The 471,603-nt window shown below is 44.5% G+C and overlaps 3 protein-coding genes and 1 long non-coding RNA gene across 16 annotated transcripts; 3 read left to right on the forward strand and 1 right to left on the reverse strand.

The window, feature by feature from the left end:
* Nucleotides 1-16,126: 16,126 nt before the first annotated feature.
* Nucleotides 16,127-32,713, forward strand: LOC115352617 (protein mono-ADP-ribosyltransferase PARP12-like). 3 transcript variants are annotated; one of them, XR_005934241.1, is made up of 12 exons: nt 16,127-16,757; nt 17,864-17,999; nt 19,093-19,387; nt 20,378-20,476; nt 21,717-21,840; nt 23,614-23,809; nt 24,413-24,533; nt 26,084-26,180; nt 27,168-27,291; nt 28,552-28,682; nt 29,364-29,585; nt 30,431-30,539. XR_005934241.1 is itself a non-coding variant. In XM_041129609.1 (12 exons), exons 1-12 carry the CDS (start codon nt 16,360-16,362, stop codon nt 30,703-30,705), a joined length of 2,148 nt encoding a protein of 715 aa, XP_040985543.1. In that variant the 5' UTR covers nt 16,132-16,359; the 3' UTR covers nt 30,706-32,713. The 3 variants fall into 3 exon arrangements, 2 of the variants coding, with proteins under 2 accessions (XP_040985543.1, XP_029896942.1); XM_041129609.1 differs by having other exon boundaries at nt 16,132-16,757; nt 29,434-29,585; nt 30,431-32,713; XM_030041082.2 differs by having other exon boundaries at nt 16,133-16,757; nt 27,168-27,246; nt 29,434-29,585; nt 30,431-32,713.
* A 1,824-nt stretch (nt 32,714-34,537) lies between these two features.
* On the reverse strand, nt 34,538-281,418 carry TBXAS1 (thromboxane A synthase 1). 7 transcript variants are annotated; one of them, XM_030041203.2, is made up of 16 exons: nt 281,310-281,418; nt 280,003-280,086; nt 271,641-271,719; nt 267,512-267,702; nt 214,671-214,764; nt 188,425-188,477; nt 165,770-165,866; nt 138,371-138,487; nt 130,915-131,003; nt 128,311-128,459; nt 125,894-126,024; nt 104,594-104,908; nt 45,136-45,224; nt 42,566-42,703; nt 38,998-39,160; nt 34,538-38,369 (listed from the first exon to the last, which is right to left on the reverse strand). In XM_030041203.2, the coding sequence occupies exons 4-16, from the start codon at nt 267,607-267,609 to the stop codon at nt 38,295-38,297; spliced, it is 1,608 nt and encodes a 535-aa protein (XP_029897063.1). In that variant the 5' UTR covers nt 267,610-267,702; nt 271,641-271,719; nt 280,003-280,086; nt 281,310-281,418; the 3' UTR covers nt 34,538-38,294. The 7 variants fall into 7 exon arrangements, with proteins under 7 accessions (XP_029897063.1, XP_029897064.1, XP_040985410.1 ...); XM_030041204.2 differs by lacking the exon at nt 271,641-271,719; XM_041129476.1 differs by lacking the exons at nt 280,003-280,086; nt 281,310-281,418 and adding an exon at nt 272,851-272,865.
* Nucleotides 281,419-303,446: 22,028 nt separating this feature from the next.
* Nucleotides 303,447-447,003, forward strand: HIPK2 (homeodomain interacting protein kinase 2). 5 transcript variants are annotated; one of them, XM_030040124.2, is made up of 15 exons: nt 303,447-303,699; nt 347,163-348,261; nt 401,507-401,630; nt 403,766-403,885; nt 404,619-404,705; nt 405,783-405,967; nt 409,633-409,795; nt 412,501-412,627; nt 414,214-414,335; nt 418,904-419,046; nt 419,423-419,599; nt 422,259-422,540; nt 432,558-432,805; nt 433,817-433,977; nt 435,755-447,003. In XM_030040124.2, exons 1-15 carry the CDS (start codon nt 303,681-303,683, stop codon nt 436,220-436,222), a joined length of 3,525 nt encoding a protein of 1,174 aa, XP_029895984.1. In that variant the 5' UTR covers nt 303,447-303,680; the 3' UTR covers nt 436,223-447,003. The 5 variants fall into 5 exon arrangements, with proteins under 5 accessions (XP_029895984.1, XP_029895979.1, XP_029895980.1 ...); XM_030040119.2 differs by having other exon boundaries at nt 303,448-303,699; nt 412,408-412,627; XM_030040120.2 differs by lacking the exon at nt 303,447-303,699 and adding an exon at nt 305,967-306,102 and having other exon boundaries at nt 412,408-412,627.
* A 5,843-nt stretch (nt 447,004-452,846) lies between these two features.
* On the forward strand, nt 452,847-465,037 carry LOC115352832. The gene is made up of 3 exons (XR_003927278.2): nt 452,847-453,110; nt 457,710-457,789; nt 458,883-465,037. It is a non-coding gene; the product is annotated as an uncharacterized LOC115352832 (long non-coding RNA).
* Nucleotides 465,038-471,603: the final 6,566 nt, after the last annotated feature.

The raw sequence follows: 471,603 nt of genomic DNA on the forward strand, positions 1-471,603 counted from the left end.
TCTTATTCTAACATTCACGTGAAAAAAACAGAATAATCGCTGATAGCTATTATGAAGTCTCAGAATAGGTTGACTTTAAAGGACCCTCACCAAGGTTTTGGATACAATGATGATAGTTATCACAAAACAGATGTAATTAGAAAAAAAGGACAGAGATGTAAAGAAAAAAGAAAAAAAGGTCTTAGAAACTCTGTAGCAGATGAAAAAAAGAACCAATTAAAAGACCTGTAGCAGACTCAGACAAAGCAAACAGTATAAATGTAATGTAATCCTAACAATTTTAAGACAAGATACATACAAGGTTCAGGCAGAGAGACCATGTAAGCATCTGTTGAAGGACCACATCTGTAGTTGTTGAACAAGAAGAAAAATCAACATCTATTATTAAGCAGGTCCTAAATGATCTTTAAATCCTCTGTAAATTACCAGCAATGGAAAAATGTGCCTATAACAAAAAGCCGTTGAAGAAAATCATGGGCCCAGCCTAGGATTCCTAATTCTGTTGAGCTAGAGAACAGAAATGAGTGCACTATTAATGAAAATACCAATATACATTATAAGAATACAACATTCTTTTTTCATTATGAGAATACAAGCTGACCTTTACCTTAAATGAAATTCAACACTCTACAGGATGCTAGTATAAGGCCTATGAAGTGTATGTATTTCGTTTATAACTTAAAAATAGGCAAAAATAGTATGAGACACTATAAAAGAAATAAATTTCCACTTAAAATGGGAGGAAAATGTTTTAAAGACAAATATGAATGTTCTGCACCATCTTTCATGGAAAATGTGCAAGTTCATCAGAAGACCAAGAACTAGAAAAGCAAACTGTATGTTGGCATTAACGTCCTGAAAACTGAAAAGAGAAATCAGTTTGGGCTTTCAACCAAAAGATTAAATGTTCCATAGGAATTTTCCTACAGCTATTTCTTCTGCAGGTACTTTTGTCTTAAATAATTACAAATAGGGTACCCTGACAGGCTGGCCCAAATTCCGCAATGTGCAACAGGAAGGCCAACTGCCCTTCCCAGGCAGACACACTGCAAAGTGAATATGCTCCTATTTTTTCTACTAAGGTAAAAAATGGGATCACATTCTGACATCATTCCCATGCAAGTTATTACCATGCTATGTGACTGGTACCACAGAGTTAAGAAAATGTGTAAGCGTGGAACTACCAAAAGCATAGCAGTTTAAGCCTCTGACAAAATGTCCATTTTCAGGGACAGACATCTACATTAAGTCCCACCAGAGAGTTGTGCAGATATTTCCTACACAGGGCTGAGATGAAAAAAGTAGAGTAGTGAAGACTTGAAAACAGGTCAGCTGAAAGGAAGGAAACTGTATGGTTAGGAGGAAGATAGTAATAGTTGTGAGAGGTAACCAGTTGATCTAGTTCATTTGGAGACACAAAAACATGTCTGACCTCACAGTCAAATGCTCTAAATAAAAGTAGTTAAAATAGAAAAACTATTTAAAGCCATTCTTGGTGTTATAATTGTTATATTGCAAAAAAAACCCAGTACATTCTGTCTTTATTGAAGGAGTAGAATGAGGTCAAATTTCTGCCAGAATTCTAGATAAAAGAAATACATTTTAAGGAACTGCAGAGTGGTAAAGGAAATTATTTAAAAATAGAATTCCTCTCGCTACTACATTCTGAAGGTGACTAAAAAACAGCTGTCCCAAATAATGGGGTTTTATGCTTTGATGAGGCAAACAGTTATGTGGGCATAAAGTGCTATGACTAGCAAATAAATGCTTCCTATATTATCGGGGAAGTGCTGAAAAAGCACTTAGGCTTTGGGGATTTTTACAAACTGGTGTTAAAGAAATCCTGTATCTTGATGGTAGGGTGGGAGGCATGTCGGTAAAATTGTTTCCTGGCTTGGAATCTTTTTTGAAAGAGAATTTTCTAAAGCTGAGTGGGTTTTGGTTTTAAATTTCAAATGAAACTGTCTTTTTGCAATGGATTCTATTTGGCCACACTCTTTCCAATTTCTTTTTGAGGTAGAATAAATGGTAAAATCTAACAACTAACTTGTCTGTGAGGTTTTTTTCCTACATTCCATTGGGTAAATGGCTAGAAAAGTGAAATATAAGGGGAAAAGTTATCAGTTAAGATAAAAAACTAGGAATTTTTTTCACCACGTTGCCATTCCTACTTCCACTCATCAGCCACAGAAGCCCACAGCAGCAAATAAACACATTAAAATCTAATTCCTTTAAGAGAGACCTCCAGCAGAAGGTAGCTAGATGCCTGCATTTTGAATTATCATTGAATTCAACAAAGAAGCAAGAGACCCAACAGTTACACCACACCTTAGCCTTACATATGTCCTCTAAATGTGTTCCATGGAATTCCCCCAACCCACACCTACAACATGATCTCAGCAAGTCTAGCTCACTCAAGTTTTCTGGGATGTATCTGATAAAAGTAGATACAAAAGAAACATGAAAAAAACATGAAATTAATTCAGAAGTGGAATCATGGGCTTATAAGCTAAGGTTTCTGGTTGCCTGTTTTATGAAATTGTTATTAAGCTGTTGGCCAACTAACTGCTTAATTCAGCATACACAAGAATCTAGAATAAAGATATGAGAGGTTTAATTTAAAGAGACTTCTTTAAAGATCACTTCAAAGATATTCAGAGCTAGGGACCCAGTTCTAGAAAACATTCACATGGGGTCTTAAAATCATGCCTAATCGAAGCACAGTTTAACTTTATGTGTTTAACATGCCCAGACAAGTTGAGCTCCTGATTACTGCATGGTAAGAGGTAATGCCTTGTATTAGAGCTCCCCAAAAAGATGTCAAACACCTTACAGAGACAAATATGAATAGGATTCCAGAGAAGGCAGCTTGCAAGTTAACATCATTAACATGATGCCTCAAGGGAAAATGAGAAACATTCCACATCAATCTTCAAATTGAATAGTGTTTTCACCTGTGTCTGCCATACTTTCCTCATTTTAAGCCAAGCTCTTAACATTACCTGTGCAAAATATACATTGGAGGCTTGAACAACTTTTAGATTCAGGGAATATAGAGCCTACTCAGTTAAATTAAGCACAACAGAAACATTACATATTTCATATACACAGCCTAAGAGATCAAACTTTACTCCATCCCATCTCAGGGAGTTATAACAACATGGGGGATGACCTGTAATTCTTGCCTGCTTTCAAGGTTGATTCTAAATATATATTGAGAAAGGTCTGTAAATGCAAATCATGACAGAAATAACAAAGTAGCTGTTATGTGTTTATGCCACTGTGTGCCTCATGTTGAACATTTGTTCAACAGTGTTAGCTGAAATGCATGGCAAGCAGAACTGCTTTGTCCTTAAAAAATATCTTCTTTAGGACTGTTTAATTATGCTATTGATCGGACACAGTAAATCTCACAGGTGCGGTATGGTTTGTGTTAGGGACACGTTTTTTTCTGTTCCATAAAAACTCATCTGAATTTAGATAACATTGCAAGCCACTGCAATTCTTCACCCACGCTCAATAAACTTTTATACTTCAGCATTTGGAGCTGGAGGACACTGGGCAAGGGGATGTGCTGTGTTCCCATTCATTCCCAGCTTCTTCCCAGGCACAGGACTGTGCATGTACTCTTCCACCAGCACATGCTGTGATCAGGTACTGCAGGGGCAAATCAGGACTTGCCCTGTAACTGAAGAGTTGTACCAGGATACGGTTGAGCACTAGCAGTGAGAGAACTGTCTTTTCCCCACTCTTTCAGATCAACTTTTTCTTCTACCACCACCTGGACAGCACCGAAGCTTCATGGGACAAGTAGCTGCTTGACTGGAATACAGGCACAAGAAGGGCTGAATTTGGGAGGAAGCAGTACTGGAGACTGCTATGCAGGACTCCAGGTGAGGTATAAGAAGGAAACTGCAATTGGTAATTAGAAGAGCAGAAGATGCTGGGAAGTAAGATTGAGAGCTGGAGGTGATTGGAGATGGAAGGTAGTTGCACAGCCACTGGCTCTGAACTCCAGTGTGCTCAGTGGAGTGATGGGGAGAGGTGCCAGAAAGACATTTGACCAGGATTTGAGAGAGGATTGGAACCTATCTGGCAAGAAGATAAAAGGAAGGTTAAGATTCATAAGAGAATCTGGACTAATTTTGTGGGACCTGGATGAAGACAGTAGGATTGGGGATGAGAAGCTTGGGCCAACACTTCTTGGATTGAGAGGGGCAAGAAGAATAGAAGCCAAAGATAGTGGAGAGGGAAGACTGGCTTTTGAAAGATAAGGGAAGGAGGGGGCAAGCTTGAGGAATGGAGTGGGAAGGATGAATGTCCTTTTCCCACTCCCAAACTCCCAAGACTACAGTGGAGCCCAAGATTTCACCTGGACTCTTAATGCTTCCCTGCTGCAGCAAGTACCTGTGAAATTCTTTGGTGAAGGAGGAAGATAGCAACCTGCTATTGCCATCTGCTGAGCAGTTAACTCAAATGGTGGAGATGCAGGTGGCAGACTGAAGGGGTTTTTTTATGCCAGGCTTTTTCCAAATGTTATTTTTGTTAACTGAGGAATCTGAAAGTGGGGCATGAGGAGCCTCTTCCAGGAGAATGTGGAAGCACTCCAAAGAGAGAAAATACCAAATCAAAACAGAATCAATCTCCCTTCCCTCCTCCTTGGGTGTATATTTTAATATTTTCCTCTCAAGGACCCTACTTTTTTTAGTGCATGGAATAAATCTTGCTCCAATGGTGAACTGGGACTGTTTAGTGAACGAGACTGTCATTTGTAGAAACTCTGCTGCATCTGTTGCAGAAGTTATAAATTGTCTAGTGAATAAGGAAGAGAGAGGATGCTCTCAAAATTAAAGCAGCTGAATGCTACCCTGGAGAAGTGGGTTCTGACCCTGTCTCTACCACAGAGTTCCCATATGATGCTAGGCAAGTCCCTTTGAACAAACTTTCACAGGTGGTCACTTACTGTATGTTCCTCGTTTTTGAGATGTCTGACTTGAGACCCCACTATCAGATTTGCAGAAATGCTGAGCAGTACCAGCTGCAAGTGTAGTCACTGAGCACTGGTCTGAGCCCACAAACTGTCCACAAGTGCTGAACTCTCTAAAACATGAGTTCTTAGTTACCTTATATTGAATACACAAAATTAGTGGGTATTCTCTAATTTAATTCTTGTGCCTTCATCTGTAAAGCTGAGATAATAAAATTGTCTTAAAATCACGGTGCTCTTATGAATATAAATGTCTAATGCTTATATAGCATTCATATGCTGTAATGGGGGAAGCATTAAAAAGTTTATAAAGAGGTTAGCAATTCTCTCTTGAAAGCAACATCTGACTGTGTAGTACATAAGGCTTGGGGAATCAATCAGTATTGAAATTCCACTGGCTAATTAGTCACTAAAAGAGCACTATCCCATACATGCACTGAATGAAGGAAAGATCTTGTAGCAGAAACAGCTGGTGATCGTGTCAAAATAGTACCATAACACACCTACACAGTGAGGGCAAATTAAAGTTGTACCAGTCAACTTAATTTTGCCATGTTGTAACTAAATTTTCATTACTTTATTTGTAATCTTAAGATCCTTTTAAAGGAGTTTTCACTGCCTGCACAGACAGGAGGGCTGTGTTTTTACTAGTTTCTTACTTTAGAATATAGTCCCATATTCCTTTTTTTAAAAAAATTATGGACTACCTAAGGGACTTCTTGATCCTTACCAGAACGTGCTTTAACAGCAATAACAATTTTTTTTTTCCAAAATGTTTTGAAGACTTTTGACTTAGAGGTATTCCTATAAAACAACATTAACAAAAACGTAACTGGCTAAAAATTCTTTCCCCTCAATTCTCATATTCTTAGTGTTGTTCATCTCTATTTTAAAAATGACCAAAGTAACAAAATCTCAGATCAATTACAGGCACAAAGCACATACAACATACTTCAGAAAGTTGTGGGAAGGGGAATGTCTGAGAGTGTTTACAGGGCAGAGGTGACAAAGATATTGCTAGTGCTCCATTTGGGAAAGTGTCTGGGCTGAGCTTGTAAATAAATTTCCAAGCAACATCAGCCTCAGCAGCATCATGTGAGGAATTAGGATTACTAAATGGCCTCTGTCTTTATACAGACTCCAGCTAGTTATGAGGTACACTTAGAGCTTGAGATGTGCCTGTGTCTAAGAAGCCAGACCTTTGTCACCTCTGCTCTCCTCATTTCATGATTTCATTCATTTTCTAGCTGTCAGTGGTCTTCTGACACAAACATGACATGAAGATCTTGATATGTGTAATGCAAAAATAATCCATTTATATACTGATGAGGAAAGAGAGACATCAGGTCTTTTTCTAATAGGCAAAATTAAAAGCAGAAGAAGAACATGACTATATTTTCCTCTGTGCATCATTTAAAAGTAAACAGATTGTCTCTTATTCAGTCCTATTTGCCTACAGTTAAATATTAAGCATCAGTGATAATAAATCGCACAAGTGGCCTTTTAGAGTTCTTTCTTTGCTACTTCAGAGTACAAAGACTGATGAAAAAACATTTGCTTGTGAAAATTACATAGTCCAGTAATAACTTGGGAACTGAAAGGTACCAAATGAAAGGAAAATAAGCTGAAAAAAATGTCATCAGCTTTGATTAAAATAGTCTCTGTTGCAAGTATGGAATTCCCATGAGAATGCTAGGAAACAATTGTAAATCCACTTTCAGAAGATTTTTATGACTCAGCATAATGTTTATTACAAATAAGTTCCTCTTTTTTTAATAGAACTTGAAACTTGCTAACATATAGTAGCACCATTCTCGCAGAAAAAAAGTACTATTTCCACATCCTACATTTCAGCAGACATACTAGCTTTATTTTAAGACTCTTTTGAAGAAGTAAATGCAACCGTTACACAAAAAATACATGGAAAGTATTTTTATACAGAAATTATAAGGTACTACATAGGTATATAGCCCTTGTGTGGCAAGACGGAGTACAAGGCTAACAGCAGTTCAGTTGATAAACGTGCTTGTTCTATGTCAATGTAGAACATTTGCCTTGCACAGCTCAACTACAGATAATCCGGACTAGCCAGCCTATCTTGCTAGTTGGAATGGACACCTGGGTGAAAAACCTTTCTCGTGGGTCATGTGACAAAAGAACCAAAGTTGCAGCAGACTTCTCTGAAATGATGCTTTTTTCTGCATCAGTAGTAAACTGTGTTACAAAGCATGTTGTCTTTGGTCATACTGGAAGTACTTTTCTGCAGAATGACCTTTATCTGATTAATATCTCTGAATACACTCCCATTTTGCTGCTCCATTTCCAGTTAAACTATACACGCTTAAGTATTATGTGTAATTTAGCTCTCCCTTTACCAAGCATCTATTTCAGTTGGGATTCTAGACAGCTGTTTAAGATACTATGAATATGTTAGTTATACACCTTAGTATACCACTGCAAGAAGCTTTTGAAAGCACAGGTTGTTGCTTGCTTTTGATGAGATCCTTTGCTCCTTCTGTTTATCCCCTGTCACCATAAGTAGCTGCTACTGATCTCCGAATCATTTGTGATTGTGCGGTGTGTGATGTGTGACACACCAGATGCACAACTGTGAATTTAGCTGATGAACACACAGAGAAGTAAATGAATGCACAGAAGAGAAAGTCACAAGAAAACTTTTCTAATTTTCACTGAAGCTAGGAAGCTTCAATGGAAAGTAGGGTCTAGCAACAGGAAAATAAAGTTAGAAGTTTCTGATTTCTAGCAAAGGTAGTTTTAGGGATGTCTTATACTTGCTTGGGATATTTCCCATATGCAGCTGACTACTGTCTTCACAGGCTTTGGGCAGAATGCCTGAGAAACATACCAACCCATTTTGAAATCTATTGCCCTCTCCGATAGTGATGATGATCCTGTTTTTTTCCTTGGTGTGTTCAGAGGCTACAGGTCTTAAAATTGTTGCAAAGTGCTGAAGAGTTTTCTGGGGCTTAGGGTGTCTGTTGATCATGCTGTGGACTTTTCTGAATTGGATATTTAAAAAATTAGTTGCTCATGATTGTGAGTGACTAGAGTTGATGATCTATTTGATCCCTTCTGTCCTGTGTTCCAAACTGGTTTGATGTTATAAAAATACCAATAATCCAGCCATAAAATAGCAAGGGTTTTTTTGAACTACTATGTGCAGACATAGAATTTTCATTCATAAGTATTGTATGTTGCTATAAACATATCTCTTCATACAGCTGGTGGAGATTGAGCAGATGTAGGTCCTTATCAATGGAATTTCATATCTTGTCTAACACAGGATGAAAAACCATATGATGAGGCCAACTTCTGTATTGTTGCTGATTGAAAAGCAAAATGAAATGTGACATAGGTTTCAATAACTGTTCTGGTTCCTGGCAAATTACATTTTTTAATCATAAGAAACTCTGAAAAAGTACTGAGCTTTTAAAAGAACTTTTTGAACTGCTGGAAGTGCTAATTTAAATGCATGCATGTTAAGCAAATCTTTGTGATACAAAGATAAGTGGTTTGGTGGCAAGTCATACCTTAAAGAAAATTTAATTGCTATTCACTAGCTGTCAACAGGGAGGTCAATCCCATCAGAAAGTGGAAGGCTTGAAGGAGGAATTAACAGGCATACTCAGATTCAGTATATTAGGAGAGCAGATAATGTAGACAGTGGATAATGTGGTGACAAACCCAGGCAAAACTGTTTTGAGACAACAAAAGGCTTCTAGACTTTGGCCTTCTCTATTTGCATGTTTCAATAAACCTTTTCTATTTTGGTTGGTTCCCGTGCTTTCCCTCTCCACCTTGCACAAGTTTCACCTTGAATTTCTATTCTAAATGAAGAGAAACAGGAACATAGAAACTTAGCTGAAATCAATGGATTTGGTTTTTTTCCCGTGTCATAAGCGTGACACCTTCCCTGTCCTTTAAAGGAGTGACACTGTGGGCTAAGATATTTTCACAGGTATAAAAATGGTCATGGCATTGTAGTATTAAAGGAGTCATTAACCTTGTCAAGAAGTCCTGGAAGAGAGATGTGCTTCTGAGGCTTAGTTCCAGCAAACAGACAAGTTTTGGGGGCATGCCTACATGTGAGCAGACCGGGCTGTGCATTGCTCTTCTAGCAAGAGCTTAGCCTCTTGAAATACTGAATTAGGGAAACAGCCACCAGGAATGAGACCTGCGGCCTCAAAAGTAATGGAAAGATTCCCTCCCACATTAATGCCTGTGAGTTTAGGGTCAGACCACAGAGAAGAGTGCATGACCCAGTCCTTACAAGAATAAAGTAGGGGAGACACGAGATCTGTAGAGGAAAGGAGAGTCTAGAATAGAGGTTCTCTGGAGGTTTCTGAAAGATGGAGGAAGCCAGTGTAGAAGGTGATGGGTCTGTGTGTGTACAATACCTTTCTGAGAGTATGAAACCAAGAAGAACAAAAGCCTATGGCTCGCACAATAAACAGACATTTACACCTGCAACAACCAGAATAAAAACTAGAGGTGTGCCAATGACAAACAACAGCATCACTAACTATAATTTTCAGCCCAAAATTATTTTTTGTTTTCAGAAGCAAGGCCACTTGAAATATATTTATGCAACAAAGCAAACTGTACACAATGCAAATTCTTGCATGGACCATTAGGCTGGCCTATTCTTATAAAATAGACAGATTGTCCTATATCCCGTCCAGACTATGCTATTAGTGTCTGAAAATAAACCCAGTCCTGAGGCAACAATAGAAAATGAGGCTTTATCCTGCTCTTTGCAGAGGCTGCAAGATCTCTGGGACAGCCAACAGCCCCACAGTCTGGTACTACTCATGTACTGCACCAGAACTGAGTTTCCAGTTTCTTGCTTTCGAGTTGTGTGTGCATGTGTTATCTGTTGGCTGGTTGATTTTTAGGTTAGTGTGCCACTGGGAAACTCTTGGAATTGTAGCTGCAAGTTTGATATGTTGTCGGCTAGTCCAGATTTCAGAAATATAACTCATAAGTGAAGAAATTAGAGTAGTACATAGAAATAATATATAGAAAATACAAGCCACTATAAACATACCAGCTACAGACAAAATTACTGAAGGTTTAGCCAAGTGTTTAAAAATAACCATGCTACCAGACCATCAATGGGAAAATGATTAGCCCTCTGAACATGTGTTTAAATGTAGGCTGAGAGGTAATCAAAAACATTTGCAAGCAAACCTATCATGCTTCTAAACTTCTGAAGCCCTGAGAGTCAGCAATGCAGCTGTATCAACCAGAAGGTGTTGTTTCACCAGAGAACATTCTAGCTCACAACAGTGTCTAAAACTCTGTCTTGTCCTGCCCATTTTCCTTACATCATCTTCCAGAACAGACAACACAAAGCTAGGAACTACACCGTGCCAGCTAGGAGAAAGGCTAAAACAGGTGGATGGGGTGGGAAGTGGGGGCACCAAGCACTATTACGATAATGGATGTTTGAAAGTTGCGTACGAAAGTTCATGCGAAAAATCATTACATGAGAACATTTTGAAAATTGATGCATACAAGATTATGAAATGATGTCACAACTCAAATTAATACAATTATTCATCAACTGTTCCTAAAAATAAAGATATTAGTCTAATGACTGACACTCGAAAATTTCTAGAGTAAAGTTTTCATAGCACCAGGTGTTAGCAAAGGTGGCTCGCTGAAACTGCAGTACCTGAAGTCCCAAAATTATTAAAAAACCACGTGCTCTGAGTTCAGCAGAAACCATAGGAACGGCTTAAAGGGAGCTTATTACAGGGCCAATGTACAGAGCAGTCATAAACTGTAGGTAGAATAGCTCATACGCAATTATACTACAATGGCATTTAAGAAAACAGTTCCAGCCTTACCTTTAATTAGAGTATTTGAGAGGTGAAGAGGAGCCACTTGCCTTATATGCCCTTGAGGTCTAATGTAGCCCTTTCTTACATTGGAGGTACTTAATTTTACAAATGAAAACTGACTTTTCCATTAGCAGAAAATTCTTCTGCAGAAGGAGAAAGTACAATTTTGCTTATATATAATTCATAGGTGGGGAAGTTCTATCAAATCAAAGAGGTACTTTTTTTCTTCCTGAGGAACATGCCACAAAACAAACTACAAAAAACTTGAGTGAGAAGGAATAAGCTATGATTTACTTCGGGTATGTGTCTGGGGACAGGAAGGTACTCTAAATTCAAAGGCAGCTCTGCAAATCTGCTGTCTGCATCAATCATTGCCTGTTTTCCTAGTTTTGTTTTTGTTCTCATTGTCCTGGTTTCAGCTGGGGTAGAGTTAATTTTCTTTCAGTAGCTGGTATAGTGTTATGTTTTGGATTCACTACCAGAAGAATGTTGATAACACACTGATGTTTTCAGTTGTTGCTAAGTAGTGTTTAGACTAAGTCAAGGAGTTTTCAGCTTCTCGTGCCCAGCCAGCAAGAAGGCTGGAGGGGCACAAGGAGTTGGGAGGGGACACAGCCAGGAGAGCTGACCCAAATTGTCCAAAGGGGTATTCCATACCATGGGACATCATGCCCAGCATATAAACGGGGGGCAGTTAGCCGGTGGGGCAGGTCTCTACTCGGGAACTACCTGGGCATCAGTCGGCGAGTTGTGAGCAATTGCATTGTGCATCACTTGGTTTGTATATTCCAATCCTTTTATTAGTATTGTCATTTTATTATTGTTATTATTATCATGATTAGTTTCTTCCTTTCTGTTCTATTAAACTGTTCTTATCTCAACCCACGAGTTTTACTTTTTTTTTTTCCCAATTCTCTCCCCCATCCCACTGGGTGGGGGGGAGTGAGTGAGTGGCTGCGTGGTGCTTAGTTACCAGCTGGGGTTAAACCATGACACTCATGAAAAGAGATAGAATGATAGCTCCACTCCAGAGCCTCGAAAAAATCATTCTAGCTGCAAAGCAGGAACAGCAATATGAACTTCCTTGTGATACACACACCAACACATTGGAATGAATTGCAATGGTGTAAAGCTACCTGCAAACATGCCTCCAGCCCTGACCTTACACTGCTCTCCTTTGTACTTCTCTCTCTGTAATGTTGACATTTTCATTGGCATAGTCATTCATACAAATTTTATGATGAACAACATGCCATATTTCTGCCAAATGAGTGGTTTTTTTCAGATGCGTCAGGAAAGGAAGCGTGGAGGGTGGATGCAGTTGAGACAGCTACCTGGACAGCACAGTGATGCTGGGACAAGTCTTTAAGATGTAAAAGGTTGGGAACCCCTTAGATAGGATGGATTTAGGGCACTGAACAGAAAAAGAAAATAGAGGCCTACTGGGGAGAATGGGAGTTTTCTAGTACCATGCTGGCTTCAATGCTTTTTACCCTAAAGGGTTCCCTGAGTTTTCGTTCAGTCAAGATGTCTCCTAATGATGTGGCAGTAAGTTATCCAACAATTTGAAAACACTGGACAAACCACCAAAATTCCACCCATGTTCTGAACAACTCAGGGATGAAATAGCTGAATTTGGGTTTGGACCAGATGACCTCCTGTGGCCCCTTCCAACCTCAACTGTTCTGTGATTCTGTCAATTACTATCTGTGGTGTGTGATCTCTCACTTAGAAGTGCCTAGCTACCAGAGGACTTTCAGTAGCAAATGTGGCACTTGAATCACAGTGGGGATCCTGAGAATTGCAGAGCAGGAAGCCAAATCACTGAAACCTACAATTTGTAACAGAAGGTGTTGGAAATAGAAAATACTAAGGAAAAGCCAGCAAGGCCTTTTTAAATTTATACCTCAGCAACACATGGGAACTATTTGAGGGCATCAACAAATATGTAGGCAACGGTCAGAAGAGTTTGTACAGTTGACTTAGATTTCCAAAAGGTTTTCCCAGTGGAGGATGGTCCCCCAGTGCAGCCCTGCTTAGCCCTGCCCTAGCCAACATACTCATAAATCATCAGGAAAAGAGGGTAAGGCAGTAAGATTTGCCAAGAACACTATATTATTCAGGAAACCAAACTATGAAGAATTGCTGAAAGACCCTATAGTACACTGGATGATGAAACAGCAGCTGAAATTCAGTATAGATTTAGACAAGAAGGCAGAAACTATCCTATCTTCATATGGATAGTGATGGCTTCTGAACTATTACTGGTCAGGAATGAGATCTAGGGAAAACAGGATGATATGAAAACACCAGCTCCAACGTATCCGTTCACTCATATGCTGAGAGCAGTGCCATTAGGTCAAAGCAAGAGCAACACATAGGCAGGACAGGAGGGACAGGAAAGGATAAAGGTCAGTATGCAGCCGTTACCACCTGCAGATTGCTGTCTCCTGCAGCCATTGTCTTCCACATTCTTGCATATTAATCCTCTGGAAGTTTCTTCAGAATCCACTAACTTACAGAAAAGGTATAGACCAAACTGGAAGGCATAAATGCCATCAGCTTACCCAAAAAGTTTTTGAAGGTGATCCAACAGCAGTCAGACTGCTGAGGCTTTTGTGCTGTGTGATACAGGGGACGCCCGCACCATGACGGAGGAGGAAGAATCAGACCTCTCACCCTCTGCTAGGTAACTATTTTGCTCATAGGTGCATGAGTTATGAGTTAGAAAACCTCTGAGTGAGAAAATTAATGAATTAATGAAGTGATGAGTTAGTGAATTCACATTTTAGATGAGTCTGTACAAAAGGGGATTGAGCCCTTGTTTGACATGCTTGTTTGTCTTCTTTCCTAATGAGTTCATAAAATAAAGTTCAATTTACAGAGTACACTGTCCTGTAAATTTGAGATATCTAAATGAACCGTGACACTCCAACCTCAAAAGTAATCAACAAAATCAAACTGTAGGGATTATTAGGAAAGCAACAGAAGACAAAAAAACACTAAAAAGCCATTGTGCATATTTGATGCACTCACATCTTGCAGACCATCTGCAAGTCTGCCCCTTAAGGAAAGACTGTCTTAAGGAACAAAAGAGGACAAAGACAGCCCAAGCTGTGGAATTCCTTCCATAGAACAAAGACTAAAATAGACCAAAACTTTTCAGTTTGGAAAAGAGACAACAAAGAGGGATATGATCAGTGGATATAAAATCAGAAATTGAACGAAGAAAGTGAATAGCACTTTTCCTGTGTTTCAGGAAAGCTAATCAGTGGTCACTGGAAGGGAGGGATGAAGGAGAGTAATGCTGCAGCCTCTCATGTTGCCTCCTAGCCATCTATTGACAGCCTGTCGGAGGCAGGCTACAGATCTATATGAACATCTAAGTGACCTAGTATAGCTGTTCTTCTGTTTAATGTACTTGTCTAGCTTCTCATTTTGTCACTCCCTTCCTGATCTCACAGGGCAAGCAGGAAATAAGACAAGACAAGGGGAAAGGCACAACAGAACCCGACTGGCAAAAGAAGGAAGCAGCCAGGATTCTTGTTCAGTGAGAATCACCGTCCACTCTAACAGTCCCCATGCCTACGGCTGCCAGTTTGACTTTTTGCATCATTGTTTTACCATCATGTAAAGCATGCCTTGTAAGAGACAGAATTGTTATCTCCAGCCGTTTGTCTCAAAAATTATTAGGTGTGAGGGACTAGATTGTCATCTCAAGGAACTGTGAACTGTTTATCTCGAGCCCTTTGTCTCTGAGATAGCCTGTTTAAGCAGGACACTCTTCTGTCCATGAGGACGATTACCAGGCCATTGAGGCATCCAGGGAAGGAAACGGGGCTGGAGCTGATAAGATACTGGTTTCTAGTGTCAATCACGCGAAGGTCGCGTGATAGACGAAACCTGCAGCGCATGACATCATCGAAATATGCCCTATAAAAACCCGTAGAGACAAGCCGTGGGGCTTTTGCCACCACCGAAGAATTGAAGACTGAGGACCAATGGGACGCTGCTGGATCTGTGGTGGTGACTATCCTAGCAATCCTATCCCAACTGCTTGCTTAATTTCTACCTTTTCTTCTATTCTATCCTATCGCCATTATTTTCCGCTTTTGATACTTTTGATAATAAAATCTCTTCTGGGTATACGGCATTTGACCTCATTTGTGTCTTAATTTCGCTCTCGGGATCATATCGAAACCTTCCCCGACATTGGATCGGGACATGCCTCTGAGTGAATGTGATGCAGGGCCAGGAGTGCTGAAATGACCCAGAGGAAGGCACTTACTTAAAAAAAAGGGAAGCTGGTCCCCCTTCTAAGGAATCTATGAGCTCCCAGAGGGTGAGCACATTGCTTGGCCACAGTCTGGTGCCACGGCTGCGGTGCCAGAGGATGCAGCCACACCGTGTAGCAGGTGGTACAGTGAGCACTGCAACCAGGGCCGTTGCATGTCCAGAGATGCGTGCTCATCACTGAGCTTTTAATTTAGATATTTGAAAGGAAAGGAGTGTGAGAGTGGCCTTCATGATGTATCATCAGAAAACCAACACAGGTTTGAAACCTTAACTGAGAAGTTTTTCTGGAGCCTAACAACAGCTGAATTCACACACCAGCCTTCTTCCTGGAACTGAAGATGGTGAAGGAGACTTGGCTGCGGTCTCTCTTCTCCCCTGGACCACTTATTCCTATAGGAGTTGTGTGACCTTGCAGCCTCCACCCCTTTTTGGTCGAATTGGGTTAAAAATGGCCCATACATCCCCAAAATCATCAGGAGGAGGGAGACGGAAGTGCCCTCGCGCTGTACCACCGCCTGTGCCTCACTCCCTGCGGTCAGCTTAAAGAAAAACAAAACAAACCACACCCCAAACCCACTTGAAGAGATAAGCAAAGCCTTTTGGGTGACTCTGGGTTTCCTGGGAGTATCTCAGCAGCTGAAGGGAGACTCGGGCCTGGCGGGCAGTGACACCACCTCAAGCGCCCGGGGCCGGGCCTGGGGTCTCCCTCAGGGCTGTCCCCTCAGGGCAGCTCCCCTCAGAGCTCTCCCCTCAGAGCTCTCCCCTCAGGGCAGCTCCCCTCAGGGCAGCTCCCCTCAGAGCTCTCCCCTCAGAGCTCTCCCCTCAGGGCAGCTCCCCTCAGAGCTCTCCCCTCAGAGCTCTCCCCTCAGAGCTCTCCCCTCAGGGCAGCTCCCCTCAGAGCTCTCCCCTCAGAGCTCTCCCCTCAGGGCAGCTCCCCTCAGAGCTCTCCCCTCAGAGCTCTCCCCTCAGGGCAGCTCCCCTCAGAGCTCTCCCCTCAGAGCTCTCCCCTCAGGGCAGCTCCCCTCAGAGCTCTCCCCTCAGAGCTCTCCCCTCAGTGCAGCTCCCGCCCGGGCCAGGAACAAGCGGCGGCACCGGGACGGCGCCTGAGGACGGCGCGGGAGGGCAGCGCAGCCCGCTCCGCCCCTGGCCCCTCCCCGGGGCGGCCATCCCCGCGGCCCGGGTTTCGGTTTCCTTTCCTCGCCCCGACGGATGGAGCGTCCCGGGGCGGGGTTGGCCGGGACCGACCCGCCGAGGGCGGCTCCGGCCGGGGAAGGCAACCTCGCAGCGACCATGGCGTTCGCCGCCCAAGCGCTGCGGGTGCTGTGCGCCAGCGGCGGCTGCCTGGAGCAGGGCGAGCTCCAGCGGCGGCTGCCGGGCCGGCCCAGCACGGAGCTGCTGGCGCTGGCGCTGAGGGACGCGCAGCGGTTCACGCTGGTGCGGCGGCCCGGCGAGGCGGGGGCGGCGGCAGAGGCGGCGGCGGTGGTGGTGGTGGCCACCAGCCCGGTGCGGCTGTGCCAGGAGCACGGCGCGGGCTGCGAGGGGCAATGCGGGCGGCTGCACCTCTGCAAGTACCACCTGAAGGGGCTCTGCCGCAACCAGCAGGCGAGGTGAGGGGCGTAGGGGGGCGGCCCGGGGCACCTCCATCGCCTCCTCTGCGGCCTGGGGCTAGCCGGCGCGGACCCTCGCGGCGCTGCCCGGGCCGGGCAGGCGGGGCTGAGCCCCGCGGCGGGCCGTTTGCCCGGGGTGGGTATGCTGCTCCTTGTCCCCCGGGCGCGGTTGATGTCCGCGGAGCCCCCTTTCCCCCTCCGGGCCTCGGCGGCTTCTCCTCCCCGCGGGGACGGGGGCCTCGCCCGGCTTTGTGGAGCCGCGAAGCCGCCCGCGCCCTGCAGCGGGGCGGGCCGCTGCTTGCGGCCTGCGGTGGCTGCTCGGTTGCCGTTGAGCAGCGCGTTTGTGGGAAAGATAAGTGTTTCGGAGGGAAAAGTCTGTTACTTTAACGAGCCGGGGGGGCTGCGACCGCTTCCCCCTCTCTCGCTGCGGGCTGAGAGCTCGGGCCTGGAGCCGGCTCGTCCCGGGGGGGGGGGCTCGGCCCTGGGCTCGCCGTGCCCCCTTCAGTGCAAGGAGCCTTCAGTAAAGGCCCTGCTGCCCTTTCCGTGTCGGAAATTCCCCCCCCCCCCCCCTCTTTTTTTTCCCCCAAAAGAGAGAGGCACCGGCGGTTGTTTCACAGACTTTGGGTTTCAACACTTCCTCCCCAGCTCACCCCCCTGCTTCTGGGGCTTCCAGCAGGGCCCGTCCGAGGGGGAAAGCTCAGGGCCCCCCCGCCCCCGCACACCCGGCCGCACACAGCAAATCTCAGCGCTTTGGGCTGCGTGAGGTTGGGGAACGTGCCTATTGACTTGAGTGGGAGGGAGGGTTGCTCCAGCGTTTTGGTGTTTTCTTAGCCGTGGCTGTGAGCCGCAGGTCAAAAATGCCAATATTGTCAGACTACACTAATGCTATAATGACTGTAAATCAGAAATAGCGTGGCAATTATCGTCAGAGTAATTATGTAATCTGCTTAGTAAATCACATAATTACTTTATAAAGGAGCGCTACAGATTTTTCTGCAACTGGCGAATTTGGTGTGCTTTTTAAACTGTATAGTGTAATACCAATGGGTAGCAAAACAGTGCTAGTCTGTTTTACTCATTTTGCACTTGGGTTTCTTAACTTGTAGGAAGGAATGCAAGTTTGTTCACAACTTCCACTCGGACCACAATCTCTGTGTTCTAAAATGGTATGGACTTGAGAATTTAAACAGTGATGAACTTCGCCAGCTTCTGCTTCAAAATGACCCTTCCCTCTTACCCGAGGTGAGTAGTACTATGACAGTTTCTTAGCCTTGTTTTTCAGTGAGCATCACAAAGTGGAAGAGGCTTGATGCTAGGTGGAGGTGTTAGGTGTCAGTTTAGTTAGCATAATGCAAATCTAAAATTTTAAATCTGCATCCTCTGTTCTCCTCTGTAGTGGGTTGACTCTAGCTGGCAGCTAAGCACTTGCACAGCCCCTCACTCACTCCCCTTTCCCCTGGTCCCAGCAGGACAGGTGAGAGAAAACAAAAAGAACAAGTGTGACAAAACTTGTGGATGGAGATAAAGACAGTTTAGCAAGTGGAGGAAATTGGGAAGGAAACAAGTGTTGCAAAGGAAGTTAGTCACCAGCTCCTGCAAGCAGACTGATTCCCAGCAAGTCTCTGAGCGAGGGCCACCTTATAAAAAGGACCCCCCCTCCCCACCTCGCCTTTTTTTATTATTTTAGAGCATGACATTATATGGTATGGAATATCCCTTTGGCCAGTTTGGGCTAGCTGTCCCAGCTGTGTTCTCTCTCAGCTTCTTGCCCACCCCTAGCCTACATGGGGCGGGGGGGGGGGGGGTGTAGAGTGGAAAAAAAGAGAAAGCCTTTCCACTGTGCAAGCACTGCTCATTAGTAGCTGAAACAGTGGTGTGTTGTTGACACTGTTTTGGTTACAAATCCAAACAGGGCATGGTATGGTCTGCTATGAAGAAAGTTAACTCCATCCCAGCCAGATCCAGTACGTCATACCATCAAGTTTAGGTCAAAAAGTTCACTATTCCAAAACTAGAAAACCAAAGAGTTTGGGTAGTAACCCAATAAAATCCACTATCCTACATCTATGTGACTTAGAACAAAATCTCACCTGCTTGAGAATGTCTGTAAGATGGTTGTTGTCTCTTGAAAGGTCTTTCTAGAAATTAGTAGGGAAAAGGAAAAACTATCAAGTAATCATTTGGAAAACAAGAAGAAAGAAGAAACTTGTATAAGTCTTTTAAATGCAAATGTAAACACGTAGCTGTAAAAATTTAAAACCCATTAATTCAAACAGTCTATATGAGCACATCATACTTTAATCTTTAAATTCTTTTTTTTTTTCCTCTGCCCAAGGTCTGCTTGCATTATAACAAAGGTGATGGACCTTATGGATCTTGTACCTATAAAAAGATCTGCACCAAATTACATGTTTGCCAGTACTTTTTGCGGGGACAGTGCAGATTTGGCAGCAGCTGCAAGCGATCCCATGACTTCTTAAAGTCAGAATGTTATGAGAAACTGGAGAGACAGGGAATGAGCTCAAACATTATTGAGAAACTACCCTCCATTTATAGGAATATGTATGATATAAAAAATGGCAACAGGAACACGTATGACACAGAAGATGCCAAGTCTTCACCATGCAAAGGTAAATAACCCCATCTTTTGAAAACATCAGAAGAAGAGTCACTATAGTGAATGTAACATTCTCACAGATGTCATTAAGAAAAAGAAAACTGAATTTACATCTCGATGTGTCTTTTAGGAGGGACCTTGCACTTATCTCATTGACAGAGATTTGTGTCTTGACAAGTGAAGTGGATTTCAAGGCATTATGGGTTCCTGAGAAATAAAGTGCTTGGTGTTTACAAAAATCTTAAATTTGGGGTTAGAAAAGCATATCAGAAACTGGAAATAGGGAGATCGAGAATTTTTTTTTCTTGCTAAAAAAACATAAACAAGGGTAGAGAATAGGAGTGGTGTTTACTTGTGTGATCATAAACTACTTTATTTTATCCATTTTTTTTTTAATGTAGTGATTGTCTAGCACAAGAATTCACAGACAACGCTATCCTAGTTACTTCTCAGAGATGTAATATTTTGTTTGTTCTTTTCTTTTGAAGTTCCTTAGAATTGTAAGTTAAGTATAATTTAGCAGGAAAGAAAAGGATAACAGAATGGGAAATCCAAAAGTGTGTGTTCATCTCTGCTATTCTCCCTGCAGTTCCTTCTTCCCTTCTTTGTTTCCAGGTCTGCTTTAGTTTGCAGAAATATCAAATTTTTAGAGTTTGGATTTTGTAGTTGCCAATGTGGACAGCTCTGTGGAATGCACGGTTAACTCAAGCCCATCTAGAAATGTAAAGGCATTGGATTCTATTCTTATTTTGCAGTGATAGCTAAAAACTATGTGAGGAATTTAGCAGTTACAGACATGAAAGTCGAGTTCAGAAAGGATGGATAAAGGGATAGGACTTTTGAGTATACAAGGTTATAAAAGACTTCAGTGTCTTTCTGGAGCTGAATGCAGTTATGTAGTTATAAACACAGTTTTTAGGCATCATCCCTACCCATAGGTGTACTTTTAAGAGGGCTTGTTGAAACAAAGTGTATTAATAAGGCTTATAATTCCCCCCTCTAGAGAGAAAACACAGCTCTAGCCGAGAGCCCTCAACTGCAAATGATGATGAATTGGAACAGATCTGTTTATATCATCTGTACAGAAGTTGTGGCTTTAAAGGTAGGTTGTGACTGTAGCCAGTCCAGTCTATTTTCCTTTTCTTATAAAGCGATAGACATCTTTCACAGAAAGGGGAAACTTCAGAGCTTATGCTTACCTTTAGTTAAATCTCATTGTAACCTTGAGTGCTGGTAGGAAAGTGTTTGACCTACCTGGTGTACCAAACAAAGGAGCTATTTTGTTTTACTCTGAAATGTATAATATTTGCCTGTGTTGGAGATTGGCTACTCCACCTATGTTCACTTAGGGATTGCTGAATGATAGGAGTCCCATTTCAAATAGCTACAAAAGATACTCTGAATTCTACATTCTTCCTTGTTTCTTTTAGCACTCTTCTGTTCTGTCCAAGCTGTCTCCCTTTCAAAATGTTTCAACTTGTCCAGGAAAAAAGCTGCTGTGCCAGCTTTCTTCTTGTCCTTTTGTCATTCTTTTCCTTCTTGATATTCTTGGACCTGTAGTAGCTCCCTGATGTACTGCACACTTTCTCATATGAACAGTGTAGTGCAGTCTCCTTGACTTTCCCTGTAGTGAAGTTGCCTGTTGTTCTACTATGAAAGCTAGCCTCAAGTTTACACATATGTGTACTGGTGATGTGATCTTCACTCCTATTGTGGAATGACTGCATACTGACTCTTTGAATGATTTCTGAGTGACGCTTGTGATACCTGGGCCACTGCTACCACTACTCTTGTTCCTGGTGAGGCCTGAACCCTTAGAGACTTCTTGAAGTCTCTAAATGAACTATCTCCTATGCTAAAACTAAGCATTGTTGTGGGTTTGGGGTTTGGTTTTTTTTTTTTTTCCCCTCAGTGATACCACTTTGGGACTAAGTGGTTAAGCATAGATGTTAGAATCTACACTGTTATTCTATATATGAAATAATAGTCTCGTACAAGTTTGTGATCTCAATTCATTGTAAATTTATGTCTCTCAAACCAAGAAGACAGAATGGTCTTTCACCATTGAGTTCCTGCTAGCAATTTTGATGCACAAAGAGAATCTAGTAGGTACAGAAACTGAACTTCTGCCTAAGCTCAAAAATTAAGTTTTGCTTTCTCACGCTGAAAAGTTCTAAACTACTGCTGGTAATGATTCCATAGGTGAACACTTTCCCTAGCTATGCATTTGAAACTTTCATCAGCTAGGTGTACAGCCCTGAAATGTTGGAGTTTTTCTCATAGCCTGTAAAAAACAATGCATCTCTTACTACTTTTTTTTTTTTTTTTTTAAACTTTTATAGACAAGTGTATCAGAACTCATTTTCACTTGCCATATAGATGGCAGATCTCTGATGGTAATACCTGGAAGGACTTGAAGAATATGGAAGAAATAGAAAAAGCATATTGTGATCCCAGTAATGCCAGGTATAAACTCTTACAGAACTTAATAATGTTTGGAGTTTGCTATATTGGACCAGGCCCTTAGTGGCTATAAACTGCTACAATTCTATTGCAGTCATGGCATAAGTAGCTTCATTTGGTATTCTTCTACTGACCTCTATTTGCTGATCTACTGGTGCCGGAGATCGGATCCATTGTGACTTACTTATGCCTGGAGTCCGTATAGGGCTCTCTGGGTTACCATACGGGGTTTGGCTGGGATAGAGTTAACTTTCTTCATAGCAGCCTGTATAGTGCTGTGTTCTGGATTTTTGACTAAAACAGTGCTGATAATGCACCAATGTTTTAGGTGTTGCTGAGCAGTGCTTGCCCGGAGTCAAGGCTTTCTCTTTTTCCGACTCAGCCGATCTCCTCTGCAGTGGGTAGGCTGGGGGGTGGGCAAGGGCTTGGGAGAGGATCAGCTGAGACAGCTGACCTGAACTGACCAAAGGGATCTCCCATACCATGTAACATCATGTTCAGGAATAAAACCTGGGGCAGAAGAAGAAGAGGGTTGGGTTTTTGGTTACCAAGGTGGCTACTGTTTGGAGGCTGGCTGGGCATTAGACTGCCTGGGGAGATGGCGAGCGATTAGCTTTGCTTTATTTATTTGTTTGTTTGTTTGTTTATTCACACCCAACCCCTTCTTCACTTATTGAACTGCCTTTATATTGACCCAGAACTTTTCCTGCGTTTGCCCTTCCTATTTTCTACCCTCTGTTGTGCAGGGGAGGGGGAGTGAGCGAGCAGCTGTGTGGGTGCTTGGTTGCTGGCCAGGGTCAATCCACCACAGTTATTTTATGTGACTGACCCATAGACTCTAGTATTCTTTGCTATGAAAAAATGTATAAATACTTCCTACTGCTGCTACTACAGGAGGTCTTAATCCTCACTAAGAATGGCTGGAAAACTGCAGAGAATGGTGATTTTATCACAAGTACTTAGAATCATAGAATCATTTAGGTTGGAAAAGACCTTCAAGATCATCGAGTCCAACCATCAACCATGCCCACTAAACCATGTCCTGAAGTACCCCGTCTACTCGCTTTTTGAATACCTAATAATAATACTTGTGGGAATCTGTCTTTGGTTAGAGCTTGTCAATACACAGCTTGACTCCACGATTAGAAGTAACCTTATCTTTCACCTTTTGAGCTGGAGGATGGAAAGGTAGCATGAGATTTGCCCCTCCTGCCCCCTTATCCCCCAGTCCGTATTGTGGAACTGGTAGAATACCTTGTGTACCTGGAGATATAGATATTCTCGGGTGCAGAGAACGTTAAGAAAATGGAAATATCTTTAAGAGTTTGGAACTGGTTATATAGCATGTAGAGGATATTGAAAGGGGCTCATAGCAGTGTGCTGTGTCCCATGCTGGAGAATTTACCTAGCCCTCTTATGTTATGTTAGAGGCTCTTTGAAGCGGTGCCTAAGTTATGACAGTGTTCTGTTTAGAATATAGTTGGTTAGCAAGAAGAAGGCAGTGTACATTTTCCATTGTTTCTATTCACCTTATGTAACTCACTAATTTACGAGTTGATAATGGTTACCGCCCATGGAACCAATGTGAGACGTAATACTGTAATGCAAAATATGTACAGCCACAAGACAGAGCTAGGATTGTTGTGGAAACTGCAGGTTTGTGTTCTGCTTTTGAGTGATGTTGACTTAATTTGCAAATTTGTGGTGGACTTCTGAACCTATATGTAAAGCTTCACAAACAGTTCTGATTTTTTTTTTCTCCTTTTTTTCTAATAGATTTAATAATGGTGTTACTGAAAGTGGCTCTGTCTTGTCATGTATCTGTTTTCTGAATATGCGCTGTGGGTTTGCAAAGGTTAGACGTCTTTCTACAGCCTCCTCTGTGACCAAACCCCCTCACTTCGTTCTTACAACAGAATGGATCTGGTACTGGAAAGACGAATATGGCCTGTGGCAGGAGTATGGAAAAAAAGTAAGTGTGGAGAAATGGGGATACTCTCAACTCTGTGTTAAAAGTGCAGAACTACTGAAAAGTGCACAGTGTTTGTAACCTCCCCCTCTTTTGTCACCCCCTCCCTCCCTCACTTACACTGTAGGAGGGACTTTAGAGGCCTAATGGGATCTTTTGCCTGTGAATTTGATTGGTTCAGGTACAGGAGTGCTCACTGGTGAGTCACAAATATTATTGACAGAGAATTCTTCAGTGAGTCTTGTCAGATAGGATCACATGAATACATTCTTTTCATTGCTCCTGACTAACCTTCCTTTTCTGAGGTTCCAGTAGTATGCTGTGCGTCTTTGCTAAGGTCTGGTTGGTGAATGTGCAATCTCAGTAGTAGCGATTACAGCATGCACTTTGCAGTGTAAGTTTAGGCTTCATAACACTGCTTGGTTTGTTTTAGGGGCAATTTCAACTGCTTAATACATGGCTTTTGCCATGATAGCTGCTATCACGCCCAAAAGCTGATACATACTGCAACCACCATACCACACGACAGTTGTTGGGTTTTAAACTTGCTTGTATATAACAGACCAGGAGAATCTTTTTTTTTTTCCTCTGGTTTTGGCCTGACAGGATGGTGATCATCAAGCTGCCACTGTCTCCAGTGATGACCTGGAGAAAGCTTATATAGCCAAATGTTCCCCAAAGCTGAACTTCAAAGCTGGAAAACATGAATATGAACTCAATTTTGGAGGTAGGTTCCATTTGCTTTGGTTTTTTGTTTTCTCCCTCCCTCCCTCCCTCCCAGGTCTTTTGTGGTTTTAAACTACATTACTACAGGAGATAGGAGAGAGAAATTTGAACTTTGAACTGCAATGCTTACAGAGGCAGAGACTCTGTCAAAGTTCTCAGGATAAGAGCTGTTCACATAAGCAAAGTGGCATTCCTGTTCCTCCAACCCTTTTATTTCTGAGAAGTTCTTGTGCTAGGTTTCAAAATGTCTGCCAGCAAGTCCAAATGTGACATTGCCATTGATGCTAGCACCAACACAAATCGTGAGAAACTTCTGGAAGACTTGGTAAGCCTGCTTCTGGTCTGCTTTAATCACTGGCTTGCAGAAAAACAAATACTTGGGCAAGGTGTAGGGTCCAGACAATCCTCCTTAGCATTGGAAGATTTATGTAGCTATTTTCTTTTCATAGCTCTGCCTGTCTGGAAAGGCTGAAGAAATACCTTGACTATGTCAAAGTAGGCAGATGTATTTCCCAAGAGTTCAGGAAATTTAAGCCACTTGTGAGGGCACTGTCCTCTCTGAGCTCTCTGAGCTGTTGCCTTTCCAGGTATCCTTTTCAAAAACCATGGGGAACAGTGGTGGTGGGAATCAGCCTGCCTAGACTGTCATTTTGGTGTAATTGCCTTTGATCTAACTCTCCACTACTATCTCATTCTGCATGGAAAAAAACCCAAACAGGCAGAAATGGCATGTGATATGTTGTTTGTGATTCAGTTGAAAGCAATGCTGTAATCTTCTCTATAGGCTGGGGAAACTTGTCTGGCTTAGAAGGGAAAATTGCATAGTAAATCAATCCCTTTTCTAAGGTTTGGGCTTTTTTAGTAACTTAGGCAAACATACACAATGTAGATGTCTTCTAAAACTTAGTTTCTAGGGTTGGTGGTGGCAACGGGTTGGTTGGTTGGTTTGTTTTCTTCCTGTGTCTCTCTCTGAAGATGAGGCCTCATTCTCCTCACTGCTACTGACTCTTAGTTGCTAGTATGATGTGGCAGTAACTACAGAGGTTCCAAGATCCAGAAATAATGCCTCTAAAATTCAGGTTGCTGTGACTTGTTTCTGTTGGTGGTCAATAAAAATTAATGGCCTGTGATAGCTGTTAGGTTGTGTTTATGGGGTTTGAAATCTACAACTACATGTAGGAAAACAGTATCTTGCTTGCAAATTGAGAAGGAGGGGATGCAATCCATGGAGCAAAAGTAGATACTTACTTTACAATGATCCTTTTCAGTTAAGTGTGGCTAATGGAACAATGACAGGAAAATAGCTACTGTTGTCTATCATTCCTTCTAAAGTTAAGAGCAAAACTGAAACTGAAATCCTTCTTGGTGGTTTATACAGACAGACAGTGGGTTTCACATCCTGCTCTGACTTCCCTTTGTGTCGCAAGAAAAAAAAGCTCAGTGCCCTTTTGTCAACATTTTTGACAAAACAACTTAGTGGCAAATTTTGCTGCAGTGTGAAGGCTTTCTAAAAACATCTGATTGTTCAGGGTATTATTTTTATTTTCCCAGCCATGATTCAGAAAAACCTTCGCTACACAACAGAGAGAGAGATTTGCAGAAGACCTAAATTTATCTCTCAGACAGAGGTAGAAAAGACAAGAGCAAGGTAAACTGCAACTGCTCATTCTGCTGTGATGGATTTAGTGCATTTTGAATGCAGTGTCTTCCAAGGGTGTAAATAAGGTGAAGGAGTAGCTGTTAAGGCAATTGTAAAAGAAATTGAGAGGGGAAGGGACATACCTTTCCTACAACAATGTCTAGCCAGGGCAGTATAGCAGCCTGGCCAACAGTTTTCAAGGAACTCAGGAGCCCTTGGGGCTGAAGGAAGTTTGGGCTTGGCTACAGAAAGTGTGGAAGCACAGAAAATAATTCAACATGTAGCAACGTTGTAGGGAGCTATCTTACTAGAGCAGCTGATACAGACGGAAGCAGTAACATTTATGCCTACTAGCCCTTTCTGACATCTAAGATCAGTAATTTTCAAAGCTAAGTACAAGTTTACAAACAATTCTTTTGAGAACAACCAGACAATCTGAAAGGAAAATAGTCGTTGTTACAAGTGGAGCAAAAGGTGGGAGTCTGCAAGGGGAGAAGTTTTATATAATTGCATGTAACAGCCAACTTTTTTTACGCATTCCCTTGTAGCACACAGTGCTTGCTTAACACAGAAAAGAGCAGCTAAACACACCAACTGAAATTGGGGTGGAAGTAGAGGGCTGTATCTATCCTGTTTCTGTCACATTGATATAATACTGGATGCGTTTTTATTTATCTACCCCAGTGAGGCAGAGCTTTTATGTATACATTCAACTCTTTGCAACTAAGAGAACTGGCTTCATGTTTAGTTCAGTGTGTATCATCTAATTCGTTTTCTCATTTGGCATCTTGCTTCCTGCCGTAAGTCTTGACATGATGATTTGGAACAAATATTGTCATGTACTGAACTGAAAAGACGATTTTGAGATATTTCTGAATATGTTCAATTGCCTATATTATCCCTAAACTTGGCAAAAATGTTTAGTATCATATGTATATAAAATGTAGGGATTTGTTTTGTTTTGATTACCTATTTGTAATGTCTTGTAATGAACAGGGGCTTTAAACATACAGAAGAGTTTAAGGGCATTCCAGCTCACTGGGACAAATCTGCCCTGCCTGAACTAGGATTCAAGGTTTGGAGCTTTTTTTTTTTTCTCTGTCAGTTTTGTCACATACAGGTTTGTTACATCACAAGTTCAAGTGTTTCTTGTGCGCTTGTAGATGACTGTTTCTTATGTAATGTAATGCGGTGTTGGTAAATTTGAGCCTGATACCACACTGGGCAGACCAAGAGGTGAAACTAGTCCCAAATTTAAACTTAACAAATGGTGGCATTGTAACTGTGGCAACATTGGCTTTCACTGCTACTGCTTATCCCTTTGCTTGGCAAATTTGCCTGAAGCTTAGGCTGCATTAGCAACACCGTTACTGGTGCCCAAGATACATACCTTTGAAATCCAACATGTGCTAAAGCATCAGAGAGAAATCATGCCTGTGAACTTCAGGGTAGCCATTCCCTGAGCTGTGTTTAAATACACTGTTGCACGTCTATGGAGCATTGCTGAAATGACCAGAGTTCAGGCTGGGATCATTTATTAAAATGTACCATAACTCCAGTGGACTGAAGTTGTTTACCTTTGTAACACACCCAGTTGATATCTGCATGGTTTACCTTGCTGACTTCCTGCCTGCCTCCACCACCACCTCTGTCAACTCTAGTAACAATACCTATGGAAAAGATCTTCTTATATGAAGCTTGAAAATTACTAACTTGCAAAATGCAAATCCTCAAGAAATTATCAATAAAAAATAGGGAAGGCTAACGTTGACGTTCTTGATGTTCCTAGGGAAAACATGCAAGTACAAAACTTTGCTTGCTTTCAGGACTGACTTTTGGTGGTGTGTCCCTACTCTTCCCTAAAATGGTTGATTAAATAAAGCCTTTTCAATTTATGTAAAAACATAACAGGCAGTGCAATTTGTGTTCACTGGCTGTAGGGATTATAAACTACAAAGATTTAAAAAGCATGAGTGTAGAGGTACTCTTTGATTTGTTGCAACATAAATTTTCTGTCCTTCTTTTATTTATGTGCTCTTTTCTTCTATGTATTTAGGTACTGTTTGATATATACATGCAAATATATTTTGGTCCAAATATTAAAAGGGGCGGGGTGGCTACACAAAAGCATGCAGCTCCTTTAATGTCCTGTGAGAGAGCAGCCTGGGTGCCTTAAACCCCAGGAGTTAATGTTCCCTAGGTAAGAGCTCACTTTTACAGAGCAGCGTTCTCTAATCTGCATTTTTTCCAAGAGTATTTTTGCTGCCTGTACCTCTGTTTCACAGAAAAGACTTTAAAGGTCTTAGTAGTGCACTAGGTAGGGTAGCTTTGTTATGATTTAGTAAAAGATGAGAGTAGCTTTTTAATCTTTTCCTTACAGCTGATTGAGCTTGACAGTTCTTCTGAAGAATACAAGAAAGTCAAAGTGGACTTTCAACGCACAATGCCCAAAACAGTTATTAAAAGGATTCGTAGAGTTCAGAACCCATCTCTCTGGGAACTGTATCAATGGTATGTGTAAAATACTGCTCTGGTATGTGTACATTTAGTTTGTTTTTTCTGCAGTTAGCTGTATGCTAAAGATAGACATGAGCATTCCTGAAATGCAGCTGCATTTAAGGATCTGCTTCCATCCTCCACTGAAATACCTAGCCAGGATCAACATGTAGATAAAGAGGTACAGACAAAACCAAAACTCAGTCAAGACATAGAGCTTAGAATAGTCAGATGAGCTCTGTGGGAGGAATCCTTGCTCCCAAGTAAGCGGTTCTGACTTCTGCCAGGCCTGTGTCCAGGACAGCTGCCTTCCACTGAAGCCTTGAAGCTGGTAATTAGTCGCATTTGGTGCAAACACTGGTTTGTAGCTGGTCAAAACTGAAACAGCCTTCAAAATTAAATGCACAATTCACTGAGGGAAAGCCTTAACATGAACTCCTGTTTAGAAAAAAAAAAAAAAAAAAAAAAAAGCTAAGATTCCTACCCCTCTCCCAACAGGCAATGAATGATACAAAGCTTTTTTATTATTAAATATCTGGAGGCATTTGTGTGTAATGAAAGCATGTTTGTACACAGCTAGACAGCAAGATACCCTGTATGCCCCAAGTTTAGACCTTAACACAAGGATTTTCAGAATGTATTCTTTAATACTTTAAATTTATTACTTAATAATTTAGTCTTTTAATAATTTCTGAGTGCTAGTATGGCTGGAACCTGTCTGGGTACAGCCACCGTGGAACTGCAAAGATACTGCTTCTTACTGCAGGCAGAAGGAACAAATGCAGAAGAGCAATGGTGGAAAGACTGTGGATGAGCGATTTTTATTTCATGGGACCAGTAAAAAATACATTGATGCCATCTGTCAGCAAAACTTTGACTGGAGGATCTGTGGCGTTCATGGGACAGTCTACGGCAAAGGTTGTTTTTCAGCTCTTTCATTAACACTAGACTTGCTAAAAAACTCTCAGTAGTTACTGCAGAGGCATGAAGTTAGAAGGAGGGCACTCGGCCAATCTAGGACTTATCTTTGGGATGATGTGGACAACATATCTGACTTACTTTGGCAATGATAATTTGGAGCTAACGCATACTGAAAGGCCTTGTTCTTTATGTCCCACTCTGTCCTTGCAAGAAAAGATAAGCTTAGGAGAGGCTAGTTCTAGGGATGGTTTCTCCTAGGGTCCAGGCTTACTTCTGTTCCACTTTCTCCAAGCTCCTACAGGAAAGCAACGTGACATTACTTGGTTTTTTTTCCAGGAATGTAAATGCCATCCTGGTTACAGGCTTTTTGCCTTGTTAGCAAACTATATTCCTTTACATTGTCCTGCATACAGGAAAGGATCAACATACCAAGTGGAGTAGCCAAGATACAGGCTGACTGATTACCCACCCATCCAATTGAATACGTTGTAACTCTCAGAAATGTTGTAATGAGTATTAGTAGCCTCTGTCAGGAGAGCAAGTTGGGTGAGATTGGGGAAGGTGGTCTTCTAGGGTCAGGAGGGAATCTCTTTGAGGAGTATGGTAACATTTAAAACATTACTTGTGGGGCTTTTTAATATGTGTGCTGTGGAAAATAAAAGTGTAGGTAATACATAGTGGTCATTTTCACTAAGAAGGACATACAGGACAAGTGAAGGCTTTGGAAAGGCTGTTCATGAACCACTTAATGAATTTGCTTATGAATTTGCTTTCACACTGTACCACTTCCTTCCCTGCAATTTTGGTGTCTTATCAATTCTATCTTGGTGTCTCTTCTGCAGGAAGCTATTTTGCACGGGATGCATCTTATTCTGACTGCTACTGCAGGGAAGACTCATACATCAAGACCATGTTTCTGGCACGGGTGCTGGTGGGGGAGTTCACTCTTGGTAGTTCTTCTTATGTTCGGCCTCCCTTGAAGGACAACCAAAACTTCTATGACAGTTGTGTGAATAACTCTTCAAACCCTTCTATCTTTGTCATCTTTGAGAAGCAGCAGATTTATCCAGAGTATCTCATAGAATACACTGACCAGGCGTTAGCAAAAATGCTATAGCAGCAAAACCTGTCATAATTATGTTTAGCTGGTATACACATTTTTTTAGTATTGGCTTAAGAGAGAAAAAGTGATTTTTAGAAGTTATGTAGTTGGGTAGGTGAGTGCTCAGATGATACATTTATTTTCTACCCTTTCTGTGCAACAGAAAATTAGGGGTAAGAAGACACAAAGGATGTCTTAGAATTCTTAAAATCCTGTGTCTGTCTCCTGTTCTTTAGCAGGTATCATGTTTCCCTGCATTACTAGAGACTTTTATAAATTTATGAGGTGAATTCACCGATGCTGGTAACATGAGAATTGGCTATGACTGCCAAGTTTAAACAATATTTAGTTACAATTGTTTCAGGATAGATCTTTACACGTGCTTGTTGGTCAGAGGCTGTCTCCTTCTACCTGTTTGTCTTTTAACTCAAAATTTGATAAAACCTGCTTTTTTAATAATCTGTCTCCTGTAACAGTAGATATTCAAGTGTCTGCAAATGAGACTGTAAAATCTCTGCAGTGTTGATTTTTGTCCCTACTTAATCTTCACCAACAAAGCCTCAAAAATTAAACTTGCTTGTTGAAAAGGAACACAGACTTATTTTCACTTGTTGTTTTCAGTGAGAAAATTAAGTACCAAAGACATGAAGCATAGCAAGGGTTGCTTGGTGCTGTGCTACTTAGTTGACTTGCTCTATCAAATAAATGATGTATTTTAGGTCTGTGAGAACACAAGTTTTTCATGACTTTCACTGTGCCTACAAATGAGAGAGTGCTGGCAGGTGCTGGGAGGGAGGAAGAGGAGGCACTCACCCTGTCACTTAAGAATATCGTACTTAGGAATGAAATACACAGCTTGCACTGCTTGATTAGCAATACCCTGTTTCTGTGGAGCAACTTTATGGTTCTCTTACAGCTGTTGGGAAGGACAGTGAGTGACTGTCTCTCATTAGGTGTACTGCCCCTTTGGTTGCAGGAGATATGGTGGTTACCTGTATAATCAAGGTCTCTTTGGATTTTCTTGCAGGAAAAACGTGCTTACCTGGGGAGTGGTCTTTAGCCACAGAGCTGAAACCTTTAAAAATCTGAAGATTAAGTTAAGTTGAATATTTAATTTTTCCCAGCAAAAGATGTTATTAGTGTTGAGCAGTCAGCATAGGTGTATGCAGATAATAAGAATACGTGAACTGTCAAGTATTTCTTAAGATTAAAGTTGCTGATGCACAGACAGATACTTTATCACAGCTGTAATGCTCCTAAATGAGTACTTGTTAGCTATAGTGTACCACAAATGTCTTAAGATATACTTTGTATAGGACCAAAAAAAGCTCCTCTCTACCTGTATTCTAGAAGCACTTCTTTTTAATTCATCTGCATGATGATTGACAGATGTACACTGGGTAATTCTTTATTACTTCAGCACTGTGAACCAGGAGCTTAGCCATGATTAGCTGGAGTAAGGCTGTGCAGAACTCCTTTTTATATGCACTGTAAAACTGGAACACAATACCTAAAGGAAAATACTCCTATTCTTGTTTAAACCAGTAAAACAAGATGTGGAGAAGCAAGTTGACTGTATTCTTTCTTTTGAAAGATTTATAATAGAACATAAATGATAAATCTCATGTCAGCAAATGAGTTTGTCGGCAAATACTACATTCACTGAGGAGGATAACATTATGTATGAAAGCTGTGCATACCTGTACAGAATAAGATTTTTCTGCCAAAACAAAAAACATGTTCATCTACACATTCATGGTAAATGAGAATACTGGCAGTATGCCTTTCTTCCTCTGAACATAACCAGCATTTCAGCTAAGAACTGGAATAGCTAATGTCATGTTAATATTTTGCCCAAAAATTGAAACATCTCAGCTTTTTTAATGAAAAAAGCTGAGATTTTTTAATAACATTTTTGATGGCTAGTAGTATTTTGAAAGCCTGTAACAATTCTTGGAGGCGATGTGTAAGTGTGTGTGTGCATGTAAGTAAAATAACTGGAATAAAATGGCTGGTTATGTTACTTTGTCATCTGTTATTTCTCCATTAACACACAAAAAAAGAAAGTCGCCGTGTTTTCCACTTTTGAAACTGCAGTGGTAACTTTCTTGTGTGTAGTAAACAAACAGGTATTCAAACCACTAAATTCCTTGTAATGGTGTTCTCCGGATCAATACTAAAAGCAAGCGCCATGTTTCACGACATTTCTGAGTTCTTGGAAACTTTCTTAAAGATGCTGCTGTTAAGCAGTGGAGTCCCTCTACAGCTGTTTGGATTGCATTTGGAAATTAACAGATTAAAGAGTCATTTGCATTAAATCTAAACTTCAGACAAAAATTGATATTGAACCTCTTCTCTGAGCGAGGAGGATATCTCTTGGCTACTTAAGACAAGAAACTGAGCAGGAACAGGGTCATAATCTCTCGCTCACTCCTACGCCATGTGAGGAGAAAGATAAGCTGTGAAGGTTGTTTCTGGGTTTGATACCAGGTCCAGCCTGGCAAGACAGAGAGCAAACCAGCAGAAGCCAAACAACTTTGCTGTGTAATAGTACAGTCTAGAGCAGGGTAGTATACAAACCCCTGGCCCCCCACTTGCTGGGCTGGGTAGAGGTCTGGCAGCCAGCCAAGGCCAACCCGCCACACCATTTAATGAGTTTTGCCTGTAATCAGGTTTGTCATGATATTCTGCCTAGATTTTGTAAAAGATATGGGTGTCAAAATCCTGTCTGTAAGTGGCAGCAGCAAAGGAGCAGCAGTACATTACCCGGTTTGGATACCTGCAGCCTGGTGCAGGAGGGGCGGTGGGAAGAGGAACTGTGGTGGATGGTGCGTACCAGCTACGGGAGTGGGCTCGGTGCCGCTTGGCTTGGAGAAGGCTTGCACTTTGCTTCTTAGAAACCATTGCTCAGAGCTGCCTTGGGGCCAAAGGGCAAGTGGGAGTTGTAGAAATGCTGCTTTACTTACAGTACTTCCAGCACAAAAATCCAGGAGGGATGGCTGTTATAAATGGCCAGGGTTACTGGTGCTTACCTGTTTTAGCAGGAGATTGGCTTCACAAGCCTGAATAGCTCCCTTGCACTTCTTGTTTCAGGCCCGGTCACAAATTCATCTCTACTTGCAAAAAGCCTGGCAATTGAGGGAATCCTGCTCCCTCCTTGAAAGCAGCCTGTCCTGGTTTCAGCTGTGATAGAGTTAATTTTCTTTCTAGTAGCTGGTATAGTGTTATGTTTTGGGTTCACTATCAGAAGAATGTTGATAACACACTGATGTTTTCAGTTGTTGCTAAGTAGTGTTTAGACTAAGTCAAGGAGTTTTCAGCTTCTCGTGCCCAGCCAGCAAGAAGGCTGGAGGGGCACAAGGAGTTGGGAGGGGACACAGCCAGGACAGCTGACCCAGACTGGCCAAAGGGATATTCCATACCATGGGACATCATGCCCAGTATATAAACTGAGGGGAGTTGGCCGGGGGGGCAGATCACTGCTCGGGAACTATCTGGGCATCAGTCGGCGAGTTGTGAGCAATTGCATTGTGCATCACCTGTTTTGTATATTCCAATCCTTTGATTAGTATTGTCATTTTATTATTGTTATTATTATCATGATTAGTTTCTTCCTTTCTGTTCTATTAAACTGTTCTTATCTCAACCCACGAGTTCTACTTTTTTCCTTCCAATTCTCTCCCCCATCCCCCTGGGTGGGTGGGAAGTGAGAGCGCGGCTGCGTGGGGCTTAGTTGCTGGCTGGGGTTAAACCACAACATAGCCATAGCACCCAGCAGTGCAGGGAGCAAACATCTTAAAGACCGATCAGACTTTTCACAGTCGGAAGAAAGAGAGCGGGGCCAGTGTGAACCAAGCAATGAAATAAACATTTTATAAGTCAGCTGTAAATTCTTTTAGCATGTTTACTACTGTAAATGCACAGAAGAGTCTGATATTAGGTGAAGCGGTGTCCAAGATGGAAACATCATTTAAAAAAGGGAAATGAGAAGGTGGTCATTTCAGAAAGTATCACACACAGAGAGGAAATTAATGCCAGGTGAGAACAGATAGTTCAAATTTGCAATCAATGAAGCATAATAATTTCTAACATGCAGCTTTGTTTTTCTAGTAATACTATTTATAAAGTACAAAACTGTAAAGGTTTCCTATATCAGCAGTCTCATTAAAAATACCATTTTATACTGACAGCTTTCTGTAATCATTGCAAAGTCCCAGAAGATGTTTTTAATAGAAGCTTTCCTTTACCGAGCAGCCTTTGCTTTGTATCAGCTGTCAGAGAATGACTAAGACCCTTTTGTAAAACAGACATGCCCAATTTTAAACAAACCCACAGCTCAGCAATGCAAGACAACACACTTACTGTTTCTGAGGAGAGAAATTATTTTAAATCAGCTTCCTTGTTCCTCTCTAGACTCAACTGCTGTTGACTGAAGCATGCTGTACCAGAAATGCTAACAGTCACCATAACTTAAGGATATGAAGTTATGTTTTGATGTTGCAACTATAAACATAATGCTCTTTTTTTGGTAGTTTGTTGGGGGTTTTTTATGAATCCTAAAGCCAGTTCTGCTCAGGATCAGTTTGAGACCATGTTATATGGGTGCACAAGCACAGTGATTAACATGGCATTACCAGTTTCTGGTTTGGAGAGCTGCTGTCAGTCTTGTGTCTTGTTTTTTTACAAATGTGTGCTTCCAGGGGGCTAGAGCAGCGCTGGTCCCTCAACACAGCTCGCTCTGTAAGTATGTTGCTAAGCCCACACAGCCAGGATGAGGGCCAGCATCATTAAGTAAGTATCATTAAGTAAGTATCCAGGTAAAATGTCTGTGCAGTGTCTGGTGACTGTATCAGCAGCTGTTGTTTAAAAGGAAGAAATGGCTTGCAGCTCTTCCTATATTACTGGAAAGTTGGCAGGCTTTTCCCCATCTTCTCTAGCTGTCTTGCTAGGCCTGCATGTAGAACAAGGGATGATGCACTTCCAGACATCTGCCTTGGCCCACAGCTGCAAAAATAATTCCTCTATTCCACACCACTACAAACTGACAGGTGAAAACAGGTTTTCATTTCTTCCTAATGAGAAAACTTTGCAGGACAGTTGAAAAACCCTTAGCACAGACTCAAGTGAGTTTACACGCACACATACTGTCTGTGTTCAACTTAGGAGTGGCTGGGAAAGACTCTTGGTGCAGTTTCCAAGCCTGTAAAATGCAATGCACAGTTGCAGCCACTGCAGTACTGTTTTTTTCCAGTGAAGTCAACACAGTATTCAAGATGATAATGCTCTGTTCAGGCACAGAAAGATGAGTTCAACTACTCTACACGTTAGCGGCACTTTCTTGGATAAATATTGAGGATATAAACAGCATTCAGACAAGTTGTAGAACAGTCCATACAAAAGCATATGGAAGAAAGGCACAAGCTTGATTTAGGCTCAGAATATTTGGTCAAAACTGAAGCACACAACAACCTGCTAACTCACGTAAGGAAGAAAAACAGGAAAAAAATTTTGAAGGGACAAACAAGCCTTTGACAGGTGACCTCAGACTGCAATGATCTTCCTGCTCATTCAGGTAGGTGAGCAAGTTTTTAGGCAAGGCCCTTCCAACTTTTTGCCAGTTGTATGTATAAGCTGTACAGGAAATCAACTGCCAGGACACTGTTTTCAAGAGGGAAAAACGATGGATAATATGTAGGAACTAGGGTATATACAGTGTGTTGCTTTTCAAATAAATAATATTCACTCCATCAGTAATTCATATAATCAGTGTGTCTGTAACAGGGCACTTCTGTTGAGCATGCCAGAGATGCTCCATGGAAAAAGGAACAATTCCAAGACTGCCAAGTCAGTACTTTACCAACACTACCTGTACAGTTCTGCTTTAAAAAAAATTAAAAAATAAAAAAAAAAATGCATGAAAGAGAAAGAAAATCTTCCAGGAGCAAGATGCAGTAATTTGATCAGTGTTGAGGCAGCATGTGGGAAAAAGGCAGCAAAAGGTGCTTGCTGGAGAGAAACTATGGAACTAGCTAGGGACCAGTGAGCAGATGGCTCCTTCCAGCAATTCTTGCAGCGAAGCTGAGCACTCAGTCTCTTCCTCCTGCTGCCATGACACGTCTCTGTGCATTCCACCAAGAGAGAGGTTGTACCTAAGGAAACCTCAAGCAGAGTATGTCAGCAGGCAGAAGGTCAACACTTGCCAAGAACCAAAAGGTGCTTCCTTATTTTTATGGTGCCATAAGAATTTTTGCTATTTATAAAAACAACTTAAAAAAAAAAAGGACTCTGAGACTGAGACCATCTCCTCTCATGGTTTTGTTGTACAGCCAACCAGTTTGTGGTGCCCACTGAAGGCAACGTTTGGGGTTTTTTTTCTGGTCAATCAATCACTGTTGTGTGATGCTCCACTAGCTGTGTGGTGACTGAAGGGCTTTGTAGAGGAGTAGGAAAGCGTGGAGGGAACGTGAAGAGTGGAAGCGTACTGTTGCTTTGGCTGTGAAGATGCATGTGCACAGTCATACAGCTTGAATGGCTCCACGGTGCTGCCGCAGCTGGCAATCAGACAAGTTCCTTCCTGAGCGGAGTGAGGCACGTGGGATGTGACCTGCTCTGGGGTCACATAAGGAATCAAGAGAGCTGCTGGGACTGATGATCTCCCTTGCCATTGGCTTTACTGCATGCAGCACTCTTCATTTTCTTGAGCCAATGAGCTAGACAAGGATGGCACCAACTGCAATGCTTGGAAAGGAAAGGCCTCAAAGTGAAGCAGATGTTGTACCAACACCTTCTGATTACCCTTAAATTTCTTCCAGTCCTCCTGCTTGCTTTAAATTTGTATCTTCTTTTTCTCCACCTTCCCAACAGCAGTTCAGTAACCAGAAAAATGGGTGTCACCTCATTTCTTTGGCCTTAGCTACTGGAACTTAACTGGTAAGCAGGGGAACGCTTCATTCCTCTTCAGTCATGTTGATGCAATGTGCGAAGTGCAAATTGTTAATATAAGTGTATTTCAAATAACTGCAAAAGCATGAAGAAGGTGCAACTCCTTCCCTTTACAGACACAGGGAGAGATTAAGCATTGTGCAGGAGACTCAGCTTTGATTTTTAGCAGAGTTCATGATAAAATCCAGTGCACTAGATGCCACGTCTTCTGCTGTAACTGTGGTGCCTCTTGGGCTTTTTCTACAGTAGGGACTTATAAGTGCATGAGAAGGATGTGTGAAATAATGAATTGTAATTAAAATCTATTGTAAATCACGTGTATGCTTAACACCTGCTCCATTTATTGAACTTGAACATGAAGAAAGCATTCTCAAAGACGACTGAAAGGAAGTGTAACGTAGAAAAGCAAGTGAAAGTGGGATGCTTCTTTACAGATACTATTCACAGCAATTTGAAAACCACCAAAAAGACTGTGGAGCCCATGTTTCATTTAAAAAAGTGACTGGAGGCTCTCCCATAGGAGGGCAGCGAGGCAGCACCTACTGACCATCAGTGGGACTTAGGCTCCTACCTGGCTTTGGGGTTTTGAAAAACAATTATACCCAGTGAGTCACTGAACAAGGGGGTCCCATCCCAGGAGGCTTCAGGATGTACGTTTTCTTTTAGCGAGATTCTAGCATAATGTAGATTCCGTTTTTTGGTCCAAGTGTGGCTTTTGATTTCAGCTGCAAAGGAATCTGAAAGAAAAAAGAGCATCTTATGTACAGTTGTATCTATTTGTTTATGTGTGTATAACACCTCCACATACAGACAGACATATTTGCTGGGGGACCAGTTCATACCAGGATTACTGTGGAAGCTGTAAAGTACTTGTTTTATAGTCAGCTGTGGTAGTATAATATTAAATAGAATTTACAGCCAGAGGCTGAGGCAGTGGTTGTCCAGGTATACTGTAGATCTGAACAGAAAGAAATTAACTCTCTAAACTCTAGAGCTGCTGAGTAAGCGCCAGGTGCAACGTATATAGCAATAGGCATATACTAAAGTGCTAAGATCCCATGGAAGACGTACACCCGTTCTCCCTCTGTGTAACTCAAGATATTTGGACTGCAGTGCTGCTACACTGCTCTCCACTAAGGCAGGGCCGTGTAACCCTGTTTTGTTGGAAAAATCATAAAGGCTAAATCACATTTTGATTAAAACATGCAGTCCAGGCCTCTTGTCCCTCCTTATCATGGAAGTGGCTCTAGCAGTTTTCTCAAACGAAGAGAAAGTCACAAAGGCAAATCAGTCGTCCTGTCTAGGACACACTGTCAACTCCCTGAAGTTGACAAGTGTGGCCTTTGAGCCTCTGCATGTACAAACCTCAGTCTCTGGGCAGGTCTTAAATTGAAACTTCTGCAAAATCCTCAACAGAGTCATTTTTATCTCCAGCAAACCCATTTTCATGCCAATGCAGCCACGAGGTCCTGCCCCAAAGGGCAGGTATGCAAAGGGATGTCGTTCCTTCTTGGCCTCCTCTGTAAACCTAGAAGGTGCAGAGATGGAAACTGGTTCAAGAAATGTTTTTTGCTCCTGATTCCATGTTTTTCATTTACATCTCAAAAGGTGGTTACTTCAGTTGGTCTTAATGGACAGGTCAAGGGGACTATTGACAGATTATGTCCTCATGGGACTGACACCCTTAAGTAAACAGATAATTGACTTATGGCTATCAGCCTTTGTCAGCTGGTGATTCCGGGAGAGGACAGACAGACATTAGTATAACTTCCAATCTATCTTTAATTAATTGCCTTCATTTGATGACCACGCTCAGAAGAATAACTTCAGGTGCAGACATGCTAGCTGTGTAGACCTTTGCATGTATGAGGGAGTGATTACAGCTAAGAGGAAACCCAACAGGCTGCAATGTGAACTAACTAGAATTAGCAACAGCACTTCTGTCGTGGTTTAACCCAGCAGGCAACTAAGTACCACATAGCCCTTCGCTCACTCCCCGCAGTGGGATGCGGGAGAGAATTGTGGAAAAAAAAGGTAAAATTTGTGGGTTGAGATAAAGACAGTTTAATAGGACAGAAAAGGAAGGGGGAAAAAAAAAAAATAATAAATAAACCAAGTGATGCACAATGCAATTGCTCACCACCCACCAACCGATGCCCAGCCAGTTCCCGAGCAGCGGTTCCCAGCCAGCTTTCCCCCTAGTTTATATACTGAGCATGACACCACACCGTATGGAATACCCCTTTGGCCACTTTGGGTCAGCTGTCCTGGCTGTGTCCCCTCCCAGCTTCTTGTGCCCCCTCTCCCCCCCCCCAGCCTCCTCGCTGGCAGGGCAGTATGAGAAGCTGAAAAGTCCTTGATTTAGTGTGAACAATGCTTAGCAACAACTAAACCATCAGTGTGTTATCAACATTATTCTCATCCTAAATCCAAAACACAGCACTATACCAGCTACTAGGAAGAAAATTAACTCTATCCCAGTCGAAACCAGGACAGCCTCCCTGCTGTGCACCACAGATGCAGATCAACGGGAATTTCTCTTTGAAGCTTGCAAGGGGAGATGAAATCTCATGGGATTGAACAGGCCATGGAAGACTGTTACTACAATTCAGTACAGCCCTTCTTTCTGCTCTTGGCCCAAAGAGACCAGGTTCCCAGTTGGGAAACATTGAAATTGCAGGCAGTTCTGTTCTTAGAGCTGAAGTACCTCAGTCCAATTGGAAAGACTGATTAATGTGGCACTCTGTGTGCAGATCTGCATCAACTAGCTAGCTTTAAAATACTTGATCAACCCACTAGAAATGAGCCTTTTTTTCTTCTTCTTGTTTTTTTTTGGTTTTGGTTGGTTTTTGTTTTTTTTCCACAAGGAAGGAAACAAAATTCCTATTTGAACAGCAGTCCAAAGGAAAAAAAGTAAAATCTATTTGCCAACATCTGCAAAGATGGATGTATACTGGACAGAATATGTACAGCCAAGAGTACAGTGTCTGAGTCAGTACAAGTTGTTAGGGCCAATGCATAATCAACAAGGTGAGGCTCATCCTGGCCTGTGCTGAGTCACTGATCAGAGTGGTTCCTTAAAACAAGCAAACCTTTGCAGCGATGGTATTGCCCTGGAAATCTATACAGTTCTCCCAGTCAAAAGGTATTTGGAGCTGTTCTGGTAGTACAGAACTACTTTTCCAGTTCTGTGTGTGGATAAAGGTTCTGTCCTTCATGTATAGCGTCATCCCTGAAAATCTCTCATCTGTTTGGATACTGTTTGTAAGAACTTTAGACTGCTAAGGCCCAGAGAACTCATACAGGGTAGAAAGAGATGAAAGGCAATACAGGCTATTTTGAGGTTTGGAAAAAAATTATATTGTGTATTTCCACTAACCCCATCCCCATGCTTAGATATCCTAAATAAGATTGGGATACTACTGCAGAAAGTACTATAGAAGCCCATAATTTGAGATTGAAGGACCGTTAACTCATGTACTGAGCACTGTTGCATATCCCATGCAAACAGGTTCATGCAATTCTTGCCTTGCTCAACCCCATATATCATTCTGGTAAATTTAAAGTCTCCCTTGTATTATTCCTGAGGCAGATTTCAAAATGAAATATTAGGGGAAAAAAGGCTGTAGCTGAATTAATTTATTTTTTGTTAAGCTCTTATTTTATAATTCTTACTAACATTACCAACTGATGCAAGCTGGGGAGAGTGTTAGTAATTATGCTTCATTCCTCAGGGAAATTTCAAAAGGGAATTCATCTCAGATTCATAACAAACAGCACCATATGAATCAAGGGGACTGCAGCCCCCACTATCCGTTTTACCCTGTAATGCGCTTTGATACTACTGTTAAAGTGGTGAATAAACAATTAAGACAGCATTTCCAGATAAGCATTGCTAAAAAAACCTCCAGACTTCCAGTTATTGCTAAGATTCCTCCCTAACAAAAGCTCTGGGCTTCTCTAACCCTGGCATTGCTCTTCATGGTCTAAGGTGCCTGACAGAGTATATGCCAAGATTTGCTCCAGAAGGAGCATTGGGCAAACCCACCTACACCATACCTGTGTTGTCTTACTGGCAAAGACGGTTCTGGGCTGCCTGCCTCGAACCCAGTTGTCTGTGGAGCATGCACTTTTTTTCTTAGTAAACTTTTCAGCATAGTGATAGCTTAAAATGCAGCTGCCCACAAAACTAAATTGTGCTTCCACACAGCACCACATCAGCTGAAACTCTCCCTGTAAGCTCAACTCAGCGTCTGTAAGATAGGGCAGGGTACAAAACCACAATTTGACAGTGCCTCCCCTGCCACCCCCCCACCCCAGCTGAAGAGAATAAAAGCTCCATATGAAAGTATGTCTTGCCAAGCAGACCTAAGAACCCAGGATCCTAACTTAAGGACAGCGAGCAAATTCCCAGTGGGAGATGGGAGAGGTTCCCCACTCACAGTGTAGCCACACCATTACAAGAGCTCAGGTGAAAAGGCTGCTCTAAACCAGCCAGGAGCGGGACGAGATTCCTGGGTACCTCCATGCCAGTGAATATACCATCTCACTTCAGAATTTGTGCATCCAGAGGCGACACTATTCGCAGCATCTCATTTGGAAACAGATCTGAAAACTTACACCACATTACAACCTTGACCAAACCTTGCACCCTCTGTGGTATGTGCCACTTATTACCACTTGTCTAATTGTGTAGAAATAACATATTTTTATGATGTAAATTAAGCTGCGCTCTTCTTGGTGGAAATATTGCTTTGGGTGAATAGTGGGTGACTGTGGCTGTGAAGGAGCAGCAGGATCTGGTGCCTCCACTGGACAGGCTGGAGTCCTGTGCTCACCCTAATGCGTGAAACAGCATTTGAGGCAGGCCTTTCATCTAAACAGGCTCAAATAAGGACTTCAAGATAAGAATGGAAAGCGTTATTCCACATACCTCTCAGGAATGAACTTCTCAGGCTCTGGCCAGAACTCAGGGTTGTGGTGGAGATGTCCAACTGCAGTTTCAATGACAGCCCCAGCTGGAATATGCTGCCCCAGCACCACGCAGTCTTTAGCTGTTTCCCGAGTGAACCTGTAACAGTAAGTGTCATGTATCCCAGATGATTAATAAAAGTAAAACCACAGCAGGAGGGAACCATAAAAGTCAATCTCTTCAGCTGGACTGACCCTGCAATTTTGGGAGTAACACTTTCCCAGTAGATAAATACAGTAACCGTTGCTGATGCTAGTGTCTTCTCAGGTTACAACCATCTTCACCTAGAAGCACACATCTCCAACCCAGCTGGCTAACTTTTGCCCTTTTCACAGTAAAGCATTTCTGGTTGTTTACGGTTTTCCAAAATGTTAACTGTTAAACTGCAATTTTGCTGCTAATGTCGGTTTTAGACTAATTTTTTATGAAAACTGCAGATGAAATGTGTCAGTCATCTCTAATAACAGGCAGAAAGAGCATGCTGGTTTGCTTTCAGGACACGATTATATCAAATACAGTTTTGAGTTTGTTTATCTGAGAAGCTCCCCCACGTTGGGACAGCACCTGAAACTTGGCAAGGGATAGTTTTCATATTAGGGCCAAGTGTTCTGCTGCTGCTGCTACAAAAATACAACCAATTCACAAGCCTTGGAAAACTGCATTTCACACACAATCATCAAAGATAGGCATGACGTTAGCAACAAGACTTTCCAGTTTCCTTCCACCCTGTGGTGACAGGTGACAGAGTAGGACTGTCCTTAGGAAGCTCACTGTGACAAGAAGACTGAGAAAAGCTGCCTGCCAAAGCCAAGCTTGGGCCTGTAAACCTTGTAAAAAATGGTGTGTGGGCGTGCATGGCTGGCGGCAGATCCTGATCTAGATCTTTTGGTGCTTGGGTGGTTGTTACAGACCTCAAACCAGTGCAGACCCAGGCGAGTACCCTTGCTCTCTCAGCCTAGGAGCTACTCCCTGGCACCAGCTGGGAGCAGAGGGGTGAGACAACGTGCAGGAGTTCCCTTTGCTGCTCCCCACGCTGCGCCGAAGAAGTTGAACAAAGATTTCAGTTTCGGGGCTGTCAGTCTGGTATCGCTACAGGAACACATTCTGTCCTCGCTGTCACCCATCTCTCTCTTTCTCATAGACAAATAAATAACAGAGGCTCCAAACCTGGAACAAAACACTGGCACGCTAAAAACCACGTTGACAAGCCATCCTTCTCATCCTTACATGAACTTGGTGATAGCGGAAACACGAGTTCCCGGGAAGAAAGTTCTCTGGCTAGTAAGTTCATTTTTTTAAAAAAACAACTCAGTTTATAACAAGCTTGGCTGCTACTGAATTTTCCCCTAACTCAGCAACATCCTTGTCATAGGCAATTAGCATCTTTCCGAGGCACTGGGCTGTCCTATCCATTCCACATCCATCAGAGTAAAAGCCAGATCAATAAACACCACCACCAATGCCAACCGAAACTTCGGAACAACTTTGCTCCATTCCCATTCTATTTCCCATCTGACAAACATTGATCGTTTCCCAGTGTTTCAGCTGAAACTCAAAGATCCCTGATGCTTTAACTGGCAAAACAATTTCCACTTGTATACCATGTATAACACAGTAAAGCCCAGTCATCTCATCCAGGAGCAAATACCTTTGACATTTACTCTCTGAACAATCCTGCAGATGTCCATGGAAAAATCTTGACTTCCGATCTTTGTGAACGTATAAAAGAGAATATGATTTGAAGCTTTTTTATTTTAAGGTGCTTGCAATCGTGGGGTAAATTTTTCAAAGGCTCTCGCAGCAAGCTCAGCTTTGGCTCCTTTCCAGTCATCTGAATTTTCCCCCTGGCTTCACAAGAAGCAGTGCAACTGGCTGATCGCTTTGAAAAGTTCCATTCTTAACATTTGCATTTATGCGTGCGATTACTTGTAAATTTGACAATCAAACAGCTTTCTAATTTCTTTTTCCCTTGTTTTCAGTTCATCAGTGTAACTTAGTAAAATTAGTCTTGTATGAATTGGGGCAAAACTTTCAAAATTTAATGGATGTAGCCATTAGCTTAGCTATATTAGTATAACACAGTACTAAGTGCAAAACAGTAGGGGTCCAAGTTAAACACACATGTAAAATACAGCTTTCTGAATGTGCAACCCTTCCACACATCAGCGCCTTAATGACCAACAGGCTAGGGTAGATCTTTGCTCCGTATCCGCGAAGCCCAAGGCATACAGAAGCAGCAGCATCTGGCTTTCTAAGGCCAGTCCTGCTGCAAAATGGCTCCATCCTCTAACCTTGGGGGATGTGAAGAATGGTGAGGAAGCAATCTCGGCCAATCCGTTGCAAAAAACTGCTTTAGAAATACCAGTGTTAGCCAGTTTTCCTTCAATAGGCCACATTATATCTTTCAAATGCACAAGCAGTATTGATGTTGGCACAGAGACCAAGGGCTCATTGGTCTTCCAACAGCGGATTTCCATTTTATAGAGCTAGGGATCTACCCTGTGGCATCAGAAGGGGAAAAAAAAAGATACCTGAATGCAGGTGGGTACATGCGCAATGTCTCTGCAATCACCATGTCCAGATAAGGGAGTTCTTGTACATTTTGGTAATCAGGGACCATCTGAAAAGGCAGGAAGAAAGGAACAATTAAATTTTCTCACATTTAAGTGCCAAACGCATCTCAGATCAGCTTTTAAATCATCTATTTTTTACTGGGCATTTTTTCCTGTAGAAGAACTCGATGTCTCATCTAAAACAGTAAATGATAAAATTATACAAAAATGTGGGCAGTAATTAAATGTGTGTATAACATTCCTTTCATCATCAAAATGCTTTGGTGCACAGCCCAGCTGAAGATATAATAATAAATCAACTTGCTAGGAAGTATTAAAAACAAGGCATTACAGAGAGCATTAATAGCTACAACAGAGCTATTGTTTTATACACGCACTAAAATCTGCGCAGGACCCTTGTTTCTTCCCAAAGTCAAGAGTGTGGCAGACCAGGAGCACTTTGCTCACGAGGTACAGCGAGTCCTTCAGTTATTCTTGTTGATGTTGGAGCAAACCCTTTGCCCTTTCCCAGTTACAGAAATAAAGCAAAGTGCTCGTGCCGTGATGCCTGCGGAGGGGTGGGAGATGGCACTGGAAGAAACCGGCACCCCGATGAGGAACGGCACGCAGCAGCAAATCGCTCTGCCGAGTAGAGGGGGCTGAGGTACAGCTCAAATCCCACCCGGCAGGATTGCAATAGTGCCCGGGGAGAGAAGCCGGTTTCCTCTCGTGGCCACCCCTTGTGTAATGCTGCTTAATTTTGCACAGTGGGCAACGCCTGAGCCCACATTTTCAGAAGTCTACAAAACCACCCGGCCCTTGACGATGAGCGGTGGGCATTAAAACCCAAAAAGGGTTGTAGGTCAGAAGACTTTGCCCTCTGACAGGCAGCAAACAGACAGCGAGAGACACCAAACGGCGGACGACCACCACCAGCAGCGACACGACTCAGTGCACGGATGAACAGAATTTCTCCCACTGTTATCTTCCTTGGAAAAAGGACATTCTCCTTGTCTTATTCAGTGCTCTCAGCAGAGGGCAGCCAAAGTACATCTAATAACCTCGTCAGGAAAGCAGAGTTTTTTTTTAAATTAGAGCATCTCCTAAAGACTGACACAGAGTAAATTGGAGAAAAGCACAGACGTCAGACTAGACTAAACCTTTTATGAAGATTTGGGGCCCCTGCCGTTCACAAAGGGGACTGGATTCCATCCTTCCTTTATTTACTACAGCACTTTTCATGTATAATGCATATTTTATTGAATTTTCATGCAAAAACATATGGTACATACTGAAAATACTAAGCAGAGAACAACTCCAGATGGTATGCAGAAAAGGCGTACAATAGAATGAGGATACCTTGCTGGATTAGGGTATCCCACTTATTCAGCACTAAGCCACCATGCACCATTTCACATTAACTGATCTTTTCTAGGAAGGAAATAGATACATTCTATTATCCCCATTTTTTGGCTCAGGAAAGACAAGCAAAACCAGAGAAAGTAATTTGCACAGGCTGAGCAGAACCAGTGTGTCTGCTCCTCTCTTAGGGAAAAAGATGCAACTCAGCTTGAAAATAGATGAAGTATTTTGTCAGTATATGTCAAATATTATCAATACAGGAAGTATAGACTGCACTGACAGCCTTTCAATGTTGCTTTTATATTGCAGTAGTGCCTACTAACTCAAACCTTTGGCTTAGGTCGATGGTTATCAGACAAAGGACTAGGAGACTAAAAGCCACAAATGGCCGCAACATCATGAGAATCATGGCTGAAGGCTCTGCGAGGAGCTGTGCTCCAATAATTTGAATATCTAGAATCAAAGACAGGAGGATGAGTTTTATCATCCTTGTTTTGCAGAAAGGGATCCGAGGGCTACCTGATTTTGCATAGGAAATCAGTAGCAGAGGCTGGAAACGAACTGTGACCAGACTCAAATTTCAGGCCTTCGTGGCAAAACTGCCCTTCTCCATAACCACATAGGTGCTCCACGCTTCGATGCAAATGCATGCTGTGGTGTGTATTAATTTTTTTTCTGCTAATTTTACATCTCTCGTTCAGAACTTTCCTCTGTCCTTTTTATACAGCTCTCCCGCATCTCTCTGAATCCTGGGTCAGCATCTGAGTCCTGTCCCTGCAATCCCCCCCGATTTCATGGCCAGGCTGGCTGAGGGAAGAGTTCAGGCTGAGAGTAAATGAGTGGTGGAACCAAGAGCACACTGTGATGTGTTCGATTCTCTGAGCCATGCTCCTTCCACTGGGCCTTCCTGTCTCTCTCATAATCCCTCTACTTACTTCTGGAGTCAATAATTAAGATAATTATATAGTAACCTGATATAATAAGTAGCCACTAAATCAAACCATACATCAACAAATAATATAACACGAAATTATGGGAGCTTTGATTTGCTCTTTCAAATAGCTTCTATACCTTCAGGGCTTTAGCAGTTCAGAAAACAAAGCAAAGGTGCGAAACCAGCTGATTTTCCTTAGAAGAAAATTCTTTTTGCTTACATAAAGAAAAAGGGGTCGGTCAAATGGCAGCACAGTGAACTCTGCTATCGTGAGCATGGCAGACACATCAGTCATTTCCTACATCTGATGCAACTTAATTATTGGCACTTCTACGGTTTTAGCATCAAAGTAGCTGGACTTAATTTAGTAGTTGTTTGCAAGGTCTGACCTACAGCTGCGTAAAGTACACACCAGCCAAGTATCTCTATTTAGGAAGGACAGTTTGTCGCTTTTTTTTCCCTTTCAAAGAAAATATTTTCCATTTGTTTTTCCACTCCCTCTCTTCAAAATATTCCTTTAGCCAAGCACATTTCAAAGGAACTTAAATATGCTTTTCTCCCTAAATATCCCTATTTATATCTTTCAACTGCTGGCAGGTCTGCTGGGCTGGGGGGTGGTGTTGTGCAAAGATGCCACTTTAACCCCCTGCAAAAAAAAAATCTGTCTACATTGCCTCTTGCTCAAGATTGGGTCTTTTTTCATTAAGGAAGAGATTCCTTTCTGTAACAAGCAGAGATGTGGGGGGAGAAAGGAGGCACCACACTGCATGTAATAAAAAATCCTATTTTTTAATTTTGCAGCCACTGCTTTGCACAGCCTTGTAGTATCTTCTCCTGTTGACGTGGAAGTGAAATGGCCAGGTAACATCTTGTGGCATTTCTCTGCATGTGTGTTTCCCTGGTTTGGTTTCCGGAGGTGTGGTGGTACACCCTCACCCGTCCCAGACCTCACCTAATCACTTCTGAGGTCCGGAAAGCATCTAGTTTAGCCACAAACTCTCCTTTATGACTGACAGCAAATCCCAGGCCTCTATTTCTTAGAAAAAGGTGGGAAATTAATTCTTCACCCCACAGAGTACTCTGAGGCAAAATACCAGCAGTAATTATAAAATTGCCTGCGTGCTACAAGGATGATGCTTGTTTTAATCCCCGTATAAATTCCAAGAGAGATAACTGCCTTCAGATCCACCTCTGCTTTTCAGTATTGGCTTTAGCATTTTCTAGGCAGGCAAACCTATTTTTTGCCACCACCCTCAGTTAACTTTTAATTCCTCAATGAACACCAAGGGAATCCAAGTGCTGACAGGAGAGGTCTGGCCAATCTTTCTGCTGCAGTTTGAGATGTTACTGTTCCCAGTTGCTCGCTCCTCTTTGCTGGCTGTGGTTAGCGTCACCACAGCCAAGTCAGCAGAAGGGAACATATGCCTGCACCTCAGTTGCTGCCATACAACGTCCAGCATGAACCCATCTTCAGCGACAGTTTAAGACGAGATACTAACTTTTCCCCAAAGTAGCTGACGAGTGAGGCACAGATCCTCCTCTACCACCTCTGTTTTGGGAATGGAAATCCAAGTACACATCAGTGAATAAGAGATTTCCACTTACCCTATTGGTCATGGTCTGGTGGTGCTCAGCAGCCAGAAATGAAAAAAATCAGAGAAAATTTTGTGTAGCTGACAGAGTGTGACGTGCACCTGAAATCAATTTGGAAGCAGCAAAGGCTGCAGAGACCACATTCCTCATAACTAGCGCTGCTGAGTCATGGCCTGAGACTGAACCGGCTGCAGTTTCTGAGAAATTGCAATTCAAATCAAATGCCTCATAGGCAGGTGTGACTGTGACAAAGTCCATGTCAGACAGATGACATGCAGATCTGCTTAGAGTTATCTGTGTATGCATAGCTACACAGCCCACATCGGCTCTCCCCCAAAATGTAGTCTTTGGATAGCAATAGGATATAGGAGGCAGCGAGGCAAAAACAAGCCAGCATCATCCCCAGTGACTCTCACCCAACCCCACCTTCAAATTGCCACAAGAGCTATTCAGACCACAGCCATAGCTAGGATTCACAAACAGGTCAATAATGTTTCTTGATCAAATGGATCAAAAGCTGCTGATAGAACAAAGAATCTGCCTGGGGTTTTGAGCTCTCTTTGGTCCCCTCTAGGAGCTGCTCGTCCCCTGAAAGGACTAGAGCCTGTGTGCCACACTCAGCCTGGGAGAGGGGGACGAAATGCAAGAATACTATGTCAAGTTAGGGTTGCCCCACGACAACCTTGCTAACAACCATATCAAGAAAGGAAAGGTTAGAAACAGGACAGCACTCAAAATGCAGATCAATGAAAAAAGGGGCGGGATGGTTCAACAGGCACCTATCTTTAACTTGCTTAAAGAAAGCTTGCTTCATGTTTTACCACTTCCACAACAACACGCTGGAATACCTGTAAAGCACCAAACTGAAACCTCCCTACAATGCCAGGCAGCAAAATAGGGACAAAGTTGATGAAGTAAAATTTCTTGGCTTTATCCTCGGAACTTGGACCAAATACTAAAAAAATGCTTAAGGCAGTCCTCATGCGATACTTACTGCAAAATCCTTCTGCTGTCTGCGGTCCAGCCTGCGCCTGCCAAGTGAGACGTCTCTCTGAGGCATGGCACCAGGCAGAACCAGCCCTTGCCACTGGGCAATCAGGACCCTGAAGCTCCAGAGTCCCACTCATCCCAGGAGGCAGGGCAGGGCAGAAGATGTTGTTTTAAGATACACTGCTTGAAGATAAAGAAGAGCTTACCTAAAATCACCAAGTGTCTGTTGGCCATTTCCAGTGACAGAGGCCTACAGAAGGGCATGTTCTAGCAAAATATTCATTCTTGACTATAGAATTGAGAACGAGGTTCGGGAACAAAAAATAGAACAAGAAGCATGATTTCCAAATTAAGATGCAGCAGCAAGAGGCTTCCTGGGCTGCCTAGCACCTCTCCTCTTGAATCCCTACAGCACACCTTGGTAGCACTAAAGCCTCACCAGTAGCATTGTGCCTTCTCACATGCTCTCAGAGATCAACATTAAAGCAAGTCCTCAGCTCCATCCCCTCACGCCTCTTTCCCCAGAAACAAGCAAAGGCTACCCAAAACGTACTCCCAAGCTTTCCCTTTATTTCTTCATTCCACATGGGTTACCTGCCACCTTTCTCATCTGCTTGGGTTGTCACTCAAACAGAAATGCAGCACGCATTTCTCACTCTCACCTCCACCCTTGGTGGATGCTCACTGGCTTTGGGAACATTACTTTGCTCATTGAGGCACTTCCCAAGCTGCAACAGCACTCAGAGCTTCAGACATCTCAAACAAACTCCTCCCGGCTCCTCCCAAAGACTATGCATGCCAAATAAATTCAGTATTACAGCTTTTTGTTCAAATCACCTGCCAGTCACCCTCACACCTCCTCTACCTCCACCCTTCACATTCCCCCCTCGACGGGTCCATCGCCACGCAAGTCCCGTGAGCACAGGCAGAGGCAGGTGCCGATTCGCAGGCCAAATTCAGAGGTGGTGGGAAAGGCCGGCGCACCAGTTACGCACTGATAACCACATTACACGCAGCCCTCGCAGCCAAATTCCCTCCGTTACTTTGGTGCAAATCCACGCAGCTCCCTGGGGTTGTATCAATGTAAGGGAGAGGAAAACGCGGTTCTAAGTATGTACCCAATAGTGCTGGGGGAAAGAGCCAGAAAGTATAAGGTTACACCAGTGTTGACTCTCTTTAATGTTACTTTGCTTTTCAAATCAAAGACTTCAGGTCCTGACAGAAGACAAACCTGCACTATCTCCAGTAGCTTTTGTGGTGCTAAAACAAAGTCTTCCTGGCATCACTGTTCACAAGGAAACTTCCGTGAGATAAAAATACTTCCTGAAGCTGAACAGTGTCCCAAACCCAAACAGATAAACACGCAAAACTGCAACCAAAACAGTCAGAAATTCTGTTCCACCTACATTACTGCTGACACATGGTGATCAGCAAGAACAGAATGAGTGCCATCAGGTAGAAGATCTGGGGGAAAAAAGGCAGGAAAAGAGAAGAAAATCACTAAGGAAATCCTTTATAAGGCAAGCTACAAATGAAAAGAAAGGAGAAAAAAATCTGTTTCAATCTCGGATTTTGTAAATTTGTCAACTCCACCTAGTCCCAGGTTCCCGTGCCAAGAGAACTGGGTGCCCTTAAACGAAAAGCGAATAAATAACTGGGGGTGAGACTGGGCTCCTGGGGTGCTCCACTGCCACGAAGGAAGAGAAGGGGCAGGTCCCCACTGTGCTGATAGTGCCCGGCCAGACAGCTTTGAATACACAAGTACCCTCACTGTGCTATTTTTTTTTCACTTGGGTTTGGTGGGGAAGAGTAGCTCCTCTCCAGAAGTGGCTCCCTACCTGTATGCAATGCGTGCCTTGCTCCAGCTATTTGTGGATGTGATATAATCCCTGGCCGTGCATTATAACCGGCTAAGGCCATCAGAGGCACAGAGACTGCCCGTTTCTCACCTCCTTAAAAACCACTCAGCCCCCAGGAAATCTCCCCCAGTTCTCCCCTCAGTCCACCGAGGCTCGAAAGTCTCTCTTTCTACACTTGTCTGACACAATCAAAATTTCTACTTGGGTGGCAGAAATGCTGAATGGTGAAGGATCCCAGTGGGAGGGAGGCAAGGAGGAAATTAAACAGGAGAAAGGACTGCCAGAGGCCCAAAAGGCTGAGAAAGAGAATTATAAAACTGGGGTAGGTCTGTCCGAAGGGCATGTCACCAGTCCAAAGCACATTAAGCACTGAAGTTCGTGCAAGACTTAATCCTTCCTGCTATAGAAGTGTCCCTTGGTGGTTGCTGCAGATCTACAGGAATAAAGAGGAGGGATTTTTTTCCCCTCTCAGCAGACATTCATGGTATCACATAAGAGCCAGATGATTTAATATAATCATTCCCGCTCCAGCTGGTATTTTCTGTATGGAGGTGACAGTGCTTTAAATTAGGGCCTTGCATATAAAAGGCCCGTGTGTTTAGTTTAATCAAATGTTCTTTTCCTCACGTTATGTTTATATTAAAAGACATCAGCATGAATTTTCATGCTGCAGATAGAGGCTATCATATGGGCTATGTAGTGAGGTCCTCTTCGGTTGTTCTTCATCTCTATGGCCTCGTACGCTTGGCAGCCTTACGGACTGAGAGGTGACTCAGCCCCAGGTATGCAGTTTGGGGAAATATGCCCTAGAGACCACGGTCCAACCTATGAGGAGAGCAGAGCTTTACACAAAATAAATTACTTTGGTAATTCGCCCTTCTGCAGATACTTAAATATGGGCTTGAGCCAGTGGCTGCTTAAGTCATTGGCTTCAGCAGTTGCTGGATGAGACCTTTTCTGAATTAGTAAACAGGCAAACATTCACAGCAAAGAAACGGCAAGATTCTCCCATCACTCAGCGTAATTATTATTTGCTCCGACAAGGGCAGGTCAGTTTTAATACCATACAACATTTACGTAGTACCTGATGCCTTGAAAACATTTTATGTACATTAGGTGCAGTACAACAATAATAAAACTTTGCCTTTCCATAGTTGTTTTTCCCCTGAGGCTCACGAAGCGTTTAGCAAACATTAATTAGTTGGTCATCTTCCAAATGCATGTGTGAGGTGCTCCTGGTAAATACTCCCTCCCTGTACACAAGGGGCCAGCAGAGGTGCCGAAGACCGAGGCCAACAATTTACAACCTTAAGAGTCCGGCACCCACCAACTCTAGCCTTTGTAAGTAGCCTGATATTTTTTTCAGCCTCAGTGTGACTCCTGTGAGTAAATAGGCAAATACCGCTCCAACTGCATAGACTTAAAATGACGAAAAAAGAAAGAAATCTGTTGCATGGCATTTAAATATGTCTTAAACAAAAAGGAGCTTTGTTTGTTTTTAGCTGCCAAGATCGTAACTCAGGGCTCAGCCTGTCCTTCAGAAACTGATAGTACTAAAAGTACAGAAAGTAAAGAAGCTTTTCTGGTGTCAAAGCTCCAATTCCTTGCTGTAGACTTCTGCACCTCGTACCTAATACAGGTAAAAATCTACAGGTAAAAGCCACAACGAGTCCTAGCTCCAAATTTTACCATATGGCCTTTCTACAAGGCATGAGGGAAAAGTTTGTTCCTGTTGAAACTTCTCACCTTTTAGCTGAAAATATGAAAAAAGGAGAAAGAAAGGGGAAAAATTTCTTTTCTGACCAAAGCTATTCAATGCCTTTTCCTCTTCTGCTCCCTCTGGAAAGTGCTGACTGCCTTGGGTACAACGAAGCAATTTACAATTGGTATGTGAAAAAACTTGATAGCACTTGAAACAGCTTTTGTGTTTTCTCCCTCCAATGCAGGAAGAGGATCTTTTAAAAAAACCCTACATGTCAGTCCAACACCCACTACCCCAAACCCAGTGGGGAGCTGGCTGTGAGCAGGGGTGCCTGCTACCATGACACTATACTATAACAAACCTCTCTAGATATTCAGATAAAGCTGTCTGCGACAAATCCTGGCAGACTCCTATTCAAGGATTTCTTTCCTTTTCTTCCCTTACTCTCTCTCTTCTCCATCTGGGAACACAGAAATTTCCCTAAGCTTGTTCACGCTTAGATTTAGTGAAGCCATCATGGTGTCATGTTCTGGCGCTGTTTTGTGTCTTTGCTTTCCTCTACCCTTTGTAGAGCAGCATGGCACGGCTGTCCATCTGTTTATGATTTACTTCACACAATGACTTGGTCCCGATTACACTGATAGGCACAGTAGGTTATTTGAGGGCCAACTGGACCTCTGTAATGACACTCAAACTGTACTCAAATCGTGGGAATATTTCCAACCAAAAAAAGGCCAGTGGAAAAACTCCACCAGGACCTCCCCCAGGAGAGCCTTCCTGTCCTTAATCCCAGGAAGAAGAAACATAAATTTAATTTTTTATCTGGAATTCTTCTGCAATTATCAGTGTCCAAGTGATCCACAAAAACTGAAGAGAAGAGAAAACGAGACCTGGGTCTTTCTGATGTTTAAAGATGCATATTGGAGAAGAGATTATAAAGAATAGCATTCAATTCAGGAGACCACGTCTTTCGTGGTCTCCTTTAGCAAAGACCTGAATCACAGAGTCAGAAGAACTGTACGGATTTGTACCAGCTGAGGACGGAGCCCGGGAAGTGGAGCCGGTTGGGGGGCACTGCGTCCTGCCACGGGTAGGAAGCCCCTCCACGCGTACTGAATCACTGGCCCTCGGGAGCACACCGGAGTGAGGGGGAAAAAAAAGCACAACTCAAAAAGCTGCAGGATGAAGTCACAGGGTCAGCAGTGAGAAAATACGGAATTCATTTGTAATCTGAACAAGGTCATTTCTAGCATGTTTTAGGATGATATAAGACTTTATGGGGAAGGCAAATGGAAAGTATTGCTCACAATTTCTTCTGCTTTATGAGTAAGCTGCTTTGGCCTTTATTTATTTATTACCTCACAGTCCCACAACGATCCCGGTCTGAAGACCAATTTGCCATTCTTTCTCTCTTGCTTCTCAAGGATATTTTTGCTTCTTGAACCTGACCCTTTCCTGTCTCAGTGCCTGGCCACCTCACTCATTTACCTCTCCGTATTTCCAAGGACACCCTTATTTTTACAATTCCCCACACCTCATCTCTGTGTTGTCATTTCACTTACAGCCACACTACTTTAATACCCAGTATTTTATCCTTTTGTCTTCTTTTTCAAAGCTCTATCCTGCACCAAGTCGCAAAAGCTCTGGGGTGCAGGGGAACGCGGCCAACACGGTGGTACCTACCTGGATTTGAGCCAGCTCTGACATGGAGGCCACTTGATCCAGATGCCACTGAGACACAAAGGTGGCACCCACAAAGTGACACATTTGCTGGATCATTCAGCACAAAAGAGCTCTTTTAAGAAATGCATAAACCATATCGTTCTGCAGGGGGTTCACTAGCAATTTTGCCCATATAAAATACCTAATAAAATATGGTATCCTTTGCCCTTTTTAGCATGAGTTGTGGCACAAAGATCTATAGATATCTATAGACAGGTTAATTTGTGGGGAGGGATTTTCTGAGAGTACAAAGATGGAGCACAGCTGTAGGCTTCTCCTGTAAAGGGCCTGTCACACACAAGAGCTGCTGGGCATAGTCAGAATATTACCAACCCCAATTGCTCAAACATTATGAGCGAGGCCCCAGCAAACTTAGAAATTGGCTGGAAAACACACGAGATTTATGACAAATAACAGTATTTTGAACTTCATTTGCCTTCTGGCTTCTGAACTGGGATTCATGTTTTCAGTCTTACCCTTTCAACTAGAAACCCTTTTTCCCTTTTTTTTTACTGCTTGTTTTTTGTTTTAATAATGAAAGATGAGATTCTGGTTATACACCTGACTTCAGTGTCAAGTGATTTGAGAGAATACAAAACAAATACCAGAGCCTTGCAGTGCGATGGCAGGATGCTGGTAATATTCCATTTACAGAGCACCATGGGCCATCCCTGCCTGCCCTTTGGCCATCTGCTGCTATCGCTGGGCTAGAATCACACAGACCTTTTAAAAAAAGAAAAAAGTCTAAAAGACCGGGAACTTCACGTGAATAAACATCACACAAGCATAAGCTGCCCCTCAGAGTGCCCATGGTTTTGTAGCACACATTTTTGGGGGGGGGGTCTGTTACTGCAAGAGGGGCCTCGGGGATTAAGCATCCAACGTCCTCTTGGAAATGCCAGACTTGGTACCTTGGCAAAGCTTGACACAGAACAAAATTGAAACATGCAGACAAAGTAATTGGGGGGGAAACTGTGCTGAGTCTATATATAGCATTTTGTTTCTGCTGGGTACTAAGGGGGGTGGGGGGAGGGAGGAAGTGAGGGGGAGAGAGGGAAAAGAAAGATAAATTTTGGTTGCTGCTGTCATACGCAGATTCACTTATCTATGGCTGAAGCCCAGACAGCTGTGTGACTCTAAATGAAGAAATTTAATTAAAAAGTGAAAAATGAAAATCAGCAAGAAAAAAACAGAGAAAAAACAGGACTTCATGCTTCCCACACCTACCCTGATGTATAAATAGAGACTATCTGACTGATGAAGGGTGCTTATTATTTCTTTGACTTCCATGTGTGTAAAGAAACCTACAATTCTTTCTAGCGAACAAGCAGGATAATCACAAAGCCAATGGCACATTGCTCCTATTCCAACTTTGCTGCTCTAGTTTAAATGACATCATGCAACATCTTGGTAGTCCCAGTCATATAATACCTATGATGCACTAAAAAAATGGGGTTTGGATCAATTATGAAGGAAAAAAATTTGGAAAGCAGGTTACTTGGGATCATATTCTGCCTGAGTTACACCTCTTGTAAGAAACATATTGGGAAAAACTGCAAGTGGATGCGATTCCCTTTTGCACTTCTTGCATACTTAGACTTGCCTTCTGCCAGCATAACTTAGAGCAACCTCACGGTTTTCCCTGCCTTAGCTCCCAAGGCATTTGCAATGCAGCTCAGAAGAGCCAGAGCATCTTGCACTTCTGTCCATACCCACTGCTTTTCCTAACACATTCGCTTCCCATTTCACATTATGGCATAATAAGAGAGATTGGTATTAGTACTTTTGGCCTTTCTTCACATGCGCACACATGTATGCAAGTGTATTTTCTGTTACACATCCATCAGTCTGAAATGGTACAAAAATTACTAAAAAAAAAATTACGATCTTTAAATCTCAGAAGATTCAAAGTGTCAGTGCTGCGCAGTCAGAAAATTCATCTTAAGTCCTATTTATCTAGGTCAGGATGTGGGAAGACTTTTTTTTTGCATTCTGCATATGCACGTCACCGCTTTTGCTCCTTGGTACTACACAGGCTGGGAGCTGAAGAGCCAGGGAAGATGACGGCTTGCTCCCTGCTTCCAGTGGACTTGATAGAAAAATCCCTTTTGTGTTCCTTATAATGGAGTTTTGTCTCATCTCTACCACAAGAGATGCTTCGGCCAGTGTATTACAAATACCGTGCTGGCAGTGCGTGTACGTATCTCTGCCTCAGTGCCACATCACCACTGGCTCTTCTTTAAAGCAGAAGAGAATAGCAGCCTGCAAAGCAAGGAACAAGTTAACAAAAGACTTCATTTATCTCCAGCTGATACCAACGTGACAGCAGAAAATGCGGGGTCAGATTCCAGGCACATTATTGCGAGGGCAGGAGGAGCGCGGGGAGTAGCTGCTGTGTGGTGAAGCCACGGGGCTCGCAGTCAGGAGGTCAAGTCCTGACACAGCTTTCCAGGCAAATTTGGGAAAGTCTCTTCCTCTCCTCCAGCACTTTTAATAAGACCGGTAAACCTTAATCATGAGATTGTGTGGATACCGCTGGCGAGCTCAGAGGCAGGCAGCATATGATGCTCCTGTTCAAAGCCTGATCATTACAGGGCACTAACAGTAAGTCCCCTGTTGTTTTTTTTTTAATTTTTTAAGTCATGGGTAAGGTAAGTCTTGGCAGTTAATACTGATATTCTAAGAAATAAAGGTAAATCTTGAATAGACAACAAAATTGTGGACAGACTACCAGAACAGAAATTTTACACGTTCCTTCTGTGTAAATAAAGAAGTGAACTTAACCCGCCATTAAAGCTTTGCTTTACGACGTGCAATCGCTGGGGGAAAAAAGTTGTAATGGGTGTTATACACTCACCCACACACCAGCAACAAACAGGCAAAGAAACTCACTGTTTGCCTACCTTTGCATGGAAAAAATAGCTGTAATTTGAAGTTTAGGGGATCTGCTTTCACGGTTTATCTATCTATGATGCCCTTGGGTCCCGAACAGAGATTGGGATCCATGGGGATGCTCCCTGCACCTCTGCCCTCTCAAATTATGAAGAGGGAACCATACAGGGAAACTGCTGCTGCTATGGGACCTCTGGAAGAGAAGCTGCACCAAATGTGCTCTGTGAGCAGACACCAGGATGGGTTCCCGCAGCCAGTGTCAGGGTGCAGAAGCCGGGTTCATGCTGCTCTCATGTCCCGTGCTCCCCAAAATGCAGAAGGGAGGCTGTTGGGACAAGGCAATGCCGCTCCACTGCGTGCAGCGCTACCAGCACATCTCTGCTCCAGCCTGGATGGTGCTTCCCTATTGGATTATTTTTTCCATCATGCATTTCTTATTCCATTAAGGGGAGTTATTAATCAGGTGACCCAGGAGCGGCAGAGCTTCCCAGGAACCCGGCATTACCACAGTAAGGGATGGAGCCGGTGCTCTGCTTGGTGTCGGTGCGTTCCCTCCTTGCTCGAGCTGAAAGATGACTCGTGTTCAGAGAGTGCCACGCGCGACCAGGCTCCAGACAGGATGCAGCATGCTCGGCTCAGTGGGAAATGAAAAGGATATAGGCTTTTTTGTCAGCTCGACTTGGTCTTAATAATGTTAATAATCTGAAGGTCACTAAATTACAGAGTGCAGAAATTTGGCACAGAGGCCTTTCTCTAAGATTATCTAGGTTTGCTGAAGTAAGACAACAAAAGAGAATAAACCGAACTGAGCAAAACCAACAACCACTGCTAAGATGTTATCCTTCTCATTAAGCCTATATGCTGAGCCTATAGAGGAGGCAACATTTCCTGTCCCTCTTGCTGACAGTTCAGTATTAGGGCACAAAGGCAGGTCACTGTCCTTGGCGATATGGTAAACAAAGATAAGAGCTGAAAGCAACGGAGTATTTTTTTAACCCTGATAATTCACTCAGAATAAATTCCATTGTGGAGGGATTTATTGTTTACTTAGCACTCCTCAAAAGAGCTCCTTGGGAATGCAATCTCCTTCCCATGCGCCGGACACGAAACACGCGTTTCAGCTGAAAGCACTGGCCAGGCCTGCTCAGGGCATCTGTTACTCACCCCTGGATTCACGTGTATGAAATGTGAGTGACCCTGCTGGAAAAACGCAGCCCCAAACGTTTACCCAGAGCTGCTTGTTATCCTGGGTTGGGAACTTAAACAGATGTCTTCAATGGGCAGCCGTGCTCGTGAAAACGCTTTGCCAAAATGCCGAGAAAAAAACCCATTGCCTTCCTTTTCTGCTCACAAAATGTCTGCAGCAAAGCAGCACAAAAGTGAAAAACATCTGTGTGTTTTCTGACATTCTTAGTAGAAGCAAGATCAGTCTTCCCTCTACCTGCCCCAAATAAAATTGCCCCGTTCCCTTCCCCTCACAGCACATCTCCCCAGGTGCAGACATACCACGCCACTACTGGGGGAAGCGTGCGAGGAAGGCATCGCTGCCAACTTCAGGGACTGATTTCTTCCACGTAATGGCTCAGCAGCTTGAAGTAAGGCAAGAGTTTAAGCATGTGCTGATTCGGAGCCTAGGGTATCAGATGAGAATTTGGGAGCGGTGGGTGCTGTCACAGAAGCAGCCATTTAATCCCACTGTGGCTCCCCTTCCCCCTTGGGAAGCAGCACTAAAACCGCTCCAGCAGATTGCCTGGGACCTCTCTGAAAGGTGCATTTGGCAGACTTCTTCTAGCAGTAGCAGACATAACTGCAAACCCAACTGGATTAGATTTAGGCAAACTGCCCTCCAGAAGAGCAGAGAGTCAGGACTGGAGGAACAGCAAGGGATTTCTCATGGTGCTCTACATTTGACCTTCCCTACTTTTTCATAGGGTCTCTGGATTTCAACAGAGACAGAAATCTCTTCTCAGGACACAAGGAGGTTTGTTGCAGTTCTTAAACATGTGCTTGCTGGGGACATCCTAGGATTGGCAGAGATGGATTACCTATGGCCTTGGGCTGCGCTGTAAAGTGGATTTGAGTTTAAAATGTTTCTGTTTCATTTTCTGAAAGAGGTATAAGCTTAGCTGTTGCTAAAGTTTCCAACAGCGTTCTTGGGGATAGCTTTTGTAACCTGATCTCATCTCCAAAGCCTACATTACTTGTCCATTCGGACTAGTCCCTCTATATTTCTCTGAGCAGTTAAGAACTCTCTTTGGCTCTCACAGCACTGCAACACCCATAGGATGTACATGTCCCTACTCCTCTTGCATGTTTTCACATCACTGCTACTCCTGCTCAGTGGGTGCCAGTTGCTCTATTGATTGCAGCAGGCATGTACTTGCTCTTTTTCAGCTGTTCTCATAACCTCTTTTTAGCAGCTCTCTTGCCAGATAATCTGGCAACTTAAAATACAGAAGCGAGTTCTGCTATCCGTTCCAAGGAAAGTTTTTCCAGGACCACTCAAAGATGCCAAAATCACAGAGGAATTGTTTACAAAGGTCGGAACACACTGTACCAGCATGCCATCCAGTTTCTGATATTCAGGTCAGTCAGAGTTTATCAATATAAGCGGTGGTTTGTGTTGCAGGTATCTTATTGCACTGGGACCAGTCGGCCCACAAACAGAAGCTGAGTGGTTATGGAGTCCTGAAGAAAACAGCAGCAAAATTAAACTATTCCTCTGTATTGTAGTGCACTCATGGAAAAGAAGAGGTATGTCTGCCTGTGGTCATCGCCCCCAAAACACACTGAGGGGTTTATCTGCTGTCTCCTAATCCTCATTTCATGCACTTAATATCAAACTGAGGCCCTGCATGCACACACCTGTACTCTGTGCTATTTGTATAGCATATAGCATATTTGTATTGATATGCTATTTTGATATATGTTAGAGTGGTACGTACTGATTGGTAGAATGGTGCTGGGGCTAAACCTTGCTTTCACAGCTGGAGGTAAATTCAAGCATAGTCTACTTAAAAATGTTACATAGCATAATAAATCAGGAAAAACCATGTCAGTACAAGTGCATTTTTACTGACTCCTTTCACTGGACCCATCTATCCAAATACAGTGAGGAGAAGAAACAGTATTACCATGGAACTGTACGCTATAATACATCTCAATGCAGATATGCAATAACTAAAGCTCTTAAATGAGCATTGGTGGAAGAACCACACGATACGTCTGACCTGTGTAAATGTGAGGCTGCTAAAAACAGCAAACGATGTCCCATCCAGATATGTATATGGAACACACTCTACACAAACTAATGTGCTAGGTAGGAGCCTTAGCAACTGCCAAGGGGTATTGCTCCACCAACGTCCACCGGTTCCCATGGATCAACGCTGAAACACATGCCCATGCCTTGTCTACAACTCCTCAAAAAGAACTTCTTTTTAAAAAGAAACAAAACTACAAACTTCAGTGCAGCATCTGAAAAAAACACAATAAATGGATTGATAGAATTTCTTCAACCTGCATAAGTCATTAGTCTATCTATGCATAGGAGAGAAAAAGAATCAGACCCCTTTTAAACAGTGGTCACAGAAAAGAGCCATAGAGCACATCCCCTGATGGTAGACTTGCCTAATTTGGCTAATAGCCTGGTTTAGAATTTGTATAATTATATCAGATGAGAAACCTTTGTAATTAAAACAAAATTAAAGTATAATGTAAAGGCATTATATCAAACTAAAGATGCTTGTACAGAAAAAAAGAAGTTATGCTGATAGAAGCAGTTTTATACTTGTATACTTGCATGTATGCTAGGAAGTTGTATGGCATTAACTACATTGGTTTCTAAATTAACACAGCTATCAGCTATAGCTATACGATGTATATAGATGTGTATAGCTATATACACATGTGCACACCCACCCACATCCTGTTCTCCCTTCAACACTATACACAGAAATTTACTGTTCTTTTCTGTAAGAGCAGCCATTTCAGTAATCTGTAATACAGAAAGGGCAATTTATACACTGCAATTTATATACATTATTTTTCAACAAAGATCTAATTCAAAAACAAGACCAAAAAAAGGATAGATTAATAAAGCACCCATCCACATGGTATTGACTAAAGTTTTCAATCACAAGCCACTTCAGAAATAAGCAACAGAGTCCTACATTAAGACGCACACTCACACAAACACACATGCGTGCACACATGCACACACAAAGGAGAGACTAACAGTTATTTATATTTCTTACTTTGAGAGACAGGAAACCTCCCTTTGCATCTGCTTTTCTCTCACTAAGAAGAATAATTTTAATTACAGTCACTTGGCAGAAAGCCAGTTTTGATTTTTTTTTTAATGACATCTGTCTAAGCATTTTTAAACTTCCTGCTCAATGTAACTTCCTTCATTTTATAGACCAACACCCAGTTACAGCAAAAAAGAAAAGGGAGTAGCAAATGATTTATTCATTTTTCATGTTAACTCTTATCAGGTATATCAAGTGGCTCATTGTTCTGAGAACTGATGGTACAGAAAGCAGATTTACAGGCGGAATTTAGGACTCAAGTAGTCTGGGAAAGGAAAAAAAAAAAAAAGAAAAGAAAAACCATGCATGGAAAAAAACAACACAGTAGTAACTTAACCCTAAACCAACTCAACAGTTCCTGTTCCGCAAACTGATTTTCCTAGGTTTGGCTAGGCTTTTTTTTTTTCTTTCAGAAAAAAAATGAGGGTTGAGAATAGGGCAAAAGTTGGGGCAACATACTTGAAACTGAGGACATGAGGTGCCACAGCCAGCGGATGCCACCTACGCCACCTTAACTCTGGGCAAGTTTCTGCGGCATCAGTGAAGTTCCTCTGGGCTTGGTCGGTGAAAGCAGAGGTAGAGTCTGGACTCGAAGTCCACATCCCAAGCCGGCACAGCCCCCTGCTTCAGTCAGGTAACCAGGACAGGAACAAGAACGCCAGAGCTCCTCTAACAAAACTGACCGCAGAAAAAGCAAAAATTTAATTTTCGGATGCTGAGTGTTAAAGCTGCCCTCCCTCCTCTGCCTTTCATTCCGCCGTTAGTCGTGGCTTACAAGGCCGTATCGCATGGCTTGCCGTTTTCATCCTGTATGAGGAGCGTGGTGAGCTGAGACACGAGAAAGAGGAGGCAAAAACACCACCAGAGAAGGAAAGCTCAATAAAGCGAAAGAAGTGAAAAGAGGAGGGCTGCCGCGGGATGGAGAGAAGGAAGCAGAGACAGAAGCAATGGTGGACGAAGTGGCAGGGGAGCTACCCCGCCAGCGGTCACAGCCTTTCAGGTACCTTTCAGGTACCTTCCCCCGAGGTTGAGCAGGTTGCCACAGGCCCGGGGCCAGGGGAAGGCCGGGGCCCGGCCGCGCCGGGGAGCGGCGAGCGGGAGAGCCGGCGAGCGGCGTGGAGGAGCACGTTTTACGCGTCCTTCTGGCCACTCGTTCCCTGCTCTGTTGGAGCGCAAGCCACAGGCGCGTACCCGCACCTGGCTAAGGAAAGTCCCAAAGGGATGCAATTTATAACTCCCGTCAGACACGCAGCTGGCGTTAGCTATAAGAGTATCCGTCTCCTGGCTGGCCCCGCTGCCGGGACACAGGTAAGCCTAATGAATTGTTAATGCCTTGACACCAAAGCTGCATTTTCATTCTTTGCTCCAGACAACCTAGATTTCATTCTTTTGACTTACGTGTTTTCTCGAGCGGGGTAAATAATCTTTCAGGATACATGAACGACACAACACAAATGACCTGGGAAAACTAAGTCTCCCTCCTGCGCTTTCTGCCTCCGTGCAGATCTAACCTACAGCCATCCTGAAAGCGCTGCAAAAGTTTCCATGTGATTTTTAATTTCCTGGTCCTGGCTGGAACCAGAACTGTGAGTGCTGGAAGCCTCCGGAGGAAAAATTGGTATTGTCAGATTCTGCCCTAATTTTCCAAGATTCAGGAGTTTCAAAGAATATCTCAGCTCTTTAAGTGTTTGGAGACTTCACTCTCACAAGTGGCTGACTGCCTTCTGACTTGAGTCAACACAGCTGGAAAATGGAGTAAAAAAAAACCCCTGAAATCTCACTGAAAACCAGATGTTGCCATTGAGCAGAGCTACTGTGTTAATAAAACACTAGCACCCCTGCGCTCTGCGAAACAAAATGAATAGCTCTAATAGATTTCCCAAACTGTGCTTTATGCCAGAAAGAAAGTAGGAGAAAAATATTTTAAGACTTGAAGCAGACTGTGGAGAGGTATGGTTCTGGTGCTGGCACTGGGATTACTGCACAGTAAGAAAGATCTCTATTTTTAGGGAGGACAGGCTGTGTTTGTTATTTGGCAGGAAGCGATCAGGACCGGTGATTGCAACATTATTGCTGGACCCGTGGTCGGCTGGATATGAATGATGTGTTATAACACATGGTTTGGTATGGTGGTGCCAAATACACAAATGTTGCTGACATGTGCCCGGTGTTGTGTGCCACACAGTTTAAGCAGGGTCAGGAGTTTATGTGTACCCCCGGGGCACACATTGTTCCCCCAATGGTACTCGCATTGTAGCTGTAAAAGAAAACATCTCAGCGTTGTCGGCCGCAAAGCAAAGTTTTCGGGGCAGTTTTCCTTAAAAAATAGTGGAATTTCTTTGCATACTCCCATCAAAGATATTTTTCTATCAGCTAGATATGCCTCACAGGATGTAGATGCATTATGTGACATGATATATACACAGCTAAGCAGGAATGCAAGCAAGAACTGAAAAACAACAGTGGTTTGTTTAAACGCCCTGTTTCATCTCATCCAGCCAACATCCCATTATGAGCCACAGGGGACCAGCTTTCTGAGGCCACCAAGATGTCAACAGTTGGAGAAAACGTTCACTCAAATGCCCCTGGGGTTGCTCTGAAAGCAGTCACTGACATGACATCCACAGCCTTCTGCAACAGAAGCAGCAGCACAGATTTGTTAGCAGGCTACTTGAAGTTGCCACAAACTAGAGAAATCCCACGTCTTTGGAGAAAAAAGCTGACCTCTCTCTCCTTCCCATCACGCACAACATCCCCGTCTTTTCTTCTCCCTCCGCATAGCCGATAAAGGGTCTTTGGAGCTGATGAAGAGCGCAGACGAGATCCACGCACCACGCGGATGCAGCCCGTGTGCCTCGGCCACTGCACAAGTAGGCTAACGTCGGTTTGGTCTGAACCAGATGCCAACAGCAAAACCGGTTTCACTCCTCACGCTGCTTTGCTGTGATCGAGCCCTAAGACCCCTGGCAGTACCGACTGGTTATGCCACTACGTTCAGGTGGAATCACCGATACGACTTAGGCTACTATGAACATCAGTGTCCTTAATCTGTGGGCAGTTTATGTTTAGCAACAATAGCAAAAGTAAAGCCATATTAAAGGTACAAATATGATGAGGTGTTTCAAATGCAGAGCTGTACATTATAAATAATGTGCTGAACGTATCCAGTGCTCTGATGCTTAACAAAATAAAAATATGTCACCTTTCACCTAGTAATCTTCAGCCATTTTTTAAAAAACAGATGGGGAAGCTGACTCATGAAAAAGGTAAAATGTTTTGCTTAAGGTCACAGATCACAATTCAGTGCTAGAAAAATCAGTTCCTTAAGCTAATTCCCTTGCTTTGTCACCACATAATATTGGCTACAGTACACTTCAGCAATAAATTAGGCTTTAAAAAACTCAAGGGCATTAGCAAATTATAATTAAGCACACATTCTGCAATGAGATGAATTGTTTTTATAATAAGGGGTAGCAAAAACTACTGCCTATAAATTGCACATTGTAGGAGAGTATTACTCCTTCTTAGAGACAACAACAAATATTTTTGCCAGATTTTGATGATACAGATGCGTGTGTATGCCTGTGCATGTTTAGAATACAGTAAAAGCAATAACAGCCTGGCTGCGCTCACTGCTGTGCACCTTGATGGGGAAGATAAGTGATGCTAGATCCAGAAAACACTTCAGGGCCTGGTTTAATTCAAAAATACACAGTATTTTTTACATTAACACTGCTAAACATGCGAATTGTGTTTCCTGGAGTGGATGATTTAAGCAGAAGCCCCAAAGAGACACCAACTGTCTTTGATAACTACATAAACTGCATTGACACTTAGTTATTGTTTCTTTGCAGTTAGATGCTGATTGCAAAATCAGGATGACAAAATCAGTGATGACATACCATATTCAAATTTTGATGCTTCAAATGAGATGTCAGATTAGGACAACCCTCATAAATAAATGTTTTGGTGTTAAAGGGCACTGAACACCTAAAGCTGTCATTGATGTTGGTGGAGATTGCTGGTGGTTAGTCCCTCTGAAGAACTTAGGCACCTATTTAGGTGCTTAAATATAGAGTTAGGAGCCTAACCTTAGGCACTCGTGACTGAAATACCACTGCTAAATACTATTTGTGCAGGCTGATGCTGAAATACTACTATGAACTTTCCATAATGTCATGAAAAAGTAGGAGATATAATAAAATTATAATAATATGTTCTCTTCCCTAATGCCCTTCAGCTGAGAATCTCAGACATCCATTAAGAGAAATATAAGCATGCTCCATTTACCACATAAACAGGCTGTGGTCTTAGAGCAAGTTAGAAGTTAAGACAAGTCAGAAACAAGGAGTTCAAGTAACGTTAGCCAGCATCTACGCCCCAAACAAGAAATCAGCTTTTCCCTCTCTGTTCAGAGCAGGACAAACAGCACGCCTCTCAGCATGTCTCCTATGGTCCTTCTGAGAAGCTCAACACCAAGCACTGGAACAGGCTGCCCAGGGAACTGGTGGAGTCACCGTTCCTGGAGGTATTTAAAAGACGTGTGGATGTGGTGCTTAGGGACATGGTTTAGTGGTGGACTTGGCAGTGCTAGGTTTATGGTTGGACTCGATGATCTTAAAGGTCTTTTCCAACCTAAATGATTCTACGATTCTATGACCATGGATGCCATAGGTCAGGTCTGAGTGCACACCAAAGTTGAATCAAAAGGGAACAGTATCTTCATCTTAGAGTTTACTAAAAAGACCCCATACTGATAAAGGAAACAATTCCATTGCTCACTGGGCTCTTTACTGATTTGTTCTCCTTAAATCAGCCCGAGCTACCACCTTCCCCTGGTGGGAGGGCCGGTCAAACATATGCTTCTGCAGATGATCCAAGTGCCAGCTGGCACAGGGTAAGAGGGGCAGTCATGCACAAAAAGCCTGGCCCACATCTTCTTCCGACTCTGAAGATGCCGTTATCTCTGTCACCCACTCCAGCTCCTATGTCCGACAACTAAGCCGTGGCATGGTGGCTCTGATTTTTGACTTGCCACTCTGCTGTGCAGCCATCTCTCTTCCTCAGGATTAACTGTTTAGCTTCTAGCAGGGTGCAGCTATTAGAACAAGCTTACCACATCTTCAGGAGCAGTACTGTTGATTAAGTAGTTACACTACACGCTGCTATATCAATCTAATAAACAAAGCCCTCGTTGTTTGTTGATACACCAACAGTACCAAACTGGCATGCGTCAGATAGAGAAGAGAGCTAAGGGATGTCTCAGCAATCATTAACTTTACAGCTACATGACTTCTTACATATTCCAGAAACCCGAGGTGCAGGGCTTTACACCCCTTGAAATCTTACCCGCTTCCCCTTGGAGCCGTACAACGAGAGTTTGATTGCCAGGAGCCAACAGCCAAAGCTGCACGTGGGCTCCCGCTCAAGGTCATTGCTGGTACGTTCCTCCTGGCAGGAGGAAGGGCCAGGTACGACGGGCCTCCTGCCTGAGGTCCCCGGGACTGTCCCTAGGTCAACCGGGGGATAGCTGCAGCCCCACCAGGCAGCCTTTCTTCATCGCAAACCACCCGGGCTCTTCCTGCGGGAACTTTAGCCTTGGCTAGTTCAGGGAGCGAGAAAGCAGACCTGTGAGTTTAATTCAGCCCGTTCACGGGCAGAGGATCTGAGCAGACACAAACCCGATGCCGGAGGCAGAAGCAACGCACCCTCTGCACCCGGGGCCACAAACACCTGCCACTGCAGCAGCATAGGCTGGAGAAAGCGTTAAGCCTTCATTAACAGAGGGATGAATACCATCTCATCCGGGAGACCGTTGGCATGTTAAACACAAGAAGTTACTTCCTCGCACCCCTGTTTTTGCCAGTAGTTACGTTACTGCTGAGCAGGCCCCCTGCCCGTGATAGAAACGGAGGGATTGAACTCCACAAGCCCTGCAGGTGCCCTCAAGCAGCACGGGGAGCGGGCTGCACACCGACCCCGGACGGCTCTTGGCGAGCGCAGGGCTGCTCTGCATGGCATCTGGCTGCCCACGTTTAAGGCAGGGCAGTTTGGGGTGATGGGGATTGCAGATGGAAAATGGTTAGCCCTTCCTTTTCTCCTCCCCCCTTTTCTGCTCCCCCAGCCTTCTCCACGACTGCCTATTAACAACACACACAGACCCTGCTCAGTGACCGAAACTGCTGTAGCAGAAAGATTGAATGAGACAGGGAAAAACTGCTTTTGCAAATTCAAATACCCATCTTTTAATAATATAAACAGCCTGCCTTGCTGAAGCAGCAAAGCTGGGCGTTGATGGGTATGTCTACTTCCATTTCACAGAGGAATTAAAAGATCACTGGCACCAGCCTTTGAACAGATGACCGCCTCCTTGCCTGCGCTGCTGGGGCTGGTACTGCGGGCACCAAGCAGCTGGCACTGAAATCTGGGTGCTCAGACCCAGGCAACCACCGCTCGACCTGTAAGGCCACCTCACCTGAATCACCCCCTGAGCCCCCAGGTTATTAAAAGCTGATAATCCTGCATGAATGCATCCTTTTTCTTACTCTCACCCTGGAGTGGCTCTTACCCTGGGGAAGGTGAGGTCCAGCCCCACCAGAACTTTACAACCTTCAGTAAAATATTTGTAATCCCCAGTTTCGTCCTTGCGCTGGCAGCACCCAGCCCAGCACCGCAACACGCCGGAGCGGGAAGGACGCGGGACCTGCGCAGCAGCCCGCAGCAGGGATTTCCCTGGTCATTTCCAAGCTCGTAAAGACAAACATATGGCAACACGGGCTGAGTGTGAACATGACACATTGCAAAACGTTACAAGGTCCTTTACAAGGCAATGGGCTTTTTTTTTCCTGTTTGCCAGTGTATTAGAACAAAATATTCTCATCGTTTGCACTGTTTGGATAATGAGTAACCTGTACCGCTTTTGTTTTGCACAATAATGCTCTCTCAAACCTCCATCGCTTTATTTGTACACGCGTACAGACACACCATCTGCTACAAAATTTTCTGGTGAAATCTCCACTAGTTAAAAATATTAGAGCCACCTCTGCTCCCACATGGAACAAGGAAATGTCACATAGGGGTTGGCTCTCCCAGCTGAGCTTTATTCCAGTTGTAAATAAAGTTATTAATACTCACAACAGCATAAATAGCTACATATCTATTTTTAAACATCTGTAATTACCAGTCTTCTAACTACTAGTTTGCTTCTTTAGACCTTTCCAAACGGGCTTAACTATAAGACAGACAGTATTTATTTCTCATTTAATCCCAGCTATTTCACTTGGAAAAAGGTGGCTGCAAAAAGGGTGACTTATCTGCAACGCTACAGTATCTGTCAGTATGACATTCTGATTTAATACGGAGGTTATAGGGCATGTATGTTTTATTACGCTCTGGCCATTTCATGACACTTGCAATTACAGAATTAATAGTGTTGATGTTAGGAATTAGAAATAAACAATAGTTCATTTAATGATTGATATTCACTGAAAACAAGATTATCTTTAATGTAATTGAATAATTAGTTATTGATGAAGGGCTCATGATTAATTACAATTTACCTGCCTTAGCAGGATTTTAAAGATCCAGTATTCATTATTTTCAATGACAATGAAGAAATAAATAAGGAGAAATTGCAACTGTTAAATGTCACTATTTCAACCCTATGATTATTAAAAGTAGTTAAAAGATCTGAAAAACCTTCCCAATACATTAATATCAAAACCTGCCTCAGCAGAGATGGTTGCCCTCTGCCTCTGGGCTACACGTCCCTCTCTGTTGTGAACCCTCTGGATTTGAGCCTGAGGCTTTGGGCTGGGGTGTCAACTGGCGCAAATCAGCACAGCTCCTTTGAAGCCAGTGACACAAATAGTAAAAAATTCAATTTAATTGGGTATTTGTATAGGTCACCAAGTTTATTTACACTTGGTAAGGAACCTGGATGCTGAAATTGTGGGATCAATTGAAAAATACCAGATAAATATTTAACAGCCGTCGTGTAATTGATCAATGATGGATGCATAAGGACTGGTTTATATGACATCACATCACAGTATCACAGCTACGTTAACAATATCCAGGAAGGGCATAAGGAAGCAACCATGTTTATGCAAGTAAACATCTTATAAAGACAGATGTTGCTAAAACACTGACTAGGTTTTAGCCCATTGCTTTCATTTCTGCTTGCAAAAGGGAGTATAAAGGGACTCTGATACTGGCCAAAGAAGCTGTTAAGAAATGTTTTCAGGCTTACAGATGCTACATGTCTTTTTTTCTTAAGGCATTCATTCCTTCATTTTGGCTTGATAATCAGTACCCCCAGTCTTAGTAGTCCTCGACCAGCTCAAAGACCTCAGTGTGTTTTCATGAGAGGGGAGGAGGAATGACAGATTCATCACCACACAGATTTCACCACTGACAGCAAAGCAGTTCCGAGGTGGATCAAATCATTTTAGCACAAAGCATCACTGGTTTTCTGGGTGTATTCAGGAATGCAGTGGGTGATGGGATCCCTCCTAAGAATATAAGAAAGGATCAGCTAGATAGAAAATAAAGGTGCAAACACTACAGGTTTCCAAAAGCACCTAACCCGGCCGACAGAAATAATCTCGATGCAGTTGATCCAAGACCTCTCCTAAAATTCTATTCTTCTGCATGTCTCTGCAGGACACTTTCTCCTTATGGAGCCTGCTCTATTCCCTACATCTGGATGGAAAGGATTTCACTATGCTTCTTTCTTCCCCCCACCCCCTAAACCCTAATTCAGAGGCGTACCTTGCCCTTTTTCCCTCCCCTCTCCTCCCCAGAGCATAATTTAAAAAAAAAAAAAAAGAAAAAAAAAAAAGAAAAAAAAAGAAGAAAATGTAATTTACAAGGTGGAAGTAATATAACAAATGATGCCTTATGGGGAAACCCCACTGCTCTAATAAAGAACTAGTAGGATCCTGGGATCATTCCTTGTTGGGGAGGGTTAATGGAGGCCCTGCTCCTTTGCATCACAGTATTAAGGTTGACATTTTTAAAGGAGAAAACACTCCCCACTAAAACATAAAAGGCTTTGCCTACAGCACTGCCTATATGTACCACTTCTCTTACGATGCAAAGCTAAAGCATGGGAAGCCATAAACCACTCTGCAGTCACCGCCAGCAGACAAAGGACTTTCTTTAGAGAAAGCCAGAGACTGCAGCAAGAGTTAAAACAAACAGTTAAGATTATACAGCTCACTTCATTTTCCCTTAGGAAACTGAAACATCCCTTTCATTCTACTCCTGCTCCCCCTAAATCAAGTTCAATCCACTCATATGAAAGGGCCACAACACAATACCCTTAAGGAAAACATAACCCAACTATGATGTACACTGTTCCTATCTGAAGACCTTGGAGGTCAAGGCTGTACTAAAAGAGCAACCAAACAACACATGAGCCTGGAGAAGTTAAGCAAGAATCCTTTGCAGCAGCCGTCTACGGGAATCCGAGGGAAACCTTGCATAAACTGATGGCTTTGGGGAAGTGACCCTGGGTTGTGTGATGGTAGATTCAACCATTGCCTAATGGGAGAGTCCTGAGAAATTCAATTTTCAGAAAAATTAGCACTTGGAAAAGGCCCCCTTTTTATGACTTCCTCTGACATGGTAAGCTGTGAAAATATAATTTCTTTCTATAGTTTAGAAAGATTTCACTCACTATTAAAAGGTTAATGTGAAAATGAAAACCATTAAAAAGATATCTGTGCTCACCAATGTACTAATAACAGCTTTGATCATTAAAGATGAGTTTTATTTAACAAATGCCCTGTTACTGCCAGGACTTAAGATCTTGATCTCTCTTTCTTTCTTCCTGTGATACATTATAATTGCAGCTAGTGATGTTTTAATAGAGGTTTCAAGTCGGCTATGAAGGCCTGGGACACGTTCCATGATCCACGACGTGTTGGTAGTGTGTGGAGAAGGAGTTTTGTGGGCCCTTTCAAATGAGACTCCGAGCATCTGCTTCCACGTGAAGGCACGTGGTGTGATGACCCGTGTGGTCCACCTGTGCTCTCAAGAAAGGAGTGCAAAAATCTAAGATTGCATTTTCCCTTTATGCCATTTCTTTAACTTTCTGAATTTTACTCAGAATGGGCAGTGGACTCATTTCAGCAGCTCACGTTCACGCTCACACGAGCGCACCACCGAAGCCGCTGGAAGCGGCTCTGTGAGACGGTGCTGCCTGGTGGTAATAAGTTGGGCAGGTCAGCATATGGCTGTGTCACAGGCACACCAGGCGTTGTGCATGCACCCGAGCTGGACAAAGTTACTGCTTCCATTGCTCATCGCCACCCACAACTACAAGCTACCAACTCCTCAGGTACTGACAAGCAGATCTTCTCAGGTAATTGCTCTCCACTCGTTCAGTCCAAAATCCCCGCTACTTTATGATGAAGTCTTACACTAAATTCAAATTTCTTCATGCTAAATAGGGTCATTTTGACTGAGGCAGGTGTGGGGAGCAACTACTCAGGCTTGCAGATTTGAAGGGAATGTAAGCTATGGTGCAGGCAAAAGGCTGGTTGACCAACTCTTGCTGTCCTGCATCCAGCTCAAGTGTATCTAGAGGACTATATGATTACAGTCAGAAGCTTTGATGGTGACCTTAGGAAACACCCAAGCTCTAGTACCACAGAGGGGATGCTGGCAACCTGAGTATTTATTCAGGGTCCTAATCAGTTCAGTGGTGCTTCACTGGAGAGCAATGGTCTACCCACCTGCAGCTCCTGTATTAGAAAAGGAGTCAACATCTCTAACAGCAATATACAACCTTAAATCCACATTGTTTTGTCAGCTTAAGTACACACTGCAAGCTTTTAAGAATCTACGTCCTATTACGTTTTTTGAACATTGTATGCTCCAATAAAACCCAGATCTAGGGTGGAAATTCTCAGCGGTACTTTAGCAATAATCACAGGAATAAGGATTGCAGCAACATTCCCTCAGGAAGTGTGCTTTGCTCTCTGGTTCCCATGCAGCAGGGATGTGTAAATTATTCAAATGTACCGTGCAGGAAAAGAGGGCTTGTATGAAAATAAGTACAATTGTTATTTAAGAAGAGAAGGAAATAATGAAGAAGGAGCTTTTTAAAACACATCCGTAATTTTTCCACAAAGCAACAAGTGGAATTTGTACACAGAACTACTTACTGTGAAAGTCTGGATTGTGTGGGTTTTTTTTTAAAAATATGTATTTTCAATCAGAAACACCAGAAACAGGAATACAAAGCAAGTTTGAGGGACTTACAAGCAAAATAGCAGCTTTAGAATATGACAGTAACCGAGAACCTGTTCAATTATTTTACTAACAGAAAACTCTTTAAATTTTAAAAGTTCATTTTACTTACAACCAAGTCTTTGCAACCTTGGGCTCACACACATGATATACATTTCTCTGCTTGTTCTGGCACGCAAGAGGAAAAAACAAGGAATTACAACTGACCTGGCACAAACCTTCAAACCAAGTTCGTGACAGCATTTACAAAGCTAATGCTGTGTGACATGGTTAGCAGGTCAAATGAAAGCAAACCAGCAAGTGGAAGTAAATGATGTAAGAGAATTATGTTTAATTTGGGGAGGTAGAACAAAACTTCAATTGCTGTGTTGTTGCCTTGAAAATAATGCCGGATGGATTCAGAACTCCAAATGGAAGAAAAAAACCTGCCAGCGGCAGCTGCAATTTACACTTGAGTAGCCACATGGGGAAACCAGGGGCAGGTCCTCAACCAGGGTAAATTGCCTTAGCTCTGAATGGGACCTGAATTCAGTGGGAGTCTATCTGTTCACCGACTTCAATGAGCTGTGAATTAGACCCGAGAGTGCCAGGTTTCCACAATTTCAAAATGCTCTCTTCCTCATTAAAATGTACTTAACTAGTGACAGCAGCCAATGTTAACCTAATGAACAAAGTTCATTACTGACAAAAAGTGCTAATGCATTTTTATGTACCACTCATGACAAAATCATCTTTGAAGAAAGCAGGGTGAGATCCGCACCCCCGGCTGGCTGGGACAAATTCCTCATCCAAACACTATAGAAGATCTCCAACAACTGCCTTGCAAGCCTAAATGCAAGGACTACCTTGGGCTGGGGAAATTTGGGAAGCATCAGTGCTGTGAAGGCTTTAGCAAGCCTTTTCCTGAAGATCCTGCTTTCACTTAGATTTCCCAGGGCTCTCAATATTAAAGGAGGTGTAGCCCTTGCCCCAGGGAAGCTGACACAAGGACAAGGTGCCAAAAGGACATTCTCTGGCTTTTTTACCTTATAATTGTTTACGACTTTTTGATCCCACCTTCTTTGTCCTGAAAACCACACCAAGCTTCTTAGAGTAAGTCTATACCGCAGTTAAGGCCACTAATATGGATGTACCTGCTGAGCTAGCTTTGAGCCAGCTAAGAGTAATGGAAACCACACCAGAAGCAGAAAGGTCAGTGAGAGCTGAAATTCACCTGAGAAAATAGGTTAATGCTCAGATAATTAACTTGTTCTGTGATCTGGGCCAAGGTTACTTAGCTAACCAAAAGCTAAGCAAACCCATTATCTTGGTTATGCAGCAGCCATGCTGTCCAACACAGAGTGTATACATAGCAGACCCAATCCAGCATCTTTTTTGTGTCTGGGGTTGGTAAAGGCATGCCCCTTTGAATGCTCCTCACTTGTTTTGTTTCTCCTGTAGGCTGTTGGCTTCTCATGGCAGAGAGAGATTTTCTGCCGGGAAACCGAGAGTAACGTAAATTGCTGGCCCTCAACACACCCCATACGCAGCCATAACAGTATTTACAGGAGCAGCAGCAAGACCCCACTGGCTTGTTCAGCAATAAAGGGAGTCACTCAGCCACGTTCAGAGAGAGAGACCGAAGAGGACATTTTGAAAGCCAACACCAGTATGCAGGTGCCCAGTTTCCACCAAGGGACAGTGAGAGTTACGCTACAACATTGCAGGGGATTTTCCAAGGCACAAGGGGCAGTTAGCTTGCCCAATTACAACTTCAGCCTTTGAGAAGTAGCTGGTAAAATGTCTGGCCTGAATCTTCTCTGTCCAGCACCCTGCCAAATTAGTCGTCCTTTTACAAACTGAGCATAAAACACACCTTGAGGCACTTACCTTGGAGCTGCATAAGAAGGAGTTACACAAAAGACAGACCACAGGGCATCAGACTCACCAACTCCCGAATGGAAGATGAGTCATAACAGAGGGCAGCAAGTGAACCTTAAAAAGAGATTCAGTCACCTTGGGACAACCCAAATCAAATGGTCCCTGAGAGGCTGCAGAGTAAGGAAGGATTGCTACAACCAGCCATGTCCTTCGGGTCTCCAACACACTTTCAGTACGGAGCACACCGCAAGCAAAAGTGAGGAACAGTGGTATTGCACACATCCCACCCAGAAGCTGGAGCCACCATTGAGACACTGCTGGCTGTATTTTTGGCCCATGTGCCAATAATTAAGAATGAGAGATAGGACTCTCTTAAATACAAAACAACAATCCCAAACCCTAGCTCCACCCTCCCAACACCAAACCCTTAAGCAATACTGGAAGTATTAAGAGTGTTAATTGCTCTACAGCTTCAAGAACTCAACCTCCTGAGAGCGCTGCATTAAAAGATAATTCTGGCTGCCATCTCACAGCACTGCGCCGAGCAGGAAAGCTCCATAACCTGCCATAAATGCAGACAGGAATACAGTATTGCTGTAAATACCATCATGTCTCAGAGCAAAATCATAGTGACAGGCACTCTGGTCTGCTGCAGTTTACAATTGCATGAAATAGGGGTGTGGGTAGGGTACAGGAACAAATAACAGGTATAGATTTCAAAACAGAGAAACCCATTATTTGTAAGAAAGATGCAGGCGGAAGAACTGAAAGGCAAAGTGTATTGATAGAATCTGAAGTCTCTGGGTGTTGATCTTATTATGCTAAAAAATTACTTTATCCCCTTTTCTATAATGCCATGTTTACTTAGCAGGCATTAAGAAAGGAGGAGAGGAAAAAGGGTAAAAGAACAAAACCTACAATGACTGAAGCTAAATTTATACGCACAACAGAGACAGATAAAGCATCCCAGGGGACCTTATCAGTTTTACACAATAACCAACAGGCTGTTTCCTGTATATAGCAGCTTAAGGTCGGCGGATGTTTATTAGAGGCAGAGGGGAAAGGAAATGCAGTATCTTTGACTGACACAGCATGGATATATGAGAAGTGCTATTTATGCTTTTGACTTGAATAAGAACCACAGTGACTCATAGCTGTCTTATACTTAATATTCCCATTAGTGCTCCAGGAACACTGAGCACCACTGTCCCAAAAATGCAGGGCTTGTTTACTGTTCCTGACAAGAAATATTAGAGGGTAGGAAGAATTTAGGCTTCTTCAATCCATTACCATCTCTCAGTTAAGAACTGCTGGGATAGATCAACCTCTTTCCATCCCCTTTGATTTTTTAAAAAGAGACATTAATTATTAAACATTTGTATGGTGTCCAGTGGGAATCCAGTCTAGGTTTGAGGCCACACTAAATACAGCTCTGTGGTGTGCTAGAGAAATCGGCTGTCTGTGTGCTAATTCTTTTCATTCCTGGAAGCCCTGTAGAAACACGAGAAGAGAGGTAGGCATTTGGTCCACAGTTTTTCTATGAATCAAGCTAATATATTATTGAATTGGGAGTTTTGGAAACACAACAGGCATGGGGGGGAGGGGTGCAGGGAGATCTTGTTTAACCACAGCTCTCCCTGCTATCTGGCTATGACAAGGAGCTTTAACTGGAGGTGGGACAGCAAGATGGAAAAATTAGGAATACACGCAGTATTTAAGAGACCCTTCCCTAGAGAGGCAAACAGGCATTCGCTTGGCATCATTACGCTGCAGTGAGCTCCAAAAGGAGGTCTTCAGGGCTCCATTGTGCTGATTTAACTTCGCACTGAGCCTGGGGTACAGCCACGGGTGTAACATTTCGGTCTCAGAAGGGTAACAGAGCACATGATGCTTCATGTTTCATGAGGAAACAAAGCATACGGAGCATCTTGGGAAAACAAGGCAACTTGCTTCTTGGTTGGAAGAGAAGAGACAAGAAGTCAGTGTCTGCTGGAAACTTTGGAACTAAAGGAACGATATTTCATGTTAGGGAACATGAACTGCCTTGTATGTAACCAAGTGCTTCCTTTGCTCTCCCCTCCAGTGCGAGACAGTAAAGCACGATCACACTTCTCTTACTTGCTCTTTAAAACACCCACTGTTTTCCACAGTGCCGTACAGAAAAACAAACAGTGGTCACACTGCTCTCAGGGCTTTACCTGCCTTGGCAGAGGCAACGACTTCTTTTGTGACTCCATGCAGAACAGACTTAGTCCATGAGGTCAATGGCACACAGGATTTTCTTATTCCCAAAAGCCTCGAGAGGGACACAATGATGAAGGCAGGGACAAGGGTGAAATGGAACAACCACTCTTTTTTCCCACCCCCAGGATTATACAGGCCTGCAAATAAGAAAGGGCATATGCCACTCTACTAGAGGGAGTGTGAAGCTGTACGCATTGTGCATAATCTGAAAAAAAACTGCTAATGATTGTTGTTCTCTCCAGAGAACAAAAAAATCTCACTCCATCACCCTGGACAAAAGGACAAATATTCACCCTTTGCTCCAACTACCTTTTACCAAAGCTTATGTGTAAAACTGCATACGGTTTAACCCTATTCAAATACACATTGATGCAAACCTATCCACTGGACATGAATCACGCTTTCTCACATGCATCTGAAGGTGTGCTGAAGGGAGGAAAGCTATAGCTGGACATTTAAAAAATATTTCAAGTAAAATCTCCAACAAATTGGATGGAAACTTACCTGCCTCCCAAGAAGGGCCTCTGCTCTAGTTAGGAACACTGACTTCTAATCATGGTTCTTCATTACCAAGCTGCACGCTGTACAATGAGTCTTGAATGTTCCGAGGGTTTGATTTCTGCAGCAGATTTCCAAGGAGAACTGACCTCCCTCCTAGATGTCATGCAAGGGGCAGCCAAACATCTGAGATTCAAGGAGCTGGGCACACTGGTATCATACTGGTATTACTGTGTGCTAGATGCACACAGCCATCCTAAAAGCCCGAGTCTTATTCAAGTGCCTAAATGGGGAAAAGTTTCAGAGGCATCAAGTGCAGTTAGGCACATACCTTTCTTGCTCTGTCCCACAAGCTGGACTTCATCTGGGTAAAATGGCAGCAGGACAGAACTTCAGGCCAGCCTGGAAGCAGCAAGTGTGGTCCATAATCTCTGCTCCAGAGATCCAGTACTCCCAGAGGCCCTGCCACCACTTACACCCTTACAAGCCCCTCTAGATTCAAGCCTCACCTCTATACTAGCGTGCTGCAAGGATCGATTCACAGACACCTCTCTTAACATTTAGGCAAGTATTTGTACCGTGGACAGTCACTGAACAAATGTTTGGAAAAAATCTATCCTCAATTGCAGATACTAAGCACTGAGCTGAAGCCACCTCCACTGACTGTTTTGGAAAAGGTAGGCAGGTGGAGACCTTGAATTACTGAGCAGTTAGCTTCAGCTGCACATCTCCAGCTTTTCAAACAAGGGAGGAGCAATGCGTGTCTCTAGCTGTGTCCAAGAGCTCAGTCTTGAGGAATACGAGTCAACCAGTAGCAACAACACTTCTTGCCCCTCACCAGCCTGCTTTGAATGAAAACAGGGACACACTGAAATGAAATGATTGAGGCTGGAGATGGGAATGAGTTCACTGTGAATCGCATGGCTACAAAAAGGGTATGACATGCACAGTCTTCTGTACGGCACAAGGGAGGGAAGACAGGTGTCTCATGAATTATGAGTAAAGTGGGACAATTTAGGGAAAGTTTTAACTTTAAAAAAAAAAAAAAAGAAGAGACCAAAAGCCATTAGATACATAACCTTGTAGTCTAATATGGCCATAAATTAACAGCTGCACTATATTATGTAAATTTATGTTAAATTATTCACTACCTGTCACCATATCCCCATAAAAAATCTACGTACTGACATTTACGAAAAATGACATCTTCTGATAATAGTTTTGCTACGTATTTCAGTGGCTGCAATTGCCTTTTAACCATCTTGACTGCTGCTGAGGCAAACACTACTGAAACAGAAAGGCTTTAGGAGGTTTAATGAATTCATTACTATTCACGGATTCACCCTCCAGGAGGGCACTGTCCATGTAAGCCAGTGTCCTTAGGGCAGTACACTTCCTCTAGTTTCAGAACTTGCTGGAGAGGAGCCAGGAAGGATCACACAGGTCCCTCCATCACTCCAGCTATAAGCTGAAATCAGATACCCCATAAAGGCCCTGGCTGCGCCCGTTTAGTGTCAAATGTGCTGGCCACTAAAGACAGCAGGGCCACGTTGAAGGGATGCACAGCCCAGCTTGTCCTCCTTCATCCGTGAGGAATCAAAGCGATCATCCAGTTGTGGAGACCTGAATCAGAGCTCTTCTTCAGATGAGATGCTTCCCGAATCACACGTGGGTTGAGATTTTCCAGCTGTGTGCTTCTGCTGACTGTGACTGATATGCAAGTGGGATACCCCCAGCAATGACTGTAGCAAGGCACAGCACACAGGGACACGTTATCCGCACTTATTCTAAATAGGACATACAATGAGCTTGGGAACTTGCGTGTGTCTCATCCTCCACAGCCTCTGAAGCAGCAAGGCACACGCAGCTTCACCACATCTTATTTTGGCACCTATGTTAGAAACACAGCTACCTTAGGCTCCCTTTTTGGCTAGCCCACAGGGGACCATTCAGACCTTAGGACAGGACATATTTCCCTCTACCTGTGTCCTTCCCCACCAGCTACAAAGGGAGCCCATGATGTGGGTTCATGTGAGTCTCACACGGGTTTACTTGCCCCACGCTGCCACTCTGCAGAGACGGTGGAGCCTGAAAAGCAGGCTCTAGCTCTTGGCCTCCTCCTTAAGGGTCTAGGCAAGAAGCTCTGGCTCAGCCCTCCAGTCAAGGAGGGAATCTGACTGGTTTTACTACCTGTTTTCTAGCTGACCTCTAACATCCAGCACAAACGGATCTGCATCCACAGAGCAGCCGTTTGCTAGAGGTGACTGTGCGTGACATCAGGTGGCAACAGCAACTGGAGTTCACCGAAAGACGCCTGCTGATTAACTTTGGACCAAGCCAAGGATAAGAAAGAAAACTCTGAAGTTCACTGCAAAATGGGAAAGAAGGTCAGCTGCTTCTGCTTCTTCCTGATAAATTCTGAGTATAAGCTAAGAAAAGAAGCAGAGGGCAAAAGATAAAAGAAAATTCAGGCACCCTCCTATTAAGCCAAAAACCATGCAATAAACTACTAATGTATTTCCAGGGCCACTGTCCCTAATTTGACCTTGCAGTTCTGCTCAAAAACATTAAGCCAACATTTCAGAGAGAGCAAAAAGGGAGAGGGGATATATGTTAAAGAAAGAAAGAATGGAGAGAGGGGGAGGGAAGGCAGAAGAATAAACAAGCTTTTGCGACAGCAGGAAGCTCTCTCTTAATTCTGAGATAATGAAACGCTTCTAACCAGGCCCAACTGCTGAATATTACAAGAGCCATCATCTCGGGTGGATTGCATGCAGCTTTATTTTCTACTCCCCTGCATGGACTGAATATGATTCACAGCACAGTCACAGGAAACAGTCATTACTATTTATTTGGAGCGAGATGAGTGACTGCTCTAAACAGCATCAACTGCACCTGCGATGGTGCAGAGAATCTTTCTTTATTAAGCACACCCATGCCCTCTTTTTTCCCCTTCTTCTCTTCAATATTCTCTTTACAAAGAGCATTTTATTTCAGTGCTGGCTATGTAGTTCAAAAAGGGAAGAGGCAAATTTACAACGATCATTAGAGAAGATGCAGAAGCGTGGCAGCAAACACTAGCTTCACTACTTTGCGTGCACAGAAACATCCCCACACCGTGCACATGCCACACAAACAGTACATACACAAACATGAAGAGACAATTCATAAAGTATAGCCAGTTATAGCACAATTATAATATAATAATAAGTCTGGCTGTGGGCGAGCTTCCTCACCCCCATTTCATATTTTTGCTCTGGCTGGAACATGTCAGAACACCCTGAACTCACTCTGGTCCAGACAGCCCCAAAAACCAGCTCGTCTCCCTCAACCCCTAGAGCAGCTCCTCCGTTTTCTTTACAAGACACTGCTCACAATTTTGCTGCAGCAATTTATCTCTGGCTACACAGAGAGATGAGCAGCCTGCTCCCCAGCTTGCTGCTGCTCTTTCTCCTGCCATACTTCAGCAGCCGATGCTGAAGCCTCCCTGGCCCCCAAAACACTGCACCGATGAGGTGACAGAGCCTCAACTAATTCCCACCCCACCGTTATTGCCCCCTTCGACAGCCTCTGCCGATGAAGGTATGCTTTTAGACTGCTATTTTGAATTTAACATACAGCTATAGAAAATTCAGAGCGCTCAAAGCGCAGACCTCTCTCTCGTCTATAGCCTTTATTGCCCAAGTGCATGCACCTGATGTGCTTACAAAAAAAGTCCTTGCTGGCAAAATCCTCCTAAAATGGCACAGCTCTGTTTTCTGCTGGTTTCAGGCCAGCAGTAAGGAGAAGCTAAGGCCATTTCATCCCTCTGCTGTAGGTATCAGTGTCTCAAGTACCTGCATCCCGTGATGCCATTAAAAGCTTCAGGAGATTAAAAGTGTGGGTTTTCTTGTTTGTCTAACAAAGTAAGGTACTTCACAGTATAATGGATTGCTCTTGAAAACTAATACTCCTAATAGCAGCAAACAGATGCACAGACTGGATTGTTTTTTCAATAGCGAACTTGGGTACTTATTTTTTGGAAATTACGCGTGGCCTCTGGAGCAAGCATGATTTTGGATCACAACACTTAGGGGAACATCCTATTTCTAGAGCCAAGCACCCTCATGCACGAGGGGCCATGGCGAGACCAACAACACAAAGGAGAGCAAGAAGGAAGCACAGAGCGTGGAAGAGGGGACAGATAACGGAGGGGAGAAGAGAGGAGCAATGGCTTTGCGGTTACCTGTACTCCATTTACACTACAGCAGTGTGGTAATCACCTGTACATCCGACGCCCAGATGCTAAAGCAATTGACATAGATAAAAAGATGGCGGAAAAAAAGCAAATTAGTAGAGTTAATACATAAACCACTAAAACCTGCTTTTCGCTGGACTACAAGATATCAATGTTCCTAGCCATTGCATTGCATGTGGTATGCTTTTACCCAACTGGTTTTAAAATATCTCTTAATACTGCTTCTCCTATCACCACCTAGCAAAGGACCATTACAAGACAACTTACTTTCCAGCTGAGCAGGGGCTGCACCCACCTTGGGTCTCAACAACTGCAATCGCTGCCATGCGAGGAGAGCAGCACAACACCCTTCTCCTCTACCGGGCTGAGAGCTCTGCTCCACCATCCACAGCAATAGACGTCGCCGACCAAGAAATAAGGACTCTCATTTCATTGTTGCAAGAGTATGTAGAAAAGTGGAAGCAGTGTCGTATCAGGCAGGTGAGAAATACATCATTCCCAGCATTAGCTCTTTGCCTGATTCCAAAGAGAACATCATAAATCCCAAGTCAGGAGGACCACCAAAGGCAGTCCCAGTTACGGTACAGTTTGTTTTGCAACACAGACACTAGCTCACTAGGAGCTGATCCCAAACTATTATCATTTCACTTTTGCCTTTGATAGCCATTAGTCAAGCAGTATCTGAGGACAGATTCTCCTCCCAGTTACAGCACAGTAACCCCCTCAAGCTGCTAAGGTTATTCTGTATTTATACCCCCAGAACTGAGAGGCAGGTCTCATATTTTATTTTTCTGCGGCCAGAGATAGCTGAGGTACAACGTGGGAATAGCCTCACGGGAGCTGCGAGGGAGCAGCCCCTCGCAGACAGGAGTAGCACGAGGCCGTCCGCGCTCGCAGGGCCACGTGGAGGGAACCGGCTCTGACCTGGCCGGGGAAGGAGCTGCCCCACATCCTCGGTGATGGGCGCTTCCCAAGGGACAGGTCACCGTCACGCCAGCACGCTGAGGGCTCGAGCATCCATCGCACTTGCCATTGCTGTCAGAGCCTTCCCTCCTCAGCACCGTCAGGGCGGTGCCTTCCCCGCTGAATTATTTTAAGCAAAAGCCAGGGTTTGAGACAGAAAGTGCTTCTCGACATGTGAACTCTCGGCCCGTTGAGCAGAGCGAGAGCTGCGAAAGATTCATGGGTTCCTCCCTGCCCCCAGTGTTTAACTGATTAATTAACAATTTCTAGAAACCAATTCACAAAAGGAGAAAGGGCAGATTTTCAAAACTATCAGCTTGTAAATGGAGCAGAGCCGATTCTCTGGCAACTCTTCTAACAAGGTTTCTTTTTTCACAGTATTTGTTTTATGCTTCCTAAAGATCTGTCCCTAGTCTAAATCCCAGCAGGGGGAGATGCCAGTGGAGTTTAATTACATTCCACCTATGGGGAACATTCAAGGAACAGGGCTCTGAAAAAACCCCCACAACTTGGTCTAAAAAAAAAAAAAAAAAGAGGAAAAAAGTAATCTGATTAAAGCAATGATATGAATGTGCCGCATCTCCTAACTATAGGTTTAAAACATTCTCTTCTTACAAGTCTCAAGGCAAAGAGCCAAATTCTCTGCTGAAGCAAACAGGGAATTTATACCATCAATTTACAACAGACATTCAGCATTCACGCCTATGGCTTAAGTAAATAGTTACGAGAAGTGGCATTTTAAAGGGTTTTGCTGCTTTGATTTGTTTTTTCTTCTTTTATATAAACTAGACACGCCACGTGCTGTGGTGAAAATCCTTGTGATTCAGGACAGGTTTTAGCTTGGCCATGAACTATTGTTACGTGTTTCAAGGAATTAAAACGGGCCCTGTGCTCTGCTGGCTGGGGGGGGGGGGGGTGTGCACGCATCGTACAAGCAGCCGCCTGTACCCCCGCAGATGCTGGAGGCACATCTCACCCCGGCCAGGAGGGTGGGCAGGAGTCGAAGACGTGCACAGTAAACGCAAAAGGGAGACTCACCGATCTGCAGCCGTGACACGGGAACCCGCTGCCCTCAGCACAAGTGTGAAGGAGATGGAAAGAAAACTGCAGGCAGCCTCCTCCAGGTATAATTCTTTAAATCTGGAAAACCCATCTAGCTGAAATGTCTTTCTCTGCAGGAATCAGGCAAATGACTCCTGTGCGTTCAGCTGGGACACCTGAACGGTGGACTAGACAGCAGAGGAAAAATACTGCGTTCAAAGCTGAGAGGAAAAACTGGGCTTTTTTACCATTCCCCCTTCTGGTACTCCTACATCAGCCACCTCGGTGTTCTGCAACCGGCTGCGATGAGACCCAACCTCAGCTCGGGGAGCAGCTCCCACGAGGGGCTGCAAAAGGGACAGTGAATATCGCTTCTCCACTGACTATCTGGACTCGGTAATATGTCCTGCCGTACACAACGGAGAGACTTTCCGCCAAACAAGCACTGAAATATTTAATCATTTGAAACATTCAAGTGCGACAAAATTATCAATGAAACTAATTAAGAATCTTGAGATAATAAGCACTGATGACAAAATGTTCCACTCTAGTGCCTGCCATCAGGCAGTCAGGATTTATAATATCTGTCATTTTTAAAACTTATACCCTGAAGGATCTCAGTGCACTTTCAAAATGTGTGCTTCCACATCCCGATAGTCTCGCTCCCCAAGGTGACTCGAACTACTCGTGCACACCCAGCAATGGTCCCCAGATGAGGGGTGAGGACTTCAGATCACGACGGCAGAAATGCAAGTATATACGGCATCGCAAGCAGAGAAGCTGGAAAGTGCCAGCTTTGACGTCTGCAGGGCCAGGGTCCTGAGGTCTCACCCAACCCAGCTTTATCACGGACACCCAGAAGGGCAGGCCACGGGAAGGTGAGCCGAGAGCGCACACAGCGGACGCGGGGAGGGAGAAGGTCACGGATTCGACAAAAAGCCACGCTGCCAGCATTTTATGGGCTGGGATTTTTCAGCAATTTAGGACAGGAAGTGAACCGGTGTCAGGCGATCGATGCTGCAGATGGGTCTTTAAGCAGCCAACATGTAAATGGAGTTTGGCAAAGATACCGCGACTAACAGCCTTTTTTTTTTTTTTTTTTTTGTGAGAAATGCCATTTTTAGATACAGTCGGAGAACTGTTGCCTTCTGCTTGCTAAGAGCAGGTGTACAGATGTCGACAGCGAGCTCAGGCAAGTGCCAGGTACTCAAGAGTTGTCACTGGGTATGTAAGCTGCCTAACACCATCTCCAAGCTTTTGCTGGAGGCGGGGTTTTTTTTGCTGAGGTTTCCAACAAACTGCTTCTCTAGCAGCCCCTGTCTCTGGGTTCAACAGCTCCGCGTGGCCTGATTTTTATTTCGTCTTTGTTTCTAAGTTGAGCCCTCTACGCCAGGCCAGCTTCTACGAGAGGAAAATGGTAGGTCTCTGACTCACCAGCGTGGCTCCCGATGAGCTGCCCACGAGACAGGTACAGCTAATCTGAAATGACGCCTGGTAACTGCAACATGTAATTTCAGATCCAAGGCACCAATTTCCCAGTCAGTTTGTAGGTACACTGTGTTACCGTAACGGGTTCTCTGCTCAATTATCACAACACTTAGTAAGTTATTCATTTCCAAGGGAGCTAAGAAACGTTGTAAATGATTTTCATTTTAAAGAAAGCAGGCATATCCCCTGCTGGAAGAAACAAATAGCAAAGTTTCTCCCCCATATTTTGTTTATTATTAATGTTTCACAAATAATATTATTCCATCATTAGTATTAAAATATTTTTACTTTAAAAAAATGTAATAAGCAGGCAAGAATTTAAAACCGAGGTGTGTGTGCCTTTGTGGCAATGGCATGCATCAGGCACAGGCAGTTTGAATATTTTATACTTCATAATATTTTTCTTAAATAATTAACTAGCTTTAACTAGTGATTGTCCAGTCCTACCAGTGCTGCGGGTTTAACTGCACATTACATCTCCGAGTGTTCACTTGGCTGCTCTGCTTCTCCCTACTCCAAATCCAGACAGAATACATGCATAAGCCCTGCTGGATTTTTAACTTAGAGATCTGTTTCCTACCTCGCTCTGAAGAACAATGTAAATCCATTTCCTACAGCTTTCCCCCCTGCAGCAGACCCAAACAGCTCCAGTTAACATCTCTACTGTTCACTGCATGGACCAGCATTCATCCCTTAGCACAGTGGAGAAACCTCCTAGCTCCAGCTGTCATGTGGGCTCGTTTGATTCTCCATTTGCCTCTTGCAGTCCAGAAATGAAGAAGTTAAAATCCCATACCTTGGTTTGATTACTGCATTGCTGACAGAAATGCAGAGCCGGACCAGGAAACGAGGTGTCCTGCACCACCGAAGGGTTGTACCCTTTGGATAACGCATCGAGATTAAACCGTTTCTCCCCGTTGCTGGCTTGGAAAAGAAAGTTCTCCCAAGAGCTTTTTCAAAAAAATCTACTACCAAGAATGACCTCATCTATAATTACCAGCCCATAGCATAGTCCAGTGCTGAAGGATATATAAGTGTACATATATTTAGATGCATAAAGATGCACATGAGGGCTTGGTAGCATTTGCCAAGGCACTGCTTAGAATTTGCATATCTGCCTATGCACAGGAAGTGTCTCGTGGCTACCACATTTCTCTGCAAAGTCTGAGCGTTAGTGGGATTAAAATTATTACTTCCCCAATCTGAAATGCTAAAAATATGAAAGACAGTACTGAGATTTCAATTCAGTTTCAAGCAACCATTCCAGCAATTAGTTTTGACTTGGTGGGAGTTAAGAGATCTGGCAACATGGTTTTCCTACAAAACAAAACCTTAACCCCCAACTTGTGACAACACTTCCCATCTAATTTCTCTTTGTGTATTTATAGCACTATAGAAACAGGAAAATTAATACATAGACAAAAAGATCTAACAACACTTAGAAACACTTAACTCCAACAACAACACTTCAAACAAGAGCGCGCTGAGCAAAACCGGGTCTGTGAGATAAGCTTGGTGAGATTTCACACTGGTGGAGATAGCTTTTAGAATACTCTCTCCAATTCTAACATTTACATTTTCCAAAGTATGTTAAAAACACATAGGTGAACCTCAGAAAACAGGCACACATACCATCCAACTTCTGAAAAAAAAAGAAATAAAAGGAAATAATTCTAGGAACTTACAGTTTTAACACAAGAAAACACTAACAGGCGATATCACTGCAGTTTACAATTATAGTCGCACAATGAGGAGAGAATACTTTTCCTATGCAAAGGGTCTTTTGTACAGCAGTCTAAGAACAATGGAAGTTCAGGGGAATCTGAGGGCAATAAATTGAAAATGGAAACAAACCTAATCTTTATTTAGGAGAAGGATAATTAACTATGGGAAGAGATGAAACAAAATTGTGGTAAATTCGCTGTTGTCAGAAGGGTTAGGGTAGAAGCAGGAGGACTCCTTGCATGACATTCCCGGCTATATTTATGCAGGATGTCAGGACTGGTAGTGAGATGAACCGTTACAGCAGGAATGGGGATGAAATCAGAGCCCAATTCCAAATGCTGCCAAACATGGAAAAAGTTCACATCTGAATGCTATGACCTGGATCTAGCCATGTTTTTTCTTGTAAAATCGGAGCTAGGAAAGAAAGCAGGAAGTTCACTTTGCACCAAGTCTCTGTGTCCTTGCATTGTTCCCCATTTAAGTGCACTGCTAAGGCTCCACTGATAATAAAAGATTGATTTAAAAGACCATTCTACAACCTAAGCAAACACTGAGCCTGGTTAATGTTACATATCATATCCTCTTGTCATTTACTGCTACTCTGTGTGTTTACTGTGTCTCTCACTCCCCCTCAGTACGAGCCCCAATTTACAGCAGAGCAGCTGGTCCTCTGGGGCTGAGTGTACAACCGTAACCCTGAGCCCAGTAACAGCAGCCTCTCGATTATAAAAGCACAGCACTGATCTCATTTAGGATCTGAACCAAATCAGCACCCTTCCAGGGTTTTGGGTCAAGTCTTCGCAGATTTCCTAAATGACAGGCATCTCTATGTCACTACTCTACAAGCTGAACTTAATCTCCGGTAAGATCCAAAATTTCATCAAATTATCTGCATTCCTATATCAAGGTTCCTACTTCAGTCCAACACAGAATATAAAAGAAGGTAGTGTGGACAAAAAAGAACTAAAAAAATTGTGTCCACTTCATCTTTAACTTTTATAAGAAAATCTCTTATTTTGCATGGGCTACACTTCTTATATCAAAGTCAGTACACAGCATGACAAAACCATCCATGTTCTTCCCACTAAAAAAGAAGGAAAACTTAATGGAGTGTGTCATGGTTTGTCTTTTCTTTTTCTTACCATTTTCTGAATTACTGGTTTTGCTTTGCGCTCCTTGCCAGCAAGATGAGTATTGCTCCTTTCCTTTAAATAACTGGATTGTAAGAACAAGAGATGTGTCTTTGGAGCCTGATTCTCAGTTGCACTAACGTCCTACCATAGCAGTATAAACAGGCCTTACCATAGTTGCCAGCGCTTGTTTGTATGTTAACAAGATAGTATCACGCAGGAATGAGGTGATGATAATACTGCTGCAGATAAAGTGTGAGGATGATGTACACACACCTTGACAGTCCATTCCCATTACAGGAGCGGTGAAAGAGGGCATAAATGTAAAGCAAGAATCAGGCTCTTGGTTTGCAGTTACCCTGGATACAGTTTGTAGAATTTATATGTTTAATTAATGCAAAAGGTGGAAGGTTCCACAATCCCATAAAGACAACACGTTAAAGACAGTTCTGCCCAACATTTCTCGAACAGTAAAACTTGCAACAATGGAGCAAGGGTAATTAAAAAGATTACTAAAGCATTTTGTTTTGCTTGTTCTTTTTGGGATCCTTCATTTTCAAAGTCAGGAAAGACATTTTATGCCGTCTAATTAAAACAACTGGGAGGGTTCTTTTTAAACAGATATACTAATTTAAACAGAATTAATTCAGTGAAGTCCTATGCCCTTGGTTGTACACAAGATTAGACTGCGCAGTAACAAACTCCTAAACTTAAAATCTATGGTTTAATGAATTTCATAGACAATACCTCTTTTTTTCCCCCTGCAGAATGGAAAGGAGCATGCTTTGCAGGGACTACTCAAAACACTGGCGAAAACACAATTTGCATTTCTGTCCTTGCACAGGGTGATGCAAGCGCATCCTTTAATTTGTGCACACCAGTACACCTATTGACTTCAGTGATTTGGATCTCTGATGAAAATCACTGTATTTTCACTTAAACCCACGGGGGAAACACCAGATGCTTTTACAAAGGATTCCTTGTGGGATGTAAGTTAACCAGAACATGCAAACGTTGCTTGATGAGTTCTTTATTTCCCACGCCCAAGCTTTTAAATTCTCTGTGCCTCACCCTGAAAAAACAGGATCATTAATATTACAAGCCTTGTAGGTACATTTAGTGGTTAGTACTTATGTATCATTTGAGTGTTATCATATGAAAAGTGCTAAAATAACCTAAAATATTTAGAAAGATATGGTATCTTGCTGCCACCGGCAGAAGTCCGCTGTGCTGAAGTGGCAGAGTACCAAATCTAAAGAAAAGAAAGTCATTTGCCTGACAGTTACTGTTTGGGTTAAACACTGTTGAAACCTGCAGGTAAAGCAACCACTCGTCTCTCTGGATAAATATAAGAAACAGATAAGCTCCATTACAGAATCAAGTAAGGAGGATTACAGCCCCTGTGCAAAGTTGCACAGGCGACTGTTGCGATGCAAAATGCCAATCAAGGTTATGCACAAGGCATCTGTGGGCAGAGTGGTTTCTCCTGGTAGTTCTCTGCACAGACCTCTGTGTTCAGGAAAGAAGCAAAGGGATCAGAAAAGGAAAACAAAGGAGGAGATGAGGAAGCACCAGGCACGGTCTCAGAAGTACGACAAACCCAGCTTGGTGAGGGACTGCCACCGTCCACGCCGCTCCATAGAGCTGTGAGCGCAGGAGCCACGTCCTGCTGCTCAATTCCTGCTGGGCTGGGCAAAAAGAGAGTTTGCACATTCCTTGTAAATAAGCAGGGTCACTTCAAAGATATTTGGATCCTAGCTCTAAGCCAAACAACCCAAAGGCCCCGAAATTTCAGCTGGCTGCTCTGCTCAACACACGCAATCAATGTAAACAGCCAACAAATTATGACACAGCACAAAAACTGACAAAGGTTGGAATCTTTCTCGGTTGACAATGTGGTCACATCCACAGAGGTATGCCTTTCAGTACTGGAGCTCACACACTCCTTTGGCAAGAGATCAAGCACTCCCAGTTTGCATTCAAATTGTGCATTTTGTCTCACGTTGAGCTTGCTCAGGCAACAGGCAGTACTTTAGGTAACAACCTACTACTTGTTGCTCCTCGTATCTCCATAGGAAATTGCTGGTAGTCAAGACTTTCTTATTAAAGAAGGTATCAAACACATACAAATGTTTTAAAATAACAAGCCGTTGGGAGAAAAACCCACAACCTCTGACACTATCTGAAGACACGCATGCAACTGGTGTCAAGCTGTGACACTTAAAAGCACTTCTGTGGCACCCACCTATGACAGCCCGGCAGTGCATATTTGTGAATTTCTCACAGGCAGGGAGTAAAATGCTTTTAAACATCACCTTCTTCCCCCCACTTCTCCTCCCAGCGGGGGTCTCTGCTGGCTGGTTTCTACCAGGCAGATAGAGCGAGATCACTCTTAAATAACAATTTCTTCCACTACTTGATTTTCACTCTCCAAAGCTCAGGGGCACATATCTGGGCACTGGGGTGCCAGCACCACAAGTACCCGCAGCGCAAAGCCAGGGTCTGGCAGAAAGTCAGCCGTGGGGTCACCACGTACCAGAGACTTTGGTGGTGAAATCCAGGAAGTTTGAACGTTTCTGGAGTGTCCATCGCAAGCAAAGCTGTTTGTGAGGACATAATCTTCAAAGGTGGAGGGCAACGGCACAAAGCTGGGAGAGGCTCCTAACTTGACAAACCGCAAAGGGGCAGCTGGGCCCTCCTCCTCGCAAAAACGATGGAAAAACTCACCTTTGGGTGAAGGGGCGTTCATACTGCTGGCGAATTATGAAGTGAAATTCAAGTAAACCCCTTGCGACTACTCCCCCCCTCTCCCCTTACACTGAAACAACATCAGAGCTATCTGCCGGTGGTGCTTAAATGCTTGTGTTTTTCACATCACAGAGGCAGGAGTTTTGGACCCCCTGATTCCTATACTTACATACCTTTGGAAATTAGCATAAACATCTCAGCTGGCTACCGATGTGATTAAGATGTGCCTCCACTTGGCAATTTTTCCTTTGAAACAAAGCAAAGGCTTTCATTTGTTAAGTGAAAATTCCCCGGTGGAACCCCCTCTCTCTTTCCCTCCCATTTCTGACCCCATATTGGGCACTTTAATCTAATTTTGGTTTGAGGTTTTAGAAGCTGAAGGCTGCTTCTGAAGATCACTGAGGGAAAAGAAATCAGTGGGAGGAACACCACACTTTGAACTGAACGTCCCTGGCACAATGCATATTGGAAAAAGCACTAAGAGCATTTCCCAATCAATGTAGCCGTATTTTTCACACTCGGTTAGAAGAAATGGAAACCTGTGGTAAATAATGCTGCTTTGCACAAGTCCAATTACCCTAAATGATAAATTGCCTAATTATTTCGGCTCTACAGTCTTTCCCAAGTTCTTTATCCTTTTCTTTGTAGTCACTGTCTGCAGAACAAGAGCGTTTGACTGTTACTAATTAGCGAGAGAGAAAGATGCAGGACATTTAGTAAATTCACTTCCCTTTAAATCCATCTTACAGTTATTTTTCCCCATCATGGAAAAAAAAAAGTAATCATTTATTTAAAAGCTGCTCTGCTGGAAGAGATTTTTTCTCCATGACTACTCTGATATTAAAACAGTCAGCTTTTGTTTTTTACATTCTCCAGAACACCAAAAGATTCAAGGCACAGCAAGGTTAGATTAACACCTTGAAATTATCTGTAAGGTTCTGTACTTATCAGGCTATTAAATCTTCATTCCTGACTGCACAAAATCTTCCTCATATCGTATCCTGAGTACATATGAATGCATTGATGCATCTTGAAAACAAATTCCAAAAAGCAAGAGCTCTTAAAAGTGTTTTGTTCCAGCTCACAATACGACTTTCTGACATCTTGTTACTTCCTTGTTCCTTCATTTAGATCAACAACTGCAGCAAGGGGCTCTGGATAACTGCCCAATGTTCAGAACTTTTTCACTTCTCAATTTTCTCCTTTAAATTTGAAGTGTAACTAGGAGTATTGAGAAAGATATTAAAGTTTATTCAAAATTTCTATTCCACCCAAAGGTCAGAATCATTTTAATGCATTGCTTCTTTGGACCTGAGGGTGTGTTAAGCATTAAAAAAAAAAAAAAAAAAAAAAAGCATTATATCTTTTTTCCTCCCACTTATTAACAGAAACTTTTCTGAAATTCAATTTTCGTTTATGATGCATGTAAAATTAAAATGTTTTACATATAAAATAATATGAATATTTTGTTGAATTCTGAAAGCACAGCTTTCATACAGGTGGAAAGCACTGAGTCAACAGTGCTAAAGAATGAATTCTTCTGCTTGCACAACGTGCCCTAATGCACTATGCCTCAGTGGCAGCCAGGAAGGATAATTCCTAGGACTGAGAAAGTAACTGAGTTTTCAGTCTCATTACATCTGAGACCTGACTAAGGAAACCGCAGAATTTGGTACCAGTTATTAAATGAGTCTTCATTCAAGCACTTATTTATCCACTCAGTGTTGGCTAGAAACCAACAATCCAGTCCATACAAGCTATTGGCGTTTCTAGTGTATAAAGGTTCTCAGTCTCCCCCGATCGAGGCCCTGAATGCCTATCTCAGCAGCTGCTACTGTGGTGAAATTCCACTTCTGAGCAGCCCACTTCCATAGAAAGCATTTTGGGGCACTGACCAAAACATTCAAAACATGACTAGTCACACTGAAGTACAAGGGTTTTGGTTGCTTTAAAGGATTTGATTTTGGAAAAGACCCACAACCGTCAAATCAGTTGGCAATACTAGTGAAAAAATGGTATCACCCAGTTCTCTGAGACAGTAAAATCCATTAACTGGTGTGAAATGGAACAGTCCTCAAATAGCAAGCGCTTCCTACTTTTCTTTGTGTTTTCCTGACTACTCCCTCTGCACCAGTCTTGCTATCTGGTTAAGTAAGGAAATGTTCACTCATATCACTGGAAGACCACTACATTTCTAGAGCAAGGGCACACCCAGAATTACCACTTTTTCCTTCTTTCCGTATTAAAAGGGAAGCATAAGATGAAGCAGGACAAACAATACAAAAGCCATCTCACACTGACTAAAAGTAACACACAAACACATTGTTAGAAATGGAAATTATTTAAATACATATGTGCTGCCAGGGTGGTAGAGAAGGAAAAAAAAAAGTGGGGGGGGGAAGGTCACAAGAAGTTCATTCTACCAAGAACTGCTTTACATAATCATGAAATGCAAACTAGTTTCCATTCCTTCTGGCACAGGCTCATTCAGCCTTCACTTTGAATGCTTATTGACAAATAAATGGACTGGTTACTTCCTATTAATGCTACCTAATTTATGTACATACCTGGAGGAAAAATTCCATTTTGACCTCACATGCATACAAGCTAAGATCATTTTTAAGCTATGAATATGTTGCATACAAGTTTAATTTCTTCTTGGTTGCTGCTGGGGATTTGCTGTTTCTTAACAAATTAGGCATGTGTTCTCCTCAGCTCAGCTTTCGCACCTTATGCATATAGTATGTGCAATTCAGGAATCCGTGCTGAACTTTCAGATGAAAGACCTTCTTTTCTTCAGCCATGATTCATTCTCTCCCTCCTCTTTCTCATATGCAAGCATGTGCACGCATACACGACTTGCTAGGTGTTTTTGTTTTATGAGCTGTTCCCTAATACCTCTCCTTCTCTTCCTCTGCCCATGAAAAGTCCTTACCAAGAAAGTGATACTTGGTTTCACAAATCTCAAGAGTCGCTATTGTCCTGACCGGGGAAAAGTGCTATTAAAGCAAGATTTTATCCCTGAGTCTTGAAGGCATCTCAGAAGTAGACAGGTCAGTGGAGATCCCTGTAGCAGACGAGGATGCCAGGGCTAGACCAACGTCTTCATCCCCTAAAAATCTGCCTTTCAATCTGGGGACACGGAGGGATCTCATTCCAAATGGATGCTAACTAACATAGAGCTTGAAAATGCTTCTTTGTTTAGTTTAGTGTTTCATATTCCCGAGGAGACAAGGTCCTACCTGATGAATGTGACTAGCTGCTAACGCAGAGACACGGTGTGGGGTCCTGACACAGATGTCCAAGGCCACCCTCTCTCATTTGTAAGTTCTTTCAGGGCCAGATGGTTTGGTTTCTCTGATTTCTTGCATCTGAGGTCATGCCCATGGCTGGCTGTCCTCCCTTTCATTGCTAGGTATTTACAATTTAGCAGCACATACCTTACGGAAAACCTTTTGGTGCCTAACTTCCACGAAAAAACCCGATATGTATATTAGTATAATACCTTTCTGGACTTGACCCCTACTTCACACAGAAAAAAATCTCCTGAGTGCTAGACAGACTGCCATCCAAAGATCAGGCACTTATACCCGCGAAGGGCATCCCCATTCCTGAGAGTCATGCCACGTGCACCTCTCTTCCTGCCATACATAACTCCTCTGGCAAGACCGGTGCGAGTATGTCCCTCCCAAAAATCGTGGAGGGGGGTGGTGTTACTTACTGTGGTTTGAACTTACCTCCTTACTCACTTCTGCAAGGCTCAACTGCCCAGTGCAAAATTCGATCTACCAATTCGACCTGGAACTATGCTCCACCCTGCAAATAATGTTACCTATCTGTAGCTAAAAAGGTAACACTGACACTGGTAGTTAGCACTGATTAAACATTGATATTGGTAGGAATTTGGTTTTCTCTGTCCCTGGGGGGAAGCACGTTGATTGCCATATAACGTCCAGAGTAGTACACAGGAGCAGTTGGGATACAAATCCTGAAGAAAACTGTAACCAGTTTCTTACTCAGCAGCGATATTTTTCCTCACATTAAAAGCAAATATGCTCTTTCCTCCATAAAAGCCTCAGATGGAGGTGGGGAGAAGGAACAGAAAGATGGGGAAGATGCATCCTTCCCTTTACTTCCTCTTTAAACAAGTCTGTCTAATCGCATTTAAAGTGCCGTATTATTAACATCGTCACCATTAGATGTTCGATGTCGCTAGAAAAATTTATTCTTTAACATGAACCTTGTAGCAGTGATAGTGGGTCAATTATTATGAGGATGGCAAAATACTAGGAAAATTCAGGGGTGAAAATGAGTTTCTGTGTAGCATACATTACCTGAGACTCAGTTTTACTCAAGAATAGCAATAAGGCAGAGTCACTGAGCAACATGTGACATTGCAAGCAAAAGATAAATTAGTCTTCATGGGCAAGAGACTGATAAGCTTGAACTAGACAAATGGAAAAATAAAAGTCCCTTTTTTTTTTTTTTTACTTTGGTGAAGAGGGGTAAATGAACCCTGCAATCTCAACAACAACAAAAAGTTCCTTGAAATATGGGCACGTTAATTATCTCAACAACACCTCATTCCAGGCCACATAGAATCGCCAGTTCTCAGCTGTCGAAAGGATTTTCCCAGGAAAGAAGTAAGTTTTTTTCACACCCAGGTTGTCTTTTTGGTAGGGTTCTTGGAAAAGTCAAGGAAGGGGGACAATGCCAAGATACCACTGAGGTTTAAAATATTGACTTTGTTCCTATAAGCTAACAGTAAACTTTTCAAAAAAGCAAAGCCAAAACATTCCCAACAGACACCCTGGACTTAGCAGCTGATAGACTCAACTCTTTCCATATTATAAATAACCTGACTCTCCAGGAAGCACTTATCTTTTTAAGAGCTACCGGTGGAGAGCAGAGACCTGTAGATACAGTGCAAGAACTACAAATACACGGTAAGCAAAAAGAATTGCCCTCACATGGCTCCTGGCTGGTCACACTCTTCCTCCTTGTCCATGCTTCTGCCAAAGGATGACTGCGGCTGCCTACAAACCACAACTTCTGCAAAGCGGGAACAAGCAACTCAGATCTTCCAGAAAGGCCTCCGGGACAACTTCTCTGGCTGGTGCTGTGAGGGTACCTGGCACAGAAGGCAACCTGTGCAAAGAGATACCTGCGAAGGCTTGCACAGTGAGAAAGTTGAGGCTAAGCTTTCCTCCCTAGGTGCTTCCCCTCAGCATTGGAGTCTAGGAACAGGCTTGTGACAAAGTGGGCGAACACAAGTGGGCTTAGGCTCAAGAGCTTTCTCAGGCTACCTCTCCTTATACGGCAGAGACACAAGCCAGTAAAGAGACCAAAGCCCTGAGTCTCAGAGGTCCTTAAGCGGTTGAAAGTTAGGAAGAGTTAGGAACCAAAATAACCTCTGCCCAAGAAAAGTGACTTTGTATCTCTTGAGTCCAAAGCCTGCATTCGAATCAGTAGATTCTAGATACTAAGAGAAGGGGGGAAATGCAAGGAAGGGCTTATTGTCGTCTCCTAACTTAGCAGTTCTTCAACCTGCATGTACAGAAGCACCACGAGACAAAGATAATTAACTGATTTCAGACACTGAGCAATTGTATGAACTGCAGAAATATAACCTAACAGCGTTCAGTCTCTACATGTTTAAAAGCATCTTTTTATTTGTTAACAACAAAACTGATTGCTGACAGCTGACACTCATGAATGTTGTGAGGCTCTGCAACATCTTCTTAAACAAATAAAGACATCAAAGAGGGTCATTTCCTTCAACAGAATAAACAGCAACACCATACAATATTGCTTGTGCTTACTGGTTTTATATGTTTTGTGAGAGTATGTGTATGCATGTGTAACAGCGACTCTCTTCTGTGGACTCTTTTCTGCAAACTATTTACAATTCAGTCTCCCTTGATAAATGCAAGCCTCCACTGTCAGCAATATTTGCTTAGTGAAGCTTAGTCTCTGTAGTTGCAAGCTTCTGAGAGCGTAGTGCCTTGAGATACTGCATGAAAGGCACCAAACTCATGCAAATTGTTGTGGTAATTCCCTGACAGTGCCATCTCTCTGACTTTCACCTCTCATTTTCACTAATGCTCAGAGAAAGCAGTCTCTGCTACCAAGAAGATTCTCTGCATAAACAGCTTAAAAATCTAAAGTACTCAGTCAGGCACAGAGACACCATATAAATGGTCCTACCTCTCACTGCTCTCTGGGAATTTTATGGGAAGGGAAAATTTTGAAATGGCAAAACGTCTTTACGAGTAGACATCTCCATTAGACTGCAGAGATATTACTGAAGGAGCTCTTCAATGCAAAGAACAGAATCATAAGCCAGTGTAAAATAGTATGACTCCACTCAAGCCAATGACGACGTGCCAAGTTACTCCAGATAAGCAACTGCCACACCCAGTATGTTTGATAGATTACAGCGCCGGAGTCATAAAGCATACACAGGAGGAGCTTATGTATCAGTCCAGTTCAACCCAGCCCATTCACGACTGACCACACACAGCAGTTAAAATGGAATTAAACTGTACCTTTTCATAAATGAAACTATGGATTGCAATGACTTTGGGCTGGCATCATTCAATATTATTGACACGAAGGAATACAGTCGAAACATAGTCTGGTCAACATTTTCAATTAGACATATTGAAAATATTCCTGGGCCCTAGAGCAATAGAAAAGCAAATATGGGAACAGGAAGATTTCTTCCCATTAAAGAAAAACCTCAATTTAAATAGTCAGAGAGTATGGCAGGACTTTGAAGTTTCTTTAAACTTTATGGGCTCTAGCCAGTGGTGAAAATGTTGTTAAGTGACATCAGCACTGAATAGTTACGCTAGTGCTTTGTGTGGATAGGAAACGGGATGGAGTAGAGACATGCTGGGGCTTATTCTGCTCTTCATTCCTCTCCACACTGATGTTTCTAAGAATCATATCAAGCAGTGATAAATAAGAGCTGTACATGGCATTTTAAAAATAGAATGGAAAACCCAGTTGGTCTGGCAGTCTCCAATGAATGTTTTACTGTAATAGCTACCCTTTCATCTATTTACTTTTATTTACTACTCCTGACTCCTGTGCTCTCCTTCACTTTTGTCAGGAGTCCTGAAAGTATTCCTAGGCATTAGCAGCAAGGAGGGGTGAGCTGCTACTCTGTCCTTCACCAGACCTCTTCTGGCTAGCACAGAGCCCCTGCAGCCTTGTGTATCAGTGCACCAACACGTTTCAGGTTCTGTAACCAGCACTAGACCTTTAATGCAACTTTTTCTTGTGGTGCTTTAAGTAATGAGCGGTTTATGTAGATACAAGCCAAAACCCAAAACTTGTAAGTACCAAGTCCTCCAATTTGTTAATGCAAGACACGGTTGTCTTTTACTGAGAACGTACAGTAAATTATTCCTGAAGCTGAGATTAGAATTTGGGTGCTTCTTGCTCCAGATTTCTCTACATTGGGCACCTTCAAGTACGCATTTCTTTATTACATGGAGACAGAGCAGTTCATTCTTATACCTCTTTTGCCCTCCTTAGCTACCCCAAAGCATACTTGCTTTCCCTCCCCCAAGAAAATGACCTCAATTCAGTGGTTTAACCTGATCTGTTTACTTTGCAACAGATCAGGAGAACCTACACAGCCACTTACCACATTTCACCTAAGGGCAACAAATAACTTCTTATGAGAAGTTAACTTGATCACCTATGTTTTTGCAATCTATTTTGTGCCACTACTCTTCCTGTCTAAAATTGTGCAGTCCAGTAAAACAACAACAACAAGAACATAATTTATAATTGTGAATGACTCGGGCTTGAGAGGAGGGAGAAGGGACGGAGAGAGGCATTTAAATGCTAAAATGGGAAGAGAGGTAAGAAAGAGAGACCTCATATTAAGGGAATCCCCAGCGTGGAAGATGCAGCAATTTTTCATGCCCTAAGCGCTGTGGCTAAGGACAAAACACACAGAGCAGCTCAGAGTGCAGCGGGGCTCAGAAGCAAGCATCCATCTGCTCAGAACGAATGCATGCTGCAGGCTTGCTATGCTTTTGCTAAGCACACACACACACAAATAAATAAAAATCAACTTGCTTTTACAACAAAATAATCAGTCACAAGTGCAAAACCTGTTCATAAATACATGTCTTCTGAAGGGCTCTTTAACAACTCCACACAAGGATCATTTTTGCCTGAAATGGAGAGGGTGAAGACCATGGGTGTATTCCTTCTCACCTGGTTAATGTGGATAAAAACATCTCTTTCACAACTGTATAGCCTCTAATAGTTTAGGGATGGTTAGCCACAAACCCTATAAAAATAATCTAGTCTTGAAATAACAACCTTTTCTTCCCCCCCCACCCTCCGTCCTCTTTTACCGGCATATCCCAGGCTAGCTTCTTGACTGATGCATATCATCATACCTGTACTAATACCAAACATTTACAACCTTCTGAAGATCTGACCCCTCTCTGCTGTCCTGGAAATAGATCTGTGGTCTCTGCAGAAAGTAATACTCTTTTATACACACACAGATGTAGGTGTCCTGCCCCCACTAGCTCATATTTAACTCTCTTTTCATCTTGTTTATTTTGTCTTCATGGTATCAAAGCAAGCTGCACACCCAGCAACAAGCTTGCAGCAAATAGGTGCATCTTATTTTCAGTGGATGGCCCTTCACAGGGCACATACTACACCCCCAAGGGATTCATGAAGAAGGCCAGGTCAGAGTCTCTACAATTTTAATTTCAGTTCCTCTGTTAGAGGAAACTTGTCTTTCCCAGTGCAGTTGGAGCAGACACAGGGATTCACAGGTAGAATGGGAAGATGCAGTGTGTGGTGACAGTAGTCACCAGTCAGTACCCTGTCTCTCTGCTTCCCCAGAGATGATGAAAAGCTGTGCACTCCCTTTCTCTACACCCCAAAGATCCAGACAGGTGAGGAGGGCAATAACCTGTGTGTCCTGCCCTCTACAATAACTGAGGATAGAGGTTTCCCCTGCTTGCCAGACTCTGACATGGGCCAGGTGCCTCTTCCCATTTTCAGGGAAAGAGACATCGTCAAGCCTCCACACTGAGCTATCAGCCAAGAGAAGACCTAAAAAGTCCTTTAGCGAACAGATGAGGAAGGTCCTGCAGGTAAAAAAAGAGGTGACAACCCATGACTCGCTCCAGGCACTATTTTCTGATGACACTTGCCTTGAAGTGCCATCTCTACAGTGTATTCATGCAGCGTGGTGGAGAGAGCCAGAGAGGTCTCCCAAGACAGGTCTGAGACAAACTTGGCCGGACACAACACAGCAGTACAACACGGTCAGTCAGACCTGCCTCTCCTCTGGGCTCCCAACTCCCAGCACAGCACCGGGGCTAGACCACTTCCAGCACCTAACCTCATATTTCTGCACCACACCACAGCCTGCACCAAGCTAGCACAGGGATCTCTAACACAGCAGTGCCTTGGCTTTCGCCTTCCCCTTCATGCTGTCCCATTCTGCTAAGGTACCCACTGTGCAAGCAACACAGATGAAGATCAGAGCAAATTCAGGGGTATCCTCAAGTACAACACCCAGAGGCACCAAAATACTGCTGCATGCCCAGACGGACCAACCTTGCTCTCCTTACTGGCTATCACAAGGTCACTGTGCTTTGAGTTTTTGACTGGTGTGCCAAAAACCCTGGAACTGTGCCTGTCATTTATAGCACCTTTTCTCAGATGACTCTGACATGTCTTTATAAACTTTAGTAAATAAGTGTATAAATCACTCTGTCCACCACCAAGTACAGCCATCTCTGGGATGATACGCAGCAGCTGCTCTAAAATCAGACTGCAGCTCTACACCACAGATTAGGGCAATAAAACATGCTGCATGAGGCAACTGAAATGGTTGAAGGAAGGAAGGGGGACATGGTGGAGAGCATTTTGTAGTTATAATTACCTGAGTATAAATTTGGCTGAAGAGGGTACTGTGTTTAACACTTGCATATCTGCAAATCAAAGCAGTCTTGCACCACCTGTCAAAACAACCTGACTGTACCATTCTCCATGTTTTGGCCCTTCCTTTCTGAAAATTGCAAAACACCTTGATAAGAGCAAAGCTGATGTGCTGAGCACAAGCAATAACATCATCAAATTTCTTAGCACCTGACTTGATAACTGTGATCCCGTAGCTGCTATGTCCCCTCCCTTCCTCTCCCTTGCGTGACAACTGGACATAGTGTCTACATATTCCCAGTTTTAAAATAGCTTCTGCTCCTGTAATTTGCAAATCATTCACATAGATCTTATTTTCTAGGCTAAAAGTAGTTAATTAGAGTCACCAAGTGGACTGAACTGCTGCACCCTTTTCCTGCTTCTGGGATGGGCTCCTTGAGCAGTGCATTGCCCCCCCCTCAAATCATGAACTGTTTGTAATGGGAAATATTTTGAAGGATGGGGCTGCACAGATTAGATCTATGAATTTCCTGGTACCAAGAACAGCAGATTAATTGTTACCCTTCTCTCCCTCTCCTCCTTGGCCATACAGCCATATATACATCTAAAGCTAAACCTGAAAACTAGTAAAGTATGGGGAAGTGATTTGAAAGGGACTCCCAATCAATATATGACATGGGACAATATGGTTTGGGATGAGGCCACCAGTTTGGGTCGAGGCACCACACAGACTGCATACAGTGCTGACCTGCAAAAACCATTCATTTACTCTGAGTGCCATTTCTCTACACCAAGTTTTAACTTCTCTGCCACGAGTGTCCCTAGCTCCACAATCTCTCCTAGATACTGCAAAAGCTGAAATTATTAGCAAAATATTCCTGTTAGAGAACCAAGAGAATCAAGCATTACGCGTTTGAATTGGATTATTACTGAAATACTACTAATAGTGAGCGACAGCTCAGACAGCCCACATACAACCATAGGGTCCATTTAGGTCTCCAGCCTGGGTCAGGAGCACACTCACATGCAAGTCCCTTGCACTGGTTCACACTGCAGTCTCCAAGTGCACAGCAAGCGTTCCTTTAACTGGAACTAAACCAGAAGATCGGTCCAACTGCTAAGGGGAATTTGGTACACATGGCCGGACTGGAACTAACCCAAAATAAACTCCTGAGGTGTGTACAGTGTGCACCCAAGAGTCCTCACTACCAATTGTACTAGATGACGAATCTGTGCCTATGGGAGCATGCTACTTGTTAACGTAGACCTAGCCATATACATGGTCTCCCTATGTGAAATGTCTGTAAGCCATTGGCCAGTTAATGACTGCTTGCCATCAGCTTTCTATGCACCTACATGGAAAAGTTTACTAATTCATATCCCCATCTACAGACAGATATGAATGACATCGCATACCTATCATATTGGATACCTCTCCCAGCAATTTCACTTTGGTTTCTTAGGCTGTCAGTTTTCAGGAACTGGTGAGGAGATGAACCATATTTTCCTTGGGGCTGCATAACAGGGGTTTCTATGTGCAACTCTGCCACCAGTATTAACCAGTAAACTGCACATACTCCAGGCCAAGTTGCACCTTCACATCTTTGCAGGCCTTAAGGAAGTCAGCTGAACTAACCAGACACGAGGGCATAATTAGGTCTGCCGTATTTGAATGAAACAATTACATACGCTCCAGCTGGAGTGTTGCAGAGCTAATAACCTAAGAATATAACCCAAGCCCTATAGGTTAGAACATAACACATCAAGGGTTTCATTGTATTGAGTTAATTCACACCAGAGGTATGAAGCATGCACTGAGAAAAAGCTTTGTGGATCAGATTGCGCAGTCCTAACCCTCCACTGCTGTCGTCCATCTGCACCCTCAGAGCAAAAGCAATCTTAGACAGAGAACCACCACACTCAGAACCTTGTCATGCAAGACAAAAGAAGACATTTTCTCTGTACACAAATCCTGGCACAATCAAAAGAAGGGAAAGGGTAGCTTTTGAATGGGCACACTTCTGCATAGCCGAGAATTTTCTATTACCAGCAAAGCAGAAAATTATACAACTCTTTTCTTGTTCTGTAAGTACAACACAGAGCATGGAATGCATAAAAAGTATGAAACTCCCCAAACTGTATAGCTAAGGATTTCAGCATGCAAGTCCAGCAGCTAAAATCCTGCAATACAGCCATGCCTAGTGTCATTTTATTCCTGTTAGCCTCGTGATCCATTATAAAAGCATTCATGAAAAGAAAAAGATCCTCAATCTGAATTCTCATAACTAACAACTCATGCGGAGAGCGTAGGGTGGAAGAATGGCTGCTGCATGGTCTGCTAGATACACAAAATATTGTCAACGGTTATCCAGGAAACATAAATGCCCTTGGTAAATACAGATAGTGAAGGAGAAGTAATTTGAGCAAAGTATAAGAGAATTAGATATTGTGATTTTTTTTGAAGCATACACATATATTCTGCTGCTGAAGAAAAAAAATGAAGTGTGAACATTTAAAGCAAAACTTTGCAGTTTATGGTTTGTAAGAATGCTGTTTATGTCCTTACAAAGGTCAGCAAATAAAATTGACCACAAACCCAATAAAAGTATCTGGACAAGAGGAAAAAAATAGAATGTGTAGTTTTAGAGTCCAGTGAGAGCTGGTTTATTTCAATAATGTAAAATATTTTGTAAAGGTTAAGCTTTCACTGTGACACAATGTTTCTGGGCCGTCTCTTCAGTTGCTGTAAAGTGACATTATTTAACAGTTTCCCAAAACCCCTAAACAATATAGATTAATTTTGAATTTTTGGCTGAAAATATTAATAAAATGTTAATATATGCTTATGTAACTGAACAAAATAGGGTTCATGCAGGTGCCGCAGTGGCATGACGACATTCACATTGCTTTGCTCCCTGCATGAAGCTCCACACCAGCACATCGTACTCACGTGTTTTGCTGAGAACTCATCAACCTCCTGAAGTACCTTCTCCTGGCACTCTGGGTTGGTGGCTAGCAAGTACGTGGCAAAGGACAGTGTGCTAGTGGTGGTCTCGTACCCAGCGATCAGGAAGAGGAAAGCTTGGCCTGCTATCTCATCCTCTGTTAATGTCTTCTGAACCTTTTCAGACGGGGCCCTGCCAGCAAGAGGCACCTCGTTCTGTCTGGAAGCGGCAGATGGATTCATCACATCCAAACACCCGGCTGCCAGGGAGTCAGCTGAGTCGCGGGAGTCGAGCATCCACTGGAGAAAATCTCTGCGCCTCTGCAGAATACAGGATGAGAAGAAGCATGAAGAATGGGTCACAGAGCAATGCCTTTACCCATGGGGGATGGAAGGAGAGAGCCGTTTCCTATTTATACTGCCCACTTGGCTCCCACAGAATGGCCACCAGCCTTTCACTGAACTAGGAGACTTCTACAGATCAGCTCGAAATGCCATCGCTAGGAGCCTGTCACTGCTTTCTTCCCAGTGGGATGAGACTGATCTGTCCCCAATACATAACAGGTATATATTTTCACGGAGGATTGCTAATGGCCAGCTCCATACAGAGCTGCTTTCATTCTCAGGGTGAGTTCCTGGCACTTGCTGGAAATAAGGGGATCGACATAGTCCATGTGCGGTCCTATGTGCACCTGCCAAGTGGAGGTGGCACAACTCATGCTTGGAGGAGTTGGCCCATCTGCTCGGAGGCACCATCCTCATTTGTTCACATGGTCCAAAGCATGAAAGTCACCATCTCGGTTTAGGGTTGCATCTACAATAATTTCTGTACCAGCTTAACAAGACAGGACTAGAAACTGATCTCAGTAAATTGGTGCATCTTTTTTATGAGGCAGTACACTTATGAACACTTGTACCAACACAGCTTTTTTTTTTTTTTTTTTTTTTTTTTTTAAAACATATTTGCAGAAATGCAGTACAACAGAAAGCATTCCTCTACCATAAAACCTGTTTGGGTGGCTTGTCTTTGCAAAATGCCCACTGAATGATTCCACTGTTACGAAAACTGCTTTCTTTCACACTAGTTTCTGACAGAAAAACTCTAATAAACAGACCTATGGACAAGAGTGAGTTGACTCCAAACCAGTCTGGACAGCAAGCTTGATTAGGCTTTGAAATATAACCCAAAAGGTTTGAATTGACTTTTGGGAGTGGGCATAATAGAATTGTGCTGAACCTAAGCCATAAGGCTATGTGATTGATTTTCAATTCCTCAAATACCAACAGAATACATGATAGCTCAAGGACTTAGAAGTGACTGCAGTGCCAGAACATGAAAACTTGTGCAGTGGGATGGACAAAAGAAGGGACCAAGTCTTTCTTCAAAAGTAAAAAAATGCTGTAAAGCTGCATTTATCTGTTAAAAAGAAATCATTTGAATGATTTCTTGGATCTGATGATTGAGAGATAAAATAGAAAAAGGAAAAGCCAGAGAAAAGGACAGGCAAACAAGATAAAGTAAGGAAGGACTAATTAATTATAAATGTCAAAGGACTTAATCAGATTTTTTTTTTTTTTTCACAAGACATGGGAGAAGAGAGCAGTGAGACAACAAAAAAGGAGAAATACTTAAGTGTCCTGTGCTTAGCTCTGCTGCCAACAAACTGTTCTGACTGATCCACAGGCAGAGAGGAATGGTTATTTTGAGGTTTGACTAATACAAGGGATTGGCACACTGCCTCTTTAACAGCTCTTTCCCTCCACCCCACAGAACCTTCTCATTTTGCATCTGTACATTATGTGCCTTCTACCCATGACCATAGTGCATCTTGCGCCCTGGTACACCCAAGAATCAATGCTCCAGACAGTAGCCAGTGCCGATCACTGCATGCTGATGGACTCTATAAATTGGCCAGTCAGACCACATCACCTCTAAGGCACAGGATTCATGCTTTTGCCCCAGTAAGTGAAGGCATACAAAGCAACATTATACACACTGTGCTCAGCGGATCAGCTCCAGCTCTGAAAATATTTCCTAGTGCCTAGACTTAGGCACAACTTCCATATTTAAATTGGCCATGCTTCCTTGGTCTCTCATTTCTAATACAGCAAGCCAAAAGTTGCAACTGCCCTGCTCCTCTAGCATGATAGAATACCTCTGCTCTTTTATGTTCCTCTAGTCTGGAGGAAACAAGACTTCATGCATACTTCAGCTGTGCATAGCTAAAAATCTCATTTAACTTTTCCAGGAAGGGCTTTATTCACATCGTGGGAGTCCATGTATTGCATAACTCAGACTCCAACTCTTTGGCATAGCCTGTGCTATGGTACATATATTTGGGTTAGGCCATTTTTTAAATAAAAAACAACCCCCAAACAGTCCAGTTCCAGTGTGCTCATTACTGTGTGGATAAACTAGTCCAGTATAGGAACGAACTGCATCCACAGAGATACTCCGTTTTATCCGTTAGGACCAGTCATCATCACCTAAACTACCTTCGTAACATAAAAATATATAATTACATTCATATTCAGTAGAATTGTAACACGCTACAGTTCAAATGGTGTAACATTTGGTATGGTTCTGCATTCATCCTTCTCTAGCTGTGAATTTTCTTGTAAACAAACCCATTGCTCTCTGAGAGTTTGCAGTTCCCAGTCACGAGCTGTTAGCTTAGTCTGGTCTTATATTTAGACAATACACTCTCTGGAGACCCTGTAAGATGTTTCTCCAGCCTTAGACAAAATCAGGTCCCAGCCTTATACAAAGCATCTGGTTATTGCTATGATAGTAAAGTAATAATCATAATGACTAGTGAATAAAATTTCATTCATGAGAATTTTTGCTGAAAGCAAACTTAATGAATGCTAGCACAAGTGACTATTCCCAAGAATGTGCTCTGAAATGCCTCTGTGGCCATTTTGAGGAGCTCTTTTTATTACTCACATAATATATTTGGTTAGGAATTTAAAAGCTTGTCTTGTTGCAGAATCTGTTTATAAGGTCACCCTATCGAGAAACAACTAGATGCCTTATTTGTGCCATGTAAGTTGTTTACAGGTGAGCAGGGGTTGCTAAGAGCAATGGCTTCATAAACAATCCTTACAAAAACACCATTCATTTGTAAAAACTACTTGAATAATAGTGGGGGGAAAAAAAAGCATAAAATTAGAAAGATGCAAGCTTTTTTTCCAGATAATTCTACACAGTGGAAGGAGCTATATTTTAGCAAAGCTTCTCTTCCTTATGGTTCATTCTACTTCACTTTAGGCATCAGTATAGAATGCAACATAAAAAATCGTCATCAACCCAAGCGAGAGAAAAGATTTCCAGGGTTATAACAGTCATAATGAAACATATTTTTCTTCCGCACCATCAGGATGAAAAAATCACTCTGACTCAAAACCCTAACAATGGCAATAGAGGCAAACAAACACTAGCATAAAAACAAATATAATTGGATTGTTAAGTGCTGGAAATGAGGAAAAGGTATCTCATGAAAATTCACGGGGGTTTTCTCCACTTCGTTTGACAGCAGGAAAAAAAAAAAAAAAAAAGGCATTTTTTTCAGTTTGACAACAGACCAGGTAGTGACAGTGTCACTGCACAAAAACATTCGCTGGACATCACATACAGCTGCTGGCTTCCTTTTTCCATTGGGGACATTTGTTTGATTTTCCTCACAAAAAGCAGAAGCCCATAATAGCCTCTATCCTGTCCTCTGACACTTGCATAGTTATATTACAATGGCCTCAGAAACAAGTTCCCGCTTCAAAAGAATGGTGTGCCAATGCAACGGACTCTTGTTTTGCCCCCGTACAACACAGAGCCTACAATTAAGCCAATGAAAATTGAATGGAAAGCTACTATTTGAAAAAATCTAATTTGAATGCAATATGGGACAGGGTGCATGTCTAACTTGGTGGTGACACAGACATCCCCTTTGAAATATATAATAAGACAAGCCCCGCTTTCAGCTTTCCCAAGATAGACACCTTGCAATATATTTCCTGACACCAGTGTTCTGGGCCGTATCATTTCTCTCATTAGTCTCCTTAAACATCACCTGGCCATGCAGAGAAATCATTCTGCACAGAACCGTAACAAGCTATGTGCTACACACTGGAAGAATAGATGTGTGCTATACTGGGGAAGGCCAATGCAGCAGTATGTATCACCCCTCCTCAAATCACTGCTTTTAAGTTTTGCAACTGTCAGAAGAAGAAAGATATATCACTCACATTTGTGATGTATCATGACTTTTCTCACAGGAGGCAAGGGTCCTGGGGGGGTGGGGGATGTCTCCAGCTCTTTCCATCCTAAACAGGGAACTGTGTTTTCATATCTAAGACTGACATCCCAGCTGACCTGTTGGCAAATTCACCGCTGCTTTGGGGATCCAGGGGACCCTTGGGTTATGCTTTTGGCAGAGAGATTGAGCCACTCAACTTCGCTGCAAGGTGAAGTAAAAAATTACTTATGGAAAACTACCAAATGTATATCAGTTAGAATTTCTCTTCTTAATGTTGTGATTTCAGTTGTGTTTTCTGCAAACTATACTCAAATTTTGCACCACTCTGATAGTTCAGTTCCCCATTTTGAGTTCAAAAGAGCCCAGAACTACAAAAAGCAACTGAAAGATGAATCAAGGAATCAAACTAGATGACATAATCGGCTGGTATTCTGTAAAGCACTTGCTGTGGTGCAGAAGTCATACAAATGTGATGCTGCTAATATAATACCACTCACAATAAACTGTGCAGACCCTCCTTGCTCTGATGGCAGCTCAAAAAAGCAGAAGCTAAGCTTCAGAATCCTTACCTAACAGGTAGAAAGCTCACATCTCATAATATTTCCATTTCCTACAAACTTGTACAAATGCTGCTATATTAGTTTATATCCAGGTCACTTTTGTAAGTTCGATTTAGCAACCATCATTTTAGGTGAGACAAATCTGTGTCACCCTGAAGTTACCAGTAAAGCATGACAGTACCTACCTAGCTCCTTTTGAAAAAGAAGCACAAGCTGCAGTCCCACTAAAACTATCATTTTGCCAAACTGCTTTGAAAGCATCAAATTCAACCTCTCCTTAACACTTGCAGGTTTCATTTGGTTTCTCAGTGAAATCACAAAAAAGCCAGTCTCTCTGCCAACACATCCAGTCCCAAAACATTTCAAAGAGATCGTCCCTTTGCCTTGTGCTTGAACCCAGAAGCTGGAATTAACTGGGAGGCCAGAGCTGACAGCCCTCAAATTTGTGCATCTGAAGGTTGGGGGCATGGTGCTCTCGCAGGTGACGCTCAGCTCTGGCAGGACCTGAAGTGTGTGAACTGCAGGGTACGGCCGTCGTTCGACGGCTGGGAGGCTTTCAGTCTGGCAAAAAATACTCTTTTGTTTGCATTTGTTAACATCAGCTGGTGAAACCACTGTAATGTTTTTATTGTAAATGGGCTGAATGTCTGACAGCAGGCATGTCTTACAAAGCAATATAACTTGCATTAAAACCTGAGTAAATTTAAAGCAAACAAAAAATATTCAGAGTGCCCACTTGGAAAGTGGAGCAGCCTTTTGCCAGCCTGGCCTGATCTTAACGGTTGTAGTGAAACTCCAGACTGAGAAGATTTTGTATAACTTTGGACTTGTTCTGATATTTTCATATATTATCATCGCTAAACTCCCATGCAAGTTTCTGGCAGTAGTTCACAGCAGTGAGGGAGCACTGTGAGTATTCAATGACACCGCATTTGATGGTAGAAGCCACAGCAATGACTTTGCTTTCTACTTGAAAGAAAAAAGAAGCGTCCCTACAATAATGTTGCAAAAATGCTACATGAAATGCTGAGCAAGCCCCAAAGGGGCAGGTACGTCAGCAAATTGATGAAGGCAACTGAGCATGGAAAGTATTAAACATGGTAACAAAACATATCTTCTATATACCAACAATGTTCTTTTAAAAAATAAAAATAAAAAAACAAGAGTAAGTGTAAATTCAAGCATGACATGGATTTTATTGGCTGAGTTTGCCGCTAAATCTGCAGAGTGGCCGATATGAATTACGGGTTAAAGCACTGACCTCCACAGAAGCTGGCATGCTTAAAGCTGCACTCCCTTTTTTTGTTTTTAAAACACAGTTAGAACTGGTGCAGCTTCTCCATCTGTAAAATCAGTACAACACGCATCAAATCTTAAAAAAACCCATGAGGAAAAGCTAATGATGATCTCAGAAAACCCTTTAAGACCTAGGATGAAAACAGATTTTCACAGACTCAAAGAGTTTAAGGCAAAAGCACCATCACATGGGGGAAAGAGGCCTGGAAGGAACTCAGCAAGTTATCTACTCCATCCCCTTGCCACGAGGCAGCATCAGCCAAACCAACACTGACAGCTGTTTGTCTAACCTGGTCTTAAAAACCCAGCCAAACTCCAGCTTCCCACAGCCTCCCCAGGCAGTCCACCCCAGCACTGAACCATTTTCGTCACTGGAGAGGTTTCCTCTCCTCCAGGGAGTCACTGCAGATATTGCAAATCATCAGATTTCACGCAGCTACATCCGTAATGTCTGAGGCTCCACAACCTGTATCTGCATATGTGTCTCTGTCTCTCTCTATATATATTACTTCAGTAGGTCTTTAACAAAGCATGCTGATAACAGAAAAATCATACTGCTAAAAAATACGAAAGTATTTTCACGTGGTAGTGCCTCCATTCATGGGGTAAGGGAGAAGAGTGCTCAGGTACTGCTGGTTTCTTCCTCAAAAATTTTGCACTTTTCTGACCTTCAAAATGCAAAGTTAAAGTAAGAACATTAGTAATCTACAGAGGCATGGGCAAGCCTAATTCAACCTGAAAAATAAAGCTGAGAAGAATTCTTAAAAATCAAGATTTTGTTAGTGACCCATCTCCCTTCAGCTTAAACTGCTGCAAGTGGCACTAGAGGGCTCACATCTTGAAAGATAACAGGCTCCTCGAGATGTTCCCACAGAGTCCAGGGATGAAAATAAATTTGAATTTCAGATCTAATTGTTAGCAAATGGAGAGAGAGCAAAGAACTGTTCCTAACCGAGACAAGCTTAACATCGCTCTTTATGGCTCTTGCAGAAGGAGGCTGTTTTCAATCTTAAGTGTGTGGACCTGTTGACTGTGAACTGCAAAGATCCTAGCTGGAGGTCTAACTTGGCTGAAGTGATATGTGGGGTGAAGAGGTACTACAATTACGGGAGAGAGAAAATAAGACACACACCTATTTGATTGTTTCATTAATTATGTGGGCCCACAGAGAAACCTCCAGCTTGCCTAGAGAGCTGGAAACCCTTCCAGTAGTTCCTCCGTGTAAAACCAAGGGATTGCCTGCAGCCTGGTCCATTTACACCCCTAACGAACTGACCATTGTCTCTGACTCTGGGGAGTTTCCTTCCAATACCAGGCTGAGCAGAATGAGCTGGGTGTCTAAGAGAAGCACTGACTTTCTCCACGAAATTCAGTCTAATGGCAAACAAGTATCATGCACTTTGTGGCAGCTGGTTGGCATCTCCGCCGCGTTGGGCTGGCAGCCTCGGCGCAGAGCACAGCACAGCAGTACAACCACCACAGCTCCCTCCATCGCATACACGTGTGGGGAAGGCTCAGAAAACAGCCCAAAATGCAATGGCTAGAGAGTCTCATCCAGCTTTCCTAACCCCTGCATCGTGGTGAGCGAGAGACACTGGTAGCAACTAACAGTGGACTGCAACTTCCTTATTCTGTATTTGCAAAACATTTAGGATAACAACACTCCGATAATGACTCCCGCCATTATCAGAGTACAAACAACAAATATTGAATTTGTGTGTGCGGTAGCTGAGCTTCTCCTGCCCCACACGTTTCGTCGCTTGGAGGTGGAGGAGTGAGATTATCAGAATACACAGTGGGCAAGCACAACAAAAGAAGAAATAACCGGGCGCTGGGGAGGAAGAAGAGCTTGGGCCGGGCTCTGCCGCTGCACGCCAGTGCGTGGAACCGGCACCCGCTTCCAAATCAGCAGCGAGCTGACCACCCCCCCGCACACTGTGTGCACGCATCCTCTCCCAAAGCTTATCTGGCCTCCCAGTAAAGCATCCGACACTCCTCCCCTCCGCTATTTGCAGGAGGAAGGGAGGATGCAGGAAGGGAGTGTTTTAGGCTGAGTGTCTGACACCCAGAAGCTTGACCCTCTGCTGACTCAAATTGCTGACTAAAGGCTGCTGTTGCAGGCAGCCCTCTGTTCCTTTTCTATTTGCCACAGATTATAATTGTATTTGCTTAACTTTAATTCCTGATTAATAATCAGTTCTGGTTTTAGCCGTTGCCTGACATTCAAGAAAATGCACAGGAATCTCATTATTGCTTCTTTATCCTTTGTTCTTCCTGCCCCATACGCTCTCTTTAACAAGTCTGCAAAGCCCCACCACCCACTTCGAAGAACCATCAGGACATTTTGGGGCCATCCTGGGAATTTGCTGTTCACATCCTGTCCTGTCCTCCCTCATGTCTCCCCATGGTTTGTTCAAGATCCTCTCTTTCTGCATCATGTTACATATAGACTGGATACCTTTTGAGGGAAGGAACACCTCATTATTTGGTTTTGTGATGGCCTTAAGTAATTCTGGGTAACTAAAAAAATACCTTTTTTTTTTTAAACTAAACTAATTATGGCTGTGAGACTGATATAAATGACATGTATTGTTACAAAAAAGTACAATTAATGTCATTTATGTTCTTTATTAACAACATGGAAAAAACACTTGCCTTTTCTATTACTTCTCTGAGCAACCGCTCTCCACTGCTGGCAGGCGATCCTACTGCTGGCTTATCCATTCATGATCACACCTGCACCCTACCTAAGGATTATCCTGGATCTTTGGCTATATTAAACTGGCTTTTACCTATAGTACATAAATCGCTTCTACACCTGACTCTCCACTTGTGTGCATGAAGGGGTACAGGTTTCTAACGCAGTGGGTGAAAGCAGCATTGGGAAGGAAAGGATTATTTTGAGCTACCCAGTGACCAATAACAAATTGTGTTATCCTTCGCAGTTTCATGGATGCTCGGTTCAGTTATGGGTTTTATCCAATAGATGGCTCCTTGGTAGCAGGAAGGATTCTCCCCCTGCTCTCCTTTCCTTTACAGAGCTTCAGTACGACTTTCTAATATTTACACAGCTATTATCTTGCAAATATAGGCATTTTGTGCACACTGATAAACACACAGAAGAAGCATGTGTGTGTGAATTAAAGAACAAAAGAAAAATTAGATGGCATTTTATATATTTCGTGCCACTTTGTCCTCTGCCAGTACAGGGATGCATGAAAAATGACAGTCAGGCAGCCCTGTGGTCTGGAATGCTTCCTAAAGTCAAACTAAAAAAAAATACAACTTCAGAAACACATGAATATTAACAGCATGCCAGAATACCAGCTGTCTTTCTCCCCCAAAATATGAGGACATCTCCCACATCTTACATATCCCTGACTGAGCAACACTTAAGGAACTTACAGGCATCATTACTCCTCTGTCAATGAAAGATTTTTCTCAAGAAAAAAAAAAAAGCCTATGTGTAATTATTGATATAATGAACGAGGAGAGCACTATGTAATTGGCAGGGTGCAAGTTAACATCATTATGAGTAATGCTGCCATTTCTAAGATGGGGAAAGTGAATACGCTTTTGTTGTTTTCCAGAAAAACATAATCAGAATAATAATAGTAAAAGCTGAGACATTAATTACATTCAGACAAATCATGTTTATCCCACATAGGCGCTTGTGACTTCTCCGAATCAGAAGAGCAGTTTCCAGTCATTTCTGTCCTGAGATCTACCTTGCATCTCACTCAGGTCTTGTCAAGATCTTGTCAAACACCCGGCAGTAACCCCACTTTGGGGATTGTGACCCTCCGGTCACACCACGCGATCAAGTGAAAAGTAGAAACAGAACGCCCACAATAAATAATAAGTCTCATAGAAGCCAGACCGTGGCTATTTAAATCCCTACGGCTTAACACTTCCATGGGGCACAACTATAAGCACACTATATAACTAGATGTTAGCATCTAATATAATAACATTACTGATAATAACCTTTATCCTTGAAATATTAAGCTGCTTTGAAAAGGCGGGGAAAGGTACCGGTTTACTATAAATATACATATCAATATATAGCATTGTAACATTAGCACAATTACAGCCATAACTGTCAAGAAGAAAACGTTTCGTCCCTTTTTAAAGCTGAGCGCAATCACTGTTTATATTTCAGTGCTCCAAAAGGACTTGACTAACTCCATACCTCAAATCAGCTTTTTGCTAGCTAAAACTTGGAAAATTTGAACCAAATTGCATTTTGCTCACTCCAAAATAAGCTCATCGGCATGCTTGATCATGGGCTGTTACGCTATTGCTTCCCTTTACTCCTGAGCAGACACCCCAAACGGTCCTCCAGCCTACTGGGTATTGTGCAGAGAAGCAGCACGTGTAAAGGTAGCTCCGTGCTCTGGTGACCCCTCAACTGGCATACGGGCCCTTTGCATCCCCGGAGAACAGCCGTGACATTGCTCTTTAACAGCGCAAGGAGCAGATTTAACTCCTGGCCAGTCCCAATACTGGTGAGACACAAAAGCTCCATCTTTCCTCCTCTCAGGACTCTTCTTTCAGGATGCTGCAGCCAGCAGAACTTACCCAGACCCAAAGCCAAGCCTGCAGACTTCTGCCCTCCTCCCCTTTTCAAGGGGCCAAGTTACAAATGTGCTAAAAATCAGAGTTCACAACTGAAATACTGACAACAATTTTCACCACGGAGCAGTTTAAAACAGGCAGCAGTGATATTCATTAAGCTGTTAATAATGGATTGTGGCACAAAGCAATTTATCAAGTTTCCATTGTAATTAAAATCACTGAATATTTGGGCACTTGCAATGCACCTAGCTCTCCCTGCTTCTGAAGCTTTACATTTTAATGTGAATTATGGCTCCCTCTCCTCAGAGACCTACTAAAAAGCCCATTTTAATTGGTATGTTTTTAATTGAGATTACATTATTAAAAAGTGTACGTTTCTGTTGAAGACAGAAAGGAGGTGCTCAGCTCCCCTCCAGTCTCTGCCTCTCTCCGATATAGCTTGCTTATCCCAGCGGGAGGGAAAAATGAAGGGTAGTCGCTGCAAAGAAAGTGGAGAAAGCCGTGCGCAGTCACAGGCTATGAAGCCAGGGCAAAGCTGCCATTGACTGAGGCGGATGCAGGATTTCCTAGGTGGATTTTCAGGGAGGGAGAGGAATCGCCGCAATAGTTCAGGCCGCTCTTTAGCAAAAGGCAGACGGAGGAACGCCACGCAGGGATTCCTGCCTCGCAGCCAGCTGACATTGAGGGCACATTTTAGAAAGCCTCTCCTCAAGGTTTCCAGTGACACACAATCTGTCATTTTCCATAATAAGTAACTCTAATGTTAAATTATCCTCAAAATCCAGATACGGTCATGAACGGATGGGGTCAAGTGAAGGCCTCCGGCTCTGCTGGCTCCAGCAGGCTGGGGCGGGGGGGAGAGGCAGCCCCCAGGGCAGCCTGGGCACGGTGGCAGGAAGAGAATTGCCAACAAAGTTGGTCACCTTTGTGCATTGAGACGGTCAGATTGACTTGCAACCAGGTTCAAAAGAAAAGCAACTTCATGTACTTGGCATCCAAATGCTGGCCACATAAATGGTTCTCCTGGTGGCAAGATGGGCTGTCGGTGTCTCTTAATAGTAGGAGTATGGATCTGCTAAGGTAAGTAGACACAAGAGAAAAGGGAGAAATACCAAAGGAGTGCAAAGCAGATACCAACAGTTGAGATAGATCAAGGGAAAAACCTCCAGAGATCAAAACATGCCAACAGACGGACAAGACAGTTGAACCAGAATGAAATATCATGGAATGGCTTTTTCATAACTGCTTCAGAAAAGGTCATACTGTATTGCAAAAAGAAGGCAGTGCGTGGGGCTGAGAGAGGTCACTGTAGGCAAATAGAGACACTCAGAGAATAACAGAGACAAATTCAAAGATCACTCACTAATACCACAAGTGCCGCAACTCCCCTCCTAGTTCTGGGAGTGACTCAGGGAGGAAGGATAGTGAACCAATAACAAATAAAAAAAAAAAAAAAAAAAAAAGGGATGAAATATGAAAGACAAAACTGAAAATGTTAAAACTGACAGAGAAAGGGAAAACTCTGTTATTGCAATTAGGTCAGTAAATATGTGATTTTTTTCTAAATTAAGAATTTAGATGCTACGCTCTAGTTACATATGTCAGAAGAAAGTCTGCTTGTAGAGGGAAATTACCAAAACATGCTATTGCTCTGAACAGCAAGGTAAAATAAATGCATAAAACTCCCAGTCCCATTCAACAGATCCTTGCAGATTTAGATCAAGAGTAAGGAAAAAAAAAAAAAAAAAAGACTATGTAAATAAAGATTAGATCTTATATCCCACCTTGGCATTAAAGGCCACCACCCTGTTATGCAGAAAATTAATCTTCAGATGATTTCACTTTATGGCAAGACTCCCTTTATTTGCTGATTTGAAAACCCCACACCCTGGATGAAGACCAGATCACAGATTAAGCAGAAAAAAGGAAAGCCTTTCAGTGACCTAAAGTAGGATCTTCTGAGAAACTTGGGAGGGACAGACCACAAGGATAACATACAGAAGAGATGACGAACTGTAAGAGAGAGAAGTTACAAAAGAAAGGGAACGTGCACTTCAGGGTGACGTTTTTTTCCTTTCAGCCAAAGGGATGAATACCGAGACCGTATCGTGAAGGAAAGCAAATGACAGGAAGCGGGAAAAGACACGTTGGAGAAGATCTACTTTATGCTGAGGGAATTGCAAAGGGAAACTGTACTTCCAAGCCTATAGGAAAATGACCCTGAAAGACAGATGTAACACTGCTTAGGCTGGATATTTTGCACAGATGAGAACATGCAGCAGAAAGGCCAGATTACTGACTGATTTGGCATGTATCAACAGATATATGACTACATCAGATTCTGCCCCAAGTGCTATAAAAGAAAGGCAGCTGGAGATGCTTTACTGCCTTCCCAGAAAACAGATACCTTCTTCTCAGCCCTGGACACAGCAAGGTCTCATCGGGTACGTGTAACTTCTGCGATCCAACACCCAGGAACATTTCCCCAAAGACACACAGTGACCTAACAGGTTGCAACAGCCTCGATCCAATTATTTGCTCTGATGGGAGTATCAGGAGAGATGCTAACTAACCAGGGGACAAACTTTATGTCTAAGGTCATGAAACAGCAGTATTGAGTACTAGGTATAAAAAGTATTAAAGCCTATGCCACATCCTCCTCAAACAGATGGCCTTTCAGAAAGATTTAATCAGACATTGAAATGCATGCTGCGAATACTCATTACTAGCACAGGATCAGGCTGGGACAAGTGGCCAGCACTGACGTTATTGCCTACAGGGAATTACCACAGGCATAAACAGGATTTTCAACGTTTGAACTTCTCTCCAGATAACAAGCACAGGGTCCCCTTGCCATCATAAGGGAGGGTAAAGCAAAAAATTCATGATGGGGTGGGCCAGCTCTAGGTTGCAGAGGAGAAGCAAAAGACCCAGGCCCTTATAAGGAACAACCACCTTTTTTTATTTGGCTTCCTCATCCTCCGTTTTTCACCTGTGTTGGTCAAGCCACCACAAAGGTCAGTGACACAGACCAGTGTTTGCTGGATCCCACCTTCAAAGCACAATGAGCTCTTGCTCTTCGTATTTTTATGGACACATAAAACAGAGCTGTGACCACTCCCTCCCTTTCAGTACCGAGAACAGGAAAAACACAGTATAGCCTCAACAACCAGCACCTAGAAGGAGGTTTAAGTAGGGCTGGCCAAAAAAAAGAAAAGAAAAAAAAAAAAGAGGACTTTTGATCTCCCCTTCAGCGATGGGGCAGTTTCTTTGAAAAAGACAGGTTTGCTTTTCAATTCTTTCTTCCTCCAGTTTTTCAGAGAAATTTTACCGCAAATGTTATTTGAAAGAGTCCTTAAGCTATCTTTTGGCCTGGATTTTTGATAAACAGTATTTTAAGTGACTGATTTTACCACATAAATACAATTTTTAAAAGTCACTAAAACCCTTGACGTTACCAACAACTGAGCATGTGGGTTTATTTATTTTTACTCTGGATGAAAAAGCCTTTTTTCAACACTAAAAATCCCACCCTTCTCCATTAAAAGATGTTTCTCATATGCTGTAGATCAGTAAAGCCAAATATCCATCTTCACTTCCCACACCGGCTGGTGAAAACAGGAGGAAAATGCATGCAAACCTTATTGAGAGAAGCATTTAAGTCCTTCCTCCCCGTAACTCTGAAGGGATCCTGTTGGCCTAACGACTTCTGTGGATTAATGCTGCTATAGGGAGCGTCTGAACCTTCCGTCTTCCGCCCAGAGAGGGGGAAAGTTACCTTTTTTTTGAAGGCCCTCTGAAGGAGCTCCACCACACATCTCTTAGAAAGCGAGGTTAGCTTTTCCTGCACGGATACCCACATTTTCCCAGTACTGTCTGCAAGATCATCCTCGGCAACTCCAGGTACACAAAAATTTCACCAGCCTAATCAGTATGAACACGCTGGTGGTTTGATTTCTTTTCTGTCCTTTGGTACAAGTCTATGTTCTTGCAAACTGAAGCATGTGAGTGGTGCTGCAAGAAGTCAATGAGATGGCTCGTGTGCGTGACGGCACTTTGAACCCAGATTGTAGCTGAGGTGGGACGTGTGAAATATGAGACAGGGACACCGCTCCTGTCACCCCCGAAGAAGAAATGAAGATACACAGGAGTGGCTGAAAAAGACTACAAGGGGGTGGGGAGAGATGGAGATATTGGAGAAAGAGTCCCAGATGGCAAGATTATACTGTTACAGTTGCTGCAGGGTTTGCTGGAGTGGGGCAGATAACATATACATGATACCGTCTGCCTGTTCCTTGTCTAGGATCCATAAAGTACACTGATCCATAACCAAGGAGGCAGTAGGAATGGTGTGATAAGAGCAAAGGGTAAGCGACAGCAAGCAGACCTGGTATATGCTTGCTGGCAGCAGGTAACCAAGCAGACATTTGCTATCTGCTTGTGACGGCAGTGCTCGTAAAGCGCCGGGCTCACAGGTGTGCTGGGCTGCAGAACTGGGACAGATGCAGCAGTAATGCAAAACTCCTCCTGCTTCCCCATCGACCCGCCTCAGGGAGGTGAGGAAGTCACCGCTCTCGTTACTTATTCTGTCCTTGATCTCTTTGGAACAGAGAGACCGCAGAACTGCATTTCACGATGAAAGCGCCTCAGCCAGACACTTCAGCCCAGGCCTGAAACCAAAAGATCACATTTCGTAGGCCTGCAGTTCATCGTTGGAAAGATAACAACAGACTGATCAAGAAATTTCAACTGGTGACCAAAAGTAATAGGGATTTCAAGTTCATCTCCATTCAAGGTTTTGAGGCCTTGGTAAGTTTAAATGCCTACTTAAGAAATCCTAAGGAAGCTATAAAATTAACTACATCTTTAAGAAAAATAAAAAAAAGAAGAAAAAAAAAAGAAGGATTTTTCTTCCAATGTGGGAATGAAGGAACACAATTTTAAAAGCAAGCAGCAATGGCTTGATTTTTAAAAGAAGGTGAATAACTAAAATGCCTATTAACATAATGCCGCTTCTTTTTCCTCTTAAAATCACCGTATGCTGCCCAAGCATGGTCACCAGCTTTAATGTTCGAAAGGTTTTTAACATATTCTAGAGGAATGATAGCCTTCTGCTTAAAACAGCAGGGATACAGGTTTGAGATTTGGGTTCAAACCCCATATTTAGCACAAATTCCCTCTATGTCTTTAAGACACACATTCACCTTTCTGGAAAGCCCACTTCACATTTCCTCCTGACAAAGGCAGTGGATAATGACATGATCAAACCGTGAGAACAGCCCAGTGGAACAGAACTGCAGCATCCCTCCTACAGACTTAGAAAAACAAAAGGATCAGACTGATCCTTTGTTTTACTGACTTTATTAATCAATATAAATGGATTATTTAATATTGCTATATAGTGCATATCCTTAAATGGACACCACCTTCTTTCAAATATAAACAAGTTTTGCTGGCTTTTCTACAAAGGCAAGAAAACTGCACACTATTAGAAGGTGTCTAATCCTCCCATCTGCTGTTTCCTTAGAAAAATATTTACTTTTTAACATCTGTACTGCATTTCCACAGTTCAAACACACACATCGCTCCTGGAATGTACACAGTATTTAGCAAATTTTTAACTAAGTTTTCTTAGTAATTGTATAGTTTTCCCTTGACAAGGAGAGGATCAGACTTTTTCAGGAGGATTACCTCTGCTCAACTCATTTCAAGCAGCTCTTGAATAAAATAGTTCATTAGTTCATGAAAAGGAAAAACTCCAGGGAGCTGCTGGGGAAGGAAGAGAAAAGAACAGAGTGCCACAGTAATTAGGTTTTCAGATTGTCCCTTATCCTCCAGAATGCAGGTACACACACACACGTCCCTCTTCCCCTTAGGTAAAGCATTTAGGGGAGCTCATTGCACGTTTTTCCCTGGGAATCGGTGTTCCAGAGATTAAAGTTGTAACCAGGCCATCACTTCCCAGAAAGATATTAAAAGATACCACTTCCTTATAGCACATTTGTATTGCTAGTCCACAGTGCAAGGGCAGTTATCTCCCCTTTACAAGCATTTAAATACCTTAGTTTCAGACTTCCTCAAAATTCAGTTTCCTGACCCTTTTAAGCTCCCATGGCTGATGCTGGAAAACCAAAGGATCTCCACACACCAGGTATCACTCGTGCCTGCCCAGGTGTACGGGCAGCTCGGGGGCAGCAGAGCCACTGACTGTACCTGCCTGGGATCAGGGAAAGGATTGGCCAGGAACGAGGATTGGAAGTGAGGAAAACTGGAGGGGGTTGCAATTGTTTGCTGGCAATTGCTGACCAGAGGACAACCTTCTGATCTAGACCTAGCACAGTAGAGTACAGAGCATCCCAGAGCCATACCAATTCATGGGAGGCCAGATCGTCACCAGGACTGACAGCACCGTACAGCTTCTTTGTGGCTTTACACCACGTGGCTCACGGGCAGCGTGGTTCGCAGCAGCACAGCCTTCACACTCTTCGCCCGTTGTTCCTTCTGTCTGCTCTGCACTTACACCAAAAGCATTCGGGTAGTCCGGAGGTCTCCAACCAGGTTGACTAAACTGCCGACCGAGATGCCAATGAATATAGTTCTGGTGACGCTTCTGTGCTTTGTCACCCTCTCATTTGAAATCGGCTTGAGACCACCAAGAAACAGCTGATCATCATCAGGTCACTACCTGCCTGGCATGGATCAGTGACCTTGAATTATGCATTCACAGCAGACAATGTGACTGGAAAAATCAGGAGATGCCAGAAGAATGTGCTGGAGCCTCTATGAACTCTCCACTTCTCCTTGTTAAGGGGCACGTATTTTGAAAACTGGATTTTCCCACAGATCTGTTGCGATTTTCCAAAAATGATGTTTTGCAATATCCTTACATTGTTACATTCCAATTGTTGTTATTACTATGGATTACAAATGAAATTCTGGCCTTTCATCTGCTGGGGGGGCTTAATTTCAACCCACAGATTTAGAAAGTAGTCTCAATTTTGAGCACCATGAAAGACACCTTCATCTAGATATCATAATTTAGAACAGACTGGTAGGTTAAGAACTGAGCTATAACATGGTAGAAAAACAACTCTTACATGAATAATGATTTGCATATCAGATTATTAAATGAAAATCTATCAAACTATCATTTACTGAAGTAAACAAACAGTCTATCTGCCCTGTTTCTGGAAACATTTTGCCTCAGGGAAAAATTTAAACCTGGGCAGATAATCAGGATAAGGTATTTGAACACTTAAATCCTGCTGGAGTCTTCAAAGTAGGTGTTAAGTGGTGCATTAAATTTGTGCTGTTTCTTCTGAGCAGGGTGAATTTGCTCTTCTGTAAATAGCGGGAAAAGCATTTTACAATAATTTGAATCCATGAATAAATGTAATATATTAAAATTTCTAAAGTACAACCATTAAATGTTTTTGTATATAAGCCAAATGAGTAGAATATCCAGGACTGAAATTATTTGACTGACCACAGAAAGATAATATATAATTAAAATGACATCTGCAGCACTAACTGATGGGATGAGAGAAAGTGACATCACAGATCTCATATAAGCTGCAAGCATGTTATTAGATCTAAACCTGGCTGTAAAATTACTATCTGCCCATGGGATTATCTTTAGGCATTCAGAAGTATTGTTTCATTTACTGATAGAACAGGGATGATAACAGGCTGACTTTGCTTGTCACATTGTTTTTTGGCCTTTCTTTATCCATTGTTCACATTAGCTGCAGATTAGAGGAAGACAAGCTTCAGCTGAACCACTTTCGTGGAGGTTTTATTGTTTTACAGTTTGTTCAAAGGCGCTTTTTTTTTTTTTGCCTTTTTTTATTTTGCCCCCCCCCCCAAAGAAAGGAACCCAAAAGAATTTTTAATGGTGATAAAATCAATGAGGAGTAAAAGATGCACACAATGTAACATCTAGGAATGTGGCAATCTAAGGAATACCCATTGGCCTAAGGCAGCAAAGGGAGACCGTAAGACTTTGCTTATAGCTCCCGTTATTAGCAGTACAAAGAACCAGTAGCTACCGGTTATGTCCTGGCCTCATTAAAATTCAGCGCCAAAACTCTAACTGACTTCAGTGGGTACATTTCATCATTCAAGACCTAGGACACAAGACATAATTCTCCTTCAAATGCAGGGCTATCTGGGACACCTAATCTCTACAGATTACATTTCTGCATTAAATTGGACACAGCTGCATTTTGATCTGTTTCACATACCATTTTTATGTTCTTGGCAAATTATTAAGTTGCCTATACTTGTAACAAGACTCATGTGCCACCAACCTAAAATAGTTAAGATTCTAAGAGCGCGTAACAAGACAGGCAGTGAAAAGGGAAAAAAAGGAAGCTCCAAACTTTCCAGTCTCTTTTGAAAGCCACCCTAATGATCCCGAACTGCAAAGGGGACTTAATGCGCTCTCAGAAATCTGGTCCTAAGTGTCTAACTCCCAGCGTTTGAAATAGTTCCCATATGCCAACTTTGCAAACTAGGAGAAAGTCCAGGAGCAGGCAGGACCACAGCCAGTCATGGACTTGTGCATACACTGTGAAGGCAAACACAGACCTTGTACTTTCCTCCACACTGCCCTGATACTGGGCAGCTACTGCCATGAGTTATTTCTTACAGCACCTCCCAGCATCCCTTCCAATATAACCTTAAACCTCTGCTCCATCAACCACTGCAATGTGCAAACAGGCTGCATATGCAGAGACTGCTGCCTCCTGCTTTTGTGGCTACAATCTTGCTTTTCTTTGCGTTTTCTCCTAACCATACGCGCCTGCTGTCCTTTATCTTAGTCTGCAGTTTGAGGGAGTGACCGTCTCTAGTCTAGTGAAGGATTTAGCCCACGATCAATGCCCTCAGTGCTACTGTACTGCCACAAAAATACATTGCATTTTATTGATAGTGCTTAATACATTAACTACTTTTAATCCACATTAGATTGTTCCATTGTCCCTTTTATCCTTTTATAACTGATACACAGAATAGACTTCTCATGCAGACCCCTTCAGCATAAATCTTTGATTCAAAACTCTCCATACATGCAGCCATACCAGTATGCCATTAAAAGTTCACATAGGATATGTGCACTAGAAATGAGATGTCTGCAAGCAGTTTAGATATACCATCCTTGTTCGAAAATATTCCTCCAGCACTCAGCCTGGGCCAGGAACCATGTTTATGAATCATGAATTGTTTGTGGCCGGTCAGTGGTGCCTACAATCTTTTGGATGTAAAGAAGGACGGAGACAAAAACCTAAAGCCTAGTGGGGGCAAAGACTCATAAAGGTGGGCTGGAGGAAAGACAAGAAGCGTGTGGCGATAAAGCGCAACTAACACAGAAGTGAGACTTCACTGCAGAAAAAGTCAAAGAAAAAGAGCAGAACACGCAACACAGCAAAGAGCAGCAATATCTTTGAAAATCAATTTGATTTTTAAATGTGTCCTGGATGTAACGTACGGTAAGGTAAAATCCATTTTTTTCCTGAAAGGTGACAGCTGTGGGGCTAAGCTGTGAGAAGACGTTGAGAGGATCCATTCTTACCTGTGCTGTTACCCCATCAGAATTGCTCGTCATCTCAAAGTGGTAAGAAACATCTCTTGTATTTCAATATTAACAGCTTCTTAATGTGTATGTTGTAGCATGTTTCATGTCAATTGATATGCAAAAATTGTCTCGGTTACCTTTAAAATGGAATTCTCATTGATATTCTTTGTTTCTCACTACACATCCATAATTAAGTGGTTAACTTATTTTTAGGGATATTATGTGCAGTCTGCAGTAAAGAATTGTCCAAAAGGACAAGCAGACCTGAAGAACTTTTGTATCACAGAACTGCAGCACATGCCTATGTTCCAAATGCTTTGTATATCAAGAATATACAAGACTTTCACAAAAATGCATGTGCCTTCAGATAATTCATAAAACAACAGTGATTAAAACAAAACAAAACCACCCCAGAACTGCCTTATGTCCAGATGAAAGAGAAATACACAGGTAACAAACAAATTGCTAATAATGCATACCCATTCGTTTGCATGCTTCAGGTAGAATTTACTACCTTTCTCTTTAGCCATCTCAATATCAAGTGTCTGCTCTTAACTGGACATTCAAGTTCTTTCCATTTTCAAAAGCAGTAGGAACTGTCACAGGACTATATAAAACCTGCCTCAGCTCCTAGGTAATGACTGGGTTGAAACACTCAGTGGGGGCTCCCTTTTCTCTGGTCGTTAAGGAAAAGTAACATGGACGAAACATCTGATTTTAAGATGAGAAAAAATTCTACAGTGTGAATCCTTCCTTCTGGGTCTAGAAACTGGGTTGAAAAGTCATCCCAGATGTAACATTTTCTGCATCCTTCTTTGAACAGAAATACTAAGAGAAGCAATCTTTCTTGTAATGTGTTAACAATTCTGCATCAACACCAAGCCTGGTTGATGGTACATAAAGCTAAAAATGAATAAAATCTTCACTAAATTGCTTTGAATGTTCAAACAGACTGAGTTTGCTTTTTCAACTGAGGCTTATGCCACTTCCAGTTTTTCCTCAAAACATTTGCTTATCCATATATTTATCACAGAAATAGCCTTACCTCAGCTGCATCTTGCTGTTGTCTCAAGACAATTGCATTTTTTATGGTTTGGATAAAAAATCCATTCAGTTCCTTTTGTTTCTTGTTCGGCAAAATCCGAAGCAATGGGATCATAATGAATGGGAAAGAAACTGTAAGAGATTTTAAAGAAGAAAACACTGAATCAGACTCTAAAGGCATATAATAACCCCCTCCTTTCATTAATATTATAAAACTCATCAAGTGGGATGTGTTATTTTTGTGAAACCTGTTTTTTCCTCTTTCTTTTTTCCTCTTTTTCTTCCACCCCCATAGACTGGTAAAGGATTTTCTTTTACAAATTCCATGTTGGCTAGGACTCCCCTGCCAGGCAGATGCCTTCCAAGCTTGCTTCCACAATGCTTCAGGATTTCAGTTCAGCTTCTTGATGCCACAGAGCCACCACAACAAAGGGGAGAATTATTTTCCCTGCCTACTTAAACAATTGTCGTGGTTTCGGCTGGGATGGAGTTAATTTTCCTTCTAGTAGCTGGTATAGTGTTACATTTTGGATTCAGTACTAGAATGATGTTGATAACACACTCATGTTTTCAGCTGATGCCAAGTAGTGTTTATACTAAGTGAAGGATTTTTCAGCTTCTCATGCCCGGCCAGCAAGAAGGCTGGAGGGGCACAAGGAGTTGGGAGGGGACACAGCCAGGACAGCTGACCCAAATTGGCCAAAGGGATATTCCATACCATGGGACCTCATGCCTAGTATTTAAACTGGGGGGAGTTGGCCAGGGGGGCAGATTGCTGCTCAGGAACTTACCAGGCATCGTTTGGCGAGTGGTGAGCAATTGCATTGTGCATCACTTGGTTTGTATATTCCAATGCTTCTATTATTATTATTATTGTCATTTTATTATTATTATCATTATTATTTTCTTCCTTTCTGTTCTATTAAACTGTTCTTCTCTCAACCCATGAGTTTTACTTCCCCCCCCCCCGATTCTCTCCCCCATCCTACTGGGTGGGGGGGAGTGAGCGAGTGGCTGCGTGGGGCTTAGTTGCTGGCTGGGGTTAAACCACGACAACAGTTACATACAGAAAGTGGGGGATCTTGAACTAGTCTAGCAGCTTATGGCACTGATCCATGAAATTGTGTAGTAGTCATTCTCATTTAGAGTTCTCCAATATTAGGATATTGGTTTGCTATTTTATTTTGCTTCTCTAAACAGGCCACAGACTCTGCAATTGGGATGTTATCACAAGGATGGTCTCCAGTCCATGGCCTTTATAGTCAGGAACTGGAAGCCTGAGTGAAGTCTTGCATCTTAATAAACCCCTCGTTAACTTATGAGCAGCTTAAGACTAACAAACCAGCCATCGGAAAACCCCTGTGCTGCCAACAGGGCAACACAGTGTGGAAATTCAGACCACGTAATGTACCAGCAGGAAGAGACCAACAAAGGAATCCAACCCCAAACCCTACAGACACTTTCTTTAATGAAGGACATTATCTTAGACATATAGGAGCACATTTCTGTCCCTTCAGAAATTAGTCACAAATCACACTTTGCAATCAGGTTAAACATTAACCCCAGGACATTTTGGACACACAACTCCAGAAGGAAGCAGTTCCTGTGCTGCTAGTACAGGTGCAATCTGTAATGCCAGCAGGATCAGATGGGCACAGGAAACTTTGCCACTGTGCCACCTGACACTACTGCGTGCAGGTCTAGATAGCAAGATGGCAAAACCTCAGCAACCTCAATTATGCTGTGGCCTCCTCAGCTACGATTCTTACTGCCCTTGCATTAAGAAGGCCACCGTCACCATGAAGCCTTAACTTTCATGCCCTAGAACTAAATGGCTTTATACCCCATTCTTGCATTCCCTATCTATTCACCTGAAAATAAATGCATTCTCTTAATGACAGCCTGTGCTGGCACTTATCATCTTTATCCTTTGTAGGCATCAACCAGGCTGCTGCTGCTATTCAAATAAGAATTTGAAGGACTTATACTATCTGCTTATGCTCCTCCACCTCTTTTCTTTAGTGGATTATTAGCCCACTGTTGTTTATGGGTGGGATTTCAATCTCTACCGAGCAAACCAAGTGCACAAAAACTTTACTCTCAGGCTCCAAAGGGCAGTTACTCTGTTTTAATGCAGAAGTGTATTAAAGGAGATACCGTCCCAGAAACCTTCCACTCAGATCAATCTGGAGCATTGCCTTCCCAGACTCTCAGTTTCTGGAGGACGTTGCATTAGTGGTGACAAGACCTGCAGAGCATATGATGGAAATATCAAGGGTATACTTGGCCTGTAGGTTGCATTCTGAACAACTCTGAAATAAAGTCTGCTACATATCTTCCTACTCCCGCATGTTTTGCAATTTGAGAATGACTTAGAAAATTACCATAAAGAAGTAGGAAAAGGTAGACTATACTCACGGATTAGAATGAGGAGAGGCTTAAACAAAGACATTTGAAAGAATGTTCTGCAATTCTTAACGAAGGGGTCATCGGGATTCTTCTGAGAATCCACCTCAGTACCAAAAGCTACGCTACCAACGACATCCAAGGTAAAGCAGTTGTAACACCTGCATTGAGTTGAAGAATGATAAAGCATTAGCTACAAAGTACATATCCATTAATATCTTGCTTCTACAAACATCACATAACATTAATTTTTGCTTCTGATTTTTTTTTTGCTTTTAGATTTGAGCTTTGCCAACAAGAGATGTTTCCATCGTTCTGACAAATGCTAATGCTTAATAATGATCACCTTCTCTCTATCTACAAAATGAACATATTTTCATATAGCTCAATAATTCCACTAAAAATTTATTAAAAATAAAAACTTTCATTTGTCATTACCTAGAAATCAAATGTAACAAGTCAAAGATTCATAAGCATTTTCTTAGTATGCGTCCTAATAAAAGCAATCATTCCTTTCATTTTAAACTCCAGAAACCACATCTACTACCAGTCCAGTCTAAACTCTCAGTGACAAGAGGTGCTTAAGTAAAATTTCCTGTTAAGGATTTCCTTCTTCTTGATAGTTCCTTTGTAACGTAAAATCGTGGTCAAAAACAAGACGAACTGACACCACATGAACTCTGTATCTCTGCAGAGGAGCCGCAAATGCTTTGAGAACTACAAATGATCTGTGGACCATGATCTAGAAACTTCAGAACGTACTGAATCTCTCCCCACATATCTGACCATCTATCCAGTTGTCTCACCATCTTTATTTCTACTGGGCCTTAGCAGCTATATTTAGTTTTGAGATAAATGGACTGAGAATGTAAAGCATCCTTGAAATATGATTCTTCTCATCTGTGGTCAAGTCTGCAATGACTATCCCTCTATGTTCCCTTACAAAAGCCTAATATCAAATTATGTGGTGTTATAACCTGAGTGAGCATGTATTAAGAGAAGGACAGGACTCAGGCCCAGTATCTCCTGTATATGTATTGTGAAGCAGCATTTCTAAACTATGATCTTTGGGCACTGTCATTCTGATGACACCAGAACAGGTTTGGAAGATAACAACAATACTGCAAAGCTAAGTAACTTCTTTGGGTTTTCAACTCCTACACACACACAAAAAAAAGCAGTATTAGAAGTTGAACTATTAAAACAGAGAGGGCCTGCAATAAAACAATCATTTCAGAAGCACTCGATCATCTACCTCTCCAAGGTACTGAAAAAGCTTAAAAACTAAATTTTGAGTTGTTAGCGAAACACAAAATGGCTAAAGACAACGAATGTACAAGATGACAGGAAGTTGCAAATAGGGCATTTACATCCAAAAAATAGCTCCCAAGGCAATTCTGGGAAACTGCAGTGCAATAAGAATCACATTTATAGATGTCAAACCTGCTGAAATGGTAGTATGATAAAACAACTGGAAGATCATATTCTGAGATGGTCAACACCATTCATTTATACTTTCAAAAGGTCTTTTCCAAAGTGCCTCTTGAGAGGTGGAACCTATCATGGATCAATAGCTAAAAGACCAGGCAAAGAAAAAGGACAAATGGAAAAAAGGGAAAAGCCTGGAAGGACTCAAAAGGTCAATTTTCATCAGAGCACTAGGTTAAGTGTAATGTATCTCAAGGTTTCATAGCATCTCTTCAGATGATTAATAAAGAGATCTCTGTGCACACACATACACTTCCGTGTGTACATACACATGTACTTGAAAAGAGACAGATTAATTGTGGCTAAATATCCATTTCTTTAGATGAAACAAAATTATTTGCACGGCTTCAGTTCAGGGGAAATCATGAAGAACTTCAGAGGGTGCTGGCCAATGAAGTGTATGCAAAATAGTGCCTATTAGAAAGAATGTGTTTGAACTACTCATATGCCGCACAGGGTCCTAGAAGAAATGCATCTGCTTAGAAAAGGGGCTAGACAGTGTTGTGAACAGTTCAGTGAAGACCTCTGATGAAAGAGCAACAAAAAAGATAATAGGATATTAAATGCATAACAAATGGGAGAAAGCACAATATGGAAAATATTAAAGTGTCATTTTATAAATCAATGGCGCATTCTCATCTGGAGTACCGATCTCGTCATTTCACAAAAGGCTAGCATGCCATTAGAGGGGGTTAGGAGGAATGTGGTAAGAATGATTAAGTGCTCAAAAAACCTCATATAAAAAAAGCAAGAGGGTGATGGACTAGAGGAATTTGATACTAGATCAATTCCTATATTTGTACATTATTGGCAGACTGTAGAGAGCAGACTGGACAGGGACTGATGCAGCTTTCCTTTCTGCTTCCAGCTGTTAAAACTTCATTAAACAACAGCTAGAAATACATTAGATGCTTTTCCAAAATTACTTTTCAAGTATGCAATGGCTGCCCCCAGGAAGAAAAGGCATCTATCAGACACATCCTCTATTAAGCTATGATCTCCACTTACAAAAGCAAGGGAGGAAAAAAAAAAATCTTCTTTTATTCAGTAAGTGCATATTTAGTATAACTGCTGCTATTGACATTTTTTTTTTAAATCTGCTACTAATTTCTGGCATGTTGAACATACCTCTGGATATCAAAAGCTTTGCCAGAGTCTGCATAGACTTTCAAGTTACACAGCAGGACATCACAGGCCTGGTTTATTAGCGGTGTCATCTAGAAAGGAACACATTGTATTGTGAAAAACATTAAAATGTTAAAAACAAATAATCAATTATTCTAAATTAGTTTTATCCAGTAGATGAGATGGAGCTCTCAGGATCCTCTGCAGGTGTGGTCAGGCACTTTTGCACAGGTGAGACGAAACGTTGGGACTGTCTGCTAAAAATACACCTACACATTGCAGGGATGCCCTTCTCCAGCTCTGGGCCTAAATTACGAGAGGCCCTGTCACTTACCTGACCTCTGGCTCTTGCCCATCTGTGGCTATATGCACAGAGAGCTATCAAGCAAAGACATCCCCCTCTCTTTTTAATCATTCCCTCTTCCAACTGATGACTTATCACAATCCGTATTTACAGTACATTACATATAGGCTACATATGCTCCAGAAATAATATTTTCTGTAGTCCCAAAGTCCTGTAAAGATATTAGCGTCAGAGGCCCAGCATTTCCATCCTGCTGTCCCTCAGTTTGAGGGATTTAACGTGTATGTTAGAAAAGCACCATGTATACCGCTACAAGTTGCTGAGGGCAAACTGCTATTGCTACCTGAAAAAAGGGTTTTCTGGAGTGGTGATGCCATTAAATGGACATTCACATGAATTTATTCAGCTAATGGTTCTTTCCAGTCACTGACACATGATGGTCAGGTAGACTTACCCATAGCCTGGCTGTAGCTAACAGTGCAATAGTCTTCTCTTTAGCGCTTCATGGAAACCATGACATAGGCAACCATCAAGACCTCATTAAAGTCTCTCTCTATTTAACTTTTTACATATGAAAGGCACCAGACACTTGCCTTGATTACACCTACTAGGGGGGCAGAGGAAGGGTGTAGCAGTAATCCAGCCGTGACCTTAAAGGCATTATCTGCTATGGCTCTTTCTCATATAGTCTCATATAGACTGCCGAGAGATCCTTACAGCCTACAATTTAATACCACAGTCTTGCCTCAACAATTATGCCAAGCATCAGCAGACATACGCACAGAAACCTGCCTTTCCTTCCTGAACAACCTCCTTCAGCATACGGATGTCAACAAACATGAGAACAGACTTGTCCTACTCCTCTGACATTCTTGTTACCAAAAAAGACTTACTGCAGCCTCTCAGCACACTCCGAGAGCTATGCAGCCTGCCCAGCCAAGTCCATTTTGCTTGGCACTTCTACCTCTGTGAAACTGGCATAACACTTTGTGCACAGGCACACTGCCATCCTAACACATGGGCAAGACTATACGCAGTCAAAAGGCCAACGCAGGAGCATCCAACATGTTTTCCAAAGGCAGAAGTCTGAGTCAAGAATGTGTCTAGCTGCTCTCGAGGTCCTGTTCCTATATGGGACGGAGCAGGTTGTCGCTATTTCAGTTCAAAGCCGGATTGATTTGGGCTTTGCCACAGTCTCACAAGACAATTCTAAAGCTGGATTAGTATTCAGTAAAAGTAGCTGGTATGTGTTTGGGAGGTGCACACCGTGTTATGTGGCAGTTTTTTTCCCCTTTTGGCTTTCTAAAGAAGGTCCCCTGCAGTGAGCTGCTTCTCAAATGGCTCAACAAAATTAACACATTTCTGTTCAATAGACTGAACCAGGGTGAAATGCTTTATAATCTCTGGGTCCAGCCCCTTGAATGAACTGAACCAGTCAAGGAGAACAAAATGAAAATCCATATTTTAACAGGTACGATGTTTCCTAAACAGATGGCGATCATTTCAGATTTTCCTTTTATTGCCTTATTTTCCCTTTTATTCTTCATCACATCACCAGACCTGCAACCACCCAGCTGGTTGCTATTGCTTTCCAACAGCTGGCAGAGATGGCAGGGGCATGTACGCCTGGCCAGGGCATCTCACAACACCTCTGCACTTTGCACATTCCATCAGCCTTTCAAAATACTGTTGCAATTCATTTCTAGCCATAAGATCTTTTTATTAGCAAATCTAACCAGGAAAATGGGGAGGGGGGCACATGGATTTGATTTATTGCTAGCATGATAGGACAGAGTCATATCAATGAGACAATTATTTGCATATGAAAGCTATGGGGGATATCTACTCAGGAATCCTGGGTTTGGGTTTGGGTTTTTATTCCCCTGAGGGACATAAATTAGTCCAAGATTGCTAACTACAAAGACCACAGAGTGAAACACTCTCAAGTCCCTTAACACTTTAAACTCTTTGTTCAATTGTCAAGAAAAACAAAGTAGTGTTGGGGGAGGTGAACTATACCAAACTTTGAAAACCGGCACAGAAACAGACATGTTGATCTGCATCGCCTTGGGTATCACTAACTTCCTATACATTATCGTTTGCCAGTCAGAACATAAAAGCTGTGTAACCTGCCTGAGATTCAGTTCTTGGTGGGTAAACAAACCCCAGCTGCTCTGTGTTCAGATTGGCTGAGAGTAACAGGATGAAGAAAAATCTAAACAATATGGTCCCTGTAAATATTTGATCTGCCAGTTATCTAATAGCAAGAGTAGCCCAGAGTCCAAATTTCTTTCTTTCTGCCAAAGAAGAGCATTTGGGGTTAGGGTTTTCATGATGCCAGGGGCTTTGCTGTATAAACCCTGCCAATATGCTATTTGGCGCATAACAACAATTAGTTTCTGATTCTGTGATACGCACAGTGCATGGGGATGTTTGCACTGTTCAAAGGCATCAGAGTCACATTCCTCTAGTCAGATGCGGTCCTCAGTATTCACTATCATCACTCCCCTTACTATTAGCACCCAAACTATAAAGTAGAAGGCTGGGTCATATTCACTGCAGACAGACACATTGGAGACTTTACTGTTCGCATACAGTACGCAGAAGTTGCGTTGGGGCTCTTGTCTCACAAATGGGATGAAATATAAAGGAAGGAGAAGGAAAAAGGATACATCCCTAACATTAGAATTGCTTCTGTACCAGATTTCAAGTCCCTGACTAAAACCAGGAAAAGAGTGGAGCATCAGGAAGATGTTTGTGGGAGGATTTGTTTTCATCACCTCACAGTGGGGCCCTGCTATCCATGGGCACAACTTACCAAAGTGAGCAACTCAGCCAGACACTGACTTGTGGCTCAAGGATGTGCACATTTCACATATCAGCTTTTAAGTTAGTCATTTGCTTTGTCTTAGGTGAGCACACTTGCTTTGCTGAGTAACAATAATAATTTCCAGAGACCCCTCCAAAATGCCTCTGACCAATACGCACAAGCAGAGTAAGAGCAAATCAAGGAAACCTCAACGGTTGGACTGTCAGATCTTATGTTCTAGCGGGACCTGGAAGATCTACATGCCTGAGAGTGACACTAGAGGATTTTCCTGCACTGTTCTGCCATGTTATCGCAAGTTCTGCTTTGTGTCTCCCTTCGTTTGAACGAAAATGCCTCAACACAAACTCCACTTCACAGGTTATTTAGGACAATGCTACATTATGCTGTGCTCTCTTCTTTAATTTTTGTGTTCTGTTTTGTTTTAATGGTTGGTTAATGGAGGAGATGATTCCCGGCATACTGATAGGAGATGACAAGACTACTGCAGCACCATCAGAATAAATAAAAATCAATAGGTTTTCTGCTGGTGTTGGCTGTAAAAGAGAGCAAAGCTATTTATCAAGTCTGACAAGGGGTCCAGAACTGCAGGATCATCACAGGCACCACAGCAAAAAGAAGAAGAACAAAATAAGAAATACTAAATAGGGAATCAAGATTGGTACAGCAAGATCACTAACATATCAGCTTGTTTCAATACATAATAGCTGTGGAGAGCATGACAGGAACACTGGGAAATGCATCTTTTACTTAAGGGCCTCCAGGTATTTTACTTCACCACTTCCTCATGAATTACATCTTGGAACAACTTTCATTGGTCAGTATTATTCCCATTTAACAGATGAAAGTTGTTTCATGCACAGAGAATTTAAGTAGCTTCTGCCAGATCACCCACAGGCAGTCAATGGCAGAGCTGGAAGTGAAACTTCTGGGGTCGACTGCCTCCAATCTCTCATTTCTCATTCTTAGTGCTCCCATAGCAATGCCACTACCAGGTCCATTCAGGGGTCTCACTGGAAAGAGCTTATTAACAGATCTGCTACCAGCTCCAGTGGCATCTCACGTGGGATGCCACCAAATCTTACTGCAGGATCAAGCTTAGAAGTCTATTGATTTATGCTATGCTCACCACTATAGTATTTGAATTTAATGTTATCCAGAGCCAAAACTTCCTTCAGCTGGAGTGGACTGCTTTACTAATCTTTACATACTCTTCAAAAAAAGAAAATTACAAAGGGAGAACACACAATGTATAGAAATCCATAAAAGCAACAGTAAAATGCTGCATAGCTTTTGAAGAGAAATTGAGATGACAGAGAGAGAAAACTGGAGAATATGCCACAAAATCTTGAAAAATGTTACGAAAACAATTCCCTGCGTACACGCAGCAATCACTACACTGGCTACCCAACAGCTCTATAACCTCTAGTTTCAGTTAATTGCTCATAACTCTGCAAACTTCAAAATTTCTGGGATCAGCTTTTCCTCATCTGGTGACTGGCTACTGGAGATTTTTGACAAACTAAGGGGAAATTCCTCAAGCTTAGTGAACTTCTTAGTGACACTACACTGCTTCCGTGGAGAGACAAGGACAAAGTACGCCTCTGTCCTCAGCCACAGCAGCTAGATGCCTCTGTGGGGAATTGCAGGGTAAACCTTAGCAACAGGCATTAGCTCCGTCTTGCGTTTTGTCCTCCAGCAGCCAGGCCAAAGAGTGGATGACCGGCTTCTTGTTCTTGCTAGTGCTGAATCTGTCTTTTAGCCTAGTAGCAGATTCTTGTGTTTCTGAAACGGAGATATCAGGAACCTACACTCAACTCTCTGGCCCTCTCTGCATCTTTTATCTGACGTGATTGCTATGGGGAGCACAAGCAGTTGTTAACATTTATTGTTCTGTCACAGGCTAATAGCTCCCAGTTCTCTCAGAGCATCCAGACAGACAAGTCTATGCTCAGAGTGGCACTAGGGGCTGCAGCATTCAAGGGGAACCACTCTTCAAAGCCACTCGGGAGGTCTGCAGTCTCTCCGGCATCACTGGGGACTTTGCATAGGGGAACAAAGGCAAGGCAGACATCCAAAGTGAACAGAGAAGAAGACTTTGGTGTGGGGTTTTGTCAGAGCTCAGATCTCTGTGGCAAAGAAATCAATGGCTTAGGAGAAGAAATGAGGAATGTGTCTAGCAGTATTTATAAATATGTATAAAACAACATATCCAGGTTCTTGTGCAATAAATTAATACCAAAACTAGCTTATCTGTAACTCCTTTGAGGTAGAGAGGAAGAGTTTATTATAAACAGGATGTCTTCTACATAACTTTGAATACTCTGTAGTATGGCAAATACTAGAACATGGCATTTTTATTTCCATGCTGCTGTAGAGGTTCTGAGAGAGCACTAAATATGGGAGAGTTAAAAAGTGAGATCATAATTAATGAGCATTGATTTCCTTTGAGAAGCATTGGTATGGCTTCTAAATTAAGCAACACAAGACAAGCACATGGGTGAGAACTTAAGTTGCATTAACTTCAAATCCCAGGACTGTTCATGTATTTGTGTAGAAAATGAAATGCAAGGCTGAGGAGTGCATCCATTCAAAAGAGGTTCTTAATCTCACATGGACTTACTGCAAGCGTCTCTGTGTAGGGATGGACCATCTTCTGGTGAAGACATGGGACAGAGGCACAAAGTTGGGCCTTTCAGAAGGACCTTCCCCACTCCTCATTTTCCCACTTTCTGTGGACTGGGAGGAGAAAGTGACCATTTCCAGGTCACCCTGAGCCCACACACAATCGCACTCCTTCCACAGAGTTTGGAAGAGGCAGCACAGGGAAAGCTGATTATCAGGCTAAAAATAAAGATCCCAATTTTTGCATAGGAGACGGCTACCAGGCACTAGCCAGCCCCCCATTTTACCTCCTACCACTACTCCTGCAGTGCAGCTCCACCGCCAAGCAGTGCAAAGTGAGCACCGTCCCACCCCGGTTTAATCAGTCAAACCCTACAAACCCATGCATGCCTGGCCCCAAAGTGCGATGCCCAAGGACTCCGCCTGCTCGCCCTCACCGCTCTCCTCAGTCAAGTCTGCCCGGTTGGTGCTGGAAGAGGTTGCTCTCTGCAAATTGAGGGGAGCGCGGCTTTATCTTTTGTTAGTCCGCCAGCAAAGAGCCGATGACCTGCAGTAAGGCAGATTAATTTCTGCTAGGAAAATGCAAAACTCTCCTCTCCCCACCACGCCATGAGCAACTAATCGCTTGCATATTTAAACATCCTCGCCTCGCTAAAATTTCGTGATGGAGCCGGTGACAGAGCAAATGTCGGGGCGCATAACCAATGGCATTGTCAGTCGTGATTAATCAGCATCTCTGCCAGGCTGGCGGCCAATTAGAATTTACCATAATAAGGAGGTGACAGCCGGTGTTGCTAAGCGACCGCTGTCTATAGAGCTGGGAGAGCCAGACACATTTAGATGTTACTGTGGATTTCGACAGCGGCATGTCAAAACAACACAAGCGTCTGCCCAGTGGAAAATTTTACAACCCAGGACTGGGCACCGGAGTGAGGCATGGTTCCCTTTCAGAATAAAATACATAAAGGAAGAGTTGGTTTTTTGTTGTGGTTTTTTTTTTTTTCCCTTGAAAGAAGACTTTAACCAGTCAATCATTTATCTGTGTTTAATTAAGAGATATCATGTCACTGAAATAGGACTTTGTTACTGGGTAATGGGTTCCCATGGCTAAGTAAATGCTGAGACATTTATACAAAATTAGCAGCAGGTCAGCATGGAGACATTTATTTTCAGTCAGAGGTATTTATCTGGCAATGACATTCTGTTCCAGTGACTTATTTTATTATATGAAAGGATTAAAGAATAAAAGGGGGGGGGGGGGGGGGAAGGAGATGGTGAAATGAAAATAGACTGACAGCAGTTCCCATGTTAACATGAGAGCTGCTGACTCTGCAAATCACGAAAAGCTATGTTCCAACTGGGAGCAATAACCTTTCCCGTACTTTAGCTTACTCCTAACAGGGTGGGGGGAGGAAGGTGTAAGGGTCCTTTTTGAGTTTGCTACACTATTATGGACAAACTGGCTTATATAGAGAAAGACGGAGGATCATATCTTCAGATGAGCTATTCCGATTTTCACCAGTCTATGAGCTGGACCACACCGTAAGTACGCTCTGCTGCATGTGCTCTTCAGGTCTAAATAAACTGGCACAAAGTAGCAGGTTTTACCTATCCTTAATATGGACCTATAAAAAGTAGATGCCTGCACAAAAGAAAACAATTATGTCTTCTAAAGTATGAAAGCAGCACTGTCTACACCTTACCTCTTTCAGTTTAGTATTGCTGAAGGCTGGGGTCAGGAGGCTCCGGACATGCTTCCATCTGTCATCACGAAGACAAAGGATGCTGTCAAGCATTGGCTTGGAAATCAAGTTCGGCTTCTAAATCAAAAGAAAACATGATTCGGTTTTAACACAAATGCAACTAGAGCTACTCGAGACTCTGGAACTTGGAAAGATTGGCCATGAATGGAGTTGCACTGCTGTCCCACGATGAGAGAGGTTCAAATCAGTCCCAAACACCAAGCTAAACATGGATGAGGCTGGAGAAAATTTCTCTTATGCTGCATGCATTTCCTCTTGGTCTTGTAAAAGCCCCGGGCTAGTCCAGTAACTCTGTGCTCAGACTGTTCTGGTTCCGTCGTTCTTGGTGTTCTCCCGCGATTGTCAGTTCTCCTTTGCTGAACCCTGGCTTCTTTCCCCCCTTTCTAAGGTGACTAGCAAGAGGACCTGTCAACACTCCCTCTCCATGTGACATGAGTGCCAACGCACTGCACGCGGGTGTTGGTGGGGGACACAATTTCTGGTGACAGCTGGTATGTCAGACTGTTACATGCATTTTAAAAGTCTTCAGAAAATATGCTGATTAGAAAGCAAGTCCCAGTCCTTAGTCTGTCTATAAGGAACACTCTCACTAAGAAGTCGTGGCCTGGGACTCTTACACCTTCAGTAGTTGGTCAAACATAGTAGTTTAAAGCACTGCCCCATGAAGTTCTGTACCAAGACGACTGCTATGGATTTGCTAAATTTTAATCCTCACCCACCAACTAAGAAATCCCTATCCAGAGAACAGCGCTATTCACCAAGGAGTAAAAGGATAAAAAAGATGAAAGAGGAAGCATGTCAGAAAACAACACAATTACGCCTGGAAGAGGCGTCAGGAGATGTCCAACCCCATAGCAGAATCTACTACAACTTATATTATTGCCAGAGGATGTTTCCTAGCTGTTCTTGAAGGCCTCCAACAACGGAGATTCAATAACTTCCCACACAAACTCTTCCAGTGCTGGAAGTACCATCGCTCTTGCTGGAACTTACGGTCTTTAGTCTTTGTGCTATCACAGGCGTAGAAAACAGGTTATTCTCTCCCTCCTTGCAGCAGCCCATATGTACAGAAGGCTATTATAACCACTAATCTTATTGCTGCCATCTACCTCAAATAACACCAATTCACTCAATACATACTTATCAATAGTGGAAACGTTTGTTCAGTCTTGTTGCTGTCCCTCTGCATAGTCTTGTTGATTTACATCTTTCTCAAGGTATAGTCCCCTGTGACTTGACATGGTACTCAGACAAAGAAGGATTTTTTTTCATGCTCTCTGCAGGCTATATTCCTCTTTATTCACCCCAGAACACTACATACCACAGCATGACAATGTTGACTCGTGTACTGGCTTGTAGTTCCCTGCAACTCTCAGACTTTTTTCTGAATAATTACTCCCTAGGAATTTATTCCCCAGCCTTTATCATTAAAGTTGGTTACTCCTAAGTGTCATATACAGAACATGTCCTTGTTGAACTGTGACCATTCTTTTTATGATTACTTCTCCAACTGTTCAAGACCACTTTGAATTGCAGCCCTTTCTTTCATAGTATCTTTCATCCTTACTAGCTTAGTACCTTCTGTATAAATTGTTACCACTCAGTGCCATCATCTAACCCATTAACAAAAGTACAGAATAGCACTTGCAAAGAAGCCACCTCTGGGATCATCCCAGCTCATGCTTCCCTTCTGACCGTGGACTCTTCCCAAACACATTTTAAGTCATCTTCAATCAGTATTTCAGGTATTGTACAGCAATGTCCTCCAGACAAACCATCCTAAAATCGGTGGGTGGGGGTGGAAGGTGTACACTTCTGTAGATATCAGGACGTACAGAGACACTTATTTGCGCATGTGAGATCTCGCACCCAGGCCCCTGCCTACCTGCCCAGGGTAGCAGTGGCAGTACGGTCCCCTATGTTACCAGTAGCAGCAGTATCCACTTTACTGGAAAAGACCCAAACAAACCGAAGACACTTTGGCCTTCCCAGTGTCATCTGTTGATCCCTTTCACCCTCTAACGTTTTCTTACAGGCTTTCTTTCATTACTAATGTACATGAAAAATGAGTTCTTACCACCTGTTACACACCTGGATACTTTAATCTCATTTTGTGCCTCAAGACTTCTGATTCTCTTATCCCTACATGCTATTTTCTTAGCCTTGTTCTTGGAAATCTGACCTACTTCCCACTGTGAAAAACCTTCTTCTCTTCAGGGGCCATAAGAGCTGACAATTTAGCTACACTGGTCTTCTACTGCACTTCCTTAACTTTCCTCTTTATTGGAAGAGTTTGCACTTAATATCTTTTCTTTAAGGAGCTGCCAGCTCTCCTTAACACCTTTTTCCTTTACACTTGCCAGAATCTTGCTACACTGCATAAGCTTGTAAAATGCAGAAGCCTATTTTATATTGCAAACAGGCTAATAGGATAGTTTTACATTCTCAGCAACACCACCCCGTGTAGTAAACTAATGTCACTGAGCTGACACTACAGACCGGTTTTGAGCAAAGATGGGCTGTTTTCAAGTAGAATACTACATAGCAGGATATTAAGCTGAAGGAAGAGACTGTCTCAGTGTCCTGGTTTCAGCTGGAATAGAGTTAATTTTCTTTCTAGTAGCTGGTATAGTGTTACATTTTGGATTCAGTATGAGAAGGAAGTTGATAACACACTGATGTTTTCAGTTGTTGCTAAGTAGTGTTTATACTAAGTGAAGGATTTTTCAGCTTCTCTTGCCCGGCCAGCAAGAAGGCTGGAGGGGCACAAGAAGCTGGGAGGGGACACAGCCAGGAGAGCTGACCCAAATTGGCCAAAGGGGTATTCCATACCATGGGACATCATGCTCAGCACATAAAACTGGGGGGAGATGGCCAGGGCGGCAGATCGCTGCTCGGAAACTAACTGGGCATTGGTCAGCGAGTGGTGAGCAACTGCATTGTGCATCACTTGGTTTGTATATTCCAATACCTTTATTATTATTATTTTCATTTTATTATTGTTATTATTATTATTATTTTCTTCCTTTCTGTTCTATTAAACTGTTCTTCTCTCAACCCATGAGTTTTACTTTTTTTTCCCCCCGATTCTCTCCCCCATCCCACTGGGGGGGGGGGGGGGAGTGAGCGAGTGGCTGCATGGTGCTTAGTTGCTGGCTGGGGTTAAACCACAACACTCAGGTACTCTCATCAGATGACTACTGTAAGATAAAATATGGGCACATCTTTAATGTATACATAAACTATCCTATTTCAGGCAATAACAAGGATAATTTGGGACAGGCTGTCAAAGCTGAAGTGGTTTGGACTGTTTTCTCTGAGTATCCTCTTTAAATAAATGATCTGTTTTCTAACTTGTCAGGAGGTACCTGTTCTGAGGATCAGAAGTGCAGCCAGAGAGACCATCACTCACTGGAGCCCTGCTTCATTTGTTACAGATATTCAAAGTTGTAGCAGAACCAGAAGAAAGAGGTTCTGGACAACTGGAAATGAGCATCACCCTCGGTGAAAGTACTGTATGCTAGCCTCTGCTCCACAGTTCTTATGTGCTGCTAGGGCTAGGGAAGCCCTTTACACTAAAACTTGACTCAGCTGGTCACCAAATAAGTATTCCTTATATCTTTGGTCTTCAGTTTCAAGCCCTCAGGCCCAGATTGCAGAGCTCCTGAGCACTCACTAATGCCACTGAACTCAACAACAGGGAATGTGCCTTGATCACACAAAATGCATTAGTGCAAGAAATCAGGTCACTGAATGGAGCCTCCAAATTGGCAAACACTCTCAGACCTGCGCTTCAACCACCAGCCTTCACTCCTGATTTAGAGTGGAGCTATCACATCACCTCCTCAGAACTGCTAACGATACATTAACATTTCTGAGGCACTCAGAAACTACAGTGAAAGAGCAGAATAACAATTCCCCCAAGGAAATGACCGATTTTGACTTCCAAGCAACGCTTGAATAGTGTACAGAAGAAAAAAAAAAAAAAAGGAAAAAATTATAGGGCAACACTTGGAAAAGTATTTTGCATCCAGTCCTAAATTGAAGGCTGCCCAACTTGTGCACTCTATAAGACACATCTCCTCTGGAAGACAAGGCTCCACGTAGATAATAACAGATGTGATATAAATCTGACTGTATTTGCCTTGAAAGCAAAATCCCTTCCTAAAACCAAACATTCACCCTCAAAAATGCTCCTAATTGCATAAAGACTGTATATAGCACATTCACAGAGAGGGGCCCAGTTACTGAACAGAAAGCCTGTTAACTATAATGCTGTAACTATGACACTAACCATAGCATTGCCTTTTTAGCACTCTACTTTATGTCAGCTATGTTCCCTTAACATATTTTTGGTGTGTATAGTATTATATACATATAAACGCTGCAAGGAAGGAAAGAGAATTTTAGCCATAAATTATTTTACCCTGTCTCTTTAAACCGGGTACACAAAAACATGTTTGTGTTTATTGGAATAGCATCAGCGTGACTGACAGTGTATAGCGGATTTCATTTATCAGGTTTTCCTTATCGTTTCTGCAAACACTTTCCTCCTAATTGCATAACCTATGTTACAGGTTCATATAGCAGGAATGAAAATGGATTTGGTATGAGAATGAGCCTGAAGTATCTTAGTGAAAGATGAAGCGTCACCTCTCTCCGAATGGACAAAATACTAGCTGTATCTGAGAATTCTTGAGCCTATAAAAATCACTAAAAAAATTACCATGGGAGGCAGCTGTAATATTTTCAGGGGTGGGATTTTGGTTTTTAGGCGGGGAAGGAGGTTGCTTTTAAGTCAAATGCAATCAGACTCATATTCCATCTAGCATTATCTAAATACTCAACAACTGCTCTGCACTTCCTTCTCCTGTGTAATCAACCATTTCTGACCGCAGTACAGTAATGCTGCATGAAAACTACTGGCAGCATGGTAATCTGCTGCAGCATACCTGCAAGTGCTACTGAGTTCCCACAATCACAGACATGCCATCGGAAACAACAAAGAAAATTGGAGGGATTTGCTTCCAAACAAATCCCTTAAAACACCAGTGCTTTTACAACAGAAAACAAAAAAATGTTTGCAGACGAGCAGCATCTTTGCAATTGATGCAAGAATTCCCTCCCCATTAAGCTGTTCCTTAGGCTGACCCTTCAGACCCAGTTATTGGCTTGTTTGTCCCTGAGTCAATTTGGCTTGCTGTGTATTACTAAATAATTCAGGCAAGTGACTCTTCTCTGGCTCTGAGGCCAAGTGGTACAGAACACCTCCTGTCCCCGAGGTTAAATCACTTTCCCGAAGAGAATGGCCATATCCAAACTGCTTATGGTCGTGGTGCGTGTTCACCTCCTGAACTGTGCCCAAACCATGCCTGGGGGACAACTAATTGATACAAGACAAAACCATGCTAAGAAGCATGTCAATATGGACATCTGTAGGACCTACTCATGCACTAATGTCCTGTCCCTCTTTTATTCTGGAGTAGCCTTGTGTGATTCATAAATCATTTGCTCCTTTTCTGAGTTTGTCACTAGCAGGCTAGACTGAACCCCTGGCAAGCAGCAATGACTGCCTGGAGCAGGAGGAACTGTAGCAGCACCACAGTGTTCTTTCAGAAACCTTCTCTTCTTCCTTTGGTAGAAAAATGAGGGATGAAGGTTTGCAACCAGCAGAAGAAAGTTAATGCAGCCACGCACTCTTAAAATATCCTGAATAGGTGAATCTTCAAAGAACCTAAAGGGCACCTCTGAAGACCTTTAAAAACATACAAGCTCTGAAACCTGTAATATAAACCATTCACCTCCACAGAACCAGCTGCTAATCTACTCCACGTGCTTTGACAACACAGCAAGAAATGAAACTCTATAAAACAGGATCCCAGAAACTTTGTTATCTTAAACTTAGACTTAATCATAGCCTAGTGCTAACAAAACCAATCAAAAGAGATTTACTTCTGCTGGAGCCAACCCTCCACACTGAAAGCTTCATGAGTTTCAAACAAGGAACTAAGCTCTAGAGCACCCAAAACCCCAAATCCTAACAGTAACTCCCTCCAACACTAATTTTGGCATTAGTCATACCTAGCAAACACCATTTGCCTTCATGTAAGTCCACAGCTTGCTTCTTAGCCCTGCAGGCTTTGCAGGATCTAGCTTTAACTGGAATCCCATGCCCACGCTCCCCTGAACTCTAGCCCTAGTCTCAACCCTACAACCCATGCTAATGAGAGCCATTTACTCCTCTCACCTCCAGCCTTTCTTCTGTACCTATGGATATTGCAGTAACCAGGGTTAAGTCTAGCTCTGGGTTCCCTCCACCCTTTTCCCTCTTTGGGGAAATCTTGGGGGTATGTTCCCCATGAGAGGGGTCGTTCTTCTCCCAGCCCTCGTGCATGCCATGCAGTATCTGTGATAGCTCTAGGGGAAATGGGTCCAGGCTTTCTCTCCCCGGGTGAGCTCCAGAAGTGAGTAACAGGCACCAGCACTGGCACATCAGTGGGTTAATTCGTTCATCTTATTTTCAAAGAGGGTTGCTGTCCTTCTTTTGCTAAAAATGCACTTGTGATTAGGTATTGCCATCCTGCTTAAGAAATTGCATTTTTAAATTGAATTTAATGAAATGAAATTTAATGAAAAACCAGAGAGAAAGCCTGTAGCATGAAGACAAGACTCTATCCCCATACCTCGGACAGGAATTATTTGTAAAATATTTTCATAAGATTACTTGTTCAACCCCACTTGATTGACAGGTCATCACCACCAGTTCAGCCAGCAGGTGGAACCAGTAAGCCCGTGAACTGCTCATACGGTATTTCACTCAGCCAGTGGCAGTGGCATGACACTTACAGATCGACATAACACTTCCTATTAAAAAAAATAAGAGAAAAAAAACCCCTGAGATATCTCCAGGAATACATCTTACCAAGCCTGCAGTAAGTGGATCATGAAAGTGGGAAGGCAGAGGATGCCTCCATAAATTAGTTTTAAAAATTCCCTGTTGGTAAACTGATACAGTATATTCCTTCAAACTTGCTTGGTGTTTTGTAAGAGGAAAAGTCATGCTCGGCTCTCCCAGCATTCATGACATTCAAAGACACATTGTGTAGTGGCTTCTGGCTGAACCAGGAGAGCACTGTTTTGCATGTTTTTAAAATGAAAACAGAGTTCGTTTATGTCACATACCCTGTAGTTCATTATCATTTCCGTCTAGCAGGTTCTTGCTTACACAGATGTTATAGCCACATCTCTTCAAAATGTGTATCACTTTTCTCTTCACAAATCATCATCATATTGGAGCAAGACTCAGCCTTCACGGAGGGCAAAGGACTTACATTGCCCACTGAGCGCCGTGCCCCGGTGTGGGAGACCACTGGGTCCCTCCCACCCCTCTGCTCTGCCTGTGAGGGGCCTCCTACCCATATACCACCAGAGGTGATTGCTACACACAGGTGGTGTCTCTCCCAAAGTAGGCTCGCTTTTCATTTGCCTTTCCAAAACTCCATATCCAAATCCTCAGATGCCATACACCCCACACTGCTGCTCCCAGGTGACTGAAGTCAGTCCTTCCTTGCCCATTAAAACTATGTGCACAGAAATTTCTTCATAAACACCTTCCCAAAAACCCTCCCAGATCATCATTACCCTGCTGATAGTCTATTACACTTTTTTCCCCTCTATAAAAGTCCATTTAAAACAAGTTTGATTTTAATATCTGATTTAGGAGGTGTTCTTATGGCTGCAGAGGGAAAAAGAAAATCACCAAACTAACTCTAAGAAGCTTATGTTGCTTTGCAATTTCATAAAAGCGTCTAGTAAAAGTTTTTAGCTTAATTTTAAACCAACGTGCTTGCGGAGAAGGGGAGAAAATATCCATGCGTTATCTATTTCATTAAGCTTTTGGGTTCTCCTTGGTCATTAACATACTTCAAAAGAGTGTTACAAGGTAGAATTGGTTTCAGTGATTACAGCAATTGTCTTCCACTCTACGGTATAGATCAGACTATACAAAAAGGCATCTCCAAGCACATTCTTTTGTTGTCAAGTCAGGATCTTCAGCAACTGACTAATGGCTACTCTTCATCATTACTCATTGGAAAAATGGCACAGCCAACACCAGCTTACAAGTAAATACTGGCTCTTTTTCCTCTCTGTGGCAAGCAGCCTGGAAACATCTGTTCTTGTCTTCGCAAACATTCTCTTAAGTCATGGTTTTGTCAATAGAAACCAAAGCGAGTCATTGCAATGAGGTAAATATAACCATTCATAAATGCTAAAATAAACACATATGGCCTCCTGCAGTCTGACCCAGACTGATGCAAGTCACACATCATTCCATTTGTTGGTGTAAGCAAGATCAAAATAAAGTCCGCACCTTCATCAGTTTGCATATGGCGGCCAGTTTGCATATTTGGGGTCAAAACAATCAAACCAAAGAAAAAAGAATTTACTGTTAATTAATTAGGAGTTCTGGTATTATAAGCAAATTCAGGTTGCACTAGAGAACCTGTGCTCTATACGCAGTTTCTGCTGTGCTGAGAAGCAGTTTTTAAACACAATGTTTAAATCTACTTTCCAGTTGACGTAACTGGACTTTTTAATGTTGGATAAAGTAATAAGACTATTAAAAGCCTCTCTGTTTATGCACACTTTTCCTAGAGGAAAGGTTGAGGACCAGAAGGTTCCTTTTACAGGTTATAAGAAGAATTTGGAGAAAAACAGTCCCCCATAACTTTTGCTACAGATATATTCCCATGCTTTGAATCATTGGCATACATAGGAATGGCAGGCAATGTCCATAAGAACTTGGGCTAGATCTTTCTGTTACACAGGAATATCATATTCCATAATCTGCTCATTCCGAGACATCCCTGCAGCACCCTTGGAGATTCTGGAGAATACCGAGATTGTAAGTACTACCCAGCTTTCCACTGCCGGTCCTCTAGGCTTCTAACCACTGTCATAATCCTGACCCAAATGCCTGACCTTAGATAGCTCAGAAGAAGATTAACCAAAGCTGAGCAAGGAGTTGTCCAAGCTGCTGTGACAGCAATGCAGGAAGAGTCTCACACCTCCCTAGGGCCTCGCCACCTCTGTTCTCATGGATATCACAACACAATGCGCTCCAAAAAAGAGGCCACTACAGCTGTGATCAGGGATTACTCCCCTTCTTTCAACTGAAAAGTGAAGGAAGTCATGGTGGTAACTTCCTTTCATACCATCACTGAGGGAACCAAACTCACACACGGGAAAAAAAGTTGTCATTCCTTCCTGTGCATAAGGATGGGAAAAAAAGTAAGGAAACAAGAATAATGAAGAAGGAAAGAACTATCACAGCAGGAGTACAGGCTAGGAGAAGGTGCAGGGAGGGATAGTCCTAAACCCTCCTGTCCTTTCCAGGGAATAGTTAGAAGTGAACTGAGACTGGACTTAGATCCTTCGTTCCTCTTGTGCAAAGGGCTTCAGTCCCAGTTCTTCTCCAAGGTCTGTTTATATAAAACTATCATTAGATAAAGACACATGAGTAATATTTAGTAGTAGTATCTGAAACCTTGGCCTCCCTGATCCAGGTGACTGCCCTATCAGGCTGCAGATATTCACTATCTTCTCTACCATGAATGCCAAGGACTGCATGGAATGTGGAGTAGCTTCAACACATAAGGCTGCAAGTGCATCTTCCCCAAGAATCACCTACAGGTTGCTAGGTAAGGCACTTCCCAGAGAGATGAGATGAGCACTTTGGAACGATTTCCAGCAGAAAAATGCATGAAAACCTTTCTCTTGCACTGTGGGTAGCTTCCCTTGTCATTGGGGACTGTATTGAAGAGGCACAGTTCCACCACCTTCTCTTGTGACTCGAAGGAACGTGTTTGCTGCTGCTACATTTTCTTCAGAGCCTGAACCACCAGCCAGTTTCAAGAGGTACCTGTGAGGTCTTGAAACATCATATTCAAAGGTCTCCTAGGGTGGACACAAAGCAGGTCTCAAAACTGCTAAGCACTCTGGCACCAAAGTGCTTCTGACCATGCTTAGAAAAAGAATTACAGTTGCCCAAGAAACCTTGGTGTTGAAATCATCAGCTCCAAGGGACTCAAGGCACTTCCAAGCACTAGGTATGGCTGAGCAAGAGTTTTTAATCTGTATTTTCAAATTAAGGGCTTTAAATGGGGGTTAAATGCTTAGGACTTTCTGAGTTTTAGCAGAGGCAAGCTAGCCAGGTGAAGGGGAGGCTTACCAATGGCTTAGTTTAAAAATATTACTTGTATGCAAAACTTTTCTTCAGAGCAGAATATATATAAAAAACGCCACTTTTTCATGTATTTCATATTTTACTGAGAATTTTGGTTTGACCTCTTTCACTCAGATGTTGTAATATAGAAATAAAATTATAAACAGGCCAGTCTAGCTTAAAATCTCAAAGCACTGAGAAACACTAAAAGTAAAAAAGTGAGTAAGTAGTAAACTATGACCAAAAGCTGAGAGTCTTTTCAAAGGGTTTCTATCAGTCCTCCAAGTTCCCATGTAGCACCTAAAAGTTGTTGCCTAATGTCCTAATTTCCTGTGTGACAACATCCTGATACACAAAATATACTTCAAACTGTCATATATCTAATTTGAAACAGAACACTTGGAATCAGTACTTCAGACCAATGATCTCCAATACATGCAAAAAAACTCAAGGAAAAAGTATTTCACCTTTTTTCCCCCAATGCCAAAATGAAAATTTGAAAACGTCAACCAAAGCAAATAAAAGCTTGCTTGTGAAGACTCCTCATGGTTTTAAAAAATACAAATGGGTTCAAGATGCTATTTAAATCAAACTACTGGAAGAAAATGCTATTAAAAATTAGAAACATGGATGCAACCTCCAGCTCAGGAAGTCAGCCATGGACAGTTAGGGGTTAGGGGGCTATTCTATAGGAAATACCACTCTGCACTTGCCCTGTTCTTCCGCTCTTTCTCTAAGCATCTGCTGCTAGTCAGAGACAGAGCATTCCCTGGCCAAGTATGTCTCTTTTTATGTCAGTTTTCTTCTGAAAAGTTGTTCAGAAAGAAAACTCCAGGTCAGCTGTAATGGCAGCATGACAAGCTGTCAACAAATCACATTTGCAATATCCGCTTAACTGAAGAATTTGAATTCCCTGCCTGCTACTTCACAATTGTTTCTAATTACATTAAGTGTATATTTACACATCAGGGAAAAAAACAAACATTGTGTATTAAGATCTCCACATCTATCTGTCAAAACACTAATGCATTTTCCTGATAGTAGTAGCTGCTTTCGTTCCTCATTTATTTGTCCCTCAAGAAGAGCTAGGCTATAAAACTTTGTAAGTAGTTGCATAGCACACTTTCAGGATTTTATCTTCCAAGATTTCATATTTGTGGTTATTTGTCTGGTTTCAATCAAGTAAAAAAAAAAAAAAATTAAAAAATCCTAATTTATCAAAGCATGTCAAAACATGCTTCTATGAAATAGCATTTGTTCATTTGACTCTCACAAATTAATTTGAGCACATCGAGAATTAAGTGTTTGTCATAAAATAATTTCAACAATAATAAAGTCCTATTGCGTACAGATAATATTACAGGACTTATCATGAGTTCCCTGGAGCTTGCAATTTCAGTAAAACAGCCTCACTTCCCAAACAACCTGTAACTAGACTGTTCCTCACATCGCTCTTATTTGATTTCTTCAAGGAGAGCAGCTAAAATGCTCCTCTGAGTATCAGCAAGTACCTCGTTCAAAATAAATTAACAGTAGCAGCTACTTTTGCATTCTCAAACATATTAGGCTTGTAATAGCAAGCAGTGCGGATTATGAAGCGTAAAGCACATCACCATATCTTGTCATCCTAAGAGTTCTAGGATAAGATAAAATTTAAAAACAACCAAAAACCCCGCAGATTGGAGCCCACGCCCCAGAGCTCACCGATCCCTTTCTTGCAAAACAGGCCTCCTTCAGGTGACACAGCATTTTGGAGGGCCTGTTTCACCACTCCACTGCTTCAGTTTTACTACGCCGTCACCATGACATGAAACTAGAGGGATGGGTCAGATCCTGAATTCTCGCTCCCTATATTGCCCAAAAATCCAGCGCTAGCATTTCAGGCGTAGACAAGCTGGAAGCTCAGCAAATGCACAATAGGACAGAGCGGTATTTGGGAATTAGATTCTCTTTTAGCAAGTGCCCAGGGAAGGAGCGTGTGCCAGCCATGAGAATGAAACACCTGCAACCTTTCACCGAGTATTAACCCCACAACAGCCAGGCGCACACGGAAAGGCAATGGGGAACTAGTAGAGGTTGCCACAGTCCTGCCTGCTGGGACTTCCCGCGTGAAGGAGAAAAGAGGCCTCACTCTCTGGAAGACCACGCGTCAGTGACATTGCCATGCTGCACCCATACGCGGCACACACATCGCGCTTGATTGCATGCACCTAGTGTTTTTGCAAGTTATCAGTGTCTGCGCTTCCAAGCCCAGATTTGCTGGTGGGTGGGAGAGGAGGAAAGGAAGGGGTTGTAGTTTCCAACCATCGGCGCTGGCCGGTGCAGCACACGCTCCCACATCACAAGAACTCATTTTGCATCTGCACAGCTGCTTCTCCCACATCTGAGGTCCATGCTGAAACCCCCCAGCATCCAACAGCCTGAAAAATAAAAGGGATCTTGAAGGTGCAAAAATAACCCTCTGCAACATGTCTAAAACGCTGCTGAAATTTTTACTTAGTATAAATCTTAACACTGGGACCAGCCTAAGTTCTTACAGACAAAACTGACTGTGCACTGCCAATATAATATGAGAACTACCGCAAGCGCCAAGGGAACAGCTGAAAAAAGTGAGGAAATGAGAGCTGCCCCACTTGACCGCTGAGGAGGGAAAAAGCAAGGCTGCGCCATCCAGCAGCCAGGGCATCCAGAGAATGTCTAATCTGACGTGGTGAAACACCAATTAGGGAGGGGGCATTTTCTCTAAAAACTCAAGTCAAACATTAAACAAAATAAAACCAGAGCTGGTTAGAGAAACTTAAAGCAAGCCGCATGGTTGAGAGAAACTGGAAATACTGCAAAATCAATTTGTTTTTCCAGGCTTTCTGGAAGAAAAAATGGAGAAAAGTTCCAACAAAATACCTTGTTACATATGTTTTTGGAACAAAATAACTTTGACACAACTTTGACTTTACATTAAAAGCTGTAACTGAAACAAAATATTCTAATCATCTTTTCATTTTTTATTTCAGCTTTTGACTCTTCAAAATCAGCCACAACATGAAACTTCTATCTTCCACACATTTCCTAACCAAATCTCAGAAAACATTAAGCACTGTGTAAGGTATATATTTTTTTCTAATTTTTGATGCTGGCAATATACCATGCTATCTATTCCTACTGCAGTCAATTATGATTATATTATGGGGAAATAAACAGAACAAAATAAAGCATTAAAAGGTTTGAAAATCCTAGTCAGAGTGCAGTCTTTGTATCCTAAAGCATATGCAAAAATGGGTCCAATTCTTTCGTTATGTTATCCTATACTATTTTTTCCCACAGAATCTCTATTTGATTTTGCAAATGTAACATTTATAAAGAACATGTCCTGAAAGGTTTTAGTATTACATATAAAAAAAAAAATCTTTCATGTGAAATGAATCAGTCACAAACTCAGGCTTCTCAACCTTTAGACATAAAGCTCACATGACAACTTGTAGAAGAAGTTAGTGATCTGTAGAGCCCTGTCATCAGAGAGCAATACTAGCAAGTGAGTTTCCTTGTTCTTTAATAATTTTTGTTGAGTCTGTGTTTACTGAGATTCTTCAGGGGCTTATAAACTTAAGCGGTTTGGTCAGATTTTCAAAGTGGTTTTTATATCCAGCCCTTACACTAGAGGGAACAAAGCCAAAGTCAAAGAAAAAGACTCTGGGTTTATTTTTCCCCACAACTGATAAATAACCTTATCTTTTCCCTAGGCTGTTTCTCCAAAATAGTGAGACCATTTTGACTGAAAAATTCTAAATGGAAAATATTAATTGAAGCAGTTCAAGTGTGATAAACTACTGAAAGGTAAACATCGTAATGGAAGACATTGGGCAACTTTAATTACAGATATCACCATTGTCTCTGCTACAATACTGCTGCTTTGGAACTGACGAAATACCAGTATTGTCCTGATGACACTAAAACATGAAAGGTCAACGACTGGTTAAACTGGAATGTTTCTGAGCCATTGTTAAATTATTCAGAATTATTTTAGGAAAGCTGCATAAAAAGTGCAAGAGTGCAGTTTTAGCTTCATCTAAATGCGCATATTGAAAATGGAAAAGGAAATGGGGAAACTGTCCTTTGCAATTGCCTTGAAAAGGGAAAAAAAGAGTATCTTGTGTATCTTCAACTTACAATGAATCTAGCAGAGAACAACAGTGCAAGATAGTTCTTGGTTTTACTACTTATTTCCCCAAACCCTTTTCTGCAAGAGCAAGCGTGAAAGGAAAAGAAGAAGAATGGGATATTATTTGAGTAAAGAATGTAGTTATTTTAGTTTCTGTTGCTTAACACCAGTGAGAGGAGACTGGCAGCAGTAAATAATTAACAATGATCAACAATCCTTTCCTTTTGCTGCAGGATAGCTGTTTCCTAATCCCTGTATATATCTGCTGCTGTTTATGGGTCTGTGGGGCTAAATGGACCCTCTTCTAGCCATCACCGAGCCTTCAGAAACAGATGAATCAACATGAAAGTGAGCAGCAGCAGCCAGGTGTGCTCAAAGTAGGGAGCACTCGTTAAGCTGGAGAGTTGGGAGCAAGTCACAGTGTGAAGACTTGAATTTTACACCCCTCCTCCTCTTTCCTGTTTTCTTTTAAGTGTGGTGAATTTAATGCTGACAAAAACTCAGCAGCACTGGCAAGTTTGCTGCAACCTTCCATGGTTGTGGTCAGGAGCACTGCGTGCACAGCACAGCGCTTCCCCTGCACCTGCGTAACACACTGCAGCGTGCTCCCTTCCTATGGCTCAGATCGGCCGACTATTTGCTGTCAACTATTTACAACAAATGGTGCCAAGATATGTGGTTGCTACATAAACAAAGAAGAATTCTCTCTAGAGACTAAAATAAGACCTGCCGACTCATTTTTCACTTCTGATCCGTCAGATTTACAGCTGTAACACACTGTCAGTGGTAAGGAGTGCATCGTCTCTAAACATCCTTTCCCATGGAGGTTTTACTCTTGCAGAATGAACATTACATTGCGTATGATTGCAAGCAAAAAAACAGGATGGCAAAAATTTTTGCTTAGAACAAACCTACTGGAGTTAATTGCTAGGTAATTTTGTAAAGATCACAAGAGAACTTTCCAGGCTCTGGTCAGAGAACCACTACAAAAACAGCTGCATCAATTTAAGATGCTACTACCCCATCAGCTGTTCACCACCCCCCATCTATTGGAGATTACCACCATTGAAATGGAGCTGGTGGAGAGCCCTTGTGAGCACTCATCATCTGCTTCAGTGCCAAGTCAGCCTGCATAGTTTTGAAAAAGTCTGCATTGATACATAAACTAAGATGGATTAGCTTCTGAGCTGAACCAGATGAGGTATGTTCACATGATCCATTTTGTAGGCCTTGCTGTGGGAATGGTAAGTCAAGCTAGGACATCTTAACAAAAGGTTGTTAGCATCGTGCTAGATAAGAATATTATCATTATCTCAAAAAAAAAGGCAGGGGGGGGAACTTTTGTATGTTTAAGTTCAAATATAAACATAAAGGCAGGTAAATGGATTAAGCTATCTGAATGAATGACTAAAGAGAGAACTATTCCCACTATTTTTGAGATGACAATACTACTTTTAGAATACTTAAAATGAAGAGCAGAGGCTTTCAAGGATTAGTACAATAATGCCCACGTGTATCACATTAACTCTCACTGGAGACGAATTAACTTCACTTGCACACACACAAGTCCCCAAATATAACTCGTATCACATTCAAAACAAAAAGCTCATCCATGGAAAAAGTCACTTGCTTGCGTAATAGTTAATAGAAAGGATTCAAAAGTGGTGGGTGGAAACTGATTTGTAGCCAATGGAGCCACTGGGAGAAACAATGCCCCGATGCAACCTCTGGCACTGGAAGTCACCACAGCACTGGCTGCTGGACGCTGGGCAGATAAGCCAGAAGGAAGGTTACTGTCACTGTCTGTCTTGCTATTATGCTAGACTTTTGACTTCTGCTGCTGACCACTTTGGAAGAGGACACTCAGCGGGGCTACAGAGATCTTAGGCATGATACATGACAACCATTCAAACTATTGCCATGTCACATCTGCTCCAATGCTCAGTGCTGAACTTCTAGGCTTCTGGGTAGGTACATGGAAATCGCTTCTCTGTGCCGTGAAACATCACTTGCATAGACCTGACTGGGTTCTTCTATCATCAGATGCTTCAAGAGGACTTTTTGTTCATGAGCAGGTGAGTTATCTCCGAATGTGGATGAAGACATGAAAACAAAGCAAAGTACTGGGTCTGAACTCTGATTGCTCAAGTATGTAAAAAGGCCAACTTGAATGTTGTGATCTGAGACTATACCAATTCTGGAACAAGTGACAAACTAATTACTCTTCTCCTAACAAAAGCAGACTGGGAAAGGCAGGAATTGAAGGACACGATGCTCTACTATATATCAAGAACAGGGAAAAGGGACAAAACTGTAAACAAAACAAGCAATCTGCTACTGATAACAGTTTCAGAAGTCAGAAATGAGGGACTGTTGAAAACCCATGCTATTAGACTGAATAAGCTTCAGAAAAAATATCCCCACAGCATATGCCCAAAGAAGTAGGAAAAGTTGAACTTCCCTTTAAAAAACAACAAATCGACAGAAATCAAAGGTCAGGACCAGCAGAGACCAGCATGAACTGCACCTCCACTCCTCATGTATCACACCTACTCATAACACAGTCAGCTAAGGACAGGATTAGATAAGGAAGCATTACTGTATTTAAACAGGAAAAAATATTTATCAGCCTTAAGATTTCACATATTTTATCCAGCAATAAAATGTGTTCTTTAAATAAGGAACAGAGCCCTGGGAATAGATAGTCCTTTCCTGTCTATAAGCATTGTTTGTCTTTAGCTTTGCAGTATAAAAAGAGAAGTGCTGCAAAACCAGTAAATAAATAGCCAATGTAAGTTTGATGAAAGATTGGCTCAGAAGACTGCTTTTGGCCTGAATAGAAAGATATGCTTTCATCCTGTTTTGACTATACTCATACGTTTACCTAACATAATTGGATGTAGTTAATATTGCAGGAGCCTTCAAGCAGCGCACATTTCCCTCATTAGTGGGTTTAAAGCCTTAATGATATCTCCTGTGCTGCAGAAAAGCCCAATGTAGGCTTTAAAAGTGATTGGCAAGTTTCAACAGGAGAAAAACTGGGGGAAGGGAAGGCAAAACCTAATAAAACTCTGATCTTGATTTCATCAGTCGTTTAGAAAAGGAAATTTTGCAGAATGATAGAAGAAAGAAAAAAACAGGTGAGGATAAACAAGCCAAAAAAGATAATTTCAAAAGTTGGTCTTAAAGTAACTCAAAGAAACATCTGAAATAAACAGGGAGCAAGTAGAAAGACAGAATGTCCCTTCACATACCTGCAACACACTAAGACACATATATACTTAGTCCTACACAAACTCCTACTGACATAAACAAGTGCATACGCACAGAGTATTGTCAAATCAGCATCTTCCTACACCTGCAGCAAAAGTACCTTTTTGTAGTTTCATTATGCAGCATTCCCCCCCCCTCCCTTAAAGTCTCAATAGAGTTGGCAGGGAAGACTTGCATCTAAGAAACAGAATGTCACAATATACCATTAACTAAGTGCATGCAAAGGGTTTGGGTTTTTGTTGTTTGTTTGTTTTGTTTTTGTTATTGACTAATTTTGACCATTTTCCAGGAACAGAAATTTCACAGGCTGGTTTAGTTTCAAAAGAAGAGTAATTATGTACAGCTGTATTCAGTATTTCTTAACTGCCTTGAACAATCAGTGAAAGGGAGATTTGCACACATTATCAGCCACTATCATTAGTGCTGTAAAGTACGTAATCCATCTGGTGTTCTGCTGTCTACCTAGGAGCAGGTATTGAACCAATGATGGCTGCAGTATAATAGCATAAAGAAAGAGCATTAAAAATGAACAAAACAACACAGCAACCCTAGTCATTTCTCGATACCAGATTGTCCTTGTGTTTGTGTTCCCCCATGGTTTTGCAAACCATTTTTATACATATAGGCGTGGAGAGTGGAGAATTAAAAATGTAAATTTCATCAACATGCGGTTTTGCAGTCTTCACAGGGGAAGAGGTAGCAGGATACCATGGTGATGGCAGCACTGCAGCCCATTAATAAACCAGAGAAAGACTCAGGGATAGATTCAAATACTCAGACCCATGCTGAAAAATAACTCACTTCATAATAAATCCTGTAAAAGATAAGATGACTGTGCATCTCAACATCAGCCGGGGTCTCAACCTACTGATTCATCATGTCTTGATGGGGGGCGAGGGAAGAGGAAACTTGTTTTTAAGCTTTCTAGCCTCCTTATAGTCAATTGCATTGCTTTTATGTTGGCAAGGTTTATGGTCCATAGCATCTGAAAAGAAACAACCCATGTCTGCAAAAGAGAAAAGGTGGAAAGTCTTTATTTGTGTATTCCATCTGTGTGTAACCCATCTGTTTCCACCATCACTGCTAGCCCTTCATACAGGACGGATCAGCTGGTTTTATTTGCTATCCTACCTGGAAATGTGACAAATATTAGTGTTTGCTTACTCAGAAATTCATAAATCTTAAGCAAACTCACATGACCTACCTGGACAACAATATATTAGCCAGTTAAAATAGCAGCCTCACAAGAAGTATGGCTTTCTCCAAGCCCAGCTACAGTCTGACCACCACTGCTGGGTATATGCCGACCTCTTGCAGGAGAGCTCTCTCCAGCCACAACAACACAGCAAACTTTCCTCAAACAGCAAACCATCTATGTAACCACCCAAAGAAAATAAAATGTCTGTTAGAGGTTCTCTTCCAGACCATCCTTAAACTAACTGGACTTAACTACAGTCAGTGTTTTTAGATTGCTTGCTTGTAAGCCATCCTGTGGCTCTCCAAACCGTCATTATCGATATCTTCCTAAACCTCCAGAAACTCACCTTTATCAAACACTTAAATGTGTGAGAAGAGACCATGTGAGACACAGAAAAAGAAAGGCTCCTATTTAAGGGAACCACCCCATTGTGGACAGACTATTAATAAACATACTTAGGTAAATACATGCTCACGGCCCACTGAATTAAATGAGACATAAGAATGTGCATAGAAATAAGTAAATGCTAACGTCTTTTTAGGAACAGTAGTCAGCAGAGGCACATGCCAGGTGTTCGAGGTAGGTACAAATGAGCTTTCCCACCTTGCAGGACAGAGATTTCACTTGGTTTCCTGTTCTGAATTAGAATTACAAATAAAAATGACAAATTTAAGATAAGATAATCCTCAAAATACATTCAACTGAATCTGTTAATATTAACTTTAATACTTCAGGGTTTTTTAAATCCTTCAAAATACTTTAAAATAATTTTTTAATACTTCAAAATACTTTAAAATACTTCAAAGTTACTCAAAAGGACAAAAAAAAGAGCTTTTCAATAAAAGTTTTTCCTCTACATTTCTGAAGCTGCTTTTAAGAACAAATAAACAAACAAACCTCCCACCACAACTATTTGAATTAATAGATAAACCAAATCCCAACCCTTTGCCATCAGTTCTAAAGCACTAACATTCACTAACGATAATGTTCAGCTGGAAATTCCCAACATACCCTTTTACATTTGTTAAGGTGACAAAGCACTTCCTAAATGATTTGCCCTTGTGAACACAGGAATTCTGTAGCAAAGCCAAAAACTGAGCTCAGAGCTTCTAAATCCCAACTAGAGCCCTAATCACAAAACCAGACTTCATCTCACTGGGATTCAGAGGATCAGGTGGTTCCCAGAACATGGTCTACTAATATGTCAAGTCTTTCTTTAGGCCAACGGAAGCCAAAGTCTGATTAATTTTACAGTCAATAGCAGTGATCATTTGACAACATTAGTTTTGTGCTATTAGCTGCAGCATATGGGGAATAAGGGGCAATTTGTTGTGCATGCATAAGAAGACATACACAGTCTGAAGGAAATGACCCTTTCAATATTTATTATTTTAATTTTAAAGTGTCTGTTGCAAGCATATGCACTGCTACTTTAAAACATTTAAACAAAACTAGATTTAATTGCTCAGAAAAATTAACCAGCAAGCTCTGAAAGCAAAAAGAGGAAAGAAAAAAGAAATCCAGAATTAAAAGCTATTTTACCAGGTAAAGAAGGCGCCAAAATAGTTACATACACATTGACCAAGCTAGAAAGGTATCCTGGTATGTCTAGAAGACAGCCATGGAGGCACACTGGGCAAAGAAAGCAGATACATCATTATGGTCGTTGAGCCTAGGAGCTCCTGCTCCGGCACAGCCCAGTGAGAACCATCAGGTCAAAACAAGGATAAAAGCCCTTGCTCGGCTCCCTGGCAGAGACTGGCACTGGAATATCTCTCAGGCATTTGGGCTCACATGGTTGTACAACAGCACCCACAAATATGCAGTCACACAAATTAATATTAAACAGTTAAGTGCTATACAGCCAAACACATTCCCTGCTAGCATAATTCCCTTTCTATAATGATGCTGTACCAGCCAAGATTTCAAACAAACTATGATCTAGCAGCTGTAGAAAACTGCTAGGCAAAAAAGTAATTCTTAATAAATTCACTGCTTGGACACCTTTTCACTTATCCTTGTAAGGCACAGAATGATTTTTGGAAGCACTGAATATTCTCAGCTCAATGAGACTGAGCCTTATTGTACATGTGGCAGGATCAACGCTTACTTGAATTTGTCCTACAAAGGGAGGGAGGAGAGAACATCGCAGCTCTGTATCACAAAGAACTGGATGTTCAAGGCATGGCCTGCCACCAGGTGTGATGGCTTTGCTGCATCAGGAACTGAAATGTCACCACGGCATGTAAAGAGCAGCACATTTTGTGAAGTTTCCATAAGCAGATATGGCACAATCGATGTCTGCAAGGCTCTAGTGAGGACTACAGATTCAGCATCTCTTCAAATCACAGAGACACCCCAAATCAAATATGTGTGCATCTGTATGCATCCATAAAAATATACAAATATGCATGCATGCACACATGTGGTTCTAACAACTAATTCTGAGACGTGTTGTGTACAGAAGCGTTATGCTGGTCAACTTCCATGTCCTGTGTGAACCCAGCAAAAAACAAGATGAAACAAGATGAAGGAATGGGAAAATGAAGAAACATACCTAAAAAGACTGAGGCAGTGAACAAACTTAAAAGCACATCCCTTCCCTCTGCTGCCACAAAAACCTGCTTGTTTTTAAAACTAAATATCACAATCAAATTATTAGCACATACTGGAACATTACTTGTGTACTAAACCATCCCACTGAACAGTCATTTTAAAGGGTGGAAAAATGAAGATCTTGATATATATTTCACAATTTTTTCTCATTTGTTTGAATCATTTTCCAAATATTGACTTACCTGCTGTCATACTGCGTGTCACTAGTGCTTTAAACCACATGCCCACGCAAAGGTGAGCCTCCAACAAAGCACATTCATCATCAGTTTACAAACTGAGTTCATCGCACATTGCAACAACAATTTGGAAACAAACTAAGAAATTCACATGAAAGGATGATGATGACAGCATTGACACAACCGGAAATAATCCTAGGATGTTTGATTTGAAGAAAAGAAACATTTCTAAACCAAACAACCAAGGGTACAGGGTCAAGACAGCATGTATACGCGTCTTTTGGCAACAGTACGCAACTCTTCATTCTTTAACTATTTTTATATGACGTCTCCAGATGAATATGTTAGTGGGTTGATTTTTCAAAACAAAACCCGTATTTGTGAGAGAGGGACTGAAGAAAAAGCCCAGCCCATAAGCTGGATCAGACTATGGGTTTGGATACACAACTGAATTACCCCTGTTTACTGAATGACGGCATGTCAGCGGGGCTGCTGCGTACAGGCAATGCCTGTACTCTAAAAACCAAGGCAGGATGCATCAAGTAAGAACTTGCACAAGACACGCAAGCGACCCTTTGCTTGCAAAAGGCCAAGAACACATACACACTCATACACAAAGAGTCAGTTCCTGAGGCACCACTCAGCTGTTTGAAGCCAGTTGTGCATCCCAGCCCTGCTCTGGAGATGCATAATCGCTATCAGTTGGTGTATGGTCATCTGAAGTTAATAGAAGTATGCTGATTTATGCTGCCTGAGGGCCTGCCCCAAAATTCACAGAATTACAGGATGGTTGAAGGGTGGAAGGCACCTCTGGAGGGCATCTTGTATCAAATTTGGATAGACCTTTTGAGAGAGCAATGTACACAGACACTTTTCTTGCCAGTACTGTGTCCCCTCATAAAGGGCCAGAAAGAACAGCCCATACGGGGGTATGGCAGCCGTCCTGGACCACAGCTGAACAAGATGCAGAAAATAGGCTTCTTCCTATTTGGTGGCTGTATTTTATTTGTTTAATGCCACAGGTAAGCCTGAAACTTTACAGATTTAGCAAAATAAAGATGAAGCCAACAGCTTAGTTTGCCAACAGGCAAATTCTACATGTGAAAAGAATAATCAAGTCCCACACAGATGAACTAGAAGAGGGGGAAGGGGAAGGACAGACAAGCAAAAAGAAAAAAAGCTCGGACATCTCGCTTTTCCTTCAAGAGGGATACAAGGAATTTGTACTGCCATGTTATATCAAATTCCTCGCTACTTTTTTGTTCTTACTTTTACTACTTCATTATTATTTGTCTTTAATCCATTGTTACTTTTTCCACTGTAACAACAAAGTTCCTGATGAGAAAACAGTGATGTTTTCTTACAGCTATTGGAATTGGTGTAGATTTTTATATTTAAAAACATCGCCCTCTTCCAGCTGGTTGGCATGCAGATTTAAGGATTTGGTCTGGATCAACTACGAGTTTCCATTTGTGATAGCCACATGAATCCTGGCAGAGCACTGACTCCAGCAGCCTGGCAAACCTTGACTAGCCAGTACTTAACTTTGCCTTAGGGCTCACTGATCCACATTTTTAGCAAATAGTTTGGCCTACAACTTCTGAGTAATTTAAATTACATACCAGGTAATATCTCTCTTCACATGGCTCCATCTTAACATTCTGCTCCTACATTTTTAAAGGCACACTGTAATGATTCTCAAGTACTAATTCAAAAACAGATTTTCAATGCTGAAATTAAAAACAATCTGAAAACAGATTATGTATCGTTATCCTGCCTGGCAGAATGCAACAAACATTGTAAACCTATCTCACTCACAACACAGCAATGCAGCTAAAAACAGTCTTAGCGCTCTTAAAAGAAAACTTCTATTCAAGAGACAACTTACCATAGTTGTGAGAAAAAGGTATCATTTACTGCAGCACAGCCCTGCCTAGAATGCTGGCTGAGGTTTCCATGGTTAACCTAAATTAAAATCAATTCCATATTTTTTGGCAGAAGGTCTATAAGCTAATTTTCATCTTTTCTTCAACTATAATTAAAAACATAGGGAAAAGGCTTCATATACTTCAAGTATGAAGGTACATTACGGTAGACATTTTTGTTTTTAAATGGCTACCATGCTCACCTTAATCAAGTGAAAATTAAGTGGGCAAGTAGAATCTCATTATTGCCTGTGATTATACAGTTAACAATAAATATACCCCATGCCTACAGGGGAATAACACCCTGCGTGCTAGACTTGGTTGCTTGTTCTAAAAGGAAGTGAACCTTAATGCAGATTTGATCTGCAGTCACCATACACTTCTGTCACAAGAATTACTGATTAGTAACTCAGAAACAACAGAAGATGCCAAGGGAACCTAGAAGGCTTTTTACAGCAATATTTGAAAGACATTCACAGTAAAGATGTGAAATGTGTAATATCAAAGGGAAACATAATTGCAAAAAATGAACAGGAGTTTGGCTTCTGATCACATGCAAAATCTACTTTGCCCAGGTAACGAGTGAGCAGATAGGTTCAATGTGTGAGAAGTTTACCAGCGGTCCAGGTCTCTCTGGATGTGGAGACAGGACACAAGATGCTTCCAAAAAAGTCCTCTCAGCAAATTAAAACCACCCCGATTCCATAAAGGTCTTCTGATGACTTTGCGGCAAGAAGCCAGCAAGTGCACAATCCCAGATTAAGGTCTTTCTTCTTACGAGTACTCAGAGGCATGACATCACATTATAGACAGCTTTTTATTAAAGCCTGGAGTTCACTGAATCATTATCTTATCCTCTTCTGTCTATCAAGTACATCCACTGTTTGCAACCCTTCACAAGTTCAATGTCCCATTGTCTCTTACTGTAATGTATATGTATTTTAAGATTAATTGAAAGAGCAGCAAAATAAACATAGAATATAAACTTTTTCTACAGTTAGCTTTTAGAATTAGTCCTGCACATCCTACAACTTAGTGATGCTTTGTTAACATGTGATTGCTACACTGCTACAGAGTATGGTGAATAATCTCTCTCTTTGGAATTCTGGGTTAGATAACTCACATTTCACCTCTGGTGGATGAAGTACAAATCTTGATTTTGCACTGGCAGGGGGGAAGCACAGTGGATTTTCCCAAGGCCTGTTCAAACCCACCATTCTCACTCCTTTTCCCATCCCTTTCACCCTTAAACACTGACACTCTTAAGTTAAAAAAAAGCTTTGGGTTGAAATAAGAAGTGTATGCCATGTCTGGAATGAAAGATATTAGCCTAGCTTTGTCAACAGCACTAACTCCAAAGCCAACTCTATAACCACTCATCAGTAGACCATTTGGGGAAGGAATGGGTAAAATAAGGTAGGGGGATCTATTTTGCATTTTGAATTCTCCACTAGCAAATATAAACCCTCACTTAAAGTAGAGGAGCTTGCTTTGAGTAATTTTAAAAGGCATAAACAGAAGCAACCCTATTAAAAGTCTTAAAACGACATTTATTCAGGCAATATGAGAAGAAAGAACTCTATTAATTGAAAAGTGCTTTTCTCACTCTCACCTTTCAACTATTATTCACATACAGCCAAAATCACATCTGAATAAATTCCACTGGCCTTCATTACATACCATCCAGCATTATTTATTTTCATATAGAAGCCTTAGTGCACAGGATAACCAAAAACTTCATTGAGAGAGCTGACTGTGAAATAAAGAGGAGAGGCAGCTTCCAGTGTGAAGATTCAAGAGGGGAAAAAGATCTCCAAGTTAGATGTGTAAGGACCCAGAAACAGAAGGCTGCTTATCTTCAGGAAGTGAAAAGCAATGGGTGGAAGAGGGGGAACAAAGGGGAAAGTGAGAAATAACAACGCTCAAAGATTGCAGCTGTGTGAGAAGACCATGGAACAAGCAGATAAAAGCATAAAAGATGAAGCAAGTTCATTTGAATTAGACTCATGGGCATTAAGCAAGCCAGAAATAGCAACAGTGTACAGGGGGAACTGTTCATTTTGTCAGAGAGAGGGGTAGGAGTTGAATTTTCTCATCTGCCACAGGCTTTCTGGTTAGCGGTGGGGATGTCACTCAGTCTGTGCCTCAGTTCCTCATCCATAAAGCAGGCCACTGTGCAGAAAAACCACAAGTGGTTCAGGGGACAGTCAGGTGATAAGGACAAGATACGAATCTACACAGAGCTATACCTAACAGATCTCTGATGAAGGAAAAAAGGGAGAGAGAAAGACTGGGTATAGTGACCTGGCCTACCTGAATTTTAGAGAGGAACACAAATGTTACAGAGCATGACAGATGGATGTACAACCACAAGAAAGAGATAAATCTATGACCATAAAAGCCTGGAGAGAAAGAAAAATTTTGCTGAATAAGAAGGGTGACAATGCACTGACACATATATTCAAATGACGAGGCTGACTAAAATTAAGAGCTGAACAAATATCTGAATGTACCCTCAAAGGAATGCTCTCTAATTTCAGGGAGGTGTTATTTGGGCACCAGGTACTGCTATGAATAGGGGGTACAGTCTACTCCTATCAAATATACAGGAGAAAAGCACGGGAAAGTTATAGACAGGAAGAAACACGGGTCCTGCTTGGGTGTGGAAAAAGGGAAGGGGTGGGAAATTCCTTCAAATACAGAGAAAATGGGGAAAAGACCCTTGCCACACACAACAACTTCAGCCTAAGATGCTCACACACTGGAATTCTTCCATTCAGATATGAGTTATAGGCAGAATAGAGGGCAACTGGTACAAGTGGTTATTAAATAAGATACAGGTAGTCACAAGATGAACCCCATGTACCAAAAGAAGCAAGTAAAGGAGACAAGCAGTCTGCAAACAGACTGTCTGGTTGCAGAAAGGATCAGAGGGGCAGAGGAGACAGACAGCTGATCAGAGACGGAATTTTCCCCGAGGGCACAAACAACACTCCTGAATACCTGTGAGTTTATTTGAGCAGGTTTGAACATACAAAGGGGCCAGGAGGAAGCAGGGAATGGATGGCACTGAGGCAGCGTGTGGTCAGAGTGACAGTATTCCCTTGTAAAATGCTGAGAAACTGCTGGAAATCTTTACTGTCCCTGTGTCCATTACCCCCTCATTATTTCTTTTAACCAGTACTTGAAAAACAGCTTTTTAATAGATAAAAGCGTAACCAACAGCATATGTATGAGTCCTTGCTAACTCCAACTTCATTCTTCGCTATTTATTATTTTCAGAGTGGTAAGTATGACAAAGCAACATGCGTTAGCTGCAGGAGGCACATCCCCGTCCCAAGCAGCCTGTTCCCGCCCTAGAAAGTCTAAAAGCATAAAAAAGACCATGGGTGGGAGAAAGCAAATAATACTGTCCTCATGTTACAGATTGAGAACCAAGGAAGAGAGCTAGTAAGTGATTTTCCCAGGATTTCACAGGAGGTCAGTGGCAAAACTGGATACTGAAACCCTCTGTCTTCAGCATCCATCTGGTGCCTCAGTTACAAGGGCAGTGCATCTCTTTTAAGGACATTCTCCTACATTCTCAGAGTGTCCTGGTAACAGGAGTCTGACTGAATGTATATATTGAGTTTATATAGCTTCAAGTCTTACTGAACCATATTGTACCTTTCCCCCTCTATTTCCAGCTCCCTTGCAGTCACTTTTGGTCTGAGCTCAAATTAGCAGTACTACCAACTCCATCCACAAAGTCAACCTTTTTATCTACTTACAGTTCTGTTGGTGAAGTTACTGAAATCTGTCACTAAGATTTGCTTGATCATCTCTGGTGTGGAGACCACCACAAACATTTGGCGACCAATGTAATACCTACAAAGAAAGAGACATTTTAGCAGATAATTACCAGCAGAGAACCGCCTCCTTCCCTAAAATACCTCTTTTGGCTTGAAAATACTTGCTGTGAACAAATATCACAGAAAATACATTCCCTTGGGTAAAGTAGTATCTTTTCTCATCCCTCACAACTATTAAATTAAGATACACGGTCCTGGAATTTCAAGGAAACAGCTTAAAACCTTTTACTGATTAATCAATACTCGGTCAACATTTTAACATGAAGGTTTACACACTCTACGCTCACTATGAATTCTGTACAAGGTGGTATAGTATCACTAAACCAAACTACAGAGGGGCAAAACATTAGAAACCAACAACCCAAACAATCACGAAAGACCTACGAAATTGATTATCCTGCAGTCAGCCACATGAAATGTCATTCCATGGCAAAGCCCTGTCTACAAGCCTTTCCAGAAGTGCCCCCAGCATGGCTGCAGTAAAGGCACACTTCTACTAGCACTGGAACTGAATGCATCTCAGACCCCAGGCTCTGCATTTCCACAAACATAACCATCTAACAGATACCATCTGAACCTTACATAACAGCAACAGGAAAAAAAAAAGGGGGGGGAAAAGAGGTTCAATAAGTATAAAGGAATTAATAAAACGTTAGAAGAAGACTGGGTGAGAAGGGTCTCTCACTCTCTGCTGGTACACCCTCTATCTCCCTGCTCCCAGTTTAATCTGATCTTGTGGAGCCAGGGTCTGTCCTCGGGGGACTTCACACCATTGTGGATGCTGCAGAGGTACTGGGACCCACCCAATCCCACAACTCCTTAGGGATGCAGAGCTCCCTTTGCCAGCAGCATTCCCCCCCCAAGGCCCACAGGCACTCCATGCTTGACTGCTCTGCAGGGGGAGGAAGAAGTACCACCAGCAAGCAAAGGTTGCCTGCAGTCCCCTACCTTTGCCGATTGCTGGACCAGAAAGACTATGCAGGCGGCGCTGCCTTTGCTCTGCCAGGAGAGAGGAAGAGGAGGCTGGAGGCAGGCACAGGAGGGCCAGGCAGCTCAGAGCAGAACACAAGAACAATACCACAGATACTGCAAGACTGTGGTAATATTGATGCCTAATCATTGTGGTATGATATAGCTTAGTATCAATATATTGCTTATCACCTGTCTACACTGCAGCAACAGAACAGACAAGCAAACCCTGGGCTGAATTAAATTTAGCAACTGGAGGTTCCCATGGCAATGAAGCTGCAGCAGCACTGATTTCACCGAGGGCAAACAAGTCAGACAAGTATCTTGATTCCAAAGCAGGGTTTCACAGTCCACCTTGGCTCCCGTACCACCAAAACTCATAACAAACAAATGGCAGAGAAGAACAAGAAAATAATTTTCTACAGGAAGGAAGAGATCATCTTTTTTTCTCTGGTGGATTTCCAGAGGGAACTGTTATTTCCCAGATCCAACCCACAGGCTCCACTTGAACCTTAGATAGAGGTGGTATGCTCTATTAAAATAAACCTTTTTCACCTCTCCCAGTTTGCTAAACCACAGCAAAGTAGCTGTCTGTTAATGGTCAAACTTTTCTTCAGAATCCTAACAGGTGCGTAAGAAAGAGCTGAGGCCTCATTTTAAAGAGTGCTTTGATCACAGTCTTTGGCAAAAGACGATAATGCCCTACATGCCCCTTCCCCATGTACTTTGTACAATTTCTCTGGCATCAGAGAGGCAAAGCAAGCTCCCAAGGCAAAGACCTGTGCTGCTCCAAACCTACCCAGGATGATCAGCCATGAATACTGACGTCTCACGCTCACACCTTGCTTTTCTCTTCCCCTCTCCCAAGTTTATTGAGCTCCTTGTCTCATTTAATGGTTAGTGACTGATGCTCCTCCAACACACAGCTTTTTGCAGGAACCAAATACCTAACACCAGATTCCAAATCTGAATCGGAAGCTGATTATGTCTACCCGGATAGCTTAACTCTGACCACCAAAAGGCATCACATGATACATCATGCAAAGCACGTATGTGCGTGAGACACACACCTCCAGGTTATTTCAAACTTGGGAGGTTGCAGAGCTCCAGCTCCAGTCCACTGGAATAACAGGACAGTACTCACAGTCAGAGTCCTTACGTCACAGTGCACTTTGTGCTTGAAAGCATTCAGGACTAAAATTTGGGACAGGAGCATCTCCTACTCAAGCTGCTTTTATGAGAAAGTGACTCACAAGCCAAGCTTATGCAAACAAATCTATTCATCATCCTCCAACTCAGACCAGTCACCCGAACTCCCAGTTCTACTTCCACAGCTAAGCTCTTTCTTTTTTATTTACTCTTCTCTAACTTTCTATCTATAGGCACCTGTTTTTCCTTTCCTTATCCAGTTATAAATAAGGGCAGAGAAGGAGAAGAAGGGCAAAAAAATCCCCTAAAACTAATAAATTGAAAATACTGAAAAAATACCTTAAATTGCTTTTTAATCGAAGTTCTGCCTGCTGTTAAGGAATGATTGCTGTAAAGCACATGCAGACTACCATCTTTTATTGTACCCCGAACAGCAAAAGCTCTCTTCCTGGCTTTTTTCCATTCTCCTACTTTCTGTATATAATCTTTCTAACCTTTTCTAGAACACAAAAAGAAGAAGGTGTATATGGACATGCTTTGGAAGTCAAAATCCACAGGCTAGGAGCATGACTTCCATGATCTTCTCCTGAAGTTAAGGAAGAAGAACAAGTAATGCTAAGCATGAAACAGGATCATCTGAGCTATTCCATTTAGCAAACACAGGTCCAGAACCTGCAAAGCCACCAGAAAGATGCTTAACTGAGTTTTAACATATTTGAAATCCTTTGCAGGATCAAGGCCTCGGTCACAAACCAAAAGGATATCTCCCAACTAGGTTTTTGGGTTTTTTTCACTTGTTCCGAAATGACAAGTAAAAGATAAAATCCTCCTGAACAATAATCTATTCTTCCCAAGTAAATAACATATTCAGCCCTGCAATGTAACCTCATTTTGATTCTGTATTACTACATAAGGATATCACCAGTCTCACATAGACTCAGATTTAGTATTGAACAAAACCTGATATTCTTGTCAGAAATTTAATAAATAAGAGTTTGAGAAAAACAAAAGCCTCCTGGCAAGTGCATTACAAATGGATTCATGAATAATTTAGGACAGCACTTTTTATTAACTTTCTCTAGGTTAATCTTTTCACGGGGCTTGTCCACACACAAAAGTCCTACATTTAACTACAGTGATAACAGTACCATTACACTGCTTGACCCAACCCTTTGTAATATTTTCATGTAGGGCATTCAGGGCGTAATGCAAATGCTTGGGACTATCTAGCTCACTCCTGCAGAGAAACAAGAATGCGTGAATGTAGTACAGCGTCCTCACAGCGACACAACTCTGTCCACATGGGAATTTGTTGCAATACTGCCATTCCAGTAAAAATCAATTTCATGACCCATGCATGAGTGTAATTTTCCTGTATAGATGAGGCCTCAAGTTAAGTTATGCTGTTAGGGCAATTTTTATTAAATTTCAGTTTAAACTGCAGCCCTCCAAAACAGAGAAAAAAAATCCACATTTTTAGACCAGCAGCTTTAGCTCTGTTGGAAGGTGAGACGGGAAAGACCTGGTACCAGTACATCAACAGCATGAGGACCATTAGCTTCCTCCAGCAGCTGAAAGGGTGGATGATGAGCCATCGCCCCAGCGGGCTGCTGGTGCAGAAGCAGGCAGCCCTGGGCTGCACCGTCCCCAGGAGGGCCAGGCAAAAAGTTTTTCAGAAGCGTTCAACAGAGGGCATTGACCTACTCCCAGAAGTTGCGGAAAAGGCAGGCTGCCCTCCAGCGTGTTTACCAAAGGGCTCGGAGGTCAAGGGGGTGGTTACGTTACAGTATATTGAGCAAAGGAAGTTAATCTGCATCCAGAGTGTTTTAATAACTGAAGAGGCTACAAACACCCAACACACTCAACTGCAGCAGTTTGGTTTGTAAAAGCAGACAAGCACCGCTCTTACGGCAATTAACCAAAAAAAGACTTCTGCCTTGTGTTCAGGTTTCGCCCAAGATGCTGCGGTCGTCTTTGCAATGAGTCATTTAGTAAACGGCTTTTATCCATAAGAATAAGCAACAATCAGCAATGATTTCTGCTGTTTTGCCCATGCACCACCATTGCTTTCTGCAGAGATGTGGCCCAGGTGTCTCAACCCATGCCTAGTGCCTGCCACGGCCGTGGCCACAAAAGTTACCCCACACCGGTAAGAGATGCCTGCCAAGTCCAGCTACGAGCTGAGGCAGGAGCAGTGAGACAAGAAACACTTTGAACTGTCCGATCCCTCCTGCAACACTCAAGCACACCATGTCCCTTTCCAATGTTTGTCAGGGACCCCCCGGCAACGTAGATTTCTGTTCTCAAGCGATGTAGCAGATCAGTCAGCTACTTTTAATTTGAAAGACCAATTTAGCATTATCCTTTCTGTGCCCCCAGGATCATTCTGGCCACACTACACGGTCATCTGCTGCTGACAGCATCCCTCAGGTCCCGAGCCACGGACATGCTCTCTGAGCAAAGCTCACAGCAACATTGCCTTGCTGCACGGGAGAAGATGCGAGTGCGTGCGCAGTACATCATGGCAAAGGGCCACATGTTTTTGCATAACACCCGTGTGGGAAACACCTGCAACCCTTTCACCTTGTTCATAGTGCTGTTGTCAATTCACAGGAGACTTTGATCTCCCTATCTATTATCAGTCCCATGTATTACAAACACATCACATTAATCACAAAACACATATATGCTGTTAGGCAATAAACAAGGCTTTGTTTTCTATGCTGCAGTCTGGTAAAGTACACAAAGATCATCTGGAAAGCTAAACAAAAATAGAAAATTTTATTATCTCTATCTTCCTCAGGGAAGAGCAAAGAACCAAAAAGAAAAGGGGGGTGGGGGTGGGGAGAAGTATGCAAAGGTACAGAGATACAGGGGAAAAGGCTAATTTTCTTAGGAGACACTTCCTTAAAAAAGAGTTCCTCGATCACTCTGCCTCTTTTGCTTAGAGGCACCCATTCAGTGCAGGCAGAGAAACACAAAAACGAGTAGTGCGCTGCTTGTTTAAAATAGGAACGAAGCTTGGCGTTACTTGCTTAATTATTTCAGAGGTCAGCAGATTGATTTGTCATGAGCATTGTCCCCTTCCAGCTCTGGCAGGCGATTCAGACTCTGTAGGACTAAGTGATACGGAACAAACAGCTGAAAAGCCCAAACACAATCTTCACAGAAAGGGTTACTTTGGGCTGGGAGGAAAGGAAAGGAGGGGACAAAAAATTGTCAGGTACTGAGAGTCCCATTATTAATTGTGTTATGTTAGCAACTAGAGGTCTCCAAGGTCCCTGGGCCTTAATTTGGCAGGAGTTATACATAAGCAGAAGACTTATTCTACGCCTGTGAAGTCTACAATTTAAATAAACAGGAGCAACAAACAGCAGGGAAAACAAACAATGTCCTCCATTTTCCATCTGAGGGACTAGGGCACAGGCAAGTATGGAGGAGCCAGGAGTTGCCAGCAATCACCTATTTTTTTTTTTTTTTGACTCCCTGTGGGAACGGAGCTCCTCAGCTGCCATGTACACCTGGAAATCCCACGCCAGCTTTCTTCAGGCAGGGGGAAGTCTGCTGGAAAAGTCAGGAGCTAACTCCTGTGCCACTTCTCTTGTGTCCCGGGCTGTGACTCTAGCTGGCAGGGTACCTTCCTGGACTATTTTTATAAAGCACTGACAAACTGAGTATCTCTGGATTAGAGAACTGAGAAATGCGCATTACCACTTAAGAAAAAAAACAAAACCAAAAACACAAAAACCCCACAATGCCCTAAAAACAGGTGAACTTATTGCACATGAAAATGAAGTCCTGGTAGCACTGAGCAGTCTCAGGCACAGAAAAAAGTTTAAAAGCACAGCTCTGCCAACACACACACACGCCTCAGCCGGAGACTAATCCAACCCATTGTGTAAATTCATGAAAAAGACATGGCCACAGTGATTTCTATTTAAGAATAAATTGTTCCTCATTTCCTTTTTCGATGAACTACGCTTCTTTTCATGTCGTGAAAGCTTTAAAATAAGCACATAGAACTATTAATTTAATTCCTGACTGTATTAAAAATATCATGTAACAAGATGCCCAGACACTCGTGCACACTTTCTGGGCCGCTCTGTATTGCTATGCATCCACCTCTTTGTCCACATACCCGGGATTAAAAATGCTATCTTCTACATACCAAGAACCTCTGCACTATCTCAAACTTGCACCTTGCCAAAAGACCTCTCTTTTCTGACGTGCTTAAGGAAGTATCAAAAAAGGAAGAAAATTCCAGGATTATTTATATTCTCCCCACCACTAAAAGAACAGCTATTTTTAAAGGAGCTCCTCCCTTGTCAGGTGCAGTAAGAGACTCGTGGTACAAAAGTAATACATTTAGGGTTGACAATAAGGAGAAGGAGGGCTGATTAGGGCCATTACAAGGTACAGAGCTGGTAGAGTCTTTCAAGTACCTTACACCAGGGTGCAAATGAGATCTATTTCTGGGCATCTCTAACCCCAGCTGGGGTTTAGCAACTTGAGGGTGTCACACACATTTACTAATCCCTTCCCCCTTCCAAGTGAGCAGTGCGGAGACGCAGACTCTGCATGGCTGTGTTAATTCATTCATGAAATGAAGTAGATGACATTTACCCACATATAAGGAATGACAGGAATTAAATTAAGCTCACAAAGTGCCACGAAGAGAAAAAAAAACATCCCTGAATTATACAAGCATATTTGGCAATCTATGTCCATTTGGTTTTCTGAGGAAATCTGAGTCCACATCCAAGTGTAAGTACAAAACCTCATGCCCACGTTCAGGGGTCGGGAAGAGAAGCAGCAAAGGGGATGGACAGCAACAGCATCGTTTTGTTTCTTGCTCCAGGTGGGCTGTGGGAGAAGCCGGGCGCCGGGGCAGCGCGGAGCCGCGGGGTCCCGGGCTGTGCTCCTCCGCAGCTGGGGAGCTGCCGCTTCCCAGGGCTGGTGGGGTTTATTTTTATCCTGGCAACTGAGCTAAGATGATTGCCACCACCGCCGCCGCCGCTCCGCGTGCTTGCATCATACTGCTAGCGCTGATTAGCTACATCAGTATTCCACTTCATTAATGCAAAATGAAAGCTGTAAATAGGGTACTGCTTTTATAGGATGCTACTGGAAATGAGAAGTACTGTGATATTAATAAGAAACCAGTTGCTCCTCCTGCCTGGGTGTGCGGTGCTATTGCTACTGGGTGACGCTGAAAGCACTCATAGCTCTTCACCTCGGCAAGAGTGCCAGAAGAAGGTTTCTAAATCTTTTCCCATGGTGTTTCCCACCAAGCTTGGACTGTATTAGTCTGTGTTTTGTTACCCGTGTTTAGACTGTGACATTTTCACCAAAGCTTGTTTTGTCTGCGCTCATTAAAGCACAGTATGCCTGACTGACCTCATGTGATGGTGCAGCAGACGTTTCCTGTGGGTTTCAGCATATTTCTGTGCCTGGCCTTTCTGTGGGTTTGCGAGACGTGGTGTGAGAGCAGTGTCATCTCGGGCTCTTTGCACCTAATTCACTACCAAAGTACTCCTTTGCCATACCCTGAGAGAAAAACCATCAGGTTACTATTTCCAGAACACTGGATTACTATTTCTAGGGAAGGCTAAATCTGGGAGATAGCAAACTTTCTGTGTCTCCAAACTTTACTTGCTACCATCTAAACACTGTTCATTTGTATGGACTTGTACGAGTCTATTATTTATATTCAACAGTGCTACCTATTTTTATCCGTGCAGTGAAAAAAAAAAAAAAAAACAGGCTACAAGATGGCCGAGGAGGATAAGCAGACAATGTTACTTGGGCTAAACAAGGGCAGCCTTTTCTCCATCTTTTTTTTCCACGTAAGGGAGGGAGAGGGATCTGCTCAGCACTTATCCTGATTTCTAGTCAGAAGCTCTAAGCAGCTTCTCTTGACAGACAGGTAAGCAATTTCTGGGAAACAACAGGCAGTATTACCCTGGCAGGGCTACAGCCATTTTGTACAAGATAAATGGAGACAGAGCAGCGCACTTGAAGAAGATGAGGGATACGACTGTGATGCTACATCGAATAATATGGCTGAGAGAACACGTAGAAGAGGGGCGTGCAGCGCAGGGCAGCTTTCTAGCAAACCGAGGGGGACCCATCCAAATGGGTAACCATGAAGCCAGGGAAGATCCTCAGTGTCCCAGAAAGCTGGAGAGCATGTGTGTGTCGTGGTGCAGGCTCCAAGGAAAATTTGGGGACAGGGGACAAAAAGAGGAGAGCATATGTGCGACCATATGGAGAAAATGAAACAGGAAGGAGGTCAAAGGATTTAAATATAATTTACGATACTACGACATCGCAAGATACAGCAAGCTATAAAACAGGTTGACTATAATAAAACCACAAGTGTAATAAAGTTGCTGGTTACACACCCATCACTAAACTTCATATAAGTAAACACACTTCAAGATGACTGAAACAAAACCTGTGTGATCTGACTTCTGCCTCTCATAAAGCATTTCTGACCATGATAAAATTAAGGTTTGTATTATTTTTCCTCCCCGAGACTTGACATCAGAGTACAAAGAAAAGCTATCCATAAGTCTGCATTTCTGCAACCTTCATCTCATACATACTTTACATATCATGGCCAGGATTCAAGTGTGACTAGAGTTTTTCACATCTCCAGTTTTGGTTAGCCATTTTAGCCCTGAAGGAAAGAAAAGGCTTTCAGAAAACACTGAGTATCTCTATCTGCTGAAAAGTCATGTCCTCATACATATCTTCAAAAGAGGCATTCAGAACAGAGGCATTCAAAATCAGTAGGCTGTTTCTGTTTGTTTTGATTCTGCACTTCATCTTTGATTTCTTCATAGGCAAGACAGCTCACGTGCCTCCTGTAAATATGATCAGCAGTGGTGGACGATACAGTATTTTATTTTTTCATGTGTTTGAAATAAACATATACATAATTTTCTTTCAGTCTACTTCTTACTGGCATTCTGATCTTAAATCAATGAGAGCACTACAGTATATGGCACACCATCCCTTTTCATTCCTTTGCTCTGTTTATGTTAATGCAGACGCATGCATTTCTGAAATAATACTGTCTTAATATTAGAAAATTTTAATTCCTCAATGATAGATAGAACTCAGTATGCTGGGGTTTTGCATCATAAACATAACATGATGAAATGAGTAAGCCAAATTGAGTTTTGTGTAACTACACATGCATACACCGTTTTGTTGAGTAAGAAAGACGACACTTCGACTTTGTCATGGCTACCAGCCTGAAGATATCTGAAGTTTAAGCAAATGAAAGCACAGTTTCATAAGTGGGAAGCAATGGGCAACCCATTCATCTGGTTTGCGTGTGATAAAGACACAGATCCCAGCCAACACTGGACAGCGTTACTTAGGCAAGTAAAGGTTTGCCAGACTGGCCACGAGGGGGACAGTCATTGGGACTCGCTTTTCTTTCCTGATCTGCCTTAAAAAAATATGTTGAAACAAAGAAAAAAAAGGATAGTAACCACCTACTGAGCTCCTGGGAATGTATTTTTTTATGCTACAGCATATAAAATGCACACAGGAAAGATTCATTTTTTTAAATCCTTGCATACCTATGGTAGTGTGTACTTTTTCTATACATTCTTAAGATCTACACACATACACACAAAATCATTTAATTTTGTTAATGCATTATTAAATGCACACTAAGCCCAATAAAAGTCATTTCCCAAAGCTTTATGCATTTATCATGAAACCACTAGCAGAATTCTTTACAATAAAAATGCTAGCCATACACATGACCAAACTAAATTATCTTGGGAAATGGCTAATATCTGACCATGTGGAAATGTTAGAAAGCAGGGCTTTGTTATAGAACTAGAAGGAAAAAATAGATGTATTTTCTTACAGAAAAATTGCAACGATAAAAATATTTTTAATAGTAAAAAATGCTGCAGCTCCAGGAAATCTTCTTGAATCAATTCAATCTGTGTCATGCCGGACTTTAAAAACCCATTAAAAATAACCATGATAAATTTCCTAACCTCTTTCAGTGCACCACACAGAAGACAAAGGAAACTGCAATTCAACAGATAGAAAAGAAAGAAAAGAATGGAAAAACCTGATAGCTTGTGCATCAGCGGTAACATCCTCGCTAACAACAACGGGCAAATCTGCGCCACAAAGGACGAGAGGAGCAGGAGTGATGTGCACAGCTGACAATGGCACTCCAAAGTAATGACTTCCAGGAAAATCTGCTGCTACAAATGGACAACACGCTGCTAAGAAGTAGTTGAGTCACAAGTTTCATAACATGGCAAATTATTTCAGCCTAAAAACAGAAGTACTGAAAAACAGGATGTGTACAGCTCTGGTACAGCAACTATGAGGATAACATCCTACAAACAGCTAATATGTTCACCTGGTTTAAATTATTAAACCTCGCTGAAATCCATGTACGTTCAGGGATTTTTCGCAATATTTAATGTGCAGTTGTAAGACACAGATCATGTTTCAAACAGTAATATTAGTAAGAGCACTACCTAGTTGACCTATTTTCCATTTACCACCTTGTACATATTATCAGTTGTAACAAACACACTTCTTTTGCTGCTCCCTTTTTTTTTTTTTTTTTTGAGGGGAAGGGGGCAATTGTATAACAAATGGCATGTATGTCACCATATCCTGAAACAACCCAAATCCGTGAGGGCGGAGGAGTACATTTAGCACTGTCCTCTTCCATGGATGTATCGTTTCACCATGGAGCAGCAGGTCCTGTTCACCCACCTCCTTCTTCTGATGGCCAGCCAGGGCACAGCGTATCACACCGATGCTGGGACCCGCTTCCCACGTGCACACAGCACACATTTGAGCTCTATTCACAGCTGTCCCAGGCCCGCATATGGCTGCCCAGGGACATGAGCGAGATGTGGGCTCAAGAACATCTCCTCTTTGTCTCAGTCGTAGCTGCTTGGATGAAGACCTCAGGACTCCCACGGACCCGCCTCATTTCCGAGTCATCTGAGTAAATGTTATCATCCAACACCGCTTTGCTATGTTACTCCCCAAGCCCTCTGGATCTCTGGAGTCTGCTGGAGTGGTTTCCTAGAGCCCTTCCCTCCAAATGTTCAAGCATACACGAAACACCAGTAGTCGTACTTAGGATTTCTGAGAAGGCACTTTCTGAACCAAAAATTGCATTTTTAATTGCTCAAAGTCTACCTAGGAAAAAGGGAAAACAAGTTTATTTGAAAGCAGACCAATGTAAATACTTCATATTCCTTCTAAATATACAGGTATTGGGGCAAGATCAAGCAACTTGATCCTCACGCATGGACAGAGGTATAGCAGAGATACAACCCACTGAATCTATTCACAACCCCTATAAACAAAACAAAAAACTACAAGCACAACTGTAGGAGGAACCATCACTGAAGTAAATATATTGATCTATCAAAAATGATTGAAGACTGACAATAAAAGGGTTATAAATGCTTAGAAGAAAGAGAAAGCAAAAACACAAAACCAACCCACTGAAAAACTCCCACCTGCATTCACAGGGAAAAATGGACTGGAACAATAAAACACAATGGCAGTGCCTGTACGTCTTTGATAGCTGCCCCTCCCAAAAGCTGGAACAATCTTGCTATAAACCAAGCAAATGAAAATGTAAATGCATGAGCAATCATCTGGGGGATTCAGATGCTTCGTGTCCTGTAGGCAAAGAAGGAAGGGGGAAAAGGTAGGAAAGCAAGAGAATGCACCACTTTTTAATATTTGTAATTATTGATCATGCTCTCTCCTCACCTGGAGCCTTTTTAATCCAGCAGAGACCTTACAGTTAAATATGCAACGCTGCCTGCATGGCAGCTTTAGCGCTGCCAGCAACACCCGCTTGTCTTCTGACCTCAGTGCAATCTGCTGCTTGGACTCCTCCGGCAGGGACAACCTGAGGATTTTGGGGGTGCCAGCCGGAGCGAATCATGTAAGTGGCTGCCTGCAGAAATTCATGTTCAAAATGGCAAGCTCAAAAGAGGCACGGGATGGGGAAATAGGCTGAACACAGCGCCCAGAGCAGTCCCGTGGGTATGTATAAACACAGTGGTGCATCAAAGGGCTATCAGGGCATACTTGAAGGCTTATAAACTGTGTATTTGTTTAAATATTTTGCTAAGGAAATGAACATGAGGAAAATTATGGTAGTTTCACAAACTTGATTCTGTTCTTCACTATTGATGAAAATCCAGTTGCATTAGTTATCGGGCAAAAGCAAATAAAATGCCACTGACAGGGGAGAAAAGTTGGGTCTGTAGTAAGAATAAGTTTAGGTACTTCAAGTATTAATCTTCCCATTTTGCAATACACTGCCTCAAAAATCAGAATATAAATTATTTTAATAGAAAATAATGCAATATTTAATGGCTAATGCCTTTCCATGTGTCATTATGTTACCATCTGACCTATTTTAACATTAGCCTCTGTGCTGCACTTGTAGACCTACTTTCTCTTCGTCCTACCCCATGCACAGCATATTTCCTACTGGGCCAAATGGACAGCCAGTGGACATATAAAATTGTTAGGCTGCTTTGATAACATTTTACTTTGGCCCTTCACACAGAGTATTTCATAAGATGTTCCATGCGATAAAAGGTCCCAGAGAACCAGGATCCTCTCATAATGTCACTTTGAAAGACTCTGCAGCAATTCCCAGTGTCCTTCCCAAGATCCTTTTTCAATAAAATAGATTCCAACATTGACAGAAAAGCTTGGATTATTGCTGAGTGATAAAATGTCTACTACTAGCCCTTACAGAGTCAGAACATTGCTCCCAACTCACTCCTTTTTCTGTAAACTACTTTAAGATGTCTGGCTACGTCTTAAAATTTGCTGTACAAAACCTAATTTTATTCAATAGGCACCATCATCCAAAAATCAAAGTTATATAACATGAGAGAGACCTAAAAACATTGGGTCAAGATCCTCAAATAGTCATGGCTCTATGACTTTAATGGAGCTACACTGAAGTAAACAACAGCTTGAAGCTCCAGACCACTATTTTCAGGCTTGTTTACATGGGGAGAGAGGAGATTCTGGGACAAGACGTGATTTGAATCTTAATAAAGTTAGACTAGAAAAAACTCCTATGGGAGCACACCCCTATAGATACAATAATTGCTGGGGGAGATGGTTGGTTTTTTTCCCTGTTGTAGTTTGTGTCATTCCAGAACTGCTTTGTCTGTGCATGGGAGGTTTTTTGACATTACTATAGCTGTTTAATTATACCAGTACAATTTTATCAGTATGACTAAAATAAACCCTCCTTCAAGACAAGCCTTCAGGTTTAGCCACCAAATTTAATGGAAGGAAAGAAAGATTCACAATCCCCAGGGTAATGGTGGCTCAGCTCATTCCATGCTCCCCAAGCTAGAAAAAAAATAAAGAGAGCAACAGCTGAAAACAACTTCTCCCTCTGCAGTGGGGTATACTTTTGCCTATTGCCTGATGAAATCATACCCAGTTCACTACCAGCAGAAGGTCTGACATAAAGCAGACTCTCCAGGGAAAGAAGACAGGCAGTCGAACAGAGAAAAAGGGTAATTTGAAGATGGTGCCAAACCAACAAAGAAAAAGGAGATATTTTGTTCCCCTTACTACTAATAAAACATAGTAGACTAAAATTGATCCCCAGACTAATAAGGTAGAGGAAAAACTAAAACCTATATATGACAAAACAATAAAAAAGTAATGAAGAGATTTATGGAAGTATATAAAAACCTTGGAATGACGTAAAAATTGTCAGGTCATGTTACTGTTTTCAGTTCAACATGGATAAGAAAAACACAGAGGAATAAAAATTAGAGCATGGAGGAAAGATAGTATAGGGCTGGAGAGGATGGAGAGAAGTAAGAGAAAGAAAACAAAGCCAGAGCAAATATCTAGGGGTGGAGAGGGGGGAAATCACAGCAGGAAGCATGAACACAAAGCCCAGAAGACAAGGTTGTCAATGTAAAAAGAAAAAACAGAACAAACCCCAGAGCCAATGAAGTGGTGGCACCATCGAAGGACAACAGGCAGCAATTGACGGGAAGCGCCTCCACAGATACCTGGCAAAGCGTGGTCAGCCTCAAAGAGCAAAATATGACTATTTCTAAGAAACTAAGAGACATCCCCAGTCCATTCCTGTGCAACGCTTTGGTGTCCTAAGGGGCAGAGGCCCCACGAGGTCTTGTCTAAGGACCCCCCAAGCATGGGGAGAGAGGGTCTAACCAGCATCTGCATCCTGGAGCTCCTAGCAGATGGACATGGGGAAGGGACAGAGCCATGGATGCTCCAGCCTGTGCCAGGGCTCACAGAGAACGGGGACGTGCAACAGGCTGCTGATTTGCAGTTTCTTCTCTGCATCCTTCTTTTCCAGTGCCCAGTGGGGGATATGTGGGGAAGGGAAATCTCTTTTGCTTGATGCCTCTCATGGCACACAAGAAAGCAGTCACAAGCTGCTTTTGGGTTTCTTTGGGCTGCCACAAGGAAGCGTAAACTGGCACTAGAGTCACCTGGCGAGGCAATAACCTGACTCTCCTGTGAAGTGTTGGGCAACCAAGGAGGGCAGGAGTTGCTCCTGAGTTGCAGCATTAGTTTAAAGTTGATCTGCTTCAAAGGCTGCCAAGAAAGGGAAGGGGACACGCACACACACACACTGGGAGGGATGATGCATTTTCCTCCCTCTGTGGAGAGTGGGGGGAAATGATTCAGGAACTTCATTTAAAAATTACCATGCATGGCACTGGGAACACCAGTTCATAATCAAGTACATAGCAGGTGAAGCCAGAGACCATTAATAGCTACTGAACATTACATATTGTATGTATCCACTTCAGGCTTGCATGAATACTTCTGGGTGCTTTAGGAAATTCTAATGAAAGCATTTAATACGCACAGCCAAATCTACAATACTGCTGTTTTCCCACACTTTCTAGTGGGATTGGTATACTGAAATAATGCCTCAGATTCTTCAGTCTTTCAAAAGCCCTCAGCCTGCTTCTTCCCAAATGGTGGAAAGGGGGGAAAAATTACAAGGTAGACTTTACAGCCTGTGAGGAAGATTAACAAACACAAGCTCTGGTGGATGGTGAAGAGGGTAGATCAAGGTGAAACTAAGTCTAGGAAACTAGTTTTTATAACTGTGAGGTTCACTCAGAATATTTCCTCCCCCTGCCTTGAATTAGGATGACAGAGTCTGGTATGCAGGTGCTGATCACAATGGTGGTACATGATAAGAAGAGGCAATCTCTTTAGCAGTCCTATCCCAAGTCCTTTAAAATGACGATTCTAAGCATTAATTAGCTAAGAAGCAGGCAGTACAGATCAAAGATCACCCATGCTCTATATTAGGTGTAAAACGCTCCTCAGGCAGCATGTTTTCAAAAAAAACTTCAGTTTTCAAATAATCTTAACCTGGAGCTCACAAGGACTATACTTTAACAGCTTAGTGCTGCACAACCAACTTGCAAGGAAACAGAGAATGAAGAAACACCTCCCTGGGAGCGAATGGAGGTGAAACCTCCTCCTGGCCAAAGCTGCTACTTGCACATGCAGAAGCAGACCAAGATTTAATCAGGTTCCTCAAATGCTAAGATATGGTACAAGGGCCTGCTCTCTGCTTCCCTCGTCAATCTTAGGGGCTGACACCATTCTGGCCAATCTCCCAGGGCCTTTCCGAGCCGTACCAACCAGGGGATTTCCCTCTATGCGAACACTAATTCGCTGAAGCTACAAACACAGCAGTTTGCACATGCCATGAGTACAGAAACGAGCATCAGGAACATTGTGCAGGTGACAGGCGCTGTCCTTTGCTGCCTTGCCAAGAGCATATAAAATGTTGTCTGTCTCATTTGGTTGGATTTCAAACTCTCTTTCCAGAGGTGTAAAAGATTACATCAGGTCTTTGACTTACATTGGCTTGAACAGCTGTAGCAGAGTCATGGAGTAGTCATGGATGGAGGAAAGAAACTTGGAAAAAGCACAGCAGTGAGCACATGCGTGCAGCTCAGCCACCCCAGGGCAACGCCTGGAGTCTCAGAGAAGAGACAGAGAGCTTTGCATGCAGAAGAGTTTACCACTTGCATCAAACGTTTCCATCCAAATGGCTTTGCCTGCGCTGAGGGCTGGGACTGTGACATTTTGGTGTCTCTATCTGTGAATACCTAGAATACAAGTGTCCCTGGACCTGACTGGGACAGCAAGAGGCTACAGTAACAAATCAACAGCTATCACAGAGTAGACAAGTTCAAGTTGCATGGTTCTCATGGGAGGTCACAGTCCACACATAAGATTTGTCCATGGCTAAGAAGAGCTCATTAATGAATACCTTCAACATTACTTGTACACTAAGCATCAATTTGCAATGTTCCAGAGACCTAAGTACATTTGAAACATGCCAGAATTAAACTAGTCAACTAATTTACCATAAATTCTGCCTATAAACTGCATCCCACAGGTCTCCATATGCAGAACTTAAAATACTCCAGAATGATCAGGCAGCCCACAAAAACAATTACAACTGTAACAATAACACTAGACTCCAATTCTCAAAACAGTGTGGTATGCCACCTTTTGGGTAAATCTTTAGGCATCAGTCCCATAAAAGGCTATGTTTTTAAGACCAATTAGCTCTAGCGAGAAGAAGAGAAACTGGTGATGATATACCCGTAAGTAACTCACAGGACTTGTTCCAGCAGCTTGATTTAAATGTTGGAACTAACTATAACCAATACCTAATTATGGTTAAGCGTGGGGAGTCAGATGGAGACGTAGCATTGTACCGTGACACTACATTTCTGCCAGGAATATTGTTGGGTTTCAGTTCTTTTTTAAAAGACAATTTTTAAAAAATAGGTTACTAATAACAAATTCCAAAAATGTTAATTAAAAACAAAACAAAACAAACCCCCAAAAAACCAAAGAAGGGGTCTGAAAATTTAATTTAAGAATGTTAAGATTCTCCTATTGTTCAGTGAATTTTTGAGATGATCTTTTCCATTTCAGAGAGAAAGAATGGCTAGCACATTACACAGAGGAGCAATAAAATTGTCTACATGCAAAGTGCTGTCAAAAGAGAGGGTGGGGACGGGAAGAAATATTTTTCTCCCCCTTAACTTCTTTCACCTACAATAAACCTAGGTGTTTATGTGTACCAACAGCAGTAAAAATATTTTTCAGGCGCAAATGCAATTGTTTCTTTTATGGCCCTGATTCAGCAAGGTAGATAAACTTCTGCCTAACTTGAAGCATGTTGAGTAATACCATTGACTTTAATGGGGTTACTCATGTGCTCAAAGTTAGGCACATGTTTAAGGGGTCTGCTGTACTGTATCCACAGTTTGCAGTATTTAAAGGAAAAACAGGTAACTCATTCACAATAGCAATTCTGGGGCTGATCAACAATCCTACAGAGTCAAAGGACCTTATCACAACACATAAATGAGGAAACACAGTGAGAAAAAAATAACCTGGCCAAAAAAGTACATCATTCTTTAAGAAAACAAAAATCCAGGCAAGTGAGACTACCAAAAATCTTTATCAGGTTAAATGTGAAACAGAGATTATGAAGAGCTACAGATCAGAAATAGGAAGCCTGTTTTTCTTCCATCCCCCCTATCCTTGCCCAGGTATGATTTTCTCTGGCTGAAATATGAAAAGCAAATTTTTTAAAATATCAAAATAAAGGAAGGTCCACAGGAGAGGTAGTAAGTCCATTAGACCCCCAGTGCAAAAGGATAAGATTGTTTCATAAAACTAAATTATTTCTTTACATGAGCCTTCAGAGACAAAGATGAGAATACCTGTCCTGGGATTACTCTTTCCCCATAAAGCAGAATAAGGCTAGAAACAGAAAGGTTAAAAAAAAGTTTGTGAAATTAAAATGGCAATAAAGACACTATTTCTTCAGGTAAATTAACTGCATGATGAAGACATCAGCTGTTCCCTGTAGGAGGAGATCCTGCCCCTGTCCACCTCAGGTTTGCCCCAAGGTGTTTGAGGAGGGCAGAAGGAAAGACAAGGCTTTGAGAAAAGTTCCAGATGCCCAAATCCCAGAAACGCATGTCCCTCTTCTGTCCACAAAAGGGGAAAGCCCCAAACCTCTGCAGTGACTAACCAGTGTGCCTCAGCCCTGATGCAAAGGCCAGGAGCAGCAGCAAGAAAAACCTGTTTCTTGTCCACAACTGTTTGATTATAGACTCATCTGCAGAAATGCTAACTAGTGCCATCTGCAGCGACATTTTTTTGGGAGAGGAGAAGTCAAGCGTTAAGACAGAACCAACTCTGGCTGCATAGACTTCTGAAAAGCTGTCAGCTGCCAGCATAGCTTACAATCACAACTCACCCCTGGACACATTTCAAGTTAGGGACGGGTGCCATGATATATCCTAATCCTTTAAACCACCCAATCATTTAAGTGACCAGGCTTGATCTTGGTTCCAATAGTGACTTATGACAAAATCGTTTAAGGAATATTAGGACATCTTTAAAGAAAAAAACAAAACACCACCCACACATCAGACATTGAGTAACTCTGTAGACACCTTAAGAAAAATCGCCTGTCCTACTTTAAGTTGCTTTCTGTGTATTACTTCAAAACGTGCTGAAGTAACCCACTAAAAAACAAGATACTCTTTATATGGAAATGGAGCTCCATTCAAATCTGTGTTTTCATAAGATGCTTCAGGAGTGCCTGCACCTTGACATGCTTTCTGTAGTACTGTGCTGATCCTGGTATGCTTATGCTGGAGCCCAGCAGAGGCTCAGCATGGGTAGATGCAGTCTGCTGCTGGTGGTCTTATTAGGGATTGAGAATTGTTTATGACTGGATCTTGTTAGAAATGTTCTCATTAATTCCTCCCCCCATTAGAAAATGCAGATTTTGAGCTTGTCGCCTCCCTTTGCCAGTTCATAGCCTGACAACCCTGAGCCCAAACACCCCAATTGTGTTTTGCTTTCTAGAGGTGGTTTAATCCAAACTCCATCCTGTTGCTAGTCCTAGACCCATCTCTTCACCTCTGCCTTACTTTGTTCTTGTCCTCTTTAGCACTTCTACTACATAGTTGTTCAGACATCTCACAGCAGGTTGAAGCTGAGAGTTCAAGTGAAGGAAGAGTAAGAATAGTGTTTGACCTGCTGCAAGCTGTTTCAGATGCAGAAGTACATGAAGAAAGAGTGTCACCCTACAAATTGCACCGAATGTTAATCTTCTGTTCTTACTCTTTGTTTATACACAGCGACATCTATGTTATGAACTCTTACACTCTTCCCCACATCCAAATGCATTGCTACAGATGAAGGCAGAATAGGTTCATTCATCCCAGAGGCAATCACCTGCCCATGTGGGGCTGTATCATATTTTCTGTTCCTTCACCAGTAGCGTATTGTTGGGCCACAAATATATTTATTACTTTGGCACTATTCTGCAACTCCAAATCAGCCATACATGCTTACAGTGCTGTAAAGTCATAATGATGCAATCGCAGTAGAGTGGTCAAATGCATATGAAGTGCGTATATAAAGTAAAATTAACTCACTGACTCTACAGATCTGCTCATGTTGTAGCAGTTGCTTTTCTGATTCCATAAAGTATACTCTCCCACTTTATTTCTCCTCTTCAACCCAGAAGCTCTTTGTTTCTCTGTCTGCTCTTACCACCTATTTCTGATCAGTAGCCACAACCTACAACTGAAATGGAACAATTGGATATGGTGGGGGTGAAAATAAAGTATCAAAACATCAAAGTTCATCCCCCCAAAAAAGTGACATAAGTCACTAATTTCCACAGAAACCAGGACTACTTTCCTGCAAAACTCTTACGACAAAAAGGAGAATATTCAAGACGAATCTTAACATGTATCAGTACATTGCTTTCCAAATAGGATATTCTTCACTTTTTATTTTTGTTATGGAGAACCAGCACACATATTTTAGAGGAGGTATTTTTATAGAAGGTACTCCAGACTACAGCTGAACCAAAGACTACCACTCTCTTGCAGGATCTCTTCAAAAGTCATGTCAGTGGCGTGGACTCCCCCGTTGAACAGAAATGTTCCAAATCTGCTTTTGCACCAAACCACAGCTGTTTGTTTCTGCCTTGGCCTCCATCTTGGGCCATCTCTGTATGAAAACAGATGGTTTTCACAGCACACACTCACAACTGAAGACTATTTGCATTGTCTCTCTCTATAAAAGAGTAATACCATCACCTCTCCTTTGGATCTGCACACGGGAGCGAAGAAAAAAAAAAAATGCTTTTGTGACCTACAAAAGCCTTACTTGAAATAATTCCCTACGACTTGAGGCCTTTTGGAATGGAAGGGATATATTGTTTTGACTTGATTAAAGCTGAAAAGTTGATTTGACATCCTGTTGTCAAGGAAACCAATTCACACACAAAAGAAAACAGTTGTGATGGTATCATTCAGACTATTCAAGTGACCTTAGAAAGAAAAAAAGGCTTCAGTTCCAAAGATTTGTATTCAACTCACTTCACCACTGTAGAAATAAAGATCATTGCTCTTTATGCTTATTGGAAAGCAGTATTCAATCTGGAAAAAGCAAAATGCCACATCTCCTTCCAAGTGCCAGATCCAATAGTTTGCTGGGACCATACACATAAACACACCTACCATTTATTGCCTGTTTCAAAGAACCACAGAAAGAAACACACAGAAGACGTATAGGGATGGAGAAGGAATTTCTTTAGTTGACAGGACCATGATAAATAGCCCCCAACACATACCACACCTATTGAACAGCAGCTCACAAACCAGGTTTTAAAACATCCTTCTTCAACTACAAATAAAGCTTACCTCAAGCACAGTAATGTTTGAGCCCAGCTTTGTTTTCCTGGGAGATATCAAAAAGCAGCATTTTTTTCTCGGCCAGCCTCCTCGATCCCTCACATGTTTTTCATGCATACAATAAATGGGACATAGTTATGCTCAATCTGCTCACTCCTCCTACCTACAGCGTCCCAAAGAGGCAGAACTGTCCTGGCTGACCACTACCACCATCATCCAGCTTTGCAGCCCATGCAAGTCTCACAGAGGTTTCATTCCCTAACAGCTGTGGGTCTATTGGAAAAATGAAACTTTCTATCTATCTGCTCACACGCTGTAATTATACATTTCTTTCTCCAATGACATAGCCTTTGCCTGGCCGAGTGAGCAGACAGACGACTAAATAGCAACTTGTCTTGAATTCAGCTTAGAAAAAAATAGGCATGATATTAATAAGGAGGGAAATACACTGAGGAATGAATGCCAGTGTTCTTACATTATTGTCATTTAAGGGCATCACACCAAAGGTCACGGAGATAATAAGCCTCAGTCATTTTCCATTTGTTACACAACATACAAATTGCCACAGTGTTAATGAATATCTTTCTCCATTCCTGGCCAGCTAAGACACTGTATTATTTCCTCTTAGACAAGTACCTAACCCTTGGAATTCATTATTTCCATCACTTCTTGCAGCACTTTGTCCTTAGGGCTGAGCATAAATGCCACAAGGCGGCTGTGGCTGGAGCATCAAATGCTTCATATGGCTGAGCCTGACTTCTTTCTGATAGGGCTTTTTTGCTGGAAGAGCATACAAAGCATATTTATATCATTTATGATCAAATATGCACACACACATTCATATACGCTCTCTTACAAGTGTCTAAAACCCTTTGCAGAACATAGGGAAAAATTGTGACATTGTCTGTACTTTGTGGATATTGCTTGATACTTATATACTGAAATAATAGTTATGCTAGAAACACCAACTGACCACAACAATAGAAGCTACTATGAAATAACTGCATTTCCACTTAAAATTATGACAACTGGGAAGTAGTTTTTTGGAACAGAAATAACATTCACAGAAATGTGGAAGGGCTTGTATGAAGGGATATTACTGCTTAAACCCTCTTTGCTCCCAATAAACTGCTAAGATATCACAGCTGAGCTATAGAGAGAGGAATGCCTCATTTCTAATCTGTACTTCATTGTATTTTAAGTTTAGGAATTTTGCATAAATACAGTTAGCAACAGCTGAACCAAATTTATACTATTTTATAAACTAAGTGAGGTTTTTTTAAGATGATAAATTATTATTTCTGCTGTTCACTGTAAGTATAAAGAATATGCAGATGAAAAGAGAATATTGAAAGCTGGTAGCTTTGTACAGTTCTGAAAAAGACTAAACTTTATGTACATAATTAAAATTAGAAAGAGAAGAATGAAGTCCAACAGCAAATGCTGAACTAAAATAAGCCAAGGTTACTTTCTGCACATAATCAAACAACCTCCACCTCTGTCCCCCAGACTGAAACACCGCACTCTGCATTTTGATTAATATCTTATCTTGGTATTTTCTCCTCTCCCACCCAACAAACCCAAACAGCAAAAGCCAGAAAAGAAGAAAGCTGATGGCACTGCTAAGCTTACCCACAAACAGGTCCATACTCCGTTATGAGTTTTGTGTGATTTTCCCAAAAACCCTGGATAAAAGAAAAATAACAAAGTATTTTAGAACACTACTTAACAGAAACTCTATTATACAGTGTTGCTAACACTCATACCAAAGCTTTGAACCTCAGTGAGGAGAACCACAGTATTAACTCATAACCTCACCTTTCTCTCATTGTCCATCTGTGACAGTAGAGTCTAAAAATTATGACTAAAAAAAAATCCCAGCCCCCAAGAAGACCTGGAATGACTTGAAACATGTTTTCATCAGGGTTTTACACTCCAAAATATGTTACCATTTAATAATTTTTTTTTAATACTAATTTCACGAATGGGGTCCTGACAATTTTTTTCTAATCTGTGTGTGGATGGAAAAACTGATAGAGAAATTAATAATAGAATAAGTATATGTCTTACTACACACAAGAGAAACACAGGGAACATGGAAAGGTTGTCTTGTTTTGGTTTTAGTTACATTGTTAAAAAAACCCCAAACCTGCAAAGTTGGAGTTTAGCACAAGGCAGTCACCTGGGACGCTCTGCAGAATAGTAAATAGATTTATTTTAACAAACTTTTAGAATTTTTACTGTGTTTCGTTTTCATAATTGATGAAAATTGGTATCCATTTATCTAAATAAACCTGCCACTATACTAAATTGTTAGTGTCCTAAATGAATTCAAATTGATTAATCTGAAAGAAGGTGTGCAAAATGTATCCCCAAAAGTGAATATAAAAAACCCTGTTTTAACAAAACTGCGATATTTGAGAATCGTACTGCATTGTGTTTGTAACTTGTCTATGGAAAAATAACACATTTGACTGCATTAATCTGCATTTATATTAATTCAAGAAAGACTATTGTGATCTATCTTCATTCTTCAGAGAAAATTCACTAACAAAGTAGAATACTTATGCCTCTTACTGAATCTTTCTTATTCTTTATGACATACTGCAGAATATTAGCTAGAACAATATGAACTATCGTAAATACATTAACCACAAACATAAATAAACAAGACCATGTAATGTGTGTGTGCTTTGGGAGCATTTTACCACACTAAGCAAAAGAAAATCTGGTAATCAAAAGTAGTTATCCTACTTATCACCCTCGGGTGCTAATTTATCACCCAAATTAGCAAAGCACTTGCCACCACCTACAGTCCTCCTCTTACAGAGCCCTTCAACTGTTTTTTATTCTTAATACAGTTGTGCTTTTGGTTTTTTTAATCCTGGACTTGCAATATGTTTATTCTACAGGACAACATGCCTCCAGGTTAAGGCAAGAACTTTAGGTTTTCCTTAAGCTACAAAAAGCTGAAGCACCGGATAGTGTGTAAGAAAACACAGTAAAGATAAAATTATGAAAATGATGGTTTAGATGATTGCCTGAAAAAAATATATTCTCACCTGAAAAATACTACTAAGGTAAGCAGAAAAGCCTCATCCATTAGCACACAGAAACTAAGGCGGACAAAGCCTTTGTGATACCACAAACACATACAGCTAACTCAGAGGCTTTTATCTGCAGACACCGAGGGAGGGGAAAAGGTACATACGCATTCACACTGACCAGCATTTTGCTATAGCGATACTTCAGCAGTAGCAGGATTTCAGCCTGCAACTGCTACGATTTCAGCATTACAAAGGTTGCCTACTGCCTTCCCCTGCTGATACAAGGGGAAATCCTGGGGCCAAATTCCCCCCAGCGCTATTCTCCAGGCAGCCACCTAAGACTGCGTAAAGCAGGCTCAGCTCATCGGTGCACTCTGACCGCTTTGCCTGGGAGAGTGACTCCAACCTGCGCAAACACAGCTGACATTTACAGCCACGCTGAGGCACCAGCGCGATACAGGGTTCTGCTCAAGGTTACCGGGCAGAGTCGAACACGGGGTGCAAAGCACTGCTGTATCACACCGCTATCGGCTGCACGGGGCAGAGGGACTTCCAGTCTCGTGAGACGATGCCGAATCAGGTCTGCCCTCCAGCCCGCTTTCCTCCTGGCCTGGGCCGTCAGGGAGGACATCCCAAACCACAGCCTGAACCTTGCCTATGTTTTGCTTTGGATCGCGAGCACGCGCGTAGGTATTGCACTTGCTGTATCCACCAGCTGCATTCCAGCGAGCCAGCAGGATATTAACATTTACAAGAAGCCTAGGCTTTAAATGATTCAGTGAAAAAGCCTTCCAGAAAGCCGGCTTCTTGGAATCGCTGCTCCTGGCTCACTACAGTAGAGGGGTCAGGCAGAACACATTTCAAATCAGGCCTGTTAACCAATAACTGGTTTTCCACCTCCAGCTCTCCTAAATGATTGCCCTGGCTTAAAATTAACCACGCTTAGTTTTTCTTCCCCAAAGTGAAAAGTACACGTCTGCAGGATGGGGGGAGAGGAGAAGTTGAAAAGTATCTGGGAGAGATTGCGAGACAGCATCCTCATAAAAAAAAAAGCGCTCGTTCTCTACAATCCAGGATACTTTCTCACGTTCTGCAGCACCGCACACGCATACACACCACTGCCTGCCTCCACCGTCCCCCCCCGGGCCCCGGTGCTATCCTGGCCCCCTTCACGGGCCTGGCGAGCACCCGGGAGCAGGTCTCGTCGGGCTGCCGGGGAAAGACGAGCAAACAGCACACGCAGAGTCCGGTGAGGCTGCGGTGGCTGGAGCGTGGGCAAGGCAGAGGGAACGCGGGTGTGCATCCCTTACAAGCCAAGGCAGGCCTTTCAGCTGGAGGAAGCTGGGGTTGTATGAAGGCACTCGCGTTTCTTCTCGATAGCCATGCAGAAGGCCTATGACCCTGCGGCGGTCTCAGTACACAGTGAGGGCATATGCCACGTCCACATAGCTCTGCCCGTTTTGCAGCATCATCCCTGAACGCAGCTTCCAGTAGACAGGTACCTTGAAAACATCCTCCTCCTCCTCCTATGAGTCATGTTTGAGGCACAGCAAGCTTCGTAAGTGCTTTCGGTAACTTATTTACACTAGCTGAGGTCGATCTGCTCCAAGGCTCATTATTGCGGGTTTGTCCAGGTTTATAATTGCAATTGTACTTAGTACCTACAGGATAACTAAGCACCTGCCCACCAGCAGCAACTGTTTTACAAGAAAACAGAGGTAGAGACCTCTCTTTGACTCAAGATCACCCAGTGGGTAAACACAAGGAGAGGAAGCGAACTCAGAAATGGTGCCTGCTGACATGTACCCAGGGGCTTAAACAGCCATAAAACAGGAGCTATAATGAAGCAATGGGGGGGGGGGGTTAGGAAGGGGATAATCAGGGAAAAATGGAAACATATGTAGTCTGATTTTTTAGGAAAACAGAAGAAAACTGAAAAGCAAAACAATGCATGGTCTTACGAGATGACACCATGTGCATCAGGAGGAACCGTAGCACATTAAACAGTCACTCGTAACAATGAAGTGTAAAAGCATAGTCAGTAATGCTGTTCCAAGTCAGAAAAATCACTTAGCTTTTTCTTTGTTTGGAAGCTGCAGAATATGGATTGTCATCAACAACTCAGAAAAGGGTTAGGGCAGGGGGGACTTGCTGTGTGTGGCCCCTACAGTGAGGTACCAGCCTGATGACAGCCCATTATCAAACATGATAATGCAGGAGTATGAAAAGCTTCTTTCCCTGAAGAAAGCATATTTTACAGCATCTGGTATACCATGGAAACAGCAGCTCAAGTGGGCTGACTGCTGCACACCCAGAAGGCTTCTTTGTTTACATGGCTGGCGGTTGCCTCCCTACAGGGAATTTGCATTCTCCCCTTCCTCTGAGCGTGTATCATCAGCTGCATCTGTGGGCAGAACCACTCACAAGGCCAAATCCCGCTTTCAGGGATACGGGTGCAACCCCTATGGAAGGGAATAAGATTTGGGTCTGCATCAGCCAGAGCAAAGTCTGGTCATTGCCAACCATCTATCTTGAGATATCGAACGTTGAGGCTTCAGCTTGAGCAGCGCACACATGAAAGGGCTTTAGAAAGGGCTCTGTTGGCTCAAGTATCCCCTTTCCTTTTTTCAATAGATTCTGCCACTCCAAGACAGATCCTTCAGCAATTTCCCCGTTGTTGCATATTCACCTTGCTAGTTCCTCACAGCAAGAAAAAAATTTGCAGCAATGTCATCTTCCCTCCTTGCTGAAAATGGGTGTAGGCACTAAGCCAAAGTTTTCAGAAAAAGGCAGTAGTACCATGCATTTTGATTTTTGGGGTGTCTAACATGAGGCATATCCAACCTATTCTTACTAGTTGCTTGATACCTGCAGATCTCATGGCTGCAAATGGGGACTTAAGTGACTTTAAGCTTAAGCTGAAGCTTAAAGTGACCCAGACTGTATGGAGGATGCTTTGTAACATTTCATCTTGCTGCAGCTGAAAAAAAAATCGTGTGGTTTATGAACTTAGCTGTAGTCCCTAAGAGTCACTAGATAAAATGGTTTGAAGAAGGCCACAAAGCTGGGATACAGCAGATGCATGCTCTTGACAGTAACTCAAAATCTGGACTCCAAAAAAGCGACCTCGAGAATGCAATAACGGTAGTCCTTGAATTTTGTAGTGTACTGAATGCCACAAAAGCTACTGAGCTGTGTGGAGATGGATATGGTGTGCCCAGCAAAATCCACTGCTAGTGGGAAACATTACCCATGCAAGAATAGCCAAGGGAAAAAGGCTTCTTTTGTTGCCCCTTTCTGAAAAGCATCACATATTACTTGATGTCAGTCGCTTACCAAGACAGCCTGGATTCAAACCTGTGATTCAGAGGCCAAAGACACCGCATCCCATCACTAGTCCCATATATGCTACACCCTCACCACCCTGCAGTCAGATGTGATGTTCTGTTTCACTGTGATATTAATAACCACAGCATCATTGTCTGAGTGCACACCTCATATCAAGAGACAAAAATCTACACAGTTATTTATGGTACATAATGACAATGAATGACATTTATGGATCAGAGTTTTGGTATTCAATGGGCTTCACATGTCTTTTTTTCTTTAGACCACCTGGAAAAAAACAACTGCTAATAACCTAGTACCCAAGCTGATTTTTTTTTTTTAATACAAGCTAACATTTAATTAAAGCAACCTTGTATCAGACTGCAGTCCACTTTGAAGGAATGACCCCAGACTGTACATCATCTCCAGTAATAATCCTAGTGAAAACACTAGGATGCCAGCAGACAAGAGGAGGAAAACAGCATGAACTTCTAACCAGCCTGATTCTGAGCCATGTACATAGTTTGTTTCCTTTGATCGTTACCCTTAATGGCTGTCCTCTGTGTGTAATTTGGTTTAATTTATGTGTATGCCATTTCAGATTTTAAAAAACACATATAGCCCTTCCAAATTTATTAAAAGCAGCCTTCCTACCCTTAATAGTTATTAAGAGAGGTTAGTGTTATGTAATTAAGTTAATCCTCATCTGTAAAGGCTAATTAACTGAACACTAATTGAATCTGCATATGAAAATTTGGACAATGTGTTCTCATTACACAATTAAAAAAAAATTACCTGAACTAAATACCAAACAAATTGTAAATTTTTTCCTTCTACCTTTTCAGGTCTTTAATAAAAACTAAGTGGGCAGGTTTATTCCTGTGTGCTGCATTAGCCCTCGCTGTCTGGAACAAGGAGCTGTCGTATCACTGTTCGGAGAAACTGCTCAAGTCCTTCCCTTAAAGATGGTTGTTTCCTCTCTTGCATGAGCTCTCCCTTTCTCTCTGCCCTTACCCCATGCCTTTCATTGCCCTCTTCTCCTTCTGCTGTCCATCACCTGCCCTGGATCACCCAAAGAATCAGATGGCATCGAGATCTCACCTCAATGGATCACATCACCCAAAAGGATCAGATAGCACAATACAATTCAGTCATGTCGATTCACCACGCCAAAGCCTGCACACAGACAGCTCGAAGCCACCTGGGCAGTTTTGGCAGGGCACTACCCTTTCGCCCCCAAAGATCACTTGCCAGTGAAGTTCTCTAAGGAGAACACAGCCTCATCTCACTCTCCTCTGCCTGGGTGTGCCTGCATTACAAAAGCAAGACATGTTTTGGACCTTTTTCAGCCTTTTCTTGAGACATTTACAGTTTAAAACAGTCAGGTTTCCAGGAGGGAATTAAGAAAAGCACATCATCCTTTCTGGTATTTGCTGTCTCTCCCCATTAACCAGGTTAATGGCTGATTCTAATAGGCTGGTAACTGAAGAGTCGGCGGGAGGGAGGGGAAGCCAAGCAAGTAAATACACAATTGTGAGCCTGACCTCAATAGCATGCAAGATTTCCCAGTGCATGGAACACACGCAGTCCTCAGATTTTCTCACAAACCCCACCATATGTTTTTAACATTTGAGTCGTAAGCACCAGCACTGCTTAAGTGGCATGGCTGGACAGAGCAGCTGCAGCCAGTTAACAGTCCCGCAGGGACCACTTCTGGCCCACTGGTAACAACCTGGCACCCTGCTTCAGAGCAAATACCTAAAGGAAAGAGAGTCAGAGGACTGGGAAATGGGATACACTGTGTGTTATCTTTCTTTGGGAAGGTAACACATTTTCTAGGTGAGGGAACAGTGGAAGATGTACACAAGCTTCAGTAATGCATTTGGTCTGGTGGCAGGCAAACAGTCATCACACCCAAAGGGATGAAGATAAGGATAAAAATCGAGAGACAGCAAACATGCAAGCTGTAGGGAAATGAGTATGGACTGAGTTGAAGGAAAAAGTACAGGCATGAATGGAGGAAACCTATAGATTTCTCAAGGGTCAGGCTTGGGACAAACCTTGTTCAATGTTTTGAGGGCTGACTTGGGCACAAAAAGCAGACAGACTTCGGTGAAGTATGTTCATGGTTCTGGGTTGAAAGACAGATTCTTTCCTCAGCAGGCAGAGTAATTGAGATTGTCGTATCAGAAGAACTGGATGACCTAAAGAACCTGAACAACTGCAACAGAGGAGAGTCTTTAGTTGAAAGCAAACCTTCACACCCTTAGAGGGACTACGTTAACTCCAAGAATTTCTGCAGTAGTAGATTATTGTTTGAAAATAACAGAGAGGGGAAAAACCTGGATGGACACATCAACCACAGGATAACGATGATCAACAATTATGATGGAAGCTACAAATGTAGAATATCTGGGATACGCTTTCTCTGGAATGATGCATGGAAATCTGATGAGCCATGTTCAAAAGGAATGAATTAAAAATGGAATGAGTGGAGAAAAGGGTTACAAGGATCCTCAGGGAACAGAAGGCCTGTCTTACAAGTCGTAATTAGGAGAGTTCATTTTAGTAAACCAAAGGTTCATTTTAGCAGACCAAAGGGAGGAGACATGCTTGCTGTCTATAAATGTACTGGGAGTAATCATCAGGGAGGGAATAATATTTATTTAATATAAAGGCCTACATTACTAAAAGATCAAATGCGTACAAACTGGCCATGGATAAGTGTTGCTAGAAATTAGATGAAAGTTATTGACTATCAAAGTAGTAAGATTTTAGAACAGCCTCCCAGTCAGAATAGTGGGGGCAAGAACCTCAAGGAGGGTTTTGAGGCACAAGAGATAAGACATGGATACTTAGAAAAAATGGAGTGTAGGATGAATAACCCAGCCCATCTATGCCAGCCCCTCAAGGTGATACACAGCCACTTCCAAAATAAGAGAGATTCTTCTCGTGGAAAAGATTTACTGCACTTTCATACGTGCACGCTGCATTCACACTTCTAGTTGATTCACCTTAACTTTCCAAAGCATTCCCACATAGTTATGGCCTCATAGGTTAATTCAGCATACTGCAATGAGATTCTCACTTTCTTTTTGTCTTTCTCTTTTCAATCTCATTTCACTTTACAAACTTCATTTCCACAACATCTCTGGGATGGTAAGTGCCCATCTGTCACAGGTGGGGAGTTGGAAGTACACAAGATTAAGCAATTTGCCAAATGCCACACAAGAAGTCAATGGTAGCGCCAGAGACAAGTTGCAGGTTTCTCAGTCATCCTTCTTGGTATCTTACAAAACCATTCCTTCTCTGCCACAGAAACACAGACAGTATATGAAATAGGAATATCAACAAATTCAATCTATTTCTGAGCTTTCAGACATACCACATGCCTGAGGCTTTGGAAAAAGGCAAGAGGAAAACAACCCTACATACACAGTTAACTTTAAAATGCTTTAAATAGAGGGAGGTTTCCTCCTCACCCAACTGTTAGCTTAAGATTCAATTACTTTTATCGTAATATGCATAGCTACAAAGGTAATTAGTCATAAAATTATCTGCACCCTCAAATTATTCCAGCTGCTGTATTTGACTCCCTGATTCTTGCAATGATGAATTCTCCAGACTGATTACATTGGCTAAAATAATATTTCTTTTTATCTATTTGGAAGTTGCCTGCCATTAGCTTAGACCCTGTTTATATCTGCTGTAGAGCTATAATTGCAACCGTACTATTTTTATTAGGACTATTGTCTAGATAACACTTAAACCTGCTAGGCCCTTATTTTACTTAATACTACATGTCACAGAAGACACCTCTTCAGGCTTCTAGGAACCTTTATCAAAAACAGAAAACATGTCATTATGAAGACATATACAAAGAGAAATACAATTTGTGCAATGTGTGTTCATGAAAGGCTCCATATGAGGTCTTGCAGACTCACTGCAATTTCTGATCCTGTGATAAACATATATTTATAACAAGTCAAGAAACTAGAAAAAAAGAGAAAGGAATGATGGATTTTTTTTTTTTTTTTACTAGAGTATGTAATTTCCACTAAATCTCTTTTAAGTTGTCGTCTTTCCAAACTGAGTGTAATTCTCTCCTACACAATCTCTTCTTGTATGTAATTCCACTGGATCGCTAACCATCTTTGTTGTCTTTCTTAATATTACTACATCCTCGAATTACAACAGGAAAACAGAGAATTACAGTGCTCTCTATAGGAGGGAATTCATTGTACAATAGAAGACCATTGCAATGTGTATTTTCACTGTGTGCTCAATGTCTCTCAGATGGATTAGCATAAGCATTCAGCACATCTTACTAATGGTGAATGAATTTTATTAGTTTCCTTTGCTGGCCTCCCTTAAGGGAAGCAAAGCAGTAATTGCGTAATTTAAAGAAATGGAAACAACTTCTTGTAGGACAGACAGACATGCTAGCTAAATCTAAGGAAAACAAACATTTTGGGAATACTCTGACAACACAGCACTGTTTTAGGAGGCAAAAAATTGGCATTTGGAGAAATGAACATTGACTTCTTTCCCAAGAAGGGAGATGGGGACTCTTTTTTTCTCCAAGGAGTTTCTCCATTTCTGAAGAGTCTCCCCCTCCTTCTCAGATCCATCAACAGCAGATTCCTTCAGATTATAAAAATGTTATTTTTAAGGATAAAAGATATGAACCAATCCCATTGTGCAATAGTCTCTCTTAGGTGCCATAGAGTGCAAACAGACTTTGAAATAAGTACTGGAAAAATCACATGTCCACATGTAAACCTTGCATCTTCACCTACAGAATTAGGATTACAGAGTTTAAGCTTTCTCTTCTGATGCAAACTCTGGGCTATCTCATTTTGCTTTAACTCACTTGTGCCTAAGTGGATACTATTTAGACAGGCTGGTTTCAAGAATACCCCAGCTTTAGGAAGCAACATTACTTAGTCAGTGGGTGATAATATCTTGGCCTCCTCAGAGACATTTCCCTTGTATAGTGCTAAGGGTCTCTACCATTGCTTATGAACTGATTATGAAATCAATGCCATTTAATTATCAGCGACCACCAGGTTTGAAACATACATCTGAAAGAACTAAAGGTTATCACAAACTCCATCTGTGTTCAGTTCCCAAATTTTGATCTTTTATTGTGATGACACTAAGACACAAAACAGTGCCCAAATCAAAGCACTAGGCTGCACGCAGAGTACTCCATCAAGGGAAGAGACCTGGAAAGAGCATTACATGTGACTGACATTAATCACGCCACTTAATGCATTACTGAAAGATACTAGGACTATTTCTGTATTTTAACATAGCAGGACAAGCCCAGCTTCCTCTTGTCTAATTCCCACCTTGTATGGATGCAGGCTCTCAAGCATGAAAGGAGAAAAATGTCCTTACAGATTGTACTGGCCTCTGATGCAGAACAGAGCATGCTGCTATCTGTACCATGGACAGGCCAGGCATAGGCATGACAGGTCCCTTTTTACTACCATCTATCACATGGCACCTCTGTAAAAGCCACAAGGTTAAGGGCAGACAAGCCAGCTTGACACACACAAGCCTTGAGGTGAGCCCATACATTCAGCAGGGCATGAGGGGGCACGTGGCTGCTGAGCTACAAGCATCTTCACCCTAGCCATGTGAACAAACACTCGGTGTGATTCATCCTGCTCCCAGACCGACAGTCCAACAGGTAGGACGGACCTACCCTAAACCTATATGGACAGAAATGTGTTGTAATATCTCGTGCAGAACAATATTTTATCCCTTCAGGAACAAGACAAGCTGCAGACCCAACAGCCGTATCACACCAGGCAGTTGACTCTTCACCTATCTTAAAATAATTATTCCAACAAAATCTCCTTGTTTTCATATGGTAAGTTACTCCTCATGTTCTGTCCTGATGCCAAACACTGTTTAAGACCCAAGCCACCCATGTAGTAGCTGGTAGGATCCAAAAGCATGGAAAACAGACACACTAGAAAGCCGTATCAGGCCTCCCAGGAACAAGGGATTAGGAAGAGACAGACAGAAACACGCAGTGCCAACCCCTGCGTGGGCTGGAAAGAGGGCTGTGGAGAGCACTAGGAGCTGAGATAGCACAAGGAAACTAAACAGGAGGCTGCAGTGGAATAAGAATTTGGGACAGCTCTAGGGATCAGCAAGGCCACTGGCCAGCACATAGGACGAGCACAGGGGGTGCCAAGCAGAAGCACAGTCACAGCTTCAACTGTGACCAGTTCATAGACAGAGGAGCTTGGTTTTGGAGGTGGGGATTGAACTGGCTTGTGTCAGCCATTCATTTCTGTTTCTAGATCATCACTCAGGGCTAGATTCTGCAGCAGCATCAGAAAAAGAACCTTGTCAATCCATCTGGGCTTTTTTTTTTTTTTTTTTAAATGATGCTACACACCTGCAAATACCAGATATTTTCCAGAGGAATCAATGTATTTAGCTGCCTTTTCATAACTGCATTCATCTGCACCCAGAAAAGGAGAGAGGGGTTTGGCACCCTCGTTCAGTACAACAGCTATACAGAACTAGATGCTTTGGCACAAGGCACAAAGTCGAGATCAACCACTGCTCCTCCCTCTCCCTGTGAATCAACCACATTCCTAGGGGATTGGGCCACTGGCAGAAAGTAACCACTGCCTGGGACAGAAAACAACTCTTCCATCACACCCTCCCCATAAAGTAACAAGCTGGAGGGACTGTAGAGGAAAACAATGGCATGGGGACAACAGCACAATCAAGCTCCTTATGAAGAGATCATCTCAAATGGAAAACTGTCAGCGCTTGCACTGTATTGCATTTCTTATGTATACGGTACCAAAGTGCCACCACCTACAGAGTCGAAGGTTTGCACATTCCTGGCTCCAAGATAGTCACATATGGTAAATAGTAGTTCCAAAGCAGGGGCTGCCTCCTGGACATCCTCAAAGAAAAGGGGACCCCTGTCTGGTAAATGGTAAGAAATCAAACTATGGGTCATTTGAAGGACAAATTCTGTCCAGAAGTAAGAATCAAAATAATATGAATCACTGTTAAGAAGTGGTGCTAAAAGTTTAACCTGTCTGACATCAGTGTTTGTCCCACAGGAAAAGGGCCGGAGGAGTGACCATTGGAGAATATGGCATCCACTCGCCCCGGGAAGTAAAGGGGCATCCCACCATACCACTGGGGATAGTACGGGGCACCCTGTGAAAGCCATGGAGAATCTCCTGGTGCAAGATCTGACAGCAGCCTACTCTCTGCTGGCTGATCTCTAAACCCAGCCCTTGGGCAGCAGCTACACCAGGAACTGGTGGCATGACCAGAAGGTGAATGGACTCCTGATCCACTGCCAGGTCCTTGAGGGCTTTCATAGAGACAGGACAGTTTAGGGGCTGCTTAAACTTCAGGGATTGAACTGGGTTTTCTTCTGACCACTCTGAAAACTTGGCCTCTCCATCATACATTTGGGTCAACACCTCTTTTTAATTCAAGATCAAAGTTACAGGGTTGATCTGGAAGTAAAAATGAAAGCAAGACCCAGATGAAGAAAGTATATATCTATTCCTCTGACTCTCCTGCTAAAATTTCAAGCTAAAAATGTTAGACACACCCCCCCCTACTTATATGTAAGAATATACATATATTTATTCATAACAACCTCAGGTTATTTATATGACAATGCAGGACGCACAAGAGAATCAGGTCCTCGAAAATACAGGCAAATATCTCAGCTCCTGTAGAACAGGTCATTGCTAGAGGATGATAGATGAAATTCAATTAAAGGAACAGCTTTGAAGCACATCTTTAGAGCAGAGTTCCCCTCTCCCGCAAATCCTTAACACAGTAGCTGGACATTTAGTTTTGTTACATGCCAAAATCTTTGTGCCTTGTAAAGAAAGATGCAGGAGAAGGAATGTTAATGGCCTCTTTTTACAGTAGCCAGTTGTCAGAGGAGGTGGGAGAAAACAAACCACATAGAAAACAATTGCCAATTTGTGGTCTTGACCATTTAAAAATGGATCCCAAAATAGTCTGCTAAATTGTTTCACCCGGAGCAAAATTACCCATGAATACATATGCATGCACACAAAAACAGCATCTCTTGACGCAGTGCTGATGGTGACTGCAGTCAAGGAAGAAGCATTATTGCTTTCCACATTGTGGAAAGATTACAATGCAGTGATTATTCTGAAAGGTTTTCACAAAGCACAATTATTAAGCTAACATTATCCCATTATTGTTTGTTGCTATGGAGATAATATAATCAATATATTTTCTGGATTGATTTTTTTAATACTACTAGCACATTGCACAATATAGCAAGATTTAACTCAATGCATTAACTGATTTTAGTTTATGATTGGCAAAGTCTTGAGGCAATAGATTGCAATCCATCTCACGCCTATTATTCTATCAAGACACTTAATGTCAAAATCTCTGCTGCAAAAGCAAGTTTTCCTTGTTGAAAGTAAGAAAAATGATAACAAATTTCTCTGAAGAGAGGCAATCTTTTAAGCATGAATTTAACACTTATTCCTATTTTTCCTAAGCCAAACAAAAATTACCAGACTACAGAATTAGTAGAAAAGCAAGTTGTGTTTGAACTCTCGACTTAAGATGCTTATTTATTCCAGTGGGGATGTTTTGAGGCATTATCCTCCTCCATGTAATGCAAACTTTTCCCGCAGCAACAGGAAGCTCCGAGAAGGTGGCAGCAATAGCGGTGCTGCGCCAGGGCCCATTAGACGCGAAGGCAGTTTGCAGCCTCGCCACAACCTGATTCTGCACAAGCTTGGAGTCACTCGCTACCTGCTTCCGTGCCCAGCAAAGACAGCGGGCACTCAGTTTTGCTTCACCACCCGTTGAGACCAATGGCCGTTATAGCCACAGCCCTTAGTTTCTTTGCCCATAAAACTGCAAGAACGCTTCCTTACTTCCAGGTCTGCCTCTGCAGACGATAAGCTTTTAGCAAATCAAGTGACTGCTCCTGTGTTAGGACAGTGGTAAGTCTGCACAAACCCGAATCTCAGATCTTTGTGAGACAGTGATATAATATATTAGGAGGCTTCAATTCTGACACTGTTGTTTCAGCCCGTTACCTCTCCTAGGAAGAGACGGGCGCGTCATTGTGCAAGGTCTCAAAGCCTTTTAACATATATTTGCCATAATTGTCCATAGAAGGATTTTAACAGGTTTTCCCCTCCCATATGGCCATACAGTGGTAAAGTGCCTTCGTCTCAGTCCCAGAGGTGCCCATATTTTGCCAGCATGGTTTACACTCAGGCCAAAATTTACAAGCGCAGCATGCTAGACTTTGCATAACTAAATAAAAGGAGTTATAGCAACATTTGAAAGTAATAATGCCTGTTAACTCCAGTGAGAATCATATGGTTAGGCTTTTAGGTGCCACTGTGTGGCTTTAGCTGCCTTGGGTTAGACACCAGTATATAAGCATTTTGGCCACAGAGCGTACAACTGCTTGCATAAAATGAGAAATTATTAATCATAGTAATCACAGTAATTCCACCTTCTCCCTTCCCTGAAGGCACCAGATTGGGTGGTCTTGTCTTTCTATGTGAAGTGGGCTGGGGCCCAGTAATGTAACTTTTGGACTGGCTGGAGGGGATCCATCAGGAATGATCATTCACATATTAAATATGTTGCCTATGCAACACATCTGGCCCTTCTGGCCCAGGGGATAAGTAATAGAGTTAGGAATGTACATTCACAACCCACCCCCTCTAAGATTGCTGCACTGCCACTAACCCAAGCAGAGCTAGGGCTGGTTTATAAGCCACCTCTGCCCTCCTTGCTCCACATGGCATGGATCATTCTCTTCTGCCACATTTCTCAATGATGACACTTTTATCAAAATGGCTCTGAATTGCTATGTTGCCATGTGCCATGGTGTATAAGATAAGTACATACGTAGGGCTGCTTGCCTTCCCACCTTGTTTACTTTTATGTTATTTTATAAAGGATTTTTCTGCTGGACGGGGCTTAGACAAGTAGGTATGATACTCATTCAAACAGGCTACTGTCACCTGTGCAGCCTTAAAGGACACCATCTGCTAGTTCATCAGCACAGTTTCAAATATGAAGGAAATATTCAAATATGAAGAAAAACTTCATTTGTTTCAAACCACTGACTGCATGCTGTCCATCACAATACCTTATCATGCAACAGCCCAAAAATTCTGCAAAAATAAAAACTCATTTAGCTGCGGTCAGTCAGGGGATATCAATTTTGGTAACAAGAATGACACAATTACATTCCTAAGCAATTGGTCTCAATAACAGACAGACAGCACCTCTGGTAAATTGGCTGCAGGCCTGATTTTACCACTCTTATTCATACTGAGTACAACCTACCAGCGAAATCCCCTTTATTTCAGTGCTAGAGGACTAAGATACTACTTAGCAAAAGTAAAGTAATCAGTGTCCTGCTGCAAAGGTTGAGGCTAATCACACTTTGCTTAGTTACATTCTGTAATTGCTGTGTATCTTCTTCTAGCCAAAGATTATTATTTTCTTTTTTTTTTTTAATTAATCAAGTCATTAAAAAAAAAAATTATTATTACTCCACAACACAGAGATTGAACTTTGCTGCTGGAGATTGAGCTCACACATAGCAAAGAGTCATGCAGCAGCGAGAGGCATGGCACAGAAGCATCCATCAAAGGGGAATCCTGTCCCTGCACAGCAGGACTTCTCCTGGAGCTCAGCTTTGCCAGCCTGGCTATCCCTGGCCAGTACATTTACCCAGGCTGCTACAGGAAGATACTGGGGTCCTACAGCCTCACCTCCTGACTTTTCCTCACATATACAACACAGCCTTAGTAGGAACTGAGAAAGGACAGCCCTTACACAGATCACACCACGGTGCAAAAGGCTCTCACAAACCTCCTTTTCTACTCCCACCGCAGCTAGATATAATTTAACCTGAAGCACTTTGCCCGTAATTATGTGAAAAGGTGGATTCGAGACAGGAGGTTGGAGGGGAAAGCCGGCACCACGCGTTGCAGAGCTCCCTTTGCCGGCTCCGCAGCAGAGCTGTGCTCTGGGAGACGGGAGCTGTTCAAATGTTTTGACAGAACATGCCGATTCCTCGGGAATGTTTTTATTCTAGTCAATGTGCCAATTCTGCACAGATTTCCAGTGGAAAGCAGGCAGACAGTCTGGGTCTGCTGAAATAAAACTACTTCACCCAGAAAGAAGAAAAAGTTGCGTTTTCAGACTATTTTTACTCAATTTGTGATTGTATTTGTTTTAGTCAGTTTGTTGGATTGTTTTCAATTTTACCTGGAGACTCCATTTTCTAGCAGGCTCTAAGGACAGGCCAAAAAGCACCAAAACACTGCAGAAAATTAAACTCAAGTAAGAGACCTCAGAGGACTTTTGAGATATAGGTTTGTAAGTAAACAGTGCACAGAGATAAACAGGGAAACCCCAAAAAACTTTACACTAAATTAATGACGTCCTAACTAGAGCTGCTTAGTCTGGTTCTGCAAGAACCCAAACACCTCCATTTTTGCATTTGCGGTTGTCTTTCAAAAGCTTTCTTTTCTCCTTTTGCCTTAGGGAGTTATTTATAGGGCTATTATAATTTGAGGTCTGGTCTTCTCATGGCAGGTCCTCCATCCAGGAAATGAAATAGCATTAGAAAATGAAATCTTGCATTTATGAGGTCTTCGAGATGGCTCCCTGGGGCATTGGGGAAAAAAAAAAGGTAGTGAAAAATATAAACACAAATATAACTACAAGATACTTGCATGGTCCCTAATTCTATCTGTCATGAACTATATGAGACTCTTTATTAAAATAGAGAACCCTGGTATAAGGTCACCAACCGTAGCTTTTTTTTCCCAGAGCTCTCCCATTTCCCTCTTGTGTGTGATCAAGCACCTTTTCCACCCCACCTTGGCTGCAAGGTGCTCCTGTGCAAGACTGTCCTCAGATGTGAACACAAAGAAGGATAACTCAGATGCCACCCTTGCTCTGGCTGCCTTGCCACACACTTTTCACACATTATATGTTGCAGCGTATGAACTGATCAAGGTAGATGTGTTCATCCCTTTGCAAGCTGTAACCTTTGCAAAAATCACGTATCAATCATGCATTTCTTGTTCATACCTCTTCGTACTTCTTTCGTAGGCTACCATGTAGAGCCACAAGGTGCCTTATCCTATCCAGGGCTTGCTCTTTCCCCTCAGTGTATAGACATAACAGCAAATAGAGGCAAATCAGTGAAGATTTTACCTGAATATTCAGATTCTACCTGAATATTTAAAATTGCACCACTGCAACTGTCCAAAGAACATTTCACTTTTGCCTCTCCCTTAATAGAAGTCATCTAAAATTCATGTTGTCCTGGCTTTGGCTGAGATAGAGTTAATTTTCTTTCTAGTAGCTGGTATAGTGTTACGTTTTGGATTCAGCAGGAGAAGAATGTTGATAACACACTGATGTTTTCAGTTGTTGCTAAGTAGGGTTTAGACTAAGTCAAGGAGTTTTCAGCTTCTCGTGCCCAGCCAGCAAGAAGGCTGGAGGGGCACAAGGAGTTGGGAGGGGACACAGCCAGGAGAGCTGACCCAGACTGGCCAAAGGGGTATTCCATACCATGGGACATCATGCCCAGTATATAAAGCTGGGGGAAGAAGAAGGGAGGGGGGGACGTTTGGAGCGATGGTGTTTGTCTTCCCAAGTAACTGTTACACATGATGGAGCCCTGCTTTCCTGGAGATGGCTGAACACCTGCCTGCCCATGGAAGTGGTGAATGAATTCCTTGTTTTGCCTTGCTTGCATGCGCAGCTTTTGCTTTACCTGTTAAACTGTCTTTATCTCAGCCCACGAGTTTTCTCACTTTTACCCTTCTGATTCTCTCCCCCATCCCACTGTGAGGACAGTGAGTGAGAAGCTGCATGGTGCTTAGCTGCTGGCTGGGGTTAAACCACGACAATGTAATATTTAAAAATTACAAAATGGAAGCAGGAAAAAAAAAAAAAAGGTTAATAACAAAGAAACAAAATGAAAAGTTTACAAGGACAACCCAAGACTGTATCATCTGTTTCTCTGCATTGCTTGGTGAAAACAGAAAGAAAAAACAGCAATTTGCAATACATGTTTTTAAAGCACACAGGTTTGTTTAGACTTCCTGTTGAATAACTTTTTTTTTCTTTTTTCTTTCCTTAAAAAAAGAAAAAAAAAAAAACCACCAAAACAAACCACAACTAAAACACACACACGCCCCCAAAGAAAACAACCACAAAAAAATCCAAGTCAGTTCTCAGATAAACCTGATTAGAATCCAGCTCTGGTTGATTCTGGTTTCACATTATCGTCTACACTTAGACTTGTGCTGAGGCCTCTGAGGACGTGGACAATTAGATTAACTTTTGATCTTTATACCTCTCCGACAAGATTGGTCCTTTCTTACACTTCCATGTCTTTCTAGGCAACTTGCATTTCTGGATCAAATTACATAAATATTTAACCAAAAAAAGAGCACTCCAGAAAATAATGTTTCACTTAGTTCTGACAAATTAAGAGAAAGCCGAGCACACAATGGCTGCTTTGCATCTGTCCCACGTCTGCAGCTACTGAAGCCCTCACAGCCCTGCCCCAGTGCCCGTCCTGCAAACCCACCCTGCCCTTTCCAGTACTGCATCCCTTTGACTATGGGCCATGACTAAGACCCAATTTCACACTCAGTCCCTCTTAGGGAAAGTTATATTCCATCTCTACGTCCTGCCTGGGGAGGGGAGGGGAGGAAGAAGGCAGCAGAGGGTCAGGAGTCTTACATCCAGATAAAGCTACCAGTGATGCCACCCAAGGTGCACCGTAGGCAGCCAGAAGACAGTGCACAAAGAATACCAGGGATCTAATGACACATATTTGAACAGGCAGTTCTCCAAAGCCTTCTATTACTCATTTTAATATAAAGCCTTGCAGAAACCGAGCCTGAATAGCTGCAGTGGTTAAGACCCACAGCAGCTGTACCTTCCTACTCTCGGAAAGGGCAGGGGAAGTATCTTGCTTGCCACCCTTTCAGGATGACTTGGTGTACAGAAGGCCAGCTTCTTATTTGAAGAGACATGTCATGCTGTAAACATTTCTAGCGAAGCTTGGGTTAGCAGCACTTGTAAGAAAACCCTAATGAAAATAAATTGTTATGTATTTACCCATATGCTGAGGAGCATATGGCTAATGCATTTAGACACTGCTAATGAAGTTAAGACTCAGCTAAATTTGTTGGCTCATGGATAACAACTGTTCTCAACAGCCAATCTGAGCCTGCTATAATTTTAGCATTACAACTGATACCTGGCCATTATTAGACGTACTGATCCTGCTGACATGGAAGAACTGGTTTTCTGAATATGGATTTCTTCACATCGCAATAAGAAGGCGAGCAGGATATGATGCCACTAAACTCCAGATTTACAAGTAGTGTGAGCAAGTTACAACTTCATTTAAAACAACAGAGACTGCTCTTATTTGTTGCAGCCCTGAGTCTATTGCTTTCCGTTTTTAATTTCAAGGACTGAAAGATTTTTAGTCCAGTCCCATTCTCTCCAGGCCAGTACCACACTGATGTGACTACAGCCAAAACTGAACAGAAGACAATCACACCTAAGAAATATTCCTGCTTTTTTAAGTCCATGTGTAGAAGCCCATTAAGTTTACTACAACGGCTACAGGAGTCCTCCTATTCAGTCACATCACTATTGCACTGCTCCTCAAGGTGAAGGTCCCTACTTCTTGTGCATGATCACAGGGATCCTGCAGTCCCAGGTAAATTCCAGTCTAAGTGATTACACTGGGTCTATCTGTACGCTACTACCATTGCAACTATACATTATCTTCATTCTCTTAACCCAGCTACTTTGTAGCATGGCTGGTTTGTGTTCACTGTTGCTACATATCATGCCAGAGCTGGCTTTAATTTAGCAGTACATGCTGTTTAAAGGCTACACAGCAAATTCCAGAAGGTTATGTGATGAACATGGAAACATACTCTCCAAAAGACACAACACATGGCAAACTTCCCCTACACCACTCTCACGAGCCAGGTGTCGTTATAATGACATCAGACCTCTGCTCTGATGGATCTTGGGTAGTCATTTCTCAGTTGCCACCAAAAACCCATCAAAGATCAATGGTTTTGGTCAAGGACAGAATGGAACAGCAGAGAAGTGTCCTCTGGCACTGTTATCTTGGGGACCCCCCTTACTCAGACACATTCATTTATAGACCAGAGCTCAGGCCTGGCATTAATTTACAGCCCCACTCACTCTGCAACTATTACCAAATCATTTAATCTCCCTCCAGCCTTCAAGTGGCCCAGTCCATTAAAGACAGCAGTGATACCAGCCTCCCCAAATCTACCAGAGAAAGTCCCCAGAGAAGTTGTTCAAAGTGTTTCACCATAACCTGATGAAAAAGCAGACCCATCTATTCCAGAACACCATCTACGTCATTTTGCAGGTGAGTAAAAAGAGGCCCAAAGGGAAGCAAAAGAGCGAGATTTGTTAACCCAGAAAATAAGAAAGCTTTGCCCCGGTCAGACTTGCCAAAAATCACACTGGTAGTCTGGGGAAAGCCAGGAGTATGATCAGATAGTCCCTCTTCTCACTCGCCGTGCTGCCATGGAGCACATCATCCCCCTTCCACTTAACAGGTAACACCTTTCACCTAGAGCTAGCAATTGCCTCAGCCATTGCCTCTTCTCTTCATGCAGTGTTTAATAAAGTATGCCAAAAGGAACCACCAAAACACGGCTTAAAGAATACTAAAACTATGATGCTGTTCATCAATGAGGTCTGCACCTCCTTCTTGGGGCCACTGCTGATGTCTACGGGAAACACTCACCCGGCCCTGCACAGCAAATAGATGTGGGAGCTGGTCTAGGCAGAAGCCACACAGTCAACACACCACTCCTTGGAATAAGGTACCTGTTTCTTCTCTCAAATGAAAAACAGTATAGTCCAAAAGAGCAAAAGCATCTGTCATGACCACTACACCTTCACCGCTTGGGTCACCATTATTCACCAGCAAAGCAGCAATGATTCACCCCCCTTCTGTCACGTAAAATTTGCCAGTTGCTTTGTGTATCCTACTACTGTCTCCAGCTTCCATAAACATTATTTAAAGTTGACATCACATTCAGGGATGCCTTGCAAACACAGCTATCAGAAACATCAAGTGCAAAAAAGCCGATAACATCGTGCCTCTATAGAGGGGTTTGAGGTGTACACACTGCTCCCCCAGAGGCAGGCTCACCCTGCTGAGACCCCAACAAGCTCAGGGAGAAGCTGGGGTGAGCCATGGCACAGCTCTGCCCAATGCTATTCTGAAAAACCAAAGGTCCAGCTCTCGCCGAAGGGTGCAAATAGCATCTACTCAAGTGGGAAACAGCTAATTGCAATGTCTTGATTTCCTGCATTAGGTTCCCACAAACAGATACTGCACTGACTTTGTCAGAGTATCTGACAACGCTAACGTCTGATCAAAGGAGGTAGCAGAGTATCAGCTGAAACTAGGAAAATACGCGTATTTGAAGGGGAGAGAGACTGGCTTTATAGACGTATGAATATACACATAAAAACACATCTAACCCCAGGTTTTCTGTCATGTTGCAGACTGTGACATGGCTAGGTTTAGATCTACACCACATGTATTCATGTCACATGAAATGCATCATACACAAGCCTCCCAATAAAGGGGGGGTCCCAGGATGTAAGAGAAGACCTGAGACACCTCGTGAGGTCTGTTCAGGCAGTCAGCAGCCCACGGCAGATGTGCACAGCCGACTGGGGGACGTAAAGCCAGGTTGGCTGGTGATGCCACATCCACCCTCTCTGGTTCCATGCAGATAGCTATCAAGTGGCAAAACACACACTCCCTGTCCCATTCCCCTCTGGTTTATCTGTGCAAAGCAACACAAAACCATATGCAGGCTTTCACTGTCAGTGTAAGCCATATTATTCTTGTAATTAAATCCAGGTCCACAGCCTATTTTAGAGCTCCTCTTCTTCCCTCCCCACCCCACCCCGCTTTGCTCCCCTCACCATTTGCCTCTCTCCAACCTTGTTTGGGTTTACATGCTGTGTCATTAAATTCCAGAACAGCAAACGCTGCAGCCTCTCTCTCCAAGTACTGACATGCTGCTTTCTCGGCTGAAAATTAGACATGGGGTTAATTTCATTCCTGCAAGGACTCTGCCTTTTATTTTTCTTTGCGTCCAACTGAAAGGATGTTTTTGGCAGATGCTTAGTGGAAAAAGATCATGTTTGCTCTCTGCTTCCTCCCTACACTCCCCCCTTCTCCACTCTCACCCATCAGCCATTAAACAACACAGTCCAGCCAGATCCCAAACTGAAAGCAAGACAAAGCACCCACACAGCCCCCACTCCCATTCAGCAGAAATGGGCCGCTCCAGGGTAGCCCAGGATCTACAAGTAGGCCAGACAGAAATAAACAGAGTAAACAAAGAGTATCCTGTCCAAGCAGAGAGGGACTAAAGAGCGTGATGTCTTTCATTAAAATGCAAGGCAGGGATACAAGCACACAGCCAGTCAAAAGCATCACTGGAGCTTGCTAGGAGTAATAGGAGAAAAGCAACACATGATCGTGCCATTATAAGGACCCAAAGCACATCACTCAACTGTACACGGGGCACAACTGCATATCCCGCCTACCGAGCACCAAACCAAAGCAGCCAACCACGCATCGACCACCACCCCAAAACACCAGAGACGCCAGCCCCAAGGCTGCAGCAGCACAGTGCTGCTCTGCGGAAGGCTGAGTAGGGAGCAGTGCACACAGGTAGAGTACCAGGCGACCAGAGCCATGCAAATGTCAGAGCCGATGACATTTAAAAAACAGCATAGCTGCCTTTTTAGAAAAGGGATGGGAAAGGGGGAGAAAAGCACGGCACAGCCATAGCAACAGGTCAAGTGTTTGCCGCGGTTCTTTGGGAGGAAGGGTAATGCGGCGCGTGTGCCTTCTCAGTTTTCAGAGCATTTGTCACGTAGTAAAATCATTAGCCTGGGAATTAATAGGAGAGTTTTGTTTAGTTTTTCTGCAACCTGCTGCTCCGAAGCTCATGCAGATCCATGTGTGAAAGTCCATGCTGTGTATACCCTTGTGTCTCCCATTACATGGCTATTGCAAACAAACCTCATGTTTTTCCACAGACTGGTAGGAAAAATGCAGTATGTGGGGAGGTGGGGCAACAGTCAGGAGTTTCTAGCAAAACAGCGGTCTGTCTGCTGCAAGTCTGCTCCATTATTGGGAAAATTGAACATGCTGCTGTTTTTTAAACAGCCTAATCATATTTACTATTACATCAGACTTACCCACCACAAATTGTTCTCATGCAATGGAAGAATTTTTAATCTAATATCTTTGACTCGGATAATTTCCCAGCTGCAGAACTGCAATAATTTCCTATCTTCTCATTTTTAGATAAGCCGATTAACTTGGATATGTTTTAGTTTCAGGGTGCGATTATCTCCCTTTATTGTACTTGAGAGAGAAGGGGTGACTTACAGTAAAATAACTTTGTTTTCCCCAAGTCAGGTCTTAAAGTCCGCTTCTCTGTGATGGAGATAAGTCTTTCCTGTTGCATTTCCCTTAGCCCCTTAACTTTCAGCACTTCCTCTTCCTCTCTCAAAGACACTATATTAACAACAACTCATATTTTACTCAAAGAAAATACACTGTTCAAGAAATCACTGACATTTTCTTGTTTAAAATACATTTGAAAGTTTATTACAAACCCCACAGCCCAGCACTATTGGTCAAATCCTGCTTGCATTGTTCATTTGTTTTCAGGCACACTTACAGAAGAAGAAGAATAGCAGAAAAAGGATGATAAGGCCTGATGCTCTGTTCACATATACAGCGGAGCAAAACAGGAACCTCTACTCACTTCAGTAGAACCGATTTACAACCAAGTAAGGGAGAAGACAAGCAAATCCTTGAATTTATGCCATTACAAATTGAAAAGTACTGCTTACTCCCACAATTCTGTTGAGAGCTTTTGATATTTAATGTTTTTTCCTAAATCCCCAGGACCTAGATTTACTTGATTATGTCAAAGGGACTCCCTCACCTCCTTTATTTTTTCCTTAAGTTTCTAGCAGTCATATTCTAGGAGGAAAGCCTGAAACCATGAGATGAGGACACTTTTTGGACTGGAAGGCTCTGTATGTTGAAGTGTTTTGACTTCCCTTTCTCTTCTTGGTCTCACCGTTACACAGGGCTTTTCAAGCTGTGTTGATTTGCAGACCAAATTCAACACTGGAAACGTATGAATTACATACATGCAGATTCCCATATTAATTCCTCTTAGTCACCATTCATGAATTCCTCTGAAATAAATGTTCATGGGTTGAAAACCGCTAGTCTGATTATTTAGTGGGAGGGTGGCTCGTGCGTTTTCCCTGCACAACATTGGCAATACCAAGAAGGAGCTGGCCTATTTAAAAGGGAGACTCTCTAAAAAACCAGTTCAGTGAAAAGACATGGTTGCATAAACATGCAAGTGCAAGAACTTCTTAACATTATAGATGTAGCAACAGAACAAACAACGTTTTGCTACTTCCTATTAAAAAAAAAGAAAATAACCCCAGCCCCCAAACCTGTGCTCGTGCACAGCTGTGCCCCTCGCAGCTAAGCCCCTAAAACCACCCCTGACCCCAGGAAGGTGATGGGCAATCTCTGGTTCCCCCCTGCTGGGGAAGAGAAAGTGGAAGCTGTCCTCTAGTGACTGCAGTGAGAGCACTTGCGTCCCTGAAAACACTTTCGTAGAGAACAGCCTACAGTATAAAAGCAGCCCTCCTATTACTGGCGCGTTGCTATGGGCACTATTTCTAAGAAAGCAGCCTCAGGAGCAGATCTAGAAAACGTGGCAAAATATATGAGGGAAGAAAGAAAAATTACTAAGAGCCTGGACTCCTCCCTGACTGTTCCTACCAGCAGCAATAGGACTAGAGAGAAGATGGACAGTGAAATGTTGTAGTGCTGGACATACAACCTGGTGGGGCTTGTGGTTTTGCGTTACTCAGCTCTGTTTCAAAACCCTGTTTGGAATTATTATTTCTTGGTACTCCAAGATACAATTTCTAAGCTACCTTTAATTTATTCTTTTCCTAAAACTTAGTAAAATCAAGTTTATCTTTTCTTCATTAGCCTGCTTTAAGTGAATTTAATGAATGCAATTCTGCTAATGAAATTTGCCTAACAGATCATAGGTAACAGTTTGCAAAACTTTCCATTTGTACGCTGGTGCAGGGCAAGCCTATCTACAACGTCTCAAAGTAACTTAGTCTCTAGGCTCCTTTTCCTACACCAAGTGTTAGCAGGTGACTAATGATAACTGGATTTTGTCGCCAAAGAGCTACAGAATGAGTAGCTTCATGCCATCCAGCTGAATTGAAACCAGAAGAGTGAGGGCAAACTGGTCTGTGTTCCACACCACCAGCATCCCCTGTATGTTAAAGTCACCCTGTCAACTCCAGTTCAAATTAATCAAGAGCAAATCAAGTCTACCTTTTATGCTATTTTCTAAATGAAATCAGATGTACATGTAAAACTGGTATTTAAATGGGTTTTACCTAATAATGAGTCAGATATTGACAGAACAATCACCACGAAGACCAAGGTAAGAGGCACTATATTCTCATTAATAATTCAAATCTCAGCATGGATATTGATAACCACGCACTTAAAAGAGGAAATTGGGCAGCAGCTGGAGTTAGCCCAGATTTCCTGAAAAAGTTGCTGGACTGCAACAGAGACACACTAGAGAGATTTTACTGTAAGATTCAACCAGAGAAATTGCAGCTCCTCGTTATTAAGAGATCTTGGACCCTCAGAAGCATTACTGAAATTGAGCAAGAAACAAAAATACAGCATTAGCAGACTAATGAAAGGGCACAGGTGAGAAAAATAAGGGAACAAAATCTGGAGGCAGAATCCCAATACTTCCCCTTCCTCCCTCCTCCCAGTCCCAATATTAGGGGGACAGAGCAGCAGCATTCAGTGGTACCTAATGCCAGTTACTGCTTAGGAGCAAGCAACATTACAAGCTTTAAAATAAATTTGTGCAATCAGCAAAAGCACAAACAAACAGAAAGGTCATAGGAGCCAAAACCACTCAGAACAAACCAGTTGGGGCTAGTTAATATAATCTGCTCTATTCACATAACTAAGTTTGTTTCACTGAGGGCATGAACTTTCTTGGAAAAGCTCAAGTAATTAACTGCAGGAGCTTACACATTTTCTTTCCCTCAAGTTTATTTTACCCTGAAATTAGAGCTGCTTGTGCACAACTGCTTCTACCAATTCACTCAAAAAGCTGAGTTTTGCTTGCTCTTTCCAGAGGCAGATGCTTGAAGAGACAGTACCATTGAAGTGTAGGATTCCCTTCAATTCCTCTTACCTTCTGTCCACTCTTCCCATCACTTTGGATAGATACAAAGAAACCTGTATCTTACCTCACTGAAAAAGAGCAGGTTTCCAATGAAAGGAAGAGGTGGAGGATGTCGGATCCCTACTTTGCTTAGTTTGGAGAATGCAGATGTGGAGTACCTGGAACAAATAACGTAGTAAGTTAATTTTGGATCTTGTCATGATAGGATTTACCATAGTAATTACTTCTGATGACTTCCCTGGATTCAGAGAGGGAGAAGGTGCTTTCTGTGTTGGCCAAACAGTACTGCCAATGTGGTGACATTGCTTAGCAGCTCCTCTGGTCACAGAAACACACACAATACCCTGGTGCTTCAGAGAGGGCAAAAGAACGAAGGCACTCAAACACAGGCCTGCAAACTGAGCAGTGGAAAGAGAGCTGCTCCTCTTCCCACAGAGGGTGTTGTAAGTCAGAAGTGACTCTTCAAAGCTACGTGAGGTTACAAATGAGATCAAAACAGGCATTTGGGGTTTGACTACTGTGGCACAGCTGGGTAAGGAACAAGACAGATCTTCAGACTATTATTTTCTTCTTCTTCCATCACCACTACCTATACAGATCACAGAACAAGAATTCAAACTAGTCTCAGTTGTGCATGAGCCAAGACACTGTCAGTAAGTTCAAGTCAAGCCTAGTATTTGGGCCAGATATGCTGATTAAGTGATTTTACAACTGCCAGTCAGCAAATTAAACAAATATAAAAAATAGAGGGAAACAAAACCCAGACAGAAAAGCTTAATGCATCCCTTGTTTCAGATGAAACTGTGGCATGTTGACAGGGACAATACTGGAAAAAAAGAAAAAGGAAAAACCCAACCCCGAAGTCTTTTTTTTTTTCCTCCTCTCCCCCTTTCTTAATACAAACAATGGATTTAAGTCAGTGAACTTCAATTAGTGAAATCTGAAAGAGCAGGAGCTAACAGCAGCAGCTTTGATTAACCAAAGACACAGTAATACTGAATACTATCATGCTGAACACTATCACTAGAAGGACCAGGGCAAAAGATCTTTAAGATTAATAAAGTCTGTGTCTATATTAACACCTCAGCTCAGAGCAATAGTATAGTTTCAAAGCTCTCCCTCTGCATGATGGTTCTGTGTCCGGGGCAGTTTTGGCATATACAACCACACTTTTTTTGAGAGGAAACTGAACTTGAAGCTCTCCTCCAATCCTTCATCTCTTACCAGGGCAGGTCTGAACTAATAAGCAGTCCTTCAGCTTTGAACCCCAAGTGCAGTGAGCCTGTTTAGTCCTGGGGAGCAAATTAAATCTAGCCCAAAATAAAAACTGTGAACTGCATATAGGGTAGGGGTCACAATATCAACTGCTTTAGTCTATCGAGTCTGCAAGTCATCTGAATGACAGAGAGAGACAGCAGAAGCAATGCTCTCGGATCCCAATGGCCTGCCTCCCTCAATGCCAGTGTACAGCCTTGGACCTCTTCTCCTTCAGGTCCAATAATTGGCGCATGCCTCATTTGAAACGCCCTCCATGATGCAGGCAGGAATATTTTGATTTAACCTAATGGGCAAACAGCACACAATTCTTGGGGGTCAGGGAGGAGGGGGGAGAGAAAAGAAGAGCTGGTGTCAGAAAATGGCCCCTTCCTCCAGCAGGAGGAAAAGGAAAGGAAAGAATGGTGTTGTGAAATGAAATATATAAAATTAAGATAATTAAATCTCACATGACCAGCAAAGCAGAATGGGACTTAAGCACTGAGTTAGTAGCTTTTTGTACTTGTGTTTCCTGAGATGATTTCCTGCAGCACAGTACCTGTTCTCTTAATGGGTTTTCTTTTGTGAAGCTATTTTACAAAAATCATAATCAGAAGACAGAGATTTGGTAATTTTTAAATAGCATATGGGGCAGTACAAACCTTCACAAACACAAACCCTCTCAACAGAAATTATGTTCTTCAGTCTATGCAAGGGCACTATTGCAGTATGACAGGGTATTGTGGAGTAAAGGCACAGAAGTCAACGTTTATTACACGTTTTATACATATTATTGACTTTTTGGCTACTTAACAGCTTAAAAAAAAAAAAAAAGAGTTTTTCCTTATTGAAACACCTAATACTCTTGGGGAAAAAATGTTTTAACTTCAAAATGACAAAACAGCCTACACGATACATTTTCTTCCCCAAAGAGAGGATTTTTTGCTGTTGCTTGAAATCTTCCTGAAGTGTCTTTGTGTCATAGTAAAGTCTTCATCTTCAGTGTGTAAACAGTGGAAAAGATGAAAATCTCTCTCAATGGAAACTCGTCACTTTTGTGGCATTTATCCTGGATGCTTTCACTGTAAAATACATGGCAGATCACAAAACACCAGGCTGGGCTACAGTTAACTGCTAATTTCACTGCAGACCGGACACTCTGTAGACTCCTGGTCTTCACATACCGCAAAGTGAAGAGTGACTGCAACAGGGCCTTACACTACACAAAGTAAACAATGTGATCACTAAATATTTAAAAAGGAACAAAACTAATGGGTACAGTGCACCCAGTTTCACAAGGCAAGAAACACACAGACTCTGAAGTCTATTTATGCTTAGATGAGCAGTTCATCTTTGTCGGCTTCTGAACATTACTGGCAGCTCCACACAGCTGAGGATTTGCTTTCCTTTTTCCCCTCCTAACATGGTTTTCTCTGCTGCTTTTTATTCAGTTACATTTGAAGTAGGTTTTCAAAAGGTAAGGAAACATGGTTTACAATGAGACGGGAAACAGAAGCACTGTAGTCAAGCTACACATTGAAACAAAACAACGAAAGGGTAGGGCCAGAAGGAGAAAAAAAAAAAAAAAAAGAAATCTTATCAATAAAAACATCTAGCTCTACCCTATGATTTCACAACATTTCTGGTATTGTTGAAGTATCCATAGTTTTGCAGAAAAGAAAACAGTAGGCAAGTGCTTAAAGACTGACGGCGCTGCATGCACAATGAAGGAAGATCTAACGCTGCACAGGTAACCTTGACTTTGACCATTTCTAATGTAACAGCTTACTTTCTGCAACCTTAAATATTAAGAGCTTTTTTTTTTCCCCTACCTCTGCAATATTTCAGCGCATTCCCACCATTTCGGGTGGGGGAGAGAAAGGAAGGAGTGGCTTGCAGGCTTCTTAAAAAAAGAAAAGAAAAAAAAATTGTCCCGTGTAACATACAACGAACACCAGCAATACATAAATCTGACAGCTTCATGGCACAAACCTTTGCCTTTTCAGCCAGAAGCAACCAATAACTCCATCAGGCTAATTTATGTGATTCGGCTACTCAGCACACCCATGACACACACTTGGCCAGTAACTCGGAGAGCTGCGCGAGAAGCACACTGGGAAAACAGTGGCTGGGTTTTGTTGCTGGGAAGGGGAGGTGGGCTAGAACCTGGAAGAGTGCAAACAGACAGGGTTGCCTTGTAGGCAGTCACAAGACATTTGTCTGGAGAAGCTGTACATCTAAATGAAACAGTTCCAAGCCTGCCTTACCACCAGCGGGAAGTCTTATTTCTCACTCTGCTACTTAACACACTTCTGGGTTAATTTATCACAAAAATTATTCTGATTATCAGGCAACCTCCTGCTGTTGCTGTGGGTGCACACTAAGGGTAGAAGACCAGCCAATGGACTAGAAGGGCTAAGTCAAATGCCAAATCCAGAAATAGAAGAGATACTGAGAGGTGACCAAGACAACCAAAGATATGGAACAACTTTTGTACAAGGAATAAGCAAACAGGCTATAATCTTAATCCTGGAAAAAGAAGCAACTGATGCAGGATATGACAAACATATTTAAGATCCTGCATGGCTTAGAAAATTCAATAAAAGAATTATTACCCACTATTAAAAAAAAAAAAAAATCCACAAAGGAATATTCAGGTGGCAGGATTAAAAATGAAGCACTTTTCCAAGTAATCATATTCTAACTATGGAACTCCTTGCCATGGGATGTTGTCTATTCCAGAATCTTAAAAAGCTTCAAAAAGCGATTAAATAAATTAACGAAAGGAGGAAAAAAAAAAAAAAAAATTAGCAGGCACTTTTAATTCATGAATTTAACAAATGTAAGAGACACACATGGAAAAGATTAAAGGGAAGGAGGGAAAATTAATCAAATTTCTTTTCCTAAGCAGGGAACTAGTCTGTAAGCTTCCAATGGCAGAATAAAAGATTAGACTGCTGTTATAAAACCTAAAAGATAAAACCTCAGACACTTCAGTTTTCTTAAGAGAGGAAGGAGTCTTTGTGCAAAGGGAGGGGCACAAAAAAGGATAAAATGCTGATGGCAGCAATATTTACTGGACGATCAAGCACATTCTCACTCAAAGGAGAAACATATCCTAATATTTACACATGTAGGGCTTCCTGCACAACTATTAATTTAAAAGCCTGGCATTATATTTTGAACAAGTGACAAGACATCAAAAGGAACCAGAGGAACAGCAGTAATGAAGTAGATCAATAAACAATTCAATAACTCTTTGAAGACGTTCAGATGGCCTCTCAGAACTAGATGCTCTCTGTATATATTAAACACGACTGTTAAAAGAAAGTTAACATGCCAAATACATTCCTGTAGGCCAGCATGGCAGATTTAAGCTCGCTGAAACGTGAGCATCTCTCCACAAAACACCATGGAAAAAATAAGGAGAAAGAGTTAAAATCAACAGATAATTAACGTAAGTTGTGATGGATATATAATCAACAGAACTAGCCATCTGCCCAGCCAGGTCAGTACTGATCAGCACTGCAAGAAAAAGTATTATACAGTCTACCATTAAGTGCAATCAATTTGTGTAGCAGATAACATTACAGAGTTTCCAATTCTGCATCATAGAGTTCAACATACCATTGAAATTACCCCAAATTTCTCTCAATAGAGAAAGTGCGTCATTCCTTCTACATTTAAGTAGTGCACAACCTAATAATATCTGAAAGCTATAAACTAGGACACTCAGAGATAAAAAAGTGATGTTATTTAATCTCATTGTTGGCAGCTGGGAGGTGTGTTATTTTGGAAGACTGAGTGGGAAAACAAAGTATTTTGCTGAGATAATGGAAATCATTCCTGCCAAACAAGAGATAATCATCACGCATTTTCACCTATTTGCCTCTATTTACATATACCCATACCAGATCCCAGTTAACATTGGGATGCGTTTTGCTCACAAAGCAGTGATAATATACAAAATAATTGTAGCCTCCCCAACATTACAATGATGGCTTATATAAAAATATACAAGCATTCCTGGGAGCACAGTCTCACCAAAACATTGATGATATCCCCAGGCTGGCTACAGAGTTAGACTTTCTGCTCCTAGCCCTCTCTGGGAAATTTTGCATTATGAATATTGCAGCAGGGTCACTGGAGAGCTGCCATCACGCCAGTCTTTCCTCTCAGCTCAGGATATTCAAGATAGAAAAATCATTATCTGGTCCCATTCCGACAGAGGAACACGCAGAACCCAGGTCTTGCAAGTGGGCGAGTACTGCAGCCAAAGCAGATACCCCCCCAGATGGACACAACCACCTCTGGTTATTACCTCCAGAAAGTGTTCTCACTAAAAGAAAAACAAAACACAAAATTAAATCAGCTGTCCATCCCCAAAAGACAGGTAGGTCCTGAAGCACTCTCTCACAAAGCAGAAGAGAAAAATGGGGAAAGTAAATCCCTCTTATAACCTGTTCTAACCTTCGTCAACAAAGGTTACCAAATTGCCCTTTACTGTTACCTAGCAGTACCCCTAGTGGAAGGGGAGGTTTTTGCTGAAAGGAACTACACTTGGTTGTGTAGAATACCAGGCTCAGAGTGAGCAATCATTACTATTCCTCACAAAAAAAGACACAGAAAATCCACAAGTATAATTTCAGTACATTCTAGAGGAAAGCTTCAAAAGAGACTTTAGCCAGTTTGGGATAAGGCTATTTGAGCACTGCAATTTCATTTTCAAGCTCAACAAATTTATACTTTTTAACTATGAATTTGTAGGGCTGTAATACCAGTTTCAGAGATAATGAGAACTTCCATTTAACACTTGCTCTCCTTAATCACTTGCATGCACTCCCAGTGTTTTAATTTTTACATAATTGCACAAGAAAAAGACAGACATTACACACATTTGCACCATCTGCCCCCACAAGGGTAGATGTTTTCCAGCTGCAAAACCTAAATGACCATAGGATTATTATTTCATTAAAACATTTGCTAATGCACCAGGAATAACATGCAGGAAAGGCCAAATTATATGCCCAAGATTAAATTTGTACCTCATCTATCTGCTAACAATCATTTTTTAATCCATACTGTTCTGGTCTGCTGAACAATTTTTTTATTGTCTCTTATCTTAAGAGGACCGATAGGCTCAAGGGACTGGTTGTAATAAGGCTGCAGGTTGTCAGAGTGTGTTTAAAGTTTTGGGGGTTGCCTTGATTTAAAAAAAGAAAAAAAAAAATTAGCAGTGAATCAAGGCCAACTAAATGAAAAAGCCCATACAGAAAAGCAACACACTTCACCATGCTCCAGAGTAGCCCTGGGAGAGACAGATGGTCCGTACAGCAGGCCAATGACAATATTTCATCACCTCTCTCAGAGTGCAGCCCCTTCACACTGGGCGGTGACTTTTCCAAATAAAGAGCAAACGAAGAAGAGTCATAAATCCACAGCTTCAGCTCTTCATCTTTGGCTCAACACCTTTAAACAAAATTATGAAGGTCAACAGCAGCAGAGGCTGTTGCTTCCTTATAGCAACTTAGATCTTTGGGAAAGGAGGTGGGACCTCCACCCCATGCAAGCACAAAGGGTGGTCTCCTTGCCAGGAGGAGAGTCCACAGCAGATCTGAGGTCTGGTGCATACGTGAGGCCATACACGATGTCCACAGGAAGCCTGGGTCAGAGCTGATAGCTAAGCTCAGCTCTCATGTCTCAACCCCGCTGCCTTAACCCCAGGCCAAGCCTTCCTTTCACTCCCTAAGACCACTGGTACAACACCTTTCTTAAAGACCAAGTTCCTTTTCTCCCTGTTTAGTCACAGAGATACCGTGAGGCACACAGAAGAAAACAGTACCACCTCAAGGCCGTAAGTGTTCTTGCTCCAGCCAGGAAGACTGAAGTTTGCATGAACAGGTGTATTGCTAGACACAGTTCTCAAACCATAGTAAAATTTCATAAAGTTTTTTTAATCCCTTCCCAGGTAATTACATATCTTAATTTTGTAATTGGACATCTTAATTGCATAATTAAAGGACACAAAGTTTCAGCTTAATTAGTCTATTTGTTATACAAGTTCATATCCTAGTGGTGCAACTCCATTTGCAGAAAACATGGCACCTGTTTCTGTATGCATCTCAACCATTTCTACATACCAGAAGTAATGGTATGGATGCAGTTTCATGCTTAAATCGAGGGAGGAAAGTCTGCTTGGGAGCCTGACCATTGTGGCTTTTCATTACCATAAAGGAGGTACTCACTAGGCCACTGGCCCATTATTTCATAGGGTCAAAAAGGGGTTGCAATGCTAGGGTGGCCGAATTCCTGAAATGTTATATACCATATACATCAAGTAGTGATGTGCTGTGCAGGCAAAGCCAAGTTGTATTCCCACTAGCACGTACGTACTTCAGCTGCCTGTCATTTTTTAATCCATGCAGTTCTGGTCTATCAAACAAGTTGCTTGATGTCTGTTGCTGTCAGGGAACTGGTTTTAGAGTTCAGGTCTTGTACGACATTCCTCAACAGCAACAGTACGTACAGAGCCACCCAGTGCTATTAAAAACCAGCTGGCACAAGGGCTGCATGGAGTCACACCCCTGCCAGGGAAAGCCGTGGGAAAGACAAAATTGCTTCAAGAGGCTCAATGCCTCCCTGTGCTTTTGGGCCTGAGATGTCATCCTCCACTGAAGGCGAGGTAGGGAACACAGTCCTTCCTCCCTTTTTGAGACCAGCCTGTCAGCGTACACATGGCAGGCACCAACGTATAGACAAAAACAGTTATGGAACAAACCTCCAGGCATCCTCCCCACTTGTAGTCTCAAATGAGCAGCTCTGACAGACTGTAGGGACAATTCACCTCCCTTTAGACAGTTCTGGATAAATGCAGACCTCATGATTACACAGCACATGAAATTAATTATTTTAAGTTAACATCAAGGGGCCACCATCCATCCAGTACACTGAACATGGCAAAGGTCCTGCCGACCAGAAACAGATGTGATCAGAGCACCAGAGATCATTTCATAGCATACAGAGAGCCTGAATTAATGGTCCACGGCCCAACTTTGTTCTGGCATTTCCTAACTTGTGTGTGCTTGACTTTACAACCTCAATAATGTGCCTTTAATGCATTTTTCTGTGCAAGTTCTCAGTTTTTTTTTAAAAGCTCATTAAAAATCCATCACATTGCATCATTTTCTATCCCCAGGGGTCATCAAAAGACCCTAGGACTATGGCAAAGACCTTTGCCAAGTGAGCTAATGGCGGAGCTGACAGAAGAAGCAGGTTGTCTTTCATGCAAGGGAGCTGTGAGGCACAGCCTGTCAGAGGGTCTCTCTAATACCTCCTCAGAGAGAAAAAACAGCAAAATTGAAGAGTTCCTAAACCAAAATGCTAGGCTCCTTGCTGGGTGCTGACACCTCATCAGTGAGCCCTCATCTGCTCCTCTGGCAGCACTGCCACATCCTCATTCTTCCTCATCGATGGACCTGCTGCCGCCCCAATCTCTGCTTCTCACTCAAGCAGACCTGCACTGCTCCCCTCACCCAGCCTCTGCCTCACCTCCCGTCATGAGCTCCCCAACCGATCCCTTCCCAACCCAAACACTGGTTTGTATCGGCCATTCACCCTCCTCCATGCAGCTATTTATCCCAGTTTTCTCCTCCCCTAAACCCCATTCTTACCAGACTGCTTGCATAAGCCCCCTCCTTTCTTATCACTTCGACACCCACAGTACACAACCTTTCCCTCCTCCCCAGCAGCGCTGCACACGGGTGGTGGGTGAGTCGAGGAGAAAAGGGCTGGTAGAGAGGTGAGACAGGTTCCCCGCTTGCAGTTCTTAGCAGCAATGAGGCTTGGGCACATCTCATGGGGGATCCATTACAGAAATGCTTCTCTCAGTCCCTGTGATTGGAGCAAGCTGAACTGCTCTCAAGGACTTGCTGCCTGGTCAACCCTCAGCACAGATAAAGGGTGGGAATATGCTTAGCAAAGACAGAATCAGAAATATTAGCTTAGAATTACGTATAAACACAAGAGATTCCAGTGAATGTGTGCTAACTGCAATTTTTCAAAGACTTACAATTTGCCCAAATTTGCATAAGAAAGGCAAAAAGTACATCCACTGACAGAAAACTCCTCCTCTCACCAAATATTGACTCCCTGCATCAAAGCTAATATAAAAATCAAACACCACCTCTAAAGAGTAATAAAAAAACCCAGAAAGATCCCCAAAATAAAACAAACCAACATTTTTCTTTAGCCTTTGTCTCAGAAATTATGGAGTTCATCTTAACTGAAATTTTTCAATAATTCCACCTACAGAAGACACCAGCCCTGGAAACTTCAAGCCCAGCTGCTTAGAGTTCAATAAAGCAATAGGCAAGCAAAAATAGAGCTGTGTAATGGGAGCATCACAACCTTAATTTGTGGTGCTCTAAGACCCACCTATAATTAAGTATGCCAGATTAAAAATAAAGGAAGCGCTGGCTCTCAGTCTGAGACCTCACATAAAAACTCAGCTCACAGCTAGTTATTTTACACAAGTTCTAATCCATTATGGTAGGGGGGTGACAATGACAACGTTGTCTGACCCTTAATTACAGGAAAGATGCTATAATACTGTACATACCAGACAGCCTATGATAAACTTGAAATTAATACTGGAGACTCTGCCTGCTCCCCATGACTTGAAAACTGGGAGTACTCTGATGCCACAAGGAGAAAGGATGCCTCTATTTTTCTTTTCCTGCTCAGATTTTCATTCCTCTGGTTCTCTCATTTTCCATCATTCCCAATAACAAATAAAAACCACCACAAATTATTATATTACACTTCACACATACACATTTCATTTCCACACCATTCAGGTACAAAGGAGGCATAAACACCTCTGGAGGAATGATCCCATGTCCTGGTGGGTGGCTGAACCAGCCACATGAAGCAGCATATATGACCCACTAGAAGCGAGAATGCTTCAGGAACAAATGACAATCTGCTACATCACAAAATAACATCAGTGCTGTCTGCAGAGCCCGAGAATTAAACAAGAGAAGGTACCATACATGCATCTAAATAGTGCGAGTCCAGAGTTCTGTGATTTGCTGCATGATTTAATACCACTAGAATTAAAGTGAAGGGTGTTCGGAGCTCCCTTCGTGGAAAGCAGCAAAGCACTGCGGTCACCAAAGAACAACATCATTAATTTCTGAAGGGAAGAAGAGACAATCCCTCCAACCTCAAGGCTCCTGCACACATGAACAGTGAGTGGAAGCACAGAAGCAGGGTTCAAAGGCTTGTGGAAATACAGAAATTAAACTCAGCCTCCTTTTTCCTTTGCATGTTATTCATGACTTCTTGAGTACCTACGGACTGACAAGAGTTGAGCCTACAGGAAAGAGGAGTAACTCAGTCCTTTTCATAATGTGAATTCATCTTGTAAGAGACAAAGTAGACAGAGTAAGGAATATGCATAACTTTTATTCCCTACCCCAGCACTAGCAGAATACCCTTTAGCAACCACAGGCATGAGACAGGAAGAGCAGTGAAATTATTTCAATCCCCTTTCAGTGTGCTTGAGCAGTCAATCACCATCATAAGCCCAAGTAAGCCATCGTGGGCCACTAACAAAGGCTGATACCTACTATGAAACAGAAGGTAGTTGAATAGATGCCAAACAAAGCCAAAGGAAAAGCAGAATTTCAAACAGACTGGATGAAAGGATCGCAGGAAGCAAACTTCAAGGAGATTCTCTGAACTCGAAAAACTGCCTAAAAAAAGTGGGCTCAAGTGTTGCTCCCAAGTGCCACCCAGATTAAAAGCAAAACAAAAGCAATTGGGGTTTCCTGGAGCTCTGAATCACCCATTCAAGCTGTACGGAGGCTGAGCAACTGCCTACATGCAGGAATAGCAACACTGGGTATGCACAAAGTGTCAAACCCACAGCAGAATGGACTGAGAGGTATTTTCCTTCTTTAATCACTGAAAAATGCAGTAACACCGTGCATTACTTGTAAAACAGCAGTTTGGACTGTTCAGACAGAAATATACTTTTTAAGCTGACATGCTCCTTTCTGGGCTGCTGGTTATAAAAAAAGTGCTTGCTGCACATTATCTCATCTTCTGACTGCACTTTGAAGTCCATTCTGGCCATTCCTCCATGACACAGACAAATTCCAATCCTTAGGAATAATTCTCTTAACTTCATAAAGAAACCCTTGTTCAAGTCAGATAATTTTCATGTAGAGGCTGACATGGAAATGGTTTTCCTGGAACAGAGTTGATTTGCATTACTCGGTGTCATAGCACATGACAGCTTACTTGGCAGCCTGCTTGTCTGGATCTTCCATAATCCACACAACCACAGTCCTCCTCTCCATGAAGCAGTTGTGCACATGACAGGAAGAGCTAATTTTAATGAAGCGTCTTTACTCTCGTGTAGGTCATGTTCTCTCTCAAACTGTTTATCTGGCAGGCTCCTGGATGCAGTTTGTAATCATTGCTCTCTGCTAACAAAGGGAAGTCCATTACTGTCGCCTGTTCCTTCGACTCTTGGGTTTTTAACATATGACATACTGTTGCACAAGTAATGTACCGTACAAATCTGTTAAAGACCCCCTTCGCAGCATCTCTCAAAGGACCTGCTATTGCACCCCTGTCCCAGCTCACCCTCTCTCCTTCAGTTGAACAGTCTCAAACGCTCCTGGCACATGAAAGCAAAACACTTCAACACCTCAACTGCAAATTCACTGAGACAGCGACCATCTTTCCATTACATCGCACAGCCTTCATGTGCACAGTGAAGCCCTGATCTTTGACAGGGGTTCGTAGCTCCTGCTGCAACAAAAATGATAAATAAATCATCATCACAGGGTCCCCTAAAGTGGAGGGAAGACTGCGCACTGTCATTAGATTACTTTTTAACTACAAAATTCCACAGGGAGGTAACGATAGCAAGTCATTACCATGAACGATTCACCTTCAAAGAGAGGCAAGAGGAGAGCTGAAGCCCAGAGAAGCCAGTTTTCTTCACCCTCTCTGCAAGCACCTGGGTGCAGATCAGTGATATTTCCCAGAGGCAGAACAAAGAAACTAGATGCTGATACAGAGAGGCTTTAAAAGAGATTAAGAAGTTGATAAAAATAAAAGGACTGACAACAGAATTGGGATCGAGAGCAGAAGAGAATAAGAGCAAGGCATGACACAAACTACAGAAACCCTGGCAGGAAGAAAGAGGCTTGTCGAGAGAAAGGAAAGGGCCACTCAGTCAGTCAAAGTCTCAGAGAAGTCACATATTGGAGAGGGGATGCAGGATCTCAACACTACCTTGAGCCACATATAACGAAGAGACTCTGATGCAATGAAATAGGTTCATTAATTATTACAGTTGGATTTGTGTAATTCTTCTGCTGACTAAAACAATGATAAATTTTTTTTAAGGCTCATTACAGATCTGTGTCATTATTTCCAGCTTTAGTTTGTCTCCAAGGAGCTTCAAGACATGAAGCTGGATGCCTGAAGACAAATACTTTTACTTATCACTGGGGAGTTTGAGTTTAGTGCCTGTCCTAAGACAAGCTAGACTGGATGATCCAACCATGGCAAAAAAAGCAACGGATAGAAATCTTTTAATTGGAGGAATACAAAAAAGACACTTGGGAAAGCATTAGCACAATCCATTCAAACCAACTGAAGTGCAGTAGTGCACAGATCTAATATACCATGTGCTAAACATTGCAACCTGGAAAAAGGTGACCTTCACTGGCCACTACCAGAGCTCTGAAGATAAGCTTTAATTTTAATGTCTCCCCCAAGTGGTAACTGAAACAGTGGTTGCAATGTAAAGGCCCAGGTAAGGCAATGCATTCCCATACTGGCATACCACACTGCACAGTGGCTGCTTTATTTACTTTGTCACTACAGTAGGAATAGCTAACTCAAGTTAAGGTACTTCCGAATCCTTTAGGAAACCATACTTCCATATTTATGTATACATCCATATATGTACATTCATGTGCATGCATACACAGACACTAAATCTGTTCATTTCCCCACAGAACAAAATTAATACCTAACAATTTTGTATGTTTTGGATATTGTTCATTTTCCACAAGGAGATCTGTACATCATTCATGCTTCACACTGAGCAGCCATCTTTAACATGCATCTGCAGCAGAGGTGCATTAAGATGACACTCTGCTATAGAGCATTCACACTAGCCCCCTTCAGAAAGGGCTGTTTTCCTCCTCCGTGGGAAGCTCCCCTACTGAACGACGCTCCAGGAAAGCCTAACATACAAAGTTGAAAATTTTCTATGCTGAAGACCCACCAGTTACAGTTAGTTTTGTTCTCTTCTATTGTTTGGGCTGCCTGCTGGAGAACCTAGCTCTTCTCAACTCCTTTTACTTCAAATCCATGCAAAGGGCCAGAACCCACCCATGACTACCACATTAGTCTAGGGAGCTGCAAGTTGGTGTAAAGGCTCTTTGCTGTGGCAGTTTCCCTGTCCTCAAGCTAAAATAGAAAAAAGTAATAAACTTTAAGGATTCTTGGAAGAGGAAAATGGTAGTTATGCGAGGAAGGAATCGGGTGGCTGCCCATTTGAAGCAGTTTATAAGATTGGTTTCACTTTTGCATCCACAGGTATCAGTATTTAGACAAACAATACTTTCAAAAACCATTTCTGAAACTTATGCAATAGAAAAGCTACAATGTATAACTGAGAAAAAAAATGAGGTAGCATCCTGCTGAAGGTAAGCCTTTTCAAAATTAAGTAGCATCACAAAACATATGCCTAACAAAATGGCTAAGATGTTCTGTACTAATACTGACTTTTAACAAATCCTGGAACACTAGCACAACTCAGAGCATTTGAAGGACTGCCAGCATAATCCCAAAATGTAAAGGGACAAGAGGAAAGCAGAGATGATAAGTCAATTAGCCTGACATCATCCCTAAATAAAATAATGGAACTATCAATTTGGGATACCATCAACAATGAATTTGAGGAAAGGCTAAAAATGTAATTAATGCCTTTTAGTATTGTTAAACAAGCCTTTCAGTTTGGGCTGAGGTGGGTATTTTTGCCAGGGGTATAGTTATGGTTGATAAATACAACTCTTCCAATAACATCTACTTGGGCTAGTCCAATGTGCTAGAATCACTAGACCACATAACATCTTGCCTAAAAGATCTCACACTACACAGAGAACTAACGTGACACCAAACTAGACAAGCTAAAAGTTGGCTGAATGCTTGGCCAGAAAATGTGGCCAAAACCCATAAGGTATTAATCACCAGGACCATTACTAGGAGGATTTACAGAGTTTCTTATTCACTAACAAATGGAATCATGAGTTACAGCCACTTAAATCTGTCCCCAGATTTTCTATGCTAAAGAACGCATCCAGAAGTCTCTCTCTAGCATCCTGCTGCCATAGAGCCATTGGATCGGCTGGGGAACTTGATAGTTGGAAATCTGTCCTGGCAGCTGTTTGATAGTTGTTGGACATCACATGCCACCAGCAATGGTCCCACTCACCCGAAACTCATCCTGGCCATGTCATTTATATATGTACAATCCAGCCAGCAGGTCATCTATTAGAGTAGGGCTGCAGGAGGCAGCTGAGACAATCTGAGAGCTCACTGCTGCTGAAAAAAAGTTGTTCCCTTCCCCCTACCACCCACCTCCACATATTCCCTTTTGCTGCTTCCCCTATGTTCATCTGATCCCTGCCCAAGCCCAAACACTAAACCAACAAACTGGCCCAGCAGAAATGAACGTATTTTGCTGGTGATTTTATATCTAGAAGGAGAGGGAAGGGTGCCTGCGTAGTTAGCCAGATAGGTCTGCCGAGGGGCCAAATGAGTGCTGGAGTCAGCACCAGCAAGTGGGTGATGGGACGGGGAATATCCCTTTTGGCAGCTGCAAGCTATTAGGTCAGCTCAGTCACTATGTGAAATGTTCCCCTTAGACACAGTGGCTCTAAAGCTCTTTTCTGGCAAAGTTAACCACTGACACAAAGATGGATAGGATAGCACGGAGCAAAAAGGAGAGGCTGCAGCTACAGAACAGGGAAGTGAAGTCATCTGGCAGCCTGATGATACATCTAGGAAGCAGAAACACAGATCATACCTCCGGGATGGAAGGCTCTGCTTGGAAAGGTCACAGACATGTCCTCGGTCACTGCTTCAATTAGAGCTGGAAGCATTGCTGGTGGGGCTAGAAGCACCAACATAATCCCCAGGGGTATAAAAAGGGACTACCGGGCAGAAGCGAGGAAACAATGTGTAGAGCACAGGTAAGACAACCAGGCAACTGTTACACACAGTCCTGTTCAGGAAAGGCGTGGGAGTACTGGGTGGAGCTCAAAGAAGGCTTGTAGAAAGAGATCCAAGGATGGGGAAGAAAAAATAAAACCAACTTTTAAGTGGGAGGCTTAAGGAGCTCAGTTAGTGCAGCATATTGAACAGAAAGTTCAGAGGTGCCTTGACTGCTGCCTACAAATACTTGCGCAGGAACAAACTGACAGCGAGCAGCTTTCCATCCTCCCTGACAAAGCCAAAACACTCATGGAGCTGGGTACAGACATTACAGAAATGTAACCCTGAATTCAGATGCCATTTCTTGGGATAGAGGGCACATAAAGATTAAATCAGTTTACCAGGGAAGCTAGTGGATTCACTGTAGCTTTCTGCTTTTAGAAGAAGACTCGCCTTTCTTTTTTTCAAAGAAAAAAAAAAAAGAGACAACCAAACAAAAACCCACACCACACAGCACTTCCCCCTAAAAAGTCTAAAGGAAAACATGCAGCCTGAATACACAGGAAGTCAAACTAGATGGAAGCATAGCTCCTTCTGGTCTATAAATAAAAGAAGTGATTAACCATTGCTCTAATTGTTGTTTTCTGTTGATGGAAAAGGCACTATTTTCCTCCTCTTCCATCAGGGAGGGATTTGTGCTACCAATACAAACCAGTGACAAAGTCACGGAACTGGCCCCTTCCACACCAATACAGTCACACAGCTAAAGACAGCAACAAAAAGGCTTTGGCTAGAAATTGCCCACAGCTTATCTGCAAAGACAAATACTTTGCTTCTTTAAATAGGAGCCTAAGCAAAGATACCAAGCCAGCTAACAATTAGCTAAGCAGTCCCAGACATGTTTAGGCTTTTCTGTATTGAAAGGTTTATTAGAATCTAGCATTTGGCTTTTATTTTACTACCTTATCCTACCATGCAGTTACATTAAACATGTTTTAAAGCATGGAGCCTTCTATCTAAAGACAACACAAAGACCTCCGTGAGGAAAGACAAGTCTCCCTTTCTCATACCAAATAAGACCTATTTGGGAAACCAATCATCCCACAAGTCTTCCAATTTTAAAAAAATTAATAAATAAAAAAATAATCATTATTTTAAAAAAAAACACAAACAGGCAACTATTGGGAACAGTGATTCTTTGAAGGAAAGGGGGAAAACAACAGAAGAAACTCTTCTACATGTGCATGGGGGAATGTCTATTATTAAAGGGCACGATCACAGACAAAGACGCAAGACCACAATATAGTCACCATTTTGAACTTTACCACTACAATACAACACAACATTGTTAGAGGATTTTGTGCAACCCTCTGGATGTACAGAGGGATAAGCATGTGTGGATGTACAAACAGCTGTAAAGAATGGTTTCCAACTTACAGTAACTGCCAGTAACCTAAAGCATCTTTTAGGGAAGGAGGAAAAAAATTGAAAAAAAACCTACCATTTCAAAGTCAGTGGACCCAAACACATTCTCCAGTAAGTAGAGCGCTTTCTAAAAGACATATTGATATAGCAACCCTCTAACCAAGTCTCTTCTTCGACATAAACTGAAAAACAACTCATTAGTCTAACCTGATACTAGACCTCATAAAGTATATTCTCAACTTCAAAACGTGAGCATCCAGAGGAGACCACATATCCTTCAGCAGCCACACCTGTACTGGTTTACCACTCTATGAGATGGAGGCAGGCAGCATTAATTATTCCATTAGCAACATATCATGCACCTGAGACTTACTACTATGGCCAGGCCACCTGTGGGCTTAAACCTCCTGAAAATTAAAGTTGTGTTATTACTCTTCTCTCCCTACAGATCAGAGCTAGAACAGTTGCTTTTTTGATTCCGAAACAAGTCTATCTGAACGGAGCTGTATTTTATGGCAGAGCATAGCCCTTTTTTGCATGTGCACAATTTGTCTCCTGTTGCTTGACCACTGGTACGGGCTTTCATGTGCACCCTATCACAGATTTTCTTCCTACAGAGCAAAGCAGTAAAAGACTGACCTGTGATGTTAGAAACCAGCATTGCAGAAGTAAAAAGGAAAAGGAAGAGTTTGAAGGCAGTACGTGGTGATGGGACAAAATTCAGGGCCTGGGTTATCTAAAGTGCTTGTGACTGAGCTTAGACAAAGAGGTTTTTACAGTTATAGCTGCTGGCATGTTGGCAAAAGGCTAGCTGAGTCTCTTACTTGCCTGCACCTGGTTGGTGAAACATTGCAACAAATAGACAGGAGATGACTCAGAGGCCCTTATGAAACATCCTCAGACCAGTCATCTGAGGCTATGGTGGTTCCTATTGTTCCATTAGCAAGTTGTGGCTGGTGATAAAATAAATAGGCTGTGTGTCTCTAAAATGGTGCAAGCATGTGGTAGTTTTTGTTTGTTTTTAAAGATAATTTAGTGCTTATGAAAGATAGTATGTCAGCTCAGGCAGCCGAGGCACCCCAAGTACACAGTAATTACAGCACCCATGTTAGCTGCTCTGGCTTATCCACCTTGCCAGTGAACTGGCTGCGGTCTTTTCTCTGCTCAAGCAGCAAAACAGCAGTTCTGCACACAACTGGTACTCCACAACTCTCAGCTTACAAAGATCTTAAACAAAACAAAATTTCCTGGATTTAATTAAAAAACAACAAGAAGTAACCCAGAGGCTGCATATTCTGCATCACATTATCCTCACTTATTAGAAACGTATTTCAGTGTTTCTCTCATTATGAAGGAGAAAGATTATATAGTTTGCATCGCTGCCTGCAGCCACATTTTTCAAACTTGGGTGTCAAAAGACAAAGCTCCTAAATCTACATTTAGCTACTCAAATAAAGGGGCTCTATCTTAAATAGACATTGCACAGAAATTCTCCAGAAATAAAGGGAAGTTGCAGGCACCCAACTTTTTCTAAAGAGAAAAAGAAACCATCACACTATGTACATGTAAGTGTCCAAATACAGGCACCTGAAGATAGCAGAGGAAAGAAGTTTGACCACATTGGCCAGAAGAGTTAAGATGACAGAAACGCCAAGCTGAAACTGTTTGCTGCTGTACAAGTAACGCAAGGAAGAAATAACAATGTACTGGAGTGGAAAATAGAACAGAGGAAGGATGAGACGAACAATGAGGGATTTGTTAAGCGTGCATCTCAGAAAGGGGGCCGGGGCTTCGACGGAGCACAGGGAACGGGGTGCCCCATCTCACCGACACACAGACCCGTAGGTCAGCCCCAAGAAATGCTGAGTCGGCAAGAAGCAGACTGCTGCACGTCTGCTGTGTCTTGCGAGGCAACAACTGAAGTGCTGGGTTTGCCCTACCTGTTCTGTGTATAACATTTCTTTAGCCCTCAAAAGCTGTAATTTGAAGAGTAGAGACACAATTTTCTCACAGCTGAGACACACAACTGTCTGTACAACTATACCAAGTGCGTGCCTACACGAACCCCTAATTATCTGCACTGTCATGTATAATTAGTCAGTCTGAACATGTAGTAATCATAAAGACGTGAATGTTAGGCACACTTCATACATTCAATAGCATCTTGTGTTTGTACACAAGCAACTCTCAGTAAGTATAACTAAGATCATACCCTGAAAGGGGCAAGCAAAATAAACAAAAGATTTAGTGTATGTGTCATTTATCCCAGGACCTTACATGAAAACAGAAAATTCCTTTCTAAAATACATAATCAAGTGTTTTCTGTGGTTTTAATTTTAAATAATTGGACACAGTGCTTCCATGGCCTGCACTAATGACAGAAATTGAAGCTTATTATTCAAGCCTGCTGTGATCTATATAGAGAAAACATGAGGACAGTCATGAGCAGACAGTCCTAGCACACAATTTTTAAGGTCAGTGAAAGTTATTGTGCGATTACCTTGAGAAACGGACATTATCAGAGAAATATAAATGTGGAAATGGAGGAAGGATGCAGTCAAGAAATATCACTGTGCACATCTCAGCACACCTAAACAGTCTTTCATGTAGTCGAGCCTCACATTTGCAAAATCTGGAACTACTCAAACATGAAACTCAGCATATAAAACAGGGTTAACTTAACCCAAGCATGAAAAGGCTGGCTAAATCTACAACAGCCAGATCTCATCCATCTCTTTCTCTTATTCTGGGTATCAGAAAGATTGAAGTGTTAATAGCTGTCTTATTGACTCATTACCTTACAGGCTTTAAAATCTGCATAAAAATAGATTTCAAAAAAATCTCTTATTCAAATCAAGCACATTTGACTGCAACTACATCAAACAGAGTCCCAGTTTTATCAGAGATATGCTGCTTCATGTCAGTTAGTTGACACAACCACGCGTCTGCCTCTGTGCTAAATACATGTGCATGCAGGGAGGAGGGGAGAGAAAGGAGGAGAGCGCAAGCCCGTATGCAAACATGCTGTTATCTGTTTTTTTCCAGTTGGAAAAAATTGTTAGCACAGCTCAATCAAACCTATTGAAAAGAGCTAGGAATTCATTCACCCACCCTATTTCAACAAGCTCATTATCCTGGGCCTTATCCCAAATGTGCTGAAGACCATGGGAGTTCCTCAGCTGACCTCAGTGGGGTTTGGATCAGACCCACTCTGCAAGTAATCTCATTTGATATGGTTGTGTTAATTGGCTGTACTGCTAGAATAAAAAGTATTGCAGGGCATTAGAAAGGCTAACAAAATCTGACTTATGGAAAGCGGTGGCAAGGCTTGAGCCTGATAAAGGCAATATAAGGATTTTTGCCCTTGCTGTACAGGCGCTAGGGTGATTTGAGGGTGAAGCATGTAAATAATTTGGGCAACATGAAGATTACTTCTCAATTACCAAATAAGTGATTTCACCCACTTCTTAAATTTACTGTGACAACACTGGTCCCGTTCCCAACACCCCCTCCTTTGTAAATGCTTTAGCCAGATGTAGAAATGGGCACTGCTGACACTCCAGCTTCACTGCCATGCTCATCCATGTCCCAAAGTGATGTGAAGAAGCCCTTTTTAGCTCTGGCTGCCTCTGATGGATGAACAGCCCTATGCAAGACTTTCAGAGCAGTAATGTCCACAGCACTGTAGATCTGCATTAAAAAATGCATTGTCCAAGCTGTCATACTGTATCTTATCAATTAATTTGCTACATTTGCTGTTTCTAAGGGATTCATAGAGCAGTGATCTCCAAACTTTTTTGATCACACACCCCTAACAATAGAACATTTTTGAGCACACATTCCCAATGTATGTATATGTACTTACTTATAAATTATATACATGTACTACCGTAGTAATAAATTATGTACATTATAAAGCATACACAAAAATAGAAATTAAGAAAGGATGAGATAAAGATGTAGCAAAGCTTTTTTTCTTTTTAAAATAACGGTACAAAAATATTTTCTTCCTGCACTCTAATGGATTATCTTGCACGCACCCCACTTTGGTGCCATAGAGGACTCAGATATGTTCCCTTCCGCACTGCCAATGACATTTCAAAGTCTTAACCATATACACACAGACCCCAGCCTGTTCTTCAGGCACGGAGCTGGCCCGTGAGAGCTGGGCAGCACAACAGATGTTTGCTTTCTGCATCTGCTGGCTGTCTGTATCACACAACTGCTCAGCACTGCTGGCTTCTGCTCAGTACTTAGCTGTTATAAGATTGTCCCTGAATTTCCAGTTACAATCAGTGAATTAAAAAACCCCTCCCCTTTAACACAGTATTTCTATTCTGCAAACAAACAGAATTAAAAATTTAAGTCTTCTTGTCTTTGTTTTTACGGACTGAAAAATCACACAACACTTTCCTACATCTTTCACTTACTCTCTTTTTGTGTCTTCCCTCCTTTCCATCCTACCTAAGACATCGGTCTTCCCATCTTTTCTTTTTCCTGTTTTCATAGATATGAGAAAGCCACCCACCCCTCTGCAAAAGTTTTCCAGAAATCCAGACACTAAACTGAATTTTTTTGCCCCTTTACTTCTTTCCTAACAACATCTCTTACTGGTCTCCTAAATAAATTTCCTCAAATTAATGAGTTCTGAGGCATGAAGACAAGGACATGTGTTACTGAGCTTATTCGCATAGAGGAGCCAAAATCACCTAATAAGATAGAGCTTTAAAGCTTTATCAGTTTATGAAAAGGCTTAGGGGATAACACAGGTGCCTGCAATCACTGGAGATTGGGCTCAGCATCTCAGGAGCCCCCTTTCCAGACTTACCCTGCCACACTTTTTCTCATCCCTACCTCTGGCTTGCTTACTGCTGGGCTGCGCTATAAGCAGTGGAAAGTAGAAAACATGCCTTCGTTTATTTTTTGACAAGCCTTCCCATTCCTGTATTTCACAAGCTATAAAAAAGCCATGTCAATTTAGAGCACCACACCTATTATCGTTTCCAGTTGAAGGTAGGGCCTCTACACTTGTCTTCACGCTGACTGCTTTCCCTGTAAGCCATCCTCTTATTAACATCAATTGCAAATCAAACTGTAGAGGTGAAATTAATCACTGTGCAAAGAGTCAGCAGGCATCCTACTTCAGCCCATCAAAACAGGGCTTACATTAAACTCTAAGTAGCGCTTAAGTCTTATATTAAGCCTTTATAGAGGGTGTACTGCGCTTCTTTTGAGTTACATTTCATGCAAACCATAATGCTAGGAAAATGCACTTCAGCACTTAGGCACTGTGCAAATAGATATTACAAGGGAAAAAAAAAAACCTTCAACAGATAGGCTAAGGGGCACTATATTAGGAAACACTTGAATGCTTTTTTTCAATGCCATTTTATTCTAAGAAATTGATCACTTTTCTGAGAAAATTATAAAAGTGATCTGCTAACCTGTCATAAACACATCATGTTCTCAAAACCAGACCTCATCAAGTGGAAAATACCCTTAAAGCTTCTCAAACTACATGAGATTCCAAATGTGTGTCTTTGTTACTAACATATCAACAGGAAAACAATCTTAGGAAAGACCCAGAAAACCCCAATAAAACCAGAAGCCGGTGTTCAAGTACGATCTTTCTTAATAGGATTTTAAAGCAACATAGTTCTACTGACTTCTATGGAAAAAAAATAACCTAATTTGTGTTTAAGGGAAAACAAAACCATAACTGCTTCTTGAGAAACTCTACAACCCTCGTATTATCTAACTCGCTGTCCTAACCAGTCTCTCCTCTTCTGCTGAGGGTTTAACCCAGAACTGTGGCTGGCCTGAGCCTGGGATAGGAGAGGAGGCACCAAGGGGCTCTTAAAACTGTCACATCCAAAAGACTGAACCTACACTGTTTTCCTGTTCTCCTTCACACAGCCATGGCAAAACTATAACTGTAGTACAAAATCTGTGCGGTTACGGGATGACAAGTACACATCAACCATACACCCTGCACTAGCAAAGCCGTGATCCACTGCAGCGTAGCAAAGCCACCATGCCCAGGACCAAGTGGAGCTCTACCAGGGGAGTTGGAGCACTCAAGGTTCTGCCAGCAGAGCTGTATCCATCAAGGACCACACTTCTTCATACTCCCTGCACATCACCATCTTGTAGTACAGAATCACACATTAAGCCCAGTCTATTTCTCTGAGAACAAGGTAAGAGCATTGCTGTGGAAAGGTGGGACACATCCTATCCTGGCCAGATGGTGCTTCTCTTCTGGCAGAGGGGAAGAAAAATCCACAGATCCTTTAATCACTTCACCTCAAATTAAAGTACTCCTCCATCAAAGTTTAAACTCACACTACAGGGGTGGCACATCACTGCAGAGCTTCAGATTCATGCCTGGCTTCCAGTCGGTGAGGGCAACGTCTGCTCTCTGTTGGGTCTCGGGGATTTCACTACCACGATCCCTCACCGCTCCTTCCAGAAATGGACTCTGCTGCCCAACAGCACCAGTACAAGCTCTCATTGTAGAAGGAGACATGCCCATGATGGTGCTTCAGAGGATACACAAGCAGGCTGTTTCATCTGGGCTGCTAACACTCTGCACCGGTTACTGATTACAGAATTACTGCCCCTCAGTTAATTAATCATGTTGTCTGCAAGCAAGAGAATCTCACTGATCTTAAAATAAGGGTTACCTGCATGTAAACTATGAGAACAGAGCAGAGTACAGGAGGAGGATGTTGAGCATTTAATTTCAGGAGATCTTGTCCTTCACATAAAACTTCCACTGATTAAATTCATGGCAGACAATATACTGCGGACATCTTTATACCAGTTCAAAATTAATTTATACTACTTTGGCCTTCTTTAAAGGGACTGACAAAAAAATCGCAAGAATATTTCTCAAAATTACCAACAAAAACTTGCAACTATTTTATTAATTCAGTATAAAGAATGTCAAACTTCCAGATAAACCTGTGCAGGTGTGTGTGCATACCTGCAGGAACAGAAAGCTTCCATAAACTATTTTCCCTGTTTATATGATCCCCTACTTATGTGCCAAAGAAAGAGCAAAACACAACAAGTATTGCTGTCCTGTTTGACTGCCAATGCACAAGCGTGACTGTGTGCACAGAAAGTCAGAAAACGCGTCCCACTGCCACCTCTCTCAAGCACGCGTGGTGGCAGGAGGACAGTCTCTTCCCAGAAGGCACAGGACAGCGGTAAGAGCTGACGGCTGCGTTCACCCTTTACACGTACATCCAGAGGGGAGAGTGATCTATAGGCAAGAATGTGTGCGTATGTGGGAGTGAGTTGTGGGTGGTGGCTGGGGTAAGCGGTTGCCTTCATCAATCAGCAGAAAGTACACAAAAGAGGCCTCAACTCAAAAAATCCCCTCACCCTACCTCCCGCAGTCCTCGTAGTTTCTCCCATAAGCATGCGATCAGTATTTTCTCCTGCTCCGTTTGTACATATTCCTCATCTTTGTGCCGAGTGCTGCGCAAGCCCATCAGATGAATAAGACCTTTATAAAACGCACAGGTGCTGTTGTGCATTGCTGTTCGTGTAATAAATATGGCAATATGCCAGGAAAGCCAAATGATTATATATGCCTTTAACGGGTTTAGGAAGGATGGAAGGGTGTGGGAGAGGGGAAGGAGGGAGGGATAGAAGTTTAACACTACAGCGTTGTTTTCATGGATATTTAAAAAAAAAAAAAACACACTGATGTGTACGTACAACAGCAAATGAAAACAAGGCAGGTTTCTGGATTTTTTCAGCATGTGATGTGCTAGGTGAGAGTTGACACTATGCATACAATGAAAGAAATACACAAAAGGATTAATCACACAGGCAATTGCAAACCAGAGCTCCCACAGCTGGATGAGAGTAAAGACTAAATTGAGTTGTAGCAAAAATATGTTAAATCAATATTAACCACAGACAGCAGGAGCAAATTTTTATTTGGAAACAGTTTAAACAACCCTCCCCTCTTTCTCCTTCCACTCCACCCCCCCCCATACATATACTGTTTCTGAAAGGTCTCTCAGTACTGTGAGGTATGGCTGGAAGCGTACCACCAGATCCTACAAAGGGACAGGTGAAGCAGGATTCGTGCTGAGCTGGCAGTCACACCACGGTACTGAGGGACTGACAATGCTGTGCCAGAGCGGTGAGAGCCAGCGAGTACATGGGCACGGCACGGCACAAAAGACACCCTTTGTGGCTCCGGGCACTCGCATGGGTGAGGAAACACAAAGTGTACCAGCAAACCTCAGGCCACAGCCTCCTCTTTTTCCCATCACGGTTCCAGACCACCTCTTCTGGGTACCTGCCCCAGTCTGTAAGGGCAAATAACTGTGTTAATCACTCAGCACGGGGGCCTTCACGGTAAATCATGCTACATGGAGCAGCAGCAGATAGACTGGAGATGAAACGTGAGAAGAAGCTCTGTTTTCTCTAACAGTACAGGATAACAGCAGCCACCTAACACTGTAGATTGTCTTTTCAAAAACAGCCCAGGATGGGCATGAAGTTGAGATGAACACCGCATATTCTTCCCTGTGGTCCAAGTCATTTACATAGGAGACCCCACATGCATCAAACTTGCTAGGAACTTGGCTCAATCCATGTGATGCAAGGCAGCAAAAGCGCAGACAAGCCAAGTCAGCTTTCAGACAGTGACAAGGCATTCATTGCTACCACAACTTTCCCCTTGTTCTGTAATCATGGTCTGCAGAACAACTGAAATAAGGTTACTGGAATTTATTATAGATGCTTCGCTTTGTTATCAATATGCAGGAAACACTGCAGCTACAGTGTTTAGATACTACAGAGATAGTTTCATGGTACTCCTTCTTCACACAAGCACAATGGAATGCATAAGAACTAGCACACTGCCAAGAAAGCCTGAAATTTTAGGTCCACTCTTAGCTCTGACATGGACTTGTGCACCAGTGGCAAGTCATCTCACTGTGTTCAAGCTCTCCCATCTTTAGATGGGAAAAACAACGCCCTGGCAAGAATTCCAGGTTTGTTTATTGAACAGTTGAAATCTTAAAGCAAAAGGTGCTGCAAAGACCAGTATAAGTACAACCCTGTGCTAAAGTTGCGTTAAAGTAACTGCTCTTCTATACAGGACAGTCATTTCTCTCTTCTTTCTCAGTGACCACACTTTCAAATTTAAACACTGCTCAGTAGTCGATTTAGTTTTTAGGATCAATAACTTGGAACTGTGTATGAAATTGGTGAAGCCTCTTCTATGCTTCCTCCATGGATATTCCTCTTAAGGTCTTGACATTTGTCATAAGCATCCATTTATCAAGCATTATTTAAACATAGTCTTCTGGTTGGACAAGACAGACTGGAAGCCAGAATCAAATCCAGGCAAAGCCTATGCAAAATTTAACCTAGATAGAATAGCGTACTTGAATTTGAACCTGTTACAAGGTGGTTTGTTTCTGACAGTGGGGTTTTCTTGGAAACGGAGAAAGGGTAGGCAGGGAAGGAAGTTAATAAAGGTATTTATAAATATACAGGGTTGCCAGCTTCAATAGCTAAATTCAGGGCAATACTGCAACCAGCAAGTCCAGATGACGCACATCTGAGCTAATGGAAAGAGCCTTCCACATAGCATTAGGGCCCCAGCTTTTGAAAGCAAAGGCTTGCGGGGGTTGGATTAGCTTGGCTGGCTAAATAAAAGTACAGTGGGAATCTGATTTACTTTTTGGGAAACAGAATTAACTTTAACACACCTCTCCTCATTTGTCAGTGCTTACTAGCAAGCAGTATGCCCCATCCACCCCACCAGTCCCCTTCCAAGTTGTGCTCCTAGGAAGGCTTCACTGAGGAATGCAGAGGGTACAGATGGATTGCTTCCATGTTTATTCTTTTATTAGGAATTTGTTTCAGTGAGCACCTCTAACATAACACAGTCTGATTTATGCTTACCTTGCAGCAGGGAAGACAAATGCACTAAACTTTCCACAGAACAAGATGACCTCATGCTTTTAAAAGAAATAATTTTTTAAGGATTTTTGTAAGGAACAAGACTTAGCCCTTAACAGCAAGCTGCAACCCAGAACCCACGTCAGTCCAAGTGACTCAATACCTTAAAATCTACTGACAAATTCTTATTTCAAAGCTCTTCATTTCAAGAACCACCTTTATGTTTTACATATTTCTTAGGGACAAGCCAGTCACTTCCTTTGGGGCACTGGCAATCTTCATTCCAGCAGGACCAAGGTGGCGATTACACTTCATTAAGAGGTGGGATAGAAAGAGAATGCAAAGACTTTTCATCTACCTTTATGTGAGCACCAAGCAGAGGCTTCTGCACTTTCTTTGCAGCAATTGAATTTCAAACGGGAAACAGATGAGGGAGAGGAACCTGTACAGGGCTGGTGGATCTAAGTTTCATGTGGGGTCCCAGAGCTACGTTGGAGAGAGGAGCCTTGTAGCTAGTAGGCTCGCAATTAGAGACTGCAATGGAAAATCTAGATCAGCTCCACTGACTGAGGGAATGAATTCTTCCCTACGCCCCTCAGCACTACGTGCAGAGATAAAGGTTTGCCCCTTGATGCTTAGCAGAAGTCTGACTTTCGAGTCAAAACAGTACTGTGTCATCTGGCTGTCTGGGCTACATTGTACATGTGGCGTCTGCTTGATCTTCTCAGACTGAAGAAATGCTGGAGATAAAGTACGTGCAAATAAAAATAGTTTAAAGAAGAATGCTGGTGATAACGCCCAGTAGTACCTTGTTGCTTCATGCTTCCAAAAGTTTCTTAAAGAGCTGCTCATGCCTCATGGGGAAATAGGCAGCACTTTCTGCTTACAAAAATAACTGACACTTCAAATTTCCTCCTCCTAATGCTGTTAAGGGAGATATTGGCATATAAACAGGATGCACATGTCCAAGAGGCTTTTTGATCGGTAACAGACCCTGATCCAAAGGACACCAAGAGCCCTTGTGCTCCCTTTGTAGCCCAGGGACTGAAGCAAAGGGTCAAAATGGGAAAAACAACCATCACGATTATCTGTAGCCAAGATGACTGTAAGGTCTGAGGGCTCATATTTCAGATGGGAAAATGAGAAGTACATGACCCACAAACCCTCGAGCGGTCCAATTTCTATTTTAAAGAGTGAAGGAGAATGCAGGCTGTGTAGAGACACCTGAAAACTGAAAAGAGGTGCAGTCAGACCCACCTTTCAAGAAAAACAAGAGCTGTGTTGCATCATGTGCAAAATAATGCCTTGCCTGTATAGCCTCCAATACCGTGAAGCAATAGAAAGGGGAATAAACAAACCATCCAACTACCCCAGTGGAGAAAAACATTGAATTATTCTTTTTAAAGTCTCCAAACACCAAAAGAGCTCAGGTAGGTCAACAGCAATAAAAAATAAATACATGAGAGAGAGGGAGAGAGAGAGAATCATATGAACCCCTCTGATGACGTACTTTTCTAAAAATAACCATGGGCACTTATTTTGCCCCCAAACCCAACGAGCTGAATAAGATTGCGTTACAGCTGCACAGTCACATTGCAAGATAATACGGGATGGGAGCCAGATTCTCACCTCACGTAAATCAGCACAGCGCCGCTGGAGTCACTGCAGTTATTTTGAACAGCCCCAGCGGAGAATCTAGCCACACATTTTTGTGAGATATACACAGCTCACAAGCAGCGTGACCAGCTTTATTAAAGTTCATATTTTTCCAATCGCAACTGTCTCACATGCTTCATTATTCAAATTTTATATAAAAAAACATTACGATCTCAAGGTGCCCTGAGGACCAAACACATTTTACAGCAAAGCAGTTCGAAGTAAGGCAATGGGTATTTAAAGTTGGGTTTTGTTTGTTTTTTTCCTGCTTGTCCTATTTAATGGGTCAGGAGAGCTAGCAGCATAAGAAGAGGGTTACAAAGAGGCCCACTGAAACCATCCTCTCTCTTTCTTCCTGGCTAGATCAGAGGGAATCTGGTTTGTTTATTTTTTCCTGTTGTAACGTAGGTCAAAGTATTAAAAAGACTGAGAATCGCTGACCTCTTGCTTACAATCTTTGGGCTCACACATATGACAAGACTGGGCAGAAGAGGTTAAGTTCAAAGCAGCTTGGACCTCTAGGGACACTTTGAAGTACTTTAGCATAATCTAAATTCATAAGGACGCCTTTAATGTCTAAGTAAACTAACAAACGCTTTTGGAACAGTCTAGCCATCCCCTAAGGAAAAAGAGCTGTGCAGTAATAATCACTGAATTACCCAAATAGTCTAAAAAAAAAAAAAAAAAGTCTGATAAAAAAAATCCTATTAGACCTGGGTCCCTTCCTCTGGTAAAGGTAATTGCATTTTTTTATTTCTAAAAACAGTAGCCACCATCTTCCTCCCAAAGAGACTTAGTCTTCAAAGAGAAGTGCCATTCCTGATAATTGGTGACAGGCCACAGCGAGGAAGTTAACCATTTAGGGCTGGACTGTGTTCCTGCCACCGGATGGGGATGATGCCACACCACCCCGGTCCAGCAGTCAGAGAACTATGAAGGATTAAAACTCCTCAAGCAGATCGCATGACCAACATGCTGCATCCCAGCTTTGGACAAAAATATACTTGAAAAGGAGTTGGATAAGCACCTACTTTGAAAGATGAGCTCCATTGCTGTATGCTTTGTGCATGCACATTTCTAGAAGCAACAGAGGGAACTCCATTGTATCTCCAGAAGAGAAACAACAGAATATTTCTATGGCCAAATGACCCACGACACGCTACAATTGGGAATGATGCTCCCCCCTTCAAAACAAACTTCTCTTATGTCGTTAGTAGTTAGTCATAGTTGCTAGAAATAAATAGGGCAACTTCCCACTAACTTGGAATTGCATTTCTTGAAAAAAGAGATTACTTTGGGTAAGGAAGTGAAATTAGAGTATCTTATGCTACCACAGGAACATTATTCTACATCCTTAATTCTGTGTCATTTCAGAAGGGATCTACTGACCTGCCAACATGTGGTCAGGAAGGAAAATTTCCTCTCTTATTATGTACAAGTAGAAAGCATAGAGAGGCTTGTTTTTTCCATTTTCTACAGCAGTGTTAATTCATTTAGGATGAGGCAAAGAAGTCATACATCACGGGCTGTTTCTGGGAGATCAGCGTGACATTTTCTCACTGCCTCTCTCTTGCTTAATCCAGTATTTACCCAAATTGGATGGATGTCAGTACAGCAGGCAAAGCCTTCATCCAGGACACTGGCCAAAAGCTATTAGCTGATAATGAATACAGCAGTACCATCAGTCCTCTGCTTTAGACCATAGGATCTGCAGAGCAGGAAGGTCTCTCTGCTTCATGCCTTGCACGATCAGACACAGGGGGCTGAGAGTATCCTGATTACTTCCAGGAGGGGCTGAAGACCAGCTCTGGGAGCTAGTCCTGTCAGCAGGGACTCTCAACCAGCCACCCAACACACAGGACCTTGAAAAGGAGGAAAATATCACAAACAGACTGCCTGTAACTAGATCATTGCAAAGTGGAAACTAGGGGATGAAAGCAATACACTGATCCCTTATGTGGTGGAGCCCAGTAGTGATGCAGGAAGAGCGCATTACAGAGCAGAGCCTTGAGGTGTGAGTGAAACAGAGACATGGCAGTTTTGCCACTTTTCTCCCCCTGGTAACATCAAGGCTTCCACTCCTTCAGCTAAAGGTGAAAGCAAAAGGGGTTGGTAATAATGGCCTGGATCAGGTTCCCATTTAAAGTGGCCTCTAGAGAAGTATGAGTGTTTAACATCAATGACCAAAGCAGCTGTGGAACTAATTGCAACACTTTGCCCAACATTTCATCAAGTACAGTAAAGACCCTGTATCCATATGCCATTAATAAAAGGCAAAAAGAGTCAACAATTAGTACTCAAGGAAGTTAATAGCTGGGGGTGTGTGTGTGTGTGTGTGTATTATTTTTGCTGGAGATAGGCTCCTGGTAAATTGAAGGGGTGGCTTGTAACTAATGAAATGATCTGAAGGAGAGGGATCTCCGATTTAGCCAGAGACAGTGGTTAAATCAGTAGAAGGAGTTCTAAGTGTGCCGGGCTTGCGTGCTTGTACAGTAGCAGTCCCCACTGTGCTGAACTGTTCAAAGCAGGGAGCACAAACTCTGCCAGATGTCCCGTCTGTCCCATGGCCTAGCGTGGAGCAGCGATGTCATGTATCCACAATAGTTGTGCAACTCACACACAGTATCAGTGCTGGAATTATGCCCAGACTCAGCCCTGGTCATTCATAAATATGGACAGGACCCAAGTCCTTGATTATAAACACTCTTACATGCAGTTATGCAAGTGACTGAATAATTCAGGCTTTCTTCCCAGATACGGCATAATATTGAGCTATGTAAGAACACAGCTCTGCTCTGGCACAGTCTGACATCTCTGTACATCAGCCTTTCTCTCCAGCACAGCTTGTAAACTGGGGAAGAACCAAGCTTACAGAAAAGCTTACAGAAATGTGACCTCTCATGGCAGTACCCTCTCACTCCTGAGCATCCCCCCCTCTCTCCTGCCCAGCTCCCATTGTGTGTTTTGCGCTTTGCCTTAACGCCAGGATCCCAAGAAAAGAGAAACTGTACCAACAGCCTGCTGGGGTGACACACGCTCCACGGCTGGCAGTGTTAAGCCAGCAAGACTGTGGCATTTTGAACTCCAGGAAGAGTTTGAGCAGGAACATGCCCACAGCCAGGTACAGCTGTACAGGGGGCAAAAACAGAGCCCAGAGAAAGAGGATCACTGTGGGAAAGTGAACTCTAATCCCACAGTCTCCATTGCAACCCACCTAATCCATTTCAATATCACATACGTGCTACATCCTCTACTGAAACAGCAGTAACTTGCTTATGCACCTCAGTATTGACTGACTGACTTCACTCTCCCAATTTCCCTTGACTACACCATCTTTGAAATCCATGTCCTTGACTTGTACTGGGCCACGATACCATGTGTTATAGAGAGGTACCTCGCTCCGTGAAAGCTCCCATTGACTCCAGCGAGAGGTCTCCTGAGCAGACCAGCCTCACCCTGAACTGCATCAGGACCCAGCTCCAATTTCCTGCATTGCAGCAATTCAAGGTGCTGGCTGATTTAACAACTCAAGAGCCACATGTGAAAATGCTCTGGCCATACTTTCCCTGCTGTACATGTGTGTATGTTTTCAATTTGCATTCGAGTAACAAAGCAAGTAAACATGAACTGCTCATCGCTTTGCAAGGTGACTGTCTGGTCCTCTTCAAATTTGGCCATTTCAGAATTTTCTTTGAGAAGTACTCTATTATCTACATGCACCATATCAGAAGAACAGACAATAGCTTTTTGCAGGTTTAGTTATTTGATCCCTGCAGCAACACGCTCCTGACACAGTTTTATAGCACTCTGTGGAGTTTTCTAGCAATACTTCTTCCATCTCTTCAACAGACAGTGGAATTGGAGCACGCCTCTCGTATGGGTGTAAGCGTGCTTCCAGTCTTTACAGCTAACTCACAGCTGCATAATATTAAACACAAAAGTAAATTATCATTCCCTATTGCATTATATGAAAGGGCAGAATACAGCTAGCTATTTAAGCCTCTGCATAATACTTTTAACCTAGAACAGAGAGAAAGTGCATGCTTTGAAAGCTATTTTTCTTTGAACTGTTCAACAAGGTCTTCTGTTCTAGGTGAGTATTTCATACAGATAATGCTAAGCAGCAGAAATAATTCCTTCCACACTCATTCATTATACAATTCTGATATAAATCCGCAATAGAAATCAACCTGATAAAAGCTCAGACGGGTACTTCACAAACGCTCAGCTGATTCCTCAGATATCCACAATTAAAAAAAAAAAAAGTATACTTGTTGCCTTGCTATGAGTTTGAACCATGTCCGGCAGTTTTGCTTTGGTGTTGTACTGTTTAGCAATTTGGTTTGGTGCTTGATGGGTAACCACAGCACGAAACAAACATAAACACAAGAAGAAAAAGACCAGAGCATTTCAATTACTTAATTTTACCATAAAACACATGCATTCTCATGCAAAAAGAAAAAGCCCCCACTTTAAAGTAATTTATTTTTCTGCAGCTAAGGGACATTTTGTGGCAGGAGGGAAGACATTCCCAAAACTGCTTCTTCCAGACCTTTGTGTGTACTGCAAAAATCTACCAGTGCCTACAGCGGCCGTACTCCTGCTCACCTTTTACGCACGCACTGTGCAAATGTTACATACAAAGTGGGAGGGACAGTGTTTTTTTAAAAACAAACAGAAAAATCATATAAAGAAGATGCTTCAATTCTTTACTTCAGTGTGGGAGAAAGTTTGAAGTATTGCCTGTCTTCCTCAAAAGACAACCATCTCCCTACTAAACACAAAACAGACTTTAAGGATCTGAACCTTATTGCTTACTGTACACATGAAAGAGACTATGGCCCATACTGGACTCCAATGTATTCAAGATTATTAGGCCAGCAACCACCTTTTCATCTTTAGTTCAGCGTTCAGTACTGTAGGGCCAGGTTTCCGTACCCCACACCAGTCACCGTGGAAGTATATGCGTGTGGGGAGAGAAATATCACAGGATAACTTTTGCTTGACTTTGTAGGGAGTTGTGGTGCCTCTCTGGATGTACTTTGTATTTCTAATGCCAGTCCATATGTCTAATCATCTCTAAACTTCCCCAGTGCATACTTTCGAATCATGTTCAGAGGGACACACACAGTGGCACTCCAGGCTGCCTTCCTATTTATTTTTAAACGCTTCTACTCTTATGCCTGTGGGGAAAGGAGACCAGTCAGCATGCCTGCAGAGACAGCACTGCGGGCTCCCCGCTCCTGCCGAGCTCTGCAGCAGCCTGGCTCTTTAGCCTGGCTCCAGCTGAGCTCTCACCATTCACCCTCTTTGAGCACTGCCTGCTACTGCTTAGTTCACAAAGGTCCTCAAATGAAGAGTTAAAAGCTGTGCAGGAAAGTTGAAGCAAGCCTGCAAAAACATTTTGATAAACTTGTGTGCAAGTGGAAAAGCAACAGTACACAATAGCTAGGAGCCCACATGCTCTGCCCTGGGCTAGACATAAATTCTCCATCCCACTTCCCTGCTCTAAGTGATTCCAGGTCACATCCATACATCACAAAACTTTACTATTGTGCTCATGGTGTTTAAACTTGGGGCAGGAAACAGCTGGGCTCCAGTGCATGATCTCATATGGATCTGGGTAGATATTTCCATGGGCCCATGGTACAGCTTTTAGCAGGCTTAATTTCTGCTCCATACCTGTGTTTTTCTGCCTGGGGAAGGAAATGCCATGTGGACTCTGGCACAGGCAGTGGAGAGTTGATGGCAGAATAAATCCAGAGGGAACCATTGTGCTGCAGAGATGTCGAAAACCAAAGAGCTATCCAAAAGCGAGAGAAATACAAAGATGGACAAAGAACAGTAAAACACAGGTTCATCCCTGAACAGACCTGTACCACAGGCAGTTTTACACAGAGGCGGAGCCCAGGGCAGACCCAGGTCCCAAGCTGGAGGCATCACCCTGCCTGCTGAACACCAGTACCATAGGCTGCATCACACAGAGAGGTGCAAGGGAAAGCAGACACTGAGGAGTCAGCACTGGGCATGGGAACGGCACATCCAGAAGTCCCTTCACGCAAAGCCTGTGAACCAGAGGATTCTCTGCCAGCACACACTGCTCAAGTCACAGCGACCTGAAGCCAGCCGTCTGTTAGAAGAGACTTTGATCCAGGGCTAGTCCTTAGGCAAAGCTGCCAGGACCGAAAATAGCAGTAATTCCCCCCCCACACCGCCCCCGCCAACATCTTTCTAGAAGATCGTGGAGATTAAGTCTTGCTCCCTGCCTCATTCAGGAGGATTTTTTTCCACCTTCCCCCATCACCCCCAAGTCAGACAGGGTAGTATGTTGCAGACCCTGCAGGGTCGTCTTCTCACTAGTTACACCAACGGAGAGCAAAACAGGGCTCTGAGTAACAGATTGGGCAGGTGGGTGATACTCATTTTTATAATCTGACACCAGAATAATTGAAGTAAATGTCACGAAAAGTTACCCTAACGCCTACATGCGTACTAACATGCGATATCCAGTAAGCAGCTGTGTTTTCACATAGTTAGATCAAAGAGGCTGCAGAACAAGAAGGTCATGGTTTGGTTACAGTGTCTAAACAACTAAATCAGTGGGTACCACTGGGCCTGTCACTTGATCTCATTACCCTGACCTCACCAGCTCTGGAATTTAGTGACCTTCCCAGATCAATATTTCAGAAATGACTGAAGTTTTAGAGTATGCAAAGATTCTCTCAGTGTTGGCTAAATAATTATATCAAAAGTCCAGGAAAGGGGAAAGCTTGTCCCCCCCCTTTCCCCTTAGCATGCTTTTCTCAATTGCTCTGGAATACAGCACACACCCGGGGGGAGCAGTGATTTCCCTTTGCAATTTGCATCAGAGTATTTTTTTTCATTAGAACATTTTGGAGATCTTAAACATTTTTTTTTTTTTTAATCAGATTGCTATTACAGCCTTTCTTACATTTTTTCAGCTCATACTTTCTGGGACTGTGTAAAGACACATAGGAAGCTTTACTCCCCAACTTTTTTGTCACTTTTACCTCTGTAAACAGAAAGCCAGGCTCCTCAGCTGTCAACATTTAATCACATGCAATCGTATTTCCTTTTGCCAACTTTCATCGTAATATCGTGCATACAAGGAGGAGGAAGCAGGGCTCAGTTCATAGCCAACATAGTGATACTACTTTGTTTTCTATGCACCTGACACCTGCTTGTCTGGTTCCAGCTCACCAAAAAGCCTACACTGGCCACATGAATTAAATTAACTTGAGTTTCAATCTCCAAGCTTTGGGTTTGTTTTTTAATTTTGTTTTTCACAATAAAAATAGCCTACTTTTTAAAACTTGGCTAAGGCTTCTTCCTTAAAGTTTTATTAGTTCTGCTCCACAAGAATAAACCTGGCAACAAACATCATGAATCCCTCATTATTTGGATTTTTCTGAAAGCATCAGTATTAAAGCTGCATGATTGCATAAGGAAGTGGAGTTTGGGCATGGATAAAGGGCTCCAACTAAAGCTTATTTCTAGGCTTGTGGTTGCTAGGTAGAACTGAAAGCAATCTCAAAGTCCTGAAACCTACGAGCAAGTAAAGACTTGTTTATGGCTTACATAGCAAAAGTGAGAGTCATGAGGGTTAGGGGTATTATCCCATCCCCCCCAATTGCACAATATTTTGGAGTTTGAATAATGAATTTAAGCATTCAAAATCCTACAGTTGTGCATTCTGCCCGTGGCAATGGCATGCAAGCATAAGAGGCTTTCCTAGCCACCTGGAAAGATAACACCCACCCCCAGCAGCAACGCGCTGCAAACTGCCATCCCTCAGAGATGGCCAGATGGTTGTCTCAGCAAAGAGACAGGTCTTAAAGTAAGGACTTGCGCCAGTGGAAAGTCTCCTATTCTCCAAGAGACACGTTTTCTGCCAGAACTGCAAAAGATTCCCCCAACACTTCTGTTCCCAGCATTCACACACTGAACAGTAGGGATGACAATTATTTAGGAGGTTTGGCTGTTAGTGGAGCATTCTGTGGAAGAGCAGTGACATTTCTACTGCAAAGTAAGCTTCCCAAGCCTACCTACAATGCTGGGATATAGAAGCCCTGAAATTGATTGAATGCTGGTAATCCTGCTGGGACTGCCACAAAGACTTGTCTTCTCCAAGTTAAAGTATATAAAGTGAATTTATTCTGCTCTGTATTTCAGAGCTCACACTTCAATTTAGAGCAACTCCACGGAGTTCAGCGGTGCTGCTCTTGCTTTACAGCAAGGTAATAAAGATCATAATCAAGCCTTCTATGCTGCTAAGATATTTCTTACTTGGTTTTGTTAGGAAAGGTATATTCCTCTCATCACAAAGGCATGCATAGTTAGATAGCACATTGTGTAAAGATTATTTCTTCTGATGCAGCTGGCTCTGACTTCAACTGGGGCATTTGAGCACCCTTACAGACTAAACATGAACAACAAAATGTTCTTCATAGATGAAAACTAATTTAAAAGCATCCATTTAACTTGCGTTTGGCAGTTAGAAGAATGCTAGTTGCTTGCTTGCTTTTAGATAGTGAGGTTAATGGCCCTTCAAAAACAACTCCAAAATATGCTGTGGTGACATACCATAACTAGTGAGGACTGGGAGTTCCTCTTTAATTCCTTTTTGGTAGTCAACAGTAAGGGAAATGGAGGTTTCGGGAATTTATCTCCTCCTCCTCCTCTTGTGCGTGCACATGCAAGTGTCATGCTTCATGTACTAACGCAAAGCCAGAGCTGTACCCACATTCACCTGTTGCACTGCTGAACTCCCTGTTCTGCCCCGGAATTCCTCACCCAAATCACAAATACCTGCTGGTTAAAAAAAAAAAAAAAAAAAAAAAAAAAAAAAAAAAATCATATGTTTGCATATCTAAGTTTATGAACTCAGAAATAGTCTGTAAGTAATCTGTAAAAGTCTGAGGTAAAGGAAATGAAGCTATAAATGAACAGTACAACTAAAGTAATGAAAAGATACACTGTTCATGTAAGTGTTCCTTGTAATATTGAAAGAAAAAAGAAGTGGGCAAAACCCATTTGTTAGAAATGTGTCTGTTAAGGGACACATTTGCAAGAATTAGTGTTTTACACAACCTTCTAAGGCCAAATTTCAAGTTTCAGTTTACACAGGCCTTCACCAGAATAAGACTTCAACCAATCTTCTAAACCATAACTTAGTTTATGCCTTATTCTGAAACACAGTCAAGATTAAACATATAATAAATTCAGGAGCTAAAGAAGCAACCAGACCAAAAATGATGCATCAGCTGGGACTTTGGCTGAGGACAATCCCAATTTGTTCTTCACTTCTACAAAGAGATTAACTCATTGCTGAAGGGATGGCCCTAATTACTGGGCCTCTAATTTTATTTACTTTCAGACATAGCATGCATAAAAATATTTTAAAAAGAGAGAGAGATTTGCTCATAGGAAATGTAAACAACAGCCAGCTAATAATTGGAAGGAAATCATTGTTTCCCATTATCTCTGACATGCAAATCCTAGATTTAAAGTGAAACTGCACAAACACAGATTATGCAGGACATGGTTTCCATCTAAGAAAAAGCAGCCAGTTCCTCTGAATGTTGCAGTTTCAGAGCTGAATGCATCCATCTTGGGACAAGTTGCTAGCCAATTTGGACCACATGTATTCCCAGTCATTTTTGAGGACCGCTAAGGATGCATTTGATCTTCACCCAACTGGTAGCCAATGTTTTGTCTCAATAGACATTGTCCATACAATGCACACATTTGATATAAAGTATATTACCCAATTTGAAAAAAAACCCACTGTTCTGTAAGATACTACCGTCCAGTTTCAACTGAATAAGGTTTCATAAGCAGTTCAGGGAGAGGAAGGCTAGTATGAAACTAGTTTGAAGGGAATAAAGCCTCTGAAAATAATTAATTACACCACGTACTACCTAAATCCCCTAATAAAAGCATGGCAATCAGAATGTGTCAACTGGCTGAAGCAAAGTGGCCAGCGGATGCCCCAGGGAAGGGATCTGGCCCTAGGAACTGTGGTCTGGTTGGCCAGTAGGCAAGTGCTTTGGGCATGCTGGGGAGCCGTGCAAGAGGACAGGCAGGCATGATCAGGCTTGGCAAGATTAGGTCAAGTGAAACATCACATAAACATGATTGCACTAATCGCATCACTGTCAATCTCCATCAATTTATCATCAGCTGGAGCATTCAGAGTTTCGCTGTCCTTGTGCGTATCCTCAGCTGAACAAATAGGCATGACCCACTGAGATCTGCTCCTGTGGCTCTAACAGTGCCTGTGTTACCTGCAGTCACCTAAGTGAAATGCTTTTCCTAGGTGAAGAGAATACAGCCTAGCACCTACCTCAGATCCTGCCTGGATCAGCAGCACAGGCACTAGGTCCCTCTGTCAGGGAGGAAAAAACCACCACCACCAGAGGGTTGACTTAGATGGGTTGAAGCTCATTGCCTTATCTCTGCAAATGGAAGCATTGAGCTCAGCACTTAGGCTCTTTAAACAAACTCCTGCTCAAGCATGGACTCCTAATTCTCTCAAGTCAGTAGTGACCCAAAGTTCCTCTTGTTCAACAGTTTTAATAGCTTGCACCAAAAAAAATAAAAAATCAAGCAATGGTCTTAGCCCACCATTTAGCACCTGGTTACACTTTAGCTCAGTTCCAGGTAGAAACTGCTAGAGCCCAAGGGTCAACACAGCATGGGAAAAGCCATGATTGATTAATTGGTCTTTTATAGATCTTTTAATATCCAGGCCCCAGAAATTCTGCAGTACTCAGGAGCTGCTGTCTAGATTCAGTGTGACAAGACTCAGTGATGTGCTTTTGTCAATAAGTACATATACTTCATGCTTACTTGCTTTACTTAAAGTACAAATCATAAATAGTTGTGTGTGACAAATTCCCCAGTATTGAACCTTCACAGCTGCCAAGCAGCATGCTGCAGAACAGAACGAGGAGGGCTATAATTTTCTTTTCTTCGTTTTGTTATTTGACCTTCAGTTTTTCAGTTGTCCTTGGATCAGTCTGGAACTAAGTATAGTCCCTTCAGCATTATTTATATGTTTAACCCAAAGCTACCCACATGTGTCAAGGGACAATCATAACACTGTTCTAAATTATTTTAACAGCTTATTTTAAATTGGAAAATGGGGTTTTTGAAAAACCATTGTCAATTAATTATGATTCCACAAACTCCTACCAACTCTCTTGTGTTTTGTAACAATTTGCTCACAGCCTACAAGACAAAGCCTCCAACTTGCTCAGAGAAAGCTCTTGAAACTGTCCAGCTTTGAAAATGCTGACTGATCTTTAATTTAACACATTGATAATGATTTTGGCCACCGGCTATTTACAAATGCAATGCAATTTACAAATAAAAAAAACATAGATGGATCAGCTGCCTCCTTCGGGATCAACAGTTATTGGGGCTGAAACGTCCCTTAGCGCACTGTATCTCTACACGCTATTTGGAACAGGAACCAAAACCCACCACATTCAACTGAAAGTCATCAGTGTCTGACTACATACAGTAATTCCTCCTGAACCGAGCAATACATTTTTCAGTCAAAAGGTCTTTACCAAGCAAGGAAAAGACAAAACAGCCACTGTAATGATCCTCTGTGAAACCTTGAGAAAGGACATTTTCCGCCTCAGGTGGTGGTTCTGTGGTATGTATGCCAGCTACAGAGCTAACCAAAACAACAAAGAGCTGGGTGGGTGGACAGATAGATGGGCACACATACATGCACACAATTTCTATCATGTAAGAGCAATTTCCCCTGTATCATCACAAGTCTGCAAACAGCTTCAATTTTCTTTTATTTACATAACCAGTGTGAGCAACTTCAGAGAAGGATTTATGGTGCAGCTTGGGCTTCTGTGTGGGTTGCTCTTTTACTGTATCAATATTATGCTTAACAACATTTTTCAGTCAGAAAAAGGTCCATGTGAAAGTTGAAAGGTGAGAGAATTATTTCTAACTGTTCTCAGGTAAGAAAGAAAAAAACCAACACTTTTATCACTGGTCTAAGCAATGCAAGCCAAATTCAGCCTATGAATTTAAAGGGGTTGCACTGGTAAATCAGCTTAGAGCAGTTATTTAAGAGTTCAGAATTTCTTGGATAATGAGTGAGACAAATTGTCCACGGAAACGTTGCTGAAATATTTTTAAATTTTACAGTCAGCTCTATAACTTGACACAAAATAGTGTCACCCAGAAAAACAACCAGCCATTGCCATCAACAACTGGGACAAGATTTCTGACTGTTAACCACCCCCATTTAAAGCCAAATTTTCAAAAGAACTAAGCACCTAAAACATTCTGCTTCTTTGGGGAAAAAAAAAAAAAAAAAGTCAGGTATGTTACAATGCTTAACTTTAATTTCCTTAAAGATCTGAGTTCAAGCTCCACAGATGCTACAAGCCTGAATGCTCAGACATAAGCAAATCACCTTGGGAAACACATTGACAAATACAAGTTTTAAAAAATTGATTCATGTGCAGTTGGCAGTCAGTGAAATTTCCACTGAACTTCTGTTGCTGCTCCCTAACTTTACCAGAGCAATTGCAAAAAAGTAAATGGAACTGAGTTCTCAAGCGAGTTTGAGACCTTAATGATATAGTCAATCCAGGTTTAGGGCAAGAAGCCTCTGATCAAAACCATCCCAGCCACACCACCCAAAGCATTGATCTGGTAGAAACAAGCTCTGCTAACTCAAATTTGTTAATATGGGAAAGTGAACTTTGAACAAGATCAGGTACAGCCTATCTTCTCCCAGTAGCATAGCAGAAGTGGTATAAATTACTTGTCTTGCACTCCAATTAATTAAATCAAAATTGTCTCATGTGCCCACCCCGGTCCAGATCAAATCTGCCTTAGAGAATGATCCAGTGCTGGTGAGCGTGAACCCACAGCCCAAGTGCTGCAATGACAGATACTGGAGTAGTGTGTAGAGACTGCAGTTTTTCAAAAACACAGAACAACATATCAACAACAGAATGAAGATATACAAGGCGAAACCAAGGTGGTGTCATAAAATACATTCAGGGTCAATAGCTAATGTCCCTGTTATAAAAGTTCTATTGGTTTTACCCAAGGTTATTTCCTTAGCTGCCAGAAGTCATTTGGCTAGAGATGGGATAAGGGGGTTGCTTTGGGCACTGAGCGCGATCTACCCAAGGATCAGATCAGTTATGTTCTGCTGCTTATTTAGAAGCTGTTTGTTCCGAGTCACTTGCTATGTATTTATATATAAATATAAATGTATACATATGTGTGTACATACATGTATACTTACAGGCTGTTCACATAAAAGATCTTGGGAGCTTTACGGATGAGAAACCACAGTATTTTCCTTCAGTTCTAAACCACACTTTATCAAGACGACCAGAAGGAGTATTGCCAAATTTTACTGCCCCCTCCTGCCCCCCTGCTAGCTCCAAATTCCTCCACGTCTCAGAGGCTACTGACTATTTATGGCAAAAAGACAGTCCATTAACCTAGCAATGCTCAAACTTTTATCACCTTCCCCTGCCCCTGCAAGGATAAATACTACTCCCTCAGGCCCCAGTTTAGAACGTCTGGCTTAGCCACTCTCCTCCCATACAGAAGCACATCTCAGGAGGGGGAGATGAGCAGAAAGATGCTGCTGAGATAAGAGACAGCACCTCTGATAAGAGCAGCTGCACCTCTGCCAAGGGCTGACCTGAACTATTCCCAAGCATGTGAGCCCTCGCCATGCACTTTATCTACCAGCTCCTCATTCAGCACCCTCTGCTTTTTTCCGTGCCTGATCGCCTTCCATGGTGCTGCTGGGTCTCACACCCCCCACTGCAGCTTCTGGCCGTTCACCTGAGCCTCTGAACGGTTCACCATGGCCAAACAAAAGCAGGAAAGCAAGAGGTGCCATCAACCAAGGGCTTCCAACAGGCTGAAGGGGCACTTTTCATTGCCTTCCACCAGGCTCGTTCCTGCAACAGGCTTGTGCCTGGCCACAAAGCCAAGGCAGCACCAGCGAGGAACTCCTCACTGACACATAACACAGGCAAGCACACACAGGGCAGCAAACTCCAAACAAGAGTTTTGGCTGTACCCTCATCCTCTCCATGTTTATGATGCACTCAAACTCATTCAGATTATTTCTGCCCCTCATTCTCCCACAGACAAGAGTCCAAACCCATTCAAAATGAAGACACAGCGGCTGTGACCACAGAGCTCCTCCAGCATATCCTCCAGCATCGCTAAGCTATACGCTATTAAACCACCAAATGTCTCAACTCTATTAGTAATCTTATTATTACAGCATTGTAAAAGAAAAAATGTGGGGTTTTTTTTATGGCAGAGCTGCCACTGTCTGGAGGAAACCTGTGTTTTGCACACACAGAACAGCACACACGTATTTCATATGGTGCATTGCAAGCTGCACAGAATAGAAAGCAGCTGGAGGAAAATGGCTGTAGAGAAATGGTTCTCCTGGGCATCATCTGTTGATTTGTTTTGTTTATAGAAGGAATGAGATTTTTATCTCTGCTCAAAATATAAAATGCTTCCATGGCACTGAGCTCACTGCTCGGCTATGCTCACACTCAGGAACGTAAATAAAAGCGGGGGGAAAGGAGGGAGAAAAGGCTTTACTGCACAGAATCCCCAGCAATGTCAAAAATTAAACAGAAAAATGTCAATGATACAGTCAAGGCTTGCAAGAGGAACTGAGTCACCAGCTATCATGGAAATGAGGCCCTCCTTACCATGCTTGTTAATAGCTTGCTTCTACTAAAGCTAAGGAGGCAGGTTAGGGGACAAACTACTCAAATCCCAAGTCTCAAATCCCAGGCTAGCAGGATGAACATCCTTACACTGTAAATACACCAGTCCTTATGAGATGCATGGTCTGCAAAAGCACAGACTCATATGGTCCTTCCACCATCTTGTGCCCACAGCTGATATTCCAAGCTCCCTCTGCAACCTTGCTCTGGGGAGATTGTTCACTCCTCTGTGCCTGACACCCAAAACCTGATGGTCTCTTTCTTTCAACAACAGGGCTCTGTGTCCTAGGAGAACACCAGAGAGCTGGTTTTCCACTCAAGTTGACAGCACTGCCATTTATATTACGCAAAAGTCATATCTCAAGAAAGAAAATAAATTGTGAAACCACTAAATACTACTTAACTACTGCTAATAATTTTAACTTTTTAAAGTTTAAAAACATAACTACTGAGGATGGTGTCCAAACTGTGAGAAATTACCTGAAGTCTAAAACTTTCTGGTAGACAAACAAAGTTTAAAATACTATTCTTCTGAGATCTGAAAGGCTCAAGGTTTGTTGCCTAGGACAGGATAGGTAGGAATTGATAGCTAGGAATAGTTATCACAGAACTGAGGATACTTTATCTTTGCACCACCTATTCTTAGCTCTTAAGAGGAGATGAGGGACAGCAAGCCAGATACGTATCTAGAAGTGAAGGCTGCTGAACGTCACTGCAGGACAGCCCCACTTCATTAGCTACAGAATGGATCTGAAGTCTTTCTGGAACCACCGAGAGGTGTTTGCTCTTCTTAAAGCTGTGTTGTCTCTCACTTGACCAGAGCTCTGATCTGACTGGCCACTGAGGAAATCTTTGGGCAACCCAGAGCCCCATGCTGGGTACAATGCTAGCATGCAACACTGAAGAACCTTTAGCTGCTCCTTCTCTCCCAGGGTGGCTATATATCATGTCTTTCCCACATTCTAAACCACGTACCTCAACAACCTCTTCATCTTGTTATAGCTCTACTGAGAGGGTGTTTACATAAAAGCTCTTTGGAGCTTTTTGGATGAGAAACCACAACAGATTACATCAGATTTATTGCTACTGAATAAGTTAAAAGAATACTTAGGGTTACAGGTTCAAAATTCTGCCAATAGCTCTCATCCAAGAGCATTCATACATTAGGAGCTTGTGACCATACAGTTACCAATTACCCATCCTCTCTAAAGTCCACTGCCTTTTCATCCTTCCCATACCCCTCACCTCCTAACAAGAATCACAAGGTTGCTACTAGCTGAAAGGAACTATGCTTTCCAGGGAAGCAGACTTCACTTTGTCAACACAAGCATACAGCCACTGCCCCATGCCCTACTCCCAACATACGTCTCAGTTCAGCTCCTTTCCTCCAGCTTCAACTTTCCCAAACATACTTGACCTCAGTCCATTAACAACCCACTTCAAATTCATATGGAGTCATATCATTCTGTCCCACTCATTCTTCCCAGTCCTTCCCCAGCCGTTGCTAGGCATCCAGCTTCTTTTCCTACCCAAGAAACAAACCGATATAATAGATTTTGCCTTTTCCCTTGTTTATTGCTTCCTTAATAAACTCCCCCAACAATCCCACAGGTACTGCAGAACTGTGAAAGAAGGGACTGGCCAGGGAAGAAACTACCAGATGAATGGATGTGGAGAATCTACCACATGCTAGATGACCCCTGCATTAAAATTCTAGTATACCTATTGACCTGCACAGTCACTCCAGCCATAGAAAACACATGTAAAATAAACAAACAAAACTTAAAAGAAATTGTCACCAGCGTAAGCAATGGCACATAAAGCAAGGAAATTAAGAGACAGACACTGAACATAATTTTCTCAAGCTCCTCCACTATTCCTGTGAAAGTGAAATAAATGCATTTGCAGACCCAAGCCAGAAAATACTTTGAGCTCTTTCTGCTGGCTGTTTCTCAGCAGTTAGCACACACTGAGCTCATGGAACAGTAAACTTCGTTTTCAATGGGGAAAAAAGCCAAAAACAAACCTAGGGAGATAACATAGAAAAATCCATCTAAAGGTTTCAGTATGTCAAGGGGAACTGATAAAAGACAATCTCTCAATAATATGTCAATATTTTGTTTTAACATAGTTTTCAGACAGCTCCATTAAATACTGTATAAATCTTTCCTACAGAAGAGCAAGGCATGGCAATCAAAGGCATTAATTACAGGTGAACCAGTAATGAGGACGAAACACACCGAACACAGTTATTGAAGCCTGATGCAAAGACAAAAAGGAATGAGGAAAAATATAGGCAACTTTCTTTTAATGATGGGAGCAGTGTTGAAGGAGACAAGAGAAGGGAGAACGCAGATTTACTTTTCAGCCCTCTGAGGAAGTCTCACCTGTCAAAACTGCCCATTGATTTAATTTTCCATTTAAGAAGGAGCACAGCCAGGCTGGCAGGACACTTGGTCTGCTATGTGAAAGATGTGGAGTGACAAGTCCACACCCCTTGGAGCACACGAGGACGCAAAACTAGTCACCCCAGTGCGGGGCAGTCACAGGAACTGCCAGTAGGCTCCCCTGGGGTTCAGGGAAGAGCAGAGTTCATGGCACTGTTCAGAGGAATTACAGCAGTCCTGAGAGGCCCCTCTGAGCCTGGCAATTAAATGCACAGACACAGCAACAGACAGCCCCTGCGCAATGGGATGGAGTGCCCCACTGCTCACAGAGGCAGAGCCTTCTCTTTAAGGAGGTTGTTTACATTGCCTTCTTTCATCGTCTAATTTCAATTCCATTTAGTGCACCAAGAGCAGTGCGTTAAGTTCATCAGGTCCCTTATACGGTCAGTAAATGGGGGCAGGAGCTCCTAGGAGCTAATTCAGAGCACACAAAATTAGTTTGTGAGGTGCCTGAATATCCCCGAGATAAACAAAGCAACCTGCCCCAAGGCAAACAGCAGATCAGAAGTTACAGCCAAAGTGCTAGTCCAGAAGAGCTAAGTGAAGCTCCAGAGAAGACTCCCAGGCAGAAGCTGCCTGATGGAGAAGCCAGAGTAATTCCCCCACTTTGCCAATCTCTCCTGCCTGTGCAACCCAGTCCAGACCAGACCCAGTCCGTTCCAAGCCCTGCAGGAAGGGAAAGCAGAAACTGGATTGCTCAAGGGCTGTGTCCAGCTGCTGTTGGCCTGGCGGCATTGGTAAGCATTAGCCAGCTTTGCAGCATGCTCCACTGGACACTAGATCTGGAGACGATGCCAGAAGACAGGTAAATATACTTGTTCCATGAAAGGAAGCTAACCTATCCCTGTAGGGCTACCTTAACATACTATTAATGCTATAATCTCCATGCACTAAAAACAAATTGTACTTGAGGGATTTTATGGGGAGAGGCAGGAAAAGGTTTAGGGAAAAACGAAGACCACGAGGAATGAATAGCTGAAGATTTACTCCTTTACACAGAGTTGTTAGGGTAAAACGCATGTTCACAAATGCAAAAAAAAAAAAAAAACAGGAAGCACTTGAGGGTCTTCAAATAAACATGGCTGGCGATGTAAGCTCTAAATTAAAAAAAACCCAAAAAACAACAACCCAAAACACAAAAACTTGAACATAAGAGGCCTCTGAGTTTTGCAGTTAAGTGCAAGCAAGCTAAACCAAAGCTGCACAGCTCTAGAGGCTGAGCTACGTTTATAAGGATAACCAGGGTGTTATAACAGCTTCTGAGGACATCCCAGGGAATTTAACTCTGAAGCTGCAAAAGCAATGATGGAAAACTGTTCTACCTCTCCCCCAAAAATAAGAGAACTTTGTTTACCTAAAAGCAGCATAATGGCGACACTGAGTGAACTTCATTCTGGGTGATCAAATCTACTTTGTTTTCAGAGAAATAAAGTATTTAGTCATTTGTGGTGTGGCACTTTTCCAAATTATAATTTAGTAGCTTACTCTGTTCCTTCTCAGGCTCACCTAGAGATGCTTGATTTAGCTCAAAGACGAGGCCATATACTGCACAGCTGTGGGATCAAATTATGTTTGACACATTAGTGGGAATTCCAGATTTGCTTGATGTAAAGCTGCGTGACAAAGGCAATTCAGAATCTGTTAGCTTTTTCTGTCATCAACAGCAGTTTGCTGATGTTTCCTGTTGAGTCAGATCCTTCTAGCTTTCATAATGGGACATTTCAATGAAGGGGAGGGAAGCAGAATGACTTCCACTGACATAATGGCCATTTTAAGAAAAAAAAAAAAACAAAAACCAGCTTGGGTTAACAGAAAATAAAAAACCCCAAACTTCCCTGCCTTCTGACCCTGTAAACCTGATACAGGGTTCACTGCAAACTGAGAAGCTACAAGGTTGTAATAGGGGAAGACTCATTACGGACCGCAATCTTAGAGCCCAGCCACTGCTGCGGGAGGGATGTGCAAGACCGAGGAGAGCTCAGCAGCAGCACAGGAGCACCAGCCCCTGAGCGCTCGCTGCCTGCAGAGCTGTGCTTTCTGCCAGCAGGGCAAACAAGCATGCCTTAACATCCAAGGATTAGGATGCCTCTCTGAACCTCTCAACTCAATGAGCCTGACATGACAGCAGAGCTGTATGTCTTTACGGGTATATGTTGATGCTCCACTGTTTCTAGCCATAGTGGTCCTTGCAGCTCTGTGCCTTTGATGGCAGCAGTGACAGCTGGAAAAGTTTGGCCCTACCCACCCACAGTTGGTGCTTTTTCCAGAAAGGATCCAAGTTTTGTATTGTCTGACACTGGATCTGTCCAGAAGCATTATCTTGATGTGTTAGGGAAAAAAACCTGCTCACCCTATCCCTGCACTCAAACCGTAAGCCTAAAGCTTTAGCAGTCAAACATCTTTTGTAAATACTGATTTTTTCAGAAGCAAAAAATGGTGCAATATCTAGTTCTAGGTGGCATCTAGCTGGAGGGAAAGAAAAAAAAACCCAAAAAAACAAACCCCAAACCTGAGGTCTAGTTGATCTCAGTTTTGCTTAACTCAAGCCCAAATAGCAAGTTTCTGCAAAACCAGAATGAAGTTTTATTTGGAGACAGATTAGCTCTAAACTTTCTCTTTCCAAGCTCTTTCTGAAATGACAGATGTAAAGTAATGCCAAACAAGCAATAATATTGAAGCCACTTGTATCAAAATACTACCTGACCTGAGATTAACTTCTGATGTGGTCTAGTACAGGTATGGTACTAACTGATGAACTCTAACACATGTTGTCCCCCACGTCTAAGTATCTCCTGCATATAAGTGTATGCAAATGTCTAGGCTTAAGGCCAGAGGAAAAAAAAAAATTAAGTTTAGTTTTCATTCTTTTTGATCAGAGACTGCAAATTCTTCGAGTTAGGATTGACTTGTTACGCAATGGGTGGACAGTATCTAGATACAGTGGAACCCAAATCTCTCAGTCTCTCTATACTTTTCTGTAACACAAGTGATCATTAATACTACTTCAGTGTAAAAATGGCATCTTTCTGAATGATTTAGCTTTTCAGAAACAGACAAGAACACCACTAGTACATGTTGTTGCTATGTTTGAAAGCATGCAATTAGATGTGTATCTTACAAACATAAACAAACACCTCCCATCCAACCTCCATGCTTCTAAAAAAACCCAGGTTTGTTTAGACAAGGGGTTGATAATCCAGTTTGAACACAGGTATCTGAATGCTGTGACAGCTTCTTCATAATGCTAAGCTTATGGTACATTAAACTTTAAAACAAGATAAACTCCTGCTTTCATTTTATCAAACATCTTCCCAGACAGCAAAAAGAAAGACACAAAGCAATGTTTGCAGCTACAGCCAAGCATGGGATACCCAACTCAGCATATGTTTGAAATGAAAATGAACAATATGTTGCATAGATACACTACGGTATTTTTCAATAGACAATATCACTGGGATTTGTAAATGTTAACCTCATTCCCCCCTTAAGTGTTTGTTTTTATTTCATGCCTGAAACAAACCTGAGATTCACAGAGATTAAGCGAATAGAGACAGCAGTCCTTGCAATTGAGAAAGAAAGTGCTCTTAAAAAACTGCTCTGACAATCAGTTTGGCTAGTAGAAATCACAGGGGGTGAGAGGGACATGGACAGGAGATTTTTTTTTAAGAGTGCTCAGTGTTGTGCCACTGGTATTACTGAACTTTATGTATTTAGCCATATTATGCCTTTTTGTAGTCAGTAAAGCAGTAATTTCATTGTCTACCACGATAGCAATGAGGTACCAAGAGCCATCAAAGAATCCATGGTATGAGGTCTGCAAGGAGAGACTTTGACCTACTGACAGCAAGTAGTAAGGAAGGGGAGGACAGTGGACAGCTAAGCACTTCAGGAATGGGAAACAGCAAGAGGGCTTGAACAGCCTGTTAAATTAACAGATTACCAAGAAAGTAACCTCAGGTTTGTTCTCCCATTTCAGATCTGAAGACACAATGTACCCAAAAGCTTCTCTGTTCTTTCTACTCCAAACATTAAACTACCTACCTTAAAAAGCCTCTCTTTATAGCTGACTTAAGGTCATGTGGAAGACAAACACTGAGAGACTGAATTTTCCACTGATTTAAAACTGACACAATACACTACAAGCATCACCTTCATATTACACTGATGACAACACATGAGAAATCAGAGATGTGCCATTAGAGAATTTGTTATAAAGAGTTATTGGTGATCTTCATTGTACCATAAATCAGTCTTAAAAAAAAATTACCAAATCATCCAAGTTTCCTCCTAAGACCTGTATCTTCTCTAGAAGTTTATTTTTATGCAGCTACAGCCTCTCCTCCCTTTCCCAATCAACCCTTGCTTCTCTGTTTCATATGACCTCACCTTACCCAAAAATGTGAAGAGATTGGTGTTATCACAACTTAGCAAGATACCACCTGCCAGCTGAACTGTGATAAATCACAGCTGGCCTTACACTACATATGCTAACAGTGACTGAGGCTGAGTCCACAGGCAGCAGCTCAGGGCTGTCTTTTAAACCACTGAGTACCCCCATCCACAAAAATCATGCTAAGGAAATAGCTCAATAACACGACAGTTGCCATCACCATGTTGTTATTCTAGCATGTATTAGATCTATTAACTCTCTTCTCTACCTGCAACTGCCTTCTGTTTAGCCTGTAAGCCTTTTACAGCCAACAAGGTGGACAAACTGCCTATTCTTTGTACTTACACAACAGTTGACACAATATGACCCCGATCAATCATAAGCTACTACCATAACAAAATTTACAACAGCAAATATTCATTCCTCCCTTCCCCCATGACTGCCCTTCTGAAAAGACACAATGCTGGCAGAAAAAAAAACTAGAAAAAGAATTCAGAAGTTATTAAAAAATGAGATTAAGGCTTAGAACAAAAACGTCAAAGGAACTTGAAGAGTTATTACTTTATTATTACTCCTGCCGTACATAACACTTGTGCTTTCTAACTCCTAGAAGAGCCAAACAATTGGGTATGCAACATGATTGTAATAAAAACATTCTCTAGAATTAGGGACCTGCATTTCTATTAGCAACCTTTTACATACTCTATAAATAATTCCTTGAACCCAAGGTTTCAGCCATGAATAAAGGAAGCTGTGAGCACGCATTGGGTTTTACTTATTTGTTTAAACAGACATGCAGTATAAAAAAACTTTCTAAAAAGTAGATTCTCAAATGAGTATGTTGACAGGTTTGAACAACCACCACTGCACTTGCAGATGTAAGGCTAATGGCTTGAATCACAAGTTCAGTCACTGCATTTTACTGAAATAAATGGGTCTGAATAGCTTAGCCACCAGGAAAACCTACCAATAGCCCACAGATGTTGCCCAGCATATTTCATTGCAAGTTTAAGAAACACCAGCTTCTCATCAGAAGAGTGACCTATAGGCACCTGTGTTTAATAAGCTGCTTAAAATCAACCTGTATCTGTAGATCAACAAGATTGGTTAATAATAACCATTGGCACGTAAGAGTATAAAACAATTTCCCATATAAAATTCCAGCTTCCTTTACTTAATGCCTTCACAGAACTCACCTTCAGCCAGGAAAGGAGAAACACTGAAAGGGGTATCTCTACTGTAAGGCCATTTCCCACCTCACTCCTAAACTGGACTTTTTGAAACTTATATGGTAGGCACTCAATTCAGCAGCTGACTGTCCACAGCCAGGAGCCTGGTTTAACTTTGACTTCAGTCTGAAATTAGAGCTAGGTTTGTTTATGGCAAGACCAAATTCTGCACTAAACTGCCATGTCTTCACTTCAAGGGGAGGAACAGCCTTCCTTAAATTGAACCAGAAAATGAGGCTCTGGAGAAGCATGCGCCAGAACGTACCCTAAGTTTACACGCAGTAGTTCTGTGTCTTCAGAGACCTTAGCACATCTTGATGTGTACTATGTGGAAGCATCAGGCTCTTTCAGCTGACTCACAGGCAGCCAGATCTTAACCAGCCGATCTGCTGCATTTCTGAACTGTGGATGTGCCTCTGCCATCCCTCTCATCCCCTTAAGCTCACAGAAATGCACAGGTCAGCAGCTAAACAGCATGGTTTTATTGAAAGATCTAGTGCTGCCATTCTTTTTCCCAGAAAAATTCAAAGGAAGTAGGACTTGGACATCTGTGATGATTTGGGCGGATCTTATTAAGAAAGCTGGCTCACCCACCTACTTGATATGGTAACGCACATCAAATATGGGCTTGACTTGACTTTTTTTAGTCTCTCTAGACCCTCCTTTGACACAGAATGAAGTTGAACAAAGCCCAACAGGGTCAAAGAATGAAGAAATACATGCAAAAGAGATCTATCATTTACACTGCTACAACAATTGTGCTAATCTCATGGTGCCATCACTACTCTCTTCCAGATTATCTTTGGTTTTTTGTCAGAGGTACTTTTTCCTACCACCATCCCTGAAACTTTTTCTTGAACACATATACAAATGAGAAAAAAAACATTGGTTGACTGGAAGGCAGGATTTGAAGAGCTATTCAAGTAAAAACAGTCAGAACAGCACTCCCAGTTCAGCTAATTTAATTTCTGAAATAAATTATCTGGACAGGGAGGGGTTTTTTTTCATTTCAGCACAGCTCACTGCAATGCCTACTGTGCTAACCATTAGGGCTGCTGTTATTCTGATTTGTATCCACTACTCAGTGTGGAAGGAACAAGAGAAGAAATTCAAGCAGCAGTTAAAATGTCTGCACACTTAAGCCAAGAAACCTGGCAAGGGACAAGTGTGCAGCATAGTACAGAGAAGAGGTGCAACAAGTACTCGGTTTCTTTGTGATCAGTGCCAATGTTCCTGTTGCCTACAGAAATTAATAAGAAACCAACAATATTAAGCTCTTAATTTTGAAGACAATTTTTGTTAGCAGTTTGTTGGTAAAGCGCTTACAAGAAGATATTGCAGGGAGAGAATTCTCTAAGAAGCACCATAAGTTTTGTGAGTATTTATTTCAACCTCTGCATCCAAACCAACTCCCCCTCCGTGTCCCTTCTAGCCAATTATGTTCCAGTTTCCCCTTACGAATAAGAGTCTATAGATTTTAGGGGAGCTTCAGCAGGCTTTGTGTCTGATATGCAGCACATATCACTGTTATCACTTACCAATACAGCAGGACCACGAAGACCACCAGCAAAGCCAGGGTGACCGTTGTATTACTCATTTCTATAGAGGCAAATGCCAGGAGATCTACTGGCTCCATTTTCCTCCACTACAGCTCCAGGCTTGAGTGGTGTGTGCATGGGAAAGTCTCTGCAAGAGCTGATAAAGCCTTCCACAGCTACACAAATGACATCTGCAACAAAACAGGAACCAAGAGAGCAAAAACACATCAAGTCAAATACAAACTGCAAACCTTTCCTGTTCTCATCAACTGCACGCTCTAAGAGAGAACTTGAAGGTTCCCTGAATGGTAGGATGTAGCAATTTCCCCCCCTCCTGCTGTTGTTGACTGTCGTGCCAGTAAATATTTACATACCCACCGCTTGAGACATCAGTGCTGATGTCTAAAAATCTATTCAACAAGTATAGGGAAACTGGAAAAAGGCAGGGGGGGAGGGGGGAGGGGGAGAGCCTGACCATGGTACAGATCATGGAAGAATAATATAAAGACCCTTCAGGGGTGCCCTGGCATACAACAGTGGTATTCTCTGAAGTAACAAACATAGAGCATTACTGCAACATAAAACTTCATTAACACTTAATCTCCAAACTGGTTATACCTTAAAAGAATGGAACAAAGTAAACTTTAAATTATCACAACTAAAAGGAGAATTGGGGGGAAAACTCTTCTAATGTGACTACTAGAACACATATAAGAATGAAAAACTAATGAGCAGAAAAACCCAGCTGTAGTACCAGGGTCCGTAAGTCAGCACCTGTCACACTGGTTAGTCCACACAGACAGCACTGTTTGGCTGTATCATCTCAGGTTCATGAGTACTACAGCACATTTTCCTGACTCAATGCAGTGCCCCCCTTGGAGGTACCATTAACCAGCCTTTCCACAGACGCTTTGGCTACCCCTGCGTTGTATTTCTAGTATCAGGGTTAACATCAATATGGCCATATCTACTATCTCTGCATTGTGGCACAGTCAAGCTGTCACAACCCCTTGAACAACCTGGACATGAACAGTCAAGCTTTGATGGCAGTTCAGGAAATGGTTTGTCCACACACAGTATATGAATTCCTCAGCTTTCTTCCATATCTTCCTGTCAGCAAACCTCAATCCTGTTTCAAGTATCTGATCCACTCCAACTAGAAAGGTCAACCAGAAAGCAAACCTTGAAGCACTTCTGAGAGAACACCACCAACCTGTTACACACAAAGTTACCAAATGCCACTATCAAAAAAATCTTCAGGATTACAACAACAGCAGCAGCAGCAGCTTGCAAGTAAACACCCTTGCCCATGACAAAATTCCCTGAACTGTCCGGTATTGTTTGTTACTTATGGAACTAGAAATACCCATACATGTACTGCAGCCCTCCCACCCATTCCAACCAACCTATTCGAAAGTTAAGGAAATCAAAGACACCCAAAAAAACTAGATTTGTGAATTATATGGTAACCTTGAGAAACAGAAATTCCGCAACATCCGATTCCCATAACACACCAGAGGAAGAGTGGTTTCTTCTCATACAACCCCAAGATAACAGCCTAGATTTAATGTGCAAGGCTTCTCCAATATCACTGTATTACATTGCCTGCTCTTATCAGAGAGGTTAATAATATAGGTATCAAAAAAGTAAAGTCTCTAACACAATGGAGTTTAATTTTAAGAAGATTTGGCTCTACTCTAACTGAATCACTGCTATTTTGGTTCTCCGTGCTTCACAACTGCATTAATTCCCTTCCAGCCTCAGATCCTTGCAGAATAAGTAAAAGGTGTTAACCAGCTCATCAGCTCCACAGAATAGCACAGTAGTTCACAGAAAACCTTGCTTATTGTATTAACAATGCTATTGCTATTCTGGGTCAATAACAGCTCTGCCAGTTTGCTGCTGCTGCCAAGTTCTCCAAGAACAACTGCAACAAGATTCAAGAAAAGTGACGCAAGGAATTAATCAATGGGCACAAGCCAATCCCAACCAGAAACTGATCCTGTGGGACTTTAAGGGGAAAAAAAAAAATCCATATGCCTTAAAGTCTCTTCAAAAAAACTAAACCAATCACCACGAGAAGGTAAGAAATAATATTCCGATTTCACTGTGCTTTAATTTATTTGGCCGTTGTGGTTTAAGCCCAGCTGGAAACAAAGCACCCCCAGGCTGTTCGTTCACTCCTCCCCCCCGCAGTGGCACGGGGAGGACAAAATATAAAGAAACACTCGTGGGTCGAGACAAGGACAGGGAGGGATCACTCACCGCTTATGGTCATGGGCAAAAAACAGACTCAACTTGGGGAAAAAACAAAATCAGTTTAATTTACTACAAATCAAATCAAAACAAGGATAGTGAGAAATAAACCCAAATCTTAAAACACCTTCCCCCCACCCCTCCCTCCTTCCCGGCGCAACTCCACTCCCGGTTCTCTCTCCCTCCTCCCCTCAGCGGCGCAGGGGGACGGGGAATGGCGGTTGGGGTCAGTTCCTCACACGTTGTCTCTGCTGCTCCTTCCTCCTCAGGGGCAGGACTCCTCACTCGTCTCCTGCTCCACCGTGGGGTCCCTCCCACAGGAGACAGTCCTCCACAAACTCTTCTCCTTCCCATGGCTGCAGTTCTTCACGAACTGCTCCAGCGTGGGTCCTTCCCACGGGCTGCAGTCCTTCAGTCACAGACTGCTCCAGCACGGGCTTCCCCGTGGAGCGGCGGCCATCTCGGGGGGCATCCATCCCCCTGCTCTGGCGTGGGCTCCTCTCTCCTCGGGCTGCAGGTGGGCATCTGCTCCCCCGCTCCCCTCCGTGGGCTGGGGGGGACAGCCTGCCGCCTCACCGCGGGCTGCGGGGGCATCAAAACCTCCTCCGGCACACCTCCTCCCCTCCTTCTTCGCTGACCTCGGTGTGTGCGGAGGGGTTCCTCTCACATTCCACTTCCCAAACTCCGCTGCAGGTTCCCCTTCTGAAATCTTAAACCTGCTCTCCCGGAGGCGCTACCGCCGTCGCTGAGGGGCTCGGCCTGGGCCAGAGGCGGGTCCGGCTTGGAGCCGGGGAAGCTTCCAGCAGCTTCTCACAGGAGACACCCCTGTGGGCCCTCCCCGCTACCAAAACCCTGCCACACAAACCCAAAACACTGGCTTTTTAATTAAAGGACATTTTTCTGCATGTAGAGGACTGATGCCCTCCTATTAAAGTCAACAACAAAACTCTATCAGCAAACACAGAGTCAAGTACAGACCTCACTTATTTTTTTAAGAAGCACTAGAGCCTTTTCCCAGTCACACTGGGAGGTAGGTGGGATGAATAGTTCTTAAACACACGCATTATGAAAGAAAATAGGCTCTCACATCAGCATCCAATTTGGAACAGAACACATAATCAAGCTCACAACAACAACAACCATCCTTTTCTGTTGTTGATGTTGGGGTTTTCTTTTTGTTTTGTTTTTTTAAGCCTCGGCACCTGTTTCTTGCTGAAGGGTTTTAACTCAGCACCTCCAACCATCAAGGAGGGTGGCACACAGCATTGACTCTAAAACCAGCCTGGAGCACTCCTCACCGCAGCCCCACATGCTTGCAGTTGTCATCCCAGAGTTAAGGATCTCAGCTGCACGAAGAGTCACAAAAATCCACATGTTGCTTTGCAGGGCAGGGGGGAAAGGCATCAGGGATGCAGACAACAATGAAAACAGGCTATTTATCAATCCTGTGGCTCTCTTTACAGGTCCTTTACATTAGAAGCACCATCCTAATTAACTAGTTAATAGCATAGATATTTTTCACCGACCTCCCAGTTCTTTTTGTGGAGCCACGCTGGTCAGGCTGATTATGATAATAATATCAATGAACTACAGAGGCCGATACAAAGTCCTCACTAACCGCATGCTGGAGGAAGCCAGAGACAAGCAGAAGTGGAAGAGAGCCTTTTCCTGTCAGACTGCTATGAGTCAGCAGCACTGCCTGCATTTGCCTCTACGAGGCTTCACTCTAGATTGCATCTACCAAGGTTCACAGCTCCTTGATGGAGTGCCATTCGAGCTCTTCTCTTCTGCAGCAAGTAAAATCTACAGATCACCACCTTGTTCAACACAAACTTCAACAACAACAACAACAAAATGTTCAACACAAACTTACGCTCAAGACTCCCATCTCATCCTTCATTCCCCAGCACTGCCGTCACTGTAGCCTTGGAGCTCCCCAGCAAATGGCAGACCTACAAGACAGAAGTAGTTCAATCCCGAACAGCCAGAGCTTCAGCCTGCACGGGTGTTCACAGCAGTAAATATTAAAAAGGGAAGTGCATTACAACAAAGTCTGAGAAGTTGAATTGTTCCTCAACTGAAAAAGAAAAAAAAAAAAACCCACACCCAGACAATCCAGGTTTTCCAGGAAGCCTTCATGCCTTAAAGCCCTGTCTGCTATGACTCCAAGAATATTTTCTGTAAATGCTCTTCCAAAACAATGCATTTCAACTTCAAAATGAATACAAGTGTGGCAATGAGCCTCAGCAATGCTTGACATACACAAGTATCGTTCTGACATGAAACACAGAGCTTATTAAAAAGCAGGATTATAGACCTTCTCAGTAGACCTAGATCATGTTAAGGATTTTGACCTGTCTTCAAAGCATATCAAATGGAAAATGTAGTCTCACGTATTTCAGAGGCTAATGACTATACCAGCTAGACTAACCACACACTCCTGCTAATGACCAAATTCAACTCCTCTCATGCTATTCTGCTTCATATGTTCTAGGTCTATAATAATCTAATTAAGGCTGAGCCACAACAACTTTACAATAGATGAAGGAAGTCTAGAAAGGTGTTAAGTTTTAATTTTATAGCAGTTCATCTCCTTAGAAATTTGTAGCATAGTCTTCAGATCAACAAAATTCTGTTATATAGACAGCTTAGCCACAAAATACTGCAAATGAAATACCACAGAACAGCTTAAAAAAAACCATGAGATTAATCAGAGACTAGTTTATGTATAAGCTTTAACAAAGCCCATGTACAAAACCATGTAAGTACATATGATATTAATTTATCTTGAAGACAAAAACCTTTCCAAAGACAAAATGAATTCTCAACATCTTTAAGGTAGATCAAAGGCACATTTCACAGAGATTTTTTTTTTATATTTAAAACAACCTTAATAGCCAAAGTACTGGGAATATTAATATATTGGAACAGAAGGACTTACAGTGGCCTTCCATGACTTCATTATTACTATCCTTCTTCAAGGATTGACCAAGCAGATTAATCAGATGATTTTGTACTCCTGTATGATAAACTATGCCAAGCTACTCAACAAACAGACCACTGAGGCATTGGAGTCCACTTACAGAGATCCTGCTCTGCATTCAAATGGACGGGAACACCAAAAGGATACCATGGGCTCATGGAAGAGTCTTGAGCCACCTTGAATAAAATCACTCCAATGAACTGGATCTTGAAAGTCAAACATGGTAACCATGAAACCACGCTGAGGAAGCTGCTTTCATGACGCTTCCTACTGAGAAACAAAGACACACTTTTACACTTAAAATTGTTTCACCAAGTCAGAACCTGGTTGTATTAACCTAAATGCTTCTCAGAAAACAGGTACCCAGCTTAAAAATTCTAGGAAAGCTAAAATATTATGCAAACTTGTACTTCACTAAGAAATTTAATCTTAGCTGACTAAAAGTTATGGTACTTCAAACTCAGTTACAGGAGCTAAAAAACTCATTATGCTAACTAAATGTAGTGCCGCTGTACTAAGTCCCCTCTAAAGCAACAAGCTGTGAGATATCCTAGTTATTTCAAAGATCTCCACTTAGAAATAGCACAGATTTTGTGGTCAAAAGGAATGACAGTTTCTTCCTCTTGCTGTGAGAGCTCAGAATGAGTTTCTAAAATAAAGTTACCTTTGCTAATAGTGACATTAAGATCTTGCAGCCCCAGTGAAATTCCAGAGAAAGCAGAAATTAATGTAACATCTGCTGCCCATGGCCAGGCATTTCTAAGCAAATTGACTTTATTAAATAATCGGTAACTTGTTTATATTTCTATAGCTTGCTTTAGAAACATTGATTGATTCAAGCAATCCTATAATTTCATTGTCCTATAAACTTGACTGGAGATAAGTAAGGATTTATGTTCATGGATCAATAGCTCCCCATTGACAGAAAAAGCCAAAGAACCCTGCCTAGACTAGTCTTGTAGTTGCAGAGACCCATATAAATGTTTGCCTTTGTAACAATATCATGGTAAGAACCAGTAAGTTATAATTTCTTCTGTGAAGTTCAGTTTTTAAACACCATGAAAAATACCCAACCTTCTTTGTTTGATTGAAAAGCTACTCTAGATAGCAAACTCAAGGCTTGAATTCTCCAAACTGTGTTTCAATGCCGGACCACAGGTCAAAAGAACTGTGAAAAACTTAACAGAAGCACCTTGTTCTATAACTTAACTAAATTGTGCTTATCAACTTCTCCTTCATCTCTTAGCTCGTGGGATTGACACCAAAACACATAAAGCCCAGTCCTTTTACTGCACTTTGCAAATAGGAAGATGTAGAATGCTGGGTTCCCCCAATTAACGGAAATATTTTGAGAGGTCAATATGCTATCTCTAGCTACTACATTCCCACCTTACCTCTCCAGTTTGCAGTTCAATAATTTTATTGTGGAATCCTTTCAGGACAATACAAAGAGATTTCTTTAGAGAAAGATTGCACGCAGCCTCCTTAAAAGCAGGGCAGCCACCTCAGAGGCAATTAGCCACGGCAATTGGCATCGCACAGAGCAGCGCAATGGCTCCTGGACCGCCAGCTGGAGAAACCCCGACCATTGCATCCTTCTAGTTGCCCTAATGGGAGAAGGGGAGTTAAAGAACAAATAGAAAGGACAAAGGGGAGAATAGCAGCCAAGAAGAGGCAGATCTGACCATCCTGTCACGGGAGGACAGCCACGACCATCCGCCCTGCATTCTGCTTGTGAAAAGGACAAGCCAAAAGCTGGATGAACATGCTGCTCAGTACCTCTTTCAAAAGCACCGGATTGCTGATACAGATCATCAGCAGCCTGCACACGTGCCCTGGAGATGGGCTGCCGGGGCCGGGAGGGGGGCCGGGAAGGGATGGGAGCTGAGGGCAGCCCCCACACAGACCAGCCCTCACCGCGGGGCGCAGCCCCAACGGGCTGAACGTAGGAGGCAGGTAACAGGGTCCATCAGCACAGCAAGGGTGAGTCAGGAGCAGGGACCACCCAGGGCATCAAGTCAGCAACTGAAACCCCAGACCCGAGCTTTAATGGGGCTCCTGGGCCCATGGGCAGAGTGTGCAGGTGGGGGGGTCTCAGGTGAGGCCAGTCAGGACAATTAAGATGTATTGGTGCCCTCAGAGACCTGACAGGCTCAGTACTAAGGCCTGGAACAGGTAAAAAGATAATGACAGACACATGGGGGTAGGGTTTTTGGAAGACTAAATTCACTAATGCAAGGCATTTATCAATACCCTGTCAAAACTCAAAATGACAAAAGGGGGAAGGCACCAAAAGTCTCAAAAACCTTGAACTCAGATGAGGTAAAAAAGTATTCTTCACCTGAGGCCCACCACTTTTTTTTCAAATAGCACATGGTTCCAGAAGAAGCCCCACAGATGTGAATGGAGAACGTCCCCATCAGTTATGGCCTTCAGGCTGACAGGAACGGTAGAATCAGGTCCGATCTGGGAACTGTGGGCAGCATCAGCTCTGCCTTTATGCTTTATCTCTAATTGTCCAAAATCAGGGGGATTGGATGCAATTACCCCTCTGAGATGAATAAGATAGCAAAAAGAAAAAGCAAAAGAAGGTGCAACGTATTAGATAATACAAACATGCCAAAACCAGGACCGGCATTACAACTCAGGCACTACCACCACCTAGTCTCAGCACAGAAGAGGCGGTAAACTGGCTCGCAGGAAAACGAAAGGTCAAAATCAAGCAAGTCAGACTAATAATATTGCCACAGTAATGGTTTTCATACTTCAAGAAGCCCAGAAGCTATTAGTCTACATCCACATGTAGAAAGGCAGTATGACTGCAAAGAGACTCAACCTGACAGTTCAAAATAATCACTGAGGACCAATCCCAGTTCTCCAGCAATTCTTTAGTGGCATCCACAGAGCCTCTCTTTTAGGCTTTAGAAACATCCCTTCATGGGACATGGAAAATTCTCCTGGAGAACACCAGGTGCAGGGTTTGGTAATGCTGCTCTGAGTCCTGTAGACAGGCAGGGGGAGGTTGGTGCCCTGTTGCCTCTCTTGCCTTTGAAAATGTTCCCCATGATAAACATTTCAAAATGACAATAACTGCAGTGTGAACAATCATGCCGGATGTTTTCAGATGGCTGTAGGAACACAAAACGTATGAGGCACTGGAACACACAGAGCTGTGGCAGGAAGACATGTAACACCTTCACACTATGGGGCAAATGCAGAAACAATATAAAGTACATTGAAAAGCCTTATCTTCACTTAGGCCCCTGTCCAGGGGATATTCACTGCCTAAATTTATGCATCACATGATGAATAATTCTTGGTAGATTGTGCCCAATATTCCCAAAGGCCTTCTTACCCATATGAAAGGGAGAACAGATAACTAACATGCAAATTGCAGCCCCTGACATGCTGCAGAAAAGCACATGTAACATACACATGGCTTTACTCTAGTTCAGCCTTTTGTGCTCTTCCATTCATTGCTTTTTTGCTGCAGTCCTTTCTGCTGACCACTTGTACATTAATTCACCAAATCAGAAATCCCTTCAGCTCTCTCATTCTCAGCAGATATGTTGTAACACAGACATGTATAACTGGTGAGGGGGCAGAAAAAAGAAAAAAGTGAAAAAACAAACTTACACAATCACAAAACCAGCATTTCCAAATCTCAAGTTCTTACTGCAAGTCTTGGCTTAGTTTGGGTTTTCACTAAAGCACTAGTTATTCATGTGTGCAGTTGTGACAAATACAGGTTTTACTAGGAGAAAAGACAGTCAAGCCCTCAAAGCAAGGAAAAAAAAATGTTCCAAATCTGTGAAACTCAAAGGATCAGGGCTAAAATACTAATTAAGCTATTTTAACTGCTCAATTAAAAAAATGCATGTTTTTCCTGCAGTCTCATGAATCTGAGAGTAAATTTGTGATTCTGAATGCTTGAGGTTAGCAATGTTTGCAAAAGGGCGTGAACCCAATAAGCTGACCTGTTAGCAACGGGAAGAGCGGTTAAGTGGAAAACTAAATAATGTGACATATGAGTTGAAACAGCAAGAAGAACTTAGTCTCAACAAGATTTCAACCCTGCTGACACTCATTTTAACTTGCTTTCTCAGACTGAAGCATAGACGGGATCTGAGCCTAAGGTTCACAGTGAGTCCAGCCTCCTACCTCCTTCCTACCTTCTGCTGCCTTCTACCAAGTGGGAGATAAGCACAACCTTACACTGTGGCTGGGCTATTGCAAAAATGAAATATGTATCCTTCTCAGTTTCACTGAAATACAAAAAAAAAAAAAATAAAAAAAAAATCCATGGAACAAAACTTTCAGCCATCATACCTTAGCTTTTTACTGGCTGCTGATCAGAGCTAAGGTTCATGGAAAACCATGGCTCTGTGACAATCTGAGAGGACGGCTTTGTACTTGCCACAGAGCCTAACAAAGTCTTCAAGCTCTAGAGTCTTGGGGTTTTTTTTAAACAATTCTTAGAAGTTTCTTTCTACTCTGAAGATGCTGCTGCTTTCTTTACCTTCAGCCAATTAAGCCCAACAAGCTCAAGTGAGCAATTGCAATGATACATCAGCTCTAGTATGAGCATGGCCACCAGCCGTGGCAACTGTCCACTATCAACTCCAGCTCTTCTTCCTCACCATCCATTTTAAAGTATTTGTTTTAACTCAGAACACCACTACCTGCAGACACTTACCCCTCACCCAACTGGTTACACTCACACAGCAACCGAACTGGCATGATGGGATCTCTGGCCTAGCACGGTCCTACAGCCACCAACAAAAATTTAAGCTAGGTGCACTGGAAGAGATGCAGCTTAGAGAGCCAGACCTGTTGGACAGGTACCCCAATGTATAAGGTGCTTTCTCCTTAAGAGCCCCTGCTCTGCCTGTGGCAGTTCAGGCTAACTAGAGAAGCCAGCAACTACCCAGATGCATGGCAAAGGAGCTGGGACTACTTCAGACAGCCCAGGGACAGGGGGATGTTGTCACGAACCGTAATTCATTTACCTTATATTCGTAAGCAAAGTGATACATGAGTGCAAGATGCCAGATGGAGCGAGCTGACTGGAAATGAAGAAGATGGGTTTCAGATGGGACCTGTATTTATGCAAGGCTAGAAGCCGAGGGCAGCTTGGCTGAGACACCGCATAGGACAAAAGTCTCACCATACAGTCAATAAAATACTAGTTTCTTCCAGCCACCTTTACCTTGGTTTCCCTTGGCCAAGTCTGTAAAGCGGTGAGGCATCAAATGAGGGAGGTGGGTGCCGAGAGGGGCCTTTGCAGATGCACACAGATGTTTTAATGGTGTAGCAAGGAATGGCATTTTTGTAAGTCTGGTGCAGATAGATGCACTCTGTCCCCGTGTGATGCTCCCAGCTCTCTGGATGGAGAGCACCACCTCCAAGGGTAAAATATTGTTTTTCTCTTAGTATATGTAATTCCAATTAACCTTATTGGAGCATTGTGGGTACACTGAGAAGATTACACTCCTTAATGTGCAGTTACAGCTGTATTGTAAATGCAACATTACACGCTTTCTATTATGGTTCAGGACCGCTATGCTCTTCAAGACTGTTATAAACCGCAGAAAACAGGGGTTTATAATGGAAACACTGAAACACTCGACTCTAAAAGCCCCGGCAGAGAGGAAATATAGCTATAAATTCAGCTTCTGTTTTCCAGCATATACATTGACAAGGTATGAATAATATGTATTTCTACACTTGGAACAGACAGATGTACACATTGCTCAGGGTAACCTTTGCTGTAAAAGTGGAGGATGGAAAGAGCTCAAAGTGGAAAGAGCAACCTTTTGTCTTCTCTTTTACAGAGTTACTGCAATTGCAATAATGACATAAAAACAGCAATTGAAATTTAGTAGCCTGTGCTCCAGGGTTGGATTCTGAATGCAATTTTTTTTAAAGTGTGGGTTATGTTTCTACAGCCAGCAAGAAAAAGACATGACCCCCCCCAGATCCCTTCAGCCTCCTTTTTTTTAAAAAAAGAATTGGCTATTTGGATACTGTTCAAATGACATTGCAAATCAACTTGCTATCCATTGCAAAAATGGATAGTCTCTATATATTCTCTATATATTCTCTTCTATATATAATCTGGTCCCTAGCTTCTGAACTCTACCAAGGAGCAAAATTTGGACTAGCAATTACTAGACTTGCTAACGTGAAAACACCCAATCTGTTTGGCAAGAGAAAGATGGGCAGGCAACTGTACTACCGTTGGGCCTGTGGCATTTGGGAATTTCTTCAGATACTAATAGCAACGGCAGAGGTGGGTCAATATAATCCCATTAGCCACATCACGCTGTTTGACTTCTGATATGTACAAGGAAAGGAAAACAAAACCGACACAATTGCTTTTTGGGAGGTACGCTGATGTTGGGTAAACTGGAAAATCCATGCCTGTTTTAGACATTGCAGCCTGACTGGCAGCTGGGGAAAGGTGGAGTAGGAATGTCTATGCATTTTGCTGGCACAGCCCTCACCCCGAGGAGGGAGCAGGGAGAGGCACCCGCCACTGCTGCTGCCCACACAGGGCTCGGTGCAACAGGAGGTCCCACCACCACCACACTCTTCCTCGGGCACCTGCCCTGCTCCAGGGTTTTGGTGGCATCCCTGGCCATGCTCCTGCTCTGGAGATGGAGCTGCCAGTTCCGCAATGGCTCTCATTGCCTGGGTTAAGCTGGCGTACGTGGTGTCAGCATACAGGGAAATATCCGAAACTCAGCAAGGCTGCATGCAGATATGGTCCCTGTTTTTTATATTAGTGCTGCTCACATTTGGGAAAATTTCTTGAATGTGAAGGGAATGCTTTCAGATTCAGATGCTCCCATAAATTATTTTCTATTACATACATATTAGCAGTGTCACTAATACTGTAAACAGCGAGAACATCAGATACACCAGAGTCTATGAGGTGTATGAAAAACTTCACGTGAAAAGCAGCCCACGAGCCCTCCCCATTACAGCTGCTGGGGGTTTTAAGGTAATGGATTAGTTGGCAGAAAGTTTAGCGCTTCTTACCAACACCTTGTAACATTAGCTATAGCACCCTCATTTTAGATGTATATCCCCTCCTTTTGGGTAGCCATTCGAGGGCACTGTGTTTAGCATTACTGCGTGCTTGATTCGTGAAGGACACCCGCTCATTAGCTTTCTGCTTTCCGCCTTCCCATATGACAGCAACCCTGGTGCCCACAGTGCACAAACCCAACACGCCCAAAAGCCATACCTCCATGTTGACCCAGAAGTGCCAAGTCTCCGAGCAGGAAGGGAATTGCCACGTTGTCCAGACCTGTTCTGCATTTGGCAGCATCTGCGGAGATTAAGAGCAAAGCTACTTTATTACCATTAAAAGGGCAACGCAATTCCCAGCAGAACTGACAACTGCCTTTCACATATTCTCTTGGGTGAGACCTCTACTAGGACTGACTCCTGTCTTTGCTTCCACCTTTTTCATTTAAATAGGGTCTTGCTTCAGTAGCCTTAGCTAAAAACTTCCACTCTGCTCCCACAGTCTTCAGCATGCCCACTGCTTGCTGTCCCACCCCAGAAGCAGTAGCTGAGAACCAGTGTCACTGGCCATAAATATTGGATACAGCAAATCCTCAGCCTTCAGCATAATTAGTAAACTATTTGTAGCTGTGTCACTGAACCCAGTCCCTATGCATTGGGGATCACCAGCTGATGTACCTTCAGCCCTGGAAGGCCTGCAGAGCATCCTCGTGCAAAGTATTCCCCAAAACTCTCTGGCAAATTTACGCTCAGCAAGGCTGGAATAGTTTCCCAGGCATCTACTTGTCAGAGGATCACAGCCAAAATGTTCAAGAGTGTTTTACCTGACCCATGAAGCACACAAAGCTGTTTCTCTTCCCTGTGCTATCCTGACTGCTGCTCTGTTTTATTAAGCAGCAGGATGAAACTGAAGCATTTCCAAGGATTTTCACTGTAGTGATCTGCACAGCCTGAGACTTTCGGTTGCCTCCAGTTCAACAAACAGCAGAAACACTGGAACAAGGAAACGTATGCAGGCAAAGGCTGTTGCAGCCACTTATGCAAAATTTATATTTGGCTATTTCTCTCTACTAAGACCTAGAAAGCCAACTTAAAAGGAAAAACAAAAAAAGAATTTAAAAAGCAAGCTTAATTTTAGCAAGAAGCTGGATGTTATAAGACCCTTACTCACTCAAGAAAGATTTCCAGTCCCTGTAAGAAGTGGGATTCCCTCCCCCACCTTCTTCTAAGATTGAATGATTATTTATTCCTGCTAACCTTTACATAAAGGAGCCAACAGCCACACTTCTAACCACAGCTGCAAGGGAGAATGACATCCCTACATGGCCAGTCCCACGTGCTAACGCTGCAGACGTTTCCGCAAGCCAACCCAAATCCAGATGACTTACCCAACGATGTGCCACGGGAACGACGTGGCAAAAACCTCCCAGCCAAAAGCACGGGGCGAGGAGGACCAGGAGGGGCGACAGGATTGACAGCCCCCCTCCTCCGCCAACTCCACGGCAAATACTAGGAGATCCTTACCTTTAAATCTCTGCCATGCCTCCTCCACCCGTCCCTGGTGCAGCTGCCCTGCAACACCCGAGGGGAGCGGTGGAGAGCGGAGTCATCGCTGCCTCCCACGGAACAGACAGGTGCTTGGAAAGCTGCCCTCGGCCCCGCAGCCAGGCAGAGGCCGCGGGACTACAACTCCCAGAAGGCACCGCGCCTCCCTGCCCTGCCTCCCCCCGGCTGCCCCTCGCCACGCACTCTGGGGGTTGTAGTTCCGCCGGGGCAGCGCGCACACACCCGGCCCGCCCCCGCCGCTCCCGCTGTCATGCCCTTGCTGGGAAGGAAGGCTTTGCTTGGCTGCAAAGGAAACACACACTCTGAAACCTATTAAATTTTTTTTTTTTTTAAAAAACCTATATATATATTTGTATGTCTGTATAAAAAAAGCAAAGCTCAGCAAATATTTTTATCTGCAGTAAGAGGAAAACGGGAAGTCAGCGTACTTGCAATGCGCTGTCTGATTTTGGTGGGGGTTTGGTTTTCTGGCAAGAAAGGGAAAAAAGTGAAAAAGGGCTCATAAGCAAGTATTGCCAAATAACTTTGCAAAATCAGATGGGAAAAACTCAAATGTTCCCATACACTAATTAGTTAATGACTAGCCTCAAGCCTACAAACGTGCCCATACTTAACTGTATCCTCCACTGAAGTGAATGCAATTGAATCTCATACTCCAGTTGCTCCAGAAACTCGAGGCCTCTAGAAATTATAAGCATGGCTTAGTAATGGTGAGATTTTAGAAGTAATTAAGGGCTTATCCACATTGGGAGTTGCTGCAGAGTAGCTTCACTTGCGTTAACTCCCCTCCCCTGTGCTGGACATGTATTTCACGTTAATACTGCTTTATTCTGAATTAGCTTGCACCATTTGGGCTTTCAGTTCACAAGCTACCTTCGCCTGAATTGTGGGACTTGTGCAAGGTGAGCCTCAACTCCGTGTTCTGTTTTGACCTTGCGTTTGAGGCTTTATGTAGGCATCTCTTCCCAAAAGCTAGGCATTTCTTTTGAAAACTAGAGGTGAAGTTTCTCACACAATTGCTCCTGTCCTGAATTTGGGAGATCAATAGGAACACTAAATGCCACAAGACCCACAAAAAAAACTTTGGGAGCATGGCCCTGTTTGCCTAACTGGGAATGTTTGTTTTTCTAACACCGAGAGGAAGGCTGTGCAGAGGAGAGAAAGCTCTCCTCTCAGAGTAAAATCTCCTTTTAGTAATTAGTCCGCGTGGGTAGCAAGTTTTAACGATACTTCATAGAGAACATAAAATTCATAATCTGTCCAGAGTATAATCAAAGCTTTAAAGTTTTGCCCAAATTTTATTAATTGCATATGCATCAAAAATGTGAACAACGTTAATGTACAACGAGCCAGAGAAGTTCTTCCAAGACCAGTAGGTATTAAGCCCATGGATATACAAACAGCTCCCCTTTACCTGAGGTGAAGAGGAGGAGAAGGAAAGGTCCTAGATAATGCAAAATAATAATACATGACTGAGGCAAGAGGTTTTAGTGCACAGACAGGTGGTGCCCATGAAGACTTCTTAGCTTCTACACAGCACCACGCCACAGCTGTCTCTGTGCAGTCATATGGCAATGTTCCTAAATGAAGAAGACTTCCCAGAGCTTGGGACGTGATGCAGAGGCAGACACAGAGTTCTGCCAGAACTGCGGAGGACCCACGCTGCTCCGTGGCTGAGCCGGAGCCCTGCGCGGGACCGGCAGGCGGCTGCAGGACTCCTTCGCTCGAGTCAAACCATCGAAGTGCTGCTGGACTCCATCTGGCCCAGGGAAGGGTTTAGCTGCTTTGCAAGGCACTACAGCTCATCTTGTACTTCTAGAACAAGCTGGCAGCGCATGAATAGCATACTTAAGCCATAACCCGGCTAAGCCTTCCAGGATAATTGAGATTCTACAGTATGCAACTTTTAAAAGTAAGTTTTCATAGACTTGCTAGAAAAATGGGAATTTTGACCTAGCACTTTTCCTTCCAAGATCTCTGAATAATCTTTTTTAATGCAGGTTTAGAAAAGGAAAAAAAAAAAAGAAAAAAGAAGAAAGAAAGAGTATGTTCTTTTGACTTCAGTTCAAGTTCAATTGATAGAAGATCTATTAATCACCAGCATGCAATTTACATCGAGAATGCCTGTATTAAAGCAGACACATAGAAGAGCTGGAATGGATTGCTTCCCAAGATCTCATGGCATTAGGAGTGGAGCTATGTTTGTTTTCTTTCTTTGTTCTGAACTCTGTAGCATTAGGTTGACTGAGGCAGTATCTCTTATTAAAAATGAGCCGTAAGAGAACTGCTTTTGTGAACACATAGGATTATTACCTATTCCAACAGGTATTTTGTTAGTTCCTGACTCTGCAAAGACTTGCATAACTAAATACACCATGAATAAGTCCATTGAAATTGCTAAGGTCTGTCTAATGTTTTCATCTTCCTATTTCCCAGAACAATAATGGTCTCAGTCATCTATATTTGCAAGAATTCACAGATAAAATCAGAATAAAGAGGAAGCATGGATAATACAGCACCAGACCCTCCTATTGTTCCATTGGAGTAGGGAAATCCACTGGAGACTAAACTTTCTGTAAACATCGGTCTGACACTGGCTGCCCTTCTTCCCTCCCCAAGGGGCCGGCTGACGCGGGGAACGTCAGCCCACCCCATTCACCTGACCGCCTCTAACGCGGAGCTGAAAGAGATGCCATCTGTAAGGACCACAGGAGGATGAACATGATTCTTTTCCCATACGGAAAAGAGAAGCAAAATCCGGGTGCAGATGATTTCCCAACAGCAGAAGGCAGGACAAGAGGAAAAAACATTTAATGCCAATGGTGCCTGAGCTAAAAAAATCCCCCCGCCTTTCACAGGGCAGCTTTCTTAAACCAGCCTGCACCTCCTTGCAAAGAGAAGAGTGAGTCAAGTTTGCAATGCCATTCAGCTTCATACATGGCAAAAGCTTTCTGTGTTGCTTCCATACTTTGAAAAGCCCAGAGCTTTCCTCAGCACATTCTCTTAAACACCTAGTAGGCAAGGGAAAAAATGGAGGTAAAGCCAAAACAATAACCTTGCAAAGTGCTGAGCAGCAAACCGGAGAGCCAAAGCGCTCCTGTTTCCCCTGAATACCTTTCACAGTTACGCCCTGGTTTCCTGGGCACTTGCTGAGACAGGAGCTGATGCTGCCGTCTCACCCTGTCCCCAGCAGTATCCCGCTCTGCCAAGCAGCCTCGGGGGATTTGCAGGGCATTTTCACTGGGGCTTGGCTGACCACAAGTGAGCAGCAAAATCAGGTTCCCCACCGGTGGATCAGATGGTGAATACGAAGGGTGCACAATACTTCATTTGCTCCTTTGTAACCTTGGTGACCTGTTAGAAGCAAAAGTAGAGAGAAGCTCACGGGAGGGCAGTTCCTCGCCCTGTGACCCAAGAGAAAGGGTTGTTCTCCCTCCTCTGCTTGGGGAAGGCTCTGCTCTTCCCACCCTTGGCCCTTGCGGCAGATGAAATGAAGCCATGGAGGAAATCCGGGCTGGGGAAACCGCAGGAGGAGCTGGATCCCGGCGGGCATTGTTCTTGCCAGCAGATGGAGCAGGGCTGGCATGGGAAGAGCAGCTGTAGGAGCAGGAGGCTCTCCTGCCTCCAGCCATACCTGCCCCTCTCCCAGGAGAAGCTTCTCCTGCCCTGCCCCTGCCCTGGAGGGGTCTCACCTTTCTTGCAGGAGGTCTTTCTGCTTTCCTCCACTGGCTGGAGGATCCATCCCAAAGCTCTCTAGAGATGAGGGTAAACCTTTCCCAGGGCTGCCTCCTTGTGCTGGTGCCTGCACAAAGCTGAACACGTCGAGGAGGGTTGGTGAGTGTGAAATCCACATACCTGTGCTCACCTTCCATTTCTCCTAAACTGGTTCACTGTCATTGGCTGTAGTGGGCAGCTAGGTTATTTTCCACTCTTATTTCTGTTTCTGCTGAGTTTAAGCCAGGATCAACATGAAAGGTGGGTATGTTCATGTCAGGTCAGCAAATTAAACCTACCGAGCTAAGAATGACCAGATTGCCAAGGTGAAAAATCAGAGGTGGAGGTGTAAACGGAGGTGAAGTACTCTTCTCTTGCTTAGCCCTGGACACAGGAATGAATGGAAAAATAACATGTAGCCTTCTCCCTCCCACCCCTCTTGCCTTAGGGCCCCTCTCCAAGACTGATTCCCCCCAACACCCATTTCTTCATCCCTTTCACTTGCTTTTTTGGTGAGATTGTGAGACACAGGTCCTTCTGCAGCTCCCACCCATCCCATATGTGTCAAGCTTTGAAAGTCAGAGATAACCATTTTCCCTTGGTAAGCACACATCAGAGTGTTGGTCCCATGACGCGACCGCTGCGGATGCGGATAACAGAGCAGGTGAAAGTGAGGAGAGTCCTGACCACTGCGTTTTTATCTGCCCATTTGAAGAGGGACGTGGCAGACCCCAGCACGCTGTGCTGTCTCGGTGGGTCAGTTCTGCACAGGTAACTGCTCCGCAGGTAGCAGGCCTCCTCAGGGCAAAGCTGCTCATGAAATAAGGCGGTCCAGGGCACGAGAAGGGACAGCAGGCTCTGATACCTCCTCGGTGGGCAGCACTCAGTGGGCATTATACTCAGCCAGTGGATAATACAGATGCAGAGCTGCTCATGTGGGCATGGTTCAATGCAAACGTAAAGACGGACAGGTTATCCTATGAGTAATGTGAAGTGCTGTGCAGGATACAAGAAACTGTACAGAATAAATACTGTCTTGTTTGCAGAAGGAGACATTTGCAGGTAACTCCAATATTTATGCTGCATTCTTCCCTCTATTGCCTTCTGGTTTTCATTATTCTGCTTTTTGGAATCAGTTCATTCTTCTTCCTCAAACGAGTGGGAATATTTTTTTTTTATTATTTTTAAAAAGCAGCTCTTTTGTTTATGTCATATATATGATCTTCATCATCATGAATTAAGACATCACCTGGTGTTAGGCCCACTGGGGCAAACACAAGCTTTGTAAATGGAAAAGTACGTCAGTATCTCATTTGCTTAATAATATTCTACACATTTGAAGCCAAAAGGTAGTTGTGTAGCCCCAGTATGTTCCAAAACTGCCATACTGGTGTCATTTATTTTAGCCTGTTGTAATAAAAATAGATGATCGAAAATCCTAAAGCTCATACCTGAGAAAGGACAGCAAGAAATCAGCATGATCTGTATTCTGTCTTACACTTTTTTAGGGGCAGAAAGAGATCCTGCTGCAGAAAATGCCTTTGACATAGATGTTTGAGTGATCTGCTACATAGACAGTAAGAAATAGCATTTTATAAGCTTTTTATGGGGTATTAAAAATCCAAAGTGGCCAAGTTTTCTAATGGAAAAAGCAAAATATTTCAGGGTTTGAACAGAGGCACCATCTGAATCAGAGCGACCCCAGACTAATTGACTGTGAGAGTGTGTGTGCGTGCGTGTGTGTGCACACGTGTGCGTGCGCATGTGTGTGTGTTTCAGAGGGACATTCTTTGCTTCAGTTCCGTTATAATTCCTTTAAATATTTATTACTGGAATGTAAATTCTGCTGAAAACTGAGGTCTTTGCTTTGGAAAAACCAGACCATCACCTACCACGGGTGTTGTCACTCAGTGGAATATCCAAGTCCTTTTTGGAGAAACAAAAGGATTTGGTTATATAAACAAGTCACTGCATTGAATTATAAAAAAGTGAGGGGAAAAGAAGAACAAAAACCTGCTGACTGCTGGTTGAACTACTCCTTGGCTACGTGTGAACTGAAGTTCTGCAGATCTAGCAAGAAGCAGGAGCAATATTAAAATGAATTGGTTACAAATAGTGGAAATAGTCCAGCAAGCACATTTAGAATATGCAGCCCTAAGGATAGCTTTGTTTTCAGATTGGTTTGTCTTTATTTTGAATGTAAAACATTAATAAGCTTCTTAAGGAGATTGGGGATGGGAGAAAACATTGGCTGATCACCTCAAAGCCCAGGAAAATAAAAAAAGTTCTCAAGTTGCTGGATGAAATAACAAACTAGAATGGGTTTATACTTCTTACATTGCTATGAAAGCTTTACTTCTTGATCATTTCCAGACACCAGAAGGTTATTAAAAATCCACAAAGGGAAAAGAAATTCTACATTTATATGAGCTTTAAAACTTATTTTGGGACCTCAGCTTGTTACCAGTGTAATGCAGAGTAAACCTGTAACATGAAAAGTATTGCTCATCAAAAAGAGAGACAAAGGACCAGTCTAGCACCACCAACACTTGCAAAGGGATTTATCACATAATCTTTGGGGTTATGCTTTTTTCTGGAGGTTCAAAACTGGAATAGGCTGGTGTGGATAGTACCAGTGCTTAGGCTCCGGTATGTGTATCACTTTAAACCCCACTGTCATTTCAAGGATATAAATAGGCTTGGAAAAATCAGATTATTGGAAGGATTAAATTGGGATCAGTGTCAGTAATAATCTATTCCTTTGTGGTGACACCAATTGAAAGAGGGAAAGTTTGGGGGAGGGGAGTAATGCTGTACAACACTGCCTATGGGTTGTGTGGGAATGGGGAATATAAACGAGGGGAAGGAGAGTTAAACAGCACAGGCCCCACGTGCCTGGTAGGCAGGGCAAGCATAAGGACACAGAAATCCTCCTTAGAAATAGCACTGACCAAAGACCCCGTCTCACTAAAGGCTAGTTACAGTGATGGAGTGTCAAAATATGCTAGTCGTTTTAGTTTATTAAACTAATAAAGTCTGTCTGTGTGCTGTGTTCCCGTACTTCCAGCCCCACCACCCAGCGTGCTCAAAGAGCCCCAAAATCATAGAGGGATTTTCGCTTTATTTCCTTTTTTTTTAAATCACAATGCCTGAATCTTCTCCCTACAGTGGCACTCCCATTATCTCCTTACTGGGCTGGAAAAAAGGCAGCACGTGCCTGGCTGTCATGTCTCCGGAGGCTCTGGAGCGTCCCAGGCTGAGGAATGTAGTGTGGTCCAAGCACCAGTCCCTCCATCCCCAGCTCAGCTCATAGCGCTGCAATTCCCCTGGCCAGCCCTCACTCAGCCAGTCCGCGACTGAAATCCATGCAGGTGTTGCCTACATAAGAGCTAAGCAAGAAGCAGCTGGTCCAGGCTCTTTATCATTGCCCAAAATACATTTCTACAAGTAAGATTAAATTTATTCGGCTCTTTTGGATCCAGAATGATTTTGATAGCAGTGACTTTAATTTGGTGGTAAATTGCCTGCTGAATTTTCTTTCATCCAGAAACATGAGAGAGCAGAGTAGAGAAGGTACCTTGTGATGTTGAGCAAAGAAATCTTATTTAGACTTGTTTTCCATCTAGCCTTTTGGAAGAAGTTAAAGCTGGGTTTTCAGTTCAGGAGCTCTGTAAGTGAGATTCTGCTTCCCTGACAAGCCATTTTCTCCTTACCGCCTTGCCCCAGTTTCACCCACCACCACCTTTGCTATTTAACAGGGTAATACGTCCTTCTAGGAAGGGACTAGGAACCATCCTCTATATCTGAGTCCAAGGGAGATTTGTCATTGGCAGCTGTTGGCTTTCAGGATGTGCAATAAGGCCTATCCTTTTTTCCAGTTTTTCCTTAATAAGAAGAATGAAGAGACAGCAATGTGTGCTCACAGCCCAGAAAGCCAACCATATCCCAGGCTGCATCACAAGAAGCGTGGCCAGCAGGTCGAGGGAGGGGATTCTCCCCCTCTGCTCCCCTCTCGTGAGACCCCACCTGCAGTACTGTGTTCAGCTCTGGCGTCCCCAACATGAGAAGGACATGGAACTGTTGGAGCGAGTCCAGAGGAGGGCCACCAAGATGATCAGAGGGCTGGAGCACCTCTCCTATGAAGACAGGCTGAGAGAGTTGGGGTTGTTCAGCCTCGAGAGGAGAAGGCTCCGGGGAGACTTTATAGAAGCCTTCCAGTGCCTAAAGGGGGCTTATAAGAAAGATGGGGACAAACTTTTTAGTAGAGCCTGTTGTGATAGGACAAGAGGTAATGGTTTTAAGCTAAAGGAGGGTAAATTCAGACTAGATACATAGAAGAAATTTTTTTCAATGAGGGTGGTGAAACACTGGAACAGGTTGCCCAGAGAAGTGATAGATGCCCCATCCCTGGAAACATTCCAGGTCAGGTTGGACAGGGCTTTGAGCAACCTGATCTAGTTGAAGATGTCCCTGCTCACTGCAGGGGGGGTGGACTAGATGACCTTTAAAGGTCCCTTCCAACCCAAATTATTCTATGATTCTATGGGGAAGAAGGGTATCTCACTGGATAGGGGTCTTTTATCCTTCTGTTGGCAAGCTGAGTGGACGGTGCTGGGAGACTGGTGGTAGTGCAGCTCAGGGCTTTGAGCACGTTTCAGTAAATACTATAAGCAAGGTAGTGGTGAGAAGAAAGGAATGCAAAGTTTCTTGGAATAAATAACACTTCTAATAACTACCTCACTTATACTGTCCAATGACTGGAGCAAAAATAACAGGGTAAGCAATTCCCAGCACTGTCCTCAGGTGCTTTCCCAAAAGTTTACTTTCACTCTGTACTAAATGAATTGTTTGGGGTTTTGTTGTTGAAGGAACAAAGGTTGATATTTGTATATGTGCATTTATAGCTCTGTCTCTTCAGTGGCTTCCTCACAAAAGTTTGTGGTTCTTTTCGCATTTCCCATTTGATTTTTTTTCTTTCCTAAATACATATTTAAATTTCTTCCTTTATTTCTCTAAAGAAAAGAGAGCCGCAAAATGCAAACCTCTGCATCTACAAAAAAAACTCAGGCGTTTTTTTTTTCCCCTTCTGTCTTTCAGTCCTGCTTCTGCTTTCCGTTTTTCCTCCTGCTCAGTTAATTAGTCATTTATAATTATTTCCCTTTTTATTTACGCGGGCACGTATTTTCCCTGGGAAGCTGCTGCCTGTAACCTGACTCCAGCCCTGTTTGCTCTCTGCAAACCTACTGGCGTCATGGAGCAGCGTAGGATCGCTGGCTCGCTTGGCCCTGGGTGCTGGGCGCTGGCTGCCCACTCGCTGCCTGCCTGGTGCACCACAGCATCGGGCAACGCACGCTCATCCCAACGGAGCCTGCCTTCAGATCGGCTGCGAGGCCAAAAACCCGCACGGGGGGAAAGCAGGACGGGCATGAGTGACTCAGGAGGGCGAGGAAGATGAGGGCATCCTCGTCGCAGGCTCCGTCCCTTCGCCTCCCTCTGCCGCCGCTCTTCTGCTGGGGAAACCAAGCTGGCAGCGATGGCACTACCTGCTTCAAAGGGCTCCTGCCAAGCACGTCACTGCTATTTGTGTAATGGGATGAAAGTCTTGAGTGAGCGGTGATACATAAAGGAAAAGTCTTAGCATAATTACTGATCTTTACAGCTTTTTGTTCCAGAAAATTTGAGGGTAAGGAAATAGCTGTAAGGGTAAGCAGGAGATAAATCTTGGTTTGTGGCACCTTCCTTCTTTACGCATTTTCAGTGTGTCCCGGGGTTGCTATCCCACAGGCAGGGCTTACCAAGGGTGCAATCCCTTTCTTCTGCATTTCGAAGTCATTTCCAGCTTTCTCCTTGGACAGCAATTAGAGCCAACAGAGCTGATCAAAAAGCAGGGAAAAAAATCTTCACAGATACTTCATTTCAATTTCCTTCCTAATTTTTTTTTTTTAAATTTCAGATGTTTTAAAAGTGTGTTTTGAACACTTCTTTCTTGAGGTTGTGAGCAAATTTCCCTCTACTCTCCAATAATCAGTTAATAATAGAAACAACATATGTCCTCTTCTGTATCCACATTAAAGAAGTTTATGCCTGTCCCACTTAAGAACTAGCTGCTACTGTGACCTGCATTTTTTTCATCTCAACTCCACTTTCTTGTGGGAGCATTTTAATTTCTCTGTAGTGGTAGAAAGGGAGTCCCAGGCATGTGTTTTTCTCAGAATCAGGCTGAGACTCAGTCTCTGGCCACAGCTATCAATCAAGTTGGTTAAGGGCTCTAGTTTGAGCAGCAAACTGGCTCTTTAGTACCGGCAGCTAGACAAAATTCTTCACATTAATGCCAGCCAGGCTCCAGCGGCTCTCTGCTCACTTCTAGGCAGCTCCTGGTCCAAAGAATTCAAAGCTTTCATGCTTTCTGACCGGGACCCTTCTGTGACCGCGCACAGGCTGGGAAGCAGCACCTGGTTTGTTTTCGGCTCTCCACCTTGCCGCAGTTTGATGGGTTTTGGAAAACATCCTACGGAAAACAATTCAGCAGCAGCCGGCACGCAGGCTACAGGCAAAGCAGAGCTCTGCTCCCGGTGCCGCCGGTCACAGCGCCGGTGCCTTGGGTTGCCCGCCAGCGTGAGGACCAGAACACGATGTGCTCCGAGATGGAGCCACAGGCACCGGGTACCCCCCGGGTGAGCTCACAAGCCAGGGTTGTTTCATAGCGGAGTACGAAACTCACCTTTTCTCAGATGCCTCGCAAATATGAAAAGGAGTGGGAGGGAGAGGACAAAGAAAAGTAGTCAAGTCAAAGGGGCCAAGCGTTAGGATGGGAAGAGCAGAGTCCACGTTCACTAATGTTTACGCTTATCTCAATATTGTACGTGGTGCCTAGGTACTGTAGCAATTGGAACCTCATAAATACCAATAACAGATAGTAATTACCACCCCATAAATACCATCAACAGATAATCTTGCCACTAGGAAGCAAGAACAAGCTTTTCATACCCAACTGGCCGAGCAAGCTTGAAGGTGAAAATAACAAGAAGATGGAAAAAAACACTATTTGAAAATAAAGGTCTTCCTCTTGAGTCAAACTTTTTAATGGAAATAAAGCCTAAACCAGCAGCCTTATACTAGCCTTAGGCTCCAAAGTGCCCCAAGTCAATTTATATCTAGCTGATAAAAGGGTAGTTGATTGATTCATTACAGCCAAAGGCTCAGCTCCTAGGAATGCATGGTGCTTAATTTTTTTCTGGGATCCCTTTGATCTCTGCTGGAGGTTGAGGAGCAGGCTCCAAATTATGAAGTATTTTTGGAATTATATTGAGACCATTTCACAGAAAAGTCACCTTCAAGTCTCCAAGACTCTCTCTAGAGACATGGGGATGGTGGAAAGTTTCTAGCATGCCATTTTTATCTGAGAGAAAAGGAATACAGTAGATCTTAAAAGAATGATAATCCAATCACATTTGGACCAACATTAAGATCTGGATGTAGGACCTCAAGTTTTCTACATACTAAACTAAAAGCACAAGTTTCTGCAAGGGTATCTGGAAGCAATAACAGATTTACAGAGCTCTGTAGAGCAGCTAGAGGAGGAAGACCTAAAAACCCAGCATTTGGCACATGGGAGAAACTCACCTTTCAATTCAGTGTGTTAAATTCCACAGCAGTATTTATTCCAGGTTAACAAAAGGTGTCCGAGGTACAGCATCTGCTCGCTACCATTCCCCCTGTACGCAGAGCCCTCTCCATCTCTCCATGTACCTTAGAGCCCAAAGGGTCTTTCGCCTTGTCCTGCCTGCCAGATTTTTGACACGTTTGCTACCCTGCTGTAGAGCTCCTGCAGCCAGACCAGTGGCTGAGAGTCTGCTGGAGTTTGGGGATCTTCTCGTCACAGCCGGTGGTCAGCAGGACTGGAACCTGCAGTTCAGTGTCTGACAAGTGCTCTGGCAAAGCAAGTCACGTAACGAGGAATCCTCCTTCAGCGTGACTCTAATAACCTCCTCTGTAATAATATAGAAATGCGGAAAACTCCGCATTCACTGACTGTATTTACCTGAGCATTACAAAATATTAAATAGCATATTTAGCAAAACAAGAGCTTTCAGGTATTCCCTTTGGTATGCAATTGTCGAGGGCAGAGCTGCACATCGAGTTTGTATCTGTGTTGAAACCTCCACCGACTTAATTAGAGTAAAATGCATGAAGTGTAGTCATTATAATCTGCTTTGCAGTGACACAAACATATATAAGCCTTGTTCACATGACAGGAGTGTCCAGATTTCGCATCCAAGCCTTTGCCAAGAAAAGCCAGCTTTGAGGGGGGAAGAGGGAAGGAGGGGAGAAGGGAAGACCGTAAGAATTGCTCAGCTGACATTGCTAAAACACATGGAAACAGCCGCTAAGTCTTTCGCTGCCTCCACCCTTCCCAGTAGTCTCATTATGGTAAATAATGTTGCACTTATTTGAAAACTCAGGTTTCATAAGGCTGGCTGCGCCGGGGGAGCCGGCAGCGCAAGCGGCGCTGAAGATCTCTGCTCCTAAATGCCAAACCCCGGCGCTCGTGCCCCTTCGCTTCCTAGGAGCATCGCTGTTTGCTTTCAGAGAGCGGCTTGAACTTCTGCCTTAAAGTAAAAGCATATCGTGGCAGATACTCTAATCACAATGTCTAAATATAATACAAGGGAAGACAATTTCAGAGAGCTCAGCTACACTTTTTTAAGCAACTGTCAGGAAACTGCCTCTGTGGCTTGCTGCTTTAGAGTAAGATTAAATGAATCAGTCTCACCATTTGAATGCGTGGGAAGTCAGAGACAGCAAAGTGACAACTAAGGATGGTTTATTTATAATTGGGCCCTCCTCCTATAGCTATTTGTGCACAAGTCCTGTGCACTAAGTTCAAAAGTACCTGCCCTTTATGTAAAATTACTCACAAATGCTACGTGTAGGCCAGGTGGATGCCTACACTGGTTTGCCTGATTATAAAGTTCATGTAATTATTATTGAACTCTCTAGTGATGTTTGGAAAAAAAATACAGCTTATTATGCAGCAGCTTCAAAAGGCTCTGACTCCCCGGTCCTTCAGCCGGGAGCCTTTCACAACGAGGAGGAGCCTGGGCTGGGCATCACTGCCAGGAGAAGTCCTGGGGGACGCACGGGGACGGGGGCACCGCCTGAGCAGCGGCTCTGCGGCCAAGGCAGGACTGGGAGGGCTGGAGGGTGACGCGGAGGCAGCATCGGCGGACGCTTTGCTAGCGGGGACCTTTGATACTTGAGCTGCAGCTCCCCACTCCTTGAGCTAAAACATCTCTGACTTTAACCTGCAGGTTTAGAGGCTTCCAAAACAAGAGTTGCCAAAGAGAGGCAAGAATGCCGTAGATGCAGCTGCAGTAGTTTATGGTTCATCTGATTAATGAGCCCAACTGGAGCGGCACCACGATGAGAAATGGCTTTGCCAAAAGAAAAGTGTGAGTTTCTCATCTCCACCATCTCAGGATGTGGCCCCAAACTTTTGAAGCGTCCTCCTGAGTGAGGATAGGCGATATCCACAAATCTGAGATAAAGTTGCCGAGAGGAGGACCTGGGAGCGGCTGAGTCCCTTGGAAGAAGAGCAGGATTGCTCTTTGCCCAGCCTCCAGGTGGGTGAGTCAATGGAGTTGAGCTGACCTCAGTCCCTGAGCTTTCCTTCCTCCCCACTTTGGCAGGCTTGGCCTTTAGTCTGTAGCACCAGCCTGCACCCCTAACTGGGAAATATTATTAAAATGGCATTAAATATTAAGTGTGACAACACAGCATCTCTCACAGTGAGGGAGCTCCTGACACAGCAATGCTTTTCCTAATAAACTGCCTTGACAAACAGTTTACTTATATTCTTATTTCAATTAGATGAACTACTCTGCAGTGGTAAGGATGAGTGTGGCTGGGTGTTATTTGGAGAAGTAGTAAATATTTATTCGACTCTCACAGCATGGAAGTGGGTGGGCGGCAGGGTCTCAAGACAAGACCTCATCAGCACAATTTTTAAAGCCATAGTCACAGGCTGTGGCTAACCAGCAAGGCACAACGCTGTTGTGTGAACCCATCGCCAATAGCTTAGCTATTAATATTGGTACAGCATTAATAGCGATGGACAGCATGGCCAGGTTTGGGTCTTACAGAGATCTGGGATGGAAAAAGGAGATGACCTCCATTAAATAGTCAAATCAGTGTAAACGTTACAAGGGTTTCCCATCTCTGGCCAAGAGGCTTCCGCCAAGCTCAAGGCTGTGTCATGGCAGGCACTGCACGTACCAAACACGCTCCTCGGCCCACAGCACCTACATGCACAAAGCCCCCGAGCAGATCAGCGGTCGAGTCATGGGCTCAGATCTCCAGGCTCCCAGCTGAGCGAGGGAGCGGTGCAAAGGCAGGAGAAGGACTGCCGGAAGGTACTGGGAAATTTAATCTAAGGAAAGAAATCTCCATCTCTGCTTTCTTGGAAACTTTGCCTGCAATTTCAAGTATTTTCTGTTGACGGCATGAAAGTCATGAAATTAAACACGCATGCTTGTCTTTGAAACACTGCTAGTCTTCTGGCCATTTGGGGAGGGGGGATAAAAAATGTTTAACTTAGGAAAAGCAGTTGCTTTCCAGAAAATCCCATGAGGCTCTCCACAGCACATGGGTTGGAAGCCACGAGGTTCCTGTCAGCACATCTGTACTTATCCCTGAAGTATGGAAGATCAGCTTCGGCAAAGCGCCACAGAAAGTTTTATTACTTTAAAGTCACTGAGTTTGTCTTACAAAGCCTGACCAATACTTTACCTCAGTCTGTATGAGGTTTTGTTACCTTATCATAACTTCCAGTATAATAAAATAATTAACATTACTCTCCTGATACCTTTCTTTGAAAAGGCTGTTTCAGAGGCTGAAGGGTAGAGGGAAGTCCCTTCTCTTGCTGCTGAAGGCAAGTCTGAGATCAAACATAGCTGTTCTGTGCTGGTGAGACTGTGCAATGGGTCTTTTTAAGATGGAGAGCGGAGAATGGGATAAATAAAGCTGAGCGGCAAGGTGGGGTACGTGAGTGGGCCAGGCAGGCATTGCCCAGTGGGAATTTGGCACGTAACTCAGCCGGTGAATAACTCCATAGAGTCTATAATGATCGGGGACGTCACCTAATGCCTCATCAAAAAGACAACACGCTTTGCAGAACAGAGCATCCCTCACACAATCCTCTACAGCACTTTATACAGTGCTGTAATCACAGCCTGCCTCGTATGTGACTTTTTTTCTTCATATATGTTGCCCTTTTAATCTGAAATAGTTTCCTCCTTTCCGTTTGATTGGTGTTCAGGAATGGATTTAAAATGGGCATTAAATCTAAAATTTCAGATCCAGAAGCACAGGGTTTGGAGGGCAAGATGATTCTTCATGTGTGCGTATGCATCCCTGCAGCAATGATTCAGAGTCTGGGTCAGCTGATTTAAAAGGCTGGGCCAAATTGTCCTTCCAAGTGGCTGTATTTAGACATGCATATCTGTCCGTGTACCATCATAGCATCACTGGTACCAGTAGAGCTGTGCTGGCTGGTAGCAGCTGAGCGTCTGCCCACGGGGCCCTGCTGATGCCTCTGGCCACCAAAAAGATTGAGTTTCTGCTGGCGGAGACTGGCCCTCCCTTGGGAATGGCACTTTAGGTAAGACAGAGTATGCGAGCTGGAGTTTAGGGGACTCACTGGTGGTTTCACCAAAGGAAGCTGAGGAATTACAAAGTGAACTCAGGGCAATATTTAGAAGAGGATCATTTGAAAAATTTCTTCTTTAAAAATTGGGAAAATATTGGGGGGGAGGAATATGGAAATAACTTTGTTACACTGAGGTTGTTTTCAGCAGGATATAGGGACTATATTTAATCTTTGTTGTGTAGAATGGGTAGGTTTTTTTCCTTGCTCTGAGCGTGTCTCTTAATACAGCCTTACTGGTGGAATAATTAACAAAGCCTGCATCACAAATGCGGTGCTCTCAGGAGCTAGGTACTGATGTGCCCTTTCCCACTGCAGCGGAGGTAGGAGGGTTTCTAGCGAGCTCTGGGAAGCAGGAGTCTCCCAGGAATTTCTGAGCACAGAAAATGCACGACAAGGTGCTGTTGGCGATTTTCACCAGGAGGATCTTCTTCAGTGAATTTTTGCTCCTTCCAGCCAAGGACAAACCTCTGACACTAGCCCACATTATTGTTTGAAGACAGATTGAAATCTCGTGATTCTGACATCGTTTTATTTTTAATTTCCACACTGCAAATGTCAGGGGAAAAAATACCCTAAAAATTATACTTCAGAAAAGACTATAATTACTTCCAATTAAATCATGGCCCTAGTTGTTTGAAAGACTTGACCACAGCTAGAATTTCATTATCTGATAAGCACTTTTTTTTTTATATTTCAAAGTTTCTTTTTTAATAATAAGAAGAAAAGGATCCAAGACCCTGACAACAATACCTGAGCCAACTGCAAAAGCCCGATGATGGGAAATTGTGTTTAACCCCTCAAACGGAGAGGCCACATAATTTTTAGGGCATTTATTTCAGCGATACTCCTGATGGGGAAGCAAGGTTCAGAAATGTGATCAGGTGTAGTGGTAGGCATGGATGAGGTGACCCAGATCTCTGCCTTCCCCGGGGCACTAATCAGACCGTGCGCTTTCATTGCACCTTTCTTCATCCGTGGTACCTAAAGCATTTTACCAACATCTGTTCTGTTTCTCATTGCCACGCTCCTGTCTATATCGGGGTACATCTATTGAAGCCACTGAAGTTATATCAGCGTCACCTGGTTTCACAGTGGGAATTAAGTCTCATCCTTCTGTATGTCTGCACTGTAAATCCAATTGTTACCCCCTGGAAAAGGCATTTGCATCACACGAGCTGCACTGAGGATGCCACTGATGTTTAGACTGAGTAAAAATATTTGTGTTCTTATAGAATCCCACTAGCAGGTGTGCGGGATAATTTTGCTGTAGGTTATTGTGGTCTCATTTTGAACTTTAGCTATGACAGAGCCGTCGGTCCCCAACCCCACTCAAGTATGCAGCTTATTTTCCATATGTGTTCAGAGATAAAGGCCTTTACTCAGAACTTTAAAAAATAAGCAGTTATGGTCCCAGTCCAGTAGGCTGACTGTTTTCTGTTGCGCTTAGGAGTCAGTCTGTACCGTTTGCCATGCTGAAGAGGGAGGCGCAGGCTGGAGGGAAGGGGCAGATGTTCTGCAAAACATCTGCCTGCGAAAAGGGTCGTGTGTGGAGGGACGGGTGGTGCTGAAGGGAGCCGCGTCTAGCAGCAGAGCAGTAGCAGGGTGTAAAGTTATTTACCACTGTAGCCCCTTTCCCTTAGCATCCCAGCCAGCAGTAAGCCCAAGCATTTCAGTCGCTAGCAGCGACCCAAAATCCCAGTCACAAGGGACAGGATTTTCTCCAGGTGATGCCACGGAGGCAGCCTATACCGAGTGTTTGCTAACAATTAGCAGAGATGTAAGGCTGGGAATGGACATACCATAGCAGGCTGCCTGGGCACCCGCAGCTTGCACACAGAGCAGATGTTCCTACTGTCCATGGAAAAATCCTCCCCCAAATATTCCACATCACAGCGGCTAGTCTCCAAGCTGATTGTATTAGGAGGAAAGAAATTAAAAATTGCAATTGACTCACCAGTAAAAATATGTGAGTGTACCCAGCAAATAAAGTAGATTCCCTCAGCACTTACCTAATAATTTTGCTTTTAATTAAACTGTCCATTCCTGCACTGATTTACATTTAAAAAGAAAACATCTGTGTGTATTTCACTGGGAAATCTTCCCCTGGTGTTTACAAAAATATTTTGCTTTGCTTAATGCGAAAGATTCAGGGCCTGATTCTTGTTAACAACATGCTGCCTTCCAGCTCCTCCGTGAAGGCAAACAGGTATTAAAGGTTGTCACTGAAGGGGACGTGCTCACCCTGTGTGCTTACAGCCTTTCTTTTATGGTTTTATTTTTTTGTTGTTGTTTGTTTTTTTAATGTACCTTGTAGTCTTTTATTAGCACGGTTTTTAGGCTCAACGTTTCTGAAGAAGAAAATGCAGTGGATGGACAATGAGCTAAGAAAGCTGGGAGCCACAAACCCCCTCAGCTTTCTTTGGGAGAAGGAGGAAGAAAGTGCACCTCAGTAGCAGGTACCTCTGGCATTGCCCCTGGCGTGCTCTTGGCCCAGCAGAGGCAGCAGAGAAGAGGAGGTGATGCCACTGTAGCGTTTCTGGCTCTGAGAGACCAAAGAGCACCTCATGTCCGTTCGCACAATCCCCTTAAAATGGGAATGGTGCCCAACAACTATGTTTTAAAACTCATCTGTCTTCCTTCTTGCACCTTGACCTCCAACCGCTGTATTAACTTTTAAAGAAAAAAGAAGACCCCCAAACTCTCATCGTTTCCAGCAAGAAACAGTAATTCCTGCTACTCCACTGCAGTTGAGTATAGGCTCGGGTCGTTACCACCAGTCCCCTGAGACACGCCAGTCAAACACCGCGCGCCTTTCAGGATAAGCGAGTGACATGCCCAAGACCATCAGGATTTGCCTATGTGGGGCAGAAATGGAAACGAGCCCCCTGAGTGCCAGCCCAGCGCTGTAAAAAGGCCGCCCCTCTTTTCCCCGGCTTAGTCTCTGCCACCATCGCCCAGGAGCGACGGTGGATGTAGCTGAGGATGCTGCTGCCTCGGTGGTACGCAACGCTCCCTGACAAGGCTGAGCGTGCCGTCTTCTTGCACCCCGACTACTGGTGTGTTTACGGTAGACCCAAATATGCAAACGGAGAAAGAAAAAATCATAAGATGAGACATTAAAATGTGCTGCTCCAGTGCTGGTTCGTGATCGTCTCCCAAGTGAAGGGGCCAAAGGGAACAAATAATCTGTTGGGGTTGGAAAGTCTCTCTGGATTCAAAATTTGAGTGACACGTCCTGCAGTCTCAGGCACGCAGAGGCGGACCACGATCTCTCCTGCAGAGAGATGGGCTTGCCCCGGGGCTGCTGGGGCCTCGCTGCCAGCACCGGGCTCCCGACCGGTACGTTCACTCCATGGGGGGGCCTAGATGACCAAGGATGTAGAATCCTTGCATGGATGCTCAGTTTTGGGGAGAATGAAAAGAAGGTGGTAGGCTGAGAGCTGGGCCACCTCCTGAGTGTATCCCTGTCTGTGCACAGCAGTGGGAAAGCATAGCAAGGGGTCGTACCCCCCAGCTCCAAGCCACACACCCCAAGTCCCCACTGACGCGGAGACCCTTGTGTGAGCCGAGGAGGAAGGCTGTGTGCAGCAGGACCGACCCCTGCTCCCTCTGCGTGCCCACGCACCACGAGCTTCCCCCGTGCACCAGGTTTTAGCAGCAGATCTTGGCCAAGGTCAGGACCTGCTGGGGCTGGTTTTTGTTTACCAAATGTGCTGTGACCTCATTTGGCAGGAATATTCAAAAATATGTAAGAGCAGAATGGTCCTAGCTGGTGAAAATATCCCCATTAATTTTCCTATCTTTGGACGCATTATCGGCAGATGAGAATCTGTAACGTCCTTAGTGTTACCGAACCTGAAAGGCAATCAGGAATTGCCGTCCTGGGCCAGCCAAGTAGTCCATCAAGTTGAGCACCTTGCCCCTAAAAGAGGCAGAATAACCTGTGCTTTGAAGCCAGGCAGCTTTAGCAATTTGCCTAGGTATGTCACGCACAGGTTTGGCTGCTCCCGCGTCCCCCTCTGTGCTCCACCCGCCAGCCACAGGGCCAGGAGGCACCATCGCCATGCCCACGCCACGGGCAGTGAGTCCTGCAGACCCCTCCGCCAACCCCTTCCTCTTTTCTTCTGGTGGGGGAGTGAGTCTGGTTTACTTTTTAAGCTCCTGTGTCATGCTAGCTTTGAAGGACGTGGAGTTAAAGCAGACCCAGGGGCTATGGGATAGCTCAGGGTAGAAACAGAGAGGGAGAAGAAACCGTCGGTGCAGCTCCACGCAGCAGAGGCTGGTACCCCTGTCCCCGTTTCACGGCAGAGGAGAGCAAAGATGATGTGGCTAACCTGGAGCCACGCTGCAGCAAAATGCAATGACAAGAAGTGAAGCCGGTTCCTTTAGCAGCCTGCTCCTCCCCTCTGGTTTTGTCCTGTGTTCTTCTCCGACACTTTTCCACCTCTCCTCCGTGGCTCTGAGACGGGACTCCATGGCTGCCGCTCTGATCAAGGGCAAGGAGGCAGGCTGGGATCGCAAGCATCAGTAGCCTCGGAAAGCAGGTAATGTCCTCCATCATAAAAGAAGAGAGCAGCGTGGAATTACAATGACCAGAAATGCGTTTTGGGAAAATGTGAGGTTATCGACACGGTGCCTAGAGCCAAACCCTGAGGGTCGCTGTGGCTAAATTAAAGAGGGGTGAGAAGCAAGTTCAAATACTTGCCCGCCAGCTCTGGGCTGGACTTGCCCAGTGGTCCAGCTGGAGGCAGCTCCATTTCTTTCCAAGATTTGGTGGTGCTTGGTCTTTGGATCACTCTCAAAATGAAGCAGGGATGAGACAGCAGCAGGTTTTGCTCCCTCTGCTGTACACAGTCCTCCAGTGCCGTCCCGGCCGACTTCGCACCCTCAACAACCTCCACCTGCCCTGCATGCCGCTCCCTGACACATTTAACACGTATGCTCAGCTTCTTGTTGTAAACAGAATGCTAATAGGCCATGAGGCAGCCCTCCTGTTATTTCAAGCATTTTTCAGTGGGGAAAAAAATCATGCAAAACGCTGAAGATACCTTGCGACCAAGGGGGCCCACAGGAGCCTGGGGATCGCGTCCTCCGCAGTGCGGACCTGGCCATCCTGCTCCATCAGCTGGTCAACACGGGTTGCTCCCCGATCTGCTTTTATCTGCCAGCGTAGGTGTCCTCTGAGCACCCCGAGACTAGGGGCCAGGCTGGCAGGAGCGCTTGGCTCTCAATGAAATCCCCAAATAAAAGTTACCTCTCGCCTCCTCCTCGAGACATCAACAGGAGTCAAGCCCTGCTGCGATTGAATCCTGCGGTGGGAGAGGTCTGGGCTGGCACCAGCAGCAGCAAGAGGCAGCGTTTTTGGGGAGCAGCCGTAACAGCAGGCTCAAAGAAAGTACATCTTCACCGCTCTGGTCCCAGACTGCTCGCCTGTAAGGAGCTCCAGGCGGGCAGATCCAGACGGGGGTTAGTGCAGGATCACAGCCCGAGATTCGTTTTCACCTTTGCCAGAGGCTTTGCGTGAGTCTCAGCTTCCTTGCCTGTGTAACGGGTACCTGGTGACCGACCTTCCTTTGTAAAGCCCCTGACAGGCAAAGGGGGCTCCGGATAATGTGGCTTCACCTACAGCTTTCCTCTATGCACCGATAAAAATGATGCTGGTCGTGTTGGTGTTCCTACAGCAAGAGCTCATCCAAGGAGCTGGATCTTTTAAAATAAAGGGGGGGGGGGGGGAAGTAGTGGCTGTCAATCTCAGTAAGTAAACACTTCTTTGATGTGGTTCCTTTTTTTTTTAAAAACAAAAACACAACCCGAATCCTAAAAGCAACAACGTATGTTTATTTTAAATGCATCCGCTAAATATTTACACTGCAAGCAAGCTAAATGAAAAAAAAGGATAAATTGGAACTTTTGTCAGTGAACCAGATTGTGAAATGCCTTGAGGGAATAGAAGATTTATTTGGGGAGAGGGGGAGAGGTAGGAATTTTCCATGCTATTGTAAAACATGAGCTCAAATTATATGATCCCCACAGCCAGTGAATTGCAAAGCTTCAATCAGCTGCCTTTTTTATTTTTTTTTCCCTTCCTCTCTTTTCTATAACGAGGAGGGGGGGGGGAAGACAGAAGTGTTTCACCAACTTCTGTTGACTGTTCCTTTTTTCTCCTGATTGAAATGTGTTGTTAAACAAGATCCCACATAATCTCAGCAGAGGGTTTCTCTCGCTCGCTCCCTCTCCTTCTGGGAAGCCGCGATCAGTGCCATCGGCGCTTGATTATTTGCAAACTCCCTTCGCTTCTTCCCCCCCCCCCCCCTTTTTTTTTTTTTTTTTCCCCTCCTCTCCGTCTCGGTCTCCGTCTCCCTCTCTCTCCCTCCGTCTCTCTCTCCCTTTCTCTCACCCCCAGTGCAACTTTTGCAGGCGCCCCGGCACACGCAGCCATGCCGCGCTGAGAGCGGGGGCACCGCGCCAGCCCCCCTCCTTCCCTCCCTCCCTCCCTCCCTCCTTTCCTCCCTCCCTCTCTCCTTCCCTCCCTCCCTCCCTCCCTCCCTCCCCAGCGCCGCCGTCCCGAGCCGGGGGGGGCCCCGCCGCCCGCCGCCCCTGCCCGGCCCCGCGCCTCGCCCCGGCCCCGGCCCCGGCCCCGGCCCCGGCCCCGGCCCCGGCCCGGCGCCGCCGCCCCCCCACCCGTTCGCCCGCCCGCCCGCCCCGGCCGCGTCGGAGGGCCGGCAGCGGGGCTGGATGTGCCCGGCTCCCCCCGCGCTGAGGCGGGCAGCGATGCAGAAGGCAGGCGGCAGCTTCGCCTCCGCCGAGAGACACCCGCTCAAGATGGCAGATGTGTGTTGAGTTTGGGGGGCTGCGATCTCGCGTCGTTCGTGGCGGCGTTGCCATGAATAACAGGCGTCCTTGCACCGATGGCCCCCATGTACGAAGGTAAGACCCGGCCCGGCACGGCCCGGCCCGCCCTGCCGGCACCCCTCGCCTCGCAGCGGGGAGGGGGGGAGAGGGAGGCAAGGAGGGAAGGGGGGGGGGGGGAACCGGGGGTCCCCGGCCGCCCGCCCGCCCGCGGTTCGCCGTCCCCCCGGCGTTGTTGCGGGGAGGCTGGCGGCGGGGCACCCCCGCCCTGCCCGGCGCCCGGCGGGGAGCGGAGCGGAGCGGAGCGGAGCGGGGCGAGGCGTGGGTCGACCCCCGGCTCTGCCCCCCCCCCCACCCCGCCGCGTCCTCCGACTCCCCCAGCCCTCCCCGGCCCCGCGGTCCCGGGCGCTCGGGCCCCGGCGGGGGGCGGCGGGTGAAGTCGGTGCCGGTGCCGAGCAGAACAATGAGGTGGACGGAGCTTGCCCTGCGCCTCCGTCTGTGTGCCTGCCTGCCTGCCCCTCGCTGCAGTTTTCATTTCCAGGACCGGCCACCCCGCTCCTTTCGCCCATTTCCCAAGAGTTCCCCCCCCCCACCCCCCCCCCAGCCGGGGATCTCCTCCGGGGCGCGGAGACCCCGCGGGCAGCGGCGGAGGGGGACGGGGCTGCCGGCAGCCGCTTGTCAGCTCCTCCGGCTTCTCCTTCAGCCCAGCCCGGGCTGCGGCGAGAAGCCCAAGTGCCCCAACTTAGTTTTTTCGGGTTGAAAAAATAAATAAATAAATAAATAAATAAAGGAGGTGTGGGGGGGAAGTGGGGTGTTAGATCGGTGCGTATTTCAGGGTGGGTGTTTAAACAAACAAAAAAAAGATTTAAATGTATCGGGGTTAATTTAAATCCCCTCGCGATGCATTTATCCTCCCCCGTCACCCCTCCCGGCTCGGCGCTGACCGGCGAGCGTTACATAAACCGGAGGGACATCCACCCGGCGGCGGGCGCTTTATCCCGCCCGGGGACCGGTCGGTCCGTGGCGGCGGAGACCCGGGCGCCCGGTGGGGAGGGGGGGGGGGGGGGGGAAGGCGGGGACACGGTACTTTTCTCCCTATGGCGAGGCCGGTAAAACTTATCTGAGGAGAAAATCGAGCCCGGGCTGCAGCGCCCGAGAGGAGGGCGCTCGGCGGGCGGTGTAAAGTTACCGGCCCGCCGGGTTATTTCTGGGCAGCCCCGGGCTCACCGGCGGTGCGGAGTTCGGACCCCGCGAGAGGCAGGCAGGCAGGCAGGCAGACAAAGAGGAGCGTTTTCGGCAGCGGAGGGACGACGGCCATCCCTCCCCGCCCTCGCCGCTGCCGGCCACCCGGCTGCCGGAGCCCGGGGGCGGCGGCGGCGCCGCCGGGGGGGAGGGCGCGGAGGGGACGCGGCGGGGCCCTGCGCGGCGGCGGCGGCGGGCCGGTGCCGGCGGAGGGGCCGCGGCGGGCCCGGGGTGCCGGTCGCGGCCGGCCCGCCGGCTGCGCCCTCTGCCGGCCGCGCCGCGCCGCCGAGCGGCCTCGGTCCCCGGGCCCGGGCAGGCCCCCCCCCACCCCGCCCGCCTCCCCATCTCCACACACACACACACACACACACCCCCCCACCCACACACACCCCCCCCTCCGCCCGGCGCCCGGGCCGCCCCCGGCGCCTCCACCGGCAGCGGGCGGCCGCGGGGGCCTGCGGCGGGCAGGGGGAGGCCGCCGCCGCCGCCGCCTGGCCGCCGCTCCCCCCCGTCCCCGTTCCCGGCCGCGGCGGGGGCTCGCAGCCCCGGCGCGTACCTGCCCGCCCCCCCCCCCCCCGCCGGGCCGGGCCCGTCGCCCCCGGCGCGGCCCCGGGCCACCGGCGGTCCGGTGAGGCCTGGCCGGCATCGCACCGCCCGCCCGTTGAGGCTGGCCAGCCCCTCCCGAGCGGTCGCCGCTGGCAGGGTGGGTAAATGCGGCGATCGCTCTGAAGTTCGCTCCTCGCCGGGCCGCATCCCCCGGGCGGGCGGCGGTGCGGGGCGGTGCGGTGCCCTTCGGCGGGCGGCGGCGGCCGGGGGTGGAGTGAGGCGCGGGGCCTGCGGTCAGCCCGGCCGCGCTCCCCCCTTCCCGGCGCGCCGCAGCGGGCGGCCGCCGAGCGCCGGCACGGCCGCCTCCCCGGAGCCGGGCCGGGCAGGGGAGGGGAAGGGAAGGGAAGGGAAGGGAGAGGAGAGGAGAGGAGAGGAGGCCTCGGCCGCAGCCGGGGCGGGCAGGGCGCCGGCTTCCTCCCGGGGAGGAGGCGGCGGTGCCGCACCGAAGCGTGCGGTGGAAGTTTAGCGGTTCCTTAGAGCATCCTAACTTCAGCGGCGCCCGTGCTTCTGCCTGACTGGAAAGAGAGAGCAGATGGAAAAAATGCCCTGAAAAGCAACCCGTAAAAACACGTTCCCTGCAGCCGATACGGAAGGGTCCGCGGCCAGGCTCTGCAGCACGCCTCCAGCCTTAAAGTAGGTGGATGTCCCAAATGGCAGGAGCCAGTAGATAGCGTAAAGGCTGACGGGGATTGTTTTATCTGTTTTGTGTTGCAGTACGTTTGCGGGTTAAATTGCTGCTGGATGGCTTCGAGGGAGGCGGAGGAGGGGTTAATGAATGTTTTTCGCCTCCTAGTTGCCATAAGAGGTCCTTAGAATTCCCTGCAATATCGCAGTGCATAGATAAAAACTTACTTATCACAGGGGATGCGATTTCCTCCTTGGAAGGAGGCAAGGACCGCCATCCTCCCTTACGAGCCTCACGTCATGTGCATAACCAGTCTGGTCTGTAGCCCTCCTCTGGAGCATCAGGTACGGTCAGGCTGCTGAGGAGAGCGCGGGAGCCGAGGGGTTGGAGCGACGCTGCGGCCAGGCAGTCGCTTCTCTGCTCCTGCCCTTGACCCAGCGGTCTCGGGTGGCACACACGCACGCCCACCGTCACCACAGCAAGGCAGGCGAGGGTAGGTGAAACAGTATCTCCACCGTACGGGTTTCAGAACATAGGCTCTTTGACAGAAAAGGTGCCCCAGGAGGAAATGTGACACCTTGGGAGGCCTTATGAAATGGTTCCAGTAGAAATTTAAGTGAGTGATAACATAGAGCACATGCATAAATTCACCCGCGATTCTCGACGTGGAGGTGAGGGCGGTGTGTGCGTGTGCTGAGCAGCTGGCTTAAATACTGGTTCAGGGAAGCGGAACGGTGCCTCACCTGATATTAAGAGGCGAGGCATGATAAATAAGTGAATATCTGGTGCGAAATCCTCCCCCACACACCCTGTGCAAGGAGAATTTTCCCATTCGTTTTAAGGAATTCAGAGGTTTTGCTGTCGTCTTCTCCTCTGCTGGGTTTTTCTCATTCATTTTTTTCTGGGTGTTGCAGAACTGAGCGGTAAAATGAAGGACATAAAAAACTACCAAGTAAAATAAAACAGAAGTAACACTGCCATGCAGTGTTTGGCCTGGATTTTAGTTTTGGTTTTGAGCCGTACGGGGAAATCTGTTGGGCTTCAAAGCGGGCCTCATCAGGTGTAATCCTGTATGGCCTCTGCTCCAGAGCTGGGGCAAACTAATGGCCGCGGTCCTGCTGAGCACCAGAGATGCGGCTTCCTCAGGGGCGGCTGTATCGGCTTCAGAGGAGGCGAACGGCTTGAGGCAGACGAGAATCTGGTTCTTTGGACTCTCCTCTAGGCAATGTTGCCCTTGCTGTGCGAAATCATCATCGGTGCGCCTGTCGTGTGACGTTTCCTCCTGTGCGGAGAACAGCACCAGGCTCTATGGACCAGGAGGGACCCCATTTTAAGAGGGCTTACTGCTAGACATCACCAGTGCCTGGGCTGTGGGTAGATTTCTGCCCTGGGCAGGTGTCTCCAGCGATTTCCTGGGTACCTTGTAGCTGGCATCCTTCAGAATTGGGTAAAAAAAGGTGTTTATATGCCTTAACCTTTATTTTCTAAACAGCAATTACCTCTGTTTTGGTTTTGTTCCTCTTTGCTTTGCTTCTTATTTATTCCTGACAACTTTCTTGCAACTCGCGGTGTATTTTTAGCAGCCGTGTTGGTAGTTTTCTATGTGGGTGGCTTATGGAATTAATCTGGGTAATATTTGTAAATTGCACCTCGCCACCGGTGCTGCTGCTGGAGCTCAGCGCAGGCAGGGACCTGCCTGCACGCTGTCCTTGTCACACGAGGGGCTGGGAAGCCTGAAGCTGCGACCCCGGACGTGTCGCGGATCAGATCCCGTTTAACGCCAGGAACAGGCCGGCCCTGCTGGGTTTTGAATGCATCCTCAAATCTCGTTAAAGCGCACAAAACTTGCTCATCGGGGAGGCGGCACCAGTGAGGCAGAGTAAAGGTCTTTACCCCAAAGTTCGTGCAGGGAGATGATAACTCGTAGGCGCTTCCTGTTTATGAATTAATAACCAGAACTTAAGCTAAGTCAATGCTGCGACCAAAAGCATAAGTTTTTATTAGCTCAGGATATGGCTATAGCCAGGATAACAGGAAGCCCCCTCCAGTTATAATTATTGTTCTTATCATGCTGCTGCGTCTAGTGATTAAATGGGTTTGAGGTGTAATGGGTGAAAAATGCTGTTTTATTTTTGGAAGCGGAAAGAGCGCTGCTGGGACCAGGGACCAGGGCGAGTAGACAAACAACGCGCTTGGACAAAGAGGCAGGCACAGTTACTTGCCACATCGTCGGCCCTTGGACTCCGTGCAGCGCGTTCCTCTCCATGGATGTAACAGGTGGGAAAGCCCTCTTGGCTTCGGCAGGACACCTCAGCTGGCCTGGAAAATGAAGTAATTTTCATTTTCCAGTGCCTCGGTTTCCCTGTTTACCCAGTGGTTGCTATTTACTGTCCACTTTCATGTGGTGCTTTGAAACCACTGAATGTGGTTTCATCCAGACTGGGTAAGTGCTGGCTATGCACCCTGATCGGTGTAGGTCTTCTGCTGATGGGGGACAGCCCAGAGACCCCTCTGATGCCTGCGAGGGTTTTGAGCTCCTGTCAACCCCTGGAAATTAGACCATTTATTCGGAGGCAGATAAAGTACTTGGGTGGCTAAATGAATAAGCCTCAGTTTTGGCCACATTGCAGCAATGGTGTGTAAAAGTCCCTGGATATTTGGTCAGGAGGAAAGTTCTGGGAGGTCAAATCATGGAAGGATTGGTGACCTGGGCGTGGAGTTAAATCCCTGTCCTGACTGTGGGCCTCACCAAGTGGGTCCCAGGTGATGGTGTTAGACCAGTCCTGCCAGATGGCAAGGTCAAGGGCAAGTTCAGCCACCTTCTGCTCGGGCTGGGCTTGGAGACACCAGGATGAGGCAGATTAGACCACTTAGGTGCAGGTGTTAAGGCAACTGGGAGAGCACATATCTTTGGGCAAGACTCCCGAGAAGGGGAGTTTGCAAAGGCATTCAGTGGTGGGCTGACAGCTATTATGGTGTCCCCATCCCTGTGTCTGTAGAGGACAGGTAGGCTGAGACTGGGTGTTTTCAAAAGTTCTACCCGTTTCCTCTCTGATCCCAATTTAAGAAGATATTTTAAGGTCTTGCCTAAATTTAAGACAGGCAGTGCTGCTGACTTCATTAGAATTGTTTGTCTTTAACTCTGGCCACACGCTGAAGTACCTTTCTGACTCATGGCCTCTATAGCTTAATCAGTCCATTTATAAAAATGAGGTTGTTTCCACACCCTTACTAGGAAATCTCTGCCCTCTGAATGTGAGGTATTATTTATAGGGCTTTTTCTTGCTTTTGGAAGGTTAACTGGTGGATAAAAAGAAGTGACCATTGAATGCTATTTAGAGAAAAGATTTTCTTCAGCTATTTACATACCTTACTGGGGACCTGGGTGTTTAACGGGAGGCCTTCTCTTTTGAAACTATTCCTCCTAGCAGTACAAAGTTCAGCTTTTGTTTTGAAAATAAACCCAGGTGATCATTTCACTGCAGATAGGGCATTTAGCAATTTGTCTGTTTGTCACGGCAGAAGAGTAGAGGCATGTTACTGCTTCCACCCATGTACAGCCCAGAGAGCGCACCTGAATCCTCCTTCATTTGGCCACATCAGCGACTGAGGTCATTCCTCTGGAAAGCACAGGTGCATGTATTTTGGGACCACTCTTGAATTCAGGTAGCCTTCTGAGTTGGGTAATTTTGATGGTAGAAATCATTATTCTAAGACTTCCCCACGCAGGTGAGTGGAGGAGCAGCCCCCGTCTCCATAGGCTGGCAAAGGCATCGCCATATCGGGAAATACCTTAGAGAGTCCGGAGTCAGGGCTAAAAGAATTAAAAAGCTGTACCATTAGAATTTATTTATTTAATGGAAGTAGTAACAAGCTGTAATAGTGTGTGTTTATACAGTGCTGTATAAGTTCAAGGTGCTGTATAAAGAGTGGCTGTCTGATCAAGCCACTGACAGAATGATGCTGAAGAACAGTCTTTCTCTTATTCGCAGGGGGGCTGCAAAATAGCCAGTGGGAGGCGAGCGTCCTCGAGGTGTGAGCCCCTTGAGCTGCTCCTGGGCTCGATTCTGATTTCGGGATCATAGTGGAGATCAGCAACAGCACCACTGAAACCCGGGCAGCTCCATGGGGGGAAGCGCCGTCTCTGTGCGGCGAGCCTTAGCCTGTCTGTGTCACGTTCTGGAGGGAGAGGGTGTTTTATGCTGGGTGAAGGATGGCGTGGTTCGCTCCCTTGGTTTTCTTCAGCATTTCCCACTGAATGGGACATTTGCTTGGAGAAGCTGAAGCTCACTCTTCATTCACACCTCGTTCTCTGTCCTGCTCACCTTCCAGTGCCTGTGCTGACATCTGTCTCTGGAAGGATGAAGTGCGAGCAATCGCTTACAGCTCCTACCCTGAAAAGCGGAAAAGGTCACCCCGCAAGGCAGTGGTATTTGCCAGGGATACTTGGGAAACTCAGAAGGGCAGCTGTCTTCCCTGTTCATTATAACCTTTAATCCTTAAAGGCATTAGCAAGACCTGGAACAACACTGTTACACAGCAGTACCCTGCAGGCTAACGTCTCCTCTGGTTCTAAACACTTGACAGGTTTATTTTGGTCTGTGGGCTATGCTGAAATGCAGAAGAAACTTAGCTCTCACCAAAATCGTTGAAATCATGGGAAGTGGGCATAGGAAAGACTTCAAAAAGTTTTTCAAAGTAGGATGTGCTATGCCAAAGTTGTGCTTGTCCAGCATGTTCCCTAACACGCTTGTCCAGTGTGTTCCCCGTGTATGGAGGGTCCACAGCCTGCCCAGGCTGTCATCGCTGCCTTTAGCTGTCTTTGTCATTGAAAAGATTTTACCTCCTCTCTAACTCCGCTCTGCTCTGCTTGCTGTGATTCCTTGTCCTATCGACAGTGGGTGTGGAAAAACTTCCTTTCTCTTTGTCACGTCTCTCCTTGGCTTTGTGTTCCTTAGGCTAAATCCTCTCTCAAACACATTCCTCAGCTCTTTCTCCTGTGCCTTGTTTTCTGCAGCTCTCACTGTCCTCCTAGTTCTCTATGTTCCCTTCAGCTGGTCCACCTCTCTCTTGAATGGCACTGCTAGAGCACAGCGCTTTACCTGGGGTCCTGCGCTGGCTGAGTAGAGCAGAAGTATTCCTTCACGTCTCTTAAAGGCAGTGCTCCTGTTTGGTTTAACTTTTGCACCGTGACATCATTCATCTGTGTGTAGCTTGTGATGTGCTGTGGCTCCCAGATCCTGTCCGAGAGCTCTGATGCCTCGTGAGCCATCTTCTATCCTTTATGTGTGGAGCTAGCCTTTCCTACCTAAACGTATGATTTTCATATTTGTCCTGTTTGAATTTCATCCTGTACCTTTCAATTTGTCGGGATTGTTTTGAATTCTAATCTACTTCTCCTGACTTTGCAGTCCCTTCCTGCTTGGTGTCACCTGCTGATTTACAAAAAGCACAATCTCTCTTTCTTCACCAGGATCAGCTTTGTTTTCCACTCTGCAATCCCAAATAGAAAGCACAGAAGAGAAGAAATTGTTTCATAAAAAAAAGGAACAAAACCTTGCCCCCGAAATAGAAAAGAAACAGAAAAAACTAAAAAACACTTGGCATTGTTTTCACATCTCCTATTCTTTTACTCTCCTTTGGTGCTTTTGAAGTATTCCTAAGAACAGTTGTATTTGCTATAGTAGCACCAGTGCCAAAGAAAAGCAGGACCTCACTGCACTAGGCATGACATTGCCACGGAGGGGTAGAAGGTTCCCACCCCAAAACATTTGCATTTTATGTAGATGAAGACACAGGAGGGTGCATAATACAAACCGGCTGGGCTCCTTGGGCAGGGGAAATCACAATGTGTGGGTTTTCCTAAACATCTGTGACAGGGGTTCGTTTGGGGAAGGGAAGGGTGGGCTGAAGGTTGGGAAGAAGTAAGGCAATAGGTCGGGAACAAGAGAGAAGAGCATGAGAGGGACAGGTGGGGAAGAAAGATGAGGGCGGGTGTCTGTAACAGGAGAGAGGGAGGTGATCCCTGGGAGGTACAGGGGCTGAGGCCGTCACAGCCAAGGCTGGCAGGAACAGAAAGTTGGTGAATTGCTGAAGATCCCGGCTTGGACTGTTCTTGCAGCTGCCCTTACTGACTTCAGTCTCTCCCAGTTTTTTCCCTGCAGTTGTCTCTAACATCTTTGGAAGGGAAGGCGGGCGAGGACAGGAGATACCACCTCTGTCCTAATGCTCATAGGCAGGATGGAGAGTCTGCCTGGGGATTCCCCAGCTGGAGCTGAGACCAGAAGCAAAACTGATGCTATAGCATTCCCGTAAGACCTCTGATACCACTCTCTGTGCTCAGGAAATTCTGATGGGGCAGAGATTAGCTGAAACACCAGCACTTTTCATTGATCTGAGATCCTTGTGGTTTCCTCCCTCACTGCCATTGCCCTTCCCACAATGAAGGCAGCTATGCAGGATGAATTTGATCTGCCATCCTCCTCCCTCCTCCCCGGCAGGCCCCGCACACTGAATTCTCCCACAGCCTGTACACGATGTGTTTAAGGGCACGTGTGACTGTCCCACCCTCTGTCCCCGTGTCTACCCTACTCTCATCATCGGTCCGGGTGACTGAAACGGGTATGAGTGCGGAGACAGAGTCATCAGCGACTGAGCTCATGGGTGAGAACCACACGTGCATCATGCCGCACGTGGATGTGCGTGGCCCGGAGGCTGGGCGCGTTTCGAGCGTATGAGGCTCAACATACTGTTCTCTCTAGTAGCAGGTCAGGTATGTCAATGTGTTTGGCAGCAAGTCTGTAAGATTATGGTTCTTCTCTTGGGTGAAGAGAGCAAGAAAAGCTCTTTTTTTGCTTATAGTTTGGGGTCAGGGCGTTTATTTGCTACTGGATGTGATCCAGGGGGTTCAGTGCGTCTCTGTTTATTTTTGCTTGAAGACATGACTTTTTTTTCTCTAGTTACAGATCGTAAAGGCACACGGGATGGCGGGTAGCCAGCAAGCTCCCTAACTATTAGCTGCATTGGTGGGGTGTTACGCTAACACTTCTGGAGGGAATGTTACAGCAGACGATAGAGTGGGTTGATGGAGACTTGGACTCTAGCAGTAAGGCTCGGAAAATATCCAGTCCCAGAAAACTTGCAGAACATTTCAGAGAAAGTTTGTTTTTTCAGGAAGCTCCTTTAGCTTTCCCAGAATATTTTTACTTGTAGACAAAATTTGTAAGCGTTCTTTATTTTTAAAACACGGTTTATATTCTGCTCTTGTCTGCAGCAGCGCCAGCACTGTCAATGTATTTATCTTTTCCCTGTTAACACTTGCCGTTCCTGGAACGTCTCCTGCTCAGCAGCTGTTTGTAGGTGGTTTTTTTTTCTCTCCCATCATCATGTACCTTTCCTTCCTGTTCAAGGCATCCATAAACCTCTCGTAGTGACATCATAGCTGTTTCCATAGCAACAGATTATGATACTAGAACAGAGGATAATATCAAACAGGAGGAGGAAGAGATAAATTATGGTGTTTGTGTGTGTGTGTCTGAGGGCTTGATTATATTCCTACATCTCTTCCGAGGATGTTGTCTGCCTGGTTTCTCCTCTGTTTATCTTACATGCCTTTTAAAGGTTAGGAAAAAGCAAAGGAAAAAAAATGATCTGGAGGTCAGAACAATACAGACACATATTTTTGATGGTCTCTGTGTAAACCTAGTAGGCTGAGATTTATTTTTTTATCTCAGTGGTAGCTCTCCTGTGTCTCCTGAGAGTAATCTAGTCTGGAAAAAACTTGGAGGCACAGCAATCCCCTGGTGCAGCTTCACTTTTATTTTAATGACAAATTATTCGTAGGTACTAGCAGCTGGGATCTCACGTCAAGGATCTTTGTGCTGCAGATTTTCCAAAAGATGGACAAACGTGGCATGGCGTTGCCCCAGAGAGCTTGCAACCTGGATTTCAGAAAGGATGCGACAGGTGCTCAAATCAGCCAGAGCTGGCATGGGGAGAAGGGGGAGAAGTACCCAGAAGAAGGATACCAGCAGAAATACGATCTCTGGACAATGCTCCAGCCTGCCCAGAGAGTGGTTGTGGCACATGTGGTCTGAGCCTCACCCCAGTGCTGGCTTTTCACAGTGGTGTTTCTGGAAGAGCTATGCCGGTAGTGGGTCAGAAGCCTGGTTTGCGACCATCTGCGTGGTTCTTCCATGGCTTCAGGCTGTCCCTCCAGCAGGAGCTGAGAGCAGCAGTATTGCAGAAGGACGAGTGTCCTATCCATGTTGCTCCATGCTTACATTGGTAGGAAGGCTATCTGCTTAAAGCATGAGGCTGGAGGTGAAGAATGTCCAGCTAAAATGTATGGGGTTTTATTTTCTCCTAGGCAGCATTTAGTGTTGACAAATTCCAAATAGTTTGGCAAGGATTTTCAGCAGGTCTCTGTTTTGCCTCTAAATACTGGTAATTTCTGGCCATCATTGCTACTTTCCTATTTAGATGATTGACTTCAGGAGCTGGAGAAAAAATTCCAAGAAAACCCTCATAACTCTGTGTCCCTGTGCAATCTTTAATCTTCCGCTTGTGTCAAAATTTCTGGGGAGTTAAATGGCCATTGCTAGTCTTTAAAATACTCAGAGCAGGGTCATCTCTAACATGGCAGATCTCTGGTGATGCTCATGAGCACCGTAACATTGGCAAACAGTTTTGATCCCATACTTAGGCACTCTAGTGCCCCAGGGAGGAGTGCAGGGGAGGGATCTGAGCAGAGCAGTAATCCACAACGCGTCAGCTAGCTTTAGCGATGCAATAGCATAGGGGAGTATGTAACGGGGCTCTTTCCATTACGGGAATTCAGTGACGTGCCGCAGGATGAGCCCTGGGTCAGCAGCGGAGCAGTGCTGGGATTAGGTGATGCCCAGCCTCCAGCTCCCGATATGTCAGTGCACAGGAGCTTTCAGGCATCTGGGTGGGCTGCTGGCAGGCTCGGTACCCATGTTGAGCGAAGTTTTTGGTCCAGCTTAGTGCCACCAGGATGGAGAGAAGTTGGCAGGTAGGAGGAATTGCACAAGTCGCTCAAACTCTGCAATGCCGTCGGGGGTTAAAGTTTCTCAGAAGATATGTGAGCACAGAACACCTTGACAGGAATTAATAGTTAGGTCACCTTCACGGAAGGTTATTGGGAGCCAGTAGAGACCACAGAGGACCGGTTGGGTGTGCTTCCCCTGCACAGCACCAGCATAGCACGCTAGCCCCAGTTTCTGAGCAGGCTGACGGCGTTGTCCTGTGGGGAACACACTTCTGCAGTCAGGCCTCGGGGTGACGGGGTCAGGGGAAGCTGGAACGAAGTCCTTTGCAGAGGGAAGAGAGATTACAGCCTTTTTTCTGAAGGCAGATTAAAACAAAAGGACAACTCTTGGCTACAGCCACTTTGTGGACACCGTGGAGAAACCCAAGACCTCATAACTGCTTCGGGGCATGTGCCTACAAAGCAAGTGGGGATCACATTTAGTCATGAGTACAATTATAAATTCCTTCAGCTCTTCTAGCGCTATCACTGGCACCACCAGAAACCTGCCTTCCCACCAAACTCCCCCTCTGCATTCTCTCAACATCAGAATATGTATGTATTTAGCAAGTGGGGATAAGAAACACATTGCAAACCCCATTTTAAAATAGCTGCACCACCTGACAAGGACACGTGAAACCCAGACACGAGCATAGCCCATTGATGGTGACAATACTTCTCTTGCAGTGTCATTTTCTCATCGCTTATCTGAGGCTGTGAGCACCTGGATAATGAAAAGTGCACCTTCCAAATGCCTGTGCTGCCTGAAAGCACACGCGAGTCGGAAGGGATGGTAGATGCTGTTACCAAGCTGTGTGTGAGAATACAGGTGGAAGAGTATATGTGTGTATGTATGTATATGTGGGACTCTTTCCATGTTTGCAGGCATGTGTAGGAGCGTGCACGTGTGTTTCCGTGTGGCTTCATCCCCTTTGTCTACAGAAGGCAACGTGGGCCTGATTCTCCTTAGAGCTATTACGCCATTCTCTCAGCAAATTGCATTTGTACCAGGGCTCTTTTCCACTGCAGGGAATGAAGAAGGGAGATTTATTATAAATATAAATTAGGCTTTCTGTGTGTTTGTGAGCTGTCGCAGCTTGTAGAGGAGGAAATATAAACAAGGTGAATGCAGGGTGTTTATGTGGAACGATGCTGTGACAGCGTATGTGTTGGCAGGAGTGCTGTCTGCAGTCTCTGCGTAAGGGGTTGTGTTGCTGGTGTGAGTGTGGAAGGCTGTAAATCACAATGTGTTCAGGAGGGGACACTGCCACTCTGCCTGTAAAAGGCAGGGAAAGATTTTTTGAAGCAATGTGACTTTTCAGGCTGAACAAAAGGGTTACTAGAAATCCAAGCTTGAGAAAAATACCATCCAAGACATTTTGACTGGGAGTGATCTCCAATCCACATCCACCAGCTCATCTCCATCCTGACCCAGAACAGCTGCATGGCTGGTGTCTTTTACACGTCTCTCCCAGTGCCAGGTTTTGGTGGCCCTACTGGACCTGTTCTTGGGTATCTCTGCAGCTCTGCTGATGTGTCTCAGGTCTGTCCTTCTGTATCCTCAGTTATTTCAGTCTTGATCTGGTCCTGTGATGTAGCTGATATCTGTATGCAAATGCAATATCCCCTGAGGAATCTGTATCCATTTAGATGTGTTTACCGTATCACTCGCAACATACCTAATGTAGGTGAGACCACCTCAGTAAAGTAGCTGTATCTTTTTCAGCATTCCTGCGGGTAGACACCTGAGCCCTGGTTTTGTTCTTGCTCAGCTGCGAACTCGAGCTACAGACTGTGGAGTTCCCCTCCTTAGGACTGGGCTTGGCTTAAAAGTTATTTCATGTTCCTCCAAAATCATTGCTGTTTCCCAGAGGAGCACTTGAGTCATTATCAGTCCCTGCATTTCCTCTCAGCCAGGAAGGGTTGAAGGGGTTTCAGGAAGACGATGCTTTACAAGGAGACGTCTGCTTTCCCTTGCCATGCCCTGTCACAAACAGACACCGAGTCTCCTGCCAAAAAGCTGCTGCCTGTAGAAAATAATGTGCGAGGGAAGAAGAAGATAGGATGTGAGTGAATGGCAGGGTAGGGCAGGATTTCAGGTGGGGATGCCTGATGCTTTTGATACCGGGCGCAATAAAACAGATGCTTGTGGCAGCACTGGGGGTGAGCTAGGAAACGTGCTTATGTCACTTGGCATCACTGGAGCAAGTTGCAGGTCATAGTTTTTCGTTTGGGTTTCATTGCGGTTGGTGTTCCAGTCGGTCTCACCCTCTTATTATTGCAGGGCTTGTGAAGGGGATGGGGCTTTTACTCTCCTTGTGTATTTTGTGTCCTTTCTCCTGTCCCCAGCAGCCTCTTCCCCTCTGCCACCCCCTCCCCAGCACAACCCTGTCACGTTCGGTCGTGCTTGATTGAAGATGACCAGCCCACCTCAGGTGTTCGTGGATGAGGATGTAGCGTGCCACGTATGGAGAACACGCTGACTTCCCATGGGAGCTGAATGCCGCGTGTCAGACGTCCTGACCCGTGGGCCAGTGAGCGCAGGGGCTCTGCGGTCGCCCTGGGGCTCGGGGTGAGCCTTGGGGGGCTGGTGGTGGGGGAGGAAGAGCGCAGGCACGGTCAGATAGGTAAAACACTCTGTGGTTACCACGAAACGCTTGCTGCAAAGGCAGATATTGGGAGTTACTTGGCTAACGGAGGCAAGGGAAGCGGGACCCTCTCCTGGTGGTCTCGGCCCTCCTGCCTTGCTTGCCGGGGACGTGGGGAGGGCTGCGGGGGGCAGGTGCTCCCCATCCCCTGCTCGGGGTGTCCGGGCGGGTGGGCTGCCTGCCAGCCAGCCTGCGGGGAGCTCGTCCCCTTTTCGGTTGGAGGTAGCAACCCAGCAACACACGAGAGCTGTGAAATCCAACCCTGTGTTGGGGCGGGCTGCACTTAAGCCCCGTGTAAGCCCTAATTTGAAGGCTTAAAGGGAGCTGAAGTGTGGCTTCACCGAGTGCCGCGGCTGAGCTTCACCCTTCCTGAGCTGTGATAGTCTGCCAGGAGGGGAACTGAGGGGCAGGACAGCCTCTGCCTTCCCAGCAGGGCCGGGAACCTCCGGCTGAACTTCTGGGTCCCAACAGAAGCGTTGGATTTGGTCAGGTTTTAAACTGTAAATGTGATTAATTGTGGCTGGCGGTTCTGACCTCTGTGGTTTTCATTGGATGCCCAAAGAAGTTGTTGCCGTAATGGGCCCGTTCTGCCTGCAGCCCAGCTGGTCTCCATACGTCTGGTTACATATGTTCATCCCTATAGTTCTGCCCGTGATAACCGCTCTCCGTCTCCCCAGCCTGGTCACTGCTTCCCTTCGCAGGCAGCAGGCTCAGCTTGCGGCTGGTGGCAGATAACACCACCCCTGTGCCAGGCTCCTAAAGGCCACATAGCCATTGTGGTGGGCTTCTGTCGGGGGAGCCCCCCGCTTCCCTCTCACGCCTGCATCCCCTCCTCCCCACGCTTGCTCTCTGCACAGGGACCCTTTTCATCCTGGGGGGATGCCGGGCTCCCCGCAGTGCTGGAGTGGGTGAGCTGCCCAGCACACAGGTAGTCACGGCAGGCTGATGCTCACCATTTCTTCCTTTTTTCTTTGCGACTGTGATCCTTGTTTATTTATTTGTCACTTAGGGTAAGTTCAGCATTGGATGCTTTCATTCATTTCAGAGCCCCGTCACTGCTTAGAACGCAGCTGTAGTTTTAGGAAAGCCACAGAGTGTGCGATGCTGCATCCGGGCTCGGGAGAGGGATTTTGGCGAGGGGGAGATCTGTGTTCGGGTAGCTTCTGAAGGTGGCCCCCAGCATCATGCCTGCTGTATTGCTGGGAAGCACACGTGCAACTGTGTGCCCATACAGACCCGTGTCTGCGGATGTCCCTGGGAGCATCCTGTGGCATCCTGCCCACCTTCCTCCCCCAGTCAGGTCCGTGGGACTTTGGCCAGTACACCGGAGAAAGGATCACTGGTGTTTGTCAACCTTTACAAGAAAACAGATGGTTTTTAAGCCAAAGCTAAGACTGTAACACATGCTGGAGGCTGGAAGGTAACTAAATCCTAGGTCTCATTTGCACAAATACGTTTGGTTCCAATCCTAAGGGCATTTTGCCTTCCCCTGCCTATACCTTCATTTCAGAAACATGTAAATTTAGTTTGGATTCATTTTTTTTTTAAATACCACAAAATGTGGCTGGGATGGGGGGGTGCTTTTAAATTACATTTGGCACAGAGGAGATAAGGAGGATTCTGGATGCTCCACGGGGTAGGAATCCGTGGATGTTTGTCATTTACACGCTGTCAGTGGGGAACACTGAAGAGACTGGATACACCAGGAGAGCAGTAATGATATTTGCAGCCTCTTACTTGTAGGTCTGCTGCTCAGATCAGACCTCTCAGCTTTCTTCTGGCCCAACATATGAGACCCCACACACTGGGTCATGTTTCAGGCGTGAACCTTACATGTAGGGTCATCTGGTGGATAAATGTCCTGTCATGTGAAGGGGGACGGGCTCTGTGGCAAGGTTGCCGCAGGAGTGGGAGACGATGCTGGCCAGTTAGGCTCCTTCCAGGGCAGAAACCTGCAGGATGCCCCTGCCTCTCTGAAGAGGCTGTCCCTTTTGCGGCAGGGTCTGTGGAGCAAAGAAGAGGGACTTGGTTTCTGGTCTGAAGACATGGGAGGTACGGACCTACCCGAGAGCTGATGAGGAGGCAGCCGTGGCAGTGATTCCCAGGTTTGCTGGCGGTCAGCAGCGATGGCACATTTAACGCTGCTGAAGGCCTTACCCGTAGCAAAGGTTTTGTTCACGTGCGCTGGCTGCTTGCCAGGTCTCAAAATCGTTCCAAAGAGCGACAAACCAGCTAAGACAGCCTGCGAGGCAGGGACGAGGTTGGCTTACCCCGCTGTGGCTCCCGCCAGGAGGCCGGAGGACCATGCTGGCAAGGGTGCGTGGTGGGAGCTCTGCACCGACATGGATCATGCTGGGTGTGCTTGGTGCTCTGTTTCCAGAGCTGCCAATTCAGTGTCTTTTACCTGCACCGGCTCTGCAGGAGGAAGAAACCAAAGAAGAGTTGGAGGCTTGTCCACACAGAGATCGGCTGCTGGAGGAACCCCCCCAAGCCCTCCTGTTACTGTCGGCAGAGGAGAGGGAGAGGTTTGTGTCCTCTCCTGCCTCTCAGCCAGAAGGAATTCATGTGCTTGGGGGCTTCCTGCCACGCTCTCTTGCCATGCTGATGGGTTTCATGACACCACTTTTAGCACCTGAGGATAGGTGTGAAAAGGGAGGAGGAGCAGGAGGAGGAGGAGGTGGAGGTGGAGGTGGAGGTGGTGGTGGTGTGAGTTAATACAAGACCCAGTGGGAAGCAGCGGCAGGCAGTATTATTTCAGTGGTTTGAGCCAAAACTTACTCTCTCTCTCTCTCTCTCTCTCACTCATTAAATTACAACTAATGCAAGTAGCATTGTGAAGGAGGAATTTGGGAACTGTTGTTCATCATCCAACCGCTTGTAACGAATGTGCTGCTCAGTGCCACAGCCCATAGCCTAGCTGAGAAGTAATTCACTTGGTATTTGCAGGCATGACATGCATGCCATAAGAATTCCACTGTTAGCATTATTCCAGCATTAGCGAGGGGATATGAAAATAAATGATGAGCTATTGTTTTTCATGATTAAGTCCAGGCTTTTCGCTCCTCTGTCTTTTTTCCCTTTGTTTGTGGAAGGAGGGGCCTCTCCGTTCCTTTCGCTTTCGGAGCAGGCACATTGTGCTCTCACTCATCCCAGCTCCCCTGTCCCCCTTCCAGACCAGCACCCTTCCACTGCTCCCTCCACCTGTCTCCTCCTGGGTTTGGAGATCAGCCACAGCGGTCCTTTAAATTTCTGTAAGATATCACCGCAGAATGATATGACGTCAGAGGGGACCTCAGCATTTTGTTTCGGGTCCACAAAAGCTGTTTTGCCTTCACCATCCCTCAAGGGGACCAAGCCCTGCTCTTCATGGTTGCACTGGCAGGCTCAGAGTTCGGTGACGGGTCAGCAGTTTGGTACTTCGAGGTCATCCGCAAGCCTTAAGTGACTCTTCTATTATTTAAAAAAAAAAAAAAAAGAGGGAAAGTTCTTGAAGCAGCTGTCAATCTGGATGTGCAGGAGCAGAGCCGAGCAGCCTCTGCCGGGGTCTGCTGGCAGTGGCCAGCACTTAAAAAGAAGTCCACAGGGCAAACAAGAGGGATCTGCGACCCGTGGTTGTAAGGGGCATCCCGGCCCACTCCAGTGGGCTTTCCTGTGTTTCCTGCGGAGCTTTATAAATGTGAAGGAGTTAAACGTTACAGGGGAGTGAGGTAGTTAAGCATTATTTATCCTTGCTTTCTCCGGGAGGTGACCAAAGAAGAAAGCGTAGCAGTTTCAGAGATGACCCCTGTTTCTGGAATCCTCAGTTCATGGGGCCAGTTTAAGCTGGCACACAAACACCCACCTGTGCAAAATAAAAGAATTCTTTGGAAAACCGGGCTTAAATATCCCCATGAAATCCCCAGACTGAGTCAGTACCAGTGCTATACAGGATTCCTGCACTCTTAATCTTATTCTTAATCAACTAACCCAGGCAGTCTTTCATGTCATCGAGTTGCTGCTCACTCCAGTGGCCCCAGCTCGCGTTGGCTGTTCGGCAGAAGGCCTGGCTGAGCTGAAGGCAGATGGCAGGGTAGGAGCTTGTGCTGATCCTACTACTATTAACTCTACCACTCCTCTGCACAGCAAGCTGCTCCCTTTGAACATCAGCAGAACCGTTTTTAAAAGCCCTGCGGCCCAGCCTTGTGTGACAGAATAGCTCATTTTGTCAGGGAAAAAGATACCTTGGCAAACTTTGGAGCGTAAGCTGTCAGGGTAACCTCAAGACGCTGCAAGAAGCAGCCGTGGGCTTTGAGGACAGAGCAGCAGCCAGCTGCAGGTGTTGTGTTCCCACCTGAGAGGGGACGCATGAAAGCCATTGCTTTTTCCCCCCGTTTTCTTTATTCATCCTCTCACAGGAGCAATGCACACACCAGAGTGTTGTGTGACGTTGCTTTGCACGTAATCACGGTTATGAAATCCAAAGCTGCTGGGTTGCTGTACTTGTCCCGCCGCGCTGCTGGCGTACCTCGGCACGCAGTGACCCCCACGGTACGTCGTGGTTATCCCGGTGTAGCCTCGACCCGTGGGTCTCCTAAAATGTCTCAGGCCAGGTTACTCCCTGCATGCACACACATGTGCAATGCACAGCCTTTAGCATCAATAGCCGGCGCGGCTCTCGGCAGTTCACTTCAGGGCAATTGCAGTGTCCCACGTCTCGGAAACGGGGAGGCCGTGTCCCTCTGCCCGAGCTCCTCCACACAGCCCTCACGGTGATTGCCAAGGTCCTTTCCACTGGGAAGCGATACCTGTTCTCAGTTCTCAGATTTTGCAATATGCATAAATGGGGGGATGGTGACACTGGGCGTGAAGGCATCGACTCATATTTACTTGTGATCTAAGAAAGTGATTTCGGTTCAGACCTCAAAGGGCAAGCTGTGATTTAAAATTGTGCTACCAGCAGAAGCGTATGACCTCATGGTATGAAAAAGCAGGAGGAGATTAGCAAAGAAGTAAGCTTGTAAGGTACACAAATGTCCACAGGGAAAAAAAAGAAATATTGTGTTAGAAGAGTCAGTTTGTCTGCGTAAGAGAAGGCTAGGGAAATGACTAATTTGCTGGTTCTGTTATACGTGCAATTTGATTCAGTCGTTCCGTCTTTGATTCAGGCTCCCTCCTTCGCTTTCTGTACCCCCTACCTCGCCTTGGCTTTTTCCGCCTTTTAAGAGAGAGCGGGCGAGGGAGGGTGGAAGGGCTCAGTGAGGAAGGAGTTAAGGGAATGCTCAGTGGGGATTATAAAACAGCCAGGCACTTGGAAACAGTTAAGAAGAGAGAAACAGATCTGCCAGGAGGGAGTGTGGCACTGGAGCCGGTGGTTTATTTTCATGCCTCCCTACACAGCGATGCAGAAGGCTCTCCTACAATGGGGACGGAGGTAACGGCGGGGGGAGCGGGGTCGGTGCCGGGGTGGGGGCGGCGAGGTTAAATGGGGAACGGGCTGCTCCGGCACCAAGTTGGCAAGCCTGCCTTCCCACCGATCCTCGGTGCCGTGCTCCGCTCTGGATGTGGGTCGTTCCCGTTAAGGGCGGCGGGAGGTAGCGCCCGCTGCGGCCTGAGGGCACGGCCTTGCCCTGGGAGCGCGGCGTCCTCCTCCTCGCCTGTCGGACGTAGGGGAGAGCGGTCTGCGCGCTCTCGGCATCGCACTGGAAGGGCGAACGCAACAAACTCGCTGTCTGCTGGAGCTCGGCGCCCAGAGCGAGGTGTGGGCAGGGCTGTGGGTATGCCTACGTGAGCGTGAGTTACGTGCGAGGTGCCCCGTGAGCGCGGCTGTGGGTGGACATCTTGTGCAAGCCCACCTGGCCAGGAGGAGCCTTCTGTCGTGCTCCTGTGAGGCGGCCTTGAGTCACGAGGAGCTGTTGTTTTACTCGCCCTGCATTCGTGCCTCGGAAGCCCAGCTGAGACCTTCTGCACGCCGCGTCAGGCACCGGCCGCCTCGACGAGGGCAGAGACCCTCGGTCCCGGGAGGGAAAGGCTAATTCAGGCACCTGGAGGGAATGTGACCCGACAGAGCGGGTTACTGGCAGGGCCACGAAGAGAAGCCAGGTTGCTTCAGGCTTCCTCCATTGTGTTCTCCACGTGCCCGTGCTTGGGGCAGTAGCTAACCGCTGCCCAGTTTGAGGGATGCTGCTGCTGTGGTGGTGAGTTAAGAAGTGACCTGAGTGCGGGCCCCGCCATCCCCTCCTGGCTCTTCAGCTCCGTGCGTGAAAAACTGTGGTGTTTGCAGCCGCACGGCAGCAGGAGCGTATGGGGCAGCGACCACAGGGCAGTGCTGCATGTGTGCAGCGTGGAGACACGTTTTTCTTGGGGGGAAAAAAGCAGATACAACTGTCGGAGCCAAGGTGTGCGGAGAGAAGGGTTAGTCACTCTGCAAGTGTCAGGGGCTCGTCGAGGAAATAGCAGCAGTTTGCTGACTAATGCCGATGATGTTCAAGGAGTAAATGAGAAATACAGAGGGAAAACCCTCTGTTTCTGAATTTGGAAGGGAAAAAAAAGAGAGGGGAAAAAAAAAAAGAAAGGAAGATGTATGGAGTTACTAATCAGCCCCCAAAGTCTCTGACCTATATCTCCCTCCTTTCCCTGGAGCCATTCTTGAAATGAAAAATTAATAGAGAACAACCAGGTTTTACCTCCAGGGTACCCTTTCAGGCTGCCACTACTGCAGGCTGAGACCAGCGGATAGGACTTTGGTGTCCCTCAGCACAATCCAGAAAGCGGAGTGGTCTCGGTCCAGGGCGTTGTGAGGACATCCAGAGAGACTGAAAGCGAGAAAGTAATCTCCTCTCTGGGAAGGACGGTCTCTGGCTTCAGGTGGTTGGGAAAAGGATGTTGAGCCGACACACTAGGTTAAAGTAGACCAGTAAAGAAGGATAGTCCTTGAAGTTTCAGTAACTTTATCAGGGGAAATGGAGGTGAGAAGGAAAAAAAAAAGTATATCAGGTCATTAGCCCTCTGAGGGCCAAGTTCATTGTGTCTACAGAATATTCCTCCCCCTCTTCCCATTTTTAGGTTTTTAATGAGGAAAGAGAATCCTTATTTAAGAAGCTAAAACCTAGGGTTGTGGGTCAGGAAGTTTCATTTCCCAGTTCTGCTGCTGCCTTGCTCTTTAAGCTTGAGCAAGTCACTTTACTTTCTTCTGGCTCCATCTTTGTCCCTGTAGGATGCGGACTGTTATACTCTTGGCAAAGCATTTTCAAACCCGTACAAGAAAGGAAAGGCTACGTTTTCCAAGGTGACCAGGGCCCAGGCATCGCGACAACAGCCGTGTGCAGTGCGGGAGGAGGAAAGCTGATGCTGAGGGGTTTCTGCCTGCACTGGAATAGACTCTGCACCCACGCAGCACGCCCACGGCTTTGGGCACTGCTGGATTCACCCTCCCACGTGGTGTGGGAGGGATGGGACCACGCAGCCGTGGCGTGCCGTGAGAAGAGGTGCTGTCACCCACCGTGGCTGCAGGGCTAGGCTAGCTTTGAGGGGATCTGAGCGTATGTGAAAATCTGGTCCTTTACCATCTCCTCGTGTTGCTTGACCTCAACTCAGATGCCCAAGATCACCAGCCATATTTAATGTATAGGTCTAGGTGCATCATGTTGTCTTTGTTGTGCTCCTTCAGAGCCTAGCTCCTTAGATGTTTGCAAGATACCTCACTTACTGCTATCTTTTGTGATAAATATCCCCGTAACCCTAAAGGGCCAGAAGCTGAGCCATCCCGGCTGTCTCTGTATGGACTTCTGCCTTTCCAATATTAGGATGCCTTATGCAGCTTGAGAAACTAGGTTATATAGCAGCTTTAATGGGGCTTTTTCCAGACACTGATTGACCTGATTCCTCAGACCAGCTGTTTTATTTATTAAGCAAAATAGGAGAAACAGAATGCATCTCCTACATAAATTTGATTCATTGTGGAGAATGTTTAAACTATTTTTTTGTTTTCTCATAAATTGATGTGGAGCTCTGACTTCATATTGATTTTGGAGATATTAATTTATACACTAGGAATTAGGAAGATTTGCCTCTTCATCTAATCCTGTTTCTAGAGAGAGATTTACTTAATGTGCAGTGTAATTTGTCTAATGTGCAACTTTGTATGTAGAGTGTACCCAGATCCAGTAGAAACAGTGGGTATAATAAAAGAGAGCACTGTAGTGTAGTGCTGTAAATCCCTCTGTAATTAAAAATACTAAATTAGTCAATGTTAGTGCAGTCAGGAGACATTACTAGCTGAAAAGCAGGGATATACGGTGAGAGTTTTCAGTGCAGGACAGAGAAACTGGGTCTGTGTCCATCTCTCTGTGAGTGTGGTATGTGTCTAGGGGAGGGACCGTTTATAACATCATTTGCCAGAAATACAACTTGGGTGGCAAAGAGGAATCATCGGGAATTATCCCAGGGTTGTCCTTGCATGTTCACAAGGTGATGGAGGAACGAATTCTCCCGCCAACTCCCACACTGTCTCACTCTGTTTCCCCTCCGAGTCCTGCGTGTGCTTGGTGGACAGTTGCAAGGCTGGGTTTTAAGCTTCTACAAAAGTGTCTCTAAAAATACTTTATTGCTCTGAAGAAGGCTGGCACCAGCGATTAGTTGATTTATTCCCTGCCCCCCCCCCCCCATCTTTTTGTCTGTCTTTCTTTCCTGGTTTTAACACAGATAAATCACTGCCTGAAATTTTGAGATGGGCCTTTTTTTCAGGATTTTGTGAATCTCCCTGTAAATAATCAGGGGAAGGATCAGTTTATACCAATGTAAAATTCACTACCAATGTAAAATTCACTACCTCTGAGTACTGTCCATCTGCCTGTCCTATATCCAGCTTATGACCAGTGCTGCCTACAGTGCTTGACACTTAACTTGCTTTCTCTTTTCAGGAAAACAGGAGGAATGGTGGGGCTTATGCTCTAAGCAAAAGTTGGTATTTGGAATTGAGTAACAAGACTTTGTTGTGCATTAACATTAAAAATAAATTAATCTCGTTTATCTGAACAGAATCAGGATATGAAGTAAAGCTTTAGTTACAGTTTGCATTTAAGTTTGACTTGATTCTGTTAGTGTTAACATCTGGCCTGTGTGGCTTCTTCAAGAATTGGATAATGCCATCCAAGAGAAAGAAAAGTGTATGTCATGGCAGCGACCTGCTGTTGAAGCCATCCAAAGGCTTCCTCATTTTAAGACCCTTTTTTTGGTTGTTCACAACTTCACCGAACTTAAGCTCTCTGGGCAAAAATTTTCTATCCTAGCTACCTGCCTCAGAATGTATATTTAGAAAACGGCTCTTTTATACCTCTATTGAATTTTCTGATGCATGTTAAATATAACAAATGTACAAAGAAATGAGAAAGCAAGCCCCCACCTTAACAACACAATAAAATTTTCATGGTGTATATGTCAGAGGCACCACTTCTGCTGTCTTCAAGAACATCAGCCCAAACTTGGCCAAGTTTTAAGCCTTAAAAGAAATGGTTGTCACCCATCCTCAGCAGACAAAACAAATCTCCAAAGGATTTGGACCTAAGAGTTTCAATTAGGCATTTAAAATTAGTGGAAGCTTTTCTTGTTAATCTCTCTGTGTCTCAGCTCCCTGCCCATGACATATGGATAATAGTGTCTTACTTTATGAGGGCATTGTGAAAATACATTCCTTTATGTTTGTGAAACATTCAGTTACTCTGATGATTTGTCCTGTAGGAAAGCCCATGAGTAAATTACTAATTCTGTCTGCAGAGCAGAGTGTGGCAGGTACGTAGTAAACAAGGCTTGGAGCCACACCTCGAACAGCGCGGAGAAGATGAAATAGTGACTGGTTGCTGGCTAGGTGAGCACCGTGTATCCTGCTGTACTGGGTGAGGCCAAGGTCCCATAGAAAAATAGCCTGTGATTATGTGATTAACAGCTCTGCCACAGTACACAGGCAAGAAAGGGGGCTGAAGGAAGGTTGCACAGGCCACCGTAAAGCTGAGGTTTCCTAAGCCTTACATTCTTGATTTGCAGCTTTAAATAGTCTTGCTTTCACCTTTTTCCATTTTCTGTGTAGTTGTCTATCATGCGGAGTGGGCATGAGGAATAACAAACAGCCGTTGCTCCTGGAAGAAGAGACAGGGAAACGCCTGGTGCCATCGGTCATCAGAGAGGAAAATTCCTGGTGAAGCCTTGCATCCAGGCATTGCATATAGGAGCACGTGTGACCCTTGAGGTAGAAAGAAGTCAGGGACGGAGGAAAAAAGCAGACAAACCAAGATGTCTTTTTTTCCCTTATGACAACTGTTTGGTTTATGCTGTTTTTCTGTAATAATGCTGCATACCATTAAACAGCAATGCCACAAACCAACAGACTTGCAAGTTATTTTAAAGAAGGACAGGAGCATCCCATTGCGTTTTGCTGTGGGTCTTGTGGGAAGGCGTTTCCTGGTTTTACCCTGGGTACTCACCTGCTTGCTCCCTCTCCCAGGTCCTGCCCTGTGGAAATCCTAAGTGGTACACGCACGAGACTGTCATCTTTAAGCTTGGGGAAATGATCCAGCCCTGACTCACAGGCAGAATCACCCCCAAATCCCTCTGCTTTTGTTCACTTTCTTATATTTTGCTTTTCTATCCATACGTGTTTCCTCAGGTAGAAGGAAGTAGCACTGCCCGCAGCCCGTTACTAGTTCAGAGTTGTATGTGGGCAGTAGCAGGGGAGGAGGAGGCTCTGGTTGAAGTCTTAAAGTGGAAATCGTGATCATGCCACCAATGAGCAAGCTACTGGATGGCTGGGATACACACTTCAGCAGAAGTTTGCCCATGTCACAGTAGTTTCGGTTGTTTCTTCTGCACTAGCTTGGGATGGGAGTAAGTCAGTCAGTCACTCCGATGCTGCAGAGGGGGTGGGAGTGGAGAGCAAAGATTGCCGTGAGCCAGGAGCTATGAGATGCAAGAAAGTTGTATAGATACACTGACTTTAAAGGGTTACAGTTCAGCAGGGGAGCATACTCACTGAGCTGTACAAGTTGAGGAGACTGGCTCATTCTCTGCCTACATTATGAGTCAAACCAGGATGCACATTTTCTTCAAATCCCTAAACCCTAAAGCCCGTGCACAAGAGCCTCTTCTTGATGTGGTTTTCATAATTGATGTTTGGCTATTTCACAGTTGCTTTTCCCCATGGAGTTTCTCTTAAAAATGCCCTATATTTCTTTTTAATTTTGACTGTGCATGGCAAGTTTGTATTTCAGAAAAAATACTCAGGCGTCATTTTTTGTAAAGCCGGGATGCCATTAGGATACTTTGGGGAGGGAACTGCTTATTATTTGTGGTGTCCCCTGAGAAGCTGATAACTGAAGTCCTACCAATATTTCCCCTTCTTCTGCATGTGAATTTGCAGAAAGGTTTGTCGAGGCAGACGTTGGTCTGCCAGCACTGGCTGGTTGTTACAGTTATTCAAGCATTCGGCAATTGTGTTTTAGCAAGCAATGACAGTTTCTCTTTCTCTTTCTTTGTCTTTTTTGTTTCTTTTTCTTTTAATAGCAAATGCCTTTCACATTCCCTGCTATTGACTCCTCCAAAAGGAGGCATGCCTTTTAACTGGCAGCTTTCAGTGTGTAACTCTGAGCTGAGGTCTCTCAGCCCTGTTGAAACCCTGGAGAAGCAGCTGGAGCAGGTGGTCCCGCTTCAGCCAAGGGCCCTGCGAGGGAGGAAAGAGGGGACTGCAGTCCCTTGATCTTGCTTCATGCCGTGTGTGCCTGCACACAGGGGCAACCACTGGTGCGGGCGTCTTTGGTCACCTCCAGGTTGTACCTACGCTTAGTGTGGATCCCCAACAGCGTCCCATCTCCCATAACCCTGGTGAGGGAAACACAGAGTTGCTCTGGAGCAGGGATTTTGGAGGAAAGGGGCCGTTACCACGGGAGGGGCTCGTCTCCTCTGAAAGACGACGTCGAGCCACGCGAGCGAAGGGCTCAGACGTGGCCCTCCTGGGAGTCCACTGCGATGCATCAGTCTGTTGCCCCGACCTCCGGTGTTTCACACCCAAACTGCTGGGTGTTGACTTTGTCGCGATGTGCTATTTTTTAAATAACGCTTACCAAGGGGTGGAAAGTGTCTAACCCATGAAGTGACTGCGTCCTCCCTCCCGCTCCCCTCCGCAGAGCTCCTGGGGGGGGCCACAGCTTGAAGGTGTCCTGGGCAGCAGAAGGGCAGGTGGTGGAGATAACGTCCCCCTCTGAAGATCTGGTATGTGTTAGGACATGGGATGTGTTACTCCATTTCTGACCTCTGAAAATGACCTCATTTTCGTTTCTGACCTCATGAAACCTACTCTTTGCCCCTTTGCCTGCCAGCCAGCCTGGTTCTGAGTTAGACAGAGCACATAAGGCCGGGTAGATGGGATCACCTTTCTTTCCAAAAAAGAGTACAAGGCAGCACCAGTGCTTGTTTTAATTTATTCCTGCTCCTGGGTGTAATTATAACCTCTGGGTTTCAGTGTAAAGGTGGAAGGGAATGTGATTGAATGGGGTTAAGTTTTTTTTTTCAAATTGCATTAATACGTGACTTATATGAAAAACAACCACCCTCACACAGGAATGCAGGCAGTATTTGCAAACTGCCTGTGGATTTATGAAGCATTTGGAAACACACCGTACATTATTTCCTGAGACCTGTTTCTTTATGCAGCGATGGTGTTTGCTTATTCTGGGACAATGACGAGACATGAAGGTATTAAAAACAAAATTAAAAAAAGTATAGAAAATGTTTATTTCAAAAGCTAATAAAGGCCCTGTTTCTTAACAGAACAGAAACAAAATGACAAACCTTTCAGTACCTAGTTGCGACTTTGAGAGATCTGCCTAGAGAAAACTCTATTTATCATGTATTTATATATACTTCTTTTAAAAATTTTTTTCCCTGTTTTCTGTGAAGGCTGTTTACACCAAAACAATATCTTTGTTTTCAGAGTTCATCTGCTCCAGCTGCTTCTTTTCCAGCTGAAGTCACAATACTCGGTCTGTGACATCACCGTTGGCTGCAGTGACAACATGGTGTCACAAAGAGGAATTTTCACTCCAGGTGGAGAATGTGCAGCAGCAGCAGACAAACTCTGCCGAAAGCAGACTGTGTTTGACTCTGCGTATTAGTAGTCATGAAGAAAAAAGGGAAGAAAAAATCCCCAAGAAAATCCAGGAGAAGAAAACCCACAGAATGCCTATGTAGGTCTTATGAGAGTGTGCAGCTTCTGGGATGGGCATGGGTGCTGGAGACTCTACCTTCTCCAGGATTTCTTTTGAAATCAATTAACAGCAGACCAAATACTTAACCAGTAGAAAATTACTTACTTTTAAAAAAAGGAGAGTGGGAGAGAGGTGTTTAATTTAGATTCAAGTATGACTCGGATACCTGAACTGTATCCACAAGTTTTGTCGGGCTTTTTTGTGCTTTTTTTCTACACAAACCCCCTTGCAGAAAACAAGGGCGGATGACTACTGCCCTGATCCTACTAATGCTTACACATGTGGTTAGCTTTCAATGTGTGAGTTGTCCTGCTGAAGTCAGTTAAGACAATTCATGTGCTTAAACTCAGACACAGGCCCACATGCCTGTAGCGTGAGGGTCTAGCCAGCTGCCCTAGGGGAACAGTTAAATAAAGAATTTATAAAATATTTTCTAATGCAGACACTGTTGACCTGGAAAAGCTGAAGTCTGTGGCCTGAATCCTCCAGGAAAAGCAAACAAACTGGCCTTACGCCTTTCCTCTTTGCTTTTGTCTGCCTGATTCATCTCTCAGGTCGCAGGCTTGCAGTCACGGGTTAGAAGGTGAGGCATGTCTGCGAGTGTTCGAAGGACGGTGGCTTAAGAGGTGACACAGTGATATCATTAAAGAGCAGGGGGGAGAACAGAGTGGTAAAATGGTCAGTGTCCCCATTGACCGTATTGCAGTGATACAAGTGAAAAATACATGTACATCCAAAGTCTAGTTATTAGTGACAGGTTCATTGTTGAAACGGTATGTCCCAGTGTCCCATAAGCATGGACAGAATAGTTATCTCATCCACTCTGAAGGCTGCCCCAAAGGGTAAAGGCAACATGGAAACCCCTCAGATGCACTTTTAGCATTATTTTGATGCTTCAGTCTCATGGCCGCACCAAGGACTCCAAGAGGACCTTAAGCAGGAAAAGCATTGCTGTTTCTCCAACATAACTTCCCTGACGGTGTGAGAGGAGCAGCAGCTCCAGCTGGCTAAGTGCACTCGGAGGTGTGTTTTCCAAAAGACCCTGAGCAACTTCTGCAGCTACATCCCTTGGTGACCGATAAGCAGCCTTTGCTACAAGTGTTTTCTCTCACTTCCAGCATCACGCGCAACTCAGGCATCTGCTTGGTCAGAGTCCAGGTTCCCAGCGAGAAGAGGCTGAATGTTACTTCTGCTTTGCCCTGGCTCTCCGCTACAGCCATGCTGAAGCATTTCTGAAGTCTCACAAGTCAGGAGGGCATATATTTTTCAGGCATACCTGTAGCATAACTGTACTGGCAGCCTCGGGAGAGTGGCCATTTACCTACATCTGTGTTTTGGGATGTCTTAGGATTTTTTGTTTGTTTGTTTGATTGGTTGGTTTTTTAGCAGGGCTGTACATGCTGTGTTGCTGTTGTGGCAATCCATATGATTCATGTCTTGCACAGTCTGACAAGTTTATTGTAGCTTGCGTGTGCTGAGCTGCACACTGCGGTTGCTGTACTGCTCGTGGTTAGTACCAAGGCAGCCCATGGTGCTGGTGCTGGGTTGTTGGCAAGTGCCAGGACCCAGAGGGTGCCATGCGTGGGAGGGTCACTCACGCGAGTTGCTTTGGGAAGTGGAGAGAACATGAGAACTCTTGCTTGGGCTTTATTTTTTAAAAAATCCTCCAGGAATAGCATGTTCCTTGAAGCAGGCAGAGAAGGAAGCAGGAGGGTCAATTTGGGGATCTATTGGTGCTGCTAAGATCCAGTTTCGTATTTATTTTCTGCCTCTGCAGAGCATGAAGTTATCATTTCATTTGAACAGCTTGGAGTCTCTACCACTGAGCCTTTAAAAGACTAGATGTCCACTTACACCTGCTTCTATTTGACATCTGTCTTCCCTAAGGCTTGAACGTTACTCTGGCTTGCTGGGTTCTTCATTCACTGATGCCCATCTGAACCTCTCAGCTTTTTTTTTTTTTTTTTTGTTAATTGTTTTTTTGGCAAAGGCAAAAGGAGAGAAGGGGCAGAGGGCTGGGAGTGGAGGCACAACAAGGTGGATGCATCGTGGTCTTGCTGAAACCCAGGGATGAGCTGGAGGGAAGGACCAAGACAAAACAGGAATGACGTCATTAGTTGGGAAATTTAGAGCAGTTTCCTGAAAACCTGTTTGGTGCCATCTTGCGTGCAGTGCCTCCGTGCCATTCTGTGCTGCTTGGGGCAGCTGAGAGGAGTGTGGTTGGGAGCCTCAAGCCAGCAGGTTTTCAGGCAGAGCCACAGAGGGACCTGCAGTGTCGATCTGCCACGCGTGCCGTCCCCATAACTGCCCGCTGCTTTGGAGTCCTCCACGCTTGGCTCGATGGTAGCTTGTGGCATGAGATTGAAAGGGCGACGGTGAGCTCTGCGGAGACGGGTTTCCCTGAGCAGCTGTGCAATGCGACCCAGCCCTCGCGAGTCAGCGTTGCCCTTCCATGACAGCACAGGGAGAACAGGCGTTTACCCTAGAGATCTACCGACTGTTCATTTTGCTGTAGAGCTACATCGTCTCCTTTGTGAATACTTCCATAACAGTTAACATTAGGGCTTTCTGTGGCCCTCAGTGGTTTTATCACTCAGCTACATCTTGTTTTCTGTTTTTGCCAGATTTTCATAAAGGGGGACAGAGATCAAGGTGAGCTCTGTGTTGCGGGACGCTGATTTTGTAGGTGCTGGTATAAATACATCTGTTTTCATGCCTGTGACGAATGTTTGTAGGACTGAGGTCCCGCTTGGCACTTTTAGCCCATTCAGGTGTGTCAGCGACATGCCTGGTGGTGTGTGCTGATCGACAGCAGGTTTGGGAGGGCTGGGCAGCTGGTCAGGATGAGCATCATTTGTTCAGTGCCCAAATGCAAGGTTGTGGTGTGCTGTCCAAGTGCTGTGTGGGGCAAGGGAGCTTGCACTGCATCTGCTCCCACTGTGCCCAACTCCTCAGGACAGGTCTAGCAGTCTCCCACTGTCATGAATTCACTTGCTAAACTTTTGTAATCACCATAAAAAACCTGTTAGGTAAATACATTTTCTGTGCCCGAAAGCAATTGCCCCATTTCCTTTTGTTCTGAAGATAATAGACATAAAAATGAAACATGGACCTATGTTCTTAAAAGGTCATACTTATTTGGTCCTGAGGGAGATTGCATATTGAAACAGATTTTGTTAAGATTTGAAGATACTATAAAGAAATGGACTTAATTGGGACTTCAGTTCGCAGAAGTTGGAAAATTGGCTAGAAATAGCCTGCGATCTCAAAGATGGAGATGGCCATTTCTGAGATAAGGAACTCCCTTTTTCTTAATCTGACTGGGATGGGAAAACTGAACAGAGAAGGGCTTTGTGTCAGGTGCAGAACCAGCAGTCAGCACTTGTTTTGCATTGTACTAGTTTCATTTAACGCCGCCTTCTGTCTGGCTTAAAATAATGGCTCGTAGTGGCAGTGGTCTCCAACCCTTTCTGCCTAATGCATGGTTGGTTGCTAGGAGGGCTGCCGTCATCCATGTTTTAGTCGTGGATGTGATGACCAATTTTGCATCACTTTGCAAGCTTTGGCTGGATGACTCAGCTGGTCCTCCGGTGACTCATTTCAGTCTCCCATGAGCCCAGAAAGGACTGAAGAGGGAAGCATGGCTATTTTCAGATATGAAAAATGACCAAACCCAAGGAGTGTGTCCACAAAGGAGTACTGCAAACATCAAATTAATTGGGTATTTATACAGGGTGTAAACTTGCCCCTTCCCACTGAAATTCTTTCCCCAGTTACTGTACTTCTGCTGAATCTAGTTTCCAGTCTCTTCTTACTCTTCATCCACACGGATGTTGGAAAGCTCTCTCTGAGTTTTGAGTGCATAAAGTCTGATAAAAGTTCACAGGACTTTTGGTACTAAATTCCCCTAGCTGGGGTTGGTTTTGGTTTTTTGGCAGTTCCCCCCTCTCATCATTACCAGGATTCGTCACAGTCGTTCTAACAACCATAGGCCCACCCCAGGCCATTTTTCTCCCTAGTCATTCTTATGTTAGACAAAGCTAAGATGCCTGATGTTCTCCTAGACCTATTGAAAGCTCTTGTGATTTGACCACAAGTTGTTACTAATTTGTTTTTTTCTGGATCCTCTGGAAACAGTGGTGTATTTGCTCCTTGTGAGAAAATCATACAGAGCTTATTTTCCCAGAAACTCTTCTTTCCCCATGACTCAGTTTGGCCAGACTTCCTTGTCATCGTTAGTCAAAACTCATAGGTGTGACTGTGGACAGCTTGGCTGCAGTATCACCGGCACGTTAATGATTCTGAACTCATTGTCCCACTGCATCTAGGCTGAATTGTCTAATTTCATTGCTGTAGGAAAAGAGTTGAGTGTTCTGGGTTGAAAGGACGTGGCTGCAAAACAGCTGTAATAGTGCCAAAAAGATGCTTATGGAAGAGATGGTGTAAGTGGCTGCATGCCGCTGGAAACGCATAGCAACATGTCAGTTCACAAACGTAGGATCAGCCATGAGAAGGAGGCCTGACGGCCCCTTTAGCTAGTCTCTCGTCTGTAGCCATCCATCCCTTCTAACTTGGATTTTTCATTCTGTAGCTTTGCTTTCAGCAGTTGTGCTGTACCTGTGAGTGCCGCACAGCAGTTACTGGTAGCAAAGAGTGAGCGCAGTCATACAGGGTGTGAGGGGTGCTCCGGTGCCCGTGTCTCCGCAGGGTGCTGCTCAGGGTCTCCAAAGCACTGAGCAATCTGGAACAAAGTTACACCAAGGATTGTCTTTTCACCGTACACCCCACCAAACCTATCCCCTGCTTGTTCTTTCTTGGTTGAAGAGGAGCGTGTATGCCCAGTCTGGCTGTGGGGCTCTCTGGACCTAGAGCCTGCTTTTGAAGCTCGGTCCCCCTTTCTGGCCCATCACAGTGGCAGCATGCCTCAAGGCTGCACTGCAGAGGGTATTGGGCATGTATCGTACTGGATCTCCAGGTTCAGCTTCGCTCCTCTTCTGTCACGCTCTAGTTTTGCCAGTGCAAGAAGCCCAGCAGCCATGGCGTTAAGCACTGTAGAGCTGAGTAAATAAATATGTCAATAAATAATCATATCCTGCACAAAAGAGAAACCTAGGGGAGAGACTGATGGTAGCCAGGGAGTTGTGCTGATACAGGTGGAGGTTTTTATTGTTTTCTTTCTCTTAATAACTTCCCTTGCTCTGATTTCTTTTCTTTTAGAGCTTTGAGGGGGAGTAGGTAGTTGCTGGTGTCCCTGAGCTGCTTCATCACACACAAGGGCCTTATATCCTTCTTCCTCAAGTAGATATCCTTTCCTGAGCTCCTGGCTGTTTACTCTTCAAGGCTCTGAAATCCTTCATGTAGTTTATCCCCATGCCTAAATCAGGTTTTCTTTCTGTGTTAGCAAGAGCTTCCTGCATCACCTAGGCTATCCTTGCTTGGCCAAACAGGCTGCTTCTCTGCACACAGAACTGGCCACTGTCCTATTAGACCTTGCTTAAAAAGAAAGTTGCTGTGAAGACAGTGGGAGATCAGGCATGTACTGCCAGCTGCCAGCCGGAGCAGCAAACCAGCAGTGGGGCCGGGAGGCGTCCAGAGGCACTTCTGTGGGGTCACTTGGGGCAACATCACTCATTTCTTTTGGAGAAGAAATTCATTGCCTTCATGGGTTATCCTCTGGCTGTGCAAGTGCTTGCATGTCTATGTGTGCCTGAGCGTGACTGTGTGTTTCGTGTGACAGAGTTCAGTACAACCTCAAATACAGCAAACCAAACCGTTGGAAGTTCCGAGCCATCGGAACCCAGTGGCCAGGGTTCCCAAGGGTATGCCTGTCAACATTCCATGTTCTCATGGAGACTGCTGCAGCTCCCTCTCACTGTGGTCTCCAATGAGCTACTCGACAGTCTTGAAGGAGAAGAGATGGAAGAGAAACAGTTAAGTGGCACTTTTCTACAGGGTTACTCTTCTCGGGCGCAGCCTATAAATGAAAGAGATGACTGAATGGGGATTTTTGAGGAGGAATGAGTCCACGTCCGAACCCTCGGCCCTGTGTCTCCTTGGCAGTCCTTGGTTTGGGCTGGATGGCTCAGTCCTGCTGTGCCTGTTTTGGTCCTGAGCTGTGCTCGTGGCCCTGGCCCGTTTCATGTCATTTTTGGTTTTATAGTCTTACTTTGGAATGCAAATCATATCCCATGGGTGACAGCAAAAAAGGTTTCTGACTGTTTGGCCATCACTTTGGAGATGTTTTCTTGGCCCTGAGTGGTGAGGACAGGGTGAAAAATGCATGCTCAAGACATGTGTTTCCTTGAGGAACTGATGGGCTTTTCCTTGTGTGAGTGTGTGTTTGTGTGCTTGTGTGAGGACAGGTTATTTACAAAATTGTTTTAACTACTTAAAGTGCAGGTCAGGTGATTAACCTGCACCATCCCTTCTCTTGGTTTCCTAAAACACACCATAGCCCTCGATGTATGAGGGTCCTGTAAATCCCGTCTTTGGATTTCATTCTTATTTGTAGCTACAGAAGGGAGGAGATACAGTTAACCCTGGCTTTGGGATAGTTGGGAGGTCATCAGATCAGTCTGTCTCGATTTTGTGCTTTGGCATAGGCCCATGCCCAGCTTCCCCACCTTTCTCCTCGCAGCTTCGTCTTCCTTTGCGGCCCAAATCCTGCGTATTTCATCCAGACCTCACCGGAGGCTTGTTTCTTTGCAACAGGTCTGTATCCTGATGGAAATGAAAAGAAGGGAGGGACTTTGCAAACAGGCAAACTGACCTTTTCAGCCCAGCTAGTGCTTGATCTGAGTTTCAGATTTCGTAAACAAAGCAAGGGCTGAATGTCATGCAATGGCCTCTTCGCAAATGAAACACTCAGGAAAAAATTCTGTGGGAGTGAGAGGCTCGGCCTGAGACTCCAGCGAGCCTTGCCCATGTCCTGCCTTCTCAAGTAGGGTTGCTTCTAACGAGTGAGGTATGCGAGGTGCCAGCCATTCCCTGTGGTTTCACCACACTTGCGGGCCAGTTGGAGTCATTGACATTACAAAGCTAATATTTACAGGTGGGAAGTCATCCAGGTGGGGAGGCAGCCGTGGTGGAAAAAGCCAAAATATCCTTTCCACTAGGCAGTTGTGGGAAGCCACAAGTGTGCCAGTGCTGCGTGGGTGAGGGGGGCACAGCCAGGGCAGCAGAAGGAAACACTGGTTCATTTTGGTCTGTTTTCTAGAGGCCCTGGCACCCTTTCATGGGAACTAAGATGGCAGAGGGCCTGGCAGGGTGGCCAGTGAAGGCTGTAGGACCTGGGGTCAGGAACTGAGGAAGTCCTCTGGTTCCCCTCTTAAGATGGGGATACTGTTGTCAGCCCCTGTTTGGAAGATGGAAACTGAAGTGACCCAACTGAGTGACTTGACCCACGCTGCCTGGAAAGCAGAGCCATGCCGAGATCCTTCTTTTTTTCAGTTCTGCTTTCAGGATGCAGCTCTCGTCAGCAAGTAGCAATCAGAGGTGGAGCTTGTGGGAACCTAGAGGCTCTTGCATTACAGATCTGTTTGGAGGTTAAATGTATGGACCCACACGCCCACTAAACTGGACTACAGGGCAAACTGTGGCCAGTTTCATATTTACTGCTGAGACTATCTTCTTTAGCTCTCCAAAGGGAACTTTGGGTGCTGTAGGAATGCCGTGGTTACTGTTCGTTCCACTTTGCCACCGTGGAGGACGTGTGATGGGAGGGAGGAAGGTAGCCAGAACACATATGCTTTTGCCAAACAGTCCTACCTGGCACATTGATCTGAGTAACTGCTTTTAGGCTCATCTAGCTCCATTTTGGCTTCAGGCTGGGGAAGCCACAAAACATTCCTTGGTAGCTTGCTTTCCCCATCTCCTCTGGCCATTCCTGGCACTTCAAGAGCTCATTCAAGCATGGCATTATACGAGCCTCAGTGTGTCATGCCTCATTCTGAGTGGTGCTGCAGGTGTTACCGCGGTCTCCTGCTCTTTAAGCAGATGTGGTGCTGCTCGTGGGTCCCCCAGCAGCCTGCAGCACAGCCCCAGCTGGGCACCCTGCACGTGCCTCAGCTCTGCTGGGCCTCTCTCCAAGAAAACTGAAAGAGGGATTTCTTCGGCAAAGCATTTTGCTAGACATCCTTCAGTGTCCTCCACAGATAAAGCTTCAAAGCAGGGCTTCTGTCAATCCTGCCTGTCTGACTTCATCTTGTGCTGTTTTTCTCATCCCATCTCTGACTCCAGAGCAGACTTTCTTCTCCTCTGAGGCCCTTGGGAGTACTGAGTGTTTGGTTGTAAAACTTGTTCCTGACTTCATTGACACCCACTTTCCTAAAATGTCTTTTCACTGAGATTGTGCGTAAGTTCTTTCGCACTCTCATGCAGACCTTGAGGGCTTTCAGGTGCTGCTGCTGCCTCTGTCTTTATCGTTTGTCTCCTCATTTTGCTCTTGGGACTCCCGAAATCGTCACAGGAGCTGATGGCTTCGCTCCCTGGCTTGGGAGGACTGTTGCTCAGTGAGGTATGTCTGGAAGGGCTATCCATCTGCCTTCTCAAGCCGTGGAGACATGCCAGCGGCACAGTGGACTCCCAGGTTTCTTACATTATGTCTCAAGAGCACTTTGACGTCTTGGTAGAGCGTTTGCAGCGTCATTTCATGATTTCCATAGAGGTGACAGTCTTCCTGTCAGCTTTGACAGGTATGCTAAAGGGGGTTTACTTACTGCCTCTGTTTTGTCAAGGCTGTAGCCTATCAAATGTATTTGCTTGCCGCCTTCATTTGCTTTCCACTCAGTGACGTTGAGATGTCCTGGAGAAAAGTTTTGCATTACTCCAACTGTGCTGAGTTTTCCCCTGGGAAGATATCTAGGGGACAGCTTCCAGTTCAGGGGAGCATGGACTGGACTGCTGGACCATCTCACACGAAGATCTAGAAATAGGTGTCAGGTCCAGTGGCTGCAGCATCTGCAGGGAAGTAATGAGGCAGCCTCTGGTGAGGTGTATTTTAACCTGTGTTCTCAGGTGTTGCATCGTTAATTAACTATAATGTGAAACATAAACTAGTCACATGATTTACTGAGGAAATCTGTAGTATCTCTTGTCATTACTACAGTTCATTAAAGTGGGAGATGGAGGTGACCCTGAAAGAATCCTTCACTGAGGTGTAATCAAGGATTTAAATCTAAGTGTCCCTGAGATTTTGCTTCACGTGCCTAAACCAGGAATATGTCAGAGGAGCCCACAGCTTGTTACTCAGCTTGTGGGCACCTGAACCCACATCAAAAGGATGAATAAGAATTGTGATGTTTCTAGATTACAGAAGATATCTAATAATAGGGCTTTGTGGCTTGTAGTGAATATGGAAGAGTGGAGTTTTGTAGTGGTGAGATGTGAAATTGTGGTCACTGAGCACTGAAGGAAAGGCTTGGTATTGCAGGGACTTGACTCCTTTGTCTGTAGAGACAAAGTAAAAGACAGCACAGATGGTTCAAAGGGAGATCTGTGGCTGGTGATGCCTTGTATTCACTAATTCCTAAGAGTTTGGTGTTTCAGATGTATAGCATGCTTTTTTAAGTGGTTGCGCACGCTCCAAATCCAGCTCACATGACGTTGTCTAGTGACCCGCCAGATGTGATGAGCGTGGGCGGATGGGGCTGGAGCAGCCTAGATGTTTCCAGGCTCTGGTGCAGGGTCTGGCCTCGGGTGGTGCCGCCTCGCTTGGCCTGTGCGGGACATGCCAGGGCTCTGGGTAGCCCATTTCCCACTCTGCTACTCATGACAGCTCTCAGCTGGGGTGAGATGGGGTGATGGATAGCTCTGCCCATCTCACAGTCTCCATGCATAGCCCTGGGAAAAGAGATGCTGCCCCTGCAGGGACTGTGCACCAGAGAGCACCCATCTCCCACCACCCCCAACACCGGAGATGTCCTGGAGGGGAAAGTGGGCACGTGCCATCTCACCCGCCTTCAGCCGGCGTCGGTACGTAGGCACTGAGCCCGGGCTTGCCGACTGCCCTGCTCCCCAGGCCGTGCTGGCTAGCAGCCCCGGCCAGCACTTACCACTTCTCCCAGCACCTCCTGTGCCTGCGGGCAGGTGCGGTGGAGCTGGAGGCTCGGGAAGGGAGACAGGACAGGCTAGGCTGGCTCAGAGGAAGGTCTCCCCAATATTTTCCTGTCTGTGTCCTCTTCTTCCTGGTCAGTTGAGAAGGCTTTCAGTACCCAGTGGGCAAGTTGCCCTGGATTTAAGGAGTTAAAAGGGAGAGTGCTGAAGGGAGTAAAGATGGTTTGGGGGCAGAGATAGCCGTATCCTGAGCCACATGCCAAAATAACTTGCTCAGGGCATGATAGAGAACAGCTGCCTACATCTCCCCATGCCCAGGAGTACTGAGGTCCCAGTTGCTAACTTTTATGCTATCTGTAAAGTCAAGTCATGGTGTGGAGTATGAAATAGTAGGCAGGGTTGCGTTGCTGATGCTATAATGCAGGAGGGGGATGTGTAGAAGGCAGTTGGGGTGGGAGGGGATACAGGGTGTGAAGGTGATTGTGATCAGAGCTCCCTGGCCATCACACTGCAGCCGGAGATACGCTTCTTGTGTGTCGGGGGGGTAGAAGGATGCTTGGCTTTGCTTGGTTGGTTTTGTTTATGGCTACTCTGTGCATTGGAAAATCTTGTTTTTTCGTCTGGCCGGGGGATGTGGATCAAATGTGGCAGCTCGGAGCCGTGTGAAGCCAGGTCTGGAGCACTGCGGGGGACAGGCTCTGTCACATCTTTAAGAACTGCTGCGTGCTATGTAAGCATTTAGGAAACTACTAATTAGGACGAGACAGTTTTACTAGCAGGACAGGAAAAGCAGAGCAGGAAGGCAGGGAGATTTTCACCTGGAATGAAGGCTCCCTTGACATCTTCTGCTCACCAGGAACAGGAAGGAGCTGAGGCTGCTGAGGTCTGAACTCCACTTTGAGGTTGTCTCCAAACATTCGGTAGCACAAGGGAAGGAATTTGTGTAGCCTCCAGGGACATAAATTTTAAGGAGGTTCCAAAAGCGCGGTGGTACTGGGGACAGTGCCTCAAAAGGGGCCACACAGAGGCCACTGTGAAGAAGAGTGCTGTGCTTGAGACACGGCTATTTTGAAGGTGCAATACATTAGCCATACCTGGCAGATCCCCTTTTCATTGCCTTCTTAACCCGGGCGTGTATATGAGTTTGCAGGCTTGTGCCTCTCTGGGGAGAAGTGGAAGATATTTATTTCAGGAGCGTCTTGTGTGCATCATTTATATGCTGAACACATGCCATGTGCTTTCTACAGTATTTTTCAAGCAGGCACTGTCGTTCTGGCGGCAATCAGCAAGCAGCCTCTGGTTACAGAGCACTGGCAGCTCTGCAGGTACTGCAAAAGGTCTTACTGCCTACTTAATACAGGGTAGGAGCTTGGTCTCTCTGCACCACAAAGGCCACATTTATAAATCAGCAGTAAGTGCTAGGAGAAAAGCAGAAGAAAACATCAGTGACTTTCAAACTGTTCTTTCTGTAGTCCCCAAAGTGTATTTTTTGCCCTTTGGGGTGAGGTGGGTGGATAGGGAACTTTACCTCATTTGCTTTCTTGAAACCTGTTGGAAATACAAGTGAGGCGGCTGCGTGATTTGTGTATGCATGCAGAAGAGGGCCATCTGAATTGTAAATAGCACCTGCTAAATTATTATTAAGTGAAAGCTGACGTGGGAGGAGTTCTCAGGAAAAAAAAAGAGTCAAGTCCTTTAATAAAAGTCATTCAGGCTCTTTTAACTGATTTTTAACATTGTCCCCTGGCTGCACACTACATATTTCAGCTCATGTGGATGCTATGGGGAGTTACGCGAGTCGTATCAAGGACAGGGGAGGCCCCATTAAATCCAGTTACTACCAATTCTGTGAGAGCTTTAAATGGCTACGCTAAAACTCATTATTAAAGAAAGGATCTATCAATTTTATTTAATGCATGGTGCCCAACCTTGATTCTGCTCCCAGCCCAGAGACTCGCCGTGCACAGGGGTCGTATAAAAATTAGACCTGCACTCTTCAGGGCTTGTATTTAGCTGTTGCAAAGTCCTGGCTGCAGCCTGACCGGCTAACTGGGGCTGTGGGAGGCTGCCCTGCACCCCTGCCAAGGCGGGGACCAAGCCTGAGCCCAGGCGGATTCAGCCCATGTTGCCGCTTGCCTTAGTCCAGACAAAGCTTTTGCTAGTGCAGGTGGGGCTGCTGAGCTGGGCTTCAGGTGAGCGGGAATGCTCAGTGGGCACAGCTGCTCATCCTGAGCATCCTCACCCCCTCTGCTCCTGGCAGAGAGCAAAAAGGCAAGGAGCCGGGGGCCAGCCTTGGGCCATCCTGCGCAAAATGTGGCAAGCTGTCTGCTAGGATCTCCCTGCCATGAAGGGAGGCCCAGCCTCGCACAGGTTTCTTGGCAGACCTGTGAGCGGGGGTTTAAGAGGACTTTGCCCAAGTGAAACAGCCTGGTTTTCGTCCCTCTGTGGCTTATGGCCCCTCCATCTCTCCAAGACCCAAGGAGTGACGATGCTCCTTGGGAGCATCCCACTGGCTCTGGCGGATGCTCAGGGGGCATCGCTGTCACAGGGCTTGGTTGGCATGGATCGCCCCGTTACTGCTGGCTTGTTTCTTCACGGACGTTGTGGCAAGCTATTGTCAGCCTATGTAATCAAAAGGCTGAAGTTGTAAATCATATTACAGGCTGTAATGAGGAATTTGATCCCTGTAACAAACCATCCAACTTTTATTCACATTTATTACTATTTCTGCTATTGCCATGCAGTAAAGATCCTTTTTAAAAAAAAGAACATGCCACCAGCACAATTTGATAGTGTCCTCAGGAAATTTAGGGTTGTGTTTTTCTCACATTAGCTGCACGGGCAAATTTGCAATAAAAATGACTTTGCTGCAGAAGCCTTCTTTTCCCATCACCAAGCTGTCAATCAGCCTGTAATTTCTTGGTATCGAACTATGCTGAAGAGCTGGCCGAGTTATTCTCCTTACAACGTGTGCCCCTAAAACCTCAAATGTGAGAAAATCATTTTGGATGGAAGGAAGAAGATTTCATACTTCTTTTTTTAGGGGAAAAAGAATATTTTTCCTGCGACGAGATATAACCTCTGAGGAGGGTGGAAGTGGCAGCAGAGGAGTCCAAAGTCCTCTCTTTAGCCACAAGACAGCCCTGCTTCCTCCACCCCCTCCGTTTTTGGGGTACCAGGGTGGGTCAGTGTTTGTCCCCTTTCCTGTCCCCCTGCTGAGGCTGCCAGCAGTGTTGCAGGGACAGCAAGGGGCTGTTGTTGATGTGGAAACCAGTCCCTAACAACAACTCATTTCACCAAGGGGCACAGGCAGCTATCTGACGTTGACAACGTTGAGTGACTGCTGACCTTGTTTTTAGCATCAGCTGATATCAACTGGAGCCCTGCCAGTTTGCACCAGTTGAAAGTCTGTCTCTTAATGGGGGCGATTATCCTGATTTTTACAGCGGCGCTGAGGAAGTTGCAGCTGCTGCGCTTCACATCCCTGACTTTAATTTGGGGTGCCTGGGTCTTCTGGTGTTATCTTTAGAGGACCGTGTGAGAAGAACCTCTCCTTGGTCTACATCAGTTTTTTCCCTTTTTATTTTGTATGAAGAGATATTGCTCAAGCACACCATGGAATGAAAGCCATAAAGCTATAAATTACACCTCTGCTAGGTCCACAATATGTTACCAATTACATCTGCTTTATTATTCGCGTCCAGGGGGAAAACATACATCAAACCAACCCCACTCTCCAGGCAGGTCGGTACTGTACTAGAAGGAACACCGTGACTCTTCTTAATCAGTGGAAAAACAAACACAGTTTCGGCTCACTCACATATGATATTTGTGTCTGGGATGACAAGTTGAGTAATACTGCTGCGGTTCTCTGAGCTCGCGGTGTGCCACATGGTACAGCATTTGTGGCAACATTATTGCCCTGTGGAAAGGAGAGAGGAGAGAAAGCACTTAGAGGGGCAGGGAGCTGGAAGGGTGGTCTGAGGACCCAGTTGCAGGGATCTTGGAAATTGCCACCAAGGGGGTTGGTGTGGGGGAATTAATACGAATGGCAGCAAACAGCATGAGAAATCACGTTAAAGCCAGGAGTCACGGCTGCAAAGGAGGGCACGCTGCGGTTTGCAGGGCTTCGTTGCTAGAGCAGGGTTAGTGGGGTCTTGTGTTGCGTGTTCCAGCAGAGGTGAGGGTTTCCCCACATGTCCTGACAGGGGTTTTCTTCTGTGTCTGCCCTGTTTTCATAAATTTGTCACTGTGGCAGAGATGAAGGTGGGGGTGTTGAAGCAAAGTGGAGTGATTGCTTTGCCGGTTACTTGCGTGTAGCTACGTTCGATGGGTTTTGGCTCGCCACAGCACCCTTCTGAGCAGTTCCCAGGCTTTGGGCTCTTGGGAATTAACTGGAAAATGGGTGTTGGGTGCATTTAGGTGTGTTTGCTTGACCATGCTACTCAGCATTGAAGCGTGGAGTAACATTCCTGTTTTTCTATATTGGTGTATATGTTTATGCATGCATGTGTGTGAGTATGTATGTGTACATATGAGCTCCAGAAAATCTTCTGAAGAGCAATATGGACTGGTAGAGAATGGTTTTCTTTTAGGAAAGGGAGCCAAGTGTTAGATACTCTCAGGTGTCACATGAAGAAGTCATCCATGTGCACTGCAGAGTTTGTTGTGGTTTTGTCACTGAAGCATACATTCAGCTTTTAACTTTTTAAAGTTGAAAACAAGTCAAGGTTATGTTTGTGCTTAATAATTCAGCAACGGTGCCAGCTCAGCATATTGTCTTTTTCTTCTCCAGTCATTCTGGTTTATTAAAAAGAAACACTGACGACAGATAGAAGGGTGAAGGAGGCTGTGCCTTTCTGCTTTGACTCCCACCGGGCGCTGACTCCTTTCCCAGGAATCCCCATATATTTGTGCCGTTCACAATACCTTTGCCCCAGCGGTACCACCCCTACCCTGGGCAGGGAAAGCTGGCAGTAGTTCAGGACTTAGATGTCCTGTGCCTTGTGGACCACGTCTTTTTTTGTGACTAGGAGCATTTTCTGTTTCAGTGGAATATTACTCAGAAACCTTCAGTAAGTCTGTCTCAGTGATACTTTTATTTTCACTTTGGTTATGAGGTTGTGGGTTTCTTTGTTTGTTTGGTGGGGTTTTTTTAATAAAGGTGTAGAAGATCATTAACTCTTCTAGAACCAAAGAAGCTTGCAGTAAAATAGGTTTTTGTCTTTTCTTAAAAAGTAAAGTTATATTAGGACCTAGTTCTGCCACATGCTAATCTGTACGTTGCTTCATTAACAATGCCGTTCATTTCCAGGGGATCTGCTTTCCAGTGATGGTATTGTCACTGTGAATAAGAATAGATGAACACAATTTTACAAATCTGGGAGAATTGAGAGCACGCAGTGAAGCTCATGTTGTGTAACTCCCATCTCCAGTGTCCCTGAGCACAGACCAGCATTGTGCACGATTCCCACACACAGACTTGGCAAGCAACCTGAAACATCATCTGCTGCTTCTGTCCTGGCTCCTCAACTTTGTCCGTGCACCTCCATTTTGTCATGGTGTATCATCTCCTGGTCCCATCCTGGCTCCCTGCAGGCCAGAAGCTACGCAGTGGTTTTATGGGAATAAACGGAGGGCTTAAGTCAGATCCACGAAACTGTTTAATATAGGATGAGCCTGAGGTTTTGAGATTTGGCTTCCATAGGCAGAATACTTTGCAGTATTTGACATGAGTTCTTCCTGAGAGCTAGATATATTCCTGGAGACAATGGGAATGGGAGTCTCTTTAGGCAGTGGAGGTAAAAATGACATTTACATTCCTGTTATTAAAAATGAGAAGGGGGAAAGCAAGAGAGCAGGAATCTTGGTTGTTGTTAGTGTAGTTCCATCAGGGGTAATGATTTATTTTAGAGCGTAATAGTTTATTTGTGTTGAATACATATCTCTGGCAGAACTTGATTTTTTGTGTGTGTGCTTGTGCTGTATCTGAAGTCTGTATCCCATTTTCCCTTCCTGCCACTGAACAAATGAAAAAAGCTGGGGAAGGCATCTTGACACTGTGGTTTCACTCTGATGTTGTATTGCAGGTATGGCCTCGCATGTGCAAGTTTTCTCTCCTCACACCCTTCAGTCAAGTGCCTTCTGTAGCGTGAAGAAACTGAAAGTGGAGCCGAGTTCGAACTGGGATATGACTGGGTACGGCACACACAGCAAAGTCTACAGCCAGAGCAAGAACGTGCAGTCCTCCCAAGCAGCCGCCGCAGCAGCCGTCAACGCCTCCCTACAGATCCCCAATCCGAGCATCCCTTACGAACAGACCATCATCTTCCCAGCAAGCACGGGGCACATCGTGGTGACATCCGCCAACAGTACTTCTGGTGTGGTTGCAGTGTCTGGGCAAACACTGGGCGGGCCACACAACCTGATGCGTCGCAGCACTGTGAGCCTTCTGGACACCTACCAAAAATGTGGACTTAAGCGCAAGAGTGAGGAGATCGAGAACACGAGCAGCGTGCAGATCATCGAAGAGCATCCACCAATGATTCAGAACAATGCCAGTGGGGCCACTGTAGCCACCGCCACCACCTCCACGGCCACCTCCAAAAACAGTGGCTCCAACAGCGAAGGGGATTACCAGCTGGTGCAACATGAGGTGCTCTGTTCCATGACCAACACGTACGAAGTGTTAGAGTTTCTTGGCCGTGGAACCTTTGGACAAGTAGTCAAATGCTGGAAACGTGGCACTAATGAGATTGTGGCCATCAAGATCCTAAAGAACCATCCTTCCTATGCCCGGCAAGGCCAGATTGAAGTGAGCATCCTGGCTCGTCTGAGCACAGAAAGTGCGGATGACTACAACTTTGTCCGTGCGTATGAGTGCTTCCAGCACAAGAATCACACGTGCTTGGTCTTTGAAATGTTGGAGCAGAACCTCTATGATTTCCTAAAACAAAACAAATTCAGTCCCTTGCCCCTTAAGTACATTCGACCAATTCTCCAGCAGGTAGCAACTGCCCTAATGAAGCTGAAAAGCCTGGGACTGATTCATGCTGATCTCAAACCAGAGAACATCATGTTGGTAGACCCATCCCGACAGCCATATAGGGTCAAGGTCATAGACTTTGGTTCAGCTAGCCATGTGTCTAAAGCTGTGTGTTCTACTTACCTTCAATCCAGATATTACAGGTAAGATACTGGGCTCACGTTACTAAAAGAAGTATTTTACCTATGGAAATTTTCCTACATTCCTGTAAATGAATGAGAGTCATGCCTTAACCCTAAACTGGGATGGCTCTTAGAATGGCTTGTTGGTGATAGAAAAAAATGGTATCCTAATCTCCTGGAGTTTACCTGCATAAAAAAAACATTGTAAATTTGTAAATAACCATAAAATGTTGTAAAAATAGAGTTTGCCAGTTACAATTTAGAAAGCTTTTTTCATGTCTGTCAGTACTTTGTTCTCTCTGGGACTGTTTCCAGAAGACAGGAGGTATCTGGAGAGTCCACCTTTCTTTTCCAAGTCAATACAAGTAGGTTCTTTGTTTCAGAAAGACCTTAACCTAAACAATCAATCCATATTTCAGGTATGTCTTCCAGTCTTTACTCGTGTGTGAAACCAGGGACTTTGCAAGAATAAGGTTGGCCAACAGGAAAACTATATGGATGCAGAAGATGCTTTGTCAAGGAGTAGTTTTCACACAGGCTGTAGAGTTTGCTAGAGTCAATGCAAGGATTCTGGCTGGGTCCTCTCAGCTCTGCTCCAGGCAAGCGGACAGCCTGGCCAGGGTGGAAACACCTTTCTCCATGTGGGAAGCTATTGGTAGGGATGAATAAGTATTGTCAGTAATTTGGTGTTGGACTGAGAACCTGTCATGGACAGTTGATTCCCACTCACAGTGCTTTTAACTACAGGTATGTTATGTGCTAGGATGGAGTTCTGACCTCTGTGTAGGCATGCCTGAAGTGAAATGTGTGAACCAGCTATATCCCTCTTCAGCCTGTTGAACAGTTTCAGCAAAGCAGCCTCTTTTCATAACCCCTGGAAGGTCATGCTCTCCCTCTGTCTTGACTCCAAGACACAAAGCCTCTCTGTAGATGTTCTCCTCAGACCCTCTCTTTGGTACCAGTCAGCTTGATTCAACATCCCAAGGATTAAGAAAAGCAATTCTACTGCTGCCACAGGGGTGGGGGAAAATAGAGGGGGGGGGAAAGGGAATTTGTCTCTAGATGACAGCTGAATTTACAAATGTTCAGGCCATGTTTTTGTTGTTGTAATTCTGTGAAACAGGGGCAAAGAGGGAAAATGTGATCCTGCTTGATGACTGATTTAATGAAAATCAGTCCTGGCAGCATCCACAGCTCATCAGATGGGTTACAGAAAAGCAGGGTAGTTGCTCTGTTTGTAAATAGGGAAGAAATCTGTCTTATACATGGGGAGGACTGGGGACAAAAAACCGACATGAGTTGGTAACAGACCCTTTTCCTACTTCATAAACATCACAGTGGCAAAACCCACCTGAGCTCTGAGCTTGGGAAGAGTTAATTTTCACAGGAACAGGAACTTTGACAGTGTAGCACTGCAGCAGCTGATTTTTATCTGCTTGTCCTTTGCTCTGAAGGAGGCCAGAAAAAAATCCCCAACCCTAGTTTATACCTCAGAAGAGGCTTATTAAATGAAATATTCTACCTGATGACAGTCCCATCCTCCAGGAGAGACATGTTTCTGTGGTAAATATGCAAAAGCTTTTAGGGTTGCAATTACCTGGCAGACTAGAAGAAAAAAAAAAAAAAGATAATACAAGCATTTTGTTGTTGAGCTATCTGTGATTCTGCATTAGCAGCCTAGGTCCCTAGCTGAAAGACAGAAGGGGCAGCCAAAATGAAATATGTGACAGAAAGCAGAAATGAAAGAGAAAAATGGTTTATTCTCAGCGACAAACAAGGAATATTTTTGTGGCAGTCTCTGGGGAGGAAAAGGCTTGATAAAACTTGCTTTTTATATTTTAAATGTTATTCCTGCCCAGTCTAAAGTTGCAGCTTGTTAGATAGTATGTTCTGTTTGTCTAATTCCTCCCTTGTTTTCCATGCCTGAACTGATGGGAGGAGGGGAAAAGGGGCAGCAGCTCACCAGGAAAAAAAAAAAAAAAGACAAAAAGAAAAAGAAAAATCTCATTGGGTTGAATTACATCAGCAGGGGGCTGCTGATGAAGCTAAATTCAAGTCATGAGGAAAATTTATATTATTCTTCATTTTCTGATGGGGAAAAATACAGCACAGAGTAAACACCTATTCCACTCCAAAGAGATGGAACTTTCATGCTAGGGGAAACACAGGGCTTTATAAAGATTTCATGTGTCTTCCATTTAATTTACACTTGTTTTGCTTGCTAGAGTATAAAAGACAAGGGGATGACTTCAAGAAATGGCACATTTAAGCTGAATGTGAAGGAAAAGCTTCCTTGGAGTAAAACCTCTCAGACTCTAAGCAGGCGTGCCAAAGAAGTGACAGAAGCCCTGTGCCCCATGCATTTAAGAAAAGATGAGGCAGAGCACTGGGGAATATAATGTAGAGATCGTCTCTCAGCTGGAGTTTTTTTATCATGGGCTTTTGGGAACAAATTCCCAGGTCATCCCCATATTTTATTAACAACTCGCTTTTTCTTTTCCCTCCTTTTTTTTTTTTTTGTTTAACGCTAGTCTCAAGAATGTGATAGCCAAATCCTTTCAAGTGAGGAAAGTTGTGTGGGATCCTGCTCATTCTCAGGGCAATATAAGGCCTTTCCTCTTCCTATAAATGATAGGCCTGTTTTCTTCTCCCAGAGGTAGAAGACAGAAGTGTCTTTAAACAAACTCCGTGCTCTTTCTTGACCCGAAACCCAGCATAAGCTAAGACAGTCCCACGGCTGCTTGCAGACTAAACGTGAGCGATTTGCAGTTGCTGCCATGTAACGTGCTCTGAAGATGAACCGGATCCCTCAGCCCAGTTTCTTGTGAGGGGAACAGTGGGCAGACTTGGTATTGCGCTGCTGGCAGAGCTCGGGGGCCCTCGCTGGCTGCCCCAACATCAGCAGCGTTTCTGTCCCACCAGGGACGTTTCTGTCAGGTTTCTACTTCAGGCGTGATCTGCGGGAGGATCGCAAGGGGACGAGCACCAGCCAGAGCATGGCGGCGTGGGGGGGAAAGGTGCACCCTGGGCCCTGCCACTGGCTCTGCGCCGAAATCACAAAGGACGTCACTTAAAGCTTAAAGCTCCCGGTCCCGAGTCCTTTACTAAAGGGGAAAGACCCCAGAGCAGGCTGGGAACCAGAGGTAGGGTCCTCTGACCCACAGGGCCCACAGCCGCCACACGGCCGTCTCCCCCGTCCCCGATGGCGGCGCAGCTCCGGCGCTGTCGCGCTCGCATCGCTCTCCCCGCCAGCGCTGGTGGGCCGCGCAGGGGCTCTCCTGCCCCGTCCCCGTTTCGTCAGCCGCTTCTCGCGCTGCTGCTCCGGCCATGTCAGAGATTTCGTCCGTACTGTGGTCAGAGTTGTCATCTAAAGGGGGGAGCGCTGTGAAGAGGATCAGCCTCCTTCCTCCCACCCACCTTCAGCCTGTGGCGCAAAACCCACTGCGGGGCAAAGCGTTTCTCATGTAGCATCCTTAGCCTGCGCGGGTAGGACCTGGCTGGTGGCCCTCCAAGCGTTCCCCCTCGCTTGGGACAGTGGTCCCAGCCTGCCCCCCAGTCACCGTAGTCTTTCGTCTTGTCATTTATCACTAGCTGAGTCGGCCTGGGCCTGATGTACGTGGAGGTACATGGTGACGCAGCCGTGGTCTGGAGCCGCCTGCGTGAGGAACCAAAGGTGCCGAGGGAGGGCTGCTCTGCCCAGCTCGCAGTGCAGGAGCGGGGCTTTGCAGCTGGCAGTTTTAGCCAGACACGCTTAGACTAGAAATGAAGCCCTATTCACAGAGCAACCGATCAAAAAGCTGCGATAGCCGCTGCATCACGGGGTATCTTCATGGGATTTTATTTTTTCCTTTTCTTTTTTATGCTGCGGTTTGAAGGGGAGATCCTTGAGCTAGTCTCTGTGATCTCCATTTTGCGGGAGGTCAGAGGGATGAATGACCAGAGAGATCCCTTCTGGGTTGATAATCCATGTATGAACAGCTTCCCGGGAAAACCCACGTCCTGAGGAATGCAGGGCTCAGGCTGCAACAGCCCTCCCTTAGAGCCCACACTGATGCACCCGGGTCGGAAGAGGGGTTCCTACGCTCTGGGAGAGGGGGTGGTTGCGGTGGCGGGTAGAGCTGTGGTCCTCCCTTGCTGGGACCAGAGCAGTTCTCTAGCGTGGGGTGGCAGCGCTGGGACACTCGGAGCAGGAGGCCTTCTCCTGGGGACACTACAACTGTGCTGCCTTGCCCTCTTGGCTTTTCTTTGCTGCTCAGCTGGAACAGCTGCTGTGTTGCACCCCAGGGATGACAGCGTTTCACTAATTAATGGCGTAATCACCTGATGAGATTTAAGTCTTTTAGAATTTGCAAAATACTGCAGATATAAAATAATGGCTGTCACCCCTGCACTATTAACAGATAAATGTAGTTTTGGTTCCTTGTTTTCAAAAGGCTTTGGTATGTGGCGTGTCTGGCTTGATTTGAGATGTCTGCTTTGTAGGTAAGTGGCCTTTGATGAAATGTTTGGATAGCAGAGAATGAAACTGAGTATCAGTTTGAAGAGGTGTTTATCGTTATCAGTCTAGTTTCAGGCTGCAAGAAAATATGCAGGCATAAAGGCCTACGCGCTTGTTGTCAGCTGCCCGCACGGAACGTATAGTGAGGCTGCGTGCAGGTGTGTTTTTTAACTGGCTTGCACATGCCTAGCTGGGTTGAGCGCGGGTCCTGAGGGATGCAGGGGGCTAAACTGGATCCATCTTGCCACACGCGGACATCGTGCCATGACAAGTATCAGTCCTCCAGCCGTGCTGACAGGGAGCCAAAGCAAGGTAGATTCCCGAGCAGCGTCACAACCTCTTCCCCATCGTGTGACTCAGAGTCTGTGTCATTCTGGCCAAAACTGCCCTTTAAATGAGGCAGTAGTAATGAAAGCAGGGATAGGCTGTGCTTACTAGTTTACTCAGTGAATTGGCATCTGTTACGTCCTTGTATAACAGTGTTAGTGCACTTACATTTCAAAATCTTGTGCCATTCCGGACTTGCACAAACATCTCCATCTCAGACTTGACTGCTTTTGCAGCTGTGGGAGCCTCATTGCTCTGCCAGTCTGTTTCAATCCTACCTGCAACATTCACTGCTTTACTGACTCTGCCTCTCCAAGGTAAAGAGCAGGATGGCTAGATGGTTTGAGGAGGAAAGTTTCTTCTGGGCACTGGAGTGAAACCATCAAGTTCATTGCTAAAGTCCAAGCTCTGTTTCACTTAGTGATGATGATCACACCTGGTAGGAGTGCAGGCTTGTAAAACAGGCAATACATCGCAGAAGACTTTGTGGAGGAAAGCAGACTTCAAGCCATGCTATTTTAAGCAGTTGTTCCTTTCTTTCCCAAGGACACTTGGAGTTTAGAGTTGTTTTTTTCAGAACTAAAATTCAGCAGTATTTTTTTTGTAAAACCAACACCAGGATTAATTGAATCTCAGTTTCATTGTACCCAGACCACTGAGTCTTGGAAGGGAACAGACATTCAGCTGAAAGCTTTTGGCTTTGTCCCATCTCTGTGATAGTCAAGCCAGGTTGGTTTTTGGTTTTACAAAACTCAAGCAAAGTTCCTTTGTGTATAAATCACCTCAGAGCAAGGATAGTAAACCGGCATTATGCCTGTGATGCATCCAACAGAAGATGCACACTGTATATTCCAAAATAACTCCCTTTCTGGGGTCTAATTTAAAACAGAAAAGCCTATATTTCAGCCTAAACAATCTCCTCAGACTGGAGTCTCCCTAGGGTTTTCTCTGCTGAAACCTTCTTACCATTTCCCTAGGTGTTTTTTATTTTGCTCTGAGCAGACATGCCAGCTCCTCTTTTATCTTGTCAAAGTTAGCGATCTGCCCCTTTCCCTGTGACACCGCAGCATCTCCCTGCCCGCCTCCAGCGCATGACGCTGGCCTTGCTCCGAGAGGACCTCTGTGTCCCTGTGTGGAATCGGAAAGGCTGTCACAGGAGGGCTCTGTTTATTTATTAACCAAGTGTATAAAATATGCCGAGTTATGTGCCTCTGGGCCCAAGAATATTTGTAACAAAGGGCTGTTTGCAAAGAACCTGACAGGGAGGCTTTCCCCAGCAAAGAGAAGTTGTCGATGGCCCAAGGAGGGGGAGAAGTTTTGTGCTGCTTCCTTTTTGGGTCATTCATGTCTGAGTGGTGGAAAATCAAATATCTCAACAGGGTGCTGAGCCAGTCCCTTCTGTCCCCTCTCCCCTCTCTGAAAACAGCTCCTTTAAGGCAAAGACAGGGGACTGACAGTAATTATTCTTTCTGCAGATCTCAGTTTTGTCTTGATGGATGGAAAGGAGAGAACCTGTTTGTCCACAGACAGGGCTTAATCCATTAGGGGTGTTGTAGATCAGAGACAAGTACGTGAAAGGCAGCCAGAGGCAGGTACCAGGGTCAGGAGCACTGGTTTTCCATCAGCTGGTGCCACCCCAGAGGTGAGGGGCTCTGGTCCTCACCAGTCAGCTCTGCCATAGTCCAACGAGGTAAAACACCACAGGGAACTGGTTGGCAAAGTCCCACTAAGCACAGACTAACAACAATAAAAAAAATCGAATAAAAAGGTTTTTGGCTGCCACACTCACCATTAATTGTTGGAACAACCAGAGACCCTAAGAGCACCCTGAAGTCTGGGCTTTGGGCCACCTGTTAACCATACCCTGTCATTTCTGCTTTGCTTTTCCCTTGTTCATCACTGTTAGAGATACTTGCATGAAAAGGGGCGTTTGTCTCTTAGGAGTTCCTAATTTGCAGAGATTTCTTTTCCCCGCGTAAAGTTACAATCTCCCTTTAGATGTGGGAAGGGGATAGGATTGCCAGTGCGACCAATGCAAACGGCAGGATGATGGCCTCAGGTGAGGGGATGAGCACTGGGAGCAGTGAACGGTGAAACAGAGATCCCTCTTTTAGGAAAATGGCAGTTGCGCAAAAGAGCAAGCAAAACACAGGGAAAAGAAGGTAAATGCAAATTCACTTCTAAAAAAAGAGCATTTTCCCAAGTCTGCTGCAGCTTTTAAGGGTGTCAGTGATCCCCATAGAGGGAAGGGCAGCCGTCTGGATGCGGGCAGCCCCGTTCTGGCTCGGTGGCACTGCCGGTGGCCCAGGCAGCGCTGTGCGGGCAGGGAGCAGGAGCAGAGCTGCAGTGGCAGGGCTGCTGACCAGGGGTTGACCACCAGCTCTGACACAGGTGTCCTGCCCACGCTGGGGCAGCTCACCTCGCCCTTCCCCACATCAGCTCTGGAGGGACATGATTCTGGAGAACAGTGCTCCTCTTCCCCTCCACCCCCTGTGCTCCATAATTTTCCCGTTCAAGCACACCTTCCCTCCGTGGGCGTTCATACCACCGGGCGCCATGCGGTCCCACGCCCGGGGCTGACCTCCCTGAAAGCAACACTTTCCAGTTTGGAAACAAATACGCTTCAAATGTGTCTGAGCTGGAGTTCCCGCCTGCTTTCGAGAGGGCTTGCAGAAAGGAGGTGGTGTGCAAATGAGCTCGTTACCAGTCCACGTACCACCACCTGAAGTCATCTGGGAACTCCTGACATAAACATCCAGGAACCTTTTTCTTTTAAACCTAGCACTGAGTCCTAAACTAATCCCTACCTTCTCTACACTTGCTGCCAGAGTTGTTTCAGTAAGGCTGGGAGGATCAGTGAGGGGCTTGGAAGTCCCAGTCTCCCCACTTGCAGGTTGGCCACAGGTGTTCTTGGGTTTAGGGTTTTTTTGGTGTTTTTTTTTATTCTCCTGCTACTGTCTTTCTCACATGATCACCAAAACAAGCCTGTCGCAGGATTTCCTGCTGTCTGTTTTTCTTCTCTCAAGCTTTATAAGCACAGTAAGTCCCTTTAAGGCTACAGCCTGGTGAAATGATGTGAAAAATCAAGGTCACTCTCATATTTACTGTACCAGGGCAGGTCTGAAACAGCTACAAATGGCTGGCTTGTTTTACTTAAAGAGAGCTATTTACCTAAGAGAAATCAAAACCCTCCTATTGCAGCTATTGGCTGTAGCGCTTCAGACTCCATCTCTGTAGTACATAAAAGACATACTGTCTTTTGGTAAAGATACCTGTGCTCAGACCAGCGGCTGGGGAATAACCTAGCTCAGTATGGTGACAAGCAGTTGCTTCTGCACTGATACTTCTGAGTGACGGTACAATTAGTGGGGCTAGAACACGGGCCGGCTGCAACTGGAGTCCGCTGTTTGCATGTATATGAAAGACATAAAGTTTGGTCTCCGCTCCTAGTTGCTTACTTCTGTGGTTTTGTGTTTGCTCTCCTTTCTCTCCTCCCACTCAAGTCGTTTCCTCACCAAGTGCAAAGGAAATGGAGCGGGGAAAGGGTGCTCTTTTTTTCAGCTCTGATGACAGAACAGCAGCAGCCGCTCATAGGAACAGCGGTGTGGTGACCCACAGATGTTACTCTAGCAATAGGTGGCCACTGAAGGAGAATGCACTGCAGTCACACACTGGAGTATGATTTTCTATGTCTTTCTCTGCATGTTTGGGTCAGGGCAGTAGCTGACTAAGGGCAGTGGTGGCTGCTGAGAAGGAGAATGAGGTGAGGGGCTGTTGACGTGAGATCGGTGCTCCAAGTGTGAAAATAAGAAGAATTACAAGTAGTGAGGTTCATCATCTACACTTCTGAATATGAAAGAGCAGCATTAGCAACACAGTTTGCAGAGGATTTCAGGGACGCTTTGCTCAAGTACCACATATTTAAATCCTATCAGGTTTTTGCCTCCCTCTGTAAGTTTGCTCACTGCAGGCAAGAGATTTAAGTGTAACATGGAGGAAGCTTACTGTGTACGTCTGTGCATTCATTAAGTTCACAATTTTTAGGCCCCAGCACAGTGCAACTGAAAAAGCTGTATTACACTGAAGAGCATTTTCTGATTGGAAAGTGTTTCTGCTCTGCTGCTTATTGGCAATGAGGTTAGAAAAGTGACTGACGTTAGTTTATAAATGAATGAGTCATTACCAGAAGAGACAAATTACCTAAAGATGCTACGATTAGTTTGGGGTTATACATTCCCCAGCTTCAGACCCCTGAATGCTGTGATTTCAGTCCCTGAAGTTATCATCTTAACTTCTCAAGCCACTTGCTGCACTGAAGCTTCAAATTAGCCTAAGCTAATATAAAGGCACCTAATTCTCAGGTGGGGGCTCAATAGCTGCCTCCTTCTCCAGGTCATGCTGGGGAAAAGGAGCAACTCTCAAGCAGCTGAGAGTGGTTATCTTGCTTGAAAAACACTAATCTTGTGGCCTGACTTAAGCTGAGTTAGAGCCACAGCTGTTACCTGTTTAAGGAGGAAGGTCAAGGAAACGTCCTTTGCCTTTTAGGCCAGGTCATACAATGGTTATTCTGTGGTGCTTTACAAGGCGGGGGGGGGAAGGGGGGCAGAAGAGAGGCATGCATATATATATATATACTGTGAGAAATGTTCAGTTCTAAGAGGAATAAATAGAAGGGAAGTGGCTCTAGGAAGTGAGAGAGGAAGGGCAGAAGAGAATTCCTCTTACAGGCAATGGCTACCTGGAAGTTGCAGTTCCCTGTATAAAGAAAGATGTGAGAGGAAAGAAGATGAGATTTCACCCTTCTTGGTATCTGGAGACTTCAAAACCAGAGAGAGCTGATTTCCAAACAGGACAGCGTGCTTCTCCTGCGATGGGCTGGAAAAGTAATCTGTAAGTCCCTGAGTGGCAGCTTGACCTCTGTCTTCTACTTATTGAAGGACAGAAGTAATCACAGCCATTGTTTTACTTGCACAGACATGAGTTATTTTGTGATGACAGGTTTTGCCTTTTTTGCTGTGTCTGCATGGAATCGATGCTTGGGTGCATGTTCAGGTTCTGTCCCCTCTGTCCCTGCATCTGCTGGTGTGCATTAGCCAGAGAGCAGCAGAATTCTACCCGCTACCAAACCTACTGTTTGTCTCCACAGGCTTCTGCTCGGGGTGAAGGCAGGGTAGATGTGTGGGATTTGGCCTGAATCTAGCTGAAGTGACTCTGAATCAAAAACTACAGTTCAGAGAGTTGGGTTAACTCTTTGTCATTATTTTTCTTTTTGCTAACCACTGCCATTCTTAGCTGGTTTAAAGCAGATGATCTCAAGTGCGAGTGTAGTATCCCAGGCCTCATGAGACATGGAAGGTGCTGAAAATTTTGTAGCGTCATCACTGAACGTCTACCTTTGCAGGAGGCTTGGGACAGTTTTCAGATAACTCTGGTGACTTGCAGAGCTCCCGAGCCCAGGAAGCTCACCAGCTGAAGCCTTCAGAGGAGAAGGAGAATCATCTGTTCCAGCAGCTGATGCTTATGCTCATGTAGAGGCAGACAAGGAAAAGTTAGCAATGTTTCAGTTAACTTGACAACAGGAGGAGCAGTACTGTAATGTTGTGTTTTAACTGCAGATTGTAGGATTACATCACTTGCGGTAATACTGCTGAGCAACACCATGTTTTCTGCCTGTACTCTCCAGGCCAGCTGTAGGTGTCTGTCGCTGTTTACCTTATGCTGTTCTCCTCGGATGCCATGATTTCTGAAGCAGGGCTGTGTTTACAGCACCTAATGCACAAAGATTTTTGTGGCTGAGGCCCTTAAACAAAAGGGTAATAGAGAGTATCATGGTACATGTGACCATGAGGGCTAGTGTGCACGCTAATGTGACAGCTGGTGTACAGAAGGAAAGCTGATAGCCTTGTTTGGATCCACCATGGTAAGAATTCGTGTTTCAACTAGTTGCTTCCATGCAGAGCTGTGCTATGCCCTCAAAAGAAAGTCCAGGGCGGTGGGGTGGAAGGAATATCTGATGGCTTAAAAAAAGTTTAAATTTATTTTGTCTAAGAGTGTTTTACTTGCCAGTGGGAGACTGCAAACAGAGAATAATCATCCAAGAGGAAAATAGAGTATTTCTTTGATGCTCACAACAATATTAAGAGGGACAGATGAAATCTAAAAGGTAAACAGGTTCAGCTGAGGCTAGCTGAATTTGCTGGTTACTATGCTAGGAAGTTAATGATGAAATACTGCCAGTTAATTTCAGCAGGTAAAAAGAAGTAATGGTGAAGGCCTGTATCAAAAATAAAAGCTTACTTAAGCGATCTCATCCCATAGTTGTCAAAAATACAGCTCCTGCCATTGTTAGCCACTTAAATTAGTGGACTGGATTCTGGAGGTTTGCATGAGCACAAGCAAAAGGAGAAGATAGCCATGTTGTTTTTTCTGGAAATGCTTTTCTGGAGGCTTATTTGATAACCTATCTCCTCTTGGCAGGTGTGTGAGGGACCAGGGAAGAGAAAGGTAACATGGGCTGGATTTTACTTAGCAATGCCAATATGTGTACAGAGATGCGGCGGCTCCAAATGTATTCCTTTGTAAGTGAGGTCAAAATACAGCTTGATGTGTAAGATATATAATGAGTGAGAGAAAGAAAGGCATGTTAACTGGCTTGGAAGATAACATTCTGCCTTTTGAATGGATTCTTGTTATTGTCACCAGTGTTACTTTCAGCAAAAAAATTGTTGAAATTATTCTTTTTTTTTCTCTGTTTTTTAGCTCTTGTTCTCAGCTTTGTTATGGCCACAAAGAGATGATAAAAATGGATTGGCACAAAGTTGGGTTTCCTGTATCGTTCAGAGTTATGTTTTCAGCCCTTAGCACTTTGATAGGGTCTGTTCTTCATTTTGAAAATAGCAGTAAAAGAGCAGAGAACATAAGAAAACACAATTCTCCCTTTCTTTTTTTTTTTTTTAATGAAATTGTCAGTGCTAGTCTGAACTTTGCCTCTGATCTGTATGAAGTCTCTGAACTGTGCAGTTGGAAGTAAGCAGATTCAAAAGAGAGATAAAATGTCCATGTGCCTGGCTACTTCAGAAAGTAATAAAAGGCTCCCAAAGTCTTGCTTGTTTTTAATCTGTATATTTATGTCTACATAAATCCTTTGGGTATAAACTTTAAACATTTACATTGGATTTAGAGAATTACCTTCCAGCATCAGTACCTATGATCTAGCAAAAGAAACTAAGCATAAGCTTACCCGAATGGCTCTCTTGGTTTCTAGAGGCATGGGTAACATTAAAGCATGTGTTGAATTGCTACACTAAAATGAGGAATGGTGGTAATGGGTATGAAGCGTTGCAGAGTATTTGCTGTTCCTGTGTGGTTATCAGAGGCATTGGGCGTGCATGGGGGATAGCTCATCTCTTAGAAAAAGGATCAATCTGCAGCATTTGGCAGCTGAGTGTCAAGACACGGTTGACAGCCCCCCCACTTTGGTGGGGAGATTCCTGTTATGTGGACCTTGAACGAGCCCAAGACTTCAGCCTCCTCATCAGAGGGAGGTGAAGAATTGCCAGCTGCTTCTCCCCAGCAGCTCAAGAAGTGCAGTAGTGCCTGTCCCACTTGTATGTTGTCAAGGCATTTTCCTAGCACCTTGATGCCCTTCTCAAGCTCTGAAGGGCAGCCAAAGTAGAGTTGGAGAGAGAAGAAGCAGGAGCAAACCCAGAACATGGGAGGTTGGCTCAGATAAAAGATGAGGATGGCAAAGGCTGGAGTTGCTCTAGACAACTGATACAGCCACGTGGACCACTCCTCTCAGCCCAATTCTGTGGTGTGGTCTTATGTGGGATTTGAAGAGACTCATTACCAGTTCAAGGTCTGTGCTTTTGAGCAGCCCTGGAGTTCTAGCTCCTAGACACACTCACAGCTTTTACCTTAGCCTGGGGCTACAGGATCTGATTACTGCCCACAAAATGGCATTTTAATTTGTGTAGGAATCCTACGTGCAGAATATAACTATAGTCATTACTTTTGTAAGGGGGCTGTCACAGCAGCCCACTGACAGGGCAGAAAGAAGTGGATGCTGCTTGGTTTTCTGCTGAAAATGTCCCTGACTTTCTGTATTGCACAGATCAAAGTGCATGGTGAGCGAGGGCTGGTGGAGTGGGGATGGTTGCAAACTTTGACTTAAGTTTTCAGAGCCATGGATATGCTCGAGTAGCTTGTGAAATAGCCACTTCCATTATATTTCCTCCATGGTTTTGCCGTCTGAGAGATACAGATTGTTGCGTGTTTCCCTTCCGCACCAGGAACAGTGCATTTCCCTGATACTGCGTTGCATTGCTTAGCTTTCAGGTTACGCTTGTCGCCGTGCCACACTATAGTATTTGCTGCCGTCACAGTTTTCATCAGTGGCGTGGCCAGGCACTGGGGTACATTTCTTCTCGATGCTTTGAAACGTCTGCCGTGCTCTCCTTGTACGTACCCACGTGCACACACGTGCACCTCTCCAGCGAGGCAGGATTTCTGCTTTGGCCGGAGGGCTGGCAGGTAGCTGGCCGCGGCAGCAGACCCTGCGGCAGCCAGAGGGGAGAGAGGAGCGAGGTGCTGCAGGGACTGTAGCATGGTAGAAGGGGCAGGAGGCTGCTGGGGCTACAGTCCGAGCTTGCTTTCCCTGAAGCTGGCACAAGATTTTCCAATGAGGCCTTGACTGACCAGGAGCTTAAGGGCTTTCTTATCTGCAGTGTGACACAGGCGGGTGGCAGCCCGTAATTAATAATGATACTAACCCTCCTTATGCAACCAGGGGATGTCTGACAGCGTTAGTAGGTAGTTGCTCAACAACAAGGCATGTTACAACTAACCAGCTGGGACCAATTATGAAAGCCTCCCTAATGCTAGCAAGCACTTGCCCGTTCACATTGTTGGACTGAAGTTGAAGAGATAAGTGACTGCTCTGCAACGCGCGGCCAAGCTCGTGGTCGGGGGGGTGCACGGTGTTGAGCTGAAGCACGGCCACCACGTCGAGCGTGCGGTGTCTGTGCTCTGGGATATGTTTGCTGGGCACCGGGGAGCCGTGGTGCCCTACGTCGGCACTGTCTGTAGCTCGTGCTCCCAGATGCGGGATGGGGAAGCACCCCCAGGGCTGCAGCACCATCTCCCTCCCCACCCGCAGCTTCTCCCACCCCCTTGCTGCTGCGGCAGCACCGATGTATGCCCAGTGCCTACTTAGCTGCTCGCTATGGTTAGAAAAGGGGGGGGAAGCGGGAGCTCCTACTTATGGCTTCCTCATGAATTTTTAGTCACTACATGAAGATTTCAAGAGTGTGCGAATAATACATAAAATGAAGCAAAAGACTAAGTGGCACTGCACAAAAGGAGGAAAAAAAAAAAAAAACCCAACCCCAAAACACTGAATCATTGTCCAAAAGGTGCAGCCATTAGAGAATAATAATAGTTTTTGTGTGCAGTGCAGCTGGGGCCACAGTTGCAGAAGGAAGGTCCTCGGTGACCTGTGCGATGGCTCTGTTTGTTTAATGTGCTAAAACAAAGAACTGAAAAGCAGACAGGGCCCTTGCAGATACTCGCAGGGCTTCTCTCTCGGTCCCTGTGTCTGTGCCCTCTCTCGCTGCGTGCGTGTGTGTCTTCATGCTCCAAATGCAACTAATCACAGCTACACGCTCTTGGATGCCTTCCGTTGTGCATCCCTTGTCTCTGCGCCTGGGCACTCCCTTGTTGTTCAATTGCTATTTTTGTAATTTAGAAACTATGACAAATAACGTAAAGTCAAATGGTTACTATTTTATTGTCTGGTTTTGTAATTATCTGTCCTTCAGAATGAGCTCGGGGTAATGACATTATTCCCACACCTCCACCCTGACCTCAGTCTTTTTCTATCCATTTAGCAAATACTGCAGCTTGCTCTGTTTTTAATGGGTGGGAATCAATGTGGCTTTTTAAAATTGGATTCTCTCTGCCTGCACAAAATCAATGGTGTTATTGAGCATGTGCAGGGCTGTGTGAACGGGAGCGAGCCAGCAGGGTTTGCCGCCTCAGCGAGGCAGGGGCAAAGCCTGTAACTCACATGGGGAGGAGCACTCTTTATTTCTCTGTTATTCTGGTAAGGGCTGACAAGCAGCTTGGTACTGTTTAGAAAGTAGGGCCTAGGGAGCTCTTTTCATCAAGTTAATAAGATTTTTAAGGTGGTCAGTGCGAGGCTGTAAAAATGGGCTAAAACCAGACTGGTTTGAGTGCCAGTAGGAGGTTTGAAGATCCCAGTAAAATGAGGTTTAATCTGAACCGTGCTTTAGTTTGATACGACTTTACAGTTGGGTTTGCCCCACCTTGCAGCGCACTCCCACTGTGGCCTGGTCAGAGACATTTGCTCTCAGAAGTAAGCTTCAGAGGGAGCTGTAGCAGCAGGGATGCGATTTTGCTTCGTGTAAGCTAAGCATCTGTGTGCAAACAAATGGGTTGGGGAATTCATGTATCTGTGTTTAGTAAACTCATTCCCCCACAAAAGATAATGTTGAGCTGTTGTGGGAAACTTGGCTGGCAGAATTGGTCATGGCCTTGGGAGATGGAGGGAAGGGCAGATTACAGATAGATGGTGTTGGGTTTTTTGGTTTGGGGTTTTTTATTTTATTACTTCTTGAGGGATGATCTTCAGTTTTAACATTAGCAGGACTTTATTGCATGGTGTGGGAGGAATGGACTCTTCCAACATGTCCTCTTGGAGACATCAGTGTCATCCATATGCCCCAGTTCGTGAGGCTGTGGTAGATGGTTTGCAGGACTGTATAAAAAGGTAACATGGAGGATATTTTCAATTAGAACTCAGCTGTGGAGGGTGTATCACGATCCATGAAAGGCCTTGTATCTGCTTGAAGAGCCTACCAGCTGCCACTGCAGGCTGTGTCGGCGGGACAAACAGCATACACAAAAAGGAAGTTCAAAATTCATTCCTGTCAGAGTCTTGGCCTCTCTGTGCAGAGTACCCCAAACAGCTTGTATATTTGTACTCCAGGAGTTAGAGCAATACTACCAACTCTGTTAGGGCACCAGCAGTCTTCCAGCTGCAGCCCGTTTCAGACACCACCGATACGAGTCGGGTTCAAACCGATGACTTCGGTTGTATGTGAAAGACTCCAGAACTTTTTATCAACCTGCGAGGCCATTCAGTCATTTCACATAAAAGCGCACACCAACGCTTGTTTTGAACACCGCTTTGTTAGGAGCACAGCAAGCCTGGTGTTTGGAGTGAGAGCAGAAATTTCTGGCAGTGATACAGAACGGGTTTTCTAATGCTCCTGTCGGCTGAGGAGCTCTAGGTCCTGAGAGGGAAGGGGTGGCAAGAAGGGACCTTTCCTCCAGTGACTGCACCACCAGAAGATGTGTTTGTTCAGTGCCCTATGTTTTCATGACTAAACAAGAGTTCATTTTAAAATGCTGTCAGCTCTGAGGATGGAGTACTGATGAGTGGAAGGGAAGACTTGTGTTTCTAATGGCTTCATATCTCCATAGCCAAGAGGAAAACTTGAGCTGGCGGTTGGTTCCTGACAGTGACTTCTGCTGGGCTGCCAGCCCTGGGGTTTGTTGTGTGACTTTCCAGTGAAATCCTCTGAGTCAGCTTTTGTTGACCCACTTCAGATTTCTTGATTATTTTTTTTAAGTGCTGAAAATCCCCATTGCCCCCGGATTTCACTTGAAATGGGATGGGCACGTTTCTAACAAACAAGAAAATTAACCTTCTCCTGCTGTCCCCAGCTTGAGTGAGGATTTCTTTATGGCCATCCTTTAATTATGTGATTGTGGCTGGCCTGGACAAATGAGACAGTTTCAGTATCCCACATTCAGTATGGGTCATCCATGCATACATTATGAAGTACGTAGAGTAGCTATAAATGATGCAGGAATCATTTCTCTGCACAGGGCTTGGTACATGTATGTGCATACGGGTGGACACCCTTTTTCATGGTGCAGACACAGTTTTATCCATGCAAGAAGCTTGTGATCATCAAATACCCTTTAAAAGAAGCTAAAAATGGGTCTACATTGGCTGCTTTTCTTTCCACAGAAAACAAAGGTCCTACTTAATTATTTTCAAATGTTGGCAGCAGTGGGGTTTTCTGCAACTTGCAAATCAGTGCAAGAAGCTTCCCTTGGCTGAAATGTGTTCAGCAAAGTGTCCAGTCAAACACCAGTTCATTAACCACCTGATTTCCATGTGTAATGTAATTTTTAATCAATACAGTGTTTTTTCATGTGTGCTGGTGTGCCGATTAGAGCTCTGCAAAAAAAATCAGTGTACAGTAGCATGTGCCAGGACATGCTTTTTCCTCTTGCTTTGTGAAGTCCCCAGAACAGTTAGGTCATTTTTTTGTGGAGAGGCCTCTGTTAACTCTGAAGGCAGGAAACATCTCATGCTGCTTTGATCCAGCCCTTCTCTCCACTCCAGTGTCAGTGCTGTGCTCTGCTGGGAGGGCTGGACCTTCCCAGTGTTCGGTGGGACCTGGGCAGAGACTTCCAAATATCCAAGCAGAAGTTCTGCTCCTTTCCGGGGCTCCTGCTGTCCCTCCTTCCCTCTGCGTGCTGCCACGGGAATGGGTGAAAAACATTGGTCAAACTGCGGGGGGGGGGGGGGGGGGGGGGGGGGGGGGTGGGGAATAACAACAGATTCTTCTTTATTTTGGGTTGGGATTTTTTTTTTTTAGATTTTAGGGTTGATACTGTAAAGATCTGGGTTGGAGCCTTGATCGTTAGAAACTTAATTAAAATGGAAAGCTAATGTTCTTAGATGAACCCACAGCTGAGAATTTAAAAAAAAATATAAAAAAAGTATTGACTGAAAGAGCCATCAAATAATAACAGTGTTTGGACTTCCCTGACTTGTTTTGATGTGGATAAGTGATCTCATTTAGGGCTAATCAGAACATGATTTCCTTCTACAATTCCACTTCTCCAAATTTTTTAGCAAAAAAACCCCAGCCTTTTTTCCATTCTAATTTAAAACCTGCCACTATGAAATTTTGGTGTTGGGCTTTATTGTAACATTTTTGATGGTTGAAAAATCAATCCAATTTTACTCTATATAGAGGGCAATTTTTGCCTTTTTTTTTTTTTTAAGAAAAAAAACAACAAAGCAAACCAAAACCCTATCCCCTTAATACCCTCCAGACTGTGTGCTTAAACATTCAACATTCTTCCTTTTTTCTTATTTTTAATTTTTTTTTTTTTTTTACAGTGGAGTAAAAATAATAAGCTTCAGTCTGAAATAGAGTTGTTGCTCTTCAACTTTCCAAAGCAGTAAGGGAAAATAGATCACACAGTGAGTTTTAAAAATCAGTCAGTGTGTGGGATATGCTACACTGAACCTCTTTTCAGAAAAGAACTGGATTGCAGCCTTTAGGAACTGTGTTTACTGTAAGAGAAACTGAATTTAGACCAAGTAAAGGATGTGGGAAGCACCAGCTCGGTACCTCTGTGATGACTGCAAAGCAAAAATTAAAAAAAAAAAAACACCAAACCAACAAAGCACAGCCCAAACAGGGATTTTCCACCATGTGGATAAATTACTGGAAATGTCTGAAATCCATTTGTTCTGGGAAGGTGCACCGCACAGTCATTTCTCCTCTCTGGCAATCTAGCGAAGGGTTAAAAGTTTGAGCGAGAATTGATTCGGGGAGAAGGCTGCTGCCACAATGCTAAAGACTCATTTATTGGGAGAGCACTACGCTGCTTACTGTAATTGCAAGAAAATTAAAAGAAAGCAAATTAGCTGGGAGCTTTTCAGAACTCTTCCTCCTTTTGCTGACGTTAATGAGATTTTCCCCATACCAAAGCGGCGTTAATAACTTCCGCTGAGTGGCTTCTGTAAGCCATTGCTTACAAAATGAAACAAACCTGGGGTGACGGCGAGGGGGGGAGCGCGGAGGGGGAAGGCAACCGAGCGCAAGGGGTGGCGGGGAAGGGGCTGAATCCGTAGGACAGGTTATATTACGGTCTCGCACATCCCCACGCGAGGTAGCTCCGTGGCGAGGCGTGCGCCGATACCGGGTCTGCTGCCACCCGCGCCGCTTCTCCGGCAAAGCTCCGCTCTCCCCCGTTTATAGCCCGCGATGGCTTTCGTTGGGGTGATCTCGGCAAGCGGAAAGTTTATGTAGTAAAGGGAAAAATGTCACAAGCTGTTCTTAGGGCTGTATTTATAGCCAAGGCATTTCCAGGAAGGTGAATTTCCTGTACTGGGGTGGAGGTCGGGGCAGAAGGGAAGGGCTCGATCGGGATCAGCTTCCTTAACAGGAATTCCTATCTTAAGCAAGAATCTGCTGCTTTCCAAGAAACTGGGCTTTTCCACAGCTAGCAGAAGGGATGCTTCAGAGGCAGGGAAGGAGAGGAGTGAAATTATCTGTGCATTTGGAGGCCCCTCTGTGGGGAAATGCTGAGTTGCAAGTGCGATGCATTGCAGGGAAAGGCTTTCTGCGGGGCAGGACCCCTTTTTGCTCCTCAGCCAGCCCCAGGAGAGAGGTGGTCCGCAGGGCTGTGCAGAGCGTGGTCCTTCGGAAGTGAGGCACGGCGGAGGTGAGATCCCAAAATGCTGCTGGGATGAGGGGGATGGATAAAAGCGGTGAGGCCATAGCTCTTCCTTGCTTCAGGTGCAGTACTTTCCTGTGAAGGGATGGAAAAACACCTTTGTTTTTCTGAAAGCTCATGGATGCAAATGTTTGTTTATGGTGGGCATCTCTATAGCGATGTACACACAAACCCAATGTATACATACACGAGTGCATGTTGAGTGGGAGTAATATTTTGTAATTTCTAAGGCACTCCTACATGAAGAGACGTGGGTGCCTAAGAAAACATAGCTGAAAGCAAAATCAACATGACCTAGTAAACAACAGCTATCTAGCACATGTGTGCCTACTGTAAAGCAGATCCTGCCTGCGCGGGCTGTGTGCGCTTCTCCGGACGGGGAGAAGTTAATGTCACTTGAACCGACAGCTCTCAGTAAGATTTTTACTGAATTCAGATAATTATTCCACAAATTTTCTTTTGCATTTAATACCCCGCTGTCCGGGTATAACAGAGTGACACCCAACAGCTACAATGCCTGCTTTGTGGGAAATGGTACCTGCTCAGTGCAGTGAAAGTGGAGCTGGTTTTTGGCTGTTGCTGCTTGGCACAGGCACCTTCCTGGTGCTGTCCTGCGGGTGACAGCGCAATTTGCAAGTTATTAAAAGTTTAGGAGGATTCAGAACATCCTATTCCAACGGTTTCTAAATATTTCATGCGTGTCATCTAAAGCAGTTTCAGTGCTTCAAAACAGCAGGAGAAAAAAATTATGCATTGTATATTTATAATACATGATTGTTGATCTCTGCTGACATTTATCGTTACTCTAGAGAAGAGACCGGATAACTCGCTTGTGGTGGGGAAGGTAAATGTCATAACGAGGACAGCCTGTTCCAGATGTGTATTAACCCTTTCAATTAATTTTCTTAAATACTTTAATGGGATTAATGAAGGGTCACGTGATAAATGAGGCCTGTGCTTTTGTCCTCCTGTGTAAAGGGATGCACGATGAAACTTGCACGGGCACAGAGGTGCAAACCATAAAAATGACTTTTGATGGATGACAGCAGGGAACCAGCTACCCGTGCAGGAGCCCAGGAGATGGTGGTTTCGTGTGCCCAAGCAAGCAGTGTGGTCTGGTGGAAGCAGGTTTGGAGAGTAAATCAGTTGGTGCCAAGGACCTGACAGCCATGTTTGGGGCATTTTGGGAGATGGCTGTTTTGGAGTAGGTCTCGTTTGGTGGGTGAATGCCTGTTCATGCACTCTGAGACCACTCTGCAATGGGAGTTACAGAACAAGTGGGAGCGACTGGGAGGTTTGCCTCAAAAGGGTCCAACTGAAACAGTGGTGTAGATGTACTCAGTATCCTTAGTTCCTTACATTTTCATCAAGTCTTATAATGGTGGGTTTTTTTTTCTTTCCTTTTGGACATCCTACCTACCCGGGAGAATCTCTTTTTTAACTTGAAAAAAGGGGGAGGCATTTCTAAACCTCCGTGTTATTGCAAGAAAGAGTTTGAAAACAAACTAAATTTAAGAGACTGAATACATTCTTTTAAAAAAAAAAACAAAAAAAACTCATGCGATTTTAAAGGTTGGCAGGTGACTTTTTAGGTTATCCTTTCCCGGGAGAAAACCTGCAGGAACAGCCTGGGTGGGAGAAGAATACCTCTGTGACTCTCCATGATACTGAAGTCAGAGGAACTGCTTCTCTCTTGATTTAAATCCTTGCATCTCCAGTGTGACAGCTGTGGAGTTATTTGTGGTTCAGGTTCACTGCAGTGACAGCTCTTGGAAAATCTGCTTCCAAAATTTCCCCAAATTCTGACAAGGCGCTGCCGAGGAAGTCTAGACTATGGGTTGTTTTTTTGTTGGTGGTTTTGTTTTTTTTTTTTTCCCTCGCTCTTCTAATTTTTACAGGCCCAGCCTGCACTTTCCTCTCTGGGGCCGAATCTCTTTCTACACTTCTTGCTTTGAGCAGGCCCTGGGACATCCCCCGTGCAAAGGGGTATGGGGTGGTCAGTGTCACGTGCGAGCCCCAGCCCTGGGGCGCGGAGAGCTGCCAAGGTGGACGTCCTCTCGCCGTGAGCAGCCGCCCAGAGCCTTTCACAGCCTCCAAATCCTCAGCATCCCGTGGGGGAAGAAATTGGGAAGAACACGGGGGGGAAGGCGATGGCCCTTGTGCGAGGAAGCCCGTGGTGGACGGCCAGGTGCAAGACGAAACGCTGGAGCAGGAGGGAAGCGCGGGTTCATTCCTGTTCTGTTCTTTCCCTCAAACCTCCTTGTTTTCAAATGCCAAGCACCAAACTCTCCACCGCCTCCCTCCATGCTCGCCCCTGCGCTTGCTGCTTCTCTCAGAAATGTGTTTGTAGTAAGAGGGAGTTGAAGAGATCAAAGCAATAAAACGCAGAACACACCGGTACCCGGGAGGGGCGGCGAGCGCAAAACTAACCCGCGGTCGGCAAACCGGTTGGGAAGGAGGGATTTGGATGAACGCAGTGTTATTTCATCTGCGGGCTGGCCGTGCCAGGCAACACAGGGCTTAAAACCGAGAAGAGAAAAACATAACGGGGTGTAGCGGCTTTGAGGAGTGCCACTGCTGTGTGGAGAGCTGCAGCTAGCCGCTGGAAATCCTAGGGAGGGAGAGGCTGGATTACAGTCACCTGGGTGATGAAGAGATTACCAGTGAGCTCACAAACACATAAAAATCCAGCTAGTCCCTGAAGTATGACAGGTTACTAGAATCGTCAGTGCTCTGCTGGAGATGAGTTTGCCCCAAATAAGATGAATCTGTATGTAAAGGAAATGTTAGGTTTGACACTTGAAGAAAATTTCCTCCAGTTGGATGCTTGCCTTTTTTTTTTTTTTTTTTTTCTCTTCTCCCTTCTTTTCCCCCAATACTTTGAAAATGGGGATTTCCACATCAAAGATTTGGGTTTGTTTTGTACCTTCCTTAAACAATAAAATAAAATAGAAGTCTGAAAATCTTTCTGTAGGAATAAAAGATCAACACCTGCCTGTTGAGATGATTTCTAGAAAACTGTATGTTATGGCCAGGTTTTTTTAAGTATCTCCACATGCATTTTTAAAGGGTGCTGGTAGTTCAGACTCAAAAGACATCCCACCTTGTAACTGCCTGGCTAGTTCTCTGTCTTAAGAATCTAGAGGCATAATATATAGTTTAAATATTTTATTTTATACATATAAAATACTTTAAATTTTTAGAGAATTTTTTTTTTTCAGATGAAACTCTTCATTTGAGGACTAACCTGAAAAAAAAAAATCATATGCCATTGATTTTTTTTTTTGTCTGTGTGGGAGCAATTAATTAATAATTTGTTTTCTCCAAATGGTTTCTAGTATGTTGCAGTGATGTAACCTACAAAGCAATGCAAACGTTAATATCAAACTGTAAGAAAAGCTCAGGTAGAGAACCGATGCTTGTCAAATGAAGAATGAAGTGAAGCTGAATTTTGAAAATTCCCAGAGCATCTTAGAGGTAATGCTGAGAAGTTAAACAACAGAAAAGAACATATTTGCACCAGAGAGCAGGGTACTTCCCTTTGACTTACATCTCCATTAGCCCTGCTGAAGGTAGTGTGACTGTGGGAAGTATAAGTCCACACGGAATTTGGATTAGGCGCCTTCTGGATTCGAGGCAAGCCTTTCCACGTCTGCAGTCTCTATTAATTTATTCCATTAATAGTGGAATAAAGGTGAGGGTTCATGGTGCTCTTGTCAGTACAGTTCCTACCTGCCAGGGAGAACGTCTCCCACTCTTTATTCTTGTGTCTTTTTTCTTTTTTCCCTTTAAGTCATGTTTCTGACTCAACAAGGGGAAAACTTAAGAGTGCAGCCCATAGCGGCTGAAGCAGCAGCCCACACCGACGGGGCGTGAAACCCCGCTTGGTTTCACTGGTTTTCACTTGCTTTTCCTGTGGGCAGCGGGAACTGCCTCTCACTTTCAGAATGAGCGCCCACCCTTCACGGCACCTTTGCTCGCTCAGCTCCATCCATCACGTCATCGTCAGCGGGGGTCAGCAGCGAAGGCTGGGGCTGACACAGACCTGGACTGCCGAGTCGACAGGCGCTTACCCGCTGCTTCATCCGCTCCCACCCCGTGCAGGTAAAATAGCGGGCGACGACGAATGCCTTCGGCTCCTCCGCCTGTATCGCAGGAAGGCGGGCGTGCTGCGGTCGGCCGCTGGCTGGGCAGCGCTGCTGCAGGGGATCCGGTGGTCCAGCTCCTGCGGAGGTCACTGGTGGCCCTGGGGGAGAGCGGGGATGCTCACCCAGGAGCAGGAGGGGCTCGTGAGTGGCTGCTGGGCTCAAAATTGGTATCGGTACTTGCAAGAAACTCGGGGGGGAAAAAGGGATGGGAGAGAAACTAATCCTGTAGACTACTTCTGCCCTTGAGTTTTGTCAATCAGAGAGAAAAGGGAAGTAATATAGACGTTGCAAGTTTATTCAGGAGTTGTCAGTCTGGAAAGGGCCCTGCCTAAATCGAAAATAACCTCACTTCACGGAAGAGGCTTCCTTGCTCATTCTTTATGTATTTATATCTGACCTGGGCTGGCTCGGTGGACAAAATGTTCTGTACTTATTTCCTCTTCTTTTTTCGGAAGAAGGCAGCTGTCAAGTGCAGGAGAAGTGAAGCTGTGGGAACTCGCTGCGTGTACCACATCGGGGCTGGCTGGTCCACGCCAACTGGTGACAAACACCCTGTTTCTAGGGCAAGAGCTGGCACCTGATGGGCATCTTTTGTCCGTACCTTTGCGCTGCTTTGGTAGGCTTTGCCGTCATGCAAAGAGAAAAAAGCTGTTCCTCTGCCTCTTTCTCTAAGCTTTTTGCTCTCACTAAGCAGAGAGCATCGGCCTCCGATGTGGTGGAAACAAGGGCGGAGGTGAAGGATGGTGAGACCGGCAATGCTGGCATGAAGTAACCCTATAGGACTGCAGGAGAATGTATGGAAATCTCCCCCTGCCTTCTATCAATTAAAGGGAAAAGGGGAATAGTATAGGCATTGCAATTAAAAAAGGTAATAGAGTCTGATTTACATTTCAGAATGTATTAGCTTGGTTTTAATTGGAAAATAATTTGAATTGCAAGTGAAATAATTAGATTAGAAAGCCACTCAGCAATTTACTGCTCATGTTCCCCAGAACCGGACTCCTGGTTCATAGAGTAATTGTGAACATTATGGGAGCTGCGTTTGATTTCCCCCTTTTTGCCCTCCCCTTCACTCGTCTCCTAACGAATTGCTTTCTGGAAGTAGAGGCACATCTTCATTAACGGCCACATTTTATGTCTGAGCTCTCAGCTGGTCGCAGGGGCTTTTTTGAGGTATGAAATTTGTGACGACTTGTGAGAAAAGGGCTGAGGGAGTTATTCTGGGTTCCTCCAAGCCATTTATTCCAAATCTAGGCTGTAAAAGAAAAATAATTGTCAGGTCGGCCTCGGTATCCCTTCTTGAAATGGTTGGGGGCATTCTGGAGTTGTTAAATGCAGGAAAACTGGTGCCAGAGATATGCAGTGCTTGCAATGAATATGTTATTTACCCAGGGACATAGATGTATGGCTGGTGCTTTATTTACAAAAGACGTAGCACATCCCCAAGCACCTCGCAACCCAGGAGCCCTAGTTCTGCAGACTTGTATGCGTGAGCGAGCCCAGCCATCGCTTCCCTCCTCCTCGCTCCGGGGCAAGCGCTCAGGGACGGGGACAAAGGCAGGCTGCGGCCGGGGCTAGTGTCCGTGACAAGCGCAGGACTTGCTTTTGTGGTTATTGGATGTCGCTAATGCTTTTGTGAGGTTCGGTCTTTGTATTTGAAAGGAAAATCTTTTCCATCCCTGTCATGGAGAAGTACACAAGGGAATCGTATTTGGGGAACTTACCTATCGCTGCTTATTAATGTTATAAATCATTATTTACCGGCTCATAAAAACAATCTGTCATAAATTATAGATCTTGAAAAGAATCCTCACAGATGTGAGACAGAAAGCAATCCATTACTGCTGCTTTTTCTCGTTTCTTCTCTGATAGACCCCAGCAACTGCACCATCAGCCTATGGTTATTTCTAATTATTTATTTACACGTAAAGCCCTTGCCTTCTCTTCCAGGTCAGGAATGCTTCTTTCACTTGAGGGATAACTTAAAACCAATGAGATTGAGCATGAAGAGTAATTGGACGTCATTTTGAGATGCAATCCCTCTCCATAATCCATCACTGTTGTCACGCTAGCCTGTTTCCGAGGCAGGGCAGCATTCACTCGTCTCCGGTAGTCCGAGGCTGTTGTTTCTCCAAAGTAGAGGCCCCTTTTCCATACTGACTCTTTTCCAGCCTCTGTTTATTTCCTTAATGACTGAAGCGAAAGCAGATATTGTTAGATAAGTGGCTATAAATGATTCTGGCAGCTTTGTATAAAGGCATGTGATAAATTTTCAGGAAAGAATTTGTTGCCAGGATAGCTTCTGGAGCCAAAATGTTGGTGCCAAACTAAACGGGAAGAGCGCGTGTGAGAGACCAGTCGGGATGCTACCCCGTGGGGTTGTGGCCTTTCTTCTGGTGGTGGGGTGGTGCGATGTTCTGGGCCCTGACCTCTTCACCAGAGACATTATCTGTCCCTCTTCCTTCCTGCCATTGCCTGACCCCGTTCGGTATGTGCAGTCCCATCTCATTCTTGGGGTTTTGTTTTTTCCTTTCCTTTTTTTTTTTTTTTTTTTTCCTCTTTTGAGCAACCCTTAACCCTCAAATTTGGTCTCAGAGGCTGTGCAAGGAACCCCATGGGTGGTGGGACTGTATCTGCCTGCCCGTACGCAGCGGGCGGCCTGTTGGCGTGTTTGGGGCAGACGGCGCGTGGTGCGAGGACGCCCGCGGCTGCTCCCCTGGAGCTGGATGGGGCCGAAGAAGGTCCCAGCAAAGGGCAGCAGCGGGGCTGCGACCCGCGCCTGTGGTTCCTTTGTCGGGATCTGCAGCTCCTGCCTTCCCCGGCGTCAGCACCATAACCTGAGCCTCTTAATGTCTCGTGCGAGGCAACAGTTTGAATTCCCGAGCTCACAAGCTGCGGATTCCTCCATCTCAAAGAGCTATTCTTCCATCTGTAAGCTGGCTACTTGTTTGATTTTTAAATTGTGCTTTCCTGTTGAAAGTAGAGACCGAGGGGAAGGGCCCCTGTGGCAGGACCCTCACCTCTGGCAGCAGTGTGCATGCACGGTAGTTCTCATTAGTTCCTGTCCGCTCCAAGTGGATTTAACTTTCATTTTTAAATGGCAGCATTTGAAAGGCATATAGGGCTGAGCTAACCATGTAAGTAATTAGGCTAGGAATGCAAGCAGAAGGGGCCATCAGCACTCATTATTTAAGAGCCAGCTTCATTATTTTTACTGCTTGGATGCTTATCTTAACATCAGCAGCCACTTTTATTTAAAGGGACTTTGCCTTGCAGACTTGACGTTCCTTGCTAGGTTCTCCTGGAGGGTGCTCGGAGATCACACGCCTGCCTTGGAGAGGTGAAACTGAAATATTCTGCTCCAAAAATGATGCTCCCTGGAGCTGAGGCTCCCAATATTTATGCCCTGTGCAGGCTTCGCAGGGATTTGGGCCCCCGTCCCTGGAACAGTGCTGCCACCACGATAAAAGTGAGATGCTCTTTGACAGCGCACGGTATTTTTTTATTAGGTCAGAGCATGAAAATTGTCCTGGGCATCTAAAATTAGAAGACAATGAGGTCTGTAGGGAAAAGCAGTGTCAAATCACACAGTTGCAGTCCCTGCCCCAAAGTGCTTGCAGTTGAATGCCCACCTTTGGCTCCAAGCTTTCATTGAATCTGACTTACCATAAGGGAGCTGATGAAACTGCACAATCTAAGGTGAGCCCGAGTGCAGCGCTGACTTTTATTCTGACTTCTTTTATTAAATATGTACATGTCTAGGGCTGTACTTCAGTGGGAGATTTGCGAAGGGGGTGAATAGTGCAATTTTGTGTACCAAGTGATCGTGCCGGTGTGCTGCTGTGTCCCTTCTTTGAGCCCTTTGGTTCTCTCTCCTGCTTTTTATCATTCTTGTACCCGGGCTCTTCTCCCGTAAATGACCCGTACGCAAGGGTGGGTCACCTGGGAAGAGGGATATGCTGCCAGTCGTCAGTTCAGTAGGAAAGATTAGTCTGAGATGCTGAACCCCTTTGTGAGGCGCTTTGAGATGTATAAGCGGGTGTGCTGCTCTAGAGCTCTTCTCATGCCACCCAAAACTGCCTGGAAGTTTGAAGACATCTTGCAGGAGACGGTCCGGCTGTTCTCTCAGCAAACCCCTGGGTGCTGAGCAGTGTATTTCTCCAGGCACCTGGGAAATGGAGAGGAGATACCGTCTTTTACCTTTGCAGTTTCCTGGCTGCTCTGGTCTTTCCTGCAAATTTGTGCCCAGCCCGGCAGAGTTAAATGCTGCCGCCGCAGCCCTTGCGTGCAGGGCTGCTTTGTTGCCATGTCAACTGTGCATGTCATTTGTTTACATTTGATTTGGCAGAACATTTCATGATAAGAACCAAGGCCTCCAGCGACTTTGAACTGGGGGGTGGCTGGGCAGGGGCACGGCGGGATGGGGAGCGAGGGAGAGGGTCTGCACCCACTTTCTGCTGGTTGCCCACCAAACGAGCATGTGAAGCCACCTGGGGCTTTGTCTTCGTAGTTAGTTTCCAGGAAAGTAGGAGCAGGTGAAATAAGTGTAGATTCTCATATTAATATCAATAACAGCATACATTAATTCTCAGGTGGCTTCTCATAGTTCGACCCATGGAGCGTGAAGGTTATTTCCACAGCCTGTTGCAGCCAAGGTTGCTGCAGCTAGGTAACTTCTGTGATCCTACCAAATTCCTGACAGCCAGATCTGGGTTGTGCGCACATGTTAGTCAGTGATGGGAAGAGATTAATCTTTGCAGGCAAAGACCCATAATTCGAGACAAATCTGTGGCAGACTTTTTCCTGAGGACTTTCCCCAAGTAAAAAGTGTACCAGGGCTTGGCCCAAAGCCAGGGAGAAAATATGTCTTAAAGCAAATCTATGAAGACTGAAGTAGTATGCGCTCTCCTCAGCCGGCACAAAAGCGATGCAAGAATAGTTGATGCACAACTAATTTTTCAAACTTACTTCAATGACAATGGATTGGGTTTTTTCTTTTTCCCTAAGTACAAGGAAGCTGGGAAGAGGTTGGTAAAGCATAAAAGATTTTTCTCCCGAGTCCTTCTGACTCTTTGCCAGAGATGTTTTCCCCCATACTTGTTACCTGATTGGGAGTGGTAAATTCTCCATTTCCCCTTCTGTGTTGTTCTCAGCCTTCTGATGTGAGACGCTTTGCTTGTGGTGTTGGTGGGAAACGCATTCAGGATTCAAGTGCTGGGAAACTGGGGAGGTGATGCAATTTCCCCCTTCCTTCTTAAAGAGATTAATATACTGTATGTTAGTATGAAACGCAAAGCTCGTCTCCCTGGTAGCTCCGCAGGCGAGGACAGGGGACAGTGTAAAGTCCGTGATGCCTTGTGAGATGTGTGTCTCTGCCAGCCCCTCCTTCAGGTGCCCGGTGAGTCACAGCGACCGCACCGGCGGGCTGCCTGCCGTGGGGCTTCTGCTTTCACGTGAGAGAAATACCCTTCATCTGTGATTAGTGTCCAAACCACCGAGCACCACCCGAAAGACCACGCTGCCAGGAGCGTAGGAGAAATGAGTCGTGGGTCGGCAGTGTGTTCCCCCACTTTGATCTCCGTCGCTCTGCTCGTTGCTCTGACTTGATTTTTACTTACCTGTGTGTGATAGCTTGGTCCTGAGCTCACCAAGGCAGCGGTTGTCTTCTCGCGGCGTGCTCACGTAGGTGCCCTTCGGCGACAGCGGCTGCCTGAGCGGCACAGCCTCCCCCTCCCCATCGTACCGTAGGAGCCGGTTCAACCCCCCCGTGAGCATTTGTACCAGCTTGTCCTAAGGGAAAGCGCAGGGGTGGGACCTGGGGTTTGGGGCAGAAACTGGTTAAACCAGCAGTGCCACCAGGAGGAGACAGATGTACCTGGAGACCAACAGCCAAGACAAGCTGGGGGTGTGCTTCGCCGTGCCTCCCGCGGAGGTGGGATTCCAGGTCTGTGGATGTTACGTGCTGTTGGCATTGGCCTAGAGCTGTGCGGGAGTTGCCCGTATCGGTACCTGCTTTGTTACTCGTCTCTGTTAATCAGGGCGTCTCCCTCCGATCAAGAACAGTTAGGCTCGTGCTGGGGAAGTAGACAGGGAAGGAGGGGAGCATGGTAACATGACTGGTGTTTGAAGCAGGGGTGAAATGCCCATTCCCCTTTTTCCTTTCCCTCTTTCATGGCCTGAAGAGATCATATTTAGGTAAAGGGCTAAGCCAGCCTAATGACTGTCTTGGTCTTTGGCCTCTCTAGGGCTGCACAACCGTGCTATGAAAAGCGACTATTTTTGTGAGGTGGGTGCGGCTCCTGGCTGCTGACCAACCATTTTTTGAACTCCATTCGTGCAGGCCTTGAAACGAACCACTGAAAAATAAAGCCAGGCAGGTAGTACTGACATGTGTAGGATTTAATCTGGCTCCCAACCTGTGTAAGGTTTTTATAGGGCACTAATAATCACATGGTGTGCTCCAGTTCTTGCTTTTTAATTTTCTACTTAAGGGCGAGACTAGGTGCTTTCCTCAGAACATGAGATTCTTTAATTTTAGACACGAGGTCTGGCACCCTTTGTGGAAGCCAGCTGTCTTCGCGTTTTCCTAGCAGTGCTTTCATTCTTCTGCATTGCAAGCCAGCTCTTTTTCTGTGTGGGATCCTTCTCACCTCAGCCCTTTCCCAGTTACATAAAGAAGGAAGAGCGCTAAAAGAGTGGCCGCACTGAAATTTAAAAAAAATAAAAAATCGTTGAGGCCCTTTCTGAGTTGCTACATGCCAGATGTCTGCCTATGGTTATTTCCAAATAAAAGCACTGTCAGGTAGCAGGCGTGGATCTATAGTATTATCTGTAATAAAGAGCAGTATATGGGATAATAGTACACGGTACAGTTAAGACCAAAGTCATGCATCTTGGGCTTGAATCAAAGATCACCAAAGACAGGACGTTGCTTTGTAAAGATTTCAGTTGTTATATTGTTTTGTAGCCGCCTTCTCTTCATCGTTTTGAAGTTGGTATTTGCATAACGTCTAAAACCCAATGCGTGGAAGAAGCATGCGGAGATAACTTCTACAAATAGGGCCCAATAGCTTTGTTTGAGGAAAAAGAGAAGTTGCCTGCATTCCTTCTGGATGTCACCTTTTCCCTTGGTGAGTCCAGAAAGAAGCCTTATTCCTTCTCCCAGGCTTGCTGCTGAAGCAGTGTTAGCTGGAAGAGACACTGGGGAGGGGTGCAAAGTGCTCCTGGTCAGTCTTGGGCTTTAATTCCTGAATTCTAGGTCCTTGGAGATTCATGATTTTTATGCTAACAGCAGGGACATGTTGTTTCTGTATTTATTGGGCAAGACAGATGCCCTCGTTCCTTTGTCACTTCTAGCAGATGAGCTTTCCAGATGGGAACCTCACCAAATAGTTCTTCAACAAAAACGACATTCCTTGGACTGCTTGTTCTCAAAAAGTGCTCCAAGTGACCTTAATGTGTTCTCAGCTATCCTTTACAGACAAGAAATATTTCTGAATGCAAGGTCACCAATTGCAGTGCTATGTATTACTAATAAACTTGGCACTTGTATCTAAATAAAGATGGTCTTGCGGCTAAGATACAAGGTTGGGACAAAGGAAGTTATTTTCTTGTTTGCACTTGTTGAAATTACTTTTCTGCTGCATCTCTCAGTCTTCCCAACTAAAAGTGGGATTAATAAACTGCACTTGCTTTAGCTGGGTATGTTAAAGTTTGTGAAGTCCAACAGCTGTCTTTAAGGAAATACAAAGTGCTTGGGTCTTTCTGATACCATCTGCACCCTAACAGCTGGCTGCTGGCTTGCTTCTCACAGCTAGAGTCAAATGGAAGTTCATTCTGCTTGTAGGCAAGTATGGTAGTTATCAGCAGCTCTTGTGAACATCCTTGACCTAGACTCTGCTCCAAGGGGCCAGAAAGCACATGCGTAAGGTAAAATTTTCATTCTGTTAGGTATCTTTTCAAAACTCTCCATAGAAATACTTCTGCCCCTCATCAGCATTATACCTGGGGACTTGTTGATTGCCAGCAGCAATTAATGCAATGCTGCTAGCAGTGCTTGGGAAGGAATGGAAGTGATTGACTTTCAAATTCAGGGCTGTTGTTCGCAGGACTGTGCTTCAGGGAAAACCTGTAAAAAGGTTTCTGTCCAGAACCTAAGCGTATCTGATGTGGAATTACAGAGAAACAATGAACAGGAAAGTTGACAGTACTGCTTTTACTGAGCAGAGTTGCACTTTTAAGTCCACTTTAGAAGTAGGTTTTGCAAGACAGAGCCTTAGACACTTAGGAGGGCAATCCTGTCGGCATCCAAAAAGAACATTGCATCTTCTAATTAAGGAGAGTATTAACTACCTTATCTCCTTGATGAAACTTGGTAAACTCTGCTCTGACAAACATGCACGCACAGCTTTCTCTGTGGAAATTTGGAAGTTAAGACATGCTTTCTCTATCATCTATATGATTTATTTTTCCTCTGGCTATTCTTCTGGAGTTGCACTAATGCACTAAGTGCAGCTGTCTTTGCGTTGAGCCATATTTGCATAGAGCTCTATTTGCATGTTGGTTTGTGCTGGCGTACAATATTAATAAGGTATTAAAGGAGAGGAGGGGAAGGGGGAGGGGCAAGTTAAGATTTCAGTCTTGTCTAAGCAGGGCTGTGCAAATAAATTCCCTTTTATCCAGAATTAACGACTAATACGTTAACTGGCCTCGGACTGGGATTTTGCTTGCCTGGGAACGGTGTCTGCAGCAAGAGGCTGTGCTTCCCGCTCTGTCTTCCATGCCTCTGGAGACATTAGTGGGTTTGTCCACCTTCGGCTGGAAGCTGCAAGGCTGCTCGTGAAAGGAAATCTCTCTCGTTACAACCATGCATGTCTGGAAATAAATGCTGCCCAGTGGAAAGCCGCAGCATGGGAATAGATGAGAGGGGAAAAGGGGGAAACAAAGGAAAAAGGGGGAAAGAGCAAGTTCTTTACCAAGAGAAAGCTAGCGCCTTGAACTTGGATCTGAGCTGCTCTTGCCTGAAAGAGCACACTTGTAACAAATGGTTCGGTAGGAGGGTATGATGTCCCTCAGAGGCAGAGACTTGGGATTACCTGCCATCATTCAGCACGGTGACTGTGCTTAACATCCAGATCCATGCTTGCCCCAGAGTTAGCCTGGTCTGGGCATCTGTTCCACCTCACCTGCAGGGCTCAGGGGCAGCACGTGCTGAGGTAATGGTGCTAGCACCTTTCTTTTTACACTGCTGTCTGGGGGGCTAGCTGTTAGTCTGCCTGGTGGGTGGGCAGGGAGCAGCAGGAGAGACAGATCCCTTCCCTGCAGGATTCCCAAGAGGGGTGCACCGCTGTGACCAGGAGAGCTGGGGCGGGACCTTGGGACACTCGCCGTTTTGCACATAGTTAGCTCTTAGTGATGATAATCTGATTGCAGGACCCTCGGAGCCCAAGTAGTAATGGCTTCTGTGGGGAGAGCTGATTAGCGTTGATCTCCAGGGAGGGGTTGCCTTCACTCTGCAGAGTAAGGAGTGCTTCTGGAGCTTGCACACTTAACACCTTTTTATCGACAGCGCACAAATGTCTGAAGAAGAAGGGAAGCTCTTCTAGAAGGACCTGTTTATAATTGAGGTTTTATCAGGTTGCTCTGTCCCAGATACATGGGGGAGTACAGGAGGGCCAGAATTCCTGTGTTGAGGAAGAGAGGTGCCTTAGCCCCAAGCAGGTTTGCATTGCCTGTCCTTGGGTTTGGTGGGCCAGAAGTCTTTCAAACCTGGGCTTCCCACTAGTGTAACTGTCTCCTGTGCTAATTCTGAGTCAGCTTTCCTTGGGGTGCCGTCCAGCTGAACTGGATCACCTTTTCCCAAAGTCTTGGTGTTTCAACTCAGAATGGAAGAATAAGCAAGGTGGTGGTGGGGTGCAGTGCTCCCGTCTCTGTGCTCAGTTCACTCTGTAGACATTTTGGTGGTAACCTGGTAATCCGACAAGTCACTTGGGGGAACAGTTTGATCTTGCTGTGGGGATGGTGCCACATTATGGGGGAAGCTCTGTTCTTAATCAGTGCAGAAGCCGTGAGGGGAAAAACAAGTCTGCAACATCACTTGGCAACACAATTATTATAATAGGGTTTGCTTCTTCCTACACTGCCCAACTGAATTATTTTCTCCATATGGTGGAGCTACTCTGTTTTTAACTGGTTCTTCCTGCCCCTTCACCAGATGGCTGTTTTTATGCAGGACCTCACAGCTCTTGCACGTTGTGCCTTGCTGAGCTGAGAGCAGGGAAAGGAACTCGGGTGAAAGCAGGCTCAGGACAGATGCTGCTAGCCCTGGTCGCGGGGGAACAAGCATATCTGGAGCTGGACATTAGGCATCATCATTAAGATGAATATTTAGATGGGGGTTGGAACTAGACGACCTTTAAGGTCCCTTCCAACCCAAACCATTCTATGATTCTGTGTTACCTAACAGGATAACTCAAAGCTAGCATCCTGTTTGGTTTCGGTGGTCACGAGATTTTGATGAGATCACGGAGTTGAAGGAGCCGTAACGGGCTGCAAACTGTAAAGTCTTCCCCTTCTGGGTTGCCAGCTCACTTCAGGCCTCACCTGTAACAGCTCATTGTCATCATTGTCTTAGGTGTTAAGTACAGGTCTGCTAATACGTTGCAATCCTGTCTGTCTTCTTGCTATTTTTGTCTTCCTAGGGCAGGGCACCCACCTGTAAGCTTCTTGTTGCTCCCCAGCTGCCAGGGGATCCTGCCTGCACCACAGCGTGCGCTGCTTTGAGTGCATCCTCGTGATGCTAAGGACACGGGGAGTAAAAAAACCCCCAAACTGCAAAAAATAAAAGGGACATACAGAAATACTAACAGTTGGTGCAGAGTGTTTTTTAAATCACTTCTGTAATTTACACTTCAGGAAAAAATAGCCCACCTGGGTTCTGGGTAGCCAGGCGCTCTGCATCTGTATTCAAGGGCCTTCCTCATTTGCTTTTAGTCTGCTTTTCTAAGGAAATGAGATGTGTGTGATCACACTGCTGCTGTGTTCCCCTTAACTTTTGAATCTGGTGGACAAATTCAAGCAAATTTGATGCAGGGGGAGAGGTCTCAGTGGTATTGAGTTCTACATGTTTCATGAAAATAGGCAGCTGGGCAGAGACCCTGTTAATGCATGCCCCGGGGGAAGGGCTGCAGTGTCAGCTTGCCAGTTAATATATATTGTTGGAGGAGTGTCTGTGTATAGGAGCTCAGTCCCGAGACCCCTGTCTGTAGGAAACGGTAGAAGCCTTTCTCTGGCCTTTTGTTTTTTAATATTTTTTTTTTTTTTTAGTTTGGGTTTTTTTTTCCTTTGGTGAGACTTGAAAATAAAAATAACACTTTTCATCTTCAAAGGGCTTTACAAACATCAGCTAATTAATCCTTCCTTCATCTAGTTTGCTGCTTCAAGGAAGAGTGGAAAAGCGGGGATTTTTCTAAAAGTGAGCAAGATGGATCCTCAGAGGGCCCATCTCAATCCTGGAGGGTCTGCGGCTGTTGCTCCGCTCCAGAGCATGCGGCTCTGTACCATGTTGTTGTTTGCTCTTTGTTTCTGTAGCAAACAAATAAAAAATGGAATTCAAACAAACAACCAAGAGATGTCCCCCAACACATGTGCCCCAGCTTATGGGTAAACCATCAACCTGAAAAAAAAAGTAAATTGGCTTAATCAGGAGGGGAAAAAAAATTCCCATCATTCAGTTTTAGATCTTTAAAATTGATCACAATCAATCCTCACAGTTCTCAAATTTTCTCATAAATTACCTTGAAAACGCAATAAGGGCACTTCCTGTTCTTCTCTTGATGTCCCCGAGGATCTTGTGGGCATTGTCAAAACCAGAAGCTTTAGACATCTCCTGGTCCAGTTCTCTTCGCCCTTGGTCCAGCAAACTGTACTTTGGGTACAGCGTCAGTCCTGCTGCTGATGTGACAAGTGAACATTGCCTCGCAGAGTCAGGGAAGAGCGCTGCGCTGACGCTGGCCCTCTCCGTTGGATGAAAGAGTGTAACTATAAACCAGGTCTGACTCTGGAGCAGTCGGCACAATGGTGTGGACGGGAGGAGGGCACAGAGCGCAGCCCTCAGTGGGTTTAAGTGGCTTTTATTCTGTTGGCTTCAAATGAGTTCTGGCTGCTCTTCCCCAGCCGGATCCAGGTTTTGGTACCGATGGTGGCTCTGACGTCTGGTCAGGAGCCACCCCTGCCTTGGTCGTGTGCAGGATGGGCATCAATGCAGAAAGCTGGAGCTCCTGGTGGGTTTTGCCTTTGCCCAGGTCTGGCAGAGGTGTCAGGATCACCTCTAGTCACAGGGATACGGTGCGGAGCACCACAGCAGTGCAATAATGAGATACCCCATTGAGTAGAGGGGGGAACTATAAAGAGGGCATGAGAGCTGAACTGGAGGTGCCTATAGCTGGAACATCTCTGCCACGGTCAACACCGAAGACGGCAGGTCACTGTTACAGCCGTCCCGTGCTCCTTTCCTGAGGGCTTGGCTGAGGGAAGCCTCGTCTGAATGCAGTGTGTGCTACAGGCATTGGGAGCAGGGAGTTTGGCTGAGAAAGGGTTTGGCTCTCACAGCGTGGGGAGAGGGAGAGGTTTTCATGGCACCTCCGGGACATGGGAACCAATGTCCATTGTGGTTTTTTTCCAGCATCCTCTCCGCTGTCTGGTGTGGATCCAATTCAGAAATAAAGCTTTAGGGATGGGCTGGCGCTCTGATTTTTAAAAAAAAATTTTTTTTTTCTGCCCTTTCACAAACATTTGGAAATGTATCAGAGTATTTTGGTGTGGTTGAGCGTGGTTACATTTGATACAGTGAGTTAGCCTCAGAGGGCAGCAGGTGCTGTGCTTTTGGTTTTCCTTGCCAGCGTGAAGGAGTTTTCTAGATCCTACCTGTGCCTAGTTTTCTATCACGATCCTGAGGTGAGATCTCGGAGCTCAGCAGCCTCAAAGGCATTGCAAAAGCTTTCAGCTTTCTAGGTTTCTTTCTCAAGAGAAATCCTGTATTTAATTTCCTCTTGCTAGGTTTTCTAGGGTGATTCTCTTTTCATTAGTGTTCAACGGGTGTGAACTTTTCTGGGGTCCAAACCAGGACATGCATACAACTTTGTATCATTGCGTGACTTTTGTCATGCAAGCTTTTTGCTCTTGTCAGCAAATTTTTTTTTCTATTCTACTTTGCATCAACATGGAGTTCTATTGCAGATATGGTTACAATTAGAAAATAATGATTTTAGTATTGTTAGAGCATGAATTAATTACAATTTCTGGTGGGATAGGAAAAAGCAAGAACAGAAAACAGTTCTCAGATCTGGGGCTTAAAGTATTTCTCACTATTGTTGCTGCAGCAGAAGTTTTCCGTATTTTATACATATTTACTATTATTCTACAACTGAAAAGCCTGGATCCAGAAATACCGCAGAAGGAAGAAATGGTGATTACAGAGCACAGGTTCTCAAAGGAAGCTATTTTATGTTTCCCCAAAGTAAAAAAAAAAAAAAAAAAAAAAAAAAAAAAAAGAAAAGACCCTCGGGCTTCTCTGCCAGAAACGCGATGCAGTACTTTGAGTAGAAACATACCGAGTTCCCTGCAAATTCATTGTCTTCAAATCATTGCTTTGCGCTTCCCCAGCCCATCTCTGCATACCTCTAATTTGGCTGCCTGCATCTGCATGCATAGATGCGCGAGAAATGAGTCCAGAGTGGCTCTCGAGGTCTGGGTTGGCTTTGCCGGACTGGTAGATAGGAAAAAGAAAAGGGAAAAAAAAAAAAAAAAAAAGTAATTCTTCTTTTAAACTGAGAAATTGAGATCAGGCATCAGGGAGATGCAGTAAACAAGGAGCCTGGCATTGCTGTTTTTAGACAAGCACTGTTCGGAGTAGGATTGCGCTTTAGGAGGTGCTAAGTACGTTCAGCAATATTGGCGTTTTGTTTCAGTTGGGTGAAGGTCCAAAAGCAAATCTGAGCCCTTCGTGAATGGAAACGGTCTTCCCTAGCGCGCCCCTACCTTGCTTTTCTGACTTACGTGGCGAATGTAAAGACCCGCATCCCTCCTACCTCCGTCCCACCTCGACTTCTGCTGAGACGTACGGCAGCTTCTGGGGTCGGGTGAAGGAAAGGCAGGGCAGCCCCCAAACTGCCTTTCCCCGGCCACGCCGCCCTGCGGGGATCGCAGGAGTTGTGCCACTTAATCCTTCAGCTGCCGCGGCATGTTGCGGGGCGGTGACAACGAGCGTAAACAAAATACATAATTAATAAAGCAGCAGCGGTTTGCGTTTGGTGCTTGGCAATGGGTGGGACGTGAGGAGGAGCGGCGGGGTAATTATAGATGTGAAAAATGAGGCAGGAACATGCGGTAACCTTTCTAGGTTAGCTGTCCCTGTGATCAATGGCCTACATTGTTTTCTCACTAACCTTTTGGTGAACCTTCCCTTAGAATAACGGGGGAAATACAGTTATTCCCTTCCCCGTCTTGTTTGTTGGTAAAGCGCTCATGTACCGCCTTATTATTGTACCCTAAATATTGCTGTGTGTTGGTAGTAAATCCTATGGCGGGTAGTGAGCTGCATCTCGCGAAGGGACCTTCCCGTCCTCCCCATGCCCAGCTGGAGGCCGCCTGCCCATCGTGGTGCGGGCAACGGCACCGACTCTGCCGCTGCCTCGGTTAAACCAAAAAGACCACTTTCCACAACTAAAATAGGTGTCGGGGGAGCTGCAGGGGTAGAGGTGGGGAAGGGTACAGTAAAGGAGGTAGCGAAAGCAAAGGAGTACGCTAAGGTTTTTGGTGGAGGGATGGGGGAAGCCCCAAGATGTTGGGGTGATAAATTCATGGGCTTACAACTGGTGGCACAGGCCTGGATGAAAGTGTTTTTAGGGGGAGGTATTGGTCCATTTGCAGCCCCTGCTGCTTGAATGTACTGTGGTTTTACCTATCAAAGCCAAACTTACTCTGTTTTCAATAATTTCTAATGCAGGCCTCAAGTCAAGAGGTTTCTGAGAGCTGTGGTCAAGCTTACGAAGCCTGAACTCCTCCGTCAGGAGGAGGATGGTTTGGTTCAGGCGTTTTGGGGCGAAGCATATGATATACACCAGATGAAATTGCAACATGTTAAAAAAAAATGTGAAGAATGCCAGGAAGTGTTCTTGAACCCTATAGTTGACTTAGCAGAGGGCTAAATGGTTACAGGCAGTCATGATAATTGAAGCTATGAATGTATACGTAAGAGAGCCCCTTCTTTCAAGAAAGGGGGGATATCTTTGCCTTCATGTCCTGGGAAGTACTTTCGATTGTTGCATTTATTTCTCTGGAGTAATTACCAAACTTCCCCTCAGCCAAAAGCATTCCTGATATATGGGGATTTCTTTGCCCTTTACAAGGACAGTACTGGCTACTTGCAAAACAGTCAAATTAAGAAATGACATACGTACTGCAGTGTGATCCAAGGACGAATTAGAAGTCAAAATTAATCAGACGGGAATCAGTCCAAATTCCCCTCGTGCGTGGTGAAGAGGAGGAAAAGTTTCTTTTGTATGATGTTTTTTTCTGCAAGTTTTGTCTCTCCAAAATTTCTGTCATGGCCACCTAAGATTTTAACATGCGGGAAATGTTTATATTTTTTCAGAACATCGGGAGAGCTTTAAGAATTTGTTTTGGCAAGAAAAAAAAGAAACTGTAAAAGGAGACATTTGAAGAGTCCCAGAAACAAATATATGACTATGTGTTGACATGTTATGAAGGTGTTGGGAGCGACTCCTTACTTAAAATTGTGTTGAAATTTGCACTTACTATGGATTTAAATTCATCAGCTTCACACTTTAATGATTGAATTTAGTCTCCTGATTTGGTACAGAGATGCGTTGGAGAACAATTGAATTTTCCATGTAATGGTTTTAAATGAAGAATGAACTTGACTTTGCAGGAGACTTTATTTTAAAAGTCTTCCTTCTGAAGCGTTGCCTTTCTCCCTACAAGCATCGTGGTTCCTTTGGGACTATTTGCACACCACACATGCATTCTTGCTTGTATTCTGGTTTTCTGTCCAGCTCCAGTAAGATGTGTGGCATTAAAGGTTAAAGTCAGAGTTGTTCCTCTGCTAACAGCTGCAAGGGCTGTCTTCCATGTCTGGACAATCAGCGAATTGCAGTCTTTGGCCCTAAAATGGGGTAGCTCCCATCCCCATGTGAGATACGGTGTGGGCGGGAGCAGAGGGCATTCACGGAAAGCACGGCTCCAGGGATGGTGTTTCAGGCTTGCCTTTTCCGTCCCTTTTGCTCTGTAGGCACTGGACCAGCATTCAGCCCAGGAAAGGTAAAACCTAGGAGGAGAGCTGGGAAAGGAGGGGATCTCGGGAGGAAATAAACTGGTGTTTGGAGCAAGCAGGCGAGCCGAGCGGTTTGAGAGCGGAGCAGGGACTGGTGGGGACGGCGGGAGGAGTGGGAGGGAAGGGCAGGGACCAGGGGAGCCGGCGTGGGAGATGCGGTGCGGGGGGAGCAGGGCCCCACTTGCTGCAGACAAAGGCACTGGTCCCCGTGAGCCCTTGGGGTGCTGCTCGCCACCATCACCGTGCTCAGGGCCCGATTTTCCATGCGGAGTGGGGGGCACCCAGTTACCTTTCAGTGCTCAGGTTTGTGCTTGAGAGCCTCGGGCACTCGAGGTCCGCACTGACGCCGTACGTGCTGGAGGGTGTTTGTGTGCTGGTTTGTTTGGGGCAGCCATGTGTTACCAGCAGCCTGAGATTTTAGCGATCATCCTTCGTCCATCCTGCAGATATGCTTAAGCCTTGCTTCACTGTACTCTTGACATAACTGACAGTGGGATACCAGTAGCCTGGGCCGCTGGGGCTTCCCAGTGGGGCTGCTCGCATCCATGGACTCTATCCTGTCCCCATCAGCTGCAGAATCCAGACTGTCAGTGGTCACCCTGGTGGGTAAGGGACTGCATTTTGTGCAGGCTTGGTTGCAGGTCCTGGCTTAGCAGATGCTAAACAGCAAGTCCCAGAGTTGATATTTCCAGGGTGATGAGGGATCCCAAATCAGGCTGCAAGCCTTTTAGGGCAGGGGCTGCTCTCTTACTTTTTTTTTTTTTTTTTACAGCATCTAGTTCAGTAGGGCCCTACTTAACCCTTCCAGATGTTAGCCCTAATACAAATACAATAAAAATAAGTTAAATTCAGAGTGGATTTGAGTTTCTGTAATTCTGTGGAGGAGGAATGTTTTTCTGCTGTGCTGTGCCCTGCTGCTTGTACAGGGGGCTGTTGTCAGCCACTCTGCAGGCTGTGTTGATTCAGGTAGGACTTGAGTTGAAGGTGGAAATTTTCAACTCTCTGCAGCAGGAATAGCCAACTGGGACAGCTCTGGGGAGCCGTTGTTGTGCCCAGCCACCTGTACCTCTACGTGCGGGTGGGCAGGCATTCCCAGGCTTTTCCTAAAACTTGTTTATAGACAAGGCAGGTCCTCACAGCATAGGCAGGACGCTGCGACTCACCAAGCGGGGCATTAAAGTGGGCCTTGGATTTCGTGAGCTGTTCCCGACACAACTACTGTCTTGTTGGGTGACATCTACAGGTCGTTTCGCCTCAAAATCTGGTTTGCCTCAGTAATACCCGTCTCTTTTAAAAGACTCTTCAAGTCCATGTATTATTATTGCTATTCCCAAATATCATAAACAGAAGACATTGTGGTCTAATAGATACGGCACACTGTTCGCAAGGACCCCGCTTCTTTTCTTGGCTTTGCTATGCTCTCTCCCTATGATCTTGGGCGAACTGCTCCACCAATCTGTTCCCCTGTCACCACACATCGCCTTAGATCATCAATTCTCTGGAGCAGACACAGTCCCTTAGCACATCGTGTTTTTAGTGTCTAGCATTATGAGGCTCCGGTCTCCGCTGGGACTTCTGCGTGCTACAGAAATACAAATAGTTGCTGCTAATAATAATATCAAATCTGTGTGGCTCTTCAGAGATAAGTAAAGGGCAATGCTCCTTTCTCCGAGGAGCAGGCAGGATAAGTACTTTATTTTTGTCTTTGTCTTCTTCTAATTAAAAAAAAAAGCGGCCAGTAGACATGATTAAAAGAAAAAAAAATAAAAGAAGGCTGCAGTAATTTGGTATTTTTAGCCTCAGACCTGCTACTTGCTCTGTGAAGCCAATCTTAGGATCATGGCCTGAGTCTGGTTCGTATCCGTGTTTGCTAGGGATAGAAATCGTTTGGAGCCTTATATTTGACAGTTGGCTCAGTACTCGGGCTAATCCCATAAAACCACCGTGCAGCTTGGTGCAACTTTCAGTATTTGCTGTGAACAAAAGTCTTGGGGAACATTATAGAGCAGGCACGAGCTTCACTTGGCCGAGACATGGCAGGTCTCTGGGCTGGAACGATAAGGGGTTGGTATGGAGCTGAGTGTGGCAGAATGGGAGGGTGTTGGAGATGAGAAGTCAACTCTTGTCTGTCTCTGTGTGCTTTGGGATTTTTTTAATTATTATTTCATTTCCAAAGAAACACAACAGCAACAACAAAAGGTCTTAAATATTCAACAGTGAAAACAATAGATTTGAAAAGGAAAACAAAAAGTTAGAGCCAGCTCTGGCATTGGTGGACATTTGGCTCTGAGGGAAGCGAGAACAGCTTGGATTTGCATAAATTGCATACTGCGGGTCAGAAAGCGGAGTCAGAATTATGCTTTCGTTGCGGTGGCATGAATGGGAGCACATAATTGGCATTCTTTCCCTCTTGATCAGATGCCTCCTTCAGGGGATCTCTGCACCCAATACATTGCAGCTCATCCATTCACTGCCTGGCATGGATAGGGCTTTTGTTTTCAAATTATGATTTTTCTATTCTCTGATTTCTTCCATAACCTGGGAAAGCCCAAGCCCTCCCCCTCTGTGCATTACCCTTTGTTTCAGAGAACAACCAGAGGTCACGCTGTGTTGAATATAGCTGTTGTTGCATCACCCCCCGTGCATGTTTCTGCACTCCTGGGTCAGCGTGGAGCTGACGAGCCCCGGGGGCAACGGTCGTGGTGATCAGCGTTGTGCACCTCCTCTGAAGTTTATGGTGTCCTGCATTTCTGAGTCCGAAGAGATGAGCGTGATTGTGATCAGTCCAGCAGGGCTTCCGCCAGGGATGTACGAAGGTGCACTTCTGGCTGGGACAAGCTTAGCATGTCTCTTGGCTGACCCAGGACCTGGCTTTCTTTTCGATCATCGGGCTTAATAGCTTTTCTTGCCTCTTAAGATTCCCAGCTCAAGTGCAATGAGGACTTGCTAGCGGATTCCGATTCAGCAAAGCACTTAAATGTATCCTTAACTTTAGCTGCATCCAGTGCCCAGGGACCCAGGCACGTATTTGCTTCAGGTGATGCTTATGGGAAAGGGTTTCGCCGAACTGGAGCCGCAGCCTCCAGCGAGTGCGTATAGTGCTGCTAAAAACCGATGTCCGTTCAGACGTCGGCAGCCATGTGGAAGCCTTTTCGGCTGGATGTCAGGTCCTGGTCCTCCTCCTCCCCGTGTGGTAGCCTGTCGGCACTGCTCGCCCGGGGCTTCCTCTCATCTTGGAGGTGTGTTTGCAGTTACTCTCTCCACAGAGTCACCGGCCGGACCGAATGCCACGTGCCACTTGGCCACGTCCCGTCCTTTCTTGGGACCGCGCTCACCCTGCCGTCGATCTCCGATCCGCCCGGCGGCAAAGGCAAATAACAACTAACAGCTATTGATGGCTGAGGCCTGCCTCTTCATTTATCCACAGACAAATGTTTTAACCTGTCGGCGCTAAGAAATCATATTGATTGGAGAGATTTTGTTTTATTCCTTGGGTCTGTTAATCGAAAGGGCGAATCCTCCTTTAATATCTTGCTGCCGCGGGCTCGGTTCTACTGTACCTTGTCCGAAAAAGCTTTTATTTTCAAGGCAGAGGGAAAATGATGTTTATAAAATATAAACTACGGGAATTTTCATTCCCCTCTGGCTTTAGGAGGAGGAGAGCAGCTGGTAGAGAGTGGATGAGAAAGGCTTTATCTGCTATATTTTGGTTACTGTGCTTTGAGTGATGGGTTTAATAATTGATAGAGCAATTTAGCAATGATCCATAATCCTGAAAGAAGCCTACGCTCCCCTCCCTCTCCCTCTCCCTCCCTCCCTCTGAGACTGACAGGCTGCTCTCAGTGTTTTTGTCTGCAAAATTTCATCCTTTGGTTTCTGTAAACAGCCTGACATAGAAGAGGGGGAAAAAAGCAACTGTTTCTAAATCTTTTGTCTTGTTTCCACAAACAGCTGTGCTGCCTTCTCCAGCTCAGGGCTTCAGTCATTTGCTTGCACACTCTTGCTGAAGAGAGCAGGAGGTTTTCTTTCAGGCCCTAACCTAAATGGAATGTATATTTGCAATGTATATAGGAGAACAGAGCGGTGCGGAGCCTCCCAGCAGGCACCCCTCCCTCCCCATTTAAACCCAGGCTTTGTTCGAGGCTGAATCCGGCTTTCTTAACCCCAAGAAAGGTGCATAGTGATGACAAGTGATTGGGATATGTTGTTGTGGTTTACTTGAAACTCTTCCAGGATTAACCCATGGAAAGTGATTTTTCCCAAGAGCCTCGTGTGGGTGGTGGCAGCGAGCGTCGGGATCCCATTGGGGTGCCTGGTATGTGAGTGTCGGTGTGACACCCCGTTTTTAAAGATGGATGCGCGCTCTCCGCACTTGCCCAGCTTGCCCCCATAGCAGCACAGGAGTGTGTTTGCAGGCACATGGATGCACCCCCTCCATGGTGGTAGGGACTTTCCGTGCTCCGGGGCGTGATGTCCACCTCCCTCTTCATCCACAGTAAGTGCAGGAAGAGAGCAGAAAAGATGAGAAAGAAAAAGGAGGTAGGTAAGCAGGAGAGAAAAAGAGACAAGTTTATAGGTGCTGAATATGTGTTGAGGCCAAGGCAGGGTGAAGATAGGGAGGAGGTGCACCCTGGCAGAAGGCTGGGTATAGACAAAGTCAAGTGAGATGTATTAAGTTACATTTTTCCACATGTATTACACAGACGCCAGATTGACAACAAGTTGTAATTAAGCATGACATAAAGTCAGCTATGCACAGCTGTATTATTCCTTAAAATTATAAGGGGTGAGGTCCTTTGGGGCACAGCAAAGTTTGTGGATGCTCAGCCACGGGAGGTCTGTAAGACAAGCTGGCTGAACGCTTGCCAGCAGTGACACGGGCATGGGATGGCCCGATATCAGGGCAGGGAGGGAGCGGGTGGCTTCCCGGGGTCCGGGCTAGCCCTGTCAGCCTCTGACACCATCCTCTGGAGTATTTTCACCCTTCCCAGTCAGCACCCTGGTGGAATATGAGTGGTGTCAAGGGGCTGGTAGTTTAGTCTGCTTCTATGATTTATTTGCTATTAAATACCCTTAGTAATGATAGTCTCCCGAGGCTTGTTTGATAATTATACCAGTCAACTCCAGAAGTAATTCTTGTGTAACTTGCTCTCTGTTTTTGAAAGACAGAAAGAGCTGTGTGTGTACACTTGCTAAAAGCACCCTGGGACCTGCATCTATACCCCCTGAAACACTCCCAGCTATGTAGTATTTTGCCTGTATGTAGGAGGATCATGGTGACCTTCCTAATGACAAACGTATAGTTTCTGTACCATATGGAGTTAGAGTAGTTCAGGTGGGAGGAGGCCTTGGGAGGTCATATAGCCCAACCTGCTGGTCAAGGTAGGGTCAGCCATGAGATCAAGATCAGGACTTTGTCTTGCCAGGTCCTGAAAGCCTCCAAGGACAGCAACTGCACACCCTCTCGCGGCAGCCTGTGCTGGTGGTTCGTTATCGGCACGGTGGAGGGGTTTTCCCTGTCCCCAGTGGGAACCTTCCCTGTTTCGGTTTGTCTGTCGTCTGTACCTCCTGCTGCCCACCTGAGCAAAGGGCCTGGCACCACCTTCTCTATGTGGCAGAGGAGAAGGGGGCAGGCTGCTGTCAGGTCCCCCACGGCTGTCTCTCCCCGTGCTGAAGTTGCTCCCGTTGACCCACGCACTGGGGTCCCCAGGCTGAACGTGGTATCCAGATGTCATCTCACAAGCGTGGCTGCAGGTGGGTCATCACATTCCTTGGTCTCCTGGCCCTGCTCCAGGGAGGCTGTTGGTCCAGCTGCTAGCAGGGTGCTCGGTTTAGCCCACTGCTCCTCAAGTCAAGGTGCTCACGGCCTTCCTCACCGAGCGGTTCCCCAGGTATTGTCACCAGGGCTGATGCGTCCCAGGGGCAGGCATTCGTCCTGGCTGCGTTTCAGAAGGTCCCCGTTGGGCCGTGCCTCCCGCCTGTCCAGGTCCCTCTGGGTGGCAGCCCTGCCCTCAGGCGCACCGCCAGGTCTCTCCAGTTCGGCATCACCCGTGAGCTGGATGAGAACGCACTCTGCCTCCTCCCCGGGTCAGTGATAAAGGTGTTAAACAAGACCGGTCCTGGGATAAACCCCTGCGGTACCTCACCTGTTACCAGCCTCCAGTTTATATTTATGTCCTGTAACATAAACCATCCCCAAAGGCTGAGCGGATCCAGCTTCCAGTCCTCTGAGCTGATGCAGATATTTTTTATGTGTTGCAAACTAATCTTGAGGGATGGGTGAGGGCACTGTGAGCAATGCAGTGTTGGAGCTACCCTCTAGTGGTGGTTGTGCTGGTGGTCTGACAGCCCTGGAAATGGCTCTGGCTACACCCACAGTCCTTTCCAAAAACTGGGCGTAGCCGTGTTTGACCTGTGAAATAGGGAGTGTGTTAGTAAGCCCTTTAGAGGCACCGTCCCTCCTTACAACTCAAACCAAAACATCTTTGTGGGTAAACAGCATACTCTGATAGATTGGGTGATGTTCCTCAATGGCCTTTTCCCTCCTGCATGAATATCCCTGTGTTGGCTAAACTCTCCATGGTTTGAACTGTATGCTGGAATCTGAAAGTCATGGTGTGCCTGCGTATTCTGGGATGAGTCTTGACACCCAGGGCTGTCCCTTGCTACAATTCTGCTGCATTGGTGCTTCCCAACATGGTCCGGAGATCCTGGCAGTCCTTGAGGCCCTAGTGAGAGATCTGCAGACCTGTACCACTTCTGTATGGGCTTTGGCTGAGCATCCAAGCAAAATCCAGCACTGGGGGATGCAGGAGAAATGCAGAGGACCCACAGGAAGGTCAGCAATAAGGGTGAGCCCGGCTCTCCCTGGCTGGGAACAGCACAGGTAGGGTCTGGAGCTGCTCTCCTGCCCACTGCACGGGACGGGGAGGGAGCAAGCGCGCCGGGGCTGTTGGTGCTTGTAGGTGTTAAGCTCTGGCCCTGATGGCTGGCTTTTTCACAGGCAGAAAGTCTGCAACTGCCCAGCCCCGGAGCGGTGGAAGGCCTTGAGTCTGGGGGTCAACCACATTAGATGTCTGCATCCCTTCCAGGTGTCTGTGCGAGTGGAGAGGTGGAGGGGCGAGGGAAATAGCAACTATAACCTTTTACTTCCAGAATATGAGCCTGTCTCCTTTTACAGCCCTGCACTTAAAACGTCATTTGGGGTCTGAGAGGTACAAATGGACAAAAAAAGGTGCTGTATGCCCTCCATCTCCATTAACTAAGAGCTAAGGATACTCTGCATGCTACGGTACATGGCAATAAAAAGTAGATACCCCTGCAAAATACAAAAGGGTCAAGTGAGCAGGTATGAGAAAGAGTCCGTAAAGATGCCAAAGAAAGGGTTCAGCTGAGAGGAAGATGGAGCCCCATCACTTGAATGAAAACCCCTTTGTAAGACATGTGAATGATGCAGCTGCTCCTCCCAGGAGGTATCTTGGTGCACGGGAGAGCACAAGCGCTGAGAGGGATCAAGCCCTGGGCGTGCAGCCGGTCAGCACGTGCCCGTTCGGGCCAAGGGGTTCGGCTCCTGCCTCTCTGCCTCTGCCCAGGGCTTTCTGGATGGAGATGTGAAAGCTGCTGCTTCCTGAAGTTCAGGCTTTGGCAGGTGAGACTAACAGGTAGAAGAAGACAGGAGCTGTGTATATCGACTCAGCAGACAGCGTCACTGTACGTCTGTCTGCACTGCCTGCAGCTGCCCGCAACCTTCTTCTAGAAGCGTCACCCCGAAGGCGAGAAGCAGGCATGCTCTCTGCTCAAGGTGCCAGCAAGTATCAAATTTTGAGTTATATTTTTGTCTGATATGTATACTTGTCCATGAAGGACTTTGCTGAGAGAATCACACTTGGCCACGGGACCCTACCAGAGGTGGTAAATTATCCCCGAGGAGGGCAGTTTGCAGGGGAGTTTTAAAATTCAGAAAGAGCCCAGCTCTCCGAATCCAAGTCTGTGGAAATGAATTTTTTTGGCATTTGTTTTTAATGTCCTGTGATGTGTGGGTGAAAAAGCCAGCGAGCTAGACTGGTAATTAATTTTCCTGACAGAAACACCAGACAATGAAATTACCCTGCCACAAAGCAGGGTTGCTAAAGTAAATACTCTGCCAGCGGCAGGCCTGAAAGCAGGACGGGGTCATATGTGAGGTGCAAGCAAATGATGAGATGGCTCTTCTGCCTCTGGGGACCCGTGGGTGCTGCCAGCATGGGGACCCTCGCACCCTGGGTCCCCAGCACCAGCAGCTCTCTGGTAGACAAAGGCATGTTCAAGCTGGGCTCCGAGGTGATGGAGGACTTGCTGGATGCAGTGCTGAGCTGAGGAGCGGGTCACCCTTTGCTGGCCAGGGGAGTAATTTGGTCTGGGAAAGGGGTCGGAGATGTGGGAAGTGGGGATGGGCTGGCTGCTTCTCTCCTGGAGATACAGGCTCTTGGTGGGGCTCTTCAGTCTCTCCCAGGCTGGTGGCGAGTAGTTTCTAAACCTTTGGTCTATGCTGGTGAGATTTGTGTGAGCTGTAGAGCAGGTTGTGCCTGCACATACAGAAGGGCAGTGCCTTTCGCTGGGAGACATCGAAGGCAGAGGAAGGACAGGAGGGTGAAGTTCGCTGTTTTCTCTCCGTGTCTCTCAAACTGGAGGCTGGAATTACTGTGCCGAGGGTGTTGTGGATGCACAGCCGAAAAACCGGCAGAGAGCAGTAAATGGGGATGTTCCTGCACGTACGAAGGTGTCTAGCAGCGGGCTGCCTTTGTGTGGTTTCACACAAGATCCCCACCACAACGGAAAGGTTTGGTGAGTCTGTGTTAAGCAGTATTATCGGTACAGAAAACACTTCCCTGTGCAGTCATGGAGAGATCTGCTGAAGACTTCAGTGCTGTTCTGGGAGGACCTGCTGCCATGTGAATCGTCCTTCCGATTTATAATTGCAATACTCTGATGTGTACATTTAATAGGGCATTTTACCCTGTTAATAGTGTTACTAGCTGCAGAATTGAGAAATCCCACATAAGCACTGGCTAAGACATGGAAATGTTTTCTTTCCCTTTGGAAAAGAGAATTACACCATTCTTATTGCTGAGCTAAATCTGAGTGCTTTTAGGAATAAAAAGGTCAGTTGTGGAGTGGACTATGTGCGCATTTTAGGACCAGAGTTATTTAATGTACTAATTATCTATAGAAAGTGGTGGACCAGCAGCGAAGTGCTTAAGTGTGCAGATACCACATACCTGCTTAGGTTAGGCTGCAGAAAAGTGTGAGGAACATTTAAGGGACTTGATCTAGATTACAGACAACATTATGCCAGATCAGTGCAGTACTGAAAGGCAGTAAACATTGGAAGAGGAAAAACGAACTATTTCTACATAATTCTATGTCCTAAATTAACTGCAGCTCCTCTGGAGAAAGGACTGTGTGTCTCAGAGGATCTCCCAGATAAAACATCTGCTGAAATGCCTTGTGTCACTCCAAAAGCAAACAAAATATTAGGCTCAGGGAAGACTGGAACGTGAAAGCGTTTTGCAAATAGTGTAAAATAAGTCTGGGGAATATCCTCAAGTTTAACTATTTCTAGGTCTGTTCAGCCTGTCTCCAAGCAGTCATGTCAGGAAGAGGAGTTGTAGGGCCAGGCGGTGCAAGTGAATTGAAACATCCATGGGATGGAACACTGAGAAGGCAGAAGCTGCTGCAAACAAGGGAGAACAGGGTAGAGATATAAAAATAGCTTGTGCTAAAAGAAAGGTGATTCGAGCACTTCCGTCTTCACCTCTAGGCCAATCCATGTGAACATGAAGTGAGAGGTGACAAATTTAAACCTGATGAAGGAAAATCAGGCTTTAAACAGCTGAGTCAAGATGGTATTGAAAGCAGAAGGTTGCCTGTGGAACTCCGTGCCACAATGTGTGATTGAAGTCAAGATCTCACCTTGTCTTAAAAAATTGACGTGTTTATGTTAAGAAAGAGAGGAGTTCCACGTGTTAGATAGAGGTCTGTATGCAGAAGGATCTATGCATCCATAACTGAGCGTACAGAACAATTTCCAGCTGATAGAGGGTTGGAAGGCATTTCATCAGTGGATGAGTTGTTTCATTACAGAACTTGTAGCATCCTCCACCGAAACGCGTGGCGTTGGCCCTTAGCAGAGTGCCAGCAGGCAGGCAGACCGCTGCTGCTCCTGGGGTAACTCCAGCTCTCTCTTTTGCACGGCCAACGGGAGGTATCTGCTAGCTGAAGATCTGGAAGCCTGTGTGGTGCCTGATACCTGTCGTTCTTGTGGTGTCTTAATGACTGCTTAATTAAGTTAGCAAGATCTTTTTGTCTTAGGGCTACTCCCTCTCCATGGAAAAATCGCAGTCATGACGCGAAGGCAGGGCTGGGAGAAAGCCGCAGTGAATGCCGGCTGTGGTGTACATAGGGCACCGTATCGCTTCAATCTGGCCCCCCTCTTGCAGGGCTTCTCATTGCTGTTCCAGAATTATCATCTCTTTGGGGCTGAATGGGCAAAGATTGCAACTAATGTTTAGGCTTGATTGAGTAATGCAAATACCAGCTTTCAAAAAAGTAAAATAAAATAAAACTATCTCACCACCTCCCCAGCCTATAATGATAGACCTCCCCTCCCTATAACAATAAGTCTGGTTTAATATAATGAATGGTGTTCCATTTAGTTGCCTTTTATGTGTTTAAATGGTATGGACACTGGTTTTGTGCTTTTCTTCCGAACAGCAGAGGTACAAAACTTCTTTTGTGTATGAAAAAGAAATACTCTCCTAATTGCTGCACTCCAGAAGCTGGAGCTTTAAGGAAAACCCGCTGGACAGCTGAAGACTCACGAGAAAAAAAAATTAGAAATTTTAGAGCCTCAAATTCTAGGTCATCCCTTCTTGCAGGGGTCTGGAAGGTGTTGGCAGCATAAGTGTGGGGAGAGAGGGGAGGAGGTGTGTGCTGCATATGACAGCAGCGCAAGCGATTTTTATGAACAGGGTGGTTTCTACACAAAATCATGTTGGGAATATCCCACTGATAGTCCACCCCTCTGCTCCTTCCACTTGAGTTAGTGGGAGGGATTTGAAGTTCAGGCGATGTGTGGCTGAGCTCTCATTAGTGACCAGGGATGTTTCGTTCACAATGTGGAAGGCAGACAGGGAGAGGCAGATGGCTTTGAATGCAGGATTTACATAGTAATGAGATTCAGGTCACCATAGCTGTCTTTTTCTCTCTGCATTTTGTCTAGGTGTCGAGTAGTGTGCAGGGATGACGGAATGGGGAGGAAAGGAGGAAAATTAACCCCTTGTTCCTAAGGAGAGGTTGATGCTAGAATAAAAAGTTTGTCATGATGGGCTAAAGAGCAATGGGGTATGAGAACAACAAGCACAGATGAAGCTAGGAGGGCTGAAGGTAGCCACTTTTTAAGTTTCTGGCGTGTTTTTTGTGGGAATGGCACAAAGCATCCTAAGCTTAACATCCCAGAATTTCCCATAATTTTTACGTTCTGCGTTGCTGGTTTGAGAACAGATAGTTTTGGGCTTTTATCATTACCAGTCAACCCAAAATTGGGGAAGTTTGCGGACTGAAAATGGGGCATGGATTCTTGCTACAGGGCCTTTGCTCGTTTCTTTGGAAAAAATTAGCCATTTTGCTTGGTTTCTTGGCTAAAGACTTGTCTTCACATGACTATGTAATGGCGTGATTAAAACATAATATTTTCCACTGCAATTGGTAATCCATAGTATGATCTCACTAGTGTCAGATCTTACCCTGATGACAGATGGGAAACTGGGAACCATGGGTCCTATTTCCAGCTTTGGATGGTGGCACTTGATTTGCTCAATAGTCAACCCTGGGCATTCCCAAAATATGCATCAGGGCCTGAGAAATCCTAAGGCTATTTTTAAAATGACAAAAGTTTTAAAGCAGTGTGTGTTCCTTCCTTTTAGCTGTCTTCTGCCTTTTTTTTTTTTTTTTTTTATTTAATAGTTAGAGGAGTATGGGAAAGTAAGTTTTTCTTTCTGTTGTGCATCACCTGGCTCCAGAAGCTGGGGCTTTAGAAGCATTGCAAGATCTGCAAGAAGAGCCGGAGAGAAGCCTTAGGTGATCCCTGTGTAGAATAGGAACTATGGCACTTAACTGCATGTGGAAGTTTGGGCTGAGGTAGTGAAAGTAAGGAAGGTGTTTGTGTGCGGAGGTGGGTTTCAGTATTTGTAAGATACTTTGATTCTTCCACACAGAAGTTGCTTTTGAAATGCAAAGCATTTGGGGTGCTAAGGGAAGGATTCATCTTGTCTCACCTTGGCCACTGGAGTTTAGGAAGCTTGTCTAGCCTCAGTGAAGAAAGATTCAAACCATCCCAAGACAAATCCCCCTTGGGGAGGGTGTCTCTCCATTGACTGCACGGTCTGCACAGTACCTGGCAGATTTGACACCAGCTTCTACCTGGCTGAAAGGTGAAATGACCCTCACCTTAAGGTCCTGTGGCAGTCTGAGCTGAGACTGGTCTTGCTTATTTGGGCGTCTCTTCCATGCTCCAGCCGGGGATCCTCCTGGAGAGCCGAAGCAAAGCTTTTACCTTGTCCTCTCCTTCCTCGGCAGGGCTAACGCTGAAATTCACTGAGCAGAGGTGCCTCAGTGGGCATCTCCTGATGCCGACAGTAAATGCATAGCGAGAGCGCTGCTGCATTTTGGCTATTTGGGCTGGAAGGGAAGAGGAAATCTAATCAGGTGCCTGGGACAGACTGGGAAGTGAAGGCTTCGTGGCTACTTCCTCCTGAGGAAAAGGCTTATGTCTAATAGATCTAATTATGTTATTTCTCTGTTTTATGGTTACATCCATTTGTTTAAAAAGTCAGTAATCCTTTTATACCAGTCCTGTAATGATTATTTAATGTCTGGCTGTTTGTGAAGCCCGCTGCGCTATGTGAACGGAGGATGCTTCACCGCAGGGAGTCCGCATGGTTTCTCTACGGGACGGCGAGCTGGGCGCGAGAGCCTCGAGTGGTGGCCTTAATTGGGTGGTTTTGAACGCACAACGTTTGTTTTGTGCTTCGTTTTCTCACCTGCCAAATGAAAATAACGGTCGTTCTCTCCGTTGCAAACCGCTGCGAAACGTAGGGCTGTCTCTTGGCTAACTGCTGCCAGAGGACTCTTCTGCAAGGATAACTATTCACCGATTCATGCCTGGTTAGCAGACGCTCTGCCGGTGGCCGCCGGGTCCCTCAGCTCGGCGGGAGCAATGACACTTGTTGGCAGCCGGCAGCTTCGTGAGCGTCGCGCTCTGCGCTGGCCTCCCTGCGCCAGCCGAGTGGATCTGCTCCCATTGCTGATGTTTTCTAACCTCTTCCTTTGCAGAGCCCCTGAAATCATCCTCGGTTTACCGTTTTGTGAAGCAATCGATATGTGGTCATTGGGATGTGTCATTGCAGAGCTGTTCTTGGGCTGGCCGTTGTACCCGGGAGCTTCAGAGTATGATCAGGTGGGTACGGATATTGCCCTGGATGCTGGTAAGTGCACGGGTGTTTCTCCTTTCTCTTGCCAGAGTGAACAGATGCCAACTTTTTCTGTTTTGCTAACAGGGGATGTGTGTTTCTTACCGTCCCAAGTCAACTTTTTCATTATCCACCTGGGGTATTTATTCTAGGTAACCAGTGTGCTGTTTGGTACGCTGGCTTTTAAGACCTGACTGCCTAAGTGAAATCTCAATCAAGAGTCAACACTGCCGTTGACTGGAGAGCTCTGTACTTGTCTCTCCTCACTGAGCAGAGCAGGCACCCTTTCTCTGCTGAAGCAACGAGGACTGAATAAAGGTTTATTTGTTAGAAGAAACTGCACAATCTCTACTGCGTTTCATAATCCCTTTTACAAGGGTGCATATTAAAAGCAATGACAAGAAGGAGAGCATTCACAGTGGTGTAGGTTTCCAGTTAATATAAACTGTCGTGCTTCTTTCCCTATAGGCTTTTATGTTCCTTTTGTAGTCCTAAAACTGATAGCGCAGCAGCTGCTAGAACCAGGGCTACAGAACACTTTCCATTCCCATAGTCTTCTTCAGGGTGATCTTAGCTGTCTGCAAATGCGGCCTGAAAAGGGTCTTTTTTCTTCTAGGAGAAAAAAAAAAAAAAAAAAAAAAAAACAAACAACAAAACCCCCCCCAAAAAACAGAGCAGGGTAATAAATAAGTTTTTCATATATGAAAATGTTTCTTCAACTCTTCTTTTGTAACTAGTATTTTTTTAGTTAGAGCTTTAAAGGTGAAATTTGGCAGGGGAAATAACCCGCAGAGAAGAGCAGGGCCATTAGTGGCTCCAAAGGAAATCAGACGTAGCTGAAAAACTTAAAAGCGTTTGAAAATCACATACCAAGCATGAAGAGTAGATTTCTTTCTCCTCCCTGCTGCACCCCAAAAGCCATAAAACACACAGCTGAAAAAGAAATCACCATACCTGTCTGCCCAGCTTAACTGCCCAGCACAAAGCTTCCACCGGTGCAGTATGGTGTGGGCTCCTGGGGAGCTGGGAAAGGGGTAGGGGCTGATCCTGGCCCCTCGCTGCAGCCCGAGTCGCCCTGCACTGGTGCTGGGCTGCGGGTAGGATCCTGGTGCTTCTCAGGTGCATGAGCTCCGATGGACCTAAGGAGCCGCAGAGTGGAGCAAGCCATGCTCAGTGAACCGGGTCCTGAGTGCTTGGAAGTCTTCGAAACCGTGGCTGCTTTTTATGCCTTTTTTTTTTTTTTTTTTTTTTACCCTGCACTGTCTTTTCTCTCAAAAACACTTTCCAGAGTAGATGACTATTTTTAGTAGTTTTGCAGAGTTTGCAGCAATTCTGCAGAGTGAAATATTCAGGAGTCGGGAGATGCCAAAGTTAAAGTTTCGTGTGGCACCCCAGGCGTGTGTGAGATGGGTCTCTAATTGTGTAATCACAGACCCTTTCTCCTTTGAATAAATAAATTAAAGTCTGAGATCCTGGAAACACATGCATATAGTATCTTTTAGCTGTGTGAGTGCCAGTGAGGTCATACTCATGGAAGTAACCCAAATAACAAATGAAGTCATGTAGGCAGTAGAGGTGAAGTACTTCACATACCATGAGGGTGTCAGTTCGTTTGTGTGTGTATTTCATCTAACTTCAAAGATAGTCACTTCGTAGTCCTCTGTTTTGAACTTCAGACTGCTCCTAGGAAAGGCTGTGTGCTCAGCTGGGGGAGAAAACAGCAAAAGTTAGAGCGCAAATCTGAAATTGGTGAAATTAACTCCTGGAGAGGAAAACGTGACATAAAACGGTGCAAAGAGGTGAAACACCCCATTGAAATCTCTGTGTGGGTCTTCCTCTTTGACCTCTAAAACCTAGGGACTGTCCTCCCTTTATCTGTACTGTAAGGGTGAGTTTCCAGTCATGTACGTGATAAATGGAGGGATGCTGTATGGGAATTCTCTTTCCTCTCATTCCTTGCACTGGGTTGTTTGGGTTTTTTTTTTTGGTGAAGTCTAACTACGTGCTACGTTTTCTCTTTCTTTCTTTGTTCTATTGTTTTAAATGCCTCCTGCCCTCCTTCAAGGAAGACCTCCAGAGATCTTCACAGGATCAACAGTGACCTCTCATCCTTCTCTTACAGATTCGCTATATTTCACAGACACAGGGCTTACCAGCAGAGTATTTGTTAAGTGCAGGGACAAAGACTACGAGGTTTTTCAACAGGGATACAGACTCACCATATCCTTTGTGGAGGCTGAAGGTAGGAAGACGTTCCCTTGTTTCTTTTACCGTGCAGTTGTTGGTTGGAAGTGAGCAGACATTCAGGTCACTTCAGATCCTAAGTCTCTGCTTTTTGCGATGCAGCACAGGCACTGGGTTGGGTATAGCCCGAGGTAAAACTGCTGTCCCTGAAGTCTGCAGCCCTTAGCCCACCTGCTTAGCAGTGCTTTGTGGGAAATTTAAATCTGGAATCGACCTGGAAATCTCCCTCTAAGTAGTCAATGAATTGATGTGTAGTTTAAATGAAATGCACCCTGGGCAGGCTTTGCTCTAGTGTCTAACTCATTGAGGGGGGGGGGGGGGGAAGAAAGCATTTTAATTCTGACAATCAAACCTGCTAGTAATGCAAGTGAGCCCTGAGTCTCTTTTACCAGCGTGTTTGGCTGCGTTCAGTCCCCAAGGAGAGAGGCCAGTGGGCTTCTGGCTGTAAGGATGGGATGCTGAGCCTCATGCTGGGGTGGGTGTAAGAGACCTTTGGGACTCCCACCATAGTTGCAAGGATCTTCTGAAGTGAAAAAGAACAGATAAATCACCTTGTGACACAAAAGCTGTCATATAACCGTAGCAGAGAGAGTGTGAATGTTATCTGGTCAGTCAAGAGAGACACAGTGGTCTCTGATGAGGGCAGGATAAGGCACAAACTGGAAGTGGCACATAACCCGCAGCTGATTGCAGGGCAGTTCTGGTCAATGCCTGTCTCCTGTTTTGAGCAGACGCCAGATGATCATGAGGCAGAGACGGGGATTAAGTCGAAGGAAGCAAGAAAGTATATTTTCAACTGTTTGGATGATATGGCACAGGTAAGAGCATTGGTGAGTAACCAGCAAGACTGCCTCGCATGCTTTCGGGCAATGCTAAGAAAGGGGAACTACATGATTTCGCTGTTTATTCTGTTCTTGTGCCAGCTCCTGAGAAATACCAGGATTATGCCTAACAAATCAGCTCATCATGTGCTGCTTTGTAGGGGAAACTGCACATAGGGGCATGTAGGCTCAATGTGCAGTAGTAAAGCAGCCTTGGAAAATGGCTAATTCACATCTCTGAGCGGCAAAATCCCGCGTTTTCTCTTATGTCTCCAGTGCTCCTTTGTGTGACTGCTGGCAAGTCACTTACTTCTCTGTGCTTTAATATTTCCATTTGTAAAATGGTGACATTGAAAATAGTCACCGTGGCCGCAGAAGAGCATGCTCTCTGTGAAACGTGGCTTTCTAGGGGAATGGGGAGTACTAATTCACTGTGGCAGTTCCATGTGGTTGTGAAAGTTAATTCTGGCATAACCACTCCTGCAACTGGAGTTTGTGCTAGTGCACAACACTAGCACAAAACTGGAGTTTGTGCTAGCAAAGTCTAGGCATTGTAGCATTCACAAGCAAACATGCAGAAACGGAGGACTGAGATCAGGGGAGATTGTGCAAACAGATGAAATAATATAACGGGGGTTTTTTCCTGGCACCTGATACACAAATGGGATTGTTTCTCATAAACCTACCGACAATTTTTATTTATTTTATGTATTTCTTGCTCACAGGACACATAGTGAAGTATCTGATAGCACAGTCCTTTATATGATAAATATACTGATTATCAGAGCTTGCCTGCTACCACATGGAAGCTGTTCATCTTCAGTGGAGGGTGACTAAGTGTTTCATTAGCCATTGACCCAAGCGAGCTGAACACTTAACAGTCTGTCTAGAGATCTGACACGCACAAGCCAGATGACTAGCCACCGCGGAGTCTGCCGTGTGACTTCAGCAACCACCCCTGTAGACAGGGAGGCTTGCAGGGCATGTGCTCCAACGAGGAGTAAACACAGTTTGCTGGAGACCTGACCATCTGCTCTTTCCCTGTAGCGCTCACCCTTGTCCTTTCTCCTTTAGGTGAACATGACAACGGATTTGGAAGGAAGTGATATGTTGGTGGAAAAGGCGGACCGGCGGGAGTTTATAGATCTGTTAAAGAAGATGTTGACGATAGATGCAGATAAGAGAATAACACCCATTGAAACTCTGAACCACCCTTTTGTCACCATGACGCACTTGCTCGATTTCCCTCACAGCACACAGTACGTGGCTTTTGTTTCCCTTGGGTTTTGAATTGAGGGGTGAAGAGGAGAGCTGGTTGTGGTGGAGACCAAATCTATCTGAGAGGCATTATTAAGATGCTTAAGGCCTAAGTTTTAATCTTTTTCTGGTTAAAAAAAAGAGGATTGCAAACTCTTAAGGTTGCAAGAATTGTGTTACAGGTGCTTGGCATTTAAAACACTGCAGTGTGTGCTACATTCATTATGTAAATATTCAATAATTACATATGTTTGCATTAAAATGCAGAAGAAATTATGCAATTAGTGCTCAAAGTATCGTATATCTCAGAGAAATATAGTCCTGATTGTTACTGCAGTAATCAACCTTATCTGCAGTGGGGAGTCGACCCTTCCTCCCAGAACCTTCCCATCTTGCAGGGGTCAATTTGGGGCTGTTTGCTTTTTAAGGGAAGAGCTTCTTCTGCAGCAGGCTGGTTTACAGGCACAGGCAACAGGACGGGGAGTTCAGTTTTCAGCTTTGTTGTTGCCTGCCTGTGTAACCTTAAACACCACGCTCTGACCTCAACTGACACATTTGTGGAACGGAGATGGGCTCCGCTGCCCGATGGAGATGTGAAGTGTCGTGCCTTCAAGCCTGACTCCCCCATCTCCCCGTCACGGAGCGCAGCAGCCTGAAATGCAGGAAACCTGTGCCCAGCACATGGCTCTTGTCCTCTGGGCAGTTCACGTAGGGCCAGGCTGCTCAGACGCAAGTGAAGGCAGACACGTAGTGGGAGTTTTCCAAAGCCTTCAGGACTCCCAGCTTTGAACATCCTGCTCCTCAGCACTTTTGCAGTTCAAGGTGCTTTTGCAGGCTGTCTCTTCACCTCATCAGGAGAACAGAGTTACGGGCACAGCATTGTGCTTCATTGGGTGCCATGTGCGTGGGTGTCAAAGGCTGTGAGGAGCTCAGGTACGAAAATAGAGGGGACTGCTTAAAAAGCCGTAGAGTATATTTGTGTGGGTGCTGTGGAGCAATAGGTTACTGTGTCACCTCTCCTGCCCGTATGTGTGCTCTTACCTGCAGTATTTCAAGTTCATTTAAGGTTGTTTTCCCTCTGTGAAGGAGCTGTAGCTGCCTTTTTGTTACATTTATCACAAGATAAGAGCAGCTACTTACCAGAAGGTAGCGGGTGCATGATCTGTGTAGACCCAGCCTTACCCCGCACAGACATCTTTGAGCATTGTTATCTAGAGGTAAATAGTAAGTGATAAATGTAATGAAAACAAGGTGGGAGATTATTGTGCTAAACAGAGAGAAAGTAAGTTTCATATAAAAACATTCTTAAATAGAAAAAAGACAGTATTTTCTAACTGTTAGCATCACATACTGAAGTCTTTTAATTTGCACCAGTCCTTCTTACTGTGTAATAACCGATTGTGTAAGATAGGAGACATTTGTGGCATAATGCATTGCCATCAGAAATCTTTCCGCTAACGCAATAGACCATAATCACATCTTCGTTTTTGAAGTGCTCACTTGTGGCTGCTCAGGCAAAGCCCCAGAAAGGTTGAAAATATCATTGGGGCCAATAGCAGTGAGAATTTTACCTGGATAAAAAATTCAGCATCAGGTCTCTGAATACTAAATGCTGTGCCAGCTGGGTGCGTAACCCTGCGCAGCCCCTCCGCGTTGGAAGCGGTGATTGGGAAGGAGAGCAATAAGCTGTAACCAGCGTGGCAAGTTGATGGAAATTTTGTCTCTGATTCCCTGTGGTTTTGAGAATAGAAACTTCAAAGCCTCGAGAGATGCAGGGAGTTGTAATCTCTCTTGAAAGTAAATCAGGCAGCAGAGACAGTGAGAATATATGGAAGATGTAGCGTCTGGAAGGAATCTCTGCTGTGGCATGCTTCAGAAAGGCTGCAAGTTTGAGCAGCCCAAGAGGGGCTGTTCTGCTTACTTCCAAGCAAACAGCGAAGTGAGTTTAGCTCCCCCATTTTAAGTATTTTTTAATTATTTAAGTATTTTTTAAGTATTTAAGTATTTAACTGACTGTTTTGCTCTGTCCCTGCTTTCTTTGGAGGGAGAACTATATTCATAGTTGACTGGAAAAATGCAATCCACTAGTCTTCTATATTTATTTGATAAGTGTTTGATTTTTCTGAATGTTCTGCGACTTACAGGTATTTCATAGTTATTTAAATGAATGCACATAATACACAGCTATGCAGTGTCCTGAGCCTGTCTTGTCTGCAGGTGTTTATGGCACAGATCCAGTTATCAAGATATTACCTGTAAGAGAAGAAAGATGACCATGTGAGTAAGAGACAAGACAGGGATAAAAAGATCTAGGTCCTCTTCCTGACCAACCCTAGAGATTATATGAACGTGTTCCTTTTGAAGGGACATTTTGTTTCTTAAAAATTACGTGAGGATGTGTTTACCTCCCCTACCTCTAACAGCTTAGATCATTACAGAAGAAATTATGTATACAGCTGATTTTTTACAGCTACAGCTGATTTTTCACTGCTTGGATTTTCTATTTTTCTGGGTTGGGATAATGGAAATAAAATAAATACCTTTATTCTTTTTTGGGTTGCGTTTCAGACTCTGAGGTCACATTTGTAAAAACAATTATGGAAGAATTGTGGAAAACCTGTATTGGTTTTTAGACCTTGGAAAAATGAGATTTTATTAAAAATACAGTTTTGCCCAAGATTGCTATGTTGTTATCTCTTAAACCTCTGTACGCTTTGGTATCCCAATTATAAAAATGAAATACCAGCAGTTTCACGTACCAGACACCTAGAGTGCTCTAGCAATGCAGAGAGTATTTCATCTCCTTTACTGGGGATACAAAATATGATACTTTTCAAAATTTCCATTGCTATATCAATAACATTTAAAGGAAAGTCAGTGCAGAGGAAGAAGCTGTAATCTTTCCCCCCAGAGATCCAATCCTTAGGCTGAGATAACCTCAGAACCTGATTCCCTCAGGACATTGATGAATCTGATTTGGCATAACCTTTTGCGGTATGAATTGTCCCATTGACTGCAAGAGGACAGCTCATGTGCTTTAAGATAAGGATCTGTGGAAGTGTTTAGCCAGACAGGGCCAGTGTTTTAACCACTTGGCTGGACTCGGCTCCCAGTGAACTGCTTTTTAACAGGAATAAGTAGGATTTTTCAGGGGTCTCAGTGATGAGGAACAGTAAAATTCTTCCTTGCAGAAGACTTGTAAAACTACCTTTAGGCTTACACTGAGGCAGAAAGCGTGAGTTGTCTTTTCCTGTCAGGCTCAATCATCAGAAAAAAACCAGTATCTATCTTTCTTTCTTGCCCTCAGTCTTGCCTCTTTCAGTCTTTTAAAATAGCCACTTTGTATTTCTTGCCCTGTCAGGTAAAGAGCAACCAATTTGCTTGCTTTTTGTGACTTACGTCGCAGTGCTCAGACCCATGGGGACACCCAGGAGTCCCAGAGCAGCCGCTCTCATCTTCACACCCATTTGGCCCTCTTCGCTACAGGGTTAATCTGACTCTCACTGGTTAAGAGAGACCTGCATAAAATACCAAAGGGCTTTAAAAGCATAAAAAGTGCCAAGCCTGCAGTGGAGACCTAATGCAGGGCCACAGTGATGAACTGTTACCTGTGTTGGTTGCTTGGTTGATTTTGTGTTTCTTCCTTGTCCCCCCTTTCCTTACACAGTGTCAAGTCCTGCTTCCAGAACATGGAGATTTGCAAGCGGCGGGTGAATATGTATGACACGGTGAACCAGAGCAAGACACCATTCATCACCCATGTAGCCCCAAGTACATCGACCAACTTGACCATGACTTTTAACAACCAGCTGAACACAGTGCACAACCAGGTAAGGGCATCGATTGGAAGCAGCCAGTGCTTGAAACGTTTATGTCAGTAGGGTCTAGAATATGAAAAGCAAAGTAGCATCCCATTTAACATGCCTGCAAAAAGAAGGTACTTTTTCACTCTCCTTCCTCCACTCTTCCTCATTCTGTTTTCTTCAGGCAGGCAGTAATCTTGTGACATTTTGTGTGACGGTGAAATGTTGTCCTCGTTGTTTATGTTGTTGTTGGAGGTGATAAATCCTGCTTACTTGGGAAGTTGCTATGGGGAAAAGCTCATTAGTCCCTTAATGCAGCAAGCAGGACTGCACTCCCTGGGTCAGGTAGAAGTATTTGTGATCTTACAGCACTTCTTCAAATTGACATTGAAGTAAAAAGAATTTAAACCCTTCTGTAACAGACACAGCACTGTAACCGATTAACAGGAAAGAAGAGCTTAGCAGTAATGTTTATTCTTATCTCTCATTGGTTTTACTCCAGGTGCCACAGTTGACATGGGGACCCTGTGCACGTACCCCCACTCCGAACACGTTGCACTCTACATTGGTGGGCTCTGGCTTTGTAATCATGCTTTGGACTCTTGTATTAGTTTATACGCCCCACTGTTGGGGGGTGCTGGGTTGACAAATTTTATGTGACTAGCAGGCGAAGTTGTTTACTGCAGTACTGTATTACAGCAGTGAAAGGAAACTCTCCAGGGGGAGACTGAAGCTCAAGAAATAGCTACTGTCTTTTAAGTCTTTTGGGAACAGGCAGCTCAAAATTCACTCTAGAGATTGCAGGTGGTGTTGTGGAAATGGTGCTTGGAAAGCAAGGGAGCTAAAGGAGTCTGCGTAGATGTACAGGGTGTTCCTATGTCACTCAGAAAACCAGACTTCATGACTCAGTTCTTGATAACGTGTGATCACAGAAGGTCTTTTGGAACAATTCATTAAGCAGATGCAGAGAGAGATAAGTCATGGCTTGGTGTGATAGGGTATTAGTTACAAACACTGGTTCCCTTCCTTGGCTGTTTCTGAGGTGCTGACTAAAGAAATGCATGCTACATGCTCCTCTAGGCCCCAGCTGCAGGGCAGAGACACCATTTGTACCACAATTGCTAGTAGGAAATGCAGACTTGCTTTCGTTTCCTTGCAACTCACTTGATGTTAAGATCAGCTGTTGGCTGGGGAGATCCGTGGTAATCGCCGAACTCTCGTAAGGGGTGTGTGTTGTGAGCAGAACCGGTATCTCCAGTGTTCCTGGAAGAAGTGGTAGAAACATTTCCAGGAAGGGTGTCTTAATTTGAACAAGCTCTAAACCTTTCACCATTCTCTTCGACATATCACTTATCTTGGCTCTCTGGTGCTCCCCGTCTCTGCAAAATATCTGGGGATTGCCTCCTTCCAGTTATGACTCCTGAGATTAGGAGTGTGGGAGCTGTTGTGGTTGCTGCTCGGTGTGTTGCACAAGGGAACAGATTGCACTTCTCTGCCTCTGCACAGAGAGGGGAGGAAGAAGAGGAGGAAGAAACGTTTTACCGTTGCATCCCTCGTGGCTGTGGTTGTGGCTGTGGCAGCGCAGCATGGGTACCCTTCCCGGGCCCAGTGGCAAGCAGGGCAGCGCAAAATGCCTCACCTGCTGCCTGCTGCAGCTTTGATCAAAGCCTCATCCTGGGTTCATACGTTCACCACGAGAAAGTGTTGTCTGTCCTATCTCCAGCAGTGATGCTGGTGCGTTTGGATGGAGGGCAAAGGTGGGCTCAGGTCTGGTAGAGCCTAGCTGCCTAGACACGAATGCTAAGGACATATTTTTATAGACCAGTGCCAGAGCTGTCTAGGGGTTGTTTGTCTGCAACTGTTACAGACTCAGTCCAAATAAAAAACAAGTCACCCTGAGATTTCTAGATGTTTCACAGAACACTCGGCTGATTTTTGTGGCTTTGCAACATCCCCTGCTGAAGTTTCTGCTCTGAGAGATTTTAAAGTCAAGCCAAGCGAAGTTTGGACTTTGAAAATATTATTATTATTACCTCCTGTTATGCCTTTTGATTCCTTTGAATTCAAAACATAATTCAAGGGGCATGTGCCACCTTAGTTACAAGGTAGAGGAAAGGCTGGAGTGAGTCTTCCCTCTCAGGATGAGGCTTCACAGGGCATGGAGGTGCTGAGTTTCTTTTACCTAAGAAATGTGAGCTGCTTCTAGAGCTATGTGCATGATGAAAGAACAAAGTGATTTGCAGAGAGTAGCGTTTTCTGAACCCACCTTCATCATGCTGGAAATCAGAGCCAGTTGGGCGATAAATGGGGCTACAGTTCTCCTTTGGAGAACGTGCTATGTCTCCGAGCAGTACACAGCAGCGCTGCATGGCCGGAGGTCCCGTGGCATGGTACAGCTGCGGTTACTCAGGCAGATCGTGCTCCTTTCCCCATCGCTGCCCTTGCCTCTGTGCTCCTCAGTGTCCTGTTCTACCCCTTGTTTGGTTTTGGTTTGCTGTTTTGGTTTTTTTTTTTTTTTTTTTTTTACTTTATCTTACACTATTTTACTTTTTTATTTTAATTTTGGATTTTGCTTCTTCCAACGTACCCATCTCCCTCATTTTTTGTTTGTTTTTGTTTAATTCCCGTCATTCCTTTAGACCACCAACCTGGCTCCCACCTCCTCCAGTGCCACTATTTCCTTAGCCAACCCCGAGGTCTCCATACTAAATTACCAATCTGCACTCTACCAGCCCTCAGCGGCGTCCATGGCTGCGGTGGCCCAGCGGAGCATGCCCCTGCAGACAGGAACAGCGCAGATCTGTGCCCGGCCCGACCCCTTCCAGCAAGCTCTCATCGTCTGCCCACCAGGCTTCCAAGGTAAGTAACAGCCTTGCCAGGTCTTGGCCAGTCGCTGCTCCCTCCCCACAGCTGTTTCATCTAGCTCTTGTTGGAAACAAGCTTCCTTAGTGCAGATCATATGGTAGAAAAATTGCTGGCCTAGTAAATCAGAGCAATGAGGTTGTTACAGATGGAAATGTTTGCAACAGTGGAGGATCTTGCAGGCACCTCCAGCGTCATGAGTTGGAGGTGACTGGTCTAAAACAATGGGGCATGCACTGAGAAGGGGCTGGGAGAGAATATGTGATATTTTTTTTTCCTTTGCCCTGAACAGAATTTGAGGCTCTTCTGCCTCACTTTGGTAAACTTGAAAATTTTCCCCCACAACAACGTTCAATTAGTACATAAATAATGGGTTCATTGCTTCTCAGTGATTCAGTTGTTAAAAGGGGGACTCAGGAGGTTAATGCAGCAGGGAGTGTGGTCCTGGTGGAGATGAGGGTTTGTCACCGTAACAGATGCTTATGACCATTTATCAGTACAATTCCTTCAGCTCCAGCCCTGCTGCAAACAGCTCTGCCTGTGTATACCAGTGGCAGGTGCCACTGTCAACTTGGGTGATGATCAGATTTAGCCACTTGTCCTTCCCTTGACTTTACTTGCTGTAGCAATTTGGAAAAACCAGCCAGGCATCTGTAGGAAGTGGTCTAAATAGACCTTGGTTCAGCTGGTGCAACTTCTGCTCTTCATTTCTACAAGCCTGTCTGTGCAGAAGTCTCCAGGCACTTGTTAAATGTTCTGCAAGATTATCAAAGCTCTTTTGAACTAGGGGAGTTTAGCTAGACCTCTTCTACATAGTTAGAATCCATCTCAAGGGTTTGACTTCAGAAATGTATTGCTAGAATATGTAACCTAATATCTTCCGCTTGCTGTCTTGAGAAAGCTCTAAAGCAGAGGAGGTAGCACAGGCTGTGCCACACACCAAGGTGGCGCAGAGGGAAGCTTCCTCCAGCTCAGTTAGGCTAATGCATGGCTGAGTCAGCAGTGATTGGAGTTTGGGGTGTGCTAGATTACACGGTCAGATCAGAGCCTTTTAAACGTGAGTTCTGAGAAGCTGTGCAAGAGAAAATCACCTATCCTCGTCAAGGCTGAGTGCGGAGTTCTGGATTCCTGTCCCACTCTCCCACTTTGGTCTAAAGAGAGCATTCTCACATAGCAATGAGTTTTGGCTGGCAAGGACCATTTTCTGTTGTCAAACCAGAGAATATAGGGGAAGAGAAGGCATTCCCTCCCCTCTCTATCTTTTTTTCCCTGTACACATTGTATTGAGATGTTTCCCATGCATTCAAGGTACCCTAAAAATATGAACTCGGCTAATCCCTTAACGTCTTTGAAAATGTCTTTTCTGCACCCTTATACATGTATCATGTTTATGAACATTTGATGGATGTCTTTGGGCTGGGGTAGAATATGTGGGACTCTAAGAGCCTGATTTTTCAGAGGGACTGAACACTGCAGTTAAAGTGGACATCAGCAGCTGCCTTTAGGCACCTCTGAATACCACACTCCTGTTCCTAGCAATGCTGTTGATGGCTAATGCTGTACCTTCTGTGCTGGTGGAACAGGGTTACAAGCCTCCCCTTCGAAGCATGCTGGGTATTCAGTTCGGATGGAGAACGCCGTTCCCATTGTCACTCAGGCTCCTGGGGCCCAGCCTCTTCAGATCCAGCCAGGACTCCTCGCACAGGTAAGGAGCTCTGAAGACACCGAACTTGGCAGGTATTTTTTGTGTTGTTTAGCTTTTGGAGGCTGAGGAGTGTAGCTTTCTCTGAGGGCCTTCTGTGGTGTGGTTTGGAGACTTGGGCAGCCATATAAAGGTCTCCAGCTTTCTCTGAAATGTCCAAACCTCCCCTAGTTCTTTGTTCAGCTCACAGGCTATGTCAGAGTTGCAAAAGTCTCTGGAAAGATCTTTTTTCCTTCTCCACTGGAATCAGTGGGAAACCTCAGGGGAAGCTGCATCAGGCCTTAGCTGAGGAGGAACGGGTAATAACCTTCCTACATCCCGAACTCGCAGTCTCAGTGATAGTTTGAGGCCAGGAGTTGTGCTGGTGAATTGCATGCTGCCAATAAATATCTTTCATGCTTTATGTTTGCTCCCTTCTGTTTTATGAGCTGCCCCCCTGCTCTTAAGTTATGAGAGAGATAACTCTTGCCCCCAGAGGCAAGGGGCCCACAGCCGAGGACCTCTCCTTGTCAGCAGCACTTGTTGGCACAGTTGTCTGAAATGTGTTCACAGAAAAAGCATGGTTCCTCCCAGGAAAAAAAACAAACGGGAATGGGTACCGCTGATCCCATGCACATCCTCAAGGGGAACCCCAGCTCCTCAAAAAGGAGGAGTAGTTCATTCTTCCTTGTGCTTGCTTCAGCGAATCTGCCCCTACTGGTTTTCAGCTGGTGCCGTGGTACCTCTGCCAATATCAGGCATGTTTCTGGCAGCAAAAAAAAAAAAAAAAAGCACCTACTATACTTAGTATTAAGTTGTGCAGTCTGGAAAAGATGACCTACAAGTCAAAAATTCATGCCTCTCACTCAGGATTGGTTGATCTGCCATGCCTTCATTAATGCCAGCTTGGTCATACACAGTCAGGTACCAGCAGACTTTGGGGTTTATGCCTGTACGTTGCATTGCTGGTGTAGGACTGTTGGTGCAATTGCCTTTCTTTGCCAGCTACCAGTTACGCTTATCTGGTGAAGGCAGAAACGCAACTTGCAGCCTGCGTGATTTCCATTAGCTAATGTGCCCTGCCTTTCCCAGCAGCAGAGTCTTTGTTAGAGGGCTGTCTGAAACATCGAACCTATCTCTCCTGCAGCCTGTCGTAACAACCTCTCTTCTTTGGTAGGAAAGGAGAGCCTAAGAGGCATGGAAAACAAAAACAATAGCAAAGTCAGCAGCAGTCTGCGCAGGCATGGTTGCAGGCTCCTATTTATTGCTTGTGCAAGAAGTCAGCCAAGGCAGTGGGTGAAGGAGGTGACGGAGCTTTGCACGCCTCTGCCATTCTGCCGGGCCTCCTTATGTGTGCTGTTACGTGGGGCTTGAAGGGGTGAGGGTCAGGTCTGAAGCATCCCAAAGGCAGCAGGATCCTGAAAGATCTCAGGACCTCCAGCTCCTTCTTTCTTCTCGAGGTGGCCTTGTTGGGGTCACCACGCAGTCTGTGGGAGGGAGGGACTGTTCAGGAGGAACTTTGCTGCCAATTTCTGTGCTGCCCCTGCTACGTTAACTCCTATTTCATGGGCTGCCCCCACTCATACTTTCTACTGACATTTTATTTGCTGTCACTTCCACAAGGGAATTTAAGCTGTTTGTGAGAGGCACTCCTCACTTGCATAGATTTTTAATTTTTTATTTAATAAAAGAGAGGCAGTCTGCCTGTTGATATATCTGTCTGTCTCACGCGATGAGAAATGCTAGCTGCCGCTCTGATGGCAAGGCACTCTGATGCTGGTGGCATCTGGTGTCCACGGGTCTCGCTCGGTTCGGGCTGAGCAGCTGGTCTGATAAACAAATCTGTACCCAATTCCAGTTTCCTGAATGGAAAAACACAGCTTCTTTGTAATGCATTGTAGTCACATCTGATCCCTGAGCGGCTGCGTGTGTCTCTCTCAGCAGAGAGCTATTCCTCTCAGGCACAGCTGCTTATCTAATGCTCTTCGCACCAGACCGTGCGATTGCTCCAACTACTAGAGGGACTGTCCATGGCAGAGCGCGTAGCACTTCTGTCTTTCCACCCACCTTATTTGTCCCACTGATCGGGCACGATGCTGCTCCTTCTGCTCCCAGCACTCTGTAGTGCCATTGAGCTTTCTCCCCTGCCCAGCATGCGGCACAGGTCACTGTGCCTGCCTGCATAAGTACGGCCATGGCTGGCAAAGCCTTACTGCGTCCCAGTGCAGCTGGCGTCCAGCTCTCCCTGTGCGTTTTGCATGAGACCAGCAGCCCCAGAGGAGAGACAGGGGAAGGAGCTCCAGGAGCTGGAGGGACCCAGGGTAGAGGCAGTGATGGATTTTGAGCATCATCTCTGGCAGCTGTGTGTCTGCAGCCTGTGGTGTGGAGCTAGAGAGAGCAAGCAGCCTGCAAGATGCAGAGCCAGTGGTAACTTATTTGTAACTTCTCTGAGTCTATTTTCACCCTCTCAAGCAAGTGTGATCCACATACTGTATGCACAGAGACCGGTGAAAGAGACTGATCCCGTCTTTACTAATAGCTCTCTGTAGCTTCAGACCTCAAAAGAGACAAAGCTGTACAGCTTTCTGGCAGGCTTCCATGACATGACCCAGAACTGTCCCCTGTCCTTGAATAACACCCTGAATTCTTGATTTTGTCTTCTTTTAACTCCTTCCCAACAACACTTCTTCCCACAGAGCTCCTGCCACTGGCTTTCGGAACAAAACACGCTTATTCCATCAGTCATTTTTGCTCTACATCTGAAGCAGGAGCTCTGTTGCACTGGGGGACCCACCGCCTCCTGAGCGCAGGGGCCAGCACGGTGCTCTGCCACGGCGGCACAATTTCACAGTAATGCAATAACTGAGAACAGGCTGCGGCTGCCGGCACAAGCCTCCCGTGTGTAAGCACAACATACTGTGCTAGTGGATCAGCCTAGACAAGTCTTATCTGCAGATTAAATGATTCAGTGGTCCTTACCTAATAAGTGAGGAATTTGTGCCTGGACCCTGACACTGCATCTAAATTTATGCACTGCAGTCGGGAAAGGAGCTTAGATCTGTTCAGTTCTCTTCCTGAAAAGGGAGGAAGCAGATTTCTCTGCAAGTAAATCCAGGTGGTCCCCTGGGACTGACTGCAACAGTAGTTTAGTCTCCTCTTTTAAATCAAAGCTGGGAAAAAAAGAAAAGGAAAAAAAAAAAGCTTTTTTTCCTCCCTGATCTTTTTGTGGCTTTGCCTCTTCCTCCTACCTGCTCTGAGCAGCACCAGTCTGTGGTTGTGGCTCCTTAGACGAAGAGTTCTCAGGAGCCCTGTGACTGTCCGTCCTTTGCAGATGTTGCTGAGAGGCCTCACCGTAGCAGCCTTTTCACTAAACTCAGCAACGTGGAAAATTACGAGACAGTCAAACTTTGGAGCAGAACTGGGAAATGTGGGTTTTGGGGGTGGGGGTGGTTTGGTTTTTTACTGGGGAATAGGAGGGAATCGTGGGGACAGTTAATGGGATTCTTGTGAGGATGGAGATGAGGACAAATGCATGCCTGGAAGAAGCCTCCCCTCTAAAATTTGGCCTCCTTAGAGCTGTGAGATAACACAACATGGGTCCAATATAGTAGTACCAGTCGGAACTAAGGAGGACCGTAGCTGGTACCCCTGCGTTCCCCAGCCCAGGCAGTGAGAAGCTGCCGGAGCTGCCTTCAGGCAGCACATAGCAAAGAAAGTTTCCCAAGTCAAAAAACCATGCATCTGACTCGCGTGTGGAGTCACCAGAGCAGGGTGACCTGAGTCATGCCTGTGGCAGCACAGCTGGAGGGATGGTTGCGTAGCAGAGCGATGGCTCAACTCACAGGGCAGAGATTTCCACCCCTGCGAAGGGGGGCACACGCTCAGAAGAAGCTGGAGAGCACAGGGAGCAGACAGGCACGCGATGGGTAGCCGTGCATGGCTCCGCTCTGCTTTGGCCTGGGGGCTCCTGGTGAGCTGGAAGCAGGCGACCGGGCTCCTTGGCCCGTGCAGCAAGACGTTCCTCCTGAGGAGCGCTCGCTGACTGATGCGCATTCGCTTTCGGTATCCCCAAATTCACCTTTTTTCCCTCCTCGCAAAAGCCTTGCAGCCCCCTGTTCTGTTTTCTGATCCTTGAAAAGTTCATTCTCCTTTTTAGTTCCTTTAAGTTCCTGAAGGCCTTTAGGTCCTGTTGGGGTGGGAAGGAAAATTGGCTGTAGAAGGGGGGAAATAACAATGGGACCATGGTGCCCAGCTGATCTGGAGAGTCAATATTAAAAGGTGCTAAAGACTTTGATGTTTGGGTTGAAATGCTGACCAGTTTCGATCCCTCCCATTCCCAGTTTAACCTAAAACACAGCTGCTGTTTTGGACGGCAGGGATTTTCTTTCCCCTCCTTTGCGCTCTCTATATCGGTAATTTTTACTGCTTTTACTGCAGTTTCCTAACAGTATTTGTCACCTATGGCTGAAAAGTGGTAAGCGCAGGTAGTATGACCACGATCGTTATTAGGACCCCCAGCTGAGCCCGGACCGCCGCTCACGCTCGGCGTATGATGCCTCTGGCTAAGAAATTGTTTTCCCTCTGTCCGACAGCAAGCGTGGCCCAGTGGCACTCAGCAGATCCTGCTCCCTCCTGCCTGGCAGCAGCTGACCGGGGTGGCCACCCACACTTCTGTCCAGCACGCGACCGTCATCCCGGAGTCCATGGCAGGCACCCAACCGCTGGCAGACTGGAGGTAAACTGGAGGCGCTTGGAGGGTCCCCGAAGTACCCACCGGCGCTGGAGGAGGCGTGAGAAGAACCGGGGTGGGAGGGACGCGGTCTCGCGAGGCTGTAGAGCCGGGGGGGAGAGGGGCAGAGGCTGCAGCCTATAACCCCCTGTCTGAGAGCTACGGGCGGCTTCTCCGTTCCCCGTCCTTGCGGTGGAGCGCCGTGCCCACGCCGCTGCCTTCGGTCGGTTCCCTGGGGGAAACGCTCCTTCCCGGGGGGACCGGGAGCCCGACGGGCCCTTGGAGGAGGGTGCCTCGGCGAAGGCGTCGCGAACCTGCGAAAGAGCCCGCCGAAGAGCCGCCGGCTGCCTTTTAAACGCGTGCCTCTCTCCCCGCTTTGCAGAAACACCCACGCTCACGGCAGCCATTACAACCCCATCATGCAGCAGCCGGCGCTGTTGGCGAGCCACGTGGCTCTCCCCGCGGCCCAGCCCGTCAACGTGGGTGTTGCTCACGTCATGCGCCAGCCGCCCGCCGCCGCCTCCGCCAGGAAGAGCAAGCAGCACCAGTCGGCGCCCCGGTGAGTGCGCGGCGCTGCCGGCGCGGGTCGCGGCGTCGGCGAGGCAGAGGGCCCCGCGCCTGGGTTGTTCGGAACGCCGCCCTCCCGATGCGAGCGTGCTGACGAGGGCCGCGTTGGCCGACTTCGGCGGGGCGAAAGAAAGTCTGCTCCGCGGCCCGCGAGTGATTCGATCACGCTTTTCGTGACCGGGCTCTTTGCTGCTTCGTCTTTTCTGTACCTAGGTCAGGAGAGCAGGGGGTAAGAGGCAGGCAGGCGCGTTTTATACCCGGTGAGCGTCGTTTTGTGGGGGAGTTGGTTGGTGGCTGGAAGGGGTGCAGGATGGGAGACTCAGGCCCTGTTCATACAGCTCGTTATGCTGCTGTGATTACCCGAGGCCTTGTCGTCACCGTAGTGAAAAAGGTAACTATATTCTCAGGTCAGCGTGGTGCAATGCCCGGTTGCCACACCTTTTTTCTTCCCGCATCATCTCGAAGAAGCACTCCTGAGGTGCAGTGTCTGCATTTGCACAGGATGGTGCACCTCCAGGGGACCAGATCTTCAGGAACACGCGTCTGATGTGTGCACACAAGATCTGCCCTTTCAAAAGCAATGGGATGATGACCTATCTTCTGAGCTTTAGTGCCCTGCAGAGCGGAGAACTGGGGTGGCTTTAGGCCACCTTCAAGCTCTCTGGCTCCTAACGTAGGTGGTTGGCCCCTATCTTCAACAGTACACACCAGCAACTGGTACACGCACTGGCCTTTTTCTAGTCATAGCAGCATAAAGCAGGAAGCATTTTATAAGGACATCTTATACAGGGGCAGGCCTTAGTCACCTAAATCTATCAACTCTCAGCAGGACCGTTTGGCTCTGCAAGGAAGAGACAGGGTTTTGGTTCATACGATGTTATGTGGCACAACTCAAATGGTAGGATGATTGCAGTGCCCATCGCAGCACTGTAATCTTGCCTAGAGGACAAGGCTGTTTAAGATGTATGTGCAGCTGTTCCTGGGAAAAGTCCTCTGGGCTGTGAAACTAGCTCGTTTCTTTAAAAAAACCCAAAACGTAACAGTGCAGGGGAGAGAACCAAAATGGGTCACCACTTGTGCGGTGGCAAAAACAGTGGAGCTTGTGGTTTTCCTGGGTGACTGGACTGGGGCCAGAGGAGCTCAGAGTTCACAACCAATTTGACTCTAGTGAAGAGGCCACTATTTAAATCCTTCCCATTTATCTGCTCTCCAATGTTGCATTTACTTTGGGTGGGCTCCAGCTGTCTTAGTCCATTCGTAATGTAGAGGAGAGGCAGCTACGTCCCCAGCAAGCCAGCAAAAGAGAGTGCCTGTTGCAACCAGTGTGCCTGTGCAGGGCTTTCCCTCTCCCTTCCCTCTCCAGGGGCAGGGTGGCAGTGTCCAGGAGGAATTGGACGCTTTCAGAGCAACGGTTTCTACGGCTTCATTGATTGTGGTGCTTTTGTAGCCAAATGAGGAACTGTGCTCCTTTGGAGAGGAGGGTACTCCATGCTGCTCATTGGTATTCAAAAAGCACTGCAAATGCTACTGTGCAGCCATTTGTTATGCAAAAGACCCTGTGTAAGTTGGTATAGTGTGATACGTCCAGAGTGACTTCCTTTTGATGGATGCTACCTATTCCTTTTGTTAGCTCTTGGGCCAAGCTCAACGTGCAGCCCAGGCCCCACTGTAGAACGAAACCAGAACTTTGTGGGTTTTTTTCATTTTTGAATCTGCAAATGTTCTGCAATAGGCAGAAGAAAAACAAGAAATATGAGGAAGAAAGGAAATTTGGGAAGTGGGTGAAATGGGCTTTTGTCAGTGTGCTTTGGTAAATATTCCCCTCTGCAGACCTGCACTGCACTGTTTGGTGGACAGGTTCTGTGTTCAGATCCCTGATCCAAGTGGGCCCTTTCCAACTGTCAGGCAGGGAAGCTGAAGTAGGAAGACTGGGAAAAAAACGGGACCTGAGTATGTTTTTCTACTGCATAATGAAAAGGTTGTTCTTTTCTTTCTGATTTATATATGCTGTATCTGCTGCCTCACGTGGGAATGAAATGAAATTGAGTATATGCCCCCCCATCTGCGTGCTTTCATCCATGGGACTCCTCTATCCTAGAGGATGAAGCGTTAGGCATGAAATGTTCACTGAAAAGATTTTTAAACAGAAAAATAAATTTTTAACTAAGAAAAGCAGTTTTCCTGATAAACGATTGTTGTTTTCCACAACAAATTCTAGTTTTACCTTTAGCTTTTTCTAGCCAAAAAATAACTGGTCATGATGCATCCATGCAGGATACAGGAGAAAGGGATTATCGCTTGGGTTCTTCTTCCCTCTGCGACAGCCATACTGTGCCTGCCTGTGTTTTGTATGTCTGGGCTGTGTGACTAGCCTCTACCTCCCAGCACAAACTCCTGGGAGGCAGCATTTCTCATTTGGTAATTTCTAGGGAAAACAAAATTGAATTTTTTACTGAAGGAGACTACTTTTCAGCCAATTATATGAATAAGTCATGTGAGCCACTCTGTCCTTTGAAGAGGTAACTGTGCGAATTTTGCAGTTTTCCTGTACTCCATAAATCAATGCCACTGAATCAGAGACCAGGAATCAAAAGCCGTGGCGACGAGCAACTTAAGCATACCGCGTTTTAACCAACCTTTCCCATTTCCAGAAATGCATCCACCTATGAAGTTTCATCCTCTCAATCCATCAGCTCGCCTCAGCGGTCGAAACGAGTGAAGGAAAACACGCCTCCCCGCTGTGCCATGGTGCACAACAGCCCTGCCTGCAGCACCTCCGTCACGTGCGGCTGGGGGGACGTGGCGACCAGCACCACGCGGGAGCGGCAGCGGCAGACGATAATCATTCCCGACACCCCTAGCCCCGCAGTGAGTGTCATCACTATCAGCAGCGACACAGATGAAGAGGAGGAGCAGAAGCATGCACCCACCAGGTGAGCAGCGGCTCTCTGCTCTTCTCCGTGCGTAGGAGAGAGAGACAGAGGCAGAGAAGTGCTGGAGCGTCCCAGGAATTGCTGTAGGGTCCCAGGAGCTACAGTTGGGTCGCAGCACCCAGGTCGTCTTTCATTTCAGAGGAAGGGTGGTGGGGAGGCTTAAATGCTAGCTGAGGACTCCACAGGGTTAGGTGATGTTCCCTACCATGCTGTACATTTGCTGTGTGACCTTGGAGAAGTGTAGTAGTCTTTCTGTGCCATACTCTGTCGTCTGTAAGAGGAAATAAGAGTTTTCTCTATCATCTCACAGGACTGTTGAAAGGAGACTTTAGAAATCCTATGGTGATGAGCCCCTTTAAGTCAAGTAGCTGTTTAAAATAAAGGCAAGAAGAAGGGCTTGGAAGGAAGATAGCTTAAAATTCCCTTTTCTCTTTCTAAGTGATCCAGGCATCTGTAAAGAGCATTAAATGACACCTTCCATATGTGCTATTTTCCATAAAAAGGTCCTGAAAAACAGTTAGTGGTTGTGTCATAAACACTCAGTAATGGTAAATACATTGCAAGAGGTTTGCTCAGTTCCGATTGTGTTGCCGAAACATCCCTGATCTATTGTAAAAAGTGGCAGAAACTGATTGCTTTTTGACTGACTCTGCAGAGAGGCATAGAGGAGGCTATAAAGACCATGGTGACTGAGTTTGCTCCTCAGAGAATTAACTCACCTGTGGCCCAGGACCGCTGCCACTGCTGATCATCTACTGTGGATGAGAGAAGACTTAATTTTCCAGGACTGTCTTTTCAGCACCTTTCGTCGCATGCAAGCACTCTAGGTTTCCCATCTGATGCCAGTCACAAGACATCACTCTGCTTTATAAGTTGTAGAGAAGTAGCCTTGCAAACAGCTGAATAATTATACCATCTTTATGTTGGTAAATGAGCTAGGAATTTTTTAACCTTATCCATCCAGTATTGTCGAGAGAATTTTTTTTTTTTAATGTATTTAGAATGTGCTCCATGGTAGATTTTCCTTTAATCACTGGAGATATCTATCTAAATCTCTGCATCTCTGCGCTGTGGTGATAAGTAGAGCACTGCAAATGCGCACAGAACTGATGAGATGCATTTGGCCTCAAGGAGCTAAAAATCTGTAAAGAGGAGCCCTATGATTCAGGCATCCAGGGCTTCAATTCCAGCCTGCCTCCCGACAGCCACCGCTGCTTCCCGTTCCCCTTCTCCCTACCAGTGAACTCCACTGGGCAGCAAGAGCTCAGTGCCTCTCAAATTCAGGCTTGCTATCAATCCAATGGTTATCACGGGGAATTGATCACAGGACAGCATAACATATTTCACTTTAAAAAAGAAAAAAATTTTTTAAATTGCTACAGTATTCCTTAGTTTGGTAGGGAGAAGAAAGCGTGTTTCCAGAAAGAGTTGAATGAAGGTCAGTGTGGAAGTCAGATGGACTGTAAATAGGGAACCGCCGCTTCCAGGGCTCTTATGGGAAAGGAAGGGCAAGACAAAAGAGATGCTGAAAACCAAGGTTATGTGGTGGGGCAGCATGAAGAGGGCAGGTATCTCAAGCGTCACGGGAGCTATTTGCAAGCGCGTTTACCTATGGTGCTGATCCCAGGCTTTGGGAGATTATGTGCAAATGCTTATACTCACCGCCTGGGTATCATCTTGGCTCCAGAGGGGGGTGGAGGGAAGAGCTGGATCCTGCGGCCACTTCAGCTAACGCTTGTTTCCTCTGCTTCAACTTTGCTGCCATCTGACCAGTTTCTTCACTCGGCACCTCTCCAGGGAGACAGACAGAACAAAGTTCTGGAAAATGCCTGGAAATCGAGTTGGGAGTTTGGGGTATTTAAAAATTTGGGCAATGTCTGCCGAGGGGTTGGGAAAGTAGTCCCAGCAGCCAGACTTACATAAACAAACTGGCTTTGATATGACTAAAGCATATTCAGGACACGTTCCTGCCTGGGATCAGATCCCTGGCTACTTTTTGTATCCATATGGCATATCTATACAGAGTGCCAGGGTGCCAGCATTCCTGGAAGGCCAAAGCTTAAGAGCTAGATTTAATTTCTGAGCCATGTAGAGACATTTCACATGGACACGGGCTGTTCTCGGGCACTTTTTGAAATTCCAGAGTGAGTTAAATTGCCTGTGCAGATGTAACCAGAGCAAGTGGAGAATTAGAGGCAGAGACACAGATGGAAAACCGCATGTCCAGAATAAGAATTTTTGGTTAAAGTCTCCGGGAGAGTGAAATTAACTTGCTCAGTGCCTTTTGACCTGCCCAGATCTAAGAACAAATTCTCAGCTGGAGTAAGAGTGTAGCTTCCAGTTAGGGAAGCTGTATCAGCATTTAATGCCAATGAACTTTGCCTCTGCCAAAGTTGAGGTCTTTCACATTGAAAGTGCGTCACATTTAGGAAAGCACCTCCAAGTTTTCTTACTCGCCTTTTTTTTTGGCTCCAAGAAAAATGGGAGTGACAGCGAAGTATGTGCTTTAATGTAATCAGAGCCCAAAGGTTCAGGATCTGAGTCGAAAATGAAACTGCAAAGAATGCATTGTCTTGCCCATATTTATGCAGATATTACCCTATTGGGTAATAGCTGTGGTGTGGGGGTGAAAAATAAGGAATGACTTGGAACATGCTATTGGTCACATCCTAACAATATTAGCTTTTTTCTAGATTAGAATACAGAAATCATACGGCATTTCACAGTTCAAAGTTAATTGTCTGATCGCATCTTCTTGATAGCAGTGGTATCTTTGCATTAACTTCACTGACTTTGGATCAGCTCCTGAATTTGCTACAGCACTTCCTTCTCTTATTTCCTATGGAGTTAGAAATTTCTCTTTGACCCATGAGATGTTTATTTTGTTGATTGCTCGGTGAAGAAAGATTAGAGCTACCTGTGGTTGTGAGAAGTAGTAGATCTTTCAACGATGTAAGAGTTCATAAGTCTCAGTTTAAGAAGGACTGGTAATGCTGATAAAATATGATACTGCTGATGCAGTAATGGAGCCCTACAGCTTGGATTTACTGTGACAGAAAAGCCTCTCTAATACCAGAGCAGCAGAGAGAACTTTTCATGTAACAGGGAATGCAAATTTTTTATTGGCGAAAGAAAAATCTGAAGAATTCGGTGTGATATGGGCAGAATTTTCCATTTCCTAATGAAAAGCACAGATGTTCAAGTAGGATGTTTATGAACTACCAGCTGACCAGGCAGGCAGGCCAGCACGTTGCTCATTCTTTGCTCAAATGTGTTTTGCACTGTTGACGAGCGTAGCTTGGTGTAATCTTTTGAAAATCAATAGTCATCTAAAAATGTTGGGCTCCTGTTGGGTGAAGGTACTGGGGAGACGGTGCAAGGTGGGCTCTGGAGGACCTGCTCCATGGAACCTTGTCAAAGAGGGCCATCTACTGGGCCCCAGCCCGGTGCCTGGGGCAAAATCACAGAGGAGGGACCTCAGGTGCAGTTCTGCAGGGACGGTCCTCAGAGAAATGGTAAGAGATTTTCGGGGGGCAAATTCCTGATTAAAAAAGTCAGTTTGTCAAAACCAAGGCTTTTTGCGGGCTACACGGAGATTTGTCTAGTAATATCCCCAACACAGTGAAATCCGGGGAAGCTTCAAAACTGCAAAAAATTTTGACTTATTTAAGGGAGAGAAAGTGTTAGGGGATTAACTAATTAAGGGAAAGACTTCTTTTTTTCTGGTTTAATGGAGGGGGCTTTTTCTTTCAAAATATAAGCAAATAATGGGAAAAAAATTGACATTGTCAAAATAAAAAGGGAACATTTTTAGTGAATGAAATTGTTTTTACCTGGCTTCTGATGCCCACAAAGTTTTGCATGTGACATTTCGTCCTGCAGAACAGCAGAAAAAAAATTGCTTATAAAAAGCATTATATGCACAGGAAACAATTTTGTCACCCTGTTTATTTATCACCAGTGAATTTCTAAACTCTCAGTTCAGCATCCTTTACAAAGAGACTTTACAGGCCAAAGAGATCTTTACTGCTGTGCTGTAAGATAATACCCTGACTGTTATTTATTCTGGAAAGAAGAATTTAGGTCTAACCATTACCTGTAAAGCACTGAAGAGAATAAAACCAGAGAGTAGACTTGATTTTTTTTCTTATGAATTTATTCTTCTTAAGTTTCTCTACTTGCTCTCGCAAGAAAGTCAAGCAGACAGATAGACAGAGCCACAGTGCAACTGCGGTCGCGGTAATCGGAGCACATGTTCAGCGAGTAGAAAATAGTAGGGTTTAAGTACTCCCCAGTATGCAGCTTCACATGGTGCAGTGGTTTAAATGTAAATCTTCCCTTGATTAAATATTTCTGAAGCTTGAAAGTAGAGAAAAATAAAGCAACAACTTAAACGCAGAGCAGAGAGGCACAAACGCACCCTGGAATTGTGGCTGGGAAGGAGGGAGAGCACGCGTGGTCCTGCGGGAGGGCTGCGCTGGGCTGTGCTGGTGGTGCAGCGCGGGGTATTTCCACGTCCTGCCAAGGGACACGTCGCAGAGCGTGGCAGGAGGAAGGGGCGGAAGGAAAGGCAGCGGAGGTGGCCGCTGTGACGTGCCTAGATGACTTCCCATCCAAGCAATGAGTGCAGCAGTCAAGGAAAACGTGACTTTCTTGAAACAATACAATGGTGGCCTTGAGGTGGGTGGGTTTGGGGGTTCTTCCACCCCGAAGAGGCAGGAGAGCCCCTCGCTGCTCCACTGCCTGCTCTGTCTGCGCTGGTATCATAAGTAGCACCTCTCCAGCTTGGTTTTCCATGGGATCCTCACAGTAATCACTGTCTTCCTGGGCAAGAAAGACTGACCGCAGCTGTCGCATGGGCATACTGAGTAACTGCCTCATTGGCCATCTGCACTGGCACAAAATTCTTGCCAGGGTTGGGTTTTTTCCCTTTCTCTTAAGATGGTAAGCTATACAGCGAAGTCTCCGTGTGTGAGTCTCAGCTTTATAATGGAGCGTAAGCTGATGCAAGTTTCTATTCACCTTATTTACGTCATAGTGCAACGGTGGTAGAGCCTACTTCAGAGGACTTTAATTCCCCTTAGGCAGAGAAATTGCTGGCAGGCACAAACCAGGTGTTTTTGCCAACTCGCTGATGTACGTGTGTGAGGGTCAAAGTACCATTTGTAATTCTCTTTTGACATCTAGCCTATTGTGGCTATGTTATGCTGTGCATAGTAATGCACTGACTCTGCATAGCAATACGTTGACTAACCACAGTCATTTGGTAAAAAGATCGCTGCCTTCCATCTCCAGAAGACACACTGACATGCAACTAATACTTAAAATAACAGAGATAGACAGTAGCGCTCTCAGCAAACCTTCAGCAGCAGGACCTTTACAACCTGCTAAGCAATTCAGTATATACGACTTAAGTAGCTGCAGCACGTGCTGTGTAGCCTAATAAAATGGCCTCAGTGTAGTACTTGATAAATATTTCTTCCCATCACAAATTCACAAAGAAGGTGAGAGCAGATTAACAGGTTGGGATGGAGGCTGAGCTGAGGAGAGAGGGGCATGTTCTCAACACTGAGCTATGCATGGCATAAGATTTCAATGTGAAGAGAGTGATTGCAGTTGCAGTGTGAGTTTTTGTTGGCTGACTGTCTATTTTCCTAGAATAGGTGGATTATTCTGAAGCAGCAAACTGAAAAGTTTGCATGTTATTAAGTTTTCAGAGATGTGGAACAGAATTTTTGTGACGTGATGTAGAGCTAACGTGCCACGGTCCACGTGCACACCAGTTCAAAGGGACAGTTGTGCGATGGCTGCCTTCTTCCTCCAAACTAGGTGGCCGTGTCGGTGACCTTGAGAGCTGAAAGCTTCTGTTGCTATAGCGTCAGCCACACTGAAAGGTTTGTGTCTCTTTGGGTGAACCGCACACTGAAGAATTGCCCCCACTAGACACCATTTCCTTTTTCTGGGGTTCTGGTGTAACTCAAGATCCTCGGGGAAAAAAGATCCTGTTCATGCAATGCTGTCACATACCGAGCTTTTGGGCCGGGCCTTCAGCAAGTAGAAATCATCTCAAGTTGCATTGCTACAAAAGCCGTTGTCCCTGCCCTTGTCCTTGGCTATTTAGGTGGTTTCAACATTTTAACACCTAATTCAGCATCTTCTTCTCCTTAATTTCCTCTCACTTTTCGTTCTTAGCATCTGCCTTTGGCACCTTTCCATTAACAGTATCTCAGATGCCCACCTTAGTTTCTTGCCCAGTGCCTGTGCACAAGTCTCTTCTTCCTCTAGGAGACTTTCCCTTGAGATCTTTCCTTGCTGTGGAGAATAGGGACCCACGTCCGTCTCTCTGCTGTGTGCTCAGGAGGGTGGTGTAATGTTAGAGACCTGAATCCAAGACCTGCTTCTACATGTTCGAAGGCATGATTGTGCTCTGTGTCTGCACATTGGACAGACGTGAATTGTTTTGTGTCCAAGTTTGCGAACAAGCTCTTTGGGACCAGGTGGGAATGGGCTACCGCTCATAAACTAATAGTAAACTCACAAAGCAAAGCATATTTTTCCAGCTGCTGTTCTGAAAGGGAGGATGCAGCTCCAGCCAGTAAGGGTCAAAAAGCCATCCTAGCTTACTGCTTTTCAGTCTGTATAGATGGATTTGATGGTACTTCAATAATCCTCCCCCCCTCCCTCCTCTGGAGCATTAAAATACACCTACCCACATAATGCAGGCAGGCACACAAGCTGACCAGGAACACATGCCGACTCTCGACACTACTAAATCACGTATGCTGCTGCTACTGTGCTTGCAGGAGGGAAAGCAATTACCAGGCTTGGAGCGAGCTTAATAGGAAGGGGGCAAGACTTTTAATAGTATTTTTCTGTGTAAGCACAAACATCCCCAAAAGCTGTGGCTGAGTTATAGGAATACAGTAAGCTTGCTGAGTAGGCAAGTGCTGTGTCAACAGGTAAAAGCTCTCAGTCCTGATAGTTTGTGAGCAGGGAAGGTGATACATCAGCCTGGACCTCGCACAGATAGCTCCTGTATTACTACGAGGTGGGGGGAGCAGCTGAGTCCTCAGAGGGAGCTGGAAGGAGGACAGTTGCTGGCTAGCAAGGAGGCTTTGAGAAGGGGGAGTGCTAGCTCTTCTGGGTTGAATTTTCAAAAGCCCCCGTTTTGGCTTAACGTGTATCTTTAAGCCTGTGAATCAACTGATTTTCAGCATGAGTTGGGCCTTTGATGCTTTTGAAATTCCCACCCTTTATCTCTGGGGCAGGCTATGGCTGAGCTCTGGGCATGTGTGAATAGTCCCAACTGACTTCTCTGCCTGCTCTAACATTAACTGCAGTCGTTACCTTTCCTAAATACAAAAATCCAGTTGCTTTCGATGGGACTCCTCATGCGCTTGAAATGATGCAGCCTGCCGAATCGAGAGGCTAATCACTTGGGCCCTAATCCTGAAAGTATTTACCCATGTGCTTTAGCTCTGTTACTGGAATAGTCCAGCTGACTTTGGTGGATGACGCATATTAGTAGTGCTGAGCACTTGCGTAAGGCCTGGCAGGACCATAGCTCTGGTCCTTCTCAGTTTCCCATCCATGAAATGAGTTTAGTAACCTGCTATGGTCCCTTTCTCTGGAAAGGTTTGGGATTGGGGTCACTTATTTGTTTAACCAAACAGATCTACTTGATTTTCTTACTGTAATCAAGGAGCTTATAACACTTTGAAGGAGAAGGCTCATCATGGTCCCTGCTTTGACAAGCCCTCAATCAAATTGGTGAAAAATATGCCCATTCTAAAACAACGAATAGCACAGATTACGCAGAAAAATACCCTTACAGTTCTACAGCTCAGCCTTCCCATGTCAAGTGTCAGCCAAGAGCACGTATTTCCAGTTCAGCAGCTCAGCCGCTTATGTAAGGAAGGGACTGTAAAAGAATAGCTAGACCTTATCAGTTGTCAGAAAACTCTTTAGTGACTTGATTTTTCTTTATAAAATGTAATAACTGTCAGAGGTAGAGAATATATATCTCTTCCTAACTGGCAGCCAAGGGTAGCTGCAAAGGGCAAGCGGTGTGGATACTCATAAATGTGTGATTACAGGCATTTCTACTGAAGGGGAGAGGAATATTGATGCAATGTTCGTCATTTTTATTGGCTTAATATTCTTCTTCCATAGCACCATATCCAAACTGCTGCGTCTTTCTTCAGATACAGTAGTTGTCCATCTAAGATATGCTGTTGCTCTTTCCATTTCTAATCCAGTGCTCTCCAGCTCCTTGTGGAAAGCCAGAATACCAGGGTTCACTGTCGTACGCCTTCCCCGTCGAAAAGATCCCTGCCCCTGCAAGGATTGGTTTCAGCTTCCAGATTGCTGTGCAATACCTTCCCCTCCTTCTCTGTCATCTGCCCTGTTTCGAGTGTTAATGCTTTTAGGACAGCAGCGGCCTCTCAACATGTATTTTTCACTGTGCATAGAACAACGTGGTCTTGTGTGCTCTTTGGGGCACACCAGGATCCTGTGATGATAGCCCAGGGAAAGCCTCCGTGATGGTAACTTGTTTGTGAATGCAGCACCCCAAGGCGTTCTTTAATGGAGAAAATGATAGCTTTTCAGTTAGAAGTCTTGGGAGTAAGGTGGTGAGGTGCAGTTTGTGAATGCTGACGGAGAGGCTTTGGGACAGACAAGTTGAAGGGAACCCACCAGTCCTCCTTTAGCACTGTGAAAAATAAATAAGACAAACAATGTCCTTGGAAGGAAACTGTTCTCAGTATCTGCTCCACCTTTCCCTAGGTAGACAGCGATGCTGAGACTAGGAAACAAATGGCTCCATCACAGACTAAGACCAGATTAATCAGCTGTTCCCTGGACTGGACCGGCCAGAGTGAGAAAACTGAGAGGAGACTTCATGGGAAAGGGATCTCTCTCTTTTTAAAGTGCACACTCAAGTAGTTAAGAGATAGATTCCTTTTTCCCTGTGGAATTTCTGTTCCTGTTGGGGCTGTTTCCACTATTAAGCCTAATTACTTAGCATTTTATGTGCTAACCGTTTCTTTTCATCATTTTAAAAACTTCTGTTGCCATAACAACATAATGCAATCAGTGAAACATAGCAGCTATTTTCTGTAGTCAAGGTCTGTGCACTGTCAAAGATGTGAGCCATTTAAGCAAATCTTCACCATCCCCCTTCCTCCCTCCTCTTTCTTGCTCTCTCTTTTTTCTACCTAAAAAAGCTCATAACAGGAAGGAGAAACCATCAGGAATAATTAGACACAATAGAAGAGCAAATCCCAATCGTACTCATGCACTCTAGTCTAATGAACTTCTCGCACTAATCTTGGAAGTGTTGATGTTCCTTTTTAATCACTTTTTTGATGTCATAGATAGATTAGCTGCAGCAGGACCTTGATAATCCACGCTATAGTGAGGAGACCCAGTGCCTATTCAGAGAAAGAAAAGAAAACCCAAAGTATTACATACTTTGCTCATTTTTTCGTCATTTGTTCCTCAGTTTCAAATGCTTATTGAGAATATATGCCCATTGTACCATATTAGTAAATAGAATGGAGTGTATTTTGTAGATTCATGGGATTTAAGCGTGAAAAGTCGTAGCATCTATTATTAAATCATTGCTGGAAGGCTGGGAGAAACCGCCACGTTTTTGTGGGGGTGGTGAGACTTGCAACAAAGCATAGTATAACTGCTGGGCTTCTACTGCACACATATATAAAAAGCAGTCTGAAAATAAATCTGGCAGTCTGGTTCAGCACTATTCTAAGCAGTGTGAATGTAAGATCTATCCACAATGTCTTACTCACTCCTTGACCTCCGTGAAGGCTTTCCTGGAATAGCAACGAGTGAGTTTTGAAGCCTGGGATTTGGCTTAAGCAGCCTCTATCTGGCGGAGGACTGAAGGGTGTGCTTTGCCTTTACGGAGCTAGTCTGCCGCGGGCAGAGTCTTCTGGTGGCTTCCAAGTCGATCGTCACCCATTCACTCTTTCCACTTGTGTGCTTGTGTTTCAGCACCTTGTCCAAGCAAAGGAAGAACGTCATCAGCTGTGTCACTGTGCATGACTCCCCCTACTCCGATTCCTCCAGCAACAACAGCCCTTACGCCGTGCAGCATCGGGCAGGGCAGAATAATGGGAACACCTACGACACCAAAGGGGTTCCAGAGACTCACTGCAGTGGGAACCCCCGAACGATCATCGTGCCACCACTGAAAACCCAGGCCAGTGAGGTGTTGGTAGAGTGCGATAGCCTGGCACCAGGTAAATTGCACCTCTTCCGTCAAGAAAATTAGTAAGAAATAAATGATTTATCTTGGAAGAATCTCATTGTTCGGTTTCATTTTGTTTGTTTGTTTGTTTTGTTTTCCAAAGAAACCATGCTCCTACCCTTCTCTCGAGTGACACATCTGTTCTTGGGTGCCGTATTGCATTATTTATGTGCCCTGGTACGCTCAGGAGTCACGGGGGCAAGTGTCGGTCCCAGTTACTTCTGTACAAACCCAAGAGCAGAATGCAGCCTTTAGTTCAACATTTGACATGAAAGGCTCCCAAATGCAAGTGTGAACCTTTGCTGCCTTGCCTTTCTGTAGGTTTACTTTAAAACGGGTAAGAGATTGAAAACACATGTGCATTTTCATCCAAACTTGTTGACGTTTCTGGGAAGAACATTTTCCCCAGGATCTTCATTATGGACTGATGAGGTTTGCTCATCCAGAGCCTCCGCAATGCTAGATAGTACCATGTGTTGAAAAGGGGCTTATGGTGGAAGTCTGGCCCGAAGCAATTGGCTTTGAGCTACTTGGCAGTCCTTTCTTTTGACGCACTGCTGGTGAACACAAAGGCTCAGAGGGTGAGCTCCCCACTAGCTCCTTCTCCCTCCCTTCCTACTCACCGGGAGGTCAGCCAAGCCAGGGCTTTTTTGTGCTGTGCACACTATACTTTCCTTCCTCTCCTTGGGATTTGTACCTGCATCGTACAGTTCTGCTGGCAGAACAGTTTCTCGCACTTCTGAAGGATCTATAAAGCCTTCTCTGGGCCCGGTTTCGGTCCGGATATCGGGTCTGCTTGTCTGCCTCTAGGATAACAGGCTGGCCATGTATATGAAGCACTGCTGAGGTATTCTGTTAATTAAGAGAAACCGTTTTCTTACCCTGCTTCTGTTGTAAGTCTCCTCCCAAAAGGCACTCTGGAGGAGATTCAGTGAGGAAAAGGTAGGGTGAGCAATTAAAGAATGTGATGTAAGCTACAAATGTGTTTCCTTTCCTGGCACAGTCACCACCAGTCACCACTCATCCTCCTACAAGTCCAAGTCCTCCAGCACCGTGACCTCCACCAGCGGTCACTCTTCAGGGAGCTCGTCTGGAGCCGTTGCCTATAGGCAGCAGCGACCAGGAGCACATTTCCAGCAGCAGCAGCCTCTTAATCTAAGTCAGGTAAGTCAACCGAGACAGATTTTGGTGGTGCGTCATCCAGCTGTTGCCTACTGCTCCTCCAGCGTGGGCTGTCCCAGTCTAATGATAGTTGGGCCCCGTGTCGAGTTTGCTCGACTTGTTTCAACTTCGCTGCAGACCTTGATCTTCCAGCTCAGGCAGCAGAGGTAGTGGAGATCCCACTCCTGAGTGGGCTGGTGGTACTCTTACCGTGTGTTTTGAAGTCAGATGATCTAACATTTTCAGTGCGAATAATGTGAGAGAGAAGGTGCAGTGGCTCAGACACAAAGGAGTGGAGCAGGACCGCGTGGGAAGGACTGAGTTCTCCTTAGCTGTAGGTAACCATGGGGAGAGTATCTTCCAAGCAAAGGGAGTGCATCAGCCCGGCTGCGGGACTGGGAGAGAAGTCCCCGAAAGATGTGATGAGGCGAAGCAGAGCCTCTGTGCATATGCGTGACCTCTTGTAATGAGTTTGATCCATCCCGTGAGAAACCTGGGCTGAGATCTGGGCAAATCCCATTACTTGGCAGGGTGCAGTTCTCAAGATGTTTCATAGTCTGTGATCAAAACACCCAGGGAGCTCCCCAGGAGCTTCAGTAAATAATGCCCTTTTCACGTACTGCACCTGGGGCCTCTCTCTTCCCTGAGGTGAGGTAATGAGAGTAGGGAATTTACAGCACAGTTACCAACGTTTCAAGAAGAGAAAGTCTGGAGAGCTCAGAGGACAGTGCTGGTTTGCATCCAGAGCTGGATATAAGCAGAACTGTTTGGGTTTGGGGTTTTTTTTTAATTAATCTGGGGGAGAAGAATGTCCCCTCCCCCTCGAAAGGTAGTTGAAATTTAAAAATTTAAACAAACTTGAAACAAAAGTAAGTGAAAATGGAGGAAGCGGGCGAGATGCTGTTTCCAGGAGTGGGGGAGGAGTGTGGCTGCCACGTTTCAGACCACAATGACAGCGCAGGGAGTGCTTACAAAGACGATGAGAGGGCTTGGAAGAATAGAAGGAAGTAACGCGGAGCATTGCCCTTCTTGCCTTCTAATTCCTACTTTATTGGTTATTTAATACTCTGACTACAAATGACCAGGAAAACTCCTTGATGTTATTGTGCAGTGCAAAAAAAAAAACTTAGAAAATCCCTGAAAAAGTACATTGCTCCTGTCCCGCTGCAAGAAGTTGCCTGTGCTCAAGTAATTCTAGCCAATTACATGAGGGTACCAGGCACCTTCAGGATCTGATCGAGCCGAGGGTTTTATCTTTAAGAAATAAAGTAGTTATTTTTACTAACCGAGGAAATGATAACCGCAAAGACGCAAACTGAGCAAAAATAAATCGCCTGTTCCAGGCGTAGTTAGGCAACTTCACTCCCCTAAGCTGTCAGCGCACCACATTTCATCGGCAGAGAGTTCACCAACAAAAGGCGTGTGTTGTGTGAGCGACTGGACTTGCGGAAGATGTTCTTAGGAGCCGGGCGTCCAAGGCTGGGTCTTCACGGTAGCTGTGCCAGCAGGTCGCGGCTCAAACTGGGGGACTCCGTTATCCTTTTGGGGGCCATTTGGGTGAACGTATGAAGCTACAGGGTCTTCGTAGGCTTGGGAGGGACCCTTCGCCGTCACCCGTTTCCAAGGGAAGGCGGTGGCGATGCTGAGGGTGTCAGGAGGAGCACAAGGGACCTTCCTGAGGCCGTCCCGGTGTCGCAGGGAGGCTCCCGGGCGCCACTGACGAGGTAAAGAGCCGTCTCTTGTCTTGTAACCGCTTATCACTGTTGCTGTCTTTATCCAGGCCCAGCAGCACATCACGACCGATCGCACAGGGAGTCACCGGAGACAGCAAGCCTACATCACTCCAACGATAGCTCAGGCCCCGTACTCTTTCCCGCACAACAGTCCCAGCCACGGTACGGTTCATCCTCACTTGGCTGCGGCTGCCGCTGCTCACCTGCCCACCCAACCCCACCTCTACACATACACCGCCCCCGCCGCCCTGGGCTCCACGGGCACCGTCGCGCACCTGGTGGCCTCCCAAGGGTCGGCGCGGCACGCCGTGCAGCACACCACCTACCCCGCCAGCATCGTCCACCAGGTCCCCGTCAGCATGGGCCCGCGGGTTCTGCCCTCGCCCACCATCCACCCGAGTCAGTACCAGGCTCAGTTTGCCCATCAGACCTATATCAGTGCTTCTCCAGCCTCCACAGTCTACACTGGATACCCACTGAGCCCCACCAAGGTCAACCAGTACCCTTACATCTAAAACACTGGAATAAGGAGCGAGAGACGCACCCGTCCCGGGGGAGCGAGGCGGCCGCTTTTGTACTGAAGAACGTGACAAACTAACAATGCAATGGGAGGCTCGCGTGAAACTTGAACGAAGGAGACTTTAAGGAAGAAACGAAAAAGAGGAAAGAAGGGGGAGAACCAATTCTACGCTTTTTATTTAAAAAAAAAAAAAAAAGAAAATGGAAAAAAAGAACAGAAAAAAAAATAAAACAAACCACAAAAAAACAACCATTCTGCACCAAACTAGAGAGAGAGAGAGAAGCAGAAGGACCCTCCAGCGGGTCCTGTCTTTTGAAGAACTTCACCAACAGACTTTTAAAGGTTATTTTCATCCGATAGTGAGCTACATTTAGAAATTTGTTGTCCAGAACACCTAAAATGAAATCCATTAGGTTTTTAATCCAATAGGTATATGGATTAGGGATTTATCCAGCATTTCAAAGGATTTATACCCCGTCTTTGCAGTGGGTTTTGTATCCCAAAGCATACATAAGGTTTTGGGGTTCTTTTTTCTGGAAATTAAAAGTGGGTAAGGGAGGTTGAGGGAGGAGGAGAAAATGTTGTCCCAGTGCTCTAAATTCGGATCTAGCACTGCTACGCTTAAACACACCTGGGCAAAACAGGCCACGCAGCACTGGTCGAGAGCAGAAGCAATGGGGATATTTCTCCCTTTCCTTGAACACACTGGATAAATCCCTGAGCAATGCTATTCCTAAACGAGATCTTTAATAATGTATGTTGGATTTCAGTTGCGTTTCATTTTTTTTTATTTGGAAATTTTCCTTTTCAATCCCTAGCCGTTTTAGTATAGGAGGAGACATTTTAGCTGCCCCCCCTCCCCGCCCCCGGTAGAATGTAGCACTATACAGGTCATATGCCCTTTTTACTATTTTCTGTTGAACTTCAACGATACCAATAGACTATTCCTCAATGTGATTGCACAAAGAAAAGTGATATAACATAGGCATGTAACAAATGTGATTGTCCAGGTATGTACGTGTGTGTGTGTGTGTGTGTGCGCGTGTGCGTGCGTGTGTGTGTGCAGATGCTGCCTTCTCTCTGTGGTGTGTTCCTCGGCACAGCCATTACAACTGTCACAGTCTTAGTTTTACATCATTCCCTCGTAGTGCCTTACCGAACTACAGACGCGGTTTAAGGGTTTACTTCCACTGGTACTCCTAGAAACTGACTGAGGCTAGTCGGAATTTACTCTCAGCTCTTTTTCCTTTTTTTTTTTTTTTTTTGGGTTGTTATTGCCGATTTTCTTCTTCTGCTGGTGGTGGTGGGTTTTTTTCCCCACGTCGTCAATCTTAGCTCACTCGGCGAGGTGTTGGGGAGGCTCGTCGGGGTTGGAAGTGCATATAGCTGGGTGTTTTGTCAAGCACTGGATGGGCTGGAAGTGACCGGGTCGGTTGTGAGACCCAGGGTGACTCCCAGAGGGTCTGGGGATTCGTTTGTGGACTGGTCTCTTTCTATCCTGTTGAAATAGCAGGTTTCCTCCCTGGAAACTGAATTCTCATTCTGCTGTTTGCCGACGTTCTCGGTGGAGTGGGAGGATAGCGTCCGCCCGCATTGCCAGGTTGTCCTGGTTGTGTGTCTGAAATGGGAACAAAACTTTAGCCCCTGAAAGGGGGGAACACTCGTTGTTACTAACACCTCTCACTACATCTGTCGTTGGGAAGGGGTCGGGAAAGGGCTGGAGTCCCAAAGCAAGCGTGAGAAAATCCAGTTGAGAGAGTCAAACTCAGGTTTCTTAAGTGAAAAGAGGATTGTAACACATCGGGCCTTACCCACCCTAACGTAGCTGTGACAGCGTGCGCTTCCCCTCCTCCCTTCTCACCTACGCCCCGAAAGATTGCCTGCAGCGGCAGAGTGACCCCAGAACCGGAGAGCACGGTGGTCCCGTGGGTCCTCCACGCCGAGGAACACGACGCGGTCGTCTGGTTTTCCGACAGGTTTCTAAAGAGAGCCTTTCCTACAGTTGGGTTTGGTTCAGAGGGGAGTTTCGCTGGTAACGGCGGTTGCACTGGTGCGTCAGTATTTGGAATTGTCTCTAGAGTACCCATGCCTGTGGGTGGCCTGGGGAGGAAGGAGAGAAGAGGGCTTGATAGAGCGTTTCCATGAAAGCTGAAGTCTACATGGCTGCTCGGTTCCACTCTACGTTTCTCTGTAACTGAGCATGAAGTATTCAGGTATTTCACAAGATGCTGGAAAATAGCAGGTTCGTTGGCAGGGTGGCGAGGGATGGGTTCCCTGGGTGGCAGTGAGGAAGGAGGCTCTCTCAGGTGGGAAAAGCTGACGAGGACAAGCGCAAATACATTGTCTTGTGGTAAGTGCTTGGCTGGCCTGGAAGAAGAAGGGATCCCGCTATGCGTAGGCTGTTCAACAAGGCTGTTGTCTTCTGGCAAACCACCAAATAACCTCTCTGGTTGTCAGCTCTGGTTCCTGGGCAACCCTTGCACCGTTTTCTTCTGCCTGTCCTTCATTCCAGCTCAATATACTGTAGATGAGGATGCGATCTCCCAGCAGCCTATGCACCTTACCTCCCCCTTCCTTTGGAAAGACAACACGTCCCCTTTCGTCTGAGGCAGGAAAATAAAGCCCTGCTCTCTCTGTTGCATTCCCCTCCTCTCCCACCAGTTTGGGAGCGAGAGCGTCATGCTGCTTGTGTCATGAAAAGGAAAGATAATGTTATTTTATTGTATGGTTGTTATGATTATGATTATTATTTTATTATTATTATATTTTACTCTGGGTTTTAATTGCACACGCATTCCTTAATCTTTGTGGTTTTTTTTTTCTCTTAGTATTGTTGTTATTGTTGTTAATTTTATTTCTCTTCATCAGTGGCATCGGAAGGGTTGCTGTGTTTGTGAAAAGTGCAGGAGGAAGGGGAAACGAGATTCTCCCGAGGATGAAAATTCTGCTACTAACCTACGGGGAGCGGGGCTGCTCTGTGAGAGCGGTTACAGCCTTGAGGGATAGGAGTTACCCTCTGGGTCACATCTGCATTTCAGAATAAGTCCAGAAACATTCATTCAGAGGCCAAAACCAAGCAGCAGCTAATGTCATGGTCTGCCAGAGAGCTGGGTCAAAGGCAGGTAAGGACCTTGGTGCCCTAGGATCCAGCTCACCATCGCTTTGATGGCACATTTATATGAGATCAAGACCTACTTGTGCTCCAGGTCACGATAATTGGGCCCTTTTGATGAACCCAAGGCCACGCTACATGTTAAGGGTTTGGTTTTCCTAAAGGAGAACGCAGATAGATGGCTCTGTGGAAACAGGGCTATCGGAGGAGCCGCGGCAGAGGCGTGAGTGCAGTTCTCAGTCCCATCACTGGATAAAGGACACTGGTGTACACGGATGGCGTTAGCTGGGTAAAGCACGGCCGCAGACAGGGCAGGGTTCCTCGCCTGCTCTTCCACTCTCACTGAAGGTTAATTGGGTGTCCTCAGGGCCAGGATGCTTGGTTTGCGTTTTTTTTTTTTTTTGTCCCTGGTGTAGATTTTCCCTTCTTTTATAATTATTTGTTGTGGAATTTTATTAAACTGTTCTGGTTGCTAGAGTTTAGATATTTATGTTTTCATTTGCATTGCGTGCTCTGTTAGAATGGGGGAAAGCAGTGACTGAATTTAAACTCCATAAAAAAATGATAGGACTTCAGCAGAGACTTAAAGTTAATCATGCACTTGAGTGCTTTGCTAAAGAACAGACTTAAACCCTTCAAGTTAATTACTTGTTTATGCGCTCCTCTGGCCTAGGACTGGCGAAGCGTGGAAGGTTGCAATCTCGATCACAGTAATGTTTTACTTGTATTAATTGTATTTTCCCCTGTGTGCTCATCTGACCTGCTCTCCCACGTGGGCTCAAATCTGATTTTGGGGGGTGTTTGGCAGCAGAACTGTTACAGCAGCACGGGCTGGCAGCGAGAAGGGGTGCAGCGTGTGTCGGAGGAGCCACCTTTCACGTTGTCCATCCTGGAGCTGCTGATCTGCCAGCTGTAGGTCGTCAGATGATTGTGGTGATGGGACGCTGTGATTGCAAGAGATGCACGGTACAGCCGTCGAATTGCTTGGATGGTGCAACACTGCGCGAGAGCTGTGTTTTCTGGTGGGTAGGGGGGAGCTGAGCAACACCTCCTCCCTCACCTGTGTAAAGGCGTAGTATGGAAAAAGGTGCGGCACAGTTAGTCACAGGGGAAACGCGGTCGTTTCAGCAGAGGAAGCAAAAACTTTGCATGCTGTCAGGGCCACATACATAATAACCGCCAGCTTGTTTTGCTCACAAAGTTCTTTGGAGAGGAAATGGGATTGGCGTGGTTGGGTTGGGTTGGTGTTCTTCGTGTGCGTGGGGTAAACGGCATGGAAACTTGAGAAGGGAGGCGAATGTTTAGATACTGGAAGTTTTATGAGTGGCTTATGGCTGGCACAGTGAAAAAGCGGTCCCTTTCCACGTCATCTCGTCTTGCATTCTTCTCGTGCGGGAAGCAGAAGGAAGCGCGGACGTTGCCTCTCCTCAGAGGTGGATGTTCAAATTCCTGCTGTGAAACCAGAGTGCAGGAGGGAGGGGAGAGAACCGCTAACGTGAGCAGAATGGAAAACTGAATGGAAGCACTTCTCACTGCAGACTGGGCCAAATCCAGTCGTTTGAGAGAGCAAATGCAATTGCATCTTCCTCGGCAGAGTTGTACCTGCCTGCACCCAACAAATTGGGCCTTGGCAGGTGTGTGTGTGTGTCTGTCTCTCTCTCTTTCTCTCTAGTACTTTTGTCACAATACATAAAACATTCCAAGAAAGGGACACTTCTGTCTGTAACATTTTTCCTTTTTTATAGTTTCAAGGGATTATATCTCGTAATTTGGTTCGAAAGCAATTCCATTAGCAAACTTGAAGTGCGATAAACCTGATTTTTTTCTTTAACCAAAGATACTTTTTATTTTTTTAAGAGAGATAGAGAGAGAGAAAGAGACCCTCACCCACTCCAGAAATTAAATGAAGCCACGTGTCATGACCACCAGGCAATGGGGATACGCTATAGAACTCCATCTTTCCTTTCTCTTCTTTTTCTTTTTCTCTCTCAAGTTTCTGTCATCGTTTCGAGTAGCTAGCTTGATGAGCAGAGAAATTCACACTAAATATTGCTGCTATCCTAAACTGTAGGGGATGTCGAAAACTTTATTCTTCTCTCATTATTGTTCACATTGATTAAAGTGTTTCGGTGGTGACAATGCAGTGTGGAAATGGTGAGCTGCGTAGTGGGGGTAAGCTTCTGGATGCTCTGCATGCTTCTGTAGTGTCTCTCCCTCCCTGGATTTAGGATGCTGGTTTTGTTCCGTGGGTTGGACCCCGAACAGTGCTGCTGTGGTCGGGCCAGGCACAGCTGGGCAAGGGTGTTGGACTTACGCGTGTGGTCTTCCACGGCTTGGCAATCAGCCCATCAGAGATCTGCAGTGCTGCTTGTGGGCCAAATGCTGGATACCTCTACGCAAGGTCTGCAGAAATAATCTTTGTTGAGGGTAGGCAACGCAGAAGGGAAAAAATGTGGGAAGGGAACGATTTCCCCCTTCCTGCTGACAGTGCTGTCCCTGCTGTGGTCCCATGTGCCGTGGGAGCTTCAGAGCAGTTGATCCGCGGTCCTGGGCACTCATCCACGTCACTCCCCCGTCCCCGAGTCTTGCCGGTGCTCCGGTGAGGAGGGCCTGTGTCCAAAGTACGTGGAGTCCCCGGCTTACTTCTTGTGGCCCGCTTCTGTGCCTGCGAATCGTTTTGCTCCCTCCATACTCGGGGAGGAGAAGAAGGGTCTGCGCTGCGGGGGTTCCCCCACTGCCGTACTCCAACAAAAAGCTGCCTCTGACGACGGTGCGAGTCTTCGCCCCGGGCTGCGGATGTTGAGCGAGGTACACCATCTTACGGTGGTGCTTGAAGCCGCGGTGGCGGTCCTGCCGTAGGCGGCTCCTTGCTGGAGTACTGTGTCGGACGGGAGGTGCTGGGCTCTCCGGGCTGGTCCGCGTCCCCGTGGTCCGTCCTTCCCGCCAGCCGGGAACGCCAGGACCTGCGAGCGATGCCGTGCCGCCGCCGCGCTCAGCACCCGCCCCAGGCGCGCAGCGAGACCCTTGAAGTAAGCCCGGGCAGCGCGCGGAGGAGCGCCGCGACCCGAGGGCTCCACGCCGAAGGTGTCTTTTTCCCCCGTGAGGACCGAAATTGCTGGGAGTGACCCCAGAGGCGGTAGTTACCTGTGAGGAGCTGCGGATGGAGGTGGAGGTGCGAGAACCGGACCGGAGGTAAGCCGGGCTGAGCTTCTGCGCTCATCAGACGCTTTCAGTGGAAAGACACGGTTTAGAGCATTTGCGTGTGTCAAGAGTGAAATTTGAACGGTAGATTGGCTTGGTTCTTCAGAAGTCTTAGAAAGCATACTAGGAGGCTTTGTGTTCGGCATTTATGGTTTGAAACTCCTGTTTCTCATTTACGGGTTAGCTTTGTCCTTCCAGTTTTAGCAGTGCTGCTATAACAGACTATTCATGTGTGTTTGAAGATAAAGGTTTTGTTTTTAATCTTTTGCTTATCATAGTTAATCTAAGAAAGGCAATACTAAAGGTATATTTTTTTCCAAAAATGATATTTTTTACTGCACTGATAAATATTGTGACATCTCTGTTCTTAACTCTTTCGCTGTGAGAGGAACTGTGTGCAGATTCACACAAACCTTGTAAATACTTGCGTGTACTTCTGACAGCCAGGGATTTTTTTTCTTTTCTTTCTTTCTTTCCTTCTTTCTTTCTTTCTCGCTTTCTTTCTTTCTCGCTTTCTCTCTTTCTCTCTTTTTTTCTCTCTTTCAAACAAGGTTTCCTCTTTGAAACAGAAAGCAATGGGGCAACAATGCTCAGAGCAAAAGCAAAGCTTATCCCACTTTCAGAACATAGCCAAGGAGTTTTTGCAGTGCTGGCATAGAGTTAATATTTAATGCCGATGTGTTTTGATTTTTTTTTTTTTTTTTTTTCAGCAAACTGTTTGGAAAGGAATAAGACAGGTAGAAAAGGTTCAGTCTGAAATTCTGATCAGAAATGTTACCCATCTATTTTATAGCATCTCCAAGCTTTTTTTTGTTTTCCTTTAATTTAAAAAAAAAAAAAAAAAAAAAGGCTTGTTGCAGGCTTGCTCGCCTGAGCTCTAGGCTGGCCAGCAGCTGTCCCGGGGGCACCTGGTGCTCTGGGACCGCTGGCTCCTTTGGAAGCAAACCCACTGATCAGGATTCTGGATTCTGATTGCTTCAAAGTGTATCCCCCAGTACCGCGGGATACCTTTGGTTTTTTTAAAGAAGGATTTAGATACACTTATATTACGCAAACTGTGACCTAATGGCAATAATTACCTCAAATGTGGGCATTCATCCTGGTTTTAGCCTTTTTGAAAACATGTAGCCAGCTTGAACTTTGATTCAAAGACTCTGAACTCCGTAGGGGCGGAATAGCGATAAATGCCCACCCTGGTCATTGTTGCTTGAGTGAATTCTGAAGACAGTGAATCTTTAAAAAGAAAAAAAAAAAATTAAACCAAGGAATAGATTACTCTTTTATGTATTTTAATCAATTGTGATGTTAAAATGCACATGTAAGTAATATATGTTTATAGCTACTGTAAAATGCTTTGGCCTTCTAGAAGATATTTAATGAGTCACATTTTAAACCAATATGAACTGAATAATAGACTGTGGCTACTTAAACAGTTTTCTGGCTACATTTTATAGTTATTACAGTGTTTTATAGTTTACATTTAAACTGGTACTTTTTAAGGGAAATCTTGTGTTTGTAAGTGACACCTTCAAAAACTCAATACAGCTGCCTCTTTTTAATTTCGCCCGTTAAAAATGGAAAAGTACAAGCGTGTCTTTAATATGTATATTCTGTTTTGAGATATAACATAGTGTTGGAAAGTCAGTCCAGAGATCAAGTAATCCACTGTATTCCAAAGTCTGGTTGAAAAAACACTCCACACACTTCGAAGATTTAGTCCAACAGATAAGCTATTTGTTTGTTCGCTTGTGTTAATAACGTACTTTATCAGGCTCCTTGGGTTGAAGCAGGGAGTACGATACTAAATTCACTGTTCTATGTAGGATCCTCATCTGGATGAAGATACCCGCGTCAGGAGAATGAAGGATATTCAAAGGAAGGATTGTATTGTACTGTTGATAAATCATTAGCCAAATGATTAATTCCTGAGTTAGTGAATGCTTGTTTTATTTTGGGGGGGGGGGGTTGTGCGTGCATGCGTGCGTGTGTGTGTGACAGCCACTCAGAGGCAATGCTGTAATTTGGCTTCCATCTGTTCACCCCTTTCTTACAAACGATGCTTACCACCACAGAAATGTTTTGAACCAGTAAACGAAATACAAAGTTCACTGACCATCTCCTTGTCAGCTCTGTTTTCTCAGCCCATGCCGGTTCCCGTCAATGCTGTTTCCCCGCTGCTCTTACCCTGTACTTTGCATTTTGATATATCACATTCCCCCCTCCCCGGTCTCGCTTAGCTGTCTAGTTTTGTCCGTTGTGTTCTTTCACTTGGGTAACCAATGAACACGGTATAAATGTCTGCTGGGCAAAATGGTACTTCGAGGTCATGAAAGTACAGGAATTAGCATTTAAAAATACGTCTGTGTACATCTGAAGAGCGAGCTTCGGTCGTGGAGCTCGGGCACTCTCGGAAGGGCTCCCTGCGTGTTTCCATCACGCCTGATGGGGCCGTATCCGTCAGCTTAGAGCAGAGGTAGCGATAAGGAGCGATCGGCAGTGCTTTGCAGTTGGGCGCCCGTGCTGCTCCCAGTACAATCAGCAGCGGTGGGGCTGGGGGAGCGCGACCCGCCGCCTCCTCCTCCTCCTCCCTCAGCACCGTGCCGGGGCTGCCGTGCCCGCCTCGCCATCCACGTTACCAAAGCGATAACGTATCGTACGGCAAAGCCAGGACTGTCAGCAGCACTCGGGCCAACTGGAAAACGTCCACCCTTTCTCGCCGCGCACCGCCACCCAACCGACGTGCTCTGCTGCCCTCGGCACCTGCCTGGTCTGCTGTTCTTGTGGGGGGAGTCAGACCCGCAAATACCAGCGCGCTCAAATGAAGGAGCCGCAGAGTCTCGTTCAGTACTTTGGCTTGCAGCTTGTTAGGCAAGAAGGGGTTTCCGACACTGGCAACGCACATCCCGTAGGATCTGGATGGTTACGTATAGCACCTCTGCCCTCAGCAAGGAAATAAAACGCTTCTGCAATGCTTCCGCCTCACGTGGTTACATACAACACTTCTGGCTTTTCTTCCCCCCCCCCCCCCCTTTATCCCGTATGTGTTTGATTTTTTTTATTTTTTTTTTAATATTTTTTTGCTCTGTATTCTTCTTGAAATGAAACTTCCACGGATATTCCAGGGCACAACCATTTCAGGTGTAAAAAAGGATCTCCTCATCCCATGTTTCACCAACAGAGCAATCGAGGCGTTTTGGGTACCAGATTCTACTTGGGCAGAACCAGAATGTAGCCTGTATCTTTCATACCAAATCAAATTTCTGAAAGGAGAGGAAGTGTCATTAATAGCTTTATTAAAGGAGTGTGTGTGAGAGAGAGAGAGAGAGAGAAAGAGAGGGAGCGAAAAAGAGAGAAGAAAGAGGGGCATCTCGGAAGGTGAAGAGTCTAGACTTCGGGTAGTTAAAAATGAACCAATGGGTGAAACATTTTTTTTATGAGCCGTAAAATCCTTTTAAAAACAGGAGGGGGGAAATGGAGGGAATGTTTTATGCCTTTCAACTGCCCACAAGCCCAGCGTACTCTGGATGGAAAGTGGAAGTTAATATACACTGCACCAAAATTGTTAAGGGGAAGAGAGGGGGGGAAAAAAGCTGTGAAACGCTATCACAATCGCAAGGGAAAAGATGCTCCTGCCCCAGCTCTGGATCTCGAGTGGTTCTTTCTCTACAGTATCATCTCAGCCCAGTAACCCCACGAAAGCCCTGAGCCGTTGTGTTCCTTCACTGTACGGTTTCTGTAATAAGAGTGTTAATCCATGTTAATCTTTGTGAAAATTATTGTGTGCAACAGTATTTTCTTGTGTACTGCTTTTTTCCTATGTGAATTGTCCCTTCTGTTTTCTTTTTTGTTTTTTTTCCCTTCCTTTTTTTCTTCTTTTTTTTTTTTCTTTTGGTAATATGTCTTTCTTCTTTAAAAAGAAAAAACAAAAACAAACTGATGTGTTGTAGACCTATATGTAACCTATTCCTTAGTCTCATATTATAGGTATGTTATAAGAATGGATATTTTACTTGGCTTTAGAATGTTTTACAAGAAAACTAATTCTTAACCAATCAAGTTCTTGCTACTAAAAAAAAATGCTTGTGTTTTTCATCATGACGTTGTGTGCTTCTAATTAATAATCATTTTCGTTGTAGAAAAATGGAGTGAATTTATATTAGTCTTGGAAACTAATAATAGCATTGTAAATTTATGAGATGATTTTAACAGAAAATACATTATAGAAGAATATAGTTATTTTAATTGTAATATTACTAACTGTAGGGTGAGAAAGGAGGTCCCGTTGTGGTGAACTATGTTATAGCTTGTTATTCACGGTTTCTTTTTGATCATTTTTTCGGTCTCTGAGGTGAAACGAGTTATTAATCAGAATTTGTAAACTCACATATGCATATTGTATATGTGTAGAAATGTAATCACACTTTGTCTTGGAATTACATTAAACTGTTTTAAGTCACTGCAAAGTTTGCGTCTGTGTGTCTCCTCGCTGAAGTTTGGTCTGAACATTTGGTTAGTTTTCAGTTACTATTATTTAATCTCCTCAGTCTATTGGAAAAACAGTAGTAATGGTATCATTAATAATAAATAGTTTTCCCTTCGAGGTGACGTGTTTAGATTTGTGAGGTGTGTTTTTTTCCCAGGGCAGAAGAGCTCAGCGTTCGGATGTCCAGCTCTGGGCTTCGCTGAAGCACAGAAGGCTGCTCGTGTTCAGCCCCGTCGAGAGCTCCCTGCTACGTCCCGCTGTGCTGACTGACGTGCGTGGATCGGCTGCAAACATCAGTCTGGTTTTTCTTTTCTTTATGCCCGAGCCCTCATGTCGTTTGCTCCCTGTCCTTTCTTTGCCAGTTCCCAGCTGACCTGCGAAAGGCTTGTATAGACACTAAGATGCTTAAACCACCAGCTGTTGCCAATAGCGGTACCCGCCTTTTGGGCTGTGCCTGATTTGCACCCCAAGGCTCGCTCAGGAGCAAGGTGGAGGCACGTCTGCAAAGGGTCCCCTATTACACCACGGTGTCACCTTGGAGGAGGCGAATGGCTCCTCAACGAGTCCCCTTAATGAGGGAGAGCGAGCCCTACCCGGTTGTGTTGCTGACCTTTCCCAGCGTGGCGACTCGAGTGCAAGCCACCGGGTTTCCTGGCCGGCGGGATTCGTCTCGCACTACTTCAGCCCCTCCGTCCCCGGGGATGGCCGGAGGGACGGTCGGTGGGTTGTACCGGGCTGCCTACGGCATTAGGTGTCTGACGAACGGCTTCTGCAAACGCGCGGTGACTGCCCGGCGGCACTGCCCGGCACTGCCCGGCGATGGGCTCGCGTCAGGACGCAAACCTTCAGGTAGAGCAGGAAGCTTGTTTTATCAGCGAGTGCCGGCAGCGCGGCAAAGGCCCCTTTCCGTGGGCTTGGTTTTCCAGCCTTCTGTCTGAGGAATCCCTGGAATAAGCAGCCAGCACTGCGGAAACTGTTGCTATGAATTTCTAGGTAGATACGAAGCTTTTGGTAACAAGAGGTCACGGGACCTTTCTCCTGGCTGCCTTAAACTGGCTCAGACCCCAACTAAGCAAAAGCAATTAAAGCTGTAATGCCTGTGCCTGTTCAGCAAACCAATTAAGTCTGTGTTTAATTTAAAATCCTGTGTCCTATTAAACTTCAAGCTTTTTAAACATATGCTGACAGGTAATTGCATGATTAGGTGCTCTACTGGAAATGGTGAGTTTACTGGGTCACGATATAAGGAAGAGACATTAGTGAATGATCTAATCTCAGAAACAGCTGTAAATCCAGAAGAGCTAGATTAACCGGTGCACAGTTTCTCCATGTTTGTATCGTCTTATGGTGTCTTCTTTTTTGTTTCTTTGTTTTGTAAAACTTACCTATAAAACTGTAAAAAGTATTTGTCATTCTGTTGTCCAAGACCAAAGATTAAAAATGCATTGAAGTTGGAGAATGTACTTTCTGACCACCTTTTCCCAGGAGGGGAAAATAATTTCTCAATTTCAGCCACCAGATAAAAGGATGAGAATGGTCTTAGAGAATCCGACACCACCAGTGGCCCAAGCCTGGCCTCCAGACTGCCCGACACCAGGGAATGGTCTGCAAGTGCAGCCATTTCCCAGGTTTCTCCTCGGATCAGTCATTTATCTGCACATCCCCCTGTAAATACTCCTGAGTCCCGTTAAATGTAACTTGGTAGGCATTTTACTGAAACCCAAAGGAGCTCTTACTGGCTAGCAGGAGGCCAGGACTGCCCATGCATCTTCCACTGGCACAGCTGGTCACAAGGAATTCGTCCCCCGTTGCCCTGAGCTCGCTCAAAAGATACGGAGTGGTACTCGCACGAGGCTTGTGCTGTCCGGCAGGTCTCGGAGAGCCCAGCCCGCTGCGGAGCCGAGGTCAGACCCGTCCCTCCCTGTACCACAAACCCACTGGAGCTGCAGTAACATCAGCGCCTGGAGAGCATGAGCCTGAGCAGCTGGTACAAATTATCATCACCAAGCTTGGGCCAGTCCAGCTCTTTCTGAGCCAGAAGGAAGCTCTGCTGCTGCTTTGAGAGTGTTCACCTCGGCCAAACCGGTTTATTCAAGGTGGGTATGGCTCTTCCTTAAAATGGGGAGGGTGGGGGGACACACCGGCATGGCATACGCATAGCGGTGCTGCTGTTCTTGGCATGTGCCAAGAACAATGTGCTTTCCAATGCAGCGGCTATGTTTTAATTCTTTGGCGTCCAAAATTTGGCACCTAAATATGTATTTATACATATGAGGAGAGCTTCTCTGACTTGCAGTGCTGCTCTGCCCTCCTAGTTGCTATTCACTTCAAATGCAACTGAAAAAGGGGGACTGGAAGAGGGAGGGGAATGGTCCTGCTCTGTGAAATGCAGACTGGTGCCCTTCAGTCACCTGTGCACGTGTGTCAGATCTCCACAGCAAACCCGTGCTGGAGCTGTGGACCTGCATCTTGTAAATTCTTGTGTCTTCTCTTTTTTGCTATGCCAGTCAGGCCAGGGCAAACATGCCTGCATCAGCGTTTCCTGCAATGTGCTTTCCCTTTATGTTTTCTCCTGCGAGGTGGCTGTGCAAATAATGAGCAATAAAGGCTGTTATTTAAAGGCCCCCGCACTGCACTGTATATCAAAGTCTCTGCTATTTGGGGCTTTTGCTCAAAGGGAAGCAGCCACGGGAGGAGCTCGATGCGCGGATCCTGAGCCGCACTAAAACCCATTTGTCAAGGCAGCAGGCTGGGACAGGAGCAGGCTTCTCCAGGCAGCTCTGCCATCGCCGTGCCAGCCCCGGGGACCCAGCACTCCGTCCCCACGGGGACTCGTCACCCCTGTGTTAACCCTGTAACAAAGTCCAACAAAAAGGCACACCAGGTAGCTTAAGTACATTTAACTGCAGGCTGCATTTGTGCACAGGCCTTTCTGGACACATCCAGACATGTGGGTTTGGGGTGCAGGAAGCCACCAGTCCAGGAGGCATCTGGAACACTTTCCATTTGTACTCGGACAGCATACTGCTTCTGGTGTGTGAACTCATTAAATACGAAAAAGTCACTTTATTCCCCTTTTTTTATTCCAAGCTCATAAAAAAATAAATTAAAACTTGTAGTAGGGTCACATAGAAAAAAAAAGGGGGGGGGTAAGTATGATTAAAAAGAAGGACTGACTTACTGTAGTTCACAATACTGTGACTGGACCCTGAGACAAAAAGTCCCAGCCTCTCCAGACACTCAAGGACAGTCTGAAAACCAGAGAGGAATCAATGCGTGCACAAAGAAAGAGCGAGGCTGCTACTGAATTGCTCCCCCACAGACCAGGGCCTGGGTCACAGCTCCGTCACGGCGCTGCTGGGCTGCTCGAGAAAAGCTCACTTTGTCTCTCTGAGGGTGTTTCTTCCACTCAAATATCCTTGATCTGCCTCTCTCCCTCTCTCCTTCAGGCAGCAACAGGCCTCCTCAGGAGTTTATGGAACAGGAGTGGTAGGAATAATAAAGGCAGGTCTGGAAGGAGATCGCAGGAGGCATCGATGAAGGTTCAACCATACTTCACCTGCACGTGCCAGAGTATTTGTCTGCCCTGTTCTTAAAAACATTATGTGACGTGGAGACCCCAGACGTCAGAGCTCTGCTCTCTTCTGTGTCAGTGAGCCAGTGTTCCTCTGCTAGTCACGTCCCCCTCCTTATCCCGGCTTTCCCTGGGCTCAGAATACCCCCTCCTCTTTTTTTAATGACCCTTGTCCAGCATGACCCCATTTCTTCACCTCTCCCCTCAGCTCCTTTATTTTCTCTCAATATTGTTTTGACCCCAGCATGTGTGTGTGCATAATTTAGCAGAGCAGGTGAAAGCGAAAGGGTGCAGGGTGGGCTGGTGCAGCCTGCGAGAGGCAACAGTGTGTAGTGGAGGGTGACGGGAACACCAAACCCCATTAGGCTGGGCTGGTTTGTTGTGGGTTTTTTTAAGGCTTTAAATTAATATAATGAACGACTGTGCACGGTGACAAGGCCTGGAGACACTGATGGTGATGGCTCGCCGTTCAGCCTTGTGATAAGCACCTCTTTGCCTAGCGTGTTTGTTTTAACCCCGCACGTGTGTGTGCCCCAGTAGTGTTAAAACACTGGCCGGGAAGAACCAAAGGAGCTGGGAATCCTTCCCCCACATCCGTGCAATCCCCCCGGCTGTGTCACTTGCCCCGATCCGTCACGCTTTCCACCCCCCGCCCTTTAGGCTGCCTGCTAAAATATGGAAATATGGGTGCACAACGTGGACAGATAAAACCAAGGAGGTAAAAAAGACCGTGCGAAGGAAGGGGAGGGCACCACAAGACGGGAGAGGGTCTGGCGTTACTGGGAAAGGTGGATAAAGGGGATGAAGTGTTCTGAGACGGGACACGAGAGGAAACTAAGGAGAGCTGAGTGGAAAACAGCCAGTGGGGTGAAGAGGAGGAGAAGAAACTAGCGATGTAGATGCAAAAGAGAAAAGATGGGATTTTTCAGACGCAATGAGTTTCCACCGCTCTAACCAAAACGCAGGAGACTGGGCGAGGGTGCTCAACCCCCTGAAAAAATCAGGTCCCCTCTCAATCAGATTTTTCCACCCAGGCTCTGAGCAGCACTCTCCTCAGTGGGGTGTGCACAGGACAGTCCCCTGGGGTGCCGGGAGAACATATTTTTCTAAGAGCGGAGCCGTGACCCCGTCGCCCCCGGGCACCGGCACCGGCGGGCACCGAGTCCTCCCGAGGCCGGCAGAGGGCACCCGGCGCCCGCAGCCTCCGGCCGCCCCGCCGCCCCGCGCATCGGATCGCCTCGGCTCCGCTCGGCTCCGCTCGGCTCGCCTCGGATCGGATCGGCTCGGCTCGGCTCGCCTCGGCTCCGCTCGGCTCGGCTCGCCTCGGCTCCCCCAGGTGAGTGCACGGTACACGCTATCAATACCGAGAAGTGAAGGGATTTAAAAATCCCGTCTTATTCCTGCTATTGAACTGCAATTAGGTGGCACTGAAAAGTTAGTCGTGGCCGGTGGGCTGGATGCCGTACATCCGTATGGAATAACGCAGGTCGGGTGCTAGATGACGTTTTGAAGTGCTGAGCACGGCAGAAATATTCAAATCTACGGGTGTGAAGGAAGGCTGGGTTGAGATTAAGACAGTTTAATAAGTAAAGAAGAAAACCTACAAGTGATGCAAGGGCAATCCCTCACCAACTCCCACCCGCAGACCGATGCTCAGCCAGTCCCTGAGCAACAGCAGCTTTGGAATCTCCCCCTTCCCACCAGTTTTTATTGCTGAATATGACATTATATTTTTGCAATATCCTTTTTGGTCAGTTTAGGTCAGCTGTCCCAGCTGTCCCACACCAGCCTCCTGCCCACCCCCAGCCTACTCGCTGCGGGGGCAGAGGGAGAAACGGTGAAAGCCTTGACCCTGGGCAAGCACTGCTCAGCAATAGCTTAAAACACTGGTGCGTTATCAGCACTCTTTTGGACACAAATCCAAAACACAGCGCTATGTGGGCTGCTGTGAAGAAAATTAACTCCATCTCAGCCAGACCTGGGAAACCTTGTGAGAGACATTGTAATTCAGGCGCTTTGAAACAGAGGTAGCAGAAGAATTCACAGAACATAGGGACAATTACAAAAAAGTACTCAAAGATTTCAGGTTAAAAAAAATAGTTGGTGCTAGAGGTAAAGCAAAAGTAAGCAGAATATTCATTCAGCACTCACCGGTGCTTTTCTCTAGGAGTCAAAGATCGTCAAACACATACCTTTGATCACAGGGCTCGCCTTTGATCACAAGGAACAGCGCTGTGCCTGCGCAGAGGATTTTATAATACCTCGGTTGGATATCAAATGTTAACAGCTCCGACACATCCAGTGCTGGAACCATTGATTGCAAGATTCCCAACAAATTGATGGAGCTACTTGAACACAAAATCTGGATGGCAAAAGGTCACGGGGGCCCATTCATCCAGCTCAGTTGCCCTTCCTTTGAACAAAAATGGGAGTCCTCTGGCTTCTTAAATCCACCACTCTCCAGAGGCTCCTGGCTACAGTAAAGAAGATGAAGAATATCACTTCTCAGGAAGGTGAGGGGCTGTTTGGACTGGGATTTTTTTCACCCCTCCAAGATATTTCACCTCAGCTGCAAAGGCAGCAGTCTGATTTTAGCCCCGTGAGAAGAAAACTGAGCGGAGAAGGGTGTCTGTTTTGTCTTTCCTCATTACCGCTTTCAGAGTTTTCAAAGGAGACAGGGCTTTCACTAAGAAATACTCCAAGGTTTTGAGCTATGTGCAGATGCTTGAGAAGCCAATGACCTGCTTTGTGGAAAAGTATAACTGATAAGCAATCTCTGAGAAGTAAACCGCCTGCGGTTTATAACAGAAACAATGCTTGGGTTCCTTTCATAATGTTTTATTACTCCTTATGTTTAATGAAAACTGAGAAAATTTTCCTGAACCACATTCGTCATTTATGACCTTACTTCACTACAAGCGGAGGTTACAGAGGAAGGATCTGGTTTTTTAAGAGATTTTTAATAGGGTTTGTTTCTCCTTGCCCTCTAACTGTAGGCAGACAGGGTCACAGGGCAATGCACACACTTACTATAAAGCACAGTTTTCTGTGGCTGCTTTCTCTCTCACTTTTCTTCCTCCTTCTGTTCTTCGTTTTCTCCCACCATCCTGATTTTCCTCTTTGCGATAAGCAGAGTTATCAATGGTCCTAACTGGTCTGTGCTGAGCTCTGTTAGTGAACCATCTCGCTTGCTTGCCCAGGGCACTATATTTACTCTCTGAACTGTGAAGCAGTTGTTCTTTAGTTTATTATGGCCTCTGTCTCCATTTATTAATAGGCCTCCTCAGCAAAAGGCACTTGAAGTACATTGCTGAATACAATAATGATCATCTTTAGATTGGATATTGGGAAAAATTTCTTCACCAAAAGGGTTGTCACGCATTGGAACAGGCTGCCCAGGGAAGTGGTGGGGTCACCACCCCTGGAGGTATTTAAAAGACGTGTAGATGTGGTGCTCAGGGACATGGTTTAGTGGTGGACTTGGCAGTGCTAGGTTAACGGTTGGACTTGGTGATCTTAAAGGTCCTTTCCAACCTAAACGATGCTATGATTCTATGATTCTCTCTGAAACTGATTCTGCTGCATCAACCCTCTGTACAGTGCAACGTGTGTTTTTCCTGTGCTCTCTGTGGCCTGGCATATGCTCTTTATACAGGCTTATATGACAGGTTACCCTAGCAGGACAGCTGTATGGTCTTGAAGCTGTTTCCTGGTGCGTAAACACTGATTTCCTTAAGGACATATGGGAAAAATCTTTTATAATTCTCCGGGGAATCCTGCAATCAGAGAATCTTGTTTGGTGGGCAGGAGACCCACCAGTGGCTCCAAAACTGCACTCTGCATGGAAGGGCCCTGGCGAGTGGAAGGAAGCCCTGTACCTCCTCTGGAGAAGCAAATGCAACTGCTACTGCTCTCCTGCAGAGGAGACCCTCCGATCATGCTAGGCATCCCACAAAGGAAGAGAATGAGTGTGACGCATCTTTTATACCTCCAGGGAAATGCGATCATAAACTCTGATCTGATGCAAATTGATGCTAATGAAAAGACTCCAGCAGACTTTAGAGTAGACCCACAGGTAAGAAGAAATTATATCATTTGAATCTTGCTGCTGGTAACAACTGAAAGGATGATATTATGGTATCATCAATCGTGGCAGTAGTGTCAAACCTTTTGGACAAAGGTTAGCAGAAGTGTAAGCAGGGGCAGGAGAGCATTCCGGCTCTGTCCTCCTCACTTGTCCCTCGTCTCTCAAGCAGTCTGGTCTGTCTTGTGACCAGGGGCTGTCTCTGTGGGACAGACTAGCACATGGTGGAGGTACCGAGGGGGTACCCTGGGCATGCAGATCCCCACAGCCCTCTCTCTTGCCCTCTACCCTCCCAGAACCCAGTTTCATACGTTCAGTAGTTCTGCAGTATTCTGCAAGGGAAGGGAAGAAGCCTCAAACCCTTCCCCTAAGCCTCTCCAAGAGCAAAAGAGGATGTGCTATTTCGTAAAGGAGGTCAGGGCAGAGACAGTCAGAGAAAGGTGAGGTCAGGACACAATAAAGGCACAGAGCACAGCAAAAGACTAGTATTAATTTTGCGCCAGAGAATGAGCCCAGTAACTGCAGGCTGGTTAGGCTTAGCTCACTTCCAGGGAAAATAAAGGAAAGCTTGTATGGGATTCAGTCGAGAAAGAATTAAGGGAAAGAATACGATTAATGCCAGTGACATAGCTTTATGGTAACTATAAGCAAACTTGTCAAACAAACCTGTTTTTTGTGCTTTGATGAGACTATATATTTGGTTGACAAAGGTAATTGCATAGTGATAATGTACATGAAACTGTGTTGGGCATATGAGTCAGTAGTGCACTGCATTTTGAGTCTAAAAATGAACACTGTGCAGTATCAATAATACAGCTTGAGTGAACAGCAATGAGAGGAGGCCAACTGACAGACCTCAAAGAGCCAGTGAGGAGTCCAGGAGAGGCTCAGGGTGATTAGGGAGGTGCTGGAAGCCACTGAATCCATTAATGTAACAACTTAATCTATGACCTAAATGAACACAAATTCACTAGTGATAACAGGAGGGGCTGGCAATGACTGGCAGGACAGAAGACAGTGATGAAGGCAGTCAGACAGAGTGATGGGGCATGCTCTGACAGCAAAGGGCTACTTCATCTTGGAAAGGTGGAAGATGTGAGTAAGAGTAGATGGGGAAGTTTTAGCTTAGTGGACGGCACTGACGAGTCTGAAACATTCAACATCTTAGTAAAGATTAGTCAACATTTGGTAAAATGCACTATTTTTGATCCTGAGGGCAAAAAGGGTCTGTCTTGGATCCAGAGGCAAGTGGCAGAGGCTCTCCAGGACACCAGACCTCCATGATCAGGGCCCTCCCCGACTCCTTCTCAAGCTTCCTAAGCAGCAGAGAGCCTTTTCCTCCGCGGTACATCTCCAGCCAGTGCTGTGGAGAGGACACTGCTGCCTGCACCCCACTGCCAAGCTGTCCTATAGCGTGAACCGGAGCCGAGTAGTTTAAAGCCCGTGCGGACAGCAGAAGAGATAACCTTCAGGTTCTGCCTCCTGGCGCCATTTGCTCGATTAATATGCTTGGGTCTGCCGTAAGGGAAGATTGTGCTGTTTCTGCGCAGAGTGGGATCACTCTCCTTGTGCAAACTGATACCCTCTTCCCCGCCATCAGCCCGGCAGGGCAGGCAGCAGGGGAGTAGTTGCCTGGGAACTGTGCAGTACACCCCGGCGGGAGGAACAGTAGGGTCAAGTGACAGTACCCTTCTCAGGTTTACCTGTTTGTTGGGGGGGTTTTCTTGGGTTTTTTTGTTTGGGTTTTTTTTGTTATGGAGCTGTTGTTGCTTTTCTCATCTGGCGATAATGAGTTCTCACACTTGTGTACCGCTGCCGAGGGGAGGAAGAACAGGCTTGTGAGGCAGCCGGCACACTAAGTCATCTCATGTCACTGCCAGCCAGGGGTGTTTTTTTCCCTCCACATAGTCTTCTCCAGGGTTGTTGCATCCAGCACTCAACATGTGAATAGAGAAGCCAGCAGTCCCTGCTCTGCACCGCACTGACCCAACACACTTCGGGCCCGCAGCTGATCCAGGGGGCTCAAGAATATCTTTTATGAAAGAAAAGATGTTTCTTCAGCCAAAGGAAGAAAATCAAAAGATGAAACATGAGGTGAAACAAAGAAAGAGCATTTGTACATAAGTCTTACCAGAAAACACAGTTGTTTCGACAGTTTCCACTGAGCATAAACACACCTGTTTGAGGTCAAGTGCCAAAACCAACTCTCTTAGAGGCTGGCTTTTTCTGACTCATCCCAACACTGCTGTTCATCCATTCCTCTTTGTCTAGCTGTGGTTTTCAGCAGTTCAGTGTCTTCTTTATTCTCCCTGGACTTAGGAGAAATTAACACTCGCCTGCCTGAGGTGTGTGGGTAAATATTCTCTGACACTTCTTTAATAGTTCTGTGGTATTTGAAAGAGTATTAGTATGTTGTCACTGTTTTCTTCCTATTTGCTTCCCTCTAACCTTCTGTACAGCCTGGCAGGAAAATAGCCATCAGGAAAACTGAGATATTGTTGACACTCATAAAAATAACTTGTTTTCTCCATTGTTTTTCACACATAAATTTATCCTACTACTTTTGTTACAACTACCCTAAACCATCAGCAAATGTTTTCTGCAGAAAAAGTATCAGGGATTTCAGTATCCATGCATCCTGCTGGGCTACATTTAGATGCAGCATCTTAAGCAAATGGACGCAAACGGCCAAAAGATCCAGATTTCCCAGCCTTATCATGAGCAATGCCACAGGCCTGTCCGGAGGCGTGGGCCGGTGGAGGTCCCAGCAGAGGCACAGTGGCTCTGGTGCCAGATCTAATGGACATGCGCTGAGTGTTTCCGTGGTGGTATATGTATGACATAACATTTCTGTGTATACATGCACAGTTTGGCCATCCTGCTATGTCTCTCACACACACGCAGAGCAAAAAAACCTCAGCAAGCTCCAAAAATGAGTGTCCAGAAGAGGAAGGGCTGAAGCATCACTCCCTGACCGTAAGCAGGAATTGTCTTACTAATGGGGTCTACCTTGTTTCTCCCTCCTTAGGAACTTACCCTGAGGAATGTTTTGGTTTCTACATATCCCTGAATTTTCTTTGATCATCTGATATTCCTGAGGTTTGCAAGGTAAGTCTGCTTTCCTTTATGCAAGCTATTATTAGGTTACTTATAAAAGAGGGAAGATTACCCCAAGTGGTGAATTATCAAAACATGCCGAATGGCAGCCCTCTTCCCCGTAAGCTTTTTGTGAATACTTGACTCTTCTTTCTCACCCTGCAGTTGGTGTGTTCATCCTCCCTCTTGTGCACACTGAGGAACTGATTAGACTGATATAATTCCAGGAATGAGGGGATTACCTTCCAAATTACATTGGTGAGACACCCCTCCGTCCTTCAAACAGTCACCCTGATTAGAGTTGTATTTAAGGGCATAAAATCAGTGCAAACTGTCAGAAGCTATGAGTTATACAGGTGGGACTCATTAGACCTTAAGGAACCATGCAGATCTCCTGTAACTTGCCTGAAGGTACCTGAGTTTAACCTCCTGAGGCTCCAGAATTTTATCTCTGGCTCTGACTACATCTAATTTATTCTCTAGTTGATGCAGGGGTTTTGTCTTCTAACTTCCTCCTACACAGTTTTCCATCTCCTTGCATCTTCCTTTCTTTTCCTCATTATTGCTTTTGCTCTTCAGCTGCATGTTACCATAAAGTATGTTTTTTCCAAAGCATTTCTGCATGAGGCTGTAGTGGAGCTAAGGCTGTGGTGATGGGAAAGGTACCAAAAATATAACAAGAGGTACACTGCTGTGTAATTTAAAAAATAATATGTCTTGTGTTAGTCAAACAATACAGCATTTGATAAGCTCTCTGCAGCTGAGAGGATCATTTTCAAAGGGTCACGCACCTGCAGCACAGAATCCAAGGATAAGAGGTAAGCTTCAGGCTGAACTCCCAGCCAAGGATCCTTGTCAACATTTCCCATTCTTTCTTTGGGGTGGAGGTGAGGATGCTAGAGCTAGGGACTAGGACATTTGACAGGATTTTTTATTGTAGCAAGAAATGACAAAATGGAAAGGAGGGATAGGGATGGTGAGGGATGGAAAAGATTGATAATTGTTTCCTTGGCAACTGAAACCGTTGAGCCTCATGCAGGAATCCCTGAGAAAAATCTTAGAGGAAGCCAGACTAGGTGATCATAATGGTCTCTTCTGCCTTCAGACTCTGTTTCAGTCTAAGTTTACACATCACAGTGTGGTGCTGCATAAAGAGATCAAGTTAGTGCTAAATGGAAGCCAGAAGCTGTATGGTTGTAAGAAATCCTTGGAAAGAAGAGAAGCACTATTGTCTCCCTTCCATAAAATGGAGAACATTTTATAATGCAAAAGATGAAGAGATTGAATAACTTGACAAAGATTATTAAAATGTCTTTTGCAACACAGAGGACACGTGCATTACAAGTCCCTGCCTATCACTCTCATCACTGCAATGGAAACACGTGCCCCCTCAATTGAGGGTGCACTGAAGATGTTCAAGGAATTAGCAGAAGGGTTAAGGGAGCAGAAAGCAGGTGAAGCGGCTGCTGTTTAATGAATGCCGTTTGCCCACCACGCAGTTCGGTGCTCCATGGGGGCTGCCAGCACAAAAGGGTCCCAGTCCTGCACAGCGTTCAGCTGCAGCAGCAGTGAATCTTCATTAGTGGATTTAAATGTAAGAACTGGGGCATATATATGAATATTAATGAAGAAAGATTGACTAACTTCATGCTATTAAAAGATTTCTAGTCCCAGAGAGTAGGTGGAGCCTTTTAAAAAATGTGTAATGAAATACAATATGTGATACACAACTTTAAGAGCACTAAGAATGTGGATTTTGATCCCTTCTAATTTTCTGTTTATATAGTGCTTTGCAAGTGTGAAATGGAAATATGCCTTCATTTGAACGTTCTTCTTTTTTCTTCTGTATGTCCCATGTAGCGGTGTTTGTTAATGCAGAGTTTCATGGCCACGCATTCTGGGGAGCTGCTTGGCAGCTAGTATTGATTTCTGCTCTAAAAAGTAGAGCATCAAATGCTTGTATATTTATAAATGTATGTGTCCATGCATATATATGCATGCATACATATAAAAATGGGTGTTGCAAAGATATAAAAGACATAGGAAGGTTAAATCAGAATTGTAATTAATAACCTTGCCAGTTCCAATGTAAACTTTTGTGCCAGCAGTACACGTAACACATAAATGCTGGAAAGCATAATATACCATACCATGCCTGTGAAAGGAATCCCTGCGCAAGAGGCTGGTGCATTACTATACATTCACTAGAAACCAGAGATTCAGGGCAGCAGAATTTCCAGACAGTCATGTGAGAAAAAAGTACTGCAGCATCAAGGCAGCCAGTCCACTTATTTCTGTCTGTTCATGATGTTAAATAATTGCCAAGGCCTGCATTGCTATCAGTTACTTCTCAGAGTAGCTTAATGATAGGAAACCAGCTTTGTGGGTGATTGCCTGTACAAGTGAGTAGAGATGTTACATGTGTCTGTCTGATCCTCTGCAAGGAGCATGCGACTGTGGCAGCTATAACAAAGCAGACGAAGAAAATGAAAGGATCCTTAGGGAGCCAAGATATATTTTTTACTCTTTGGTGTCTGTAATGGAGACGGCTGGCATATAGCACAAAATGAAATTTGTGTTCCCGAAGACTTGCTTCTGGGCTAGCACTAATATTCACAAATAAAATACCATGTAAATAAGGTGCCAGAATGGCCATGTTTGCAGGTTCAATGAGAAGGGGCTACTATAAAGCATGCCAGCCAAAATAAGATGGGAGAATCTTGCCTTACTGTCTGAAGTATTCCATAAAGGTAATTAGTAACGGGGTATCTGTGTGTGTGTAATCTGGGTGTGTGGCTATATAATTAGTATGTAAAAGGTGAAATGCGAAGCTAAAAACAATTTGTTCTTTATCGCACTCCTGTTTAAAATCTTACTTGTTTTTTCCCCTCCTCTTCTGCTTATTTTTCACCCTTTAATATCCAAAATATCATGTCTCCAGTTCCTTTTCATTGATGAAGGTCATTTGGAGACCTGAATAATGATGTCAGCTAAATGTGTAGCTTTTATAAGGAACAGAAATTTCACTGCCTGGAGAGGCAGCTGTTCCTTTAGGGCAAAAAAGATGGAAGATATTTAAGGCAGCAAAAATGAAAAAGGAATTTAATTGTATTCTTTTGATTCATGGGTACCCAAAATGTGACATCAAGGTTGGGATTCATTTCATCTAACATTATCGATCTACAAGAAATGACCTAGTTATCGAAGCCTTCCTCTATCGACAAAGGAGAGAGCCAGGCAAGGCCAGAGGTTGATGTCTGCCCTATCTTATCATGAAATGCATATTATTTCTTTCCATTCACAACAAAGGAATGATGCTTAGAGATAGAGTTTCAAAGAAATGTATGCATGTAACTTCAGTTAAAAAGGATCTATTATGTTTGTCCTGGTTGCGTCAAGGAATGCAAGTTCTTTCCAAAGTGGATGTAAGAATGATTTCCTCCTACCAAAAGGGAGAGGTCTATAAGCAATCAAGGATGCAGTACATTGAGCACAAATGAGGAAATGCAGGACAGGTATTTCAGAGGAACAGAAAGAGGGATGTATTAGAGCTGGAGTCAAGCCTTCTGAAGCTTCAAGGAAGTACACTCCACAGTATGACATGATCCACATTTTTCAAGACGTACAAAATATGCTTCCTTCCAGAACGGCAGGTCAGTTGGCTAGGTTAGTCCATTACCTTGATTTGGGGAACTTGGCACATCGTCACTGACTCTTGTAAGTCTCAACTTCTTCAGTATTTTTCTTTAAGTCCTAGATCCTGGAGTCATGTGATTTAGAAAAAAACTTGGACTTTACTTAAAAAGAAAAAAAGCTCAATTTTTTTCCTAGATTGTGGAGTATAACTTGAAGACGCAAACTGTAAAGGCTCCCAAAAGGGAAAAGCAAATACAAAACCAGACATGTATGATCCCTTAGCCAGCCTTATGATTTCTGAATACTCAGACTTCAACATTAAGTTGACATTAATGTAGTGTTAACCTCATCCATCGCCTGCCTTCCAAAACTGTGTTAGCTGTGTTATACATGGAAGGAAAAAAGGATGTAATTCTCTGTATGGCCTTCCTCTTTTCTTCCCCTTCCCCTGTGTATTCATAAAGCCACACTTTGCCCCATATGTGCAGCTCAAGAGACGTTTAGAGGTACAATTATGGTGCAAACATAACTGGGTTATTACCACAATAACACAACAAACCGCTCGAGCTAAAGTATATGTATTGCAGGCCTGTGATGTTAAAATCAGATTTCCTTAAAGTGCCTTTGGTTGCAGACAATAAAAACAGCCTGTATAGCAGAAGACCACTGAAAATAACTTTTAAAGAAAGGATCCTTTTTTACAATAGCAGCATTTCATCTGATTTGCAGACCTTGGTTCATAATTGAAAGTGTGACAGCCAAGGGAACTAGTAGGATTAGGCTATGGGAATTCAACTGAACAATGTTTTGCATTCAGATAATTGCATGAAATTGGGCTATTAGTGTAAGTTTTGCAAATTGCAATAACATAAAACAAAGTAAAATATTCCCAGTGTATACATTCAACTAATGTGCTAAAAGGGAACCACAACTGGTTTCAGACAGAGCACAGAGAATTTCCATTAACTATTCAGAGCTGTGTCCAAATATTGTTCTCAGTCTCACAGGTTCCTCAAATGGACTTTCAAAGGGAAACTCTTTTCATAAAACAGTAAGTAAATAAACATAATTTAATAGTTAACTTGTGGTTTTCACCGGCCAGGACATTACTAACATGTCCTTTATCTGACCTTAATTTAACGTTGCATATAATATCACTGAAAAGAACTGGAGAAGGAAAGAGTTTCAGCTCAAATTGCAGCAGCTCGCTCCAGTACCTCTCCTGACCAAATGTCAGCAGTAGCTGCAGCTCATGCCTTTTTAACTTCTTCCATGGGATAGGATAATTCTGTCCTGTGGCCTTCCCCTAGCTAAGCAAAAGGGTTACGAGAAGAGATGTCCCAAATCTTCCTTTGTCTTAACTTCTTGGTCTTTACTTTTTACCCTGCATTCACCCTTGGGACTCAGCCTCACTATTTGGAATGAACACCTACAGAGGACAGTTTTAGAGGTGGCTTTTGACCATGCAGCTCCAGCCCAGCCAAGTCATCACAGCAGACAAATGCTGGCCCACTACCGACTCCGGCTAGTTATTCTAATGCTTTGACCTCAGCCTGGCTAATGCCTACTGCCATGGCACCTGAGAAGGAAGACTGCAATTAGTCATGCTTTTATCTTTATTGGAGACTTGGCTGCTCAGGAGCATGCGCCAGCCACATGACTTGCTGCACTGCTGAGGCGAATGCCTGGGTCACTAATGTCTCTGTGGGGTTCGGAGGCAATTTCCGATCTGCCTGTCTCTTCTCTCCCTTTTTGAGGGAAGGGAAATAATTTTAATTATTTCTGTGATGAACATAGAACATGATAATATCAAATAACCAATTAATGTATCTGTGTCAGTAATTCAATCTCTTTACTAGTGTTTTTCAGCTTAAAATCCATATCAGAGTACAGCAGAAAACACCACGTCAGCATCCTGTAATGAATGTAAACGTAAAAGACAGTTGAGCTGTGAATAAGAGGTACCTTAGTAACACGGGAGCTTTCAGCTCATTTCTCTGTCACTGAATTTAGCAGCGGAGTAAGCCTTTCATGGCATCTAATGTTGTTCCCTGGATTCTGCTCTGTGTCCAGTCTACGTGAGCCTTAAAATTCTGAAAGAGGAGGGGTTTGTTGCTGTCCTTGGAGGGTGATTTCCATGCTGGTGTATCCCACTGCCAGAAATTTTATCCGGAGCCTTTTTTGGATTAAATTATTTCTCTTTCAAACATTGCCCTTAACAAACTCTTCTTTTGCTTGACAGTTAAGGCTTTTCAAGTGGTTTATGTCTCTCTATTATGTCTGCCTGTCACAAGTCTGTACAATGGTCTTTCAAAGTTTACTTAGGGCACAGCTGCACTGTGACGCACCACGGTGCAAATATCCCTGAGGCAAAGCTGAATGAGCCAGCACCAAAACTGGGATTTGAGTGTTGGCTATTTAGTAGAGAGAGACAAGGACCATCTTTTCTGGCTTGCTTTGTTCTGTGTCTGTTGAGTTTGATACAACAGGGTCCTGGTTTACAGGCAGGGTTTGTAAGCTCTGCTTTCAGAAAAGAAAAAAGTAATTAAAGTAGCAAGAAGTTGCACATCACTCCAACTGCAGTGTTCAATGCTAAACAAGGGTGTTTCATGGGGGACAATGCTCGTTGAAGAAAATAATGTGAAACGTGGTTTAGGAATCACACAATTTTGGCCTCAAGTAGAGTCATATACAGTAAGTTTCTTGCTTTACAGGGAACTGGATGGTGACATTTCGCTGAGAGATGGGGAAGCAACATGGGGAGAAAAGGTCTTTATGGTGACGTAAAGGCAGGAAGACTGTAGGAAGATGAATGTGAATGAAGAAAAAAAGAGTAGGGAACAGGAGTATAGGTATTTCATGACAGGTATTGAATGGGAGGGAGCCTAGGGTTGTAACTTTTAGAGGGACCAGAAACCATTAGCAGTAGGAAACCAAAGTAGATTTGAGGGAAGGGGAAAGGGCTGTTAAAGCATTTCTTTCAGGAAGATCAAGCTACTATCATCTGTCAGCAGGAGTAAAAGCTCACTAGAGGTGAATGTCATGGGCAAGATTTTGAAAGTGTTCATTCCATCTGCTCCTCCTAAAATCTGGCAAAGCGTCTGCTGATTGCCTGATTTAGTTATTCTTACTTTCCAAAAAACACTGATCCTTGAGTCTGAAAAACCTACTGATCTGCCTTGTTCATTATATAAATTAGGATAGCATTTGATTAATCTTTGGTATAAACTACATCTGGGCCAGACAGGAGGAAGGCTTATCTTTTTATATGAAGTCCAAATGGTTTCCGGAATGGGAGACGTACCCTGAATGATGAAGTGATGATTGGAAACAGATGTGGGGGAGGATTTTTGCAAGGTCTGGATATATTTTGGAAGTATTTATTGACATTGCATAAAGTGGCAGGAACGTTCGTTGATTCTGTTTTGTGGGAGGAGTTTAATGGATATATGTGTAAGTGACCTTTTCAGTGAGCACTCTGTTTAAAATGGGATTACCAAGGATATTTTATAGTAAAATCACTGTACTTGAAATTTACTTCTCTTAAGTTCCAAAACTACAACAGACAAGATCTGGCTTGCTCATTTTTTATGTGTCGTTCCATAACACAGAGAAATAATCCAATTGCTGTCATGATCAATGTTATAGTACCTTGAAGCACATTATTTTTAATATGGTAAGTTAGCTAAGTATAGATGGAATTATTTTCAGTTGCTCAGTGTATAAGGATGAAGGATAGTTTGATAGAGCACAATAATTTCTGCATATGGTATGTCTACATGTTATAAAGCGATATTTTGTGAACAAAATGGGATAGTTAAAGTCAGGACTGGTTGCAGATATGAAGGAAAATCTCTCATCGGTTCAGAGAGCTACATACCTCTCCACTGGAGGAATAACACTAAGCCCACTTATTCTATCGCGTTGCCTCAGAAGAACTGAAGAGACAGGAATTTGAGGTAAAAGGTTTTGGCAGGTAGTGAAAGTGAAGGAGTCGGAGGAGGCAAGCAGAGCAACCATTCTTAGGAAGCTATATATCAGAGACATTTGTTGCAGACTGAATGCCAGAAGTCCAGGAACTGGATTAAGCAGACAGCCTGAGGTATTTGCAAAAAGATGATAAGCCTTTCAGCAAAATAGAAATGCACTTGACCAGTCTTTCTAATGTCTCAGTGAACTCTGTAGTGGAAAATGTGGAAGAAAGCAGTTTATTAGACACCTCTACTCTTTTTATAAAAGGCTATTTCTCTGAGTTACCTCTGTATATTTCTCCAGCTTAGAAGCTCAGAATTGAAAACACAGCCTACTTGCATGTCTTGCCTTTTTCCTTTTTTTACACAGGAATAATCTGGTATTTGTGTGGGCATTCCTGGTGCAAGTTCCCAATATTGCATTTTACGCAGTTACAAAATGAGACCATACAGGACTGTCTTCTTAAGCTACACAAGTACAAAAATCTATACCCTCATGAAGTTTGGGTTTTTTCTTTCACTTTTTAACCTGGAAAGCATACTTACTTTCTAGTACCTTCCTTGTACTTTCTAGAACAAAACCGATCTGGCCTTCTGAAGTTGGCTCTTTTCTCTTCTGGTGCCAGCAGCTGTTGCTACTGTACTTCATCAGCTAGTTAAAAGGGGCAGGACAGAAGTAACCTAGAGCACAAGTTTGGATAAAGCAATGTGTGAGAGTTCAGAAATAGAATGGAAGTGCACAATAAGACTTGGCTGTATTGATCTGTAAATGGTTTGAGTCTTTTTTATGTCGCATACTATGTGACTTTCCTTAGCACACAGCTTCCAAAGAGTAAAAGAAAAACCGTGATTGAAAAAAAGCACTCTCTGCTCCCTTAGACACAAGTGTTGGTAAGAAAACTAGGTGCTTGAGAGCATTGGGAATAGCCTAACGAACTGTCTGAAGGTCTTCACAAAGCCAAGCTAGAACCTCTCCCTTTGAACATTTTTCTCAATGGGTAGTTCAGCAAATTGGAAACATTCACAAAAAAAAAAAAAAAAAAAAAAAAAAAAAAAAATCTGTTTCTTCACATATTTCAGCAACAGCAAGAGAGCAGGAGAAAAAAACTCTGGGTTTGGGGTTTTTTTTAATGTAAATATTGTTCACTAAAGCAAAAAATATCTTCAGCAGCTCTGGTCACTGAGTCCCAAACCAGTAACAACTGAAAGTTAAATTACTGAGCAGTTTCTGGTTCTATTGGAAATAATGTTGATGGTCTCCAATTCATGTCAGCATCTCTGAACCAGAGTTTTGCTGTGCAGCTTTGAGAAACAGGTTTCCAGATTTGGCTATCACATACTATATGAAAAGCAAGATGATTGGAAAGTACTTTCAGTTTGTAACAGGATCTAATGTCACACCTTCCCTTCCAGCAAAACCTGAGCGACAAGAAGAAATGAGCACTTCCACGAAGAGCCTTCTGAGGACGCTCTTGTTTCTGTCATTGCAGTGTGGGTGCTCACTTCCACTGCTGGGGTTGCAGCTTCCCAATGTCCCCCTGTGTGGGTGTTCTCTTGTGAGGTTTCTACCCAAAGTGTTGCAGGTTTTTTTCCTCTTACATCCTTCACAAAACAAGCTCTCAGTTTCCAGGTGGGGCCTGTCATCATTAATCTAATCATACTTCGCACAGCCTTTGATTTTTTTTGCATCCTCAGTCTTGCCCCAGTGATAAATCAGAGTAGCCGTCACTGTAGTGGAAAGCTCAGTAATGTCGAAAACTTCCTGGTGTATCTGCAATGGGAAGTCATTCAGCAGTAAGTAAATAACCCTTGCGAGCCACACTGTTACAGAGGATTACTTCTACTCTCCCCTTAAGCAGGGGGAGCTAATATCTTGATCCATACTACTGAAGACCACAGTAGAGTACCATAGGAAAGAGAATTTCTCACCTTCCAACTCAGTTACTTGTTGTGATGAATGCATTTACAAGCTGCAGAGTAAAATGTAGTTAAAATTGTAGCCAGTTTCACTTTGTGAGTTTGCAAGTGACAATGTAGGGAAGCCTGAGAGAGCCACAGATTCCAGGATTTCCGGCCTGTATTAATGTCCTAGCAAAATTTGCCATATTTTTTCAGATTTCTGTTTCAGCGGAATCTGAAGTCTTTCATAGATCTTTGTTGTTTGGGTTTTTTTGTTGTTTGGTTTTTTTGTTGTTTGTTTTTTTTTTTAAATATTGTTATTATAAATAACTGTCATTCTTGACTTAAGATACTTGTTAGAAGCATGTAAGGTGTGGTTTGTTTGGGGTTTTTTTTCTGTTCCAAAGGGAGAGGAAAAGCACAGCCTCCACCACAAATCCCAGCATGTCATCCTTCAAGGGATGTCTGAGTGAAGTTCTCGCTGCTTTTTTTCTGTAGCACCTTTTATCTGTGCAGCTGCAATAGGTGAAAAGGACCAGAGAGGGAGAGAGAAGGGGGTGAGGATGCACTGATACAGCCTGAAGAAGTCCTGAAGAAAGTACAACCTAGTGGCCTTCTATGATGGAGTGACTACATCAGTGGACAAGGGAAGAGCTATGGATGTCATCTACCTGGACTTCTGTAAGGCCTTTGACATGGTCCCCCACAACATCCTTCTCTCTAAATTGGAAAGATATGGAGTTGATGGGTGGACTGTTTGGCGGATGAGGAATTGGTTGGATGGTCGCATCCAGAAGGTAGTGGTCAACATCTCAATGTCCAGATGGGGATTGGTGGCAAGTGGCATCCCTCAGGGGTCTGTACCGGAACCAGCACTGTTTAATATCTTCATCGATGACATAGAGGGATGAAGTGCACCCTCAGCATGTTGGCAAGATGGGTGGTATGGTTGACATGCCTGAGGGATGGGATGCCATCCAGAGGGACCTGGACAAGCTTGAGAAGTGGGCCTGTGTGAACCTCATGAGGTTCAACAAGGCCAAGTGCAAGGTCCTGCACATGGGTCGGGGCAATCCCAAGCACAAATACAGGCTGGGCAATGGGTGGATTGAGAGCAGCCCTGAGGAGCAGGACTTGGGGGTACTGGTGGATGAATAGCTGGACATGAACCAGCAATGTGTGCTCGCAGCCCAGAAGACCAACCATATCCTGGGCTGCATCAAGAGAAGTGTGGCCAGCAGGTCGAGGGAGGTGATTGTCCCCCTCTCCTCTGCTCTGGTGAGACCCCACCACTTCTGGACCCCTCAGCATGGGAAAGACATGGACCTGTTGGAGCGAGTCCAGAGGATTGCCACAAAAATGATCAGAAGGATGGAACACCTTTCCTCTGAAGACAGGCTGAGAGAGTTGGGGTTGTTCAGGCTGGAGAAGAGAAGGCTCTGGGGAGACCTTATGGCAGCATTTCAGTACTTAAAGGGGACCTACAAGGAAGATGGGGACAAAATTTTTAGCAGGCCCTGTTGTGATAGGACAAGAGGTAATGGTTTTAAACTAAAAGAGTGTAGGTTTAGACTAGATATACAGAAGAAATTTTTTACAATGAGGGTGGTGAAACACTGGCACAGGTTGCCCAGAGAGGTGGTAGATGCCCCATCCCTGGAAACATTCAAGGTCAGGCTGGATGGGGCTCTGAGCAACCTGATCTGGTTGAAGATGTCCCTGCTCACTGCAGGGGGGTTGGACTAGATGACCTTTAAAGGTCCCTTCCAACCCAAACTGTTCTACGATTCTATGATCAAGACAAATGGGTGAAGTAAATGTCAATCAGGTTGCCACGTACAAGGCTTTCCAGGAAAAAGAGGTACTAAGAGGACTGCAAAAAGGATTAAAGGAACTAAACAACAGTACAGATACTAAAGTCAGTGCAATCACTAAGGGGAGCTACAACTGCAAAAGCATCACCCTGAAGTATGGCTCCAGTGAAAGAGGTGGCTAAGCAGGACAGAGGATCATATCTGACTAGTGAAATTCCTTCACACCTTCTGGGAAACAGCAGAGCAAAACCGAGGGTGAACTGTAGCATAACAGGTAGCTGCCTCACAGCTCCTCTTTCAATGGTGGTTGTTATTTAACAACAGGAGTTTAATTTGGAGGTGTCTGGTGGAATGTGTGAAATTGCAAGGGAATAGAGACTATGCGATCGAATGTGACAGTTCTTAAATTAGCCCAGGAAGCGGGGAAATAACATAAATATCAGTTGGGTCTCAACAGACACAGAAACTGGGGAACACAAACCCAAACACAAGATAGGAAGATTATTTTTGTGAACTGAACTCCAGGAACTGGAGCAGGAAATTGTGTTAGCTGAGACAGTGAATGAATTAGCAGTTGCGGTGGATTTCATTATGGATAACATCTCAGAAATGTGAGAGAAGTTGTCTCACGCTTTAGTCTGGGAACTTACCTTTGGATCTCGGTGAAACAAATCATCTACAGGCAATGTGAAACGTACTACAGGCAGCCTTACGTGCTCTGTTACTAGAGGCACTGTTAGGACAATGATGTGATGTGGTATCTTTCAGCCAAGGAGATGATAGTCAGCATCTGAAGTATGTTTTGAAATTAAGTATTTCAAGGGTCTTAACTGCCAAAGCTCCCACTGAATCTGAAGCAGGGGTGGATTCCTATGCGCTTACTGAGTACTTCTGAGCGCTAGCTTATTAAAAGAAACAGAAAATCACATTTTGCAAACAGGAAGAGTATGTAACTGCACACTCCAATGCCAAACACGGGTGCACACCGCTGCTTACGGTGAAGGTATATTGGAATGAAGTGGGGTTTTCTAAGCTTTTGGTGGGTATTGTTTAGCCTGCACTGCAGATCTGCAAAAGAGGTTGGGAAGGACAAGAGGAACTGAGAGAGATGGCAGCAAGGAAGTACCTGGCATGGAACGTATCCACAAATGGTGGGTACGTAGTTATTAAAAAAAGACTAAAGAGCGCTCTGAGCTGTTTTCAGAGGACTGGCAACTAGCAAAAAAACCCCAAACAATTAGCTGTTTGATTCCTAACGGGTTCTGGAAAACAGAAATCTCAATATTGTTAGTAGAGAAGGAGGAGTATCAAAGACATACTTCTATCTATCAGCAATTTAACATAACAGAAACAATCCTCAGGCCCTGATTTTTTTTTTATTTGCTCAGGTGGAAAAAAAAAAAAGGTGGGTGTTATATGTTTTTCTGCATTCAGTTTTTGTTAGATGTTTCAAAAACTAGGGTTTTTTTGTCCCACTGTGGTCTTCTTTTTGCAATGTTGAACATCTTTGCATGGGATGTTATAGCTTAGATTTTTAGTTTCATTTTAAGATATAGGTTGTAATCACCCATGAACTTTTCTGTGAAACATCTCTCCACTGTACAAAATGAAAGAAAATTATATTGTACTGACTGGGATTTTTAGAATGAAAGTATAGGCCTTGTGCTAGAAGGTCTGAAGTACTCATCATAGTGATTGCCTTTGATACCTTGCCAAAGACAGGACATCGTGGACTTTTTGACCCTGAAAACGTCTAACCTAAAACCAGTGGGTTTTTCAGATTTCACGCCCTCCCCTTACTCGCCGTGTCTATACTGAGCCACATCTTCGGCAGATGTAGTTCGGCTGATTTCATCTTTGCTTATTTCCACGGCCAAGGATCTGCCGTGCATTATTTTCGTTTGCCGTCCGTGCGATACTACGCTGCGCTGTGCGGTGCGCGGTGTACAGCTAAAGCTTACGGGTATTGCTTTATTTCTGCATGTCAGCAAAACGAATCCTCGGCTCCCGGGAGGGAGGTGTATCTGGTGTGACCGACGGGCGCCGAGAACAGCGTTAGCAAGCCCGCTGATGTCCCGTTCTACCGCGAGTGCCGCTGGAAACTAGGTGAGCCCAGCTCTGCCCTCCGGCGGGACCCTCTCCCGGTTCTCGCTGGTGCTCCCCGGTGGCTGCCGGACTCGCCCGCGCTCCCGAGGAGAGCCGGGCTGTGGTGAAGGGGACCCTCGGCTCTCTGTGCCCGCTCCCCCCGCCCCGAGCAACACCGACGCTGCGTGGATGTCCCGCCACGTCGCCATGCCCTCGCCGCTGCCCCTTCTCCTCTCCCGCTTGTGGGACATTCGTTTCGGCCCCCGAACCTCCGCCCGCAGCCGGTGGGAAGCGAGGGCCTGTCCCCGGGGCACCGCCAGCCTCCCGGCCTCGCTCCGCCGTGGCGGAGCGCAGTCGGCCGAACGGGGATGCCCCACGCAAACCGGCAGCGGGCCCCGGGGCCGCCCCGGTCAGGGAGCGC

Source organism: Aquila chrysaetos, chromosome 17 (genome assembly GCF_900496995.4).
Source record: "Aquila chrysaetos chrysaetos chromosome 17, bAquChr1.4, whole genome shotgun sequence".
Lineage (NCBI taxonomy): Eukaryota > Metazoa > Chordata > Aves > Accipitriformes > Accipitridae > Aquila > Aquila chrysaetos.

What these genes read in the sequence shown, in the direction of transcription:
- HIPK2 (XM_030040119.2), top strand. An exon ending in ATCCTTTGTGGAGGCTGAAG is followed by an intron (nt 403,886 to 404,618) that starts GTAGGAAGACGT and finishes TGTTTTGAGCAG; the next exon opens with ACGCCAGATGATCATGAGGC. An exon ending in CAGCACCAGTCGGCGCCCCG is followed by an intron (nt 419,600 to 422,258) that starts GTGAGTGCGCGG and finishes TCCCATTTCCAG; the next exon opens with AAATGCATCCACCTATGAAG.
- TBXAS1 (XM_030041204.2), bottom strand. Translation starts at nt 267,609, where the DNA reads ATGGAGCCAGTAGATCTCCTGGCATTTGCCTCTATAGAAATGAGTAAT. An exon ending in ATGTACCCACCTGCATTCAG is followed by an intron (nt 42,704 to 45,135) that starts GTATCTTTTTTT and finishes TTACTGTTACAG; the next exon opens with GTTCACTCGGGAAACAGCTA. An exon ending in GAGAAGTTCATTCCTGAGAG is followed by an intron (nt 39,161 to 42,565) that starts GTATGTGGAATA and finishes TGCACCTTCTAG; the next exon opens with GTTTACAGAGGAGGCCAAGA.
- LOC115352617 (XM_041129609.1), top strand. Translation starts at nt 16,360, where the DNA reads ATGGAGCGTCCCGGGGCGGGGTTGGCCGGGACCGACCCGCCGAGGGCG. An exon ending in ATATGAACTCAATTTTGGAG is followed by an intron (nt 24,534 to 26,083) that starts GTAGGTTCCATT and finishes TTATTTTCCCAG; the next exon opens with CCATGATTCAGAAAAACCTT. An exon ending in GTCAGTTTTGTCACATACAG is followed by an intron (nt 27,292 to 28,551) that starts GTTTGTTACATC and finishes TTTTCCTTACAG; the next exon opens with CTGATTGAGCTTGACAGTTC.